General features: G+C 38.2%; 16 protein-coding genes and 1 long non-coding RNA gene across 32 annotated transcripts; 10 read left to right on the forward strand and 7 right to left on the reverse strand.

Annotated features, from left to right (window-relative positions):
• Window positions 1-15,817: 15,817 nt before the first annotated feature.
• On the reverse strand, window positions 15,818-33,463 carry rbfox1l (RNA binding fox-1 homolog 1, like). Of its 2 annotated transcripts, none has more exons than XM_007256869.4 (12): window positions 33,066-33,463; window positions 27,785-28,021; window positions 21,803-21,982; window positions 20,908-20,961; window positions 20,711-20,803; window positions 20,118-20,175; window positions 19,964-20,023; window positions 19,546-19,687; window positions 19,111-19,150; window positions 18,927-18,997; window positions 18,672-18,753; window positions 15,818-17,521 (listed from the first exon to the last, which is right to left on the reverse strand). In XM_007256869.4, exons 1-12 carry the CDS (start codon window positions 33,150-33,152, stop codon window positions 17,477-17,479), a joined length of 1,149 nt encoding a protein of 382 aa, XP_007256931.1. In that variant the 5' UTR covers window positions 33,153-33,463; the 3' UTR covers window positions 15,818-17,476. The 2 variants fall into 2 exon arrangements, with proteins under 2 accessions (XP_007256931.1, XP_015463265.1); XM_015607779.3 differs by lacking the exon at window positions 33,066-33,463 and adding an exon at window positions 28,593-28,662.
• Window positions 33,464-35,607: 2,144 nt separating this feature from the next.
• Window positions 35,608-38,620, forward strand: rps9 (ribosomal protein S9). The gene is made up of 5 exons (XM_007256870.4): window positions 35,608-35,698; window positions 37,173-37,285; window positions 37,368-37,490; window positions 37,719-37,905; window positions 38,367-38,620. Exons 2-5 carry the CDS (start codon window positions 37,189-37,191, stop codon window positions 38,542-38,544), a joined length of 585 nt encoding a protein of 194 aa, XP_007256932.1. The 5' UTR covers window positions 35,608-35,698; window positions 37,173-37,188; the 3' UTR covers window positions 38,545-38,620.
• A 4,917-nt stretch (window positions 38,621-43,537) lies between these two features.
• rap1gapl (RAP1 GTPase activating protein-like) lies at window positions 43,538-54,814 on the reverse strand. The gene is made up of 18 exons (XM_049480046.1): window positions 54,651-54,814; window positions 54,506-54,538; window positions 54,149-54,242; window positions 53,708-53,743; window positions 53,555-53,602; window positions 52,556-52,753; window positions 52,131-52,228; window positions 51,055-51,133; window positions 50,900-50,953; window positions 50,724-50,807; window positions 50,235-50,335; window positions 50,014-50,143; window positions 49,132-49,302; window positions 48,649-48,720; window positions 48,364-48,450; window positions 47,889-48,044; window positions 46,724-46,807; window positions 43,538-45,767 (listed from the first exon to the last, which is right to left on the reverse strand). The coding sequence occupies exons 1-18, from the start codon at window positions 54,713-54,715 to the stop codon at window positions 45,765-45,767; spliced, it is 1,593 nt and encodes a 530-aa protein (XP_049336003.1). The 5' UTR covers window positions 54,716-54,814; the 3' UTR covers window positions 43,538-45,764.
• Window positions 54,815-55,559: 745 nt separating this feature from the next.
• LOC103046305 (uncharacterized) lies at window positions 55,560-60,104 on the reverse strand. The gene is made up of 2 exons (XM_007256872.4): window positions 59,541-60,104; window positions 55,560-59,082 (listed from the first exon to the last, which is right to left on the reverse strand). Exon 2 carries the CDS (start codon window positions 59,042-59,044, stop codon window positions 57,461-57,463), a length of 1,584 nt encoding a protein of 527 aa, XP_007256934.3. The 5' UTR covers window positions 59,045-59,082; window positions 59,541-60,104; the 3' UTR covers window positions 55,560-57,460.
• A 666-nt stretch (window positions 60,105-60,770) lies between these two features.
• On the forward strand, window positions 60,771-70,950 carry phc1 (polyhomeotic homolog 1). Of its 2 annotated transcripts, none has more exons than XM_022673797.2 (15): window positions 60,771-60,974; window positions 61,934-62,054; window positions 62,590-62,700; window positions 63,422-63,499; window positions 63,906-64,049; window positions 64,262-64,447; window positions 64,574-64,655; window positions 64,902-65,848; window positions 66,146-66,287; window positions 66,382-66,551; window positions 66,660-66,744; window positions 66,852-66,939; window positions 67,224-67,395; window positions 67,721-67,961; window positions 68,453-70,950. In XM_022673797.2, the coding sequence occupies exons 2-15, from the start codon at window positions 61,935-61,937 to the stop codon at window positions 68,602-68,604; spliced, it is 2,718 nt and encodes a 905-aa protein (XP_022529518.2). In that variant the 5' UTR covers window positions 60,771-60,974; window position 61,934; the 3' UTR covers window positions 68,605-70,950. The 2 variants fall into 2 exon arrangements, with proteins under 2 accessions (XP_022529518.2, XP_007256935.3); XM_007256873.4 differs by having other exon boundaries at window positions 60,771-60,965.
• A 1,133-nt stretch (window positions 70,951-72,083) lies between these two features.
• styk1b (serine/threonine/tyrosine kinase 1b) lies at window positions 72,084-88,048 on the reverse strand. Of its 2 annotated transcripts, none has more exons than XM_007256868.4 (10): window positions 87,338-88,048; window positions 80,147-80,205; window positions 78,413-78,598; window positions 77,383-77,718; window positions 76,322-76,503; window positions 76,013-76,093; window positions 74,608-74,816; window positions 74,244-74,284; window positions 74,044-74,140; window positions 72,084-73,110 (listed from the first exon to the last, which is right to left on the reverse strand). In XM_007256868.4, exons 2-10 carry the CDS (start codon window positions 80,202-80,204, stop codon window positions 72,915-72,917), a joined length of 1,386 nt encoding a protein of 461 aa, XP_007256930.3. In that variant the 5' UTR covers window position 80,205; window positions 87,338-88,048; the 3' UTR covers window positions 72,084-72,914. The 2 variants fall into 2 exon arrangements, with proteins under 2 accessions (XP_007256930.3, XP_007256929.3); XM_007256867.4 differs by having other exon boundaries at window positions 87,342-88,045.
• A 657-nt stretch (window positions 88,049-88,705) lies between these two features.
• Window positions 88,706-118,936, reverse strand: gstk1 (glutathione S-transferase kappa 1). Of its 3 annotated transcripts, XM_007256866.4 has the most exons (8): window positions 118,637-118,936; window positions 118,455-118,526; window positions 116,793-116,874; window positions 115,918-116,046; window positions 114,892-115,037; window positions 114,319-114,435; window positions 114,122-114,215; window positions 111,030-113,269 (listed from the first exon to the last, which is right to left on the reverse strand). In XM_007256866.4, exons 2-8 carry the CDS (start codon window positions 118,524-118,526, stop codon window positions 113,220-113,222), a joined length of 690 nt encoding a protein of 229 aa, XP_007256928.3. In that variant the 5' UTR covers window positions 118,637-118,936; the 3' UTR covers window positions 111,030-113,219. The 3 variants fall into 3 exon arrangements, with proteins under 3 accessions (XP_049336088.1, XP_007256928.3, XP_022529515.2); XM_049480131.1 differs by lacking the exons at window positions 111,030-113,269; window positions 118,637-118,936 and adding an exon at window positions 88,706-88,770 and having other exon boundaries at window positions 118,455-118,532; XM_022673794.2 differs by lacking the exon at window positions 118,637-118,936 and having other exon boundaries at window positions 118,455-118,532.
• Window positions 118,937-120,882: 1,946 nt separating this feature from the next.
• mboat7 (membrane bound O-acyltransferase domain containing 7) lies at window positions 120,883-132,420 on the forward strand. The gene is made up of 9 exons (XM_007256865.4): window positions 120,883-121,041; window positions 122,285-122,364; window positions 123,191-123,320; window positions 124,191-124,317; window positions 125,021-125,177; window positions 125,802-125,997; window positions 127,155-127,307; window positions 128,582-128,758; window positions 129,544-132,420. The coding sequence occupies exons 2-9, from the start codon at window positions 122,289-122,291 to the stop codon at window positions 129,938-129,940; spliced, it is 1,413 nt and encodes a 470-aa protein (XP_007256927.1). The 5' UTR covers window positions 120,883-121,041; window positions 122,285-122,288; the 3' UTR covers window positions 129,941-132,420.
• A 2,303-nt stretch (window positions 132,421-134,723) lies between these two features.
• Window positions 134,724-159,905, forward strand: tmc4 (transmembrane channel-like 4). The gene is made up of 18 exons (XM_049480526.1): window positions 134,724-134,872; window positions 134,980-135,396; window positions 139,117-139,176; window positions 146,220-146,406; window positions 147,082-147,230; window positions 147,665-147,838; window positions 152,187-152,272; window positions 153,377-153,522; window positions 153,936-154,083; window positions 154,153-154,311; window positions 154,472-154,626; window positions 156,055-156,190; window positions 157,470-157,567; window positions 157,666-157,849; window positions 158,553-158,683; window positions 158,828-158,983; window positions 159,124-159,202; window positions 159,420-159,905. Exons 2-18 carry the CDS (start codon window positions 135,360-135,362, stop codon window positions 159,669-159,671), a joined length of 2,337 nt encoding a protein of 778 aa, XP_049336483.1. The 5' UTR covers window positions 134,724-134,872; window positions 134,980-135,359; the 3' UTR covers window positions 159,672-159,905.
• A 14,208-nt stretch (window positions 159,906-174,113) lies between these two features.
• Window positions 174,114-382,183, forward strand: plecb (plectin b). Of its 7 annotated transcripts, none has more exons than XM_022673780.2 (35): window positions 174,114-174,205; window positions 181,540-181,735; window positions 331,956-332,017; window positions 338,481-338,570; window positions 340,590-340,667; window positions 340,763-340,855; window positions 342,056-342,222; window positions 345,552-345,667; window positions 346,194-346,297; window positions 347,959-348,078; window positions 349,183-349,278; window positions 349,401-349,528; window positions 352,945-353,038; window positions 353,812-353,966; window positions 354,226-354,532; window positions 354,866-354,943; window positions 355,039-355,200; window positions 355,301-355,405; window positions 355,517-355,612; window positions 356,698-356,823; window positions 357,085-357,237; window positions 357,630-357,784; window positions 357,927-358,053; window positions 358,895-359,078; window positions 359,785-359,942; window positions 362,634-362,809; window positions 362,906-363,044; window positions 363,295-363,651; window positions 364,185-364,268; window positions 364,371-364,475; window positions 364,582-364,680; window positions 367,349-370,702; window positions 373,718-380,813; window positions 381,056-381,151; window positions 381,305-382,183. In XM_022673780.2, the coding sequence occupies exons 2-33, from the start codon at window positions 181,543-181,545 to the stop codon at window positions 379,835-379,837; spliced, it is 13,581 nt and encodes a 4,526-aa protein (XP_022529501.2). In that variant the 5' UTR covers window positions 174,114-174,205; window positions 181,540-181,542; the 3' UTR covers window positions 379,838-380,813; window positions 381,056-381,151; window positions 381,305-382,183. The 7 variants fall into 7 exon arrangements, with proteins under 7 accessions (XP_022529501.2, XP_015463350.3, XP_007257338.3 ...); XM_015607864.3 differs by lacking the exons at window positions 174,114-174,205; window positions 181,540-181,735 and adding exons at window positions 295,995-302,487; window positions 337,645-337,659 and having other exon boundaries at window positions 340,763-340,867; XM_007257276.4 differs by lacking the exons at window positions 174,114-174,205; window positions 181,540-181,735 and adding exons at window positions 295,996-302,487; window positions 337,645-337,659.
• On the forward strand, window positions 320,411-429,249 carry macf1b (microtubule actin crosslinking factor 1b). Of its 3 annotated transcripts, none has more exons than XM_049480552.1 (41): window positions 320,411-320,421; window positions 398,690-399,516; window positions 403,424-404,073; window positions 405,170-405,226; window positions 405,355-405,525; window positions 406,712-406,878; window positions 407,004-407,163; window positions 407,245-407,329; window positions 407,419-407,651; window positions 407,949-408,068; window positions 408,720-408,827; window positions 409,372-409,590; window positions 409,907-410,110; window positions 410,836-411,067; window positions 412,647-412,873; window positions 413,074-413,196; window positions 413,286-413,387; window positions 414,069-414,170; window positions 414,278-414,442; window positions 415,552-415,707; window positions 415,976-416,173; window positions 416,772-416,900; window positions 417,115-417,285; window positions 417,824-417,979; window positions 418,066-418,272; window positions 418,454-418,573; window positions 419,626-419,795; window positions 419,885-420,044; window positions 420,165-420,359; window positions 421,719-421,844; window positions 421,934-422,077; window positions 422,426-422,614; window positions 422,702-422,816; window positions 422,911-423,077; window positions 423,801-423,963; window positions 424,095-424,249; window positions 424,332-424,406; window positions 425,521-425,638; window positions 425,727-425,893; window positions 425,996-426,113; window positions 427,484-429,249. In XM_049480552.1, the coding sequence occupies exons 3-41, from the start codon at window positions 403,504-403,506 to the stop codon at window positions 427,507-427,509; spliced, it is 6,270 nt and encodes a 2,089-aa protein (XP_049336509.1). In that variant the 5' UTR covers window positions 320,411-320,421; window positions 398,690-399,516; window positions 403,424-403,503; the 3' UTR covers window positions 427,510-429,249. The 3 variants fall into 3 exon arrangements, with proteins under 3 accessions (XP_049336509.1, XP_049336510.1, XP_007257333.3); XM_049480553.1 differs by lacking the exons at window positions 320,411-320,421; window positions 398,690-399,516; window positions 403,424-404,073 and adding exons at window positions 385,091-385,524; window positions 387,987-388,018; window positions 388,716-388,827; XM_007257271.4 differs by lacking the exon at window positions 320,411-320,421 and having other exon boundaries at window positions 398,634-399,516.
• A 1,109-nt stretch (window positions 429,250-430,358) lies between these two features.
• Window positions 430,359-437,547, forward strand: zgc:91890 (solute carrier family 52, riboflavin transporter, member 3-B). Of its 3 annotated transcripts, none has more exons than XM_007257273.4 (4): window positions 430,359-430,484; window positions 434,678-435,789; window positions 435,897-436,020; window positions 436,825-437,547. In XM_007257273.4, exons 2-4 carry the CDS (start codon window positions 434,762-434,764, stop codon window positions 437,035-437,037), a joined length of 1,365 nt encoding a protein of 454 aa, XP_007257335.3. In that variant the 5' UTR covers window positions 430,359-430,484; window positions 434,678-434,761; the 3' UTR covers window positions 437,038-437,547. The 3 variants fall into 3 exon arrangements, with proteins under 3 accessions (XP_007257335.3, XP_049336365.1, XP_007257334.3); XM_049480408.1 differs by lacking the exon at window positions 430,359-430,484 and adding an exon at window positions 433,280-433,448 and having other exon boundaries at window positions 434,707-435,789; XM_007257272.4 differs by lacking the exon at window positions 430,359-430,484 and adding an exon at window positions 433,283-433,448.
• On the reverse strand, window positions 431,260-447,360 carry LOC125802415 (uncharacterized). Its single transcript, XR_007439545.1, has 3 exons — window positions 447,139-447,360; window positions 445,373-445,461; window positions 431,260-431,754 (listed from the first exon to the last, which is right to left on the reverse strand). It is a non-coding gene; the product is annotated as an uncharacterized LOC125802415 (long non-coding RNA).
• On the forward strand, window positions 445,671-470,228 carry ube3d (ubiquitin protein ligase E3D). Its single transcript, XM_007257275.4, has 10 exons — window positions 445,671-445,815; window positions 449,316-449,515; window positions 452,187-452,277; window positions 452,457-452,670; window positions 454,611-454,683; window positions 455,430-455,505; window positions 458,090-458,198; window positions 458,371-458,540; window positions 463,094-463,232; window positions 470,047-470,228. Exons 1-10 carry the CDS (start codon window positions 445,739-445,741, stop codon window positions 470,065-470,067), a joined length of 1,170 nt encoding a protein of 389 aa, XP_007257337.3. The 5' UTR covers window positions 445,671-445,738; the 3' UTR covers window positions 470,068-470,228.
• A 47,522-nt stretch (window positions 470,229-517,750) lies between these two features.
• On the reverse strand, window positions 517,751-520,163 carry tpbgb (trophoblast glycoprotein b). Its single transcript, XM_007257269.4, has one exon. The coding sequence runs from the start codon at window positions 519,483-519,485 to the stop codon at window positions 518,364-518,366; it is 1,122 nt and encodes a 373-aa protein (XP_007257331.2). The 5' UTR covers window positions 519,486-520,163; the 3' UTR covers window positions 517,751-518,363.
• A 3,304-nt stretch (window positions 520,164-523,467) lies between these two features.
• On the forward strand, window positions 523,468-550,687 carry ibtk (inhibitor of Bruton agammaglobulinemia tyrosine kinase). The gene is made up of 28 exons (XM_007257270.4): window positions 523,468-523,850; window positions 526,351-527,256; window positions 527,599-527,695; window positions 527,860-527,984; window positions 535,163-535,273; window positions 535,376-535,546; window positions 535,634-535,751; window positions 536,136-536,316; window positions 536,997-537,120; window positions 537,267-537,444; window positions 537,555-537,708; window positions 537,991-538,608; window positions 538,729-538,815; window positions 538,915-538,997; window positions 539,870-539,907; window positions 540,068-540,164; window positions 540,279-540,380; window positions 541,311-541,428; window positions 541,610-541,670; window positions 541,755-541,882; window positions 541,977-542,113; window positions 542,782-542,921; window positions 543,003-543,106; window positions 543,271-543,366; window positions 543,542-543,694; window positions 543,784-543,981; window positions 549,125-549,257; window positions 549,658-550,687. The coding sequence occupies exons 2-28, from the start codon at window positions 526,933-526,935 to the stop codon at window positions 549,787-549,789; spliced, it is 4,008 nt and encodes a 1,335-aa protein (XP_007257332.3). The 5' UTR covers window positions 523,468-523,850; window positions 526,351-526,932; the 3' UTR covers window positions 549,790-550,687.
• Window positions 550,688-566,817: 16,130 nt separating this feature from the next.
• On the forward strand, window positions 566,818-572,211 carry tent5aa (terminal nucleotidyltransferase 5Aa). Its single transcript, XM_007257267.4, has 2 exons — window positions 566,818-567,651; window positions 568,579-572,211. The coding sequence occupies exons 1-2, from the start codon at window positions 567,238-567,240 to the stop codon at window positions 569,356-569,358; spliced, it is 1,194 nt and encodes a 397-aa protein (XP_007257329.1). The 5' UTR covers window positions 566,818-567,237; the 3' UTR covers window positions 569,359-572,211.
• The last annotated feature ends 4,505 nt before the right edge of the window (window positions 572,212-576,716 follow it).

A 576,716-nucleotide genomic window follows, 5' to 3' on the forward strand; every position in this document is an offset into this window, starting at 1 on the left:
AAAAACTTACGTCACAATAGGAACAGTCTAAAAATACCATTAGTCATGTCAGCATGTGCACAGTTACAGTTCAGTTCCTGTATCTTACCTTTATTGTCATCGTCCTCAGGTAAACAGGGATCTGTAGGAATGAAAACCAACATGACTAATCACTGTGAGATGTGACAGGATGTGGGTGATAAACTGTGTCCAAGGATACAGGGAAATAAACAGTAGTCACAGGGGTGTGGTAAATATTTTAAATGTGACAATTAGCTCCAGGTTTTTAGTTCAGACTGCAAATGTCGAAAATGACAATACTCTGGAACAGTTATTGTCACTCTATGTTTAACTAAAACATTTGAAGCCTTTGAAGGGCATTTTGTGTTTGATAGTAACAGACATAACAATCAGAAAGCAAGTGTACCTGCTGTGGTTCAGGGTAAGAGGACAGAGCTGCTGTCATCATTTTCCAAAAAACTCAAATGGCTGAAGCCTGTTTAGACCATGACTCATACTCACTGTCACTGATGTATCAAAACAATGTCTGTGCAATTGGCCACTTACAACTATTGCTGTTTGTGTTTTGACACAAAGAATGATTTCCTTATTATTCATTCTATTCAGCTTAATTTTGAATTAATTAAAGATGTACGACACTCTTTTCCAAAACTTTAGAAAATACATAAAATTAAATTACATTACATAAAAAAATCAAAACTGAATTTAGTAAATAAAATGTAAGACGTTCAGATTGGTAAAATTACAGAGAAAATTGCATATAAAGATTCTATTTATGCTGCTGATGGTGATAGGGTCAGTGGGTGGAGGTATGGGCCACAAGGTCTACAATTCACATACAGACATTTTATCTAGATCTGATGAGGTCAAGATGAGATGTTATACAAATTCATATTACACAAGCTAATCAGTAATATAGTGTTTATTTTATCTTTTCTAAAGGTTGGAAAGTCAAACTGCTCAGCCAAATTGGCAAAAAACGCTGTGATATTGTTATGTTTCCCCTTCCTCTTATTCTCACATGCACTCTGCTGATTCTATGTCTCCAGTTCCTATAATGCCTCTATAGTTCTTACAACCCCCGTAGCCAAGTTACGAATCTACCAGTCAGCATCAAGATCATTGACCCCTGTGTATTAAATCACTTCACCTGTGTCCCTGTGTAAGCCTGTTTGTCACATCCTATGTTAGCAAAGTACAGCATCTGTTTTCTCAGTTGTGTACAGAGCAGGGGTGGGTTTCCCGAAAGCTTCGTAATGCTAAGAACTTCGTTAACTCGTACTTAAGATTGATCGTTAATTAAAGAGTGTTTCCCAAACCCGTGCGTAACTAAAGTACTGCGTAAACTCGCTCGCAGATTAACGAGTGCTCTCACCCAGTCGTTATTTTTAGAGAGCTTCTTTAGGGGATCTCTACTTGCAGTTCAGCACCTTAAACACCAGGGACCGCCAATTTTAAGGGAGAAAAATGTTCATTTCCGTGGTTGAAGCAATTATATTATATTATATTATATTATATTATATTATATTATATTATATTATATTATATTATATTATATTATATTATATTATATTATATTATATTATATTATATTATATTATATTATATTATATTATATTATATTATATTACATTATATTACATTATATTACATTATATTATATTATAATATTCCCCGTGTCTGCGGGTGCTCCGGTTTCCTCCCACAGTCCAAAGACCTAATTGGATGTCGGATAAAAATTAAAAACTGACCCTTAGGTGTGAGTGTGTGAGTGGATGTGTCTGTGTGTCTGTCTGTGTCTGTCTGCCCTGGCGGCCTTTCCAGGGTGTATTGCCGGGTGGTATAGACTCCAGCCCCCCTGCGACCCTAAACGGATAAAGCGGTTGACGATGAGTGAGTAAGTGAGTGAATGAGTTATATTATATTATATTATATTATATTATATTGCCATATAATGCCATATATAATGCCAATTTGTCTGTGGCTTGTAGTCTAACTGGGCAAACCCATTATTAAAATCCAGATTCCTGCAGATGATGCTCACGGTCTAAGCAAAGTTGCAAAGTCACCAAGTCCGTGGATTCTGTAATCAGGCTGTTACTGTGGAATACACGCAAATATACACAATTCCCACCAGCCCGGGAATTACAGCAACACATTATATATTTCCATGCTATTGGGAAAATTCCTGGTACTGTAGGTCCGGTGCAGGGGACGCCTGCGGTGTCTTTAATCACACCTACGCGTATTGTAAAGGGTATCGGTGAATGTGCAGGTAATATTTAATATTATTCCTTAATCAGATGCTTCTAACCAACATTGTGGCCGTTCATCTGGGCAAACTCTGGGGTGTGTCAGCTCACAAATATATAAATACCAGTCAAAAGTTGGACACGTCTCATTCAATGTTTTTTTTTTTTTTTTTACATTGTGGATTAATATTAAAACCATGAAAACTATTAATTGACGCATATGGAATTATCTAGTAAACAAAAAGGTGCATGGCCTTAACAATCCCCTGACCTAAACCCAACTGAGATGGTGATTTGGATGAGCATACTCATGTTGGTATAATATATATAACATACGTATATGTATTATTATATTATTTTTATATTTTTTATATATTATATTTTTTATATTATTATTAATAATTATAATAATAAATTAATATTACTCGCCAAATTACTATTAATAATATTAGCATTAGTATGTATATATATATATATATATATATATATATATATATATATATATATATATATATATATATATATATACGTATATATATTAACAATAATAGTTTTAAAAAAGTAAAAAAGTTTATTTTTTTTTAATAGATTAGATTTTCGAGTATTAATTTAGTCATATGTATCTTTAGGAGTATTTTATTAATGCCAAAGTACATCCTTTTGTAATTTAAATTTCAGAATATGTATAATATTGATGATTACAACACATTTCTACGTTTTTAGGGTGTAATAGTGAATAAATACTGCATATTGGCAATGTTGAATCGATATTTGTGGATCGATTGAGTGCGCTATTTTTGGGGAGGAGTCAACAAAGACGTTATTTAACCTCGTTCGTTAATTTTCGCGTTGCGAAGCTCTTTGGGAAACACTCGCAGAACTGGCTCGTTCTTTACTCACGTCATTCGTTAGTTCGTTCGTTATTCGCTAAGATTGATCGTTTTCGGGAAACCCACCCCAGGTTTGTATTTGCCTGTCTGCATATTTCTCTGGCATCATATTTAGCTTTTGCCTATATGCCATTGCCCTTCTTTATTTGTTACACATAATTGTTTTTGGACTGTTTTAGATTAACTTTTTGCCTCTCTCTCTCTCTCCCTCTCTCTCTCAAACCTCTAAAATATGATCAAGAGATAAATTGATGGAATTGAAAATGCATGAAAACTGTGATTAAAAACAAGGGGTATTTCATAAAATATTGGATTTCTGGACACATAAAACTTTATGAAAATGATCTGAAATCTCTGCATCTTTTTTTGTTATTTCAGCCATTTCTCATTTTCGGCAAATAAATGCTCTAAATGACAATATTTTTATTTGGAATTTGCGAGAAATATTGTCAGTAGATTAAAGAATAAAACAACAACGTTTATTTACTCAAACAACTGTATGTATCAGGTTTTAACCATTTTGTGTTTGACCACTCTTTTTAGGCAGACTCTATAAAATAAATAGTCTGTTTATTTTATATCCACATGAGCCTGAGATTATTACTTAACTTTTAATAAATCTTTGCTGGTAATGAAATTATATATGAATAAAATAATAAAAAAAATACGTTCATACCTGTACAATTAAGATTCAGGGACACCTGCAAAAAAGGAAATAGAAAGATAAATAGTTGTGTACTCCTTAATTACTTATTGTATATTAACTTTACATAAATAATACTCTACTCAAACATAGGCAGACTTAATGTGGACTTAATTGGATTTAATTAATTTAATCTGTACTGCTTAAACAGGGGTTCCATGGCAAAAACACACTTAGCATAATCTCTACAGAAGAGCACTGCGGGCAGAGTGGGAGCAGTCAGACAGGTGCCCAAATTCCCCATGATGACTATAGAGGTACAACACACTCCAGCTTGTTGTAAACCAGTGGGACCGCATTATCTGCACTTTCCTAATTCTAATGTTGTGACTAGAAGCAATAAAATCCTCACAGCAGTGTTGTGAAATACAAATTTAATGATCAAGTATGTCGTTAATTTCATTAGCCATCATTTATTAATTAGTCAACTATTCACTATTCAGTGCTTATCAATTAGTAATTGTCTTGTACTTATCTAGCTAACAGTGTACACTCACTATTAGTCATTATATAAGACACAATCACTTTCATTCACATACTTATAGGTGGTGTTCTATTCTGCTCTGACATCTCAATCCAATAATTAAAGCTATTCAAACTGTTTATTATCCTGGTAGTAAGTGTGCTTTCCTTCTTCCTTTCCTATCTGTTATCAGTACCTAATACTATACTGATTTATCATACCTGTCTTCCTCCATTCTGCAGCCTTGTGCGTAACACAGTTCTGTATCAGCCATGTTCATTCCCCTTCAAATCTATATTTAACTGCCTCACTGTAGTCAGGGCTGACCTTAGACTGGGTCATTATCAGAATGCTGCACCTTTTGGCCTTCAAAGCTTTTTAAAATGACTTAAAATTCATCATATTTATAGTAGTCTCTGGGCTTGGAATGCAAACTACCAGCATATAGTTCAGAGGAGGATGCTGGTGTTACAGTACTGCATTTCCAAACAATGACATAGTATTGCTTTAGGAGATACAAGGGTGTGGCCCATCCATCTTGATTGCTGATCTTTATCAGAATACTGTTGAACTCTTAAAAACTTTCCAAAAAATATTCTCTATTATTCCTACATCCACCCTGTTATGGCAAGCCGCATGACAGGATAAACAATTTGAGCAAAATCTGGCATTTGATAAATACAAGGTTGACCTAGAATTGCCTTTTATTTGCCTTTTATATCTGACCATGACAGAAGGAACAGCTTCAGCAATATGAGAAATTTCAGACAATAAAAGAAATATTGAGTGAAATTAATATTATTAATCTTCAATCCCTTGAAAATAAAACAGTAAAAATGTTGTGATGTCACTGATGTCAATTACTTTCTTAAAAGCCCACTCCAACATAAAAAAGGGTATAAAATGTAAAACGTTCCTTAAAGTAAAGTGAATATTCCTTTTTTATGTGTAAAAATGGGCTCATTCAGAGTAAATTAAAAAAAAGAGACCTTTTCAAGGGCAGGTGCTCAAAGTCCAAAGGGGTCCTGATCCATAGGGGGCTAAGAGATTTTAACAGGTAAACTCAATAAAGGATTGTTAATTAGCTGATCAGTTGGAAAATACACAATTTTAGTTCAGTGACCAGGGTTAAGAAACTGCTTTAAACTACCAATATTACCCAGTGTTGTACTAAATTCTAGCTATCCTCTACATCCGTCTACTAGCAAACTCATTCATTATAGTCCTGCAATCCTAAATTAATGAACACAATTTGAGAATGAAATAGTTATTGGCTGATCAGGCACATCAGGGCATGATTTGCCATGATTGGCGTTAAGAGCTTTCCCATTCACACAGCTTAATACTGTTTTTTTTATTTAGTAAAATAAAAAACATAATCTAACTCTTGTTTAATTGAAAGCCAGCACTACCTCCAGGCATCATGGACTGTTTCTGCAATTATGCTTCCAAAATACAAAACTCTGTTTGAACCGGGGCATTCACACAGATACAGAGACATGTACACCATTGTCCTCTGTAATTTCTGCAGTAGATACATTATGTAGTTTAAATAGGCTTACTGAACATACCCCACTATGTGGGCACTCCATGTTGTAGGACAAGTCTAACTCATCAGAATTTAGGATCAGTTTCTTCTGCTCGCGGTACTGGACGATCTTTGGATCCTGATCTCCAGTTTCGTCAACGATCACCAGTTTCTGTAGACAGGCAAACAAATACATGAACATATTAAACAGGTTACATTTCAACTATTTATTTTTTGGATATTTAAAAAATGCTAGTAAATCAGTGATTTTCTTGAATATTGAAAGTCGCCAAAATTCCTCACACTGTTTTTTATTTGTGTACTGCTGTCAGATTTAACATAAGATATTTGCTTTACAAGTTTACATATTGCACAAAATATTGCAATACATGTTGATTCTCCATATTTTACATACACCTTGGTAACTAGACAAACCCAACTTTACCAGTCTGCAGACCCAGAGAGCCAGACATAGCTCTACTAAACTTTTACTACATTTAATGTTACTCAAGTAGACATTTTACATTAGCTCACTCACATTTAGATAGCTAACAAGTTATCATTTTCCCTGAGCTTTCTATTCCACCTTAAATGTGACAGCAGTGACATTCATGACAATAGATTATTAACCGAAAAATGTCTTATTATATGTTGTCTTGTAAATGTAGCTAAATGTTTAATGGCTATAAGGACTGTAGCTAGATATTTAATAAGGAATATGCCATAATTTATCCAAATATATTTGTGTTAATCATAGATGTTACACTTGTATATCCATAAAATAAAATAGTTTTAGGTAACTAGCTGTGTTAGGGAATAATACATCAATTAAATAAATCATCCATTAAAAAGCAACTAAGCAAATTAGGTAAAAGTAAGTCCATCTTTATTAACCTACTCTCAGTCTTGGCTAAAAACTGAAAACTGGGTTATCAAGATTTTTGATTATACGTAAAAAACATTATTTATGTGAAAAAGATTGCAGTATCTTAACCAAGGGCCTAATTAGGGCGTAATTTGAAATAAACCCATCCGTGTGCCAGTAGTTATTCTCTTTGAGAGCTAGGCGCGTGCTTATCTTAGCTTTTGTGCGTCTCAGCAGAGGATACTGACCTGTAAGTCCACGCTGTGAAGGTACAGCAGAAGCTCATTTAATGCAAAAGCAACGATATTTTATCTCTTATTCTGTTTATTGTTGATGTAAAAGCTGGGTTTGCAACACTGAGTAACCGACATTAGTTTCACTTTCAAATCATGGAAACAGCAGAGCAAAACATCAACCTGTCCTTTATATTTGACAATATTTGATTAACGTTACAGGCCCTTTCTTATCTTAAGTTTATTTAACTGAACTGTGTTTTATCTGTAGCCTTGCTCTGAGCTTGCTCTGTTCCGCGCGCTGCAAAAGAGACGAGGCGCAGCGCAAACGGCACGAGGCGCGCTCTGCCACGCGCTCCAGCAGTGAGAATCGTTTTAGAGAGCTGGACGAAACTTTAATTAATAAATCTATTTTATATTTTAATAAATGTGAGCTGGTGATAAGAAACGAACGATGACATATAGCTTTATAGATCTGTGTATTTAAGTTTTATATAATTGATGGGCAGCGCAAGAAGGGAGAGCGTGGTGGCAATGTGCTTTAAAGTTTTTAAAATAGAAAAAATATAAAAGTGAATGTCAGTTAAATAATAGCGAAGTAAAATAAAATAAATGTATGTTCAAAGTGCTTTTCTCTTTTATTTTTTTCCCCCAAAACTGCAGGATGTGAGAGCAAATGAGTGAGAATGAGCATCTGTCAAATTCTCAAACAGCAGAATGTCTATATCTGCTATGTTAAGCTACAATTAATAAGTCTGTATACTGAACATACATATAAATCCTTATAAATGTCAGAAAAAAAATGTAACTTATAATAACTTATAGTTACTGTGCACATTTTTAAGTATATTTTATTTTATAAGTGATGGTATGTGGTATTGTGCTTGTGGTGGGCAGTGCACATGGTGATCGTGATCCAGAAATGGCTAATTGTAAGTATGACTGTTAACTGTTGTCGTGGTTTAACTTGATCAGTATCGCATTTGTGTTTCCCACCGCCAAGATAGAAACGCGCCAGAAATGTACCTGAACACACCTCACTACCAGACCACCTACTGCACAATTGCTATTTTGCTATTATTGGACAGCGTTATTATGCTAAAAGCTAACCCTACTACAATCCTCTCTGAACACAGAGAGACTACACAGAGAGACTACTGCAACACAACCCAGTAGTAAGACTCAAAAATAGTTGCAAAAAATAATTACAACGTCCTTCAAATCTGCTCTAGATTTAGCTTGGCTAGTCAGTGCTATAACATGTGGCTCCTGTGAGTCATTTTGGTGATGTAAACCAGCCACAAAAAGTACAACTCGGCACAAGGACACCTCTAAATGAAAATGTGTGTTTAATAGGCTTTTTTGTTGCACTTTTACCACTACATTTAACGTGTCTATCTGCTTATAAAACATGTGAACATTTATTCTAACTTCAACAATAAAAAAAAGAAACGTGCCTTAAACTATGATTCATTTATTTACTTTTGCAAATTAACCTTTGTCAAACCAGACAACGGGCCACAGACCACAATGACTTAAATGAAACTAAAATGAAATACTTGTGCAAAACAACTCACAGTTATTTTAAAAAGATAAGATCATGAGATGCTGTTTTACGGTTTTAAAAAAGCAGTTAAAAGATGCCAACAACTAACACAGAAACGTTGCACATCGAAAGTTTGCCAAAAATGTAAATCTAAGCTATAAGAATTTTTTAATATAATGGCAAATACATTAAAGTTTTGACACATTAAATAATGCAGCTACCAAAAGTGTCTATTTTCAGATTTCAGATTATTCACACTAGCATTCTAGCAAAGGTGTTAAAGAGGAGCCACTGCTGTTAATGAGATTTTTTTCTGTTCAACTTTTTACTATTAAAGAAGTTGGCTAGTTTCACTGTTTATAGTTGTGTAGAAAACGGATTTCAGCTAAATTAGCATTAAAAACACTTAATATTATTATTAAAAAACACGTTTATTGAGACATATTTGATTGGGCTTTTATGTCAAGCAAGTGGGTTCATTACAATTTAAAAAACGTATGTGACTGATTATTTAAATTAACTAAAGGAAAGGTTTGATTTTCAAAACATATGTATGTTTAATAAACCCCAATTTATTACAATACAAAACAATCACATTCCACTTCTATGATCTTATTATAGTCAATTATTGTAAATCAATCATGATTGTGTGTAAAAAGCTTGCTCTCACCGGATATATTGCACCGGAAAACAAGATTTGATTAAATGGAATTTATTGCAAACTGAAACAAAATCCTTCAAATATATTGGATATTATTTATATGTGCCATATAGCATAGCTTAAAAAATCTCTTAAATTCACAGTTTGAAACTATGATCTAAGTGTTTGTAAGGGTTAGGTCGGCGTATGGTGTAGGTGGGGGAGAATATGGGTATTTCACCGACATAGCACAAAAGCATGTGCTCACATTAAAATGTGACAAATTAAATTTTAACTCAATGTCATTTTTTGTGGTAGCAGTGTTTTTTCGTGCTGACTCTGCTCTGTTTGACTATTCATTTTTGGCATTTTTAAACATTTATACAGGGATTTTAGTGGAACCTATTAAAAAAGGTAAGCATGCACACATAGTAGAACACATTTGTAATAATCAAATATGTTAAGAATAAAAGACTTTCACAAAGAGCACACATCATTCCTGACTCATGAATAATCAGAGCACTTACTTTTAAGATCCACCTCGTGGAACAGTTGGCTTCAGGGGTCTCGTTTAATTTGTAGGCAGCAGAGCGGTTATTGAAAACCACCTTGCAACACGTGACCTCAGAGGCAGCCACGCTCGTCCACAAGCATCCAAAAACGACTAAAAGGAGAAAATAAAATATGTGTTTTTTTATTTCTCACAAAGCACAAGCTAGTACCTTAGCAGAGTGCTGGCGTAGTGGTGTCCGTTTACCAAAGATAAGTTCAGATAAGGTCACAGCAGCTCACTCAACTGGAATGCAACGCTCTGCTGATTTATTAGCATGGAAATTATTAAACCCGCACACTCACGATAAAAGTCATTTGCATTAAGAGATATAGGGCCCAGGGTTTACCCACAACATTTCCAGTGTCAAGTAATGATTATGTAACTTCCTTCACTTAGGGTTCTTACTTTTATTACTCACCCATATAAACAGCTCTGAAAAAAATCCATTCAGTTTCTGAATTGATTTATCTGATTTTGCTATTTATATGTATATGTTTGAGTAAAATGAACATTCCTGTATTGTCTATAAATTATGGAAAATATTTCTTCCTAATTCCAAATATAAATATTGTCATTTACAGCATTGACTGTATTTGAAGAAAAAGAGAAATGTCTGAAATAACAAAAAAGATGCAGAGCTTTCAGACCTCAAATAATGCAGATAAAACAAGTTCATTTTAATAAAGTTTTAAGAGTTCAGAAATCAATATTTGTTGGAATCACCCTGGTTTTTAATTACAGTTTTCATTCATCTTGGCATCCTCTCCTCCACCAGTCTTACACACTGCTTTTGGATAACTTTATAACTTAAAAAATTAAGCAGTTCAGATTGGTTTGATGGCTTGTGATCACCCAGCTTCCTCTTGATTATATTCCAGAGGTTTTCAATTTTGTTAAATTAAAGGAACTCATAATGTTTAGGTGATCTCTTATTTTTTTTCCAGAGCTGTATGTATAGGCAGAACACAACAAGCATGACATTATAACCACCTAATTTTTTCTACATCCATTATTCATTTTCCTTATCTCCGCTGAGCAAATAAAAGCATTTTGTAGTTCTATAATTAGAAATATATTGATCCTCTGGTACCAGCACAACACACACTATTATTACACAGCAAGCGCATCAGTGTCACGACAGTGCTTCACAATGATCCCCCACCCAGTAAAGAGAGAGAGAGAGAGTAAGAGAGAGTATGAGCAGTATGTAAACTGATCATGAAGTTTTATTTTAGAGGACAGCTTAGGAATGCCCACACCGGTGTAAGTTGTGAGGTGTTATCTTGTGAGTGAGGTGGACCACTGGTCAGCGTGATCATGGCAACGTGTGTATGCATATATATTACCTTAGTAAAAAAAATTGTAGAAGTGTTTGCAAAACATTGCATCACATTGCAAACAATGCATTTAAACCCAATACTCTACTAAGTAAACTAAATCATTAAACACACACACAGTTTTTACATTCAAATTCCTATGTATAAATATTCTTAATAAATATGATAAGTCCATTGCTATATAAAAGCAGTTAATACATTGTACAATTGCATTATTATGATAATTATACAAATACATGAAATGAGTGCACAAGCAGTGATTATCCATTTAAAACACTGAAATCACTACACCACAATAACCAAACTAAAGCAGATTAGATTTGTATCTGATTTAGCTAATCCGATCATACATACAGCCCATGAGTGCATGTGTATTAATGATACTTACTGTAAATAAAGGTACATTCCAATATCCAGTTTGTCCTCATTGTCCCTGGATGCAGTGCTTCAGAGATACACCTTTGGCTGGAGCTGGCTCAGTTAAAGAGAACCACTGTAGTGCACCACTTTTCAGGTCTGAGCTGATAACAGGGCGGTCAGGGAGTTTTATGCTCTCACTTCCTTGAGACGTCATTTTTTGAAGTGTAAATGCTGCCCCCTGCCTACAGTCATTCATCTTTATTCTCTGCTCCTTTACTCGTTTAATTTTTGTATTGTAATGTTTCTGAAAACAGGAACTTGTGGTGGGGTGTGTGTGTGTGTGTGTGTGTGCGCAACTTTCAGTCAGGTCAAAGTGGACAAAAAGGTTGTTTTTATTAAAATGTAATTAATACAGTGTGTACAACAGATCAACACCCTGAAACAACAGCAGATCCAACAGGGCTACAGTGATGGCACCTGCAATCAGCTAAACACAGCCAGCGCCATAAACTGAGTGTGTGTGTGTGTGTGTGTGTGTTTGTGGAGAGAGAGAGAGGGAAAGATGGAGGGAATATATGGATATATATGGAGGAATATATGATAGCACCAAGAAAAGAGGGTAAAGAGTGAAAAAGAGCAGAAAGATGCAATCGAGAAATAGAGAGACAGAGAACAAGCGAGCAAAAGAAGAAAACCAGCAAAGGAAAAAGAGAAAACCCAAACAGAGCAGCACATGCAGAGAAAAAAAACACAAAGACGAAAGGAAGAAGAAAAGCAGTGTTTCCTAAAGCAGAAGAAGTAAAGAAAATCAAGGAAGAGCAGAACAGAAAGAAAGAAGGAAGTGGTAACAGATCAGTTCATCAGTCATCTTTTAAAAAAAAACAACAGATCAGACGAAGGCTTACCAGAAAAGCAAAATAAAAAAGACGCAGCATGAAAAAAAAGAAAGAAGGAAAGGCGCACATATGAAATGAAAGATGATAAAATGCAAAAGGCTGAAAAGAAGAAAGAAATTAAAGCACAGCAGAAAATACTAATAAAAAGAGGAGCAGCAGAGAGAACAAGCAAGAAAAAAGATAAAATAGAGGGAACGTAAACAACTAAGACCCACTGAGACAGAAAAAAGAAGATGAAAATGCGATAGGAAAATGTAGAATCCAAGAAGGAAAGCGAAAACAGAAAAAACAACAAGTAGGAATGAAAAGGAAGACAGAAAGAGAAAGTAAAAAGATAGGGAACGGAAAACAATAGCTAAAAAAAAGAAAAAAGCAAAAGAGAGAAAGCAGAAACAGAGAAAAGGAAAAGCAACACTTGCAAAGAAAGAATGAAAGAAATGAAAGCAGATAAAACCGGAAGAGAAGAGAGCAATGAAAGAAAAAAACACAGAAAGAAAGATGCAGGATGGCAAGAAAGTCAAAAGCAAATGAAATAAAGCAGTAAGTAATTTGAAAACAAAAAGAAAGGAAGAAAGAAAGAAATCAGGAAGGGAGGAAGAAAGAAAGCAAATGAGAAATAGAAATGGAAGAAAGACATAAAAGAAAGAAAGATCACAGGAATGAGCTAAAGCAGGAAAAAAGAAAGAGGGAAGGAATGGAAAACAGATCAAAATAAAAGGAAGAAAGTAAAAAAGAAAGAAAGAAAGAAAGAAAGAAGAAGGATGGCAATTACTAACAAGTATAAAATTAGAAAGAAAGAAATCATGAAAGGAAGAAGAAAGAAAGCAAATGAGTAAAAGCAGGAACAAAGCTAGGGAAGGAAAGAAATGAAAAGAGAAATTAAGAAGAGAAGAAAGAAGAACAAATCACAACAAAAGAAAAAAGCAAGAAAGAAATAAAGAAAGAACAACACAAGAGAAAGCAGGAGTGGATGAATGAAAGCAAAGGAGAAGTAGAAATAGAAGAAAGAAAGAAAGAAAGAAAGAAAGAAAGAAAGAAAGAACATGAGAAGTGGAAATGGAAGAAAAATAAAAGAATGATAAATAGCAGGAAAGGAGGAAGAAAGAAAGCAAATAAAAAAGAGAAAAGGAAAGAATGTAAAAGAAAGTAATAAGGAAGAGAAAGAAAGCAGAACAAATCAACACATGGAAAGAAAGAAAGAAAGAAAGAAAGAATAACAAACAAGAGAAAGCATGAAGCAATTAATGGAAAAAGCAAATAAGAAAGCAAAAAAAGAAGGGAGAAAAGAAATTAAATAAGAAAATAAGAAAGAGAAAGAAAGCAGAACAAATCATCATGAAAAGAAAAATGAAAGAAAGAAAGAAAGAAAGAAAGAAAGACAAACAAGAAAAAGAAGATAAAGCTGGAGGGGATGAACAAAACAAAGCAAATGTGAAGTAAAAATGGAAGAAATAAAATAAGAGAAATAAAATATGAGAAAAAAAGCAGAAAAAGGAGAAAGATAGAAAGCAAACGAGAAATAGAAATAAACATAAAATAAAGAAAGATCACAGGAATGAGCTAAAGCAGGTAAAAAGAAAGAGGGAAGGAAAGGAAAACAGATAAAACTGTAAAAGAACTAAGGAATTGAAGAAAACCACATGGAAAGAAAGAAAGAAAGAAAGAAAGAAAGAGAAAGAAAGAAGCAGGATGGCAAGGAAGTCAAAGGCAATTGAGAGCAATTACTAAATAGTATAAAATTAGAAAGAAAGAAATCAGGAAAGGAAGAAGAAATAAAGCAAATGAGCAAAAGCAGAAACAAATCTAAAGAAAGAAAGTAAAATAGAAATTAAGAAAAGAAGAACAAATCACAACCAAAGAAAGAAAGAAATAAAGAAAGAACAACGAGAGAAAGCTGGAGTGGATGAATGAAAGTAAAGGAGAAGTAGAAATAGAAGAAAGAAAGATACATAGGAAAGGAGAAAGTAAGAAAGCAAATGAAAAGGCAAATAAAAAGTGGAAAGGAAAGAATGTAAAAGAAAGTAATCAGGAAGATAAAGAAAGCAGAACAAATCAAGACATTGAAAGAAAGAAAGAAAGAAAGAAAGAAAGAAAGAAAGAAAGAAATAAAGAAAGAAAGAAAGCAAATAAAAAAGAAGAAAGGAAAGAAAGTAGAATAAAGAAATCAGAAAGAGAAAGAATGCAGAACAAAACAACATGCAAAGAAAGAAAAAAAGAAAGAAAGAAAGAAAGAAAGACAAACAAGATAAAGAAGATAAAACTGGAGGGGATGAACAAAAGAAAGCAAATGTGATAAAGCTGGACAAATAAAAAAGAAAGGGAAGAAAGAAAGTAAAGAGAGAAAGAAGCAAGAGAAGAAATGCAGAAAAAAGCAAAATATGTAAAGAAAGAAAGAAAGTAGCCAAATGATAGACAGCATGAAGTGAAGAAAGAAGCAAATGAGACAAAGCAAAACAGAAAGAAAAAAAAAAGAAATACAGCAGGGAGAAATCAAGGTAAAAAAAAAAATCAAACATAGGGTTTTGGTTAGACACTGTGCAGAGAACAGTGCCAGTGTTCATACAGGAACAACCAGATTACCCAGAGTTCTCCAAAGAGAAGATAGATATGTATGTTAAGTTATGTATAAAGTAATAATAAAAACGGAACGAGAAAGAAAGAGTGCAACACACACAATAGAAGCTGATCACAGCACTGAAACCATGAGAAGAGAGTGATAGTTAAGATAGTTAGAGACTCAGACTGAGAGCTGCAAGTAGACAGAAAGAGGAAGATAGCAGATGATCTGAAAGTGCGAAGAAGAACTTCCATTTCCTGCTCGTATATTTATAACTTCTTTAATATATATTATTAAGTAACATTTAAAAATTTCTATCTCTTGCACAATTTATACAGAAGCACAAGGGACCAGCATGCAGCCCACGCTGGAAGGCCAGTTACAAAATGACTCATATTTTAAAACCTTTTTTTAAAACATATTTTATAACATTCCTAGACTGGTCTTAGACATGACTAGAATTAGACCTAGTCCTGGACTACCAAGTGTTCTGTCAATGAAAGAACATATTAGGATTACTAGGCTAGACTTACTTGGCTTATTCTCTGTTCAGGAAACCAATCCTTAATTATTAATATATATATATTTTTTAAATATATCAAATGTTTTTTTTTTATTATTTATTTACAAAATATATATAATCTCAGTTATTTGAATATCTTCTCAATTTCTTTTATTTATTTATTTATAATAAATTATTTATTTAAATATATATTTTTAACATTTTTGTTTTCATACATTAAATGAAAACATTTAAAAAATAAATAAATAAACAGCAGAGGCTAATATATAATCATCTTGGCAGTTGACGCTGTGAGGACAGTGGCAGTACAGTGTTGGAGGGGCTGGGTTATTTTGCACAAGTTCTCTCTGCTATTTCTTATGTTTTAATCTAAAATGAAAATAGCACTAGAAAATGAGAGAAGTAAACAGAAGAGAGAGTGAAGAGCCAAACAGAAGCAGAGAAAGAAAAGAAGAAGGAAGGACAGCAGCAGAAGGTGGAACACAGTGAGAGATGGTTTATTTACAGCAGAAGTGAACAAAAATTCAAAGTAAGATACAAAAGGAGAAGAAGAAACGGAAATGGGGAAGACTCAGGGTCATAAACTGCATCTGTAACCAAATTAACTTCAAAACATAGATCAATACTCTAACCAGAAATCAGTAGAGTGTGAATACTGTAAGCATGTCAGGCTCCAGCTGTGAGAAATCTGCGCAGTCATATGGAGCAATTTTAAACATGATTTTAGACATAATAGTATGTCATTAGGTGTCAAAGGCCACATTGTGGAGTCTAGTTGAGAAGAGTGGTGTGTTGAGATGATTTAGCCATGTGATTTGTGTAATTTTAAATTCGATTACTTATTAGATCTGTTATTCTCATAGCAAACTAAAAACTACAAACACCAAACATGTCTAGGCTGATCAGAGTGCATCAGAGTTCTATCATAGGGCCTATAAATGTGTGCAAATTATTAGAATAGTAATGAAGTGAGGGCTTACATACATGGTTTAAATGTATAAGGGGTTGAGCAAGAGTTGATATAGCAGGAAAAGGCACTTTTAAATATTGTTTTAGAAAACAAATGGGACAACGCAGCATGCTGAAGACAGCCTGACGGTTTGTTAAAGGAGAAGTATCAGAGCAAACTGAGTGAAAACAGGAGAAAAGTCCATCTGAGAGGTAGATTATGAAGAACATGTGAACATGGCAGTGATGAATGTATGAAAAATGTATCACATGCACCGGCGCCATCACTGTACCTCACCTTTTCACATTTAACCATTATAAAATCACACAAACCAAGCACACACACAAACACACACACACTCATACACTCATCTTGTAGCTAAGCAAGTGACATACTGCACTCAAAATCAGCTTAAAGGTGTCACCATGATATACAGTGTAATACCCCAGACTCTTGATGAAGCTGGGCAGTGAAAGTCTGTGAGTTTCTCTGAAGAACGTCTTTTCCAAAAGCTATAAACACACTTTAAAGAAAAAGTTCAAGCAAAGTGAACAAAGTGAAACTAGAAGCCCATTGTTTAGCATTACAACATGGCCTAGCTTCTCTTCAGGGTTTTGACTGAAATAAATTTCTAACTCATCAGGATTGGGTCTCCCAAAAGCTTCCAAGGACTCTTAAATGGTCAAACCAGCATCACCCTGATCACCACTGATTTCTTTACCAGTTGAGATGAGCTTCACACTAAGATGCTTTTGGAAAAAGTGTGCCAAAATCAGTATTTTAGAACAGGCCACAACCTCAACCCGTTCTCACTGGCCTCATAGGCAGCACTGCGTTTTGAAAAATGTTCCCTAGGCGTATATATTTTAAAAAGTGAACATACCTATGTTTTAAGCACCACATCAAAAACATAAAAACAAAAATCACTAAGATTCCAGTGGCTTGGATCTTCTCAGACTCTGGACTTCAGTGTTGGTGCAATTCCTAAGCTTCAATAAATACTTTCAGCACTTTCAGACATTAAATAAATACGTTCAGTTCTGTTCCAGAAGGCCACTCAGGTCTTAGCTCAGGTCAATTGCTTCTCAAGGCAGGTCCCAAGATCAGTGGCCGTCCTGCTCTGTGATGGGAGTGACCCCTGAGTCCCGCTGCGAGGCAGAGGTGTAGCAGATGGGCTGTGTTCAATAAGGGGTAAAGCGATTGTAGCCTCCACGATACAAACTTGCCTGAAGTCAAAGAAAGAGAAAAACATTTTTCATTAGAGACATTTACACTGTGCAGTAAGTATTGAGTCACAGCAAATGTATCAAATGTGGTAGAGATTTGATGCACCTCACAGTAAAAAATTAATGTTTAGGCAAGTTGGCAAGTTGTTGGGCAGATAATTCAGTGTCAGAGTTGCAGTTTGATATATTGTGATATACCTGTAAAAGTTTACTTCATAACATCTCAATGCACATTGGTATAAAAAAATCTGCCACTGTAATCATAATTGAGGATAGATAGATAGATAGATAGATAGATAGATAGATAGATAGATAGATAGATAGATAGATAGATAGATAGATAGATAGATAGATAGATAGATAGATAGATAGATAGATAGATAGATAGATAGATAGATAGATAGATACTTTATTGATCCCCAAGGGGAAATATTAAATTTAAATGGTGCTTTGAGCGATGCCTTTAAGAACCACCTTTTGGTTCTTTAGCCACTTTTGGGCCTCATTTACCAATGACTTTCCAAGAATTTTCCTAAATTAGTTTTTAAGAAAAGCCAACAACAAATGTCTGCCTTAGTTTCATGATATGATCGTTATAATGATGGATCCCATTGTTCCTGTAAACTGAACAAATCCCACATAAGAAAGTGTGGTGAATATTAGAATCTTCGCAAAACTGCGTAATAGAGATATGTGAATGTGAAGGACCTTTACACTGGCAAATGTAACCCAATTAAAAAGATAAGATATTCTTTATATCCCACCAACATCCCTCTAGGTGGCAGCCTTGTTCCATGTTATGTGTGTTAAGTGTCCGGAGCTAAAGGGGTACTGTCTCTTTAAGAAGTAGCTAGACCAGAGATGCCGTTGCGCATATCCCTCAGTCTATGGGTATACAAGCTGAGAGGAGGCTGCTAGCTCAAAGCTGAATGTATGGAGGGGGAGAATCGTGTGCATACTGTCTACAGTATATTGTCTATGATTTTCCATCCAGTAAACAACATCGGTCAACACAGAGTGTTTGTAAGACAAACGGTGGAGACTGGCAGGACACACCCGTTACACAAACAACCTTTAGCAATATAAAGTGAATGAATGGTTTGAATCACTACATTCATAGTAGTAGGAAGAATGGTACTGAATAACTCACCATAGTTCCTACTCCGTAAGTGGTGGTCGGCCCGACAGAGTGATGGTAAGGGTCAGTTGCAGTGGCATACACTCGCCCATACCTGCAGACCCAGCAAAAAAAAAAAAACATGTTTTACTCTTTATTCTGAGGACAGGTCTTGTGGTATTTAATAATTAATGTGTTTATTAAATCTAGAAAAAAACACCTTAGAGAAGAAAAAGGTTGTATGAGGATCATAGATAAGGTAAAGCTAATCAATGATTCATATCTCACCCGTCACTGTAAGCGGCTGTGGCTGCAGCTGAAGGGGACTGAGCAACCCGGTATGTGGCAGGATATCCTCCCTGAAGAAAGAAAGCCAAACAAATTTCAAGTTAAGTGTTTATGTTCAAGTTTATGTATATAAAAATTAAGGAATTTTGTCAAAGAAATGCTAAAATGAAATTGGGAAACTCACATAAACTTCCGTTCCATAAAGACCTTCTTGATAAACGACCCTGTGTAACAGAACATACCATCAGACGTCAGTAGTCAGAGACAATACACACTCGCCATTCATTTTATGAGACTTTACTTCTAGCAGTTGTTGACAAAAAACACAAATCAGGTACTTAAGTTAAAGTGCAAATACTCAAAGTAAAGATTTACTGCAGTAAAAGTAAAAGTTCTCTCTTTAGACACTCACTTAAGAAAAAGGACACAAGCATTTGCCTTTAAATGTACTTAAGTACTGAAAACGATAAACGCTGATAAACGATCGTTAGAATGTTATGACACCAAACCCGCATCATGTGCAAACTAATACTAATAAACCGCAACAAAATTTGCTTAATCATTAAACTGAAGAATAAGACGTGTATAGGTGAAGAGATGCACAGAGATCAATACTGACCCTGGATAGGCTGGAACAGCAGCAGGGGTGGCCGCTGTGGCTGCAGAGCGAATTGTGTTGTACACTGCACGACCACGCCCCCGAAGGGCGGAGCCTCTATATGCCAAGGTTGGTGTGGGAACAGGATAGGGGAAGCTGGCAACTGCAGTACAGGAAAAGAAAAAGGTCATCCTAACAGAAACGCCAGAGGATATTATTAACTCATCAGAAATAGTTATGTGGTTGGCTGCAACCTTCCTCTTTCTGGAATCCTTATTCAAATCATTAAAATGACTAAACCACAGCACATTTTAATAAAGATCAATAGCAGAACCCACAGTACAAAAACCCTAACCATTTATATTTCTAGCTAAACTGCAGTATTGAAATCAGTGGTCTTTCAAACAAAGAGAGAAAGAGTGAGACAATGACAACATACCAGTATAAAGTTCAGGGGCATACATGGCTCCCATTACTGGATTAATCTTCCACCCAGCAGCTACAGAAAAAAAAAAACATTTGGTTAGAAAATTATTCCTATATATATATATATTAGTTATTTTGTATTTGACCAAAAGTAGGTGGGGTCTCACCATTGACAAGTGGGGTCTGTGGCTTCTTGGTCACTACCCTGGCCGTGGCGTTGTTAACCTGAAGAAATGAGACGATAACATTTTCACACTCGCCTTACATTTACTGCTGTGTAAACCACAGGACTACCACATGAAAAGAATGAAAAGAAACCTGATAGTGCAAGACCAAATGATATGTGGCTGAGGGAATTTACCTGTGTTATACAGTGTCAGGAACCAAATAAGCAAGTCTGTTTCTTAACAGCTCAGCAAATATTAATAGATATATAGATATATGGATATATGTGACATATGTGACAGCTATGTCGCTGTCCAATGAAAAACATTTATCTAAAAACAGCAACTTTACGGGAGACTGATTCTTAACTTTCAGTGGAAGTCAATATAAACAGAGTTTATTTCATGTAATTTTAACACATTAATAAATGTTGAAACAGTGTAAAGGACTTACATTTATGCAGTAACTAAAAATCAACAAAAAGGCATGTACTTGTTTTTTATTGGACAGCAACGTTATGGGCTAAATGAATATAATAATCATTTTGGTGACAGATTGTCTGACCACTTTTTTGTCTGTTTATCACATCCCATACCTCAATCTTTCTGCCTTCCACGATTGTGCCATTGAGTTTCTCTCGGGCTCGATCAGCTTCCACTGCATTTTCAAACGTCACAAATCCAAAACCCTGAGCAGAAACACGCCATCAGTCAGTGACACTCAGCGCAAGGGAAAGGTCAGTTCTGAATAACAGGGAATGCTATACAGGTCTACTTTCTAATATTTACTGACCTTTGACCCTCTCTCATTGAAGATGATCTCCACATCCAGAATCTTGCCAAATTGCTGAAAGACAAAAGACCATGTATACTTTATACAAAACTTTGTTTATATTAGTGTGCTTATTTACCTAGCTATATTTGTATATATAGACTGGAGGCCTAATATTTCAGACTGGCCACAGACACCAGAATCAACCGATCACAATTTATTTCAGTTGGATGTTGCCAATTGTTGAGACAAATTGAAGACCTTGTGGAACTAATACACTGCACAAAAATATATTTACAAAACAATATACACAAAAATTGATACCTATAGGCTTATATTATGCTAAACAAATCTGTGGAAGGGGTAATCCATTTTTTCTTAGTAAGATTTTATAAAATCATCAGATCCTTTAAGTAAGACTTCACATCTTAAATTTGGACACATGCCGAAAGCAAAAATTCTAAGTGAGACTGATTAAGGTCATTGTTTCTAAAATAAGCAAAATAATCTTACACTTACAGTGCTTGATAAGTGTAAGATTATTATCAGAATAGTTGTATTCTTACAGTGTAGACAAGCATCTTTGTGACATCAAACCTGCGTCATATGAAAATCTATACTGATCATCAACAACCACAGAGTACACATTTCACAGACTGCACAGATAAGTAGTGGTCTAACCAGGCTTCAGGAAAACAGTGACAGCAGCTCTGTGCCAGAGATTTTTTACTCAGTGAATCACAGTAACAGAGCTCCTAATAAAGAATACTACATACCCATAAAGGGGCTAGTGGATAATAACATTATATGTATAAATAATTACATATGTAACTATTTTTAATGTCATGGAAAGGTTTTATCTGCTGAGATACTGGCATGACCTTATGGAGGTTAATGGAAGAACTTCTATGTTTACCCCAAACATCTGCCTCAGGTCCGGGTCACGGAATCGGAATGGTATGTTGGACACGTGAAGCCTTTTGGGCTGGGCTTTACCTGACCCCTCCTCCTCACCCCCACTTCCAGCTCCGCCACCACTCGCAACGGAGGCACTCAGAGGCTGTGGGTCAGAGGTCACAGGGGCCAGGGCGTCATCCTGAGAGGCCAGAGATAGACACAGAGAAAGAGAAATTTTTAAAAAAGCAATATATGAAAGCACAGAAGAGGGATAGAGCAAAAACAGTAAGTGTAAAGGTGCACTAAGCAGGTTTGTCTGTAATTATGTTGAAGTAGGTTCTGGAACAAGTGAAGTGTCTAGAGGTGAGTCAATAATATTCAGTATTTTTGCTTAGTGTTCCTTTACAGTTACACATATTGCTCATTTCACGATATCATTTTTAAGTCTTGCAATTACTACATTAAAAAGCATCACATTTCCACTGGGGGAGGAAACCATTTCTACTAAGTGACCACAAACAGCACATGAGCATTCTCCATCCAGTGACTCTTCTCAAGCAAACGTGAGGAGCCGTGACCAAGTCTCCATTTTAGTGAGCTTTCTAAATCCATGCCCGTTAGAAACAGATCAAATGAACACGTTCTGCATGTTGATAATGAACCATCAACTTAACAAACTTTAAAATCTGTGAATTTAATTCAAAACAAGCTCAAATATATTTATATTGTCTTTATTGTATTTGTGGCTCAAATACTGTGGATAAATATAGTAAAGGATTACAGTGCTAGGTTATGTGTCATTTTATTTTATTTAGAAGATTTCTAGCACTTGTGAATATAAGGCCCCCATGCAGATCAATACTTAAAAAAATTGTGCGTCAAACCCAAAACATCCACCATCCCACAATGCATCACGATGCCAGTGTGTATGTGTGTATTTGTCTGTGTCAGCCTATCTCACCAAATGCCACAAAATTGTTATTATCATTAAAATAAAAACTAGATTAAAGAATCTGTTACAACCTTGCAAAAAAAGTGATTAAAAAGAAAAATGCAAAAAAGCAGTATGAGATAAGAATTAGGACAAAATTGGGGGAAGTGTAAAAGCAGAAAAGAATTTCAGGCAAAAAGGGTCAAAATGAAAAAATGGAAATTGTGAAAAATACAAAACTGAGCGCAGTGTTGGTCAAGTGAGATGAAAAGTAAAGCAGTCAGAGATACACGTCTATTATGCAGAAGGTAAAAAAGGAATTAGCTGCAGCAGTAGCTAAAGGTGTTGCAGGGTGGGTAGAGAGAGAAAGCGAGGGAGGGGAAGAGAGATATTTACTTACTACATACACTGACATGCCACTGACATTTTAATGACATAGGACATGGGACGGGTCTAGTGTCCCATGACTTTTGCTTTCCACTGTGTTCATTACACACTACAACCTTGTTCGTGATAATACACACAGGCTGAACCACACAGAGCAAACAATCTTACACAGTATAGTGTCCCATGACTTTTGCCATGTCCCATTGAAGCTAAAGAAGCAGTATACTTTAGCTTTAATGGAATATGTGACATTTGAAATAAGCATGTGAAGCCTCCGATATTGTATGTGGGTGTGATTTGTGCTGAAACACTGTATGCATGCATAATTTTAGTCAGATGTCGCTGACCACAACCATTACCACTCACTGCGCTGTCCACTGTAGGTGGTAATGCCTGAAGCGACATATTCCCAGTACACATACAATGTCCCATCCACTATCAAGCCTCGCCCAAACTGTTCAACCTCACCTGTTCTTACCTCCCCTGAGGTAACATTTTGTGGCTACATTCACATTAACTCATATCTGATTTTTTGCTCAATGTGGCTCAAATCAGAATTTTTTCATGGCTGTGTAAACGTGCTACAACGTTTGTTTGTTTTTTTCAAATCATATTTGAATCACCTTCATATGTGGACCTCCACATATGAGCTGCTAACACATCCATTTCCCTTTCTAAAGCTACGAGTCATCTCTCTAATATGACGCCTCAGGGACAGACTCATTTACATTACACACAGATACAGCTCACTTACATTTATGAATGTGAACCGCCAAATCTGATCTGAGCAAAAAATGGGATTTGAACAATGTGAACATAGCATTTGACCCATTCACATACTGTGAATGGGTCAAAGGCTTTCGGCATGTCAGTGCATATAGCCTAGTTTTCTAGCCTAGTTATAATCTTTTTATGATTTTATGCAAATCTGCAAATAATAGTTTGTTAAATAAACATTTTTAGACAGAGTAAATCAATTTGATCATGCTGATCAAAATAAAAGGGTGGGGAGTTTGGTGGCAGAGGGAGTAAAAAGAGAATAGTGGAGGTAAGAGAGTGTAAAAAAATTGGGGTAATAGGAGTGATATAACAGGGAGAGAAAGTAAGAAGCGTGTGGTGTCAAGGCACAGCAAAATAGTAAGAAACAGAGAGCGAGACAGGAGAGCGTAGGAAGGTGAGAGACAGCAAGTGAAAGTAGCGATAGAGGAAGTTCAGCTGGGTAGTTTGGGGAGTCCCAAGGTGTTCGACAGGCCAGCCACGGTGCTGAGATTCTGCTGACGAGGTTAAACTTCATTTAACAACGCAAGATTCCAGGGAAAAGGGGAGATATTAATAAAACAGGAACAGAAAAAATTGACAGAAACACACAGACACAGACCAGAATCAGAACAACACACACGTACACAGTCACTGGGTTACAGTTAACTCTGGGTGTACCAGAGCTGTAGCTGTGGTAGCACTGGTGAAATACCATTATCATCATCATTATCATTATTATCATCATCATCATCATCATCATCAACATCACCATTGTTACCGTTATCATCATTCTCATCCGCACACATAGCACACAGACACAGCTGGGGTGTGGAGCGGGGGGACACCAAGAGCGCTGGGATTGGGGATTGGGTGGGGTTTTGGGGTTGGGTGGGGTTGGTGCTATCATTTCACGATGCAAAGTGTTTATCTGACTGAACCTGGACGAAACTGCAGGGAGGGGGGAGGGGTCATCCGGTCTGCCTGCCCCCCTTGACCCCCCCATCATGGGCGACGGCCGAATATCCAAATATCTGGAGCATGTAACACAGGTGCTCTCTAGTAGCGGGATATATAATGTGGCCTTCAGTGAGGAGATGTTTCTGCAGAGAAAGGCTAACACCACTGTGTTCATTACACACTATAACCTGTGTTCATTACACACTACACACAGACTGAGCCACACTGAGCAAACGATCTGACCCAGAGGCATAGATTAACATGCTAATATGAACAATAGCCTGGATAAGATATGGTATTTTTTTTTTAATAAAGGCAACATTTTTTACAGTAATTTTCAAATTAAAGCATTTTGTTGTTGTTGACATATCAATAAATCACTACAGAACAACTGCTAACAGTGCTAACAGTCAATGTAAATAAATAGCTACCAGTCAGCATTACACACTAAATATCCAAATGTTTGTGGACACCTCTTTTAATAAATTCATTCAGCTGCTCTAAACTGCACCCATTGCTGACACAGACGTGCAAATGTACACACAGCTTAATCAGCTCTTTACTAACACTTTTAAAACTGATTGCAATCAAATCCTCACAGTAATGCTCCAAAATCTTGGAGAAAGTCTATCTTTAAAAATCAAAATAAACTTTTTTTATTTGATTTGATTTGCAGGTTGTTCATATAGTGTACATAATACCTTGCATTCAAACTTAACCATGTTAGCATTTGGATAGGCTGCTTCTTTAAACTTTAAACATCTGATAATTAATTATTCATGCTAATATGGTACATTTAAATCATAGACTACTCACACTATTAGCCTCTAAAATATTTCCTGCTCTAATAAAACCACTTATTTTACCTGCTAATTAAAATGAGTTGAATCAAGTGTGCTAAAGCAGAAAGCACATAAAACTGTGCAGGAGTCTTACCCTCCAGGACTGAAGTGGGCGCAATAAGCACATATATCTTACAGCATAAACACACATATCAAAATAACTTGATAATATTTACCCTGAGTTTTCTGAGTAATATTTCAAAATATAATAATATTTCAAAATAATGACATAAAAGGCCTCACTTGACCTGGATATATGTAAAATAAAAACCCACCAACAAATAATAGTGTACATTTTCATTGTTGTCACCATTTTTCACATTTTTAGAACGATATTGACGAGACCCAAACTGTGAAACATTTCATAGGAGTTTAGTCCTACTTTATTTAAACCTCAACTCAACTAATTTGCTTAAACACATTAATGACGACATACATACCACCTATTAACTTCTAACAAGTCACACATTGTAAATACACTAATGCAATTATATAACAATTGTGGTTTAGCATATTCAATACATATTGAATGCTCATTTTTTCATATTTGTTTTAGAAGTCTTAGATCTAGACATCTTTAACTTTGCTATAACATATTAATTAATTTGAATATGAAAATCATTAATTGCATGAATTAATGTTACCTATGGTATTATATGTTTATATTATTTACATACTGTTTACAATAATTTAACTCAGCAGTGACAATAAAGGCTTAGAAGTGTAAAAATAAAGCTTGCAATGAAGCCATTTATTTACATATGTAATTATTTTTAAATAAATAAATAAATAATTGTGAACTTTTCTAGGTAAACCATGATCTGCACAGAGTGACAATTTGTTGATTATATGAATATTGATTATAATTGTATTACTGAGCTAAAGATAATGTTCATGGACAAAAACATTATATGTTTTTATACCCTTGGATTGTTTAACATGGTTAAACGCTGATCAGTTCAATTTATGAATTTTACTCATTTTCCTTTAGATCAACATAACAGAAGATCTAAGTTTATGAAGATCATACTTTTAATCAGATGTTCTCAAACATAGGACTGGAAGGGAGAGAAAGAGTGAGAGGTTTCATAAACAAACACCCTCACACTCTCCTGACCCATGCTCTGTGTGCCAGCTGGATTACCTTACATGGTTAGGGATGGTAGTGCTAAGTGGGGGTAGGATATGTATAGCAGGACAGGAGAAGCCCATGGCCCCGGACAGCGTCTAATGTGTCATCACACTGCCTCATACACCCTGCTCAGATTTTCTGCTGCTGCTGTGTTTCTTTAACTTAGAATGCTCGCCTGTGCAATTCATTGCAGGCAGAATCTTTAAATGTCTGTTTAGAAAAGAATGCCACAGAGAATTTAATTGCTGTGAGTTTCTGAACTAAATTGTAAGAAATGCTATAAAAAAAATCTTTAATTTCTTAATTTATTAATATATACATATAAAACAATGTGAACTTGTACTTTTTCCATATGCATAAAAACTCTGTTGAACAGAGTTATTATGGAGTATTTTCAAATAGTTTTGCCTTGGCATGTTTGTGTGAAAATAACTACTTTGCTGTACCTTTTACTTTTTTGTTTTTATCTTTTCTTTTTTTGTCAAAAACAAGAAAATGAAAAGGAAAATCACATAACAATCTAACTATACCACTATATCACTGTACCAGTAACTGTAAGTGTGAAAATGAGATGGGTAGTATCTAATTAGTTTGTCACTGTGAGATTCAAATGGTAACTGCTTAACCGTTGCTGTGACTTAATGTCAGTTTTTTACACCATTTTATTTAATTATTAAATGCATTATTTATTATACTTTTATAACAGATACTTTGATACATTGCTTTGCAATTTGGTTACTTAAACTTTAATTTTCAAAGGTTTAGTGTTTAACTTTGAACACATATTGTGCTCAAACTAATACATTCCTCAGCAGTTTTACAATTTATTCCACTACTTTTGTTTGTGTTCTTTTATTTTTTTTGTACATTTTTAACACTGTACCACTATTTTACTTCAGTAGGAATGTAAAGTTATAACCACCTCTGAACATAAAGTACACATAATCTTCTGAACTGTGTAATCAGTCTACTGGCCAACGAGCTATTTCTTACCGTGCTACTAGCAGTTAAAGGCTCCGCCCCCTCATGCTGAGCTCCCTGGTAGACTCTTAACTGGTGGTGGTCCTGGTATTCCGAGCTGGCGTGGGCGGAGCTGAAATCGAGGGGTGGGAGCCTGCCGGCAGGTGTGGGAGGGGCCTGTCCAGGAGGTGGATATGAAGGGGGTGGGGCATATACCTGAGGCAGGGCAGGGTCACCAGTGCCCGGTCCTGCCTCCTGGGCAGGGGCACCCTATGGGAGGAGAGAGAGAAAGATGCATGTATTATGATCAAAATAAATATCAATTATTAAAGATATGCTTGAAAGTTTAGCTTACTACTGCATTAATGGAGCTTTCATATATTTTTCAATTTTGCAAAATATGACATGAAGGAAGTGCAAACTAGAATAATAACAACAACAACAAAAAAAGAACTGATGACTCAATTTTCAGTTCAAAACTTTCCATTTATTTCATATTATATTCTTGGACTTTAGTCCAAAAACAACTACTCAGATTTACTCAGATTTCTGCACTAGTATAATAAAAACGAATTTCTATATTAGACTTGCTATGTAGACTCTACTGTGAAGAAGGCCTGCCTAATATTCACACAAAGGTATTGTTTACAAATTCCACAGGACAGTGGGACAGTTTCAGTGGCTGTGATTTCTAAAATGCCCATAATGTGCATACATTCACATGCCCATCTTCTAAAACTTAACAACAACAGACTATAAAGACTTTTCTCAGACAAAATAAAAAAGGCAAACAAATGCTAAAGGGAAAGAAAAAGGAAAATAAAAAAAATTCTCATCTTACCCCTTCAGTGCATCTCACGTTCTGCCCTACCAACACCAGCAGCTGCTGCATGCTTTAATGCCTGCCTCCAACCTGCCCAGCCCACCATAAATCCCCCACATCCACCAATCCCAGTGCGGCAAATCCAGCCTCTCGGGCTGCCCCATGCCAGCTGCACTCGTTTGTCCCTGTCAGTCAGCCCCCCACCTGTCCGTCAGCTAAACGGACACTAAACAGAGTCTGCAGTGATAAGAGGCCGGAGCCTGGTGTCCAGTAGATAGTGCAGACCAAATATAACCATGAGAGTCTCCACTCTTCTCAGAGGAAGATGGTGAAAGTAGGGGGTGGAATTAATTGAAAGTCAATCTAAATTTCCTATGCATCATGCAGTCTGCATGTCTGAATTATCACATACTTGTTTTAAACAACACTGAGATTTGCTGATGCTCTGTGGCAGCCTGTTATTTCTTACTCAACCTTTTGCAACTCGCAGCACATTTAACCAACCGATTAACATTCCTAACCAAACATTTAGCCACCATTTAAAATCTATACAAATACACTTTCACTTTTTCCCTGTTTTAATCATTTATCCATTATAGATAAAAAAAATACAGTCAATAATACTGTTAGTAATAAAGTTTAAGAAAACAGAAAGCCTTTTTACTCATCTCTCACTTTTGATTATGGGGTTTTGTGTTCAGCTGTGTGGTTCAACTGTTGGATTACACTTTTTTATTTTCCTGCTGAAATTTCCAAATCCTAGACCTGCACGCCATTTCACATTTAAATTACACTCTTAATTAAACTTTATTTATAGTTCATCAATTAATTTCCAGGTAAATATACTGTAAAAAAAAAAGAATTGTCAAGCGTGTTTTTGAGTTTTGAATTGTTTATCAGAACTACTTACTTTTGCTCACATGAGGTAAAGATATTTACAAGTATTTTTTAGCACTATGATTAGCAGCAAAGTAATTCTTAACAAAGGTGTTGTTTTGAATATTTCAATTCAAATGTACACTTAAATAATCAATTCTGGAAACCTGATTCAATCAGGAGTGTGAGTGACATGAACAAAGAGCAGTGGGAACATGAAGCGTGAATACAGAGTGTTAAACATAGTATAGTATGTCCTGCTACAAGGACTTAACAAGGATTTAGTGGTCTCACACACACACATACACACACACACACACACACACACAAAGCAACTTTCTCTCTCATCCTGTCCAAAACAGTCCAATAATATCTCTCTTTCTCTGCTTCTGATTATGTGACTTAGCTTAGCTTAGTTTTTAGCTGTTATGTTTTTCCTCTGTTATCTATTGCGTACATGTAATAGTAGATGAAAGTGTGTAATATTCACATACTGTCACACACACACACACGCACGCACGCACGCACACACACACACACACACACACACACACCTTCACTACTATTTGTACCCCAACCCCCCTCTTCAGCTGTCAGTGTTGGGGTTACAGGTCAACGGCAGGATGCCAGGTGCCTTCAGAGACAGCTGAGATCACACACACACACACACACACACACACACACATACAGACACACTTCGACATACACATACACATTGACACACAATATTTATTACAGAACCAAACATGTAGCCTTGACAACTTTTTTTGGCAGATACTCATGTAACAAATTCTTTACTATAAGGGAACATTGCTAATTGTTTATGACTGTTGCAAGTATTGCTGTTTGTGACCCTTATTATTAAGTGTTACGGGCTGTCCTTATGAGGGTTTACTGTAGTAAATTGTTTGTTAAATTGTCAATCAATTTTTATGAGTTTCACATTTTTACACAAGATGAATCCAGCTGTGTTTTTTTTACATTTTGTGTACGGTATGTTTTTGGTGAGCAGACAATAGAAATGCTCCAAAATTAGTTGGAATTAAATATTTTTAACACTAACTTCCTTTAAAAGTTAAGAACGTTTTTTTCAAGGCATATTGGAGATTTATAGACAGCAACACTGTAAAGTAATATAGACCTTAACAACCGAAGCAAAACACAACATCCAGACACTTCTGCTAAACAGGCGAATGCCTAAATATCTTTCATACGCATAACTCATTGTGTAGTACTGTGGTTAGGATGTTATGATTGCCGGCCGCAGATTATTAATGATCTGACAGATTTCCTGTAGTGACTAATCCATACCTGTCAAGTTTTAGATTTAAAAATAAGGGATATTTTCCTCTGTCCACTTAAAGCCGTCCCACCAGCCCAACGAAGGTTCAGTATCCCTTACATTTTAAGACAGGTTTAAAAAAAATCTAAAATAACCACATGTGAAACACTTACACTACAATTAGATGATCAGAATCTGAAATGTTGTGGACATTCCTACATATGTCATTATTTTAATGCAGCCAAATTAAAAATCCTTATCTAGATATTTAAAAAAAAGTTAAGATTTCATGTCTTTTTTGGCATAATGCACTCTTTTATATGATATATATATATTTTTATTTAATGGATTTAAAATTGAACAAAGGGTGCACAAATTCTACAAAATGACTGTAGGTGACCTAAAAAATAGTATCATGAGCTTTTACTAAAAGGACATGGACCAGATATATTCCATCAGTAAAAATTAGTCCTAATGGGCCTACACAATTAATAATTTTTAATTAATACTTCTTTCTTTTGATCACTCCTGATCAGTTCAGTTCATTTCGGTCCTCTACAAATTTCTAGTTAAACTGAGTCACAAACTTTATTTTTATAATTTTAAAAGGTTTAATCTGTGTGTTTTATTTCGGAGACAAGTATTTTTAAGCAGCTATCAGAAAAATCTCATCATAGTTTCCATTAGCCTACCGTTACATTTATTTTAGAAAAATCGCTGTATATACAGATAGGTTTTAACATCAGCTGCTCCGACGAGCTGCCTGAACTCACCGCGACGGGGGGCTTCCCCACACTGACCCTCCTTGCAAGCTGATTGGCTGTTTCTCCTGAAAGGCGGGACTTTCTCCTTGAACCGGCTCCACGATTGGTTAAGAGACACAGAGCGGTCAGTGCCCTGTCTCCTCAATAATATATATATATATGTATATATATATATACATATATATATATATATATATATACATATATATATATATATATATATATATATATATGTATATATATATATACATATATATATATATACATATGTATATATATATATACGTATATATATATATATATATATATATATATATATATATATATATATATATTATTTTAATATAATACGGGAAATTTACGGGAAAATAATAATACGGGAGGACGGCGGGAAAGAGGAGTAAAATACGGTAGGTTCCCGGCCAAAACGGGAGACTTGACAGGTATGGACTAATCTGGCCTCACTTACCATCACTCTCCTAAAATACCAAAGTGTTTCTTTCTGTGTGTGTGTGTGTGTGTGTGTTCTTTCTTAGTGTTAATCAGCAGAGAGAGAGAGGAACAGGCTAAAAATACAGAGGGTGAGAGAGACACACAGAGAGAGATAGAGTGCAGATACACACCATTTATCAACTGTTCTGATTTTCGCTAACAGGCTGATATACACACTCACAAAGGACACACACCTAGGGTATGCAGGGCAGTTTGTCCTTGCTTTAGAAAGGAAACAGCTGACATGATTCACACACAGTCACAGAACCAGCTACTCACTTTACGTACAATACCATAATATTTGAATATATGAATGAAAAACATTGTATAAATAAAGCACATTTTATTTCTTTATGTAAAAATAAAGTAAAAGACAAACTGATTTCTTTCCAAAAGAAAGAAGTTGTGAATATATTGTTATGTGTTAGAAGGGCTCAATTATTTTCTAAACATATATAATTATATTACAAATGTATAATTTTACAAATCCGTAGTAGAAATGCTGATTTGTTTGTAGAATGAAAAAGGCCTTTGCTGATGACGTGGCATCTTTACAAGTTTTTCATTTTGAGTCGTGGGGATCATCATAGCTGTACTACCCAAATATTAGGCCTAAGACAGCATGTGATTTATCGTATGATATTTCATACCAGCTTCCTTCTCTTCCTATGTACGTTCTGAGTGAGTTTCATGTTAGACATTATTGAGTGAAATTTATTTTTACATTTGTGATTGTAATAAATGTTACAAATATATGTTAAAATCATTAATCACAATTCCCTTCTCAATAACCTGGTCTTATATTTACATTTGCTATTACTACAGTGTTATTATATTAGTTCACAATGGAGCCTTATGTCAATGATTATTTAAAATGTAATAAAGTGAATGTCCTCAAAAATGTGGTGCTATTTTAATATTACCATTACTACTGTTGTTAATGTTACTGATACAGCTTACGCAAAGAAATTGGAGGGCAACACAAGCATACTTTAAAAAGGTTACATAGTGAGAATAGAGTGAAACAAAGAGATATAGACAGACATACATACAGACAGAAAGAGAGAGAAGGGTTACCTGTACTAAGCTGGGGTAGCAGGAGGCAGTTTGTGGGTACACAGGCAGTCCGTAAGGCTGTAGAATGACAGTAGGAGAGGACAGCATGGTGCATAGCCAGAAAAGAGACCAGCAGGAGCAAAGACCAAGGGGGTAGTAGGGAAAAGAGGAACGGGAGAGAGAAAAGTAGGGATAAAAAAACTAGCAGAAAGGCTAGTGGAGATTAATGTCCAAAAACTTGGACCAGAAGTGGTCCTAGAAAATGGAAAGAAAAAATATAAAAGTCTTATCTATGATGAAAATCTAAAAAAAAAAACAAAAAAAGAAAATGAAAGAAAACAGACACTAGAGTGTGTCTGTCTTGCTCGACCGATGGAAAACTAGCACTGAAAAAATCTTTGGGGGGTGGCATGTGTTCATTGGTGTGTGAGTGTGTGTGTGCCCCTGTATGTCAGTGAGCTGAGTTGATAGACAGAAACACATGTCCAGAATCTTGTTACACCGTTATATAAATAGTCCCCCTCTCTCTCTCAAACTAGCAGTGACACTGATGTGTGTAGCAACCCCAGGAACACCGGTGGGCCTAATCCTCTGACACCATGTCAGAGTCACTGCTGTGCTGAGAATGGTCCACCAGCTATATAATATTAATCTGATAGTAGACTGTAGATAAGCATATGAAAATGCAGAATGGTTGCACAGCTGAATAGCAGGCAGATTAAAAAAAAAAAAAAAAAAAACAAGCGGGTGAATGCGGGTCAGTGTGGCTGTAAATTAGAGCTAGGCTACCGCAACTCTTGTCCTCATCAGCCATCATAAATTAATGGGAGTGAAAGGGAGTAACGAGAGACAAAAAAAAAAAAAAAAAAAAAATCCTCTAAATCAGAACAGTGTGGAACCTGCCCTAATTTAAACATGCAGTATGATGTCGGCCAGAGAAATGGAAGATTGGAAGGGGCCTGCTCTTAGATAGCGTGTATCTAAAACAGTGTGTATCGTATCAGTCAAACAGAAGCAGAGAAGATAGGTGTGCTCTGCTGCACTCTATTTATTCATTATGGGGAAAAAAAGTACAAAACTGTCCCAGCCAACATATTCATGTGGGTCCCATGTAGGTTTATAATGGGCTATTTCATGGGCCCCACCATGATAGATCACTTTCGACCTATTTCAACAATAACAATACCCTGTTAGGCCGATCACAATCATTATGTTATCAACTTATTGTACAATATATTGTCACCTTCCTACAATAAAAGTGTGACTTAAGTTAATTTACTATATTGTCAAAATATGATGTGACTAATATGTGACCAATTGTAATTGCTTTCCAAGATAGCAACTACCTTCACTGTCTAATTTCCACAGTTTAGGGCTACTCACTAGTTTAGTAAGTGTCAGCAAAATGGCTTAGTCTATAAGCTAGCTAGAAATGCTTCACAATTTGTGGCTGTTAAAATGTTCACTGTTTTTTTGGCTTTTAAATTAATGGGCCATACCACCAAATGGGTGCCATTTCTGTCCTCAGGAAATGACATGTATAAATGTGCACACAAAATACATTTTATTATTAAGCATACTGTCTTGTACATTGACCAAATAGCAAAAGAATGTAATTAAATGTAAAAATAAATAAATAAATAAATACCCGTGTTACTCATAACAGAAGTAACAGGAATGAGTGCCCGTAACAGTAGTGAGTTTCAGTAACAGGAATGAGTGATTTTTTAGTCATAAATGTCAATTATAACATGCAGTCAACCCCTTTCTTTAAGATACGACTTTCTTGTCACATGAGTTTTGTAATCATCTTCGGATTAGAAAGAAATGAAGTAAAGCTGCCTGAGTTTGACCAGTGCATGTTTTAATAGTTAAATGCATGTGTTATTAGATTCAGAGTTGAAAAAATGGTTATTTTGCAAGAGATAGAACAAGCAAATGGAACCCATTCAGTGGAATGGCCCTAATATTTTCAAAATTAGGATTGTTTTTGGTTTGATCTACTGCCCGACTGTATGATTGCTATTTTTTGCTAGTTTAAATATCCATAACAACTGTAATAGATTTCTTGTGTTTCCTGAAAAAATGAACAAAAAATATATAGTTATTTTATTATTAATTATTTTAGGAAGATGTTGATATGGATATAACCTGAGTAACTGTTGATTTAGTTATTGTGCAGTTTGTTTTTCTTAAAAAGAAGAGCTCTTTAGTGTAAATGAGACAGGATGTAGATTCTGTTTAAAAACATTATTATTTGAAGTGGTGTAATTTCATCATCATGCTGTTATATTAACATTGTATCAGTTGCATTAAATGATCCTAAAAAGCCAATAATATAATTCAAAGAAATGTAATGGTCTGTATTCAGAAAGTGACCACTGATAAAGTTTTTTGAACAAACTGTGGGCAATACTATATAGGCTAAATTTAACCTGTAAGGTGGACTGTGTGCACGGTTAGTACAGATTTACAATACAGAATATATTTAACATCAGTGTCCAGTAGGAGGCTCCATCACAATTTTACTCAGACAATCTAGTTACGTCATTCTCTCGCAGCGCTTTGTGGGTAATGTAGTTTATGCAGGCTCTTATAAAAGTCTGGTCACACGCATGTACGCCCTCTTTCCTTACTGAGCCTGATCGAGTCAGGTAATGTCAGACTGCGCTCTTCCTAACACTCCCACGGTTGTACATGTATCAGTTAATCAGCGCTGCGAATCTATATTTGTTATAGTTAAATAAAGGCAGTGACGAGTCTGTGAGCGTGTTTAGACCTCAAGACTGAGCGATTCGGCTTTCTGTCGGACTGTAACGCGGAGTGTCGCTTGGGCGCCATTTACAGGACAGCGTGGTCGAGGCCTGTTAGCTCGCAGACACGCTGTTCAGTAGATAATTGAAAGGATTTTGTGTTTCAGAGACTGAATATTTTAATGTTAACGTTGGATGAATGCGGTCTGTTAATTTATTGGATTATTTTGAATATTTTAAGTGTTCTCGTTGTTTTTAGTTATCGTTAGCTGTCTGTATATGGAGGTATTTCGTTTTGGTCAGTCTGTATTCAGTCCAGATGTGTGGTTTATTTAGTCTAGTTTAACGAGTTTAAATTGGTTAAACTTTTAAGTATACATTTTTGTACATTGTTTTCTGTAACTTTACGTGTATTGCTGTTACTCATTTCTCAAACATTTAAATGTAGATTCAGATGTATTCACTTGTATTCACCAAGATGATGGAAGGAAATTCAACGTTATGGATTTATGTTTTATATTGAGCTTATATTACAGTAAATGTGGATCTTGTTTCTGTTCTAATATTTAGTGTTGCAGTCTAGCAAAGTATGTTCAAAATTTCATATTTGTGAGAAACTACTTTTTTCTTAAAGCATTTGAGTAGTAAATTCCCAACCTTTCAATAAATTCCAAAGAAATTTGATTCAATGTAGGAATTGTAATATCAGTAGTTGTTAGGCAATGTTAAATAAAGTTGTTTCCAGCATCAACCTTAGTCATGCAACAAAAAATATTTTTTTATTCAGTGTTCTTTACTGTTATGGAAATTTCTAGTTTGCTGTGTAGATTGTTTGTTTAAACCTTTCAGACCTGAATTATTTCCAAATGATGGTAATGTTTTTTGTAATCCACACAAAGCAAGCATTGAAGTATTCTAATATAAAATGTAATTTAATTATTGTTTCATGTCCTTTGCATTGGAAACATGGTTAACAATGTTTTCATAATTAATGGACCATATGCATCAATCCATGATTAAAACAAATTTTACTTGATATATTGTTCTAAATTAGATTGAATAAAAATTTTTCCTTCATGGCCTTCTTAAGTGCTGCCATGCTGTGTAATATAGCGGTTTTCCCAGTTGGTGGTATAAAGATACTGTTTTATTGATTTTAATTTGTAAATGTCTATTGTGATGAACTACAGGTCTGTGTGATGGGCAACAAAACATAAGAAAGGGAGAAACAACAAAATGTCTATTGTAATGGACGTAGGGTCTGAAAAGGTTAAAATAAAACTATATTTCTCGGGTTTCTCAGGTGTTTTCGATGTTCCCATGTAGTTGTGCCATTTTGAGGCAAAGTTAGCTCACCTATTTAATTTTTTTACAGGCGTAAATAACTCATCATGCCCGTTGCCAAGAGCTGGGTGTGTAGTAAGACCTATGTGACCCCTCGCCGTCCCTTCGAGAAGTCCCGTCTCGACCAGGAGTTGAAACTCATTGGTAAGAAGCATACTAATGTTCACTTAAAGGATTTTTTTGTATGTTTTTGATCAGTTATTGACAAAACTGTTGCTTTTGACAGGCGAGTATGGGCTGAGAAACAAGCGTGAGGTGTGGCGGGTCAAGTTCACTCTGGCCAAAATCCGCAAGGCTGCCAGAGAGCTGCTCACCCTGGATGAGAAGGACCCCAAACGTCTCTTTGAGGGTATGCTGGAACCAGTTGTACCACGTGATATTTAAACATGCATTTTAGCTTGAGTCTGTGGCCTATGATTTAATTTAAGTTTCTGATTGTCTGTGTTGTCACGAATTCCTCGTGAATGAGGCCAATATAGAGTAGTACTAATGTAGCTTTAATTTTCAGTTTCAGGCATACCATGCTATATTTTGTATTGTGGAACAAAATTAATGTGTAGTTTTTTTTTTTTTGTAGGTAATGCTCTCCTGAGACGATTGGTGCGCATTGGTGTGCTGGATGAGAGCAAGATGAAGCTTGATTACATTCTGGGTCTGAAGGTAGAAGACTTCTTGGAGAGGAGGCTGCAGACTCAGGTCTTCAAGCTGGGCCTGGCCAAGAGCATCCACCATGCCCGTGTTCTCATCCGCCAGAGGCACATCCGGTGAGGATTAGTGAATTACACTAATTATACCCTTAAGTCAAGGAAATGCATGCCCATAAGTTGGGTGCCTGCACTGAGGTTCTGCTTCCTCTTTTGTTAGTTTGCTGTAGTAGCTCCTCTGGAGTGTGTATGAAATTTCTGCAAGGTCAATTCGGCAGTTAAGCCGTATACCTTTGCTCCATAAAAGCGCCCAGAGCCCAAAGCTGGCCATGGACCGGCGCGATTTGCACACAAGACACTGTGATGAAAGGTAATGTTGGGGCATATGATTTACAGCCCAGTGCTTTCTTTAATGGCCGATGATTAATTAAAATTCGTCAGATTGTCTGTGGTGTCACGAATTCCTCGTGAATGAGGCCTTAAGAAAGAAAGCAGTAAATGATCAGAACCCATCTTCAGATGGGGATCTAATCTACAGGCCTTTTCTCTAAAGCTTTTTCTTGTTTCTTGTTGCTCTGCAGTGTGCGTAAGCAGGTTGTGAACATCCCTTCATTTGTGGTGAGGCTGGACAGCCAGAAGCACATTGACTTCTCTCTGCGTTCACCCTATGGTGGTGGTCGTCCAGGCCGCGTGAAGAGAAAGAACGCCAAGAAGGGCCAGGGTGGTGCTGGTGGAGGTGATGATGAAGAGGAGGATTAAACTAAATCAGTGTGAGGGAGAGGAGCCGGTCTAATCCCTTCCAGATTTTTCAATAAAAAATGGTTCAGTCCAATAAGTGTGGTGGGTTCTTTTTATTGGTCAAGTTTGAGGGCTTTATTTTTATTATTGAACATCAGAAGATTTTATACTGGGCATAATGTGACTCATAATTAACCAATAGGTAAGCAGTACCTCAGGTTTTAAGCAGCTCAATGTTCTCAATCAATGCATCTGGTCAGTCTTCAAATAATATCAAATGATTGCAAGATGGCACATGACTGAAATGGACCAGAAGTGTTCTCTTCTGAATGTGTGCTGCCATGAATTTTTCAAGTCAAACCGCTCTATGTACACGGGAACTTGTATATATTTTAATTTAAATAGCTGAATACTTTTAATACGGAGTAAAAGATGCTAAAAGTATAATGGACACTGACCTATAAAAGTAAACTTGGGTATTTTTGTTTGAACAGACAAACAGCTTAAAAAGCAATTGCACTGCTTATAAGACAAGCACATGGTCTGTCTGACGGTGGCTACAGAACCAGCCTTGATGGACTATGGTGTAGGTTTTTATTTAGATAAACAAAATGCAGCTTGGGCTCCTGGAATCAAGTGCAGAGTGTCAGGAGTATGCAATGTGGGGCTGCTTCCCGTCCTGGCACTGGCTGACAACTTGACAGCTAAAATGGGGCCTACAGTGAAATGCCAGCTGAAAACGAGCGTGAACTTTTTTGGGGGAAATATTCAAGTGGTTTTACCAAGACTGGTTACCCACTTGTCACCCTGTGTGCTAGCGGAGAATTAATGCAAACTCCACGTGGACTATTTATCCTTTAATTTCAGAAAGTATTTAAATGTACCTATACTTTATTTTTTTTTTACACAGCATATGGCGCTAGCAATACCGCTATTGTAAGCTGAAAGGTTGTTGAGCTAAGGTACGTCAGCCATACTAAAACATTTAATATTGTACTGTGTTTATAAAAAGTGTAAATCTCTCAGTATGAAGATTATTAGGGTGCTTTCGAACGGGTCGTATAGGTTCATATGGAGCAACTGAGGAAAATGGATTATAAAGGATATTTTTTATACAAAAATGTTCTAATATCCTAAACACATCAACAAATGTTTTAGCAGTTCATTATTTTTACAGCTTTTAAACTTTAGTTATAAACCTTTTAAATTTGATCTGAAACGCAATCAACTCTCAGTAACAGTAATGCTAGTTGTCAAAAAAACTTTACAAAATTGAAACATACTGGATAAGCAGGTGTCAAGTAACACGCTATAACGTTAACGTTACATAATTCATTATCTTGCTGCAGTAGATATTTTGATTATCTATACGCATTCCAAAATTTTCAACATTAACCTCATAATATTACGTTATAGTCGTTATGGCTTTTAGAAAAATGTTTTGAGGAGGGTGGGTTGGATTTAGTGCACTATAGTACCCTGCTTTTCTACTTAATGACATTACTTATGACTCCTTACCTTACATTACTTTTACTTATACGCTGAATTTACACATTCATTTTCAACAGTCCGGGGGATGAATCCATTTAACGCGATACTTCTGTCCAATCAGAGACCAGGTGTTTGCCTGATACCTGTCCGCAGCGCAGTGTGCGCAAATATTTTAGTTCCGCTTTTTAACGTTTCAGAGACGCATGAAAGAAAAGTTAATCATTGCAGTTTCAGGCTTCTCTGTGCCTTATGATCAATCCCTGCCAATGTGCAGTGACTATGATCAACGTAATACAGCGCGAAGAAAGATTGCTGAGATTGTTGGGGTCACTGGTGAGTTTTAAAAATATGAATATATTTATTTTTAAAAGTGTTTTTGTTAGCTAACGTTATATGCTGCTCACTAGACTGTTATTAAGCTCAATGTTCAATCGAACATTTATTTTTGTATAAATAAACATTTATACCAATTCTCATTTATTAAAACGATTTCATTTGACGACGCAGGGAACGCCTCCCACGTGCGACCAGTTGGAGGCGGCACTGTATTGATTTTGACGCGTCGGAGCTAAATGTTGCGTTATACTTTAAGCCTTTTTAAAACCAGTATTTTACATTTTACTTGAGTAAAAAGCTTGAGTTGACACTTCAGGTTTTACAGAAATATTTTAACCATAGTATCTATACTTCTGATTGAGTAATTAATGTAAATATTACTGTAGTAGGATAAGTAGTTAAATACTATTTTTTTATTTTTTGGGGAATTATAGTTCCATTCATCCCCAATTATTTTAGAACTCAATCCTTGGCTCCCTCTAGCGGTGTGCAGTGATGTTAAGTGGGCTGGATAGGATCAAGTATGTATTGGAGCACCTCCAAAGAGGAGGGGCTTACCTCCAAATGGGAGGTCCACAGCTCCAAAGGGGAGTGGCTTACCTCCAAGTGGGAAGTCCACCAACAGTATAGGCTCGAGACAATGGCTGCGTCCAGAAACTTTTGCTACTCCTCCTCTCCTACCCCGGAAGAAGGTGGAGGAATCGAGGAGAGGAGAGGAGGAGGAGGGATGGAGGGAAGGAGCTGTAATTGGGGAAATGGGACAGCTGATCCCTTTTAGATAGGATGTTGACTACCGTTGAACTGAGCCAATCACAACGCTCACTTTCAGCACGTTTCAGAACATTTATATCACACACAGCTAAAAATTCAGATATTCCAATAAAATCCTGTTTACTCCCAGCCGCATTTTTGGCCGCATCTCTGGCCAGTGACCCTGGCAGCCCTGTCTGACCTCAGCCTTATGAGGGATTCAGTTTCCTCATCAGTCCCTAAGTTAAAATAAATAAGTAAATAAATGAATTAATTAAAATTATATATATATTATAAATAATATATGTTTTTATATTTATAACATGATACACATAGGGTCATTAATATAGTTTTACTGAGCATACAGTTTATCTAAACTATAAATTATATTACTGCTTTACTGGCTGTTTAATTAGATAAGGAACCTAGTTAATTAATATGTTTATGACGTATATTTGGGCGTTGCCTTCCCCATTTTCGCGTGCTCTGTGGGCGTGGATGCAGTGATGTCATTGGAAAATCCTTAAAAGTCTTCCGGAGTAGGATACACTGATGTAACCTCCGTTGGAAGCCTACTACAGGTGGATTTTAAGCGGCTCCTTTCGTCTCCTACGGTATTCGGACAGGCGGCAAGATGGCCTCACGAAATCAGTTTCCGGGTCACGGAGGAGAGGAGGAGGATCGGTAGGAAAAAGGAGACACTTTTGGGGTTTCTGGACGCAGCCTTGGAGCGCGTTTGTGCGCGAGACCTCTCTCACCACGGCTCCGGCGAATGTCATAATAAAAGTCTTCCGTGATTATTAATAATATTATTCTATTACACCAAATTTAATGTTATATAGAATGTACTGTCACGTCATATTATATTATATTATATTATATAAAAGTCTACATCGTAAGGCAGGGAGACCTCACTCAACACAGCTCCATTTCTCTGCCGAATGCCACAAAAAAGTCCTCCGTGATTAAAAAGCTCATGGATGTCAATAAATATATTAGTCAACAATTAATGATTATTTACATTTCTTAAATGTCAATATAATAAACTACGTGTAGTGTGTATGTATTTATAATATTATTGGCTATGAATAAACAACTGCTTTTATTATTTAGATCTTTACTATTTTATAATTTGAAAAATTCACAGCATGGCAAATGTTTAAACGTTTTAAATAAATAAAATGTGGTTGCAATGTGCACAACATGCTTTTAGACTTTTAGAAAAAGCATTTTAAAATAAATAAACATTTAATAAACGAAATAGATTAATTAATTAATCTTTGGGGTTATTTACAAGCACAAAACGTCGTGAAAAACACCATACCGCAACACCAAGCACCATCCTACTTGGAGGTAGGCTCCGCCTGTTTGGAGGTATGTTCCTCCCCTTTGGAGGTGCTCCAGGCTGCAGCTATACCCTTCTCGATAGGATGGGGAGATGGGCAGTCTCTCAATAAACCAGCTCTGACTTCACTTTTAACCCGCAATGCTTTGCTGAGCACAGACTCAACCACTACATGTAAACAAAAATGAAGAACGCGGTGTATCAGGAAACGCAGAGAAAAACAAACATAAAGGCGTTTTAACATTTCAAACTAACTGTTTTAATAATTCAGAATGTTTAATAGTTTAATGTAGAAATTAAAAGTCATCCTAAATTAAAAGGACAGTTCAAAAGGCCTGTGACTAACAGGGGCTTAAATTTTTTTTATTATGTTATAAAATATCATTTTGGGGCCCCTGTCAGTCACAGGCCCTTTGAACCGTCCTAAATTCCACAGAAAAACAGCATCCAAATAAACAAGGCTTTTGGCATTTAAACATTAAATGTGTAAATCTCAAATACTACGATTTAAGCACCACTGCAACAAAAATATGCTACAGGAATGTTTGGATGTGAAAACATCGAAATAAAAATGATGTGACGGAGAACAACTGTCTCGTTTACATTTCCCCTCTCCCAACATAACTTACAATACTGTTTCATTATTTCATAAGACAGATCATAATACTTCTTGGTGTAGCAGTTTTAGCTCTGGCCTGGTCACTTAAAAACAGTTTAGCGACACATAACTATTACTGTTTTTTTCAGGTTTATTGACTCATACAAATATCTAGAACAGTACCATGCCCTTTGTTAATGCATTTACAGTGACTAGGAAAATATTGCTTCTATATTTATCACACTGAATTGTGTCACAACTTAACAAACATACACAACCAATTGATGCTGTTAAAAAAGTAATTTGTTACTTAAGTCAATTAATATTTCTTTAATAACTGGGAACAATTAAGCTAGACACACCCAGGCTTCATTTTTGCCAACACTGTTGAATCTGAAGATCACATACACCATAAATTTTTTTTAATTATAGCATTTCTAAAGATACTAGTTTTCTTTAGAAAGGCTAAACTACTTTTTCCATACTTCACTAAAATCACGTGTCAATATTAATTCCCCCTTTAAAAGAACAGCCTTTTTTATTGAGTCATATAACAGACTGCTGCTGTGCAATGGTGCATTTTAACTTGTAAAGATTATTAAAGCTTTTAAATCAAGTCACATTTGAGGGTTTTTTCCAATTTACACACAGTATGAAATTGTTGTCTCAAAAAAGATAATCACTGGAGCCCTGCACAGGAATGAATTGTGAGGTTGAAAGACAACCTTTAGAAATACTGAAAGCCAGGTCAGATGCTTATGCTAATGCTTGAAATAAAAAAGAAGTTGAAAATGTTTTGTGTTGTGTGGCGCTTCAGTGCATCTGGACGTGGGAATATCGTCAAAGTGGAATTGAAATTTCAGGAAAAATAATCTGCAGTCAGCATCAAAACTTAGTCTGGGTTGTCACATTCTCTTCCAACATGACAATGACCCAAAACATACATCACTCCTGGTGAAGATCTACATCCAGAAGACCAAAGTGAATGTTATTGACAGGCCTGAATATAGCCCTGACTTGAATCCCATTAAAATCATGTGGGGCAAACTGAAGAAGAACAGTGGGCTGGGATTCCTTAGGAGATATCAGAGACTTGTTAAAAATAAAAGCAAATGACTGCAGGCTTTTATCCAGCAAAAGGGACATATAATTAATTATTAGTTTTTTTTTTTTTTTTTGTAAAATTATTTCATTTCTGTAGGTAAATTATCATGATGTAATTTCTTTTTGAAAAAAAAAAGGAATTGATTATAGTAATTGTGTCCTTTTCAACAAACTTTGTATATATTAGTTCATAAGTCAATCTCAACAAGAAGCACATCATGCCAAAAAGCCGAAGAAAATCCAGAAGGAATGAAAAGAAAAGTTTAAGTTCCTTAAAGTCTAAAAAGGTACAAAGCCATTTCTGGAGAACCAACTGGAGAAAACCTTGATGTTTTAGAAGTGGCCACAAAAATTCTCCATGAGATGACTTCTCAGAGAAATCACCAAAAATTTTGAATAACATCTAAGGAACTACAGGCCTCACTTGCTTCAGTTAAAGCTTACAATAAAAAGAGATAAACACCCGTGGAACAAAATACATTAAGCGTCTTTACATATTGAATGTAAAATGTTATGACACCAAGTCATTTAGAATAATCTTCTTTGGTCTATTTAGTCAAAAGCAGCACTTTCTGGATGATGTGTGTCTTCTTACGTCAAAGGGCAAAACGTTTTTTACACAAAAATTCGGACAGAACAGCATACCAAAAGTTAAATACAGAGACATGTGATGGTGTGGGTTGCTATGTTGCTTCAGGGTCCTGAGGAACGTATCATTGACCGAACCATGCATTCTGTTCTCTACCAGAAATCTAGCTACCTCATAACTCCACTACAAACTTCAAACACATTTCTTGGCGAATCCAATACATTTAGGGTAATGATAAAAAGTTCTATAAACTCCATTACTGTAATTAAGCCAACCTGTTCTATTATTTGAAGCTTTGGCCTTTACGATGTGAAGTTGAATTTGTGTAGTTGTTTAATTAAATAATTTTACATAAATAATCTGAGCTACTTCTGTGTGTTAGTTTAGTAGTACAACAGAATTCACCTGCATTTTCGTGTCTAAATATGTTTCCACTGTAGCTCAGTACAGGATCGGGTTTGGCTTCTACTCTTTTTCTCTGCTCATGAGTTTACATGTTTAATCATGGACAGTAAAGTAAAACAGAGGATGTTCTCTAGTAATAACATTATGCTTCTAAATTCATGAATGTTGAATTAGGTGGGGGGCTTTTTATTCTTTTATCTGACCGTGTGCGGCTGCTCCAAAGAATCCCATTCTTTTATGAATACTTGTCTAAGGTGTGTAATTTACTAGTTATCTATAAAAAATATCTATATAATTTGTGCACATCATATTTTACATGTTCAGGGACAAAAATATTGAGATAATTATACTATTATATTTTTTTGTACCGACTGAGACAGATACAAATCCAAGGCAATGGGGTCTCTATCTTTTGACTGGTCTTTGTAGTGAAGCTGGGGTGTATCTTATTCTGATTTCCTCAATACTGAAATATCCAGTCTTGTCTCTTGTCAGACAAGGATAATCTTTACGATTGGTGTCACCAGGCAGTGTGCTACATGTCTTCCTGGGGGCTTGTGTGACCTCTGACATCTGTAGAGGCCAGGCTGTCGCTCACCGGAATGGGCATCTTCTGGCCTGACTCACTGTGGGTCACAAAGGACAAAGAGAAAATAAAATATAGGATACATATAGGATTTTAGCAGATAAATATGCATGTAAAGGAGAGAACACACACAATAGATTGTACAAAAGAAAGAGAGATACTGTTTACCTTTCTCCATCCTGGTTCAGCATGTTTGAATTAGTTGGGGAAAATAGAGAAATCAGTGTAGGATTATGTAAAATATGTAAGTGTAGTGATTTACAAAATTCAGAATCAAATAACTATATATATTTTTAAAAGCGGGATGATTAAGGGGACATTTTTTGGAGCTCTCACAGCTCTGACATTTCTTTTTTTTCCCCTTTAATAAAGTGTCTCTTTTAACCTTATGTCTCAATACACCTTATATATTACAGAAGTACAGCACTATAAATAAAAGTGAATTTCAACCCCTCTAGCCACAGGCTAATATGTTAGCCATAATCAAGCCAACATGCTCATCTTGGGGTTAACATGGTTGGCATGTGCACTAAGTGGGTTTCGGGTAAACACTGTGCTTTCTCAATGGGCCTCATCATTACAGCCAGACAGGGCCCTGATTTAACTCTTCTTGATCTCATTACAGACTCTAATAGGGCTTAACATTCATGTGTGGGGCCAATATAAAATTTCATGGTTCCTAGTTAAGCTACCCTATTGCCATGTTATAACATAACTAGGTAGCGGCAACAATATAGTACTGTACCATGCCAATACAATACCATGCTATTTATTAGAGGAAAATAGAACAGGCTCCTAATAAATAGCGATATTAATTAATCTCCTCATTATTAATGACAATAGAGCTGTGACGAATGACAGATGTGTTGATGTTTTGGTTGCTATAGTGGTTGTTAGAGCTATGATAGGGCTATTTACATATGTTTAAGGAACAAGGAAACATTCCATAAAGACAAAAATGTTTGTGTGGGAGAGAATGATGTGTTCAGAGATTACCCTTTGCTTTGGTGTTCCTGCCCCTCCTGCCTTCTTTGTACCTCCCAGCGTGTCAAAAGAGTGACTGCGCACTCTGATAGCTCTCTGTAGGAGAGAGAGGGCGTTACAATGCGGGAAAAGCAATTATTTTAATTTAAGTTTCTATTTGGTAAAGTATGCCCCTATTACTCTTGGCTTCATTCCTTACATACTGTAGTGTCACCGGGGCAGAGTAAAGATGCCACAGTCCTGTTTGATAGCATTATTTAAACAAGAAGAGTGACTGGAATAAACTTAATGATCAGTGGTTCTTTGTCTGAAAGATAAATGGCAACCCAATAGTATGACCCTTAATCACCCTCCACACTCCACAAACACCAGGATTGTGAACATCGCTTCACCAGTGGAGCCATCACAACATTCCTAATCTTACCCAACAGCAATTTAGCTAAAAACGTAATTGATAAAGAATTAGTCAATGATTAACCATCCAGTAACCCCTTAAAATAAGTGCATGGAATGAAATACACCTCTAAAATGATATTTAATAATGATAATAATACACCAGTCAGTCATAACATTAGCACCACCTGCCTAATAGGGAATAGGCCCCTTATAACACCACAGCAGATAGGCTCCACTAGACCTTTAATGGTGTCCTGTGGTATCAGAAACAAGTAGTAGATATTGATATTGAAATTTAGTAGATATTAATGTTTTTAAGATATTCTGAGTCAGTTGTCTAGCCATCCCAATTTGGCCCATGTCAAAATACCTTAGATCCTAATGCTTCTCAATTTTTTCAGCTTTTAACATATAAACTTCCAAGAACTGACTGTTCACTTGCTGTCTAATACATCCACTCCTTTACATGTGCCACTGTTAATTTCTCTTCACCTGTCAGAAGCAACAACCACCTCAACTATAAAATGTGTCTAATTTCAGTAGATACTGTAACTAGTTATCATTATGTGAGTTTCAATTTGTAAATTTATAATGTAAATATTTTCCTTTCAATTGAAAACCTTTATTCTAAATGTTATGAAGTCCAAAACTAGGCTTTACAAAACAAAATAATCCAAAAAAGTAAAGGCATAGTTTGAGGTAAGTGTGTGACTAATTATGCATTAAGTTTACAGTAATTTATGTAATTAGCTCTGTAGAAGAAATATGGCAGCTGTCCTACCTTGAAGTTCTCAATGAAACCTCCTCCACCTTCTGTAGCTCCCCTTGTCCCCTCACTGAGAGGGGCACCAGTCTGCACAGGTTCTCCCACCATGCACTGGGAGCGGGAGGACAGTTCTGAGCGCAGCGCCTCCAAAAGTGAGGAACGTGTCCGCAACTAAAAATTATATAGAGAAAAGGCCTATTTAATTATATGTTATGTAGCACATACACACAATAAAGAAATCAAGCAAATTAATAATCACCTACTGCTGGAGTAACAGTCTATACCAGTATTTATTAAACCTGGTCCTGAAGGCTCTGCACCCAACACACCTGATTCCATTAATCAGCTCATGAGCTAATATATAACTATGAGCTAATTTAAAATATGCAGCAGGTGCAGAGCATCCCATTCTATTTGAAATGCTTTTCTATTGAGACATAAGAAAATCCAAAATGATGAGTAAAACTATGTATGTAATTTGTTTTCTTACCTCTAGTCTACTAAAACGTTCAGCCTTGTAACAGGAAATCTCAGCATTGATGAGCTTTGTCAAGAGAAACTCCCGGAACACAGAGCCCTATAAGAGAAGGTATTCCCTTTATCTGATACAAATTATCGAAAAATTGGATACATTTGAAGCCAGAATATTTCTTTTTGTTAATACTAGAAAAGTTTCTAAAGTTCCTTGTTCCACACAGGCTCTGAGTCATCTGTGTGCATCTTTGCAGTTGACCATACTGCACCAGCCTCTGCTTGTCTTGACCTGAGTTCTCACCTCTGAAAAAATGGGAGGACTAGGGAGGGGTGGTCCAAAAGGTGGAACATCCCCTCTAGCAGTGATAGACACCTGTTAGAGAAGAAATATTTAATAGGGATGTAAAATTTCATATACAAGTGGCATTTTAATAGTATCATTATGGACCGTTCCGGTATAATAATTATAAATGAATTATACTAAACAGTATACAATATGTATTTGTCCAAGAAACCTGGTATACTGTTTTTATTGTTTAAATTGCACTACTATAGGAATAATTTAATTTATTAAATAAGAGTATTTATAAATCACACCATAAAAATGAAACCCCATCAAGTTTTTCTAGAGCATTTATTCTAATTAATTTAATATTTATTTTCCTGATCATAAATTCTATTTTAATCCAGTGTGAGGTTTAGAGATTTAAATGCCTATTATTTACACTTAAAACACACACACACACACACACACACACACACACACACAGCTGCTCTGCCTCACCTGAAATGCCCCTCCATCTCCACCATCAGCCCCATTCTCCCGCTTCACCCTCCTCACAGCAATGAAGCAGTGCAGGAAGTGGGAGCTGATGACATCACAGATGAAAGGGGTGTGACCCTCCTGATAAACCACAGCGACAATATCGTTCCCAATGTGCCTTTTCCTCTGAAGCTGAGCGTACAAGAAAAAGATGATAAGGTGTTACACTTAGACCAATTGACTCATTATTTACACTGTTTGGACAGATGTTAATATTTTTTTAGTCATCAGACATGCAGCTTTGCCATCAGCTGCAGTAGCTGGGTAGATGGCGCTCTCTACCCAAATCACTCCACTGGGTGATGTCCGCAACACAAGGCGTCTGTGAGCTGATGTATCAGAACCAAGTCGTTGCACTTTCCTCCGAGAGCGCTGTGATGCTACTCGACAATACTACATCAGCAACAGATCAAAAAGAGGCAGTGGCTGTCAGAGGAAGCATGTGCTACTCTTCACACTCCTGGTGTTGGGGCATCAATAGTGATATGGGGAGTCCTAAGGAGTGGGTTGGGTATTTGTTCAAGTATATTGGGGAGAAAATGGAAATAAACTCATAAAAAAAGTAATGGGATTAATGGGAAGTAATTTCCAGACCTTTACTTTGTACCTCATCTGTTGCTGCACAGTTTTTTAGCCTTCCTCTATCGATTTATAATCAATAATATGCATAATAACACATGGGTTACAGTCTAAAGTATATCCGCTTGAGTCCTGATGGGTTAGAAACAGTTCAGTGGTTATTTTACATATGTTCCTAAACACTGAGTTGAATTTAATGGACCTATACCACAGGTGGACCTCATGAAGTGCTCAGTGAGTGGCAGTTGTAGGAAGATGCGCCACCTGTTGAGCATCTCCATCTGTAAAGGGCAGTTTAGTGGCAACATGGAACATGATCTCTCTCCCATGGAAGGATGTGAACACTGCCTCACTTCCTGTCTGGCCGTGAGACACATCTAGTCCACCTCTGAACCTGGAAAAGAAGAAGACAACCACTTACTGTAAACCAGAACACTTACAACTGTTTTTTATAAATGTTTTATAAGCTAGCTGTTGTTGTTTACCCCAAGAATCCTCGCAGTTTGACTGTTTGTCCCAGTATGGAGAGGAAGTCCTTAAACTCCTCACTCTCTTCATTGTTACTGAGAATGTCCTCCTCTGTCAACTGCAAAAGAAGGATTACAGAGTGCAAAATTAAATTGCCATAAGTAACCGTCATTAGTTCAGTGCCCCTTTTAACCGGTCTACAGATTTACCTCAGAAAACTTGAGACTGAGAAAATTACAGGGGTGTTTAAATGATGTAGTGAGCTAGATAGTCTACACAGACTCCCCTTAAACTCCTTGTAATCTTTCTACAGAAACTTTTGGTAATTGTGGCGTTCCACAGGGTTCTACTAAGGCTTATAAAATATATGGTATGGGATAAAGAACAGAGATCCAGGCTTACAAACAGGCTTAAACGGGTTAATCACTAACTAAACTCATCTGGTGTACAATCTTGGGTTGCTTTGGTTACCACCAGTCTTAATGTATGCCCTCAGAGCCGCTTACCTGCCCTTCTTTCTGATATAAGACCCCAAACTTAAAGTTCTGAGACATCCTGTGCTCATCAAATGTCGTTATGAGCTCTGGAGCCTAAAACAGAGGAAAGATAACAATGAATGTGGTACTTCTCAGTGCTAAACTAACAGTTGAGAAAAATGGAGAGGTAGACAGAAGGGGGTTACCTTTAGGTAGCTGACCACCTCAAAAGTGGACACACTCACATTGGAACACAGCATCTGAGGATGATCAAGACTAAATTTTATGTAATTGTTTTAATTTCTGTTTTGTTTAAATAATTTATCTTCATTTATATAAGTCTCGGGCTATCCTGAAGTACCTTTGCGAGCTCCACCGCCGTGGGGAGTTGTGGAAAAAGAGAAATGGAAAACGTCCCATGCAGAGAGCACTCGTTCAACCTATGGAGGAAAGCAGTTGCGTGTGAATGTGTGCAGCGTGTGGTAGTCCTAAAAACCTATGATATTTTCAGCACATTTTTTGTGTTCTACACTTAACTGACTAATTGACTTATTACTGCAAAAAGTTATTTTATTTGAGTAATTTAATTCAAAATGTGAAACTCATATATTATATAGATGTATTACACCGAGAGTAATTTATTTTAATCGTTTATTCCTTTTATTGTTCATCATTATGGCTTACAGACAATAAAAATCTAAAATCAGTGTCTCAGAAAGCTGGTGCAACCAGCCCCTGACCTAACTAATCAGCTCTTTATCAAGAATTTTCAGCATTATGTGTGCTGAAGCAAGAAAAACGATAAATTGTGCATAGCAGGAAGCCTCCAGGACCAGGCAACAGTGTTGGGCATGTTACTTTGAAAAAAGTAATTAGTTATAGTTACTAGTTACTTCTCCAAAAAAGTAACTCAGTTACTAACTGAGTTACTCCACTATAAAAGTAACTAGTTACCATTAAAAGTAACATTTGCGTTACTTTTGTGTTACTCGCCCCCATAACCCCCATCCCCCCACCCCCAGCCCCCACCTTCTTGCGTGTTTCATAAGCCAGATGAATAGAATGCACGACAGCAAAGACAACAATCATTGCTTAGGCGGTTATCTCATCCTTCTCTCCCTTGTGACTCACACACATGACGCACACACATGACGCACACACACATTTGTCTGTATGTGCGAAGTAAAAAAAGTTAATTGAGCAGCTAAAGTAACATGCAGTAACGGGGTGTTGGAAATGGTAACAGTCAGAGGAATTACTTAGATAACTTGTTACTGAAAATAGTAACGGCTTTAGTAACGGTGTTTATTTCAACGTTATTTCCATCACTGCCAGGCATGGAGATGAAGCTGCATGTGCAAAATTTAACACCTGTTAAATTATAATACTTAAGTCATTGAATTACAATAAAAGAACAAAAATGATGGACAGCTTTACCTCAGGATCACTCTCAGTTTGTTCTCCTCGTCCTCCAAACAGATGGACAGAACCAGCGGTCCTAGTGACGGGTCCACAGCAGTGAAGTTTTGATGGAACTGAGGGAAGAGAGCTAATAACCACTAACCACTAATAAAACCATATAATTTAAACTTTTAATCTCTAAGAATATGATGATTATGAAGGCCCAGAGTGTGAATTCTCATATTTAAAACTACCTTCTGATATATAGAGCATCACATTGCTAGGTAAACAGACCAGTGATGAAGGGCTGGAGGATGGCCTATTGTTTATCACAAGAACCACAGAGATGACAGTCCTGAACTCACTGTGTAAAAGCACTATTCTGCTCTTTTTATGAATAAACTTTGATTAGATTTATCCACTGCAGGCTCAAACCTGGTTCTAAAGGACAGCAGACTGACCCTGTGCCTGAAGAACTCCTGGTACATCTTGGCCTCGCTGTCTCTCTCCATGATGTCATAGCTTTCCAGGCCGAACGCAGCCTGTGAGGATGTGGGGCTTGTCTCCACACGTTTGTCCAGCGGGGGGTCGATCCAGTAACCTCCAGATTTAGGAGATAGGATAAGGGGTAGGCCGTCTCCGATTTTCAGTAGCCGGGACTAAAATAATTGAATACAAACACATAGATAGAATGAAATATCAGTCTTTCTTCAGGAGATGTTTGTACATATTTTGGTTATAGTACCATTTGAAAGGATGCTCATAGAAAGACAGATATGTATATATATATATATATATATATGTATAATTCAGGGTTTTGGCATATAAAAACCATTTTTGTATTACTTTACTTTGTATATTATTATTATTATTATTATTATTATTATTATTATTATTATTATTATTATTATTATATATAATTGTATATGTTCACTACCATTAAATGCGGTTCTGTGTAGGGTTCTGTATAGCGGAGTGCATTGTTCGTGATATGAGTGTACATTATGGTTTCCAAACACAAAATGTGTTTAATGTGTTTTTGCGAAAATATAGTGTCAAATTTTCTTATTTTCACAATTTCATTTGTATTAGAAAAATGTTTTATGCACTTATATTACTATTACTTTATTATTCAATCTCAAACAGCAGACAAATTGCTACATTCTAGTGTTTGGCTAAGATATCTTCTTGTTGTCTAATTCTCGTCAATAACTAAATATACATTAGAGAAGCATGATACTGGATTGCAACATTGCAATATTTTTTCTTTGATTATATATTGAAATATGTTGATTTTTTTATTGAATATTTGTAAAGTAAAGAATATTGGGCAGATTTACTTTATCCTGGTAGACACATCATGGAAAAGTATACCCAGTGTAAACATGACGATGCTGAAATGATATACTGAGCAGCCCTAGTGTACGTTTATTTTGGAAAATTACAAGAACAGCCTTTACCTTGAAAGGTGGAGGAAACTCGCAGCGCTGCTCATCTAATCTGCTGCCCTGCAAACATAGAAACAGAGAACAGCCATCTGCTTGGAGACAGAAACCTCACGCAAGCATCTGGAGACGGTTAGGGTGAGAAGGAAAGAATGGAAACAGAACTACCTGTAGCTTTTCAATAATCTCAAACAGCTCCGTCACCTGGTGCAGTTCGGAGATAAATGCATGGAAAAGAGCAGAAAATGATACAGTTATAAATATGGCTTAATTATACCCAGTAAAAAATATTTGAAAAATTCTGGTCAAATGACTGAATTACACTCAAGTAAATATAAACTAAAAAGATTTCGCTTAAAATTACAACAAAATATTATATATTATATTATATATTATTAGTACATACATTGACTTTTATGTAATTAGCTTCATGTTTAACTACAGATCATAATTGTCTTAAAAGTAACAGTTAGTTTGTGCAAATACAAAAAACGAAAGCAACTTAAAAACTGTGTTATTTTACATAAAAATAATGAGGATTTATGAATCACTGTCAGTCTGTATATATGAATGCCCTTTAAGAAAAGAGAAGCAGAGGCCATTCTTTACCTTCTGGTTGGAGTTAGTGGGTACAAAAGGTTTGGTCTCATTGGATGGAGAGTCCAGGATGTCCAGAATGGTGTGTCCTATAGAATCTGACCGACTGAAACAAACAGAAAAAAACTGCAGTTCAGAGGACGCTTCAGAAGTAAGTTAATAATAATAATAATAATAATAATAATAGTCATGCATCAACATTACATCTGTCCAATAGCAGAAGATGTGAGAGATGTTTGTATTGGACAAGACATTCAGTTACTCTGTTATTCTGCTTTACTGTAAAGAATAATACCCCACCCCCTTGTCTAAGAGCTCAGAAACACCTAATAAAGATTTGCAGACTTAAACATAAATATGTTTTCATACCTGCTCTCATTGCCACTGATAAATTTGTCAATCCTGTTGAGAAAGCTTTGTTGAGTAGTTATAAATGATTGAATCTTAAAAAAAAGCATGACAAATTCATATTAAACATGGAATACAGTATAATTTCAACTGGAGTTCAGCTCACCCTCCATAGGCTCCAAATGTGAAACTTCTTTTTCTTGAGAACAACTTCTCATTCCTCTTTTCCATCGTCTCCTCAGTGACCGAAAGCTTCAGAAATATAGTAACCAGCCATGGAGCACGTCAAAGCTTCAGATAAATTAAAAAGCCTCTGCGTCTCTCTCTCTCTCTCTCTCTCTCTCTCTCTCTCTCTCTCACTCTCTCTCTGTGCCCCCTACCTCTCTCTCATTTAATCTCTCTCTACATCCTTCCTTCTATCCTGCTGTCTGTTGACTGACAGCAGTAACTCTTGTGTGCCCATGGTTTGCCATCAACACATACATTATCGAACACACAAACACAAACACACATATCCAGGTAAAGATGAGGATTTCGAATGTGCAAGTTGATACATATTCCCACAGTAAAACAGACTGAATGTAAGTGTGTGTATCAGTCGATGGAAAGCGCTGCCCTGAGGGAGAGAGGCAGAAGTGAATGGGCAATAGACTCCTCCTGTAGACCTGTTACCCTTTCAGCCAGCAAGAGGCATCAATTATTGACGAGGCTAACTGAGAGAGAAGAGGGCAAGGCAGCGGGAGAGAGGAAGAGAGGAATAGAGGGGTCAGGAGACTTCAGTGGTGGGGAAATAAAGAAATTATGGCACACTTTGTGTGCAGGTTTGCATTATGTAAAAATATGGCATTTAATAAAATAAAATGAAAATTAAATGGAGTTGTGGTGAAAACTTGTGATGTGCGAATAAATAATGATTGTAATTTCAAAGAAGAACTTGCAAAGGAAAAATACACATTTCAATGTAGTATTAATAATTATAATTGTTATAATAATAACAACACTGCAGTCATGCAAAAAAACTTCAACCAAACTTTCTATGAAAATCAGCATAAATATTCAATTCCAAGTCACTTTGAAGCATTTTTATTGGTCCGTTCATTGTAAATATATAACACAATGTCAAAAGCAACAGTTATAATCGCATTATGTTAAACAGTGGAAAACAGCTAAACCAGAGACATATGTTTTTTGTGTGACAGCAACAATAAACTGATTTGAAGTAATAGTGTACAAATATCTATATTAAAAGAAAAAAAGGATGCATACTCTATATAAAGTACATAAGGCAAGTCAAGGCAAATGTATTCGTATAGTACCCTTTAAACAATTGAAGTACTTGTAAAAAAAACAAAAAACAAGGACCTTTTTTTCATGAAGAAAAAAAAGAGCAAAAATATTGAATAGCATTATAAATAAAATACATTAAAACTAAATAAAGAAATTATTTTCACCCTGGATTAAAAGTGTCTAGTATTCAATAATCTCCTTCAACTGATTTAATTTAAGAGCAGAATAGAAGCTAAATGCTGTCTCTCCATGTATAGACTAGTTCTAAGGCAGGACTAACTGATTTGTTCTTAATGATTTCAACTTTTTGTGTGACTGATTTTGCTGCATGTGCTTCGCTGCATGCTGAATTAGGTGAAGCAGTTCGGTCGTGTTTTTAAGAAGTCATAATCAATCCTGCTGGAAATAAAGGTGTGGATAAGTTTCTCCTGGTCTGGTTTATAAAGAGCGTTTAGGTGATCCTGATTTAGTAACAACTTTGACATGACCTCTAGATCTGTCTGAACACACCAATAGTTATTTGGGCTGAGCACCAAGTAGATTTGAATGTCATCTGCATAGCTGAGGTATATTTGGATTACTCAAATGTATTAAAAACATAGCTCTAAATGCTAAATGCTACACTATGACCTGTAAACTGACTTCTTTCCACATTATATTAGCCTTCCTTTGTTGTACATATGTCTTACCCATATTTCACATTACATAAGAAAATAAATAAAAGATTCAGACAAAAGACAACACAGTTGCTAATAATATACTTCATTATTGCATATAAGTGCAAAAAGAATCCCTGCAAGTAAATTACAAGTAAAACTGACATTTTCATACATTTTCTACCAGATTAATAAATGCTGTTTAAATAGTGGATTAATGTGCACTTCATCGACAATTACCATACAATTACCACAATTCAGAAATTACAGATCACCATCATATAAATATTGTTTTTTTTTTACACTAGCACACTAGTGGGAACCTAGAACCCAAATTTTTCACTAACATGAACACCTGTATTCTGTGACGTGACAATAAAAATCTTAAATTTTGGATAAGGAAGAATTTCCTGATTTATCATTATGTATTAGAGATACGATTTTTGTTTGAATTGTATATACTTAGAATTCTTATTTAATTATTTAGTTAATTTCTAAATATAAATCCAGTTGTATCATGTTTTTACACTTTTCAAAGATGATCATAATAAATATGTCAAAGGAAGTTTAAAAAATTTGTTAAATTTCATTGCAACAAATTTCCAGATAGGTCACACACTCATGAGGACCCCCACTAAAGTTAATTGCTTTAACAGGAACATGCTGTAAATAAATAAATATAAATAAAGATAAAAGACTGTTCAGGCCTTGTGTGTATGTTTTTATATAAATATACATCTACACATATCGTCCAGTACGATGTTATGAGTCCTTGGGTAATTGATTTTTGGTTGATATAATATGACATGATAATAGAATAAAAACATAATGTTACATCCTTTCAAAAAGTTATACATATTTGATTTGTTTGATTATTGTGGTGTATCCCTAAAAAAAGGTTTAAATTTCCAACTGTATAAAATGTTTTTCAAAATTTATATTTCTACTCAATATTCTTACTAAAACAAACATGATGAGCCTTACTGAGGTCAGTTATAATAGTCACAGGTCTTGTTAACAGCCACTATGTTTTTTACAACGAAGCAGCCTCTCTCTGGTAGATGAGACTGAGAACAGCCAGGTATCGAGCCAACACCTCCTCCTGGCAGTAAATTCTTAGCCCATCAATTTGATGCTTGGTGTTATCCTCCTTCAGGTAGTTCCAGTAGAAATCTCTGGATCTGCTGCTGTCGCTGTGGTAATGTCTGACCACCATCACAGCTCTGACTGCAGTGGGAGCTGGCATCACTCTTTTCAGTATGTACATGTAGGCCTGTGTTTGGTAACAGTACTCATGGGTCTCAATGAACTGAGCTTGACGACTTCCATTACTGGGTTTGGTGAACAGTTTGCCCACCATGTCCCCAGTTGTCCCTTTACATTCTATGACGATTTTTTCCATGTGTGATGTGCTGGGTTTTGTGCTTTTGTGTTTGGCCTCCACTAGAAAGTCCAGGTTTCCTGTGAGAAACCCAAATTCCACCTTGTTGCCTTTGGTGTAGGTCAGTTTTTCATATTTTGATGTAATCTCTTTCTGTTCGTGGAAGAATTTGAGGCATTCCATTTCATTGTTTGGGTTCCGTGAAAAATGTCCAAACCGCTGAGGATTTGGCTGTGCCTGGTTGAACTTGGATTCATCGGAGTATTCCATCTTCTCAAGTTCTTGAACATTCACCCTCTTACCGTCTGTGATCCTTGCAAGGTCTTCTCCTGGCTCTAAACGTCTCCAGCTCCTTGTTTCTGCTGTAGCGTACATGGTAGGTGTGCAGATAGGTGTGGTTTTATATCTGTCCCTTATTCTGAATCCATGGCCAGTATTGGACACATTTTTCTCCCAGTTCTCCTTTAGTGTTTTCTCTGAATCTTTGGAGTTTTCAAAAAATATGATCCTAGTGATTTCCTGAATATTCCCTCTCTTTTTCAGAATCAGGGCATGCTTAACCTCACGGCATCCCAGGCGAGGGGAGGCAATAAACTTAATTTTAAAATTTTCCAGGTCTTTAATTATAGCCTGAGCATCCTGTATGACGTTTGGGTCTGCAGAGTGCTGGATGACTTTTTGATTCAGGACTCCATTGGGCAGATTAATCTTTAGTAACTTCAGGAGCTTCAGGTAGTCCTCAATACTGAAAGACTGTTTACTGGCAGTTCTTGTAAGTTTATTCTTTACCTCATTTTGCCCTTGTATTCCACTTTCTGTAGATTTTGGTCGAGTTTTAAACAGCTGCTTCTTCTTTTTTTCTTCCTTTTCCTTCTGAACGATCATCTTTCCATTCCCACCTTCAGTCTTCCTGCCTCTCCTATCCTCTTCTTTTGCCATTGCTACAACTCCTGTAGCTGTTTCCACTTTTTTGCTCCCATCTCCACTTTGTTTCTCTATCCTTAGTCTCAGTTCAAGATCTGTTACAGTTGTATTATTATTCAGTTTTCTCCCTCTGCCCATTTCCCTCTTGACCTGGATTATCTCTTTTTTCTGCTCCTCGCCAGCAACCTTGTCCATCTTCATTGCACCTCTTCCAACTCCTGATATTCCAGCCCAAACCTTTCTTTTCACTACTGGCCCTTTGACACCTGCTGTTTTGTTCCTAAACTGACTTTGTGAAGCATTTGACTCCATTATTTCTTGGCTGTGCTTTCACCCGCCCTCTCTTCGATCTAAAAAAACAGCACAAAGAGAGGGAGTGACAACAAAACTGAAACATCATGGGGTGATAAAAGCTGACTCACACTGATACTTCCTCTAATCGGATTCTACATTTAAACTGGACTTACTGTCTCTGAGTAGTCTAAATGGCATTTTTTTTAAAGGGCTTCAAAAAACATTTATAAGTGTAAAATTTAAATTGAAGCTTTAATATGTCCACAGAGCCTCATTTATTTAATTAAATGTCTGATGTCATATTACGAGTACTGGCATAAACTCTTCATAAACATTAAAGTATTGCTTTATAAACGTGTTATTCAATGCTTATGTATGTGTTATAAAGCCCTTATGTATTTACTCTTTAGATAAAGTGTTATACTTACTCAAAGACATAATTTTGCATTTGTATTTTATTTTTTTACATTTATATTATTATAAAGAGAAAGACAGAAAAAAATTAAATACTCACTGAAATGTTTGATCTGTGCCCCTTCTGAAGTAAGATCGAGCTGGTTTTGATGGACATACCTGGCTGTGCTTTAAGCTGGTAGTATCAGGCGAGACAAGGAATCCTTTATCTTGCCTCACCTGTACCTACATTAAGTACACAGGTATGAGCTCCTCCCATTGAGCTCCTTCATAATTCCTGTTCCTCAACCTAGGCATATGTGGGTCTGTCACGCCATTGTTATATCATTATATGTGTTATATAATTAATATATTCTCCAGTATCTAAAGAAGAGGAATGAGAGTAGTGAGTGACTCACTATTCTTACATTACTCTTACTAATGGTGCAGTGAGTTGAGTTTATTTTGGTCTAGGAATCAGCAGGAGACTTTACTTTCAGTTTCTATTTACAGTCAAGCTTTATTTACAGAGTCACAGCAATATTACTTGAGCTGTTTCAGCTGAACAGCTCCAGCAAACGACTACGCCCACCATCAGTGCCCTGCCCCCAACAAACACACAGAAAATACATGTGACTACGCCCTTCGAACAGACGGCTCTGGAAAAGACCAACCGATCACTTGAGGACAAAAAAGACCACGCCCCTCGATAAAGAGAGACAACCAATATGCAGTCATTGGGGCCAACTCCCTGCTACGACCACACCTCCTGGTAATTTAATTTGAGATCCTTCTTATTATTTTTAGATATTATATTTCTCGAACTAATATAAATATAATATAGATTTTTAATATAAACGTTTCACTTTTATTTTATTATTTTAAGAATCGAATGCATGTTTTTTGTTAAAATATTTGTTTATTTTTGTACAAGGGTAAATACATTATTTTCAATACTTACAATCTTAAATTAATAATAAAGTCAGTAGTTAGAAAATATAATATTTTACGTACATTAAGACAATAATTAACAAACAAAAAACACACATAGCTGGTATATACTAATGTAATATTAATGTAATTAAATTTAATTTAACAAAAACTCATGTCAAAGTCATGTTAGTGTGCTGGTGATTTACAGCAACGTGGCCACGCCCACTAAAAGCTGGTGTTTTAGGCTAATAAATCACACGAATTGTGCATTTTTTATTTAATAATACTTCACAGAGAATAAAATAAAAAAATGAATACAGATGTTTATTTATTAATGTTTTTTACAGTGGGTGCTCGCGCTCTCTGTCTCGCGCTTTTATTTTTCAGAGCGCGCTCACGTCACGGCTCGCGCCGGAAAGAGCGCGGCGGTGGCGAGCGTGGAGTGGGCGGGGCTTCAGAGCGCTAACAGACTATAAACACTAAATTACCATAAAGAGAAACGAAGCGGTGAATAAACACCTCCACACTGCAACTGAAAACACCGGCAAACACACCGGCCCGACCCGGGGACTGTCCGAGGGTGGAGAACCGGACCCCAGGCGGTAAATCCGAGGTAAACTGTGTGAGTTTCGCCGCTGAGCTACACAGCTAACGGCTAACGGCTCAGAGAAGAACACAGGAGACAGAAACACCCAGATAAAGTGAAAAATACCGAGCAGTAAAACCCGCACTGTGAGATTTAGCAGCTTTAACAGCCCCTGAAACACTCAGCTCCTTAGATATTACTGCGACAGACTGTTCATACAGGTTTCTGCTCACTTTTCTGCGGGTTATTGTCATTACTTTCTGTTGTTCTCCCTCTAAAAGTCTCTAACGCTACTTTCACACAGCATGTATTTAGTTATCTGGATCAGTGTCTGCCTGGCTTTGTGCAGATTTTAACACAAAATTTACTTTAAACAAAACTGAAAGATGTTTACAAACTCGAGTACCGAGAAGTATGCTAGTCATTGTTTCTGCACAGCTGCAGTAATAAGTTACATGACAACAATACAATCTTTAGCTGTAGTAATAATGAGACTCGTGGACATAACTGTATAGATATTGATAATAATAAGAACACCTGAAGAAAAAAAAAAAAAAAAAAAAATATATATATATATATATATATATATATATATATATATATATATATATATATATATATATATATATAATTTATATATATTTATATACATGGATTTTCACCAGAAGTCAAAAATGTACATGATAATATTAATAATGAACTTATGAACATGTATCCGTATCCAGGATTGGAATAAAATACATTTATATTAGGTGAGCAAATCTGCTTCTGTTAAGTAAGTAATAGAAAATTAAAACCATGTAAAATTTAATTTTATAGCAAATTATTATTGTCATGCTGTGGAATAAACCTCCTGAGTAAAGCCGTTGAAATGTTTATTTTAGAAGCATTGTAAAATGTGCCAATGTACTGTAAAGTCATCAAAATTACAAAGATTCAGATATTCAGTTTTTGGTTTCTGATATTCTGTTGTTTTTTCTGTTGATTAATTGAAGCATGGAGCAAGCAGAGGAACAGGGCAACTCCGGCTCCACCAATGGCAGCACTCCATCTGGGGGCAACTCCCGCTCCCCACAGATTGCTCAAATGTCTCTGTATGAAAGACAAGCTGTCCAGGTAAATGTGTGTTTAATTACTTTGAAATAACTGGAATGCAGTTACTCCATAAGTATTAATTAAACTTTATTCATTTAAACTGAGATAAACACCATGTAACAGTGGTTTACCATGTCTGTAAAACATATATTTATAGAATAAGGGTCTGCTTTTAATGCATTTGTAATCTAGAGTATTTTCCCCTCGTTATGAAGTCTTCCCCTTATAATCCCATGTTAATTACAAAACCATATGTGGTTACATGATAAGTAATGCACAGTAATTCATTAGTTATATGTGTAATTAATGTCAATGGGAAACTTATTTAGTTAGTTCTTGGTTTCAGTGACTGTTTCAGTGTGTTGACAGAACTGAAATTGAAAGCAAACCACAACTAAAACAAACCCCTTTGACAGTCCCCTCACTGTTTTGAGTTATCTAGGTTCAGTTCTGCAAATAGTTGTGTCTAATTTCTTGTCAGTTGTGAAATTCTGTATAAATACAAAATAAATACAGAAGTATTGAAATTTGTTTCTGAATTGAAATGTGTTTACAGGCGCTTCAGGCTCTGCAGAGGCAGCCCAATGCGGCCCAATATTTTCAGCAGCTGATGCTGCAGCAGCAGATCAGCAGTGCCCAGCTCCACAACCTCGCCGCTGTGCAACAGGTAAAATGTTCACACAAACCACAGAGCACATTCCAGTAGCTGTGGACAAAAATATAACGTACTTACAGATATTTTTAAGTTTCTCAGTATTTAATATTTCCGAACAGTACAGGCATGCTTAAATGCTTAGTACTGCATGTTGAAAAGGCTATGAGTACTTTTGATAGAAAATTCTGTGATTAGGTCAAAGACATACAGCAACATTTAAAAGACTGTCATAATAAAAATGTAAGTTTGAAAATTTGCTAAATTCAGAAAAAAGTGAAAGGTAAAACTCTCCTTTACAATTTTTAGACAGATACTTATCCACTCATCCATTCTCAGTAAAGCAGCGTGTTTACTTTTATTTGCACATATATTGTTGTCACACCAAAATTTGTGTCTCCAAAATGGGAAATTTACAAAAAAGACTTCTTAAATAAAAATGGAAGTCAGTGTAAAAAGATATTATTTTAGCTTGATCATGAGATTTTGACATTGTAAAAAATTCTGACATTCAAATTGTGTAAAAAAATTTTAAGCAACAAAAATGTATGTTTAAAAATTTTTAATGATCTGTATGGGTTTTTGAAGTGTGATGAGTAATATTTGCAGGTTGCACAGGGCGCACTTTTGTACTTTTTGTGTAAAAAGTAGCCAGATCTACAACAATGACCTGTATTCTCTTTATTTTCTATGGCCTGCATTGAGTTTACTCTGTTTTATCTTTTATCTTTTCCAGGCCACACTTGCCGCCAGTCGCCAGTCCAGTTCCCCTAGCAACAGTGTCTCTGCAGCCAGCAGTACGGCTCAATGCACGGTAGGTGTATACTGGAATGGTTCAGGGAAAAATCAAACTTATACAGTTTGACCAAACTTCAGCCAGGTCTTGTGTAAAGGCTATAAAAAAAAGAACAGCTGCCGTAAAAGTAATTAAACTTATCAACAAGACTGTGTAGCTAAACTGTCTTAACTGGTTGAAGAAAATAAATTAGATTTTTAGATGAAACAGTTTAAATAAAAAAAAAAGGTATAGAGTTTTTGACAATTTTCTGACAATTGAATTCAAATAATGTTGTGTTTTAGGTTTTATTATTTATTTCATCATATATGCGAACAACATTAACAAGTTGTTTTAATATTGCTTTTTTTGTTGCAATATCAAAGGGAAAGATGACCATGTCTTTATATTGTATGTGAAAACTGATCTGGAGTTTCTTATATAGGTCAATTTAAGCACCACCGCTGGGGGAGGGACCATGACAAATCCCCGCCCAATGGGCCCGGCAACCTCTGCAGCATCAACCGCTCTTAGCCAGTCTGTATTGCTGGGTGGGAACTCGACTGGACAGGGCCAGATGTATTTAAGAGTGAGTTTCTTTCTCATATTTTTAATAAGTCAGAATTTTGGTCCATAAGTCTTATTAACTATTTGTAATATGTAATAGCACAATCATGAAACGGTCATAAAATGACAGCATTAAAAGCTTGCTAATATTTTGTATGTAGTAGTTTTTATGAGCATGAGTACTAATCCTTCTCTCTCTCTCTCGCTCTTTTGCTCTCTCTCTTTCTCTCACAGATGAATCGGTCTCTTAGGGCTCCCCTCACCCCTCAGCTAATCTTCATGCCGGGTGGCACAGCAACAGCCGCTGTGGCAACGGTAACCCAGCAACAACCCCAGCAACAGCAACCCCAACAACAGCAGCAGCAGCAGCAACAGGATGTCCCTCCCACATCTTCCAGTAACCAGTCAGACAATGATCAGGTAAGATTGACATGCTGTGTTCAAAGATTCATTATACAGTCCAAAATAAAATAATAAACAACATTTTCAATCCTTTTTTTTTAATTGCTGTTTTTACCTGGTGGAAATCTCTAACCCTGTCTGTAGGTGCAGAACCTGGCAATGCGCTGTGTGTCCACACCCCGGGTGGCTGCAGTTAAAACTGAGTTTCCGGACAGGAAGGATGCTGGTGAGGGTCCTTTTATAAGAGTGCATGTTCAAAATAAATAAATAAAATAAAAATAAAGATAAGATAAACTAAGATAAATATTTTTGTGAAATAAAAACTGAGTAATGCGAAAGTAGAGCAAGCAGTACACTGATGATGCACAATAGTTTAAACCAAACAATAACCATATGACATTTAATAATAACTTGTAAGAGTTTTTAAATGGACTTTTATTTCTTTCTGTTTCTGTTTCTCTTCCTTTCCCAGGATCCTTTTCTCTTGGTCAGAATCAGACACAGCAGTTTGGTCAGTCGACACAGCAGATCACAGCCCAAACGCAGCAGCTAGCTAACACTAAGCTTGCCACCTACAGTACCACCAACAATGCCACACTGGCCAGCATCGGTGTTAAGGCTCAGAACCAAGCCACCTTGCCCACCCAACAGCCAGGCACCGCTAGTTCCGCTACTCCCTCATCCTCATCCTCTGCCTCCTCTCCTTTGCTCCCTCTCTCTCAGCTCCTGCTGTCTCCGTCCGGACTCTGCCAGGCGCGAGGCGTGACTGCACCCGCTGCAACAGTTACTCACATCCTGGTGCCCACCTCTAATGTGCCTACTTCCTCGCAGGGATACCCTGTGGGTTCTGTGGCACCCAAATCCAACATGGCAGCTCAGACATTGGTGGTTCAGCCACTGCAACAGTCCAGCGGAAACCTTGGCACGGAAAAAGTAACACACGGGACGGGCCCAGTTCCCATCCAGCCCAAAACAGCCCAGAGTCATCGACTGCCCACACAGATTCCCCCACGCCACCCTCCCCCCATCTTACCAGCACCACCCAGCGGCGGGCAAACGCCACACCACCCACCCCACGTTCCTGTCCAGCTGGTGGGAGGCAGACAGGGCACGCTGGGAAACTCACAGCCCTTAACCGTGGCCCAGGCCCGCAACTGCTGCCCCCACCAGGACGGCACAGCGACGGCCGGAGTCCCCATCAACAGCTCTAATGGAAATGTTGTTACTGTTGTGGCGGCCATGGAAACAAACGGAGCAGGGGTGTGCCTTAAATCAGCCCAAAGTGCCCTACCTGTTTGTGCAGTGCAAACCAATCAAAATGCAGCATTAAATCAGAGCCACTCTGCTGATGGGCAAAACAACCCTGGTGTCATGAGCACAGCAGAAGAATCTGTTTTTGAGCAATCCGTTTCAGCCCAGGTTAGTATTAAAATTAGGTATTTAAAATTAATATAATATCACAGTGTAATGTTTTACAATATTTTTTTTTTTGTTGGTGCTGATGGTTATTTAATAGTTTGTATGTAAAGAGAGGTCACAGACAGTGGTTCATTTAGTAGTGTCGTACCTTAAAAATTAAAACTTTTTGGACTTTGTGCACAAAAACATGAACCTTGGTTTTGACACTGGTTCGGCCTTTTAGGTGTGAAAATGTATTTTCTTTTCTTTTATTTAGAATATATGCACATTAGATCTCTTTTCTTTATTGTCTTCTAGACAAAACCTGTGATTGGTTCCTTGAAAAGGAAATCAGAATCAGATGTAACCAATGAGATGTCAACAGAGGCTTCTGCCCATTGCTGTCCTTCGATAACAGACTCTGCCCCGCCCCTTTCTCCGGCTCCTTGTTTGGACACTGGTGAGTGTGGTAGTAATGTGGCTATGGTAGACAGTATGGCAATAATTTTATTCTATTTTTTTTATAGCATTACTAACTTTTCTTTCACTTTCAGCTCCAGAGGTAGCTTTCTCCACTCCGCCAACCCTGTCTCTGTCTCTGCCTCTGCCTCGAGGCGGGGTTCAGGGAGAGCGAGCCCCTCTTCCACAAGCCGTTGTAAAACCGCAGGTGCTTACTCACCTAATCGAAGGCTTCGTCATCCAGGAGGGAGCAGAACCATTCCCTGTGAGTCTCTCTTCTCCTGCCTTTAGAAATATACCCAGTGTGGCTGCAGTTTCTCATTCCATCAGATGTTTGTAGGATGTTTAAATGTTGCCATTTTTTTATAAACAGGTGACCGGTCCAGTAAAGGATCGAGCAGAGGGCATTCCTGTTAATATGCCTATTGCCATGCAGTCCAAAAACAATGCCCCCTCTGGTAAGTGTGCGTTAAGTGGTTGTTTAAGTTTGCATTTGTAGATGTTTGTTACTGTGTGTGAAAGTAAGCTGAAGTTTTTTTTTGTTTGTTTTTTTTTCTGTTTACAGTGCTGAAATGTGAGTTCTGTGGGAGCTTTGCACCTGCCAGCCAGTTCCGAGGGTCCAAACGCTTTTGCTCCAATACCTGTGCTAAGAGGTACTGCAGCGAGTAATGAGTCTTATTAAAGTGTAAATGTGCAGCAGCTGGTGCTGTTGAATGTGGCAAACAGCATGGAAATATAATTAATTCTGTAATTATGCCATCTGGTGATGACATTTAAATAGGGCAGCCAAATGACAGTATTATCCCTAAACATCTTAAGGTGGTTAATCACCTATGAACATCTTGTATGTATCTTATGTATAGTGGTGTTACTAATTTAGCATTTGGCTGAAAGTGTATTCTTTGTAAACTGAATCTGTTAATAATTATAATTTCAGGTACAATGTGAGCTGCAGTACCCACTTTCGCACCCGCCGGGTCCGCAGTGTCGGAGAGCAGCCACCAATGCCTGCTGTGGTGCAGGATGGGATTGCCAGGCGCAGGGGTCCTCGCAGGAGTAGCTCTGAGATTGCCTGCGCTAAAATAGCGAGCAGACACCTTTCAGTGAAGGTGAGTAGTGAACAGAAGATTTGAGTGAAAGATTCAGGAATAGCAGTTAAGCTTAGACAGAATTAAATCACTGGGAGCATATGGACTAAGAGTAATGTTACAGAATAAAAAAAAAAATGTATCTACAATTGGGTTACACAGTTCTTGCGAGATGTCCAGGGCAGCTCCACCAAAGATGCATATTGCAATTAGCAGCATTCCAGGCTTAAAGAGACAGCGGATTATTACAAGTCGGCGTACCAACAAAAAATATTCTGAAGCTGGTATTTAGGTACATTTTTTTTTCGGCGCCTCAACATTGCTTAACATTTATTTTTTTGTTCAGTGCCGTTCAGAATCCAGTCGTTCTGAGGACATCTCCAGCTGTGAGGGAGAGGAAGAAGAGGAAGACTCACTCTCACTCTCTCCCAGCTCTTCCTTTTCATGCCCTCGCCCTGCCCACTGCGGCCCTCAGTTGGACGACACTACTCAAGGCGACCTCCCATTGGATGGGGAGCACTTTCTGTCTGCTAGCCCTGCCCACTGGAGCGTGGAGGAAGTGTGTCGATTCATTTCCTCTCTACAAGGTAAAAGTTTATTCTTGAATTAGCATATCAAGCTTCTTGCTTGAGCTGAGAGTAAGTCTACAGTAAGGGCGGTCCTGCTTCTTAGATGCTCTATGGTTAAATCTATATGTATGGGTGTTCAGTACTACAGAAAGTGAAACAAAAATATATATAAATGTGTGTCTAATTTCGTAGGCTGCCAATGCCCTTCTTTTGTATAAAATTATTAAATAACAAGTTTAATGACTTATGACCGAATAAATAATAAAAAAATAATATAACAAGAATCTAATACAAAACTAGTACAGCATATGTAGTGCTGGCATATAAACTGCAAACAAACAAAAGTAAATACAGTAAACAGCTAAACAAGCAAAATAGACCGCTTTTAAGAATATCACTTCTATGAAAATATCCGAATGTCTGAATTTCTTGCTAAATTATTATATACAATATGATTATGGCACAGCGTTATCTGTGTCATCATTTTCTTTTCTGATGTTCACTTCCAGGCTGTGAGGACCTTGCGGGTCAGTTCCTGTCTCAAGAGATTGATGGACAGGCATTGCTTTTACTCAAAGAGGAGCATCTTATGACCACCATGAACATCAAACTGGGTCCTGCCCTGAAGATCTGCGCTTCCATTAACAACCTGAGAGACTGAAGGACCTGAGCAGGAAGAGGGCGGGATCTAACTTTTTTGTTTTTTCTTTCCTTTACCAGCATAACAGTTATGATGTAGGATGAAATGAGCAAGCTACAGTGTCTGAGTGAGAACAAGAAGATCTATTTTAGCCTTCTTTAATAACTTTACAGACAGATGAGAGGAAGAGTGACCTCCATTAACTTTAAAAGCTAAAAGAAAAGACTTTATAAAGACATGTTGCGTTGTGCGGCTGTGTGAAACCTCTTCAGGTGCACATGGTCGTAATTCTGGTGTCGGCTGACCTCCAGCCACCAGTTAGTTAATGGTGTAACAAGAGTTTGGGACATTGATTAACATTAGCTGGTGATACACTCTTAAGAATAAAGGTTTCTAACTGGTTCTTGGCTTAAATGTACAGGATACACTTTCAAAGGACCTTTACATTCACGTGTTGGTTGATTGATTAATTACAAATAAAGTAGTGTTTTTTTTTCTGTGGCATCACTCCAAGAAACCCTTTATTTGAAGGAGTGTAACTTTTGTTGGGTAACATATGAAGTAAGGGATCAGGGTGGGAACAGGGACAGGGTTTGGACCTTTGACCGAGAGAGATTTTATAAAGAGGAAGAGAGAGAATAATACAGTGAGGAATTGGAGGTGATTTGCAGTGACTTTCCTGGACGTTGAATGTGCTATTTGTTTGTTTTTATATTTGTTGTGAAAGCTGAAGCGATAATGAATGAGTGTGTAATGTAAAGAGCCTTGGAAGATGAATGTGGCAGCGAGTGTTTGTTACTTGTGATAAAGAATTGTAATCAGCGAGTGATTGTTGATGCGATGACTGAAGGTAGTTAGTTTTTTCCCTATAGCTCAGCTGACCAGTAAAGTCAGACCCTGACTAAGTTGCCTTACTCTGTTCGATAGTGCTTTCTGTAGTGTTATGGGCGTAGGTGGTCTCTTCCCATAGCGGCTGTACTTTCCAGTTTTATTTACTGCGTTTATGGATAATCTACAGAGAAGTAAAAATCAAATGCACATGATTATCCCTCATTTTTCCTGGGCTTAAGTTTGCTCCTTTAGTTTTGCACCAAAGCTATAAGGCTAATGTAGCTAACAAGCAGTTCATATTCTGCAAACATAATCATCCTAAATCATCACACACTGTCCTCCAATACCATTGAGTTGTTGAGTAACCTCAAATAGACTTGTTTGTGTTTTTAGACGCTGTATAACAAGGCTGCTATTATTGTTTTTAAATGTGAAACACGCTTCTGTCCATTTTTACAGAGAAATGTATGTAGTACAGTGTCTGTCTGAGATTGATGTACAAGTCTGTTTGAGATTGATTAGTAGTGCTGCATTCCATTTGAACTCAGATGTTAACTGGAACATGCCCTTAGGTCACACATGTAGTACAGTTTAGTTTATTAACACTTTTATCTGTTTTTTTTTTCATTACATTAGTAATAAATACATCACTGTCCAACTCTCTGCTGATGTTTTAATCATCAATGTAATGCATTGCTATCAACGGATATAACTAACAGTGCTATCCCAGGACAATGCTAAAAAGCCTACCTGGAGCATAAAAATTTACATCCGGGGTAAATGGAACGCAGCACTAATCTCAGTAAATTTTGAGGAGAATGTGTGATGATGCTGTGTAACAAACCAGCAGAGTTATAAGCTCGTGTTATGCTTATATACCTACATTAGCCTACATAGCCCCAGTGCTAAACTAAGAGTATATTGGCTGACTGACTAAATTTGGAATAAGAGGGAACATTTTATTTTTTACTATTGCCAAACAATTCCTTTAAAAAATAAAAAACAGTAAGACTGTTACTGTGAAGCTATACATGTGCTGTTTCTTATCTGGTGTCCAGGTTGTATTTCTCTGCTCTTCTGTGGAGAACTGTGAAGAGATACAGCCGCTGTGAAGGAAGAGAGTAGGAAAAAGAGACGCTCCGCATTTCATCTCGCTAGTCAGTATTAAGGAGTAGCCTTTTTTTTATTGCAGGAAAACGGTGGCTGGTGTCAGATATCCAATCATAGATTCTAAACCACAAAAGCTATTTTTTTTCTACAGTAGCTGATTTTAGGACCTTTTTTATTTGTACTGAAACAATAATCATTATTTTTCTTTTGTTTGGGGGGAGGGGTCGTTTATTTTAAACTTTAAGTAGTAGGTAAGTATCTGTAGTTTGACCTCTGAGCTTTGCAGCACCTGGATTCAGGAATGGGGTGAGAGAGATGGAGGGAACACCTGGAAGTGCTCTGGTGTTCTGAACTGCCCAAAGCTGATATAATGGGCTAAGTTCTTTGTATTCAGAAATACCAATAAAGCAGGTGCTACAACAATGACTCCTACGTTTGTTTTTTTTATCACTCTTCTTTTCCTCTGAGTTAACCCCATGATAAGAAACAAGAGAGATGGTTAAGAGTTGTCTAAATTTTACCATACAAAACCTAAATCAGTTTAAAACAGAACTGGAATATTTTACTTTACTCTGATTTAACTCTACAACAGTTAACATTTCTTTTAAGCACTATTGTAGCCTTTTGTAACACCTTACTTAATATAATGGACAAAATAGTATAATTTATTAGTATTAATACAGGCTTTAATCATCCATTAGATAGAATAAATAAAAATATATCCTAACTCTTTTCCCCACCTTTTACTTATATGGCTACATCACACATCACAAGTAAAGTGCTACTATTATACTGTGAAGTAACACAAACAAAACAGTTTTCTTTATTGCATAATGCTCTATATGAATAAAGGTGAGTAACTTCCTTTGCTAGTGCAGTGTAATGCTAATGCTAAAGCAAACAGAGAGGAAAAAGGGTAGAAATGTATATGAGCTTTCACGTTTTTAGCCCAAAGCACCTTTACACAAGTCTAATGGCATAAAAAAGGTTGAACTGCATTATTGGTATAAATTGGCCTGAAAAAGCTACCAAAACTGAGATTATTTGAACCTGAGATTAGGTTCTTCTATTTTTATTTTATTTAATTTTTTTCCCACTTTCTTCCCAGTTTTCTCTACACAATTTGCACAAGCACATGCCTCCTCTGAATGATGTGAAGTCAGCCACCACCTCTTTTTGAACGGCTGCTGATTCACCATTGCATTGCACCATTGCATCGCAGCGCGCTCGGAAAAAAGCGCAGCAGTTCGGTTCTGATACATCAGCTCACAGACGTCTTGTGCTGATCGACATCACCCTTTGGAGTGATGTAGGGAGAGAGCACCATCTAGCCACCCAGAGAGAGCAAGGCCAATTGTGCTCTCTCTCTGGCAGCTGATGGCAAGCTTCATTAACAGGGTTTGAGCCAACGATATCCCGGTCATAGTGGAAGTGCTTAGCCTGCTGGACCACTTTGAGCCCACTCTTTCATCAATTTCTAATAAAAAAAAAACGGTCATTACTTTTTTTTCTAATGACATTTCACAGAAAAAACAGCTGACGAATAAATGACTGTTAAATGACCATTTTGAAAAGTTTTATTTTTCTTCAGAAAAAGAAAAATATGCTCACATTTATGGCACATGGGTAAAAATACAACATGACATATTCAGATAAGTCTTGTTGTCCAATGGTATGGCACTGATCTACAAGTAAAGTAATAAAACCTCACTGATAGCACATTATAATAAGGGTACCTTTAATTAACAGTACAAAATGTCACTAATTATTAATTAACACAAGTTAAGTCATTATGTATCATTACAATTATTTAAACTAATGTCTTTATATTTATTATTTTCAACATTCTTAAGCATTAACATTTTGTAATGTCTAATATTGTCTGCACTAGTTTCAATTAATAATTAGTTTATGCATTACTTAACTATTTAACAATGTTTATTACTGTCATAAGTCTGTTATTTGTGACCCTTATTGTAAAGTCTTCCTTTTGTCACTTTTCCTAAGGTAAACAGGTGTCATTGTTCTCACCATGTACAATACCAAACCCTCCCTCAGAAAAAACAAGAACCAATAATAAACCTATATATAAAGTGATTCCCGAATATATTATATATCTCTGCTTAATAAACATAGAAGGCTGTAAACAGGATTCAAGCAATCAATTATAATACAGATTAAAATGTCTCTTGTTCTCAGAACATTACAACTGCATGTTTTTGTCACCCCCGCCAGTCATTATAATACAGTACACACTTCCCAGACAGAGAGACATCTTTGGTTTACAAACAGAAGATCATTCTTCACTTAGTCTGAGATGGTGGGTATCAGATTCAGATTTTTGAGTCTGTCTCATTTATTGTTCTAGTAGAAATGTCTCATTTCAGGCTTCAGAAGACAGTATAGTTGTTCGATTCTCCATATCCCGCCTCCTGCAGGTACCGCTCAATGTTAACTGGTTCAGGAGAACGAAGAACCACCTTATCATTGGCACTTTTCTCTGATGACTGGAGCTTGTGGCTGATCTCGGCCAGCGGGGCACGGTCTTGTTCCTTCCACTGACAGCAGGCTTTGATAATGGAATGTCTGAAATAATAATAAGAGAACGAGTATGAGAGAGGTAAAGATTTTATTAAATAAAATATGAATTACTGTTATGCGCTGGGATCTTTATTTAAGATGTTCACTATTTGTTCAATAGTATTCAGCATCTTTTTTTAAAAGAAATAATTTAGCTACTTTGTTTGTCAGTCTGTTGGTTTGTGATCACCATGAAAGAGGCACACGCATCACAAAATAAGACCTGGACTTTAATATAAGGGGTCACTCTGTCTCTTGACGTTTCTGCTGTCTAGAACACACCTGTTCTGAGACCCAAGTGCAATAAAGATCTGAAATTAAGCACTCTGCCAACTGTCAATTCACCACATAAAAGCACTGTCAGAGAAAGACACTATGTAGAGCAAGACCAAGTGTCAGGGGTACAGGTACAGGGGTATTAAACCACCAGAACAGGGGCCTCATGTACTAAAGGTAGCCATATTTCACGCTTACGGTCAGATGTACTAAATGTGACTTGAACGTGAGAAAGTACGTTTCCCCACGGCACTTTCATTTCAGGCGTACATATGTTTTTTGTATGTATGTTTTGTGTTTTTGTCATTTGGCGACACAGAACACTTTAGTAGGAAGTCCACGCAAGTCTAAGTACATGAGGCTCCAGGTCTGTGGGGCAGTGGAAGCCAGTTTTTCATGGTGGAGCACTATACATGTGATCCTGAATGAATCATCCGACAACAACAGTACCTAACCTCACTAATGCTCTTGTAGATGATAAATACAACCCAGACTTTACAGCAATGTTTCAACAATCTAATGTAAAGCCTCTCCAAAAGATATTAAACGCAAATCTGGATTCAGGTGTGTAACAACTCTTGGCCACAGTGTAAAGTGTAAATAAAGTTTAAAGTGTAAATACTGTAGCAGTTAAATTGTTCAGTAATTGATAATGATATTTACAGAAGATTGGAGCAGTTGTTTGGTTTCCTTAGGGTCTTTCCTCGCTGGTGATACTGAAGAAGTTCCTGCACAGGAATCTCAGCATACGGAGCCTCACCTGCACACAACCAACGAGTAAGACAGAAGATACCGGAATGCTGTTTTCTTGTGTACATTTATTCACATTATATTACAGAGTCAAAATACAAATCAATACATACCAAGAGTCACCATCTCAAACAACAGTAGACCAAAAGACCACCTGAGGAGAAAAGGACAAATCAAAATTACTAAAGCGTAAGCTTAGAAAAATGTGCTAAAATTCTGTAATGCATTGACAAATATGTAGGGATTCCACATGCAGATCTCAGATATAACTGCACTGATTATTGTTCCAGTTATTTTTATGGATCCATTTTTATATTTCTCATCATGCCAAAACATCTTAATAACAGAAATGCTGGTGGCCAAGATTGTTTGCCTATAACAGAAAGGCTATGGACTGGTTTGGTATAGTAAAGTGTAATGTGGTGCATCATAGTGCACTGTTCTTTTTTGTCACAGTGATGTGGTAAAAGGACATACACGTCACTCTTTGGACTGGCTGGCCTCTTCGCGAGTATCTCAGGTGCCTGCCATTTTCTCCTGCCAGGATCCTCTTTGTAATTGGTTCCCTGAGTTTTTCGGTCATAGACACCATTCAGTCCCCACAGCTTGGCCGTCAACAAGCGGCTGATCAGGACACTGTGAGCCTTGATGTTGCCGTGGATGAGATCTTTGGAGTGAAGATATTCCTGCAAACAGGACAAGAGAAGATATCAGGTTAAGTTAATGGCATCAGTGGGCTGGAGGAGAAAAGCTAGTGGAATATCAGTGGGCTGGAGGAGCAGGAGAGATCTGTGAATGGATTGGGGATTTGGTAGAATGAAAAGGAAGGTAAGAGAGACTGGACCAGCAGTAGAAAGAAAGGGTAAAAAAATGCAGTATCAGCAGATGAAAAGGGAAAGAATGTAGGTATCAGTGGAACAGAAGGAAAAGAATGAGTCTGACTTATCAGTGGGATTGAAGGGGGAAGGAAATACTTGGTCTTAAATGGATTGGAAAAAAGGAGACTGGGTAGTTGTTCACATAAAAAGGTAGTAGCTGTTGTATCAGTGGCCTTGAAGGAAAGAAACTGGGGTATTAGTAGAATCGATGATAGGAATGAAGCTGGGCTTTCAGCACAGTAAAATTTAACAGAAAAGTCTGGGGTATCAGTGGAATTGAAGGAAAGAGTCTGGGGTATCAGCAGAATTGAAGGGAAGAGATTGGGGTATCAGTAGAATTGAAAGGAAGAGACTAGGCAATCAGTAGAATTGGAGGGAAGAGACTGGGGTATCGGTAGAATTGGAGGGAAGAGACTGGGGTATCAGTAGAATGTAAGGAAAGAGACTGGGGTATCAGTAGAATTGAAAGGTAGAGACTGGGGTATCAGAAGAATTGGAGGGAAGAGACTGGGGTATCAGTAGAATTGGAGGGAAGAGACTGGGGTATCAGTAGAATTGGAGGGAAGAGACTGGGGTATCAGTGGAATTAAAGGGAAGAAACTGGGGTATCAGTAGAATTGGAGGGAAGAGACTGGAGTATCAGTAGCATTTGAGGGAAGAGACTGGGTATCAATAGAATTGGAGGGAAGAGACTGGGGTATCAGTAGAATTTGAGGGAAGAGGTTGGGTATCAATAGAACTGGAGGGAAGAGACTGGGGTATCAGTGAAATTGAAGGTAAGAAAGTGGGGTATTAGTGGAATTGAAGGGAAGAGACTGGGGTATCAGTAAAATTAAATGGAGGAGACTGGGGTATCAGTGGAATTGAAGGGTAGATACTGGGGTGTCAGTGAAATCGAAGGGAAGACACTGGGGTTTTAGCAAATTGAAGGGAAGAGAATGGGGTATCAGTATAATTGTGCAGATCTGTGCAATTAGGATGGGGGGGAGAGGAAACTCTCTTACCAGAGCAGATGCCACCTGGGAAGCCATAGTGAAAATACGCTTTTCTGTCATCTCACATCTAACATTCGGTCCAGCATTTTCCTGTTTAAAAAGGCAGACATGAGTACTGATAGCTAAAAGAGGTTCCCCTGTTAAAGCCATTAGAGCCTTGTACTTTCATACAATAGTCACAAATCACTGCTAGATTGAGAGTGGTCCACCAACCATGCTCTGTCTATATTCACAAACTGTACACCAGTATGGAGGAAATAAAAGTTAATAAAATAAAAGTGTGTATCTGTTCTTTTGTTCATCTATTTTTAATTATACCTGTCTGCATTTCCAAAGGAAGCTGAGCAGGTCCTGGTTCTCCATCTCCTCTATAACTGTAATTAGAGGAGCACGTAAGGAGACAACACCAATGAGCTCAGGCAGGAAGGGGTGTGGCCCCAGCTGAGACAAGAAGGAAGCAAATCCTAGGAAAGACTGACACTCATTGGCACTTGCTGTATCTGAAAGAAAATAAAAGAGAGAAACAAAATTAATGTAAACAGATAGATGGATGCTATCAACTGTTTACAATCTCATCCAACATGTCATGGGACAGGGATTAGTACTGTGTCCCATGACTTTTGTATGGAAGCATGGAAGCTACAGAACACTGTATTGACATTATTTCTCAACTATTTGGTAGTCACTATTAGGCCTATTCTGCTAATTCACATTGTGTTGCTGAGGTAACACATTATAAATTGTTTACATACTGTTATGCCTTGACGCTGGGCATTTCAATGTAGTTTCTTCAGACCAATTAAAGCAAAAAAAAAAAACATGAGACATGCTTTGTGATCTATGAAGAGAAGGTTTTTTTTTTTGCATTAAAAATCTTCCTTTAGGAGTTTTAGCAAAAAAGCTGGAGGACCCTGGAGTATCCTGAACACCCAAGCCAATTAACAAGCTCTTCTTCCTAAGTTGCACTGTGTTTGTACAAGTATTTGGATAGTAATCTACTGTATTTTTACCATTTGGTATTGGATCAAAAATAGCCTTATTTTTGACTGTCATTCTCTGTATTAATAATTCCAGACCCTATATCTGGAGAACCCCAGATACTGTACTGTGTTTAAGTAGCAAACCACTAAAATGTACAGTACAAGGGGCTTTCCTAATACAGGGTGGGAATCATATATAATATAGAGGAGGACGGTCAACAATAAGGGCCTTTTTGATCAAATATCAAATGATAAAAATAGATTACAATCCCAATACAAAACAGACTATAACAATTGTAGATAACGACATAAAATTAGCATATTTTACGTTTTGACATCTTTTAGTATTAAATAAAGTATTAAATGGAATGTGACACACAATACCTTAGGTAATCTTACCGTTGAGCACTCTGAGGACGACGTTCCTGTTCTCCATGCGGGCTCTGTACAGAGACACCGAGCTGTCAGTCTTCAGTGAGTATGAGGACAGGAGAGCAGTCACTCTGTTGAACTTTTCAGGCAGCCGCTGACGTGGGAGTTCCCTGGGATTTCCCAGAGCAGAGCTTGCAGCACCAAAGGAGCCCCCATCACCACTGAAGGCCAGGTTATCCACACCCAGTGAGCGTTCAGGTTTGTTGGAGGCACGGGTAGTGGGTGCACTGCTGAAGGTGAAGTAAGTGGGAGCAGTGTCCAGGGCTATACTTTCACCCTCCAGAGCATTCAGACCTGCAGGAGCTGCAGAAAGAGGCATTTTAATTGTTGTTAGCATGGAAAAGTGCTCATGCAAGGTTCCTCAGTACAAATGTATATATTATATGCATTTCTTAAATTTTTGGAATCATCTCCATTCAACTTCCCCTGCCAGTAGCAATGCTCCCAATACATGTGAAGCCAGCCACCGCTTCTTTTCGAGCTGCTTACGGAGCAGCTCGAAGGAAAGCGCACCGGCTCAGTTCTGATACATCAGCTCACAGACGCCCTGTGCTGCAGACATCACCCTAGGAGTGATGTGGGGAGAAAGCGCCATCTACCCACCTGGAGGGAGCAGGGCCAATTTTGCCCACTCTGAGCGCCGGCAGCTTGGTGGCAAAGCTGCATGAGCTGGGGTTCGAACCTGCGACCTCCCGCTCATAGTGACTTGCGACCGCTAGTCGCTTTAGACCACTGGACCACTCCACTGCCTCTTTTTAAACTGCTACTAATGCAGCTTCACTAGGCAGCTAGCATGTTTAGAGGAAAGCACAGCTCCCCAGCTCTAATATATCAGCCAACAGATGCCTGTGCTGACCAACATCACACTATGATGTTCCTTGAGTAATTTTAGAAGGTTCTTCCTTTCGATACAGTGGAGAAACCCACTGTAGAAAAGACATAAACCCACCCTAAAAAGCAAGGGCAATTTCTTACTGCACTCTTAAGCAACACTCACCATCTATTCCCTGTAGGATTCGTCTGTTTTTGGGCGTGCGGCTGGAGCTGGCGCTGTTTGTTGGCAGGAGGCATCTTGCTTTCTCAGGACACAAGTGGAGCAGCAGCAGAACTGCCAATGTGACTCCAAAACCCATCAACATCAGAACAGGTACCACAATTACCTCCTGCTCATACACACGAATCTCTGCGGGAACAAAAGAGAGTAGACAATAATTCTATACTGTACAACCACCCTCTTATAGCTGATATAGTAAACATCCTGATACAGGGTTCAATATAATACATACAACCTCAAATCATAAACAGTTTGGACTGTACACAAAATGCAATAAAAAAATTTAAGAGCTTCTTACGTTTATTTTGACCTATATTTTATTGCAGACAGTATGAATGAATTCCAAAAAAAAAAAACCTGGAACAGCCTGGTCCTTCCTTCAGAGCCTCACAGCCCAGAGAAGTTGGCACAGTGTCTGAACATGGTAATATAAGGCTTTATCTTTTACTTGCATAGTAAAGTTTAAGTGCTATGAGTGAATATAACTCTTTATTATAGTGTTTAAATAAGCTTTGCCAAAGAAATCTTTCTTCCATGTGGTTCTATCAGCTATTGCTGAAATCGCAGGTGTTCAGCCTAGGCTTGCCCACTGGTCCTTATACACTAAAATTTCTCTTTATTCTTTTATATATTTTTTAAGACAGTATACACTGTACAAGGAGACGTGTATTAATCCATTACAGTCATTTTTTAATAATGTTTTTAAATATTTCAATATATATAAATAACAAACTAGATACCATCCACCTATTTTTGCTCCCTAAAGAATTAGGGTGCATCCAAACTGCATATTAATTACTTATACTAACTATTTTTGAGTATGAAGTGTGTAGAAAAGATAAAAGTGTACATTTTTGAGTATATTCAAATGTTCACGATACATACTCAAAATCAGTAACGGATTCCTTACCGATTCCTTACCTTACACGGAAAGTGACAAGCTACTCACGGTGCAATTAAGTGGGACCTGATGTTTTTGTTTATTTATTGTAGTATTAGCAACATAGACAAATGTAAAAAATGTAATATATTATTCTTACCATACATAAAGAAAAAAAATAGGAAAATAAATGAAGAATAAATAAATAAATAAAAGAAAGAAAGAAAAAAAACTGCTGGAGAGGTTTTTTTATTCTTTACCACCTCCGATTAGTTTAAATGGGTTAGTGTGTTCATACTTTGTGTACTAACCTGACAAACCTGCAATATTAAAATGAATATATAGCTTGTAAAACACAGTTGGGAAGAAACTTTTTGTTGATACTGCTTTGGTACCAAATCATGATTACAATCACTTATTAATATCGCCTTTTTAACATTACATCATTTTTAAATATCTTTTTTATTATCTCATTATAATAATAATGTGTTTTGCAGCCTAAAATGAGGACTGGATGTAAATTAATACATTAAATAAAGTTGACCAGACAAGGTATTAAGATAAATATCTTGTATTCATATTGTCTGCAATTGAATCTAAAGTTAAGGTACATATCTGAAAATATTTTGGTTTGTTTTTCATTTTACATACTGTTCCAACATTCTCTGATCTGGGGTTGTGTAAAATGTTTATTTTTTTCCTCAATTCTGAAAAAACTGGTGATTTATACATACTGTGTTTGTATCAGACAGAAAATTAAAAAGGCCTAAATGTTTACATTAACATGGTTTACTCACCACAGAGCGTGTCTCCTGTCTTACATGCTGAATACTGCTGGCTCGTTGTGGCCGCCATCCTGCAGAAAGAACATCATGCATTTAGTATCTAATCCTGGATGTTGTGATCTTCGGTAGGTTTCACAGATCAAACACATTCACTGCTCCCTTAACTTCCAGTAAGAACACAATCCTGGACTGGAATTGGATTCAAGGTTCAGATTTGAAGACCTGGGTGAGGTAAGCAGTACAGACTGGGCACTTTTTCCTACCGGCTGGTGATGTGGAAAAACAGGACTTGCCTCCTGTTTGCATTCACGCATTCATTTCACCCTGAATGTTATCAGTTTATCATAAAAGAGAGCTGAATGAGACAGTCAAACAGAGCAGTGGAAGAACAGCACACAGAATACACAAAAAGACAAACCAGTGTGTATTATGTGTACATTTTAAAGTGGCTTTTTTTAAATCCATGTTTTTTCACCAGTTTCACCATTTTTAAACAGACGCCCCTATCCATCAAGAGTTTTAGTTTACTCTGTACAAACAGGGATTGCATTACAGTAACACAGTTTATTCTCATATTCCTATTTCAGATGGTTCACTGAAACTGTTTTAATGAAACTGCAGAATTAGGAAACTGTCAGGCCCTTCCATCAGATTTAACCCTCTTAAACCTGTGTAAGAACAATAATGTCATAATTTCATAATAACCAATTATGCTAAACTAAATGTTAACCAAGAAATGAACAATAGTTGCATTATGCATTAGGAAAAATAAATGAATAACAAAGCTAGTGAGGGCTAATTTTATGGGCAAAAACTAAAATTTGAAACATAAATGCCTACCAAAATGTTGCAGTCCTGAAGTACTGAAACAAGCAGTCTGTCTACATAGTCACATAAATGGCAAAAGTTAGCACATCACTTCCTCTAGATAAAACTGTCATTAGCAGTGCTGAGTAAAGGGTGTGTTATATATTATATGCTAATATTTAGTTTAGTAATACATTGATATTTGTAATAGTAATACAGTCACTTTTTTTACTCTACTTAAAAATGACTGTAAACACAAATGTGTTCAAGTTTAATTGTGATTAACCGCTTAAGCCCTATCTATCGATTGTTTTCTTAAACACCCTCCCTACCTTCTCTTGAAAAATAAAAGTTTGACCAACATCAAAAATCTGACACGTTTTGGCAAATAGGATCTCATCTATAAAATTATCTTAGAAATCTATGTTAAACTGTTTCATATATTCTATAAACATGATACATTTTATTGTTCATTTGTTTGTCTTTACTGAGCACTGTGGCTGTACAATTTCTTTTTTTATTTATTAAAAAAAAACTGTGTTGTTGTCTTCACCTATGTTTCAAAGTGTAAGAAATGTTTAAACAGTGAGATTAATGCCTGTGTATGCATTGATTTCCAAAAAAACAAAATATAGTTTTCTGCAACCAAAAATTTAAAAATTGCATATATGAAACTTCAAAAATGTATGAATATAAAATCTCAGACTGGATCTAATGTGGCTGCTGGAAAGACTGACAGAATAGGACGATTTTATACCAGTGAATTCAATGAAGTATTAAATATTTACATTTATCGCAATTACTTTTAAGGCAGCATATTGTCCAAAAAAAAAAAAAAGATTGTGACAGGCCTATAAAACAGATAAAAAGCCATCTCCAGTAGAAACAAGTCCAAACTTTTGACTGGCTCTGTAGGCCTTCAGTATATTACATAGTTTCCTATCATTTTTCATCATCTATTTCTGTCTATTAAATCATTGTCATACACAAAATAACCTCCCAACTTATATATTTGGGCATGTATCTGTGTGGTCTGAATGCGCAAAATATTGTCTAATGCGTTGTTATTGAATTGTATCATAGCAATGACAACCTGAAACAATGCTAACAATGCTAGCTGATATCTGAATGTTTAACTAGAACGCAGTCAACTCTGAAATGATGTCATTCCGAGCGCTGACAATTGTGTGTAAACTGAATGTAGCATTAAGGAAAGTCCAGAACAGAATAATGTGTATATTTTTTTATTCCAGTGGAACTTTCATGTTTAACCCTTGTGTGGTGTATATATTTTTGTTACTCGTTTACTTTGTTACTTGTATTTAATTCAGCAAAATTAAGCAATTTTACATAAAAATGGTGGGGGTACAGTGTGTGTTTATCGAAAATGTGTTTTGGTATATGTTTTTCACAAAAAATGAGCCAATGCCAATGAGTTTGAGTTAGAAAAAATATTTTTTAGTATCATTTGATGAAAAATGAAAACGGGTCCCACAGACGCGAACACCACACAAGGGTTAAACACAGAACATGTTTTTTTGCATAAACAATGCAGCAATCAGTGTCTTTATTTTAGATTTAACAGTAGACTTAACATCCTTTCTATACAGTTATTAGCAATTTATTGATTATATTTCACACACTTCACTGTGCTGAACTATTTTAATCTGGTGGCTTGATTTCTGATCTGATCCAGCAGGGTGGAGTGGATTAAACTGCTGAAATGAAATAATAACACACCACACTTTGCTGGACATTAAACTGGTATCACATGGCTTCTGTGTTTGATTAAGTCTGACTCAGAGGTACAGGTCACTTTAGTTTGTGACAAAATCCCAGTCACGAGATTTTCTCTGGGAACTTAAAGCCCTAATTTGTTTATGTAGTGATTTTGTATCACTCTTTCCTTATTTTCTCTAGCATTTACTTGGAACTCCTGAACTTCTTACATTTTCATACATTTGTTCATACTGTTGAGTTTTATTACTGGCTAATATATTTTTTTTTATCTTTGCCCTGCCCTCCAGTGCATGCTGATGTATTTAAGAATCAGAAAACTATCTAAAGCAATCTTGTTTCAACACAAGTGAATAATGAGCCCAAAGAAGTGGATTTCTGAATTCCAGATCCAGTGCTGGACTCAGCTGATCATCCATGAATCTTGTACTACAGAGCTAAAGCATCTCCATCACAAAAGCATTAATCTAGATAATAGCTGGCTGAGTGAAACCAAATTGGCAGCCAAGCTGTTTCTGTCCTTTCACCCTTTCAGGATCAGATTACAGAGAATAAAATACAGCAACAGAGTGAAAGCAGCACATGCAAGCTCACCCAGGATAAAAGCCAACAAACTGCAGCTGTAGATTCAGGTGAAAGGGACAGAATTCAGCATCACAGACAAAGAGGCACTAATTTTATTGACAGTTCTAATCAAATATCTGGATGCTGCTGCCTAAATTGTGATTTAATATAAATGTATGTTAAAAATCTTAAGCAGAAGATTTAAGCTTAAGTGCTTGAAAATGATTTCTATGCTCTTAATATAATAAATATAATATGATTAATATAATAATATAATAAAGGTGCTACAAAGGTTTATTTGAGCAATGCCAAAAAAGAACCACTGTTGGTTCCAAAGAGAAACATATTTGTAAGAGTTGTGTGTATATAACCTTTAAAAAGTCAATATTAAGATTCTTCACACTTTAATCTCTTTTCAAATATGATTTCTTTTTTTAACAGGCCTCATTAATAAATTAATGATTTTCTCAAGTAGTCTCTTTACCCTCATTTCGAGAGATTTTAACCTTTGGCCAACATCACACATTAGATATCTTTGGGCAAATAAGGTTTCCTCTTTGAAATCATACTAAAATCTAGGTTAAACAGTTTTATCTATTTAAAATACTGATCAATAAAAATCGTAATTGTCTATTTGTTGTCTTTACTGACTGCAGCAGTAATTATCTGTTCTTGTCTTTTTTATACAATTTATTCCCCCTTTTGAAATGAGACTTCTAAACTAGATAAAACTTTTAGACATTTGTATTTTCATCATTGGTCAAAAATGACCTTTTTGTAGTACCGTTTTGTTTCAGAGTGTAAGGAAAGTATAAATCAATGCTTGTGTATGCTATATAAATACTGATATATACCTAAAATAATGCTATACACATAAAAACACTGTTTTCACAAACCAACGAGCACTATGTATGTATGTGAAACTTCAAATACAGATTGGTTCTTAACGAAGCTGCTGAAAGACAGAATGACAACCCTGTGTAACAACACACACGAAAAAAGCAATATACGTATTTGGAAAAACAGTAATTCAAATTTTCATTTATGTATCCTTTATTTGTTCAATAAATGAATTCCATATGTTTTCATACTAAAATAGTAGGCATTTCATAATAATTACATTATTGATTTAGTACAATATATCACCTCAAGTATTTCCTATCATGTTTACTAAGCAAGGAGGGACATTTGAAGTAAATGAGTCATTTTGTCAACTTTGTTTAAACAGTGGTTTATTTTATTTAATTTAACCTTGTTAAGAATATATGAAAGTTTTTGGTATTTAATCCCAACATCTAAATATACTGTGACAGGTCAGTAAAACAGTACAAATAAAGACTAACTCGTCTAATCAACAGGGAAGTCATCTCTTCAACAGGCAACTCCAAGCATTTGGCCGGCGCTGTTGACCGGAGGATTCCGGTAATCTGAGCTTGACTTGTAAAGAAACCAAATGCGTAACAGAGCCTAGAAAAGATCTGTAGTGCTTTACACTTTCCAGGAAAACACACAAGAACTCATGCTTCAAATTGCCTGGATTCAAATGTGCTTCTGCCTGGTTCCATCTATTTACCTGTACATATAGGCCAAGGAAAACCCCTGGTAACTGTCTGCGCAACAAGATCACACTTACTTTACTTCACAATAATAGACACACCCTGAATTAGGGACTCCAGTTACAACACAGCAGCAAATCTGCATTGCTTATATGTGTCTGTTTTCCTCTGAGCATTTAATTATATGTTTTAACTAAAAGATGAATATAAGAATATGGTACAAAATACTGTACAACCCAGGCCAGTCATATCCTCATTGTTGCTTTAAACACACACGGAACAGTGGTGGCCTTTTCAACGTTTGTTGTGCTAAGACAGAACAAACCTGTCTGTCTACATTTTTTTCTTTACCCAAGAAACACAGTGACACCTCACACACACTGGTTCACTGGTGCAGAAGTGAAAAAAACAAACAAACATAAACCCTGATTTCTCAAAGCACAGTGACATTTACTGTGTCAGGCCCTTACAAACTGCCCGATACAGTCTGGGGACATTAGATTTTTTAAATAGGTATAGTATATTATGTGAAGTTGTTACATCATCATGTCAGCAAAACCCACACATCTCTAACAGTCAACTTTACAGAAGAAAAACCCCTCAACTTTCAGCAGAAGTGTAAAAGTATTTTGTATCATTTCTGTTGGTGTATTATCACTAGGGATCAAGGAATCTTAAATGGATGCAAAGATCCAGAAACGGAATGTTGCATCTACCTGAGACTCACTATCAGACCTCTATCAAACTCTGATGCCTCAGAGTAGCCTTACGATGTGCACACTGACAAGTATTCAACCTCACTCACTAGATAACACCCAACAACATATACAGGTGTGGGTTTTATCAAACACTCCGATGAGGTAACACTTCATAGTCAATATACAATTGTAGCCAAAAGTTTTGGCACACCTAAAAATTCTCCTAGAAAATTATTGCAATTACATGTTTTGTTTTACACGTTTATTTTCTTTTTGTGTATTGGAACAACTCAAACAGAGAAAAAAAATTACATAAACTCCTTTATATAATGAGAGACCAGGAGCATAAAGTGATTGATGGCTATCGAATTGATAGTTCTAAGAAGCGTTTGATTTAAGTTATATATTTTTTTTACAAAGGATGAACAACCAAATATTAAAGTGAGGGTGCCAATAATTTTGTCTGGCCCATTTTTGGATTTTTGCATTAAATTATATAAACTTTAGTAAGTTAAAATAGGAGGGGCGGCTGAGTCTAAGACAACTACGAGCACCTAGGCTTCAATAAAAATATTAATATTTGACGCACATATGAATAATTTATCCCAAAAACAAAACAGTCTATATTTTTTTCCCACCTAGTTTACACTTGCATTTTAATCAGGCTTGGCCTATAATATAATCCTGATTCTCCATACACATGGCCAGGGCACCAAAATGTAAATGGGGTGAAATGGCCACAAAGCTCCAGAAATGGAAGGTCCCATCTATCCGGCACCCTGATAGCCTTACTGATAGTCTGATAATTAATGTGTGTTCAAACTCACTTACAAGATAACACCTCACAACTTCTACAGTTGAAGGTATACTTAAGCACTCCCTAGAGGTAACACTTTATAACCAATATACATAATGCTATCCTATGACTTTTGCCATGTCAGAGCATAATACAAATACATTTCCATTCTCTCAAAAATAGGTTTATTAGAATACTGAATTATTGTTCTATTGTCTATTGTCAAAACCACATATTAAAACCACATATTAAACATATTTTGCTCTGGAGTTTGAGATTTAGGCAGCTGAAATGTGCTGACATCACAAGGACTAGATAAACACAAGGATTTTTGTCTGTATTCCTTCTAGTTGTACAGCTTAGAAGATCTCAATGACTTTATAGCAATGCGATTAATAGGTTTTATGAACCAAATTGAGCAAATGGAACACATTTAGTTATTTATCGAATACCATTTCAGAAAAGTAGGCTTTTCGAAACATTTGTCAATCTTTTCTCTTTAAGTGAAGATAATTCATTTAATTTATTTTCTATTATATACATATTATAGGACTACTGTACACATAATCACTATTATACATACTAACACTACTATATATAATGCTAGTTAACCTGTATACACAACCAGCGTCCTATCATACACATATAAATCAATTATAGAACAATGATATTTATTAATCATATACACAACCATTATGTTCCACTATACCCATATGACAGGGCTATTATTGTACTACTAAACACACTCCTATTGTATCTAGGTGTAATAGGATGTTTATGTGTAATAATGCTAGTGTGACACATCTTATTACACCTCTACACACATCCAGTGTTGTTCTATTTTAACACCACTTGAGCCATTGTTCAGATTTTTAACACAAAGTTGAGTTGTAATTACACTGTCTATTACACAATTACACACAGAGAGGTGCTTGTTCTTGTCCTTGAGGCAGGATGCAAACAAGTGTTCTCTTAACTCATGATTGTTGAGAGTGTAAACACACACACACCCCACTCTGCTTAGTAGATTAACTGAATGACTTACTTACTTGTGTGTATGTGGTCAGTTTCCCAGTCTCACGATTTGCCCGGAGCAAACTTCAGTCTCAGTCAGCCTCCTTCATTCAGCATTTTGCTCTCAGATTAGTCCCTCATTAAATCTGCCAACACAAGTCTAATGTTGTCTTCTGTCTTTCTCACGTTCAGCCTTGCTGTTTGGTCAGGTCACACCTTCATTAGTGATTTAGCCCCGCCCTCCTGACTTGCCAAGTCAAGCAGCTCCTGACATGGTGAATTATTAACAATTTCTATTCGTCTTCATTACCGTAAACCTGCCGTCACTTTTGTTTAATCTTATTTTCCTTCTAAAATACAGGTTCAACGCTAATCCGTCCACCCCATTCTTAAGCTTTGTCTCTCCCTCCAGCTGCCGAACCTTCTCTTCTTGCTTCCAGGACAAGACTTTCCCTTTATCCTGCGTTCTCTATTGTCCTGCAAAACTGGTTCATCCACCTTTTTGTTCAGTTCCAATTTTACCTGCTTTTCTCATTTTAGCATATCTCACATTCCTATTCTCTCTCTTTCTCTGTTGCTTCCGTCCACGTATCCTGCTCTCCTACTCTGACCGAACCCAAACTAGAATTTCCAGCTTTCCAATCCTAGCAGGGTGCCACAGATCTTCAATCACTGAAAGCAGAGTAAACAGTTTAATGCTTTATAAAATGATTTTAATTCATCCAAAGTGCCTACAAGCTTGTCTGGTTTAATTAAGGCTTAAGGTGTATTTGAATTAATAGCCATATCTTACTCATCTTGTAAGTGAGACAGCTAGTATATAGATACAGAACCAGTCAAATGTTTGGACACACCTTCTTATTATATGTTTCCCTTTATTTATTTATTTATTTATTTATTTTTACATTGTAGATTAATATTAAAGACATTAAACTATATAAGGGATACGTATAGAATTTACTTAGTGTTTGGCCCCCACAATCCCCTGACCTAAACTCAACTGAGATGGTGATATGGGAAGAGCTGCGGAAAGGAAAAGCAGCAACTATTCTTCAGCACCTCCAGGAATTCCTTCAAGATGCTGAGAAATTATTTTAGGTGACTCTACCCTAATGAACACACTGAGATTAAAATACCAAGATTGTGCAGATCTGTCCTCAAAGAGAAATGTGGTACTTAGAAGAATCTAAAGTTTAAAACATATTCTGGTTTAATACTTTTTGTTTACAAAATAAGTCTGCATGTCTTCCTGTATAGCTTTAATTTCTTCAATATTAAATCTATAATGTAAAAAAAAATCATAAAATAAAGAAAACACATTAAATGAGAAGAGATGTATTTAAATGTTTGACAGGTACTGTACTTTAATATACTTTATTTTAAAAGACATCACTGTGCATGGCAGAAACATGCTTCATATTTTGGCCGTTTGTTCGTCAGGTTGAGGGCCCAGCCACTTTTCACCTGAAACAAAAGATGAAGCAAATGACAAAAAAAAAAAAAACTTTAGAATAGGACCAATACATGAAAACTAAGGCAAAAGATCTAAACTGCTTCTGGAGGCAATGTCAACATGAGTAACATTTGTCAGGAGTTTTGTATATAAGATTTATGATTAATCAGCAGCCACACACAAGCCTAAGATTACCAAGTACTATGCCAACTGCAGGTACAAGTACAAAACAACCATTTAGCATGTGCTAAATGTAAAGTGTGGTAGAATAGGAAAGTAAAATATAGTCTGGGGCTGGTTTTCAATGCTTTTAGCCCTTAGCTCTAGTGTGATTGTAATCGTAATAATGATACAAACGGAAACAGATTATTTTTTATTTTTTGCAAATAACCTTTTCCTATTTTAGCATAAAACATGTGGACAAAACAAGCTCAACAAAGAAATGTTTAATTTTGTCTTGTGTGAAAAAAGCTGACATCAGCTTAATCTAACACCTCCTGAATGCAGACTGTGAGACAGGACTAATCTAACTGCTCAATAACATTTTTAGCATTATCTTGATATGAGTTTTCACAATAAACACATAAAAATAGCTGCAATGTCTTAAACCACTGCAAAATCAAGTACACATGTCGAGCAACAGGGGGAGCCCTTTGTGCAGCAGACTGTGCTCACATGTCACAACTAGGCTGGAAAATTAAGTGCAGCAAAGTGCAGAAAAAAATTTGAGGCATTCTAAACTAATTTATTTTAAAACATCACTTTCCACATTGATCTTGTGATAACCAATAAGGTTCTTTGTCCATATTATGCACCCCTACTGCACAATACTTTTGTTGATAAATGAAAGCAGATTTCTGCAGCTGAATGCTGGAGGGAAACTGTTACTTTAGTCTTATGTCTGAAGCAGTTTACTCTGCAGAAAAATGGCGACCTCTGCGCACTATGCTATTCAGCATCCGCTGACTCTGCTCTGTCATTTTATACTGACAGAATGAGTTGCATTTGTTCACAGTCACTTCCACTTTGCTACAATAGCACTGACAGTTGACTGTGAAACATTTACCTGATGGCATCCTATAACAGTACCATGCCTAAATTCCTGTGAGTGACCGATTTTTCACTAATGTTTATAGAAGCCAGAGACTGTAAAAAAGATGGACGTTGTGTCGCTGTTCCCATTCATTCAATGAAAATGAAGACAAAATCTTCCGCCATGTTGGCGATCCTGATACCCGAGTCTGCGCAGTAGAGGCCAGAGGAGGGAGAAAGACTGTGGAGAGACCGCCTACTCATTTAAATAATCCCGCCCCTGAGGGCTGCCTTGAGGTCACAGTCTGCAGAGCAGAGCTGAGCTGACGGTCTGTTATTGGTCCCGCCCATAACCAGCCCTTTTACAATAACCACATCTTTTTTTAATAGAGCTGAATAACGTTTTAAAAAACGAATTCTTTGGGGATATAAAAATTTACCAATATAAGCAGAGGTTACACTAGCTGTTGCATTTAAATAATTGAGGTAGAATTACAGCATATTGGAAAAAAACGTGATTGTCTGTTTTGCCATTAAAACCTATGGGGATGGGTGGGGTTACACAGCTTTCTGCAACCGAACAGCAGGGGGCGCCCGACCTGGCTTCACTTTTGAGAGACGATGCTCTGTCCAGCTATTCACAGTCTATGGTAGAAGCAGTCTGCATGTCTAGATGATTGGTTTCACAAAATTTGGCCATAAAAGTGCTTGGAACCGAAAATGTATTATTTAGATGGGTGAGCAAATACTTTTGTTTGTCAATATAGTGTATAAAGATGACCAAATACAGCTAAATAAAATCCACGTTTACCTATGCAATGAGCCATGACTTCAAACCTGTCCGAGCCGAAGAACGTCTCTGCCTTTCCGTCTACGTGACACACAATGAGAGGAAAGCCGAATGCCTGCATTGAGAAACAGTATTAAGAAAATCAAGCACTGCATGAAAACACGCAGCAGCAGTGAAAATGATTTCCAAACAGATAAGAAATGTCACCATGTGCTTTACTGCTTCTTCAGTGGTGAGCTTCAGTCTGTCTTTCACAAGTTGGCATTTGGACAATTGGAGCAGTTCCTCCACCTCAGTGGCTGACAGACCAGCCTTAAGTCCTGCCTTACATAACACAGAAATGCATAGCGTTATCTGATAATACAACACTGTATTTCATTTCAGTCTTATTTTTATTAATAGGCTATCTTAGTATACTTTTTGGCAAGTCTTGTCCTGATTATACGGGTACATTTGTACACCCCAACTGCTAAATGCCAGCACAAAAATGTTATTTTAAATTGTGTTCTTTAGCATTTATTCATTCAGTTTGTTGGAGTATGCTGGTGTGTGTAGTAAAACTCAAAGCAGTGTCCGGAGAATTTAGCACTGCAATTTGTGCAACAAATGCCTTGTAATACAGGCAAGCACTGCCACATAAGACACAAAGCCCTGTGTCTCAAATACTATTCTTTTTTTTATTTCTGAAACACTGAGAATCTATTTTTCACTAAGTAAATATTTTTTTATCACCATCATGGATATAACATTTACACTTTCTTTCATTTTTTTAATTTCTTACTTTTACATTGGCTTTTATTTCACTGCAAAAAAAGATATAAACCTCAGATGTAAACACTTATTTTGCTTGGTATCCTCATTGCCAAACCTCTTTTAAGTGTTGTGAGAAGGAATGTCAACATTACAAAGTGCTAAGTGCACTACCATCCTATTTATTAAAATGTGTCACAGGCCTGAATGCAGGAACGGATGTATATTAACAAATTAAATGAATATGTTCATACTTAATTTATACATGGTTCACAGTGTCAGAAGCAGAAATAAAAGCCTAAGTCATTGTAAGAAAAACTGAGTTTTATATTTTTCTATAATGTCACAACTTTTCGGATTTGGAGTTGTGCCTTCCCCAAGATTGTCACCATATTGGTGCCCCTTCAATTCAATTAATCTTGTAAGGTAAAATATGATGATAAATCATTTACACTGTTAGGAATTTTACTGGAATTAATATTCTTACTTATTTATACTGTTACAAATCTGTGCCTATTATTATTTAATCATAGTTAGGTAAGATTCATATGTATGTATACGTATGTTTTTTCTGTCACACTTGAGTGCATGAATGAAGTTTTAGAATTTAAACATTTCTTATACTGTGCGATTGCTTACTTTCCCAGAAGTGAAACCGGGAGATAATATTTTCATTCTTCTTTGGTTTAAGATATGATAAACTCTAAAACCTCGTCTGCCAACCTTGGAGATCAAGGTTGGCAGACTCGCTTACTCTAAAACACACATTTTCTCTGTCTGTTTTTCACATTTGAGCACACACATAACTGAACTTGTGGATGGTAGTACCATTCCTCCTCCTGTCGTGTTTCAAGAACCACTCTGTAATTGGCTCTATTGGAAAAGTAGGTGGGGTCGGAGGAGATGCTGATGGCCCTCCTCAGACATCTCTTGTTGCAGAGCGTGTGCCCGGCAGTGGCATGCCCTAGTACACTGTTCAGACAAGAGATAGTGGGTTTCTTTGGGACGGGGATGATGGTCGTGGCTTTAAAGCAGGCAGGATCAGTGGACTGTGCCAGGGAGGCATTAAAGATGTTCGTAAGAGCAGCCACAAGTTGACTGGAGCAAGCTTTTAGAACTCTGCCAGGTAGAATGTAGACTACATCGTCATAATCGAACAGAGGAAGTAAAGTTATCTGGACCAAAGTGAGTTTTACAGCATTAGTGAAAGATAAAAAAAATGTATACAAAAAAAACAAGTTTAGCTTGAACTGTCATTCGTAAGTTTGTGATATGAGGACAGAATGAGAGTGAACTGTCTTACCAGGTACCAAGATATTTGTATTTTACTACTTGCTCCAAAACTGCTACTTTCCTGGTAGTGAAATCAAGGGTGAATTCAAGGAGATTGCCCTTCTGATTACACCACATAATCTTTGTTTTAACAGTGTTCAATGACAATCTCAGGTCAGCAAATGCATTCTGAACCTGGAGAATGTAATCAAGGAATAAAGACAGGACATGATCTGGGGAAGAACCAGTGGCATACAGAATGGTGCCGTCTGCGTACAAATGAATTAGTGCACGTCCAGCAAGGAAGTGGCACGTGGATAATATATAGAGAGAATAGAGTAGGACCTAATATTGAGAAACACCTTCAGTATGTAGGATGTGAAACAATCTGATGAAGATTCATGCAGTCAAGCCACTGGATTACTTTTAAGCATATCGCAGTTCAAATCCCCCAGTAACACTAACTCAGATCTGATGTATGGATGTATAGAGCTTCACTTATTGCCATCAATGTGCATGCTGCAGCTGATGGAGGGTGGTAGCACACAGCCACTGCCAACAAGAATTTGTTTGGCAGCTTGTTATAGAGAACTAATAATTCAAACAGTTTGAAACAGATTTGGTTTCGGCAACTGACAAGGAAGTTGATGTCTTACATAAATAGCCAGCCCTCCACCTCTGGATGATCTATCTTGTCAGAACATGTTTTATCCATGGAGGTTTATTTCTGAGTTTATTTGAGCCTTACTCAACTTGTTTACATGTTTTAGTGACATTTATCAGGTTTTGAGGTTACAATTCAGACTTTGAGCTGGTCTATTCTGGGTCTAGACTTCTGGCATTGACTTGTAAAAGGCCCCAATATTTACAACCACAGAAGTTTTTAAAACTTAAATCATCAGTAGTCACACTAGTTTTTGCTCCACCTCTGGTGAGTTGACCCAGATAGACATGGACATCGCCAGCAATCATACGCAGTAATAGATTTAACATGCAGCAGAGAACAGAAAAAAACCCCCAGAAAAACAGAAAAAATTGATTTCACCTTGATTTTTCATTTTCTGAGCACATGGTGGGCACCAACTGATAACAAATTCAAGTTGTGGACTAACCTTAAACTGTAACATGATAAAGGCAACATGAAATAATGTCTGGTATTTAGTCCAAGTCTATTAAACCTTTTATAGAGTAATGAATCCAAATCTCTCTTGTGTAGAGATATATTGCCTGTTACACGTGTAGGCAAAAGCACAAATACCATCTGGGCCAGCTGCTTTCTAGGAAGAAACCTGCATCTGTGCTCTCCTCACCTCTTCTGTAGCCAGTATGTGGGGGAGGGCAGGGCAGTGGTAGTTAGCTGCACCCAAGCAGTGGTCTCAAAAAGGGAATAGAAGATGTTCAGTTTAATTGGTTTCAGTTCGGTCAGTGACTGCTCAAATTCTTTGAAACATTTGTCCAGGGTTCAAGTTGGCATTGAAGAGCTTTTAGCAGCTCTTATACCAGCTTTAAGGTTGTGTCTGGCAACTTTGTGTTTCTCACTGTTGCCATATTTAAAGGCGGCATCTCTGGTTTTCAGCAGACTACACACTTTATTGTTTATCCATGGCTTTTGGGTCGGAAGTGTGTGGATTTGCTTTGTTTCAGTCACATTACCCACATACTTGATGAACTCGATGAACCCAACAACTCATTCAGCGCATTCAAAGCAATCCTAACAGATTTCTTCTTCAGTCACAGTTTGTGTCTAAAATTGGACCACAGACTGATAACCAATTCTGATGATGTGTCTGCTGTTGATATATTATTTGACACCATTCTTAACATGGCAGACACACAGTAAGACGTGGTAGTGTGTGATGCTAAAATAAGACTATCAGGTACGGTAGTGTTGCTGGGGATTTCAGGCATGTCAGTGTCATTATTTGTTAGACAATACACCACCACTAAAAAATAGGCACTTAAAGCAGGTCAGAGATCAGAAACAAATTAATATTAAAAACCTTAAAGATGACAAAAACAAATTGAGAATCAATAGATAAGGTCTTCATCTGGTGCTACAAGGTGGAGCTAAAAGATAGCTAACATTCTATTAATACACTATATTAACATGTTATTTTATTAAATTATAATACACAGTGTACTTGTGCTGTACTTCTAACTGTATCTTACAGCCCTCTGCTAATATATATAGAAAATAGAGGGTTTTTTTTATATCTATCATGTCAGTAGCCACTGAATAGAATCAAAACAATGACCAAATGGCTTGGTGCGAAGTTCGGTAACAGCTAGTGTGTGTGTGTGCGTGTAATAGATACTACATATTGTATAATAGATAAGACATGATGTGGCAGGTCACTCCAGGTACCTCTGAAAAAGATGCAGGGAGAGTAATATCCTGGTCAGCGCTCCACATTCTTTTCCAAATCTCTCTGGACACTCTTTCAAACATTACATCTCCTGAGTTCTGCTTCTCTGAAACTGCGGTCAGAAAACGCATAGCACTGAGACTGCCTGAGAAAAAAAAAGAGAAATAGTTAGATGCAAAGAGGTCCCTTTTAATCCTCAATAAAAGTCTTGATAGCATACTTCCTTTTTTGTATTTTTCCTTTTCTCCCATTTATGTTAAAGTTTTAAATGTGACGCCTCATGTTACAAAGTATTTAACTTGTGCAGACATTTCTATATTTTTATTCAGTTTTTCTGGTTGATTTTCAACGTTAGCGTCTATTGTTTGACACTAAAGCAATAAATGTTACATAAATAAAAAAAATAATATAGTAATATAGTATAATAAGATACTTTTTGGGTGACACAAAAAGTAGCTTTATGGCTCAATTTCTTAAATAAACGTGTTAATCTACAATAAACTGCCAATAAATGTTGTACAGTTGTTTTTCTGATTATCCAGCACTGATGTGTCACAACAGCACATCTCACATCTATGGTTACAGTCATAAAATTAAGAAAGCATCCCTGGATTCCCTTCCCCTGCACATTTTCAGGCTATCCTAGAAAGAGATAGATAGTGACTTAAGTACCTTTTGCATAGGCATTGTGGAAGTTCTCTGGAAAGCACAACAGCACACTGAAGTACTGAAATAGACATTTTAGGTCTGACCTCGCGTACAGAAGCTTGTTCGGGACCAATGCAGCTGAACTGTTACCTGGAGAAGCAGCACCATGTCAGGTATTTCAAACAAAGGCACCACTAACAGAAGGGGTTAAATATACAAAGTATAGAAAAAACAGTAAACAACATATAGATCAGTGTTAAAAGGTAAAGCCTGGAAAAGTCTAGTGTAGAACAAAGTTTACAGAGAAACAGTTCTTCCCTTATTGGCTGTGCCTGCAAGTTTCTGTTGCTCAACAGATCTTTCGCCTCTATATTTAATATTAAGATGATTTTAATTTATAATATTAATAATAACAACAATATGATGCTTTTATAGACATTTATAGTGCCCCTGATTCCTATTTAACATTGCTTTACAGCTGCAGTCTGTTATGTGCTTGCGCTGTGAATGTGGAGTTAAACTTCCCTAACCACACATATTTCGATCATTCTGTATGTGTTGGCCCTCCGTCCACATGACAACGTTATTTTTAGTCATTGAAAACAGAGTTTTTCTAAAATACTTTATGTTGAAGGTTCTGCTTTCAATGCTGTTGTGTGACAGGGAAATTATAGGTTTATGAAAACTTTGACATCACAGCCTCTGCATGATTCTGACTGAATTCCAAATACATCTGATTTTGTATATAGTCAACTACATTCTCCAAAACTACATTGACTCATGCGGCTTCACAATCAGCAGCTATAGTCTAAGAAAGCACAATTGTCCATGCTATTTCTGGGTGCACTTTTCCGTTATAACCCCTATTGTGACGTTGGTAGGTACAAGCAGCTGTTGGCGTATGTGTCAAAGCTGAGGACCGGTGGCTGGTCAAAAAGAACTGGCTTCACATGTATGCCTGTCCCTACCCTGCTAGTGTTGAGAGTCTTTGTAGATTTAGGAGTCTGAGTAAAATGTTGAGAAAAATTGGGGAGAAAATGGAGTTTATGCAGTTATCACTGGTTTTTAAAATGTGACTGTTCTATTCCAAATATATAATGCTCAGACTAGATCAGATTATAAATTCATGGCTTGCATAGTACACTACCTAGGGAGAAGTGTGTATTTTGGAATCGAACACTATTGTTTTCTGCCTTCTTCATAGTGTGCTGATAAGTGAAAGGATGAATGGATGGATGGACTTGCCTGACTCCTTTATTACTCCACCTAGAAATGCAGGACGCAGTTGGAGTTCAATGTTCCACACAGTTTTGTAGCGACACAATATCTGAACAAAGAGCATAACAAGCCAGCCTTGCCGTCAATATTTACCAAAAATAAAAAAAGCAAATGCATCTTAGGCTCAAAATCATCATCATGAATATAAATTTATCAGTACCTGTACAAGGCAAAAGAGAAGGTGTTAGGACAAACAGCTTGTTTGGTCCAGATTTTTTTTCCATTTAATATTTACCAGAGAAAACTACTCTTTACATCCAAAAGAATTCAGACCCCATTTAATTACAGTGGTATAAAAAAGTTTGGGCACCCCTGATTATTTTCATGATTTTCCATTATAAATCATTGGTTGTTCGGATTAGCAATTCCAGTTAAATATCATATAGCAGACAAACACAGTGATATTTAAGAAGTGTACATAAGTTTATAGGATGTAAAGAAAGTGTGCAATATTCCTTTAAACAAAATTAGGCAGCCTTGTCATTTTATTGATTTAAATACCTTTACCACTAAATATTGGAACACAACATTTGTTTGGTAATCTCATTGTCCCCTGACCTACAGTACTGTGCAAAAGTTTTAGGCACCTAAGCAAATTACACTAATTCAGTTATATTAGCAATATATTTGGCTGAATTAACAAGAATTTATATTTTTTAGGTAAGTAAGTTGTATCCTGAGTCAAGCTGTAGAAAAAAAAATAGTTCCATATTTCTCCTGGATAACACTACTTAACTAGGATGAGGAGAGATTAGGAGATGTTTTAAGGAAAACAGTGATGTTAAAGCAATGCTTTTTGTAAAATTGCTGTTTGTATTTATTGTAATGCTGGTGTTTTACTACACACTTACTACACAAATAAGAAGCTTTTTCTTTACTTAAAATTCCCACAGGTGCCTAAAATATTTGCACAATACTGTACATGTACATTACAGGTGAATTGAATTATGAGGAAGGGTTAAAATGGCCAAAAAAAACTCAGATAAGCAGATGTGAAGGATGGTGAGAACAGTCATAGTAAATCAACAGTTCAGCTCCAAAGACCTACAACATCATCTTGCTGCTGATTGTGTCACTGTGCATCGTCCAACTATTCCGTGCACTTTGCACAAGGAGAGGCCTGAGGTAAGCTGAAGCACATTTGGACAAGTCAGCTTCATTTTGGAATAAGGTGCTGTGGACTGATGAAACTAAAATTGAGTTATTTGGAGGGTGGTTTGCATTGCAGAAAAAGAACACAGCATTTCAAGACAAACACTTGCTACACCTATCAAAATTTGGTGGCGGTTCCATCATGCAGTGGGGCTGTGTGGCCAGTGCAGGTACTGGGAATCTTGTTAAAGTTGAGGGTTGCATGGATTCCAATTATAGTTTTTCTCAAGACGATTTTAGTACGTCTTATATCAAAATGTTCCTTCAATTTCCGCATCTCCTTGTCACTTGTGCATTGCATTTCTCATTGTGTTTCAATTTTTGCAAATGCGTTTTCATTCATGTAAATGGACATGTACAATTTTTTAGCTCTTTTGTGCATTATCCATTGCTTATGTCATGCTCAATATTTGTTGTACTGATTATCTGTTCTATTGTCTTACCCTTCAAAACATTTAGGCTTTTGGTCAAGTGCTGAACATGTTGTCATAATCTATCAGGCCTAACTTATACATTTCTATGAAACTTTATTGGTAAATTTTGGAAGATTTGATTAAATTGTTTCCAGGTAAATCTCGGCTTTCAGTGAAGAAGGGAAATTTGTAAAGGAACCAATAGTCAAACAGCTCTCAGTCTCAGGTCAGAGGTGCATCTAATGAACCTTTAAATGGCAAACATATATGAACACAAAACACTGCAGTGTCAAGAGATCTCACATAGGGAAAGACAAGGCCATGAACAGCTAAGAAAAAGGGCAAGACTGTGTGGTATAAGGCTGAGGTCAGAGAATGCTGTGCTTACACATTTTCACATTATAGGACCCTATAACACCCAGCATCTCATCACATTCTTGGACACCCTCTACAGGGATCTCATCCCTGATCACGAGAGAGGCGTAAGGCAAAAGGATTAGCCAAAATATGTGGTCATTTGGGATAAAGTGAGTTTTCACCACTCCATCAGGCAATGCTTTGCTATTCATCACAGTATGCTGATGGAATTCCTCCTACCCTATTCCCTATTCCTGAACTCAATTATGGAGTTCTTCTTAGCCTGAAGATGTGTGTGTGAATACCAGCCGCGCACCCAGATGAACTTTCTGACTGCCATGGATGCAGCTTGTGAGTATATCACAACAGATGCCTGCAGAGGAGCCAGGAGATTCTTTCCATGCTGCATTGCAAGAGAAGATATTCAGTGTGACGTGGATTAAAACAAGTGGTCCAAAAGAGAGGAGTCAGAATGTAAAAAAAAGCACTGTAATTCATAAAGTTGTTGTCCCAGATTGTTTTGAATGTACAGAGTAAGTTTCTAATTTTGTAGTTCGTCCTTTGTTTTATCTACAGAGTGCTGCCAAACAGTTTGTCTTTACCTGTATTTCTGTCCAATTTAAAAATTATTCAAAGATTTTAATTCCAGTCCAAATTCTTGCTGTCAGTCTCCCACATACTGTCATGATTGACTTTATGTTCTTTGTAGGTTTGTATTTTGTGTATAATACATAGAGTATTAATTGATTTTCCACAGGATGTGCAACATTCTTGCAATTAAAATCTTGTTTTCATCAGAATATACTTACACAACTAAATCAAACTGTGGCACTGACAACATGACAGAGTATTTTGACTGCCTTGTTCATAGGAAATGATACACAGACTAGACATTCTAATGGCACTGAAGTTAATTGACATACATATTTGCTTTTAAGGCAAAAACAAAGAATTCTGAGTGAGGTACGTGCTGTTACAGATATTTCATTTAGTTTTGCTGCACTAGCTGTTTTGAAAAATGCACTTGCTGTTATGCCAATTTAGATCATGATGTGAGAAATGCACTAAATCGACTGAGAAAAACTGTAATATCAGCAGATTCTTGAAAACAATCGTGTTTAGAGGCTGTTATTTCTGCAAAAGTAGGATCTACTAAATATTGATGTATTTTTTCTGTTGGGGTGCCAAAAATTATGCATCTGCCTAATTTTGTTTAAAGAATTATTGCATTATTGCAGGATCTGTAAATCCTATAAACTTAATTTCACTTCTAAAATATTACTGTGTTCGTCTGCTATAATTATATATAGATATATTTAACTGAAATTGCTAAGCCAAAAAATCAATGAATTATTAAAAAAAAAACATCAAATTTATCTGGGGTGCCCAAACGTTTACATACCACTGTAGGTCATTTAACTCGTTCAAGTTGCAACAAACACTGCTTTTATAACCTACCAGTAAACACAAATATACCAAGCTATTACCAAATATATAGTTCTGGAAAAAAGGAGAGACCACTTAAAAAAATGAAGAGTTTCTTTGATTTTACCAAATAAAAACATCTGACATATAATCAAGAGGGAGATGAATGATCACAAGCCATCAAACCAAGCTGAACTGCTTAAAATTTTGCACCAGGATTAGCATAGATTTATCCGAAAGCAGAGTGTAAGACTGGTGGAGGAGAACATGCCAAGATGCATAAAAACTGTGATTAAAAACCAGGGTTATTCCACCAAATATTAATTTCTGAACTCTTAAAACTTTATGAATATGAACACGTTTTCTTTGCATTATTTGAGGTCTGAAAGCTCTGCATCTTTTTTGTTATTTCAGCCATTTCTCATTTTCTGCAAATAAATGCTCTAAATGACAATATTTTTATTTAGAATTTGGAATAAATATTGTCTGTAGTTTATAGAATAAAACAATAATGTTTATTTTACTCAAACACATACCTATAAATATCAAAATCAGAGAAACTAAATCAAGTGGCATTTAAACTTTTCCAGAGCTGTAGATTGGAATGCTTAGAATTCGGACAGAAACCTAAATTTACTACGTCCACTGACAATCTTTAGCTAGGGTGATATAAAACCCACTTTACTGGACTATGAAGCAGGGAAACTGTGTTCTCTGGAGTAAAAAGTGTGTGTGGCACAGTTGTTGGAGTGAAATTACTTGTATGTGTTATTTGTAAGTTTTAGATTCATCATAAGTAAAGCTACGTGATTTAAACAAATGAAAAAGGAAATAAATCCTATTAAATCCACCTCAAATCCCAGCCAAGAATAAGGAGAAACAACATCATAGAAGAGCTCGACCACTTTTCTGGAGCTGGACATCTTCATGATTTAGTTAGCAGTCTGATAAACTTACAGCAACTCATCACGCTAATATATATATAATAGTCACGAGGTTTATAATTCCGGTCACTCCATCCGCACTCCATCTCTACAGACGCTGCACGGTCGTGCTACCTACACTGAATGCGCGTGTATACCATGTTTTACGGTAACTGGCGGAGCAGCGGCTCGAGCTTTTCGTGCAGAGACTGAAAATGGATCAGAAACGAGACTTACAGCAAAATAAACATAATTTAACCAGGTCGAATCAACTAATATACACCAGCAATACACCCACCTATCTGTAGAACAGTCTAATATTATAGAAATACAGACGTTTTTCTTATTAAAAATAAAATACACATGTTTTTAGGTTAATTCACTCTATTTTTATAACATTACCACATTTATAGACCACACTTAAAAGTCTAATTTAAAAAGAAGATCTAGAGTTATCAAATGACTGTACTGATTAACATATTACATAGTATTGATCATGATTAATTTCAAATTATATTACTGTATTACTGGGTTGTTTATAGACCAGATTTTGGAGTTCTAAAAAAACAGCGAATCAAACCGAACAACAAACAATCATGACACCACGAGATTCTGTATGTTGCTTTAATATAGATGTATAATCTAAAATCTATTTTATACAAAACCAAACAGACATCTTTCTAAATTTAGTATCCAGTTACTTCAAAATATGCGACTTTCCTATATATGCCATCATATTCATTCAAATTCTTACAATATTATTAATGAATACTACTACTATAATGAATGAAATTTTCTGTCTCTGAATGTGAAGCGCGAGCCGCTGCTCCGTGGTGCACGCGGTTACCGTAAAACACGATTTAGACGAGCATTGACCTTAAAGAGCGCAACCGAGCGTTTTCTAAGTGCAGATGGTGTGACCGGTATTAAAATGCATTATGGCAGCTAATATATGAAGTTACTGGAATATTAACGCTAGTTACGTATGTAACTGTGGTTATGTGAATAGTGGATGACCGCCAGGGCGGTGCTTAATGTGAATGTATTCCCTGCCGTGCCCACGGCGAACCGAGAGTTGTATACCAACGAAGTCACTACACGTGACACAGCGTGTGACGCAAGCGGAGTATAAATGCCCCCTGGCACTCGCTGCTCCTCCTCAAAACTTGGTTCTTCTCGCAATCCGAGTGACCAAGAACCCTGGCGGTCATCCACTATTCACATAACCACAGTTACATACGTAACTAGCGTTATGTTTCATAGTTACTGACCGCCAGGGCGGTGCTTAATGTGGATGATGCATACCAGCGATGTCACGAGGAGATTCCAGACAGAACCGCCGTAGATAAGCCCTCGGCGGCTGCCACGTTCACACTGTAGTAACGAGAGAAGGTGCATGGTGACGACCACGTGGCCGCTGCACAAATCTCTAGTAGAGACACTCCTTGAAGCGCAGCCCAAGATGTGGCGACGCCTCTGACAGAATGTCCTGTAGTCGGGGCAGGCAAAGGGCGATCTGCAGCCCTGTAGGCCCCCTGAATAACCTCCACAAGCCAGTGGGATAGCCGTTGCTTCGAAAGTGGTTTCCCCAACTTCGCAGCAGAAAAACATACAAACAGCTGGTCCGTTTGACGAACAGCCGTCGTAGCAGAAACATATGCCCGTAGAGCTCTTACAGGGCATAACTTTAGCCTCCTGGTATCAGAATCGTCCCCATAGGCTGGAAGATCAATGGTTTGGTTCACAAAAGCAGGATTCAACACCTTAGGCAGAAACGCAGAGTTCGGCCTCAGTTTCACACTGCAATCATCCAAGCCCCACTGTAAACACAGGGGGCTGATAGACAGCGCATGCAGCTCACAGCTCCGCTTTGCTGTGCAAACAGCCAACAGGAAAGCAGCCTTTAGAGAGATCCATTTCAGCCCTGCCCGCTCTAGCGGTTCAAAAGGAGCCTTGCAGAGAGCGTTCAAGACTAGCGGAAGATCCCAGGGGGGATACCGCGGCTTACGAGGGGGAGCCAGTCTCTTAGCTCCCTTCAAAAAAGCAGTCACAAGCTTATGAGAGCCCAAGGAAGTACCGTCCGCCGGCATCACGTGACAGGCTAAGGCCGCCACGTATACCCTGAGCGTCGAAGCGGCCCTGCCTTCCTCCAGTAGCGTCTGGAGAAAGGACAAGACAGTCTGTAGTGTGCAGAGGTGTGGTACCACACCTTGGTTAATACACCAAGCTTCAAAAGCCTTCCACCTGCCCTCGTATAGAGCCCGCGTAGAAGGAGCTCTAGCATTATCGATCGTGCGTCTGACCTGGGCCGTGCATGAGTCTAATGTGCTGGTGGGCCTAAGGGCCACAGCCATAGCCGGAGTTGCTCCGGACGTGGGTGCCACACCTGTCCGTTCAGCTGTGAAAGCAGGTCTGCTCGACACGGAAGTTCCCATGGAACCCCATGGAGTAATGACAGCAGCGTTGGAAACCATGTTTGATACGGCCACTTCGGGGCCACCAAGAGGACCCGATGCTGTTCCAGGCGTACTCTGTCCAATACAGCCGGAATCAGAGGCAAAGGGGGAAAGGCATAGAGCAGAGTTCTCGGCCAGCTGTGAGCCAGGGCATCCTGGCCCAATGGGCTGTATAGTGCCATCTCCGAAAACCAGAGAGGGCAGTGTGTCGTGTCTGGAGAGGCAAAGAGGTCTACTCGAGCCTCCCCGAACCGTTCCCACACCAGCTGTACCACACGCGGGTGTAGCTTCCATCGTCCTGGGTGAAGAGAACGGCGAGATAGCGCATCCGCCATGACATTGGTGGCGCCTGTCACATGAGATGCTCTCAGAGATAACACTCTGGGGTGAGCCCACGTCCAGAGTTCTTGTGCCAGCATTAATAGCCTGCGGGACCGTGTTCCGCCAAAGTGGTTTACATGATAGACTGCTGACACATTGTCCGATCTCACCAAGACATGTCTGCCGCGGAGCACCGGGAGAAAATGTCTCAGGGCGAGCACTATGGCACGTAACTCCAGGATGTTGATGTGGTCTCGCGCCTGCCGCATGGACCAAACACCCTGCACTGCGCTGTGGTTCCAGACAGCCCCCCAGCCTGTGGCTGGCGCGTCTGTAGTGATCACTTCTCTGCGAGAAGGAATCTGGCCCATCGTTACCCCTGACAGCAGGAAGGGTGCAGAGTTCCAGACATCGAGGGCAGCCAAGCACTCGCTGGTAATGCGAACGCATGTGTGCCTGTGCCGTGCCGCATCCAGTTTCAGACTGATGAGCCACATCTGAAATGGTCGGATGTGGAGCTTCCCCAGTGCCACCACCTGCGCAGCGGCGGTGAGAAGACCTTGTAGTCGCAAAAGCCTCACATACTGCACCTTGGCGCCCCACCTGAGGCTGTGAATGGCCGATAGTATAGCCGCAGCACGAGCTGAAGGCAGGGTGGCCAACATGCGACGTGAATCCAAGACCATGCCTAAAAAGGTTATGGACTGAGCAGGAATTAAAACACTCTTGTTCCAGTTCACCGCGAGCCCCAGCGCTTGTGTGTGCTGCAGTAATCTGAGTGTGTCTGTGTGAGCCCTCTGCTCCGAGGGGGCACACAGCAGCCAGTCGTCTAGATAGGGCAAGATTTTCAGCCCCTGAGCCATAAGGGGGGACAGGGCCGCCCGCATACATCTCGTGAACACCCTTGGTGCCAGTGAAAGGCCGAACGGTAGCACTCTGAACTGAAATACCCTGTCTCGGAAGGCGAACCTGAGAAACCGTCTGTGTTCTGGAACGATTGGAACGTGAAAGTAGGCATCTTTGAGATCCACTAGGGTGAACCACTCCGCTTCGGAAACCGCGTGGAGAACAGTCGCGGTGTGTAACATCCGGAACGGAAGAACTTTCAAAAATTTGTTCAGGCGACGGAGATCTAAGATCGGTCTCAAACCGCCGTCTTTCTTCGGAACAACAAAATAAATTGAGTAGAACCCCTCGGGGTGAACTTGAGGGTCTACTAACTCTATGGCTCCTCTGGCCAGCAGGGAGCCTATCTCCTGGGAGAGGCTTGCAGCCCGAACGGGATCCCGAACTTTGGTCACCGTAGGGCGAGAACATACTGGTGGCCGGCGGTGAAACTGCAGTCTGTAACCCACTGTCACGGTGCTCAGAGCCCATGGGTCTGAGATCATCTTTGTCCAGTAGGCCAAATGTGATGGTGAGAGCAACAGCGTCACCGGCCGTAGCATGTCAGCGGCGGTCTGCAGCGGCAGCTGCGCGCGGCTTGGAAGGGTGGGGGGGTCGCCTAGGCGCTCTCGGCGGGACCGTGGGGCCTGCGGGGCGCGGCGGCGGAGCTGCGGCTCCGAAGCGCCTCTCTCTATCGTGTCCTCGAGCCCGCTGTAGTGGGCGACGAAAACTCAGTGGTCAGTGGTCAGGATCGTCGTTCCAGGGCTTCCTTGGCTGCTGGTCCGAAGAGAGACCCGGGTTTGAGAGGCACGGACCGCAGCATAGCTCGGCAAGGTTCGGGCAGAGAGGATTGGGCCAGCCACACCTGGCGCCGAGCATGCAGGCTCGTAGCGACGAGCCGACCAGTATCGTGGGTCATGTACCCCGCGGTCAAGAGGGCTAGATTCAGAAGCTCCTCCGAGCTATTTGAGTCCTCCGTGGATGCGGGGGAATTCTGCAGCGCAATGAGCAGGATGCAGAGGGAATTCAGCAGTCTCCCCATCCGCGTCGCTGAGTTGTGCATTTTAACAACCAGCTCGTCCGTGCGCCTACACTCCGCGCTCGGGCAGCGAGGTTCCGGCCGTAGCGCTTCGTCTGGCGAAACCACCGTGGAAGCCACACAGGGGTCGATCGCAGGCATGGAGGCCAGTCCATAGTCAGCCGCTCCGGCCATGGATGCTAGCAAGCGCGCCGTCTCCGTCGGCCGACCTGCTTTTTCGCTCTGAAAGGCAGCCGAGAATTCAGACACGAAGTCCTGACAAGGCGGCACCGCGAAAGCACCCGCTTCCAGGCATTTAAACAGCGCGTTAGAGCGTACGCTCCCTGCTGCTGGTGTATCCAGGCCTAGCCTAGCTAAGGCTAACTTAAGCGTCTCTTCCACTGAAGCCCTGCGAGAGGCTGCGGGGTGTGTGTCCTCACTTCCCTTGGCTCCATCCGAAGACAGGGAGTGTGGGGGTGCAGGAGAGCTATCGGTCGGAAAAGATCCGAACCCCATCTCGTGCTCGAGAGCCGACCCTTGCGTAAAGTTCGCGTTGGAGGCAGCCGTTGAGAGAACGTCAAACTCAGCCTCCCACCTTGGCGAAACAGACTCCTTAAACTCGACCGAGGGACTCTCACCTGCTCGGTCCTGTGTCTGGCTGTTCATAGCTAAGATCAGGTTCTTTAGCTGGTGTAACTCCGATACAACCGAGTCCACACGGTTAGAGAGAGCTCCATAGCCTTTCTTTTTTCGCGGTGGCTCTAACGAGCTATCCGCGCTCCGTTTTCCCCGAGCCTTGGGCGTTGTTGCGGGGAGGGATGCCTCGCTTCGTGCTTCCAGGCCCGCTAGCCGCTCGTGGCGGATAGCCATGGGAATCATCGCGCAGTCGATGCATGGGTCTGTGAGCGCTTCGCGCAGATGGTCCAAGCCCAGGCACGACGGGCACAGTCGGTGTCCGTCGTCGGGCTCCAGGACGGCCTGGCAGTGCATGCAGCTAATCGAGGATAGCATAGCAGCGCTAGGTAGGCCGCGGCTCCGGGGGGGGTCTGACAGCCGCTCGCGGTGGCCGCTGGCTCGCTTCGGGCGTCGAGCGCCTCGCTGCCCGCTAAGTCACTCGGTGTACCGAGCACCAGCTAGCTGAAGCAGATAGCTCACGAGGAGTTTGCGCTAGTTAGAGCTACGGTTGAGAGTACTCACCGTGTCAGGCTCCGGCGAAAAGACACAGCAGTGCTGACAGCCGCTCGGCTGATAGCTACTCGTGGGGCCGCTAGCCTCTGGTTAACCCCGGCGTCGAGCGATTCGTAGCCGGCTAAATGAACTCGGTGTACCGAGCACTAGCTAGCTAGGGCAGATAGCTCGCGAGGCGTAACGCTAGTAGAGCTAAGGAGAGAGTACTCACCGTGTCGGCTCCGGCGAAGACACCACAGTGTAGATAGCCGCTCGTGGGGGCGTTAGCTGAGGCTAATCCCGGCGCCGAGCGCTTCGCTGCGGTCAAAGTGAACTCGGTAGACCGAGCGCACGATAACTGAGGCAGCGGACAGGTACTGAAGCTAGGTTACAACTACGGTGGGAGTCCTCACTGATGTCGAGCTTCGACGGGAAATGCACAGTAACCCGAAGCTTGGAGCCCCAAGCTTCGTGTGGGTACTGGCGACGAGTAATCCAAAATAGGAGAAGAAAAAAGGAGAAGAAAAAGATGATGAAAAAACAGCTCTAGAGGTCGGAATCCGAGCTCTGAAGCGAGCTGCACTCAATCGGTTCTGGGCGAGAAGAAAAAGAGGAGGAGCAGCGAGTGCCAGGGGGCATTTATACTCCGCTTGCGTCACACGCTGTGTCACGTGTAGTGACTTCGTTGGTATACAACTCTCGGTTCGCCGTGGGCACGGCAGGGAATACATTCACATTAAGCACCGCCCTGGCGGTCAGTAACTATGAAACATAACTTATATTTAAGTAAAATAATGACACTATGGACGAACAACAGCAGCACAAAATGACAACTGAGAAACACAAAGGAGAACAATTAAAGTAAAAAAAAGACGAACAATCTCTTTTTGTCAAATATTTTTTTCAGTGCCTTGCATCATTGTGATCAATAAGATGATTCCATGCGTGGCAGGTGCTGGCATTTACAGCAGCCGGTATTTCAACCGGCACATCTTAACCCAGCAGACACTTAATTCAGCACATCCAAAATCAGCAGGCACTCTTAATTTGCATATTTTAGAGCGGCAGTTACTTAAACCACCACATCCTACAGCAGCAAGCAGTCTTACCAGCACACCAACCAGCACATCCTAAAGCAGCAGGCACTTAATCCGGCACATCCTAAATCAGAAGGTACACCAACCAGAACATCCTAAAGCAGCAGGTAAACCAAACAGCACATCCCAAATCAGCAGGTATTTCAACCAGCATATCCTAAAGCACCAGGTGAACGATGCACAGTGACACCATCTGCAGCAAGATGATGTAGGTCTTTGGAGCTGGTCAAAAAGACACACTCCTGGCCTTTTGGAACAGGCAGAAACTGTGTCCTCATCCTCCTGTACCATCCTGAATAGTCCTGCAATCTCCCGCTACAAATGATAAATTAGATACCTAACTGTTATGTCTTCTAGGTACAAGCATAAGAATTAAGCTGGTTTATAGTCTAAATGAGTCAGGACCTCCCCCAAAACTTTAATATAATAGGCCATCAATGTAAATTATAATAATGCAGCCTATATGAACAAAAATGTACAATTTAAGATAAAATAAACCTCCCTTTAACATATGGCAGTGTTTCATGAGGGCAGACAAGATAAATGATGTTCCTCTCTCAGTTCCTTCAACGATGGGTGTCTGCTGTTGTGATTTAAAGCAAGGTCTTCTGCAGGAGAGAGGGCTGCTACAGAAGGCCCACCACCAGTAGCAGCAGTAGCACTTTTCTTTCTGGTTGCGAAATAATTTTATGCAGTTATTTATACATTCATCATTCATAGAAGTCACTACAATATGGCATTTTACATTTGCCTGCACATTAGACTAACCAACAAAAATTGGAGTATATTTTTATATTTAACCGTGACCTGTTGCCAAGTTCATATTACTCATGTTGCTTCTTAATCAGTTTTATAAGACAAATCAATAAATATTTGTTCAATAGTGTCTTCTAACAGATAACTCAAACACGGTTAATGTATTAGGCTATGAATAATTATCCATATCCAATTAATTTTATTAATTTACAATAACAATTTTTTTATTTCCAATGAATGGTTTAAATAATATGCTTATGCATTTCAACAATCAGCTTTTTTAACTTTACAATACAAATCTTTGCAATCATTGTAAAGACATATCAGTAACTTTTGTTCAGCAGGAGAAAATAAGTAGCACGTTCCTTTTTTTTTTTTTGCTAGTGGCTAGTGGCTTAAATGAGTGAACTATTGGGCTAACTCAATCCAGGCATACTCAAATATTTTAGGGATGAATATAAATATATTAGGGACTTTGTGGAATACTGCAGGCTGACAGGTAAATAAATAAATGTTGTATTTACCCTTTATGAAAAGCTACAATGACGTCATATCACACAATATGTAAAAGTGAAATCACATAGAGTACATTCAAGAAATAGTGAAGCAGATAAAAGCAAAATTTAAGAGGAATTGTGCATGAAATTTGGTGTATTTGTTCTCTAAAAACTTCTGATCCATTCTATCTAATGGGACACATCCAAGATGGCAGTCATATTTTTAAGATTTTTTAATTACTGTGTGTAGTTTTTCGATTTGATTGATTTGTTTGATGTTCATTCCTATGTTTTTAAGTCTGTTGTGTTGGATTTTGGGACTTTAAATGAGGTAGTTAATTTAGGTTAAATTAATTTAGAGCCCTTACGCTAGCATCTTCTCCAACAGCCTCACATCACCAAAGTGTCAACTTTACCAGAACTTCATAACAGAGCTTCCCACCACAGAATGGTAAAAGCAGACTAATGGATGTTTGGGTGGATGTGTTAAATTTAGCTCCTTCAACCACAGACACAGCTTCTCATCTCTGGAAGGCAGTGTATATGTTAGTTAACCTAAATAACCAAGTTAAAGCTATGTAGTGTCCTTTCATATGTTGTAAACAACATTAAACAGCCTCCTGGAATGTTAGGTTAGCATAGCTAGCTAGCTACTTAATAAATCAGTGTCCCCAGCAGTAGCTACTTCAGACTGCATTTGCTGTAAATAGGATACGAAAATAAACCATTTAATATGAACTGACCGGATATTTTAACAAATGCGGGCAAGTAAGTGGGCATGGTACGGTGGACATAGAAAAAAATTTAGCAAACAATTATTCAAATTTGTAATTTTTTAAAGGCAAGTTTTCTTCTTTCTAACATTCATATCAGCATTGGCCCCCAAAATTGATTTTACTATATTTTTAAGCAAGGACAGTGACATTCACTTGTCACTGACACACCGTTTTTAATTGTAAATTGTTATATTATCACTGACAGCAAAATCTACTCATATCTAAAAGTCAATGTTACATAATACATTTTGTGCCATCTCAATCTCTCTCACTAGATAACACCCCGAAATGTTCTCCCATGAGGTAACACTTCAAAATACTGTTGTGGTCGAAGTTTCTTCAGAAAATGAAGTGTTTCTCCCAACAGTTATTGAAATTGCACGTTTTGTTATGCAAATGTTTATTTCCTTTGCTTGTATTGGAACAACTCAAAAACAGAAAAAGCCACAATTGATATCATTTCACACAAAACTCTAAAAATATATATATAAAATATAAAAAACCAGGAGCCGTTTGCAAAAGATCAGTGGCCAAATATGTAAGAAGCCTATTGATGGCTATAGGATTGATGATTAAAGCAAGTGCAACAATAATCATTTTGTATGGCTCATCTCTGAAGTTTTACATGAAATTATATCTAGCATTAATCTTGTATATATGTTGGCTTTTTTTTCTGTTTTTTTGTCTTTAACTTTAAGCTTTGCTGTTTAGTCAGGTCACACCTTCATTAGTAATTTAGCTCCGCCACCTTAACTTGCCAATTCTGTTTCTCTGTTGCTTCCGTCCATGTGTCCTGATCTCCTACTCTGACCGAACCCAAATTAGAATTTCCAGCTTTCCAATCCTAGCAGAGTGCCACAGATCTTCAATCACTGAAAGCAGAGTAAACAGTTTAATGCTTTAAAAATATTTTAATTCATCCAGAGTGCATACAAGCTTGTCTGATTTAAATAAGGCTTAAGGTGCATTTGAATTAAACGCCATCTTAGCATATACAGTGGAGCCCAAAATTATTCATACCCCTTTTTTGACTTAAAGTTACTTTTACTCAACCAGCAATTTTATTTTTGACTGGAAACGACACAGGCATCTCCCAGGAGATAATACTATGATGTACAATAGGCATCAATGTGGAAAAAAAAATATTTCTCAGCTTTTATTCACATTTGAACAAAAAGTGGCATGTCCAAAATTATTCAAACCATTCTCAATAATTAATAGAAAAGCCTTTATTGGCTATTACAGCAATCAAACGCTTCCTGTAATTGCTGACCAGCTTTTTGCATGTCTCCACTGGTATTTTTGCCCATTCATATTTAGCGATGAGCTCCAACTCTTTGAGGTTGGAGGGTCTCCTTGCCATCACCCTGATCTTTAGCTCCTCCACAGATTCTCAATTGGATTCAAGTCAGGACTCTGGCTGGGCCACTGCAAAACGTTAATGTTTTTGTCCGCTAATCATTTCTTCACCACTTTTGCTGTGTGTTTTGGGTCTTTGTCACGCTGAAATGTCCACTGGTTCCCAAGGCCAAGTTTCTCTGCAGACTGCCTGATGTTGTTGTTGAGAATCTTAATGTATTGCTCTTTTTTCATGGTGCCATTTACTGCAATCAAGTTTCCTGGTCCATTGGCTGAAAAACACCCCCAAAACATTAGGTTCCCACCACCATGTTTGACAGTGGGTATGGTGTTCTTAGGGTTGAAGGCTTCTCCTTTTTTACACCAAACAAAGGATACATCATTATGGCCAAACAATTCAATTTTTGTTTCATCTGACCATAAAACAGAAGACCAGAAATCTTCTTCTTTGTCCAGACGAGCATTTGCAAAGGTCATGCGGGCTTTTGTGTGCCTTTTCTGGAGAAGTGGCGTCCTCCTTGCTCTGCGTTCGTGGAATCCAGCAGTGTGCAGTGTCCGTTGGACTGTCTGCCTTGAGATGTTGCCACCAGCAGAGCCCAGATTCACCAGGATGGCCTTGGTGGTGATCCTTGGATTTTTTTTCACCTCTCTCACTATCCTCCTGGCCAGCACAGGTGTCACTTTTGGCTTCCGACCACACCTTCTGAGATTTTCCACAGTGCGGAACTTCTTGTATTTTTTAATAATACTTTGTACTGTAGCCACTGGAACTTGAAAACATTTAGATATGGCCTTATAGCCCTTTCCTGACTTGTAAGCGGCCACAATGCACAGCCGCAGGTCCTTTGTGAGCTCCTTTGTCTTAGCCATGGCTGTCTACAAACCAACTGCAGAGAGCTGCTGTTTTTCACCTGTTGAGTTGAGTAAAACAGCTGTTCCCAATGAATCAGGATAATTAGGAGGCTTTAAAACAGCTTGAACTATTTGGAATGGTATAGAACTTTGGATTTTCCCATAGACTGTGACAGTTCGCAAAGGGTATGAATAATTTTGGACATGCCACTTTTTGTTCAAATGTAAATAAAAGCTGAGAAATATTTTTTTTTCCACATTGATGCCTCTTGTACATCATCGTATTATCTCCTGGGAGATGTCTGTGTCGTTTCCAGTAAAAAATAAAATTGCTGGTTGAGTAAAAGTAACTTTAAGTCAAAATTTGCCAGGGGTATGAATAATTTTGGGCTCCACTGTAGGTACAGTACCAGTCAAAAGTTTGGACTCATCTTTTCATTCAGTATTTTTCTTTATTTAATTACTTTCTTAATTTTTGTTAAGTATTAAACACATAAAATTACTTAAGGGATCCACATGTAATTCACTTAGCGTTTGGTCTCCCACAATCCCCTGACGTAAACCCATTTGAGACAGTGATTTGAGATGAGCTGGAGCTTCACAGCGTGAAGGAATAGCAGGAACTGTTGTTCAGCATCTCCAGAAACTCCTTTATGTGTCTACTTAGAAAAATCTAAAGTATAGAACATATTCTGATTTGTTTCATACTTTTTGTTTATAAAATAATTCCACATGTTCCAATTTAGCTTCAATGTCTTCAATAATACATTTTCAATATAAAAAAAAACTAATTGAATGGGTGTCCAAACTCTTTACAGGTATTTAATCTACTTTTATTTTTACATCACTGTGCATGGCAAAAAACGTGTTTCACATTTTGGCCGTGGGTTTGTCAGGTTGAGGTCCCAGCCACTTTTCACCTGAAACAAAAGATGAAGCAAATCTCAAAAAAACTAATTCTTGTAATGTGACCAATATATGAAAACTTAAGGCAAAACTATTTGTTGGATTCACCTTTTCAGCAATAGACATTTTCTACATGTGGATGAAATCAAGCATAAATCATGTATAGTGAAGATGTGATGGGATATATTGTGTAATGAGACAGGTGAGTTTGTGATGGACACTGTGCTTCTAGCTGTTCAGCAGCATGATGGCCTGGTGAAGAAGCTGTTTTAGAGCCTGATGGTTCTGGCCTTTATGTTTCTGTACCTCCTGCCACTGAAATACTGTTTGTCAGGAACTTTTGTATATTACTAATGAATCAGCAGCCACACTCAAGCCAAGATCACCAAGAACTATGCCATAAGCAGGTACAAGTACATGACAACATTTCAGTATGTGACAAACGTAAAGTGTGGTACAATAGAAAAGTCAAATATAGTCTGGGGCTGGTTTTCAATGCTTTTGGCCCTTAGCTCTAGTGACGATTGACTGGAAGAAAGTTGGCGACCTCATCTTATACGGACTGAGTGAGTGAGTTCCTTTCTTTCCTACGTCCACTACATTATATCACTGACAGTTGACTGTACAATATTTAGTAGTATAGAAATTTCATGACTGCACCGATTGCATCCTGTCTCTGTACCATGCTGGAATTCACTTAGTTCCTGAAAGCGACCCATTCTTTCTATATGATTGTAGAAGCAATTTGCATGTCTAGGTGCTTGGTTTGAAACATGGCTGTGGAAGTGACAGAAACCTGAGTTCAATGATTTTGATGGGTAAAGAAAAGATGACCAAATACAGCTAAAAATAAAATCCACATTTACCTATGCAATGAGCCAGGAGTTCAAACCTGTCCGAGCCAAAGAACGCCTCTGCCTTTCCGTCTACGTGACACACAGTGAGAGGAAAGCCGAATGCCTGCAATTAAGAAATATATAGTGTTAAGAAAATCAAGCACTGTCTGAAAACACACTGCAAAAGTAAAATGCCGAAATAATTTCCAACAGATAAAGAATGTCACCATGTGCTTCACTGCTTCTTCAGTGGTGTGCTTCAGTCTGTCCTTGACAGGTTGGGATTTGTACAGTTGGAGCAGTTCTTCCACCTCACTGGCTGACAGACCAGCCTTGAGTCCTGCCTTACATAAGACAGAAATGCACAGCGTTATCTAATAATACACTGCATTTCATTTCAGTCTTATTTTATGTAAAGAGCGTATGTGATTCCCCTTTAGGATTGATGGGTGTCCTCGTAATCACCTTCAGACCGCTTAAAAAAATATGCAATCTTACCATGCTTTGTGGCGTCAACCTAAAAAAACTTGACCTGTTTTACAGGCATTGTCTACACCCCAATTGCTTAATGCCAGCACAAAATTCTGTTATTTTAGATTGTGCTCTTTAGCATTTATTAATTTATTTTTTGTGTGTGTGTACGTGTGTAAACATCTATCATGTCAGTAGCCACTGAATGGAATCAAACCCATGACCAAATGGCTCAGTACCAAGTTCTCAAGTTCAAGTTCTCCGACAGCTGGTGTCAACTAGCTAATGCCACATGTGTAGGACATGATGTGGCAGGTCACTTTAGGTACCTCTGAGAGAGATTCTGGCAGAGTAATATCCTGGTCATTGCTCCAGATTCGTTTCCAAATCTCTCTGGACACTCTTTCCAACATTACATCTCCCGAAATCTCCTTTTCTGAAACTGCGGTCAGAAAACGCATAGCATTGAGGCTGCCTGAGAAAAAGAGAAAGAGAGGGAAATATTTATTTTCTCCCATTATGTAAAATTGTTATTTAGTGTTTTTTTTTTTTTTTTTAAATAGCCAATCGAATAAGATAAGGCTGTTTTTTTTTAAAGTTAACTTCTATTGTTGTACACGTAAGCTATTTTATTTTTATATAAGAATAAAAAAATAAATATAAAAATATATATTTTTGGATGACAGAAAATGTCTTGCTCTCTAGCATCTTGGCTCAAAATCTTAAATAAAATTGTCTAATGTATCTCCAATAATTGACACTATTTTTATGTACATTTCTGTTTTTTTTCCTGAGTATCCAGCTCTGGAAAAATAAAAGACCACTTAAAAATGATAAGTTTCTTTGATTTAACCAAATTGAATATAATCAAGAGGAAGATGGATGATCACAGCCATCAAACCAAGCTGAACTGCTTGAATTTGTGCACGAGGAGTAACGGCATAAAGTTATCCAAAAGCAGTGTGTAAGACTGGTGGAGGAGAACAAGCCAAGATGCATAAAACTCTGATTAAAAACCAGGGTTATTCCACCAAATATTGATTTCTAAACTCTAAAACTTTATGAATATGAACTTGTTTCCTTTGCATTATTTGCGTCTGAAAGCTGTGCATCTTTTTTGTTATTTCAGCCATTTCTTATTTTCTGCAAATAAATGCTCTAAATGACAATATTTTTGTTTGGAATTTGGGAAAAATGTTGTCTTTAGTTTATAGAAACAAACAACAATGTTCATTTGACATATACCTATAAATAGCAAAATCAGAGACACTGATCCAGAAACTGAAGTGGTCTCTTCATTCAGCTGTATGTGACACACCAGCACACCTCAAAAAGAAAGATAGTGACTTAAGTACCTTTCTCAAACATGACCTCGAAAGGGTTCTCTGGAAAGCAGACTGGTACACTGAAGTACTTAGCTAGACGATTTAGGTCTGACTGCATGTACACAGCCTTGTTCGGGACCATTGCAGGTGGTCGGTTACCTGGAGAAGCAGCATAACGTTAGGCATTTCAAACAAAGGCACCACTAACAGAATGGGGTTAAATATACAAAGTAAAGAAAGACTACAGTAGAAGGATGAAACAGTAGAAAACACATGGATCTAGATCTAGAGTTAAAGACAGAAAAAAGTCTAGTGTAGGTCAAAGTTTACAGAAAAAAACATTCCTTCCTTTATTGGCTGCGTCTGCAAGTTTCTGTTGCTCAGACGTTCTCCAAACTCTACATTTAATATTGTAGAATATTACATGCTTATGCTGTGAATGTGTAGTTAAACTCACTCATGTAGGAACCATCTAATGCCCCAACCACACGTTTCCAGATCAAAAGAACTGGCTTCAAATTTATGCTTGTCCTTACCCTCCTAGTTTGGTGAGCATCGCAAGTGATTTGAAAGTCCTAGTAAATGGATGGGTAAGTTGACTAAGATAAATTGAGAAGAAAAAGTGTTGGAACATATTCATGCAGATATCACTAGATTTCAGAATTTGACTATTCTATTCTTAATATATAATGCTCAGATTAGATTTAGAATTTATAATTTCATTACTTGCATAGTACACTACATATGTAAGTAGTGTGTAATTTGGGATTGACCATTTGTGTTTTCTGCCTTCTTCATATTGTGCTGATGTCTTTCTTTATGATGTTCTGTCACCCTATACAGGGCCAGCATGCACATGGATGGATGGATGGATGGATGGATGGATGGATGGATTTTAGACTTGCCTGACTCTTTCATCACTCCACCTAGCAATGAAGGACGCAGTCGGAGTTCAATGTTCCACACATTTCTGTAGCGACACAGTACCTAAACATAGAACATAAACATCCAGCCTCAGCATCAATAATTAACAACAATAAAAAAGACTAACTGTTTTCTTAATTTCATTTTTGCTACAGAAAACTACTCTGTATATCCAAAAATATTTAGACACCCCCCTAATTAGTTTATTTATTTACTTTAAGTTGCTTTAAACACTGCTTCTGTAAACTCTACTGAGAATTATTACCAAATATAATGTTTTATAGTGAAACTTGGAGGCCTTCTAAAGAATTGTGTGTTTAATAAAACTGCTAAATTCCATTTGAATCAAGTCTAGTTATGCTGATCTTTATCCATTTATGTGAAATATGTGCACCCCAAATTTACTAATTTAATAAACTGCAGCAATAATTATTAAATATTGAGTAAGCCCACTATCAAACGTGCCAAAGATGCAGCAGGCAAAATTTCAACTCTACTGGACTGAGTAGTGGTTGTTGAGAAACAGATGTTTTGAATCTGTGAAACTTGGACGCCTTCCAAAGAATCATATGGAAAATCAAATTGTATCTATTTTTTTTTTATCAGATTCCGTTTCAACAATCTTAGATTTTATATGAACGAAGCTGCACCCCAGTAGGATTAATTGGCAGTTATTTAGTTAATAAAAGTAAAAATGTAATATGTTGAAAAATTACCTGAGTTACCTGGGGTTGGGATCGAACCCACAACCTTGTGGTTCAAAGGTGAGCGCTTTAAAAAGATGCCACTCAGCACCCGCAGCAACAATAGTGTGTTTTTAGGCTATTTAGTGTGGAGAGAAAAAAGAAACCCAGTGCCTTTCATTCAAGTATTTACAAATTTTGAATCTTCGTTCAAAAATACTGTGTAGTCCAAGACTAGACTTCTTTTACATTAATGCAAAATAAGACACACTGTATTAAAAAAAAAATGAGGATACATTAAAAAAAACTAAAAAAAAAAAAGGCTGTTATTTCACGCTCACAATTTCTGTTCAATTCTGTTTAGTTCAAATTCTTATCTGTTTTGGATATACCAGTGGTTTGCAAACTGCAGTAACGCTACACCAATTGACCTTAGAACAACATTTGCTGCCTGCACTAAAACCTATAGTTCCCCCCTTTTTTATATTACTTTAATTTGTGTACTAATTTGTATGTTTGTTTGTTTTTCATAGATCCTTCAATCAAACCTTGTGGAACTCCATAAGATTCTGAAGTAAATCACAATAGTTCTGCATTAGAATTTAAAGCTGAATATTTAACATAGGTTCAAGGGCAAGCCATGTAGACACCATGGTTCACTACACAACACTCCTGTTGTTTCCATCTGATTTAGGATCTTACAGGTCGCCAAAGCATGCAGGTAGTCCTCACGCAGTTGGTTAGGAACCACTCCTATAAGATTTGTTGTTTTGATTAAGGTTTGATATTTATGATGTGTGGAGGCCACACCCAGCTATATTACAGTGTATAAAAGTGTGTGTGGCTCAGCAGTTCCTGTCAAATGACTTGTACGTGTATTTGTAAGTTGTAGTTAAATCATGGGTGAAGCTACATGGTCTATTTTTTAGGATTTAAATTAAGGTGAGAATGGGCACTGACCTCAAATCCCAGCCAGGAATAAGGAGAAACAACGTCATAGAAGAGCTCGACCACTTTTCTGGAGCTGGACATCTGCATATAGTTACATACAGTGCTTTATTTATCAATATCATAATCTTACAGCAACACGAGCTTCCTGCTCTATAATGCATTCGCTAAACCAGCTAATTATGTAAAGTTACCGTGTTTCAGAGCGATCCCGAATCAGCGGGTCTCCACAAACGTCCTTTTTTTTTGTAACCAAAGGAAGACAGGCGGAGATAACTAAGTGGGTTAAAGTTCAGATGAACTACAGTTACAGACAACAGCTCGAACCTACAGCCGAAAACACAGGTAATAAATTCAGCTCAGAGTGAGATAGTGAGACACACCCCGCTCACTCACTGTACACTGTAATATTTAACCAAATTTACAGCAGAACATCATAATTATGTTTTACTTTCACCACTGGGCACAGTATATACAGAGCAGTGCTCCTTCTTCCACTGTTCTATTCACTCAACTGTATGTCGCCGTCTAGTGGACTGGAGAGTGCCGCGTGTTACCATGAACTGCAGTTCACATTTAAGATTTTTTTTTCTTTACCTGCGTAGTGAGTTAAATAGCTTGTGAACTGCTGTATAACATTGTATATTTTTGTTTTACTATTGGTTACTATTGCTTGTGAAAAATGTAACTATAGTTCCTTGTCCTCATAGTGAGGCACATTTAGTTTTTAAAACAAACTGACATGTAAAAACATAATATGGTTTAATGACAAAGATGAGGTGTCATGAAAACTTTTGTTATTTCAAACTTTACATTTTCATACTGCATGTATTTTCTGAATCATGCATGCATCTTATTCAGGCAACTAAACATACACAAATTACAATAATAATTTTCATGCATTTTTTTTAAATGTCAGTCCAACTCTTATTTTATTTATATTTAAAAAATTATGTTGAAAATTAATTATCGTACTTCTAATTATTACATTAAAATAAAATGTGAACTGTATTTGTGAAGTATAGTGAGCAGTGGAGGATGGCGGAACGCTGCTCCAATGTATTGTTTCCCACCGGCGACCTCCCGTCCAGTCCAAGCTGAGGCTAAACTAAACTCTGGCCTGACAGAGCAAGTCTAGCCTGGTACCGAGCAGGTTTGTCCAAACGCATATGTTGCAGAGCGAAGCTTTGTGAAAAAAACAGCTTATTGAGTTAGCTCGCTTGTTGTTATAGCCCCCTGCTGGACACAGTGGCAGTGACTCTCAGCATCATACAGCACTCTCTGTGTGTTATTTTTATGTTTGTATTGTACACTTGCCGGCTCTTGACTTTACTGCCCTTCAAATTGCAGTTGTTGCCACAGTATTGTATTGTATTAAAACACCACCCCCCCACACACAAAGTAACCACAACCATACCCAACCTTTCTGGATAACACATCTGATACACCCATTGAATGAATGGGCCCCATTAGGACGGAGCATATCCCAAAGTGAGGGCCACCAAGGTCAGTGTTTAGACAAAATTAACGCGTATACATTGCTTATTAATAAAACAGTTCTGCTATTTCTTTTACCAGGATGTGTTCTGTTCTGTTCATGAAACAAATATTACTGCTATTCTCTACAGCTGTTATTTTTGTCAAATATTCTATGGCCCTGCGTTAAATATGTTTTTAAAAGTGGGACAGTTACAGCCAGTAAAAAAGTGTGGAGTGGAAACCCATATAGCGGAAGGATCCTTTGAATTAACGTTCACTTTTCCTATGCTAATGTCTTGAAACAATGTTGATCTCCGGTATCAAAATTGATTTATCTGTAGACATCAATTTTACTTTGATTCAAAGTTATGGTTTTATATGCATGGGTTGTATTAAATTCTACTTACATAAAATATATACATGAATATATGAATATATACACTTGTTTCTATTCTATTTTGATAGCATAAAATATGTAATGCAGTGTTTAAAAGCAATGTGTAAGACTGGTGGAGGAGAACATGCCAAGATGCATGAAAACTGTGATTAAAAACCAGGGTTATTCCACCGAATATTAATTTCTGAACTCCTAAAACTTTATGAATATGAACTTGTTTTCTTTGCATTATTTGAGGTCTAAAAGATCTGCATTTTTTTTCAGCGATTTCTCATTTTCTGCAAATAAATGCTCTAAATTACAATATTATTATTTGGAATTTGGGAGAAATGTTGTGCGTAGTTTATAGAATAAAACAACAATGTTCGTTTTACTCAAACATATAGCTATAAATAGCAAAATCAGAGAAACTGATTTAGAAACTGAAGTGGTCTCTTATTTTTTTACAGAGCTGTATATATTATCATTTAATCTGATTTTTATTGGGTGTGGGGGGTGTTCATTTCTTTTTACCGAAACGGTGAAGAAGCTGCGGCTGTAGGAAGTTGCGTCAGCCAATCGTATTACAGCTGTTGAGTCATTAGGTACAGCGGGCTATGTGATTGGTCGAGAAACAAAACGGCCGCCGGGTTTCCCGCCTCATGCCCCGCCCACGCTGCTGAGCGTAGGAAGTGACTGTGTGAGGAAGCGCCTACAGACCCCGGGCTGAGGGTTCAGATCTGTGTGAGTATTACTGATAAAATACACATTACTGATTTTTTAGTAGTAGCAGGAGCTGACTGCTCTAATACTGTAACACCAGTTTAGGCTGTGCATAGTCTTGTGAACCTGTGTAACTGTGGTAGTTATTGTTATTGGCGGATGTGAGTGATAATCAATACTGTTGATCAGTCTGTGGCTCTGAGTGCAGCAGTATCAGGTTAAGGTGTGTGTAGGGGGAGGCTGTGTGATGATGAAGCTCTGTAATGTGAGTAAAGTTAATGTGTGAAAGTGAGGAAGGAGACAGAGGCTGGACTGTGTTGGGGATCAGGAGGTGAACAGTGATGGTGAAGCTCAGTGTGACATGTGCATTATTTATGAACAGAGTTAAACAGCTTTTTACAACCCTAAATCCACTCGTAGTGAATTATTCATAATTTATTACATAAAAAAATACCTGATGGTAACCCAGAGTGGCCTGTAACCTCACTCACAGCTTTAGCATTAAAGAAAATTAATTCTATATGCTGCTCTATGCTTTTTTCACTTTTTACATAATTTAGCTTACAAAATTTTACACTGTATCAATGCTACATAATAAATGGACCAATGGAAATGCTCCAAACTGAGTATAATTAAGAACGATTTACATTAACTTTAATTGAAAAGGCATGTCACCACAAAGCACTGCAAGAAACAAAATCTTAGCAAGTTAAGTTATATAATTCAATTGCAATAATGTTTTTCTCTCTTTCTTTTTTCTTTTAATGCAGGAAAAAATATCTTAATTTGAAGTGTAATTATTGTGACGGGCCTAGAAAGATATATATATATATATATATATATATATATATATATATATATATATATATATATATATATATATATATATATATATATATTATGTATTGTGTATTGTGTATTGTAAATTTTAAAGTTACGGCTTTTTTGTAAGGGGAAGAGAGAGTACCCAAAATGTCCTTTGGCAATTAACTGACACTGTGTTAAGAAAAATGAGCTAAAATTTGTAGCCTTCAGGAGCCTTGTTTTTGATATTCATCCAAAGTTAATCACTGATCTTACTGATTTTATCCGTGTTATGAGCACAACTATGAGTCATATAGGCGTGTCTTGTGTTGGAGTACTGTAAATAAAATGAAAAATGTGGGTAGCCTAATTTGTACACTATTTTGGGGCAGCATAGAGCTTATAGAGAATAGTAAGAATTATGTAAATTGTTATTTGTTTATACTCTTGTTGTAAACAGAGAAATGTCTCCAGATGAGCTGGTCTACCTGGGGATCCTTGCTGCATCAGTACCTGTCGGATTCCTTTTCCGCTACTTGAGTAAGTTGCACCTCATGACAGTGTAAAAGTAGTCCAGTGGTAAATACATGTATCTAAAGTTTTTTTTTTGGTTTCCACTGAAGCTGACAGTAATTGAAGCTTACCCTGATTCTGTTATTATTGTGCAAAGATCATGCTTGAATCATTCCACCTTTTACTTAAAATTGTGACAACATGTGTAGGCTGTGACATGGTATGACACAGAGTAAAAAAAATGTTACCAAATAATAATAAACCTGCAATTTAACTGAAAAAATGAATCAAAACCAACATTAAAAACTTTTAAAATGTGTTCATATCCCCCCTAAAAACATATTGTCCTGTGTATAGTCACATGACTCCTCCCCATCCAGTCTGTTACATGAAAGTAACATGGAGGAGAGCTCATAGCTCAAGCTCTTAGCAAACTGAGCACATTGGTGAGCTCTTGCCAAAGAAATGCTGTGATTGTTGTTTATTAAAATAATATTTTATTAACCGTAATCAAAGAAAAATGTTTAATTAATTAAAATAATATAAATTTGAGCTCACCTCACCTCAAGATGGAGGGGATTTTAACAGTGACATTAACAGTTTGGTAAATTGATGCAAGCTCTGTTGACCCAAAATTAGGGTAAATATCTGTCCAAATAAGGTTCCCATATGTTTTTGCTATTTAAATGTGAGAAGATGATCAAAAGCATGTTCTCCATGGTCCTATTAATCCCTGCCTCCGTAATTATTTAGAAATGGACAGAATACTGTATCAGTAGAAGAGTAGTGGCAGACTATACTGTAAAGATCAGCTTCTGTAGCAAATATTTCTGTTAATGTATGTTAAATACAGGTCCTCCAGTAAAGCAGGGTGCAGCACTGCTCTTGGGTCTAACTATTACCATTGGGACCTGCGGCATCCACACACTACACTCGCTGTGCACGGTTTTAGGAACATGGCTGATCATCACTTTCAGCTGGAGGTGAGTGTGGTTCTTCTCACTGACGTGGGTTACTAAAGTCTGACTGTTACGACAGTTCACAGGATGATTGTGGCTAGATAAAAAAAACTAATTTTATCTCTGTTACAAGCATTAGTCATTGCACACTCCCTGTTCGCTGATAGGTGTTTATTATGAGGTGACAGTTTAATACGACACATATAACAGAGACCTTTTTTTAATGCTATTCCCATCCGTCAGCTTAATTACTCCCTAACACTTTTTTTTTTTGCAAAAGAAAGATTTTGCTGTGAGCTTAGTAAAAGAGATAAGGCTGTCTGTGTCTGCTGAGTTTCCTGGTTCATCTGTGGTAAAATGCTGCAGCACATGCATTTTGCATCACTTTGTATTGCTGAAGGTACTTTTAATGAATTGATTTGATATGTGTTCATAATTGTGCAAATAATGGTTTTGTGTACAGTTTGCCTTCTACTGAACGTTTGGAGAAATTAATTAGGGCAGCCTCTATGAGTGTATTTGTAAGTGAAGACTTTGAGTGATGAAGACTTAGAGGTGAGAGGTCAAGATTACTGGACAGTGCAGTGTCTTCAATATTATACCACAAATTCACCATAAGCTTATTGTTACTAGATTATAAAACTATTTAACCCCTCATTTATGATTTATGATCTATGAGTTAAGGAAAATGACCGAATGTAGTCATGACATGTTTCTTTTAACTGTAGCAGTTTGGCTTCTCCAACTGGCATTTGCATGCCAAATGAATAAATGAGAATGTAAAGAGCAGACTGATAAACACTGTGTCAGAAAAATTCCATAGCAGAAAAACAAATGCTTAAACAAGAAGAAATCCCTTTCCTTCAACATAACCTGCTGTATTGTTCTCTTCAGGAATGGTCCCTCTCTTTCTCTGGGATGGACGTTCTTATATCTGCTCTTCTTTCGGTTGGTCACATGGTTCGGCCTGCCCTCACCCGGCCCTTTTGCCAATGCCATTCAGCTTTTGCTTACACTGAAGGTAAATGCCACTATGCTTTTAAGTTATCTGAGGTTGAGTAGGCCTGGGTGATATGGCAGGATATTACATCACAATATTCTTCATGATATTTTCACAATGCACAATATTTATCTTGATGTACACTTTGTATTTATTTGTATTATTCATATTTAGGAGAAGGTTGTAAGAAAATTTGCAGCTGGCTAGTTGTTCTTTAATTCTTGATATGCGTAAAAAAGTGTATTGTTGATACGATAAGTATCAGTATGTATAAAGTTGTGTAGTAAAAAATTAATAACCTATCTGTATCTAAGATAGAAGGGGAATAAACAGTATTAATATTATTTGCCTCCAGGAGCTATATTGTGACAAAAGAGGAAATGGGAACAGTCCAAAGTTTCCTTTTCAGTCAAGCAAGTTATATTATGACATGTATAGTTTAATTTGACTTACACATCTTTTTTGCACATGTGCACATTGTGATCACAATGCTAAAATGATATCTTGTGCAGCCCTAGTAGGAATAGTTGCGCTCTCCTCTTAAATGTAATTTTGGGAGAAACATCTTATACTGTACAGCTCAAAAACATCTGACTGTGACAAAAAATCTTTTTGTACCTTTATTCTATAAAAAATGTTACAATAAAAAAACAATATAACAAGGAAGTGCTCCAGAATTGGCTGTACATGTGGTTTTAGTTTTCTTTTTTTTTTTATTTACCAGATGGTTAGCTTAGCCAATGAGGTCAAGAGTTATCACTCTGAGAAGAAAAAAGACGTGAGCACCTTCTCCAAATCTCCAGTGGTTGGTGGTCTCTCCCACAAACCCTCCCTCTATGACGTCATATCCTACAGCTACTGCTACATTGGCATCATGACAGGTATTTCACCTGACTGAGATTGTATGTCCGTATTGTAAACTGGTTTAAATGTTGGGCTGAACGATTCTCATGTGCACTGAATTGTCTGGCTGCTTTGCACGCATCATAACTTCTTTCTGTCTCTTCCTTTTCTCTGTCACTAGCGCAATAATGTGAGTCCACTTTCTTTTTAATTGATTGTGTGTACAATTTATTTTCTTTTCTCATCATTCCAAATCCCTGTCCACGTACCTATTAATCATCAACCCCTCAACACATTCGCCTGTCATGTATTGTTCTAATTACATATTTTATTTGGTCCCCTGTTTACCTTGTCTGTTGTCTCCTGTGTCCTTTCATTGATCCATTTTCATATAATTTGCATGTGCCCTGTCATGTGATTGTTTTGCACTTTGGCCTTAAAAAATCCTCCTATTTTTTTCATGGTTCATATCTAATGTATAATGAAATTTCATTACACCACATGCATTTCTATTATATATCTATTATCATTTCATACACACATAATAAAACATACATTACTACATCATAAATCGTATCATATCATCTTCTCATTCTCCATTATCACCCTTCTCTCTGCCCACCTTCTTTTTTCCCCCCTTTTTCCTGGCTGGTGCCCCTCAGGTCCATTTTTCCGCTATCAGACGTTTGTGGACTGGCTGGAACAGCCGGATGCTGTGTCTCTTCCGGGCCGAGAGCCGTGTCTGCAGAGGCTGAAGATGGTGCCGGTCTATGGTGCTCTCTTTCTCTTCGTCAACTCTTATTTCCCCCTCTCATACGTCCGCACTGAAGAGTTTCTTGAGCACGACTACTTCTTCAGGTGTGTATTGTCCTTTTTACAGTTTTAACAGGCATTTTTTTCTTTGTGTTACAAGATTAGCCTCCCTTGTCTTTGAAAAAAGGGAGACCAAAATACAAAACTGAAGGTCTGATTATTTTGCACAAATAAAATCTGAAAAAAACCTCACAAACAGTTTGTAGAGTTTGACTCTGTAATTCACAAAATTGTTTTTTATGGCTTTTTATGGCTACTGTGCCTGCGCAGATCTCCACAGCGGGAGATGTTCTGTTTAAAAAGCTGAATCTTCTCTTTTTGCTGCATAAACAACAATCTCTTTTTCTTGTTGAAGAACATTCAAACAATAACGTTTTTTTAATTGATTATTCTTAGTTAGGTTGTATGAATCTTACAGCCCAACTTAGTTTTATATTGTGTAATATTTATATTGATTAATTAATTAATTAATTAATTTATTTAAAAATGTATTGGTCACAGAAGATTTGCAAGCAGACTAAAACATATAGAACACCAATATTTCACACATATGTTAACACATTAAATCCTAGACTTTTTAAGGGTTTAATTTTTTTTTAGCAGTTTAGGCATATTACTTATAAATTGATGTATTCAGTAACTTTTCTGAAACTAATGCAGTGCCTTGCAAAAGTATTTGGCCCCCTTAAACTTTTCAACATTTTGCCACATTTCAGGCTTCAAACATAAAGTTATGAAATTGTAATTTTTTGTGAAGAATCATCAACAAGTGGGAAACAATTGTAAAGTGGAACAAATTTATTGGAAATTGGATATTTTAAACTTTTTTTAGAAATAAAAAACTTAAAAGTGGGGCGTGCAAAATTATTTGGCCCCTTTACTTTCAGTGCAGCAAACTCACTCCAGAAGTTCAGTGAGGATCTCTGAATGATCCAATGTTGACCTTAATGACTATGATAAATAGAATCCGGCTGTGTGTAATCAAGTCTCAGTATGAATGCACCTGCTCTGTGATAGTCTCAGAGTTTTGTTTAAAGCTCAGAGAGCATCATGAAGACCAAGGAACACACCAGGCAGGTCCGAGATACTGTTGTGGAGAAGTTTAATGTGTTCTAGTGAAAGCGCTCTACCAGAATGTGCTTACTTTGACCTAGTTTACATTAATCTGCTGTACACTAACCGTGGTGTTCTGCTGTTTGTAGGTTTCTCTACATGGTCATGGTGTTCTTCGTGTTCCGGATGAGGTTCTACGCTGCCTGGTGTGGGGCAGAGGCGGGATGTATCAGTGCAGGGCTGGGCTGCTATCCACAAGGGGCGCTTTCCAAACCTGGAGGAGGACCAACAGTCGAGTACAGGTCAGATACCTCTTTGTACCGCTGTTCTTCTGTTGGAGATCCACCGTTTTGTTGTAAACAGTTAAAAAAAACGAAACTGAACCTGTTGATGCACTGTTTACAGTAGCCATCTACACCGAATCAAAATAAAAACACTTTTGGTTTTGCTCCCATTTTTAATGAGCTGAACTCAAAGATCTAAGGCTTTTCCTATGTACACTAAAATCTTTTTTCTCTCAAATTTTGTTCACAATTGGGTCTAAATCTGTGTTGGTCAGCTCTTCTTTTTGGCTGAGATAAATCATCCACTGAGCATTTGGTTACAAACACAAACTGCAGTCAGGTGGAGCCACCGTGGAGGATGACAAGCATGCAGATGATCTTTCCTGAGACGGTTCCTGACCGTTTTTGCAGAAATTCTTTGGTTAAGTAAACCAATTGTTACAGCAGCTGTCTGGGTGTCTGGTCTCAGATGATCTTAAAGGTGAAGATTCTAAGTGTGTAGGTCCTGGGCTGGAGTGGTTACATGTGGTCTCTGGTTGGATCTACCGGCAAATTCTCTAAAATGCCGTTGGAGACGACTTATTGTTGAGAAATGAACATTTCTGGGCAATTAATGGGCAACAGCTCTAGTAGACATTGCTGCAGTCAGCAGCCAATTGCACACTCCATCAGAACTTGCACCATCTGTGACAAAATTGTGCTTTGTGACAAAATTGCACATTTTATAGTGATCTTTTATTGTGGCCAGCTCAAGGTATACCTGTGTAATACTCACTGTGTCTAATCAGCATATTGATATGCCACACTTGTGACTGGTGGATGGCTTATCTCAAAGGAAAACGGCTCACTATCACAGATTTGTACCCAAATTTGAACAAAATTTGGCCTTTTGTGTGCATAGAAAAAGTCTTAGATCTTTGAGATTAGATCATAAAAAATGGGGGGAAAAACAAAAGTGTTGCGTTTATATTTTTATATATCTGTGTATTAGTTCTCTAACCCCTTTTTAGTGCTACCATTGATGGATGATGTTGAGTAATTAATTTAAATTTAAATCACTTTAAACTAAATATGTGGTCAGCAGTTGGTCTCTGAGATACTGACCAGTGTTTAACGAGTTAGGACTGACATATTTTGCTTGATGGCAAACAGGCTTCAGTCTGCTGTTGTGATGCTATGTAGTTTAAGTGGTGTAAGATGGAGATAATAAAGTTGGCACAGCTATAGCCTCACAGGTTTGATCTCGCTTATGTAGAAGTAATGTGTGCTGATGTGTTTTTTTTTTTGTTCAGTCCTGAACCTGACACTGCCGTGGAGTACGACTTTAAGACCATCCAGAACATTGACTGCTACAACACAGACTTCTGCGTGAAGGTCCGGCATGGCATGCGTTACTGGAACATGACGGTTCAGTGGTGGCTGCATCATTACATCTATCCAAATGCTCCATTTAGAGCGTACGCCCTGAGGTAGGACACACAGACACACACACACACACACACACATATTTACACTTAATTGTTCTAAAGTTTTTCAAATGCCTAACCTCTCAATTTCTCTTTATGTATTGCTCTTTACTATATTTCTCTATTACTCTATATTTTTTTCTTTCTTTTGGCCTCCTTCTCTTACTCTCTCTTTGTCTTTCTATGCCCCATCTCCCTCTCTTTTTTTGTCTTCTTCTCTTCCTCTCTCTCCCATGTCCTCTAACTTTTTCTGTCTTCTGTCTGTTTCTCACTTTATCTCACACATTGTTTTCCTTTCACATACCTCCTTCCTCTTTTTCCGCTCTCACTTTTGTCTTCCTCTTATTCTTCTTTTGTTCTTCCTCTCTCTCTTTTACTTACCCCTCACCTCCTGTCTCTCTGTCTCCATCTTTTTCCTTTCTCTTTCTTTGTCTTTTCCTGTTTCTCTTTCATCTCGTTTTTATTTTCTTTTTATCACTCCTAACTCATAATCTCTCTTTATTCTCTATCACTCCCATTCTTTCTCCTCTTTCATTCCCTCTCTCTCCGTTCTTTTTTTCCTGTTTCTCTCTCTCTCACCTTTCACCTTTTTTATCTTTGCTCTTTTTCTCTTGCATTGTCTCTTCTCCTCTCTTTCATCTTTCCTTTTCTCCCTATTTTTTTCTTTCTTCCTCTTTTCCCTCACTTATTAACTTATTACTATAATTTTGTCTCTTCGCACCCCGTTTTTCTTTCTTTCTTTCTCTCTTTCTTTCTTTCTCTCTCTCTCTCCCTCCCTCCCTCCTCAGGGCTGGTTGGACTATGTTGATCAGTGCATATTGGCATGGTCTCCACGTCGGTTACTACCTGTCCTTCCTCACCATCCCTCTGTGCATCGCGGCTGAAACTGCTATGGAGGCGTCGGTCAGGGTCCGTTTGGGCCCCGGTGGTCAGAAAGTCTTCGACTGGGTTCACTGGTTCCTCAAAATGAGAGCCTACGACTACATGTGCATGGGTTTCGTCCTGCTGAAGGCCAGCGACACCCTGAACTACTGGAGCTCCATCTACTTCATCATCCACATCATCGCTCTGCTCTGCATAGCCACTGGTCGACTGATGAAAGGAGGGAGGGGGGAGAGGAAGAGGGGGAGTGAGGGAGAGAAGGAGGTAAAGAGAGATGAAACAGTCAGAGAAAAGGCGGAATGAAACTGATGTCAGTGTCTTGTGTAAGTTGTGGGACAGGAGCTAGTTTACTAAACCTTTCTCAGATTTCCCATCATGCACTGTATTTTGCTAGCCAGCAACTGCCATTTAACCGTTGTCTGATATTTTCAGCTTATGAGAGAAGATGCAGTATTATATTATCAGGACATACTGTGCTAAAATGTATTTTTTTCTATGACATGGCATTTTTTTATTGTCGATAAGAATTGAGATATGGATTGTGGGAATTTAAGTCTGGTGTTCTGTTTTTTAGTTTATGTCTGATTCTATTTTACCAGACCAAGCAACAGGTCTTTACACATGTAGAAACAATTGAATTGTTATTGTTTGTTTGTTTTTTGTTTGTTTTTGTTTCTAAATATATACCAGGATCTCATTAACATTTATTTCCCAATTGTATATGGGTTTTTTTATTATTTTATTGTGTTTATTTGACAGTTTTTGGGGGGTGGGAAAGTAATATATCACAAAGCACATTTGTCTAACTGAAGCCAGGGGGCCTCGTTGAGCAGTTCCTGGTCATTTATCAGTGTCTGGTGACAGTGACATAACTGGCTTGCATATTTCTACTGTACAATATACCTCTGCTCCAGAGTGAATGTGTAATTAGACATTTTCTGCTCAGTGATTGGACACATCTCAGTCTGTTTATGTCTGTTAGACATTGGGTGTTTAAAAGAATTCCACTTTTTAAAACCATCTCTGCATAATTCAGTCTTTAGGATGTAAATAAAGTAATTCCGAGGGTTTGATGTGAAATGCTGTATCCTAGAGAGACTTACAGAATTACTGAGTCAGGATTTCTCTCAGTGGTGGTAATTATATGCATCTGAATACCTTAAATGCTGGGAGTTTCATTTCAGAAAGCCATTTCATAAAATGATTACGTCTGATACCTGAGGCATTGTTTTAATAAGCACCTTTAGGTTAAAACATTTGGAAAGGAAAAAAAGAGCCATTAGAAGAATTGTAAGAATAAAGCATATTAAGAAAAATAGTCCTCAGTGAAAATGTAATTGTTAACGATCTGCTATTTTACTATTATCACCAAAACATATACACAGTCAAAAGTCATGAAATCCTCATTCACTGGTGTTTTTTAGAAAGTAAATTAAGTAGCAATTTTTATGTTAAATCTCTTGTTTCTATTACAACCAAAGTACTCTAAATTACTCTAAAAAACCTTCTTACATAGTCTAGGTTTGGTATGATTTTGCTTTAACACTGTATTACTGAACATTAGATCGTCATCATAACCTTTTGATAAAATATTGTAGCAGAAATTATTGCTACAAACAATATTATTGTTATTTTAACACCATATAATGTCACTGAGATATTATTTCTGAATTATAGAAGGAATATTCAGATGTTCAAATTGGAATATGACCATTTTTAAATATTAAATATCCCAAATAAATGCATCCATTTTAAAACAATGAAATTATTATTATTATTATTTTCAATCTTAATATAGTATACTTTGTCACTCTCCAACATTTGTACTTGAAACAAGGCTTTGTAGAGGTGTCCATATCTACAGGCTGGGTTTCCCAAATGCTTCTTAGCACGAAGATGATTCTGGGATGGTCAATGGAACATCACACTGAGCCCTTTCTCCATGTTAATTCAGTTATGTTCTTAATCCCTGATGTGTTGTTTAATTGCTTAAAAGCTACCTACATTGGGATTTCATAGCACATGCATAAAAACTCAATATTGAACATTTCTGAACAGATTTTGCCTGTAATTCCAGGATAAGCCCCTTAAATCAATACAGTGTCATATATACGATCATAAAAATATGATTACCAGCATAAGATGTTTTTAAAACTGGATGATTGATTCATAAATATGTTTTTCAGTACTTAGGCATGTATTGTGGAATACCCAATGTGTGTTATACCATAGCTCATAATTGTTACTGTTTAATTCATAGTTAATACAATACCTCTGTTAATGTGCATATGTTTATTGTTAATTTTCTGTTTCACTCCTCAGCCTCTGCTGTGTATTATGGAACACCATAAATCCTGTATAAGTTTTTGCTCTGATAATGCTGATGGTTATCATGTTTACGAGTATTTTTTTCTTCCATCACTGCCAGAATGTGTGTCTATGTATATGTAAATACATTGCAGAACAACTACCAATCACAAGCCACTGGGGCCAGTTAATACGCATCTGTTCTTGTTTATCTGTAGCCTGGATGTGATTTTCACTGTGAATACCATACCAAGCTCTGTAAGGCTCAGCTAGTATAACCCAGAGCACATGGATTTAGAGCCTGATGGTGTAAATTTGTCTCCATATGGCCTCAGAGTTTTTGGAAGAACTGTGACGTGGTGGTAATTCCTATTCCATCCATTTGGCCAGTATCAGAACCCACAGTCTGATTTTAAAACGATGTTATGGTCCAATAAACACCACTGATCATCTTGGTCTGTGGTGATTGATTCCAACTTCTGTCTGTTTGTTTGTTTTCTCAACATATTGCTGCTCGTTTTGAACTTGAAAGAAAGTGAAGATCTGATCTCTTGGATACTTTACAGAGGGAAAAAATCTATAGTTTGCTCTTCTGAATATTTTCATGTCTCCATTTTTTTTTTTTTGCTTAAACACAATCAAGTCACACTGTTGACCACCTCTATTTTTTTACACTCACTGTCCTTTGTTCTTTTTATTTCTGTAATTTGCTTGTTGTAACTATTCCAAATCAAACCTTTTTTTTCAACTCTGAATCTAATAACACATATATTTCACTATTCAAAACATGTACTGGTCAAACTCAGGCAGCTCTACTTAATTTTATACAAGGATTCTAAGCCGAAGATGGTTACAAACCACTAATTCCTTATATATTTTTTTCTCAAGAAAGACTTTATTTTAAAGAAGTGGTTGACTGCATGTTCAAATAATTGATATTTATGACAAAAAATCACTCCTGTTACTGGCACTAATTTTTGTTACTGAAACTCACTCTTGTTACTGGCACTAATTCCTGTTACTGTTTATGTTTTGAGTAACAGGAATGAGTTTTTAGCATAGAATTAGCAAAAATATGAAAAATAGCTAAATAGTGCCTATGCTAATTGCATGTGGACACAGCACATTCTAGTGATTTTCCCAAAATTGATATTTTAAAAATAAACAAATAACATCTAAGAATGAATTTAGGTAACAAGGCAGAGCATCAATATTGACCTCCTCATTCATAATTACAGTAATATCAAATGTACAGAAAACTTAATTTTGGTCTTTCAGTGATCTTCATAAGAACCAGCTGATGTCACTTCCTGTTGTAGATGTATCAGGTATGAGTAAAACCCAGGGACACTACTAAAACGTGTATTTTCACTTAAATATTATAGATTTATTATGAAAAAATATTTTTAAAGCATAGATGGGATTTGGAGTTACACAACAATGCAAATTTACATTTTTATAATTTATAATTATAAAGTAAAGTTTATAGCAACAAATGCTATTTTTTCAGTGTTTAAGCGGTTTTGAATATTTTACATATCTTACTTTTGCAATTAGAATGTACAAGTACAAGTATTTTTTGTGCACATTTATACATGTACATTCCTGGGGACATAAATGGCACAGATTCGACAGAATATGCCAATTACATTCTAAAATTCTTCTGTTTTTCTGCATATTTTAATATTGCATCCGGTTCTTCAATAGTCAGGCCCAGCACAGAGCAGGTTTAATTTAGGTGGCGGGTCATTCTCAGCACTGCGGTGACACTGACATGGTATGCTTAAATTTCTGAATAAGGCCCGTAGTTCTTTTTGGAACCAAAATATTTTTTTATGGCATTGCTGAAAGATCCTATTGTAGCCCCTTTTATTTTTTAGACAGTCAAAGCAATTTGTTAGTGTGTGTTGTTCTGGTGTGAGTGAATCAGACACAGCAGTACTGCTGGACTAGGAATAGTACACCAAATATATACAGCCCACTGTGACCACTGATGAAGGACCAGAGAATGACCAACACAAACTGTACAGCAGCTAATAAGCTTCTCTCTATAACTTTACATCTACAGTGTGGATCAGCTAGGTGGGAGTGTCTAATAGAGTGGATAATGAGAGGACACAGAGTTTAAAAACTCTAGCAGCACTGCTGCGTCTGATTCACTCTTACCGCCACAACACGCACCACACCACCACCACAACCACCATGCCAAAGTTACTTCAGTGCTGAGAAAGACCTTGCTGCTCTGTGGAGGTCCTGTGGGGTCCTGACCATTGAAGAACAGGGTAAAAGGAGGATAATGAAGTAGACAGAGAAACAGAATGACTCCTGGGTCATTATAGAAATACAGAATGTTGCTTTATGCTGTATTGCTAAAAATGAGCTGTTAAGATGGACATTAAGTGTATTAAAATGGAGGCATGGTAACTTGTGATCTGTGTGTCTGCCAAAATATAAAGGATTTAAAAATGATCTCATTGGTTCTATGTATTTCATGTTTCATTTAATATTAATCTGAAATGCTTTTGGTTTCTGTGGTTTCTGTTCTATGAAAGCACCTTATTATGTTCTTTCACTGTTCTCACAATAGAGTCCTCTTAAGTTTCAGATAGTTTTTTTTTAACATTGCGTAACACTGCATGTGTGTGTGTGTGTGTGTGTGTGTGTGTGTGTGTGTGTGTGTGTGTGTGTGTGTGTGTCTGTCTGTCTGTCTGTGTGTGTGACGCAAATGTTTATGGTGACCGTCAGTTGAGACCGTCAGCGATTTTCCTGTAAGGGGCACTAAAACAGTTAGTTAATGATTAACACTGCAGACCCTGTGTATCAGTTTTGATCTTACACACTGCCCTCAGAGCTACTGATATACACCATACACTGATACACACCTTCTTCTTCTTCTACCTGGTCTCTATGGGAACCTCCAGTCAACAGGTTACTGTAGCTTCTGTTTATGGGGCTTCTCTATCGAGCTGATATTGAGAATTTTATACTTTACTGTATATTCATGGTGATTTTTAACTTTTCCCTTTTTTTAACAGAATTGAAACCTTTTTTATGGACAGACAGGACAACAGGCCATCCTGTGTTAACAGCCTCTACTTCTTCTCATCCTGTTATATGACATGTTCACTAGATTCATTGCCGGCTTCATCTCGGATTCACTGCAGCTCACACTCTGTGTAAACAGACACTGAACTCACAATAGACGTTCGACAGGTTCAGCTACAACAAGGAAGTGTCCCCAAGGTGCTTTTACCTCCAGCTCAAAGTCCAGGCATGAGAGATTCCTAAAGCCACACACAGGTCTGACCCACTGCTGCTGCCAGCTGATCAGCAGGTAGAAGTGTTGGGACAGCTGATGTTGTACCCCTCGCTTTCTTTTGTTTGAGGAGTTGATGGTGTCTGAGCAGCGTCTGAGATGGAGTTAAGGGAGTTTGATGGATCACAACCTGAAGGTAAGTTAAGTTCAGATGGGAGGCACAGGGGTGTTGGGATGCTCAGGTAAACTGTCAGGTGACAGAAAAGGATGATATTCCATACAGTCACATTTTCTTAGATGGTTAGTATACATTCTCTAATGTAAATAAACTATTTAATCAATAGAAAGTAACATGATTGTTCAGAAATGATTGTTCAAGTTTTCTCAATGTTCCTAGATTGTATTTGTTTAACTCCTCGTTTATTCTGACAGCTGAATATGGGCTTTTTACATTTGGTTGGCATATTTTTTTAAAGATACTGGACATTTATAATTTGTGCCCTACCAATAAATATTCATATATTGACCATTATTCACCTTTAAAATACATAGGAAAAGGGAAAAAAGCTACATGGTTATTTATTAGAAAATAACTATTTACACATTTTTATTATAAGTCAAATATTCTATTCTGTGTTTAAAACTATCCAATTCTTCTTAACAACATGACACAGTCATGATATTATTGTGATATCAGTGTGTGATTATATATCAGTTTGATCAAAGTTTTTATTGTATTGTATTTTATACATTCATAGAACATTATTTCTGTTGTGTTAAAGGCTAACCTTTCTGAAACATTTGAAAAACATTGGCGAATTCACTATGCCATAGAAGAACCAATAATAGATTATAAATAATAACTAATATCTTGAAATCTGATTTTTCACGTGATCATATACGTCACCTTGTTATAAGCACACTAGTAATGTTCAACCTCATTCAACTCTCAAGATAACACCTCCCAGCTTATACAGGTGTGCATTCTCTATCTATCTCATGACTTTTGGCATGTTATTGTAAACTGAACAAATTCCAAATAAGTAAATACTGGTAGATGTCAGAATCTTTGTAAAAGTTGAAGAAGGCGCATGGTTCTTTATGGAATTCATCATATTTTAAATAGTGTTGTTCTCTAGTTGTTAAAATAACATTGTTTTTTTTTTTTTTTTTTTTTACAAATCGCTATGTTTGATATATTTTTGCCAGCTTTACACACAACAATCTATGCAGTAGTACCACCACCCTGTTGAGAATGATTTACCACAGAAGTTGGTCAACACTGACTGATGTTGAATTGCCAGTAATGCCACTAAAAAAATAGAAATAAATGTAAATGTAGTAAATATTTTTATACATTTGTATTGGGTTTCTGATTACACTGTTCTCTGATTGACTTTAATGAAATACTTGATAGACAAGTTAGTTATTTGATAGTAGTTGTAAATAGCATACCCATATTTCTTAAATCGGATTAAAGTGGGAGAAACAATACAAATAGCTGGATTTTAGTTAGAAAATTGAATTTGTCAGCACATATTAAATTCAGTTACTTGGAACAGGATGGGACAAACACTCATTTTAAAATAGTGCATTAAAGTTCTCAGTCAGCATGAAGTCATTATTTTTTCCTAAATAAATAGTCACTTGCTCTTATGACTAACAACACTTTGACCAGACAGTCAGCCATTATAAAAAAAAACCCTGAAAACCTATGGCAAGACTACACACTGATGGTGGAGGAGAGAGCCTATTGTATAAACACTTGATTCCAGGACCCAATAGGAATGTACATTTTGTGTAAGGTACTAAGAAATGTTAGATAGACATTACCTTATTGTTTAGTGTATCTTTACTTAAGTATGGGCTAAACTCTGCTAAACAAAAGTGCAAAAAAACATTCCTTATACTCCCCATTTATATTTATAACTCTATAAATGTATACATCTGATTTTGCTATGTATAGGTATATTTATTTAGCATTGTTGTTTTATTCTATACACTACAGACAAAATTTCTCCCAAATTTCAAATATATTTTTTGTCATTTAGAGCATTTATTTGCAGAAAATGAGAAATGGCTGAAGAGTTCAGAAATCAATATTTGGTGGAATAACCCTGGTGTTTATTAAAAGTTTTCATGCATCTTGGCATGTTCTCCTCCACCACCCACTCCTGGTGCAAAATTCAAGCAGTTTTGCTTTGTTTGATTGATTGTGATCATCCATCTTTCTCTTGATTATATTCCAGAGGTTTTCAATTTGGCCAATAAACTCAATTTTAAAGTGGTCTCTTATTTTTTTCAGAGCTGTATATACACTGCTCAAAAAAATAAAGGGAACACTCAAATAACACAATATAACTCCAAGTAAATCAAACTTCTGTGAAATTAAACTGTCCACTTAGGAAGCAACACTGATTGACAATCAATTTCACCTGCTGTTGTGCAAATGGAATAGACAACAGGTGGAAATTATTGGCAATTAGCAAGACACACTCAATAAAGGAGTGGTTCTGCAGGTGGGGACCACAGACCACTTCTCAGAACCTATGCTGTCTGGCTGATGTTTTGGTCAGTTTTGAATGTTGGTGGTGCTTTCACACTCGTGGTAGCATGAGACGGACTCTACAACCCACACAAGTGGCTCAGGTAGTGCAGCTCATCCAGGATGGCACATCAATGCGAGCTGTGGCAAGAAGGTTTGCTGTGTCTGTCAGCGTAGTGTCCAGAGGCTGGAGGCGCTACCAGGGGACAGGCCAGTACACCAGGAGACGTGGAGGAGGCCGTAGGAGGGCAACAACCCAGCAGCAGGACCGCTACCTCCGCCTTTGTGCAAGAAGGAACAGGAGGAGCACTGCCAGAGCCCTGCAAAATGACCTCCAGCAGGCCACAAATGTGCATGTGTCTGCACAAAAGGTTAGAAACGACTCCATGAGGATGGTATGAGGGCCCGACGTCCACAGATGGGGGTTGTGCTCACAGCCCAACACCGTGCAGGACGCTTGGCATTTGCCAGAGAACACCAGGATTGGCAAATTCGCCACTGGCGCCTTGTGCTCTTCACAGATGAAAGCAGGTTCACACTGAGCACATGACAGACGTGACAGAGTCTGGAGACGCCGTGGAGAGCGGTCTGCTGCCTGCAACATCCTTCAGCATGACCGGTTTGGCAGTGGGTCAGTAATGGTGTGGGGTGGCATTTCATTCTTTGGCTGCACAGCCCTCCATGTGCTCACCAGAGGTAGCCTGACTGCCATTAGGTACCGAGATGAGATCCTCAGACCCCTTGCTGGAGACCATATGCTGGTGCGGTTGGCCCTGGGTTCCTCCTAATGCAGGACAATGCTAGACCTCATGTGGCTGGAGTGTGTCAGCAGTTCCTGCAAGATGAAGGCATTGAAGCTATGGACTGGCCCGCCCGTTCCCCAGACCTGAATCCGATTGAGCACATCTGGGACATCATGTCTCGCTCCATCCACCAACGTCACGTTGCACCACAGACTGTCCAGGAGTTGGCTTTAGTCCAGGTCTGGGAGGAGATCCCTCAGGAGACCATCCGCCACCTCATCAGGAGCATGCCCAGGCGTTGTAGGGAGGTCATACAGGCACGTGGAGGCCACACACAATACTGAGCCTCATTTTGACTTGTTTTAAGGACATTACATTAAAGTTGGATCAGCCTGTAGTGTGTTTTTTCACTTTAATTTTGTGTGTGGCTCCAAATCCAGGCCTCCATTGGTTAATAAATTTGATTTCCATTGATGATTTTTCTGTGATTTTGTTGTCAGCACATTCAACTTTGTACAGAACAAAGTATTCAATGAGAATATTTCATTCATTCAGATCTAGGATGTGTTATTTGAGTGTTCCCTTTATTTTTTTGAGCAGTGTATAATAAAATTAACTCTTTTTACAGGTACCTTTTACAATGATTTCCCAGACCCCTATGGACCCAAAGTACATCAACATATATCAAGTAAGCCTTTCATTATTAATATGGACTCACAATATAAGCCTTTTTATACCATATCAGCTTCTGGAGACGAATATCGCACAGGGAACCTCGACACTGCTCCCTCTCCCTTTAGAACGCGCCACCGCGCTGCCCCCCCCCCTCTGCTCAGAAAACAGCCACGCCTGAACAGAGGCTGCGCTTCTGATTGGCTGTGAGTCTCCGTGTCATGACCAATGAGAGTCGCAGCCTCTGTTTAGAAGGAGTGGCTGTTCTGCAGCAGAGGGGGGCAGCGCCGCAGCGGTGCTTCTGAAACAAATCACCCGCCTTAATAACTAACCTCAAAAATACGGGACAAATCGCGTCCCGGATCAATTCAATACGAAACGAGTATTTTACTGCCCAAATACGGGACGATTACAGATTTTAAGGGACGGTTGGTAACCCTAGTTGGTAACCCTAGTGGTGAGGGTGTAGGAACCCCCACATAAACACACACACTATCTCATCTTTTTCATAGTTTTGTCCATTTAAAAAAATCTTTTGTGTGACAACAATGAAATGGTAAAACAAATACTGGTAAACAAGTGAAATTACAAGGTTCTAAACTAATCAGAATTAAATTTAATTTTAAGTGACCAGTGAGTGGAAAAACATGGTAGATGTTTGTAATAATGTGGGCGGTGAGTACATGAAAAGGCAGGATCGGGATCCTTGTAGTACAGCTGTATGTACAGTTGTGGTCAAAAGTTTACATACACTTGTAAAAAAACATAATGTTATGGCTGTCTTGAGTTTTCAATAAGTTCTACAACTCTTATTTTTCTGTGATAGAGTGATCGGAACACATACATGTTTGTCACAAAAAACAGTCATAAAATTTGGTTCTTTCATAAATTTATTATGGGTCTGCTGAAAATGTCACCAAATCTGCTGGGTCAAAAATATACATACAGCAACAAAATTTGTCAATTTTGGTGATGTAGCGAGTTGTGTCAATCAAATTAGCTTCATGTCATGGCCTCTTCACTTCTTGTAAGTGATTCTGATTGACTACAGCTGTTGACTTCTCATGAGCCCATTTAAATAGGGCTCATTTGACCCAGTGATTAGACTCAGCTACAAAAGCTACAATGGGAAAGTCAAAGGAACTCAGTGTGGATCTGAAAAAGCGAATTATTGACTTGAACAAGTCAGGGAAGTCACTTGGAGCCATTTCAAAGCAGCTACAGGTCCCAAGAGCAACTGTGCAGACAATTATACGCAAGTATAAAGTGCATGGAACAGTTGTGTCACTGCCACGATCAGGAAGAAAACGCAAGCTATCACATGCTGCCGAGAGGAGATTGGTCAGGATGGTCAAGAGTCAACCAAGAATCACCAAGAAGCAGGTCTGAAAGGATTTGGAAGCTGATGGAACACAGGTGTCAGTCTCCACAGTAAAGCGTGTTTTACATCGCCATGGACTGAGAGGCTGCCGTGCAAGAAAGAAGCCCTTGCTCCAGAAAAGGCACCTTAAGACTCGGCTGAAGTTTGCTGCTGATCACATGGACAAAGATAAAACCTTCTGGAGGAAAGTTCTCTGGTCAGACGAAACAAAAATTGAGCTGTTTGGCCACAACACCCAGCAATATGTTTGGAGGAGAAAAGGTGAGGCCTTTAATCCCAGGAACACCATGCCTACTGTCAAGCATGGTGGTGGTAGTATTATGCTCTGGGGATGTTTTGCTGCCAGTGGAACTGGTTCTTTGCAGAAAGTAAATGGGATAATGAAGAAGGAGGATTACCTCCAAATTCTGCAGGAAAACTTAAAACCATCAGCCAGAAGGTTGGGTCTTGGGCGCAGTTGGGTGTTCCAACAAGACAATGACCCAAAACACACATCAAAAGTGGTAAAGGAATGGCTAAACCAGGCTAGAATTAAGGTTTTAGAATGGCCTTCCCAAAGTCCTGACTTAAACCCCATTGAGAACATGTGGACAGTGCTAAAGAAACGGGTTCATGCAAGAAAACCATCACATTTAGCTGAACTGCACCAATTCTGTCAAGAAGAGTGGTCAAACATTCGACCTGAAGCTTGCCAGGAGCTTGTGGATGGCTACCAAAAGCGCCTAGTTGCCGTGAAAATGGCCAAGGGACATGTAACCAAATACTAATGTTGCTGTATGTATATTTTTGACCCAGCAGATTTGGTGACATTTTCAGCAGACCCATAATAAATTTATGAAAGAACCAAATTTTATGACTGTTTTTTGTGACAAACATGTATGTGTTCCGATCACTCTATCACAGAAAAATAAGAGTTGTAGAACTTATTGAAAACTCAAGACAGCCATAACATTATGTTTTTTTACAAGTGTATGTAAACTTTTGACCACAACTGTATCTGCTGGCTGTGAGACCTATGGTGGGTCTTATGAAAGACACTGGTGTACTGGCAGAGAGACTGGAGGACAGCTCGGTTAGAGAAATGAGTCAGATTTATGTATTATCAGCTAACAATACATAAACTGTATTATAAGCTGAGTCTCTGCGGGGGAGCATGTTACACACTGATCTTTCAAATCACACAAACTTCATTTACCTTCTAAAAGTCCAGTTTCTCTCCAGCAAGTAATATAATCCTCTGTGGCTACACTTGGCGACACATTAGTACTGTATTTTTAGCACCATAAGGCACACTTTTTTGGTTTTACTTTTCCAAAAATTGAAAGTGCGCCTTATACTCCGGTTTGCCTTATGTATGAATTTAATCAGAGCAATATTAGCTCTTTTGTCATTTAAAGGTGAGTACATCAGACTGTAGCCTGTGTTTTTACTGTGTTAAAACAAGCTAAATTACATGGAACGAACTGTCAAAGTCAAAGTCAAAGTGGTTTTTATTGTCATTTCAGCTATATACAGAGTACACAGTGAAACGAAACAACGTTCCTCCAGGGACCATGGTGCACATAAACACAGTGTAGACAGAACAATAGTGCAACAGTACAAAAGTGCAGACAGACAATACAACACAATACAGACAAAGAATAATAAATAACAAGACAGTGTGCAAATTATGCAGTGTGCAAAAAGTGTGCAAAAAAGACCAGTGAGGTAGTAATTACCTCTATTACACAGTGTGCAATAGAGTCCAGTGAGGTAGTAGGGTTTTTAGTGCTTTCCATTTTCTGGGGTAAGTGGGGTAAGAGTGTGTGTGCATGTACAGAAAAACCATCAGTTCAGTCTCTGCAGTTGAGGAGTCTGATGGCTTGGGGGTAGAAGCTATTGCAGAATCTGGTCGTGCTGGACCGGATGCTGCGGTACCTTCTTCCCGAAGGCAGGAGGGAGAACAGTTTGTGTGAGGGATGGGTGGGGTCATTCACAATGCTGGTTGCTTTGCGGATGCTGCGGGTGGTGTAAATGTCCGTGATGGAGGGGAGAGAGACGCCGATGATCCTCTCAGCTGTCCTCACAATACGCTGGAGGGTCTTGCGGTCAGAGACGGTGCAGGTCCCAAACCAGGCAGTGATGCAGCTGCTCAGGATGCTCTCAATGGTCCCTCTATAGAAGAGTGTGAGGATGGGTGGAGGGAGACGGGCCTTTCTCAGCTTCCGGAGGAAGTAGAGACGCTGCTGGGCTTTCTTGGCTGTAGAGCTGGTGTTCAGGGTCCAGGTGAGGTTATCTGCTAAGTGGACACCAAGGAACTTGGTGCTCTTAACAATCTCCACAGAGGACCCGTCGATGTTGAGTGGAGAGTGGGTGTGTTGTGCTCTCCTGATGTCAACAACCATTTCCTTTGTCTTGTCCACATTCAGGTGAAGGTTGTTGACTGTACACCAGTCTGTCAGCCGCTGCACCTCTTCTCTGTATGCTGACTCGTCGCCTTTGGTGATGAGACCCAGTGTGGTTGTATCATCGGCGAACTTGATAAAGCTGTTAGAACTGTGTTTTGCAGCACAGTCATGAGTCAGCAGTGTGAACAGCAGAGGACTCAGGACACTGCCCTGGGGGGCCCCAGTGTTCAGTGTGATGGTGCTGGAGGTGCTGCCCCCTAACCAGACTGACTGGGGTCTCCCCGTCAGAAAGTCCAGGATTCAGTTGCAGAGGGGGGTGTTGAGGCCGAGCGAGCTTAGCTTCCTGATGAGTTTCTGTGGGATGATGGTGTTGAATGCTGAACTGAAGTCTATAAACAGCATTCTGACGTAAGTGTCCTTCTTCTCCAGGTGGGTGAGGGAGAGATGAAGGGTGGTGGTGATGGCATCGTCCGTGGAGCGATTGGGACGATACGCAAACTGCAGGGGGTCCAGTGAAGAGGGCAGTCGTGTCTTGATGTTCCTCATGACTAGCCTCTCGAAGCACTTCATGATGATGGGTGTAAGTGCAACGGGACGGTAGTCATTGAGGCAGGACACTGTGGACTTCTTCGGCACGGGAACGATGGTGGTGGACTTGAGGCACGTTGGGACAGTGGCGCTGCACAGGGAGATGTTGAAGATGTCCGTGAGAACATCTGTCAGCTGGTCTGCGCACTCCCTGAGCACTCTGCCGGGGATGTTGTCTGGTCCTGCAGCTTTTCGTGGGTTGACTCTGTGCAGAGTGTTCCTCACATCCACTGCAGTCAGGCACAACACCTGCTCGTCCGGCTAGGGCATGGTCTTTCTCGCCATCGTGTTGTTTTGTGCCTCAAACCGTGCATAAAAGTTGTTCAGGGCATCAGGGAGGGAGGCATCACGTTCACAGGACGGTGGCATTGTCCTGTAGTTGGTGATTGCCTGGATGCCCTGCCACATACGCCGCGCGTCACCCGTGTCCTTGAAGTGGCTGTGGATTCTCTGGGCGTGTGCATGCTTTGCCTCTCTGATGGCTCTTGACAGGTCGGCTCTCACTTTCCTCAGGGCCACCTTGTCACCTACTCTGAAGGCAGAGTCGCAGGTCCTCAGCAGCGCACGTACCTCAGCAGTCATCCAAGGCTTCTGGTTTGGGCGTGTAGTGATGGTCTTGGAGACAGTGACATCATCAATACACTTGCTGATGTAGCCAGTGACTGATGCTGCATACTCCTCCAAATCAACAGAATCGCCTTCAGTAGCAGCCTCCCTAAACATGTCCCATGCAGTGCACTCAAAACAGAGATGGAGCCTGCCGGCCAGGTTTTCACCTGCTTCTGAACTGGTCTGGAGCGTCTGATGAGTGGGGTGTATATTGGAGTCAGCCAAACACACATGTGGTCCGAGGAAGCGAGGTGGGGGCGGGGCTCTGCCCGGTACGCGCTGGGGATGTTTGTGTAAACAAGATCCAGTGCGCTCGCTCCTCTCGTTGCAAAGTCCACATGTTGATGGAATTTAGGGAGCACTGACTTGAGATTTGCGTGGTTGAAATCTCCGGCGATAATAAACAGTCCGTCTGGGTGTTTGTTCTGCAGATTGCTGATAGACCGATAGAGTTCACACAGAGCCTCTTTAGCATTAGCACCAATGCTAGCGCTGGGTGGGATGTAGACAGCAGCTATTAGCACGGCGGAGAACTCCCGTACTAAATAAAAAGGTCTGCACTTGACTATCAGGAACTCCACCAGCGGAGAGCAGTGTTTGGCGACAGTCACAGCGTTGTTACACCATTCCGTGTTGATGTAAACACACACACCTCCACCGCGGGTCTTCCCGGATAGAGCCGCGCTCCTATCCGCTCTGAACGTGGTTAGCCCGGCTAGCTGAATGGCGCTGTCCGGAATGTTCTCGTTCAGCCACGATTCCACAAAAACCAAAGCACAGCAGTCTCTGAACTCACGCTGGGTTGTTCGCTGGAGTCGGATGTAGTCCAGTTTATTGTCAAGGGAACAGACGTTTGCCAGAAAGAGCGATGGTATAGCCGGCCGGCTAGGACTAGCCTTTAGGCTCTCTTTCCGCGCTTACGCTTACGCTCGCACCGCTTGCGATGGCACTTCCGCTGGGCTCCGGCATCAGGAAACACCGCGGGCTGGTGGCCTGGGTCTCTTAGCAGGCTAAGCTCAAGTAGCGTCTGCAGAACCTCGTCCGGTAGCGTGTTTTCTGGCTGATTTCTCCACTGTAGCAGGTTCTGGCGGTGGTAGAACATGTGCACGGGTGTTCCGATGCACATATTTGCAGGAAATAAACGGAAAAAACGACAAATAGTAACACAAAAGCACCATTTAACGGACCCGGAGCGGCCGCTGCATGTTAACGCGCCGCCATCTTGGGTGGGTTAACTGATAGCTAATATCGCCCTGGCTTTCCGGAACACTCAGAGTTCCTCAGTGTAGCGCTGTCAGGCATCATTTACTAGTGCCAAGGGCTGATAACCGCAGCTAGTGCTGCTGCTAGCCACTGCTGCTAACCACTGCTGCTATCCGCAGCTAGTGCTGCTGCTAACCGTGCTAAAATACTAAAAATCTAATCTTACTGTAAGTAAATGGAAGCATTTTACTCACTCAAATAAACAGTTTTCAGGAAAGAAATCTTTATTTTTTAAAGAATTACAGTTTTGTTTACTTAGGTGACCCTCCCCCTGCCCAGCAGCAAAACCTTGTTCCTTACTATTGTAATTTAAAATGTGCTTTATAATTCAGTGTGCTTTATATATGAAAATAGACCAGAAAATGCAACTTATGCGATGAAAAACACCTTATAAAAATAATATATATTTACATATTAAAAGATTTATAGTGCGTAAAACACAGTATATGCGTATAAGATATCTTATTTAATTGGCCAATTGAATTGTGTCTGATACAAAAAGCAGTCCGGACTGAAACACTCCTTATAACTTTACTGTGAATCAGTGGGGATAACCGGCTGTTGGCAGAAAAGGTCAAAATTCATTTAAAATACTACCTAGATCGAGCACTCATATTTTAATAATCATTACATTTTTGTTTTGAAGGCTTTTCAGATATTTAAACTATACATATTTAAAAATATTTTCACTCATACTTTTTAGGTATAAGTATTACAGAATATATTTATTTATATGAATATATGTATGATTCTTCAATTTATGAGTCTGATGATACTAACATACGTCTACTGTACGTGTCTGTGTGTGTCCTGCTTTGTTCACTTATTGAGACTTTGATGACGACTACAGCCCCCAGTCTTCACTGAGGTACCGGGGCCCTACTGTCCCACAGGAGAACACGACTGCAGTGCAATTTGACTGGAGCTCACGTCCTGACGAGAGTGGTGATGAAGAGTCACATCAGCCTCAGAATCTCAGAGAGCTGCCGCTGCACATGGGCCTAAAGAGAGCTATATGGTATGGAGATGCACAGCATTTGAAGATAAACTATAGAACATATTAGAAATGTAATAATTCACAGTAGTAGTTGAACTAAATTTAATTTTAAAGGTCCCAGTACCACAGAATGATTTTATTTTATTTGATTATCAATTTACTGTACCAAAAGTAAATTGAATTGTTTGGGACAGAAAATGCCCAGATGTTGTTTTACAAAGAATTTAGCTTTTTTTTCATATTTGTGGAAACCACCCGTGGTTCCTGGCTTTTGTTCCCACTGGTAGGAACAACTTAGGTACAATGGCAGTTTGCATTGCCTTATGTGTAGTTATCGATTAGTCATTCTTAATGGGTAATAAATGTCACAGAGCATACTGGGTTAATTTATTGCTACAGAAAATAATCAGGTACTGTAGTTATACACTGCCAGGAAAAAAAAGATACTACAAAGGTTCAATTTTGTGCCTTATATAAATTTTTTGTATGCATATTTGTACCTTTAATAATGTTTTTAAAATGGAAAACACACTAAGTTGTGTATTAAAAACAACATAGTTGTACAATTATGTTCCTTAACTGAAGGTACTTAAAACATACCACAACAATGACAGGATATTATTTTACTCATATGACTCTAAGACTGCCACCTCTTCTTCTCCCTTTCTGTCTATCGATCTCTTCACCTCTCCTTAGGCAGGTTCAGCAGATGAGAGTACCAGTTGTGACCCGTTGGGGTTCGTGGCGTATCCATCAGCACAAAGCATTTCTTCGCTTTTGGGAAGATGCCAAGGATGTACTGGCTAAGGTGGTACTGTGGAGGAAAACAACTCACAAGATTGGAGGTACAGATGAAGACCTGCTTTAAAATAAGTGTTATCATCTGCTCAGCACAGGGTTTCTGACCCCATACACCAAACACATCCATGAGTTAAATTATGGGTTTCCATTCTTATTTGTAAAGGATTGGTGTAGCTGCAAGATTTAATTCGAACTAAATATCCAGCAGCACTCCTGATTACACTTTGTTTAATCAAATTGTCAGTCTTCAAACAACTGATGGCACGTACTTCTGCTTAGCTTGAATGAAAACCTGCAGCCACTCTGGCTGTTTGCGGCTTAGATTGTACTCTGTTGAATAAATCAGGTTATGCTTCAGCAGAAATGACGTGTCAAATAAAGACCACAAAATAAAGTCCAGGAACAGGCTGATTAAAAAGATGGTGCGAATAACTGTGATTCATTTATAGCACTTGTTTGTCACTGTTTGTCTGAGCAGGACACTTTGGTGGAGGTGTGCAGTCCTACTTCCTCTTCTTGAGATTTCTTGTTGTCCTCAATTTCCTGTCGTTCCTGCTGATGGCTGGGTTTGTGATCATCCCCAGCATCGTCTTTCACTCCATCGCCAACATCTCCAGCAGCATAGACCTCCTGCCCACTGTTAACCTTACACGTAAGACTGGCTTGATCTCTTAAGAGTTGGATCTGGATACTCTGCTCTTTCAGGCTGATCTAAGAGCAGTTTTGTTTTTCGTTATTGCTGGATTAGATAAGTATAAAAGAAGATTTATAATGGATTTAACATAACATGTTTATTAATGAGTTATAGCCATAGTCAGTTAGTTAATTTGGTTTTTATCAGCTTTAAAATAGTTGGACAATTGAGATAAGGAATTTTTTGGCCGAGTAGGCCTTTTTCCTCATTCACTTTGTTAACATTTTAAGTGTTGAAATTGCATTACAAATAAAAAATAACGTGTTAGAAAGTGTTAGGAGTGTCCAAATCATACATTTTAATGCATTCTAAAACACAATAATGGCTTTGACAAACTCAGCAGCACCAAACAACACCACATTGTCTTTTAAACATGGTGGAAGCACTGTTATGAGGTTGCTGCTCAGGGCAGCCAATGAAACTGGGTCACTGGTGTTCATTGATTATATGACTGATAGCATACTTTTGCACATTGCAAATCGGTAATGACCAAGGGACTATATCTCTATCTCAACATTTTAACTATGTCCATACTTTAATAATACTCATATTTATAGTTATATCCATTTGCCCAATTAATGTTTTTGTGATGCTGTATATATGGAGCAAATGTGAAAAATATGGCTGTGATTATTAAACAGTTTATTCTAGATTTTTATTAAACCTTTTTAGTTCGAATCAGACAGATAGATCCTAGGTAGATATCTAGTGACAGGAAGCTGAACACGGATATGTGGTTACAGTAAATCCCCCTGGTATGTTAATGATCTACAATAATCAGTAATGTGTTTTATATCACTTAAATATTTATAGTCCAAAGATCACCTACAGCTAAAATATTTGATTCTGTTGTTAATCTGATTGTGGCCCGGAGTAATAGTGTTAATGTTAAGTAGAGGGGCTGCCCCAGTCCTGTTTTCCTCCCTCTTCTTATAATCTGAAATGTGGTCTAAAGCAAAAGCCCAATATATAAATAAGGTCAGGAAGAAGAAAGCTATGAGGAAATACAGCTCTTGTGTTTTGGTTTCCTAGCACAGCAAATTATACGGACAATGAAAGGTCTCTGTGTGTGAGGTGCAGGTCAATGAAGTTTAACTAAACTGAACTGCAGTTAAAATAATATAAGTAGTGAATTTATTCTATATTATATAAAAAAAAAACATTTTCAGCACCTCTGAAAATTGGAATAAAAAACTATTTACCCAGGTAGTAAATGTTTCTTTTGATCATAAAGCTTTAAAGTCCTAACAGGATTCTAGTATTATGTATAGTTGTCTTTACAGTATATCAACCTGGGACCAATGATGTTAAATCAGGTGAGGTGAGCTGATGAAGGAATTGAACAGTTAAATGGAGTGTTAAAGGGCATTAGTACAACTGATTATAGAAGAGATTAAAGAGATCTGTTTTTCTTTGTATTTCGTTTACCTGTAATCTTTTTGTGATGTCTCTTGCTCTGGAAGGTGAAGTTGAGTTGTGTTGAGTTTCAGATATTTAAATAGTCCTTTAGTGTTTTTGGCATTGGTGAAATCAAATAACTATTTTCAGTACTGTGTAAAACACTTTTTGATTAGAATGTAAGCAGAGGTTATGTGAACAAATTGCTGTATTGTCTAAACCAGTGGTTCCCAACCTATGGGTCGCGACCCAACCTATGGGTCGCCAAAGATCCACGATGGGTCGCGAAGCCCTCTTGATTTTAAGGGGTTTAATTTTAATACTATATATAGTCTAGGGCAGGGGTGTCAAACTCATTTTGGCCGAGGGCCACATTGGCATATTGGCTGTCCTCTGAGGGCCAGATGTAACTTATAAATGTAATAAAATGTAACCAAATGTAATATAAAATGAATGTAATTACTCTTTAATGTTAAATAACTCTAAATGGAAAAAATGTTTGCTTGTTGCTCTATTAACATAAATCCTTTTAATTTGTCATGTTATGAAATCCAAAAACTCCATCAATCAAGAACCAAACTATTCAAGTGAATAGAAATGACATAAAATACAAGTTATATTAACTTTGATCAAAACGTTTGATACTGAAATAAGGCTTAATAAATATAAAATCAAAAATTGTGAGCTGTTAAGAATATGTGATAGATTTAGCAGTTCCTCAGATTTAGCAGTTCCTCATCCAACCACTAGTGGCAGCTGCAGCAGCAGCACAAGCCCCCGCTGTCTTCACTGAGTCAGAGCTACAGCCCAGCCACGGGCTACAGGCTCAGCTCAGCCAGTCTGGAGCGTTTTTAAAACATTTTAAGTTCTTCTGTGTAGGAAATAAAGGTTTTAACCCCACTAACCGGATAATACAGCTCTCTACAGCTCATCTTTCAGCACAAGCAGCTAACAGCAGCAGTTCAGAGCAGCGTCACGGAGTCACTGCTCGGATTAACGTTACATTATAAACAGGTCAGTTAGCGCGCTGCTAACCTCAGAATGTTTATAACTACGGAGTTTAGTGCACACACCACGGCTGCAGGGTTAGACTGTTGAAGGCTACTGAAGACTATAAAAGGCTATTGGAGGTTATTGAAAGGGTTATTGGAGCAGAAATCAGTACAGGCTGGTTAGATAAGTGATTCACGTCTTCGTCCTTCGCTGCGGTGAAACTGAATAGCGCTGACACAGTGATGTTTATTAAAATCATTAAAACAGATTTTGTCAGCTATTGTCTTATAAATATTTACACATAACTTATATCTCTCCTAAAAAGCGTTTATTTTGGTCAGTAACACTCTTCGTAACACAAAAGGCATACCGGTCTTTCGCCTTGAAGCACAGCCGTCCGTCTGAATCAGCTTCTCTTTTTCTGGACATTATGGGATAAACATTTCACCCGCGAAGTTACGCCTTCCCTCCGGCAGGGTTTCCACATCAATGACTACACTGCCGTGTAGTGGCAGTAAGCCGTAACTTCGCGGGTAATACAATCGACAAGCATTGTGGGAAACGTAGTTTTTGGTCAAAGCACGCTTCTGATCCATTTATTATAGACACTAAGATCTTACAAGCTCTCGCGGGCCACATAAAAGGACGTGGCGGGCCACATTTGGCCCGCGGGCCTTGTGTTTGACACATGTGGTCTAGGGTAAGCAAAATTCGCCGCGCTGCGCTGCGCTCTCTCTGTCTCTCTCTCTCTCTCTGGCGCGCGCGCGGGCGCTCTCTCCGGCAGCGCGGAGCTGAATTCAGCGCGAGGCTGAATATAATAATATAAGAATATAAGAATATAAAACTCAGTTTAGTTAAATAAATGAAAATGAGTGAGGGCCTGTAAAGTTAATCAATTATTGTCCAATATTTGGACAGGTTGAGGTTTTGGTGAGCTGTTTTACTGATTTGAAACTGAAACTGAAACTGATATTATTCTTTTTTTTTTTGTTGTTTGTTTTTATTTTATATAAATTATTTTTTATTCATTTTAAATAGTTGTATTATTTTATTGATCTAATTATTTTTTTCTTCATAAGATAAAAATTCCTTATGTTTTATGTATCAATTTTTCCTTTTTTACGTGTTTATTTTATTCATCTATAGTAAATGTCAGTTTTTATTTGTCATTTCTAACCCTCCCCACCCCCCCCCCCCACCCCAATTATACACTTACATCTTTTACATTTGGTGGGGGGGGGGGGGGTATGTTGGGTCACCAAAGCTTACAATGGTAAAAATATGGGTCCCTGAAGAAAAAGGTTGGGAACCACTGGTCTAAACAATCAATGCAATATTTTTGTTTAACTCCTTAAATTAAAGCTGAAGGTCTAAAATTCAGTGGTAGTACGGATTTAACTGTCGATATACTTCCAAAGGCACTTTATTAGAACCTTCTGTATGTATGGAGATTTTAAAGGAATCACAGTCTCTAAATATTAGTTTTAGACAAATCACAGAAAACCAATGTACTGGTGTTTGTTGTCTCTGGTGTGTTTTTACAGCTCTGCAGTGTTCAACATAAAAACACAAATTGTAGGCTTCAGTTAAATCTAGGTCTACATTGTAGAATTTGGATAAATACACATTTAACCAAAGCATAAAATGAAAACACACATATGAGTAGAAAAGTCTGTGGTCACCAAAACCAGGGAGAACAAAAGAAGTAGTGCAATATGCATGTAGAGAATGTTTGCTGCACCAGCATGTACATCTTAGAAGTTTATGTTGAATGAAACAACTCACTGTACTCAGTTTTATTTAGTTGCATCTACTGGTTAAGAAACCTGAATGAAAGAATGATACTTTTTAAGATATGTATAAAACTTTTTTGCTGTTTTACATCTGGCTCTCTGTTGCTTTTTTATTGGCACAGGTGTGGGTGTGTGTCTGCGATACGACCACACTCCTGATGCTCTCACTGCTTTCTACACCTACTTCCTTGATTTGCTTTCAGGAACGGTAAACACACATCAGCGCACATCAGCACACACACTCATACCTCAGATCCTCAGTTTCGCTCCATTGTTTGGATATATGAATGACCCTCAGATGAACACAGATCACTGCAAACACTGGAAGAAAGAGGGTAATAAAAACACTGAACAGTGCAAACAGACACTTATCATTAAAGTACAGTATGTAAGAGAGTGTGCACACAGAACATTGTCAAGTCAAAATGAGGTAAATAATGAGGTGCATTTGAATGTTGTAGGTAATAAATATTTTTTAGAGGCGGACAATGCACATAGTCACTGCCCAATAAAAAGCATATGTCTCCAAAACAGCAACTTTTATAGGGGGGAGACAAAACCATATTAGCTTCTATTTTTGGAGAATTTCTATCTTATCAAGAAATTTTGACACAGTGTAAGAGACAGTTTATTTGCTCAAATTAAGTAGTAAACTAAAATCAACAAAAATGGAGATGTTTTTTCATTGGACAGTGACAGTATTTGTATAGAGACTCACAATGGTCTGCTCTTGATCTGGTGGGGAAAATCGTAATAAAAGTTTCTCGCTCCTAAATGCTTGTTTTGTTCTATTGTAACTCCTTGAAACCCATAGAACTTTAGGGCACAGTTTCTATGGCAGGGATTAAGCCATTTATAGACATCACAGTATTTTGAATGGAGATTTTCCATTGAAAGGAAAATATAGTCTATGTCTAGGTTTAATCCCTTTGTGGGAACTCCCCCTAGTGGTCTATCTAATGGTTAAATACTCAGTATCTTTTATGAAACTATTGTGTTAAGTTACATACCTAAGCAGCATGCATTTCGTACATTTATATACCAGTTTCCAGGTGCAACCAGTGTGTATAATGTTTTCTATATTAATACTCAGTTTGTTACCTCTTTCTTTCTTAGTGTACCACATTTTCCTTTTACTACTGTTATAATGTGAATTTAACTACTGTGAGACTATTAAATTAAGGCTTATCACATCTTATCTTATCTTGTTTTTTTTTGGTGAGAATATGACACATTTATAAGTCTTTTATGCTTTAAGCGATGATGCATTTGCTCAGTGATGGTGTGATTCACTCCTCTCTCAATTTGGTAGGGCTTCATGGAATATTCGTACATGTTTTATGGATTCTATAACAACACGATGGTCATAAGCAGCGGCTTTTCCTACAACGTCCCCCTCGCCTACCTGCTGACCGCCGCCTTCTACTTCCTCTTCTGTCTCACCTGCATCATCGTCCGGTCAGTATGATGCTCTCACTTCATTTAAAAAACACTGTTTCAGTTTTAGACTGTAGTTAAAACTGACCTTTTTAGATGGATGGATGGATGGATATATAGATACTTTATTTATCCCAAAGGAAATTTTAACTATAATTGCAAGTTGTTTGAATGAGCGAAATATGTTTAGAATGATGTTAAGGAACAGTGCAACACGGAAGAAGCGTACCCCTGTTATTTGAGAAAACTGTATATTAAGAATGGAACTCCAGAGTGTAATGTGGACGATTGGACAAGCTTGTGTATGCTTACTGCGCTTGTCAGAGCTGCGTGATTATAACATTTTACTAAAATAACCTCTTGAAGAACCCATTGTAAGACTATGTGCTCAGTGCAGTTAAGATCTAAAAGATCTTTTCTTATCTGGTCTATAGGATGGGCAGTGTGACCCAGGTCATGGTGGCAGCGGGTGGAGCAGCTGCAGGCGGCTACAGTGCGCTTATTTTCACAGGATGGGATTACGGTCTACAGGGAGAGCGTGCCACCACACTGAAACAGAAAAACCTGCGCTACCAGTTACAGGTAAGAGGAGAAAACTAAAGATCACACATTGATGATCAGAGTTTGTATTTAACAATGTTTTTGTTGCAGGTGGATTTGGAGGAGGAGAGGATTAATAAGATGGCTGCATCTCTGACTCTAACTCAGACAGTGGGTCTGTACTCACTCCGCACTTTCCTACAATTAGTCGTCCTGGCCATGATTGGTGGGGCTTTCCTGGGAATTGCTGCTGCAACCCAGTTCAGCCAGGTGAGCAGCACCCAATAACCTGCATAACCAAACCTGCCGGAGCAGCTGCTTACTGTCTTACTACACACATGCATTTCTGAACAGGCTTAGAGACACAGAACCACCAGTCGACTGAGACACAGGTTCTTTTTTTTACCTCTTCACTCTTTCTCTTCCTCAGTCTCAGCAACAACAAGGTTTCGTAGGACTGCTGCTTGAGTACCTGCCCTCCATTGTCATCACCACAAGTAACTTTGTGGTGCCTATGCTGTGTGACAAGGTCGCCCTCTTCGAGAAATATTCTCCCAGTACTACAATCATCCTGGCACTGCTCCGGTGAGATCTGTTCTCAAAACCATTTATACTGAACACAACACTTACACACACACATGCAACATAGAAGATAAATTAAACAATGATGAGATTTGTCTACATTAATGATCCACTTAATTAGAAAAACATATATTGTTCCATTAAGGTTTTTTGTATACAGTAGCTGTTCAGTTCCAGCCTGTTGTCTTTTGTCCTTTGTCACTCACCCTCTACCCCATACATCACTGTCCAGATTCTGACCACAGGGCTGCTGTTGAGCAGATGTTATTTAAGTGATGGATCAAAAACAAAATATGTACTGCATAGTTGGAATAGAAAATTGTTATTCATAAATGTGTTTAAAAGACATATCATAGAAACACTCAACCCTATAGAAATTAACATAAAATAAAAGAATGCAGGTCATTTTTGACTCATGTTGTGCAATAGAGGGATAGTAATAAAAAAGGTTTATATTCAAAAAGTAGGAAAGTAAAAAATAAAATAAGGATGTGCGATAATCAAAAACACATTATTTGAGAAATTTCTTGAAAATGAAATGATTAATGTAGTTTATTGCACAGAAATACACTGCCTGGTCAAAAAAAGTCGCCACCTGGAACTAAACAAATGATCTGGGGTTGATGCTGCAGTTGGTCAGGTCTAGGTTCAGCAACAGTATGTGCTGAAAGAATGAGGTCAGCTGACTACCTGAATATACTGAATATAGACCAGGTTATTCCATCAATGGATTTTTTCTTCCCTGATGATACGAGTATATTCCAAGATGACAGTGCCAAGATTCGTGGGGCTGGAATTGTGAAAGAGTGATTCAGGGAGCATGAGATCATCATTTTCACACATGGATTGAGAGTTCACCACAGAGTCCAGACCTTAACGCCATTTAGAATCTTTGTGATGTGCTGGAGAAGACTTTGTGTAGAGGTCAGACTCTACCATCATCAATGCTGCAAGATCTTGGTGAAAAATTAAAGATTGAAATAAATCTTGTGACATTGCAGAAGCTTATCGCCACAGTGAATGTGTGCCGCAATCAAAGCTAAAGGTGGTCCAACAAAATATTAGAGTATGTGACCTTTTTTTTTGTGGCAACTTTTTTTGGCCAGGCAGTGTAGTTATACTATAGATATATTTTTGACCCATGTTATGCATCAAAGACTTAAAAAATGAGTGATTGATGGAAGTCTATTATGTTCAGTAGCAGTGTAATGGCTAATTGCATGGCTAATTGCTCGGCCTTGTTGGGAACACAAAGAGAGCCCTAGATTTGTTGTGTGCTGTATGTGCCTTCAGAGCAAAGTGCACGTGAATGTCGTTTATCACTGTGCTGCTCACTGCTCAGTTTCACTCTTTCATTGACTTGCTCTGTCCCACATCTGACCACTGTCCACCTCTCTCTCTCTCTCTCTCTCTCTCTCTGTGTGTCTGTAGGGCAGTGTTTCTGCGTTTAGTGAGTTTGGGTGTGCTGCTTTACACTTTGTGGAATCAGATTACCTGTAACGGAGACGTTTCTGACAGATCTACTACAGACTGCGCAACCTGCAGTTACAACAACTTACAGTATCAGGTAAACAACAACACACAAACACACACAGAGTCAAGGGCTTGGACAACCCTCTTTTCATTCAGTTTTTTTTTTCTTTTTATGATTTATTTTATACGAAGTTTAATATTGTAGACATCAAAGATATACTTCTGCACACTCTTAATATTTTCTCAGTACATTCGTGAGGTAGAGTCACCTTTTCTCAGCATCTTAAATGAGTTTTGAACAATAGTTGCTGCTTTTCCTTCACACTGTGCTACATCTCATCCCAAATCACCCATCATCATCTGACAGTCTTATGCAAATATCTTGGGATTCCTTGTTTTGGGTTTTTATTAGGGATGCACCAATATAATCAGCAACCAAAAAAAAGAAAGAAAAAGCGATTCTCGACGAAATAAGTAATATTTATACCGAACATATTGTGCTTTTGTTGGTATGTGTGCTGGCATGTTAAAAATATTCACTGTTTAACATATATTTTAATATTTTATTTTTTTTGGCAATTTAATCTATGCAGTGGTGAAGAAATGGCAAATGAATAAAAAACCTACAAAAACATGTTCAGTATTTGGTTTTCATTTCCGTAAATATCCCTATTTTTGTAAGCAATTGTAATGATAAGTAAGTGCACGTTCTCCTCAAATAACACACAGCTGCACGTTGTAAAGCACAATAGCTGTTTGTTTGCTAAATATATGTTTTTTAAAAGAACAAGAAACATTACATGTAGTCTGTGTGCAAGTTATATCCCATTTGATTTTGTTAATTTAAATTAAGAAAATGATTACAAATTATGAAGATGCAGAAACATATCATATTAAACTTTTATGCATGTAAATGATTTGCTTACGTATTTACCTTTAGAACACCAGAGAAATGTGTCATTTGAAGAGCGGCCGCCAACTTTTACCATATCCTCACTGTCCGAAGAAAACCATGTACCTTCATTTTTGTTCGTTTTTAGTTTACTTTGTTATTTCAGCACAGGATAGACCCTTCACATGGTTTCAACATATTGTAATCAATATACCATTAGACCTGCTCCAAACTTTTACATTAAACGTTTTCCCACCTTATTACAATTATTACTATTACTAATACTATTACTATTACTATAAAGACATGCCCATAATGTTGTCACAAAGAAGATGACTGAATATACAATATTTGCCAAATATTTGCAAATATACTGCATGTATGTGTGTCTGATTTGTTAAATGCATATGTTTCAATGCTTCACTGGTTAGAGAGGTCTGTTTTAGTGATGTTTTTTGTCTCTCTCTCTCTGTTCTCCTAGTGCTGGGAGACACGTGTGGGTCAGGAGATGTACAAACTGACACTCTTTGACTTCTTAATCACCATCGCCATGCTTGTGTTTGTAGAGTTTCCACGAAGGTCTGGTCAATTCTGTTCAGCATTATTATGCTTTTATTATACGTGTGTGTGTTTAAGGTTTAGACGTCTTTGTGAGCTTTGTGTGGTGTGTGTTTCAGGATGGTTGTGGATCACTGCTCTTGTAAGCTGGCGCAGTGGGTGGGCCGGCAGGAGTTTCTGGTGCCTACGAATGTTCTGGCTCTGGTGTACGGTCAGACTGTGGTGTGGACCGGGGCCCTCTTCTGCCCCCTACTGCCCCTCATCAACACCGTCAAATTCATCATCATCTTCTACTGCAAAAAAGTGGGACTCTTTTTCTTCATCATCATTATTTTCATCATTACTCTTGTTGTAATTTTGGTTTATACCAATCAGCCATTACATTGACTTTGTAACATGACATGCCATAACATGACAGGTGAAGTGAAGAACATTGAGTATTTTCATCTGCAGTGGCATCTGTTCAGGGGATATTATATAATAGGCAGGGAACAGTCAGCTCTTAAATGTGACGTGTTAAAATCAGGAAAATGGTTAAGCTAAAGATCTCAGCCACTTTGATATGAGTAAAATGGTGGTAAAGACTTGCTCAGGTGAGGGTGTTTTTTGTGCCTTACTCATATACAGGCTGCTTTAGCATGAATGCACCTTTTTAGAAAGAAAAAAAAAACTAAAAGAACAGAACAACTAGCTTCTAATACCTTATTATACATTTATGTTACTTAGGATAATTTCAAGTTACGTACAGGTTAGGTTAGGCTTAGAAATGTGGTTAGTAGGGTTAAAATTAGGGTTAGGTTTAAGATTGAGTTAGAAGGGTTATATATAGACTTAGAGTTAGTATGATTAGAGTAAAGATTAGGTTTATTGTTAATAGAGTTAGGCTTAGGTTTATTGTTAAGATTAGGTATATCATCTGCTACAATAATACAAAAAATGAGTGATCTTTATTAATGTAAAGTGTAAATGTGTATTTGTGTGTGTTCGCGTGTTTTCTTTGCCGCAGATCACTCTGTTCCAGAACTGCCGTCCAGCTCTCAGAACCTTCCGCTCCACCAGCTCCAGCTTCTTCTTTTTTCTGGTTCTGCTGTTCGGCTGGGGGCTTTCCAGTGTGGTGCTAGTTTACAGTGTGGCCACGTAAGTACCTGGACAAACCTAAGTGCCTATGTGTGTAAAGAGCAAAACAAATGTGTTTAAATAGAAACTACTGTAAATAGTTTATTCATAAGAGTGTATTTTTTTTTATGTATTACTCTTTATGTTTTACTGTCATTTCTCCAGGATTCATCCCTCCTACGGATGTGGTCCATTCCGGTTTTCCCCCACCATGTGGAGTGTTGTTCCTAAATCCTTCCACTCACTCTCCAACACCACTCAGGAGTTTCTGCTGTACGTCGGCTCTCAGGCCTTCTCCATCCCTCTCTTTATTTCCTCCTGGTTAGTGCTCTTATACCACATATTATTCACATATAGTGTATGAATTAAATTGAATTCTATTTCTAATTTTAACAAATTAAGCCAGTTTTCATTTATGTTGCCCAGTTAAAATGATGTACAATATGTTTCTTCTCCTGCAGTGTGTTTCTGTGTTATGTGGCTGCACTCGCTTCTGTTTATGGAAAAACTGTAGCACTGCTGAAGAACCAGTATAAAATGGTGAGAGACAGTCTAAATTAAGTAATAAATTTAATTTATCATTAGACAACCCTCAGTATATACCATGAATTAATCATTTCAGGCTTTGTATTCTAAACATATTACGACATGGAAAAAAAAAATCTTAATTTTTATGGTTTTACCCTAGACCACCTGTGTTTACCTCCTCCTAATGCTTTAATATATAAAGAGAAACAATGTCTCTGTGTTTAAACAGGAGGGACGTGATAAGCAGTTTCTAGTCAAACAGATAAAAGAGTTAAGCACAGGACTTCCCAAAGAAGAACAGGAGCAAGAGCCAAAAACACAGCAGCCCCAGAGAGAAGGCCAAGCCCAGTGGGACACAACACCACACTGGAGGGAACAACAGAACCCTGCGTTTGAGCCAGAAGAAGAGATGATGACAGAACCCAGTGCTTTTTATCGGGATGACTTAGAGCATCACAGTCTGCATTACAGAGAAGGATGACCCATGGCTTTACTCATTAACTGACTGCTTTACTCAAGCATCAATCTTCCTTTCAGCTTTGGAAGCTGCATCATTATGGACACAAAGCATTGTGCTAAATGTCTGAGTGATTTCTTTTAACACTGTCTGTTTTATAGAATCATGTCTCATTTTCCTTACCTCTGAAATAGCCAGAAAAAACAACAATGTGCAATATAATGTAATAAATGAGAATTTATGACGTGCCAAAATGAATGTACTGTGTTTGCGTCTCTTATTTTCTTCCATTTTCTATTTATTTGTGTTTGTTCAGTTTTTAAATAGGTGAATAGATGGATGGATGAATAGATTCAGTTTTTGTCATTGCACAAAGTACAACAAACATAAAAAACAATGGTGTTCAGACATACAACATACAGCAAAAAAACATATAGAATAAAGAATAGAGAACATTGCTGCTTTCCAACAAAAACCATGTATCTCGATTTTTATCTGTTTTTAGTTTTTTAGTGTCTTTTTGGGAATCTCCAAGTGTCCTTTTGGGCATCTCCACATGTCTTTCTGGGCATCACCTAGTGTCCTTTTGGGCATCTCCAAGCCTAATTGTGGGCATCTCCAAGTGCCGTTTTGCGCATCTCCAAATGTCCCTTGGGTCATCTCCATGTGTCCTTTTGGCATCTCCATATGTCCCTTAAGGCATCTCCAAATGACTTTTTGGGCATCTCCAAATGTAACTTTGGGCATCTCCAAATGTAACTTTGGGCATCTTCAAGTGTCCTTTTGGGCATTTCCAAATGTCTTTTTGGGCATCGACAAGTGTCCTTTTGGGCATTTCCAAATGTCTTTTTGGGCATCGACAAGTGTCCTTTTGGGCATCTCCAAATGTAACTTTGGGCATCTTCAAGTGTCGTTTTGGGCATCTCCAAGTGTCTTTCTGGGCATTACCTAGTGTCCTTTTGGGCATCTCCAAGTGTAACTTTGGGCATCTCCAAGTGTCGTTTTGGGCATCTGCAAATATCCCTTGGGTCATCTCCAAGTGCTCTTTTGGTCATCTCCAAGTGTCATTTTGGGCATCTCCAAGTGTCCTTTTAAGCATCTCCAAATGTCTTTTTGGGCATATCCATGTGTCATTTTGTGCATCTTTAAATGTCACGTGGGGCATCTCCAAGTGTCCTTTTGGGCATCTACAAATGTCCCTTAAGGCATCTCCAAGTGTCTTTTTTATGCTTTTCCAAATGTCTTTTTGGGCATCTCCAAATGTCTTTTGGGGCATCTCCAAGTGTCCCTTAAGACATCTCCAAGTGTCCTTTTAGGCATTTCCAAAAGTCTTTTTGGGCATTTCTGAGTGTACTTTTGGGGGTCTCCAAGTGTCCTTGATGATGTCTCCAAGTGTCCTTTTGGGGATCTCCAAGTGTCCTTTTGGGCATCATTTAGAAGTGTCCTTTTGGGGATTTCCAAGTGTCGTTTTGGGCATCTCCCAGTCTTCGGAGTGCCGAAGGTTGCTGGTTCAAGACCGGGTCCATGCAGTCTTCTTAGGGACCCTCAAGGTCCTCTCCTATTGTTTGGTCTAAGAAGAACAAGACTAAATGAAATACAAACAATGCAAAGGCTCACAAGAACACATGTGGGCCTCTGTGGCTCAGCGGTAGAGTCCTCCAGCCCTTGGAGTCTTCGGCACACCAAAGGTCGCCGGTTTGAGACCGGTTCCGGGGGGTTTTCTTGGGGACTCTCAAGGTTCTTTTAGTGTTTCCTGAGAAGAACAAGACTGAACAAAATACAAATGATGCAAAAGCTCTCCTGAACACATGACTGCAGCTCGACTTTAGCCAGACACTTGTGATTTTATCCCTACTCTGGAAATTTGTTTGCGACTGAGAAATCGCTTGAAAATCGTTAGGTGTAAGGCAGGCATTAGCAATCTTCAGTCATATGGGCAGCACCTTTAGACCACTCAAAAGTATGGCAATATTATTGTTTTTCAATAAGCACAATATATCAATATGTCCTTACACTACTATACATGAATGATTTTTATCATACGTCATAGTTTAAAACTGATGGACTGTGAAACTGCTTAAATTTTTCTGTAGGAGCCTGCTTAGTGCTGAGCAGTTTTACCAAAAATATTTTGACGGTTTCACAGTATATCACTGTATCTTTATTATTATTATTATTATCTTAGTGAAACAAATAAATGAAAAATGATATGATAATGATATGAAAAAGTTTCGGCACCCCTGATAATTTTATATTATTTTCCTTTATAAATCATTGGTTGTTTGAATGAGCAATTTCAATTGAATATATCATATAGCAGAAAAACTGTGATATTTGAGTAGTGAAATTAAGTTTATAGAATTTACAGAAATTGTATAATAATCCTTCAAACTAAATTATGCAGGTGCATAAGTTTAGGGACCCCTGTTGTTTTATATATTTGAATATCTTCAGCACTAATTACTGGAACACAAAATTTGATTGGTGAATCAAAGTTTTTCTCCTCTTTGCATCTTCTCTAAAGAGTGGCAACATGAGTGCCTCAAAACACAACTCTCAAATGACCTGAAAACACAGATTGTTCAACATCATGGTTTAGAGGAAGGATTCAAAAAACTATCTATGAGATTTCAGCTGTCAGTTTCCACTGCGAGGAACATAGTGAGGGAATAAAAGACCACAGGCACAGTTCTAGTTAAGGCCCAAAGTAGCAGGCAAAAAATCTGATAAGCAGAGTGAAAGATGGTGAGAACAGTCATAGTCAACCCACAGAACAGTTTCAAAGACCTACATCATCATCTTGCTGCAGATGGAGTCACTGTGGATCGTTCAACTACTTAATACACTTTGCACAAGGAGAGGCTGTATGGGAGAGTGATGCAGAAGAAGCTTGTGGTATGCTGAAGCTAAAGCACATTTGGACAAGACAGCTTCATTTTTGGAATAAGGTGCTGTGGACTGATGAAACTAAAATTGAGTTATTTGGAGGGAGGTATGCATGGAGAAAAAAGAACACTGGATATTATTGAAAATCTGTGGTGTGAATTAAAGCGGACTGTTCATGCTCAGAAACCATCAAACCTGACTGAACTGGAGATGTTTTGTAAAGAAGAATGGTCACAATTCACAAATACCTTTAACTAGAAGCCAGACTCTCACTGACAGCTGAATATTAATATAATATAATTTATTGTTGGGGTGCCCAAATGTATGCAACTGCCTAATTTGATTTGAAGAATTGTTGTACTATCTGTAAGTACTATAAGCTTCATTTCACTTCTCAAATATCACTGTGTTCCTCTGCTATATTTAAATGGACATTTCTGATCCAAACAACCAATGATTTATAAAGGACAATCATGACAACTTTTTATGCTAGTGTATTAATATTAGTGTATGTAAAAATAATATGGTTAAAACCAGAGTACCAAACCAGTGTTGTTTTGCTTAATGCTGTGAATGTATGGTATTTAATGTGAATTGTTTATAATTTTTCCTATTGTTTCAATAAATGTGTGTGTATGTATTATATTTTCAATACTGTTACGTACCCCATTTAAATTAAAATGACAGAAATAAAGGACTGGAAACAGAGAAAATCTATTGCATACATAGGTAAAGTAAGCATTCAGCCTGACAGAAATATACAACGTAAACAGAAAATATAAAAAGTGTCTCACTTCACAAACATTGAAAGTGAGAAATTTTATGATTTCATGAAAAACAATAATTAATTTAGAACTTGATTGCAGCGACACATCCAAAAAATCTTTTTGTAAATTTAAGGTGTTTACACAGATAATATGCTCTACTATATGAACACATAAGGTTTATTTGCTGATACTAACTTTCATTAACAACAGATTTGGGGCCCTCTACTGGAGAGTAAGTTAAACACAGACTTTCTAGGAATAAGTGTTACTGACTAGGGCTGTCCCTAACGATTATTTTTTAAACGATTATTCTAACGATTATTTTTTTCGATTAGTCGACTAATCTATTCATTGAGAAAAATATTTAAATAATTATTTTACGTTTTAAAGCAAACGATAAATTACTATATTTATATATAATAACAACAACAACAACAACAACACAAGCCTACTAAACCAAACCCCACACTTATAATCACTTACATGTACAGCACGTTGTTTAGATCTATAACGCTAAAAATGGATAAGCTCCCATACACCACAACCGTGTGTTGCACTGTTTTCTGTGACCGCTAGATTTTGTGACCACTGGCAAGTAGTTCTCAGCAGACCGGTGCACTGGCCGATTCGAAACGTGTTCGTTTCTAATGTTTACCCCGACTGGCCAAAACGGTTCAGTTTAGGGCTGAGGGTAAGGTGTAGGTATAGAAAGCTTCCGTTTTGCCAATGAACGCTCATAACCGTGAGCACTGGTCACAAAATTCCGACGGTGACAGAAAACGGTGTGACACCGCAGCGCCGACGGCGCTAGCTAAAATAACTTAAGGCAGCTAGCTTAGCTAAACACCTGAACGTATGAATAATGCTACTGTTTCTGGAAACTGCGAAATGCCATGCACAAATATAAAGCAAAAATGTATAATTTCTGCCTGTGGCAGGTTTAAAACCTTTGGTAGACAGCCTTAAGTCTTTTGAAGGACACCCGCGGAGACCCTGATGTAAACGGTAACTTACTGTGTGACCCTGTTGACATAGTGCTCCTGGATGTTTGCGCTTCAAGTGCTCCTTTTGCACGTATGGCAGAGGACCACATTGTTGCCCTTTTGCGTGAAATGCTCCCAAACTTTAGATGCCCGCTGGCGTTTTTTTTGTAGCTGGAGATTGCTCTCCGGAGTCCAAGCTCTCTAGAGCTTAGATTCTCTGCCCGAACCCGACATGACCCGAGGCCCGCCCGTAAATCCGACCCGGGCTCCAGAAAATAGTCCGAGATGTAGGCGTCTGTTTTTTAATTATATTTTTATTTTAAAAAAAAAATAACGAAAACTGAAAGTGAAACTAAACTAATTTATTTATAAGCGCTGTTTTCACTACCGCAGTTCTACAGCGGGGGTGTTGTGCCGATTCTGTCCGCGAAGCGGGAGTCAGATTCAGCAGAGAGTCGGATTCGGCACAAACGCGGCGGCACCTCGCGGTCCGCGGTGTCAGTTGTAAGCGCTCGCGCTAGCCGCAAAATACGGCAGAAAACACTGAGGGAGCTGCAGAATTATGAATGGGACTAGAATATGAGCACGAGGAGATCAAAGAGAACCTTCACCTGTGAGTAGCTCTCTCTCTCTCTCTCTCTCTCTGTGTCTCTCTCTCTGTGTCTCTCGCACGTGAACTCCTCCGCGTTTGACTTGCAGAACTGTGTTTAGCTGTTCTTAAAAATCATTTTAATTAAATAATAGTTCTATGCTTCTATGTTACCGTGTTAATTAACATAATTCTGATCATATTTCGCTCATTAAAACAGCCCGAAAACAGCCAGTTGGAATTTTTGGGCCCGATCTAACCTCTAATGCTCTCCACAGGCGCCGCCATGTTTACGACGCGCCGACGCACGTTATGCAAATCGATGTATTTTTGTAATCGATGACGTCGATTATGTCGACGCGTCGCCCCAGCCCTATTACTGACTGACCAATTATAGGTCCTGAATAAATGTAGTTTATCTTGATTATGATACTTTTTATTTAATGTTTTTTTTTTTGGATGTTAATAGAAAAAACATTATCAGACCATCGCATACCATATTTGTTCACATAAAAACCATACAATAAGAAAAAAAATGGGCCCACCCAAACCTACATGCACAAGCAGTGAATATCAGTTGAATGTCTCACAGTTTGTCTCAGGCAGGCTACATTTCTAAACATACTTCATTATTAACTAAATGATTCAAGGGAATATTCATACTGAAACATTTTTTCTTTTAATTACAAATACATTATAACTGGGGATTCCTTTGGAACCTTTATATTCAATGACAATGTATGGCACTGTACAGTGAAACAGGTAGTTATGAATGTCAGTGATGTAGAGTTTAGATTCTATGCCAGAGCCCAGGTATGGCTCATGTAAATGGTCTGTTATGTAGCACATTTCAGATGTTTCAAAGAGAAAAAACAAAATCCAAAGTTTCAGGTCTGCTACACTAAAAGCTCCACTACATGAGAGTAAACAATTAAAAAGGTGTAAAATCATGCTGGACATTACCACCCACAGTGGGCAGCTCTTTGGGTGGTAATGATCATGACTGGTTGCCTCTATTTAGAATCATACATGTGAACAAGCAGAAAGCACATTCTTATTCAATGCAGGGGCCCACACACACATATCTACAGGTAAGTGCAGTGTTGCCACCATTTATAGTACATGGTACTAGTATATACTACACTAGTTCCTTACCTATGACATTTGGCATGTCGGTGTGCTGCTGATGTAGAGTTGATATTATTTAGCTAATTTTGCTATAGCACACTCTATGTTCCAAAATATTTTACTTTGCATCTGTTTTATTTACTTTAATTTTGTGCATTTCTGTAATATGCACCATATCAACGGTGATATGGTGATATTGTGCATTCTATCCATTTTATTTTTTGCTGAGTGTTAACAAGCTGGCTCCACCTTTTCTAGCAAAGTCCAAGAAATAAGTCACCATAAAAATGTACTTGGGAAGCCAGTACAGCTGGGTCCAAAGATTAACATTTGCAGCAGATATTATTATACATCCTTATCATAGCTTACTTTGAAACTGCTACAAACAAGTTGATTGGTCATTTAAGCATGGCTTAACACCTGTTGTGAGAGTGAAACAGTTTTCTGGTTCATTTAGAGTCACCTTAATAAAAAGAAGAGTAAATTCTTATCAGCACATAAAAAATTAGGTCATGAGGTCATTCAGTCAGCTAATCAGCTTAATCCAGGTGGGTAGCAGCATTCTCCCTGCTTTCATTTATTAAAGTAACTGTGGAAAAGTAACTGAAAATACCATATTGGAGTTTGGCATGTAAGGAAATCTGAAATAAAATGTACCACGGAATGGGTGGTATTTTAACAGGTTTGTGTAACGTTGTTACGCCATGTGGGTTTGACTGATAAGCTGTAATTTAGATTGATCAGCTTTATGTCATGATGCTTCAAAAGCCCTTAGCTTCATTTAGAAATAACTGGCAGGTGAGGTTACTGAAACAACACACTTTTCAAATTGGTCTATTAGTTGTCCCGTTCACATTACAACCCCCATTGCTCAATTAATTTTTTTGGTCAGATCAGTTTCGACTATTTTGGCAGTTCACATTCACAAATGTAAGTGACCTGTATCTGTGGGTAACATGAACGAATCTGTCTCTGAAACGCCTCGAATGCACACATTGATACGTGTATAAACAGTGCTTTCTTCACCAACAAGAAAAAACGTCATATTTAAGAGATTTAGTTTAAAAGGGAATTGGCTGTGTTAGCAGCTCTTATGTGGAGCCTCTTTTGCTTGAGTGGAGAGTAAAAAGCTGAAATCTGAAGTACATGCTCAGGTCGAGGAGGTGAAAAAAGGCCAGGCGGCTTGCTTTTGCTGTTTTTGCATCTATAGCCGGAACAGCTGCACCATAAGATATGTGGGTACGTGAGAGAAGCACAAAGCGCATGCAATAAAACCAAAAAGATGCATGAATTTCGATTTTATGAATATTAAATTTTATTTATATAGCGCTTATTACAACAGAAGTTGTCAAAAATCAGCTTTACACAGAAAAAAAACTGGTCCATGCCTCTTAAGAGCAGCTCCACAGAGATGCCAGTTATTGTGGTGACACAGTGGCAAGACAAAAACTCTTTTACATTGCGAGGAAGAAACCTTAATAGAAACCAAGTATCGGTCAGAGAAACCCATTCCTCTTGGGTCGACCTGTAAAGGCAAGACTCCTAGTGGAAAAAAAACTCTGCCAGTGAGCCACAAACATTTAGACCCAAGAAGCAGACCGCCCCATCCCTGTGTCAAAATCATGAACTTCAAAATCCAAAGAATCCAAGCGGAAAAAGACTCTAACGATGATCCAAATAAGCCCACAAAAGTTTAGAGGAGCCTTTGCATCGTTTCTAAGTTGTTCAGTTCTGTTCTTCTCAGGCAAACTGAAAGATGGACCTTGAGGGACCCCAAAAAGACGACACCAACATGGTCTCGAATCTCTATCTTCGACACTCTGAAGACTCCAAGGGCAGAGGGCCAGTGGAGTCTATCGCTGAGCCACGTTCAGTTTTATGCTTCTTAGCCAGACTAAAGGAGAAGACCTCGATGGACCCCAAGAAGACCAACACAACCCAGTCTTGATCCTGCAGTTTGTATTTCCAGTTTTGTGCTTCTCAAACAACTAAAGGAGAAGACCTTGAAAGACTCCAAGAAAAAAACACAACCTGGCCTCCGAGGACCACAGGTGTTCAGGGGAGCTTTTGCATCGTTTGTATTTCATTCAGTCTTGTTCTTCTCAGGCCAAACTAAAATATGGGGTTTTGAGGGTCCCCAAGGAGACCACCCCAACGCAGTCTCGAACCGACAACCTTCCACACTCCAAGGTCCTGAGGGCTTTACCGCTGAACGACTAATGCCGACCTTACACCTAATGTTTTTCAAGCGATTTTTCAGTTGCAGACAAATTTCGGGATCAAATCTGTCACATCTTGGCCTCGTCTCGTGTCTCTGTGTGTCTTCCCCACGTGACCTGTGCTCCCCTGTGTCTCCTGTCTCAGTACTTTTCCATGTGTGTCTCATTTGTAGCTCCGCCCCTTCCCCAGGTGTTTCCAATTCTAGTGTGTTTGTGTTACTATAAATAGCCCTCCTCTGCCACCTTGTCCTCCGTCGGTCTTTGCACCTTCCCCTGTTGTTTCGTCTCTCTCTGTGTTTCATAGTTTCTCAGTGTTTCATAGCCTCTGTTCTTCACGTCGTAGTTTCTATGTTTATCACTTGTTCATGTTTCTAGTTTCTTGTTTATTTCCGTCTTCCTTGGCTCCTTGTAGATACCCCTAGTGATGGGCAGATGAAGCCTCATTGGGTGTATGGCACATTTCCCAAACTGTATCGACACTGTGTTGAAACTGTGTTTTGCTGTATCACTTAATGGCGACATCTGCTGGACTAAGAAAGTCATTGCAAGCAACTGCGCGAAGAAATGCATCGGTCACGTGGTTTTCCTTAAAATGATACGCGGTCTGACACAGGGGTTCGCCTTGTTTGCTCGGTGCATGCGCTGAAGTTTCAGTGTCGTCAGACCCATCGCTACCAAACGATACAGGAAGTGTATCGGTCACGTGGTTTTCCTTAACTTGATACGCGCACCGACAAGGGGATTCGCCTTGACAGCTCGGCGCATGTGTCGAGGTTTCAGGGTCGTCAGACCCATCACTAGATACCCCTGCTTTGTGTTTATTAGTTTATTCCCTTGTATATATATATCCCTGAACTGTTTAGTTTTGGTTATTTCTTGGTTATTTTTGGTAGTTTCTAGTTTCTTGTTTATTCCTTGTTTATGTTCTTAGCTTTGTTTGTTTCTTTGTTTATTTACTCCCTGTTTATATATATATATATATATATATATATATATATATATATATATAAATATATTTAGTACTTCTTGTTTGTTTAGTTTATGTTCACTAGTTCCTCTCGTTTGTTTTGGTTTACTTTAGTATTACGTGTTCTTTGTTATTTGTTTATCTTTGTTATTTATATATATACATATTTATTAAATTATTCGTTTCGTCCCTACCTGCACTTGTGTCCGCCTCCTCGTCTCCCTGCCTGGGTCACTTCGTGACAGAAAGACCGACCATAACATGGACACAGCAGGTTCTGCCTGGACTGGCACCAGGATGGCGATTCGCCGTACTCCAGGCGGGATCCCGGCGCAGGAAACCTCGAGGCCTCATGGACGCCGCAGGCCTCGGGGTAGGCGCTCTAAGGGGTCCCACCAGCCGGAAAAAGACCCCTTTTCCGGGGAGGATTTTCTTGGGGGGGCGATGAGGGTTGGTGTTATGAGCCTCGGTGCCTCCGAGTACCCGAGGCTCAAGGAGCGGGACCCCTGGGACTTTCTCGGGTGCGCTCCCAGCAGCTCTGAGGAGGAGGAGGACTTTCCCCCTACACCAGCTCGTCTGCCGCTGCCTCCAGGGGCTGTTCTGCCTCCAGCACACATGTGTCCACCCTGGTTCCTGGAGGAAGCGGCATCCACCCCGGGGAGAACTACAGCAGCACTGGTTCTCCAGACGCCGACTCCCGTCCGTCCGCCTCCCAAGGCGCGCTCCGTCCCGGCGCCTCCAAAGCTAGCTCCTCCGGCGGCCAAGACTCTGTCCTCACTGGCGCTTCCAGAGCTAGCTTCTCCAGTGGCTAAGGCGCTAGCATCCCCGGCGCCTCTCAAGCTAGCGTCTTCAGCGGCTAAGCCACGCTCCGTGACTTCTGTGACGGCTGTGAAACCGCGCCCCGAGATCCCCGCGGTAGCAGCCGAACCTCGCCCCGTGTTCCTCGCGGTAGCTGCCGAACCGTGCCCCGTGATTTCCGCGGTAGCAGCCGAGCCGCGCTACAGGACCTCCTACCCAGCGAGCCAGCCGCGAGCAGAGACTTTCCCCGCGCTTGACTCAGCCGGAGAGAGTAAAAATCCAGTCCGGGTTTTTGCGGCAACCGCAGCTTTGAGCTCCACAGCTGCAGCGCCAGTACCTCAGGCTGAGGAGCTGGCTTTCATGGCGGCTACAGAGCTGGATTCCGCCGCTGCAATCCAGTCTCTCTTTGGGTCTATCTCCGCGGCCACTCAGCCGCGCTCTGGAACTCTCTCCGCGCCGGACTTTACCGACGGCCCCGCGCTGTCTACCTCTACAGACTTTGCCAGCAAAGCTGCAGATCCAGTCCGGGTTTTTGATCTTCCCGCGGTCTCAAGCCCCGCTGCTGCTCTCTACGCGCCCAGCTCTGAAATTCTCTCAGCTGCTAAGCCACGCCCCCGGACTCCTGCCGTGTCTGCTGAAGCTGCTCCAGCCTCCGTGTCTGCAGAAGCTGCTCCAGCCTCCGTGTCTGCTGAAGCTGCTCCAGCCTCCTTGTCTGCTGAAGCATTTCAAGCCTTCAAGTCTGCTCCAGCTGTTCAAGCCTCAGTGTCTGCTCCAGCTGTTCAAGCCTCAGTGTCTGCTCCAGCTGTTCAAGCCTCAGTGTCTGCTCCAGCTGTTCACGCCTCCGTGTCTGCTCCCGCTGCCCGAGTCGCCGCGCCGCCAGCACCAGCTCCCGCTGCCCGAGTCGCCGCGCCGCCAGCACCAGCTCCCGCTGCCCGAGTCGCCACCCCACCGGTTCCTGCTCCCAGAACTTTGTTTGGCTCCAGGGCCCCAGGACCCAGGCAGGCACAGAGGCACCCGGACTTTCACTCCAGAACTGTGCCCAGGCTGGCTCCTTGGACTTCCCCAGAGACTTTTGCCAGTCCTGGGCACCCACCCATGTTTTTGGTCTCTGTGTCTCTCCCTGTCTTGGTCCCCGTGTCTGTGTTTGTTCCGGTTCCTGTCCCTGGTGGTTTCTCCGTTCCTGTCCCAGTCACCGTGTTTGTTTCTGTCCCTGTTAATGTCCTCGTCCCTGTTCCCATGTCTAGTCCCGTCCAGTCTCCGTCTCCTGTCCAGTTACCCGTCCAGTCTCCGTCTCCTGTCCAGTTCCCCGTCCAGTCTCCGTCTCCCGTTCAGTCTCCCATCCAGTCTCTGTCCTCTGTCCTGTCTCCGTTTCAGTCCCCGGTCCCGACTCCTGTTTTCCCTGGCCTCTCCCTGCCGCCAGCCCCCGGGGTTCGTTTTTACGCGCCTCGGGAGCTGCGCGTTTAGGGGGAGGCTTCTGTCACATCTTGGCCTCGTCTCGTGTCTCTGTGTGTCTTCCCCACGTGACCTGTGCTCCCTTGTGTCTCCTGTCTCAGTACTTTTCCATGTGTGTCTCATTTGTAGCTCCGCCCCTTCCCCAGGTGTTTCCAATTCTAGTGTGTTTGTGTTACTATAAATAGCCCTCCTCTGCCACCTTGTCCTCCGTCGGTCTTTACACCTTCCCCTGTTGTTTCGTCTCTCTCTGTGTTTCATAGTTTCTCAGTGTTTCATAGCCTCTGTTCTTCACGTCGTAGTTTCTATGTTTATCACTTGTTCATGTTTCTAGTTTCTTGTTTATTTCCGTCTTCCTTGGCTCCTTGTAGATACCCCTGCTTTGTGTTTATTAGTTTATTCCCTTGTATATATATCCCTGCCCTGTTTAGTTTTGGTTATTTCTTGGTTATTTTTGGTAGTTTCTAGTTTCTTGTTTATTCCTTGTTTATGTTCTTAGCTTTGTTTGTTTCTTTGTTTATTTACTCCCTGTTTATATATATATATATATATATATATATATATATATATATATATATATATATTTAGTACTTGTTTGTTTAGTTTATGTTCACTAGTTCCTCTCGTTTGTTTTGGTTTACTTTATTATTAATGTTCTTTGTTATTTGTTTATCTTTGTTATTGATATGTATATATATATATATTTATTAAATTATTCGTTTCGTCCCTACCTGCACTTGTGTCCGCCTCCTCGTCTCCCTGCCTGGGTCACTTTGTGACAAAATCACGAGTTTCTGGTTAGAGTCGATGTAAAAGATACATAGTTACTTTCAATTATTTGATGTAAAAAAGTGCAACAAATCGTAAATTAAATAATTTTAATGAACTAATATTCCACATAATAATTTGGACCTTTAAGGCAGTATTTGTTCAGACCACCGCATAAAACATTTTCAAGAACAAGTGACATAGGTTCTATGATCCATTTTTTTTCTTTACTGTTAAAAAATTAAGGTCAGATAGGTGACTATAAAATGTATTTTTATAATTTTAAAGTTCATTATTATTTTTTTACTTTTTCTTTGCTTTAACTGATATTTACATGTTTTTTTTTACATTTAAGCAGATTGTTTAATGCTCCCAATAAAAACCTAAGGAATTATCATTAAAAACATGAAATCCTAAAAAAAACTGTTGGTCGGCGCATGCGCACTGCTGGAAGGAAGAAGCACATCTCCATGGGTAGCATAATTTGACAGAACCGCGCGCACAGACCCCAGCTGATTCACACAGCGTCTCTCCTGCTAACCAATATAAACATTGCTGGGGAAAATTCAGCTGTGTGACCATGGAGAAGAAAACAGCGCAAACATAAAACCAGCAGAACATAAACACAGGGAACATTATGAGGCATTTCTTTCACCACCAAGACTTTCAGAAAGATAAACTCATCTATGTAATCCATGATCATTAGCTAAGATTTTTAGGTTATTTTCGCCTCAATGTTTTCGCCTGTTAACATCGCACCGACAAACGCATTTCATACAGCTTTCAGTGCATTTAATATACTATTAATTTAGGCGTAAAACACGTTAGTCGATTAATTAACATACAGGATAACAAACACCTTTCTCTCCATTAACCTTCACTGTTTATTTTTATTTTTTTTAGAAAACCTTGAAGGCAGAATTCTGTCAAAGAATTTGCTTAGGTTGTACAATTTTTAATAAAGGGATTATTTTGTTGAATATTTTACTAAATGCAGGAGATTGTATAATCTGTCTAGCTGCATATGAACGGAGATTACTGGTCTTTGTACAGTAAATCCACAGCTAACCAGTGAATTTAGAATATACTATAAATTACCTCCACATGCTTTCGCAGGTTTGATGTGGAAGTTTTAAAAAGCGCTCTGTCTGGCGGGGCAGGCAGATTTTGCATTGCATGAGGACATCATTATTCCAAGCGGAGCATTTTTTTTTACAGACAATTATTTTTTTACTCAGTAATGGAGAGTTTTCCCGTGTAGCGAAATAAATTACTTGTGTTAAAATGAATTTAAATAAAAGTAAAATTACCTATTTTAAAAACTACTTTAAAAATTACAAATTACTCACAAAATCTACTTAATTACAGTAACGCGAGTACATGTAATTCGTTACTTTCCACCTCTATTCATGACAAATTACATGGACGGCATTAAGCTTCAGAAAGTTACCAGTTCAGATTCACTAGAATAATAATAACATGATATTTTATTACTACGAATATTAAAGGTTTATATATTAGCTATTTATAGTAACTAATGGTACCGGAGTCTTGCTGTCCTTATGATAGATAAATAAATGAATAAAAAAAGTGTTATAGCTAGTATAATATATAGCTAAAACATTAGTATCGCTTTAATTTAACCGTTGAAGGAAAGGTAGCTTATGGCTCCTGCAGCAGCTGTACTTCAGGTAATTGATCTCGAGTGGGCTGGCCTGTGTGTGCGCGCGCGTGTGCGTGTGTGTGTGTGTGTGTGTGTGTGTTTGTCTGCCAGTGTACTGTTCGCCGCAGTCAGTCAGTTCCCGGTGCCGGGTTCAGTCCGCTGCTCCTACGCTCTCCACAGGCGGCCAGCAGGCTACTGCAGACCCAGCGTTTCTCCTCCGCCCAGCCGGCCAGTGTGCAGCTCAGCACGGCGAGGACCAGCAGCTCGCAGCCGGGCGGACAGCGCACCTGCCTCAATGCCTCTCTGAGAGGAGCAGCAGACACACTGTACAGCGGGCAACGGTGAGGACGAGGCTCTCTAGTCTAGCTCAGTAACGTTAACGCTATAACGGATTTATGTTCTGTAGTGTGAGCTAATCATTGCACTGAAGCATGAGCAGACACAGATGAAGCGGTGTGTGTGTGTGTGTGTGTGTGTGTGTGTAGCCTGATACCTTCGTAGTATGCGCTATAGGATTCAGCTGAATGGGCAGTGTGCACTGGGGTACCATACAGGAGAAAAGCTGTGCAGGCTACTGACACACTGTACAGTGTCCTGCAGTAGCACATAGTAGGTAAACTGATTTAAAACACAGGCTAGCTAGCTATATACTGCATTGCATTGGCTAATAATACTAAGCTAATATGAGAAGCAGTAAGATTTAGCTAACTAGTCATCTTAAACTTAAAGCATATTGTATATTAGTGTATCCAGGTAAACTCTAATAGCAGCTCTGTCTGGTGCAGTGACTGCCAACCTTTGTTTTGAGTCTAGCCGTGTCTGTTTGGCTGTCTTAAAAATAGTTAAACTTGCATAGCTACAGGAATCAAGATCCAGATCCATTTCTATAATGTATTTACACAGAATTGCTCTATGTGAAAGAGAGAGCACTAATAGACTACATGTGGCTGTCTTTCGGGACTTACTCAGATCCCAGATCTCATGTAAAAGGCTGCTATCACCAGCTATCACGCGTGGGTAAATGGATGATGACTCTGCTATTTGCAACTCAAATGTGTGCTCTCTGATGCTGTAGCAGCAAAAGATGTGCCACTTATTGCAACCCTGCTTTTATGTGTTTATCCTGTTGGTTGCAGACAAAAAGAAATCTGTCAGATACACAAAGCTTTGAGCTTTCCACGACTTTATTTGTCAAACACTTGTATGCTCATATTTAATCACAGAATGAAAGTAATTTCGCTTCAAGTAAAGAGTGAATGTAATAGCACTATGTGAGATTAAACACTAGTGCCAGTGTAATGAGATTTTTACATACTGTACACTTATTATAAACATGCATGTTACAGCTGTATCTGGCTTGACCTGGGAAACAACTAAAACAAATAAAAAGGCTCTCAAAAAAAAGGAAAATAGATTTTTTTGTTTTCTGAAATCAGCAAAGGGTCAATATGAAACATATCAGTTCCAAAAAATGCAACCATCATGTCTAACATTTAAGCATCACATACATTCACCCGATAGCAGTATGTCAGGTCATGACATGAAGTGTAACCTTGGGGCATTGTTTTTTTAATGCACACATCTGTATATATTATAATGTTATGGTGTAAATGAGGTTGGACAGGAGACATTGTGCTGATGGCGAGGTGATAAAAATCTTTGGAGTTTAAGTGTGTTCTGACAGTGGTTGCCAGATGGATGGTGCTTTCAGTTTCCCATTCCATTTGCAGCCATTTAGCATTCCTTGATCCATAGTGTTACGTGTGTACTGACAATATATCCTAGAAGGCATTACCACTCACAATGGACAGTGCAGTGGGTGATTGTGACAGGTGGCTACTGGCTAGAATGGACAGTGGTAGTCTATCTTCTTCATTAACCCATTCACTTTTTCACCAACATGGAACTGGTTCTGCCTTACCATAACGAAAAGTTAGTTCCCACCTGGAACCAAAGAATAGTAGGTTCTTCGGTGCGAACCAAGAGCCGTTGTGAAACTCCTTTTGTCGAAAATGACTATTTGGGAGAGAAAACAGCCAGTGTTTGTGTTTTTATCCTGTATGTATAAATTTGAAGATTTTTGTAAAAACACATATTGCCCCAGTAAACAAACATTTGAAAAGAATGAAAGCCCAATATTGACACAACATTCTTATTCATTCAACCAAAACTGTGGACTTCCAGAAAATAATTTGTGCATTGAAAGTTGCAAAAGTTGCAAGGTTGTTTTACACAAATGCTAAGAACATGTTATGAGAAACAAAATATTTTAATTTAAAGTTTTCTAAATAATCTACCTGCAGTGACTGATTTTGACCGGCACACAGTTCAGTTTTGTGTTCCTCTTTGTGGTTCAATTCAACCACTAATCAACCACTGTCATGCATGTGTGCTAATACCTGAGAAAAACACTAAACATTGCTGAACTGAATAGGGTACTAGAAGGCTGGAATGAAGAAACATTAACTAGACTAATAATAGTCTGAGCTATATTTACACTGGGATATCATTTTCGTTATGTTCCGATCTTTCGTTATGTGATGGGCTGAAATCACGTTAAAACATGGAATCTTATTAGCCCTTATTAGCACCACACAGTATATGTTTAATTATATTTTTGTTGGTCCATTAATCACGCATTTTTGATACACTGTTAAGAAAAATAAATTATATTATATTTAGATTATATAAAAAAATTAAAATGGACTTTTTGCAACAATGCAGAGTTTTTGTCTGAAAGTGATTATATATACAGTGCAATGGCAAAGGTCAGGAGATAGCAGTATATAAATTGTTCATAATGTATTACATCGGCTTTCGAGTGAGTGAGTTTTCAAACAATGTGCTCATGGCAAGGTGATGTGAATAATAAGAGTTCGAGCAAGGCCTGATAGTGGGTGCCAGATCGGTGGGACATTCTGTTTCCACAGTGCAGGCATTTAATATTTCTCAATCCACTGTGTAATATGTCATTAAAAAGCACTACCACAGAGAACAGTGCTGTGGGTGGTATTGATCGTGACTAACAGCGTCTGGCGAGAATTGTCCATGCAAACATGGACAAACAAGCGACTCAAAAATCACATTTAGTGCACAAGGTCCCACATGCATATCCCACAGGTCAGTGCAACATTCTTTAGCTTCCATAAGACATACCAAGAGTCATAGGACACGATACAAGGTCCTGTTTCATGATATCTGGCATGTCAGTATACTTATACATGCCTTATAAAAAGCCAATTAAATTCATCCCCGCGTTATGCCGTACATTTGTAGCAGTGTATATGCACACCCATGGACAAAATACAGCTTCTGTTTATTAAAACTCCTCTGACTCCTTTAGTCAGAGATCTCAGTGGAAGCTGCAAATCACTTTCAGGCACGTGCGTGTGTTTGTTGACTGCACCCAGTCACAGACACCAGCCAGTGCCAGCACCCTTACAGTATAGCACTTTCAGTTACTATTTAAATCGTCTACTGAGGCCTGTTTCCAGTAGCCTGGCTAGTGCTGACGTAGCCCTGATACTCCACTAATGTATTGATTACTACATTCATTCAGCCTGAAAGTGCACTTATACAAGTCATTTACACTGGGGTCAAACATGTGGGGGGTGTTTTCTAATTAAATTCATCAGGAATTAGATATTCTCTATAGGATAAAACTGTTGAGTTGTTGAAACCTAATGAGTTAACCTTCTGACACCTGCAGATGGGATTTATGAAGGTTTTGTGTGGCTAAATTGAATTTGTTGTTTCAATAATTATGCTTTTGAGCTGTTTTACTGTATGTGGACAAGACCTCAATCGTTTTAGCTGATATCAGTATTATTAATTGTTTTTTTTTTTGTCAAGGAGAGCACATTAATCTGAATTTATTTACTTATTTACTTTGTTTTCACAAGATGTTTAAAAAGGATTATATCAAAATTCAAATGTGTGAATATATTCTTAATACTCAGAAGTACAGACAACTGTCAAAGTATCGTGATGTCATTGTTATCATGGTAGCAACTGTGATATCATGATAATATTGTATCACCCCAATAAATATTATGCCACTGCCACTTTTTATCAGTCACACTTTACATTAGTAGAATAAAAGGGTCTCAAAATGACAATAATATTGATTATCACAATGTATTGTCCTAACAAAAACACTTATTGTGACATAGTTGTGCCTAGTTGCTACACAGAAAAATAAGATAAATGTGTACACATAATTTACATATTGTATTTTTTACCTCCCACTATCTGTAACATACATGCATATATGTGAAGCCAAAGTGTGGATTTGAATCAAGTTCAGCAGACCTTTTTTATTATGTGCTGCTTAAATCCATTCCAATTCACCTTCTCTTCTCTTCTCCACATCCAAGTGGGGTTTTAGCAAAGAAGAGCTGTATTATGGTGCAGGCCATGGTGGTAACTCTACCCACTAAAGAGTTATTGGACTTCTACTTTGCTTCTTTGCTGTGCCAGGCTTGTTCGGAAGACATTTTTAGCTTCTGATTGTTTTAGGGGCTAGTCCACTAGTGTTTTCTTCTGCATATAAAAGGTTTGCTCTGTTGGATTAAGATCAAATGACTAAGAATATTCCAGTATTTTGCTTTGGCAGTGTTTCTGTTCATTGTCTTTCTCTTGCATGATGAAGTTCTCTCTAGTGAGTTTTAGAAATATAGCGTTTTCCTGAAGATGAGGTGACCTTCAGGTGACGTCTCTCTCCAGAATACTGTCATCAACAGTTCATTATTAAGGATGAACGTTACAGCCATAAAGGGTTCATGTCATGAAACCTCCGCCACCATGTTTTACAGTTGACTGTGTTAGAGCAGGGAAATTAGCAAACCCTCAGTTCCCCATCCCTGTTCTAAGATCAAACCAGTCAATGGGAGCCTTAACCACAGTGTTGACACCAGTCACAGAATTACAGAATTACAGAATTTTAAGGTTCTCTTTGTTATTACATTACATCCATTCCTTCCGTACTGCAATCTAATAATACCACTACTAATGGTTGATTCAAATAATTACTGGATTGCTGGAGGAATGGCTCATATGTTTTGAATAACTTGTATGACTGAATTTCATCCATACTGCTGTCCAGGAATTTATTTTTAGGAAGCCTTTATTACGTCTAAGACCTATCTCAGACTGTCTGTTGGAAAGTAGGTCCAGATAACAGAGAAAATGCAAACTAATGGCCATTTGCAGAACAAACTGAAAGGATGTCTTTAGACTTTGGTACCGTGGACATTAACAAAACAAGTGACTTGCACTGACATAGTTTTAAGAATAAGTTAAATATATAACCAGTGTAGATAAAACTAGTAGTGCAAACTGAGAATGTGTTTTATTTTACTGTAAACATAATAATTAATAATTACTAATTTTTTTAATTCATGACAGATGACAGAAGTGCACTGCATAAATGAAAACATCACAACATGAGTGTTAAGAAAGGACCTACACTCTGTAACGCGTGACTGACAGTAAGCTGGGCGTGCTGGGCGTGCTTAATGTTTGCATGCCGCTGGTTAAAGTGCTGGAGTGTGCTTATTGATAAGAATGTTTTTCATAAGTTAAGTATGTAGTTAAAACAATAATACTGTATGTGTGTCTGTTTCACACCCCCATCTCCTATCAGACATGCTTTACTTAAACCTACAGTATCGCCCATGAATTATGCAAATGTTTTCCAATACTCTTTTCAGGTCTGGGAATGCGTTCGTTAATCATTAACGTAAGAGAGAGTTTGTGAGTAGTTTAGCTCTTAATGCTGGCCTTTAGTGACCCTGGGTGAATAGCGGCACAGGGTCGTTTTCTTACACTTCTAAGAAACATTACATCTGGCATGCTGCCAGGCAGTTTCAGCACGCGTCACTGCGCTTGAGCGTTACAGACTGTGAGCAGGGTGGACGTGGACGTCCCATTCACGTTTGACACAGGTATTAACATTGAGCTCCCGTGACACAGCTGTACCTCAGATTATGGAGGAATCACTGTGCATTTCAAAGTGAAAGATTGTTTTTAAAACAGTTTAACTACTAAAGGATTCTAATGGGCAGTAAATGGTTTATAAAAATTATGACAGTATTTTCAAATAAGAAGCCATTTTATTTATGACATGTATTATGTGTCAAAATTCTGTTTAATATCTGTCAAATCAAATAAGCTAATTACCCCAGTGTGTGATTTAGAAGAGTCACTGTGTGGGGGTGCTGTGGGAGCTCATTAACTGGTGGTGTCACCCTATGAACCGTATTGGGGAGTGGGGGGTGGGAGGATTCCAGGTAACAAGGTGAGCAAGCAAACCTGGATGAATTAATCTGCTAAATGTGCCTAAAAACCATCATAACCAGAAATGGAAGCTAGGGGTGTCAGAAAACGTAAATATATTAAAGTAATTTGATGTCATGTTTTGTAATACTGTATCAATTCCCAAAAAACAAACATTTGTGAAACAAAGCTGGAATAAATATCGCAATATATCGTCTTGCTCACAGTATCATAATATATACCCATATATTAAATCATAATCCCCTGTATTCTGATAAGTTTATTACTAGGTTCTTGCCACTAATGATCTAGGTTCGCTAAAGACCTGCACTAAACCGCAATGGAAACATACCCAACAAACACTATTTAAAAAGTTAAACCCTGTTTTCCGTACATCATTCTCATGGATTATTTGTGCTGATTATTGATTTTGAGCTTCAGTTCGCTGAAACACAACTGTAGCGTTTAGCATGTTAGCTAACTTATCAAAGCCAAGCTAGCTAGCTTTAGGTCCAAATGAATGTTACTCCAGCACCAGTCACTCCTTCACACAGATTTCAATCGGCCGTATCTGTTTAATCAATGGCATTTTAATGTATAATACCTAAAATCTAGATTATGTCGTTTCCAGCTTCTCTTTTTCGTTCATTTGAAGGGGTCCCTTTTGTGTGTGCTGCTTGTATGTGTGTGACATAGCAGCCTACTCTTCTCTCATTGGCTAGATGCAGTGCGCCAACCATACTCATTTACATAAAGTTGAGCTCCATGTTCCGTTACAGATCCAACAACATAGGAAAAAAAACGTTTCTTTCGGCCTTCTGTCTTCCAGAACCAATCTTTCAGTCTTATTCATTACTGTCTAAACATTTTATATTGGGATTTATGTCAGCCAGACTTGAAGATGTTCTTGTAACTAAGCTAATGCCAAGCTTCTTTTTATTATTCTATTTTATTGTTTTTCATGTGGGCGAATGATGAGGTTGCACAAAGCCATGTAAACACAGAATTGCCATGTTATATACTGCAGTAATATCTGGAATCTACAGAATACGTGAACTACAATGAATACATATCTATGGATAAATATATAAATATATGTGTTTATTGATTGGTTTGCAAACATACAAGTTGACCATTTGTAAACAGAAGTGCAGAGCCAGTAACATTACTACTGGGAGTACTGGCAAGGCAGTGTCCCACACACACACTGTAAACCCTGTATTGTACTCATTGATAACTACCATATATTATAGTATTAGTTTCTGCTAGACACTCTACAATGGTGAGCCAGTCTACAAGGGTGTGTCCTTCTGGAAATTTCTAGCCTAAAAGTGGATGACCTGCATCTGTGTATTTGTGTATGTATGTCTCACTGGGACTGTCCTCCTGTGTAATGCAGGTGATGGCTTCAGGCCGCAGGGAAAGACACAGGGAGCTGTCTCTGAGGGAGGAGATCTCAGAAGAGAAGAGCATTTCCCCTTGTCCTGGAGATACCCTGCCCTGGAACCTGTCAAAACACCAGCGGGTCAAACGCTCCAAGTCTGCCTCGGCCGAGGTACTCGACCCTGCAGAGAGGGCCGTCATTCGCATCGCAGGTGAGTCACAATGTCTTTCTCAGTGTCCTCATCATAACTTGTCAAAAGGTCTTTAAAGATCAGTGTCACTTTTGACAGTTTAATTTCAATTGACCCAACAGGAGAAGGCCTAGTGTGCTTACTTTGCACATACTGCTGTGGTACACTGTTAGGTGTGTGCTTCACTTTAACAATAGGTGATAACAGGTGCAAACATTCCTGTCTGACTCAAACATGAATAGGTTGATTGACTGATGCTGATTTAAATGGTTTAGTTTCATATTCTACCTTATTTAATATTCATTTAAATATGACCTTCAGGAAACAGTGTTGTTTTAGTTGGGTACTATGGTTTTAGGAAATGTCAGAGTGGACACACAGACTAATGAAGAGGTTCTTTATTACTTACTGTAATATATTACTGACTAAAGTAGGAGTGTAAAGCTGTTAGCCATTTGAATAACAGCTGTTATCAAGTACAGCATTATGGGACTAAACGCAGATACTCAGGACACGTTAATGTTGTCACGTATTAAAGTTGACACTCGGGTGCACCTTGATGTCTTTATGCACATTAAAGAGAACTCTGTTTATGTATGTATATATATATAAGTCTGTACATGTCCAGTTTTTTTTTTATATTATGTATACAGTAAGCACTACAGAGTCCAGTGCAATCAAATTCATATTGAAATATACGAATAAGTTCTTGGCTATGCCTAATACTGAATAGAATATTTTGGTTTGGTTTATACATCATATTTGAGCAATCTTAAGCATGTACACTAGTGTTAAGTACAGCAGAAAATAAGCCTATTCATAGAAATTAATTGTACAATATATTTTCATGATGTTATTTTATTTAAAACAGGGCACAAACTAACAACATTCATAATTTTTTTTGCATTAAAAATACATTTTTTATCTTAAACTTGCTGTGTAGTCCAAGACTAGGCTTACTCCGCGTCTAGGAAACTACCTCTTAGAGTTCGCCCTTCAGTATAATACAGCCCTGACAATATGATTAGTTATAAGGTTTGCACTCCTGCTTCTTGATTGAGTTGGTCATTAATGATAATTGCAGGAAAAGTTTAAAAATTTATCTGCAGCTGACAAATTTGCTTGTATAACATGTGTGATTCCTAATTAAATAATTAATAAAGAAGCAACATGTGCCCCAAACTGGAATGTTTTAATGTGTATGCTCTAGATCAGCGTTTCTCAACCTTTTTTCTATCACGTCACCCTTTAAATATATGCGCGATGTCAAGGCACCCCAATTTACGCGGGGGGGGGGGGGGTGGGGGGGTTGCTGGCGCAGTACTTCAGGTGAGAACGGGGGGGGGGCGTGCTGGCGCAGTACTTCTGGTGAGAAGGGGGGGGTGCTGGCGCAATACTTCAGTTGAGAACGGGGGGGGGGGTGCTGGCGCAGTACTTCAGGTGAGAACGGGGGGGGGGGGGGGGGCTGTCGCAGTACTTCAGGTGAGAACGGGGGTGTTGCTGGCGGAATATGAAATAAAATAGCGCGTCACAATTAGCGCGATTAGTGCTGCCTGTGAATTGGGACACACCCCGACACGAGCTGACTCTGGAAAGGAAATATGCACGTGAGGCGCAATATTTTGACGGCACCCCCGATGAAGCCAGGCGGCACCCCAGGGTGCCGCGGCACCCTGGTTGAGAAACACTGCTCTAGATTGTTCTATGCCTTATTGTGCATCTCTTTAACTGTTAAGCTACTGTTAAGCTTCATAACTGTTAATTATATACTCTTTTGGCTTGGCTACCTCCAGTTTTCTGTGCATTGTAGTTTTGAGCTCAGTCTTGTGTCATGCTGTATGTGGCACTGAAGGATATATTTTGTTAATATTATTCTGCTGTAATGAATAATATAATTGGATTTCACTCTGAAATAATGGTAATTTCTTATGTACAGAAATGATAGATTTGCTTGTACATGTGCGTGAATCTGTGTGTCATTTACCATTAACTGTCATTAGTACCATTAACTGTATTAGTTTTGAACAGTCATGTAGTCTAGCAGGTTATGGCATGAGTGTGGGTATTATAGGGTATTTACTTTTTTGGCTCTCTGCGCTTTTACTGCAGCACAGCATGTCCAATATTCTACCTCTGGGTTAATGCAGACTTGAACAGGGCAGGCACAAGTTGCAATAGTATTTGTAAAAAGCTGCTAAAAAGAATATCTGATAAGTTCTGATGGCTTATCTGGTTTGATATGTCTAAAGATTTAAATTAAACTGTGTGGCCTCTTTGACTCCTAAATTAAACTAAATTGTATAAATTGGTTATGTGTCTGTGTCTGGAAAATGTCTTAAAATTAAAGCCAAATACACATTAATTCATATAATCTGTATTTTTGGTTGCACAAGGTAAGATGATGCGGCAATTCATCATACACCTTTAAGGGCACTGAGTGGTCCAGCAGTCTAAAGTGCCACTACTATGATCGGGAGATCGTTGATTAGAATCCCGTTCATGCAGCTTGCCATCTGATGCAGGAGCCTTGAGAGAGCACAAGTGGCCTTGCTCTCTCTGGGTGGGTAGATGCTGCTCTGTCCTCTCATTACAGCTAGGGTGATGTTGATCAGCACAAGGCGTCTGTGAGCTGGTGCATCGGTACTGAGTCGCTTTGCTTTCTTCTGAGCGAGCTGGCTACTTAGTAATGCTACATCAGCAGCAGGTCCAAAAGAGCCAGTGGCTGACTTCACATGTGTCGAACGAGGCATGTGCTAGTCGGTGGAGGCATGTGCTAGTCTTTACCCTGCTTGTGTTGTGGCATGACCAGTAGGGGTGTGCCATATCGTATCGTACGCAATAATATGGCCAACATTTTTTAATATCGTGAACGATATTATACTCTAAAATATCGCTCCATATAATCCACGCCTAATTATCACATCAGGGTTCTACTTTTTAGCTGTTTTAAGCAAAAGAAAAATTCACACATTTCTCATTTACAATTAAATATCTACTAGAGACAGATTATATCTGTCCAGTATCATTTATTTTACTTTAATCCTGGATATATGGAAATATTTGGAGTGCTGTTACAAATCTGCTAAAATTCTTGTATTTTTTTAATATCTTTATTTTTTTGTCATATCACCAAGAGTATCCTTATCGCGATAATACCATGACATATCGTGATATTATTTTAGGGCCATATCGCCCACCCCTAATGACCAGCAATGAGGGAAGAAAATGTAAAAAATAAATGAAATAAAATAAAATAAATGAAACTTTTTAGGAAGTTAGCATCTCCTGGAGGACAATTAGACATCACTGCTCTTATTACTATATAAGTAATTGAAAGCAGGTCTTTTAGTTAGTTAGTTAGTTAGTTTAGAAAAGGCAGTAGTAGCTTGTAGCAGTTACACAATAACAATGTTAGAAAATGCTAGTGTCTGCTAAAGGACCAAGAATTTGAGGCTGCTGAGTCATGACTGTCTGTTCCGTTGTGTATGCATATGCATGGACACTAAAGCTAGTTTACTTGTCTCCTCTCCTCTTAAAGATCAATGCATGCAATTTGTATCACTTCTAATAATGACAGCTAGCTGTATGTCAGTGCTGAAGCCCGAGGCTGTGTGATGGTTATAATGGTCTCAATATGACTCTGGAATATCAGCTAACAGAGTGCTATTGACGACTCGGTGACAGAACTCTTAGTGTCAGGGCTTCTGTCTGTTTTGATGTTGCCTTGATGTTGTGTGTGGGTAGGGTGGAGAGAGAGAGAGAGCAGCAGAGATAGAGAGAGGCAGAGTGAGAATAGGACAGAAGCAGAGAGAGAGAGAGAGAGAGAGAGAGAGAGACAGTCAGAGAGAGAAAGAGCTACAGGGCACGCCGTTACTTAACCTGCTAAAAGCCTGCTGAGTGCCAGGCCATTTCAGTGAGCAGACATCAGTGATCTCATCCAGCTGCCCACACTGATCACATGTACACACCCACACCAATGAGGGATAGTCTAGATACCAGTTTAGAGGGATAGTCTAGAGACCCATTTTTTTAAAGATAAACACAGCATGTTTCATCTTTAAAACCCTCAGACATCAAACAAATATATGCAAGTAAATGAAATGTTCACTGGCATTTCAGAAGCTATTATAATGTCCCATGACTTTTGTCTTGTCCAATCAAAGATAAAAAATGCTGAACTGACCTGCAGAATATCTTTGGCTACGTTTACATTACCAGGCTGAAGTGACTCAGAGTAGATTTTTTTCATGGCTGTGTAAATGTGCCAAATTAGATTTTTTTTCAAATCAGATTTGAGTCACTTTCATATGTGGTCCTAAATTTGATACGTATCTGATCTATGGACATGAATGTGAACGGTCAAATCAGAATTCACCTGTCTTTTTGCTTTTCCGCATGCGCTAAATGCTTCTCTCTCGTACCCACATATCTCTTGGTGCAGCTGTGCAACTATAGCTGAAAAAAACAGCAAAAGCAAACCACCTGGTCTTTTTTCACCTCCTGGACCTGAGCATGAACTTCAGAGCAGCTCTTTACTCTCTACTCCAGCAAAAGATGCTCCACATATGAGCCGCTAACGCATCCATTTCCCTTTATAAAGCTACGAGTCGTCTCTCAAATATGAGTTTGTTTTTTGTTGAAGGCAACGTTTATACACGTATCAGTGTGCGCATGTGAGAAGTTTCAGGGACAGATTTGTTAATATTACACACAGATACAGGTCACTTACATTTGTAAATGTGAACCGTCAATATAGCCAAATCCAATATGCAAAAAATCGGATTTGAGCAATGTGCCTTGTAATATGAACATAGCCGTTGTGTGGGGCCACCTGCATTGAATGTGAATGTGATTTCTGCTGGAGTCCCTGATCTGTTTGCATGGACAATTTTAGCCAAACACTGCCGGTCATGACATGTAGATACACCTAGAACAGGGATGCACTCTTTTAATTCAATATTGGAGCTCTGATTCTCTATAGAGTCTTTTTTCCATTTAGTCCTTCAGATGGTTCCTTTGGTTGTTGTAGTTATGTATAAAAATTATGAAAAAAAAAGAATAATAAATAAATGAGCTGTGTGTCAGCATTGGCTAATTTTCAGATTAAAATATGCAATAGCCTGATATTTTCAAAATCACGAGTAGAGCAACAACAGTCTGAAAGCTAAAGCAACCACATCCAAAAGTATGTAGATGTAGCTCTATATAAGCAGTTTTTCATTTGAGTTCATTCACAATTCACAATTCGTTTAGTTCATGTTTGTGTTTTTTCGAGGATTTAAATGTAGTTGATTCCAAAAAAGTAAAATAGGTTTTACTTTGAGAGACGATTTACAGAACATTTTAAAAGCCCTGCACAATCAGCAATATTGGTACCAGAAACACTGATCAGTCATTTTCTGTGTAGAACCACCGAACAAAACTTGTTTTAAAGAATCACAAGGGTTCTAGATTTTTTTTTTCCATGTCTGAATTAGAGTTTTTGTTTTATTGAGTGAAAATGCTGAACACTAATGATGCTCACATCCAACCATGAACTGACCGTAACTGGCCACTGGCAATGTTAGGACATATTTCTTCCTTTCGATTCAAAGACAAGGACCTTCAGCTCCACCCTGTCTTGTAATTGAGATACTGTGGGCAGGAAGGCATAAAGTCAGCATTCCCTCCATTGTTTCAGACACTTAAAAAAACACCCGCTAGAACCAAAACAGAGCTCTACAATGTAAAAATAAATATAAATGCAATTTGATAGCCAGCCAGGAAGAACAAGTAAGAGACAGACACAGTCTAGAATAAAATCAGATACAAGGATAAAAAATGAGGGGTTCTAGAGTTTTTGAATTAGGGTTAGAGTTAGGCTTAGAGGTAGTGGTACTCTTCAAAGCTCCACAATATGCTGTTTGATAATGATTGCAGGATTATCTTGATGATATACAAATTGCCAATATACAAATAAGCTCATTTTATTAAGTAAATTGCCACTGTGTGCTGTAATTAAATTTTATTAAATAATATTGCAATAATCATTATCAAACTATGTATTGTGCAGCTTTGAAAAGTACCACTACCTCTAAGCCTAACTCGAAAACCCCCATAAAACTTTGTTTTGACAAAAAACTTTAACCTTTATTTTGTTGTAGTAATATATTTTTGAAATGATAAAATCTTTTTAAGTGTTTTGTATTATCGCCAAAAATATTATCACAAAAAAAACCCTGAAATATATATTTTTTTGGGACTGTATCGCTCACCCTTACACAAACAAAAATGTATATAATGAGGTTGATTATGTTTTCTAAATGAATTTGAATAAGATTATTCACTCAGCTGCTCCACACTGACATGATTCAGCTCATTACTCTGTGATCAAGCACTTTATGAGGTGAATCATGTACAGATTGCAGCATGATGTAAACTGTTATTCTGCTGCTTTCAGGCCAAAACTGTGTCACCAAAAGAGAATTAGCCTCAAACAGCCTGCATTAAGCTTGTGGCTTAAAAAGGTAGATAAAATGTACATAAAGTAACCAACAGCTCCAACTCCTTATAAACATACTCTTCACTTACTTAATATATTAAAATCTTCAAGAAATTTCACGATCATTCTTCAGATGAAAGACCTCAAAATGAGGTCATGGAAAGAAACTCATGTTTGAAGACTCGGCATAGGTGACAGATGTCAACAATAATCTCAGGAGAAAAACATATTTTTTTTACTACATCAAAGAACTGCCGCATGACTGGTGGTGCAGGTGGAGGGTTGGGAAGAGAAGCCCACCCCACAGCTGTATAAAGACTCCTCCTTCCCAACTGTTCTCAGTTCTAAGGAGCAAGACTAATAGTCCAAAAATCTCCAAAGAAATCATTGGATGAGATGAAAAAGCCAAACAAAAAATCTAAAAAATGAAAAACACAGCTTGTTTCACCTTTTAAAACCTCAGACATCAAACTGTCCTATGATTTTTCCCATGTCTCAATCGAAGATAAAAAATGTTGCACTGACCTGCAGGATATCTTTGTGGTTTGGCCTCCTGCATTAAATGTGGAGGCTAATTCCTCTGGAGTCCCTGATCTGTTTTCATGGGCAATTCTAGCCAAATGCTGTCAGTCATGATCATTACCGCCACCTATAACAATCTAATGTTGGATTGTATTTAATAATCCTGCTAGCTAGTTTTCATTTTCACCTCAATCACAAGACAACACCACACAGGTTATAATGGTGTGGGCATTTTAAAGCTGTCCTCTGAGGTAACAATTCATGATCAATTTGAATACTGCTATCCCATGACTTTTTTGCCAGTGTATGTAACCGTTTTCTTTCACCCAGCTGTGCATATAATGGATCAAAAATTTATAATTTTTTCAATAGCTAATTTTCCAATAGCTAATTTTCCAATAGCAAAATTAGAAGAAGATATCAATTTATACATTTTAGATTGTCTTGTTTTGGTTCCACATAGAACAGTGTTTGTTATAGACGTGTGAGTTTAAAGATGTTTTTAGGTATAAAGAATCAACACTTTATGTTCTTTAAGTTGTTTAGTTATTTAGGTTTTTCACATTTATTTGTAGAGGTTTGACTGGATAAAATAAAGTTTGTAAAGAAATAAAATGGGGCATTTCTATTAGTTCATCCATTATTAATTTTTAGATAATCATTTTAAAAAAGGTGAAAATACAATGTTTAGTTCCAACAGTCAGAGTGTAGATTATTTGTAATTTTTAGATTCTTAAGGACCGATTTCTGAAGTTTGTTTTATTTATTAGTCTCCTAGTTTAATAAATGAATGCTGTTCACTTTGTATCCACCAGATGTCAGTGTAGTGTATTATACCTACCTGCCAAGTCTGCTTGGGAATCTGTTTAAGCTATTGCAGGATATACTTTTAGCATTGAGTAGTGAGTAGCTGTCTGACTCTTCACCCTGATAGGATAATCTGTTTTCCACAGGCGGTATAAAAGCTCTGGAGTTATTAAACACACTCTGCTGAATGACTTTATTTTAAATTAATGGCTGTAAACCGTCTATCTCAGACTCTGTGGATGCAGAGGAGGGGTTTATTACTTTAAGACTGTTTGAGGCAACAGAGCTAAATTGTCAGCAGTGCTACAAGCAGAACAATTTCGCTCTTACACTTTCCCTTTCAGCCAGTTATCTGGATTAACTATGCAGTGTTTCTCTTTCCTCAGGAAACAATTAAATGGAGAGTAAATAGTGAGTGGGTGGGTGTAAGTGTGTGTGCAGGCGTGAGGGAAGTCTCACTGAGCTATACTGTAATAAGTGGACTTGTCGGTACTTACAGTATTTATTCACACAGATTTTGTCTACCTGTCAGTGTATCAATCTATCAAATCTGTTTGTATATCTGTTTACAAGGGTGTGAAAAAGTGTTTCCTTATTTTTTTACAGCACAAGTAAACACAAAATGCAAATTTTAAATGAAGGTTTTTATTATTAAGGGAGAAAAAAAATCAAAACGTACTTGGCCCTGTGTAAAAAAGTGTCTGCCCCCTTAACCTATTAACTGATTGGGCCACCCTTAGTAGCAACACCTGAAATCAAGTGTTTTTTCACATCACTGTGAAGGAATTTTGGCCCACTCTTCTTTGCAGAATTGTTGTAATTCCACCACCTTTGAGGGTTTTCCAGCATGAGCCGCCTTTTTAAGGTCATTACAAAGCATCTTAATAATCTTTTCAGAAGTAAACTTGCTGGTGTGTTGTGGATCATTGTCCTGCCGCAGAACCCAAGTTTGTTTAAGCTTGAGGTCATGAAAAGATAGTCGGACATTCTTCTTCATGATTTTTTGGTAGACAGCGGAATTCATGGTTCCATTTATCACAGCAAGTCTTCCAGGTCCTGAAGCAGCAGGGGTAATTTTAAGGAAAATACAGTTCCAGTTTGTGGCAGTCAGGGTTTTTTATTCACGATACCACTGCCAACTGAGGCAACTGTGATTGATGGATGGCCTAGATGGTGGCCAACTCATTAAAATGACCATTCTGCTTTTCTCATCCAATAATGCGTATTCTTTTAAAGACTACGTACATACTTTTGTATACATCATAGAAGCATATCTAATAGTCACAGGTCTCTCACCAAGAGGTACACTACCTAAAAGTAGCCTCCGAGAGCCTTTTTATAGGGAAGTGGGGAAAGCAGTTTTTCTCCCTATTGTAACAAGACCAAGGGCCCTCTATCATACGCCCTGCGCAAGGCACGTCACAATGCTCTTTCCTATCTTACACCCCGTCAACTGTCTATTTTCCCTTGTTTAGGTATATATATATATATATATATATATATATATATATACACTGATGGGCTTGGAAATGAGATAAATTTAATGGCGTGTTTTTATCTTGGTGGCAGAAAACAGAGGTGCGCCTCTGACCGATTTAAACCCTGACAAAATTCAATAGTCACCCGACCATACCTGTCATAGCTATATGCAGGTCCCTGTTTTGAGCTGCGCAAGGCATACTTTTTGCATCCTCAAGACACACCCTAAATTAAGCTGCACAATTCCCAATTGACATCTCGCTTATATATCGCTAAAATAGGGCCCCTAATGTCTAATCAAACCACACCCAGTAATTATTTTTGCAGCTGGTGTGTGTAATGAAATAAAGACAGTATTAAATAAAGGCAATAGTTTGTATAAAGACATGATTTGGGTGAGAAAGTGTATCTTTGATGTTCAACTGGATCCACTTCACTCGAATGTGCTCCTGTTTAAAGTTCTGGATAGTTCTTTGCTCCCTCTCTCTTCTCTTCTCATCTCCCCTGGGCCTCAGACTACTGGGGCTTGCACACCCCCACACCTCCTGTTCATACATATTTAAGCATTCATATTTAACACTTTCACAGGCATTGACAGTTCATAGTTGCACTGGCTTTTTTCCTAGCAAGCCTTTTCTGCTTATATGGACTAAGACAGTGTTTAGAGCTATCAGCAGCTCTACAGTAGCTGTGGGCAATGTCAGAACAAAACATTATTCAATAAATCATTTCCAAAGATGTAGCATCTTCTGGGTTTAAACATTGATTAAGCCTAGTCTTGGACTAAATTGTGTGTAATGCTACATGTTGCCACATTTTTTGTTCACATTTAGTGCACGCTCTGTATCTCTTTAACATCAAGAACATCTGAAAAAGGGTGTTCTTCAGGATTGGCTTAAAATGCAAATTACATTTACTGACTTTAGGGGAATTGCAAGAGCAAAAATAACAAATCTGACCTATTGCTGCTTTAATAATAATGAATAATAATACACTTTATTTATAAAGCACCTTTCATACATTAAGATGCAGCTCAAAGTGCTGTACATTACAGAGAGAATAAAATCAGAATAAAAAGGAAAAATGGAAAAGGACAAAAAAACACAGTAAAAGTAAAAAGACAATGGAAAATACAATCAAGTATTAAAATAATATCAAGTGAAATTACAAAAGGTTGTGACTGTGATATATTAAAATACATTAATTAAAACAAAAAGACAACATAAATATCAAAACATGAAACATAAAAAGAAAACCTGAAAATATAATTCAATACATATTTCAATGTATAATAATACAAATGGCTCAATTATTAAAACAAAGTTTTAATAATATGAAAATATGTCTTTAGCTGCTTTTCGAAAGATCTTAAGGAACGACTGGGAACATAAGGAGCTAGACACTCTGTAATATATGATGGTGCCAATCCATGTAATGCCTTAAAAACTAATTGCAGTACTTTAGGTGTTTTTTATCTGATGGGGAAAGTTTTGGAGATCTGCCAGGTCTTTCATGGTTGTTACAAACTTTATTTGTCCTTTAATCTGTTAGTTCTGTTTTCTCTAGTTTACAAGGACTAGCTCAGTGTGGCCTTAAATGTTTATCAAAGTATGTTTTAGATGCTTTGTGATATATCATCATTGTATTACTTATTGATTTGGCTTGACTGGGACATTAAATAGTTTATCATATTTTATTTTTGTTTAAATCATATATAGAAACATGAAATAAGCATAAAATGTTTTATACATATGCAGAATGTATATAGTGTTTATTGTGCAAACTGCATTATTGTAAATATATATGGAAAAAAATATTATTAATTCCTTATTGATTATTGATTTCTTTTGAAACAATTGATTTTAAACACAGCTCCCTTAACTGTCTCTTAGAACTTGTAGTTAATGACATATTTTATTAAAATCATTTAACAGAATAGAAAGTAAACAGAATAGTAAACAGAATAGAAAGCCACGCTGCTCAGCACTACAGTGTACTGTAAAACAGTATGCAAGTGAATCTGAGTGCAAGTGTTTGAGCATACAGGCTGATAAAAACTTCTAAAATATTTATATTAATTTAATCTGTAATCCAAACAATGTTGATGGCTTTCAGACCGAAGCTGCTGTAGATCTGTTACTAAGTAAAGAGTGAGAGTTGTAATGAATTTGCAATCCATGCATGACTCTTTGATTTACAGTATGAACGGCTTCAAAGATCAGTGTTTGAGAGGGACATGAAGGGTCACGGCTCGAGACAGCCTCGCTCTATTCTCAGGCCGCTGTGGGTGGTGTTAATGTTCTCGGAAGTGTCACAGCTCTCTTTGTGTGAGGCAGACGTGTTTGATGTCATGCCCTGGTTGGCTGAATTTATGCTTGAGGAGGGACTTATCGCACTTATGGGCTGATAGCGTGCACAAATAAGCACCCCAGGGCCCACACACACATTTGCACATCCTATGCGGGATGGCCACTGTAACACAATCCCACAGTAATGTTCTCTCACTAGCACATACACCTGTTGCGGGGTGGAGGAATGTTAGCTAGGCCTTCTCGGGTTGTTGCTGGACATGGGAGTACAGCGTCTTATCTCAGCACACTTTTATAGCTCAAACACAAAGCGTATTCACAGTCACACTCAAATAAGGAATCAAACATTCGGATGTTTCACTCTCTTTATCATTCCAAAAGCTGTCAGCGCATAAACATTTATACTAATGTCTTCTTGTTTCCTTTTTCAACACTTTGCTTTGTACTAAAAATAAGCTCACTCGGATCAGCTACAGCTTCACACCTCACTACTCAGCTGAGCTCAGCTCACCATAGATATCCTGGCCTTTCATTCTGAGGAATTATGAATGGGGTGAAATGGGTATTCATATTTATCCTTCTGGATTTAATCCCAATACAGTTAGAGGTGTTTAAATGACAGTATATCTGTCAGCACTAATTCATAATAAAATGGCCTGATCGCTGTTTGTCATTATTATAGAAAACATTCTATTTAAACCATAGACTGTATATAGCTGGACAGAGCATCTTCTCTTAAAAGTGAAGCCACCACAGGTCGGGCGCCCCCTGCTGTTCGGTTGCAGAAAGCTGTGTAACCCCACCCATCCCCATTGGTTTCAATGGCAAAACAGACAACTTTCAATCATGTTTTTTTTCCCAATATACTGTAATTCTACCTCCATTATTTAAATGCAACAGCTAGTGTAACCTCTGCTTATATTGTTATTCAGCTCTATTCAAAAAAGTGTGGTTATTGTAAAAGGGCTGGGTTACACCCAGCCGTGGTGGGACCAATGACTGTATGGGTGGGACCATAGACTGTGTGAGCTCTGTGGAGGCAGCCCTCAGAGGCGGGGTTATTTAAATGAGTAGGCTGTCTCTCCACAGCCTTTCTCCCTCCTCTGGTCTCTACTGCGCAGACTCGGGTTTCCGGGTTAACCCACATGGCGGAAGATTTTGGCTTAATTTTCACTGAATGAATGGGAACGGCGGCACGGCGTTAAACGAATAACGCCAACTACTGTTGGTTTAAGTACATTAGGGAAACATCTTCAGTGCAAGCTAGGAAAAGTAAAGTAAAGAAAAGTAAACCGAGTTCACATGATTTCTCCAAAAGATAATAAAATGTGGTATGATTGTTATGTAAGTCTCAAATATAGACATTTGTACTGTGCTGTTTCTTAAGCACATTATGTAAGCGTTTACCTCTAAATTATTGGTTTCATCTTGGTGCTGATGTGTTAAAATGTGTTTTAATTAAGAAGATTATATTCACAGGTGCTTCGTCAAATCCAGTGGTCCAGCAGTCTAATGCCCTGCCACTATGATTGGGAGGTTCGAATCCCGTTCATGCAGCATTGCCACCAGCTGCCGGCGTCCAGAGGGAGCACAATTGGCCTTGCTCCCTCTGGGTGGGTAGATGGCGCTCTCTCTCCATCATGCTCAAAGGTGGTGCCAGGCAGCACAAGGCATCTGTGAGCTGATGTATCGGAACATAGTCGATGAGCTTTCCTCCCAGCACGATAGCCGCTCAGGCAATGATTCATCAGCAGCAGTTCGAAAAAAGGGTGACTGACTTCACATGTGTTGGAGGAGGCGTGTGCTCCTCCACACCCTCCTAAGGTCGCAGTTTCCACTGGTAATGGAGACGCACAAAGGGGTGGGTCAATTGAATAGCCAAATTGGGAGAAAAATGGGAAAAATCAGAAATACATTTATAAACAATTTTTAAATAAAAGGTAGCGCCAATGGTTGGAGGACCTCATTAATGTAATGTTGGGCTGTCAAAGCGCCTGTAATGAAGACCAACAGGAATCAGGCATAGTAGGAAATTGTACCTCACACCATGATACCAGGCCTTCTGTATGTATGACCTTCATGAAAATATCTACAGCTGAAAAACTTTACAAATTTTCTTTTTGAAGTTTAGTCGTCATGTGACACAAATGGAAACTGCCCCAGAAATATGCGAACATTCACCTGTAAAATAACATTGATTTAAAATACTAAAAATATCACAATTTAGCAATAATTGAATCCTCTGTTACAGAGTTTGCCTCGGCCCTCGTAAAAGTGTCATTAACACTCCTTTAGGCTTTGCTCAGCTCATTTCTTCTTGTTCATTCTCTGGCTCTGAAGCCACATTAGACTGAACTGGTTCATCTTACGTTTTTTTTTTTATTTCCCTCCAAAAAGTCATTGCTAATGGCAACGAAAGCAGTTTCCATCCCTAGTCAGAGAGTAGAGTGAGAGTGTGCCGGCAGTTGGGAGCTTGTGGTTTTTTCGAAGCTTTGACTGATCGCGTTTCCTTCCAGGAAAGTCTTGGAGCTGCTTTTATGCCAGGAGAGGAACCGCGTAAAGTTGTGACAAGACTGTGAACTAGCCGGAGCTTTTCTTTTGCCAGTCTGGGGAAGGACATGCAGTTGTTGGACCTTCATGGAGAGGCGTGTAGGTGTGCCTAGAGTAAGGCTTTGGATTTGGCACATTAGAGAATGAAAAACAGGATGTGATGCTTATTTCATGGAACATATGGACAATTCTGGCTCAGTGCATGAAAAACAAGCAAAACAGATGCTCACGTCCTTTTGTAATTATGAATATTATGAACAGCAATTTGCAGATCTCTTTTGAAGCATGATTTAGTTAATTTAGCTCTTTAAGAGGCTGATTAGCTAAACATGCAGATTTAAACTGGTCTAATGTAGGGGCATTCTCTAAGCAGCTGACATCTTTGATCACATTTTCCATCTTAGAGAGGACGGGGGGGGGGGGGGGGGGGTGGGGGGGGCTGTTGAATATTCAGTTTTCCTCTTCTGACATTCTGTTAAAATGTCAATGACATTCAGAATATCAAAGCTGTCTATTAAATCAGTAGTTAAACAAAACCGTTTACATTACAAACAGCACATAATGCAATTCAAGTCACTTATATTCTCTTTAAACCATGTCTGTTACGTTAATAATGTTGGCTATTAAAAGATGTTGGCTCATATTATACACATACAGTGTCATACCGCATGTATGAAATAAGTAAGAGGCCTCATTAAATACAGATGATTAAGTCATATGGGAACGGTTCTGGAGCGTTCATAGAGAATTAGGTCACATTTAACTGTGACAGTGCTCTGTGGCTGATGTAATAATGATGAAATTGTTAAAAACTTAACTATACTAAAACTAAAGTTGTAAAAATTAAATAATCATTAACATTCATCATAAAACCATGTTAGGGTTTGAGTTTAGTGGTACAGAGTGAGCATTAGTTTAATAGTTGGGAATAAGTTAGATAATTAGTCATTTATAGACTTTTATAGACTGGTGTTGACATGGCCTATTACCTGGTGCCCATGGCCATAACATTTCACAGTATTGTTTTACCATTAAAAATGCAGAGCCTCTGGCATATAAATGCTTTTCCTGTTTGAGCAAACCTGTTAGGTTGGACATAATTAACTGCATTGAATGTAATTACTATGATAGCTGATGTGTTGGTGTGATGAGTATGACAGTCTCTGGCAAGCTGATCTGCCTACCTTCATTTTATTGGCATCCCTAAGATTGCTCTGTAAAATGAGGCCTAAAATAAAATGATGTGTGTTACAAATGTGATTTTGTTTGGAGTTAACTAATTAATTAACTCAAAAACACACAATAAGTTTTTCTGTTTAACTTCCTTGAGCACATTTTGTAATAATTTGCAGTATAGGCTTAAAACATTAAGTGAACATGTGTAAGTGTTCTCTCTAGGATCTTCAATTATTTAGATAATATTAGAACTGTTATGTAAAACCTGGTAACTGAGCTGTTATTGTATGGTATGAAGATGCAAAAAAAAAACTTTCAGAAGATTATAGAAGACATTGTAAAGATGAATAAAGATAGAATAGGCTACAAAAACATTGTTAAAGAAAATTGACAAAACTCAGGACTGTTTCTACTCTCCCTAGGAGATCATGTCAAGAACACAACAGGCAATTCTGACAAATTGAGTCCAATAACTTTACAGACTATTATTCATTATTACAGACCAAAAAATTATGCTATTTAGGCTGCTTGTTGTGGCTGTCAAACAAAATATTGTATGTCCAAAATGCTTGCTCTATATGACTTCTTAAATTTCCATAACATTTTTACTGGTCATTTTTTGTTAAATTTTAGAACAATGTAAAGAACACTAATATAAATCTTAACTTTATTAGTTTGGTGGCCTGGGCAACCACTGCATGTTTTGTATCTGATATATATATAGTACAATATAATATATATAAAATATATATATATGCCTTTAAAAGGTATTTTACACCACAGCAGACTAAATCATTGACTTTAAATAAATAAAGTTCTACTGAAAACAAGAATTGTTTGTTCGTGCACGCTTTTTATGTCTTGCTCCCATGTGTTTGTGTTTATGTTAGTGTCTGCCTGAGGCGCTTACAAGCTGTGTGTGTTTACCTTGCGCTTGAGCGTGTGAGTTGTGTATGAGAGTGTGTGTGTGTGTGAGAGAGTGTGTGTGTGTGTAAGAGGGACTATATTCGCACCTCGCGGGCAGCTGATGCAGGCTCTGTGTGTGTCTTTAAGAGGTGGCGCTTTGCTGTGGTTGCCGGTATTTCCCCAGCCAAAGCAGTCCAGTGTTAGTGGGCGGGGGGTAAGTGGGGGTGTGGCTGCTGCTGCTGCTGGTTTTAGGAATGAAGTTTTATTGCTAGAGAAGAGAGAGAGAGAGAGTGAGAGAGAGAGAGAGTGAGCACATGCTCGCCAGTCAGAGCAGCCACAGCACTCACTGCACTGACCCAGACCTGCACACACACACACAGGCACACACCCGCCACTGAACCAGGGGGAGAAGCAAGGCGACAGACAGAAGTGGCTGACCGCCCGTGTGAGAGCTCTGAACATGGCCATGTATGAACCCATCTTCCTCCCTCCCAACGCAGACGAGCAGGACTTCGTTCAGGCGTACGAGAACGTCAGAGAGAAATACAAAGGTAAAGAGGAGGAGACGGGCGTGGGGTGTGGTGGAGGGTGTGTGGACAGGTGTGTTGGTCGGTCTGTTTGTATGTGTTTCTGTTGGAACTACATTTATTATGTATTTAGTCTAAGTGTGCTCATTCTAGCCGGTGCCAGGTGCTATAATATATTGATTGATGCACAGGTGTGTATGTGTGTGTGTCTTAACTAATGTTATACTTAACAGAAGCACAAAAACAATCTATAAAAACAAAATAAATGGATTGTTGTGTCTAGATTTATAGATGAAGAATACACAAGTGCTTGTTTTGGCTTGGTCCCAACTGAAATCTCTGTTCATGACATTTCCCTGCTTGTGTGTGTGTGTGTTTGAGTGAGTGTGTTGAAGTACACGTGGTCAGACTCAGCCTGCCGGGTGCCGAGTGCTGTATTGATTGGCACACATGTTAGCTGTCAGTCTCTCTTTCTGAATGTCTGAACTAGAGCTGTGTATTGGCAATTCGATACATAAAACAATACAAAGGTTACGATTCTATAGTATATAGCGATACTGTAAGCAAGACAATTTATTTTTTTAAATAGAATTAACTAAAAAAACTACAGGTTTTGTAGTATTAAACACACATAGATCTGAATAAAAGAAACATTTACTATTTATCCTGTCAAAACAGGAAGGAAGGAATCTGGAAAAATGTCTTTCGGCCAATCTTTGAATGTAAACCATTCATTCAGAATCAATACACTATGCAAAATAAACTACTGCCATACTTCAATATGCCGATATTACACCCCTGCTCTGAACAGAAGTTGTGAATGTTTATAGTGGATTTACTCTATATGAGTGCTTCTCTCTGATATGTGAGCATGTGCTCACTCTGTTCTGTCGCTAGCCTTGACCTAAATCATACTGCAGCAATCATGAAGCCAGTGGAGCCTTTTTTCAGCTTTTTACTCAGGATGAAATGTATCTAAAAGCTGTTATTCAGCCTTTTCTCCCTGAAACCTTTTTCCTTTCCTATTTTTTTTCTTTATAATTACCAATGCCAGGACTTCCCCATCACACTGTGCTACAAGCCAAACTGCCCTTAACACAAAGTCTGTGGACAGCTGAACACACACTTACGGCAAACACGTACTGCTGATTTTATTTAGTCAGATAGCACAGTGTTTCTAAACAGGTCCGTTCTCCAGCACTTTTTAGGGCATTTTCTCACATTTGTCACAAATAGATGAGTCCGCACCCCCAACTGATTCTGGGGTCATTTGAGGGAGGGTCTCAGTATCTCTGCTTTGGTGACACACACAAAAAGTCCATTCAAACTGTGGATTGATATTTTTTGTGTGTTCAAACACTCAATTGTCAAGGAACAGGGCTTTTTGCGATGCATGGCATTTCGCCGTACAGGAGCGCCTTCTAACAAGGAGGAATTCCAGTTTGATTCCTCTCCATGCAGGCCAGCATGAGATGTGTGTTTTTCACTAAGCTGACAGTATGGACACTCCACAAAGCTGAGGTTGTTACAGTAACCTCATTCCAGTCCTATCAAAATATTCTTTTATTAAAAGAAACAGTCACGTTACAAAGCGACATACACAACTTCACACACAGCAACAGGAGTGGATAGCCTCCACACCTGTAGTGGACTGCCCCCAGACCCCCCTGAAGTAAATAAGAGATCAGTTTGCATACAGCTTTCACACTTGACCAAACATACTGAACTTAGCGTCAGAAAAAATAAAGGCTAAAATGCCCTTAGTGTTTTCCCAGCTTCTAGCACACCTGATACAATGAATCAGTTGATTAACAGCACATTATTGTGTTAAAGTGGGTATGGTAAAATATACAAGACAGTGGGCTTCCAGGATCTGGGTTGAGATAATAGAGCTATGAGGGAATAGGAAGACCTTGTTTTTTTTTTGTTTTGTTTTTTTGAGTACTTTAATGTTTAACATTGTAAAGCCTTGTGACCCACATTATCTACAGCCAGACAGTTTCACTTTCCTCTGATTAGTGTTTTGAGCCAAGATTTAGATAGATCTTAGAGCAGCCCAGTAGTAATTAGTCAGTTTCATTAGCATAGTCCTTTTTGTTGGAATATCTTATTAACTGTGTTTTAGTCACTGTTGAGCTGTCAGTAGCTTCTACTGTATAATGAGCTTTTACATGCACTTAACTCACACGGCTGTTTAATTGTGCTCAGTGGCAATAGATTCGGAAAGGATTTTCATCTGTTCTGCCTGTCAGTTTCTTTGATAGCTCACACTTTACCTCAGCAGCTTCCTGCTGCCAACTACAAGGGCAACTAACAAGTTTACTATTAGCGATTAGATGCTCCTTTAATGTTTTGATTTAATTAACTTGATTAATTTGAAGACTCAGCTTTTATTACACTGTTAGTTATTTAGCAGTTAATCCTTTTTGGTGCTTAACTGTGTGTGATCCATTATAAAATAATAGATGTTAGGGGTAAGAAATACGATGATTTATTGTTTGTTGGATGATATACCATATTTGCTCACTAAATAAATAAACCCCACTAAATTTAAGGTGTGTCCAAACATTTTATTTGAACCCTGCATTCGATGTACTGTAAAGTAGTAATAAATGTTTTATAAAAAAAAATCCAATGGTTAATATTGTGCTATTTGTGTCTTTTTTAGTTGTAATTATCATGGTGCATTCTGTATACACTGTCACAGTTATATCATATAAGCTTGCGCTAATAATTGATGTTGTTTATTATGAGCAGATTATAACAAATTACTTTACGCACGTAGATTAGAGTTATAACTTAGAAACAATTATTCTTTTGTAATCAGTTAATTTTTGTTTTTTCTGTTGATTGGAATATGTCCATCTTCAAAATGGTGACTTCACAAGTAAGAAAGAAGGAAAAAGTTCAAGTGCAAAAAATATTTTATTTTGGGTGATTTGAGAGCATTTCTGGTGGCTAAGTGCTGCCACTATGATTTGGGAAATCACTGTTTCACTGGTTTGAATCCCTGTCATGCAGCTTGCCATCAGCTGCCAGAGCCCTGAGAGAGCACAATTGGCCTTGCTCTCTCTGGTTGGGTAGATGGTGCTCTTTCCCCTCATCATACCTAGGGTGATTTCAATCATCACATAGCGTCTGTGACCTGATGTATCAGAACCGAATCCCTTCGCTTTCCTCCAAGCGAAATGTGATGCTACTCGGTATTGCCGAGTTTGAAAAAAGGTGGTGGCTGACTTCACTTCACATGTATCGGAGGAGGCATGTGCTAGTCTTCATCCTCCTGGTGTTGGGGCATCACCAGTGATAAGGGATATACAGCTGACTAGCAGCTGAATGGGTGGGACAACTGAACTAGCTAAATTAGGAACAAAAAAACAGGAGAAATTTAGAAATAAATGTAAAAAAAAAAAAAAAACGTAACAATTGCCATAATATAAAGAACAGCTGCTAGATTCCCATTTATTAAAGTCAATAATGGCAAAAATGGAGATACTACAAGATTTTGGTCGACAAAGATATATAACCCAGTATCAGCAGCCTGATTAAAGCAGCCCCACTTTCTCTTTCTGTAGTCCGGCTCTACCTGCACGTCCCTCCTCTGCTGCTGTGGGAGGGGTTGAGCAGCTGATGTTGGGGAAGACAGAGTGTTGAGACTTTCTCTATAAATATCGCCCCACATTTGTTCTCATCGGGCCGAGGGGTCTGCGCTGAATCACTGCCTCAGTCTCTCTGTGCTGGACTGTGTGTGCACGTGTTTCAGTTTATGTCTGTGTGTTTGGGAGGCTGATACAGGAGGGGAAGAAAGCAAGAGTTTATGTTAGTAGCATTCTCTCTCTCTCTCTCTCTTTCTCTCTCTCTCTCTCTCTCTCCGTCTCTCTCTTACTGCAGACACTACCTAAACTCCTTATTAAGGCACACCAGTTATGACCTCGCCATCTCTGGCAGTACATCTCTTTCTGTTTCTCTCTCTTGTTTGTTCTTCATTCCTTTTCTGTCATTATATCCCATTGACTCATATTCTTTTTCTTTCTCATCTTCTCATGATAAGCGATGCATTAGAAGTGCACTTAAGATGGTAGTGTGACAGTGGAATATAGAAACCAGGATTGTTGATAAATTTACCAGTCAGCCTGGATTCTCTACTACTCTACTATCACAATACATTATTTTAGTTTTTATCGCAGACGTTCTATTTATTAGACATTCTGTGCAACCAACAGCACAAAACCACATGATTAAAAATAGTACAATTACCTTTTTGCCTGACAGTTTAAGCACAACTTAGCTACTACATAACATGCAGTTAATCATTTTAATTCAAAGTAAACATTATTCTAGCGCTCTTATGATATAGCAGAATAATATAAAAAAAAATAATTCAGTTAGATTGATTTCTGGGTGGAAAATAAAAACGTGCTAAGGAAAAGTTAACTGTTGTAATTAAACACTGGAGATGGAGAGAAAGGAAATAAAGAATTGTCTGTTTTATCATTGAAACTTTAGGGGGATGAGCAGAGCCCACATCATACATCATGCAACACATCATACTGCAACCAGCCAGCAGTGGTGCTAAATCTACGGTTGCTTCTCTTTTGAGGAATATTGTATTGCCATACTGGTCTACACTCTTTGGTTCTTCCCTACTTGTGATATTACTCTCTTTGTATTTTGTCTCTTTTTATTATTTCACACATCCTCGCTTGATCCCTTTGTCTTTTTGTGCTTATTAAACACTTTGTAATATGATTGCTTGACAAGAGTTTACAAAAAAAAGTATATGTGTATGTAGTTATAGTTATAAATGCTGATTTTGCTACATCGTTTAAATGCACTGGATATGTCTTCCTTAAATTGAATTGATCACCAAAACTGGAAATTTATTTTTAGATTAGATTGATTTTAGTCAGTATTCAGCATTAAATGACAACTCTCTCTCTCTCTCTCTCTCTCTCTCTCTCACTCTCTCTCACCCTCTTTCTCTGGAGCTCCAGCAATTTGTGTTTTATAGCATATACGTATATGATTAGAAAAAAGAATTTGCAAGTGCCTTTGTATTATGTCCAGAGTTAAAAAAAATAATAAAATAATGTAAATACTACTTTAATCTATTTGTTGTTACTTAATTTCACCATTTTGCACTTTTTGTTAACAAAGAGTTATTTTGTTATAAAGGACTGTTAAATATTTAGTGCAGTTTTCTCAGAATCCCAGGGTGGTTGTACTTTATTTGTTTTATTCATTTAGGATATCAAAATATTGAAAGCCTAATGTCTGTTCTTAATAATAAAAAGTTAGTTTAACTCTAAACTGGTGTAATAGTATTATTTTGCTAGTATATTATCACTGTGGCACATTGTCTTTAAGCTCCTTTTGGAGCCCAGAAGCAGCAAAAAAGCCTTTTATATAGAGGCGATTTAAAATGACATAATATTCATTTTATCATTTATGGCAATAATTGTCCTGAAAATTTTGTTATCGTGACAGATCTATCTCTCTCTCTCTCTCTCTCTCTCTCTCTCTCTCTCTCTCTCTCTCTCTCTCTCTCTCTCTCTCTCTCTCACACTGTGACTCAGGCTGAATACGGTCATTCAGGGCCAGAGTCTGAGTTTTATTCAGACCCTCTGACTCAGACCCTGAGCTACACCTGTTGTACAGCATGGCCTTTAACAGCCTGTGGTCTTTTTTGGTCGTATGACAGTAAAGGAATATTCTGCATGATGAGAGCTCAGGACTGTTTTGGACAGTAGTAATTTAGATCACACATCATAATGTACATTGGCTGCCTTTGACTTCTCATTATTTCATTAGTAAACTACTGAGAGACTGCAGACCCCCTGTTGTGATATAATTGTTTGTGTGTGTGTGTGTATGAGTGCGAGTGTTGCTGCTTGGCCCCTGATGGCCGATCATGGAAAGTATTTGAAGTATAAACACTCCTTGCCGGCATGTAAATCATGCATTTGTGTCTTTGTGATAAACATCGGTACAGTACACCCTGCACTGTAATTACTCTCTCGGGCTCCACTTTGGTGTGATTAGAGAACATCAGACCCGCTCTGATTAACTGTGTGCTGCAGTGGTTCACAGAGTCCACCCCAAAATGATTGCTATTTTTGAGAAATACAGTTGCTATGGTAGCACACTGCTGGGGTTACAATAGTTTTAGTGAACAAGTAAAATAAAGGGGATCTTTATGTTGTTTTTTTTTTTTTATCTATAGTGTTGTTTTTTGTGATACTTTAGTAAAAAGTGTTCAAGTAATTGGTCCAAATATAAAACTAGCTTATGTGTGTTGTCTCTTTATATACATGATCTTTATATACTTCTCTATAGTTATGTGTACACGCATGCCATCTTCCGATGACAACTGCTTTTTCAGCATCACATTTAAACTGTACATGCTGTTCTTTCTGGAATTTAAAGATTATATTGTATAAAAAGTAAAGTGATTTGCTTATATTAAACCTTATGTTGGCTTCCATTAGAAGTTAAGAACACATTGTCCTTCTATAAAGCTTTGTAAGTTTGTAATTACAGCAATGAAACTGTATCCTCCTCACTTCCTATAACACTCTGTGTAGCAGCAGGTGATGCTGCTGTCACTGGGCTGCATTATATGGGGACTGCCCCAGTCCAGCATGCACACACCCTTTCCTTTCTCAACAACTCTCTCTCTCTCTCTTTCTATGTCTCTCTCATTTCCCCCACTGGCTTCTGCCAGGCATGCCTTTTTTAAAATCCCCCCCAAGCTTAAAATATCCCATACATATATAGCCTTTGCCCTGTTTGACCTGCCAATTTAAGATATATTTTTGGATCTTGGTCAAACGTCATTGTCAACCATGGGGCAATTTAAATTCTATAGTCTCATTGAAAAGTAGATTACATTAACTGGTTTTGCTGGTTGTGTCTATTATTTGGAGAAGTGAATGTGTATGTCAGCATCATTTTAGTTTAGAGAACTTAAAACATGCTAGAAGTCAAATCACACCAAAACACGTTTGTAATTGTACTGTTACACTGCTGTTACAACCTAAAAATCAATCCGATTCTTTTAGGAGTGTTTATATCATATATATATATAGAACTGCTTTTTTATGTATATTTGGCATTTCCTCAGTTATTAAAGAACACTGATCCAACTGCAAATTCCATTACATAGAGGGTAAAAATAATCCTGTTTACTTGAATAATGTGCAGCAAATGTTAAAAATCACTGTAATATGCCTAATAAAGTTTGAATGACAGTTTTTAAGAATCTGACACTGCTAATGCATTTTGAAGATAAATAATGTGTCTTGTTAAAATGTTGTTAAATATTATATAATATTGTTACTATAGCATCCTGCTCTCTCTCTGATGTTCATATAAATATACTATTATACTGTTTGTACTTTTTATACTGTTATACTGTTAATATAAATATAGAAACAATATAGTATCAACCAAAATTAAGAAATATTTAATTATATTAATTTGTATAATGTATATTTGTACAGCTATGTATAATGAGAGATTAAACAGCTTATGTATGCATTGGAAAACAGCAGCCATGGCAAGGACCATTATAAACTTGGTTATAAATCTGCATCCTGTTTAATGGCACATGCAAATAAGCATGAGCACATTTGGATGGGCAGTTTGGTGAATAAGGCGCCTGCAAAGGCTGGTGTGTTTTTTTCCTTTTTTTACCATTCTTTCCTGGTTTTTGTATCTTAGAACAATTCCTAAGTTGTAAAACTGGTTTAGTGTTTGTAGGAATCTCAGTGTAGTTCAGCAAATGGATTATGGTCCTGTCTTTCCTCTGAGACTAACCTTTCACCTTGTAGCTGTGGTATGACAGGATTGCTAGGGGTGTTGTTACAGTGTCTCTCTGTCTCTCTCTGTCTCTCTCTTTCTCTTTTTCTCTTTCTTTCTCTCTCTCCAGATGATGCGAGTGTCCAATGTGATCATGTTCGATAAGTTGGGCAGGTTTCACATTTTATCAAGTGTATAGAACACTGCACTGGCCTTCTGCACTGAATTTGTATAAACAATTCTAGCCAGAAGCCGGCAATTACAGTCATTGCCACTCATTGCTCTCTCCATTGTGAGTGCTAATGCGTATAGTGTATTCCTGCCGCACATGTGAAGCTGTAGATCGGGAAATGGTCACAAGAAGAAACTTCACAAATGGAGTGTCCCATTCACCTGGCCTTGCTCAAGCTCCTATCATCCTTTCATATGGTGTCATTGTTTATTGTCACTGTCTAGCAGGTCTCCTCCTCATAAAATTTCCACACAATGTAAAGAACAATTACCAAATTCTAAATTATGTCAAAAAGTGAAAAAAATAAAAGTGACCTGAAGAGGTACAAGCGAAAGGTTTATGTGTACCCAAGCCTCATTGATATGATTTTGACAGTTTACAGGACAGAATGATCTGCTAGAATGTGGTACCAGACACCACGGGACACCTTTCAGAGTTCATGCCTTGGCAATTCAGAGCTGTTTTAGCAGCACAAGGATAATTTGACAATATTGGACAGGTGCTTCTAAAGTTATGGCTGATTAATTTAAAATACTACCCTATTAAGGTCATGAATACCACTACCATGTAATATTCCATATTGATGAATACTGTACAGCACATTTAACTGTGTATATATAGCTAGTATGACTGTTCCAACTGCTAAACCAGTCAGTCATATTTTAATAATAAGACTCACTTATGTTCTTCTTATAACTCCTTCTCAGTAGCTATCTGGTGTCACATTGTTGTATTCGAGCAAGTTTTCACAGAAGAGAGCTGCTGACAGGTTATTGTGTGAATGGTTTATGTGGAAAAAGGATCCTGTGTGTGTGTGTGTGTGTATATGTGTGTGTGTGTGTGTGTATGTGTGTGTGTGTGTGTGTGTGTGTGTGTGTTACTGCTTTCATTGCTTTCTTCTGACATAGCCCAGGTCAAAGCTCACTTGTGAAGAAGCACTGGCTTGGATTTCAGAAGCCATATTAGGAATTTCTGTAAAGAGACTCCTTCATACTTTCAGATTTAATCCTACAGTGCACGCTGTAATGATGATAAGCTGCTACTGTGGCATTTATTACACACTCCCAGGAAGAGTGGATGGGGAGTGTGTGTATGTGAGTGGTGTCAGGAAGATGTTCATTCGTCTTTTTAACGACTGTCTCTGAAGTTGTCATTCTGCTGAGTAGAATGGTGAGATTTGCAGTTTAAGAAGCTGAAATGCTGAGCTCATCGAATGCATGTATTTAAATGATTGACGCTGTGTGTGTGTGTGTGTGTGTGTGTGTGTGTTCCTGAGCAGTCTCGGTTTTGCATGTGGGCTATGCCTGAGCGGCAGGCGTCAGCTTTGGTCAGGCTGAAGATTCCCTCAATGCTTCATGTCTATTTCCCCTGTCTAACCTGCCTGACCTGCAGTGCTGTACTTCCTTCTCAGGCACAGCTATCAGCCTTAAGCAGCTGCTTTCCCACAGCCACTGTCCCTGTTTCCTTTAGACAACAAGTTTCTTACACAACACGTGAAAGGAAACTTTAACTTTGCCTTGTTCTCTTTTTATTTTCTCTTTTATCTTTTTTATACTAAAAAAACACTTCTCTGAGTGTGACGTGGGCCTAGACCTGAGAAGTGCCAGAGACCGCACAGATTGCTGTTTTATCGAGATGGGCTGATCCTTGTTTTTGCAATGCATTATTGTATAGGGCTTTTGTAATATTCTGTGCACTTTGTGTCTCTTTAAATGAAATCAAAGTTGCGAAACTTTAAATGCCAGATGTATGAGTTTATAAATTCCAATACAGAGCTGCATTGTCTAGATCAGTGTGTTGTTAGTGGTGTTTGCTAGCTGTTCTAATACTCATTATACTAGGCTTGTACTAGTGTTGTACTCTTCCTTCAAATTTGTATTGCCATCAGTTTGCCAGCAGTTAAATTAGGAACTGCAGTGGGCTGTGACCTCACATAATGCTATAGCAACTCAGAAAATGTTTGGATCATATGATCTGCCTACATGGACTTAGCAACCGATCACAGATTTGAGTGGAAAATCGTCTGTAACTGATTCATACCTGATCGATCCTTCCATCTCTATTAATTTATCTTATTTAACTGTGCATGACTGTTCTCTACAGGACAAAAACTAATGGTCCACTGCAGCCCCCAACTCCTCACCCTACCCAGGGTAAAAAAACAAAACTGCAGGCTTTGCAATGTCTCTCTTTGTTTTTGTTCAATGAGGCACCACTTTGTAGCGTATAATTTAGAATAGATATTGATGAATGGAAATAACTGAAAATCATATATACTGTAGAGAAGATACAGCCAAAGATACCAGTTTAGGAACCACTACTCTAGACAGTATTATGGTTTACATATACTAAAACATAAGAACCATTTTAGACAAGATATTAAGAGCCGGTAAGCAACACTTGCATATCATCTGCCTAAAGCTTACAGTTACAGTAACAATTAGCTGATTGGATTGTATCTTACGTTTTGCTGTTTGTAATTTATTGACATTGTGTTCAAATTTCATGATTAATGAACCAATAAAATGCTTTAAAACTTGGAATACTTCACTTTCACTGAAGATATTCCTGTCTCTGCATACTACAGTTTCTGTTTTGCAGATATACAGCTCTGTAAAAAAAAATAAGAGACCACTTAAAAATGACGAGTTTCTTTGATTTTACCAAATTGAAAACCTCTGGAATATAATCAAGAGGAAGATGGATGATCACAAGCCATCAAACCAAGCTGAACTGCTTGAAATGTTGCACCAGGAGTGGCATAAAGTTATCCAAAAGCAGTGTGTAAGACTGATGGAGGAGAACATTTCATGATAAATGAAAACTGTGATTAAAAACCAGGATTATTCCACCAAATATTGATTTCTGAACTCTTAAAACTTTATAAATATGAACTTCTTTTCATTTTATTTGCATGATTTGAGGTCTGAAAGCTCTGTCTTTTTAGTTTTTCAGCCATTTTTTTATTTTCTGCAAGTAAATGCTCTAAATGACAATATTTCTATTTGAAGTTTGGGAGAAATGTCGTCTGTACTTCATAGAATAAAACAACAATGTTTATTTTACTCAAACATATACCTATAAATAGCAAAATCAGATAAACTGATTTAGAAACTAAAATGGTCTCTTATTTGTTTTCAGAGCTGTATTACCCAAGTTCTGTAGTTGTCTATAAATGATTGTCTAGGAGATGCTTTCTAGTCGTAGTCAACAGTGATGAATTTCTGTGTAAAGAGAGCTACACAAAAAGGCTTTAGTTAAGTTTGACGTTTAGTGTATTTTCCCACAGAACTGGAAGCGTTTTTCCTTTCTTCCTCATTTCACAGGCCTTGAACCAGGCCACCATAGGGCGATGAACGGGAAACAGCCTGACATTTTTCCATGCAGCTCTACTGAGCCGCCAGTGTGTAAATCACAGTGTGTGTGTGTGTGCGGGTCTACAGTATGTTTAACCAGAGAAGCAGATAGGTAGTAGATGGATTGTGTGTGCCATCACACAATGAGCTCCACTGTCCTGAAGTGCGTCTCCCTCTCCCTCCCGAACGCCTCCCTCTTCCAGTGTGGCCCTGAATGCCTTTGAGAGGATGGTTTGTGTCTGTTGTGATTGTTCCAAGCATGTAAGACATTAAAATAAAACACTGGTGGAATGTGGGGGCTACTGTGGAACAGAGCGTGCGTGTGCTCACACACACTTTCAAAACACCACTATTTTACTGTCCTGCCCCGACCTCAGACTTTTTCCTTCTCTCTATCGCTTATTTAAACACACTTGCAGTAGTAGCACACGTACAGGGAGCACAGAGATGGAAGGAATGGAGCGGAGGGGCTGTATTGGGAGTCATCACCTCCGCAGCTCAGAACATTCCCTCCCCCTCGTTTCCCAGCTTTGCCCTACCCACCCGTTTGTCCTTAAACTCCCACAGTTATGAGTGTCTGGGTCTTTATTTCAGGACATTTTTGCAGTATTACACTAGATATTTTGCTGTCATATAGAGATAATTATATATATTTTTAGTGACATCAGGTTTTCTGTGTTTTTGACTGAACTGGGTGATAGATGGAATAGCTGGATAGTTGGAAATTGAAATGATAAATGGCATTTCTTTGCATTGCTCAGCTGTCCTATCATTATCCTTGGCCCATTCGTTGCCAGTTTGCTGGTTTGATGCCCTGGTGGATTGGATGGCCCTCCCTCTCCCCTCATCATGGTAGACAGAAATGGCAATGACTGTTCTCCTCCAAATTTGATTGGGAGGTCAATAACATTGTATTAGTAGCAGTATAACAGGATCTGGCTGATTATATGTGACATAATATGTCCTAAGTCCTAAGTGATGGGTGGGAATTGGAAATTACTAAAAACAAAAAGTGTACACAGTTTTTTTTTTGAAGTTGTTAAGAAAAGACAATCAGTGTTTTTGGGACCTTCACTAATCATTGATTGATGTATTTCAGTGTATTTCCGTTTGCCTAAAATGATCGAGTGCTGGACTGAAAGCTTCATGAAATGCTATTTACATTACTTCTCAAGATGAAATATACTTTACTATCATAAATAAATCAAACAAATTCAAAATGATGTAGAAATTAGGGGGGCTCAATGAGTCATTAGCGGTCTAGACTTTTGGCATCTGATGCTGGTATGTGGATAGTGGTGTTAAAAGTCTGTACTCTGCTTCCCCCACAATGCAATTAATTTTACACATTCTACAAATATGTGCATTTAATTCAGATATGAAAATATGAAAATGAAAAATATCCCAGAGCCGATTTCTATATTGGCTTTAATATCTTTTTGCAGAAAGGAGTGATGTTTTATTTGTTTTACCTATCGTATAAGCAACAGGCATACTTTGGGTTGTGCAATCTGGAAAAAGAAAAATATCCCAGAGCCGATTTCTATATTGGCTTTAATGTATTTTTACAGAAAGAGGTGATGTTTTATGGTTTTACCTGTCGAATGAGCAACACGCAAACTATGGATTGTGGGATCTGACCAGTTCTCAGGATCGGCCAAAATACTGGCCAATCACAGATCTCATACTGGGGCGTAAAAGTGGCCAATACTATAACAAAGTCAATCAATCCTTCCATCTCTAGACTTTTGTATGTAATAACTAGTGAAAACGTGTTCCTAATCACTACCTTTAACTCTTTACTACCATTAACTCTTACTAAAGACCTAGTATTAATTTAAAACACATGTTCAAACTAGGTATGTTGCCAGTCATGAAGCAGACATATTTGAGTGAAAAATGTGAGGTATGACAGAAACACAATTTACATATTGTGCCAGTGTTGCAATCTGTTTCTTGAGCTATGATGGGGAGCTCAAATATTCAAACTTATAGAAGCCCACATTGAGGCTCTGTCTTAAGTTCATGGCTCTTAGTAAAAACGTATGTAAATGGCAGAACTTTTCTCTTGGGTTTTAATTGTTTATGATTTGAGAGTAAGCTAAATGCAGTGTGCATGATTTACACATAGCCTTTGTGAACTGGGTTAGTTACTGTCTCCATCTTCTATTTATCACGCAGTCTCTAAAATGATCCTTCTACTTTACTTTTCATTAATTTGTTTATAGTTGATGACTTAGAAAGCTTACCAAGTTCACTAAAATAGAGCACTTACTTCATCTCTGTTTTGCACAGTGATGTGAACGGCATTCTTCTAGCGTGACTGTGGCTCTTCTAGTATGATTGTTACTTATATGATCTTCCACTTGTGTAGATACTAAATACTATTCAATGAACATTGCTGTGTGGCTTTTTAGGCATTATTTAATATTTGATAAAAAAAAAATATATGGCAAAATTATTCCAGATTCCTACTACCGTATTTTTCGGACTATAAGGCGCACTTAAAAACTTTTAATTTTCACAAAAATTGACAGTGCGTCTTATAATACGGTGCGCCTTTTGTATGGATTTTACTCGTCAGGTTGTAAGGAGCAGTAAACACACACTCCGTGCAGCGTTATAGAGAGTTTCAGTGCTATACAGAGTCCAGAGCCGTGCAGCTCCGAGGCTGAGCAGCAATAGCATTAGCTAGATGCTAACCGCTAAGCTAGCTAGCTTATTCACTGAGATCAGTATTATCTAAATTTTACTCGTCAGGTTGTAAGGAGCAGTAAACACACACTCCGTGCAGCGTTATACAGAGTTTCAGTGCTATACAGAGTCCAGAGCCGTGCAGCTCCGAGGCTGGAGCAGCAAATAGCATTAGCTAGCTTATTCACTGTTCAGAGATCAGTATTATCTAAATTTTACCCGTCAGGTGTAAGGAGCAGTAAACACACACTCCGTGCAGAGCCGTGCCGCTCCGAGGCTGGAGCAGCAATAGCATTAGCTAGATGCTAACCGCTTAGCTAGCTAGCTTTTTCACTGTTCAGAGATCAGTATTTTCTAAATTTAGCACTTTTAATACTGCTGGAGCAGTATTATTAGAGTTAGATGCTAATCGCTAAGCGTTCACCGTTCAGAGGTGAGTTATCGGCCTGTAAGTCTGTGCTGCTTTGCCTGGCTAGCATTAGCTAGATGCTAAGCGCTAACTCTCTCAGAGGTGAGTTTTATCAGCCTGTAATCTGCTTGTTTACCGTGTTAAAACAAGCTACGGGGGACGAATCGCTAGCTAATATCTCACTGTCTTACCAGAACACGCAGGATTACTCAGTGTAACGCTGTCGTTTAAGTTTGGGTTAACTTTACTAGTTTAGGGGACTAGCTAGCGTGCTAGCGGATAGCTATGCTAACGCTGGTGCAGCAAGCCTTAGTGGACATCTGGAAATCTAAGCTTACTGTAAATAAACTGAAGCACGTTACTCACCCAAATAAACAGTTTTCAGGAGAGGAATCTGTGTAGATTAATATCCAGCACTCGTTTGACTTTGAAAGAGCTAGATTTGTATAATGAGACGCTCCACCGGCAAGCGACCACCCCCGGTGGGGGAAGGGAAACATGGCGCCACCCCTGTTCACTTTGATATAGGCACCCTTTCTAGTGTCACTTAACGCGCCTTATAATGCGATGCGCCCTATGTATGGAAAAATAGCAGAAAATAGGCGTTCTTTGATAGTGCGTCTTATAATACGGTGCGCCTTATAGTCCGAAAAATACGGTACTGTTTCCAGCATGTCAGACGAGCGTGTGAGGATCTAGCCATACAATTTGCTTACAGGTGGCTGTAATGTTAAATTTTCTTTTCAGCTGCATTAAATTAGAAACTTTACTGTAAATATAACGATGCAGATTCAACTAGTAAAAACTGGGTATAAGCAATAAATTTAATAAATTTAATTTTTGTCTGAACTGTCAATTTACAGCTGTCAGACTCTTGCCTGTTGCTGAACATTTCATCAGTAAGTGCTGGAGTAAGATGGAAGGACTTTTAATTGTTTTATTAAAAGGCTGTATCTGACCTCATCATGTGGTTTGAGTTGCCACCGATGCAGTAGTGAATGTCCAGACAGTGAATCTAGCAGTAAATGGCCCCATGCTTTACTCCAGAGATGAGAACGGAATCTGTGCATAATTAGATGCAAGACTCTTCCCTCTGGAATAAAGCCGACTCTGTCATGGTAGAACAAGCCCTGATAGAAGAAGACTTTATTTTTATTCACCTTGAAGATGGTCCAGACATGTTTAAGAGAGGAAAATGATTTCCAAGAAGTCTCTGCCATTCGGACAGAGCATACACTGAAATGATGTTCTTTTTTTTATAAATGACATTTTATTTATTAATAAAATATGAGTGTTCCTGTTATACTCTTGCTATGATTGGTGATGCACATAGAGTCTAGATTTCTCTAAAACAAAGTTGACTTTTTTATGCTTTGTTTAGTTTGCAACTTTTGAAAATGGTATGGCATCGCTTTGGAACAAGACTATGCTTACAAAGGGTTTATTATTGATTTATTAAGAGTTAATGATTTCTGAGTTAATTGCTATCAAATATAGCATTTTTACATATTTACAAATCTTCACTATCCAATGAAAAGTGTCTCCAAAACAGCAACTTTAAATGAAAAAGAAAAAAAAAACATTTTAAAATATTTCTATTAGTCTGTTCATCAAAAAAAAAAATGCACAGTGTAAGGGACGGTTTGTCTGTTCAAATTATGTAGTAAACTAAAAATCGACAAAATGGATAGCAACGAAATATGTTCTATATATGTGTTTATTTATGTATAAACTCTTTTATGAACCATTTATAAACCCTTTATAAGGGTAGTGTAATTTTAAAGTGGTATTGAAACAGTTAATAATACAATGATCTCCAAATACTTTTCAGTGTAAATCATTGCAGAAATTACTATAAAATTACTCATTAAATGCATATATTTTATTTATATGCAATCGGGATTGATTTGTTTCTGTGATAAATGTTACGCATCTCACAATTTAAAAATAAATCACTGTATATAAATAACTGTAGTATTTAGGGGCATTTTTAAGAACCTTTCACTTCAAATGCATGTTGAGTTTTTTTTTACCTTTTTATTTATTTTAATAATTTTATAAAATTTTCCAACTTTTTTCAATTTTATGTTTTATTTTTAGCCCTTTTATTTTTTAATAAAAGTCATTCTTTTATTTATTTTAGTACTGGTTTTATCTTTGGCCTTTTTACGTTTTTATTTCATTATTTATTTATTTTTTAATATTTTTTAAACTTATTAACTTATTTTTTATTTTAATTCCATCATTTACTTTTTGTATAATTGTAGTCTTATTTTAGTCCTTTATTTCTTTAATTGTGTTTATTTTTTATTCTTCTAATTATTTATGTCTTTCTTTTATTGCGTTACATTTTAGCCTGTCTGCATATCCTTTCATTCTAAAATATTTCATTTCTTCTTTATTAAATATTATATTGTTTGCTTGTTTTTTTTTTATTTTAAACTTATTTTTCAGTCCCTTTAATTTTGTAAAATGCTCGGATGCATTAAAAATGAGGGTTACTCTCAATTTATGTACCGAGTGGAAATAAAGGTTAATTAATTGATTGATTGATTACTTGATTGATTGATTGATTATACTAATCTTACAGCAAGCTACAAAACTAATAGTAACCTGAGATTTTTTTTACAAATCGTTGAAAACTTGAATAGTAATGAAAAGTAATTCCATATTTTTCTGGAATGTGTAGAATTTGTAAAGCAGCTGTAGACAGAAAGAAGCAGCTTACTGCAGCTCCACGGCACGCTGAGCAACATGAGCCGGAGTGACTGAGTGAGCACGCGGCCCAGGAATGACACGGCAGGTCACCCCACACAGCTGCTGCTCAGTCAGTACACACACAATTGCTCTACACCTTCCTAAGCATACTTGACATTGCATACAAGTCTACAGTCAGGAAGATAAATGCACACACGCCCACAGCCCACAGCCCACTTCATAAGTCTATCAGAGACTGTTCTTCACCTGCTGTTACATTCTGCTCTGTTAGCAGCTCTGAGCTCAGTCCGTCTCTCTGCAGTGTTAAACTCCTTTTCCTTGAGTTAAGCTCGAAGTGTGAGGTCAGAAACACATACCACTCAGAGCATCCCACCAGCTGACCATTCCACACTCATTATACTGCAGCCCTGCTATACAGCTTAGAATATCCATAATTACTGACCCTCAGTTCCATCAAGTGTATAATTACAATATCAAGTGTCATTCGTTTTGTGTATTATCATCAAGTGCTAAGCACACGGTTATTAATGGGCACCCTTGGTGCTGTATTGAACCGTTTACAAGAGGCTTTCCTGAAAGAACCATTACTAACCATGCAAACAGTGCATTCACGTTAGCAGGCTATTGAATTAAATCAGTTGTTTGCCTTAATATGACACAAATCAGGGCTTTGTGAGACGTCAAAACTGATCTTTTTTTTAAAATCAGAATTCAGTCACTTATAGATTTTATAGATCCTAATCTGGGAAGTGAGCTGGGTCCTATATGATGACTTGTATAGGTGTACCTTTCTTACTTGTTTAAAACCCCAGGAAGCACAATCAGACTGCTCTTGTAAAAATTTACCAACATTATTAACACTGCCAACATGAGAGACACCATCACCTGTAAACTACTTTTAAAATAACCAACAAAAGCACACTGCACAATAATACGTTCTGAAACTTATTTTCCCATTTTCTCCCCAGTTTACAAGGCCAATTACCCAACCCAGTTATTAGGACTCCCCCTATGCCCCAACACACCAGGAGGGTGAAGACTAGCACATGCCTCCTCAGATACATGTGAAGTCAGCCACCACTTCTTTTCGAGCTGCTGCTGATGCGGAAGTGCCTCGGTTCTGATACATCAGCTCACAGACGCCCTTTGCTGCGGACATCACTCTAGGAGTGATGTGGGGAGAGAGCGCCATCTACCCACCCGGAGGGGGCAGGGCCAATTTTGCTCCCTCTGAGCGCTGGCAGCTTGATGGCAAAGCTACATGAGCGGGGGCGACCTCCTGCTCATAGTGGCAGCACTTTAGACAACTGGACCACTCGGCGCCCCCGTTTTTGCTTTTTTTGTCATACAGATATTTTTTCCGAATATCATACATTAATATCAAACAAATATAACCTGAGTAATTATACAAAGAAAAAACTATCCAAACCAATTTAACCCTGTGTGAAAACGGTTTTGCTTTACCAATAACTGGCAATGATTCTTTCAACTATCTGAGTAGGAATTTTGCTTCACTCTTCTATACAGAATTGTTTAAATTCAGACACATTGGAAGGTTGTCCCGCTTAAACGGCCTGTTTAAGATCATGCCACAGCATCTCAATCAGACGTTGAGTAGGCCACCCCAAAACCTTCATTTGTGTGTGGTTTTTTTATTTAAACTTGTATGTGTGCTTTGGATTATTGTCCTGCTGCAGAATTATTTAGTGTGGAAATGTAGAATAACTGTCCAGAATTAGTAAAATATGGCATCTAGTTGTATGCATATGTGTGATGTATACACCAATAAGCTCACGGTCTGACTACAGGAAATGGAACATTTCATAAAAACAGAGACTTAAAACAAACAGTTGTCATTGTTCTTTCTCCTGTTAGTTGGGCTTTACTCTGCCCTGGAATAAGACTGGCAAATGAACAAATCTCTGAATTAAATATTTTTATTGCTTATTTCGTTTAATTGTTAAATACATAATAATACTAGTTAGTGCTGGGCGATATAACGATATCGATTTGTTTCGCGATAATTTTTCCCTCGATGACGATGATAAGCCTGTGCAATAGAATTCGATAAACATTCATTTCCATTTCCGTCTAAGTGGCGCGGCAAACAACGAAAACACAACGTGTAATCAATCCAGAAGACGCTGGAGCAAATTAATAAATAGTTAAGAAAATTGTAATAGTTATTCTCATGCATGCAACAAAAAACCCTAAAGAATAGTGGAGTATGGCCCGACACACGCAAACAACCATAGTGTTTGTACTTTGGGAATAAACGGCCGCACTGTTCAGCACGTTTTAAATAAATTTTAAGTAAATTTTAAGCACTAAATGTAATTAATTCAATTTATATTAGGACCTCGGGGCAGGTGCTGCAAAAATGTGTATGTGGGGCGCGGATTAAAGGAAGAGGTTTTTTTGCGGAGCGGTAACAGGACAAAAACACCTTAAGAATGATGTCTAAATGACTTTCCTCTAATCTAATATAATTTAACATGGTTTAAGGATATAAAATAATTTCTAAACAAACGAACTTTTTAATATTGAGCTTATGGCCCAAGTGCAAAAACACAAAATCATTTATCATTTAGATTATCTGCCTGAACGCGAGCCCGAACCCGAGCTTGAACGCCAGCCTGACTCAGGCGCTGCATGAACTCGGGCCGGTCGAGAACACCGCTTTCCTCTCAGATTAGGCGGAAGAAAATGGTCTTTTTTTTTAATGTAACAAATCACACTGTGATTTTTGTGATATTTCCCCAATTACAGCTCAGCTGCGCGTTTAAAGCTCAACGCATGAATTAATCGGTGCGCCGCGCGTGCTCGCGGGGGATTTGACGCGTCTGTCAAGCAAGTTAATGGACCGTTTTGGGGGCAGAGATTAAGAAGTACAGCAGGTACATCTCAGATTTGTAGTTTAATGCTCTACTAAATTACTGGCTTTAAAACTGGCTCATGATATGGTCGGTTCTGGCTGGATTTTTTCCTGCCTACAGGCTGCATTTGACGGAAAGCAGCTCCTCAGTCAGACAACAGTGTCAGCATACAAATCGTGTGCGTTTCCTACAGGACAAACCATTTAAAAGTGCAGATAAACTCATTAAAAAATCACACAGTGTCTGTCTGGCTTAAAATACTTTTAATAAGGTACAGCTTTTAAATTAATAAATCAACATTCATTAAAAATCCGTGAGAAGTTCTGTATGCTAAATGACAAGCTAAGCTAATAAGCTAATAACATTTAATAATAACAGAAAAATAGATATGAATTTGGAAAATAACCAACTAAAGTGAGCTCAAAATACAATAATAAATATAATCTAACGAATTTCAAAATATAAATTAGAAATATTGAACTTCAATATTAAATTCAACTTCAACTACAAAAAACGCAAGGACCGATAGAACATAACGAACAGAAAAAAATAAATTTGAAATTGGAAAAAAAGTTCAAAATGCTAAAAGAAATAAAACCTAACGAATTTCAGAATATAAAATCTAAATATTGCACTGCAGCAGTACAAAAGCCTAAGTGCTTAAACAAACAAACCAAAAAACAGCCTATCACAAATCATTTTTTGAGCCCGACCCAGCTGAGGAAAAGGTGGGAAATCTTTTTTTTTCCGGCTGGGTCTTGGAAAACTTTGTGGTGAATTAAAGGGGCCGAGTTGCAATTTTTGTTTTACTTTAATCAGTTTTTAATCCGTCTTTTTAAAAACAAATATTCCAATATTGGCTGCCAATCAGTGCCCAATATTCTGAGCTCAAAAAACGCTATTCGGGCCAGCCCTACTAATCTAATATAATTTAACATGGTTTAAGAATATAAAATAATTTCTAAACAAACGAAATATTTAATATTGAGCTTATAGCCCAAGTTTTTTTTTCAGTCATGGAAAATTGGAAAAAATTGGAAAAAAGCCCGAGTTCATGCAGCGCCTGAGTCAGGCTGACGTTCAAGCTCGGGTTCTGGCTCGCGTTCATGATTAATTTGTTTTTTTTTAAAACTAATATTGGAATATTCGCTACCAATTACTGCCAAATATCCGGAGCTCAAAAAATGCTATTCGGGCCAGCCCTAATAATTATGGAGATACAGAAAAAAATATTGTGATAAAACTTCCATCACTCCCTTATTCTCTCACTAATAAAAACAAACCTTTAAGTGTGACACAAAGTGATTTGATTTATATCGTGATACATATCGATATCGACTGATATGGAAAACTATATCGTGATAAGATTTTTTCCCATATCGCCCAGCTCTAATACTAGTATTGTGATCTTTATATGTATATTTGGTCATATAAACTATTCCTAGTCTACGACAACCCATGTTTATTCTCCACTCAAGTGCTACAGTAACAGCTGAGCTGGGGCTTCCTGTAGTAGCCATGTTTTTCCCCAGTTGTAGTTTGCAGAAACTGCATTAATGTCAGAGTCATCGGGGAGAAGAGAGTCAGCATTATGAGAGCTGTAATTATTTAGAGTAGAAACCAATTAGATTGTGTGGTTATTTCTGAGTGTTTCTACCACAGAGAGCTGGTTCATGTACCACTGATGCACTCGCCCAGTTTAAAGAATCATAAGAGGAGTGGAAAATGTAGCTGCACTGCCCTTAGTGCAGCCGCTCTGTCCATCTCTTCCAAATGTCATATCCTCTGGCTGTCAGCCTTATGTCACAGATAATGTCAGCACTGTGACAGCAGAAACATGTAGCCTGCAGGGGAGGAATAAATACAAACAACATTTTACCTCTGCTTTATTAGTGTAAACGTTGTTTATTCTTTTCCTGATCTGGTCATGTGTTTTTTTATCTTATGGTAAATTCAGTTTTTTTTTTTAAGTTAAGTTTATTTTTAATAGTTTGTTAGAATTAATTAATTTAAACTCCTCCCTCTACCTCACTATACCTCAGTCTACTTATCTCCATCACTTCTCTCTACCTCCCTCTACCTACCTCCACCTTCCTTTACTTATCTCTACCTCCCTTTGCCTCCCTCAATCTATCTCTACCTCCCTCTTCCTCCCTCAACCTATCTGGTAATGACAGAACAGCTCCTTCCTACCTGCACTCGCTCCTGAAGGCTTACGCCACCTCCCGGCCGCTGCGCTCCTCCAATGAACGTCGCCTCGCTTTACCAAACACTCACACAAAGCAATCCAGACTGTTCTCATACAGAGTTCCCCAATGGCGGAACAAACTACCTTCCACTACCAGATCAGGAGAATCTCTCGCTATCTTTAAGAGACTCCTGAAGACAGAGCTCTTCAAAGAGCACTTACTCTCTTAACACCTCTAACACACTAACTACTTCTAACCTCATTTCCTTCTTCCCCTCCTTCACTCCTCTATCCTATTATTCCCCTTTGACCTCCTTTAAGCCCTATCTAAAAATGTTTTACCGTTAACACCTATTATTTTTGTACTTGACTGTACCTCCATCTACCAATCTCTACCTCCCTATTTCCTATCTCTACCTTCCTATTTCCTATCTCTACCTCCATTTCCCTCTCTCAATCTATCTCTACCTCCATCTACCTATCTCTACCTTCCTATTTCCTATCTCTACCTCCATTTGCCTGCCTCAATCTATCTCTACCTCCATCTACCTATACAGTAAGTCCAAGAAGTATTTGATCCCTTGCTGATTTTCTTCGTTGGCCCACTAATAAAGACATGATCATTCTATACTTTTAATGGTAGATGTATTCTTGCATGGAGAGACAGAATATTAAAAAGAAAATCCAGAAAATAAATCTAAGGAATATATATTAATTAATTTGTATTTCATGGAGTGAAATAAGTATTTGATCCCTTAGTATTCATTAGCAGTTCTGGCTTTTACAGACCAGTTAGACACTCCCAATCAACTTGTTACCTGACCTGAAGCCACCTGTTCTCACTAATCACTTGTGTGAAAAACACCTGTCCACAGAATCAGACAGATCACACAGATTTCAAGTCTCCAACATGGGTAAAACCAAAGAGCTGTCACAGGACCTCAGAGTCAGAATTGTTGACCTTCACAAAGCTGGAATGGGCTACAAAAAGATTAGTAAGGTGTTGGATGTGAAAGTAACAACTATTGGTGCAATTATCAGAAAGTTTAAAGAGTATAACATGACAATCAACAGACCTCGGCCCGGTGCTCCAAAGAAGATTTCGCCTCGTGGGGTGGCAATGATGCTGAGAACGGTCAGAAATCGTCCTGCAACCACTCGGCAGGAGTTAGCAAATGACCTGAAGGCAGCTGGGACCACAGTTTGCAAGGAAACAATTGGCAACACTTTGCGCAACAATGGATTCACATCCTGCAGTGCCCGAAAGGTACCCCTGCTGAAGAGAGCACATGTGGAGGCGCGCCTCAAGTATGCCAATGATCATTTGAAAGATGAACCAAGTTATTGGGAGAAGGTTTTGTGGTCAGACGAGACCAAAATTGAACTTTTTGGCCTCAACTCCACCCGCCATGTATGGAGGAAGAAAAATGCTGCCTATGACCCCAAGAACACTGTGCCCACCGTCAAGCATGGAGGTGGAAGCATAATGTTTTGGGGGTGTTTCTCTGCCAAGGGTACAGGGCTACTTCACCGCATCACTGGGAAGATGGATGGAGCAATGTACCGCACAATCCTGAGGGACAACCTCCTCCCCTCTGCCAGGGATCTGAAAATGGGCCGTGGTTGGGTCTTCCAACATGATAACGACCCTAAACATACAGCAAAGGCAACAAAGGATTGGCTCAAGAAAAATCACATTAAGGTCATGGAGTGGCCCAGCCAGTCACCAGACCTCAATCCGATCGAAAATCTATGGAGGGAGCTGAAGGTCAGAGTTGCCAAGCGACAGCCCACCAACCTTCATGATTTAGAGAGGATCTGCAAAGAAGAGTGGGCCAAAATTCCCCCTGGTGTGTGTGCTAAACTTGTGGTTAACTACAACAAACATCTCACCGCTGTGCTTGCAAACAAAGGCTTTGCCACTAAGTATTGAGTGTGTTTGGCAAGAGGGATCAAATAATTAGTTTCCTCATTGAAATACAAATTAATTAAAATATATTCTTTAAAATTATATTCTGGATTTTTGTCTTGATATTCTGTCTCTCCATGTTAGAATATATCTACCATTAAAATCAGCAAGGGATCAAATACTTCTTGGACTCACTGTATCTACCTCCCTATTTCCGATCTCTACCTCCATTTGCCTCCCTCAATCTATCTCTACCTCCATCTACCTATATCTACCTCCCTATTTCCGATCTCTACCTCCTTTTGCCTCCCTCTACTGATCTCTACCTCCCTCTAACTTTCTGTACCTCCCTGTACTGATCTCTACCTACCTCTACCTCCCTCTACTGATCTTTACCTCCCTCTATCTATCTCTACCTTCTTCTACCTATCTCTACTTCCCTCTATCTATCTCTAACTCCCTCTATCTATCTCTACCTCCCTCTATCTATCTCTACCTTCCTCTATCTATCTCTACCTCCCTCTATCTCTCTCTAGCTCCCTCTATCTATCTCTACCTCCCTCTAACTTTCTCTACCTTCCTCTACTTATCTCTACCTCCCTCTAACTCTCTCTACCTTCCTTTATCTATATTTTTCCCCCTCTACCTATCTCTACCTCCCGTTAACCTTACCTACCTTTATTTACCACCCTCTACCTCAGGCTCTCCCTTTACTTTTCTCTACCAAACTCTACTCTACCTCAGTCTACCTATGTCTACCTCACTCTACTTTCCTTTACCTCCCTCTACCTGCCAAAATACCAAATACTAAATAAACAACTTTATTTAGCATTTTTTTTGCCACTTTTACAATTGCATAAACAAAATGGTCTACTTGATATCCGTCTTGCTTTTTAAAAAAAGAAAAAAGTATTAATATAAGAGATGTTAGCATCTCAGCTGGTGTATCCCTAGAATTTATATGTAGAGGTTTTGACAGGAATGCTACCAAAGAATTCACGCAAGGAAACAAAACCGAAATCTGTGTACACTGCTGGTAAATTTAGTGTATTTGTAACTTGTTATTCAACTTTTTCTTCAGACTACAATGGTTGATTGATTTGTGGCATGACACAATTTGTGCAGATTTTTTTGTTTCTTTATCATCTGGTATCTGTTCTTCAGAAGGACACTTTTGATTTGCACATGCTTTCCATTTTTCGGTTTAGGGGTGGGCAGTATGACAATACTTTATGTTATCATAATGCATTTTGTAATCATAATAAAATATACGACTTTAAATATATAATGGACATTGTCAGTGCTTAAAAACACTGAACAATTTCACATTTCATTGTTAAGGGCATACTTAGTCCAGTTTCATTGTATGAAGTGCAGTATTTTTGAGTACAAATTTCTGATACTAAGTATGAAAAAGTATTTGGGTAGCAGTTTTTTTTTTAAATCAGCTGCTACTGGTAGATTTGATTTGCTTGCCAAACTTTTTACCATTTCACCAAGCTTAGTGCCCAAGCACATTCAATAAGGTTGAGGTCTGGACTTTGAGACAGCAAGAAGACCAGAAACAAATGCCTATTTTCTTCTTCCTTTCAAAAGGCTTTTTGTTTAGCTGCACAAACTTATAGTTCTGACAATAAAAGTACAGAACAGGACAGAAACATCTGAACTTTTGTTCTGAGCTTAATGTTCTTGTTTCTCTCAAAGATGAAAGCGTCAGTGCTGTTAAGGATCTGATAAGGATAGTATTGTGTTTGTTGTTACTCATGCTTGTTTTAAAAGCTCCTTTTTTTTTACTTTCCCCGTCATTATTCATGTGGAAAATCTTAGATCTAATCTTCTTACAAAGATTTACTGAAAAATATATTTATATAGTAATAACAAATAATGCTTTGCCTGTGAATGAAACGAGAACGGTCCCTGACCTTTGCTCTTTACTTTACCCATATCAGGTTTGTAAGGTTAAAACAAACATACGCTCCACTCACACTCTGTTATTTGACAGAACAGAATTAAGTGGAATGCTGGTACTTCCTTTTAAAAAAAATGCAGATACTGTACACTAGCTCTTGTCACAAGAGATGATCTCATCGTGCAACAGGTTTCTGGCACACACAGTTAAACACAGCGAGTGATAAATCATTGATAATGGCTGAAGCTGTCAGGCCTGTTCATTGAGAGGTCTTTCACCTTGTGTAGAAAACTCGAAAGTACAAGCCTGGACAGTAACACGGGACTATTCCCAGAGACTCCTGCCCCCCCGGGACAGCTTTGGCAAGGCCTCCGCTTTTAGCCATATGCTTGGATGGAGATTACATCCCCCAAGGGCATTGTTTTTCAGTCCTAAAATATGACTTGCTGAGTCAGCGCATATCGATTGCGAAAATGTATTCATGTTATTCCAAATGCACATAACTCAGAATTGCATATTTCAGGCTACTGTTAGAATGAAAAATCACACACAGTATAACACTGAAAATATAAGCAGATAAGATATATATATATTTATATTCATATTTTTTATTTTGGAAAAGTATAACAATGCAAATTACAAAGTAGTCACAATTAAATATTTCCAATTTTTACAATTATGATCGAAAGCCCCTTTCCCATTATTATAGTCCACCCACCCAGTTACCCCCCTCAATCCTACATAAAGTACCCCTTGACAGATCAAAACTCCACTCCACCCCACCTCACCACACTTTTTTATTTCTAAACATGCTAAAAAGTGTTCTAAAGCAGGGGTTCTCAACTGATCTCAGCCCGGGTCCCACATTTTTTAATAGTCATTAAGTCACCCACTGTTAGAGAATACATATCAACCAAATTTATTATTGAAAAATAACCTTAAAAAATTAATTAAACTGAACATATGTCTGCAAAGTGAATTTAAGAGCATTTTTTAAGAAACTGAGGAAGAACATGACAACTACATGTATGTAGCTCTTCAAAGAGCACTTACTCTCCTAACACCTCTAACAAACTAACTGCTTCTAACCTTATTTCCTGCTTCCCCTCCTTTACTCCTCTATCACATTTTTTCCCTTTGACCTCTTCTTGGCCCTGACTAAAAATGTTTTTTTTCCATTAACTTCTATTACTTTATGTACAGGGGACAATGAAACTGAAACACCTAATTGTACCTTCACACTCTGCGTTTACTGGTGCAATGTGCAGTTAATGAAGATTAAACACCAGGCTGGTCCAATTTAGCCTTAAACACTAAATTTAGCCTTAAACCTCCCACACTAAAATAACAGGTGTTTCCGTTTCATTGTCCAACCCCTGTACTTTTATACTGTCAGTCGCTTTGGACAAAAGCGTCTGCCAAATGTAATGTAATGTAATGTATGCAAGTTACTACAATAAAAAATAAATATCAAAACTGCACAGAAAAAGTAGGGCCACAAAATGAGTGGGCTGGGCAAAGCTACTGTTTTATTGGCTGGTATATGAACCATTTTGATGTACAACAGGTCTCAGTTAGTGTTCTGTGCAAGAAAACATTTGAAAAAAAGAAACTACGTGATGTCCATTGTAGCTGACTCAGGGCCTGAAAGGGTTTAATTTAAACACTATCCCATGACTTTTGGCATCAGTATTCTGTGTGGGAGTACACAGAAGATTGAATTGGCAAGATTGACTCTATTACAAATGTGTAGATTCTCACAGACTCTCAGGCCACCAGTTTTCACTGAGCTACAGTAAATATCATACAGCATAGTTTATATCCACTAGTCGGTTATGATATTTGTCCACCATGTAAATTGCTGGACAGTGTTTTATCAGTACATGTTGTTCATTATTTGTCTGCAAATGTTCTTGGACACAATCCCTTTAATTCCTGTAATTTTTAGTTTGACATTGGTGCTCTTCATCTGCTAAAGTTTGGCAAGCTGATAAAAAGATGAACTGCAATGAACTGGGGAAGAACAGCCCCTAGTGGACTTCTGTCTGTATGACAACAAGAGTATATTCAGTTTCGTAGTGATAGTGGTGTTTATGATGAAGCTGATGAAGCTGATGAAGCTGAGAATAGAAACTGAGTACCTGTCTGTCTCCTCAGAACAGTCTCTGTGTCATTCTTCCAGTTTCTGCTGCCCACAGTCGCCGAGTCGCTCCACCCACCAGCCCTGACCGTGGCCCTGACAACCCTGCGTGGGTGGAAGCGTGTTTGTTTTTGTGATTATGGGAAACTATGATAGCCTGTGAGGTACCCTCCCCCCTCCCCCCAACACCCCCATCACTACACATACATAGATGCACAACATTCCTACAGTGAAAGATTATTAGCCTGTGTGGGAGTCCCATGACTGTACTGAAACAGTACATATGCAGGTGTACATATTGTGTTGCTAGGTAAGTTTTGAAAACTGGATGCTTATCAGTATTGTTGAGTATCAGTGTTGGTTTCAGATGTAACATTTATTCCAATATCAGCAGAAAATGCATGAACAGATATTGGTGGAAACGATAATTAGTCCAATCAGGAAAAAAAAAACTGTGTAAAAAACACTGTGTAGTGGGATGTTGTTAGCTGTGTGTTAATACCTGTGTTTGAGTAGTTTGAACATGATATTCTACTTGTTTTTGTCTGTGTTCATCTTAACTGAAGTTAATAATGTCAAATTTTAAAGCATTGTAGTTTTAAACATACAAACATTGAAAAATAAGATGTAAAAAAATAATAATAAGGCTTTAATATTACAAAGAAAATAGCAGTTTTGTGCTATTTCTTATTTCTTTTCTTATTTCTTATCTCATTTTTTATTATTATAAATGAGACATTTACTCAACAGTACAGGAGAGGGAGTTCTACGCCATGAAATTGGCACTTGTTTTGCTGCCAATGAGGTTGTTGTTGGCACTGGTGCTGAACATCAGACCCAATGTAGACCCATGTAGACCCAATCCTGCTGTTTATTGTTACAATTCAAGACAGTGAATTCGCCTAATAGATTAATACGAATGGTGATTTACATTAGCCAGGACAAATAGCTTTGATTTATTAGCAAGCACTGCGTTTAAACACTGAGGAATTATCATACAGCTTTCTGTTATCCACCTCCTTATGCTTAATTTCACTTAGTTTTTTTTTGCATGCACTTAACAATCTGATTGTAATCTGTATTCTGACTATTTAATTGGTCACAAAGGAAACATAGTCTAATTTTCCTTTTTTTTTTTTTATCAGATTAAGGTCTAAGACTCCAATTAAAAAATCTGATTAAGAGAGCTGTGTTTTAGTTAAAAGATTGGATGTCTCAGCTTTGATTTCTTTTGTTTTTCTAAATCTCCTCATGCACACTAGACTAAAGATGCCTTTGTCTATGCAGCAATGTAGAGAATGCTGTCAGAAAACTTATGTTATGTACTATTATTAAAAAACGTAAAATTGAAGATCCAAATTGATCAGTAAAGTGGATCCATGTTTAGAATAAATGTGCGGAAGAAAGTTTAAAGTTTGCTACACACTTCTGATTGTTGTGTGGTTGCAAAATAGATAATTATTTTCTAACTCATATAAATTTCCCATTATCTAAATGCTCAAATGCATGTTAACATATTATTGGATTATTGACTAAATCTATTTTAGCTGCAGTTATCAGATTATTAGTGCCTGTAGTGCTTGATGTGTATAATGCACTTTCTGTGTAATTGGGGTGTATTGGTGTCTCATACCTGCGACATTTAGCAGTGAAATACTTTGAAAACTGCTTAGAAAATGATTTAAAATAATATAGAAAAATATATAAGAATAAAGTAAAATACTAAAATAAACAAAGACATTCAATAGAAATAAGATATGTATAGAGATAATAAGATTTAAAAGGTTTGTCGCTTAAACAAAATAATGACACAGAGATGAATTTTGATTGGCTGTTAGGACATAGTGGCACTCGTGGGTTATTTCCCAGCCAGTCAGAATCTCCAGTTCAAATAATGTTTATCTTTGGATATTTTCAACAATGGGGAAAAGCATAGACATCCTGTCAGGTGTTTTTAGAGTTCACGCAGCCAAGAGCTGGAGTATGGTAGAGCGCCAACATTGGTTTTTGAACAATGAGGAGTGATTAGAAGTGATCCCTGGCTATGTGCCCTGCCCTACAGAAAAACACACTCACACACACATGCATGGTGCTTACTACGTGTGCGAGATCTTCATTTAATACGTAGTTTTTCCTGTTACAGCTCCTCTCATGGCTGAGATTTCTTTTTTCTGTTGTTTTCTTAATGACCTGTGAGTTCTGAGTCCTGAGTGCAGAGTGTGTGTTTTAGCCTGCGGGTCTGCAGTAGTTAGAGTGTGTGCGCACAGTGAGTGCGCTGGCAGGCGAGACAGAGTGTGTGTCCTCTGCTCTCAATTGGCATGAGTGTCCCTGGAGCTTTATGGGTGCGTGTGACCTCAGGCTGGTGGAATGCTGAGCGGACGTCCACAGTGGCGGTCGCCCGTGACACGGCTAACACCCAGTGTCTGATAGAGAGCGCGGGTGGGGTCTTTTCTCTCTGTCTAACATACTGCACTGCTCTCTGATCAGTTTTGTAGAAATGAAACTGAATGATGTAAAACTGCATTAGCCCATGTCATCTACAGCATTCCAACTATGTCTGGAATTATAGACATTGTGTGGTCGATACTGCAATCTAAGTGCTTAAAAAAACATCCAGTGATATTGGCTAGTGTACAATAATACATAAGGACTTGTGTAGTTTTAAATAAACAGTTTCTTCTGTCTTTAATGACTGACATGTCAGTTTTCAATACATTCATGAAGGGCAGAAACTCACAATAGAAAGACTGTTATTTAGTTGCTTTAGTTTTCTTAGTTTAAGGTTTGTCTGTAATATTCAAATGAGCACAAAAGCTATCTGTCACGAGTTGACCCAGGCAGGGAGACGAGGAGGCGGACACAGGTGCAGGTAAGGGCGATATAAATAAATAATTTATTAAATAAATAACAAAGAAACAAGGAAACAAGCAACAAGTAAACATGTAACAAAGAAACACAAATAACCAATAACAAACTAGAGATAATAATAATGATAACCAAACAGGGAATATATACAAGGAGCTAAACTAGGAATAAACACAAAGAAGGGGTATGTACAAGGAACTAAGGAACACGGAGCTAAACAAGAGACTAGAAAAACCAAACAAGAAATAAACAAAACTAAACAGGGCAGGGATATATTATACAAGGGATATACAAGAAACAAAACACTAAGCAGAGGACTGGGAAACGAGGAAATAAACAAGAAACTAGAAAACATATACAAGAGATTAACTGAGGAAAACACGGGCAAAGACTAGGGCTATGGAACACGGAAGAACACGGAGAGACAAAACAACAGGGGAAGGTGCAAAGACCGACGGAGGACAAGGTGGCAGAGGAGAGCTATTTATAGTACATAAAACACACTAGAATTGGAAACACCTGGGGAAGGGGTGGAGCTACAAATTAGAAACACATGGTGGAAATCTACTGACAGGAGACACAGAGAGGCACAGGTCACGTGGGGAAGACACACAGAGACACGAAACAGGGCTAAGACCTGACAGAAGCCTCCCCCTAAACGCGCAGCTCCCGAGGCGCGTAAAAACGAACCCCGGGGGCTGGCGGCGGGGAGAGGCCGGGGAAAACAAGAGACGAAACCGGGGACTGAAACGGAGACAGGACAGAGGACAGAGACTGGACGGGAGACTGAACGGGGAACTGAACAGGAGACAGAGACTGGACGGGGAACTGGACAGGAGACGGAGACTGGATGGGGAACGGAGACTGGATAGGGAACTGGACGGTGGACGGAGACTGGACAGGAGACTGGACGGGGAACTGGACAGGGAACTGGACGGTGGACGGAGACTGGACAGGACACTGGGCAGGGGACGGAGATTGAACAGGAGACTGGACGGGACTGGACATGGGAACAGGGACGAGGACATTAACAGGGACAGAAACAAACACTGTAACTGGGACGGGAACAGAGACAGAGACAGACACGGGTACAGGGACGTAAACAGAGACAGGGACCAAGACAGGGAGAGACATGGGGACCAGAAACACAGGTGGGTGCCCAGGACTGGCAAATGTCTGAGGGGAAGTCCAAGGAGCCAGCCTGGGCACAGTACTGGGGACAAAGTCAGGGGACCTCGGTGCCTGCCTGGGTACATGGGACCTGGGGCCAAACAAAGTTCTGGGAGCAGGAACCGGTGGGGTAGTGACTCTGGCAGCGGGAGCTGTTGCTGGCGGCGCGGCGACTCTGGCAGCGGGAGCTGGTGCTGGCGGCGCGGCGACTCTGGCAGCGGGAGCTGGTGCTGGCGGCGCGGCGACTCTGGCAGCGGGAGCTGGTGCTGGCGGCGCGGCGACTCTGGCAGCGGGAGCTGGTGCTGGCGGCGCGGCGACTCTGGCAGCGGGAGCTGGTGCTGGCGGCGCGGCGACTCTGGCAGCGGGAGCTGGTGCTGGCGGCGCGGCGACTCTGGCAGCGGGAGCTGGTGCTGGCGGCGCGGCGACTCTGGCAGCGGGAGCTGGTGCTGGCGGCGCGGCGACTCTGGCAGCGGGAGCTGGTGCTGGCGGCGCGGCGACTCTGGCAGCGGGAGCTGGTGCTGGCGGCGCGGCGACTCTGGCAGCGGGAGCTGGTGCTGGCGGCGCGGCGACTTGGGCAGCTGGCTCTGGCACGGAGACTTGGGCAGCTGGCTCTGGCACGGAGACTTGGGCAGCTGGCTCTGGCACGGAGACTTTTGCAGCTGGCTCTGGCACGGAGACTTGGGCAGCTGGCTCTGGCACGGAGACTTGGGCAGCTGGCTCTGGCACGGAGACTTGGGCAGCTGGCTCTGGCACGGAGACTGGAACTGCTGGCACAGACACTGAGACTAGAACAGCTGGAGCAGACTTGAAGGCTTGAACAGCTGGAGCAGACTTGAAGGCTTGAACAGCTGGAGCAGACTTGAAGGCTTGAACAGCTGGAGCAGACTTGAGGGCTTGAACAGCTGGAGCAGACACGGAGGCTTGAGCATTTTCAGCAGACACGGAGGCTTCAGCAGCTTCAGCAGACACGGAGGCTTGAGCAGCTTCAGCAGACACGGAGACTTGAGCAGCTTCAGCAGACACGGAGGCTGGAGCAGCTTCTGCAGAGACGGAGGCTGGAGCAGCTTCTGCAGACACGGCAGGAGTCCGGGGGCGTGGCTCAGCAGCCGAAGACACCTCGGAGATGGGCGTGGCCGCCGAGAGAATTTCGGAGCTGGGTGTGTGCAGATCCAGCGGAGCAGCAGCAGGGCTTGAGACTGCGGTTGAAACGAAAACCCGGACTGGATCTGCAGCCTCGCCGGTAAAGTCCACTGCAAGCAGCGCGGGGCCGCCGGTAGAAACCGGAGCGGGAAAAGTCTCCATAACAGTCCCAGTGCACGGCTGGGTTGCCGCGGAGATAGTCCTAGAGAGAGGCTGGATCGCAGCGGCGGAATCCAGCTCTGCAGCCGCCATGAAAACCAGCTCCTCAGCCTGAGGTGCTGGCGCTGCAGCTGTGGGGCTTGAGAGTGCGGTTGCCGCAAAATCCCGGACTGGATTCGTACTCTCTCCGGCTGAGTCAAGCGCGGGGAAAGTCTCTGCTCGCGGCTGGCTCGCTGGGTAGGAGGTCCTGTAGCGCGGCTCGGCTGCTACCGCGGAAATCACGGGGCACGGTTCGGCAGCTACCGCGAGGAACACGGGGCGAGGTTCGGCTGCTACCGCGGGGATCTCGGGGCGCGGTTTCACAGCCGTCACAGAAGTCACGGAGCGTGGCTTAGCCGCTGAAGACGCTAGCTTGAGAGGCGCCGGGGATGCTAGCGCCTTAGCCACTGGAGAAGCTAGCTCTGGAAGCGCCAGTGAGGACAGAGTCTTGGCCGCGGGAGGAGCTAGCTTTGGAGGCGCTGGGGAAGCTAACGCCTTAGCCACCGGGGAAGCTAGCTCTGGAACCGCCGGTGAGGAGCGCACCTTGGCTGCAGGGGAACAGACGGGAGTCGGGACGGCCTCTGGAGCTGTGCGGCCGAGAGCCGGGTAGAGCACCGCCCCTGGGGGAAACGGTAACGGAGCACGGACTGGTGCAGGGTAGAGCTCCTCTTCGTCCTCGGAGCTACTGGGAGCGCACCCGAGAAAGTCCCACGGATCCCGCTCCTTTAGCCTCGGGTACACGGAGGCACCGAGGCTAACCGCACCAGCCCTTAGCGCCCCCCCAAGAAAATCCTCCCCGGAAAAGGGGTCTTCTTCCGGCTGGCGGGACCCCTTAGAACGCCTACCCCGAGGCCTGCGGCGTCCTTGAGGCCTCGAGGTGTCCTGCGCCGGGGTCCCGCAAGGAGCACGGCGAATCGCCATTCTGGTGCCAGTCCACGCAGAACCTGCTGTGTCCATGTTGAGGTCGGTCTTTCTGTCACGAATTGACCCAGGCAGGGAGACGAGGAGGCGGACACAGGTGCAGGTAAGGGCGATATAAATAAATAATTTATTAAATAAATAACAAAGAAACAAGGAAACAAGCAACAAGTAAACATGTAACAAAGAAACACAAATAACCAATAACAAACTAGAGATAATAATAATGATAACCAAACAGGGAATATATACAAGGAGCTAAACTAGGAATAAACACAAAGAAGGGGTATGTACAAGGAACTAAGGAACACGGAGCTAAACAAGAGACTAGAAAAAACAAACAAGAAATAAACAAAACTAAACAGGGCAGGGATATATTATACAAGGGATATACAAGAAACAAAACACTAAGCAGAGGACTGGGAAACGAGGAAATAAACAAGAAACTAGAAAACATATACAAGAGATTAACTGAGGAAAACACGGGCAAAGACTAGGGCTATGGAACACGGAAGAACACGGAGAGACAAAACAACAGGGGAAGGTGCAAAGACCGACGGAGGACAAGGTGGCAGAGGAGAGCTATTTATAGTACATAAAACACACTAGAATTGGAAACACCTGGGGAAGGGGTGGAGCTACAAATTAGAAACACATGGTGGAAATCTACTGACAGGAGACACAGAGAGGCACAGGTCACGTGGGGAAGACACACAGAGACACGAAACAGGGCTAAGACCTGACACTATCAGTGCTTTATCTGAGACACATTGCACACAATAATATTAACAAACATTTTTTTGAATATCATTATCACAAAAATAGCCTGAAGTATTGTGATACATACTTTTTTTTACACCTTTTTATCTGCGTAGATTTATTTATTTCAAACAATGCAGGTGCAAGACGTAAAAAAAAATACTGTTTGTGGAGTGTAAAATATTAAAAAATAATATTCTGGTTTGTTTAACCCATTTTTTTATTTTTGTAAATAAATTTGATTTAGTTTTCAAGCAAGATTAAAACAAAGACCAGACCAAACTAACTACAAGATGCAAATCAAAAAAGTTCAAATAATATATATAAACAGAGAGAAAAAAACACATGCAAAACAATAATAATCATAATAAATTACAGGGCTTTTAACTTACAATTATATTTTATGCATGGCATCGATTCAAAAATTCTATCTATCCACATCTTCAGTCACCTGGCTATAAATATATGTGCTCCCGATTACTGGATATGTATACATCTCGTTACCTTAATATTACCCAATGTCTGACAAATACATGAGTGTGTTTAACAGTTTTTATGTACAAAATAACTCCACATGTGATCCTGTATAGCTTTAACCCTTTGAACCCTTTTGTCAGTTCTTCTTTCAGGTCTTATAACACAGTAATTATATCAGACAGCCACATGCTATTATGTCTTTTACTCCAGAAGCCATACGGCTGCACAAAAACATAATCGTTTAAAATGTAAAAGGGAGCAGAATTGTTATATTTTCCTGGAACTGGCCATGTTTTGGTGAAAATTTTACCAAGTGCCTGTTTTTTTTTTTTACTTATTTTTAAATGTATAGACTTTAAATATATTTACACCTAAGATATCTTTTCAAAAATAATTAGACTAGAGTGTATATAAGTTGAAAGCATAAGAATATTGATGATAGTTCATTACCTGGTTTATTACTTTGGCAAAAATATATGGAGAGCATCAGGCGGATTTTTTTTTTTTTATAATCACACCTCTAGGATACATGTAGATTACTAAAAACATGACATTCAGAGCAGCCTATCAGGACACACAAAGACTATCTACAAAAATGTAAACTTTTTAGTCTAAATAAATAAAAATGTTTAGTGCAAAATAACTACTTAGTAAAATGTGCAAGTAAAATAAAAACTATATAAAGTAGTGCCATACCTAGCTTTAGTTTGAGTGCAGGTAGTTTCACGCTTTTTTTGTGTGAGACTATTGGGTCATTTACTGATATTATTTGGTTTGAAACATCATATAAATATGTTTGAAGCACTAAAGGTAAATAATATTGGTTGGAGAAGGATATCTCACTTTTATTAGGTGTTTTTCTCAATGGATTTCTTGTAGATGCTTTACCGCACTGAGATCCCAATTTTTAGAAAGAGTAAGTTAATTAAGCTGAGAACACAAGGTGCGATTTTGGATGAAAAATCCGTCCGTAGGGTTCTAAGGGTTAATGTCTTCAATATTAAATTTACATTTGAAAAAAATCATAAAAAGCGAGAGATAGCATGAAAAGGAGAGAAAAAAGGGAGAGAGAAAGATGGGGATACCTCAGAGAACGTCAGAGAACTTCCAGGAATGTGTGTGGAAGGTGTTAAATCTTTAGTCTGTGAGGAAGGCACGCACTAGGGGCTAGTAAACTCTTTACTGTTGGACATTTTCCCTCTGTAAAAAACCTATAAACCACTGAGGGCTCATGCTAGTTTGGTTGAGCTCCTCACTATAACAGTCACACTTACGTAAATACCCCGTCAGTGGCGGTTACCTGTGAACGGGACAAATGTTTTTGCATCTGTCGAGTGAAAAAAACAACCCTCTGTTTACTGCACTTTCCTGTTTCTGGCATTTTATTGAGATACAGGGGTTGGATAATGAAACTGAAACACCTGTTATTTTAGTGTGGGATGTTTCATGGCTAAATTGGAGCAACCTGGTGTTTAATCTTAATTAATTGCACATTGCACCAGTAAGAGCAGAGTGTGAAGGTTAAGTTAGCAGGGTAAGAGCACAGTTTTGCTCAAAATATTGCAATGCACACAACATTATGGGTGACATACCAGAGTTCAAAAGAGGACAAATTGTTGGTGCACGTCTTGCTGGCGCATCTGTGACCAAGACAGCAAGTATTTGTGATGTATCAAGAGCCACGGTATTCAGGGTAATGTCAGCATACCAACAAGAAGGACCAACCACATCCAACAGGATTAACTGTGGACGCTGTAAGAGGAAGCTGTCTGAAAGGGATGTTCGGGTGCTAACCCGGATTGTATCCAAAAAACATAAAACCACGGCTGCCCAAATCACGGCAGAATTCAGTGTGCACCTCAACTCTCCTGTTTCCATCAGAACTGTCCGTTGGGACAATAAATTATCGTGGTCTAAAACCAGGTGTTTCAGTTTCATTGTCCAACCCCTGTAAGTCCAGCAATGTAGTGTAGTATACTTAAGACTTTAGTTAGGAGTTTAGGATTTGTTTATATAATTAACACAGGGTTCTATAGCCACCACATTACAACAGACTAAAGGGATTCACAGTAACTACGGCTGTACTTGATCAGGTCTTAAGAAACATCAATAGGAATATTGTTAAGAGATCCCAAGTGGCTCATCTGGGTAAAGCAGCAGTACTTCAAGGCACTGGAGGCAATCAAGCCTAGGAGCATAAAAAAAGCGTAACTGTTTGACTATCAGCCATAAACAGTAGGTATAAGACTACAACCCGCAGAACTCTATGGACTACAAATGCGGTGGCATCACGGATCACACACCACAGAGCTGTGATACATCACCTGAGTGGTGATTTCCATTCACTCTCCCTTTTCCCCCGCCTCGTATTGCCCTCTGTGCATACAAAGCGTTTCTCTTTTGATTTTCTCAGTATTTTCCGTGTTTTTGACACATTTTCTTGTTTTTGTTTCCTGGTTTGAACCTTGCTTTTTATGATTGCCCTCTGATAGTGTTGTTTGCCTTGTGTTGAGCCTGTATTGCTGGTATGTTTATTCTGAGCCTGTGGCCCCTGTTAACTTTGTGTATATTTGTAAATATACTGCCCATTTTGTAACATGATCTCTCAGTGCAGTCCATATATTTTTTCTTCACAATATGTTTAGGACCCTGTCGTTTCTGTGATGCAGAGATTCAGTGTCAGAATCTTGGAATTGAGACATAAAATGTATTTATGATATAAAGAAATAAATTTACAGTATCACTCAAAAGTTTGGACGCACCTCTTCTCAATCAGTGTGTTTTCTTTCTTTTTCTGTTTTTTTTTTATTGCAAATTTAATATCGAAGGCATAAAATGTATACAGGAACACAAGCAAAATTATTTTGTAAATTAAAAGTGTCAAACAAACCAGAATATGTTTTATATTTTAGATTCTTCTGAGTAGCCACATTTAGCTTTGAAGAGAGATCTATTTTCTTAGTGTCTTCATAAGGGAGAGTCACCTGGAACAATTTTCTCAGCATCTTGAATGAGTTCCTGGAGGTGCTGAACAATAGCTTTTTTGCAAAATGCTTTTTTTCTTCATGCTGTGAAGCTCCAGCTCATCCCAAATCACCATCTCAGTTGATCAGGTTTAGATCAGGGGATTAATGTGGAGGACAAACACTTTTAACCGTTTACTACGTAATTCCATATGTGTCCCTTAATTGTTTTAATGTCTTTAATATTAATATACAATGTAGAAAATGAATTAAATAAAAAAAACAACAAAGAAGTAAAACAAAAAATTTTAGAAGCTACAATTACTGTCTTACATTTATCTCCCTTTTTTTCTTTTTTGACTGTATAGAAAAACAATTCAACCTGTGATGTAAAGCATGTGAACCGATCTAAATCGTGAGTTTTGGGTTCCTTTATGCCGCTATAAAGTGAAAGAAATGAAAGTAATCCTGATCAGAAATACTTTTCTCTGGATTTTTAAAAACATAGATGCAGTTGTGCAATTCTATAAATATATCTTGAGCTATATTTTAGTAAATAAAATGTTTTTTGATATTGACAATATATATATTTTTATTTTTTGTATATATATATATTTTTTTTTTACTACAGTGCAGTTTAGATATCACCTGTGTAATTTTAGTTAATGGTGCATAAAAACTGAAAATAAAAAACAAACAAACAAAAAAATTAGATATTAGACGTTAAAAAGATTTTATAGGGCCCAGTATGTTTGTGTAATGTAGTGGGTAACTGCTATCCCTGTGGAAGACTGGGATCTGTCTAATTAATGGGAATGCATCACACTACACCAATAAAAGTATTTGGGTGAGGCTTTTAACTCTACATAAGCTCTGCATAACAACATCAACCAAATGCTGTAAATAAGAACGAAATATAAACAACCTGATCTAACAAACCTAAAAAAAATATATATTATAATTTATATTTTTGTTGTCAAGTAAAATAAGTGTATAGAGATTTTCTATACACTTCATTCAGCAATATGTACCCATAGACTCATATTAAATGTAACTGTGCTTTCTTGTGCTTTCTAAGAAACAATTGTGTGAATCCAGCTGTAGAGTCAGCCTCATGTTTGTTTTGTGATAAATATATCTATAAATATAAAATGCTTATTCACTGTGTTTTACCCTCCGTAAAATTGTCATGTTTGTGTTGTAGATGAATCTATCACTGGGGACACATTAGGTAGGGTAAGATAAGGTTAAAATTCTTTGGAGGAGAGGATTCTGGGATATGTAGTTCATGCCCAAAAGCAGGAAAAACAGACTTGCTCATCTTCAGCCAGACAGCTGGTGCTGGCATGTGCCCAGTTCATCTGTCCTGGACGGAAATGAAAGGCGAGACTGGCTTTCCGCCTGCGGCAGAAGTTTGTCCCGAGTTTCCTCTCACTCTCATTTATTACAGGACAGACGTAATAATGTGCCCATCCATGCAATGCAGGAGCACACACCAGCCTGCATCATAAACGTTACATATTAGATTAATAAACAAGTCTAGGGATGGAAAGAATTGATTCATTTATTGCTCAGCAGATTGTCTCAATTATTATGCAGTTTGCAACATGGCCTTGAGGATTGCAGTAGTCTAATTAAGCCTCATATATCTAATGGCTGCTATTGCTGAAGGTCATGGAGGATCTGGATTTGGTGGAATTGACATAAACTATGATGAGAATGTGCTCATCTTGTCTCTCTGTGGATTTCTGATGCTGCACATATATTTAAAACAACCCAGAGGGAATCTTACAGGAAACGTTCAGAGGAAATGAAATATTAGGAGCGTCCTCACTGGTCTGCTTTTTATTTGATTGATCTAAAATGTTTTGTAGATTTTGTAGTTGATCTTGTATTATATAAAAATTTACATTTCACCTTTTTGCTGTTTATACATAAAGGCACTCTAATGACAATTGCAGCTGTTGCAGTTATTACAATTATTCAGTAAAAAAAATTATTAGTAGCTTAATGATTCTTCTTAGCTGGCTGTTTGTATCATAATAATGCATATTTATTTTTTTCTTTAAATAAAAAAAACCTAATGGATAAAGTGTTTTTGTGTGTAAATGTTGGTATGCATCCCAGTTTGGGCTCTATAAACATGAATAACATTTAGAAATTGAAGTAAAAAATGTAACACCCTTGAACAGCATTAGAAAGGAGTTAATATATAAAGTAACTGTTTCGTGACCAGTTTTGACTTTCTAGACTACGACTGATAGATTTCTGATCTCAAAGCAAAGAAAATAAGTTCATATTCATGAAGTTTTAAGAGTTCAGAAAACAATATAAGGTGAAATAACCCTGATTTTTAATCTTGGCATGTTCTCCTCCACCAGTCTTACACACTGCTCTGGAAATTTTTTTATCAAATTAAAAACCTCTAGAATATAATCAAGAGGAAGATGGATGATCACAAGCCATCAAACCAAGCTGAACTGCTTGAATTTTTGCACCAGGAGCGACATAATGTTATCCAAAAGCAGTGTGTAAGACTGGTGGAGGAGAACATGCCAAGAAATGCCCATGAAAACTGATTTAAAAGCAAATATTGATTGAACTCTTAAAACGTTATACTGAAAACTTCATACTCTTTAAACTGAATGTGAACTTGTTTTCTTTGCAATTATTTGAGGTCTGAAAGCTCTGCATCTTTTTTGTTCTTTCAGCCATTTCTAATTTTCTGTAAATAAACGCTCTAAATGACAATATTTTTATTTGGCATTTGGGAGAAATGTTGTCCGTAGTTTATAGAATAGAATAAAACAACAATGTTAATTTTACTCAAACATATACCTATAAATAACAAAATCAGAGAAACTGATTCAGAAAATGATGTGGTCTTTTAATTTTTTACAGAGCTGTAGTTATCGTGACAGTTTTTTATTTTATTTTTTTATTTTCATTTTAGATCACTCAGTTAAGTCTCAGTGCATCTACTGCATTATTTACTTGCTTGCTTTACTAAACATTATTGCCATCCCTAGTCTAGAGAATGATCTTGTCGACCTTTTCATCACTGTTTACGTTCTAATTCTTCTTTAAGATCGGATATCTCTGTTTCAGATAATGGACTTTATTAAGCGGCCTGTAGCTCATTGGTTTAATAAACAGTAATGTATTCAGTAGAGAGTAAATGGATTGGCTGTTGTGAGTGTAAAGGCGGTGATGGTGTTTGTGTGTGGGGGGGGTCAGCTGCGTGTAGCGGAGGATGAAGGAAGGGAGGGGCATGGCACGTCGGATTCCTGTACTCTGGGTGAATGTGGGTGGGAATGTGAGTTTGTGTGTCTCTGTGTGTGTGTGTGTGTGTGTGTGTGTGTGTTTGTGTGTGTGAGGAAGAGAAGCCAGAGGAACAGACTGGACTGCAAGTAGCCTGCTGATGATCAGTAGCCTTTGAGGTACGGCGATAAGGAGAGAAAGAAGGAGGCAGAGTGCAGGAGTCTTCTTGCAGCAGGTGCGGGGCTGACCAGCTGACTGACATTTACTTTAGAGTGAGAGATAAAGACATAAAGAAAAAGATAGTCAAAGATACCGGCTGAAGATCTTCACCTTCTGATCCAGTTATGGACTCCTGCAGGTCCATCCAGCAAGAGATCTCTGCTCTAAAAGGTACACACACTCAACTAGTGCTCTAGTGCTCTATACACCTGCTGAACATCTACATCCATTCTTCTCTGCTGCATATTCATCTTCCATGCTTTCTTCAACCGCTTTAACTTGATTTTAACTTTCTGAAAGACTTTCTGAAGGAGCAGTGGAAGCTGAATCATGTTTCCCTTCACTTGAGTTGGTGGCATTTCAGGTGAACTTCTCCATTTCAGCTTGACTTTTCACTGCAGAGATGAGATTGCAGACAATGAGAGAGTTTGTCTGTGTGTGTGTTCAGTTATAGAGGGGATGCAGAAGGGGAGAATGTTTGTGTTTTTTTGGCACAGCAGGGGATAACTGGGCTGGGGAGGGGTATCTGGTTGGGGCATTGTTTGCAGAACTGGCAGAAGTCCTGGTAGACAGACTGACATTCTAGGCTATGTTGTATTGTGTGCATCTGTGTATTAATGTAAAAAAGTGTTTGAGGATATGTTACAATATATATGTATTCTTTTGTTCTTGATCTCTAATGTTCTGTAATCTGCACATGGACAAAAACACTACTGTTAAATCAATAGGAGGCCTGGGTTCGCCTCACCTGCACTGCCAGCAGTCAGTGCTACTGCTGCTTCATCACTGTGGATAGGGCCTCTGGATAAGGGCCTGCATACACACACAAACACATTTTTAGTGTAGCATTGTTTTGCCATTATTGAAGAAACCTCTGAACAGCAAATATGGATCAGTCTTGTTACCTGAAACTGCTAATTCTGAACCACTCTTTTACAATTCCAGCCCCATGAATCCTGACATTGTTATCTTGGAATATACCCGTGCCCTCAGATAAGAAAAAATCCATTGATGGAATAACCTGGTCTATATTCAGTATATTCAGGTAGTCAGCTGACCTCATTCTTTCAACACATACTGTTGCTGAACCGAGACCTGACCAACTGCAGCAATTAACCCCAGATCATTTACTTAGTTAAATTTTGGTGGCAACGTTTTTTTAGCCAGGCAGTGTAAATACTTTTTAGAATTCCAAATATTCCAGATATTCTATACTCAGTAATAAAACTTCATTGCTTCAACAGCTTTTTAGATTATTTTCCTATATTATTATCAATATATCAGTGGTGCACAGTGTTCTTAAAATGATAATAATAGCATTGTTTCAACAGTTAGCATGACAGGTCTAATTGACTATAGTAAGCTTTGGGTAGCTTTGTGTCTACATATTGAAACAGCTATGCCTTGCATTTCCCTTGCAAACAAGAGAACATGTGTAGCATCAGTACAGTCAGGTATGTTTACATATGAAGCTCTCTTATAGTCTAAGATATGTTTTGTTTATGACAACTCACAGAACAGCCAACTTGTTTGGTTAATGTTAGACTGGTGAAATCAGGGAGTACAGGACTAAGCTGGCTTACGCTTTATGTAATGCTAGTTTCTGTTCTCACCATATTATCTTTTCTCTGAGGAGGCCTGGGAATGTTCTGTAGGACAGATATTGAGCATGTGATGAATTAAAGGCATGTAGCTGCTGTTTGAGTAAAAATGTAGTAATAACTATGACTACAGTACATTCCATACTAATAGCCATTACCACATTTCCTTACATGTTGCAGATACATTTAGTTAGTTAAAGATCCAAATTATGAAGTAATGGGCTGATTAGTATGTGTTAGGTTAATGTTAGGTTAGGTGAAAAGACTACTCTTATTTTACAGATATCTTTGGCTGTAATCGGGTCAGATGTGGCACAAAACTGAACATGCAGCGGCTTTCCAAACATGCAGCGAAATCCATATTCTGCTATTTTGCAGTTGGAGCATTTCTGCAATGCTTGTTTCACAATGTATATTATATTACTTGGGATACACAGTTTGATATTAATTATTTAAATATACAGCATCAAATACTCATATTTTAACATGAAAATTTATATAATATATACAGTTTTAATCACATCATGAAATGTACAGGGGTTGGACAATGAATCTGAAACACCTGGTTTTAGACCACAATAATTTATTGTGGTGACGGACAGTTCTGGTGGAAACAGGAGAGTTGAGGTGCACATTGAATTCTGCCGTCATTTGGGCAGCCGTGGTTTTATGTGTTTTGGATACAATCCGGGTTAGCACCCGAACATCCCTTTCAGACAGCTTCCTCTTACAGCGTCCACAGTTAATCCTATTGGATGTGGTTGGTCCTTCTTGGTGGTATGCTGACATTACCCTGGATAACGTGGCTCTTGATACATCACAAAGACTTGCTGTCTTGGTCACAGATGCAGCAGCAAGACGTGCACCAACAATTTGTTCTCTTTTGAACTCTGGTATGTCACCCATAATGATGTGTGCATTGCAATATTTTGATCAGAACTGTGCTCTTACCCTGCTAATTGAACCTTCACACTCTGCTCTTACTGGTGCAATGTGCAATTAATGAAGATTGGCCAAAAGGCTGGTCCGATTTAGCCATGAACCTCCCACACTAAAATAACAGGTGTTTCAGTTTCATTGTCCAACCCATGTATATCACCATTTCTCATAAACATTTTGAGATATGAGTTTTTAGTTATTTTGCCCAGCATTAGTGCCCAGCATTTTGCCCAGCATTAGAAGCACTGCATTCTTTTACTACTCTATACATGACACTGACTGAGAGCAGAATAGAACAGGGCATGACTAGTTAAAATCTGCATCTCTGCAAAAACACTACTATGCTCATGAGGGCTGTTGGTCAGCTGATCTGCAGCTGTGTAGGCTTTGGAAATTCTGCATCATGGAGACTAAGATCACTTCTCCACTGTGTGCGAAGTGATTTTTCATGTCAATGTTTCACCTTTAGCCTCAGCGCAGCTTCTGAATGGAGAAGAGCCAGGAAAAGAAGGCGTGTCCGCAGTAGTCACTACACTGATGAAGCTATCAGTCTAGACCTGTAAGACAGTTCCAGTAACCAGTCTGTGCACACTGGCACTTCAGTGCTAATACAGACACTCACTTATTAAATCACGTCTCAGTGCGAGATTGAGCACATTTCTCTGATAGCATATTTAGAAGCTCTTCTTCTGGAACTTTATTTGCCATGTCATGCTTCTGGGAAACCAGAGAAGAAGAGGGCAGGAGATAAAGAGTTGGACTGATGCACTGTTGGTCTGAGATAAACGAGATCACCTTATTAGTCTGAGCGTCTGGACCTTCTGATGGAGGTCTAATGCCATGGAATGTCTGCCTGATGTGCTTAAAAGATATGCTGCTGCCCAGCACTGTGTGCTTGTGATAAATATCTTGATGCTATACAGGGATATGATCTTGAAGGCTCTGCTGGCATGCTCTGTAGATCTCCTGGAATAGTAGGAATCTGTTTTCGTCTGAAGACTGAAATAGAAGGTCATATGAAAATGATTTTGGAAATTTAGGGGTTCGGGATTGGTCAATAAGGGCAGTTATGGCAGTTATGAGCTAGTACTTGAAATAAGGTTTGACTATATTTAGCTTAAAGCATCATTCCTAGACTGCAGAGAAGATCAAAGTTCTTGCTTCTTGCTTGGGAAGATGCTATAATTAAAATGATAAGATCAGTAAGTTTTATCTGGTATGAATCTGTATGAAACTCTAGGGCTGGTTTAGGCCCAGTCTTATTTCACTCCTTGGCCCTACCACTTGCCCCTACCCCTTGTTTTTGAGTGTAACTCTTGGGGTAAAATCCTCCGACTAAGATTTGGGATAACCCTTAAAGCACCCGATACATTAGTAGGAGTGCAGTTCAGCTAGCTCCTAGCTAGTTCCTAGCTGCTGCTGGTTAACTAGAAAACTGTAGGGCATTATATCATCAGAAAGTTGGGATATGGTGCGAAAATGAAATATTATTGTCCATCTCTTAATTTCTCTGTGAAGGGGAGCGGAAATGAGCTTTGATTAGCTTTTATTGTGTTGTTATATTGAGTTGTTGTGTTAAGACTGAATAAAATTGTAAGTTTTACTTTTTGCAGTAAGTCTCTTGTCTTTTTTTTTTTTTTTTTTTTTTTCTCAACCTGAAGAAAGCAAAACCATTAGCTTAGGAGGGAATTCCCTGGTCTTCCTGCTTGTGACCTGTCGGAAAGTCGTGCGCATTCCCTGTCTTCCTGTTTGCCGCCCACTAAGCCTGGAGAGGCGACCCGTGCTGTGTCCTTTTTTCCGCTTTGGTAAAGAAATTGTTGCTGAAGCGTCATTAGCGGAGTGCTAGTGTCAAGGACAGTGCATTGTGTGCGTGTCTGAATTTTACTGTTTGGGTTTGCGTGTGTTTTTGAGCTGTTTTTGTCTTTTCGCATTGTCTGCGTATAAGCACACAGATGTCCTTTCTCTCTGTCCACTGATTATGATGATTTTATATTTCCCATCTCTTCACTTTAGAGCGACACAATATGGATAGAATATATATTCTTAGTATACTTTACACAATTTTTCCCAAAAACACGTTTGTTTATTCTATTTATATCATAATTATACTAGTTTTACCCAATAACCACACAGGGTACCACGGCAACCATTTGCCAACACCTTGGCTATTACCTGGGATATCATTGCAACTGTCTTACAACAGTCCAGCTACCACTAAGCAACAGCAGCTACCTCCAATCTGATAACACCACAGCAACCCTATTGCTACACTATAAAAACTACATAGGAACACCATAAAACATTTTTATACCTTGCATTTTAGCCGATCAATTTTTGGTTTCCAGTTCATTTAACTACTTCAAAAGACTGTTCACAGCTTTCCTTTTAAAGTAACAGGTTAAATAAAACAGTAGATCTACTGAAACTAATAAAAACTAGTAAAAATGTTAAATCAATGATTTTTAAAGCATTGTAGACACTGATATCCTCGAGCATTTCCACTGTTATTGATGACAAGCTCGTTTTATGGCCTTAACTGTGATTATTCCAGGGTGTTGGGACTGATAATGCCTGTTATAGAATCTTCAGCTACTGACAGATAAAGAAATCTGACCTTTGTGTGTTTTTAAATATTTATGACCTGATAAATTCCTTTCTTCTGACATTACTTCTGACGTACCTTTGTTTAGAGTTGGTAAACTTGGCGCAGGACAGTGGGTACTGCCAGTGCTTTCAGAGTCAGCAACCTGGCATCTTCTCTAAGCGCTGGCGTCTCCTCTGAACACTTGTGTTCTTTCTCTCTCTTTTGGCAAACATTCTAGTATCTCACATTTCTTGTTGTTACTTTTATAAATAGAAATAGATGTTAAACATCAGAAAACCCATTGCCTCCATAGAGTTGTCAGTGGCAGCAATAGAGATGCTTTTTATTATGAAAAAGTCATGTGACCCTGCCTGGTAAAAGAATCATGTCTCGCTCTCAAAACCTTAAGATATAGACTTTATATTATTAGTTTTTAGATGTAAAGGGCTCTGGAGCAATTGAATTGTTTGTAATACCGGGGTTGTGGTTCCAAAGTCACCCAATCCATGCTGAGTGATGCTAACGCTGTGATAGCTAATGCTAATGTGACAGTAGCGATGTTAAGCAAAGCTGGTGTAGTAGCACTCATAAAAAAAAAGCAAGTCTCAGTTTTGTTAAATCCATTTACCCCATGGCATTAGGTGTATCTTTACAATAACGTTCTTAAGCAAAGACACAAACACACTTGAAACACACCAAACTAATGATAATGCTAGTCACTGAAGCCTGGTAAAAAAAAAGCCAGTCCATTTCAACAAAGTCAGTAAGCTTCCAGGGCAAAAAAAGATAAAAGATTTATAATAATTGTCCTCAGTAGTTATACAAAGTTCACTAATGTATGTATGGCTAGTGCTCAGACAGTATCTTAAAGGCATATTAAAAAAAAAAAAAACAGAGGGTACACAAGATTCTCGGTGCTCAAATATGCTTCCAAGATTTTTTAAGTTAAAAAAACAGAAAGAAAAGTAATTTCTGTTGATTGTATATTTCTATGGCTAAATCTTGCAATATTTGTCAAAAAAAAAAGATGCTTCCAAGAAACCCAGGCAAGTCTGCTAAATTTCACTTAGTTGCTCTGTTGTGATATACATGTATGTTGTGTGGTGCGCTGCCCTCTGCTGCTCTCTTAGAGTAAATTCCACACACCAATTATTGGCATTAAGTTAATTATTATTGTGGCATTTGGAAAAGTTTCAATTGTGGAAAAAGAAAGATGTGTTTGTGCAATCTTTAGTCTGCGAGAAGTCATGTTAACTCGGCCTGAAGATGTTTCAAACAAAGACAGGAAAGGACACTGTGGGGGAGTTTTTGAAGGTTACGGAAATTGTGTTCACTAGTGTGGAATCTGTTCATTCTAGATGAAAACCAACAGTTTGGCCACTGTTTCTTTTCATTCTTTTCAGTTTTTTAAAGCACGGATATGTTTTGTTCGCTTGGGAACTTTCCACCCTAAACTCACCAAATGTGCAACTACACTGAGATGCCAAATGTCATGGGACATAGGACTAGGATCATGTTCCATGACTTTTGCCATGTCACATGAAAGCTAAAGCATGCTCCAGGCATTTAGGCATTTATGTGTGGGGCCTCCTGCATTAAATCTGGATATGATTTCTGCCAGAGTCAGAGCTTGTATGTTTGCGTGGACAATTCGAGCCAGATGCCACCAATCACGATCATTATTACCTACAGCACTGTCCACTGATATACAATGTATTCCCAGGGATCAAGGAATACTGAATGTGTGAACTTCCAACTTTGGAAATGAAATGTCCCATCAATTTAGCTCCCAAAATCAGTCCTTGTTCGAATAATGTTAATTCACGTCGACTTGTCTTGAGCACACTGACCAGTGATTAGCTTTACTCACAAGATAATACCTCACAACTTACAGATGTGTAGGCATAACAAAGGATATATTCATACACCACTGTGATAGTGCTGGGCGGTATACCGGTTCATTCGCTGGTCTAGCTCTGTCCTGCAGAGAAATCAGAACACCTGCTGCTGCTGTTTCTCACTGTATGAGGGTTTATCTCAGTAAAATAGAGCAGTAACTGCAGCCCTTTGAAATATATTAATACTGTAGCTTAAGGATGATTTGAATGTATTTGTTAACTGGAGAAAGAAGGGAATTGTAGCTGATTTAAATACTTTAATGCCTCTAATGGTGTTAGGAATAACATATAGTAAATTGTATAAATATCATAATATAAATTAAATATATCTTTAAATACTTAAACATTAAATATTTTAGATTTGTTTTTAGTGCTTATGGAACTATTTATTAAAATATTTAATTCTGTAAAGGGAGCTGTGGTAAATTTCTTAGTGTATCTATTTTGAAGGTCTATTGTTTACATTCTTTAGCTGTTTTTCTAATAATAAAGTCTCATTTCTTCATATATTGTGTAATTTTGTAGGATAAAGAAAACCCAATACTCAAAGCCTTAATTTAAAGCCTTGTTGTTTTATATTATATATACTCCTAGCAGTAGAGCAACTCTCAAACCTGTATTATAGCCAGTCATGCAAAAAATAATAATAATAATTTTAAAAAAATGTGATATACCGTGAAAACGTCAGAATCTTGAATAATATTGCGATATGCATATTTGGCCATACCACCCAGCTCTACACTGTGCTATGACTTTGGCATGCCACGATATGTCCATATATTATCAATCTGGCAAACAATTCATTATTCAAGTCTTCATTTTGAAGTGGCTTGATGTTCCCTATTAGTTTAAATGTGATTTTGACAGTTTTCCACAAGGCTTGACCAACTTTGTAACAACTGCTGTTAAAGAATTCATGGAATATTCAATTCATGTGATGCTGTGGTGTTGTAATTGTTTTGGTGTCTATCAGTAAGACAGAACAGTGCTTCGAGTGCAGGCCTCTCCCACTGCTTGCCATTCTTTGCTGCTGAGTATTGGACGGAACAGTAGCTCATGACTCTCTGTCTTTCCATTCCCGTTCTGGGAATCCCATTATACACCCTGGCTCTGCTCCAGCAGAAGAGGATGTGTGTTAATGGAATAGGGAGGGGCTTACTCAAAGGTTTTCCCCAAAGTAAAAAAAAAAACCTGTTCTATTTATGTTCTGTAATCGCTGCAGTTAAAGCAGGCTACACCCTGCTATTCTTTACATTCAGGAAGGTCATAGCTCAATTGCATTTTGTTCTGGTGCACCACCCCTTCCATAATGATGTAGTACTGCATACATCATCACCATCGTTCTCTCATTTTTTAGTTAGTTTGAATTTAGCAGTTGTTCTTTGTATTACATTGTATTTGCATTAACATGACCAGCATTAAAATATCTTTGCATTAACTTATGTAGAAAATTAAGATTTAGTTCAGTATTTGAAAAAAGCTGTGCATTACAAGATCATGCCTTTCCCATGACTTTTGGCATGATCTTGTAATGCACAGCTTTTTTCAAATACTGAACTAAATCTTAACTTTCAATATAAGTCAATGTAAAAATACTAGGCATGACTTTTGCTATGTCCTTCGGAAGCTAACTGCACTGATATACTGTGGGATATGTATGTGTGGCACATACTGTGTTTAATGTAGATATGTGGGTGGCAGTAGGAGTGTTCCATACTGTATCGTATGCAATAATATCGCCAAGTGTTTTGCATATTTTTATAGCACAAATACTCTATGTCGTGATATTATTTTAGCAGGGTTTGTATGGTCATGAAAAACCTGGAAAAGTCATGGAATTTAAAAATAGTCATTTCCAGGCCTGGATAAGTTTTGGAAAAATAAAACTACTCAGAATGTTTTTTTAAAAGTCATGGAAATTTGGTCTACAAACCTTCGTGTTTCAGTTTATCGATGGAGAAAATCTATTTTGAGCTAATAAATACATCAGCTCAGAGTTAATTCAGTAATTTAGCCCTACACAGAGGAGATCTCAGAATCTGACACCAATTTATTATTACAGATTGGGTGTTAACATTTTATCTGATTCATTTTAAAACTATTATAATCAATTTTGATTATAGTTTTAGTTGATTTTTGGTTTTATTGTCCATGTCTGCACTGATGTATTAAAATTAGGATAGTCATGAAAATTTGCCTTAAAGGCATGTAAAAGTCATAAAAAAAACTTGGAAATTTATTGGTTAAAACATGTATGAACTCTGTTTTAGGGGCTTATGGGCCATCAGGACACAACTTTTTTGCTGTTTGTAGCAAAAGGAAAATTCCCATTTTTGTCTGTTTTGCTATTAAATATCTACTGGAGACTATTTTATTATATTATATTATATCTGTCTAGTATCATTTGTTTTACTATTATTGCTTTATTAGTATTATGATATTGTGGATCATTTGCTTCCGTTACAATCTGGTGAAAATCTCAATTAGGGTGTGCCATATCATATCATATGCAATAGTATTGCAAAATACGCAGTAGAGTATTCTTAAAATTATTTCAAAATGTTTTGTTACTGGAGCAAAAATATTGTTATCACAAAATTGCAAAAATGTTATTGAAACATTGTGATTTTATTTTGAGGGCCATATTGCCCACCTAGGTGGCAGTGCTTTTTACAATGTATTCCCAGCACACATGTGACACTGCAGATTATGGAATATTAAACTTTAAATGAAAATTTTGGAAATGGTACAGTATGTCCCATCCATCTGACACCCACTATAAGGCATCACTCATATATGAATTTGACTAATCCATATAGAATACTCCTGTAAATCAACAACAATAAGTAAGTAATAGTAAGACTAAAATGTGTTAAGTTAATATGGAACCGGCCCTTAGGCTAAAATCTAAAGTCATGTAGCAGTGTTCAGTATTCCTCAGCATATGAGGACTTTTCTCTTCTGCTGTTTATGTGTTTAGAACCAGGCTGAGCTCATGTAAACTAGCAGAGTTTACAGGGTATTTCAGAGTCCCATAGAGCCTGAGAATCTAAACACAGGGCTTCTGGAGAAGTGTTTCTCTCTCAGACTCTCACTAATCCCACCATTCTGTCGGGGAGTAATCACTGTTTGTTTTTGGATGCTGCTGGAATTTGCGTCTGCTGGAGCTGTAATTCACTTTCTATTTTTTTTAAGAGGTGCCATTATTAACTGACAGGTGTCACTTAGGTAGTTTTGAAGGCATTAACTGATTTTGTAACATTACAACTAAGATCATCTAAAACTGTAACTTTTTACATGATCAGTATCTGTACAAAACATTGTTCTTTTACAAACTCTTATTTATTGACTAATGGCATTAAGAAGAAAAGACACGTTTTTTTGTGTCTATAAAAGCTGTTGTTTTAACCAAAATGTTATTTATGTGTTCATTTTTTGGAACAATTATTATATGAATGGAAATGCCAGTCTATTATAAAACATTGTTTCTAATTATGTACACTTATTGTCCATTTTATATCTACACTGAATTTATCAATAGATTTGCAATTTATCAGCCTCTTATCACATCAGTGAAAACATAATATACCAATACATTTCTTACAGACCTCTGAAAGCGTTCTGTAGTGTCTGTTACCACGTTTATTAGATTAAGGTCTTACCAATCTAAACCGCTCTTAACTAAGACTGTTTATTTGTTTATTATATATATATATATATATATATATATATATATATATATATATATATATAAAACTGAAAAAAGCACCACATATGATTTGAACAGATGCAAATAAACATAAATACAGTAAAACATAACAGTATGTTATTGTGTAGTTCCAGATTTCTCCTGGATGCCCTCAGCCAGCATGTGTATATGTTCAGTTCCGTCAGCAGCTCACCTGATATACCACATTTACCAAAACAGGTGTTGATATGATGAGAATATAAATAACTCTATTGAACTCAGATGAGGAGAGATTGGGAGATGTTTTAAGCAAAACAGTGATGTTAATTGCTGTTTGTATTAATTGTAATGCTAGTGTTTTACTGAGCTAATCAACCCTTACTTCACAGATAAGAAGCTTAACTTTACTGAAATTCCCACAGGTGCATAAAACTGTTGGACAATTCGGTATATATATTCCTACTTTTTTAACAGGTCCCATTGTAAAAACATAACCATGTTAATCACTTCACATGTCTGTGGGTTTAGTTTAAGTTTTTGATTATTAAAAAGGTTGCTTGTATTGTACAAAACATGCTGTCAGGGTGTATATTGGAAAAAATAAATCTGATTACTGTCCAAATACACAAATAATGTTTTAATGTGAACCCTGACAGATGGTTAAAAGTGTGCAATGTAAAATGTAAGCTGCCATTTTAGCTTGCATTAGTTTGGGCCAGCACTCTCCTATCTTAAGATAAATCCAAAATGCCTTAATGTGTTTAAAATGCTCCTGATATATTTAAGTTAAAAAATGACATAATCCCTTTGTGTGGTTCTTCCTGTGTCAAAATTATTCATTCATTCTGTGTGCTGATAATGAGCAAGATGCTTATACGGGGGTTAATCATTCACTTTATGGCCTTGTATATTTGCTCCTACACCTATTTAACATTCAGCACTGAACTCACACATTACAGACACAAATGTCAAACTAGGGACAACAGCTTGTGGTGGATTATATATGATATGATATAAAACTGTTCTAGTGACTAAGTTGTTGTAAAGTGCTAATCTGGACATGAACATGACATGAAAAGTGAATTGGTAGGCTTATGCTACTTATGTTATGTACACCTGAAAAACACACACACACACCCTCACGCTGCAAGGTTGTGGGAAGGGCCATGTTAACCTGAAAGGGAGGGGAGGGGGGGGTGTAGTCTCTAAGTTTGTAGCACAGCCATGACGTGTTGTAGAAAGGGCAGAAGTAGAAGAGAGAGAGGGAACCACGAGAAAAGTGAAAGAAACAGAAAGAGAGAGAGAGAAAGAGAGAGAGAGAGAGAGAGAGAGCGAGTGGAGAAGAGGGGGAACGGGACAGTTCAGTTGTTCTGCAGGAATCGTGTGACTGATCAGAATGCTGGAGTCGTATTATTCAGCCAAAGGTAAGAGATTATTGTATTCAGGGCAACAAAAGCAGCAGTGCTGAGAGAGAGAGAGACCAGTGCAGAGCTAACAAAAGACAGGGAGAAAACAGGTGTAAGATATTGGGTGCAGTTCCAGTAGGGTTGAACCGCTAACACACACCAGCTGTGTGTGTGTGTGTGTGTTTGCCAGAGGGGATGAGTTTTGTGCAGCAAAGCAATGTCAGTAAACTGTCTCGGTTGTCTGTACATGTGCTGAGTAAAGCACTGTCTCAGATAGATAGATAGATAGATAGATGGATAGATAGATAGATAGATAGATAGATAGATAGATAGATAGATAGATAGATAGATAGATAGATAGATAGATAGATAGATAGATAGATAGATAGATAGAGCCAGTAGCAGTTACACAACACAGTCGAAACAAACAGTACACAGTAGAAACAAACAATAAGTATTATAAAATAAAATAAAAGAGCACAGTGAGGAATATAAGACTCTAAACTATAAAATTATAAACTGAGACTTAAAAATATATACATAAATATATAAATACAAAAAAACTATACAAAGTGTGAAAGTAATCAGTCATAGATATGAGGTAGTGCAGTAAAATAATAATTTAAGTATAGAAGGTATCAGCAGATATGACAATATTAAACATAAACCTGTGCAAGTATTGTATTTAAGTAAGGTGCGTAGTGTAGTGTCCAGGAGTGCAAAAGTACAGGATGTACAGTAAAGTGTCCAGGAGTGAAAAGGTACAGAGTGTACAGTAAAGTGCCAAGTGTCCAGGGATGCAAATGAACAGTATATACAGTAAAAAGGCAAAAGAGTCCCAGGGTGTAGATGTGTAGGGTGCTTTCCAGTACAGATAAAAAAGGCTGATTAAGAAAGCACATATTAAGACTCGTTCCTCATCTGTCTTCTCTCTTCCGGCTCCACTGGGAGGAGTTGAAGAGTCTGATGGCTCTCGGAACGAACGATCTTCTCAGTCTGTCCGTAGAGCAGCTCTGTGACAAGAGCCTGCCACTGAAACTGCTCCTCTGATCCATGATGATGAAATGCAGTGGGTGACCATCATCATCCATGATGGAGAGTAGTTTTTGCAGTGTCCTCCTCTCTGCCACCGTTACCACAGAGTCTAGCTCCACACCAACCACGGACCCCGCCCGCCTGACCAGCTTGTCCAGACGCATCTCGTCCCTCTTCTTCATGCTTCCTCCCCAGCACACCACAGCATAGAAAAGACAGCTGGACACCATATATAGGTTAGTATAGTAATAGTAAAGACAAGTACATGCATATGAGGCCTTTGATGATGCATGTGCTTTGTGCAGTGGAACTCAATGGATCACTAATCTGATTCATGATGATAACACTGTCTATGTTTACATGGAGCCTTTTCTCTTTCTGATTAAGTGGAATCACAATAGACCAATTCATTGATTACAAAATTGAACTCCTTGTTTTTATTGCAGCCGGTACATTTTGGTTATGCATTTGACTGTAACATTGTTCAATACATTTTGAGGCCTATGCTGATGCACATTATGTGCTTTGTGCTTATGACCACTGGGATGTCAAACAGCAGCAGCAGTTGAACATCTTGAGGGTTAAATATGTTTTTCAGGGATTTTTATACCAAACTGCTGCTTTTCCAGCTGGGATTCAAACTGTCAGGAATTTTCCCACAGGTGTTGCATATTTCACACCTTGCAACTTCACCAGTTTGGATAAAAAAAGGAAACAGTTTGATTCTTCATTCTGCGCAGCATATCAGAGGCAAAATATTGTTATGAATATTATCATTAATATAATGTCACGCACAGATTGGGCCTATACTTATCTTTATTCCCCCTCTTTCTCTAACCCTTTTCCTTCTTTCCTCCACATACAAACAAAAAAAACTTTTTTTGTTTGGCATTTTCCTGCTATATTTTGTCTATTTTTCTCCCATCTTTTATTCTGTTAGCTAGTATTTGTCCACATTTTTTTTTGTTTATTTGCTTTTTCTTTTTGCCTGTTATTTTGCTTATATTATTATATATCTAATATAACTCTGTATTAACAGTAATAAAGTTTAGTTGCTAGGTGTTAGGTCATCTAATATTTGGTTACCTGTTTCTTAGCAAGTCTTACCTTGGCCAGATGCTTTTTATAGCCAACAATAGTTGTCTGGCAGAATTCTGCTCAGGCATTTACAACCCCATTTTCTTTTACTTTTATTTAATTGCAGCAAATATGGTTCATGTTTTGTCTGCTCATCTTTATTTCATGTATTAATTTACAGTATATTTACTCCTGAATTTTGGGCATTTTAGGCCATAACATTCTAAAACATTATGACAGCCAAACATTTACCACTTTATAATGTTACAATTCTTTCTCACTACACTTAAAATATGTTTTGACATCAATGATATCAAGTGTGATGTATTCCAGGTGTTATTTTTTCCTATTTTTTAGGATTGAGTAGAACAGGATTGCCGTAAAAAAAAAAAATTACATTTAAAATTCACCACACATTCTCCACTGGGGAAAGGTCAGAACTGCAAGCAGACCATTTCCATATTCCCTTCTTCTACAACAAAGCTCTTGTAATGTGTGAAGCATGTGGTTTTGCTTGTCTTGTTGATGCATCCATGGAAGCATCTGGAAAGGATGTGATCTTGTCTGCGTTAATGCTGCATCACAAAAGTGTACTAACACACTGTGATGCCACAAACAGGAGGGAGACGCTTGCAGTAAAAATTTGTAGTAGCTAAAATAATCAGAGCTAAACCAACAAACTTCATCTGCGTAAAAAACAGCTGAAAAACAGGGGCAATACTTAATAAATAAAAAATAATACAAAAATAAAAAGACAGACTGGTATATATACACTGAAAAACACAAGTAATTACTCAAAACACAGGTGAGTCTGATCTAACAATCAGGTGCTGATTGGCTGGCTGAGACACACAACATTGTGGTGCATTCTGGGAGTTGGTATTTGTGAAGGTGGACAAGTTTGTAGAGACATTGGAAGGTGTGACACACACCCATACATCATCTTCCAGTTATGTATCTTTGCACACAGCATCCATTTCTTTACATTTTTTGTAAAGAAACGTTTTAGGTGGCATCCCTTGCACATGTGGTTAAATCAGCTATTGTTGAATGATAGATCTTGTTACATAGCTGTCTCAGGGAATGGAGGTCACCTGTGTTCATTTTAGGTTTATGCCCTTGTCTTTAATTTAATGAAATTGCTTCTGATTTTTTGAATAGTTTAATAATGTTCTGTATTTTTTCATTGATGTTTGTTGACAAACTGGAGATCCTCCAGTTGCAGTCAGCCTTTGACATCTCCTGTTTAAATAGTCATGTAAAAGGTGATGCAGACCTGAACTTCCGGAATGAATGTATATTAACATATGAAATGTTGTTACCCAGACAAAACATGACATTCCATCAGCTGAGTGGTCCAGTGGTCTAAACCGCTGCCACTATGAGTGGGAGGTGGCAGGTTCGAACCCCAGCTCATGCAGCTTTGCTATCAGCTTCCAGGGCTCAGAGGGAGCAAAATTGGCCTCCCTGCTCCCTCCGGGTGGGTAGATGGCGCTCATTCCCCACATCACTCCTAGGGTGATGTCTGCAGCACAGGGCGTCTGTGAGCTGATGTATTAGAACCAATGCTACTTGGCAATGCTGCATCAGCAGCAGCTCGAAAATAAGCTGCTTTTTTGTCGGAGGAAACATGTGCTAGTCTTCACACTCCTGGTGTGTTGGGGCATTACTAGTAATAGGGGGAGTCCTAATGAGTGGGTTGGGTAATTGGCTGTGCGAAATTGGGGAGAAAATGGGAAAAAATATAAATAAAATGAAATATATATATAAAAAAAGCTGACATTCCTTGGACTCATACTGTCTGCAATTAAACATTGCCCTTTATTTCCCATACAATCCCAACATTTTCTGTTTAGGGGTTGTATTAACCACTGATATATTGAGTGAAATGTCCTGTGTGGGCCCAGTTACAAGACTCTGTAACAAGAATGTCTGCTTCATCATGATTAAATGAGCTGCTAGAACATTTAAAGCCTACAGCAGACCCAAACCTTCTCTTTTTTTCCATTTTATGGCACGTTCAGAAGAAAGCTGGTATTGTGTAGATAATAATAAGGCATGCAATGGACAAAACTGAACTGAACTGTGGGGTCGAGCCCTCTTGCTCTTCTAGCTGTCAGAGCTTATAGCCAACATTGCTTGGCCATCTGTTGAGCTCTTGCGTGTCTTGAGCATCACCAAATGAGTGGTGTCTTTTCATGCTGAGTTCTTTTTGGATTTTTCCTCTCATTAAAAGGCCTTCAGGGCTGCACAGAGCAGCTAAAAGGTCTCCAGTGCTTATTGTCATTGTTTTGTGTCAGTGCCAGATCACAGTTAAAGGGCTTCATGCACTTGGTGGAAAGAAGTATGTCTATCCATGGTCTATCCAGTATTCAGGGCAGAGCTTGAAAAGTCTAGTATTGTCCTGTGAAAGCTGTGTCTGGAGCAGAGGTGTGGGTGTGTGTGTGTGTCTGCATGTGCACATGCACGTGTTTGACACTGTTGTGTATGGGCAGGGTTGGGTGGTGGGATTATTTTCTCACAGTGGTCTCCTGCTGAAGAACAATCTGTATTTTGGCGCCTGCCAGTCAGAACTTTCACAGTGTCTGCTCTGGCATTCAGTATTCATCATCCCAGAGGTCTGTCTGCAAGCCCAGCCAGTGTGGCTACAAATACCTCTGCCTGTTTTCCAGTAAACTGCCATCTATGGCTATTCAAATAGTTGGCATCACTTCTCTTTTTTTTGTTATTTATGTAAAATAGTAGTTTTTCTATTTTTTTTTTCTAATTTTTTCCATTTTCTCCCCAATTTACACGGACAATTACTCAACCCACTCACTAGGACTCCCTCTATCACTAGTGATGCCCCAACACATCAGGAGGGTGAAGACTAACACTAACATTCCCGAGCACCAGCACGCTTGGAGGAAAGCGCAGCGACTCGGTTCCGATACATCAGCTCACAGACGCCCTGTGCTGTGGACATTACCCAAGTAGTGATGAGAGCGCCATCTACTCACCCGGAGGGAGCAGGGCTAATTTTGCTCCCTCTGAGCGCCGGCAGCTTGATGGCAAAGCTGCATGAGCAGGGGTTCGAACCTGCGACCTCCCGCTCATAGTGGCAGCGCTGGACCACTCGGCGCCAGTTTACATTTTAAGATAAAGATATACTTGCTAAAGTGCTCCTTGTGTTTCATTCGTCTGTTTGGTGCATTGTGCACATCTACAGAAAGTAATGCAAGGCTTATGCAATATGCAGTACACTCAGAAAAAGTAGGGGCAGTGCTGGCACGCAGCAGTAGCAGCAGGATGAAGGAATGTTGTCATAAATGGATACCCGAAGATGTATGATGTCAGGTTTGATGGTTTCTAAGCATGAACAGCTCGCTTTAAATCTCACCACAGATTTTCAATAATATTCAGGTCTGGGGACTGAGATGATCATTCCAGAACACTATACTTGGTCCTCTGCATGAATGCTTTAGTAGATTGTGAGCAGAGTTTAGGGTCGTTGTCTGGTTGAAGCATCCAGTGCCGGTGCAACTTCAACTTAGTCACTGATTCTTGAACATTGTTCTTAAGAATCTGCTGATATTGACTGAAATCCATGCGAACCTCAACTTTAATTAAATTCCCAGTACCTGCACTGATCACACAGCCCCACAGCATGATAGAACCACCACCAGATTTTACTGTGTGTAGCAAGTTTTTGTCTTGAAATGCTGTGTTCTTTTTCCGCCATGCACACCGCCCTCCAAATAACTCAATTTTAGTTTCATCAGTCCACAGCACCTTACTCCAAAATTAAGCTGCCTTGTCCGAAAGTGCTTTAGCTTTAGCATACCTCAAGCGCAGAAAAGGCTTCTTCTGCATTACTCTCCCATACAGCCTCTCCTTGTGCAAAGTGTACTAAGTAGTTGAACGATCCACATGGACACCATCTGCAGCAAGATGATTATGTAGGTCTTTGGAGCTGGTCTGTGGGTTGATTGACTATAGCTGTTCTCACCATCCTTCTCCTCTGATTATCTGAGATTTTTCTTGGCCTGCCACTTCTGGCCTTAACTTTTTGTATCCTTCTTCTAAACCATGATGTTGAACAATCTTTTTTTTCAGGTCATTTGAGAGCTCCCATGTTGCCACTCTTCAAAAAAATACAAAGAGGAGAAAAACTTGCAATTGGCTCCTTAACCCTTTTTCATAATTGGATTTACCTGTGTATTTAGCTGTACCTGTGTGTTTCAATAATTAGTGCTTAAGGTATTCAAATCGATAAAACGACATGTGTGCCCAAATTCATGCATCTGCCTATTTTTATTTAAAGAATTATTGCACACTTTCTGTAAATCCTTTAAACTTCATTTCACTTCTCAAATATCACTGTGTTCATCTGCTATATGTTTTATTTTACTGACATTGCTGATCCGAACAACCAATGATTTATAAAGGAAAATCATGAAAATTATCAGAGTTGCCGTTTTCGTACCACTGTATATCTTTAGCACATCAGTCATCTATAACATTAGATTTATGACAGGTGAAGAGAACATTGATTATCTTATTATAATGGCATCTATAAATGGGGGAGAGCAACAGAACAAGCTGATGTGTTTAAGTAGTAAAAAGGAGCAAGCATAAATGCCTATTTGACATTGACAAGAGCCTAATTATGATGATGGCTTAACACAAATCTCAAGCAGGTCTTATGGGGTTTCTGAATTAGCAGTGGTTAGTACCCACAAAAAGTGACCCAAGAAAGGGCAAATGGTGATCTAGTGGCAGGGTCTGTCAGGTCTTAGCCCTGTCTCGTGTCTCTGTGTGTCTTTTCCACGTGGCCTGTGCCCCTGTGTTCTGTTCCAGTACTTTTCCACCTGTGTCGATTTGTAGCTCCGCCCCCTAGCCCCAGGTGTTTCCACTTCCCTTATGTGTTAAATAGCCCTCCTCTGCCACCTTGTCCTCCGTCGGTCTTTGCACCTTCCCCTGTTGTTTTGTCTCTCCGTGTTCTTCCGTGTTTCATAGCCCTAGTCATTGCCCGTGTTTACCTCAGTTATTCTCTTGTGTATGTTTTCTAGTTTCTTGTTTATTTCCGTGTTCCCTAGTTCCTTGTATATACCCCTGCTTTGTGTTTATTAGTTTATTCCCTTGTTTATATTTCCCTGCCCTGTTTGGTTTGTTTATTATTATCGCTCGTTTGTTTTGGTTATTGGTTATTTGTGTTTCTTTGTTTAGTGTTACTTGTTCCTTGTTTCTTTGCTTATTTGTTATTTATTTATTAAATTATTATTTATTTAGTCCTTACCTGCACTTGTGTCCGCTTTCCTCGTCTCCCTGCCTGGGTCTGCCGTGACAGAAAGACCGACCGAACATGGACACAGCAGGTTCTGCCTGGACTGGCACCAGAATGGCAATTCGTCGTGCTCCTTGCGGGACCCCGGCGCAGGACACCTCGAGGCCTCAAGGACGCCGCAGGCCTCGGGGTAGGCGTTCTAAGGGGCCCCGTCAGCCGGAAGAAGACCCCTTTTCCGGTGAGGATTTTCTTGGGGGGGCGATACGGGTTGGTGCTATGAGCCTCGGTGCCTCCGTGTACCCGAGGCTCAAGGAGCAGGATCTGTGGGACTTTCTCGGGTGCGCTCCCAGCAGCTCCGAGGACGAAGAGGAGCTCTACCCTGCACCAGCCCGCACTCCGTTGCCGTTCCCCCCAGGGGCGGTGCTCTACCCGGCTCTCGGCCGCACAGCTCCAGAGGCCGTCCCGACTCCCGTCCGTTCCCCTGCGGCCAAGGCTCTCTTCTCACCGGCGGTTCCAGTGCTAGCTTCCCCGGTGGCTAAGGCGTTAGCTTCCCCAGCGCCTCCAAAGCTAGCTCCTCCCGCGGCCAAGACACTCTCCTCTCCAGCGGCAAAGGCGCACTCTGGGACTTCCGCGGCGGCTGTGAAACTGCGCTCCGTGACTATCGCGGTGGCAGCCGAACCGCGCTCCGAGACTTCCGCGATGGCAGTCGAACCGCGCTCCGTGTTCCCCGCGGTTGCTGCCGAGCCGCGCTACAGGACCTCCAACCCGGCGAGCCAGCCGCGAGCAGAGACTTTCCCCGCGCTTGACTCAGCCGGGGAGAGTGGAAATCCGGTCCGGGATTTTGTGGCAACCGCACTCTCAAGCCCTGCAGCTGCAGCGCTAGCTCCTCAGGTTGAGGAGCTGGCTTTCATGGCGGCTGCAGATCTGAATTCCGCCGCTGCAATCCAGCCTCTCTTTGGGACTATCTCCGCGGCCACTCAGCCGCGCTCTGGAACTCTCTCCGCGCCGGACTTTACCGGCGGCCCCGCGCTTTCTGCTTCTACAGTCTCTGCCGGCGAAGCTGCAGCTCCGGTCCGGGTGTTTGTTCCACCCGCAGTCTCAAGCCCTGCTGCTGCTCCGCTGGATCTGCGCACACCCAGCTCCGAAATTCTCTCGGCGGCCACGCCCATCTCCGAGGTGTCTTCGGCTGCTGAGCCACGCCCCCGGACTCCTGCCGTGTCTGCAGAAGCTGCTCCAGCCTCCGTCTCTGCTGAAGCTGCTGAAGCCTCCGTCTCTGCTGAAGCTGCTGAAGCCTCCGTCTCTGCTGAAGCTGTTCAAGCCTCCGTGTCTGCAGAAGCTGCTCCAGCCTCCGTCTCTGCAGAAGCTGTTCAAGCCTCCGTCTCTGCTGAAGCTGTTCAAGCCTCCGTGTCTGCTCCAGCTGTTCAAGCCTCCGTGTCTGCTCCAGCTGTTCAAGCCTCCGTGTCTGCTCCAGCTGTTCAAGCCTCCGTGTCTGCTCCAGCTGTTCAAGCCTCCGTGTCTGCTCCAGCTGCCAGAGTCGCCGCGCCGCCAGCACCAGCTCCCGCTGCCAGAGTCGCCGCGCCGCCAGCACCAGCTCCCGCTGCCAGAGTCACTACCCCACCGGTTCCTGCTCCCAGAACTTTGTTTGGCCCCAGGGCCCGTTTACCCAGGCAGGCACCGAGGCCCCCGGACTTTCACTCCAGAACTGTGCCCAGGCTGGCTCCTTGGACTTCCCCTCAGACATTTGCCAGTCCTGGGCACCCACCTGTGTTTCTGGTCCCCATGTCTCTCCCTGTCTTGGTCCCTGTCTCTGTCTATGTCCCTGTACCTGTTTCTGTCTCTGTCTCTGTTCCTGTTCCAGTCACTGTATTCGTGTCGGTCCCTGTTAATGTCCTCGTCCCTGTTCCCATGTCCAGTCTCCATCTCCTGTCCAGTTCCCTGTCCAGTCTCCGTCTCCTGTCCAGTCTCCTGTCCAGTCTCCCGTCCAGTCTCCCGTCCAGTCTCTGTCCTCTGTCCTGTCTCCATTTCAGTCCCCGGTTTCGTCTCTTGTTTTCCCCGGCCTCTCCCCACCGCCGGCCCCCGGGGTTCGTTTTTACGCGCCTCGGGAGCTACGCGTTTAGGGGGAGGCTTCTGTCAGGTCTTAGCCCTGTCTCGTGTCTCTGTGTGTCTTTTCCACGTGACCTGTGCCCCTGTGTTCTGTTCCAGTACTTTTCCACCTGTGTCGATTTGTAGCTCCGCCCCCTAGCCCCAGGTGTTTCCACTTCCCTTGTGTGTTAAATAGCCCTCCTCTGCCACCTTGTCCTCCGTCGGTCTTTGCACCTTCCCCTGTTGTTTTGTCTCTCCGTGTTCTTCCGTGTTTCATAGCCCTAGTCATTGCCCGTGTTTACCTCAGTTATTCTCTTGTGTATGTTTTCTAGTTTCTTGTTTATTTCCGTGTTCCCTAGTTCCTTGTATATACCCCTGCTTTGTGTTTATTAGTTTATTCCCTTGTTTATATTTCCCTGCCCTGTTTGGTTTGTTTATTATTATCGCTCGTTTGTTTTGGTTATTGGTTATTTGTGTTTCTTTGTTTAGTGTTACTTGTTCCTTGTTTCTTTGCTTATTTGTTATTTATTTATTAAATTATTATTTATTTAGTCCTTACCTGCACTTGTGTCCGCTTTCCTCGTCTCCCTGCCTGGGTCTGCCGTGACAGGGTCCTTTTGTCCTTTTCAGTTGATGAGTTTGTTTACTTGGAGTGTTTTCCCCCTTGGTTTGGTTTGTTTTCACACAGGCACAAACTTAAAAGCACAAAAATGTGCCCCAACAAACCACATGAGCACGTTGTGTAAGCACTCTCCTTTTCTGCCTACTTCACTTCAAGTTACGTAGTGCAGTTACCAGTGTGTGCCTTGAATAGCAGATATACTGTTTAAATGCTGTTCCATTGATTAAATGATTTTTAAACTGTTATTGTAAGGTTACAATTTTACATAATTCTGCTTTTAGTGATCTGCTGTGAATGTCTCAGTAGCAGATATCACTGGACTCCTTCAGAGACTAATCTGGCAGCAAATGAAGAGGCAGATCTTTAAGTCGATGTGTTAAAAGCATGGAAATGGGCAGGCTTAAGAACTATAAAAACTGTGATGTCTGGAGGACTGCGTCAGAGCATCTTCAAAACATCAGAGAGTTCTTGTGAGATTTTCCTGGTATGCAGTGGTGATTAACAACCAAAGGTGACCCAGAAGCACAGCTGGTGAACTGACAACAGGGTCGATGGAGGCCTCACCTCACAACTCTGCAGATACTTCTGTCAGGGATCTTGTGGAGTCCAAGCCTTGATTAGAAACAGTTGATCAGTGTAAATTTTTTTGGATGGATATTAAATGGTATTTTTTTTTATTTAGGTGCCAAATAATTTTTTATTTTTTATTAAATAATTATTTGCCAAATAAATAATTTGTCATTTTTTTCATTATATGCTCCCAGATATGCTCATTATATGCTGCTTTTTTAATATCCTACATGCTGGATGTTACATTTATTAAAATTTAATTTCTGAGTCACCTACAACTGTGTTCACTATTCACATAACAAACAACCCCACATAAGTGATTATACTGGAACTTCATGCAGGCATTTTTGCAGTTTAATTAAATCTGATACCCAATAATCTTGGTTTAATCTTGGCTTAAATTACCGCAGGCATTCTTTGAGATTTTGCGTCGGATGGACGTTTTAAAAGCCTGCTTTTATGAGGCTGTAAGGATCTCCCAGTTTTGAATGTCAGTGATCCAGTTAGATGTGTCACTAAACCTCTTCTATTTTTTCAACCCGAACAATGAAGATATCATGTAGCAGAAGATTGGACTGAGGCATTCAGCCACCTACACTTTGAAGCCAGTGGATCAAGAGTTTCAAACACCTCTAATTCCAAAGGATAATCGTGCTATTGGTCAGATTTGCCAGCTGCTCTTGGTGGTGCGTGTCTCTGATTCTTTCTCTCCCTCGCTGAGCCGGGGGGATGATTTATGTCCCCTCTAGCCGACATGCCATTTTCTTTGATATAGGGCATCTCTCTGCTGGATTTGGTGCATTGCTGTATCGATTATGGGCCATCAGGTATATTTATGTGGGGCATTTACACAGAAGATGGTGTCTGTGTTCATTATTATGTCAGGTCTATTTATTCTTATAGAGCTGCTTGCAGTTAATGTGTATGGGAATAATTTGTTATTACGAGATTTTGGCCAAGTTTAGAAATTGTTGTAGTGATAGTGACTGTAGCATACATTATATAGATGCTAAAAATGCCCAGCTGTAAAGTACGTGGACATGTAAATGTAAATTTCAGTTCAATTACAATGTACAATGTTACAAAGTGTTTATTATTGTAACTTTATGATCCTGACTTATTTTTCCTCACTCATTTTTACAGGCTTTACAGGCTGTTTTTTTATCTAATTTGAGGTTTCCAACTTCTACATTCATAAATCTCAGCCGTTCTCTTTGACCCCATTTGCACCTGGTCACTTCATGTGACTAGTATCTGGATTGGGTCCAGATGCTGCTATTTTTAATTTGGTTAGATTTAAGTAAGTACTAACCTGTTGGGTTGGAATAGAGTGTATTGTACAGCTGGGCATAACAATATATATATATATATATTTAATCTCGATAAATGAATTTGCCTTGTCATACACAGTATAATTTTTTAGCATGTTGTGAATATTATCAGTTTAAAGAAAAACAATGATTTTGTATGGGGTAGTATTTGAACTAATGATACTGATGCATTTTGTGTGTTTTTTCTGCATGGAAAAAAGCACAAAGGGCTGATTTAAGATTGCTCTTTACATCAGGTCATTAATTTGATCTAAATCACCAGCTGTTCATCTGATTTAACTTGATTAAGGGCTTATAAGCCAATTGCATTGACATACATAAAAACAATTATTTACTGGACTTATGTGATTATTTTTTTTCTTTTTTGAAAATATTAGTGTTGCTCTATAAGAAAAATAAACACTCACTGAACTGAGAAATAACAGTTTCTGATCTATACATCACAGTGCAGTACACTAGGGGTGTGGCATATCATATCAAACGCAATAATATTACCAACATTATAACATGAGGGTACTACTTTTTCGCTGTTTTAAGAAAGGGGAATTCACAGTGTTCTCATTTCCCATGATATATCTACTAGAGAAAGTATCATTTATTTTACTTTAATCCTGGATATATGGAGATATATGGAATGAATTATTCGTGTCATGACAAGCTGGATCATTTATATCTGTTACAATCTGAAGAAAATTCTTTTAGTTTTTTTCTATCTTAGTTAGGGGTTTGCCATATCATATTCATTTTGTTTCAGTAGTGTATTCTTTAAATAGTTTTTTAATTCAGTGTTTTGTCATATTGCCAAGAGTATCGTTATCGCAAAAATACCATTAAATATCATGATATTATATTAGAGCCATATCGCCTACCCCTACAGTATACAGTGCAGTAGGCTACAAAAGATGATAATGCAGAGTAATTCAATCTTTAATCATGACTTCAGTGGTTAAACACAGACTGAATTTGTAATATGTTGATACTCATTTCTTAAAACAATGAAATGTGCTCTGCAGGGTTATAGGACCTCCATAGTCTTGTCATATCAGCTAGAGTTCAGCAGATGGCACTGTCTGCAAGCTAACATGCCTCCTCTACCATGAAGAATGTGTATTTGCTTGGTCTTGTATTGCTGTTAAACTTTCTATTCCCTAAAAAAACTCTCTGCAGACACTGCCCATGTATTGTTACATCCTTTCTCTTAATTAAATTCAGTCAAATCAGTGAAAGTTGGTTGATACTGATATTTGACATTGCTGATATTGTAACTGAAAACTAATCGCAGGCTTGTTTGTGTGTTTTTGTCTTTTGTAGGTGAGTTCCTGACATTCCTTTCCATTTTATAGTCCTAAAATGTGTCCCTACAAGGTCTTCCCAACCAGATGTGCCTGAGATGAGCAAGAGTCTTGCAAGTATTGCATATTGCAGAAGATACTACTTCTAATGAGAGCAGCTCATCATTAGTCACCTGTCCACACATACAGTTTCATAAAACACCAGAAATAGAAATACAGTTTGACCAATATGTGATTTTATTGCCTATTTTGTACATTTTAAAATGAAAATAATTGGAAGGGAAACAAATGATCCAATGAAAAAACATGTATTTTTAATGTTGTTCATTTTTAGATTTCATTTGAACCATGTATCTGCTCTATATACTGGATAAATAGACAAATGCTCCCAGCTTTTGTGGAAAACTTGACCTCCATTAAACATTTTGAACATTTTTCTTTCTACTGTCAATTCACAATTTGGAACATACATGTTTTTAATTGGACAGCGACAAAATACAAAGATTCTATTGTAATGCTCTTTGCATGATGATGCATGAAGATATACTGGATGTTACTAGATGCTCTCTGAGCTGCCATCCAGACCTTCACACACACACAGATTCTGAGAACTGAACGAGGTGGAAACAGTAACAGAATGCACAGTAAGTCATCTGGAACACATCTTGACTGCGAGTCATATGAACTGCATGTTGAATGAGCAGAAATATGTAACTGCAGCTTTCTACACTCACTATAAACCTGGTAATGCTTGAACTCACACACCCACACACAAAATCTCTCACACACGCACACACACACACAATGTAGCCGTAAATCAGTCTGACAAAGCTCCATGAAGTGGGGGTGGGGCTGGGGGGGTGCACTTGTGGAGAGACATGAAAGAGTTTCTGCTCCTTTTGGAGAACTGGATGGAGCCTTGACTTGCCCTTGTGGACTTCCAGTCACACCTCAAACGTCTGTGGAATGTTCTGCAGCTCAGTCAATTGGTGACCTGCAGATATTCTTTTACACCTGAGGCAAAGGCCCATCCCAGGACAGGGCTTATTATCCCTTTACAATCAGCATTACCTCAGATTGTCGGGTCAAATATTACATTTCTCTGTCCCTTTCTCAAGTTTCTTCAAAGTTGAAGTACTGACTTCCTCATTTGTTAATATAATAACTAAACCAAGTGGATAATGTATTGTTTGCACTATATGAGCTACAGTGTATATGCAGCATAATAAGCACTGTTGTGTGTGTGCTCTCTTTAGTTTTGAACTAAAGACCTTTATTCCCAGGGCTCCCTTTGACTATCTGCTGTTACCACAGTGTCCACAGAACAGTGCAAGCTTTGGGTGTGGCACTGCAAACACTGTAAAAGTACTATCAGCTAAGCCAGTCTTAATATATGTACACAAAAAAGCAGGTGGCAAACAACTGGCACACGTCCAATAGGCACAATAGGTTGTGTATTTGTAGGCAGTTTTTTTTTTTGTGGAGGTAGCATAAAAAAATGAGAAAGACAGTGGTGAAGAAAAGACAAACGCAAAGGTAAAGCCGCCATGCTACCATATACAGTATTTGATATTGAATGTCTGAAAAGTTTAAATTAAGTTAAATGGATTACTTTAACATGTATTATTTAATTTGGATAGTCCATTATACACAGTTCAGTCAGTATATTATGACCCTCTACTTGTTTTTTCAGCTCCATCTACAGAATAGAAGTACTTTGTAGTTTTATATTGTAGTTTCTGTATTTTTTTTTTGCATTAAAAGGTGCACTTTAATTTACCCAAAAATCATCAATGTGTGACTTATGTATGAATTTTACCAGTCAATTTGTAGGGAGCATTATACAGTAGTTTCAGTTTAGCTTCCCAGCACCAGGACTGGAATAGCATTAGCATTAGCCTGCTTACCACTATTTCCCCACTGAGAGGTGAGTATTATCGGAGTGTAGCCTGCTGGTAACCCCGGCTAGCAGTGCTAGCACAGCATTAGCATTAGCCGCTAACTGCGCTAGCTCTTTTACTGTTCAGAGGATAGTATATCAGACTATAGCCTGTGCGTTACCCATGGTAAAACAAGTTAAGTGGGATGAACTGCTAGCTAATATCACCCTGGCTTACCAGAATACTCAGGGTTCCTCAGTGCAGCTCTGTCGGGCTAGCGGTTAGCCGCTAATGCTAATGCACGCAGCTTTAGTGCTGAGTAAATTGCTGGAATCTTAGCTTACTGTAAATAAATGGAAGCAATTTGCTCACCCAAATAAACAGTTTTTAGGAGAGAAATCTGTGTAGATAAACATCCAGCTCGTTTGACTTTAAAAGAAAGTATTTTTTTTATTACAGTTTTGTTTACTTAGCTTAGCTTTACTTAACTTAGTTAACTACAACCCTCTCATACCAGCAGACACTGCAGTGCAAAGAACAAGCCACCAACCATGCCTTGTAGATGCTAACTTAATATTTAATTTAGCGATTTCAGTTGCTTTTACTAGATGTTTAGTTAAATGTTTAGTTAGATGAGCATCCATACGTCATCGTCAGTGGACAATTCAAGTAAATCATGTATTCCCACTGCGTGTCTCTAGCTTGAGGAAAAAGGGAGTGTACTCTCCTTTTTAAGGTGGAGCTTATCCATTGTTTTCCACAGACATTTGGTCTTCTCATTCTCTGCTGTAGTCAAGAAGAGAGCTGGCACACACACTGGCAGATCATGCTGAAAAAGGAGATTAAGCAATTATAGATCTGCCCTGAGAGACAGTAATGGAGCCTCTATTATTTAATTTTGAAGACCGCTGACTTTGATGTACTGGCCAAACAACCCCTGGAGCAGTATATACACAGTGTTGGGCGCAGACATTACATTGGATTAAAGCTTACATTCATGTTTCTGTAAAAAGCCATATTGTTAGAGAAACTCTATTGATCGTAAGCTCTATTTAGATGAGATTGGCTTTACCTGGGGAGGTGGGGTAAAGTAATTTTACTATAGGATTTCAAAAAAATATCGTTTTGCTTCGCACGGGATGAGAAATCTCTGCATAAAGGACTGACATGAGAGTGGCTATTCGATTGACTTAACATACAGTAGTACGTTTTTAAGTGGATAATACACAAAACATCGCACAGCATGGGAAAAATATTAAGAAGTGATTTTCTTTTTTATAAAGTTATTCGAATAATTGGCCCAATAACACCAAAACAATAGGATTTTAGTACTGACTGCTGTGCTTACACAGATTGAGGAGGGGCATACCCTTTAGCATGTCACCTCTGCTTTTTGATTGGTTCGCTTGTTGAATGGCAGAACTTTATCCATACACAGATGTCTCTGCATAAATGACTGAGATGAGAGTGGCTTCTCGATTTATGCACTGCCATCACCACCAAAAAAACACATGATTGAAACCAATATTATAGCCTGCTTATATTAATAAAGAACAATTTGTTTGAAAATTAGCAGGTACATGTTCTTTAGGTTGCCTAAAGCTGCCAGAAGTGCCGCACCTCTAAGGGGTCCTTTGGCTTATCCACTGAATTTGACTGTTGTACATCACGGACAAATTGCCACAGATTTTTACCAACCTCACAACAAAAGTGTATTGCTCCTCAACCTCCTCAATACTTTATAAAAGCTGTGAATAACTCATTTTCCACAGTATTTGAGTGAGGATTCACAAAATATTAATATTATATTATTATTATATTATTATTATTATATAGATATTGCTAAAATCCTTGAAGTCCTGCCATAATTACTTTAACTTACCTCTCCAGATAAAACTCATCCAAATAGGGTTTTAGTCTGCCTTTACAAAACTCTCTTTACAAGATTCTTCCCTTATCTTTCCTTCCAGATGAAATCTTATCTCCTCTATTGTTGTCTTTAACACACCATTCCAGCCCTGGGCTTATTCAGCTTTTGGATCACAACTGTTAGGATGGACCATAATCTTACTCCTGGCTTTGCAACACAGAAAAACTGGAATAGAACCTGGAAGCAAATGTGTGAATAGATAAGATATGAATATTCAAAAAAATAAATATCTGTCTAGGTACTCACTGCAACAATTAGCTTGAAACATCAGACCGTAGAAAAGTCTTGATTGTGTAGTATACTGTCATGACGTGCATTGCAATGAAACTCGAGGCTGTATCTCCAGCGCTCACCACACCCATGTGCTGTATTGTGTGATGAGCGCAGCTGCAAAGTGAAAGCCATTTGGCCTTTTATCTGTTCTCTTCAGTAACACCTGGTAGACAGTGTTGTTTTGGACATTCTGAGATGTCTCACTGGCAATTGAGCGAAACAAAACAAGAGAAGATTTGAGAGAAGATAAGGAAGAGTTTTAAGGAATTTGTGAAATGCTGGGCTGGGTTAGGATACTCCTGAGTGAACTCTGCATTCTTTAGCATGGGTGAGGTTTAGGAGTGAGTCAGTTGGGGAGATCTTGCACCAGGCACAGAGGGTACAGTGGCAATCATGGAGAAGGAATCATGTTTATCAAATACCACAAATTTGAATGTGGTAATATGCTATGAAAAAGGTAATAGAATGTCAGTTGAATCAGTTGCAATTAATAAATTATGTTTTTTAAAGAACAACAGACAGGATTTTTCTTTGGTGACTCAGGTTGCTAAGTTGGTTCAGTGTTTAAGTTCTTCTACTTCAGTGTTGCATACATATAGGTTGGATTCACATAACTTTACAGGGACTTTTAAGGGGGAAATGCACAGCACAACACACAATGTATGGAAAGAATTAAAACGTTTTTATTTTTATTAAAAATGACAGTGTTGTGCAAATGTTTTAGGCACCTGTGGGAATTTTAAATAAAGAAAAAACTTCTTATCTGTAAAGTAAGGGTTTATTAGCTCAGTAAAAAACTAGCATTACAATAAATACAAACAGCAATTTTACAAAAAGCAGTGCTTTAACATCACTGTGTTCCTTAAAACAGCTCATAATCTCTCCTCATCTAATTTTAGTAGTGTTATTTTTAGTCATATCATATCATCATATCAAAACCTTTTTTTGGTAAATTAAATCTCATTGATATTAAAATCAGGTGAGCTGCTGATGGAACTGAACATATACACATGTTGGCTGAGGGCATCCAGGTGAAATGTGGAAACTAAAATTTGTTCTACAGCTTGGCTCAGGATACAACCTATTTACCTAAAAATAGAAATAGAAATTCACGTTACGTTTTACTGTATTTATGTTTATTTGCATCTGTTTAAATCATATTTGGTGATTTTTTTCTGGCAAAACCCTCATATTGCTGAGATAAATGAATTAGTGTAATTTGCTTAGGTACCTAAAACCTTTGCACAGTACTGTATATAAAATGATTAAAATAAAAACACAAAAACAATGTTGTTCTTGTGCTGACTGCTGTGCTTGCTTGCTGTCTATAATGGACCTAGATTGAGAAGAGGCATTCCCATTAGCAAGTCCCCTTTGCTTTCTGATTGGCTGGCTTGTTGAATGGCAGGACTTCATCCATACACAGATGTCTCTGCAGAAGCAACATACAAAATGTCTGCATAATAATTATATTAATTATGTTTGTGCATACAGCTTCAGGAACAGATTTCTTCACAATATGGACCAATAGAAGTTGGATTTATGAATGCAAACCTTCAAGCCAAATTTGATCTGAGCAAAAAATGTAAATTGATTAATGAGGATGTAAAGCACTGCAGAAATATTCTCTGATGTTTTCAGATGTACAGTAATTGAGACATCAATTTATTTCCTTATAGTTTTCTGTCCTTATGAGTAATTACCTGAAATTGTAATTTTGCATATACAATATTAAGCTTGACATTATTGGAATTTTGACTGTTGTTAATCCCTACTAACCTATCCATCGTAACTGAACATCTACCTATGTACTTACCCGCTGTATACAACCAACAAAACAGACAGACAGGCAGCAATACAAATATTTACACATACATATAAGTAGAATAAGGATAAAACTAAATTACAGTACAGTATTAGGAGTGTATATATTACCTTATGAAAAGGAGAACAAAAGTAGTGTTTTAGATGTGGCATAAACTATCAGTAGTATTCCTGGATTTGTGTCTACAGAATCAAGACATTTCAGTTTTCTTTTCCACAGCTTGCAAAACATGCCTACATTGTTCAAACATGACCGAATATGATCCTGTGTATGAGGTGAAATTCTTCTCAGTGGTCTGTTACCAGGTTTGTGAAGTTGCTTGTTTGTGAGTAACTTGTTTACTTACTCACTTGTGACACTGCAGACTAGACATGTCATCCTGGCAGGTATGATAACTGCTGGAGGTGTTGTTTTTCAGAGTTAATTGTGGTATTTGAAGCAGAAGTACAGTCTCGCTTGGTTGTTAAAGTTGTTGTGTGTTTCTGCTGGAGCTGGAAGTTCCTAGCGCTGCTATATTTAACAACCCTGGATTAGATTTATGTTTATGTATTTCAGTAGTTTTTATCATGGTTGTGCATTTTTTCACTTTCACTTTTGCTGACATAAAAAAAAAACAGTGGAGTGGAAATGTAGCTGCAGGTTACCTTACCAGACCTAACATAATATAATACCTGTCTGCTTACTTTTCCATTTATACAAACAACAAAACAGGGGTTAGGTGTGTCCGTTTATGGTTGGCCCAACATTTTGCAGTGTTGCTCCTTGATATTTGATTTGATTTGAGGATGATTCCAAATAATATACTACATGGACAGTAGTATTGGGACACTTGCTTAATTATAGTTTCTTTTGAAATTAACAGTATTAAAAATAGTTTTTCCTGATTTTGTTGTGGTAACTGTCTCTCCTGTCTCGAGAATGCTTTCTACTAGATTTTGGAGCAATACAGTGATGATTTGTGCAAGTCCCTTTTACAATGCAGAGTAAATAAAAAATTACTTTTAGGAGCTGTATGTCTGAACACAAATGTCCTTATCAGCTGAACTGGACATGACCACGACTTTATCCCACCTGTCCTGTGGTAAAAAGTGTGGGTAGTGTCTGAATGAGCCTATATTAGGGGGGTAACGGTATGGGGGTCACGGTATGGTTCGTGCAAACACACGCAGAATACATGGTACACACGCTAGAGCACAGAAGCAGAGAGCGCGCGCAGAAACGCAGATCATTCAAACTGAACACATACCGTCGCTGCGCTGCCACAGGAAACTAATGTCTTTCTTTCGTGCCGTCTTTCTGTCTCTCTCTTTCGCTCGCGCCGTCTGTCTGTCTGTCTCTTTTTCGCTTGCGCCGTCTGTCTGTCTGTCTCTTTCTTTCGCTCGCGCCGTCTGTCTGTCTCTCTCTCTTTTGCTCGCGCCGTCTGTCTTTCTCTCTTTCGCTCGCGCCGTCTGTGTGTGTCTCTCTCTTTCGCTCGCGGCGTCTGTCTGTCTCTCTCTTTCGCTCGCTCGCGTCTGTCTTTTTCTCTTTCGCTCGCGTCGTCTGTCTTTCTCTCTCTTTCGCTCGCGTCGTCTGTCTGTCTCTCTCTTTCGCTCGCGGCGTCTGTCTTGTCTGTCTCTCTCTTTCGCTCGCTCGCGCCGTCTGTCTGTCTCTCTCTTTCGCTCGCTCGCGCCGTCTGTCTTTCTCTCTCTTTCGCTCGCACCGTCTGTCTGTCGCTCTCTTTTGCTCATGTCGTCTGTCGTCTGTCTCTTTCTGTTTCTCCCTGAGATATTATAATACAATACAAAATGATCTAGTCTGCCCGACCAGAACCACACTACACTATTCCAGCATTAAAAAATATAATCTTAATAATCATAAAATAATCAAGATTTTAATTCATTTTTAAATGATCCATATATTTTAATTTTAACAATCTAATGCTGATATTTCTCTAAAAAAATGTAAACACTGAAATGCATCCAGTAATATTCTTAGGAAAAATATGTGTAGTTTTAAGCAGTTAAAGTAATGCTGTTGTTGAGAGTATGAGAGAACCCTGGTTTCAAACATTTAATAAAAGTGCTCTATCCCTGTTACAACATTCGATCCCAAAAGACAAAACATCATTATAATGAAGTTCCGTTGTTATTATAAAGTTAATAAAGGTAAGGCTATAGAGAATGCGCAGCCTCTTTATTTTTCCACCAACTGTACTGAAAACTTACAGAACCGTGGGGTTTATACCGAGGTGGGAACCGAACTGAATTGTCTGTAACGTTACACCCCTAGCCTATATGTATGAATAAAGCCAGTAGTTTTCATGCCACTCTTCATGTACATGCTATACATGTGCAACCTCTTGCCTAACTAACACAGAACATTTTTTCTTTAGTGAGAAAAAACATCTGACACAGGAAATATCTGGCTGTGTTATGCATGTGTGAGAGGACCACTCCAGAAAGTCGTTCAATTAATGCATTTGTCAGAAGCAGTGTCCACATTTACACATATAGGGTCGGTTTCTCCTAAGTTGATTAAGCATCCAAAATACTGTGAAGTCCAGGATCAGGCCAAGAAAACTGCCCCATAGTGTTCGTATAGTGTGGTTCACTTTAGGTTCCAAACAGGAGCTTAAACGCACCAATTTCAGTTATCCAAAAAAAAAAAGAAGTAAAGGAAATAGATAGGACTACTCTGCTTGCTGTATACAGTAGCGTTTACAGTGAGCCCACAGGACAGAGCCCTCTTGTGGCTTTCATACACACTCTGTATCCAGCGTGTAATAAACTGAGCAATGCAGAAATTTGAGCTGCTCAATAAAGAGAGGGGTGTTCTTTTTAAAGCCCACAGAGTGATAAGGGCATAGAGCATTTCTTTGTTTTTGAGAAAAGGATAGTGATCTCACTCAAGAGCAATAAAGCTTTATTTTATTTCATTTTACTACAATTCTTCCTGTTGTTGTTTTTATTCTTCTCAGAGTGAAAGAATGCAACTGATTCATTCTCTCCAGATGGGGACTTTTTTATGAGCTTTGTCATAAATCAGTTAATGCTCTGTGAGTGTGTGTAAGTTTTTGTGTGTGTTTGCCTCTGTTTGTGAGAGTTCTGGTGTTATGCATATTCAGCAGCGTGTGTGTGTGTGTGTGTATTCGCGTGTGTTTGTGTGTGTTCGTGTGTGTGTCCTTAAAGCTTTCAGTGTGTTACAGCAGGGTGTGGAATTTGTTTGTTGGTTCTCAGAACACACACCTAAAAATAAAGTGTCAGGTTTGGGGATGCAGATTTACGGGGTCGCTGCCAGTGAAGTTGTGGCTATCCTGTGTCAGTTTTGCTTTGCGGTTGCTAGGGGCAACAACGACAGTGTTCCCCTTGCCACGATCTGGGGCAGGTGGTGTATTTGCCCTACCAACGGTAGGCTTGTGACTCATTCTCCCATAGCAACCATGGGAGCTGGCTGACCACACCCTGCCGTGGCTTTATACCCGCTGACTCACCGGACAAACATTTGAAGAGTTTCACAGAGCTTTTCACACACCACAGTTTTTCACTTCACCACCACACCGCTACCTCTGTTAGCATTGTGCTTTTATGCTTTTATTTCTCTGGCTTTCTTTCTGATATGTTAGCTCAGTGCGATATCTGAGCCTGGTACGTGTTGACTCAGGACTAATCAAAACACAACCACCGCTCTGCTCTGTGTGTCTCTGGGTGGCGCAAACAGCCCAGTCCCACACCAGTCGCCTGGCATGCTCCACCACTGCCAGCCATTTTCTGTCCTGTCTGCCATCTCAACCGCACCTCAGGGCCAGTAAATGGAGACAAAGGCAGTATAACTGTTTTCCATTTGTTATAAAGTGCCTTTCATTGTGAAAAATGAATTAAACATGATACTTAACTTAAGTCCGTAGTCTTGACCATTCTTATCTATACCACTAATTAAATTACCGTATTTTACAGACCATAAGGCACATTGTATTATAAGGCGCACTATCAATGAACATCAATTTTCTGGTCTATTTTTATACATAAGCCACATCAGATTATAAGGTGCAATTTATTTGAGTGATTAAATCACTTTCGTTTAAGTTTAGATTTCCAATATTTGAACGCGGTTAGCAGCAGCGCTAGCCGTGGTTAGCAAAACTTAGAAAACTTTCGGTAACCCAGGACGCTGTCAGCTACCAGTTAATCCCATGTAGCCTTTTGTAACACAGTAAACATGCAGGTTACAGTCCGAAATACTCACCTCTGAACAGTGAAAGATCTAACGAAGTTAGCGGCTAATCCTAAAACTAATCTAGCTTGTAGAAACTTCACTGAAACTTCAGCGGAGTGGCTTTACTGCTCCTTACAACCTGACTGATAGAATTCATACATAAGGCGCACTGGATTATAAGGCGTACTGTCGATTTTTAGGGAAATTTAAGGATTTTAAGTGCAAATAATTGTACATTGTATATTGTATTCAGTTGTATAGCTTTTTTAGCGAGACCATATTTTGCAATTATTCCTAAATCTTATGGAATAGTGTTGTTGTCTGCATTAGGTCTTATCTGTGTCCAGTTGAGGTTTTTAGCACTTTTAGCACCAGAGTTAGCTTCTAGCCTAGCACCCACTCGCCTTTAGTGACTTCCCAGTACTCCACAGCGCTCACTCTACTTTACTGAATGTATACTCACTAAAGCACTACCTAAGATCTGCTGTTCTCTTGTACTTATCTTTTATGCTTCTATAATTTCTCAAAGTAGCAAAATCAATGTGATCTCACATGGAAGTCAATTGTCCCAGTCCAAAAATATTATTAATTTGAAATATCCACTAGTGGCACTGTTGAGCAAAAGACACAGATACTCATACCAGACACTCTTATCTGTTATGTATTTGAAGAAGAATAAAAATAAATCACAATCGGATAATGAGTTAAAAAAAAATAGAAATTGTTGGAGACTCTGTAAGAATTCTTTATTTCACACTGGTAAAGGTTAGGTTTAGGTGTAGATACATACAATTTTTTATATTTTTGTCAATTGAGTAGATTTTCAGTTATGAGTCCACTATATGAAGTGTCACATGTAGTCGTATCTTATTTGCTTCTTAAAGTTTTTTTTTTCTCTGAACGCAGAATGAATCATCATACAAGTTGATAACAAACAACCAATGCAGACATTTTACTCTGAGATCAGGCTGTGTTGCCTTTATATAAACTGGATTTATGTTCATTTTGGGAGTGTACATAAAATCAGTACTGTTATGCAACAGTTTTGGGGTTTTGGAGTTGGGCCATTTTACAGCCCTGTAAATTGTATGCATGTATTTATTTATTTGAATAGAGTGAATAGAGAGCAGTGTTTGAGGTTCATGGTTTGTTACTTCCAGGTCCTGAAGTCTCATTACTCAACCTTGCCAATGTAAATACAGTTTTCCATTTTAGTGCCCCTTCAACTGAATGTTTAGATGTCTCCCCTTCCACTGAACATATACATCAAGCAGTGCTTGAAGTGTGTTTCAGTGAGCTGTGGAAGATATATAACTCATATGGAATTCATATGGAAATAATCCATGCTGTTTTTTTTTTTTTTTTTTTTTTTTTAACCTGAGGTAGCTGTGGCTTTAAAACTTTAATAGCATTAAATTAGAAAATTTTATCATTTTATCCTAGTTTAATGCTAAAATTAGCTTCTCGTCTTGAACACAGATTCTAGTGGAGTATTTAAAATAAAAAAAGGGAAAGTCTTCACTACTTCACCATCCAGAAACAATATAATGTCACGCAGGCTATTCAGCTTTATTTATAGTGACAGTTTCTTTTTAGGAGGTTTTTGCATGGTTAAACACAGACTCCCTCCACAGCCACATATCTTCCAGAGCTGACCATGTTTAACCTCTAAATGCAGATACATTACAAAGATGTTCTTAGCATTCCACATTAGAAACACCTGGGGTGCAATTTTACCTCCCCTGTTAGAATTCCCGCCAGTATTAGCTGACAGTGTTTGCTAAGTTTTTACTCCCAAAAAGGAAAGCGAGACACTTCATTAAATACAGAATCTGCTGCTGTAGTAAATCTGCAGCCTCAGTGTGTGGTTGCTATAGTGAAGACGATCGGGCCTGTGAGACTTTTCTCTGCGTAATGGACTTTATTGTCCCAGCAGTTGCAAAATGTTGTCACTTAGAGAAACATGCTTTCGGCCATAATGGTTTAATCTAAAGCTCTGAAGACTTTGCTTTACTGTTTAGGAGAGACAGATGAGAGAGAGAGAGAGAGAGAGAGAGAGAGAGAGAGAGAGAGAGAGAATTGCTCAATCCACGGATGCATTCTTTTGTAGCCACTTTTGCTGAACAAGCTTTACAGAACAATAGCATACATCTTACTCAATCTACTGAGTAAATATAGTGCAGTTTTATCCCCCCACTTTTTACTTAGACTATCAATTGGAGGTCTGCGTTCCTGTGGCACTCGTGGCTCACAGTATTTTGCAAACAACATATAACATTATAATACTCTTGCAACTGTTCCTATACATAATTGTTTACAACACGATTCACATGTAACAGTTCTTACGACAGTAATAAACATTGTTAAATGGTTAAATAATGTCTCAACTTGTTATTAATTGACACTAGTTAAGACATTATTAAGCATGAATATATTTGAAAAAATGCTTAAGAATCTTAAAAAAATTAATTCAGAATGAACATCTAATAGTCAATAGTATTAATGTCTTAATGAATGTCAGTTAATGATTAGTAATACTGAACTTTAATTTATGTAAACCCTTAGTGTAAAGTGTTACTGCATAAATAGTGTAAGGGAAATCCAAAGCCAAATAATCAATAAGAAAATAGGAAACGTATTATAAATATTTTTAGAGCATCTAATCACATAAACAACACATGAACTGTTTGTTATTGCACTTCATAAATATCTGTAGATATCTTTGTGGAGTTTTTTTTAATAGAGGCTATTTACTTTCTAATAGGCTGTCTGCAGCAAAGCATAACCTACTGGAATAAATGTTCTATATAAAAATATACATATATAAAAACGTTTTTGGGTTAATTAAAAAATATATAATATCACACTACTTACTGTGGACAGAACCAGGCACAAATAACTAGTGTCTAAATTTCATCTAGTCTTTATGGGTGGGAACGGGATATACAAATTGGTCCAGTGCAGAACTTTACGACCAGTCAAAAGTTGTTGTTTTTTTCTTATTTCTTTATTTCATTTATTTTCTACATTGTAGATTAGTTTTAAAGACATGAAAACAATTAAGGGACACATATGAAATTACATAGTAAACAAACAGTGTTTGTCCTCCACAATAATCCCCTGATCAAAATCTGATCAACTGAGAAGGGTGATTTGGGATGAGCTGGAGCTTCACAGTGTGAAGGAAAAGCATCAACTTTTGTTCAGCACCTCCAGGAACTCCTTCAAGATGCTGAGAAAACTATTCCAGGTGACTCTACCTCATGAAGACACTGAGATTAAAATACCAAGAGTGTGCAGATCTTTCCTCAAAGCTAAATATGTTACTTAAAAGAATTTGAAGTATAAAATAGAAAACACATTAAATGAAAAGGGCTATGTCCAAAATGTTGATGAACATCAATTGATAATTAAGCAATAACACACGAGAGGGAGTGCTATAACGTGTAATATTGGCACTGCTGTAATGCGGTCACTGCGTTTCGTCAAAGATCAGCACAGCAGTGCCAATTTGACACATTATAGCACGAGCCTCGAGTGTATTATTGCGATTATACCACAGTTCCATTATCGCTGTATGTTAAAAGATTTTGAGTTCAACAGGACAAGAAAATTCAATCTGTTTGGTTACGAACGCATATTAAAATAGTTCCGTTACTGCTCTGCTTGTAGCTGCACTGTACGCTCTGCATTATCGGGCATTTCAGTCAAAATGGTGGAAATCTAAGCTTACTGTAAATAAACAAAAGCGCTTTACTCACCCAAATAAACTGTTTTCAAGAGAGAAATCTGTGTAGATTAAAGTCCAGTGCTCATTTGACTGAAAGAAAATGTTGACTTTGTTTTTTTTTTTTTTTGCTAATCCTATATTAACTGGAAAATACATACGCTTAAGCTTTTATTTTAATAATAACTCTTAATCTGATATTGTAGCTGATAATGTGTGTGTTATAATTTGTATTTTCTAATTGCTGGGCTTATTTATTTGTGGGACCGCGTCTTTGCCTGTGCTGCCTATTGGAGACATGGTGTATCTATGGGATCCAGCGGCTCTCAGTGGTGAATAATGACATCGCATTTTGTTTGTATTTGGTTTGTAAGCGCTGCATTGTTGCTGTGTTACCTGTATGTGGTGGAGTAATACATGGAGAACGGTTACAGTGCATTACCAGCTGATAATGTCACTCATAAAACGCCTCTCAGCCAATCATATTGCAGGGTTGGAACTAACTGTGGTTAGTTTTTATTTGTTTGATTAAAGTATTATAAAATAGTCCTACTGTATTCAAACTAATGAAAACTACTAGCATATATTTTATTCAAAGAGAGAAATAAATTTAATTATTCCACAGTTAGTTCCGACCCTGCTGGTTTCTCTAGCACTGTGTCACCAATATCTTGCAGAGTATGCAGTGGGTCTTCTACATTATTCCATCTTTGTGCTCGTTCAATTATTCTCTCTTTCTATTTCTTTTTCACACACCGACAATGAACTTTGTCTCAATCCCTGCACAATAAATAAATGTGTTAGTTTGTGTCCGAGTGTTACTAGAACAATGTTGTTCTGCAAGTAGATGTATGGACCCGGGGAGAATAGGAGGGGGCAGTAGGACTGTGTTGGCCTGGGTAGATTTATGGAGTCCATGTCGTTGTGTGTTTGTGGGCAGAGAATGAAAAGACGCTCTTGTTTCTTCCCAGCATCGCCTCCCTTTAGCCCCCACCTGCCCCCAGTTCTTCTCTTCTTCTCCAGTCCCCCAGGATATGGGAGAAATAGATTTGCGACAGGCTAGAAGGAGCAGACTGGTACCGGCAGTACAAGGCACCAGTGGTGGGGATGTTGGAGTAGTCCAAGTGTTTGATCACAACCTTTGATGCACAAAGCGGCGAAAGCTTTGTAGAGAATGGGTGATGTTTTGGGGGACCGATTCTGGCGCAGCAGCAGGAAAGGTAGGTGGAGGTTGTGGACTTTGGTTTGTCATTGGCCTTTAGTTGACTTTCTGTAGAGCAATAGTGGGAGTGTCACTCTGCAGTGTTTAGTATGTGGATCAGTAGAGTAGTAGAGTAAAACCTACATTGCAAACACACCTTTCTCTCTTGTGCAAGCCTCATTCCTCATTCCTGATGATCATTGATGTGTAGTATGGCGATAGTTCTTGCAGTTCTTGGTTTTTATGGGGAAAGTAATAATTTACCATTACTCTAAGTGTCATCACGTAAATAGTTTCGCACTGGGGCTGCAAGACCAATGAAGCTGATAAGTAGTGAAGAGTATAACCAATAATTAACATTGTGCAAACTAAACCACCTAAACCACCATACATACGCTTGCCTCAGACCACGTCAATTTCTCAGAAACCTCAACATGACTCACTTACACTGTGTGGTTTCAGAATTCCATTGTATCCTAGTAACTATTTGTTAGCTATTAAAATGGGCATTGAAAAAGGTGTAGAATTTGTCTCAAAGACGAATAAAATTTGGTCTGCAAATTTGTCCAAATGTTTGTAAAACAAATGGTAACACTTTACTTGGATGATCCATTTGATGGCCTCTTTGATGCTCAGCTGACATTCAATTGACATTCAACTACATATCTACTAAAAGCAAATGAACTGAAAGATGAAAGTAAATGATTCTCTATTGAATATAACCCTACATTCAACGCTTATCCAAACCTTTACCTTAATATTTTAGGATTGGGTTTAGGGTTAGATTTTAAGTTTAGGTTAAGGTTAGGTTAAAGGTTAGGTGTAGGGTTCATTTTTAGGGTTGATTAAGGGTTAAGGTTAGTGTTAGGTGTAGGATTAGGTTCTATTTTGAATCATTTAACATTCAACATAGGGTTAAGTTAAATTTAATGGACGTTCAGTTTAGTGTTAGTTGAATGTCAGTTGAGCATCTACAAGGCCATAAAATGGACCATCTAAGCAAAGTATTAACAAACAAACAGTATGCCATACATTCCCAAGATGGCATTCCATTCACCAGTTTTTTGTGAAATTTGGGAAATTTTTTAAAAGAAAACACAAAACAGTTTGCATTCTTGGACAAGGTAAAAAAGCTAGACTATTCCTAAAGCTAAATTGAAACAAAAAAAATAAAGGGATGAAAAGAGAAAGGGTGTATCAAAGCCACAAATGTTGTTTTATTGTAATTTCTTCAAATGCAATAAACCCAAAGTTTGTCTGAAAGTGGCTTTCTACTGCTTGCCCACATTTGTCAGAAACTGTCTGTCCTGCATGGGAAAGCCATTCAAATTAATTGTTTCTGAAAAATCCATTCTCCATTCTCCATTCTGCTTCTAATTTTTTCTACTACATTTTTTTTGTTATGCATAACTTAAGCATGACTTCTGAAACGGCATAATCAAATTTGTGTGATTAGAATTTGTAGTATATACATTCCAGTTGCATATTAGCTACATGCTACATGCTGCACTAGCATCAGTCTCTATTGCAAAGCCAAAAATAAATGAGTAAGTATTACTTAATAAACCTTAGCCGGTGTTACCAGGTGTGTCTTGCTTGGAGAGTCTAGGGAACTGCACAACATTTTTTTTTTTTCTATTATCATTTTTATGCTTGTTATTGTTGATGTATCTCATTTTAGCTCCACTGAGTTCAGCTCCCAGTCCTGACTGGTCATTATACTTTATATATTTTTTTTATATATTATTTTTTGTAGTTTTAAAGTAGTTGGTATTCTCTGCACTAATGGCAAGAGCCTCTAGGAGGTCTGAATTCAGATTGTGATTGGTTGGGAGTGATTGGTCTTTTCTGATTAATTTAAGTAAGTGGAGTTTTGCTTCTTTTCCCCCTCTGAGCTTTGGACCCCTCGCAGCTCTGCTTCTTGGAGGCTTTCTCAGGGGGAGCCAGAAAAGTCAGGGCTGTTTCAAATTCTCCCCGACCTCAGATGCAATCCTGCTTCTGGAGCTGTTTACTGCTCACAAAGAGTTTTTGTGCTTTTGCTGTATGCATGCCATGTACCACCAACTCCAAACCTGACTTTCATTAGATCTGTAGCTCTGTAGTAGCCAAGAACACACTGAACTTCTTGGACACAATAGGCAGAACCTAGTGAAAGCAGTTAATTTTGCTTGGTCATGAGGCGGGTCCCTGTACAAAAATGTCCCAGTTCTGGGTTCTATGGGCTTCAGATGTGTTATGAGATTGAAGTTATGAGGACATCATGCAGAGAGTCTTCTGGAACACAAGACACTTGAGAGAGGGCTGAAAGAAAAGGAGGAAGAGATATACAGTAGGAAAACAGAGAGAGGAAGTGAGAGAGGGACTGAGTGAGTGTGTTAGTCAGAGTCAGAACGTGCTCAGTGAAGGATAATCCGTGTGGTCGTATTTCTTTCCACTCTGGAAAAGGCGAAGTCGATGTGATTCGTGACTCATGTTGAGGGGAAACACAAGGCAGGCTTGTGATTTTTACTTGGGGCGTTACATCATTTTGCTACTTTTCCATATGTGCTATAGACACTGAGAGGCTGGAAAAGGCAATTTTTCCTTGTTTTCTCATGCTGGACACAGACTCAGTTCTTGACGTCAGGAGCAGACGTCAATTCAAAAGACACAGTGCCTTTTAATATAACATACAATGAATCTATAAAAAGTTGTAATTATAGCATAATTATGTCCAAATTATTTTATACTAATATAAAGTTGCATTGGGTTTGCACAATTTTCAAAGAAAGCATTGCCAAGAGTTCTTCATTGCATGTTCTGGAGAAGCCACATATGATGGGAGCACCACCCCCAATGCCCACCAGTGGAAAGCAGAGTATGAAGTCCCCTAGTAGTCTGTGGCTTTGAAGAAATTGAACTGTATTTCTCTGGTCTGATGGAGCCCCATCCAATATTTCTGGAATGATTCAACAATCAATAAAGTTTTTAAGGCTGACTGCAATTAAATCCTCTCAGCAGTGTTCTGCAATCTAGTGGAATGTCTTTTCCTAAGAGTACGTGCTTTTAGTACAGCAAAGGAAGAACAAGATCTATAAATTTCCAAGACAACATGAATAAGCAAATTTTCACAAACTTTAGTCGATAAATGAAATCATTTAAATTTGAATCAGGGTATACAGTGTGACGAGGAAGAGAAGAGAATAGAGAACGGTAGATTAAACTGACATTAAAATAGACAGTTGAAAAGAATGTTTGCAATGTAAAATAAAGCCGGTCACATTCCTGTGCACACAGGCTCTTTTTACACAAAGCACCGTTCGATTTGCCAGCTTGGCACAATGTGCAATGAGGAATTTTGACTGCACTGCATTAAATTAAAGCCATTAGAAAGAGAAAAGGTTTTTATCTTTTGGTAAACAAACAAATGCTAAGGCTAAGTTACTTGCTAATGTTACTTTGCTAGCTCTGTACAAATCTATAGCCAGACAGTTTGTGAAGTAGTAGGATACACACATACATTAATTGAAATAAGTGAAATAACAGGTATGTTTAGTATCTGTTTACTTAGTTTGTGTAAAAAGTTTACCCTGCAATTATCGGTCGTTCATAGGCCTGTCACAATAACTACATTATTGACTTATTGTTCAATAAATGGACGTGACCTCAATTATTCTAATAATCGTGATATCGTCCATTGTGTTTGCACTTACAAAATGCACTTACATATATTGTGACTGTGGGCGTGGCTGCAGTGACCCGGTAATGCAGAAGCACAGAGAGTAACAGGCACAGGAAGTGAATTAACTCAAAATTAACCTTTCTTAGAAAAAAATGCCCTCCAACCACACCGAAAACAAACTTCAAAGAAACATAGTAACGTCCGAGTGCAGCTCTAGTTTTTTAACTTTAGTGTCTTCGGTTCATGTTCCCTTCCATTCACCATCAGCGTTTCTCTCAAGTGAAGGCAGGGCTGAGGCAGGATCTTTATGCTTGTTCAATGCGGGCCAGCTGGGACATACCAGGGCTGCACTGCCATGATATAAAATATATGTATATATAAATGTGTGTAAACAGCAATGGAAAGTTTATTGTCTTTAAAGGGGTTCATTTCTTTGTTATGATATTATGTTATCATTTTATTAGTGCCAAATTAGTGGTGTAAAAATGGCATCAATATCGTTTTTGGAACAAAATATAATTTGCAAAAAATTGTTATCGTGACAGCAGCTCTCTGATAAACATCTTTGTGCTGTTTATATTCTTTCGTCCCATCTGAAAAAAGAAAAAATACTAAAGGAAACACCGTGTATGACAAAGATCACAATTATCATTTCATAATTAAACAATGTGAAAAGACAATGATAACAGCCCTAAGAAATTGAATATAGAATATAGCTTAAGGATAGAAAATAATGTTTTTTTTATTTACCAAAGCTGTGAAATGAGCATTATTCTCTCAGTTTGCATAAAAAGAAATGCTCCAAAACCCATTAAAGGTGAGCCTTCACCCATGCCTTGCCTTAAGGAGCACAGACAAGACCTTTTAAGCTGCCAAACTTGTTTCTTCTTCTTCTTTGTCTAGTTTGAAGACAGCTATATGTTTACATTAGCATCAGCAGGAAGGATGTGAAGCGTTTGGTCTCTCGTCATTCTCTAAACATGTTGGTATGAAGTCACAGTTCTCTTTTAGCTTGATCCCCTTTCTTCAGAATGTCCAACAATGCATTTCTGTCTCTGTGACTTAGTCTGCTTTTAGTCTCTTGCCTACTCTTGTGTGGTGTCTTAAATTGTGCTACAGATTAATCCTGTTTGCTTTGGCTCTGTTATATTTTAAAGCCTGAACCCTGAAGCTGCTAGACTGCTAATTGGTTGCGCTCGTCCTTCCACAGCCTGTAGCAAGATATGCTTTTAGGTTGTGTCTCTATATGTATATATGATGAGGACACGCACCAAGTTTTTATATATATATTAGGGCTGGGGCGACGCGTCGACATAATCGACGTCATCGATTACGAAAATACATCGATTTGCATAACGCGCGTCGGCGCGTCGTAAACATGGCGGTGCCTGTGGAGAGCATGGACTCCGGAGAGCGATCTCCAGCTACAAAAAAACGCCAGCGGGCATCTAAAGTTTGGAAGCATTTCACGCAAAAGGGCAACAGTGTGGTCCTCTGCCATATGTGCAAAATGGGGATGGTCTATCACAGTAGCACAACTGCTATGCAGGAGCACTTAAGCGCAAACATCCAGGAGCACTATGTCAACAGAGTCACACAGTAAGTTACCGTTTACATCAGGGTCTCCGCGGGTGTCCTTAAAAAGACTTAAGGCTGTCTACCAAAGGTTTTAAACCTGCCACAGGCAGAAATTATACAGTTTTGGTTTATATTTGTGCATGGCATTTCGCAGTTTCCAGAAACAGTAGCATTATTCATAAGTTCAGGTGTTTAGCTAAGCTAGCTGCCTTAAGTTATTTTAGCTAGAGCCGTCGGCGCTGCGGTGTTACACCGTTTTCTGTCACCGTCGGAATTTTGTGACCAGTGCTCACGGTTATGAGCGTTCATTGGCAAAACAGAAGCTTTCTATACCTACACCTTACCCTCAGCCCTAAACTTAACTGTTTTGGCCAGTCGGGGTAAACATTAGAAACGAACACGTTTCGAATCGGCCAGTGCACCGGTCTGCTGAGAACTACTTGCCAGTGGTCACAAAATCTAGCGGTCACAGAAAACAGTGCAACACACGGTTGTGGTGTATGGGAGCTTATCCATTTTTAGCGTTATAGATCTAAACGTGTTGTACATGTAAGTGATTATAAGTGTGGGGTTTGGTTTAGTAGGCTTGTGTTGTTGTTGTTGTTGTTATTATATATAAATATAGTAATTTATCGTTTTTTTTAAAACGTAAAATAATAGTTATTTAAATATGTTTCTCAATAAATAGATTAGTCGACTAATCGAAAAAAATAATCGTTAGAATAATCGTTTAAAAAATAATCGTTAGGGACAGCCCTAATATATATATATATATATATATATATATATATATATATATATATATACACTGAGATGTTTAATAGGCAAAATCGTAGGGCAAAAATCTTAAGAGTCAGAGAACCAGGAATACAAAAACACAGGAATCCAAACGCTCAATAAAGAAGCAGAGACAGATCTAATTTTACCAGATCACATGCAGACCTGATGTACATACTGTTTTTTTATGATTATTATTCATTATTTAATAATTAATTTTATTTAATATCATATATTAAGTATCATTGTTTTTTTTTGTAACTGATGGCTCCATGTTGGGTGGAGGATAGGAAGTTTTTTAAAGACTTGAAAATGTTGGTGTTTGATTGTTTAATTAATGATGTTCAATGAATGAAGTTCAAAATAAATAAAATATGCTTTTTTTAAATAGCATCTTAAAGCCTTTTTATAGGGGTGGCAAGTTCCAGTGTCTAATCATACCACACCTGTTGTCATTTACATATCTGCCTAAATCATAACTATGTGCTGAATTTTACAGCAATCCAGCAGCTAAAATGACAACTTTAAATGAAAAAAATAACTCTTATCTCTTTTTAAAAAGTCAATATAAAAAGATTTTGTTTCAAATAAGTTTGGAGCTTTTCTGTTGAAATAATGACATATTGGATAAATGACAGATTCAAATTACATGAAAATATGAGACAAGGCTTTTGTATGACATAAACAGTTTAATAACAGCAAATATAATTGCATGTAATTTGTACATAAATGGCTAATAGTGTACCAGAAGAAATTCAAAACATTTGCACAACATTTGCAGGTTATTTCATACATAATGTACGATTCCCACTCTTAAGACCGGCCTGATTTAATTATGGTCTTTTGATTAAGATACGTCTGATATTTAGTTTGTGAACAGGAGAGAACCTCTGAAAGAAGAGAAGGCCAGTAAGTCTCTAAAAGAGGTCAGAGCAGACTGGAAGAACAAAAGTGAACGTGTGTCTGTGTGTGTGTATTCACTCTGTTGAGGGTGAAGCGTGGGTATTCTCGCATCTAGTCTATAAACACCACAGGAAATTAAAGGCTACAATGATAACGCCTGAACTCATATGTTTTATTAGGGCCACATGGAATCAGTTTGCTTCAAACACATTTGGAAATAGTTTTTGAGAGCCACCACACCCACTGTATCATGATATACAACCCAACCACTAAAAATAATATGTTTGTAAGCTTTTTTTATTATCTAGAGGATCACAGATAATATAAAATATCATTAGTAGACCAGTATTCTCTCACTGTCCTCCTTCAGCCTGACCTTTTTCCTCTGAAGCCTGTACTGGTTAGGCTATTTCCTGGGTGTGAACAGGTGCTGGTGACCGAGATGTCTCAGCTGCCGGTGAGAGGGAACACTCTGGTGTCAGCAGTTCTTCCCTGGAGACAGCTGGAGCACTGTCCCAAACTCCACAGTCAAAGGCATATTGATCCACTCTGATTTGCACTAATCTCTAAGTAATCTCTTACTCAATTTTATAATATAGAAATGTGCAGAAGTGCATAGGTGTCAACACTTCTTTTTTATTTTCTGTCAAATATATATTATTATTATATATTAAATATAAAAATCATTTTAATTCATTGTAATTTTGCTTGGAAATTTAAAAATTAAAACAGTGGTGAACTCTGGCTATTGTGCTGTACTATAGTTAGTGTAACAGTAAGGTTACGTTTAAGGACATTCTGATGTGTGAGGTGTGAAGACCTCTTAAACACTAAGGACCTGTCGACAGGTCTAAACTTTACTTCCTCATTCCTTAACTACATACTGTGCCTTGTTTTAATGAATCATTAACCCCTTCAGTTTCATGAAACACACAGTTCTAAGGCTCATTACTTCAATTAAGAAAATCCTATTTTTTTATTTATAACTTTAGATAATTTTACACAGCATGTTTTTTTTTGCCTTTAGAATAGAATGTATTTACTAAAAATGATCAGAACATCTGTCCAACATCTTGCATAATTTAAGTAACTGGCATAACCTTAATAGTAAAGTTTTTATTCGATTAATATACAGCTCTGAATCAGTTTCTCTAATTTGGCTATTTATAGGTATATGTTTGAGTACAATAAACACTGTTGTTTTATTCTATAAACTACGGACAACATTTCTCCCAAATTCCAAATAAAAGTATTGTCATTTACAGCATTTATTTTCAGAAAATGACTGAAATAACTAAAAAGATCCAGAGCTTTTAGACCTCAAATAATGCAAAGAAAACAAGTTCATATTCATAAAGGAATAGGTGGAATAATCCTGTTTTTAATCACAGTTTTTGTGCATCTTACACACTGATTTTGGATAATGTTATGCCACTCCTGGTGCAAAAATTCAAGCAGTTTAGATTGGTTTGATGGCTTGTGATCATCCATCTTCCTCTTGATTATATTCTAGAGGTTTTTAATTTGGTGAAATCAAAGAAACTCATAATTTTTAAGTGGTCTCTTATTTTTTTCCAGAGCTGTATTTAAAAATAAATCTGTAATACTTTCCCATAAGGGTCACAAATAACAGTAAGTTAAGTAATGTCTCAGCTAATTATTATTGGATGCTAGTTAAGACATTATTGAGCATTACTAAACTGAATGCTTAAGAATGCTTAGTTAAAACTTTTTCGCTACTGTGTGTTTATGTACCTTGTGTATATGTACCCTTAAAAACCTACTACCATGAGTGTAGTCATGTGACTCTGCCCTGTCTAATTTATAGCATAAAAAGCCACATGGGCCAACTGAGCAGTTTTAGTTCATAACAAAGTATTCAGATTTATATCTTACAAGCCTGAGGTTAGGTGCTTTCTGTTGCTGAGCCACACCTTGTAATGAATGCTGTTATACCCCTGTTAGAGTGAAAATGAGAACTGAATACGTTGGGCTCGTGAGCATCATGATTTGCATGTGAGAGAACCTTTGCAAATCATGCAAGCCTGTGCAAATCTCTGTATATCCTTTGTTTATTTAACCTCAGAAAAGCAGGAATGTTTCTCTACCTACTAGACAACTACACAGCTACCTGTGAGTGTTGGCGTGAACTTTGTGGTGTGTTCTTCAGACTCGTTTTGATTCCTGTATAAGAGATCATTTTCCAGTTGTATCCAAAGTCTCTGTATTCTGAGGTTCTGAGTTTGTTCAGTTCAAAATGCAGCCAGTTTCATCTAAATCCACCCCCGTCTAAAGACGTGATAAAGTCATGAGCCTAAATCAATGATCCACTGAATATACTTCAAAGGGTGGCGCAACTGTTCTGCCAGTGTTGACTGGCTGTAACTTGTTGAACACTGTTTTGTTTTATCTTGCTCAAAATGAAAGTAATCCATCGAACTTGCTTGATTAAAATATGTATGTCATGTATATTAAATGTAATATTGCCAACATAGAAAATCAGTGTTTGAGGCCGACACTGAATAATCATACTAAAAGACATCAATCGAGGTTCTGTTCATTATCTCTTAAGATTAAATTTACTTTTTACGTTTTGGAACCAACCACAAATATAAATGTGTTTAACTCCAAGCTCCAGCTTTGAGTTCAAACTCACTGTACTGGGCTGAGTGAGGTACTCTCAAGAAGAATATCTGGTTAGTGGTGTTAAAAGGCTTTATTTTGCTTCTTCCATGAGTCACATTAATTTTACACATTCGATAAGCATTTTTTTTTACACTGGCTTTAATGGGGTTCTGCAGCTCTGAGTGAGTTTGAGTTTGTATTTATAGTTTGGCATATAGTAGCTGAACAAGGAACTGTAGCGTCTTGTGACCCTGCACTACACTTTTGCAACTTGCAAAAAAAAAAATAGATCATATATTCATCTGAATAATTAATTTATCATCTAAATTATTAGCTAGTTGCATATTTGGGCTAAAAATTATAAAATACCAATACAGGGTTCCCACGAGTCCTAAAAAAGTCTTAAAATGCCTTAAATTGTCTTAAATTTACTGTAAATGTTCTGTGTGTATTACATTTTTAAATGGTGCATTTAATGCCAGTGGGAAAGCACATACTTACATTAGCGGCGAGTTACTGGGTAGAGACCTTAGGTTAGCTTCAAGCTAGCTAACATTAGCTGTGAGCTAGCTAATATTACGGAGGAAAGAACTAGGGTTAGCAGAGAGCTAGCTTAAATTAGCACATTAGCTAACATTACTGAGGAGAGAAGTAATGTTAGCAGAGTTAACATTAGCGGCGAGCTTGCTAACATTACTGAGAAGAGAACTAATGTTAGCAGAATTATCATTAGCGGTGAGCTAGCTAACGTTACTGGGGAGAGAACTAAGGTTAGCAGAGAGCTAGCTTACATTATCTGCAAGCTAGCTAATGTTACTGGGTAGAAAATTAAGATTAGCAGAGAGCTAGCTTTAAATTAGCTGCGAGCTAGCTAACGTTACTGAGGAGAAAACCAGGGTTAGCAGACAGCTAGCTAACATTAGCAGACAGGTAGCTAACATTGACAGGAGAGAATTAAGGTTAACGGAGTTAACATTAGCGACGAGCTAGCTAACATACTAATGTTAGCATAGAGTTAGCTACGTTACTGGGGAGAAAACTAGGGTTATCATAGAGCTAGCTACCATTAGCGGTGAGCTAGCTAACATGCTAACATGTTCTGCATCACAATAGAACAAAATTGAAAAAGAAAACAATAATAATAATAACAAATGGGAAATGTTAAATTTTAATGTTCAATTCAATAAATTATTTTCTGATTAAGAAGTTATGACTACATTTATGGGCCTTAAATTATGTTTACTGAGGTCTTAAAAAGGTCTTAAAAATCATTAAATTAGACTAAAATGAAGCCAGAACCCTGCAATACAACTAGTCTAACCTTTCCATCTCTAGTAAGTAAGATAAAAAATAAAATATTCTGGCTTTGCCTTTGTAAACCTAAATTAATATACAAATTAAAGTAAATTTACAATATATTTTGAGCAATATAAAACACGACAATCAAGCTGAGCAAAAGAGATATTCCTTTTCTCTCAGTCACCTGCTGGGGTCCCTCGGTTGTCTGGCCCCAAAGCTGACCTCGGAGAAATGGTGACCTTTTCCAGCTGTCTGAGTGAGGAGCACGTGTCTCACAGCTCCAGCAGCAGAGCCTTTATCGTAGGCAGAGCGCCAGTCCTTCAGATCCAGCGCTGACACGTCTATTCTTGGTCCTTTGGGCTCTAATGCACAGTGCACATCTAGAACACACACACACACACTGGACGGAACTTTTCTAAGTAGTACATTAGATTAGTACATAGGCTCATTCTTACCTATTATAATTTCAGAAGAATATTCTTATCATTGTCTTCATCATGTCTTCCTTTTTTTATCTTGTTTAATTTGTTCTTAGATGTTCGAGTCGCCTTGAGTCATGTGATTGGCTCGTGTGGTTTAGTGGTGGGGGGTTTGCTGTGTGTTAGCTGTACCTGTTTATCAGGAATGTGAAGTATTTGTTTACTCTTACAGTCACATAGATGCCCTTTCATGTCCAGGTTTAGAAAGTAGAGTTTCAGCATTCGAGTAAAAGCATACTTTGTGTTCAGTCGGTCCAGGGCTGTGCAGTTAACCACAAATCAGAACCTCCAACAGGATTAATCTTGCTTATATCATTTTTAATAATAATAATAATAATAATAATAATAATAATAATAATAATAATAATTTTATTTATTTATTTATTTAGTTAGTTAGTTAGTTAGTTAATACTTTTTTCAGTGTGTGGTGTTCGTGTACTGTTCCCTTAAAAGCATACTTCCACAGGTGTAGTCACGTGACTTCACTCCATTCAGTCTGCAACATGAAAACAACATGGAGGAGAACTGAAACATTGAGCCAACTTGTTCAGCTTGTACCAAGGAAAAAATAGGCGTGCATCGTTCAATAAAATGCTGTTCATGTGTTTACATTTCATTGATCTAATTAATGTAAAACAAATTAGTTCTACATGTCAAATTTGGGTAATCAGATGATGCGAAACATTTTAGTTTTCAGAAAGAAATCAGATTTTTACTTTTCCACCAGCTGATATACTCACAGAATAAGAAGTGACATAAATGTAATGTAAAACCCAAACTTCATACAGCAGCTTTTTTAACACATCGGGCCACAATGTAAAGATACAGCAGCTAAAAGATAAGGATGATTTAAATCTTTCAGTTTTATCATCAAAATAAAGTGTGTTGTTGTTTTAGCACATGAACAGACAGAAATCTGAGAATACTCTGGTTAGTGTAGAGTATACATGGACTAAGAAATCATATTAATGAGCTAAAAATTAAGCTCAAAGTATTCTGTTTACATGAGTACTTGATTATTCAGATAACTACAGCAATCTGATCAAGAATGTGCATGTTAACATGTTCAGTGATCGTAAATAAGGTAAAATGCCCAGCATTAGTTTAAATGATTAAGTATCTTTTTTTAAAACCTTTTTTTCCCTTTTTCCTGAAGTGGGGAAATTAATGTGAAGCCCTCAGCCTTAGGCACGTTTCACCACACTATACTTCGCTTGCCTCACTTCACTGGAGACATGCCCTGAGGTGAAAATGTAAGCTATTGTAAATCATTTCATCTAAATGGAATTTGCTTCTTCTTTAGATTCTTCTGGATGGTTTGGCCCCTTAGTTTGCTAGCAGGAACTCTTGTGAAATAGTTGGTGGTGAGTTCAGTCACGACCTGTCAGGCTAAGAATCTGTGACATGCCTAGTAGAGGTGTGTTACACCACTCTGAGTGGTTTCAATTGAGTTTGTTACTTTATTATACAGTTCAAGTACTTGTGTAATTAACTTTAATTAATAGTAAAACATAAACCCTTCGTGTATTGCAGCTTCATAGAGGTATTTGGCTGGGTAGAAATGCCTAAAATAAACAATATATCAGTCTAATTTAATTGTCTGCCCTTTAGTATTTAGTATTTATTATAGCATTATACTCTACAGCTGTAAACCGAAGAAATAAGCAGTTACTTTAGCTGGGTGAGAGACTGTAATTACCTGTATTACTGTTATTGAGACATGGCACTGTGTAATTAAACTAGAACGTTACAGACTAAACAGACCTCAGCTGCAGCATTGTGTGATCGTATTAAACCGTTTTTATAATAATTTGTTGATTATACACTACAGATTACTGTATATATGTGATAGCTTGCTTTTAACTTATTAGAAGTACTACTAGTAATGTTGCACACAGTGATTTACTGCTGTCTGGAGCTCATATTTCCAACTCAGACAGATTCTGTAAGAGGATATTTGAGTATCGTGGAACTGGCCCTATATTTTCTGCATGACAATGAGAAATAAATGTTTCACAGTTTTCTTGGAAATTAAATATTACCATGTCTGTTTTCAGTATCACAGCCACCAAGAGTTCTGTTGTCTTCAAAAGTCTCTCAGTGCTTGTTCAAATCTGTCTCTCTCTCTCTCTCTCTCTAAAACTTTCCCTCTCACTGTCTCTCACCCCCAATCAGAGCGACAGATAAATGGAGAGACAGATGTAAAGAGCAGAAATAATCAAGGGGTGTGTAATCAGATATCCTGTTCCTGGTTGCTGAGAAAGGTTGGCTCCAATGTACAGCTCTTTATATAGACAACTCATTGGCGATTTGACTTCACTGGCTATATCGGACCCTTTTAAAATACTAGTGCTTATTTCAACCTGTTGCATCATTACCTAGAGTGCTTTTAAAAACCGTAAGTGTATCTGCAACTCTCTATTTATACTGTAAGTGCGCAATGAATGCCATTGTGCACATGACAAGATGATAAAATAGTGATTAAAGAAGATATTTGAGTGTATTGTTCTGTAAAAGGTAGATATATTTGTATTTTAATAGTATATATTTCGAATTGTTTCTCATTATGTCTAAATATCATACATTAATATTTATTACATTTAGAGTTATTATATTGACTTATAATAAAGTACTTAGTCTTTCACTCCAAAGCCACACAATCATCTTATTACTAGCAATACACAATTCCTGACAAAAAGTATTAAACTTAAGAAAAAAAAGAAGAGCAAGACATGATAAGAGCAATATAAGCTTTATTAAATATTATCAGTGCATTAAGTCATCATAAAACAGACAGATCTTCCTCTGACTTTTGTGATTCTGCTTTTTCAACACTTGGTGCAAAGATAGAGAATAACCTAAATCTTAATAATCTTAAGAATAGTCTTAATAATAGGGCTATTAAGGAATAAGGAGTTTCTCCCGAAACTCCTTATTCTCTTCCTGCTGAGTTCTGTACTAAGTCAGTCCGCTCTGAAGGCTCTTATTTCCTCAGTCATTTAAATACTATTCATTTCATATCTCCTGCCCCTGAGAGCTCCTTTGTATAATCTGTTATCAAAGGGCAGCTGCCTCATTTCCTCAAACATAGGCTTTGCAGCTGATATACTACCCTGTTGTGAAATAGCAGGTAATGTAAAGGTCTCTTTCACGAGAGACTGTAGAGTATACCTCCAGGGAAAATCTTTTCTTGTCACTCGATATGAAGTGTGTAAACTCAGTTGACTAGGAGTGGGTGTGCATGACCGGTGTGTCTTTCTAATATGGTATGCCTGAAGGGTGGATCCCTTTTCTTAGCCTAATTCCTCGTCGGCCAACCCACTCTCTCTCCCGCTGTAAGAAAACCTGACACACCAGGGGGTGTGTAGTACTCTCTAATAAGTGAGTGTGGGTGTCTCTTCTTAGTTTCTGCCCAGCATGTGGTTAGGAAGGACTAAGGTATGTTTCTAGCTTACTTCATTTAATTCTTTACTTTTTTTTTTGCATTTGGCTTTTTATTCTCAAGAGCTTGTCTCTGTACTTTTCATTCATTCATTGAAGTGGACCACGACTGTTACTAGTCTTTCTGTGTGGAACTTTTGTCTCATACTGACTGTTCCTTCCTTTCCTTATGAGAGAGGTAGGAGGGGCTGAGTAGAGCACAGTGCTCTCTCTCTCTCTCTGTTGTACACACCCCCTCGCTCTGTCACTGCTACTCTGCCAGTGCAGCCTTCACTTCCAAGCAAGGCTGCGCAAAGGAGGGAACAGATTTTCCTTTGACTTTTGCTTTTGGAAGTTTTGGAACTTTTTTCTTCTTTGAGAAGCTTAACACGGAAGAAGAGTCTCATTATCTAAGGACTTAAGGACATTGAAGAACAGAAGATATACAGTGGGAAGGATTTGTTCAAACATTCTTTTTGATTGAATCGAAAGCACATGGCAGCCGGCTCTGCCACTGGATCCTTTCCGAGTGAGCAGAGTGAGGTCATTCAGTAATTTGTTCTTGTTTGGCTGACTGGTCTCTGGTGTTTCTGTTTAGTCCAGCGCTGTGACTAAGGAAGCACAATGGTTGCTGGAATGGTGATGCCCCTTAACCACCTGAGGGCCATTTATGAGCGCCTATTCCGGGATGGCGTCATGGTGGCCAAGAAGGATAAACGCCCTCAGACAAAGCACCCTGAAATCCAAGGGGTGGGCAACTTGCAGGTGATTAGAGCAATGGGCTCCCTAAAGTCCAGAGGATTTGTGAGGGAAACCTTTACTTGGAGGCATTTCTACTGGTACCTTACTAATGAGGGCATTGTTTACCTGCGTGACTACTTACATCTGCCACCTGAGATTGTGCCCACTCCACTGCAGAGAGTGCGAAAGCCAGCTGCTACCTTGGCCGTTGCCCAGAGGGATACACGAGTACAGGCTATTGAGGGTCCAACTTCATATGTTCCCAAACCAGGCCGAGGAGGCGCAGAAAGTCAGGAGGCCTTTTTGCAAAGGCAGGAATACCGTCGCAGGGAAATGACAACAAAGGAGGAGCAAGTATTCAGTGATAAAACACCTAGGTTTAGAGGCCGTCCAATTGCTGGAGATCAGATCAAACCCAATGCACCATTCAGGGACCAAGTACAGCCCTACAGCCGCAGTGGGCAAGGCTATGCAAAAGAAGTGGACCAGAGGAAGACCACCCCAGTAGTCTCCAGTCAGCTGCTACCTGCTGAAAGCACAAGTGCCCAGTCTTTAAAATGGAAAACAACAAAAGCTGAATTCAACAAAGGTACCAGCGAGGCTGCTTTAATAAAAAAATCACCGTATACCAAAACCATGGCTGAAGTGGAACTGGCACCCAAATCCGCTGTTACTTCCTTAGCAGCAGGAACAGTGGCAGCATCCATGTCTCACAAAAAGCCTAAAGAAGAGATATCCGTTCAAATCTCTCGGGAAACTATCACTAGCAATCCAGCTCAACATGTCACTCCGCCTCCTTTCTCTGAAAAACAAGTGGCAAAAACAATGAAAGCCACAGAGGCCAAGAATGTTCATGATCATTCAGTCAAGGATGAAATGACCAAAGTGACAGAAAAAATGTCAGTCACACAGACCATGACATCAGAGGAATACAGCACAAGAAATGAGATAGCTTTAAAGAAAACTTCACCAAAGGCCCCTGTCACTGTGGATCTGCCAGCCCATCCAGCTGTTTCTGCCACAAAAGCAGAAACTGTGCCAGTGATGGCTTCCATGCCTCCCAATAAATCGAGTAAAGAAAAATTCAAAGATAAAGTATCAATAAACATATTTCAGGAAACCAACAAGAAGCAAGCAAACAATGCCACCCAACCACCTCTCTCCCAAAAGAAAGTGGAAACAATTGTAAAGGCATCAGTTACTGAGAATGTTCTGGAACATCCTGTCAAAGAAGTTACAGGAGTTACAGAACAGGTCTCTACTTTGGCCATAGAGAAGAATGTGACAGAGATCTGCAGAAGTGGTGACAAGACGTCTTTGATTGAAAGTTTGCCATCAGCAACAATAAGTATGGATCCTCCAACTCAGCCAGCAGTTAATGTTGCAACAGGTGACACAATTGCAGTGACGACCAATAAAACTCATAAAGAAAAGAAGAAAGATAAGAAATCACAAATGCTTCAGGAATTAAGTACAAGAGAGGAAGCTAATGATGCTACTCAATGTCTTTCCTCCAAAAAGAAACAGGGGAAAAAAGTGAAAGCAACAGTAACTGAGCTTGTTCAGGAACCTGCTGTCAGTGATGAAGTACCTACAGTGATTGAGAGTGTCTCTGTGGTGGTTACCCAGGAAAAGACAAAATCAGAGGACTACAGTAAGAGTGGTGAGGAGATTTCAATCCAATGTTTAGCAAACACCACAGCCAGTGAGAATCTACCAGCCCAAGTCTCTTTCAAAATGGAAAATCCTGATGCATCGGTGACCCAAGTGTCCTCTGACAAAACTAGTAAAAAGACAGTTACAGAAGAAGTGTCTGTTATCATCTCTCAGGAAACTAAGGATGCTTCTTTACCTGCTTCTGCCAAAAAGAAGGCAGGAAAAAAACAGAAGGCAGCAGCCAAGAGTGGGCAGGATGATCCCATGAAGGACAAAGCACCCAAAATGACTGAAGAGGATTCCTTGTCTGCTACACAGATCCTAACAACTGAAAACTACACAAGTAATGATGCCATAGCTTTGGATGAAAGGTTACCAAAGACTGCAGTCACTGTTGATCTGCAGGCCCAAATCTCTACCACAACAGTAGATGTTGTGGCAGTGATGCCCTCTGAGTCCTCCAGTAAATCTGCTAAAGAGAAACTTGGAGAATCAGTATCAGAAGAAAAACCTCAAGAAACCAGTATGAGCAAGGAGCAAGTTCAGGATGGCTCCATATTTTCATCTTCCAAAAAGAAACGGGATAAAAAGCAGAAATCCACCAAGTTGGATCTGGATAATAGTGAAAATGTAAAGAAGATGACAGACCAAAAAAGTTTACCAAAGACTGCAGCCACCGATGATCTGCTGACACAACTCCCTGCAGCAACAAAAGAAACAGTGGCAGCAACCACCTCCGTATGCTCCAATAAAACTGATAAAGAGAAGCTTGAAGTATCAATAAAAGTGTCTCAGGATGCCAACACAAGGGAACAAGCAGATGATGCAACTCAGTCTCCTGCATCCAAAAAGGAAGTGGAAAAGAAATTGAAAGGATCGGTGTCATTGATGTCCCCTGACGAATCTAGAAAAATGACACTCAAGGAAGAAATATCAGTTAATAACTCTCAGGAAACTAAGGATGAAATTTTGGGTGAGGTTTCCATGACTGCCACTCAAAACATGATATCTGAAAACTACACTAGTACTAACATGACAGCTTTGATTGATAGTGCACCAAAAACTGTCACTGTCAATGTTGATCTGCCAGTGATTTCGTCTGGTTCCTCCAGTAACGCTGAGGAAAAGAAACTTGAAGTATCAGTAGAACAACAGCAAGAAACCAGTGTAAACAAGGATAAAGCTCAGGATGCCTCTTTGCCTTCATCCTCCAAAAAGAAACGAGAGAAAAAGCAGAAAGCAGCAATCATCAAGAATGTTCATCCAGTTGAAGATGAAGTTCCTGATGTAGCAGAAAAGGTTTCTGTATCGCTGATGTCTGATCAAGAAAGTTTATCAAAGACTGGAGATCTACTGACCAAACTCCCTGCTACAACAACAGAAACAGTGGCAGCAACTGCCTTTAATAAAACTGATAAAGAGAAACTTGAAGTGTCAGCACATGACTCTCAGGATGCCAACGCAAGGGAACAAGCTAATAATGCTATTCAGTCTTCTTTACTCAAAAAGGAAGTAAAACAAACAGTGAAATCATCATTGACTGAGAATGTTCAGCAAAATACAATCAGTGAAAAAACAATTAAAGTAACAGAAAAGATCTCCATGTTGGTCACACAGGAAAAGACAAGTTCTAAGGACAGCAGTGAGAGTGGGTGTGAGAAGGTCATTGTTGAGCTACCAGCCCAAGTTGTTACCACAACAGAAAACACTGTAGTATCAATGACCTCTGATAAATCTAGTAAAAAGATGCTCAATCAAGAAGCGCCCATTATCATCTCTCAGGAGAAAGAGGATGTTTCACTGTCTGCTTCTTCCAAAAAGAAGGCAGGAAAAAAACAGAAGGCAGTAGCGACCAAGAGTGTGCACAATGATCCTGTGAAGGATGGAGCACCAAAAGTGATAGAAGAGGTTTCTATGTCCACCACACAGATGCTGACAACTGAAAACTACACTAGTAGTGATGCAACAGCTTCCACTGGTGATCTGCTGACCAAACACTCTGCCACAACCACAGAAACAGTGGCAGCAATTGCCCATGAGTGCACCAATAAAACTGATAAAGAAAAACTTGAAGCAACAATAAATGTGTCTGAGGATGTCAACACCAAAGAACAAGCTGGTGATACCACTCTGTCTTCTTCACTCAAAAAGGACGCGGAAAAAACAGTGGAACCAGTGACCGAAAATGTTCAGGAAAAGACAAGATCAGAGGACAGCAGTGAAATTGAGGAGAATGTGTTGATCAAAAGTCTGCCAAAGACCAAGGCCAGTGAGGAAGAAGTGTCTGTTATCATCCCACAGGAAGCTAAAGATGCTTCTCTGCCTGCTTCTACCAAAAAGAAGGCAGGAAAAAAACAGAAAGGAGCAGCAGCCAAGAGTGTGCAGGCTGATCCCATGAAGGATGAAGCACCCAAAAGGACAGAAGAGGTTTCCTTGTCTGCTACACAGATGAAGATACCATCAGAAGATTTACCAAACACAGAAGGTTTACAGAAGACTGTCATTATTACTCTTGATCTGCCAACTCAAATCTCTCCCACAACAGCAGACATAGTGGCAGTGTTACCTTCTGAGCACTCCAGTAAATTTAATGAAGAGAAACTTGAAGAAGCAGCATCAGTAGAAACACCACAAGAAATCAGTGCAAGCAAAGAGCAAGCTCAGGATTCATCTGTGCCTTCATCCTCCAAAAAGAAACGGGAGAAAAAGCCAAAAGCATCAATAACCAAGAATATTCATACAGTCGAGGATGAAATACCAGAAGTGGCAGAAAAAGTATCTGTGTCACTGACTTCTGAATCTGCTGTTCAACCAGAGGATCTGTGTTTAGATCTGGAAAAAACTGAAAACACCAAGGAAGTGAAAGATCAAGATCAGCACCTCAGATCTTCTGGCTCTGCGGTGCCTCCTGTAGCCCAAAAAGAGAAGGACACAGCACTGCTGGATGTCAATTTGGATGCAGATAAGGATGAAGCAAATATTGCCCAACGAACAACTGCTACAGTAGTAGCAACAGTACCCTCGGCTGTGACATCAAGCAATGCTCAGAAGAGTAAAAAGAAGAAAGCAAAGAAGACCTCTAGTATTGAGGAGACAAAAGACAGTGATGTAGCATCTGAAAAATCTGAACAAACTTCACTAAATGCTGCAAAAGACGTAGAAATTCCTGTTGCAGAAACATCTACTACTAAAGTAAAGACAGAAATTAAAACGCTTGATCATGACCCCATCCCAGCTACTGAAATCCCAGCTGCAGCTACAGTTGCTGATGCACAGGCAAAAGAAATTTTCATCCACAAAGAAATACAAATCGTGAAACAAATAATAACAGTGGAGAAGGAGATTTCCAAACAGGTGATAACTTCAACCCAAGAAAAGCAACAATCATCAAAACCTGTAGAGGATTCAGAAGCTAAATCTTCCAAAAAACAAGAAACTGAGCAGACTCTGAAGGCAAGAAAAAAGGGTAAAAAGACCACTGCTGCACTTAATAAAGATCTTTCACCAGCAGCTGAAATCAAAACAGCTGAGGTGATGACAGCCCAGGTTCCCAATAAGGATCCTCCCTCACAGGGTCCTGAAACACCAGTAACAAATAGCTCAACAAAAATGGCTCCTGAAAGAATGTGTACTAAGGACGGCAGTGAGGCAGCAGCTGTAGAGACTGTAGAGGCCCCTGCATACAAAGGGGAGGTGGAGTCTGCTCAGCCCTCGGCTGAAAAAATAAAACGGGAGGTTCTGAAAGGAAAAACATCCTCCTCAGAGAGCGCGAGGGAAGCACCCACAGGCCGAGCGTCAGCGGCAGCCTCAGCCCAGGCCGGCCCCCACCCTGAGCAGGGGGATCCTCCCAGTGTTGCACAATATTCAGCCGCTCCTGACACACAGCACGGAGGAGAGAAGCAGAAAGAGCTCTCCGAGAGCGAGGCCACTGAACTGCACACTGTTCACACTGGCCCACTCCCCACTGAGGAGATCATCTGTGACACACAAGCATTGCCTAGGGACGAAGCTGCCATGAGGAGAAAGATAGTGGTCGTAGAGGAAGTGATTGAGGTGCAGCAGATCGCCTCTCCGGGTGCAGACGGAAGCCCACCTGTGCAGCCCCCTGTGCCTGTAACAGGAGAGGAACTGGACTACGATGTCCTGGAGGAGCTGGCTCAAGAGCGCGTCATCCTGCAGGGTTCTCCCATCCAGGAGCTCATCTGGGACCATTCGCTGGATGAACCAGAGGCCAAAACCTTCCCGAACTTTATTGAAGGTAGGGTCCCCGTTTTGAGTCTCTCTCTACCCTGCTCTTCTACTTCTGTCTTGACAGTTCTGTAGGTGATATGGTTTCTGCACGTGTTTGTAATGTGGGAGGGTCAGTGTAACTTACTGGTGTACAGTTGGCATGAGTGGTGCCACTTTTGAGTGGTGCCACTTTTTTGCCACATTGTGGACATGATATGTTTAAAGTTAATGCAACAGTTCATGCAAACAACTGGCCTTTACTATTTAATGAGTTTAATCTAAAGGTAAACTAAAGGTTTTATTGCAACTTGCTGAACCTGTTCTGATGATGTACCAAAAAAATCATTTCACAGTAGGAATTTTGCACATGCACTCATTCTAAAGTTGCAGGCTGTAGGGAGAGACGTGTAGCATTCTGAGCATTCTAGTCTAAGCATTCTGCATGAAAATGACAACCTTGGTCTTGGTTTTTGCTCTTTATAATCAGTTCACCCTAGAATATCTCTCTCTCTCTATCTGGTGACTTTCACAATCGTCCTGTTTGTCTGGTTTGGAGTGTCTATCCCAAACATTCACACAGCATTTCATGAAATTATCCCCTGGCTTTGATCCACACCACATCCACACCCAAAACATCAGTGGATAGATAGCTGTCCTGACAAGCTGTGTGCTTGTGCTTGTGATATTGAGTTTCATGTGATTGGTTAGACTTTCTCCTTTTTAAAACTTTGCTCATTGTCAGTGCAAGGTTCTGTTTTTTTCTTTTTTTCCTTTTCGAAATGATCCAGTCCTTCAGTCATTTAAAAAATGCATTAGCTGTGACATTGTGTAGGGGTGCCTGGGGGTGTTGTGCTTTCAGGAATCTGTGCCCCTACTGCAGGAAGCCTGTGTGTGTGGCTCCGTCCTGTGGTGTGTGACCAGAGGTCTCTGGTTTCCATCTCCTCAGTCAGCCCTGCACGATGGTACCGTGCTGCTGTTGCCCATTATGCAATTGGGCATACCACAGATAGAGTTAGAAACACAAAACATTATCTTTGCTTGCCTCCCTGCTGTCTGGGTCACAGATTGTGCAACAATAGAACCTTCTGGAATGTGTTCTGGCTGCTGGTGTTTGTGCTGTCGTTGGCTTGGTTGTGCCAGGCTTTAAAACATTATTTGTATTTTAGGGTCAAATTAAATTAACTTTAAAAGTAAAGTACAGTTTGTTTGTTGTTTCAAAACTATCATGTCAGTACAGGTCATGGGTGGTGCAAAATTCCTGAGATGACAGGAAGTGGTAATAGCTGGCAGAGCAGAGCACCTTGGGTGTGTTTTTTTGATTTACTGTCACACCTACAAAAGGTTTGCAAGAATTAAGCAACTCAGCATTTTCACAGAGTTTGAAACACTCTTGGGAAATCAGCATTCCGATGTCTGGGCAAGTCAGTATTCCAGTTATTCTGCAACATAGTTTGGAGGAGAGATCAAATGCTTCACATATTGTTTTCATCAGTCAGTCAAGCACATGGCTGCTCCTCTGCAGTGAAGAGAGGAGTGTTAGGCTTGGTAACTGTCTGCTGCCCCCTACTGTAGCATCAGCACTGTGCTCATCTTTTTTTAAGAGTTAGTTCTCTCTACACTTCTCTTTTTCTTCATGTCTGCTTTGGATTTAAATATTTCTACAGATTTGATTATGTGTGCAGCTTTCTGTTCAGTTGCATTGTTTTGTTCTTTAATTTTAGTTAGACAGTCCTATAGAAAGTCCTATATTGCTTATATTGTGTTCTCCCTGTTTATTTGTGCACTGTACATTTACAAACAGACTAAACCAAGAGAATGAAATGTAATGCTAGTGAAAGCAGCAATTTGACTGCCCACTCATGAACAGAGAGTTAGTGTGTGCCTTGTCATTTGTCAGATATTCCGTTTTTGGTTTGAGCGTCTGCCTACGCCATAAATTCCTGAATGTTTGTGATCCTCATTGAAGGCCTGAACAGGCCACAATGTCAGTCTTTTCTTTGATGCCACATGATTGTGGTGTTGGGGGTGAGTCATCCGTGCCTGAGTTGAGGAAGGAAGATATGAGTCTGACATTTCAGATGTTGCAGATTGTCAGACACACACTATCAATAGGTTGTGTTGTTTTGATTTTACAGCAATGAGCTCTTAAAAGCAGGCAGTAAATATGTCCAGTGGCGGGGTGACCCTGTGTCACTGTCATTCTCTTAGTCCTGTGGAGGGATATTGGGCGTTGTATTGTCCTTGTACTTGGTTTTGTACTGATCTTGACTCTGTCCAGTGGCAGGAACTGAAATGCCAAAAGTCATGGGACAGGAATAGTATCATGTCCTGTGGTTTTGCCATGCCTAATAGAAGCTAAAGAACATTTTACTGATGCATGTCACATCTCCTGCGTTTGATGTGTTTGTGATTTGTTCACATGGACAATTCTAGCCAGACACCAGTAGTCACGATCATTACCACCCACTGTGCTGTGTGTATAACCTCCTGTAAATAGGTTTGATAGTGTTTGGAGGTAATTGTCATTAATCTATGTTTTACATTAAAAGAGTTAGAAAGTTAGAACAGAGAGGAAAGCCTGGAGCATGGAAATATTTCATTTTCAGATGTAGCGTGTGTGGTTTGTTAGTCATAGTCAAATCATACTTTCTTTTTTTACCGTTGTTCTGTTTCTGTGTGTGTGTGTGTTTCACTTGCTAATTCAGAGCTGCATGTAAGAGGAAGAGCTGACACAGAGAAGGAAAAAAGGACGTTGAAAGCAGTTATAATTATAGTGCATAATACAGTGCCAGCCTAGAATGTGCCGCTGTGGCGAAGGCTGTTATTGCAGTTAATGAAAGCAGCCTTAAATAGTAAGTTTCTGAAATCTTCTAAGATGTTTTTGGTATTGTGCAGTTTCTAAGACACATTTCTGATACTGTACAGAGTAAATGAGACTGTTTTCTACCAGCTTTTACTCATACAACTATGTGCATATTGTAAAATTAGCAATATATAGAAGTTAGTTGAATATACTGTAGCTCTACATATGAAGGGATTGTTTAAGCACAGCAGTCAGGTATGCTGTCAGATATGCCAAACACCTGGCCAGTTTTACTGTTGATCACATGTGGACTCAAGAAAATGTCATGAGAATCACGTCTGAACATTATCCGGAGTTGCTCTTTCACACCTGTAGCATACAGCTGGAGATTTTCCATATCAGTCACGTTCTCTCTGCAGGAATTGTTCCACATGCTTTAGGTAAGGGGTGGTGCCTGTGTACCACATGCAGGAGGCATAGTGGACCCACTGTGACTTGTCTGTAAAATGACCTGCTCTATTCACACATTGATATACTCAGACCCACTGGCATACAGGCATCAGGGTGATATCCAGAACATTTTGAGTTTGTGTTAAAGGTATTCATGTAGAATTGGTATTTGAGTAAGATCAGGGTGATATACATGATTTTTACCATCTGGTGGGATATTAGCAGTTTTTCTCTGTAGGTGTGTCAGTATTCAGGGTTTTTCTGTAAAGTGGATGACTCCAAACCAATCCTCCAAGGGAAGGATTTTTCAATAGGACTGTCACTGACCTTTCGAAACAGACTTTTTAAGCTGTAGGCCTAGGGCAGGGTGGAGATTTCAGTAATTGCTGGATTTGATAGATGTGTTAGAGAAGGGAAATCAGCAGAATGTGCTGGATTCTGGCCCTTAGTTCCCCACCCCTGGCTCCTGGTAACTGGCTAACTGAAAAATTACACATATTCCTTGCTGATATTCCACTATTTTTCAGTGTAAATTATTAATATCTGGAAGGTGAACATGTGTTATCTCCAGCATGCATATAACCAGAAGGAATTTAATTTATCAGACTTCCCCATTGTGGGACTAGTAAAGCATTATTTTGTCTTATCTTTTCTTGTCTTGTCTTATTTGTCCCTTTGCAAACCATTACTCTATTAGTAAGTGTTTAACGAAAATGACTTACTTCTAAATATTTCTTTCACAATAAGTGAATTTTTTTACTTTATTGTGTTCCATGACTTTGAATAATGTTCTGTAGAAGTTAAGGAACAATGTACTGACCTGCAGTAAATGTGGTTGGGGCATCCTCCATTAAATTTGGACGTGTTTTCAGTTTGAGTTGCTTGTCTGTTTAATTAGACAATTCTTTTTAAAATAATTTTTTCGTTCATTTTTTTTTTCCATTTTCTCCCTAATTTTGCTAAGGCAAATCCTAATCCACTCATTAGTATTTCACCTATCACTAGTGATGCCCCAACACACCAGGAGGGTGAAGACTAACACATGCCTCCTCCATGCAGTGCTGAGTAGCATCACAGTGCGCTTGGATGAAAAGCGAAGCGACTCGGTTCAGATACATCAGCTCACAGACGCCTTGTGCTGTGGACATCACCTTTAGTGATGTGTGGAGAGCGCCATCTACCCACCCGGAGGGAGCAGGGCCAATTTTGCTCCCTCTGAGCGCCGACAGCTGATTGTAAAGCTGCAAGAGCGGGGGTTCGAATCTGCGACCTTCCGCTTATAGTGGCAGCGCTTTAGACCGCTGGACCACTCGGCGATTAGACAGTTCTAACCAGATGCTGCCAGTCACAATCATCAGCACCCACTGCACTGTCCACTGTGGGTAGTAATGCCTTATATGATGTGACACACAAGTCAAAAGGCTTTTATTGACATTATATCCTACAAGTACACATACTTTTGACATTTGGAAGTAGTAGAACAAGCAATAGCAAAGAATATTGGACAGAGAATCTGTATTAACTTAATTAAAGCCGGTGATCAGTTAGTGTCTCTATAGCTCATGTATATATAACCGGAGACTATGGTACTCATCTGTCTCATGGTGAGATGGTTATTTTATATTTGTTTGTTTGTTCCTGGTGCCTCTAAGCAAGCACCTGGCATCTTGTCAAGTTACAGCGCATGCTTAAGGTGGATTCTCCACAGGAAGCCTATTTTTATTATTGTAGGGTGGCTGTTGAGGAATGGCCTTAATATAGGCCCGGGATGCCAAAGCTATTTAATAGATTCTCCACTAATTGTCAAACTAGTTCTGACCTAAGCCGATTACTATGGATGAAGCGCTGCAGTTATCCCCTTTAAGTACAGTACTGAGTAAACACGAACGTGAAAATGACTGTTTAATTGGTCTGTCTTTCAACACTATTATTTACCATGCCACATGCTGGTTTTAAAGTGCCTGTAAAACATGCTATATTTAGGTCAGTTGAGCAGTATGGGAGGTCTCAGAGGCATCATGGTGCCATGTGAGACATAGAGAGAGAGAGAGAGTTGGGAATGTTAACTAGCTATATGGTATTCTGATACTGTTTTTCTTATTATAGGGAAACCTGTACTGTCCAGATTTCCTGGATTTGTGTGCAATTAGAATATACATAAAGAAAGCATAGTATTAGATTAAACTTGACATGTATATTTAGAACTTTCAATACCAATATAAACACACTTTATGCATTCTTATGCATATCTTATGCATTTACTTTCCAGTTCCAGTTAATAACATCAAAGGCTGTTTATTTGTTTGATAAAATAATATTAAGGAATTACAAAGATATCCTCCTTTATATATGAGGGTGTGTGTGTTCCAATAGTTCTACAATACCAAACAAATAAAATAAGATTACCATATGTGATGGATGCTTAGAGTTAGGGTGAGGCATTATATCGTAAATATTAATATTTTCAAAATTGTGCAATTTATTCAAGATTTAAAACAGTATCATATTGTTATATCATACTTGATACACAGGTTTACATTAATGGCGGATTAATTAAAAAACAACAATGTTTAGGTCTGTTATGATTCGTACAGTATATGAACACAGCATCAGAAAAGCCCATTAATGTAAATAAGCCAGTATTCCAACTTTGTTTAAAAACACTTTTATTTTATTTGATTTTATTTATATAAGATACTATTGTACAATACATGGGCTTGTATGCAGTACAACTAATGTAAATGTCCTAAATGTTGACTTAAAATGTCTGAAAATTGTATGTATGGTTTCTTCTGCTTCTTTTTAGGAAATTAAAATTAAATTAAATTAAATTAAATTAAATTAAATTAAATTAAATTAAATTAAAAATTAAAATTTCTGAATATTCTTAAGAATTAAATGTTCATTACTCTTTAAAAGTTATGTAATTGTATTATTATTATTAACTATAATTATTTAAGTGACATGAAATGACAAAAATATAGGTCATTGTAATTTATTTATTGGACAATATATCATCCAGCCAAAAATAGTTATTATTTGTTATTTGTGTGTAAATGGTTTGGTTTTTGGGAGGATGATGAATAAAAAAGTTTAGTCTTGTGTAAATAATGGCATAATCCAGGTGGCTGAGTTTGTAGAATACCACAAAGCGTGCACTTGTCTTGTGATTATTATTATTAAAATAAATATGTTTATTAAATACACAGTTAGATCTTCAATGATTAATTGTCCAATATGCTGCATTTTAGTATAAATAGAATACTGACACTTAACCATTATGGTTTATATATATCATCAAAAAGTTTATATATATATATAACATATATAACATCAACAAGTTTCCCTTAAGCATATGGAGGTATGCCTCTCCAGACCTAGATCTCCCAGCCCTATTTAGTGTCTTGGAGTCTTTGAGCTTTTTCCCAGGTACGCAGCTGCCAGAGCAAATTGTAAAGGTCAGATTGTCCCAGTGAAGCCTTGGATCTGTGACATAATCTCACAGAATAGCTCTTTCATCATCTGCGCTCTAGCTGATCTCTCTCGCGTCCAGTAAAGCCGTGCGAACGCCACGGCCGTGCCATCAGTTTCTAACTCTGCTGGTATGAGCGCGTCACTTTGCTCGATATTTATATCCACAGCACGGCTCTGATACCCTGCTTATTGGCTCCCTGGACCCTCGCCCAGCCCCTTGCCCGCCCCTACGGCCCCACGGCCCCCAGCCCCTGCCGCCCCCTCCCTAATTGCAAAGCCACCAGGGAGGAGAAGGCTGACATATCCAAGCAGCAGGCGTAGGCTGTCAATATTACGCAGGGGGAGAAACGGGGCAGACCAAACAAACTAGAACCTCTTCCCGCCCTGTCCCCTCATTCTCCTGCTCCTGCTCTCCACGTCTTGCTCTCCATCTGCGTAGCCTGATCCATGAAGATCATACCTGGTAGGTTAGTGTGGCCGAACTGTTGTCCGACCTATTCCGTGTGTGTCCGTGTCACCGTGTTTGTGTGTGTGTTTGGAAAACCCAGTGAGAGATATTCTGTTGTGGAGGGAGGAGGGGAAAGGCACATACACTTTGACCTTCAACAGGCCAGACTCAAATTCTATTCCATATTTAAACCCCTTCACACTATGCGGGACTAGAATTAGGTATGATATTTCAAGGTTTTTCCCCCGTCTACATTTCTTTATCCAACACTCACTGCCTAGACAGGATCTAGACAGAAGACTGTTCACCAAATGTGACTGACAGTTGTGGTGTCGGTCGTGTTAAAGCTTAAAACTGGGGAACTAAGAAGCTGTGGAGAGTTGTGAGAGTTGTGTGTGGTTTGAATGCTGGTTGCTGTTGGGCGTCATAAAAAACACTTCCACCTGTTTCTCCCTCTCATAGAGGAATCTCTGGCTACATCTCCTCCTGTCTCTTGTAAAGTGTGTGTGTGTGTGTGTGTGTGTGTGTGTGTGTTGGGTGTGTGTTTGGTGTTGAGGCAGCTCAGGGTGGGAGGGGAGGGCAGTGTTTGTTTGGTGACATCAAGTTGTTTTGGTTGTGTAATGTCCTACATAGATTAAAGTGTATTGTCCTATATAGATCCACAAGCTTATATGTGGACTGTGTTTAACCCTTTCAGACCTGAATTATGTTCCAGTGATGGGAAAATAAAAGAATGTAAGATTTGTATTTATTTCTGTGATGGACACAAAACAGGACTGTATTATTTTAATATAAACTAAATAAAAAATAAAATCCAAATAACTAAAATATGCATTTCATTATTTAGCATTATTATTTTATATTGTCCTTTTTATTTTACAAATCACTCCAAAACAGTAAAATAAGCATTATGAAACGTGTTTTAAACCACATGAAATGAGTAAAAATTAGCTCTTACTTTGCCTCGTCTGCTGTAGTGCAGTCATGCCCTTATGTCTGAGTTGCTGTGTTTTCTAGTGCAGTAGACGGGGCTAAGCTGCTGTTTCATTAGCTGAAAAACGTTTTCATTGGGTGATTTTTTTGGTTTATTCTTATGGACAAGAGACCTTAATTACTGTTATGTGCAACAAAACATTTTAAAAAAACATACGTGATGTCCATTGTTGTAATGAACGCAGGGTCTGAAAGGGTAAAAAAAAAAGTATTCTTATTGTATAGATTGTTTTTTTTTTTTTTTGTATTCCAATCCCATTGTGTACATATTCTTAACTGCATTATTATATTATCAACATCATCCATATATGTAAGTGCCATAAAATGGGCTACTGTTACTGGACAATAAGTATCATCAGTAACTTAAACTGGCAAATGTTTAGTTTTTAACTACCTGAACCAGCTGGCCACCAAATTCAAAAGACGCTAATTTCAGGTTGAATGTTGTCAAATGACAAAAACTTTACATCAGGTAGTGTCTAACACTGTTACGTGCCCGCAGGGGAAAGTCTCAAAAGTAAGCATAAACACAAGAAAGAACAAAGCATGGACCAAACAGGGAATGAAAATTAAAAACGGGTGTTTCAACATATTTAATCTTCTCAGATCTTGAAGATCAGCTTATCTCTTCAGACTGAAGTTAAAGTTGGTGTGGCTGACATGCCGTTCCAAGCACATGCGTCTTGAGAAAGAAAAAAAAAACTGAAAACAGTGAGAGGGAAGGGCTGAAAAGGGTGTGTAAATTTCACGAAGGAAGGGAACACACCAATTCCCTTTAGAAGAGGAAAAAAGCACAAGACGTTTAACGTCTTTCTTTCGCTCATTTTCCACCAGCTTTGAGCTGGAAGACATAGACAAAAAGAACCACCCCTCATTTTTTGCGACACACCCAGTTCAGTCCCACCCCCCCCCCTCCCTCCGCCCACCTCGGCCCATGTCCTCCCACCTGTTGCTGCCCGACTTGTCCCAGGCTTAGCTCAGTCTTAATGCCTGCAAGCCCCCCTGGATCTGCGTTCCCCACCCTGGTGGTTTTGGGGCACATCGTCACCCTTTTAGCTGTCTGGCAGCTGCTGCAGCGCAGGAGGCAAGGTAAGGCGTAAAATCACTGCAGGGTATTCCATGAAGAATTCTTCAAGTCAGTCGTTTCCTTGAGACGAGTGCAGCATTGCTAAGAGATTAAAGTTATTGTTTTTGTAGTATGTAGAGATGCATATTTGTCATTTGTCAAGTCATGGCTGCGCTCTGGCAGCGTGTTGCCCTGGCTTTCGGTCGCCCAGTTGTACGAGTGTGACTGCATGCCTCAGACTATTCTAGCTCTGTGGGAGAGAGGGTAAGTCAGTGCTGTCAGAGTTGGAGTGGAGGATGTCAGCTGGTGGGAAAAGGGGGAGTGGCCGCCAAAGCTCGTTCAGACTGTGGGTTCATGCACAATATAAATGAATGTGTTTTTTTCTACCTTCTTCTGTTTGCCACGTTTTTTCATGTTTTTTTTTTTTTCCTGTAGATTTTTAAGTGTGCTTTTTTATGTCTGTAATTTCAGTCATTCTAGTCTCATATAGAGGTGGGCGATATGAAGGCCTGACAATAATATCATAATATTTCAGGGTATTTTTGGAGCAAACATATTCTTGGCGATTTGACAAATTATAAATTATTTCAGGAAAATAATACTGCAACAAAATGGAATCAAAAGTGGTTTCTCCAAACAGCATCACATGGGCCACAATAATTTAAATATCAACTTATATTATACAATGTATGGGCATGATCTCAGTAGTTTGTGAATGAGCCAGTATATTAATTGTATTTAATGTCGATTATTTAAATTTGTCGACTATAAATTTAATTGTCGACTAATCGTTAATTTGTAACAGTACTGCATTACACAAAGTGCTGGGGACAGAGGAAACTTGATCTGTGTCTCCAAAAATGCTTAAACACAACATATTACATATTTATTTACTAAATATCAGTACTCTCCACGTTTAAAGAACATGTGGACATTTAAATGCCTTTTAAATCTCATGTTTAGCTGTTTTTCTGTTGTTTTTAGAGATGGTTGACATGGCAGAAATAATCATTGACTAATCGACTAATTGGAAAAAAAAAAGATCGTCAGATTAGTCGACTACCAAAATAATCATTAGTTGCAGCCTATTTAAAAGCAGTGATTTTATCCACTGAGACAATAAATTGTTAAAAAAAATGTGCATACTACTGCAATAACATATAAAATAAATGTTAAAATATTGTATAACAAATCTAACAAATATTTTGCAGTATTAAAGTGCAAAAATTGTATTTTAATTAAAAAGTAAAAAAAAAAAAATATAGCAAAACAAATACAAAATAGACAGCTTTCAAGATAGCATACCACTATTATTACAATATGGACTTTTTATTTATTGTTGTTCAAAATTATAGCTTTATCATCACAAACATAACAAAATTACAAACCTCTAACATCATATACTGTAGAATACTGCTGGAAAATTGCAGCTCAATAAAATCATATTTTTATCTTTTCAGCTTAGCACATTGTTTTGTACACCTCTGCTACTGAGATACATATCTCTATAGTGTGTATAGAACTGACTGACCTTTGCCCTGCTGGACGTGCCCTACTTCCATGGGCACTGCTCTGCATCTCATGTTGCGTCTGTCCGTGCTGAGGAACTTTATACAGAGAACGGAACATGGCGACATTTTGGTAGCACATAGGTCTGTCACCTCACTGGCTTTAATGCCATTGTGGGAATGGCATTTTGAAGCACCTCAATCTGAGTAAACATGCTTCCCTTCACACAGCCATAAACTCAGATGCCCATGCCTGATATGGTCCCTCTAGCATGGCAAAATGTATTTAAGAGCTTTGAAGAAGATGAGACATGTTTACAAGAGGAGATTGTGGCCAGGATTTTGCAGATGTTAACAGTCAATCTTTGATGTCTCAGTTAAGCTGTAGACTTGGATTTGCTCCCTAGTGACAACCAGTGATAAATCTGACTTGGGTCTTGTTTTTTTATGACCTTCACATCCAATGGCAAGAGAGACACCTTTTAGAGACACATTATAAACCTGCCTTCCAGATCCATGAGCTTTTGCCAAATGTAATTAAAACTGGGGGGTTTAAATGTTCATCAGATGGAGCAAATGACAAACGTATCTGCTCACCCATCCAAATCTTTGAACTCAGGTTCCAATCTCTTTGATGGCCACAGGTGTATAAAACCAAGCACCTAGGCATGCAGACTGCTTCAATAAATATTAGTGAAGGAATTGGCACTCTCAGGAGCTCAGTGAATTCCAGCATGGAACAGTAATAGGATGCCACTTGTGCAACAACTCCAGTCCTCACAATAACAGAATGTGGTCAGTAGGTAGTAGGTACTTTTTACACAGTCAGTCACTCAAATAAGCTCAGTGTGTAGAGAGCATCATGGAGTGGGTTTCCGTTGCCTGAGCAGCTCTGTTCAAGCTTTACATCACCAAAAGCAATGCAGTGTATACAGTAGGGGTGTCACGATTCTCTAAATCCTCGATTCGATTTTATTTCAGATTTCAGAGTCACGATTCGATTTTCTTTTTTTACAGCAGAGAGGCCTAAGCCAGTTTAAGATTAGTCTATGGTCAGTCATTGGTTTGATTCATCACATTTTCAATATCTTATTTCAAAAGGTGGGCTTGATATAAGTGATGCAAAGTGATACAAGAGATCTGTAATACACTACATTAGGCACTAATGGTCAAATTGAAATAATTTAATTAAGATATATATGTAATGCCATCTAGTGGCTTTTTTGGTAACAACAGTGTGCACTATTAAAACAGCAATGTGCAACATAACAAAATAAATAATAAAAAAAATACAGGAACAGTCATGTACAAAATAATAGAACAGTTAGAGCCTTAACAAACTGAACTCTATCCTACTATAACAGTTAAACATGAAAAATAAGACTTTAAGACTTTTTCGGTCCCTGAGAATGACAAGTTTTTTTCTTTAACAAAGATATATTATTAACTTTATCTGAGAGAAAGATGCTCCTTAAGGTACCAAAACTATTAACATATTTCAGACTAGACAAAACAACTGTTATTTTTATATTTTCAAGTTTTTCTTTAAGGTGATAAGAATGTTCACATTCTCTGGAGCAAGGGCTGCTCTGGAGAAAGGTCGGCTACAGCGTGCTGCGCCATTTGCATAGCGTGCTGCGCCATTTGCGCACCGCGCGCATGTGATTGCGTAGCTTTTTTTGCGTAGCTTTTTAACTTTGAGGCTCGAGACCATGACATAATTTAAATATCGAAATCGTGACACCCCTAATATACAGTAAGGCTTCAAATGTGTATTTTATTATTTATTCATATATTTTGTTCCTCATTCAGTTTTGTATGCTGTTTAATGCCTTTTATGTATGCGGCTGTAAGTTATTTTTGTTGTTTTAAAATTCAGTGTGACCGATGCAAAATACATAGTTTTGATATGGTTTAAAATTAAATGTAAAAAAAAAAAAAGAAAATTTACTACTAGAGATCCCCCAGACTTAAATTTATACAGCTGTCTCAGTTTCATCTGCCAGTAAAAGAGAAATCCTGATCAAAGTTGATCCCAGTGAAAGAGCTCCATGTGACAGACTTGACCTGGGCTATCTACTGCCACCTGGTCTCTCTTACCGGCAGCTTTCTACTTGCTGACAGCTCTCTCTCTCTCTCTCTCTCTCTCTATGTGTTCTCCACGTGTTCCCTCTTTTATCGTCATTAAATCACATGGCTCCTTATGCGCACATTTGTGTGGGAAATGTGTTACCAACAGTATACAGTATGTTTCCATATTTTATTCTCGTTACTCATCTGCCGTGACTGGGCCGCTCTAGGCTGCCATGACCGCTTGGCTCCTTGAGAAAAGGAAAAGGTAGATGATACTTGTTCTTTCCCAAAAGTGAGGTCACCAGATTGGGAATGAGTAAGTAAGTAAGATACGCCAAGGGGGTGTAGCGTCCTTTTTCCTATTAAGAGGTGCCATCCAATCCAAGTTTGAAACATTAGCTTTTGTGTGTGTGTTTTTTTTTTTTTTTCTATTGGCATCATCACTGGCATGACTGCCTGGACACTGTATAATAGAATAAGACGTAGAGCTCAGTTTCACCAGAAAAGAAAGTGAAAAAAAAATATTTGTGGCTTTATTTATTTAGGCTTGCAACACAAGTGCTACCAGTGTGTCCATGAAACTATTGTATGTAGATGGCTTAAAATGAAAGGAAAATAGAAGCGTTAAAGAAGCAGTACACTTTATTTAGTCAGAACTGTCAACTAAAGTGTTCAAACATGATTGTTTAAATAGCCAAGACACTACTTGATCAGCTCTCCTTCAGTTCTCCTGTAATAATAGGAAATTAATCCAATCTAGAATCAAGATTAATGGAAAATACTTTTTTTGCAAAGGGAAGGGATGTTGGAAAGTTCCAGAGAGAACAGATGAACAGAGTGCACATGGAGAAACCTTGTGTCTCTGAGTGAGTCTAAATCAGTACCATACACAGGGGTGTTATATTGGTCTTGGAAACTCCTCTGAGTTCCTTTGAGTACTGGCTGTTGCAATTAGCTCTGTATATGAAAGAGATATGCTGAGCTGGCCTTTACAAAAAGATGTGCGTCTTTGACTGATATATAGCTTCTACACATTTAGTGAAACTATTTAAGTGAAATTTATTAGTTAAAATATCAAAACATGGCCACTTTGAAACACTTTGAAAGCCAATGCTGGCCTAATCCATAGACCAGGGGTCGGCAATAGTTGTTTGAACGAAAATGAAAAAAAAAAATAAAATGCTTAAATTTATTTAAGAACACAGATATTCCACAGTTTAGTGTTCAGTACATCTCCATTTGTCCATTTGTGCCGAGGGTGAAAATAACATTAGCCACAGTGACTAAGCTTTAGAATGATTATTAGTTCTAGCTTGCATTGTATTGCAAACACTCACACTGTTAATCATATGATTAAGACACTACCAGGTTTGAAGTAATACGCAAGAAAACTGTAAAATTTTGGCCCTTTATTGTGTTGCAACGTCTATTTTGTAGCTTGCACAACTTTGCATTAATCACTGTAGTCATAAGTCATCCACATGTGGGGCATTCACACTAAAACCCTGAGATTAAACCACATATGTTTTGTAAGGTTTGACCAGTCTGAAGGATTTAAAAAAGGGTGTCTGTGATTGTTTAGATGTAAATATGTTCATAGTTGAGATAGGATAGATTAAGTTTGTACATTTGGTCAAGGTTAGTAGATAGAGAGTTAATTATGGCAGTATATTTACCCTTTGTTTTGACCTGCTGTTAGTGTCGAGCAACCCATTACAAACTTTTACAAAAACATACACACTGTTCGAAAAAAAAAAAAAATATATATATATATATATTCATTTGTTTTATTCTGACACTGAGTGGGTAAATTTTATTAAGAAGTTTAATATTATTGTTATTTCAAAACACTTTCAGGACAAAGCTCATTTAACCCATAACCTGAATTTAAGCACAAGCAAACTGTGTCCAATTTATCCCATATCATGTATTTAAGGTACCAGAGCTATCTAGAGGCCAAAATGTCGAATTTGTAGTTTTAAACTTGAATTAAAGTGCATTAATAATAAAAAACTCCTCCATATAGGAAGGCTGATGCATTATTTGGCTTGTGTTGTGTGTGGCGATGTCTGTGTTTATGAGCGAATTTCTGAGAACATAATAATAATAGTAATACTCCTTGTAATTGAGAAAAGCAGAGAAGTCTTTGTCTGTTGGCATCATCACAGCTTTCTCTCCACTGTCTAGTTCTGTCATCCATTCAGAATTGTGAAAACTTGCCTAAAGTCCTAAACAGATTCCAGCAGACATACCTGAGGCCTACCTTGAAAGAAATGTCTTGTTCCTTTTGAGAAACGTGAACTAATTAAAATTAATTTGAAAGTTCAAATAGTTAAGACTCACAAAGATCTCTTATTGTAAGTGCATGAAAAAATAAACTGAAAAAATAAAATTAAACTGTCGGTTGAGCGTATATGATTCAAATATATCATCGAAATTTACATGTCACGTAGATCTGAGCATTCCAGGCTATGTATTTGCCTTGAGCACAGTTTGTCGTGACTTGCCTGAAGGAAATGACAGGTTAGGCGGTTGTAATTATTATAACGACTTATGGAGAGACGTCCCAGGGATCCAGTAAAGCTTTCAGAAGGGTGCTGCATCTGTTTTTTCAGATCAGACTACTTTGAATAACGTACAATACTTCAAAAGACTCGACACACTGCCGTTTTTTTTTTTCTTTTCTTTTTTTAATATGGCTTGCTGTTACACACAGAGCAACCGCTAAACTTCATTAACCCCCATTTCAGGCATTGTATAAAATTTTATGTTATTTTTGGCTGAAAATGTTATATTTGTTTAGAAAAAAATTGTTATCAAAGTACCCACCCCTTTAATTATTGTAATTACTTAATCGATTTGAACTGACTTCTTAAATAGTGTTCAATTTCAAAAGGAGCCGTAATGCTTTCTTCTTTTGTGCACAGCTATAAAACGTCTATTGCGTGAACCACAGACTGATGTTCTATTGGATGGTATCGCTTTTTTGTCTGCCGAGGACAAATGAAAGAGGGTGTGTGTGTGTGTGTGTGTGTCTTTGTGTGTGTCTTTGTGTGTGGAAGAGACAGCAGGAGGAAACTCCATAAAGTGCAAAGTCTCTTGTTGTGATGGCACAGCACCCTGCTAATGCTACATCATCATGCAGCGTAGATCCTGCGGGACTTTACCTCCACAGGGACGTATATGTGAAGGAGATAAGCTATGGAGAGAGGGTCAGACTTCTATACAGTAAGATGTGTTGCGCAGGTGAGCTTCTGTTTCCTTTCTAAATATGGGCATTGGGAGGGTTCTAGCTGGGTAGGTGTTGACCAAGGGCTTAGCCTACACGTATAAACACACAGCAAACAAACTGTAGACTGAACTCTAACGTCTGTCTGTTGAAATGTGGAGCGAATACTTTTTATTAGCTGTGTTTTTACTACATTATTTATGTGTTTGTTTTTATAGCTTTAGCTGAACATTGTTCATGCCCTGAACTCATATTGAGATGGTCCAACTGTGTGGCTATATTGCCCTACCCATCGGTTTGTATGAAATACTGTGAAGTTTGTTATTGAAAGAGTTTCACAAAGAAGCATTTCTGGATTTTTTTATAAAGACTCTTGCCTTATTAGAAGTATGTGTGTTTTTGCTTGATATTGTATGCAAATGTTTTGGCACCCCAGTTTATGTACAATATGTACAATATGAAGCCCCATTTCTGTTTATTTGCTGAATTTAATATTTAACAAAAACAAAAATGTGACATTTATATTTTAGCCAGTGTTTTTAGTTTGTAATGCATTTTCATTTAGTTCAGATCACAGGGTTGTCCAAACAACCACCTTAATCACACACAGTCTTTTACATTTACTGCACTATTGTCTGCCTCATGTTTCATGTCATGTTTCAAGTATGAGAAACTGGTCAATCCAGATAAACATATAATGAGCTTTATAATGAAGACAAAGCGATCACTTTGCACCTTCGACTAAATGCATGATTTAAAGTCATTATCTGTAACTTGCAAGAGGAGTCATAAACTGTAATTTTCTTGTGTGAAGCCACACAGGTTTAAATAGCCCTTAAGAAAAGGAATACTTATACTTAAGAGCAATAAAAAATGTTCAAATTAGGTAAAGAGTGCATTTTATTTATAAGTGCATTTTAATTGTAAAATACTTTATGAAAATACACATTACATATACTTTCTCTGTATTTTCATACAATGTCATTTTAAGAAATATGTTTTAAATTGTATGTTATGCTGATAAAAAAATATATATATAATATATATAAATATAATATATATAAATACTGCTTAAAGTGCACTTTAGTGTATTTTTTGTCCAGTAGCATTAAGGTGTACACAATATTTGCATCAATACGCAAAGTAGTACATTTACAATATGCTTCAAGTGTATTTGTTTGCAGAAGTTTTATTTAATGTTTTTTTTATGTTGTATTTAAATATAGCTCAATTACAACTGAAATATGCTTAAGTTGCTATAAGTTGTTTTTTTAATTAATTTTAAAAAGTATGTACTTTTCCATGTTTAGTAAATATACTTAATACACTTTTCTTCAAAATTACCTGAAATAAACTTTTTTTTACATTGACTTGCATTTGTTTTTGATTGGACAGTGATGTGATATGCGCTTAAAGCTGTTGGTGATAGAGGCCTCTGTTAATGAAATGCAGAAAACCAACCAATGTGCACATACATCCTGTTTTTTTCCAACAATCAATATTTTCATACTAAATCTGAGGAAAAACATGAAAATATGGTTGTAAGGTGAATATAACCTCTGCCCAGCAGAGTTCACATACATGAGTAGATTCTTGTGGAATCAACAGCTTATCACTGGATGGCAGGCTGTACTGTGTCGCCATCTAGTGTTGAATGAAACACATGTACTGTGGTGGATTACTATGATTCAGATATCCAATGACTCCTATTACAGTATTTAAATAAGTATTATTTCTACTACTACCATCACTTGTTGTTATTATTATTATTAGTGGTAGAATAAAGTCGTTTTTGTTGTATATACTTTTTATACATTACTTTCACAATTAATATTTAGATGAGAGGTTCTTCAGTGTGGATCAGGACCCTGAGATTAAATGATGTTAGACGGTCACTCAAACCATACCACAGGAGGAAGTATTTGTGCCACATGTTGCACAATTATAAACATACCCATTTCTAAAAGATGCATTTTACAACAAAACTATAACTACTATAATTGAAGTGAAAGAAGCAAATGTGCATTTTCCACCCCACACAGCTTCAGATTGCAGCCTGAATAACTTTATAACAATTTATCTATAAAGTGTACATGCATTTAACTAAGTCAATGATATGGGGTTGATGCTGCAGTTGGTCAGATCTAGGTTCAGCAACAGTATGTGCTAAAAGAATGAGGTCAGCAGGGGGAGTTGAGTGGTCCAGCGGTGCGACTATGTCTGTGAGCTGATGTATCGGAACCGAGCCGCTGCACTTTCCTCCAAGCGCGCTGACTGCTCGGCAATGCTGCATCAGCAGCAGCTCGAAAAGAAGCAGTGGCTGACTTCACATGTATCGGAGAAAGCATTTGCTAGTCTTCACCCTCCTGGTGTGTTGGGGCATTACTAGTGATCCTAATGAATCCTGAATAGTGGGTTGAGTAATTGGCCGTGTAAATTGGGGAGAAAATGAGAAAAATTAGAAAAAGAAAAAAAAAAAAGAATGAGGTCAGCTGACTACCTGAATATACTGAATATAGATCAGGTTATTCCATCAATGGATTTTTTCTTCCCTGATGATACGGACATATTCCAAGATCACAATACCAGGATTTATGGGGCTGGAATTGTAAAAAAATGATTCAGGGAGCGTGAGATCATTATTTTCACACATGGATTGTTCACCACAGAGTCCAGACCTTAACCTCATTGAGAATCTTTGGGATGTGCTGGAGAAGAGTTTTTGCAGCGGTTGGTCAGACTCTACCATCATCAATGCTGCTGCAAGATCTTGGTGAAAAATTAACGCGACACTGGATTTAAATAAATCTTGTGACATTGCAGAAGCTTATCGAATCAATGCCACAGTGAATGCATGAAGTAATCAAAGCTAAAGGTGGTCCAACAAAATATTAGAGTGTGACCTTTTTTTTTTTTGTTCAGGCAGTATATTTCTTTCCCTCTCAGCTATAATACACTTCCCAAAGTATATGTACAGAGAGTCTGTTAAGGATCTTCTTAGTTCTCTCCATTAGAGGGAGACAACAGGCAGTATTCTGGTTTTGTCCATTTTTCATAGTCTTCTGTGAGTCTCAGTGAGTAGAAAGTTCTGAAAGGAGCAGAGCTGACTGACAGACAGGGATTTTCCATGCTGAGAATCTACAAGCACAGCAGTTCCAGGATATTTTAGATCCCAGCTGGTGGTGCCAGTTCTCCCTTGTTCTGGCTCGAGATTAATCATGATTTAGCTTAATCCTGAAATCCTGTGTTGATACGACATGGACATCTGACCCAGGGTGTTAGATAACCCTGTGCATATTCATGGCAAATGACTCATCACTGACTCCGGCACTCGTTAAGAGATAGGGAGGGGGGACTGGTTGTATATAAGGACAAACATGGGTTGTATATAGGGAAGTAAATGTTATTATGTGTTAGTGAGCCTAATTATACTGTGTACTGAAATATACAGTGCACAATGACTTTCCCTTACATGTCTCAGCTCTACTGAAGGGTAAGCGGATCAGTGGGAGTGTTTTGTTCTAATGGAAAAGGACAGGGTGTGTCTGTGTGTGGTGCTGTGTGATGCGGTTTGCATTTGTGCTGAGGTGAGCTGCTTGCTACTCCTTGTTTTATTAACATTCCTCTCCATCTGGGTGGGGTAGACAACTCCACACAGGCTGCCACAAGTAAGAGGGAGAGAAAGAGCTCGAGTTGGGAAAACAAGGCAGAGATGGGCTAGGAGAAGCTCCACCTGTGTTGGGGGAGGGCTCTACGTACGCCCTGTTTAGGAATGTGAAATTTTACTGTTTGAAGACCTGAAGACCTAATTAGTGTATCACTCTGTCTCTTTTTTCGTTAGTCTACTTATAGTAAATTTGATAACACGTACAATTCTGCAAAAAAATAAGAGACCACTTAAAAATGATGAGTTTCTTTGATTTTACCAAATTGAAAACCTCTGTAATATAATAAAGCCATCAAACTAAGCTGAACTGCTTGAATGTTTGCACCAGGAGTGGCTTAAAGTTATCCAAAAGCAGTGTGCAAGACTGGTGGAGGAGAACATGCCAAGAGTTACAGTGGATTTTTGAACTCTTAAAACATTATGAATATGAACTTGTTTTCTTTGCATTATTTGAGGTCTGAAAGCTCTGCATCTTTTTTATAATTTCAGTAATTTCTGATTTTCTGCAAATAAATACTCAATATTTTTATTTGGAATTTGGGAGAAATGTTGTCCGTGGTTTACAGAATTAAACAACAATGTTCATTTTACTTAAACATATACCTATAATTAGCAAAATCAGTAAATCTGATTCAGAAACAGATTTTTTTCCAGAGCTGAATACTATGCTGCAACCATCTGCATGTGTGTAATGAAACCTTCTGTCATTCAAACATGCTTTGTAGAACTATTTCTGCTGGTTCTTTCATCAGGAAGTGTTTTTATAATGTGAGGAGAACAACAGGTTATTGGATGTAGTATAATATAGGTAATATATTCTGCTATATAACAGTTCTAAGCTTCAGCACGGCAGATCTGCTGTGCAGAGCCTATGAAAATATGATGAGAATGATAAAGAGCCTTCTGAGTACAGTGGTTGGAATATAATTGCAGTACAGCAAGTGCCTGCCTGCTGTGTAATAGAGTAGAATAACAAGAAAACTAACCGTTATAATGTGTACTGCACTAATTTGTACCAAGGAATTGAAATGTAGTAAAGTAGACACTAAACTCTCATTTGTCATTTTTACATGTTTATCCAAGATCATGTGTACTTTGGTAATTATAAAATGTATTAAATGATAATGGGAATTCTATGTAGATTTGATTCATCAAATGTTAGGCTTTGAGATGTGATCAGATATGATCATCATCATTCTCAGTTTTAGCAGGGATGCACAAAATGTGATTTTTAAAGTAAATTTGTTGTTTTAATTAATCTAAAAATCGCACAGTAAGCAAAGGAACACATTTTCAATAATGTTTCTGTTAAGGGAAGTCACAATACAAATAATAATTTTGCAAAGCCAAGCATGAGCCAAGCAAAGATTTAAAATGATTAAATTCATATCAGAAGTGAGAAGCAACACACATCTGTCAAACTATAGATACATTGTTTTTTTGTTGATTGCTTATTTAGAGAAAACAAAGACAAATTTTACATTTGGACAGTTCCAGTTTTACTCACCTACATTATATTATGTTACATCCTTAATGCTGTTCAGATCACTCTGTACTAGTTATAGATGTACTAATAATATATGTTTCATTTATTATTCATCCAAACCAATGCTAAAGGTAATCCAACCAACTGACTTTCTTATATTATTGTAAACTTTTGAATGGTGTTGAATTTTAAGTTTAGTTTTTTCCTATTGATATATATTGTTTAATGTTCACTGATTTTCATGCTTAGCTACCGTTTTTTTTTTTTTTTTGCATCCTGGACCAGAGCCTTCAGGGAAAAATATATGTTAACCGTTGAGTCTTAAAATAGCAAAGTGGGGTTTCCCTAGTTTCCAACCATATGACGCAAGCAACTGCAGCAAGAGGGGGATACACCATGGGATTGAAAATAGTCCGGTGAATATGAGTCGGCTCTGCCTACGTGAAAGCTTCTACTGTTAAAAAGGAGCATCTGGTGTTGGAGCCGCCTGTGGTGCATGAACAGCATAATAAGCACTTTTGCTTCAAGTAATGGGACGTTTCTTTAGCGTGCCCTTACAGAAAAGCTGTGATGACCAAGATGTTCCACAGACTGCATGAGAGTGCTTCACTGGAGTTAGTCTTTGGCTGGAGAGCCTGTAGTTAGTGCCTCTCTGTCACATTTCTTAGGGTTGAAGGAGGGCTCTGTGGTATAACCATATGAGAAGGAGTGATTTTCAGATGTAGGATAGGATAAATTCAGACAGCGGGTGGGAATTGGCAATGACTCTAGGGGAAAAGTTGGAAAAAGTCCAAAACAACAAAGTGCACTCAGTCAAAACAAGTAAAGTCAGTCAAAATAAATGTAGTTTGTGTTTTTACCTTTTAATTATACAAATCATTAGTTTCTATCATTTCAAAACCTAAATAAGTATTTAGTTTCCTTTGTACTCATTTTCCAAATCTGCTTTCTCATTAGTCATATCAGTGTATTATCTCAGTCAGGCTGAACTGAAGTGTGTGATGGTGACTCTTCTGCTGACCCTGGCTGAGTGTCTGTCTGGATGATTATCTTACTCTGTACTGACTCAAAGGCAGCTAGGGAGGTGACTGTATGTGGGGATGGGGGGGAGGAGGAGGGAAATGGGTGGGGAACCCTGAAAGTGAATTTAACAAGGGATTACATCATTTACAGAGATGTACAAACAGTAGCAAAAGATTACACAAGAGGGTCTCCTCCTGTGTGGTACTTCTCCACTTTGTTACTTCTCTGACAATCTTGACTGCTTGCTGATTGGAGTAAAACTACCATTAGGTCTAGGCTCAGTTGGTTGTTTCTTCTTTAGGTATTACTCTGTTCTGTTAGGTGTACATTGTACTGAATGGCATTGACAAAAATAGTATTTATATTTTATATTAAACAGGAACGTTTTGCTATGTCTTGCAGTGTCGTAAAATGCATTGGTGAATCAACAGTGTGAGACTGTTAAATATCTCATATCTGTGATTACTCAAGAGGCTGATTTTTAATTAGAAGCCTCCTTAGATTGTTGCAGCTTTCTTTGATATTATTAGCAGACATTCAAAAAGGAAATATCCTAAATTAAAAAAACATCAGAAATTTAACAGATCACACAACTCTGTTTTACATTTTAGATCATTTTTCTGATCAATTCTTAGACTATTATTTTTACATGGTCTTTTTGTGGAACAGTTGATTCTTTCTAGCACTTTTATTACTTTCTTCATTCCACATTAAAGTTAATACTGGAAAAGTCATGGAATTCGAAAATAGCAATTTCCAGGCCTGGATAACTTTTGGAAAAATAAAACTACCCAGAAAGTTCTGGAAAAGTCATGGAAGTTTGGTCTACAGATCTTTGTGTTTCCGTTTATCGATGAAGAAAATCTGGTTTTAGCTAATAAATACCTCAGCTCAGAGTTAACTTAGTCATTTTCAAGCCTACACAATGAAGCTCTCAGCATCTGAAACACATTTTATTATTAAAGACAGTGTGTCAACATTTTATCTGATTCATTTTAAGACCTACTTTAATCAGATTTGATTATAGTTTTAGTTGATTTTTGGTTTTATTGTCCATGTCTGCAGTGTTGTTTTTTTTTAATCTAATGGTCATTAAAATCTGCCTTGAAGGCATGGAGCAATCATGAAGAAATCATGGAAATTGATTGGTTAAAATGTGTATTAACCCTGATTATGGAGTCTGTCCTTTAAACGATTAATCGACACACATCATTTTGGGTCGACAAATTCTGTGCACTAGTAATTAACATTATGTAGACAATCACAAAATCCTTGTTTCTCCATTTTTGCAGTTTTTCACTTTTTGGAAGTTAAAAACTATTCAGTCAGACTGAAAGCACAGGCTCTGTTGTGACGGTGTATCTCTATTGCTTCTGGGGATTTTATTTGGATTTCTTCTGCCACTCCTTAATTCCTTCACATGTATGGAGTTGCTAAAGTCATTATTTAAGGTGTGTCTCTCCACGTCTGCTGCAGAGCTGTCAAACATGATAAAATAAACACACCCTCACACACTGCTTTTCCCTTACACTATAACAATTTAAAACTCACTGTGCAAGCGTCAGGCCTGAACAGGTACAGTAATGAGCCGTTCCTCTGAGGTTAGACACACACTGGAGAACTGCGACGACGGGCGTGGTGGAGTGGACGTAACCCAGCAGCTCTTGTTTGCTGTTGCAATGGATCAGCTTTGTTTTATTAGTATTTGTCCAATTATATGATATTTTGTGATGTTTTTATTTATGAGTAGTGTATTTTTATTAGTGCAGGAAGCTTTAGAAATCAGATTACCTGTGATGATAAGTACCTTAAGAAGAAACTGTGGTATAGGGCTAGGTTGACTCCATTGAATAACTAAATATATGTCAATTTGCATAGTGAACATCATCATTGCAAATTTAGTGGTGCCCACAAAAAAAAAAACAGGGGCTGCGCATCCAACCCCACACTACCAAATAAGGTGCATTACTTTTAAGTAAAGTAAAGTAGTTATAGAAGTCTGTGATTTGGGACGCAGCCCAACCATTTTCATCGCCCATGTTAAAAGTCATTTCGGCAACTGTGATGGTAATATACTTTCTCAGCATGCATAATTATTAGTATTTTTAGTTTTTTTTTTTTTTTGCTTTTTTTTTCAACACTTTGAGACATTGCAAGAAACTTCTTAGTTTTTTTCTCATTTCTCAGAATTGTGTTAAAAAAAGAAAATCTCTAGCACAGAATAAGTGATACATTAGCTGTAGTATTCCTGCTAAGCTGGGTCTGGCCCTGCTAACACTGATAATTTGAGCTTCCCTGTGGATATTTTTCATGCTTATTTGATGGTCTTTTTGAGCACGTAAAGCGCGTTGCTACAGTCTGTAATTTGTTTTCATTTATTTTATTTTTGCTCTACATTGATGCAAAAACTGATTTGCCAGTAATTATTTTAAGTACAAATTAACCCAGTAATAAAATATTTGAATAAGTAATTCCATAAACATTTTAAGTTGAGTAAGTGAACTAGTATTTAAATATTTAAACAGTTCTAATTTAAAACCCATTTTAGGTAAAGGGTTGCTGTACTATGTCCACATTGGTATTTTTGTTGCAGAATTTAGGCCAAAAGTGCTTAATGTGCCTTTTTAAGAGAAGCTGACTTAAGTACATAGTTTTTTTTTTGCGACAGAAATATCCTATTTTATGTCCATTATTATTTTTGAATATGTTTTACATACTGTGGTAAGCAATAAGCATTTTTGTGGTTGTCTTTCAACCTGAAGTGTGAGAACTAAGAAGATCTGACTAATGTGTCCAAATTTACTGAGAGATTCCTCTTCTCTCTTTAGAGTTCCTCTTATGGAAGTGGAAAATCTGCACCAATCTCGCATATATTAAAAGTGTATACATTTACCAAGAACTGTATTTATGACAGTGACTACCAAATACAGTAGTTTCCTTGGAAATGTGCATTTAGTGTGTGTGTATGTGGGGGGTTTGTGGTTTAGATAGTTGGGGTTGGGTAGCTGAGTAATCGTACCAGCATGCAGGCACCTGAGTGACCAGCCTCCTCTTCCCACACCCTTCCTGGCACTTCAGAGCTTATGAGTAACTCATGATTGTTGTCTTCTTAGTCATTAAAAAAGTTATTGCATCTGTGCTTGGACACACACACACACATCTACACTCTCTTAAACACACAATTATACAATGAAAGCTCACTAATAGTTGAATTGATAAGTATCAGCACATACGTTTTTTTTTTTTAACTGATTATCATCTAAGGTGCGCTCGTACACTGGATGCGGGTGGTGCATGAAGCATTCTGACAACCACACCTTGTTCTCTGTTTTCGCTCTCCAAGTTCCTCCCTCTTTTCCTGCCCTAGCCCCACCAATATGACATGGTAGAGTGAGAGGAGGGGGTGGAGCCTATCCCACAATGTCCTCCAAACACTGAGTCAAAGCTCATTCAGAGCAGCACAGGGACAGGCCCAGACTGCATAGCCTGTAGGCATCATTTGGGCTGAGAGACAGAGAGAAAGAAAGGAAACGTGAGCTAACGGGGAGAGAACAGAACTGAGGAGAAAGTTACCTTCTGACTGGAAAGTTACCACACTGCTGCCAGCCACTGCTCTGCTCCACTCCACTCCACTCATCTCCATGGCACTGCAGTAGTAGAAGGTTTGAGGAAAGGAATCTTCTACAGGAAGGAAAGAAAAGCTTTTTGACTGATTTTACTGCTCTCAAAAAATTGAGAGAAAAATGAGCACTCAGCAGAAACAGAGGAACCTTTCCACTGACAGCCTGGGCAGGTCCAGGGTACCTTCAGACGATGGCTTTTACCAGGGGATGCTCAAAGCCATGGATGGCAGGAAAGGTATCTCAGTGACAGCACCCCCTATTATTAGATTAGTTTAGGAAAGAGTAAAAGACTGGTCGTTTAAAATAAGCACTGTTATCATAATAGTTTTAATAATGTATGTTTGCAATGCTTAAAAATTCATTTAGACCTACATGTTTCTAGCAATTTTTTTTAGAAAGTTCAGAGAGTTTGCACCATGCTAAATGCTAGTGTAGGATCTGTATGCTTTCTGCATGAGGATGTGGATAAGTGTGTGGTTTTCTCTTGGAAGAAGAACAGTTTTACGACATTCTTTTTGCTGCAAGAACCTAATTAGTAATTAAAAGGGAATAAAACACTCTTCATAGACCCAATTATACGTTGGTCAGGACCAAAGAGAGGCTTGAGGTTTTTTGTGACTTTAGCTGTTTTCACCTTTTTTCTGTTTTAGTTCAAGTTATTTGAAAGTTCTACAGGTTCTACAGTGGTTTGTATGTTTTATCAGCTTTTATCTTATGACACTTTATAGTATTATTTTTTTTAGCCTAGAGTCTTGACTTTTTGAATTACTAAAAAACAGTTTTTACTGGAAAAAAGAAAAAAACAAGGCACACATGCCACTTACACCTAGTCCTTTTGATTTGAAAAGTCGAGCTGAAAAGACCACACCCCTTTTATCCCATAAGCTGCTGTTCTGTTGGTTTTCAGGTCATTAGCAGAAGAACAAATATAGCGCAAGTCTTCCTGTGCAAATATCGTTTTGGCATCAAGACAATGCAGTTCTGTCATATGCTTGATATGTGATTAATCCTCAAATCCTTTTTTTTTTTTTTTTTCTATTTATGTGCTGAGCATTGCTGCTTATCACTGATCAATAATGAATTGAGTGGCCGCCAAATCAATGGAGCCAAATTAGAGACTGTCATTGGTATCAGATTTCTGTGTGCCTGACCTCAGAATGGCCTGAGGGTGGGGTCCATTGTGAAGGTAATTGCAGGAGTGACGGCTTAACCATTAGCAGTGCAACGTAATACTGGTGAGAGGAATCTGGTGGAATCCAGTGACTCTGAGGTCAAAGTTTATGTTCTTTAAAGGGGGTGGGTCACTTGCTCCTGACTGGTTTCTTGAATCATGAGTCTACGCACTTTCCCTAAATTGGTAATCTTCAAACAGGAAGTACCCCACCCTTTTTGTTCAGAATGTGTCAAGTTTCCTTTTTCTGGCGATCACTATGGCAATGTTGATCAATAACATTTGCTCATGACTCCACCCAGGAGAGAAGTGTAGAGAAAGTGTAGCCTGTAGGTGTGTCAGGAATAACAAGAAAAGCTAATCTCCCTGCACTTTAGCACTTTAGCCCTAGATAACGGGCTGGGCTTTAAAGGATTTGGACTTTTCACTGACGTAACGTGACTGAAGCTTCAGTTTAGCGTTCTGAAACTGGCACTTCCTCTACATTTCCCGCTGCAGTTTTATTCTACAACAAGCATTTGTTCAGTTCTGATTGATCAAGTTAGCACAATGATCTGTTAGTTATAGATATGTGAAGCAGCTTTGGTTCTAATACACATAGCTTAATTATCTATTGTTACCAACTGAAACTGTGAAGTGGATCATGGTGTAATTTTCAGAATAGTGGAACCAGTATCTGGTAGTTCAGTAGGCTGCTCTGCTATTGATACTGGGATGTAAAAACTTTACTGGGATGAGAAAAAACTTTCTCAATAGTGTAAGTGAAGCAATATGCTGAAGTAGCAGTCATTATGACAGATGCCCCTATACAATTTTCTGTTAGGGGTCATCTAAGAATAGAGCAGTGGAGATAAATGCATGGCAATTATAGTGTAATTGTGATGTGTTGAGTTAATTTATTACTGTCACACAGACATTTTGTATCTTTATTAATTATTGCAATTTTATTATTTTGACTTGTTGACATCCTTATATATGTATATGCGTTGTATCCCAATTTCATAACAAATAAAGCAGTTAAAATGCTCCAAAATGACTTGGAATACTTTACATTGACCTCCATTAAAAGATAAGAAAATATTTATTCTCCAGCTATTCTGGAAATACAAACAAAAATTAATTTGTTTTGCAGCGATGATTATGATAAAATTTAATATTTTAACTTATTTTAACAGAAAACAAGAAAACAATGCAGTTTTTTGTTATGCAGATTGAAATAAGCCATCTATACCTATTTTTATGATTACCACAAACACCAAACAATGTTTTTTTTTTTTTTTTTTTACAATATATTCATAAAATATCTGTATTTAGCTACTATGTTTGTGTAAATTCTTCCACTCCTTGTATTTCTAACCATAACTGGTTACTAACTGCTGCAGCTGTTTTATAACATACTGATACTTTAAATCAGGATTGTTGGAGCAGAGAAGCATTTAAACCATGCAGGGCAAGGGGGTCCCAAAAAGCAGAGAGGCGTAATTGTCCTCCTCAATCATGTAAAAGGGTTCTTTTGTACGATTGCATTAACAAATGTGGGAGAAGGTCATAATATTGCCTTTAGGCAACAATTGAAAAAACTTTGTTTTAGTAAGTAATTAAAAATAAACATCTTTAAATAGTCAAATACTCTTCTTTACAAATTCGTGCACATATAAATACTTTTATTTATATTTCAATTTTAAAAAGATATTAATTAAAAAAATACATTTTAGCTCATTGCTGCCACTGCATCCAAAGTGGCTTTAGTTCCAGAAAGGCTTGCCTCACCCCCCCAGTAATCAAACCTACCTAATGAATTCTACTTCTGATCAAACCTACTTCTACCTTTTACTTTACTGTACTGACACATGTCTGTCACATTATATTACTTAAAGCAGAAACTTTAAAAGAATAAAAAAAAGGATGCTAGTAACAAGAAAATCCATGCTATGGATGGGTAAAGAATACTGAGAGTGTTCGTTGACGGTGATATGATTATTTTTCTATTTTTGAAAAGCCTGTACATGAGTGTTCTATCTATTTTATCAGGTGAGCAATGACATGGTTATGCTTTTCCGTGACTTGCCTATACGTGTGTTTGTGTGTTGCCTGAGGTCATCCTCTTGATTCAGACGCTTCTTCAAGTTTTACCATCATTCTGTGTTTCACAATAACTCCATTGAAGGACCAGCTTAATTTGCCAAAGCATCCAAGTGAACTGCCAAGTGAATGCCTCTTTTAGAGTGCCCCATAGCCAGTTTGCGCTGATGCCTTGGTATGAGGTTAGGGCATGTCTGTGCAAGGAGCTGATCTCCAAACAGTCATTTTGACCTGACAAACATTTGGTTGGAGTGGATTAGAGTGATTAGTAGATTTGAGTAGTTGTTGTTCACGCCACAGAGTACTCTAACTTTGCGTGTGCGTTCTAATGCAACTGCATCTGTAAATTAAATAGATCATTTAGAACCACATTTAATGTTTATTTGTCCTTTTTTTCCAGATGAACGGGACAGAGTACAGAAGAAGACTTTCACAAAGTGGGTGAACAAACACCTAATAAAGGTAATATATATTTTCTTATCCTCTTTTGTTCTTTCTTTAAATCTTTAGTTAAAGTCTTTCATTAGAAGAATTTCTTTGATAGCTGCTTAGCTTAATCCCTTTAGTGCTAAAGTGAGCATCACCCTAAATAATCTCTTAACCAGTTAAATCCCCTGCTAACCAACTTTATGTTTTAGGTAACTTGTTTAGCAAGGTTTAAATTGAAAATATGATAAAACACTTCTTAGAAATTGCATTCTCAGAAAATGCACTTCTCACACCTCTCTGTAAAACACTCTAGGGTGGTCTTAATATTCTAAAATATGATTTTGATTGACAGCCCTTAGTCACAACAAGGTTTTGTTATAATGGCACCATACACAGCCTTGAGACAAATAAGCTGCTTTTTTTTAGCTTTTCTTTGAACTGCCATTGTGATTCACATATCTTTCAGGTTCAATGAGGTTCTGATATCAGTAACGGATATAGAAGCTCAAATAGCCCAGTGTTTTAAATTGTTCCTTCCATCCTGTTCCTATTGCCTTTCCTCTTCACCACAGCAGGGGGGACTGCTTGCTGTATAAATTATATACTTACAAAAAGCTGTAGTTCAGGTTAGGGGTGTGTCATATTGCATTATAAGTAATAATATTACACATTTTTCACACAATAAAAAAAACTCCATAACTTGTGATAATAGTGATATTCTTGTTTTTTATTGTACTGAATGTATAATACTTTTATATTCATACTAATTCACGTTTAAATATTTATTTTGGTGGAGTAGTATTCTGTTAAATTATTACACTGATATCCACAGATAATATTACTATTGAATAAATACACTGAAATATCATGATATTGCTTTAGGGCCCTATCGCCCACTCCTAGTTCAGGTTTCTCGGTTTCTCAACCGCTCACATACAGTCATACATTTATATCTAAACAGGAGGAGTACATTTACACAAATGCATCCACATGTTGTTATCAGGGAAGCTAATAAAACATCTGTGGAACCTGATAGCTACCATGTATACTAAGCTCCATACACGCACATTAAATATATTTACTTTGAACCACAACTCTAATTAGCCCAACACCAAGAGATTGGGTTGAACTATGGGACGATCCCTGTTTCACAAACATGTGCCTATTAATTACTGAAATTGGAGTCAGATGGCAGCATAAGGTCACAGAAACCCGCAGAACTCAGCAACACTTTGGATTAAGGGTTCACTCATGTTTAAGGATTCCTGCTTGTAAACCGTAAAACAATGCAAAAAATCAGATTCACATGCAGGTTGTGTTTATAGAATCAGATATAGACGTATTATTCTGTTATATTATTACTTATTATCAATAAATAATCGAAAGAAAGAAAGAAGAGTCTACAGCAATCATCTTCCATGGCAACAAAATATTTACAGCAGCCCATCACTTTTAGCATCTGCATGTGTCATAATGTGCATATAATGGCACCCAGTGACAGTGAATGGACAAATTAACGCCACCCAGGCAACTCAACTCTAAACTGTAATTAGTCCCAAAACATCATTGCCTTTAAACATGTTGTCAACAATCTATTCACAGCACTTTTCCTCACACTAGCTTTGCTCAAGAGACATCTAAGAGGTTTCTAATGACATGCTACACACCATTCAATTTATCTTTCTCTGGGAACAATGGGTGAGGGACTCTAAGTAAAGAAAGGCAGGTCAGAAAAGGCAAACCACTCACTTTAGACATGCTCATTAGTGAAGGAAAAACACCTCCTGCTGAAGCTTCTCTTGTGAGTAAAAATGTGCTGTGTCATTTTTCATTTGATGTAAGCCACTGTAATGTCAGAGCTAATGGGCCTGAGCTTGCAAGGATTTTCTATTTATACCAGTCTGACTCCCAGAAACCAAAGAAGCCCATTCATTTACCCAAGAAGAAAAAAAAAGAACCTCTCGCAGTACAAAAGTCTATTCTGTGAACGGCCAGTGTAGTGCCAAACCCCTGAGCCCTTGATTGAAGACAAACATATGCTGTGCTGAGAGTTACCGGCTCTGTGGACACGAGAGTGAGTCAGAAACATCTGGATTCGTTTTGCCACTCTGAAGAGGCCGACTGTGCTCAGGGCCCGTGGAGTCAGCCTGGCCGCCAGTAGCACATGTGCTTGCCTGCGTGTGGCTGTCTGCGTGCTTCAGACTTGCAGAATTAGTCTGCCTTCCCTTTAGAGTCTTCAGGTTTCAGCTATAGTTCTTCTTTTTGACTCCAGGGCTATTCTGTCCAGGACTTCAAGTAATAATTCATTATAGAGCTAGGCAATATATTGATATTTTATCGTATTGTGATAAATTATCTTATTCTCAATAATTATATAAATTAATTGGGTTGCAAAAGTGTATATATATATATATATATATATATATATATATATATATATATATATATATATATATGCATAAAGTTAAAAGTGCAATGCAGTGCCTAAGTAAACCCTAAGGGTTCAAACTTTCCTACTTTGCCCCTGCGTCGTTTCTCATTGGCCGATCTCTAGGGTGGTGGCAGCTATGAGGAGGTATGAGAAGAAGGGCAATTTCATTGTTGTTTTTTCCACGTTAGAGCCTTGTTTCACTGCTGTGAGAGGATGTTGAGCAAGAGACCAGCATGGTAAAGGTCCAAAGGGTCTTTTGTCAGTGACACGGTAAAGGTGTACAGTATACACAGACTGCAGTGGAGAAGGAGTTTTATTTGTGTATGTTGAAAACCCTGTTAAGCAAGGCACGGCAAGGCCAGGCAAGTTTATTTATATAGCACCTTTCATACACAGTAGTCATTCAAAGTGCTTTATAATTATAAAATACAGAGAGAGTCACAAACATGTAAGAAAATAACAGTAAAAATGGAAATAAAAATAAAATAATAATAAAGCATGAATAAAACATGATTTAAACATGATAAAAACAACATATTTAAAAGATTTTTTTTTTACAAAATTAATTAGAGCTAGAAAAAGGGATTTGAATTTAATAAAAGTATTAAAATAAAAAACATAATAATATAAGTTAAAAAACAGACCAAATTCAGCCACAACAACTGCTCATTTAAATACTTCAGTGCTGCCAGTAGTGCTAAATGTTGACATCTGGAGGGGTGGTCGACTAGGTAAATGAATTTAGCCTTCAAACGTGCAGCAGACAAGTAAATCAGTTAGCAGTGTGATTTTGTCTGTCAGCAGCTGCAGTGTGAGCACAACAAGCTCAATGTATAGCTTCCACTTAACACGCCTATTACAGCACACTATTAGCCTGTGCTGATGGACGGCTCTCATTTAGTGCGGAGTCTGTGGAGAATGGAAGCTAGGGAATTGCAAACAGACAATGTTAACAGATATCACAATCGAAAACAGACTAGTAATTATAATTATGAGATTTGGCAGCTGAATGTCCGTGTCTGATTGATGTGAACATGAATACAGCATACACTACACAAGCCCCCTCTTTGTAGTGTAGATCACTGCTGCAGCCTCCTCGTGTCCCATTCACTGAGGATTGTAGTAGTTTAGTTCTGGCAGTCAACAGAATAGAATCGAGACTCTTACGTAACACTGTCAGTAATGTGTAGCAACAGTGATCCCTGGTGGTTAAATCTGTGCACTATCACTTTCTTTCCACTTCTTTTTTTCTTTTCAGTGGCTTTCAAACAAGTTGTGGCAGATTTAATATGGTGTATAATATAATTGCGAAATATGTGAAAGCACGACCAAAGAAATTTTTTGAAGCATGAAAGCTGATTTCAGATTGGATAACCTTAGTTCCTTGGATAACCTTCCCATTATCAGTAGCATTATCTGTCTAACTGTGAATTTCCACACTTTGGGACTTAAAAGCTTCTCTTCTCTTATCTTGCACTTACTTACACATTTTTCTTGGGAAAAATGACTTATGGTGAAAGTGGCCTCTATAAAAAGGTTCATAGGTCCCTCCTTATGGACTGTGCATATTATAGTAAACTAAAAAAGGTAGGATTTGATTTGTTATCTACAGTGTTATGCTTCTGATTAAAATGCTTCAAAATAAAAGTAACTGTAATAGTTTTAAAAGTGATGCAGAACTTTAAATGGTCAAAAGTTTTATCATAGGTTCTTAATGTTCTTACTATTTTATTAGAAACATGTTTAATGCATCATGAAGTGGTTCTTCTAAGTCATCAAAACAAAACATTTGTAGCACCTTTATGTTTAATTGTATTGAAGTTAAGACTTCAAGCTTTGCACAGTGAGAGTTCAGACTAATATGCTAGAAGGTATGTAGTCCAGTGTATGTTATTTTTTAGATTGCTATCAAGAAGCATCTATAATGGTCTGTCCATATAAAGGGTGGTTTTCTCAAGTATTATTCTGAGTATATGTGGTTAATGTAAGAAATGTTAAATCATGCTAAATAAACTAGTGTTTATAAGCAACAAGACTAGGCAAGCTCAGAGTATCCAGAATATAGCTTTGTAGGAACAGGAGAGTGCTTTGTGTTCTTTCTTTGTCAGCAACTCATTAATTGCTGTGGTTGTTCAAAGTGTTGAAAAGAACACTTTGCCCTAAAGCAAGTGTTTCAAGTGTTATACTTGAATACTTAAATACTAGCTTAAATACTAATTAGAACTGTAAGAAAATATCAGTACATAGATGTATTGTGATATTATATTTTGCAATACTGTATTGATTTAAAAAAATAATTCTCAAAGTATTGATTTGTGATTATTGTAAAAATTAATGTAGTTCATTCAGTTTTTTTAAATACACTGACAGATAAAATGCGGTGTTGTATTCTGTCATTAGAGCTCACCGTTCTGAAATATATATTTATATATTTGCATATATATATATATATATATATATATATATATATATATATATATATATATATATATATATATATATATATATATATATATATATAATATACACCACATACAAAATATCACCTTGCTTACAGTATTGCAGTATATAATAATACATTGAATAGTATCTCCTTTTTTGAGATATGTATTGCATTGCCAGGTTCTTGCCAAGACACATCCCTATTACCAACTAAATTATTTTTTGTGTAATATTCTTTGAAATATGTATTTCTGCCTTTTTGTCTCATACATACAAACACACACACACACACTTTCACTCTTTCAACAGCAGACTCCATGCTGTTTTGTCAGTCTGCCTAAAAAAGTGTACACAACGCATATGTTGCAATAGTGTGGGATGCTCTTTGAAGTGATCCAGCTTTACTGATTTTTGAAGGAGTTGTCTTTAGAACTTAGTTCTGTGATGCTTCTTGTAAGACAGTTTGTCTTGCTTTAAAAATAACCTTTATTTTATTTTCAAATTATTGGGTATTATACTAATATCCTCTAGCTAATCAACACTTTTCATCAGATAATATATGTATATAATTGTGCATAATTCATTTTTATTCCTCTTTTTCCATCTTTAACCAATGTATGCATTCATTTTCACCTCTCAATTCCCATTCTAACCATTTCTCTCTTACTCTGGTCTTCCATTATTCCCATCCCTCTCTCCCTCTCTCTCCTACTTTCTCTCATTCTCTCTCTCTCTCTTTTTCTCTCTTGATCTGTTCCTTGATCTCATGCTTCATCTCTTCGTGCAGCACTGGAGAGCAGAGGTAGGTACCATCTGCATACAGGCCCTGGCAGGACGGGGATCCTCCCCTTTCTGAGCTGCATGAGTTCTTCTGTACCCCGAGGCTCCCGGCTTTAACTCTGAGCTTCTTATGCTGTCTTATGTGTCCAAATATGAAAAATGAGACTTTCACTCTGACCTGCAGTGCAAAAGCTTCAGCATAAGAACATCACACGGCTTTCTCTTTCCCTTCACTTGCTGTGTTGTGGATTACCAAGCATGATAGCACATGTTTAACCCCTTTGAATGTAAAAAGCCACACTTTAGGGACTGTGCTCATAATTAGTAACTAAACAACCTAATGGTCTCAAGAGATTCAAGGGGTTAAATAGTGTTTGTTGAAATGGTGTTAAACCTCACCATAAGGATATATATAGTATCCTTAATCACACAGCTTGAATTGTGTGGATTGAGTGAGTGTGTGTGTGGAGATAGATCACATAGTTGTGTGTAGTTATGAATGTGAAAAGGGGGTTAAAAAAGAGATAGAGGAGTTAATTGAGAAATACATTACTGCTCTATGCCCTATAATAAATCACCTGTCAGAGATGGCATCTGGCATTCAGCATTCGGGCAGGTGTGTCTGTAGTGAAGTCAAGGTCGCTCCGCTGCCCCACAGGCATGCATTCCTGCTAATACTCTGCAGAGCTGAGTGAAGGTTGCACTGTAAAGACTGTAACACACCAAAAACTACTGTTAAAGATGGAATTAATTGTTTTATATCAATAAATATTTTATATTTGGCCTTTCTAAACCTCTATCTATTGTCTCTGTTTTTTTTTTGTTTTTTTTGTTTTTTTTCAGGCACAGCGTCATGTGTCCGATCTGTATGAAGATCTACGCGATGGACATAACCTGATCTCTCTGCTGGAGGTGCTCTCTGGGGAGACACTGGTGAGCCTCACTGTGTTTGTGTGTGTGTCTCTGTGTGTGACTATGAATAACCCTACTGCAGCCCAACTCAAGCCACAACTAACGCCACACCCCACACCCCAACCCACTCAACTGTAGTTCAAGTACTTATGCAACATCCTTAAGCTAATAGAAACCAGCTTGACTGTGAAAGTGAATCGCTATGAAGCTGTCTCATTTTAAACATTTTAAATATGGTGTTTTATTTTATTTTATTTTTTTATAATTTTAAACTATTCCTATCTTTTGTTATTTTTGTTTTCAATGCTCAACAAAATCTCAACCCAAAGCTGAGCTGGTTTTACTGAATCACACCCAAAACACTGGGGTTTTTCATGCAAAGCTTTTCCTTTTCTTTCTAGCTCTACTAGCTTGATGCTACATGCTACAGTACTGCTTTTCCTCTTATCCATAACACATTAACGTCACTCTTTGCCTTCTCTCTTTGAACTGTGTGGCACCTGTTTGACTCCTTATCTTCCTTCTCTACCTCCCTCTACCTCCCTTTCCATCTCCTTCTATTCCTCCTTCCCTATGTATGCTGACCTTTGCCCTGTGGGCATTTTGCCTCCTCTCTTTGAACTGCTCTTGCTGGGGCTAGTCCAGGGAGAGGGACGTTGTGAGGAACTTGCGGTTGGTGAGTGGGTTTGTCATTTAGGTGGTTTTTTTGGGGGGGGGGGTCTTTTTGGATTTGTTTTGGTTTTATTTTCATGTCACAATATGGGTCCATGAGTGGACAGTTTGGGTATGTTCTGTCTGTCAACGATTTTCTTTTTCATCTTTTATATTTCATTTTTATGGTCAACTTTCCCATTGATTTCCATTTAGGCCAAAAATAAAACTCTGACAGGATGTTCTATAGCTGTTTATGTAATGAATTTAGAATATTTGAAAATTACTTATGATTGCTGTCACACGAAAACTTTGTATCTATGCAATGTGAATCTGGCAGTTGTTGTTCACATTGTGTTTTAATATCATGGCGAATAGAAGCGCTCCAAAACTCTTTTTAATAGTAAATATGGTCTTAAGTTTCTCTTAAAAAGTTGTATTTTTAAGCTATTGAAAGCTATATGAACATATCATGACAAATCGATAAATTGATAAATAGTGCTCCAAAATTACTCTCATTAATAGTAAAGACGGTCTTTTGTTACTCCTAAAAAAAAAAAAAAAAGTTGCATTTTTAAACAATTTAAAAGCAATTCCAAAAAAAATTATTGGTGGCATTTTGCTATATAGAGCGAAAAGATTATTTTCTGTGTGTTGCCTGGGCAGGGCTGCTACACAGAGGACAGTGTCGTTACCCACTATGCAACACCAGCCACATAATACAGTTAAAATGTTTAAATAAAGCAGTGAAACCAGTGTTGATGGCTTATTTAATATCATATATTTGCTCTGTACTGTATTATAATAACCTGCTGGTTAATTATAACCTGCTACCTAATCATTTTTTACTGCCTTATAGTTGCATTTCCTTGTAGATGTAAAGTTAGTAACCTTAGAAATGGCCTGAGCATAGCGACACAGCCTGCCTATGTCATTTTCCACTAACTGGGTAATTAGCTTGGCCATTGCATGAATTATTGATGTTCTTTTGCTCACCACCTTCATCTGGCTGATCCTTGAGCTCATGTTTTGGGTGTGTAACCAATGTGGCAGATGTTTCTTTCTCATTAGATAAAAGTACCTAACTTTTGGGGTACCACAAATTAGTCTGTATTTCCCATGTCTTCTGTCCTGCTTGGCAGCTCATTATGTACTAGAGGTACACATCTGTTACACAGCTTGATATTTTCAGACTGAAAGGAAATCAACATTACTTCAGTCACAAATGTGTGTTAAGTGTGGATTACATTTTACTAGCCATTATGCACTACTATGTGGTTTCTTCCCACATATTGACATTCTGTCTCTTTGTTTTCTGCTGTCTTCCATTACCACTTTCAATTTTTAGCAGTCTTTTCTAACCTTTTCTCTCTCCGCCATCCCCTCCAGCCTCGGGAAAAAGGCCGCATGCGATTCCACAAACTTCAGAATGTACAGATTGCACTGGATTTTCTCAGACACCGGCAGGTAAGACCGGTTATAAACTGTTCATTAATATGAAGGTCTTTTTTACATACATTACAGATTTAACTACACCATCATTTTGTTCATTTCTGTCCCAGGTCAAGCTGGTGAACATTAGGAATGATGACATAGCAGACGGGAACCCCAAGCTTACGCTGGGGCTAATATGGACCATCATCCTGCACTTCCAGGTGTCCTGCTCTGTCAGTGTTAAGTTCCAATACCATTTACCTCCTCCGCTGCTGATATCCTGTCTAATCTGGGCCAAATTCACTGGGTGTTTGGGTGACATAATTGTTGGCATTCTAATCAAGCACTTTACTGTATTTATCAATTTTCTTAATCCTTCCTCTTCTTGTATAATTATTACAATCCGTAGTCTGTCAACTGTGACTGAACTCAAGCATAAGTTTGTCATTTTAAAAAAGGCATTTTGAAACATTCCCCTGATCCTTTCAATAAAGTAGCTCAATACAGACAATAAAACTTGTAGCAAGAGTTTCTAAATTCATGGATCCAAAAAAAAAAAAAATATATATATATATATATATGATTTATGATCTACTTGAGGAAACAGTAGCAGTCTTTTACTTCATTTTCTTTTACATCATAAGAAAAAAATCCCCTGACAGATTTAGCCAACATTTCCAGGATTGGGTCCAGAGTGAGTCAAGAGGTTCCTGCTGCAAGAAGCAGCAATACTAGGGTGGAGTGTCTGGACCAGGCAGGGTCTGTGGAAGGAGTTTGATAGGAAACACGAGGGAATCCCTGATGATTATGACTCATTTGCTCTTTGTCCTTGTGGTAGTCAGAGTAGGCTTTGGACAGGAAATTAAATAATTCAAGATTTGTTCCCAGGCTGTGCCCTGATTTTGCCTTAAGCTAAGCCAGTCTCTTTAATGTTGGTTTTATATTATATACATTGTAGTATAAAAAGCATAATAAATCAAATAAATGATCAAATTACAGACAGAAATTGCTTTTAAGATTTCAAAGCCTTTGATTTGACCTTTTAACATTTTTTATTATAATTCTTGGACAGAAAATATAGAATATGTAAAATATTTATATTTTTCTTTCTAAAATCCCATGGTTAGGTTTAGTTATGTTAAACCCTATTACATGATTAGCTTCCCAACCCTCACCCCACCCACCCCTATCCTTCTCAACTGATTCTCGGGTTCAGGGCCTGGAGGTCTGTGGTATTCGGTGAAACGTTTGAATTGCATGCATATATATATAAATGATACAATTCCCTATGATTAGCCGTGGTGGTGACCTTTAGAATCATGGATTGTGGTCATATTTTAATTCTAAATAAATGTATTTCTATATCCATCCACATTGCATGTAAGATCAAGCACTTACTTCTCTTTATTGGTACCTGATAGATTTCAGACATCCAAGTGAATGGGCAGTCAGATGACATGTCTGCTAAGGAGAAGCTGCTGCTCTGGTCTCAGCGCATGGTGGAAGGCTACCAGGGCATGCGTTGTGACAACTTCACCACCAGCTGGAGGGATGGCAAGCTCTTCAACGCTGTTATTCACAGACATGAGTAAGTACTCATCTGAGATGCTGAGGACACAATGTCTATCATTATTATTTACCAGCCTTTATTTTAATCAACCAGTCTGCTAGTCTGAAGACAGAGACATAGTTTTCTCAAACAGACACATTTTTAGAAAATATGGAACCAACTAATGCATATCTTCAAGCTTCTGTTAACCATAGTACAGCTCAGTGTGTTTAAAATATTCTGGCTCCTCAAGCTTATGTACTGAATATACACTCATCATCAGTTGGTGGGTTGCTGTGCCTGTTGTCATGGAGTGGACTCAGAATAGCAGCAGGTCAACCTCAGGGATGAGTCCTGCTGGTGTCTTTCTGGAGACAACCACCAAATTTGTGTGGGGAGACACTGTGGTCAATTCCAAGATCAGCGGTTTGTTTTCAGGTGTCACACATCCAGAAAGCCTGGTGTCATGATGTGGGGTGCAATTTCATATGATGCGAGATGTTACTTTAGTAAGGTCCTGCAATCAGCGGGCCCTATCTTTTATGCCTAAATTTCCTTCGAGATAAATAAATAAATACTTGTGGCTCTTGTTTTTGTTTTTGCTCGAGGGAGTTTTTTGCACTCGAGTTTTGAATGCCATGGACCGCATACCTCAAAGAGCCGGAGAACGGTGGTGAAAGAAGGACAGCAGGAGAGTTAGCTAGCTAGCTATGCCAACATCCAAACAACCCACTCTCCAGCGCTGTTAGCCCGAGTATAGTGCCCCGAGTGACCAGCTCTCTCGTTTAGTCCCGACGCCATTAGCCCGGGTTTCATGCCGGTTGTTTGGATTTTAGCATAGCTAGTTAGCTAACTCTCCTCCTTTCAAAACTCGAGCGCAAAAAACTTACTCAAGCACAAACAACAGCCTCACATTTGCGCTTGCAAGAAGTTAAAACACACTGATACATTCTTTTCACCTGATATTTTGGGGCCCTCGACTTTTGACATTGATGTGATGCCATAACAATGCTTTTCCACATACTGCTATTGTCTCAAGAACTTGTCTCAAAGACACATATACTTTACCATGACCAGCCGCATAGCCAGCTCTATCCCCCTATAACAAAATCAGCAGATATTTGTGAATGTTCAAGCTGCATTACACACTACATTTGTATGGGTAGCGCAAAAAATATAAACAAGAGTTGCCAATGTCGGTCTCCATTTTTTAAATCATTTATTGTTCCTGGTAACCTTTAATTCCAACCGAATAGCATTGCAATACATCACTTCCTTCTGAATGCAAGTATTTTTGCAACCATTTATTTGAGTGAGACATTGAGTGTATTTTAGTTAAGTATGTAAGCCAGCAACAGTCCACAACTGTCCAATGCCACTGTAACAAGACAGGAAACAGAAGCTCTACAATCTTTCCCCTTTAAAAAAGTGCCAGTTTGGCATAAGGAGCCAGTGGGCCCACACAGTCTGCTTTGAAGTCTAGTATAATGTTGGCATTTGATTAAAGATTGGCAGTTTGTACTTGAACATTCACAACAACAGAACTCTGAACAAGACACCATAATAAACCTCATTTAATTACCATCAACAGAAGTGTGTATGTGAATGGATGCATAATGAGTAAGATCGCTTTTGTACTTAGACAGGAGAGAGATTTTATCTTAAACTAAAAAGTAGTGAGAGATGTATTGGTAGGAAAGATGAAAGAAACTGGAATCATTATACTGTTACTGTTAGCTAACAGTGTAAATTAAGCGCATCCATTCTGTGGAAGAGCGGATAAAAGAGGGAGAGGCTGAGTGGGCGTGAGTGAAAGAGACTTTTTTTAATGGAGAGAGCTGAGGAGAGAAATACTTGAAGGCGTGGTGAATGGAGTGCCATTATGAAAGTAAAGACAAGCATCCCCGCAGGGCACCATTGACATGTACCTACAAAGCTTGGGTACGCCCTGCTGCCCTTCCAGCGTGTGTATGGAATTTAGTGTGTTTGTTAGACAGAAAAACCCGCTGCAGCTGACAGAGCTGCCTTTTTGCAGAACGGATGAGGAGGTTTTTACATGCAACACAGACATTTTTTTTTTCTTGGTGCAGTAGTTTTCTGTGCTCACTGAATGGAATACGGACTCCAAACTACCTGTGATCCCTGCATGAAATATTGTATTTTTGGAAATGCGTGCATCCATAGCTGAGACAGCAGCTAGATCGACATTTAGGCATCACTGAAAAGCTTCACTTCTTCTTGTTGTTGGGGGACTTGAAGGACGCTTTAACCACTGGAAGCTGAAATAAGCAATCCAGCAACAAGTGAACTGATTTATTATAGTGATATAGTAGCAGTCATGATGCAAAGTCTGAAGCAGAGACTATCGTTCAGGAAGCGGCGGGTCAGCAGCAGCAGCACTGCAGGCTCTGTGAGTGATGCTGAGGACCGTGTGGTCATGCTGTGTGAGGAGATCCCATCTGAAAGCTCTTTAGATTCGGGCAGGGGCTCCCAGATTCTGGGGGCTCACTCCAGTGGAGATTCTTATGCATGGGATATTGACACTGGAACAGGATTGAGCTCCGGCAGCCTTTCCAACCAACTTTCACTCAGGATTGAAGATGGAAGCACAGAGTCTATCTCTCCACCAAGCCCTGGAGACCACTATGCCGTGCGCTCCACACTGCAAGTCAAAGAGTTATACCGGTCTGGCCTCTTAAATGCACTTTATTACTGTACTCGGTGTCAGCTGATTATTGTGTGCTTAGGTTTGCATGATCATTTGTTAAATCTGGACTGTGTTAATTCATATTTAAATAATACATTGAATACAGATAGTCTATTTTTTTGTTTTATTATGGTGTTTAGCACATGTAATGTTTAGAAGTGTTTTCTTGGTTTACTGAATGGCTTGTCAGCTGTGGTTTATGGCTCAGGAGTCAGCTGATAGTCAGGATTTATGAGCCAGGTGGTTCCTTCACCTACAGCTATAAATTTTCTTTGCTTCCCATACTAAAGCAGAATTATTTTATTTTATGTCATGTGTAAAAGAGATTACTTGGATAATTGTCATCATTGTGCTGTAAAGGTGCACCACATCCCTTTTTTACAAGTAAATATTGAAACCAGCTTAGAGTTGGTATTATAAAAGTGTACATTTGTTTGATTGTTGTAACATATTTATTTTGATCTATACTCTGTGTTTTGCTTGTACACTAAATATTCCATATTTATGTGCTTTCTGAATTTTAAGTGGTTTGTAAAATTCTGAACCAATAATGGCTGTATTTTTTATGGTTCTCTATTTAAATGTATGTATATACTATAAAATAATACTTGCTATGATTCTAATTCTGATGCCCCTCTCATTTCTTCTCATTCTCTTCTAGGCCCAGACTCGTCGACATGTCGAAGGTTTACCGCCAGACCAACCTACAGAACCTGGAGCAGGCTTTTAACGTGGCAGAGAAAGAGCTGGGAGTCACACGCCTACTTGACCCAGAGGGTATGTTCACGCCTCACTTCTCATTTTTCAGGGAGGGAACTAAAAAAATGAGATAATATTGGATTGGATTGGATTGGTTGTTTTGGGACTCTGAGTTACATAAGACAACATTATCCTTAAAAATCCCACAGCTGAGAAATTTGCAATATTACAGCAGCATAGAGGAACTATACAAAACAGTATATAAAATGTATACATACAAAAAATGCTAAATACTAAAAAATATGACTCTAGAAAACTACAATTAGATAAAGCATGGTTTCCTGGTATGTGTATATTGTGATAAGCAGTGACCAGTGAGAATGCTCATAGATTGAAAGTAAAAAAAATAACAAATTAATAGTATATAAGTAGTTATATAAGACATAATGATGGTATATAGATTATGCTGTACATGGTGAATTGAGATATTGTGCATAATAGAAAATAGTACACTACTGAGAGCAGGATCTACTAAGATTTACAGTTTTAAATTGAAACATGTTTTTCTTTTTCTAAAAAAATAGTTTTTTTTATATGTTTTCAGATGTTGACGTGCCACACCCTGATGAGAAGTCCATCATCACATATGTGTCCTCCCTTTATGATGCCATGCCTCGAGAAACCGTTTCGGGTGGTGTTAGAGTCAGTGTGAGTTTTTTCACCCAATATTTATTTCTACTTTATTATTGAAGCTCAGTATTGTAAACAGAATGCATATGACATTTTGTAGTTAACAAAAAAGTGGAAAGTTTATACTTTAGATTTTTTTTTTAAAATTAGCCTCCTTTAGCTTTGATGACAAATTTGCACATTCTTGGCATTTTCTCTCTTAGCTTCATGAGGTAAACATTAAGGATGTAAGAAAATATCTATTATGTTGAAGTATTGCAATATTTAGTTTATCAATATTTTATCAATTTTTAAAAACACAATGTTTTTTTATATTATTGCATGTAAAGATTAGCACAGTGGTTTAGTTGTATTTAACCCTGACCACTACATAACACTGGATAAAAATGACATTTTTATTTTACTCAGATATAATAAATATCATACTAATTTTCCTTCATTGTTGTGTTGCCTTCAATATTAATATTACAGTGCAGAAAAAATATTAAATAAGAAGCTGTCTAAACTTTTGGTTGGTATGGTACACACACTAGTTTTACAGCAATATGCATAGACCTTTGTCTAAGGCTTGCAATCAAATCTAATAAATTAGGCACTCTCTCAGTGAGGCTACTTGCCCTTTTCCATTCCCACGGAATCCTTAAATGCTGTGTCATGTGAATTTAACTGCCGGAGGTCACGCTTTCCTAATAGCACATTGTACAAGTTTTGCAAACCTAGGCAGAGTTACTCTTTTGTTACCTTGTAGTGTTAATACTATACTATACTATAGATCAGGATTTTTCAACCCTAGTTCTGAAGGCACCCTATGCTGGCATTTTTTTTATTTATACCCCTTCTTTCAATGTACCAAATTTAAGTAATCAGTTAACCCTTTAACATCCTCACTAAAAAAATCAAAAGAATGTTTTAATTTTGGAATTTTGGTATTTCAATAGTGTTTTAAAATGTACATATCTGTGAAAAAGATAAGCTGACACTTTGTGGTTAAACTAGAACATAAACCCCAAATACAAAAATATAATAAACTGCATGTTGTACAAAGTTACATAATTCCATTTATCGAAACTTCGGAAACTAATATTTTAAAAATAAAATTTCACCAAATTCAGTCAACATGTGTGGAGTGATTTATGGGTGAAAATTGAAAAGCATACTACTAAAAGATACAATTAACTCTATTGGGTCTCTGCCGATTGGTAGAGATGGCACAATTAGGTTGGGTTCAGTTCTGCACCCTCTTTAATAAGATATAGTAACTCATATAAGTTACATAAAACAGTTAAGCAAAAGTTAAAGGGTTATTAACAAGCTATTTAAGAGTGACAGAGGTTGTGTTAAAGCAGGGTAACCATTAAAATGTGCAGGACAGGGTGGCCCCCCAAGACCAGGACTGAGAAACACTGCTATAGATAAATGCATTTGTATTATATTCCCTTGTGTAGATAAACCTTGCATTTGCCTCATGAAACTCCAACAAGCAATTTGATAAGCTATAGTTAGATTTCCTCAAATGCCCCAATCTCCCATTCTCCCCCTCCCTTGCTGTCTCTAAAGTCAGACAGGGCCAGGGCTGTTGACACCTAATTGAGTGAATGTGGTGTGCGAGTTAGAGAGTTAGCAATAGGGCAGGAAGCTTTTCCTGTCTGTTGTTGATCCCCTATCGTGTATGTGTGCAGGAGCTGGAGCTGCGCTGGCAGGAGTACTACGAACTGGTCACTATTCTGCTGCAGTGGATCAGACATCATGTCATCATTTTTGAGGAGAGGAAGTTTCCTGCCAGCTTTGAGGAAATCGAGGTAAGTGTAATAGCAGCAAAGCTACACTGTGTATTAACTTAAAGCCGGACAGATCTCAAAGTGTCTTGTGTGTGTTGTGTTGCTATTAGCAACTGTGTGCGTACTGAACTGTATTGTACTAAAAGTTTATTATGTAGGAGTAGTTTTATACCTTTGTTTATAACTAGTTTGTGGTGGCATGTGACAGAAACAGTAGGCATACAAAGACAAAACAGTCAGTAAGAATCTGTAAGAAGAGTTTGTGAAAACCAGCTACTTTGGTTTAAGTGAATGAGTCATGTAATTCAATAGCACATCAAACAGTTCAGGTTCTTACTGCTTTAGAACATGCTTTAGTTTGAGGTGAGTTCACTGTTGGGATTTGTACAGTCCTCCCCCCACAGGGTGTGGCAGCAGCTCTATGGTAAGAAAATCATTGTGGCTTCAAGGCAGGTTTTATTTTATCCAATCTGAAAAAAACACCAAGTGACACTCCCCACTGACTGAATGAGTAATGGATTGGTTACAAAGAGTTGAAGAGATTCAATGCTCTCAGCTTAAAAACTCAGGAAAACATTAATTAAACTTTAGTTGTGTAGAGTATATATTTGTATAGCTACTTTAAAATCTATTCATGTGTAATTGCATATCCTGACACGACTGGACTGTTCTTAATATATAAAGCATTTGTATTAGTTTTATTATTACTCAAAATCTTTTCTATTGCTTCTATTTAACCAGTGCCTTGTTTCCTATGTAAGTGTTGTCTGTTTTTATTGCATTAACACCCTATTAAGAGTTTCAAATGCTGAATCATACACATGACCTAAGATGCAATTATGTGAATGAGAAGCACAAGGCTTGAAACTAAGGCAAAATAGCCTCCTGACCACATTACAGCACTTGGATAGGAGTGTTATTAGAGTCAGGGTGTTGTTTTCAGCACCATCATTTTGGTGTTCCACGTCATTTACTGTTTGTCACTAACTGATTAACTAATTTCCTTCAAAAATAGTACATTCTTGTTTTCTCTTTTTCTGTGACTCATATAAGTGTGAGCATTAGAGCTACAGTTCCTTTAGTGCATTACAATATGTGTAACAAATGTTTTTCACTGAATTGCAGATCCTGTGGCGTCAGTTTTTGAAGTTCAAAGAGACTGAACTGCCAGCCAAAGAGGCGGACAAAGACCGCTCCAAGCTAGTCTATCAGTCCTTTGAGGTTAGTGTCACGTTTGTGAAAGTTTACCATGCTAAAATCATCATTTGTGCACTTGTTTTGACATGGATTGTTGTTGGTGACAGTTATTTGTTATGTCTGAACTTTTTGTTATGTCTGAACAGAGTGCTGTTCAAGCTGGTCAGATCAAAGTTCCCCCTGGTTACCATCCAATCGACGTTGAGAAAGAATGGGGGCGACTCCATGTGGCCATCCTGGAGAGAGAGAGGCTGCTGAGGACAGAGTTTGAGAGGTGATTAATTACATGAAATTCCAATTTTACTAAAGTCTTTTAAGGCTGTTTGAGCTTTTTGAGTCTCTAGAGTTTACTTAGTTAACAGGGAGCAGTTGCCTTTAGCAAAAGCTTTCTTTAAGTATTTTTACAAATGCATTTATTATGTAAGGAACTGAGATAACTATTTGCTTAATTGAAGCTTATGGAAGCCTTTAAAATGGTTCTACAGTTTGGGCACCCCTGGTAGATATTTTTTTCTTTTTCTTTTTCTACCTCTACCTCTACAGAGACATAATTAAACACATTCTGACTCTGCATTTACACTAGGACGCAACGAGTCGCTCGTGTCGCTCCGCATTTGATGCTTGTGGGCGTGTCAAAGCTCTACATGCACTTGTATCATGGTCCAGCTTCCGATAAGAAAAAAAGCACAAAAATGGTATTGTTTCAATGGCCCTAATAATTATAATTTATAAAATGTGTGTTTGTATTAAATATGTTTTTGATAACTAAATTAAGATTACAAAATTGGTTAAAAATAAATAGATTTTAAAAAGAACAGGGTGGGTGTTTTTTTATATATGTAACATTCACCATCCAGTCATTTTTAGTCCTGCTTGAAAATAGGCTATAAATATGAGAAATCGCTTGGCCGCTTTATTTAATAATAACTAGATTATTTATAATATTATATTAGATTATTATATTTAATAATACATTTATTTAATACAACTTTATTCTGCAGCTATGATTCCCGAGCTTTGATTTACCTGCGTAAGGTAGATATTGAACAGCCAACCCACCAGAAACACCAACAATCTCTGCCACTTTCTTCTAGGTGCTACATTTCTTTAAACTGTGCCTGTTTATATGCAAGATGCATCATATAAAATAGGAAACGAAGAAACAGCAGTAATGAGTCCCTCGTTCATGTTTTCTCTACGATGGTAGAAATGAAATGTGAAAGGAACCAAAAGTTCAGAGAGCAGAAGCTTGAAGACCTCGGGCCGCCTTGTATGTGATCGGTCCAAAGAAATGATAGTAGCTAATCATGTTAGAATGTCCCTTTTCTGCATCTTACAATTTATTTGCATAAAGTTAAGAAAATGTAAACTCTGTATCCCTTGTTTTTCTGACGCACTTTTTCGCTTCTTGCACGTCACGGCAACAAATCACACTCTGCCATAGCAAATAAATGGTCGCCTGTCACTTTGTTGCTTTCCAGTGTGAACGCAGGATAAAGCAGAATCACTGTTTTTATTCTCTTCATTTAACCCATTGTGTAAATCATTAAAACATTTAAAAAATATTTTATTTATAATTTGGTATTTGCAAAAGTAATGGCACAGTAATGGCAAATCATAAAATTTTATCTTCTTCTTCTTTCCAAAAGAAAAAGAATTGGAGTTGTCGAATATTTTAGGTTTTAGGGTTCTTTCTTACAAATGATCTGTTTTTTATAGGCTTTTTTGTGTAGAGTTACGTGAGGAATGTATCCATATATCTGACAATGATCCAGTCACAGAATGACTCCAACAAGTCTAACAGTGTGACATTACCTCAGTACTGCTAAGGACATTACCCAGTTCACAAAGCTAGTATAGCTTCTTGACCTCTGTCTACACAAGCCTTTATAAGACTGCCTGGATAGTTCCTGTCTGTGCTCTTTTAGTTCTTCCGGTCCTAATATTATTTTTCTCAGGGCATCAGTATTGTTCTTAAATGGACCATGAAACACGTTTAATGAAATGAGAAACATATGCTAGTGAAATTGTTTTATTAGGGGCAAATATGTCTCATGTGACAAGCCTCAAAGCAAAAGCTCAGAGATGCTGTGAGCACTTTAACCAAATTAGACCAAAAGAGACGATGATGTTCTTGTTTGCTCACCTCAGGTCAACAACCTGCTGTTTTTCTTGTTAATTAGAATATCTGATAGCATGCTACAAGAATTTTTTACCTTTGTTCTGAACATGGGAATAGAGAGCTCATAGAAAAGGGTCTGCACATATTAGGCAGAGATTAAATTATTATAAACCAAGATTCATATCGCACATATGGAGGGAGTGGGCGTATTGAGCAGGGTTCGTCCCCCTGTCACAAGACAGTGCTGTTGCTCCTGGTTGAGTGAGTAATGTAGCTCACTGGGAAGCTCCTTTCATAGGACTGTGTTACGGAATGGCTGACCAAGCAGCCAAGACATTTAGCTCAGTCTGAACGGCAGTTCCGTACGGCTTTGTCTAGTCTTATAATATTTGAAGACTATGGGGGAAGAGGCTATTTCTTGTCTAGTGTTTTGGAGGAAGACCTGAGAGCTTTTGGATACTCGGTCATGGCATTTGTGACAGACCCGTATAAGTTAGAGTACCTGCTGCGCAGAGGAAGGCTGTGAGTGTTTACTGATATGTAGCTTTTTGCTAATTTTGTGTTTGCTAAAAATAGAGAAACTTTAGGCAAGATGTATGCTCGTGTCTGCTTTATTAATACAGATTTTTCTAATATGTTGGTGTTATTACAATACAATAATATTAGTTTTATTTAACATTTGCATTTGTCATTTATTTGTTCTGCCTTGTTTTTGTCCTGTGCTTGTTTGTTAGTTATGGTGAAACATAAATAAACAGGATTCTTGCGGGTCCTTAAAAAGTCTTAAAATGTCTTAAATTAAAACCTGGGTAACTAAGGTCTTAAATTGTATTAAATTTACTGTAAATTTGCCGTAGGTATAAAATTTGCAGTCTGTGGGAAAACACAGTGCCCCAGTGTAAACATCTACTCTGGGAAAAGAACTAGCCATAGAGAGGGCCTAGCTAACATTAGCGTAGAGCTAGCTAACGTTAGCGGAGAGCTAGCTAACATACTAAATTTAGCAGCGAGTTTGCTAATGTTACAGAGGAGAGAACTAAGGTTAGCAGAGAGCTAGTTAAAGTAACTGGTGGAAGAAATAAGTTTAGCAGAGAACTAGCTAAAATACTAAATTTAGCAGCGAGCTAGCTAAAGTTACTGGGGAGAGAACTAAGGTTAGCAGAGAGCTAGCTAACATTAGAGAAGAGCTAGCTAACACCTTAACTTTAGCAACAAGTTAGCTAATGTTACTGGGGAGAAAAGTAAGTTTAGTGGGGAGCTAGCTAATGTTACTGGGGATAGCTAGTTAACATTGGTGGAGAGCTAGCTAACATTAACAGGGAGAAGACTAAGGTTAGCAGGGAGCTAGTTTACATGCTAACATACTAACAAATGATAAATAGGAAACGATAAGTTATGATTTCCAATACAATTAATTATAACTACAATTCTGGGTCTTAAGGTATATTTATTGAGGTCTTAAAAAGGTCTTAAAAACCATTAAATTTGACTTTTATAATGGTGCAAGAGGCCTGATAAAGAAACGAAGGCCTTATTTATTGACTGTGTCATGTCTTTTTGTGTTTTAGGTTAGAGCGACTCCAGAGGATCGTCAGCAAAGTTCAGATGGAGTCTGGTGTGTGTGAGGAGCAGCTGAACCATCTGGAGACGCTCCTGCAGTCGGTGAGTAGCTCCAAAACATCTCTAACTCCATCCCCAGCATTGAGACTACAGTCCTCCACTGCACAGTTCACAACCAGGGCAGCTCAACTCTTATTAGATAGCACAAGCCTCTGACTCACTCTCTCTGCACATTCCTGCTTATATATGATTTCAGATTCATGAACAGACTGGCAACAATCTACATCAGACCAGTGTCAACAACTGTTAGTATAAGTGATACAGACTAGTTAGGATCTGAGACAATATCCAGTAATGATAAAGAGTAGTAGAATTTTAGACACAGACCACACCTCGAAATATAATTAATTGACATTCTTACTACAACTAGGCTAAAACATTGGATTTTTTTCATTGGCACAGTTGTGCCTTATACCAGGGATACCTGAAATTGGAAAATGCTGACATGCTATGTACTGTTGTATTACAAATGCAGGAATTTCACCAAAAATCAGTTATGCAACACGTCACAATATTACTATTGCCCACTGTATATGTATAAATTGGAGTACATTTAAGTATACTGAGCAGTAAAAAAAAGTATCTGTCCCCTGTAGATACTGTATGTCATGGAAAAAGAACATTGATCAGTGTCATTTTGTTTTGTATTAAACAACAGAATAAGCATGACATGTACATTACAATGAAAATTCTGAAATAATATATTGTGCAGACCTTCTAAAATATGTGCTTCCCCTGACCTGCATAGATATTTCTTTAAGGACTTATTTTCCATTGATTACTGAAGCCATACCCTTTTTCTTACTTGATTGTAGGACATACGACTACTAAGTGCAGGAAAGCCCGCCCAGTACACAGCAGAAGTGGGAAGAGACTTGGATAAGGCTGACGACATGATCCGTCTGCTTTTCAATGATGTGCAGATTCTCAAAGATGGACGCCATCTACAGGCTGAGCAGATGTACCGCAGGTTTGTAGCATTGACATGAACATTGAACAGATACTCAACGGTTTAATCGAGGACTATGGAGATTAGAGATTAGATGGTATGATTCATATTTAGTATATTTAACTATATTTAATAGATTATATGTTATTGATGGTAGCAGTATAATAGGTATATTATACAGCAGTATAACAAGGTGTATGTTTTAAGTTTAGAGCCAATAAAGCAAGAATAAAAATAAAAGTAAAGGAAGAAGCAATAAGGGAGATTTTTCTTTACACAGAGTTTACCGCCTTCATGAGCGTCTGGTAAACCTGCGCAGCGACTATAATCTGCGAATGAAGTCAGCAGTAGTTGTGCCTCCACTCACTTCGTCACCGAGCCCGCGGGCACGACCGGAGCTGGACGATGTCACTCTTCGCTACGCCCAGGACTTGCTGGCTTGGGTAGAAGAGAACCAGCGTAGAATCGAGACGGCAGAATGGGGCTCTGACCTGCCCACTGTGGAGTCTCAGCTGGGCAGCCACAGAGGTCTACACCAGACCGTGGAGGACTTTAAATCCAAGATTGAGCGGGCACGTGCTGATGAGGTAATTACATTTAGATGTTTTTTTATTTTTTATTTTACATTCATATATGTACATATCAGTGCACAGAATATATGTATAAATAAATAAATAAATAAATAAACAGATAAAAAATAGACTTAATATATTGGAGTTTCACACACATATCAAGAGTTATTGTCCAGCACATAATTGTTCATAATTTTATTTGTCCTAGCTGTTGTACACAATTTAAATTAAATTTAATTAAATAAAAAAACAACATATATCAGTATTGTTTTTTCGTTGCTTCAACATTTATATTTTTAGTATGTAACATTTTTGCTTTCTTTCTCCTTTTTTTCTTTCCTATTTTAGAATCAACTGTCTCCCATGAGTAAGAGCACATACAGGGAATACCTGGCCAAACTGGATCTTCAATATGCCAAGCTCTTGGTGAGCATTGTTCTTTTAATCATTTATTATTAATATAGTTAAAATTAAGGCAGTAAATCTGATGTGAGATGTTTATTATTACTTCTGTAATTTAGAACTCATCCAAGTCTCGCCTGAGGAACCTTGATCAGCTCCATGCTTTTGTCAATGCTGCCACTAAGGAGCTGATTTGGCTCAATGACAAGGAGGAGGAGGAGGTCAACTTTGACTGGAGTGACCGCAACACCAACATGACTGCAAAGAAAGAGAACTATTCAGTAAGAAACTTTTCAGAAACTTCAAATTGTTTTGTGGAGGTTATTACAGAAATTGATCACAGTTTTGAGCTTGTCTTCTAACTTGCTTGTTGTGTTTTAGGGACTAATGCGGGAACTGGAGCTCCGAGAGAAGAAGGTCAATGAGATCCAGGCCACTGGAGACAGACTCATTAGGGAGGGCCACCCAGGCAAAAAGACTGTTGAGGTGAAATATCAGTTTAAGAGTTCTAAAAACCTGTGTTTTTGTTGTTGTTGTTTATATATTGGTAATGTCTGTGCTATGTCTGAGTTTTGCTAATGTTTTGTTTTGTCTCAGGCGTTCACTGCAGGCCTGCAGACACAGTGGAGTTGGATCCTTCAGCTCTGCTGCTGTATTGAGGCTCATCTCAAAGAGAATACTGCATACTATCAGGTAAACCACTGTAACTCCACATTTTATGTAGTATTATTTAAAACCATTGAGCAACGGTGATCACTTTTCTGGTCTGGCACTGCTACCACTGATGCTAACACCACATGAGGTTGGTTATTTGATGATTTTTTTAAGCACCAAAAAACAACCTGTATGACACATGAGCAAGGAAACCTTTGCAGCCTGCTATTATTATTAAATAAGGAAAAACAAGTGAATATGTACTTAATAAATCAATGCAACCTAGTGCACAATGGGTCACATCCCCAATCTGGTTTACAGGGATCATACAGTCATTAAAAACCTGGAAAGATCATGGAAATTGAAAATAGTCATTTCCAGGCCTGGATAAGTATTGGAGCAATAAAAATACACAGAAAGTTTTGGAAAAGTCATGGAAATTTGGTCTACAAACGTTTGTGTTTCTGTTTATTGATGGAGAAAATCTATTTTGAGCTAATAAATATATCAGCTCAGAGTTAATTCAGTAATTTAGCCCTTACACAATGGAGCCCTCAAAATCTGACACACTTTTTATTAATAAAGATGTTGTGTCAACATTTTCATCAGACTCATTTTATACCTACTATAATCACTTTTAATTATAGTTTAAGTTGTTTTTAAGTATTGTTTTTTGACCATGTATGCACTGATGTTTTAAAAATCGATTTGTCATGAAAAAAATGTGGAAATGTATTGGTTGAAAAGTGTATAAACCCTGGGTTTAGTGTTATGGTTTGTAATTTTACAATATCAGTTAATCTGCCATTTTTTAAGAAACTTTTTGTGCCTCTAAAAAGGTTTAAGGTGAAGATGTGGTTGACAATTTCTTGCACATATGCATATCTGCAGTCTGGGCCAAAAATATATTTTTCATTTATTTTATTAAATGATATAAAGGTAGCATCTATTTGGATCAGTTTAAAATATTTTTTTAAACCAATGGCCTGTTACATATAAACTAATTATGGGTTACTAATGTCAGTATAAGCCACTCAGATGATCTTGGTATGGTAATGGTATAATTACTGTAATGATTAACATTTTTTCAAACCTTTTAATTCTTCTCAACATTCTCTTTGCAGTTCTTTGCTGATGTAAAAGAAGCAGATGAGAAGATGAAAAAGATGCAGGACACTATGAAGAAGAAGTACACATGTGATCGCTCCACTACGTCTACTCGTCTGGAAGACCTGGTGAAAGATGCTTTGGTTAGTATATCTTTCAAAGAGCCTTCAAACAGTATTGCGTTCGACATGACACAGGGCTGGGCGATATGGTCCTAAAATAATATCTCAATATTACAGAGTATTTTTGCTTATGATATTCTTGGTGATATGACACCAAGTAACTTGCAAACAGTAACTTGCAAAGACCCTCGTTTTGTATATGATATTTTGACAATATTATTGTGTATGAAACAATTTGACACACCCCTTAATCTGGTGCTTACACTGAATCTTGTCTCACAGGATGAGAAGGAGCAGCTGAATGAGTTTAAGACCCAATTGGCCGGCCTCAATAAGAGAGCCAGGAGCATCATCCAGCTGAAGCCTCGCAACCCCACCAACCCAATCAAAGGCAAGCAGCCAGTCCAGGCAGTGTGTGACTTCAAACAGATGGAGGTAAGCACTTGCATATATTTATCACATATGACTCATGCAAATACAGATATACAGGTTTTATATGGTCATGAAATACCTGGAAAAGTCATGTAATTTGAAAATTGCAATGTTCAGGCCTGAATAAGATTTAGATGAATAAAAATACCCAGAAAGTTTTGAAAAAATCATGGAAATTTGGTCTACAAATTTGACACACATTTTATTATTAAAGATTGCGTGTCTGATTAGTTTTAGGCCTACTATAATCAATTTTAATTATAGTTTTAGTTGATTTTTGTTTTTATTGTCCAATAGTATGGTCATGAAAATTTGCCTTGAAGGCATGAAAAAAAGACAAAAACAATAACGGAAATGTATACATATGTATAATTTGATCTTTTCCTTCTAAATAGATCACCGTGCACAAGGGAGAAGAGTGTGCACTCCTCAATAACTCGCAGCCCAGTAACTGGAAGGTCCTAAATCGCTCAGGCGCTGAGGCCATTGTACCATCAGTTTGCTTCCTTGTACCACCAGTCAACAAAGAAGCTGTAGAGAGTGTTTCCAAGTAAGTTCCAATCAGCTTTTATTAGCTTTCATAGGAATATGTTACTTAAGTATCATCTTTTCTAGTGCATATTTTGTACACATAATCAATATCTACTCCTTTAAATCACTGTCTGCATTGCTCTTTTTTGTGTATCCCTCAGCCTGGATGCTGGTCTTCAGCAGATGACGACCCTGTGGCAGAGACTGCACATTGATATGAAGAGTCTGCTGTCCTGGCAGTACCTGATGAAAGATATCCAGATCATCCGCTCATGGAACATCACCATGGTAAGTTGTCTCATTGTTTATCAAGTGCACTATACATTTGCACTAGTGCCTGAATGCTGAACCTGTATAGTACTGCAAAATAAACTTGTAATAAAGCTTATGAATTATAACTTGCCTTACAATCAAAAGCCTTTAGCATTTGATTATTTTGTAGGAGACTAAAGACTAAAATCTTTATCTATTTTGTATATTCTATTTTAATTGTATTTTTTTTATTTTGTTATCTTATTTTATCTATATATCTATTTTAATAACAGCTCTTGGGTGTAAACTGGATCGTGAGATCACAATTTCGTTCCACTTCATCTACCACATGTGATGCGAATGACAAAATCTCCTTGAATCCTTAAGAGGGGAGAGGACTCTGGGAACAGTTTGGGCTAAAATTTAGGCAGCTTCTGCTTTTTATAGGAAGTTTCAGAGGTGAAGGTTCGCTAAAACATGTGGAAAACACATGAACAAAGTAGAGCTTCTTATATATAGGATGTTAGATTTAAAGGAGGGGCTTCGTTGTGTACCTCCTCATAAAATCATGTTATTTTCATAACACCATTTAAGGTATCTATTATTTAATCAGAGGAATGATACTCTGTAGTCAGTAGTTAATGGTAGGATGGTAGGATTAGGTCTAATGGTATTTTTATTGAAAAATAATACAGAATACAGAATTTGAAACTAATAAGTAATAAACCCTTTTTTTATGTTGGCTATTGGTACTGCTTTTTTATTTGAAGCAATAAAGAAATGAATGCCTTAATCATTTTATCACATCAATCGAACCTTTATTAACACACAAAAAACTAACATTCATATATTTGTTTCCCTGTAACCCTTTTTATAGCTTAAGACCATGAAGGTGGATGAGTACAGGCAGATTTTGAGAAATCTGGAACTGCACTATCAGGACTATCTGCGAGACTCTCAGAACTCTCAGTTCTTCAAACCAGATGACCGCCTTCAGACAGAGAAAGACTACAAGGCCACGACTCAGCACTATGAGAACCTGCTCCAAGCAATGCAGAAAGGTACGTTCCACACATGGCTTCCATGGTTCTGTTTACCTATAAAATCTTTTTCCCAAGTTGCGTCATTAGCTAAAAGATAACGCCACAGTTACTATGTGGTAACTATGAAATTCACCTTACAGGACCAGTTGTCACAGCAAGGGGTGAGTCTCAAGCTGCAGGTTGCTCTTGCAGGCAGTGATGAGAATCGTTTTGATCATCAGCTACAAAAGAATGTGAAATGAGCTCACAGTGGTCCATTTCATGCGCTTGCTGTTTGTTACTGTGCTTAGCTAACTGTCCAACGCTGTTGAGTGAGTGCATGTGTTTTGATAGTGGTTATAGCCTACATGTGTGAATAAATAATAATAATAATCTTTTTTTTGCTTCATATATTTATTCATATCTGTTTTGGCTGGTAAAAAAAGGTTTATTCCTCAACACGCTGACAGTGAAAGAAAACGCACATCCTGTATAAAAAATAAATAAATATAGAAATATAATGTATAATACATGTAGTTGTGTGCACAAGTACAGTAGGACACAAATGCAGCATTCTAAAGACTAAAGTTCATGCTTTGGTTGAATGCTAATGGTTCTATGCATGTTGGATGCTGCCCAGAGATAATGATGATGATGATGATGATGATGATGTTAAATCTCTTCTCCTTGGCATGTTTGGTCTCATATAAGTAATAACAGATATACATAACTGTTCTGCATACAGGTGATCAGGATGAGTCAGTGTGTAAGACCTACATCACACAGCTCAAAGACTTACGTCTGCAGATTGAGGACTGCGAGTCTCGCACTGTCGCCCGCATCCGGCAGCCTGTGGAAAAAGACCCTCTAAAAGACTGCATCACAAAAGCCACCGACCAGAGAGTAAGACTAAACCTTCATTCATTCATTCATAGGAGTTTTACAAAATTCATCTCCTATATAAAAGGCTATTTAAGGCTCATGAAAGTAGATAACGAAAGCTCATAATTAGTAGTGATAATTAGGGTTGCAACGGTATGAGATTTTCACGGTATGATAACCGTCTCGGAAAATACCGCGGTATCACGGTTATCACGGTATCACAGTTTGTTACATATATTATTAAACTGACCCTTATAGAAATTACAACAAAGTTTTTTGTTCAATTAACTATTTATTGTAGAAACTACACCACTTTTTTTCCACTACTCTTAAGGGCATTAAGAGTGTATATATATATAAAAAATAAAAAAAGTTGGTATATAACCAGATACTGCAGAAAGAGGGGATTTATTTCTGACATGATCCTCACAATAGAGATTTCTATTTTAAGGCTTTCACACCTTAAAACCTTCAACATATGAAAAACAGGCACGTCAGAATTTGAAAATGAACGCATGTAAATGAATGGCGTCTTTCACATCCAGTCCGGCCAGGACCTTTACACGGACACGTGAATCCATCGTAGCACGCACTTCACGCCTGTACCTGCGTGCCCAAATTTCGGATAACTCAGCGCTTTTGCGGGCGCTTACCGCATGGGTTGTGCACGACTACAAAGAGGTTTTATTTAGGTTCAGATTAAAATTATAAACTGAACACACACTTTGCGCTGCACAGCGGGGTGGTGTTCTTGGAGATGGGAGAACAGGTTTGATGTATTTCCTCCTTTAGCTGTGACTACGGCCACATTGATTACAAGCTTGTTGATTACAAGATTACAAGTCTGTTTTCAGGCTGTTTGAATGAGCGAAATATGATCAGAATTATGTTAATTAACACTAACATAGAAGCATAGAACATGATTTTTAAGAACAGCTAAACACAGTGCGGAGAAGTTCACGTGCGAGAGAGAGAGAGAGAGATTTGCGTGTTCTGATGTGAGCTACTCACAGGTAAAGGTTCTCTTTTATCTCGTGCTCATTTTAGTCCAATTCATAATTCTGCAGTTTCTCAGTGTTTTCTGTCGTATTTTGCGGCTATCGCGAGCGCTTACAACTAACACCGCGGACCGCGAGGTGCAGCCGCGCTGCCGCTGTTATGCCGAATCCGACTCCCTGCTCAATCCGACTCCCGCTTCGCGGACAGAATCGGCACAACACCTCCCGCTGTAGAACTGCGGGAGTGAAAACAGCGCTTATAAATAAGTTAGTTAAGTTTCACTTTCAGTTTTCGTTATTTGGTTCGTTTTCATTAACAATAATAATTGGTTACTTAGCATTAACATTGTGATTATCACACCAGAGCTTTATTTAAAAATAAAATATATAATTAAAAAACAGATGCCTACATCTCAGACTATTTTCTGGAGCCCAACCCGACCCGGCCCGAGGAATGTGGTGGGAAATCTCGGCCCGAACGGACCCGATTTCGGGTCGGTCCTCGGGTCAGGTCTGGTTCGGGCAGAGAATCTAAGCTCTAGTCTGATGCACTTTCTGCCATTCTCACCGCTGTGTGCTGAGTAGCTGAAGCGGAGCAGAGTTGCGCATGCGCGGGGGAGTTTCTCCGCTGGCTTGCGTTTTACCGGTAATAAGCAAACACACACGGTATGATAACCGTGCATTTTAATACCACGGTATACCGTGAAACCGGTTACCGCTGCAACCCTAGTGATAATAGATTAACAATTATTATCGATTACTATTACCATTAAAGAGTGGAACTGCTTACCTGATCCACTACTCAACACTAATAGCAAAACAAGGTTTAAAAAAAAAACTAATCAAAAAACATTATATAAAAGACATGGACGCTAGGTGAATATCTGTCCACATGCAGAATGTGAACTATAAGGGATAGATTAAAAATAGTAATTATCAGTCATACCAGTTATTTTCTTTAAAAGTTTTTTAATCCGACTATCATTATTTTGTGTATGTATTGTGTATGAATTTGTGTACATCTAGTATACAAAGATATTTTGTACTTGACTTTCTTTTTGTTTTGATTGCATATTGTGTTGTAAATTTATTAGTATAGAACTTTTTTTTTTTTTGGTTATGTGCACTTAACTATGACGTGACGTGTGATTTATATTTATGTATGAGGTGTTACTTGGACCTCAGGACGAAAAGCTGCTATTGCAATAGCAGCTAATGAGGATCCAAATAAAACGATAAACAATAAAAACAACAAATCTATTAACAATACCTCCTTCTTCTTGAAACTAAAGCTTTTAATAATAGATATTTAAATGTAAATAAAATAACAAATGTAAAACTGGCTAAATTGAATTATATTTACATTAGTGGTGTACATTTTTTTAAATAATTGTATTATTGACAACAATAATGATTAAAAATCATCATTAAAATACTTAAATGCTGATTTTTCCCTGTATTTCTGCCTGGAAAACAGACTCAAGCATTATTTTTCCTTATCATAATATCTTAGGGTAGTTTTGATTGTATATAAATCACAATCTTCTGAGTAATGCTTTAACAGAGAGCTTTAGCATGAATGTTAATGAATGTTAGTTTAACCTGCTCACACCTCAGACAACTTCTCCATGTTCTAGCTATGCTGTACACAGATATGTCTGAAACATGGAGATATTTAATTATAAATATTGAATGCCACACATTTTTTCCCCAGAAAGTACATGTCGAGCTGGGGAGCATTAAGAAGAACCTGGACAAGGTGGCTGAGAAGACAGAGCAAGTACTGGCCTCTCCTGAGCAAGCCAGCACTCCAGTGCTCCGATCTGAGCTGGACATCACCCTGCAGAAGATGGACCACACCTACAACTTGTCTTCAGTTTACCTAGAAAAGTAAGCCTGGCATCAAAGCTTAGAACCTGATTTAGGATCTCATTAGCCACCGTCTTAACAGATCAATTATCTAATCATACTCTTTTTTTTTCCAAGGCTTAAGACAATAGAAATGGTGATCAGGAACACAAACGGGGCTGAAAACATCCTCAAGAAATATGAAGATCGCCTCCGTGAGGTGTACAAGGTCCCTACGGATACCAAGGAAGTAGAGTCTTACCGCACTGAACTTAAGGTAAGCTAAAATATGTTCATAAAATCATTAAGGGGCAGTTTCTCATTCAAGGATTAAGCCTATTCTTTTATTACACTTTATTTTGAATGGAGATTTAAGCATTTAAGTCTAAGACTAGACCTAATCCCCCAGGACTATGATAAGCCCCTTTCATGCTCTTCTACCGGCCTTATGTATTACAAAGGGTCCAATCTTACAATACACTACAAGACAATATATTTGAACAACATTTTATCCTTCATTTCTGTAGAAAATGCGCAGCGAGGCAGAGGAGCAACAGCCCCTTTTTGTCAGCCTGGATGGTGACGTGGCTAAAGCTGCTGCCGTGAGCGAGCGCATGACACAGGTGCACAGAGAGAGAGACACTGAGATGGACCACTACAAGCAGCTACTGGCCAACCTGCAGGAGCGCTGGCGTGCCATGTTCGCTCAGATTGACCTGCGACAGCGCGAGCTGGATCAGCTGGGCAGGCAGCTGGGCTATTACCGCAACAGCTATGACTGGCTCATCCGCTGGATTGCAGACGCCAAAGAGGAACAGGAGAAGATCCATGCAGTGCCTATTACTGACAGCAAGAGCCTGAAGGAACAGCTGGCTAAAGAAAAGGTATCATAATAGTTTGTTTTGTAGAAATGAAGATTCATTAAAGGCTCATTTTGCTCTCTTTACATACAAAAAATGAAAACATTGCAGTGGATCTTAACCAGTACATCCACTAGGGGGCAGTTTAAAGTCAACAGTTTGGGTGACAACAAACATAGCAACTTGTTCCATCTGAATCCATATTTGCATTGAAGCCCATACAATGAATAATCATAATGGATCATATTGGAGTTATTATTTTTTTCTTTCTTTCAATATGGACATTTTTCATCCACATAAACCCCTAAAATATGCATTATTTCAACTCATATTGGCTCACTCATTAAGGTATCTACAATAAACTTACAACAGTAAAAAAGAAGAAATGCTCTATATATGGTTATTGATTGGTTGGACCTATTTCACATGAGCAGTCTATTACTGTCTAATGCTGTTATATTACATGGTAATTGTGAACACATCAGTGACACAGTCCCTTTCAGTGAACACTAAGTTTCTTGAACAATGAACGCTAATACGCTCCTTGTAACACACAGAAACTTCTGGAGGAGATCGAGAAAAACAAGGAGAAAGTCGATGAATGCCAGAAATATGCCAAAGCTTACATCGATACCATTAAGGTAAACACAACTCTAATAATCCATATCCTGCCTGTTTAAAAAGCTTTAGAAAGTGTGGCTTGTTTCATCATTTAAACACACTAACAAACGTCTCTTCTACAGGATTATGAACTGCAGCTGGTCGCTTACAAAGCTCAGGTGGAACCTCTGACGTCTCCTTTGAAAAAAACCAAGATGGAGTCTGCTTCTGATAACATCATTCAGGAGGTTAGTAATTATAACTCTTATAACTGTTCATACATTCATATACAGTATGTTCATCAGTAACATTTTATTTTGCCTGTATTGAAATATTGTTTGTCTCTGTCCACAGTATGTAACTCTGAGAACTCGCTACAGTGAGCTGATGACACTGACCAGCCAGTACATCAAGTTCATCACAGACACACAGAGCCGCCTGGAGGATGAGGAGGTGCGTGATATGAACTGAACTGTACTAAACCAAACCAAACCACTGTACTAACACTAACAACCTGGCGAACTACTCACCAACAAAACTGCTAAAATCTACATACTTAATGTATGGATGACTAGACAGCATGTGCCTTTGGAAACACATTAAATCCAAAAATATCGGCCCATAGTATTTTACTTCAGCATCAAATAATAATTTCTAAAGCAGGTATGTTAAGTCTGAGTAATTAAATCTATTTAAAGTATTATAGAATTTATTGTTTTAATCCTTAGGTCATGAATATAGAAACTGAATCGGAAGATGTGCTCAAAAATAGCGTAGTTGTTGCAAATCCTCAGTTTTAGCATCTCCATATATCAGTTTAATGTGGTTTTACATTGCAGTCTTAAATTTAAAATGGTTGCAAAATTAATCATTCTTTAAGTTCCCCAAAACATTCCCTGAAAACCATGTTGTTCAAGTCTATTAAAAGGCTATTTCTCATCTGTTTTCTTCTTTTACAAAGCCCTTATTGTATGCTGTAGACCTTATCTTTAGAGTTGCTTATCTTTCACTGAATAACAGGTTTCTTTTTCCCGTTTCTTTCTAACCCTAACCTTTTCATTTCTTTGGTTTCTTTTAACTGCTTGCCAGTGCTTTGTCATGATGATTGCTTGTCTTTTTTGGGCACGAAAGAGGTAAAAATTTCACTCTGCTTATATCTTCACCTTCCACCTGTACTTGTTAAAAGCCTGATTTTGCATCTTGTCTTGTGAATAGACTGAAGGAGAGATCTGATTCTCACAGCCTAATATAAGGCAACGTCAAAACATTTACTCTTTAAATTATTTTTCTGCCAGAACAGTTAAATGTAGTATGTTTCTCAATATATTTTAATTCTAAGATCAGATTAAAAAAAGCTTTCAAAGCTAATATTTAGCATATTTTCACAATGTATGTAGTATACATTTTATACTAATATTTTTTTTATATAATTTTCCTCATCTTAACGAACGTGACTTATATGTTAAGAATTATTTACTTCAATGATGGCTGTATGAGAATCGGATGCTTCTTTTTTTTATTTCACTCATTCTGCATTTTTCGCTTTTTACTTGACTTTCTACTTTGCTGCCTATCTTTAGTAATAAAACTCTGTAGTAAACATATGTTTAAATTACTGGGGTGAATTCAACTAAAGAAGGACATCAGAGTGTGTTACTCCTTCAGTGACCAGAGACAGACAAACAGTATTAATACATTTAGTAATTATATTAAGGGTGCTTGGCATTCACATTTTTTAATAAGCCTACTATCATTGTTGTTTATATTGTCATATTTGGAAATCAGCCTCATTCCTCCAAACAGACAGGCCAGAAAGATTTTTTTTTTATATGACGAAGTACTAAGAATAACAACTCAGTAATATTATTAATTATTTAAAAAATATTTTACTGTAAACTGTGAAATTGTAGTATATTTTGTAGTATATATCAGTGATTATCACATTTTAGGAGCAAATAATCAGTTATAAAAGTATTCAAGCATTGCTATTTCTTAACAGGTGTTATTGTCTAGCTTAGTAAGTATATATATATATATATATATATATATATATATATATATATATATATATGAATATGTATATGTATATTATATGTATATATATATATATATATATATATATATATATATATATATATATGCCAGCATTACTACTCGTAAACTTGTTGGCATTAGCACTAAAAAGTTTAGATATTAGTTTTTAAATCCGGCAATCTTTATTATAAGAAATTCTGCAAGTATTTTGCAGGATAATATTGCATATAGGTTACATTTATGACTACAGTGTTATTACTTATTATTTAGTAAAGTTCTAAAAAAAAACTACAGGAGAAAAAAAACAGAGCAGACTAGTCTCTGTAGAGATGTTTGCCAATAGAATAGGACAGATAAACATGAAAGTAATAACACCATGCCAAAATGTTTTGTCATCATTGATGCATTTGTCATCGAATGCAATCAGATCCTTACAGCAATGCTCCAGAATCCAGTAGTAAGCCTATACTAGAGTAGAGAGCTTGTTATTGCAACAAAACCACAATACACTTTTAATACAGAATACAAATCTGAATACACTTTTAAACCCTAGATTTGAAGAAAACAATTGATAAGCTGGTGTTCTTCTGAACTCACCCTTCAGTTATATGTTTACTTTCAAGCTTAATGATCTGAAGCTGTTTTAGTTATATATGCAATGTGTAGGTTTCACCCTACCCTTTAATACTCCCCAACAACATTAAGTATGCTATTATGTATTTATTCTTCAAGTAATTGCTATTTTTATAGCTATAGCTTATTCATTCATACGCTTAGAACAACATACCTTGATTGCCATTTCAAAAAGTCTTAATTGGCCTTACATTATAGTTTAAAAACAGCAAATGATACGTTTGCATGATGTTACAGTTAAATTGTCAGATATTGTTAAGAAATGTTTCTTGTCTCCATACATTAATTATATCTCATCATAACACCAGTGATTGCATATTTTGTATGATTTTCAAAAAACTACATTAACATTTGTCATGTGTGCATCCTTCTTTCTCCAAATAACCTTAACATTTAACATGCCATACTTAATCTTAATCATAAATCTCTTTACCATTTGCTTCCACTAATACAGAAAGCTGCTGAGAAACTTAAAGCGGAGGAGAGGAAAAAATTGGCTGAAATGCAAGCCGAGTTAGACAAACAGAAGCAGCTAGCTGAAGCTCATGCAAAGGCCAGTGCCAAAGCAGAGAAAGAGGCAGAGGAACTCAAACTCAGGATGCAAGAAGAAGTTAGCAAAAGAGAGATCGTTGCTGTGGATGCGGAAAGGCAGAAGCAGAACATTCAACAAGAGTTTTATGAGCTTAAAAACATCTCCGAACAGCAAATCAAATCAAAGAGCCAACAGGTGGAGGAGGCCCTTAAGAGTCGTTCCAAAATTGAGGAGGAGATCCGGGTCATCAGACTCCAACTGGAAACAACAGTAAAACAGAAATTCACTGCAGAGACGGAACTGAAGCAGCTTAGGGACAAGGCTGAAGAGGCAGAGAGACTCCGTAAGGCAGCTCAAGATGAGGCTGAAAGGCTTCGCAAGCAAGTGAATGAAGAGACTCAAAAGAAACGCAAGGCAGAGGAGGAGCTGGAGCTTAAGTCTGAGGCAGAGAGGGAAGCTTCTAGGCAGAAGCAAAAAGCCTTGCAAGACCTTGAGGATCTGAAGATGAAGGCAGAGGAGGCAGAGCGACGCATGAAGCAGGCTGAGATGGACAAAGACCGACAGATAAAACTTGCTGAGGAGGTAGCAACGAAAAGCGCTGCTACAGAAATCGCTAAAAAGGGCATGCTCTTTGTTGAAAAGACATCCAAACTTGAGGAGTCTCTCAAGGAAAAGCAAGAAAATGTAATCCAACTGCAGGGGGAAGCAGAACGTCTCAAGAAGCAGCAAGAGGAGGCAGATAGGGCAAGGGACGAGGCTGAAAAAGAACTGGACAAATGGAGGCAGAAAGCTAACGAGGCCTTGCGTCTGAGGCTTCAGGCTGAGGAAGAGGCCCACAAAAAGACACTTGCACAAGAAGAAGCTGAGAAGCAAAAAGAAGAGGCTGAACGTGAGGCCAAGAAACGTTCCAAAGCTGAAGAGTCTGCCTTGAAGCAGAAGGAGATGGCAGAACATGAACTGGAGAGGCAGAGAAAACTGGCTGAGGGTACAGCTCAGCAGAAGCTCTCTGCTGAACAGGAACTCATCCGTTTAAGGGCTGAATTTGACCATGCAGAGCAACAGAGATCCCTGCTTGATGACGAGCTTTACCGCTTGAAGAACGAGGTAAATGCTGCAGTGCAGCAGCGAAAGCAGCTGGAAGATGAGCTGGCCAAAGTACGAAGTGAAATGGACATACTGTTACAGCTCAAGTCTAAAGCTGAGAAAGACAGCATGTCTAACACTGAAAAAAGCAAACAGCTGCTGGAAGCTGAAGCTGCTAAAATGAGAGATCTTGCAGAAGAGGCAGCTAAGCTTCGTGCAATTGCAGAGGAAGCTAAAAGACAGAGGCAAGTAGCTGAGGAGGAAGCTGCCAGACAACGAGCTGAAGCTGAGAGAATACTAAAAGAAAAACTTGCTGCGATCAATGAGGCTACTCGTCTGAAAACAGAGGCAGAGATAGCACTCAAAGAGAAAGAGGCAGAAAACGAACGCCTCCGAAGGCAGGCAGAGGACGAGGCTTACCAAAGAAAGGCTCTTGAAGATCAAGCAAGCCAACACAAGCAGGACATCGACGAGAAGATCAACCAGCTCAAAAAATCCTCTGAGGTGGAGTTAGATAGACAGAAAGCAATCGTAGATGAAACCCTCAAACAGAGAAGAATTGTTGAGGAGGAGATCCGCATCTTGAAGCTGAACTTTGAGAAGGCTTCATCTGGGAAGCTTGATTTGGAGCTTGAATTAAATAAACTGAAGAATATTGCAGAGGAAACCCAGCAGAGTAAGCTGCGGGCTGAAGAGGAAGCAGAAAAACTCCGCAAGGTTGCCCTTGAGCAAGAGAACAAGAGGAAAGAAGCTGAAGAAAAGGTGAAAAAGATTGCTGCAGCAGAACAGGAAGCAGCAAGACAGCGCCAGGCTGCCCAAGAAGAGGTTGATCGACTCAAAAAGAAGGCGGAAGAGGCCAAAAAACAGAAGGAGGATGCTGATAAAGAAGCTGAGAGACAGATCCTTGCTGCAAGTGAGGCAGCTCAGAAACGCAATGCTGCTGAGCAGCAAGTCCAGAGTATCCTTGTCCAACAGCAAGAAGACAGTCTTGTGCAGAAAAAGCTAAAAGATCAATATGAAAAAGCTAAGAAGCTTGCCCAAGAAGCAGAAAAGGGTAAAGAGAAAGCTGAAAAAGAGGCTGCCCTTCTTCGTCAGAAAGCAGAGGAGGCAGAGCGTCAGCGCCAGGTGGCTGAAGATGAAGCCGCCCACCAAGCCAAAGCCCAGGAAGATGCTGAAAGGCTGAGAAAGGAAGCAGAGTTGGAAGCAGCCAAACGAGCTCAAGCCGAGGCAGCCGCACTGCAACAGAAGCAGCAAGCTGATGCAGAAATGGCGAAGCACAAAGCACTTGCGGAGCAAACCCTTAAGCAAAAATCCCAGGTTGAGCAAGAGCTTACCATTGTAAAAGTGCAGCTGGATGAAACTGACAAACAGAAATCCCTTCTGGATGACGAGCTTCACCGCCTCAAGAATGAGGTCAGTGACGCTGTTAAACAGAAAGCCCAGGTGGAGGATGAACTTTTCAAGGTTAAGATACAAATGGAGGAGCTTATGAAGCTGAAGCTAAGAATAGAAGATGAGAACCAGCGCCTGATCAAAAAGGATAAAGATAACACTCAGAAGTTCTTGGCCGAGGAGGCTGAGAACATGAAAAAGTTAGCTGAAGAAGCTGCTAGACTCAGTGTGGAGTCTCAGGAGGCTGCACGTATGAGACAAATAGCAGAGGCTGACCTTGCTCAACAAAGGGCACTTGCTGAAAAAATGCTTAAGGAAAAGATGCAAGCCATTCAGGAAGCATCCAAACTAAGAGCTGAAGCAGAAATGCTACAGAAACAAAAGGAAATGGCTCAAGAGCAGGCTCAGAAACTGCTTGAAGACAAACAGCTCATGCAACAGCGACTTGATCAGGAAACGGAGGGCTTCCAAAAATCATTAGAAGCTGAGCGCAGGAGGCAACTGGAGATCACAGCTGAAGCTGAGAGACTAAGGCTTCAGGTGTCTCAACTCAGTGATGCTCATTCAAAAGCTGAGGAGGAAGCGAAGAAGTTCAAGAAGCAAGCCAATGACATCAGTTCTCGTCTTCACGAGAGAGAGCTTGCCACACATGAGCAAATGACTGTAGTTGAAAAACTGGAAGAACAGAGAACAAGCAGTACCAGAGAGGCTGCCGATCTCCGCGATGCAATTGCTAAAATCGAAAAAGAAAAAGCTAAATTGAAAAAGGAGGCTGAAGAGTTGCAGAAAAAGTCTAAAGAGGTATTGTGTGAAACATAACATTAATTTGCCGCGTATGGTTCTTGTTAACCCTCTCTACGAAAACTAATGTTGCTTAAATAATCATATCATCGCTGTCTCACAAAAACTCTTGTATCTAAAAAATGGCAACTTTAGAAGACATCAAGTAAAAAAAATACAAGAAAAAAGGTCAATATAGACCATTTCTATTGGCAGTCATACAATTTGAAAGTGAAATAATGTCAAAAAGTAAAAAAGACAGATACAGAGTTTTTGTGTGACTGTGTGATATACAGATCCATTTTACCTGCTACTGTCATATTCTCTGATATATAATTATGTTAATTTTTCTTTACTAACCATTTTTCAGGTTAATTTGTACCATTATCTACCAAGCTGCAATGTGATTAATTGTACATCCCAAATCAGAATAGTTGGACCAGTGTGGAAAATGCAAACACAAAAATGTTGCTTACATTTACTTTTTATTTCACTGAAGACAGGATGAACCCAATATATTTAATGTTTTATCTGGTCAACTTTATTTCATTTATTAATATTCATTAATTCCAAGTATTTACCACTATGCTGCCAGTCCTTCTCACAACACTTAAAATACATTTTTTTCACTGAGGATAAAAAACACTGAAGTATTTACCATGATCATTTTGTTTAATTTTGACAGTAAAAAGGTGTTTAACAGTACATGGTTTTTGCGGCAGAAATCTGGAAAAGACCTCAGTGTTTTTTCTGCATTAATGCTGCATCACAGAAGTGTACTGACGCAATCACATAATCACAATAAACATAAATTAAATTTAAAATAAAGTTATTTATTTTTAAATGAAAGTTAAAACTAAATTCTGGTTGCATATTTTTAACTATACATAAAAGTGCAATTTGTAGATAAATAAAGCTCCTTTTAGTAATGCCCTGAATTTCTTAATTTAATGAAACTGTAGTTTAGTTTTTAAAGTAGCACTCTGTACGTGCCATTTACAGTGAATAAGCAGAAAAAAATCCATCTGCAAATATAAAAAAACAACATATTTTCTGGACGTCAGAACAGTTCCTTAAATGTACCATATGGGGACTGCTGTGCCCTGAATTTTTGCAGTTTAGACTGTGGTTTTTGGCTGCTTTTGGCTACTCAAAGCTAGAATTTGGACATTCCCACAAGACCTAGTCAGCTATATGCACACACGTGTAGGTATGTGCAAAAAAAAAACAAGAAGCATTTTATGATCTGAAATAAGTACAGTAGTAACAAATTAAGGATAGCAGATTTTTTTTTCTGTGTATTTTTGTGTGTACTACGTTTTTAATTCTAAATTCTAAATCGGATTTAAATTCTAAATTGAATTTTGTCCTGAAATTACTGAGCCCTGCATGACAGACCTTTGCTTTTGGACTTTTCTGAGGAGAGTCAAATAACCTGGATAGTTGTTCTCATTTTTGGTCTAAAGCTCATAGAATCAATTTCTTTCAAAATGACATTTCACCCCTGTGATGGTCCACAACAAATGCCTCTAAGCCCAGAGAAGTTGATGCAGATTCTAGACATGGTTAGCGTAAGACTTCTGTTTTGCGAAGTAAAGTTTAAAGTGGCATTTGTGAATGTACTGTAGTGCTTGATAAGGGTTAGAAATGTAATTTCTTGCCCATATGATTAAATCAGCTGTTAAATGTTATTTAAACATAGTTCAATCAATCAACCTTTATTTTTACTCAGGAAAAGGATTAATACATTTAATAAGAAATTAGAAATAAAAAGGAATAAAATAGTAAAAAAAATAAATAAATAAAAGAAATACTAATTTTAAATCAACATTAAATATTTATGAATAGAAAATATATGTGAAATAGATTATTCTAAAAAATCTTAAAAAGCAAAGTTGATATAAAATGTAAAGAATGTATAAAATACAAAAACAAAAAAGTAATAGTAAAGGTTAAGTAAAATAAAAATAAATAATAAAATAAATAATAATAAACTAAGAACATAAGAATCAAAATAAAACATTAGAATTAAAAAAGTTAAATACATTAAAATAAAAACTAATAATAAATAAATACAAATAAATAAAACATTAAATTCATAATAAAAAGATGAATTAATTAAAAAAACGTTTTTAAAACAGTCACAGGCTTTCTGGTGGTGATTAGAGACTAAAAGTTTAAAATGATTCAGTAATCCCAGTGAGCTGAGCTTCAACGTTTACTGTAGTCAAATGGCAGTTCTTGATACTGAGGGATCTAAGATCACAGGTGTTCGGCTTTGTGCACTTTAATCTTTTAATAAAATAATGTAAAGTGGATGAAGACCATATCCCCCCTTTGTTTTGCAAAGGTGTTGCAGGCCTTAAATGCTGGAATGGATGTACAATAACAAATTAAATGAAGCTGAACAGACAAAACATGAAATATATTGGGTTTATACTTTATGCAAGCAATTAAAGTAAAAGTAAATCTATGTTTTCCTTTTTTTAAGTGGACTAAGGCACGATCATTATGATCTAAGGATTGCTGGTTTGATCAGCTGGAGTCTGAGAGAGCACAGTTGGTTTAGCTCTCTCAATGGTGTAGATGATGCTCCTCCCTACATCACAATTAGTGTGATGTTTGTAAACGCAGACATGTATAAGCTGATGTATCGGAGCTGAGGCACTGGGCTTTCCTCCAAGCCTTGGCTACCCAGTAATGCTGCATAAACAGCGGTTAGTATAGGTGTGGTAGCTGACTTTAAATGTGACTGAAGAGGCAAGTGTTGGTCTTTACCCTCCTAGAGTTGGGAGCATTACAAGTGATTGGGAAAGTTCAAATAAACAGGTATTGGGTAAGTGGCATTCCGAATTGGAGATAATTTTTTATATGCATTTTCCATACTATCCCAACTTTTTCTAATTTTGGTGATGTAGAAAAAAATATTTACTCATTTAGATTGAATACTTTAATTAGGACTATACAAAGTTTGTGTATTGGTTTGGATGTGAAATTTGTTTTACACTTGTTTTTGTTCCCTTCTAATTTTTCTAGATGGCGACTGCTCAACAGGAACAAATCAATCAGGAGAAAACAATCCTTCAGCAGACATTCATCTCAGAAAAGGAGCAGCTGTTAAAGAGAGAAAAACAAATTGAAGATGAGAAAAAGAAGCTGGAAAACCAGTATGAAGATGAAGTTAAAAAATCCAAGGCACTAAAAGAGGAGCAGGAGCGTCAACAAAAGCAGATGGAGGAGGAGAAGAAGAAACTTAAGGCCACAATGGATGCTGCTCTTCAGAAACAAAAAGAGGCTGAGCAAGAAATGCTCAACAAACAAAAGGCAATGCAAGAACTTGAGAAGAAAAAGCTTGAGCAGGAGAGGATGCTTGCAGAGGAAAACCAGAAACTGCGTGAGAAACTTCAACAACTTGAAGTCAGTCAAAAACCGCCACCCCTCAGTCAGGAGATTCAGACTAGTGACATCAATGGCTCAACTGTTACAGTAGATGGCAGAAATGGAGACTCTACCTTATGTTTTGATGGTATTCGTGAGAAGGTTCCAGCAAGCCGGCTCTTAGAAGTAGGACTTCTAAGTAAAACAGATTATGACAAGTTAATGAAAGGCAAGATCACGGTGAATGAGCTAAGCAAAAGAGAAGATCTTAAAACAGCTCTCAAGGGCAAGAACAGCATTGGTGGCCTTCTTGTTCATCCAAACCAAAAAATGTCTATCTACCAAGCCATGAAAGCACAAAAGATTTTAGCTGGCACTGGATTACAACTACTGGAAGCACAGGCAGCCTCTGGATTTTTGGTGGACCCCATTAAGAACAAGAAGCTCACTGTTACTGAGGCAGTGAAGGAGGGTCTTATTGGACCTGAATATCACAACAAAATGTTATCTGCTGAGAAAGCTGTTACTGGTTATGAGGATCCATACACAGGGGCAAAGATTTCCCTATTTGAAAATATGAAAAAAGGACTCATTGTGAAAGACCATGCTATCAGACTGCTTGAAGCCCAGATTGCAACCGGTGGAATTATTGATGCCATCAATAGTCACCGTGTATCAACTGAAATAGCCTATAAACAAGGTCAGTTTGATGAGGAAATGAACCAAATTCTTCAGGACCCCACAGATGACACCAAAGCATTCTTTGATCCAAACACTCAAGAGAATCTCACATACTTACAGTTGATGGAAAGATGCATCATTGATCCTGAAACAGGACTGCTCCTCCTGCCTATTAATGAGAAGGCTCAAAATGCCAGAACATTCACTGATGAGGAAACCAGGGATGTCTTCAAAAAGACAACTGTGTTGATGCCATTTGGAAGATTCCAAGGAAAGACTGTCACTATCTGGGAGATCATAAATTCTGAGTACTTCACAGAGGACCAAAGAAAGGACTTAATTCGGCAGTACAAAACTGGCAAGATTACAGTGGAGAAGATCATCAAGATTATAATCACTGTAGCTGAGGAAAAAGAGAAAAAGAAGGAACTTGAATTTGATGGTCTCAGAGCACCAGTTCCTGCCACAGAGCTCCTTGATTCCAAGATTATTGATAAAGACCTGTACAACAAGTTGCACCAGGGAAAAAAGACTGTCCAAGAGGTGTCTGAGATGGAGACTGTCCACAAAGCTCTGAAGGGTTCAAACTGCATTGCGGGAGTGGTCATTGACTCAACCAAAGAGACAATGTCATTCTATCAGGCAATTAAAAATGATGTTATGAGACCAGAACCTGCACTTGCTCTGATTGAAGCTCAAGCTGCATCAGGGTACATTGTTGACCCTGTTAAAAATCAGAAGTTTACAGTGGATGAAGCTGTTAAAGCAGGTGCTGTTGGGCCTGAACTCCATGAAAAGCTTTTGTCTGCAGAAAGAGCTGTCACAGGCTACAGGGATCCTTACACCGGACAGACTGTTTCTCTGTTTGAGGCAATGAAGAAGGAACTGATTGGCAAAGACCAAGGAATCAGATTCCTTGATGCACAGCTAGCAACAGGTGGCATCATAGACCCAGTGAAAAGCCACCGCATTCCACATGACATTGCTTGCAAGCGGGGTTACTTTGATGATGAAACAAATAAGCTCTTGAGTAACCCAACAGATGAGATAAAGAGTTTCTATGATCCTAACACACAGGAATATGTCACTTATCTCCAGCTCCAGAAGAGATGCATCACTGACAAAAAGACTGGTCTTCAGCTTCTGTCTCTGTCTGAAGAAGCAATCAAAGCCAAAGATGTACAGAAGTACAATGAGGCACAGACAAAGGAAGCAATGACTCAAGCAACAGTGGAGCTTGAAAGTGGACCATTCAAAGGAAGGAAAGTTACTATCTGGGAGATAATAAACTCTGACTATCTCACTGAAGAACAGAGACTTGATTTGATAAGACAATACAGGTCTGGAAAAGTGACAATTGAGAAGATTATAAAGATTGTAATCACAATTGTGGATGACAAAGAATCCAAGAAACAAGATCAGTCCAGTTTCCAAGGACTTAGAACACGTGTTCCTGCCAAGTCCCTGTTTGACTCCAAAATCATTGATAAAGCAACTTACGATTCGCTTCAACAAGGCAAAACAACTCCAAATGATGTGAGCAAGAACAATTCTGTCAACAAGTATCTCCAAGGCTCAGAAAGCATTGCTGGAATATTCCTTGAACCTACAAAAGAGAAAGTGAGCATTTACCAGGCAATGAAAAAGAAACTCTTGAGGCAGAATACTGGGATTTCTCTGCTTGAAGCCCAAGTCGCCACAGGTTTCATTGTAGATCCTGTAAAAAAACAGTTCCTCACGGTTGATGATGCTGTCAAAGCAGGTCTTGTGGGACCTGAGCTTCATGAGAAACTCCTCACTGCTGAAAAAGCTGTTACTGGCTACAAAGATCCATTCACAGGCCACAACATCTCCTTGTTTCAAGCCATGCAAAAAGAGCTTATACCCAAGGAACATGCAATGCCTCTTTTGGAAGCCCAGATTTCCACGGGTGGAATCATAGATCCAGTGAACAGTCATCGCATTCCCACTGATGTGGCATACCAGAAGGGCTATTTCAGCAAGGAAATGTCCAGCAGCATTGCCGAAACTGCAAATGTAAACAAGACCTTCTCTGATCCTGAAACTGATGAGAATGTGTCTTACAAACAGTTGAAAGACAAGTGTATGACAGACCCTGAGACTGGCTTATGCCTCTTGCCACTCTCCAAACCACAGGCACCAACAGTGGTGGAAAAGACCTACCTTTACACTGAAGAACAGACCCAGAGTGATCTATCCAGTACTCAGATTGACCTACCTATTGAAGGTCTAACTCAAGGCTCAATGTCCCTTTGGGATGTCATGAACTCATCTCTGCTACCTGAAGAGGAGAGGACAAAACTACTGGAAGAATATCGTTCTGGCAAGATAACTAAAGAGCGAATGATCATTATAATCATTGAGATCATGGAGCAAAGAGAAATTATCAGAGGAGAAAATGTTAATTCGTGCAACTTGGTCAGACGCCGGGTCACTATTGAAGAACTCTACAATGCCCGCATCATTGATCTAGAGACCTTCAACCTGCTGAAGCAAGAGAAGAAAACTATACGAGAGATCATGGAACTACAAGGGGTTAAACAGTATTTGTTTGGCACTGGCAGTGTTGCTGGTGTGTTAACCGATGCCAGTACAAGAACCAGCGTTTATCAGGCAATGAAGAGAGGACTTATGAAGCCAGAAAATGCCATCGGCCTTTTAGAGGCACAGGCTGCCACTGGGTTTATCATTGATCCCATGAAGAATGAGATGCTCACAGTTGATGAAGCAGTTCGCAAAGGAGTGGTTGGGCCAGAAATCCATGATAAACTTCTGTCTGCAGAAAGAGCAGTGACTGGATACAAGGATCCCTATAGTGGCAAAATCATTTCCCTTTTCCAAGCAATGAAAAAGGGCCTTGTGCCAGAGGATTATGCCCTAAGACTGCTAGAGGCTCAAACATCAACTGGAGGTATAATAGACCCAGAATTCCACTTCCATCTTCCAGCAGATATTGCTACACAGCGAGGCTACATTAACAGAGAAACATACGAGAAACTGTCTGACGAAGTAAAGGGATATGCTGACCCCCTCACTGAAGAAAGCATTTCATATGCACACATGCTTAAGAGGTGCAAGGTTGGCAAAGACGGACTGTTCCTGCTGTCGTTATCAGATCAAAAACAAATGGTAAAGGGTCTTAGAAAACTAGTTACAATCGAAGAGCTGATTCGTTCAGAGATAATTGATGCAAAAACAGCCTCTGACCTTAATGAGGGTCTGATAACAATTGAAGAGTTGAGCGAAAGACTCAAGAAATATCTGGAGGGCACAAGTTGTATTTCAGGTGTCTATGTCGAATCAACAAAGGACTGTCTTTCCATTTATCAAGCAATGAAAAAGAACATGATCAGACCAGGAACAGCCTTTGAACTGCTCGAAGCTCAAGCAGCCACGGGATACATCATTGATCCAATCAAGAATCTCAAGCTGACAGTCAGTGAAGCTGTGAAGATGGGAATTGTAGGCCCAGAGTTCAGAGACAAGCTCTTGTCTGCTGAACGAGCTGTCACTGGATACAGAGATCCTTATACAGGCAAAACTATCTCTCTCTTCCAGGCCATGAAAAAAGGCCTGATACTCAAAGACCATGGAATTCGCCTTCTTGAAGCTCAGATTGCCACCGGTGGAATCATTGACCCAGAGGAGAGCCATCGCTTGCCTGTGGAGGTGGCTTACAATCGGGGTCTCTTTGATGAGGACATGAATGAGATCCTTTCTGACCCATCCGATGATACCAAAGGCTTCTTTGACCCAAACACAGAGGAGAATCTGACATATCTGCAGCTAATGGAGAGATGTATTACAGATCCACAGACAGGTCTTGTGCTTTTACTTCTAAAGGAGAAGAAACGGGAAAGAAAGACATCCTCCAAATCCTCTGTTCGCAAACGCAGAGTTGTCATTGTTGATCCTGAGTCAGGCAAAGAAATGTCTGTGTATGAGGCTTATCGCAAGGGGCTCATTGATCACAAAACATACCTTGAACTTGCAGAGCAGGAATGTGAATGGGAAGAAATTACAATGACATCATCTGATGGAGAGGAGAAGTCCATAATCATTGACAGAAGGTCAGGTCGCCAGTATGACATTGCAGATGCTCTGGCAAGAGGTCTTATTGATCAGTCTGCTCTGGACCAGTACCGCTCCGGCAACCTTGCTATCACAGAATTCGCTGACATGCTATCTGGAAACATGAGTGGCTTCCGATCACGTTCTTCCTCCTTTGGATCCACTTCCTCCTATCCAATGAGTCCCGTGCCTTCCATCAGAACACCTGCAACTGTGTGGAATGATCCAACGGAGGAGACTGGTCCTGTAGCTGGAATTCTTGACACAGACACCCTAGAAAAAGTTTCAGTCACCGAAGCCATGCACAGGAACTTAGTGGACAACATCACTGGCCAGAGACTGCTGGAGGCACAAGCGTGCACTGGTGGCATAATCGATCTATCCACTGGGGAGAAGTTACCTGTTGCTGATGCCCTGAGTAGAGGCCTTGTTGATAAGATAATGGTTGAGAGAATCAACCTAGCACAAAAAGCTTTCAATGGATTTGAGGATCCAAGAACCAAAGCCAAGATGTCTGCCGCTCAAGCCCTTAAGAAAGGCTGGCTCTATTATGAGGCTGGTCAGCGCTTCCTGGAAGTGCAGTATCTTACCGGTGGACTTATTGAACCAGAGACTGAGGGACGAGTGTCTCTGGAGGAGGCCATCAAGAGATCCCTTATAGATGCCCGCACAGCCCAAAAGCTACGGGATGTGAGTGCTTATTCTAAATACCTCACGTGCCCCAAAACCAAACTGAAGATCTCTTACAAGGATGCCATGGATAGAAGCATGGTTGAGGAGGGAACCGGGCTAAGACTGCTGGAAGCTTGCTCGTCTTCTAGTAAAGGCCTTTACAGCCCCTACAACGTCAGTGGCGCTGGGTCTGCTACTGGCTCAAGATCAGGGTCGAGGACAGGATCTAGATCAGGCTCAAGAAGAGGCAGCTTTGATGCCACAGGCTCTGGGTTCAGCATGAACTTCTCTTCATCCTCCTACTCCTCCACAAGTTATTCCCGGAGATATTAATTCTGGCCCCACTGTGGACTTTTCTTTAAAATCTCTTACAACTCAAATCAGAAGTACTCATTCTCATCAGTTCTATTATTACAACAGCATATAATGCAAATAATAATGCAAAGGAAAACTTTAGGAATTTATTTATTTTTATTTGCATGTGTTTGTCATAGCAAAGTGCATTCCAAAAAATACCAGTATGTTCTTGCTGAGTACTGGTGACAAGATCACATCTTTTTTTGTGGTTTGGATGCTCAGATACTATGCATTTTATTGTTAGCCTTAATAATACTTCATCCTTAAACTGATTTCCTCTATTTTGATTAATTCAGATTATTTCTATTTACAAGTAGTGTTGAACTTTCTGTACCTTATAAAGATGCAATTGCTGTTTAGTATGGCTAATTTTTTGATTGTTAGATTTTTTTAATCATAATGAGCATACTGTTATTAAATACTAGCATACTTACAGCCTACATTTCTGCTTGTAATTTCAAAATGTACTTTTCTTCTGTACATTTATTTCAGTTTTTAAAGTTAACTTGTTTAAAATATTACGATGATGTATTTTTCGGTGTCTATGAATGGTTAGCAGAATATTGTGATAAGTAAACAGGAGCTGGCCACCATGAAATATAGGGGTGTTGTGCAAATAATAAACATTGTAGAATGTATAAGAACAGAACGTTATATGATAAGTAAAAGTAAACACTGGAGCAGGAAAGCACACTTAAAGCAACATGATGTCAATACATTATATCCCACTATGAAACTAAATCTATGCTATAGAGGTATTTACCCCATTTCCCCCAACTTACATAAATGTAAAAATACTCATCATCCTTGCCCACAATGAAACAAGCCTCAAGTCTCTCAGTCATTTCATTCAAGTGGTCCTGGTGTACTGTCCAAGAAGATTTCAGATGCCTGGCCCTGCCTCTTCTCACATCTGGAGAAGCCTGAATGCAAACATGAACATGTTTTAACTGTAAGTTATAGTAGTTATACATTTTTACATATTTTATGCATATCTTTGCTTTTCTTTTCTTTCAGGTCTTCGTAATCAGGCATTTACAGCTTTAAGACGTATAACATTATGATCTTTCCTCTCTTTCATTTTAGAATGGACTGTATCATATAATTTTTTATCTTCTATTTACAGAATCAAGACATAAGCTACCAAATCATTAATCATTCATGATTTCCTGTTTTTCTGTTTCTAAACATTAGATATCTATATCCAGATGTGGAATAATGGAGGACAGCGTTCACATACCAGGCAGTAAGCGAGATACCTGCCAGCAGACTTCCCCTCCAGATATTCAGGTAAAAAAATAATTCATACTCAGTTTAATGATATTCATACTACATATTTTATTTTAAACTTCATACATATACATGTGTATATTTAAGTTTGTTTTTTGTTGTAATTTTTGTTGCCATGTAGTCAGTATTGTTTTTGTTTCTTTTTGTTTTTAGATCTGCAGTGAGCCTATCACTCCTTTCCTGCTTTGCTCCTTGCTCATTTGCACAGAGAAAGTAGAGGCTAGGGCTGCCACGAACTTTGCCTTGGAAATCATGCCAGGAACTGACTTTTATGGACTGAGCATTTTTTGATTTAACCATCCACAGTTTTCCCTCCATCTTTTTTGGATTAAAATATACTTGGTTATACCCAGATTGGACATTAAATATAAATTCTCTGCCAGACATTCTGACCTACATGTTCAACTCATGCTCATTTAAACACATCACCAATTACTGTACACATTTTATATGCATTCCCCTTGTTCCCCTCCTAATATGCCAAGTAAGCACTACTGTTTCATAAAAAAATTACATCAGCAATACTAATTAACATGGATAACACTATTATCAGATTATAAGTGTAATGTGTTTATTATTACATGCTCATTTCATTTTCTCTTTTTTTTCATTAATTGAACCTCCTTTACCAAGAAACATATTTGTTCTAATGTTGCTTCTTTAACCAGTGTTTGATTTTTGCTTTTCCAAATCCACTGATATGTTCTGTTGTGCTTTGAGAGTACTTAAGTTGTGTATGTTTTCATATTTTTGTTTCCATTTTTATTATTTGCGGTATCACATTTTGTAATATATTTGTTTTGCATGTTTTCTAACTTCATATCAGATACTTTAATCCTATGAGATGAAGAGCTTTGAAACTTTATTCTATGATGATGTAAAGTAGTACCAGTTATAACAGATGTATGAAATGCAAACTGATTGGTTGATGAATGATAGTACTGAAGAGATATTCTATACTGGTGTGAAGAAACTGACACTGCTTTTGAGAATAACACACTATTTTAATGTAAATAAATATATTATGAACAATTAGTTGTCTGTTATATATTATATCTTTATACATATGCACAGTATAATGTACAAAAAGTGTTCATTTTTTTTACATTTACCAAAAGGATTTTTGGCTCACTGGAGGCCGCAGTCATGGTTATATTAAATTTCACCAGCAACACACCTGATTAAATTTAATTACATATAGATAACCCAATCCACATACTGCATGATAACCACACTATTCCTAGTCAAACTTTTTTGAAGGTGCCAAAACCTTGTGTTTAATTCCACCAGTAGCTTACTCGATTTACTTCACAGATTTAGTGAAGGAATGATGAGATAAACAAGTGACTGTAGAAAACACAATTACCTTCCATTATATAGAAATGAAACCAAAATTGTCTGCTATTGTTAAATTTGCAACCAGAGTCAGCCCTTTGACCCCCAACTTTGACTGTTGGGATAACATTGCTTGTTGGGACTTAGGAGCCAGACCACTCAGAACAATAATAGTTTACATGGCATAGCCTTCATTTAAATATTTACAAATAAATATTATAAATAATATAGCAATTTTGCTTACAATTTTTTCCCTGTATAAATATATGTATTTTGGGGATCGGTTCACCCTCTAATCGCAGTAACAGAAATTGGCCAGAGGTGCCCAGACTTTATGTATATTTACATGTATGCACACTTCCTGAGTGTTAGCAATGATTTGTATGTTAAAATAAACTCTACCTTTCTCTCTACATTCACTAAGACATTTTTAACTTCTAAATCAGGCCTACATATTTACAGAAGTCTTGTCACACAAGGGCATAGTAATTTAAACTTGTACTTTATTTGTAATCAATCAATTGTCAAGGGCTTTCACGTGAATAACTGGGTGCAAAATGAAGCTGTTAAAAAGTGTCCTGATGTCCACAGCTTGGTAATGCCGTAATGCCCATAACATCTGTTTTTGCATGGACAAAAGTGTTGTCACGTTTTTAATTATCCAACCAGATTAGAGCTTAACCTGGGACAAATAATGTAATCAACACATTCCCAGGTGTGTATAAAAAGATCCCCAGCACACCAGACTTTAATGTGATGTGCAGCCTGAATGCCAAACCTCAACCTCAAACTAAAGTGCTGATCATCAAGACCTCGAAGATCAAGTCTGCTGCTGAGGTGGCAGACATCTTTAATGTATCCAAACGTGAAGTGGAGAGGATAAGAAAAACATTTTCTTATCCTGGTAACGTTCAAGACAAGCCCAGGTCAGGCAGACCCCTTAAGACAACTGTTCGACAGTCCAGGCCTTTTTTCACTGCAGCGGAGCTACATAAACTTGTCAACAGAAAACACTATATCTACAACAGTTTAATTATTTTTTTATAATTAATTATTTCAGGCAGTGGCCCCCATGGCCGGATTAGTGCTCAGAAACCAGCATGAAACAGAAATAAAAAAAAAACAGTCTTGTCACATTTGCCAATGACCACAGCTTGCAGAAAGAATGGACAGTGGAAAAGTGGCAGAAGGTTTTCTAAAGGATCATCCATTGAACAGCATCCTCATCACCACAGATACTGCAGAAGACCTGTTGGAACCAGCGTGACGATTCACTCAGAAAACAAGTTTGGTGGAGGAAACATCCTGGTTTGGGTTTACATCCAGTATGGGGGTGTCCAAGATCTCTGCAGAGTGGACTGCAACATTAACTGCCTGAAGCATCAAGGCATTCTTGCTGCCCATTACATTCCAAACCACAAGAGAGGGCAAGAGATGGCTTCTTCTCATACTTTAGCCTCCACATTCGAAATTAGGGAAGATGGAGGAAGAGGCTTGAAAGATAAAACCAAATATATATATATTTCGATTTTAACATTATTTTTGTAAACGAAAAGATTTTGTCCATGCAAAATTTTAACTTTTTGTCCTAATAAAATAATAAAACTCAATATATGATACAAAGCTTTCTATTAGTATAATACACATAATCTAGAGGGCTTTGTTTTTTTAAGACCATGTACTTTGAAAAAAAATCTATATAAATCAGAGTGTGTCCTAGCTACATTAGTTTTAGACACGAGCTAATGATCATTCAGCATTTTTTTATTTTGGTTAAATCAGACACTGGTTCACTTTTTTAATCCTCTGTGTGGTCTGTGGTTCGTCCGTGGCTAGAATGTAATTTGACCAGAGAATCTACAGAGAAGAATACAGATATTATATGATATACAGATATAATATGAAACCAGTAAAGTTGGTTTCATATTAACATGTCTGCATTTCTTTCTTCAATAGCTTTTGAACTAGCTTATGTGTGCGAATGGGGGGAATGCTTTGCGCTTTATTATATGAAAATTTAATGAGTCCAAAATAAATAGGTTCATATGGAGAAATTGCAAAAAAAAAAATATTTTTTTCTAAAAGAAAAACTAATTCCCTCAACACAGAACAACATTAAATGTTTCTGTACCGAAGACATATATTTTAAAGCATATAAACTATTTAAACATGCTGTTGCTGTAACTTTAAAATCAGAATCACGCTACCGACCACTCAGCTCACAGTAGCAGACGTTATAGAGCCTTTACTGCATAAAACCTGCAGAAACATGGCAATATACAGGTAGGTTTCTTTGGCTTTTTGGCTGAAAAAAGGCAGTGTATTTATGGGGCCGTCTGTATCTGAATCTAAAGGAAAGTAATATGTTATAACGTGGACAGTTTACTGTTAGATATGTCAGAGTGTTTATCTGTGTTGTTATGAGTTGTACTATTCTCGCCTTACAACATAAACAGGTTAATTAATAAACTCAAACACGTGTCTTCCTGTCTCAGAAACCTCCCTCAGTAGGCAGCAGGTGTCAGGTTTGAGACGCACCCTAACTTGTTCCCGCCACAGACAGATCTGACCAATAGGCGGAGAGAGAACGCCCCCTCGCGGTTTACCGGGATTCATTTTACTGTGTTTGATGTTCTGCTGCGTGAAAACAGTTCAAATCAAACCAAACCGAGAAAAAGGGGTTTTCTGACCAGAGCAAGCTAACACTGAGTGTAAAAACTCCCTTAAGCAGATAAATATGTGCTAATTTATATTTGTAGTGGCTCTTGAACCTGAGCGGCTTAGTTAAATCCTCCTCCATGACTGTTTGCTGGTGTAGTGTTGATAAAGCTACGTGCAGTTAACTGTAGCTCCAGAGGGTCTCACACACTGTTTCTGTATGTTTTCCACTGAAGCTGGTTACTGAGCATTCAGAAGAAATGAAAGTCTTGGACGGTCTGCCCTTTTCTGCTCCTTCTACTGACGGCTTTGCTGGCCTTCCTCCTCTAACCCTGCCCATCTCGGCGCTTTCACCTATCCTTCAGGATGGAGGCTGTAAGGTAGGTCCCCTAAAGTCAGCTCATGAGTTTACTTTTTTTTTAACCCCTGAGGATTGCCCTTAAAAAATCCCTTAAAGAAGTGTTGCAAAAAAATCATAAAACCCAAATAAACCCTTGAATATTACTTAACTCTATTTCCTTTTAATTATTTAAGGGACTCAACACCTCACATTAACTCCTAAAAACAAGTTATACAGCCTACAGTTGTTTATCAAGCAGGGACGCCAACAAATATTTCAGTTCAAGGAAGTTCAGAGACGGGTAATTAACTAAACGTAGCTAAGCTAAAGTAGGAGAAAAGATCACTCTTCACACAACACAGTCACGTCTGAGTGAGTAAATGAGTAAGTTTGGGATAGTACCTGCTTTTTATGAAAATACAGTACTCACTTTTTAAAATATAATTGGTTAGATCATAGGCGTAGGAACCGGGGGGGATGGGTGGGACATGTCCCACCCAATATTAGAAACAGGTGGATTTGTCCCCCCCAAAAATGATATCAGTTCGCTCAGGTCAGCTGTACTATTAATGAGGAGACAGACCGGACCAATCACGGAGCCGGTTCAGGTATTAAGTCACGCCTCTCAGTAGAAACAGCCAATCAGCTTGCTGGTTTTGCGGCGCGCGGAGCAGAGGCAGTTTGCTGTTGGGGAAGCCCCGCCCCCTCGCTGTGAGATTTAGCAGCGGGATCGGGACGCAGCCGCTTCAGCTGATTTTAAAACAGAGATGAATATACGGAGATTTTTCTAAAAGAAAGGTAACGATAGGCTAACCACTTCAACTGTGATGATATGTTTCTGCTAGCTGGTTAAAAATACACGTCTCTGAATCAGCACACAGTTTAAACCCACTGTGATTAATAAACTGCAGCTGTGTTAGTGTGTAAGCTTATCTTTGGAATTAGCTAGATTGGGAGTCAGGGTTAAAGGAAAAAAATAAAATATATATGTAATGTTTCCCTGTACCTGATCAGCTAATCACTTTAATTTTCAAACTGTTTATTCATTTAGGATTACAGGACTTACTGTGAGCTATAATGAACGAAAATTGATTTAACTAACTAGTTATCTAGAAGCTGGATGTAGATGATCGACAGAATTTCGTACAGTACTTTAAGTTGGTAGTTTAAAGCAGTTACTTAACCCCGATCACTGCCCTAAACTAGTGTTTTCCACCTGACCAGCTAATAAACAGTCATTTACTGAGTTTACCTGTTAAAATCCTTTAGCCCCCTATGGAGCCTAAATTAATCATGTATATCCACCAGAGGAAGCTCTAGAATATGCAGAACAGTTTTAATATGCAGTAGAATATATAAGAACTGGGTTGAGAAATACTGCTGTAACGTGACTTCTGTTCATTTGTATTTCACAGTAAGACCACATATCCTGACGTTTATAAAAGTCTCTATGAAACGTAAAGGACACCATCTTAAGAAGAGCTCTCAGTAGAAAAAAATAAAAGTGCAGGAGAAAATGTAAATATACAACAGAATTGACATGCCAATACATAATAATAATAATAATAATAATAATAATAATAACAATAATAACAATAATAATAATCTGTTATATTATTTTAAATATTAGGTGATAACTGAAAATTTTTGTCATATGTACATAATTCAGACATTGCTTGCATAATTTTTCTAACAACAGTAGCTGTAATGTGGAGTAACATGTTTAGGTTGTAAAATCACCTTATAATAATAGTTTACTTTTAATTAAAAGTAATTTCCACAAATGTTGTTCTAGGAAACTATTGGGTGGGCTTGGGTTCATATTGGCAAATGTGTCCCCCCCCCAATATCAAGCCCGCTCCTACGCCCTTGGGTTAGATGGTTCTGAGTTAGCAAACTCATTATTACTGCAGGTGTTGTTGTCATGGTTATATTTTAGGGGAGTAAAATTCTTTAGGGGAGTAAAATATCAGTCACTGTCAGAGGTGTCAAGTAATGAAATACATTACCTTATTTTCTACACTTTACTAGAGTAATAATTTGTATATATATTTTGCTATCTGTAAGTCTGTGTTTGTTTTGCTTACTGTATGTTTGTGGTTGGTTTGGTAAATGTTCTTTTTGTAATGAGATGCTGCTTCACATACTGTAAACCAAATTTACCTTTGGGTACAAATAAACTAACCTAACCTAGACTTTTTACTTCTACTCCTTACATTAAAATAAATCTATATAGAGCAAATTTGATTATGAATGGATTGGAAGTAAAAACATATACCATTCTGAGGTAATAAGGGACCTCATTTTTTATTTTTAATTGTGTATTGGGTGCCAAGACACCCTGTTGTCTGTTTATGCGTTGCCCCCCTGAGTGTACCCTAAAAGCCTTGCTATTTCTGAAATTTCTCCCAAATCATCTACAAGAACCAACTCTTCACTAACAGACCTAACAGATATTACATACATTGATATGCACTGTTTTTTTTTCTCTTTATATTGCAGGAAGCAGTCCCAATGAAAGGAAAAATATATAGGTAAGGGAAGCATGCAAATAAATACGTATAATTGTGTCCTATAATTTAACTAAATGCTTTTTTGCAACATCATACACTGCAAAAAAACAAAATCTTAGCAAGTGAAATAATTTAATTTTAAGGCAAAAATCATTTTTTTCCCTGATAATGTTTTGTTTTTCTATGCATATTAAGCGTAAGATTATTTTGTTTATTTTATGGATAATTATCGTAATCACACTTAGAGTTTACACCTTATTTTAAGTAATTTGAGCATAAAAGAAGCACAAAAAGTCACTGGTCAAGTTATTTTGCCAAAAATAATTAGAGATTTTAGCTTGATTTATATCTTACTTCACTTATCTTAAGACTTTGTGATTGCATAAATAAAAAAAAATCTTACTAAGAAAATTTAGCTAACCCCTTTGTTATTTTTTCTCAGTTTACGTATTTTTTTTTGCCTAGTTTTTGCCATACCCTCGGAGAAATAACCTTGATTTGGCGACTTTGAGTTTTCTCTTTATGGCCGTGCTTTAAGGGAGTAGCACTGTAACTAACTGCACAACTTAGTTATAAGTGTATTGAAACCAGTCATTCGCAAGTAGCCAGGTTTTCTCCTTGTACACTGACCATGACCCTCCTTTTGTGCAATGATAGAAATCAGAGTGATACTGAATAACAGAAGCTGTAATCAATGCTTTCTGATGCTCGTTCCTAGGATGGAGCCAGAAGAGTGGAACCAGTGGCAGAGTGAGTTCAGAGGGCAGATCCGCGCACTGCGCCACTGGCTAAAGAGCATGGAGATGATGCTTCCACCTGTGGACACTGCAGTAAGTGTAGTAGAGTAGAGAAGTTTACACTACATGCATGTAAATATGTTAACTAACATCACACTAGGGAAAAAGCATCTTTTAAAACCAGGAAGAGGGAGGTCCGATATTAATACAGTGTTTTATTGTCCCAAGACAAGAGTATAAAGCTTTTTTTTATTTATTTATTATTATTTTTTGTTTATGAATAGTACCTATAATGTGTGTGTGTGTTTGCATTCCTAGGCCAAATATGGTCTGTTTTTGTACAAAAAATCTCTTACTAATGAACTTATCTGTTTTAAATGTGATCACTGCCCATATACTTTTCTGCATTCTTTACACTGTAATGAATGTTAAGTGATATGTACACTAGAGGGCAGTTCAGATCAACAAACATGGTGAGGCTGGAGGCAATAGTGATTATGTATTTACTACAAAAAGACAAAAACAAAAAGTCCTGTTGTGTTTTTTCTTCTGTGTTTATTTGTTATTGGATATTAATACAGTGTTTATTGGTCAGTAATAATTTGTATATATATTTTGCTATCTGTAAGTGTTTATTTGGCAGTTTCCGTCTTAAGCATGAACTATTGTACTGGTTATGCTGCCTCCATCATTTTTACTGCTCTGTTACATCCTCATCTAAAAAAATGGTTCCTTGTCGATTATTAAATTTAAGGTTAGGGCTACTTAGATTGTTATATATGAAATAAATATCATTCATAAATATTAGTGTGTGAGACCAAAGAGAGACAGATTTCTTCAACAGCAGTAGACTCCTCTGATATTACAACTTGGGAGGGCTGGCACAACAGGAGAGAGAGAGAGAGAGAGAGAGAGGTTGGGGTGAGTGGGGTGCAGCGTAGCAGTGGAGGCCCTCTTCACACATGAGAGGGCACACAGAAAGCACATTAGACTCAGATGGGAGGATGAGGAATGAGAGAAAAACAGGATCTTGTGTGAGGAGTCCTCTGATCCACCCACAACAGAGCCAGCCACACCACCCTGTCATCTGTCTTATCTGTAGACCTGCTCCTGTTTATGTTTCAGCTGCATCATCGTTTCAGTCAGTCTGACACAGGCAGTCTGTTCTAGACATTAAAATCACTGTTCATACTGGTTCATCTCCAAGCCTAAATCAGAGAGAAAAAATACTAAAATATGAATAAATATTTTTATTTTGCCCAATAAAAAAAATAGCAGTTGCTGTTAGGATGGTGAATGAGCCAATAGAAACAGTGCATCTTTAGAATATCTTTGAAATTGTATTTTAATAAAGTAGTATAAAATAAATCTTTGCACAAAATCACTTTTTAGATAGCAGCAGTATTCTGACTGTTGTCTCTACTGGTCTCAAAAGTGAAAACATTTAGACGTTTTATTTATTTTTATGTACATTTTCTTATATCTGAGATACACATGTCTAGTAAAAGTACAGTTTACATTGAATATTTTACTCTACAAAAATGTGTCACTCTACCGAAACATTAGTAATAAACTATATTGCAGTAATTACTAAATTCAGATGTTTTTGTAAAGTTCAGGTCATAAGAGTAAATAAATATGAATGCACCTTTTCTTCAACATTATTTTCATAATTAATTTAGTAATTTAGAATGTAAACATGTTTGTTTAAAAGATTTTTTTAATATTCTCTCAAATGTTGCTTAATCGTGTTACTTCAACAAATATTATTCACACACTATTCATTTTATAATCAAAGACATAACTGTTGCTTCAATCATCCAGATTTAATTATAAGAACAAACATACCTTTTTAATTATCAGTATTTTATTCTTATTATTTTCATTGCCACTGTTTTCCACTCAGATTTTATGATTGATATATGTAGCCCTGATAGCAAGCAACAGTGAGTAAATGTTTATTTTTTGTTGCATTACATCATTTAAGGTTTATGATGATGAAAAACAACCTTTATTTAACATTGCCTAATAATGTTAAATGTTAAAATCAATGTTCATTTAAAGGTTATGAATAGTTGGGCAGAGCTCTTCTACACAGCTTTTAAGTGAAAGGTGCTTCACACAAATAATAACATTTAATATCAGTATAAATTATTATTTAAATGTCCCTCTCTATACTGCAATACCACAGTACGGCTATACAAATAGAATACAAACAAGGTTAATACAAATGATAAATATAAGATCATAACATTGAATATACAAATAATTACACCAATAAATACATTTTGACGTTAGAGTTCAACAATTTTTCAATGCATTTGCAATGAAAGTGATCTCTGTTCTGATTTTCTGTATTTTGCTTAATTTAAAAAGCAGCCTGGGCAGAAACAAAAATGCTTGGGGCTAAACTAAAAAGGCAGATGTATGTAAATGCATTGCTTTTTATGTTATTACCATACCGATTAATTTAAAACTTAATTTTTGTTCTTTTTTTTTCTAAAATTTGCATTGTTATTTTTATGTATGGACAGAGGAAAGCACATTCTTTGAATCATTTGCAAATTTTACAATTCTTATAGACTGAATGACCAGAAATGGGACGCATAGCCTAGTAAATGGGACATATCTATTCATCTATTCTGTTTCTAAATTTGTGATTGTCATGATATAGGCCTGCTATAGGCTTCGCCCAATTAATTTGTCTGTTTAGTGACATAACAGCGTTGACTTCACATTGTTTCTTTACAGTGACTTGGAAACCTGTTGTTTGCTTCGTGCCTGCCTGTGTCCCTCTGCATACCGTTTGTTTCATCCTCCTTTGTCATGGTAATACGCTAAGTCTGTTCTTCTGTTAACAGAAAGGAGGAACTCATTACTTAGAGACCCCTATACATCCTTTATATACACATACACGCACCTACTGTATCTCTCAGGTCATTGTTCAGTCACCTTAGTAAATGTTACACAGACCCCTCTGTCCTTTATTCCCCTCTTTTTTTTTACCCAAAATCTTAAAGGGTCCACAGTACACTATCCTTCCGCTTCTTCTTACTGTCTTTCTTTTCCAAAACCTGTTTTTCAACCAGTGTCTCTTAAACTGCTTTTTTGCTTGCTTATTTATTTAAATAAATTGAACCATCTGGTTTAATACAAGAAACAACACAAGAAGACAAGTACTTACCTAGGTAGTATTTTACCTGAGCCTGTGTAATTTTGGTAAAGTGAGCAGGAAAACGCTCACAAGATCTTTTATAACCTCATCGTATGTGTGTAAAATCCTTTAATATTTCTTTCCCACCTTAGTCCACATGCTTCTTTTGCTTTCAGCGACTGTCCAGAAATGTATGTGTAAAGCATGTCCTTACACTTCCTTACTGTAGGGGAGTCCAAGAGCATGAACTGCCAATTCTTGCATTGCTGCAATAAGTATTGCAACTAAAATAATAACTTGCCAACATGAATATGACTAATTAAATTGTGGTTTTAAAAAACACATATATTTGTTTATGCTCTGCTTGACACAATTTAATTTGGCCAAAAACCAACACAGAATACTAAACAGCCAATTTACTCACGGACTGTTCATGATTATATAGAGTAGTTAGCTACTTGAGCAAGGTAACACTAGTTAGCATTGGACAGGTAATGGATATTTCTGCAGCTTCATTTTAATTTTTCTGTAAAAATATAAATTTTCCCTAATAATAACCAATCATAATAATTTAATGCTGAAAAAACTATATGAGAATCTATGCTTGTAATCTACTTTAAAATTAATTAATAAAAATGATTTTTTGTGAGGTCAGAGCTACTTGGGAGGCAAGGTTTATTTCAAAAGGGTGGGAGGCAGCTATGCCACCCTTGTAGTCCAGCCCCTGATGCTCAGTCCCTTCTAACTCAAATCCAACAGTGGAAACACAAAACCTTACAAAAAATGTTCTTTATTTGGCATTCATGCAGAAGCCAATCAAAATAAGTTGACGGCCCCATGAATGGCAGTGAGTACCATTAACAGAGTTATTCCATGTTCCATAATGGCTTCCATGGCTGCTCCCGCCTGATTCCCAGTGCAAGGGCCTCTTCCCTTTTGACTTCCCGCTGATGCTGAATTGTTGGATAAAGGCTGTGTGTCTTAAAGGTCTCTCTTTTCCCTGCGCTCCACAAAGCCAAGTCTGGATCTCAAATAAGCACAGCACACATAACCTGCAAACAGGCCAGAAAGAGGGCTGCGAGAAGTGTATTCTTCTCATTTCTCCATACACTATGGCAATGAGCAAACAACACCAGGGCTCCCCTTTGCTCTGAGAGATGTATAGAAAGAAAATAGACAGCTAATGCAATGGCTTGCAGAAGAGGAATAGTTTCTCATCATACTAGATATTATAGAATGGTAGCAATTGTGTAGTTAATGATGTTATATCGTAATGACTAGGCCCTGTTTTTGTACAACATGTAGACATATTTTGTGACTGGCTCCTGCCTTCATCACAGAATTGTGATCAATCTGATATGGTACACAGTAGGACCTCCACAGACAAAAACAGCACAAAAAAATCTTCACGTTCCAGAATTTGGTCTTAGAAATTGGAGCATTTTCTGCATCTCCCAATACAAAAATGCTTTATCAGGTCAATTTCATTCATTTTTATTTTGAGGTGTTGTATTAAAGCAGCCTTATATAGTTTTTCTACCTTAAAATCACAGTAAAATTGTGTTAATGCTCTGCAGATCCTTATACCAGGAAGAATATCATATCTATTAGTGCTACTTTGGGCGGACTGCACTGTGTAGCTCTGGTGAAGTGGGCTCAACACCACTTATTAGAGCAGCATAACCATATTTGTTGAATCCTGTAATATTATGTTACAGTATCAGTCCACCTGCTTCCCCTTTTTTTTTTTTGTGCAAATTCTGTATGTCTCCTCTTGTCCAGAAAAGCGTGTTTTATAGGGTGTCTCAAAGTATATATGTCTCTTCCTGACATTAGGGGCAGACAAAGAGCAAGCTAAAGCAATTTTTGAATAATTCTAACATAGTAACATTAGTATGAAAATGGCTAAAATTAATGAATACATAATCATGCACACATGTATTCAGATTAAGCAATTCAGAAATATTCTCATTGAGAACAAGCTTACCATCAAACCCCTGCAGCTGGTGAGTAGATGAATCAGGTATTTGAAGTAGTTCATTCTTTTATTTCCCCCTCAGTGACTCAGCTTCCAGTATCCCAGGCGCCGCAGCAGGGAAGCCCATTGCTTACACCTCACACACAGTCTCTTCTGGGAAGTGAACTCCAGAGTGATAAATTAGTGTTTGTCAGCTGGATCCTTCCAAAAAGATCCTTTTTTACATATTCATTTATCACTTTGCATAGGCCTCACACAAATGTCATGGCAAGAGCATGTCTGCTCAAGTGCTAATTATGGTGTATTTGGAGGACCCATTGAGTTCTTATTGAATTTAAAGGCAGGGGAGAGTGAAATGCTGGGGGAGGGGAGCACGGCTGTAGGATTAATCCACTTTGCTGCTCTCAGGTCCGCAGACGCATGGGGGTTTTGATCAAATTTGGCCTCATCTGTAACCCATTTGGTATCTCACATTCACCCCTACGTTTTGCAGTGAAAGAGTATGAAGCCTATATATTTCACAAGCGAACAAGAAACTGAGCACAAGAAAGATGCTAAAGTGCACACAGTAGCTTCAGTCCACTACCTGCTTAGCGAGATTAGTTTATTAATATATGTAGTATGAATGTCAATTCAGACTTCTCATTATCATTACTCTAATGTTCTTTGCTTTGTAATGATGATGAATAGTTTATCACACGTTTCATGTCTAGAAGGCCTGGTGTCCTGGTACGTGGTGGATTTTTGTTTGATACCACATCACCTTTGGTCTTTATTATAAGCACTTTGATAGCCCAACATCAAGTTAATTAGGTCCTGCAACTTGTTGCCCTATCCAACAGCACAATGCTTGTCCACATACTGGTGCAGTTTAGAGAGCTTGTCTTAAAGACACAGATACAATGGCCAGACAAACATGGGCAGACCTGTACCCGACAGAAAATGGTGGGATTTTTTTTTATGCTATATGGGTAGCTCAATAGATATTGCCCATACATCTTAATTTTTAATCATGTTTTGTACCTTCTGAATAGAATTGCAAATCCACAAAATTTATTTTTGAGTATATATAAGATTTTTGCTCAGTGCTCGGTGTATTGCATGCTTCAGGGAGCACGTTAGAGGCATCGATTAGGGATAGAAGCCTTGGCCTGACTCAGTGAACAGAGGAAGACTTTGTCAGGGTGAACAATTCAATTAGCTTACTGAAGAGACGGCTGTGTGAGGATGGAGGATCAGGTGTCTTGCAGACTGGAGCTTTTGGCAGGACCCAAGTCTTGACCACTGCCAAACCACTAACACTGTGTGGATTAGCAAACACCAAGCAGCTGTTCTGAATACTGCTTTCACTCAGGCAGAATATTGGCTTACATATGTACATAATGTATTATAACATTTAGGTTAAGCATTAACAATTCTAACAAGGAATATGTCAGCATTGTCAACCAAATCTATATTGTCTTAAAATGTGTTTAATTAAATCAATAGGCACTATAGCAACTAGGCTACTTTGTGATTCTGGATTGGGTAGTAACAGATTACATTTAACGTTTGTTACATAATCAGGCAAGTTGCGGTAATCTATGTGTGTGAGATGCTGCTGCTGCTGCTGCTACTTTTCCTTCTTTTTTATTGTCACACAGAGCTGATTAATTGTAAAAATGCCCACTTATTGAAAATATTGAGCCTGCCTTGCCTGCATGGCTGTAAATCTATCATAATTTCAAATGCATCACATTTTAGAAGGGTTAAATAACTTGTCTTCACAGGGTCTCACTGTAGAATTTACTTTCCCAGGACAATTCAGACAACAGGCATTGTTTTCCTCTTTTTCCTATCTTTTTTTTTTTCACAGCTTCCTTTTGTCTGTTTTATATCCTTCTCAGTCTCAGCTGGGGGGAGGGATGGGTCGAGGTGAATAATTTAAGTGCTTAGTGTAGTGCTGCCAGGGTCCCCTCCTGCACAGCTCCCCTCGGAATTAGAGTGACAGACTAAAGTGAAGTGGACATGTGTGTTCGGTGTCTCTTCTGATCGCTTTCATCCCATCCAGTCTTCTCTCCAGCTGTATTTTCCCTCTGTCTCTCTGTTGGGTCTCACTGTATTGTGCCTAAGATACAAGTGGGGGGGGGGTACTCAGCTAAATTGTGGGGAACCCATTGCATTTCCCCACCCTACTGTTGCCCCAAAGATTGTTTCCCCAAAAGGCTACGACACTCAAGGCTGAGGACATCTTCAAAGGCTCTACTGACTCAAAGACTCCACTGTTCAAATAATCTCTTCTGTTCTCAAAAAGAAAGCAATTATTCCTCACACACACACACTCCATCTCTCAGGAATACACCTGGCATTGTATGGACAGGAGCAGGAAATGCGATTGGGGAATATAGAGCTCACACCTATTGAGGAAAGCTGTCTGTGTTATAACACATGTTGTTTACAGCTTCTGGTAGATTTGCATGGGTTGTGTTCCAGTGTGTAGCACACACTAATAAAATACTAAAATAGACTATAAGATATGTACTAATCTTAAAAATGTAGGATCGACTATACATTTTTGTGTCAGTTAATTGTTTGTAACTGCAATGCACTGCAAAAAGTGCAGGGGATAAAAACACAATGGGGGAGGGGCAAGGCTTGCTCATTCACTTAGGCTCAGTTGCTTAATTTAAAAGATTATGGTGAACTAAGTTTTATATTCGAGTTTCATCAGTCATTATTTAATGTGCTGTGGGAACTTCTGTTTTGTTAAGGCCAAGACTGAACAAAAGGGTGACATTCACAGGTGTGCGGACTTGAGCTGGTGAGGTAAAAAGTGTATTTGAATAGGAGTTGTGCTCTCAGTGATAAAGGGATGGCAGAAATAATCATTTGGCTAATCAATAAAAATAATTGTCAGATTAGTCAACTACCAAAATTGGTTTCTATTATCTCCTTTTTGCCATTTTATCTAATATTGATCCAGACATGAGTAGCTCCTCTCTTTCTGCTTCACATTTTTTATGGGATAATGGTGTCTATTGTCTATTTACATTCATAAACCAGTTGATGATATTTGAGAATTATCTAAGCCTGCTATAATAACCAACAATTCTTTACAATAAACTATAAATTATTGTCAGTTTATAACAATTTTATTTCACTCATGTAATGATAATACAGTAGCTTAATAATATGATTACACATTATTTTAAAAAGAAGTGAAGCTTAAATTGTACAATTTATTGTGACTTTGGAATCAGCATATGTGTAATGCTAATGTTTAATATGTTTAAATATCTAAAATAAATAGCATTACTATTGTATTTTTTTTGTCTTTATGCATGAAAAAATGTAGGTCTACATAAAACACATTTAAGTAGATTTTATAAGGTTATTTGTTGAAAGGGCTCATGTGGGGATGTGTCTATATTAGTGCAATAATTCATTAACGTAATTATTGTAACAGACCTAGCTCTTATCCAACTTCATCTTTCATATTAAAAAATAGTTACTTTACTTTACTTTACTGTCCACACCAGGGGAAGTTGTTCTTGTGCCACCCAAGACTGCACTCTGTAACATAGAGAGTAACCATTAATTAGTATTACTAATATGTATGCAGTTGTAATGCATCTGTAGTTTTATTGTAAGCTCTTTTTACATTAAGCTTTACTTATAGTAAAGAAAACATGGTGGATACAGAGTTATTCTGATAAGGGCTCAGATTATGTTCAGCTGATCTCGCAGTACAACAATGGTCTGCTTTATTTGAAATTATAAGGGCAATTAACTGAAGTCATCAGCTGTTTGTGATGAGTTAGGGGTAATTGGTGGAGTGCAGGTGCAATGGGGATGAGCTTTTGGATAAAGGAAATGAGTATCTGTGTGTGTCACACCTGTGTTCCTGCCCTCCGGGGTTACACTGCACCTGCGAGTACACCTGTCCACTCCCAGCTATCACTCTCTCTCTCTCAATCTCTCTCAGACTTACTCACACAGCTCTCACAATCCATCCCCACAGAATAAAGGCTCATTTGAGATCTGACACCTTGCAAGACTTGTGATAATAGTCACTCCTCCCAGAGGACTCTAGGAGAACACAAAGAGCTTATTTAAACCCTCTTCAAATTTAGCAGAAGGAGCCTGTTCAGCAAGGAAATGATGTTATGGCCTTAAATTACTCTTTTTTTTTTATTTATTTTTTCTTTCTCAAAGAGATTCTGTGGGAAAGCGTAGCTGTAATTCTGTTCTGTGACATGAGCAGGGTGGAACTTTTACAGCCTTTATCAAATCTTAACCTGATTTTATTTCTGATTTCTAATTTTGTTTGTTGTTTTGCAGACAAAGGAAGTAAGTTGAAAAAAAGTAATCAGGGATGTTTTACAGTAATTAGGCCTCTTTGTAGCTCTGGTGGAGGGTAGTGTACCGGCTTTGAATAGAGAGATGGGGGTTGTGTGCTGTGCGGAGGGCTGGAATGGGTGGGGGTCCCCTCCTCTCCTATTGTCGGCTGCCCTCCTCGGCCCTGCACTTGCTGCAAAAGGGAAGAGGAGAGAATGAGAGAAAGAGAGGGAAAGCGAGTGAGAGAGGAAGACAGAGCGAGAGCAAGCTAGCAAGAGAGAGGGGCTGGAGGCAGCTGTCACTTAACATGTGAATGTTGGGGGGCAGCCTGGGGTCTTTATAGAATGCTTTTTTTTTGTGCCCTTCGTTTTATTCCCCACAAGCGGCATGGAGTTTCAGAGCCAAAAGAGGATCTGGGGGAGGGGCTAGCAGAGGGAGGGTAAGAAGGAGAGAGAGGGTGGTGAGGAGGGAGTGTTGCTCTGTCCAAATGTCTGACACAGGAGGAGCAGAAGAGCCAGAAGAGTTCACACAGGAGGGATACGAACCCAACCGGACTCTGAAAGGATATACAGATCTCTGAAAAAGAGGCCTTATTCCATCTCTCACTAGAAAAAAAACTGGAAACAGTGGATTTAATCTGGAACTACTGGGATCTAGTGGATGCACATCCCATCAGTTGCCTCAGCAAGGAAGAATTTGAGGGAGAGTGCAACAAAGAGGAGAGAAAGAGAGAGAGTGCTGCCAGTGGGAGGGGGTGGCTGGAAGCAGGGAGGGACATTGTTTGCCTGTGGCTGTGGGCAACGGGAAAGCATGGGTTACCTCGCCTAATGTGTGTGTTTGTGTGTGTGTTTAAGGGTGTATTTGTGAATGAGGGAGGGGAGTGTACACAAGTGCAGTGTTTATGCACATATATATGGACATATATATATGAGTGGACACACAGAAAAAGAGGCCCAATGATTTTTGTTCCCCTGTTTGAATGATGACCCAGAATCCAGTGGAATTGTTTTGTTAACTCTTGGCCCTCCTCTATTCTCAGGAGTGCATCCACACTACTCTGTCCACTCCTCAACGGTCAAAAACCGCCAGATCATTCAGCCCGAGGTGGGCTCTTTCAAATTCAAACTTTCCCTCAATAGGCTGCCTCAGCAGGGAAAGGTGCAGAGTGGCTGTGATGCTATGTGGACCCCTCTCCTTTTGACCAAAGGGGATTTTGGCATGAATTCGTTATGAGCAGGAGCAGCTTGGAGGAATTTGGTTCTCATTAGTTCTCTCTCTCACTCTGTCTTTGAAGAGCCTGCATTTGTGCTTGCCTCATTGCTTTGCTTTTATTGTGAGTATATTTTTTACATTTTTATCACATTTGTTGGATTGAGAAAAACGTCACCTGATATGCAAAAACAATGTTTCAGGAGTAAGTTCATTACATAGAATTGGGCCTGTATAACAAATTATAAAAAAAGTTGTGGACAATATATTGTCACAAAATTGCAATCAACAATATTACTGCATTATTGTTGTTATTTTATAACCACTAATATAGGTATAATAAGACATCATAATAATGCAATTGGATATTGATCCTTTTAATAAAAATAATTTGGAATATTTATACTTATATGTATCTATGGAGCTGCTATTATTGATGTTTTAGTCATTGCACGACTGATTAAAATAGTGTTGCATACCTTCATATGTCAACAGATATGCAAGTAAACACACTGGCCAATATTAAAGTCATTAAAATATATTGATCATATCTGTATATTTTATGATAAATTGTGATCTAATTATTGTGACAGGTTTATCATAATAGTACCTGTATAAAAAAAAGTTCTGGACTGCCTTTTTTCAGTTGAAAAGTCTATAGTCTATAACTATGATTAATTCCTAGGGAACTGTCATTTAGTGTCTTTGAAAGTTATCAAAACAATGTGAGGAATTAAAAAAAAGAGATTTATAGGAATGAATGAACAATGCTTTTAATCATGCAAATGGCAGACAATAGAAGCACATATAGATGAAACAAATAAACAGTAGTTTGTATGTAATGTCATCTTATTAATTTTTAGCTTTTCTATGTCAGATCTAGATGTGAGATCCAGGCCTAAATAATACCATCCAGCTCTTTTATGTGTCTCCTGGGAAAGCATATAGCCATCTATTTTAATTAGAGAAACCACTATCTTTATTACTAAATTAATTCACCCAGACCGAAGGTTTGATTTATGAATCCATAAATGACATTTTCCCTTGAGTGTTCTCTCACTGCCTTTTATAATCCATAACACCACCATCTACCAAACCTTCTGTTGGCCATATTGGACTCAGATTAAGGGTTGGTATTGTTATGGTGGCCTCTGACAAGATCCTCTAATATTCATATTCACTCTTATTTATATTGCAGTCTTTGCTTCGGTGGTCAATGAAACTCAATATTTACCCCCTTCTGTTTTGATCCAATGTTATGATTGCTGGTTTGTTACAAGAAAAAATATTTTAAAAAATATTGAAAAAGCAACATAATTAGTTATTTTAAGCCTCTTAAAGGCTTATAGGACTTACTATAGATTGTCGATGGCAGCAAGTCTCTATCATTAGGTTAATTCGATCCACTGGGGCTCTGTTTGTGAAATGCTGCATAAATCAATACCTTAAGATGGGGTCTTGAACTGGACACCATTTCAGATTAAATGGAGGGGTGCTAGGGGTCATGTCTTCCTTTAAGCCCATACATAAATAGTTAAATCACTTTATTCTTTTGTAGATTTTGGATTAGAGAGATAGTTTGCTTGTTTAAAACATAAGGTCCAGTTGTGTTCCAAAGAAAACAGCTAATTTTACAACTGTGATTTGTGACAGTGTTTAAATATCTTGACATGCAGATACTTTAATATCTGTTCCACAAGGTCACAATGTTATTATCAAACTATGACATAGTGTTCCCTAAATAAGGATAATATTGTTGCAGATAGATAAACCTGGTTAGGAGCCATGCAGCAAAGTGATATTTGATAGCATTGCATAGTGTTTCATATGCCTCCTGTTAACACACATTATTTTTATATAACGACTGTTATTTAAAAACAGAAAATATATGACTCACTATGTGGTGTCTGTAAGAACTAGAGGAACTCTAGTATCTTCATGTAGTGTCTTCTCTTATCCTTTAACCTCAGTTTGTGTCAACATGGACCTTAATTTGTCTAGCTTTAAATGTAAAAGATTAGATTTTTTAAACCATTTGGCATTTTTAAATAAAAGTTAGCCAATTAAACAAATGCATGCAATTCAGTTCAATTCATAGATTAACCTCCAGTGAGGTTATGATTCAGGAGTAAGGAGGAAACAAGATACGGTGCATTAAGCCAAACCACAGAGCTGCCAATACTGAATCCATTCGATTTTATCTGATTCCATTTAAAGCATGGGAGGCTCTCAGTTCAAGCTGAACTATCTAGTAGGTTTTCTATTCGATTCTATACAGTGTGCAAAATGCATAACAAATTGAGGTACTTTTACATTTTTTTACCTTTATTTGATAGCAGAGAGTTTAAACCCAGAATATATTTTTTGTTTTGTCTGGTCAACTTAATTTTATTAGTCCAGTATTCGTACCCTCTCCTTCTCCAGCCATGCGTGTATTGTGTGCAGCATGTCTTTTTGAAAAATGCCTGGTCATCCCTGGAAAAGATTTCCTTATAAAGACTGCATGTGTAGAGTTTACTTGCAAAAACAGATAAAGGTATGTTTAAAGAATAGCATCTATTATTGCAAATGAACAGTGTTGCTGTAGGATCCCAGTGTACTTTTCTAATGCTGCCAACACTAAAGTTTACTGGCACAACTCCATGCCATGACAGAACCTGGTTTTTGTACTTGCTGCTGATAACCACCTGGGTGGTCTTTTTTATTTTCAGTCTTTCCCCAAAAAATCTGGACAAATTGGTAATTGTTCTGGAAATAGTGAACATACGGCTTCTAATGTTCTTGTGTTTTGCACAGTGGCATTTGTTGTAAATGTTACTTTATTTTAATTTGCCAAAATAATCCCTTACCCAATTGGTTCTATCAGCTGTTGTTGAATGGCAGTTTTTGAGGCAGAGGCCTAACTTAAGCATAAATGGGTGCACATTACGAGTGAAGTAAAGGTGACCAGACAAAACATGAAATATCTTAAATAAAGGTCAAAGTGAGCATTATGTTGGAAAGCATGTGCGTGTGCACGCACACGTTTTCCACGGTTGAAATGCTAACGACAGGGATGGGACACTTCTTTGTTGTGTTTCATTTTGCTCTTCATTGACAAACACTGATCCAGAATGACCTAATCTGACCCAGATGACCAGTGACAATTATCACTCACTAAGCTTTTCACATGTAGCCGTACGAAACAGTTCAGGAATGCTATTTTAACTAGCACAGGCTTTCTTTGGTCAGAATTCCAAAAGTAAAAGTCAGTCTTACATCGCATTCAGTCATTGTTCATTTTACTCATTACGGCCTTTTGCATAATGCAGTGAAATTTCAAATTTGTGGAAAAAGACAGACTTTTAAATAATGAATCACTGCAGCTCCTATGTCTACTGAAACTGAGATTTTAAGTTAATGACTGCCTAAAGCCTTTACATTTCTCTGTTATCCCCTAGTATTTGCTACTTTATAGGCATGTCATTTCTGGCCCACATCCAAATACCCCAAGTCTTTCTTCCAGTTGAAGAAAAGAAACAGGACCCATAGCTTTTGTGGCAAGAAAATGAAGCAGCATTTTTATGCCTGTCATATTTGATCAGAACCTAAAAAGATTCCCAGGGCCATCCCGAGGCCAGCCCTGGCAGGGGACACTGTTCTGGCAGCCAGGGTGAGCAGTTGGCATCCTGGAGGAAAGTGCCCTCATAGAGAGGCCTGTCACTTGCATTTCTATGGCCCAAACTTGCAGCGCAGTGTAATGTCTTCGAGCACTAACAATCAGAATTGGTGGCCTTACATTTTGCATATGCTGTGCGCCAGAACAGAGGCTTAGATTGTGCAGTATTTTCTGCTAAATACTTTCTTGTGAAAAGGCTGAATGAAAAAGGTTTAATTGAGACTTTTGGTGTGCGGTCTGTATTAGCATATAGAGTTGGCTGAATATGTTGTTTGTCTCAAGGGATTACAACACCCTTGGATGTGCAGAAGGGTGAACTATGATGCAGGGTAAACTTGCAAGTGCACTCACTTTGAGCCCCCTTGTCTTTTAGGCAGCTGAGGCAACGCCTGCATGCATGGCCAAGGGGCCTCCTCGTACCTCATGCCTTATTCAGCCGTGGGATGAAGGATCATGGGTAACCTCATAAGCAGACCTAGTTGCTTGGGTCAAAAGTCTAAGCAAGTGAGGTCAAACGAGGACTTCCTCAAGGAGTGTTACCAGCGGCAGAGAGAATGGCCTGCTCCAGAGCCTCCGAAGGAGGAGAGCAAAAAGGAGGATGTGGACCACTTGGATCAGGTTCTTCCGCAGGTTCCCACGCCAGACAAAAACAGGAGCTCCCCTGCACCTACTGTCACAACCACCAGCACTTTAGATAATGCCTGGAGGAGCACACCTTCCCCTGCCAAGACCCCATACAATGGCTCTTTGCCTAGGAGGACTAATGTTCCAGACTACAGGAGATCCCCCCTGGGTCAAGGAACAGCAGAGAGAAGAGCCAGCCTGCAGAGGAGAGACTCTGGAAGCCCATGGTCGTGGAAGACCCTGAGCTCAAGGGAAGTTACGGAGGTCACTGAAGTAACAGAGACTATTGTGACGGAGATTGTGGAGGTGACAGAGTATCCATCAGGGCAGAAGGGTGGTGAGCCCATTGTGACCAGGACTGTTAGGGTCCTCACTGGAGCAGCCGAGCAGTTGGCAGAGGTTGTTATATTTCTAAAAAACAAGATAACAAATGGGTTTTTATTCTAAACAAGGATCTGGGATTTGGATTTACATTCATTTTATGTTATCAATTTCTAATCATGCATCATTGAATCATTACATTCACCCAGAGCTTTGTTGATATTGTTAGCTCTTGGTAGGGTGTTTTCATATTTATAATGGTATTATATTGGGACAGTAGTGTTGAGAATCTTTTTAATATATTCAAGAGCTCACACACTGAAGTTGCAGCATTGATTTACCACATGAATGAGCCTTAATGACAATTTAAAGGAGAACTCCAGTGTAAAATTGACTGTGGGTGTAGTAAAACATAATAAAAAGTACCTACCTTTTGTTAAATAGCCCACCACCGCTCTCCCACAGCTTTCTAAGATTCAGTAATTTAGTACTTTTTGCCCAGCACTCGGTACAACAGCTGTATCATGGCATATTTTGCCCCAATAAAATTTTTTTTACACCGTTATCCAGGCTCAAAGTAGCTCTACACCTCCTTGCTAGAATCCAGAGAGCCCTGACATTTAAAACGGTGCATTAATAACTTAAACAGTGCACAAGAAGCTTATTAAAATCCACTGTTTACATTCTGTGCCGCTAGATTTCAGCTCCGTGCGCCGCCATTATTGTACTGATAAGGAATGAATACAGATACAGACAGAGACAGACACAAAACATTGCAACATGATGTGTTTGAGGTAATTGCATTAGGTGACATTGCATGTCCTGCAATGTGACTATTGCACATGCACACATCGCGATGATGATGCTTTAACGATATATCGGGCAGCCCTAGATCGCATGAAACATGACAGCTGCTATATGGAGTCTGACAAACAAGAAACTTGTGAAAGGGTTTTTTTTTTTACGTTATTTACAATACTACCTCTTTAGCCTTTTTATAGTAACTATATTATCATTGTCAGAATCTTTTGACTATTGCTTAACATGCCAATGTAAAGGATGCATAGAAGTATGTGGGCAGTAAAAGAATCATAAATTAGCTTTAAAGCAAAAACATGTAATCTTGTAAAATCACAGTGCATTTATAATTTTATGTAACCTTTTTGTCTCACAGCTGCAAAGTGATGGCCAGACCAGTTCAGACCAAGACTCAAGCCTGGATAGATGGAAGGTGCTGTTAACATTATAATTTATTATTAAAACAAGAACTAATTCACAAAACTCTATTGTATGATAACTCATGGTAACCTTTTTAAATCATATCCATCCTTATGATTATTTTTTTTATGATTATTCAAGGGTGCCAGGAGTACCTTAGCCCTGAAAGATGGGTCTGTGGATCCTGAAACATTCCAGCAAAATCTCCAGACTTTAATAACATGGGTTTCTGAGATTGAAGACCTTACTGCCAACCAGAAGCCTCCCTCTTCGGAGTTTAAAGTGGTGAAGGCTCAGCTGCAAGAGCAGAAGGTATGCTAAAAACTCACGTAAAAATGGTAGAAAAAACACCGAACACATGGACTGAAAGGACTGATTGTTTTTTTTATAAACTTTTCAACCTGCAGAGACCTGTAGATAAATGTGAGTTCAACCATGGACATGTTTAAGAGCAGCCCTTTTCACGAAACTGCACGTTCATTAAGAAGTGAATTATAAAAGTTCATGCTCACAATGCTGCACTGAATGCTTTTGTGTACAGTTCCTGAAGGGAAGTTATTCACCTTTCACACTGAAACAGCTGCTTTTGTTTGCATAGTGAGTGAGGTGAAATAGGCCTGGATCACCACAATAGAGCCTTGATACATGAGACAAACCTTTAACTTCGGTGGCACAAAGAAAGGACAAGGCACGTTTGGGAGCATGCAGATTCTCCCAGACAGGCTGTGCAATTTCAGTGCCCTCCAAGCTTCAGTTTATCTTAAGTGAGAACTGTTGACTTGAAAATTTAAAGAAGCACTAAACTCTTAACCATATCCCATTAATAGCTGGATTGTGTTCCTTTAAAGTTGTGAAACATAACAGTCCTGCTGAAAATGTTTCCTAACTTTTAAAAAAATGCTCAATGAATAATTTCCAAGTTGCTTGTGAGGGTACACTCTCTTTCTTAATCTAGACAATCTAAACTAGAACACATTTGTCAATGTGTTAACACCCTAAAATGGTTACATCTAGGGTTTTGTGTTGTATAGAGCAAAAGGCAATGGGCAAAAGATGCAGTACTAATGATTCAGTTGAACTATTGCAATATATTGTGATACTGTTAGCAAGGCATTTTATTGAGACTGTTTAAACTGTCATAGAATAAAACACAGTTATGTTTATAAAATCTGAGTAAAAGAAAAGATTACTTTTATTTGGATCTGAAGACAGAGTACAACATGGCTATCTAATGGTCAGGGTTTAAACCAACATGATGTGGAGCACAGTCTGGTACCAATCTTTACATATAAATTTATGACTAAAATTCAATGCGTGATTTAAAAAATCTATACAGAATATCAAAACAAAATACATATTTAAATTACAATAGTTTCATATATTGCCATTTAATTTCACCCCTAGTTAAATCCCGAGTTACCAGTGTCCGGAATCTGCACAGAAAACTACACAGTTGCAGGTGCGATGTGTCACCAATATATGCTATTCTTGTCAACAGCTTTTACAGCGCCTTCTAGATGAAAGGAGGGCTAGCATGGAGACGATGATTCAGGAAGGCCCACGTTGGGTGGAGGACCTTCAGGGAGAAGAAAAAGAAAGAGCCAAACTCCAATTCTCCCATCTCAAACTTAAATGGGAGGCTTTACTTCTGGGAGCTGACAGCAGGTTAGCATGATGCCCTGAAAGCTCTTTATTATAATTATTTTATTTTATTCTTTTTTGCTAAAGAACATCAGGTCAGGTCCTGCGAGCGAACATGACTCATTTTAAATTATGTATTATTTTAACAGGAGACAGAGTTTAGAGGTAATTTTGCCCCGGGCTCAGCTCTTCCAGGAGAGAATGGACAGTCTACACCAGTGGCTTATTTCGGTGGAGCAGGACCTGGCTGAGCTCCGCACTGCTGAGAGAGCAATGCTGCATCTACAGGAGGCCACAGAACAAGCCAAGGTGAGCAGAAGTTAAAGTTTTTCTCATATACAGCATATCTCCTTTTTGTCAAATGCTCAGTTGTTTCATGTTGACTTCCAGGCAGTCATGGAGGAGATAAAAACAAAGAGTGCTGACCTAGGAAAACTTCAACAGTGCAGTCATGATCTCATGGAGAAAGTCTCAGGTATTGTCTATATTTGTGTTCATGAATAACTAATATAGATAGTTTAATATAGAAATAACAACACTTTGTCTAAATTTGCTTTTCCGCAGAGGAGGAGTCCCAGCTGGTTCAGGAAAAGACAGACAGTCTTAGGATTCGTTACTCAGTTCTGAGTATAAGCAGCGCTGATGTGCTTCAGAGACTAGAGCAGGCCCACGAGGCCTCCAGCCGATGCACCTCCAGCCAAGAAGACCTGCATCTGTGGCTGGGTCGCATTGAAAGAGAACTTCTGGGCCCGGCTCAGTCTGGAGATGCTGTCTTGTGTCATTCTGAGAGGCAGAGGGTACGATTAAAAAAAAAACATTTCCATTAAAAAGAAACCTTGTAGTTAAAATGTTTAATATCTATTCATTCCTAATAAAATAATCAATGAACATCAGAAGTAGCAGATACTTGTCAGATACTTGTAAAAGTACAAATACTCCATTTAGAAAGGACTTGAGTGAAGATTTAATATAATTATTAATTTTATAATTTTTGATAATTCATATATTTTTTAATTAATTTCTGTTCTATGCAGGGATTACATTTGTGTTCCTGATGATGATTTTCTTTTATGAATTTTTGTTTTGTTGATCAGTTGGAACAGGCAGTTGAGAAGGAACTGGCCTGGTTTAGAGCTACATCTCTGGGTCTGGAGAACCTGAAAGCAATCAACCTGGACACAGAGGTCATTGCTGCACAGCTGTATGAGCAAAAAGTAAGTTTTTTCTGTTCCTATTAACTCTTATTTCTAAAGTGAAAAAAGAAAATCCTTAATTAATAAATTGGCTAATTTGATATGAAATAATTCACCCAAGCGGTTCCTGTGTGTAATCATGATGGGTCAGCTAGTGTCTCTGAAAAAAGATTTTCTAATACATAGTTCATAAATTCTTTAAAGAGTAACTTATGGCCATGTTAGATGTATGTCAAACAATCTTCTGCACACACAAGGGCAGTTGTGGCCAAAAGCTGCTTCTGTTTGCACTCCATTGTCCAACAGTTTCTCGTAAATTTCCACCAGAAGCCTAGGAGATGGGAAATAATCTCAAAAGAAATGTAGTTTTATTCTTGCAGCGTAATGACAAAGAGCCTTTAGATGTGAGAGTTTTACACTTTCGTCTTTTTGAAGAGTTTTAGTGTATGTTCGGCATTAAGTGTCTTTTATTGTGGGACAGAAAATGTGTTGATGGTAGGATAACCATTTGGTTGAGTGTTTTTACCAGTGTTTATGTTCTAAGCAGATTGTGTTATTGTAATTTGGTCATTTAATTCTCAGACACACATGCACAAAGCTTTATTCACTCATATGAACTAAAAGCATACAAACATGTTAGTCTTTTATCCCAACAAATTTCTTTTCCCACAGATACTGTCAGTAGAGATTCTTCAGCACAGGTTCAACATCGAGAAAATGGTAAAGGTTTCTGACCTTCTGCAGTCGTATAGTGAAGAAGGAGAGATGGAAGCTTTACAGGTACCATTTCTACCAAAATAACTGCTTAACTGCTTTTGATTATGTTAAAATACTGGACATGGATTTTTTAATGGATTATGTCTAGTGTAATAAAAACTCTTAATTCAAAGTACTGTGTAGTCCAAGAGTAGATTTAACTGCTCTAAATCTGCCCATTAGTCTCTGATCACCTTTTTACAGCTTTCATGTTATTCATGTTTTATATTATTTTGATAAATTTTAGTTACCTTTTTTATTTTTTAAAGTTATTAGTTAGTTATTGTTAGTATTTTACTGTCCGTGTTTTACTTTTTATTTGTTTATTACCACTATTGTTTCTCTTTTAGTTTTTACCATTTTTTAGAGCTTCACTCATACTAGATTTCTTCTCTTGCATTTAATTATTAGATTTATATTTATCATATTTGTTTCATACCTTGTATATTTTATGAACGCTTTTAATTTTCAGTCTATGTTCTATGTATTAGTAAATTTACTTATTAATTGAGGTTGAATGAAAATATGTCAATATTTGTTTTTTTTGTTTGTTTTTTTTCTCGTAAAGACCAGTCTAGATGTTCTTCAGGAGCAGTGCCTGATAACTACTGGTACAAATTCCCATGTGGTGCTGCAGCTGGAGCATGCTCAGTCCCTCCTGTCCCAGTTCTCAGAGGGCTATGCTGAAGTGTTGCCGTGGTTACAGGAAACCAAAATCCTTATGGGCCAGCTTGCCCTGAACACCATCAGTTACGAGGCTTTCAGAGAACAACAGGAGCTCTTACAGGTGCTGAGAACCCTGCCTCTTCACTCTAGGCAATTTCTGTCCCCCCCTTCCTGTTTCAACTGCCATGCCTTTGTTTAAGATCTCTCTATTCAGTCTGTGGGCAGTTCACCATTAGGTCATCCTTTAGGGGAACAATCTGAGTAGACTAGCTCATTCCAGAAGGATTACAATGAAAGCATTAGCCTCTAATGAAAGGTTGTTTAATATGTAATGCATTTGTGTGAGAACACAATTTTACTATGTATCTAAATACATTTCACACAAATGTAATATTTAGAATTATTTGTAATCACACTGTCCTTCCCTTTCTACACAGGGTCTTAGAGAGTCCATAGCCGAGCACAAGCCCCTGATAGCCCGACTAGGGATGCTGGCCAAGCGTCTGTCAGACCTGAACACTAGCCAAGCTCAGAAGTACTGCCAGAAGGCTGCAGAGGCTGAGGAACAGCACCAGGCTATCAGAGACCGAGTGAGAGAGGCGGCTTCAGTGCTGGAGGAGTCTCTGCCCCGCTACACACAGGTAATATATACAATTAATAAACAGATATCTGGTTCTGATATCTGATGGCCTGAGACACATTCTAAGTGATAGTATATTACTGAATATATTCACACTTGTCACATATAAAATCACTATATTGCACAGCCATAAGAGGCTTATTGCTTAGAAATGTATTAAGATATTGTCTCTGTTCTAAGAAAAAAATGTGCTTACATTTATGCAAAATTTGTAAAAGCATCCTAATTTCTATAAACAGCTGCACTTGTTTTTCTCGACAAAGAACAGCATTAAACCGGTGAACACTACTAACAGCCACTCAGCTTTATTGTTTTAGATAATTATAAGATATAGTAAGATTTTACATATTTTAGTAAGATTTTGCGTATTTATTTACTTTACAAATTAAAGAAAAGATCTGGCAGAAGAAAAACTAACAATTTTACAACATAGGCTTTATTGGGAGTGTCCTCCCTGGCCAGACTTTGACATAGTGATGGTGCATCACCCACTGAATTTGGCCTGTGTTGGTTCACACTAAGCTTGTGGCATCAGTCCTCATCTTTAGTTATGTTCCGTTAAGGCAATATAGAAGGTTTTTAACAGTGTGCAATATTTGTGAAGCATTATTAGTTTGTATTGGCAGTGGGAGTAGCTCAAGGTGAATTTTTATTTTATATTATTAGTGAACACAGTGACTCTTGCTGTATCTGCTGATCTTAAACATTTCGCCTCTCTCTATCTAGCTGAATGAGAGGATGACACTGATTGGAGAGAGTCTGGAACGTCTGCACAGCCACATGAAGGCCACAGTGAATCTGCAGGGTCTGAGCCCACGCATCCAGGAGCAGCTGCAGGACAACAAGCACACGCTGGCTGAGCTCTCCAAGCTGGAGCTGAGCCTGAGCAGTGTAGCGTCTCAGGCTGTAGAGCTTCTTGCCAACACACAAGCAGCAGGGGACGGATCCATTAGCACAGGTATACAGTACCTGCAGGAGCACAAATTAGGCACAGTGGTGTTTGGTCATTATTGGGCATAATTAAACTGACTGTGAGTCACAATCAGTGCTATATTAAACATTTTATATGTACATTATATATTTCACTTTACTATTTCTTTCCTGTTATTCCTAGAATTATAGGCTGTTTTTATTTTGGCTCTTTTCTTTCTCTGAAACAGTCTTTGTAACTGCTGTAGACTCAAGTAGTGAAAATATACTATATATATAGTGTAACATAAACAATACATTTCAAATACGCAGTACGGTACATGTTATGTGTTCCATATATAGCTGAAAACTTTATCAAATTATAATCAAATTATTTTAGTGACTTCCTGAGGACAAATCAGACATACAATTGAAGCCACTGATATAAACTGATTATCTTGTTACAATGGCAGCTTTTAAGGTGTGGGATATATTCGACTGCGAGTGAACAGTCGGTTTTGGATAGACATGTATAAATTACTAGAGACCCAGACTTGAGTAAAAGTAAAGGTGCTCCACCAAAAATGTGACTTGGTAAAAATTGAAGTGTTCTTTATCCACCACACTGAAGTGGAAGGACTGAAGTATTTAACATTATTTGAACTTAGGTATTGCAATTAGTTTATACAAAAATGTACTACTCAAGTACTGAACGTAAAAGTACAAGTATTATGTTATGTAGTTATTACAGCCAGGCAACAGAGTGAAAGGCAGATCGCAGTTTTTCTTAAAAGACAGATAGATCAAACCCAGTGACGGTGCCATCTACCGCACTGGCAGTGATAATGTGGGTTTGGAATGATTTTATAATTGCAATGAGTAAAGATACAGCACATAAAAAATTACTGGAATAAAAATATTAAAATCCGTCAAAATATGTCTTGAAGTAAAAGAAGAAGGAGTGTAAAATAAAACTTTAGTAAATACAGATGCAAAATTTTAGTACGTAAATACAGTAATTAAGTAGTTCTATTTTGTTAATATACATCCCTGGTTCTGGATAATGATAATGATGTGAAGTATAAGGATGTGAGTGACTTTAACAAGATAACAAGTGTCTAGACAACTGTCTTAGAGCATCTCCAAAACCTCAGGCAGGCTTTTTTATGGGCTGTTCCCATTATGCAAAGGTTTAAACCTTAAAAAAAAAAAAAAAAAAGTTTAAATCAAGTTTAAATCATGGACAGCAGAAAAACAAGCAACACGATCATGGCTGTCCAACCAATGATCATTATCATGCCAAAGTAGCACAGTGTCTCATTGAACAGCCACTGTGACACAAAATGTTGTTAGTTAATACTGGCAAGTTAATACAGGTCAGAGATGTTTTTGCAGTATTTGAGCTACCTACACAGTATTGCCCTAGCTATCTTAATGTCATGGGTGTTCAGTGAAAATTAACCATTTTTCTAGTGTTGCATGCTGTGGATTGTTGTGCTAAACGTTGTGTGGGACCGTCTTTAAACAACACCTACATAATTTGTCACACAAGTAATGCCGTTATGGAAAATAAATAACATGCTAGTTGCTCTCTACGCTCTTTGATCTGATTTCTGCTCTCTCTTCAGTCATCCAGACTCGAGTGGATGGTCTGACTGGCCAGTGGCAGGAGGCTCACACAAAGGCTCAGGAGAGGGAGAAGTGGCTGCTGAATCTGCTGGATTTAGCAATGAGGTTTTGGAGTGAAGTAAGCGACATGACAGCTGGGCTGAATGATGCCCAACAGGCTGTTCTGGACCTCAACTCCAGCAGGTCTGACTCTGAGACCATCCGCCAGAGCCTAGAAACCATGCAGGTAAATTGTCACTCAGGTTTGAAATGCTTAAAGTTAAAAACTGAAGTTGCACTAAATAAATGAATAGAGGTTCTTTTCTCAGCAGTACTGTTAGAACTGTTAGTACTGAAGAGAAATGCAGCAGTCTATTAAAATGTCAAACTCTATAAGAGCACTTGGAGTGTCCTGTACGATTTTAATTGTTTATTTATTTATTTTAGACACTGAGGGAGGACATAGACGGACTACAAGGAGATCTGGACACACTCGGAGTTCTGGGTATGGAACTAATGTCCGCTTGTGGGGACACAGACAAGCCAGAGGTCACAAAGAGTTTGGATGAGGTCAGTATTTAGTATAGGAGTTACTGAACCCTGAAAATACTTCTGTTTGTTTATGTATGTTTACGATTAATCATTGTTTTCCTTCTCAGCTCTACTGCACATGGAATAATCTAAGTAAGCTCTGGACTGAGTGCCACAGTAAGTTAGAAGAATCCCTGTGTTTGGCACTGAGTTATCAGGACACCATGCAGGTAAGTTCTCAGTGAGAAACACAACATATTTTACATTGGGCTACCTTCTTCTGACAATAAGCACACAATGTAGCATTGTAATAGAATCTAAAAAGCACTAGCACTGACTCGAACTAGTAACTAAAATTTGTTCAGAACAGTAATTATTTATTCTGATTTGTTCAACTAATGCCATATAAACAGGAGTAATTATGCTCACTTTTTAATATAACTTGCAAATGGTGATTGATGTAGAACTACTCTCGATATCCACAATAGTCTTATTGCTCAGGCTGTGGATTTCTGCTGTAATGTATTTATTTACATATCTCACAAAAACATTGTAAACATTGTAAGAACAAATACTAATGAATACTTCAGTGTTTTTAATAATTTATTTAGACAATCTTTGCAGGTAGTTTTATTAGTGTGCAGGTAGTGTCTTTAAATGTGCTTCATGTCTGCCAAAACTGCTGCTTCATTATATTTGCATTAAGAGATCTCACTTTTTTGTTGTCACAATAATAATAATTTTAACAAAATGCTGTTTTCTGTCAAACTGAAAACTTATTGTATTATTCATCATATAAGGCATTAACATACAATTGATTTTGCTGAAAAAAGAAAAGCAGAATTGTATATTTATTGAACATGTTTAAATGTCACTGGAGAGTACTGACACGTTTGACCATCTTTTTGCAGGGGTTGTTTGAGTGGCTCAAGTCTGCAGAGCTGAAGTCCACTGAAGAGTTTTTAGTGGGTTCTGACCTGGGATCAGTCAGAGAGCAGCTGTGTGACCTAAAGGTCAGACTTAATGCCCTGGAATCAGTTTACAAAAGGAAACTTCTAAAGTTCATGTTTGGCTCTTTTCTCTTCTTGTTTAACACTCATTGTTTTCGCTGTCCCCTCAGGGGTTCAAGCGGGAGCTGTACCAGAAGAAGATTGAAATTGAGAGTCTGAATCATCGCTTTGTGTGTCACCTGTCTCCTGGCTCAGAGCGGCCGGGATCGGTCTCACCGCTGTGTGACTTCCGGCAGCGCTGGGACAGCCTGGAGTCAGAAACTGTCAACAGACAGGTATAACCCGGTCACAGCAGCAGTACTCCTGTAACGTTTAGTTTAAACAAAAAATTGTCTAAATTAAGCTTTTGCGTCTGGGCTCCCTGCATATACAACACCATCAACCTGAAGACCTTTCATTATTTAAATTTATTCTATTCATTTGAATCATTATTAATTTGCTATTTTCTAGATTTGTACTTTATGCAAAGATGAGCAAAATTGTCATCCACTATATAAAATGTACTTAAATTAAGTAAAAAGTTGCAGTGTTGAAAATAATACATCTAGGTTAACTTTATGCCTCCATTAAGTACATTTCCCACAATCCATCTTAGAATGACATTTTGGACACCAGTATACAGTTATTGTTCTATTTTATAAACATTTACATATACAGCTCTGGAAACAAATAGGAGACAACTTAAAAATGATGAGTTTCTTTGATTTTACCAAATTGAAAACATCTGGAATATAATCAAGAAGATGGATGATCACAAGCCATCAAACCAGGAGTGGCATAATGTTATCCAAAAGCAGTGTGTAAGACTGGTGGAGGAGAACATGCCAAGATGCATGAAAACTCTGATTAAAAATGGGAGTTATTCCACCAAATACTGATTTCTGAACTTTGATTATGAACTTGTTTTCTTTGCATTGTTTGAGGTCTGAAAGCTCTGCGTCTTTTTTGCTATTTCAGACATTTCTCATTTTCTGCAAAGAAATGCTCTAAATGACCATATTTTTATTTGGAATTTGGGATAAATGTTGATCGTAGTTTATAGAATAAACAACAATGTTCATTTCACTCAAACATATACCTATAAATAGCAAAATCAGAGCTGTATATGCATATTTGTTTGTTCTCTTTTCAATTCGCGAAGTATTATCTTTGTTTTGAATAATTGTGTAATATTTTATATAAAGGTATGTTCTGTCATGCAGTGATAATTTTGAGTGCTGTTATGGTAAGGCCTTTATGAATAAAGGTACTTAAAAAACTGTTTGAAACACGCTTTACCTTTAAAAATGCAGGTTGTGTATATATGAGTTTTGGTATATGGTGAATGCTTTGTAAGGACCTTTCTTTATGGTGGCACTGGATGTGTGTATGTGTTTTTGAGCAGCACCAGCTGGAGTGTGCACTGCTGGGATTGGGACAGTTCCAGAACAACCTGGATGAGCTACATGCCTGGCTCTCGCACACTGCTGAACTGTTAGAGGTGTCTCGGCCAATCAGCATTGACCTGCAGACTTGTGAGATAGAGCTGGCCAAACATAAGGTACACAAATACACTAGTGAACCTGCATGTTTGAAACATTTGTGGTTTCCACACTAATCCTACTAAATATTGTACAATTGTGCCATTTTGCATTTTACAATACGTACAGATAAGTTGGGGTCCATATATAACTAATGATTGCAGCATTGATTATTTTACACACTGTTACGAAGTTATTTGTTTTTTTGATAATCAGTTATTTTATGTTAGGGAGGACACTATGTGAGTCCTGACTATGTGAATGATTTTCCCGTGTGTATGACTGCAGGTGCTGCGTAATGATGTGATGTCCCACATCCGCACTGTGGAGTCTCTGAACCAGGCTGGCAGGGAGCTGCTGGAGACAGGGGGAGGAGACAGTCCTCATGGGCTCCAGTCTTGTCTGGAGCAGCTGAACGAGCGCTGGGAGTTTGTGCGCTGTGAAACAGAGCGCAGGCAGCTGGAGCTGGAGAATAACCTCAGTCAGGTGAACACAAGCACTAATAAAGTCTCTATAGTGCATACTCTAATACAAAAATAAGACTGATTCTGATTCCAATTCAGAGGCTGTAATTTATATACCACCACATAATATGCAGAATACAGTATACGTAATTTACAGTATACACTAAAACTCTGTGACCGTGTGAGATCTGGATTGATATTATTTGAGCAATTTTTATTTTACAACAATATTTTACCCTTTTCCTAATTTTATTTATTACAAAACTTACTTATCTTGATTTTCGAAGGAATTATAAATAACAAGGTGCCCCAATACTTCTGTCCATATATATATATATATATATATATATATATATATATATATATATATATATATATATTTTTTTTTTTTTTTTTCTTCTAATTTTTCCCAATTTTTTCTCCACAATTTACTCAGCCAATTACCCTACCCGACTCCCCCTATCACTAGTAATGCCTCAACACACCAGGAGGATGAAGACTAACACATGCTTCCTCCGATGCATGTGAACCCTATAGTGTGAATATTTTTGGTTAATCAACTCCTTTAATGGAGTAAATAAAAACATGTGTTTAGTCCAGTGTTGTTTTTTGTCTCACAGGTTCAGGATGTGACCATGGAGATCCAGGATCTGCTACAATGGCTGGAGCACACAGACCTGAGGCTGTCCTCCAGTAAGACTGTGTGGGGAATGCCTGATTCCTCCAGTGAAAGACTCAGTGCTCATCTGGTAATGCTGCTCGGAGATTCTTCATACTGTTGGACCTGAATTTATAGACTGAGCATGTAATAAAAAATGTTTGTGTACTATAAACATACAGGACATTTGTTTGGAATTAATTATTACTGTGATTTTTTTATTTATTTAATTAACGTAAATGTTTAAATATTTATGAAAGTGATGCTTTACTCTAAATTGCTGTTGTGTGTATCTGGTGTCGCAGGAGCTGTGTAATGAGATGGACTCTAAGCAGCATGCCTACAGCAACGTGCGCAATGCTGTTCACAGGATGCTAGAGGGCAGCAACGTCGCCCGTGGCTCCAGCACAGAGCACAGCTTATGCATTCTGGAGCAGAAGTGGAGTGCTGTGTATGCTAAAATGCAAGATCGAAAGGTGATGTGATGTTTTCACTGTGATGTTTGTCTCTAGTTTTAATCATCTGTGGATAAATACCACATAGTATAATTGAGCTCAATTATATTTTAGATGTTCTTTAAATAAGATGTCATTAAACCTCCTGTAGATATGTGTAGGTGTCCTGAATATTTCGCCAGTGTAGTTTATATAAAGTATTCTAGTACACACACTGCATTTCTTTAATAATTCAGTTCCCTCATCAGACCTGATCATAGTTATTCGAATTCAGAGACAAAGCATATTAACAATATTGACTGTCCATATTTACCTACAGAATATAGATTATATTCTGATATACAGTGTATATAATATACAGTATATACTCCAGACACAGTCACATTGAGTTTGCGACAATATAATTTACATCCTATTATTAACATTATTTTATTTCATTTTTAATAAAACAAGTTATATTTATAATGCTTGCTATAGGTTTTTAGGCTTAAGGGCTATAAATACTCTGTCCTTTACCAATTTACTCACTTGTCTTTCCATGTATTGTCCTAATCACTAGGCTAAGTTGACAGAAGGACTTGGTCTGGCGAAGGAGTTTAACAGCAATGTCCAAGACCTGCTGACCAAAATGGCAAAATGTGAAGAAACCATCAGTGCTCTGCCTGGTCCCAGCTATATCCTTGACACAATCAGTAACCAGCTTCAGGAACATAGGGTAAGTCTGTATGTCTGCATTATTTAATTTATTTATTTGCTGTATGTCTGTGTGTGTCTGATGTGTCTGATATTGTGTCATGGCAGCTGCTGGTGAGTGAGGTCCATAATTATGGGGAGAAGAAGAGGTGCGTAGAGAATGCTGCCTCTCAGCTCTCTGAGCTCAGCAGGAAAGAAGACTGTGATGTTGTGCAGAACCTGGTGATAACCGTGAAAGATCGCTACAGAAAGCTCCAGCAGCACACCACAGAGAGGGGCAAGGCCTTAGATAACGTGAAAAGACAAGTTAAAATGGTGTGTAAAATTCAACAAAGTGATACATTTATAGTTTTAAATATGGAATACATTTAAAACTAAATTTAAAACTGCAAAACACATTCAGAATAAACCAAGAAAACTTGTACATAGGCACAGTTACTAACTGGAAGCAGTTTTTTTAAAGCCTGAAATGAGTTTTGTGTAATATCTCCTGCAGTTCAGTGAATCTTGGCACCTGCTGATAGACTGGATGAGTGAGGTGGAGCAGACGCTGGACACACACAAGGAAATCGCTGTCTCACATGAGGAGATCAAACAGCAGCTCACAGAGCAGAAGGTACCATTGTATGAATTCATATGTACAGTACCAGTCATATGGTATATTTATATTAAACACAAAATCTGTTAAGGAACATATGGAATTATGTAGTAAACAAAAGTGTTAAACAAACCAGAACATGTTTTTAATTTAAATTTGCAAATTTAAAAAGCAAAAAGCTTTATAAAAAAAAAAACACATTTTCTTTGAGATTGTAAATTGAAATGGTTGCCCTAATGTTAAATCATCAAAGTAGAAAATTATAACAAAAAATTAAATAAAAAGAAAGAACATGGAATGAGAATAAGAGATATTTGACTGGTACTGTAGATCCTTGCATCTCCAAAGTGGGTAAAAAGGGTCAGTTTAAAAATATAATTTGGTAACTTTTCTATTGGTTTATTCTTATTATTAATTATTCATTCTAACAGTGTAAAAAAATTGAGATACTTTATACTTTTTGTATTATAGCAATAATATAACAAATGTGTAACTGTTTAACACACCTGCGGTTCTACAGATAATCTATAAATTACTGGTTATATGAATTATTGCAAAATATGCAACAGATGAGCAACATTTAGATGTGTAAACATTTTAGGTAACACTTTGCAGTACAGGTATAGTTAATAAACAGTTTTAACAATAGAATCTCTCAACTAATTATTAACTGACTTGAATTAATTAATTTATTCATATTTCATTAATGAATTAATATTTATCATTGCATTTTTTTTACTAACATCTAAATCAGTAAACATTTAAGGCATTAATAAATTCAGTCTTGACCCTCCTTGTGTTGTGGTAGCCGCTATGATGGGGAATATACAGCTAAGTAGCAGCTGAACGGTTGAGACAATTGGCCTAGCTAAATTAGAAGAAAATGGGAAAAAATTTTAAATAGTTTTTTTTTTTTTTTTAAAGTAATGTATAATAAGGTCTTAGTGTTAATAATTAGAAATTACTTTATCAATGTGTATTACTGTCCCAGTACATACTGTAATTTGTGACCCTTTGTGTAAAGTGTTATCAACTTTTACATCTTAAGTGTTTGTATTTTTTGTTTGCAGGAATTCCAGAAACTCTTCCGCTCAAAAAGGCCGATGTATGAGGCCTGTCTAAAAAGCGGTCGCTCCCTTTTAGAAAAAGCTCAGAATCCTTCAGACACTCAGCATCTTGAAAACATGGTGTCGGAACTCAGAGACTCATGGGACACAATCAGTGGGAAGTCTATGGAGCGGTAAGTCTTATTACTACTAACTGATATCCCTCGCAAGGGAATTTTACTTTTACAGTTTATACTGTAATAAAATAATTTCTTTCCTTTAGTCAACATAAGCTGGAGGAGGCACTGCTGTTTTCAGGCAGATTCACTGATGCGCTGCAGGCACTCAATGACTGGCTGTACAGAGCGGAGCCACAGCTTGCTGAAGATGTGCCTGTTTGTGGCGAGAAGGACCTAGTAAATAATTTAATTGATAAGCACAAGGTACTTTAATTTATTCATCTAATTTTATATATGACTGTACATAAAGCCGTCTTCAAAGGTATTGACCACTGTTTGATATATTTTCACCTTTTTTTTTTTTTTAAATACTCTGTGTTGTAGGTATTCCAGAAAGAACTGGGTAAACGTGCCGGATGTATCCGCACCTTGAAACGCTCTGTGAGGGACCTGACCCGTGGCAGCACTGCTGATGCGCACTGGCTGCAGGAACAAATGGATGAGCTAGAGGTCCGTTGGGAGGATGTGTGCAAACTTTCGGTGTCCAAACAGGCCAGACTGGAGGCAGCACTACAGCAGGTACTCACGTTTTAGAACAGATGTGTGTGTTTATCCTTCTACATGTTATTTTAAAGAAGAAGCATATCTAAGTCCTGGTCATAGGGCAGATTTATAAATATACATATTAAATTATCTTCAATTAGCGCCGAGTGTGTGAAAGGATTTAAAACTATAATGTCCAAATGTTTGTGGACACCCTTTCTAATCAAAGCATTTACATATATATCACAGCTTGTCTTGCCCATGTAAAGAAGTATTACCGCTAGAATAAGAGTCTCTAACTGTGCGTCCACACCGAACGCGACGCGAGCGACAAAGCAGCCGGAAGTCATTCATTTTCAATGAGAGCGAGCGACACTGGGCGACGGGCAGCGACGCGGCGCGGCGCGACGCGAAGCGGGCGGTTTGAGCGATGCGAGAGAGTTGACGAGAGCTCAACTTTATGCAAATGAGCAGTGACGCGCGGCGGCGACTACCAATCAGAAACAGATTCTCATATGTCCGGTGTCCGGCCTGAAATCGCTGATCTGATTTTCTGTTCCTACTGAAGATTTATTCCGCTCGCAAAATGGAGGTTTTGAGAGGGGTTTAGTATTTTTGTAGTACAGTTTCCCTCCATTTGTTTCGTTTTTTGAGGGAACACTGCTTATTGGTTAAAAGAAATCAGCAGATTCAGTGCCAGCTTTTTGTGTTCAGAGCAGAGGGCTTACCTCATTCATTGAAAGCCAGGTTTAACACATTTTACATTAATAAAGGAGACATTACATTAACATAAGGAGATTAATAGATAATCATTTTTATGCGTATGACGTGCATTTTAAATAATGCAAAACGTTTGTACGAGTGTATAATGTTTTAGAATTGTGTAGACAGGCTGTTTCTGTATTCTTGCTGTCTGAGTGCCTGTGTTTGGAAACGCCCACCAGCGACAACTCGTTGAGTGAGACACGCCCCCAAGCGACTCATCGCCTGCTGCACGAGCGACACAGAGCGATTTTATCGCGTTCGGTGTGGACGTACAGTTATGCAGATAAACGCTAATGTGTTGACACCAGGCGTGGGATAGACGGAATAAAGTCCGAGCTGTGGAGCAGTGGAACTCTGTTTTCTTGAATAAGGGTGCTCCAGCCAGTAATTTTGAGATGATTTAAAGAGTTGGGGATGACATTGGAAGTACCAGCCAATATCCTGGCCTTACTAATGCTCTTGTCGTTGAATAGAAACAAATTCTCACAGCAATGCTCCACAGTCAAGTATAAAACCTTCTATAGACAGTAATCTCTCTTTCATACAAGTGAGCAGATATCCCAAACCTTTAGTTCATATAGTTTAATATAATTTGTATATCTAAAATTGTTTCTTTTTTAATCACCTCAGGCAGAGGAGTTTGATGGAATGGTTCACTCCTTCCTTGATCGTCTTGCGGGTGTTGAGCGTGTTCTGAAATACGGGGTACTGCCTGAGGATGAGGACGCCCTCCTGGCCTTTCGTACACAGCACCAGGTAAAGGGGCGGGACTTGAGGGATTGTTGTTGTTTTCAGTAGCACCTTTTGAGAATAGTTAAAAATACATTTATGTCTCATTTGAACAGGAGTCAATGAGCTCTTTAAGTGATCAGCAGGCACAGCTGGAATCCATACAGGCCCTGGGAGAACAGATCCTGTTGTCCTGCCACCCTGACTCCATCATCACCATAAAGTCCTGGATCAGTGTCACCAAGACTCGCTATGAGGAGGTGAGTAAACATACGAACAGTTAATTTCCACAAGCACCCTTTTTATTCCAGGCATTTTTGCTATATTTAGAAAAGCTTCTATCTCTAAAATGTTGGAGAAGAAATGTTCAACTTAACTTTTAATGTTACAATATATTTGTCAATAAATATCAAGGCAATCTGTAATTCATTTCAAGAAGGAATTAAACAATAACTTATATTTAAAAATTATTACATTTTGGTGGAAACACAGACTAATGGAGGTGTCTACCTGATGACACTGGTAAAGAGCTTGCATTGTAGTGGGTAATTAGTGTTTGGGTTAAATGTTGCTGGTCAGAATATAATATAAAGTATTTTATACCACAGGTTCAGACATGGGCACAGCAACAGGCCGAGCGGATCCAGACCATGCTGTCTTCTCTTGAGGCTGAAAGGGAAGAGGTGCAGCGACTGCTGGACTGGATCTCTTCTGCTGAAGAATCTCTGAACCTCAGGGAGCAGGAAGGCCTGCCTGATGAGATAGAGCAGACAGCAGAACTCATCATCCAGCACACTGTACACACTTTATGCCTACTTAACATAAAACACTAATATCTGCTGTTTTTTTTCTATAAGTGAATTTAATTGTTAAACGCTTTACAGGTATTCATGGAGGAGTTGAAGAAAAAAGTGCCTGAGGTTGAAAGTGCAACAAAATCCTGTAAACGCAAACTGACTCCTAAGAGGCAGGTTTCTCCCAGCCACAAAACACCAAGCAGTAAGTGCAGACCTGAACTTTAAAAAGCTTAGTCTTATATTGTGAATCTACAGGAGCTATGAGTGTCTGACTGGAGCTGTTGTGTTGTGTGTAGAAAGAAGAGGCCAACTAAAACCCCAGACCTCGGTTCCATTGCCCCTGGAGAACCTGGAGCCACACACCCCTCAGCTCTGTCAGCTGGTCAGCCAGTGGCAGAAGCTCTGGGTCTTGGCTCACAACAGACAAAAGAAACTGGATGAGCACCAACAAAGACTTAGAGAGGTAAGCGGTTAATGTGCCTGTGCTATAGCATTGTTGCATCAGTGGAACCCAACACTTCAACATAGAATCCACAATAGTGCACAATTTGTGTTGGGCACAATGTAACAGTAGTCATCCGTTAATATTTGTGGCAGAAATAATTTATTCAAAAAAAAATAATCTAGAAGTATTGACATGTAAAAGCCAACATACTGTTATTTATATTCTCATAAACACTTGACTACCAGAAACCACAGAGCTTAAAACAGCAGTTTAAAAACATGGTGATGCTCTGCAGTCTATCGTTGCTACTCCAGACTAACTGTGCTCTGTAACTTAACTGTCAGGTTGTAGGGAAAGCCCAGGAACAAGAAATACTGACTATCATAATGTTGCTTTAACCTGATCAATAATTATACTTTAGGGGATGGATTGGGTTGCCATTGGCACAAATAGCATGCAAAAAAGAGATGAAAAATTAAAAGGGTTAACATAGCCCATAAAAAATGTGCGAGTGTGTGTGGAGAAAGTGTACACACATAATTAGACTGATGTATACTTTACATATACAAAGTGCTTGCACTGATTTTTGTACTGGCAGCTTTCCCTTCTCCAATCATATGCAGCAATATTGTCACATTAAACAGCCCTAGTTATAAGGTTTAAAATGATAGGTTTAACCAGTGAATACTGGTGAACTGTATTTCTATTTTTTTATACAAGTGTATTTGTGTGCATTTACAGTTGGAGGAGTTTGCCAACTTTGACTTCAACCTGTGGCGCAAGAGGTACATGCAGTGGATAAGTCACCTGAAGTCTCGGATTTTAGATGTTTTTCGGGCCATTGATCGAGATCATGATGGTAGAATCACACAAAAGGAGTTTGTCGACAGTGTTCTAGCTTCAAGTGAGCATTACTCTTCTTCTTTCTTATTACCATAAATTAAGATTTAGCCTTTGTTGTTAAATATATAAATATCTACATAATACTTTGTGTGGTATGTTTAACCTTTATACCTTACCTGTGCTTATGCATAGAATTCCCAACCAATTCTCTGGAAATGACAGCTGTTGCCAACATCTTTGATGTAAATAGCGATGGATATATTGACTACTATGAGTTTGTGAGCGCTCTTCACCCAAGCAGAGATCCCTACAGAAGAACAATAGATGCAGACCAAATCAATGAGGAGGTGTGTATGAGACTAGTGTTTATTTTAGTTTGCTTTATAAGTTTAATTTTCTAACAGGCGTTACATCTGTTCATCTTTCTAGGTAAGCCGTCAAGTTTCCCAGTGCAACTGCCCAAAGAGGTTCCAGGTGGAGCAAATTAGTGCCAACCGTTACAGGGTACGAGTACAGACTGGTGATGCACTGAAATGAACGTTTTGTCTGTATCAGAAAACCAATGAAACAAATGAAAATGAAACATGTTATATATTTAGATATATATTTACCACAGTAGTGCTATTCTTCATCATGCATTTACTTAAATAGTGCAATAATAATAATAATAAATCACCTCCACTGCTAACCAAGTCACATATAAGCAACATTAACACAATTTTTAGTCCTTTTAATTAAATACTGAAATTGCCTTTTGTCATTTTCAGCCAATCATTTTTGGTTACAAAATATTCAATAGGACATTCCAAACAGTTGACACGTTGATACAATGGAGGCAGTGTACAGCTTGTATAAAAGTGTAAATTTGCCGTGCCCTCAAAATAACTCAACACACATTAACTAATTAATCATTAATGTCTATATCACTAGAAACAAAAGTAAGTATATCCCTAAGAGAAAATGGCCAAATTATGCCCAATTACCCATTCCCCCTTTGGTGTCATGTGACTAAATTCTAAAGCAAATCATTATCCCCTCCTTTTCGGAAACTGGGCCGCATTAATTTTTTTTCAATATAATGACCCCAAACACACGTCTATAACAACTACTTTACAGAGGAAGCTAAAGATAAAGGTGATGGACTAGTCAAATATGTTTCCAGACCCAAACCCAATTAAGCACCTGTGGGGTATTTTCAAATGGAAGGCTCTGTGATGGTGCCATGATGATTTGAAAGCAGTTTCCAGTGACATCCTGTGAAGCTCCAGTGAACTCCAGTCCTTGGGGCAGTGCTGGAAAATAAAATTGGCCACACAAAATATTGACATTTTGTGCACAATTTTGCCATTTTCAATAAGGGGGTGTACTAACTCACTTCTGTTTCCAGTGGTTTAGACATTAATGACTGTGTGATGAGTTATTTTGTAGGCACAGCAAATTCACACTGTTATACCAGCTGTACACTGAATCAAAGTGTCATATCTTCAGTGTTCCCTAAAAAAATAAAATATTTACAAAAATATGCGGGGTGTACTCTACTGATACTGTATATCAGATGTAGTCACAATACTTGACAGTCTGGACTGTTTATGATTTGAAATTGTGTTTTTACCTGCAGTTTGGAGACTCTCAGCAGTTGCGAATGGTGCGAATTCTACGAAGCACGCTCATGGTACGTGTTGGTGGAGGGTGGACAGCCTTAGATGAATTTCTGGTCAAGAATGATCCTTGCAGAGGTAAAGAAAGCATGTTACAATTCTATTACTATTTCGAATTATGAACTATAAACATTTCCAGCATTAAAAAAAATTAAATCTGTCTCAGTGAAAGGACGGACAAACCTGAAGATAAAGGAGAAGTATCTGTCGCCGGACTCATTCGAGGCCTCAGGTCGTAGAGGGAGCACTAAGGGGTTGACAGTGAGCAGGTCAAACTCTAGCCTGAGTTTATACAGCAGCGCCTCAGCTCCTAGTAGTCCCTTAACTCGCAAGGTCAGTATCAGCATCATGTTAGTTAAAATAACTGAGTATAATAATAGCAACAATTTCCCCAACATATAATAACCAGAGAATTGACAATTATCTTTTCTGCAGGCACTATTGCGTAGAAGTTTCTCTGGGGAGAGGTGCATTCGACCCAGGAGCTCTATAGCTGCATTAGGAACTGACCAGTTCTCCACAGCAGGAGATGATGACTCTCCCTCACCCACAGGTTTGTTAGCTTAGATGTTTGTTAGCTATCTGGACTTATACACAGTTTAGCAGATAGCGCAATTTGGTTGAGCCCACCCATTTTTCCTGTAAGCAAAAAATATTGGAACATCAGAACTGGCAGGTGTGTTTTGTTGCCCAGGTGTCCTGATTCCTTGATTATTTATACAATAAATAGTGCTAATGGCTTCATTTATAGTTAAAGGAGTAATCAACATGAAAATAAGAGAACTGTCTAAGGGTGGAAAACAAGCAACCGTTAAGCTGAGAGAAGATGGAACCTCAATCAAAATCATTGCACAAATATATTGGCCATGGCCAGTACAACTGTTTGGAATGTCCTAAAGAAGAAAGTCATCACTGGTGTACTAATAACAAATGTCAAACAGGATGACCAAGGAAAACCACATCAGTTGAGAACAAACACTATAAAGACAAAAAAGGTTTTAGCATCTTTCTTTACAGCACTCAATGGTTGTCATCACCTACTGTGGCTTAGTGCTGTTAGTTACACCATCCGGAGGACAGATCTACTGTTCACAGAAGACTTCATTAACAGAAGCTTCACTAGAAGAGAAAAAATACTATTGACAAGGTGAATTTGAAAGTCATGCTGGAATTAAAGATTTACAGAGCAAAGTCTGTGGACTAATTAGACAAAGATTAACCCTTACCAGTGTGATGGAAAGGCTAAAGTATGAAGAAAGAAAGGATTTGCTCGTGATTTCAAACATATCAGTTCATCTATGAAATGTGAAGGTAGTATCGTGGCTTAGGCTTGCATGCCTTCTACTGGGACGAACACATTAATCTTTTTTGATGTACAAAAACATTTTGTCTGTCAATTTCAATAAAGATGCAGCTGAACAAATTGGGAGATTTTTCATCATGCAGCAATACACCCTAGACACAATGCCTGGAAAAAGCTTCACAATTGAAGACTGTAAAAGTTTAGTGATGTCGATGGGTCACCAGCTTGATTCAGTTATTGCAAACAAAAGATTTGCAACTAAATATAAAGATTTATTCACTTTTACATTATTTTTTTTAAGCTCTAATGCCAAGCTTTTTGCTTATAAGACAAATGTGTGGGTTCATACATACGATGATACACATCTTCTGAACTGTGTATCAGATCTAGATATAAAATAAAAATAATGGAAATAATAGCTGGAATATTGATCTTTTGTCTCATTGATAATCAGTGTCAAACACAAATGTTTTCAGTCTACGGCAGAAATAAAAGGGATTGGCCTCAGTGTGCCAATACTTTTTGAAGGGGACAATTTGATCAATCTGAAAGAACTTTAGGAGATTTTAAATTATCTTACCTTTGGCATGATTAACATGTTTGTTCTCATTCCATCTCAGAAGAAGCAGAGACTGCTCCTACATGACCATTCCTTCCCTCTGCTTCCATCATGTGAAGACAACAGAACTCAGGATCCTAAATGCACTGGAAACCAGAAAGAGAATCTGTCCAAAAAAGGTCAAATAAGCTGGATTGGAACCCCCCCACAGAGCCACGCCACTCCCACCCTGGCTGCTGGGCTTCATGTTGTTCCTCCAAGTGCCCTGCAGTTCATGTAAGGTCAATGGTAATGGTGGTTAGAGGTGTTGTGATAACTTGAACCTCAATTAGAAATTATGCAACTTTCTGGGCTTTTCACAACACACCATTAGGGTCTAATTTCTATACACATTTTTCTCTCTTTTTTTATTTACTTGTTATTTCCCATTCTCTCTGTTATAAGAGTCAGAGACACATGCTGTTCTGCATGGGTATTACCTGCATGATGCCTACAGTAAAATCCCCAAAATATCTTATGTAACATTGTGTACAAGACACTGCTTGCGCTGAGGTCCTGGTGTAAAGGTTTAAACTATGGTCCGACCACAAGAACACTCATGCCGTTACTGTGGCTTTACTGACTTGCACGCAGTCTCACACGTGCACAAAGCTGTTATCAGTTAATCAGTGTCCGTTAGGAGAAGCCCTGCAGACAGAGATGTGAACCAAAACAAGCAGACCTCGTTTGACTGCCTTAACGCTTGAATGTCTTCTGTATTATGTATTGTGTACTTTTGAAAAACACTGCTTTTATGATTCATTTGTATTGATCTTTGTGGCTGTAAGATTTTCTCAGGTTTGGTGAACCAGACTATTTAAGATATTATTCACAATTGACAGGTTGTCTGGACCTTATACCCTGCTGTCCAGTGAAAGACAAGCATCTTCTTTTTTTTTTTTTTTTGGGACCCTGTAGCGTCACAGTAGGGTGTGTAAATAATTCTGGATAATTTGACCAACAAAAAATGCTCTAAAATTACTCCTGGAAATAGCTTTTTTTTTTGAAGGTACATGTTTCAACTGCAAACATTCTTTTCTCTTACTGTAATGAGATACTGTATAATGTAATCAGTATAATGGTTTTCTTCTGGACTCTAAGTGTGCTGAGGTTGTATTAGTGTAATTTCTTTTCTGCTTAACATACAGGTTTATAAAATAATTATTTGATTTTGAACAATCAAGCTGACTGTATCTATAAGTGTCTCCCTAAGAGGATATGAAAGTGTAGGTCTCCGTGAGATTAGCATGATATGAATTATCCAACACTCTGGCTTCTAGCATTATTTGAGCCAAAAGAAACCAAGTAAATTTTGAACTGCTTTTGCTGTGTGACCTGCTCAGGGCCGCATCCTGTTTTAATTTTTTGCCTTAAATACTTAAATACTAGATTTTGAGTTTTTATAAAGCCCTACTATATGAAGGTTCTGGCTACAGCATTTGTTTAATGAAACATTTCACGTGTCTTTTCTGCCAAAACGTGAAGTCAAGACTGATGTAACATTGTAAGCATTTGATGTGTGTGACAGTAGTCCATTAGCAGCGGTCAGAAATGGTGTGACTACTATGACTATCTATACAAAATGAACGTTTACACAAAGCGCTGTATCTTCATCCAAGCCACCCAGTATCGGACTACGGAAACACTGGAGAGAGTTTCTTCCTGCCTATGCACCTTTCTGGTGACAGCAAACTAAACCTTGCATGTATTCATCACAGATTACTTTGAAATCATTGTAGAAAAATGTCACTAATATGTCTCTTGTAAAATAAATCTTTTTTTATAGAATATTGTCTATGTGGAACTGCTTTGGTTGGTGCATGGTTGCATGGTTTCCCCTCTAGTATAAAAAGTTATTCACTTAATCTGCCAGCTGGTGTTGTGTTAACATTACATGTTTAGACAGTACATTTATGGAATAATAGTCTAAACCCTGACTTTGAGAATCAAATACAGCCTTGGATAAAATAAGAAATATGTATTATGATTTACATATAAGAAAATGCCAATTCTAGTAGTAGAAATGAAAGTTTTGTTGAAACCTAGTTTTAAGGGAAGGCCAGCTCCATGTTCCTAAAACCGATAGCCACCCACAGTGCTGCCCTGTTAATTAATTTATGTCATTGATTCTTTGTGGCAAGGCAATTTTGAAAACAAGAAAAAAAATAATCCAACTAGATTAAAAAATATTTTGACAAGCCTTTTTTGAAACGTATTCTTTCATTAGAATAAAATATTTTAATAAAAACTAAACTTGGATGACAAATACTTTTCAGATTTCATCACCACATATTATAACGGTCAAATTGGAATTGATAGGATGAGAATTTGTTATACATTTGGAAAACACTAAAAACGCCAGATTTTGGGTTTACTGATTCCAGAATCTTAAGAGGGCATAAAAAAAAAAATGGGCACGATGTCATGAATTATGCAATTTGTGAGCCTGAAAATGTTCTTTAAAAACTGATTAGCTTTGTACTGTTATGTGAGGCAGGACTTTTGTTGTTAGTAAAGGATTACAGCCTTACAAAAAAAAACATGGCTAGAAACCAAGGTCAATCTGTCAGTCCCATGATAAGCTTGTGTAACAAAGTACCCTGAGGTGAAAGTTTTGTCTACAACTAAGGAATTTATAGGGAATAGAAGAAAATGTGTGTATTTGATATATTTACATTTAACACCCAGTGATGTTTATTAACTTGACTTGGAAGTTACAAAGGGCAAACAAGCCTCATAGATCATAAGATCCTGCCTAAAGCTGTCTGAAGGTTGGTTTAGTTAGGCATATCTACCTGCCTACTCAGCAGTGAGGGATAAACTCTAGCCTAAATGCCCCCCTGGCTTGGCCTCCACCATTTTTGATGCGGTACCGGCCCCTCCACTGTGACCTTCCACTCACATTAAATCACAGGAGCAGCCGGCTTATATCCGGTCCACCTCCTTTCATTCCACACATGCTGGGTTAATAGTGGAGACTCAGCACAGCACAGACTGAACCAGCAGTGGACCTTTCAGAACAGGTACGAGATTTTTCATTACAAAAGACTCGTCAGCATGAACATGCAGGCTTTATATCGTATGTGACTTTAAAACTTGAAGTTTTATACCCGTTATATTATAGTAGAATATGGATATAAAATGGCTGTAAGTGGTGTTAGGTTCTTAGGTCTTTACTAAGTCTAGATTTGATTTCTTTGAGGATTTAATTTCATAACATCTTAAACCTGTCTGTTACTTTAGTGCTTATGCAATAACTAGCAGTAAAGGTAAAATCGTTTTTTACAACACAAATAAGTGGGTGTACAAGCATTTCATAATCCAGGTACTGTTGAACAGTAGTTTGTCAGCATTAATAATAAATGATCAAGTGAGCATTACACTGAGTACCCCCCTTTCTTCCAGCTAGGGAGATTCTAACACTAATATGCTATTAGGAAACTGGGCCCTTATTTTTAGATCTTTTTAGACTCTGATCAAAGTACTACTCATTATACGAGTGCTTATAAATCAGATAACTGCAGTAGTCTAATTATGAACAGTTTTTAAAATGCATTTTAATATAGGCTGGTGCATACTGTATGATTCAATTCTGATACATTCTCTGAAGCTGCATGAACTCTAATTATATAATGCAGAATACTTTGTGGGATTTAGAGCAACTAAGTTAAATAGCACCTCTATGCAGTGCCCTGTTTTATAACTACCAACAATGTTTTTTTAAATAAATCGCACTGCATCAAAACACAAAAACAAAACATACTGAAAACATGAGATGATTGCAGAGATCTGGCCACATCAATACAGAGCTTGCTAAGGTTAGTTCGATATTCGACATTCAGCAGATATTTGTTTTCTGGAAATTCTCTTGCTCACACAGAATGTCCTAAACTCTCCCAAATTACATTTTCATAAAAACGGAAGAACAGAGAACAATCTACAAACATTAGATTTTCTTAAAACCTCCCATCTTTCTGTTTCACCAAACACATTATGTGAAGACAATAGGGGACCGACTGTATAGTACATATTTTGATTAAAAACTTAAACTTTCACAGTGCTAAGAAGCCTTTTGTTGTTGGAGGAGTCTATAAAGAAAAACATCTTTCAATTTTTAAAAATATGCCTTGGATTTTAATTTATTTACGAAAAGAGACACACCTGATAAACAACTACAAAATATGAGTTGGTAAAATGATTGATTGATTAAACTGCTAATATGACACACCTATATGCCATACAGATATAAACTGGATGTGCTAAAAGATGAGAAGAGGCTTCTTACTGGAACACCTGTGGGAAAGAAGAGAGTTCAAGTTAGATCAAAGATATTAATATTTGCTATCTAAAAACATGTCTACAATTCTGTACAGCTGTAAATAATGTCGACTGTGTGTGTGTGTGTGTGAGTGAGTGAGTGAGTGAGTGAGTGAGTGAGTGAGTGAGTGAGTGAGTGAGTGAGAGAGAGAGAGAGAGAGAGAGAGAGAGAGAGAGAGAGAGAGAGAGAGAGAGAGAGAGAGAGAGAGAGAGAGAGAGAGAGAGAGAGAGCAAATAATTTAATGCATTTCTCAGCATTATGTAATTTAAGCTTGCTGGCTAGATCTAAATATCATATTTTGTAAATATTCTGACTGAAAGAATTAATTAAATCTTGTGATTTATCCAAAACATATTAGTCTCTGATTGTATACAACAAAATAACATTTTCTTTACTGCATAACTTGGCTAGAGGCTCCGCATTTCTGTCATATTTCTATCCAGCTTTTATTTTTCAACAGGGTTGAATGCATTAGGGTGTAGATAGGATTTTATCTGTTAGGTTATAAGACCTTAATATTTGAATACAAGCTAGCTATTAAGATAACCCTGTTATGTATAGCTGTAAAAGAAAGCATAGTTTCAAGGTCAAACTGAGCTGGTGCATGTTTAAAGATCCAAAAGTAGTATAAAATACATTATTTTACTCATTTATTTATTTTATTACTAAAATGACTACTTACATGTTTACATTTAATAAAATGAAATCTGTACATTGGCAAAAACTAGGCAAAACATAAAACTATCACAAAAGACAGCATTTAAAAATAGTTTTCTAGAGCCCAACAGGGCCAGAGGTCAGGCGATAGTGTAAAAAAAAAATCTCGATATTCTTTAAATATATATGAGATGACTCTCAAATATACATTTTTACTTCTTACATAACTGCAGTTTTTTTTTATTTGTAAACAGAAAGCACAATTTGAAGACTTTTTTTTATTATTATTTTATTTCAAATATATTTAGTTTTTACAAATTGGAAGCAGCCTTCCACCTTACATGCAGCTGTTATATATTACACAGTATAAACATACTTGCATTTTAGGTATTAATTGCATTAAAGTATAAAATATAAAAGTCGCACAAAATTCTCACAGGTTTCTGACAGAAGCACAATCCTATATACAGCTTTAATATGTAAATATGATATTTATTTATTTATTTATTTATGTATTACTGCCTTGCCTTTTTGCAGTGTGGGATGTCTGTAGTTCAAGTAGAGGGGGGAAAAAATAAGGGGAAAAAATCACACAAAGTATAACTTGCCATAGAAATAAGGTACATCTGATGTACTGAAAAAATGGTGCACATTTTTCTGTGACCTCTTTCTCTTTTAAGAGCAGAGCAATATCAAATTCTGGTAGTATCACGTGTTTTTTAAGACTAGAAAGGGGGCGGGGCAGGGGAGTGAACGTCATCACCCCGCCTCCTCTTTTCTGCTTGGTCACGGCTCTGTGGGGGCGGGACTAAGCACGTGGGCGCGTCTCTGAATTAGAGGTTTACTGTGTCGTACAGGAAGCTCGCGCCTGCGCGCTGTCCTCCATCAGGTGGACACAGAACAGTTCTGTGGGAGGAGAAACACACACACACACACACACTAGCTGATGTAACCCCATACACACTGTTCACTATGTAAACCGGCAGCAGTCCGTTGGCAGCACTGACACGAGGTAGGTAGTGTGTGTGTATATTGTCTGTGTGTGTAATGTATATACTGTATTTCACAAAACCTGAAGGGTCTTTCAAGGACACTGGGCACAGTGAGACAGACTGTACTCTTATCTCTGTGCTCTCAGATTATGTAAAATAATTATAATTGTCATGATCAGTGTGAATAAATGAATGGAGGAAGTGTAGGAGAAGGAAGTAAGGATATTTATCTGAAATAAAACAGCACTTCCCTAATCATTGAAGTAGCATTATTACATAAAGTAAGGATTAGTCCCTGTGAATGGTCAGATTTACAGAAGTAGGTTGGTAAGGGAAAGGTCACATAACCTCTGACTGACCCATAGAGTAACTCATACAACCTCTGCAACCTGCAGTTCATAATGACCATTCTCTAAACTGGAATTAGCATGTAATAATATTAATAATAATAATAATAATAATATTATTATTATTATTATTATCATTAACAACAACAACAATAAATACTGGGGGTGTGCAACATGTCCCTAAACTAAATCAAGATATTTCTTAGTATTTTTCCAATAATATTCCAGGTGATATAAAAAGATATGATATTTGATCAATTTCAAGAAAATACTACTGCAAAATGTTGGTTAAAAGTTTAATATACATTTTGTATATAGTTTCAAACATTTGGTAGAAACAAAAATAAATACATAAACATATTTTGTAAATAGTAAAATACCAAGACTTTTGTATAAAATAATATAATCTAAAAACAAAAGGAACCTTTCATTGCTCTAACCTTTAGTAACCTCTACCAACCTTTTCTAAATAAGTTAGCACCAGGTTGACACTGTATTTTGATCACATTTAAAAGTTTACATTGATTTAACAGCTAATTATTTTTTATATTATTTAAATAAAAGCTGTAGTAATTTAATATTTGTGTATTTGACGGAACATGTTGTGCATTAGCTGTTTATACATCATAGAATTGTCCATGTCCCATGACTTTTGCCATGTCCGCCTATTCGCACTAACAATTCTAACCAGACACCACAATCAATCAATACCATTACCACCTAGTGCCCTGTTCACTGTGGGTCTCCTATGTCTTATATGACATATTTCTGGTACACATGAGATGTTAATAATAATAATAATAATAATAATAATAATAATAATAATAACATATGTCAACATAATATTGTTAATTAAATAATAATACATAAAATACACTAAAAGTCAGCCATTTGTGTTTCAGGTGAAAGAACTGCTGTGTTCCTGTTTCAGATGACCTTCCTTGATCTTTGTTGGATAATCAAGAGCTGAAGAAAATATCCTAATTATGGCATTATTGACGCATGTATTAGCCTGCCTCTTTGGCATCGGTTCATGGGTTGCCATCAATGGTATGTGGGTGGAACTCCCACTAATTGTACCAGAGATTCCTGAGGGCTGGTTCTTGCCTTCCTACCTCACTGTAATCATCCAGTTGGCCAACATTGGCCCACTGTTCATCACACTTATGCACCGCTTTAAACCAGGAGCTTTGGACGAGAGACCAGTCATCTACACTATCGTGGTGGTGGGAGTGGTGGCCACCTTTCTCCTGGCCTTTCTCTGGAAGTACACTCTGCTTGTTGGAAATGCTGTACACAGTGTGGCCTTGCTGTCTCTCAGTTTCCTGCTGTCAGTTGTGGACTGTACATCTTCTGTCACCTTTCTTCCTTTTATGATGAGGCTCCAGCCTCAATACCTCACCACCTACTTTGTTGGGGAGGGTCTGAGTGGCCTGATTCCGGCAGTGGTGGCACTGATCCAGGGTGTTGGGTTGGTCCAGTGCAAGAACGCTACAACTTCTGCAAATATTAGCATGTATAGCTCTAGTTGGGAGGCCAGTGATAAGCTGGAGGCACATTATCCACCAGCCAACTTCTCTGCCCAGGTCTTCTTCCTGTTCCTCAGTGCCATGATGGTAGTGTGTCTGGGTGCTTTCTTGATGCTTAACTACCACCCTTCTGTGGCAAAGGAATGCAAGCATGAGCACTATCTTGATGAAGAGCACAGAGGGAAGACTGACATTAGCCTCTCAATGCAGAGGCCTGCTCCGGAACAGAAACCCATGCTGGAGCCTCCAGATGACCTAGTAAACGAACCCCGTAGCAGGTTCGGAAAAGGTACCTATAGCACAGCGGAGGTGGTCTTCATCTTTGTGGTTCTGGCCTGGGTCAATGCATTAACCAATGCAGTCCTACCTTCAGTACAGTCCTACTCCTGTCTGCCTTATGGGAATCAGGCCTATCATCTGGCAACCACCATGGCTGCAGTGGCCAATCCTGTGGCTTGCTTCATTGCTATGTTTGTGCCAATCAGGTGAGATATTTAGATTTTTGATTTGGTAAATTATTGCATAAGATTTTGTAGATTTTAACAGCAAGGTCTAGTGGAGACCCTGACCTTCCTTGATCTCTCCTTGCCAGGTCCCTGATTCTGATGGGGGTGCTGACATTGACGGGTACAGCATTTGGTGCATACATAATGGCAATGGCAGCACTGAGTCCATGCCCTCTACTGGTACATTACGATATAGGAGCTGCACTTGTGGTATGTCTTACATTTACTAATCCAAATCATATTTAACTTATATAAGATTAAAAACAAATATTACATATTGATACAGTAACATTTGTTTATAAGCATTTGCTGTATAATTTGGTTGCAGTCATACCATAATCATCGATCAAATTAACCAGTGTAGTTCATTTTTGTAACATGTTTAGCAGTAGGGGTGGGACAAAATAATGATACAGCAATATATTGCATAGTTTTTGTTTGCATAAAATATATTTAAAAAATGCCTCTCATCTCATGTATTTTTCTGTGAATTTTCATGGCAGTTTATGGCTATTTTACAACATTGGAATAATTCCACATTTGGAAAGTTTGCAGTCTCTGTCTGTGTGTTACACAAGCAAGCTTAGCTATGCATTTTGTTTTCTATTGGTTGTAAAATCTTGGTAAACTTGCACTCAGTAAATACATAATTTCTGGTATTTGCTTATTTAGGAGAAATTTATCCTCTTTAGTAACATAGTGAAGTATTGTATAGAATGGTCTTGCAATATACTGAGTATCAAAGAATCACAGTATTTTTATATTTTATCATAGGAAACGTATTGTGATGAGATGCCCTGTGATTTCCAGGCCATTTTAGCAGTGACAATTTTACGAAAAAAAAAAAAAAATAGTATTTATAATACAATTCCTAGCCATGTGAATCATTCCAACTAGCTTACATTCTTACAGAACCTGGACTTGTTTCTGAAATATTTAAATATTTAAAATGTTATTATTTTCACTTTATGTAAACAGAATGTGTTAATCTCTTTCTCTCTATCTCTCTAAAAGGTCATCACTTGGGTGTTGTTTGTCCTCACTTTGTCCTATGTGAAAGTTATCATTGGGGTGATCCTGCGAGAAGAAGGACATAGCGCCCTTGTGTGGTGTGGGGCTGTAGTACAGCTCGGCTCCATGCTAGGTGCCCTGACAATGTTTCCTTTAGTTAGTGTGTACGGACTCTTCCAATCAGGGGATCCCTGTAACACCAAGTGTCCTCAGTGATGGCAACCAGAATAAAGTCTTTAAGTCAAATATAAATAGCAAATGTTGTAGTTAGTCCTGTGCACAAATGTTCACAGTGCCACTTTGCTTTTACACTAAGCACGAAAGCCAGGATGTTTCTTTATTCCAAAGAAATAGCCGCAAACTTATAACCGTTACAGCACTTCTGTCTGCCCCAATGTTTGTCTGACCGCTGCACTGTATTAAACTAAAGTAGACCTTTAATGCACTTGTTATATTGAAAAGTGAATCCCAAAAGAGGATATTACATCTGTCTGTTACAATGTTTATTGTAAACAAAACTGATACTTGATGAAAAGTGCCTTAATACTATGGTATTTAAAAGTTGCACTTCATTATTTTGGTTACTTTTTAATGTATTTTAAATAGTTTACTATTTGTTTTGTAAGTTATGAGGCCTAAGTACAAATAACGAACTTTCTTTTTGTATGGCGTAACTTTAAATTGAAATGAAATGTACAATTTTGAGAATAAAATATGTAAAACTGTCATTGTGTATGTCATTTATGTATGTTATTCTTCACATACAATTACTCTAATAATATGGAACAAATGTGCACACTAATAACAGTAGAACTGGTGAAAAAGAGTGATGAGTGAAGAGATTGTATTTTATTTAGTCTAACTCAAGGTTTTACTACCACGTACATATAGGGCATTATGATTTCCACAATGTAGAAAACACAGATGGAATTAGGGCTGAACGATTAATTGCATTTGCGATTATCTCGCGATATTTTAAAACGAGATTCTCTAACCGCACAGGCTGCGATTTGACTGGTCACGTGGGTGTGTAGGGGGAGATGGAAGGAAGTGACGTAGGAGAGGAAAGTGAATCGGACATGTCGGGAAGTGGGATTGGGACGTGGGGAGGTGGAGGAGAGTGGCAAACTGTGGGACCTAAGAAAGGTAGGAGGCTATCGGATGAGAGAGATTCGGCTGGAGGTGGGAATAGGGAGGAACAGGTGAAGCGTAGGAAGGAAGAGCATGTTGTTCTTCTTCGGTTTGGGGCGGACTCAGGGACTCCTTTTAACCCGCTTAGATTGACGAATGAATTAAGGAAAGCTTTGGGTGATCTGGCTGGGGCTAAGATTTTGAGAGATGGTAAAGTGTTGATTACATGTAAGGATGCGCGACAGCGAGATAAAGCATTGAAGCTTCATAGTTTGGGGGGCAAGTCAATAACGGCGACCCTGTTCAGGGATTCTGCGAGGTTACGGGGAGTGATTACGGGGGTCCCACTTGACATTACTGTGGATCAAATAAAGAAGTCTTTGACAGGGGGCAGAGTAGGGGACGTTATCCGATTGAAAGGATTTAGGGATGGTGTTCGGTCAGATAGCATGTCAGTCATGATCCAATTTGAAGGTGTTTCCTTACCTGAGAAGGTGTTTTTGGGATACATTTGTTTCCCAGTCAGGGTTTATATACCTCCGCCAGTGAGATGTTATAACTGTCAGAGATATGGGCATATTGCCTCAGTATGTAGAGCAAGAAAGAGGTGCGGGGTTTGTGGTGGTGAGCACGACTACGGGACGTGTGGTAAAGATGTTCGACCTAAATGTTGTAACTGCGGGGGGGATCATAAAGCTGCATACGGAGGTTGTGAGGTTCGGAAAAGGGCTGTGGAAGTACAGACGGTTAGGGCGGTTCGAGGTTTATCTTATGCTGAGGCGTTAAAAGAGGTGGGCCGTACTAGCTCTCCGGAGGTAGTACCACCGAGGACGGATGACCGTCCATCGGATCAGGGAAGGGCAGATACGGTGACGCAGCCTCTTGGGGTATTATATCCAGAGATTCTGATTGTGGAGAAGGCTAAGTTCGTCATGTTTATTGCGGATGTGATTAATTGCACTGCTCAAACAGGTAGTAGGACGGAAAAGATTAAAATAATTGTTCGATCTGCGGAGAGATTTTTGGGTATACTGGGACTGACATGGGAGTCAGTTAGCGGAGGATTGGCTGGGAAAATGCCGTCCTCTCAGGCTGAAAATGATTAGTAAGAGTCTGCTCCTCATGCACTGGAATGCTCGGAGCCTTATAGCTAATGGTCAAGAATTTAAGCACTATGTGGTGGACAGGCAGAGGTTGCCAGATATAATTTGTGTGCAAGAAACATGGCTAAAGCCACATCTAAGCTTCACATTGTGTGGGTACACTGTACTTAGGCGGGATAGGATTGAGGGAAATGGAGGGGGTGTAGCAACCTTTTTAAAGGATGGACTGGTGTTTAGGGCTCTCCCTTTTCATGGGACGCACGAGTCTATTGAGGTAGACATATGGGGACCATGCGGAAAATTTAGACTGATTAATTATTATAATCCGTGTAAGAAACTCACGTTGGATACGCTTTCTGATGTTGGTGGTTTGGACCAGCACGGGGTGGTTTGGTGTGGGGATTTTAATGCTCATAATACCTTGTGGGGGAGTTCAGGTACGGACCAGAATGGCACAGTGTTGGAACAGTTTCTGTTTGAAAGGGATCTGGTGTGTCTCAATGATGGTAGGGGTACGAGGTTGAATGTGGCTAGCAATACCACTACTGTGTTGGACCTTACGTTTGCTTCTTCAATATTGGCAGGGATGAGTAGTTGGGACGTGTCGCAGTCTACCTCTCTGGGGAGTGATCATTTTCCAGTTGAATGTGAGTTTGGTATTGCAGTGTATAGGATGGGCCGTACCTTTTTGCGTAGATGGAATTTTTCTAATGCAAATTGGGTCACATTTTCTGACCTATGTGATCAAAGATTTAGGAACTTGGGTATCTCGGATGACGTAGATATTTGTAATGAAAAAGTGTGTAATATATTGTGTATGTCAGCGGAGGATGCTATTCCACTTAAAAAGCCATATGGGGGGAAAAGGAAAGCTGTTCCTTGGTGGACTGAGGAATGTTCAGCGGCAGTTGTGGCACGTAATAGAGCGCTCCGGCAGGTTCGGAGATCTTTGTTGTTTTGTGATTTAATGGTGTATAAAAAGGCACAGGCAGTGGTACGTAGAACTGTTAAGTTGGCAAAAAGGTCCTATTGGAGATCATTTTGCAGCATGATCGGATCAGATATATCTGTACGTGATATTTGGCACATGATTAAGAAGATGAGGGGGATTAGGAAAGGGACTGATGTCCCTGTCCTGAAAACAGATATGATTGAGGCAGTGACGGATGCGGATAAAGCAGAGCTCTTAGCTCAGGAATTTGCAAAAGTCCATAGCTCTGTTAACTTAAGTGAGGATATGCTGCTGTCTCGGGAGGAAGTTCGTTTACAATTTCCTCGAGTTTTGTGTAGGAAAGACGATTTTGATTGTGTTCTAGATGCTGATTTCACTTTAAGGGAACTCAAGTTGGCGGTAGCTGGGTCTGGTCTTACAAGTCCTGGACAGGATGGGATATGTTACGACATGGTTAAACATTTGACAGATGAGTCTCTCTCTGTACTAGTTGACTTTTATAATAGAATATGGGAGTTGGGTAAGATCCCTTCAGCATGGAAATTGGCAGTGGTGGTGCCCATTGGTAAACCCGGTAAAGATCTCTCTAGCCCGTTGGGATATAGACCTATATCACTCACGTCATGTCTTAGTAAGATAATGGAGCGAATGATAACGGACAGACTGACGTATTATCTTGAGACCCACAATGTGTTTGCTAGCTATCAAAGTGGATTTCGTCGGGGCAGAATGACGATGGACCCTGTTGTGTGCCTAGAGTCTGAAGTGAGGAAAGCTCAACTGTATAAAGAAGTGGTGGTGGCTGTGTTTCTGGACATAGAAAAAGCATATGATATGTTATGGACGGAAGGCCTGATGATTAAGTTGGACAAGTTGGGGATTGGGGGTAGGGTGTTCAATTGGATATTGGATTTTTTGAGTCATAGGACTTTTCAAGTGAGAGTGGGTAATGACTTGTCAGGAGTTTATGTTGCAGATAATGGGACTCCGCAAGGTAGTGTCTGTAGCCCTTTGTTGTTTAACATTATGATTAATGATATATTTTCCTTGGTTGGAGCAGATATAGGCAAATCTCTTTATGCGGATGATGGGGCTTTGTGGAAACGAGGCAGGAATCTTACATTTGTTATGACAAAGATTCAACAGGCTTTGACCACGGTAGAGCGCTGGGCTACTGATTGGGGTTTTAAGATTTCGACTTCAAAAACTAAAACTATCTGTTTCTCAACTCGACGGAAACCAACCTGTCTGAGCCTACAGTTGTATGGTTTAGAGATCGAACAGGTTAAAATGCTAAAGTTCTTAGGAATGTGGATGGACTCCAAACTGACATGGAAGGTACATATCACAAAAATGGTGGATAAGTGTAAGAGTGCTCTGAATGTTATGAAATGCTTGTCGGGTTGTGATTGGGGAGCTGATCGTCAGTCGCTTGTGTATATATACAGGGCATTGATACGATCTGTTTTTGATTATGGATGTGTGGCGTATAGGTCTGCAGCTGCTTCCAATCTGGAGGTGTTGGACCGGATACAAGCACAGGCTTTAAGATTATGTAGTGGGGCAGTGAAATCTTCCCCTGTAGTTTCTTTACAAGTAGAGGTTGGGGAATTGCCACTCCAATTGCGTAGATTGGCTTTGTCTGCTGTTTACTGGATGAACATTAAGGGTCATATGGGGAATCATCCTGTAATATCCATTGTTCATGATTGCTCGGAAACTTATCATGGTCCGTCTAAGAGTTTTGGGTGTTGTAGTACGGGAGAAGTTAAGGATCTGGGTTTCAGGGATGTAACTGTATGTGCTACAGTGCCTAGAGCTATAGTCCCACCTTGGATGTTTCCTGAACCCATTGTTGATTTAAGGATACGTGAGCAGCTTAAAGATACTGAGGATTGGTCTTTATCCTCTGTGGTTGTAGCCCAGCATCTCGCACGGTCATATGGGGATATGCTGCAGGTCTACACTGACGGGTCTAAATGTCCCTCGCTGGGGGTGACTGCAGCTGCAGTATTTATTCCAGAGTTTCAGGTGTCCTTTGGAAGGAAATTGTCAGATAATCTATCAGTGTTTACGACTGAAATTGTGGCAATTATATTGGCACTACAATGGGCTGAGGAGGTCTGTCCTATGAGTCTGGTAATTTGCTCAGATTCTTTATCAGCTCTCCAGAGTGTTCAAACCGGCAGTTCTTCTTGTAGACCTGATTTAGTACTGGAATTGTTTCAATTATTGTTCCGGCTCCAAATGCAGCGAATCTGTGTAAATTTTCTATGGGTCCCAGCCCACGTTGGAGTGGAGGGGAACGACATAGTGGATTTGGTGGCCAAGCAGTGTTTGCGGCGGCAGATGTGTGATATTGACATCCCTCTGAGTAAGGCAGAGGTCAAAGTTTTAATTAAAAAACGCATTCGGGCCCTGTGGCAGATAAACTGGGAGCAAAGTCTTAAGGGCAGACATTTGTTTAACATTCAGCGTAGCACTGGAGCGATATCGGGTGGAGGGCTTGGCCGGAGGGCCGAAGTAGTGATTGCTAGACTGCTAATAGGACACACTATGTTGAACTCTTCCTTACATCTTATTAAAAAACATGACACAGGCATGTGCAGATTCTGTGCACATAGGGAAACTCCTGAGCATGTGCTCTTACATTGTTTTAAATATTCTGAGCAGAGACAGCAGTTGTTTGAGGCAATTACGTTGGAGGGCCATAAAGATTTTTCTTTGAAAGGGTTGCTTTGTTATGGGATGGGCATGGGGATAGTTCATAAGCAAGTTCTGGTGTTTTTGAAAAATATTGGGTTATTTAATTTAATCTAAATCTCCCCCCCCCTCTTTTTTTTTTTTTATTATTATTTTTTTTTTATTTATTTATTTATTTTTTTATTATTATTATTTATTTATTATTTTATTTTCTCCTACTTCCTATGTTCTGTTTCTAATTTAAATGATGTTCACTATCCTGAAGTCTCCCTTCGCGCCACGGCTCAGTAGGTGGCGGTAATGCGCCTGTAGTAGGTACGCCATCCGCCATTAACCCATTTATGCCCAAATTTTTCCCAGACATGCAAATATGCAAATCATGTGTTATTAGTAACCCTTTGAAATAATCAAGAATTATTTCCTCCAAAAAAATGAGAAAAGTAGATGAAAAAGTGTGTTTTATTACCGGTCACAATTGTGACCGGTGGGATGATATGCGTATTCTCAATGAAAGGTTGCTCAAATAGTTTTTTTGTTGAAATAAGGGCCTTCTGACAGCAATCACTGAAAGAGAATACTTGATCAGGAACTTGGGACTTTCCACACCATAGGAACACTAAGACCCGTGGCAAAATATGTTCAAAATATGTTAACCTTGTTTAATTATTTCAAATACAAATTGCAACAGCATCACTTTAGTGTAACATGTATTGAAACATTTATTTGTAAACATTTTAAATTGTACTTTACTGCAAATCTTTTAATGTTGGTATAATATTTTAGTACAACATTTACAACTAAATGTAAATTACAGTCAAATACTTCATTCAAAACTTCAGGAATGATGTAAACTGTTGTGTATACTATTAGTAAACAGTGTTGGGCACGTTACTTTGAAAAAGTAATTAGTTATAGTTAGTAGTTACTTCTCCGAAAAGGAAACTGATTTACTAACTGAGTTACTCCACTATAAAAGTAACTAGTTGCCAGTAAAAGTAACTACTGGGTTACTTTTGTTATTTGCCTCCGTAACGTTAATTACCACAGCTGTGAACAAACACTGTCTCCATGCTCGCGCCGTCTGCGCTGTATTCACCGCTCACAGCCGCGTGACTCTGTTTATTATGTATAAATCTGCGCTGCACGTAGAAACACAAAATCTTCTCGCTGTATTTACTTTTCCGTATATTTATATTTAACGTACTCCCGTGTCAGACAGCTCTGACCGATCAGAGGACACAGGCTGCTCGCGTGGTTTATTGATGCGCATTTTGGTGCGTTTACATTTATGCCTATGTGAAACCAGTCCGAACAGAGCGAGAAAGCGCTCCAAGTAAACAAACTCATTAACTGATTCAGACCAGAGAAACCAACTACAGGTGTGAAAACGCACTAAAAAAAAAAACATCACAAAGCCTCGTATGGTATTTGCAAGGCTAAAATGCCAACGACCAGTGCTGCATCTTCAAATACAAAAAATAACGAGTTGGTTAAAGCAGATTCTCTTTATGTTTTTTGCACTTTATTTTTTTATGATGTTACTAGCTGGAGAGCAGTAAGTTTAATTTTTTTATATCTATTTTTTCTATAAAAAAATGGTGAAAAGGAAAAGCTATTTATATATTTATTTTTCTATTTAAAAAAAATGGTTAAAAGGAAAAGCATAGATTTGTTTGCTTTATTGTTATCTGTGCTTTAAATAAATCTGACATTGTTTATTATTAAACAAATTGATTTATTGCTTCTGTTTGTTGAAAAATACTTGAGAAGACATCGCATTTTAAATCGCAATCGCAATTTATAGATAAAAAATTGCAATTAGATTATTTTCCACAATCGTTCAGCCCTAGATGGAATCATATAATTAATACAGAGAGGAATTAGTGCCAAATTGAAAAGCAAACACTACCATGGAAAAATGTAAATGCAGTCCACAAAATGCATTACTGTTCCTCACTAACATGCCGAATATGTGACAAAAACACGATCACATTACATTTCACTACACTTGATCTCTTTATTGAAAAACAAAACAAGTATTTATTTTTTTCAAAACCACTGCACTGCAGGTCTGCTTACAATACGAGGAGAAGCAGCATTTTGTGTTAATGCACCAAAGACATGAAGCAGCATCAGTAAACAGTTTCAAGAAGAAGCTGAAGGGCTATTTCTATATATATATATATTTTTTTTATATAATTAATATTTGATTAGTTTATATATATATATATATATATATATATATTATATATTGTCTGGTTTTATTTTTCTTTTCTAATTGATTTATTTTCATATTTTTTGCTACAAGCTTTTGTAATCCTACCATATCTATTTTTGCATTTTTACATTTCTATAGAACTTTGTCTTTTTGTTTTTGTTTTTTAAACTTTTAATTGTGTTCTATTCACCTGTTTGTATGTATAGCACTGAGCTGCTTTGTTATGTATGAAATGTGATACATCAATAAAAGTAGATTATTATTTTTTGTATTATTTACTATCGTAACATTATTTTTGTTGAATTACTGAATTATCAGCTGTATAACAAGCTTGTCTTTTTTCCCCCCAAAAAATCTAGTTTTGCCCATATTAGTACTGATAGCATGCAGCGTGCAGGGATCTGTAGATTGAGAAACTGTCCCAAAGTGTCACAAAACCCGTACCTGTTTAAGACCACTGGCCATGAATGGGCTTCTTCTTTTTCGTCTGGAATCTTTATTCACACTCTTTGAACCTCCAGTGCAATGTTGTCCTTTAAGAAAGCACATAAATCATGATTAGACAGGGATCCAGACAGAAAATAAGCCTATGCTTGGACTTTACAGCATTTTGAATTAATTAAAAGGAAAAAACAGAGACTACAATAATCTCTCAGTCACTGTTCAGAAATGTGCCCTTAGAGGTGAGTCTGGAAGCTCCAGGCCCGTAGATGGCGATACAGGCCGCTGAATTAAAGAAATCTACCGCAGATTTAGAGTAAAACAGTCCCATGCTCACCGCTTTAAACGTGATGCTGAGAGAGAAGAGAAATGGAGCAGACTGAGAAACAACACTTTATCTTCCTGGAGCTCAGACAGCGCCTACAGAGCGGCCTCCTGCTTATCCGGCAAGTTTCAGCTCTTTTACAGTCAGGAGGGACTCAGGGTACATGTGTGCGTGTGTTCAGATAGATAGATAGATAGATAGATAGATAGATACTTTATTGATCCCCGGGGGGAAATTCTTGACATTCAGTGCATTGCAGATCAGGCTGCTTTAGGTGTATTTCAGAGACTGACCAAAGTGTCGATTTGAATCAGATAATTCTGCAGTAATCTCAGGGTTAAAAAAAAATGTGTGTGTGTAACTTAAGCAATTAAAACTAGTCTGTACCTTAACAGGCCAGGATTTTTGTCAATGGTCTGCCTGACATTAGACCACTAAATCTTGAAGATATCTATTTAGGCATTCCATAAAAATATTTCATGTTTGATAAGGAAAATTACCGAAAAGCATAATTGTAATTGTAATAGAAAATATAAAAAAGTAAATATGCTAATGTTAAAGTATAAGGAATAAAATCATAAAACTGGCTCTTTCCTTAACTTCTTTTTAAAATCAATATTTCTTGAAAACAAATCAAACAGTCCATGTCTTCCAAACCTTTTCGTAATTTCTGTCTATTTTTACGTCTATATTCAAACATGCAGAATTTGGGTTGATTCCTGTTACTGATCTGGAATTATTAAGTGGAGTAGAAAATAAAAAGGCAGCTCTCCAAGTGTCCTGAAACATATTTCAAAATAAATTTAAATAAGTTATTTTATTGCAGAAAAAGTGGTATACACCTGTATACAGGTCAGAGCATGTTACGGGGTTAAAAGCGAATTATGATAAAAAAAAAAATAATAAAAAAATGAGGGAGCTAAAATTTGCGGGAAGGAAGCCCTATAGCTCCATACACAGCTGGTCTCAAACTAAAAAAAAAAAATACTAGCATAATGTCTTGCTTAAGGCAGTGTAGCGATTAAAGGGGAGGAAATGCATTGGCTGTCTGTATGTTGTGTCCAGTAAAACGGAAGTCTACACCACTAAACGTTGATTCAGACATGAGGGAAACCCTTCTTGCCTCAGAGGCCTCAGCGGGCAGCATTTCTTACGTTTGAGACACATCCTGCCAAAGAGCTTCACCTACAACATGAAGTTTAAGTTTATTAATTAAATAGTTTTTTATATTATTAGCAAGTTTAGACTAAAGGTCGCTAGTAAACTAAGGTCAGGCAAACTGACAAGAAAAAACGGCCTGCTGACTGAGAAAAAAAAACGCCCAAATTCACACAAACACACAGCTTCACATATAAATTATATTAGACCCACCCCTGGTTCCACAGGTAACTAAACTAGTCAGTGTTTCATTATAGTTTCCCTTTTTCCTCTATTCATGGCCTACCTTTGCTGGTTGTTGCCAAAATCTTATTTAGACTCATTCCACAGCTTTTCCCCCCACTTTTAGTAGTTTTACTTTTAGCCGAAGTTTCCCAACTCCGTCCTGCTGCTCTGAGGACTCCCCCTCCCGCGCCCCAACATCTGAATTCACTAATTAAGCAATTAACCATGTCAGTGTCGGGTCACGCGCTGCTCATAGGGCACCAAAAATAAAATCAGTCTCGTCAAAAATCATCATAGTAAAAGTAATAGTAATCAAAATAACGACATATTTAAAATAAACACTTTTCCACACGCCAATTATAATTATAAAACATAGTTAAACTATGCAGTAGAATTTACTGAAAATATATTTTAACTACATAGGCCGTGTTTATTTAAAACGGAAAAGCATGTATACACTGTAAATCCAAAGGAGAAAACAAATTACATTAGTTATTTTAAAATTCAGGATGGTATTACCTGTATGATTAATCTGTTTATTATTGTAAAATACAACACTGTATACAAAATATAAACAATAATATAAACAATAATAAAAATAAGAGTTGCTTTTTTTGGGTAAAAAAAAAATAATAATAAAAAAGCAACTCTTACATTTATCCCTATTTTTGGGGAGAGGTTTTGGCCTAAGATTTGTTTAACTATAGAATATACAAAATACATATTATTACAATACTTAAGCCATGACCAAATTCTATTACATTTATTTGTGTAATTATTAAATTGTGACAAAATAATGTGATTTATTACTTTTTAATAAAAGTGATCCAAGAACGCTTATTATTGTAAAATACAACATTGTATACAAAACATAAGTAATAATAAACATGAGATTTTTTTAACTGGTCTGAACACCTATGTTTTTTATTGTAAAATACAAAATTGTACACAAAATAAAGCTGTGTAATGAGTTTTTATATATTTCTATAAGTTTTGTAATAAAATTGTACTGAAAAAATAGTATCTCCTGGATCATGCAGTTTTGGTGGTATTATATTCCACCACTAGATGGAGATGCCTATTAGGCTTGAGACCTGTCTGTTGGTGGGTGTCTGTAGTGGTGTTAATTTAATAGTCATCAGTTGGCAGATGGTTCAGTTTAAAGAAGTATTCATGCTGGAAGGGTAAAACAGCATACACACGACTACGACTGTTGAGCGAACGTTTGTCACACCCTCCAAATTGTTCCTTTATTTAAAATGGTTAATGGTTTTTAGCCATTTCAATCGGTTCTGATATTTTATTGCTGAATGTTATAAACTTAAACCTAATATGAGCCGCGCTGGTGCTGAATCTCCAGAGCCCATGCTCTTATTAAGCCTGCCATGAAAGCAGCAGGCAGTCTGTGAGAGGTGAGGTGAGAACCGGTAGAATTGGACAGTACTGACGAATGGTCTCTGCTTTTCTCTTTTTGCCTGAGGATGAAATCGTCCCTATAGTGGGTGTAGAGAATGATGGCATTGCTGCCTTTTCTTGCACCTTGTTGCAAATATTTCCTCACTTGGACCCCTCAAATGGATTTCAGTAGATTTCTGATTATTGTGATATTGCTCATCTTATTTTTCTTATTAAGTTTTCTTATTATATATATATAATTCTTATTTCTTATTATATATATTTCTTATTATATTATATATAACTTCAAATATGTTGTTTTCGTTCACTCTTTTCGTGCCTACATTGCAAATAAGGGCCTGCTCTTAATGTAAACCTAAGCTTATATGAAGAATGATGATGATGATGATTGTTACAGTTTCAGTATGTCTGTCAATGCCATTTATTTAATATTTATTGAATAAAAGTCTGTCAATGCTACTTTTTTATAATTTATGCATGAAATTAACCTAAAACTCCACAGGAGTTCTAAATGTAGATCTGTATTAAACTAAGCATGTTAGACTTGGTATTGTGTTAATTAATTAATTTAATAATGACATTTATTATAAAATCCGTTGAAAAAAAACACCATATTCATGCTGTGTTTAAAACAGCAGAATCATACACAGCTCTGCTCTTGTAACACTGGATCCCATTCTCCTTGTAAATTAAACAAATGCCAAATAAGAAAACATATCAGAATCTCCAAAAAACTGCACACGTGGGTTTTAGTGAAGTATTGTATTCACCTTTTCCTTTGGTTTCTCTCATTTTTTAAAATTTGTTTATATTTTTTTATAGGCGTGATGCTTTTGAAAGCAGCACCGAAGTAAAAGTGTCTGGTGGAGACTCAGCCCTGAAGATCCATGTACCTAATGAGGAGTATCAAGTGAAGCTGACACCAGGGGTCAGCCTGCTGGAAGGGTCGTGTCAGAAGAGTCCTGAAGTGAATGATGATGGATTGCATATCAAGTTGCGCTTGAAAGTGGACGAGTATTCAGGTACCTGCTGAGTGTTATCCTGAGTGTAATCCAGTTGTATATGTGTTAAACTTCGTTCTCACAGAAGATGATGAACACAGAAGCCCTTGTGGGTCGTTGTCAGAGGGTCAGTGAGCATGATTCCGTGCAAGGACTGGTTGAATTTGGTTTGCTTGAGGAATTTGAGTAATGAATGTGAACCTGCCTTTAGGCTCCACGCATCATCACACTGCACTGATTAAGTGAGATTAACGATGAACATGGAATGTACCGGCCGTGTGACCCTTGGCTTTAAGCCACAGCAGTGCTTGGTTTAAGCCCTACTGGGCAAGATGTGAGGTCATAGGACATCATAACTAGATCTGTTGACAAGTTTCTTTGACTTTGGTGTTAACTATTGGAGGAGTCTTCTCATTTATTGGTGCATCACAGCTATCAATTTTTGATTAGTAGAACATTTTCTAAATGTTACAGTTAACATTCTTAGAACATTCAAATTTTCAAGTTTTCTGAATGTTATCATAACATGTTTATCCTTCTAAGACCCAAACTCTTGCATGGCGTGATTTTTTTTATTTCTCTTTGCTATTTGGGCTAACCTGATTAGTGTAAAAACAAAGAATTACCTTTTTACATGATGTAGTTTCTGAGAAAATTAATGTCCACATATGAGGACTTCAGGACTTTTTTATATTTTTGTTCGAACACAATGAAGTCGCAATTAGTAATGATGTGCAAAACAGTTATTTTGTTCCTGAACACAGGAGCATTTTTTTGCCTGAGTGCAAAACAAAAGTAGAAATAACAATTTTGCCCCTTTGAGCAATATGGACCAATTTAAGTGCTGCTTCAACACTAAGTCGTAACAAAGTAAAAAAACATAAACACTTACTGTATTTACTAGTAGTATAATGGCCTCATAAGAGGACACCAGGCCCTTGTAGAGCAAAATCCAGTGTTGTGGTGTAGACAACCCAAAATGTGATGTCCACACATGTGTACTCCAGGTCCTAGTAGGTTAAGTTTATGTAACAATTTTAAAAGTTTATATAAACATTTTTTACTGTTCTGGTAACGCCCCTGCTACGTCACTTGTCAGTGTTTTTATTTTTTAGCTCTGGGAATGTTAGTATTTGCCTAGCTGGAAATGTTGCGTGAGAAACCTTATAATAATGTTGTCATTCAAACCATTATTTTGTCACGCATGTTTAGAACATTCCTCAAATATTATTCCTTTAAGGTTACAGGCTAATCTTCCAGGAACCTTTTCAAAACGTTACTAAACATTCTCATAACATTTTCTGTTAGCTAGGATACTGGTACATTCTCTGTGTTTTTAATTATAAGTATTTGGGTTCTTACTATGTGCAAGTTTGCAGTCCAGTCAGAATATTATGACTGCCACTCTATCTATATAGGAGCACTTTGTTCAATATTTAGAGACTGTAGTCCTTCTGCTTCTCTAAATATATTAATATAGTTCTTTTACCCTGTTCTTCGATGCTTAGGACCCGACAGCACAGGACTATAGAGCAGCTATTATTTAGATGGTGGGATATTTTTATCACTGCAGTGACACTAATAAACATGGCAGTGTGTTTTGCTGATGTGTGTGGTGTGTTAATGTTGTGCTGGTATGAGTGAATCATACACAGTGTGCTGCTGGTGTTTTTAAACACCGTGTCCATTCACTGTCTACTCTATAAGACACTCCTACCTAGCTTCTCCACTTTGTAGATGTAAAGTGATAGACAAAATTTCACAGTATTTTTTTTATTTGTTTATTTATTTTTGGTGGTCTATTTTCAGTCCAGCAGTTACAAGTTATGAGTTAGTTTAAAAAAACTTCAGCGGCGCTGCTGTGCCTGACCCACTCATACCAGTGCAACATTAACACACCACCCATGGTGATGTTAGTTTCACTGCAGTGCGAAGAAAGACCCACCACCCAAATAATACTTTATTGTGGTCCTTTGGTTTTAATTTTCCTTCTGGTATGCATTTTTCACATACTGCCATACCTCTAGAGGTCTATGGAGCGTTGTATAGAACAGCACCGTCAAATACTCATACTGGTACAGCTCGCTTGATAAAGCTTATTATAAATTGATTTTAAACTTATGTCTAACTTGTGCAATAAAACGTTTGAGAAATATCTAGTATTTTATGTCTGTTTAAAGAGTTTATGGAACTATTTAAAATAAATATTTTTGTAAAAGGAGCTGTGTTAATGTTGTTGGTGTATCCTTTTAAGGTCCAATGTTTGCATTCTTCAGCTGTTTTTCAGCTTATGAAGTCTGATTCCTACATATATTGTGTAATTTTGTGGGACATAGACTATATAAATATATAATTTTAATATATACCGTAAAACCACCTGAATCTTGAAAAATACTGTGATATACATTTTTGGTAATAGCGCCCAGCAGTAGGTCCTAACCATTGAAGAAAAGGTAAAAGCTGGTTAATAAAGCATTCAGAGCAACCGAACAACTAGAGTCAGTAATAATAGAACTTCAGTTTGCTCTGTGGAGCTGAAATACCCATTGGTATTCACCATTATACCACTGGCAAATATTTTATTTATTAAGTTGTGTCACAAAAGATCAAAAGCTATCTCATCATTTTGTTGTTTAAGACTTTTTCCATGTTGTCTTGCTATAAAATCTTCACTTCTGTTTACTGTTGCCAGAGGCTTCAGACAGTGTGATTGAGCGTCTGAAGGTTCAGGAGAAGTATTGTTTCCAGTGCCAGTCCTGCAGGGCCACACTGCTCAAAGACAGGTGAGGACCGAGTTCGTTTGTTTAGCTCTAGTTTTAAAGAAGAAGTAGATTTTTTTTTATCAAGCTCTAATTCTCTGAAGAGATTAATGAAGGACAGAAGCATTCAGCTCTATATCACAGCTTTAAGTTCCACAGCTCTGTAAAGCCCATGTCTTCTAGCCATGATTTCTGTTTTGCAGGGTTTTTAAACGAGTTCTACCGCTACCCAATGGAAACTGGAATACATTAGTGGATGATTGGTGCTGCCACCCTGACCCTTTTGCTAACAAGAAACTTCACCCTAAACAAGAGGACTGTTTACTTGGTGACACGTACATACTCCTGACGCGGGATCGCAGCTGCGACCAAAGCCTTACACAGGAAGTGGATTTATCCCATCAGCAGTCTGAAAAGGTGGGTTACAGCACTGACACTGTTTGTGAACATATTTAAATCAAGAAGGGGCTGTTTTCCAGCGAGGGATCAAGCCTAGACTTGGACTACGCAGTAATCTGTATAGAGATTTTTTTCATTAGTCCATGTCTGAGAAACTGACCCTTTATGTCTGGGCCTCTACAGTGGATAACAGCTAATAATAATCACATTATTGTGGTTGATACAAACACCCACCCTGTTAAAAAACTAGCTTGGCCAGCCCAAAGATAAGTTCTTGACCAGTATAGGGTATAATCTTATGTGAGGTTGGTTGTTTAGCTGGTCTACAAGCAGGATCAATTTGCTAAAGTAAAAAACCCTAATGGCCAAGCTTGACCAACAAGACCGGCTTAAATCTAAAACAAGATATTTTGAGCTGGATTGTTCAGCAGGGATGTGACTGCGATGTTGATGACCAGTAATTAAAAATTTCACAGTTTAATTTTTTTACTTTTGCATTTTACCTGGATGTTTAGCCAGGGAACTTCCTGTGTAGAAAAAACAAGTACACATATATTACATATTTCGTATTTCATTTGGCTTATATCAAAGTTATTTCATCTAGTTTTTCATACTATAAGGCGCACTTAAAATCCTTTATTTTACCAAAAATCGCCAGTAAGCCTTATAATCTGTTGCGCCTTATGTGTGAATTTTACCAGTCAGGTTTTAAGCAGCAGTAAAGCCACTCCGCTGAAGTACAGCGTTATACAGGAGTTTCAGTTTAGTTCTCGAGCACCGAGGCTGAAGCAGTACTAGCATATAACCGTGCCTTGCACTGCTGGAGCAGTATTAGCATTACCTGCTAACCATGCTAAGTGCTAGCTCTGCGCATTTACTGTGTTAAAACAAGCTACGTGGGACGAACCGCTAGCTAATATCAACCTGGCTTACCAGAGCAGTGCTTCACCCAGTGGTTAGCCTTAGTGGAAATCTGGACATCTAAGCTTACTGTAAATAATTGGAAGCGCTTTACTGATCCAAATAAACAGTTTTCAAGAAAGATACTTTATCTTTTGTTAGTCAAATTGGGAGGCAAGTCTAGTGCATGTATATCTCAAAAAATATATTGATATTTAACACCACTTATTGCAAATGTATTGCGAACAAAACCAATACAATATATCGCAATGTTGAGTATTTTTGTCCCACCCCTAATTGAGTACTATGTAGTCCCTCCTCCCTCCAAAAAGTTCCTGAATTGTGGTCTCAGTCTGAAGCTGTGAAAAATGTACTGTTAAACCACTATTTCACAGTCCTGACATTTTCACTCTTCTGCATCAATCTGTGTGCGAGCCAAAACAGGGCTTCAGGTTGTGAGCTGTAGTTCCAGTATCAGACACATAATAATTCAGGTTTCTCATTTCCACTGCAGTTTATATATCAGCTGCCAGAATACTGTTTTTCCTTTTTTTTAAGTTAGTAAGTCTACGCTTCGTGTGCTCTAATTGTTTCTCTAGACTCAACGAATATGGCATCTTGTCAAAGGCAATCTTTCAGCGCTCTTTCAGACGGATTCGCTTGCTGAGTTTTCAGTTTTGTTTGGAGAAACGCTGTGCTCCATCCACACTGCCTCTAGGCTGACAGGAGTGGGAAGAAAGCAGCTCTTCCTTCTTTATGAAGGGTACTCAGCGAGGCGGCATGGCAATCTACCTTTATAAAAGCTTCTGCCAGCCTGCGAAGTTTAACTTGTTCTTCAGGACAATTGATTTTGCGTTCCCCGTCTTCCTCTGTGGGCTGACTGCGGCTCTCCCCGTTGCCGCAGCAGTGAGATGGAGAACAGTGTCGCTCTTCAAACGCCTGATTCATCCCTCACTTCAGTAAATGGTTCCTCCCTGCTTATTGATTTCTGCTTCTTGTGGTTTAGATGCAGCTCTGATCATTTGTCTATTTTGGTTTGTGTCTGTGTCTCTCAACAGACACCTGGCCACAAGACTGTGGGGGTCTTGTGTAAGAAGTGCTCTGCAGTGTTGGGAGAGGCAGTCACGACAGGTAGGATTTACATAACAAGAATACCAGTAACAAGACTGTTGTCATATAACCATATAATCCCTTTTATTTATTTGGTGATATTCTCTGATTCTGTTAAATGTAAATGAACTAATCTCCTGTTGATTGGCACTTTTAATTGTACATCAAAATAGTAAAGAAATTAAGAGATGAAATCCAATCTTGTTATTTTGATAACAGTTTGGCATTCAGGGAATGCAGGTCAGAGATAAACAAGTTTTAATGACCAAAAGTATGAACAAAAAAAATAACACTAAAACATAACGTAGCATTACTAGACCAAATACAATTTTTTTTAGAATATGTTTTGGAGGAACAGAATTTGAATACTGTCTAAGGTAAATAATTACTTCATATAATAGTTGTTGAATATATTAAAGTTGCGCCATATGCATTGTTTAGTTATTATTTTATGTTATTTGGTGCGTAAATAGTAAGTTTGTGACATTGCCATTGCCTCGATAACAAGATCACAGGAGCCACGTAGAATACTATATACCACGCTGTGCCATCCATTACCCTTGCATAGCCGATCTTTGTTTTTATCACTTAACAAGAACACAAATTATTATTTTTATAATTACTTTTACCACATAGTGTAGCTGTACTCACAGCACGCGCAGCAACAGATTGTTGCCAGTGTGCTAGAGATAGCTTTAAGCCTAGCACAGACATCTCAAGCTTAAATCATGTTTTGACACCAAACATCATTTGTATTTCTGTTTCAGATGTGATCAAGTTCTATATAACTGAAATAGTGGTAAAACAAAGTGAAGATGAAGAATGCGCTGTTACACAACATAGGTAAGTACTGTGTTTACAACAAGCAAAATAGGCTTTTGAAAAACGTTGTGTAACTTGGCAATTAAAAAGAGCCATGGTTTTGATTATCCAGCTTTGATTAAATTCAGTGAGTTAAAACTAGACAAATTATTTACACATTAATCAATAGTAATTACAGTAAAAACAAGTGCAGGGTAAAAAACAGTTTAGAAATAATCAAATTCTGTTTAAAAGTTTTCCAAAATATTTCTTACTGCAGATACTGCTAGATGATGTGGCATCTACAGGCCAATTCAAGCTTCTGTTTCAAATGTATGATGTTTATCTGTGTGTTTGTCTCCCTCTGTGTTTGTCTCCCTCTGTGTTTGTCTCCCTCTGTGTTTGTCTCCCTCTGTGTTTGTCTCCCTCTGTGTGTGTGTGTGTGTTTGTCTCCCTCTGTGTGTGTGTGTGTTTGTCTCCCTCTGTGTGTGTGTGTGTTTGTCTCCCTCTGTGTGTGTGTGTGTTTGTCTCCCTCTGTGTGTGTGTGTGTGTGTGTGTCTCCCTCTGTGTGTGTGTGTGTGTGTGTGTGTCTCCCTCTGTGTGTGTGTGTGTGTGTGTGTGTCTCCCTCTGTGTGTGTGTGTGTGTGTCTCCCTCTGTGTGTGTGTGTGTGTGTCTCCCTCTGTGTGTGTGTGTGTGTCTCCCTCTGTGTGTGTGTGTGTGTGTGTCTCCCTCTGTGTGTGTGTGTGTGTGTCTCCCTCTGTGTGTGTGTGTGTGTGTCTCCCTCTGTGTGTGTGTGTGTTTGTCTCCCTCTGTGTGTGTGTGTGTGTGTGTTTGTCTCCCTCTGTGTGTGTGTGTGTGTGTGTGTGTCTCCCTCTGTGTGTGTGTGTGTGTGTGTGTCTCCCTCTGTGTGTGTGTGTGTGTGTGTGTCTCCCTCTGTGTGTGTGTGTGTGTGTGTGTCTCCCTCTGTGTGTGTGTGTGTGTGTTTGTCTCCCTCTGTGTGTGTGTGTGTGTCTCCCTCTGTGTGTGTGTGTGTGTCTCCCTCTGTGTGTGTGTGTGTTTGTCTCCCTCTGTGTGTGTGTGTGTTTGTCTCCCTCTGTGTGTGTGTGTGTTTGTCTCCCTCTGTGTGTGTGTGTGTTTGTCTCCCTCTGTGTGTGTGTGTGTGTTTGTCTCCCTCTGTGTGTGTGTGTGTGTTTTTGTCTCCCTCTGTGTGTGTGTGTGTGTGTGTGTCTCCCTCTGTGTGTGTGTGTGTGTGTGTGTGTGTGTGTCTCCCTCTGTGTGTGTGTGTGTGTGTGTGTGTGTGTGTGTGTCTCCCTCTGTGTGTGTGTGTGTGTGTGTGTGTGTGTGTGTCTCCCTCTGTGTGTGTGTGTGTGTGTCTCCCTCTGTGTGTGTGTGTGTCTCCCTCTGTGTGTGTGTGTGTGTGTGTCTCCCTCTGTGTGTGTGTGTGTGTGTCTCCCTCTGTGTGTGTGTGTGTGTGTCTCCCTCTGTGTGTGTGTGTGTGTGTCTCCCTCTGTGTGTGTGTGTGTGTGTGTCTCCCTCTGTGTGTGTGTGTGTGTCTCCCTCTGTGTGTGTGTGTGTGTCTCCCTCTGTGTGTGTGTGTGTCTCCCTCTGTGTGTGTGTGTGTCTCCCTCTGTGTGTGTGTGTGTCTCCCTCTGTGTGTGTGTGTGTCTCCCTCTGTGTGTGTGTGCCTCCCTCTGTGTGTGTGTGCCTCCCTCTGTGTGTGTGTGCCTCCCTCTGTGTGTGTGTGCCTCCCTCTGTGTGTGTGTGCCTCCCTCTGTGTGTGTGTGCCTCCCTCTGTGTGTGTGTGCCTCCCTCTGTGTGTGTGTGCCTCCCTCTGTGTGTGTGTGCCTCCCTCTGTGTGTGTGTGCCTCCCTCTGTGTGTGTGTGTGTGTGTGTGCCTCCCTCTGTGTGTGTGTGTGTGTGCCTCCCTCTGTGTGTGTGTGTGTGTGTCTCCCTCTGTGTGTGTGTGTGTGTGTCTCCCTCTGTGTGTGTGTGTGTGTGTGTCTCCCTCTGTGTGTGTGTGTGTGTGTGTCTCCCTCTGTGTGTGTGTGTGTGTGTCTCCCTCTGTGTGTGTGTGTGTGTGTCTCCCTCTGTGTGTGTGTGTGTGTGTGTGTGTCTCCCTCTGTGTGTGTGTGTGTGTGTGTCTCCCTCTGTGTGTGTGTGTGTGTCTCCCTCTGTGTGTGTGTGTGTGTCTCCCTCTGTGTGTGTGTCTCCCTGTGTGTGTGTGTGTGTGTGTGTGTCTCCCTCTGTGTGTGTGTGTCTCTCTCTCTGTCTCTCTGTGTGTTTGTCTCTCTCTCTCTCTCTCTCTCTCTCTCTTTGTCTGTCTCTCTGTCTCTCTCTCTTTTTTTCTTTGTGTCTCTGTGTGTGTTTCTCTGTGTGTTATTGTGTGTGTCTGTCTGTGTGTCTGTGTGTGTGTGTGTTTCTGTGTGTCATTGTGTGTCATCTATATCAGAGGGTCTCTGTGTTGTCTGTATCTGTGTGTCTGCATTATGCACATTTAAATCTAAATAATGTGGTGCATTACTTTTACTGTGATATTGATAATATTAAAAAGTCTTTGTGAATGTATTGTAAATATTGAATAGCTCAGACGTATGGGTAATTATTTGTGTTTATTTTGTGATCCAGGCAGCAGTTCTTAGAGAGATCCCTTGCTTCAAGGCTCTTCGAACTGTCGTCTGCTCAAAGCATATTTCGCTTTTCCATCCAGACTCCAGGTGGCAAATCTGTGATCATGGTGAGACTATTTCCAATCTCATCTGCCTCTGCTGCTGATAGTGGTTTTTACTGTGCTCTTTTTTCTCCTGTCCTTTGCTCACCTATATTCAATGACAAATGACTATTCCAATATTCCTTCAGTTGAATGTAGGCTTATATAGCTTAATTTTTTTTTATTCATAAATCAACAGCTCTGGCTTCTGAACACGGACTCCCTGATTGCTTCATTCTCTGAGAGAGTCAGGAGCTGCGACAGTCTCATCTCCGCCAGTGACCACCACCTTGATGAGCATCAATCTTGCCCGGCAGTTTGTGCTGTAAAAGTCCTTTACCTCCCTTGCACTCAGGCCAAGCACCAGGAGTAAGCCATAAATTCCCTCCTCTCTCGTGCTCACCCACCTCTGTAGCTGATAATCTCCTCACACTGCATCTAATCTTCTGTTCCTTTCTTTCCCTTTCAGCTTCTTCTTCTTTACATTAGAATATCTGAATATATTATTATTTATTTTAGGATTGCGATCCTAATAGGATGCGTTTTTTTCCCTATGTACTGTAGGGGTGTAAACAAAACTAAAAATATCTAATTATCACAATATTGTTGCAATGATGTATCAATAAAAGTAAAACTTTTTTCATTAATAAGTTTGTGTTTACTGGAAAAAAAAACAATTTACTGAAAAATATAGCAGTGTATTGCCTTGCTAACAGTATTGCAAAACAGTACAAGTCACAAGTACAAGTTTGGACACACCCCTTCTTTTTCTTTTTTTTTGTATTTGTATTGTGGATTAATATTGAACACATCAAAATTATGAAGGAACACATATGCAATCATGTAAGTAAACAAAAAATAATTAAACAAGCCAAAATATGTTTTATACATTATATTATACAAAGTATCCCCTTTTGTTTGATGCCCACTCTTGGCTTATTCTCTCAGTTGGCTTCATGTGGTAGAACCTGGAATGGTTCTTTAACTGTGTTAAAGGATTTCTAGAGGTGCTGAGCTCTTGTTAACTACTTTTCCTTCACTCTGCACTCCAACTCCTCCCAAACCTCATGGGTTGAGTTTGTGTGCAAGGTGTTTTGTGAAGGCCACAGTTTTTTTTTTTATCTAGTGCCTATATGCACATGTGTTCCTTTATCGTTTTTAAGTATTTAATAGTAATATACAGTGTAGTAAATAACACAAGTAAAGAACAAACATTAATGAGAATGTGTTTTCACATTCCACTGTATATCGAATTATAACTCCAGTGTCACAATATTTATACCATATCACTACATTTTTCCAATCCACAGCCCTAATGTGTTAATCTTTCACAATAAGTCCGTTACCTTTCTGATCATTTAGATAAGTTAGCATTTTGCACAAGGCTGAAGTATTGTCATAGAAGGAATTGTCATGTCTCCCACAGTATAAAACATGAACTAAAAAAGAGAATACCTCTGTCCAGGTATTATTAATTTATTAACAGTCCATATATTAATGTTGCAAAAAAGTGCATGTTTTTAGCTTGTTGTTTGTTTTTGTGATGTGATGGACATTACAAAGAACATGGTTCCACTGCTCCATAGTGCAATGCTGGGGACTTTATACCCCTCTAGCCCACACCTGACTATAGGCATGCTGGTAATAGTTTAATTTTCATCTTGATAAACTGTGTGGGAATTTGCACAGACAATATGTATTAGCAATGAACGCAGCTTAAAGTAGATGAGTGCATTTATTAGAAGGGGTGTCCAAACATCTGGTGGTGTGCAGACACTTCAGCATCTGGGTAGCAGTTTGGATTTGGTGTCTTGGTCAAGGGCAGCTCAGCAATGGATGCTGATTGAAGAGAAAACAATGTTTTCTTAAACCCCCCACTTCTGCTCTTTAGCCCAATCTGTAAATTAAACTATGACAACATTTTTAGGGTTTTTTTATGGTTTTATTTAGAGATCACATTTTAGTGCCCTTAAGTCCTGATCCAATACTTTGGCCATGCATAATACAAGTTACGAATAATACATGTTGTCTCAAGTTTTTTATACATTTTAATTATTATTGAAACAGTATCAAAATGAACTAAAATACTAAATACTAATACTTTACTGAACTAAAATACTTACATACAATTATTCTAAATACCCATTTTACTAGGAAATGAAGATACTCTGTCTGGACTAAATAAGTGTGTGTGTGTGCAGCACATGGCTTCAGAGCACTGCAGAGTTTTCTAAGATCACACGCAGACTCCTACGCCTGCACTTACACCTGCAACACCTACCCAGAAATACTTGTTCACCCTTTAGAAAAGGCACTGCAGGAGATTCCTGCAGTCTGATGATGCTTAAGTGGTCTATAGAGAGCTCGTGGGTGTGCGCAATGTACTCCTTTTGTCTCCCTGACACAAGCAGGTCAGTATGACTCGAGCTTGTGTCAATTCTAAAGCTTTTCTTTTTTCTACTGTACAGAGAGAAAGTCTGTTCTGACAGCTTCTCTCCCTCTCAGACAGAATCACTCTAATTATTCACGCTGCGGAGGTCTGCTTTTCTTGACTGGTCACATTATGTGTCTGGTGGAAGAGAATCTGTGCTGTTGCCTCTGCAGTGACCTCTGCACCAAAAGCTGACTAAAGCTGGTTTAGGAGGAGGTGGAGGTTCAGATTGTCTGTCTGTAAAAAAGCTGTTCTATTAAGAACAATCTCCAAGTCTCAGTATAGCAAATTGTACCAGTCAACTCCTTAATTTCTGTGAGGGTGTCTGGATACGAAATATTGTCCTGAATCTGTTTATTTATGGTGTCTCCCATCACCGGTTAATCATGATGTCATCAAGTCCTACACAATATTTATAACCATGAATATACTTTAAAGCGCAGCACTTGAGAAAACTATCTTAGTGTTTCAGTACATACATTTTGATTGACAGTTTAATTATGAAAACTGACCTAACAATGAATGGTATCCACTGGAGTGTGATTAATAGAGCTTCATGTTAACTTGCGTAGGCACTGTGGCTAATCTGGGGTATAACTCCCCATTATTATATTTTAGTTCAGGATTAACTATTCAGTGATTTTCCCTAATGCCTGTTTTATTTAATTTCTAAAACCTGAAGCTCTAGACATCATAACCGAAAAAGAAATCATAACCGAAAAATTTGAAGGAAGGGTGAAGGATATCAAATTACAAAGGAACACTTTACTATAATCTAATAACTACTTTACAGGTACGTTACCATTTTACAGGTAACTAAGTTGGGTGTTTCTCATCTGTCTCTGTTCCAGCAACAATTTATTTTATGTATGTATAGTTTCATTGCTTTTATTCACAAACCATTTCTATTACATTTTTCCATTTGACATTTTTTAATGTGAATCTGGTCATTATTCTTTACATTATGCCAAGATTTGATGATGACAAGACCAATATAATTGCTCCAAAATTTTCTAGAAAAAAAAAATCTTTGTTCTTTGACTTAGGTGAAAGGTTACTTTAATGTACTTAAGTTGCCATATTTAAGATGCAGCGATACACAGACACACACGCAATTTGGTGTGTAATTTGCATCTGCTTGGTAATGACTGCTACAATGCAAACACCTTAAGTGCTGTAAACAAAGAATCCAGTTATCTAGTCATGCCAGTATAAAGCTGATGGAGAAACACATTTTAGATGTTATCATTATAATAATTTCACTGTAGTTTTTGTTATTAATGTATCAGAATACTATACCTTTTGGCCCTCAAAATTTAATTTGTAATTATTTGTAAGAGTTAAGACTACACATAAATCATATTTACCCAACATAATCACTTTTTTTTTTCTATTTGTTTTACTTTTTATGTACTGGGTGGACAATATTTTGTGAAAACATGAATTGGAGTTGCAAATATTTAAAATTTTAAATTATTTTTTTTGTTCTAAAATATTTTAATAATATTTTACCATGAGAGAAAGGACAGTTTAAAGTTTACCCCAGCCAAGTATATAGCCAATATGATTAATTTTAAATAAAATGATTATTATCTTTATCCCGGGATGATAGGGTGGATAGACATGTTTAAATAGCTAAATATATATATAATGGGTCTAAATTATTAGAATGCATCTTAAAAGGTAAAAAAAAAAAACATAAAATGTTGTATAAAATATACTAAAAAGGATTTAAAACAAACATCCTTTATATTTGTAATAATGTGTTCATTCAGAGTAAATTTAGAAAAAAAATGGTAAGTTTGTTTTAAAATTGAAACATTATATGGTTATTGACCAAACTGACGGTGTGTTCAGAGCAGTAAAGATGTGTTTAGTTCTTTAGAGTAAGTAGTTATTAGGGAGCCTATTTTTTTGCATTAAGTAATAATTTAGTAATCAGATTACAGTTTGTGTATGTGTGTGTATGTGTAACAACCCATCCAGCGTTGATCGTAAATAAGCTTTTAGAGTAACTGTGGGCTGCTATTACAGTATCTCTGTAAATATAATTGGGTGCAAGCCTGTCAGACAGTGAAATGTTTTTAACAGTCAGAACAGGAAGCAGAATCCATACCCAGTGCACATTTGTTCTATTATTACTCCTGAAGTATGTAAATAATGGCAGAAAGAGGACTGTGATGGTTGTTTGTTTTTTGCTGGCGTTGTAGTTTTCTCTGAGCCTCAGCAGCAGGCTAGCTTTAAGAGCAGAGTTTTGTGTGACACAGATGGCTAAATGTCACTGAAATGTCCTGAATAGATCATCGGCATTACGTGTGGCAGAACATCAATCTCGCTGCTTCTCTCTCCGTCACGTTCTCGTTCTCTGTTCAGCGTTCCCTGCTGACAAATTGCTGTGACATGATTAAAACTGTAATGTTTCAACCTGTCAGTTTAATAGAATTTATGTGTCTCACTTGCTCACTCTCTCGCGCTCTCTCTCTCTCTGTAGGGCTGTCAATGCCTGGCAGAAGGATATCACTGTTCACCCACTGGCTCTTCCTGAGAGCACGTGTGAGGAGATTCTGCAGCTCCTGACCGCCTGCACCAGCACACTGCCCAGCTCTCTGCGCTCCATGAACTCCTATCAGGTTAGACCTTCCTCACAGCCATCGTTTCTCTTAAACCACTCCAACCACTCTTAAACCAGCAGGTCTGAAGCTGCATTCTGATGACTAGACTAGACTGTGTCCTAGATGCACTGCATTTCTCAGCTGCTACATATAAGAAGGCTGTTCCAGCTGTTTGATCCATGATACACAGCCGAGATATGCAGCCAGCATTTAGAGTGATTTGAAGTGATTTTTAAGCTGGTTCTTGATGATCAAGGGGGTTGGAAAGCTGCTCATACATTCAAAAACTGGTTCACATGAACTGCCCTATCACTATTAATAACCATAATAAAGAGGGTGAAGACTAGCATCACTGGATAGCTAAAGCTCACATACATCATGTATACAGAACAAAACAAAACACAGTATTCTGAACATATCTATTTACCACATAATGTGATGGAGGGGATTTTTCTAAATCTCATTAATTTCTTTCATTTAAAAAAAAAATAGTTTTGACCCGGAGTGCCAAATATGAGCAAAATTTAAACTACAGAATGAACACTTTGGTGTTCTTCTGAGTTTTAAATTAGTTACAGATAGTGCTGGGCAGTATACCTGTTTATTTGTTATACCGTAGGGGAATCCTTAACCGGTATTGTTTTTTTTGTTTTTTTTTTACATACCGCCATACAGCTAGAGGCACTGCGGAGCTCTGGCCAGAACAGCGCCGGTCTAAGAAGCAGACACAGTGACTGCAGCTTAGCGGCAGCGTCGCGCGCTGTCCTGCTTGGATGGAAATTAGAACAGAACTTTATCAGAGGAGCTCCTTCTGCTGTCCCTCACTGTATGAGTGTTTTTATCCAAGTAAAATAACAAACAACAGCAAACTGCAAAAAATTACCCAAAATATTTCCCCCAGACAAGCCCACAATCGGCCCTGAGTACAGAATCCTTTATTCAACACGAGATAAAACTCCCTAAATTCTGGAAACTAGGTTACTACAGAAATAACCTTCAAGAGCAGTAATTATAGCCCTTTTAAATATATTAATACTGTAGCTTAAAGAATAACATTAATGCACACTGGATTGAATTTATTTGGTAACTGGAGAAATAATTGAATTGTGGGAATTGTTTATTTTTTAATACTGTAATGCCTCTAATGGCTTCAGAAAACCATTGTAAATTAATATTAAACTGCGTCTAACTTGTTTGGTAGAGCTTTTAGAAATCTACTTAAGAATTGAGTATTTCAGGTGAATTTAGTGACTCAAGTTTTTATGAAACTATTTTAAATATTTAGTGTAGTAAAGTAAGCTGTGTTAAAGTTGTTGCCATACCCCATTTAAAGGTCTATTGGTAACATTCCTCAGCTGTTTTTCTGCTAATGAAGTCTGATTTCTTCCTATATTGTGTAATTTTGTGGGACAAAGTAAACACAATAGTAATTTAAAGCCTTAGTGTTTCATATTATATATACTCCAGTCATGCAACTAAATAAATAAATAAGTAAATAAATATACCATGATATACTGTGAAACCGTCAGAATCTTGAAAAATACTGTGATATACATTTCTTTTTTAGTCATACCGCCCAACTCTAGTTAAGGCACAACTTTAATGGTCATGTAGTTTTATGTCAGTATTAAGGAGTTAAAGTGGTAAATATTTTGCTGTACAAAGCCTGCCAAGCTATTACTATGTTTATCTAGTGGCAGTGTATAATGTTAATGACTAATTAAATCACATCCAGGTGTCAATAAATATGGTGTAAAATAAAACCCAACAACCTCTTACAAATAATTTACAACAGAAGTGGAACTGGGTTCCCTCAGGTCCACAGCTCTGCAGAGTTTAGGGTTCTGCCTCATTAAACATGGCTCATTCGACTCCTCAGCTAGTTAGCAGAGCCATCCTGAGCTGAATAAAGAGCGTGAAAAGAGGGAACACACTAATCTCAGTAGGACTGTGCCCAGAAGGAACGCAGTTTGACACCCCTGATTTACAAGGGGAACAAAACTTTGTGAGCATCTAAAATATGTTTTCCAGTTGCTATCACACTTATTCTGTTAGCAATCAATCATGCTTGCAGAACTCCATGTGGTCCCAGAACTGCAGCCCCTGAAGACCATTGTGTTAATTCAGCTTTGATTAAATACAGAATGCCGTGTCCCCTCTACATGGAGATTTTTATCAGAGTCTAATTACAGTCAATGAGTGTTTGTTGGGTTTAACGTACAATTTACTGGCTTTTCACCAGCGCTGACAGTAATTAGCCAACCTTTAGTGTAGAAGTCTAGAATAACTGTCATCCCCGTTACGTGGAGTAAGACAGACTAACTCATTTAACTGTGCTTTTGAATAGCAAAGAGAAAAGTTCTATTGCCTGACACTTAAAGACTCTCCCACTAGTTGAGATCTAACATGCCCTTTGAAGAAGATCTACACCTACTTTGAGAGAAATGCACATTTTAGCCTATTAGCCAGGTATCCGGAACAAAGCCCCTGGTTCAGGTGTTTACCAGCCTATCTGCTGCTTCTGCTTCCAGGCAGGTTTCTAATTAATGGCAGAAACCTTTGTCTCTGGATTTTCCGAATCTCTTTTGCGCTCAAACACATGAGGAGGCCTCCAGGCTTTAGCAGGGGGGAACAGTCATAATGCTGATGCTGAGATGCTGTTTTTGTCCATATGTATTATGAAGAAAAAAAAAAAAAAAACATTTCCATTTATTTTCCTCTAGCACAGAGAGGCGCACCGTCTTTGGCAGATAAAGCAATAATTGTAGCGCTGCCTGCTGTGATGCTGTAAGTGCTGGTGGCCATTAAAATTCAAAATGGGGGCTGAAATAACTGGAGAAATGTGCAAATGTTCATTTGCATGAATAAGTTTTATTTGTGCCATCAACAGGCTAAATCAATATGTCTGTTTCTTTAAAAGAAAGTCCAAACTGAGGTGGAGTTATGCTGTTTTTTTTACTACAGGATGATGGACAAATAATTGATAGATTGATACACAATGAGAGATTTTAACATGCACTACCGGTCAATAGTTTGTACACACTTTCTCATTCAATATTTTTCTTTATTTCTTTATTTTATTTATTTTCTACATTGTAGATTAATATTAAAAACATCTAAAAACAATTAAGGGACACATATGGAATTACGTATTTATAAAAAAAAAAAAAAAAGTGTTTGTCCTCCACAATCCCCTGATCTAAACCTAAACAACTGAGATGGTGATTTGAGATGGATGAGCTGGAGCTTCACAGCATGAAGGAAAAGCAGCAACTATTGTTCAGCACCTCCAGGAACTCCTTCAATACACTGAGAAAATGTGCAAATCTGTCCTCAAAGCTAAACGTGGTACTTTAATATTAATCAATATTAATTTTTATCTTTATTATTAAACCATTTATAATAATTATTAATTATCTATATTATTAAATATTCAATTTTGTTTATGCATTTTTGTCTACAAAATATTCTGCATATGTTTTTGTATAGCTTTAATGTCTTCCATGTTAATTTTACAATATTACAACATTTACAAACATAAAAATCATAAAAAGGCAGAGAACACAAAAAGTAGCAGAGGTGTGTCCAGACTTTTGACTGGCACTGTAAATGACATCGTAGTGGCTTTTCAATTTAGCACATTAGTAATAATGAAATTTGCTACACATATTTATGAATGGTGATGAAAACTGCCTAAGTCACAAAATTCTGTTTTATTAATTGGAAAAAAAAACTTTATAAAACCTGAGATATTTTTATGGTGCCAAAAGCCATGCTGACGCAGGAGAGAAAAATCCGTAAAAATAGCTAACATAAAATTACTGAGAAACTCTGGTAATAATAACAACATCAACCCACCTGCCCTGGTGAAATTAACCCTTTCTAAATAGAGCTATATTCATTAGACTCGGTCCACCCAGAAAGAACAGGACAGGAAGTTTTAGATGGCCAGACTGGAAGAGGTCGAGATGGGAGACCAGATAAAGGAGAAAGTATCAAATGAGGTTGTGGTGAGCGAGCGGTTGGTGAGTTTACACATTTTAACAGTTGCGTCTGGGTCGGGTGCTGCGGATGGCGTTGGGCAGAGGGCCAGAGTAATCCAATGACTGAGGTCAGATTCAGTTACAGGAGATGTAGCTGAGTGCTCTGTCTGGAGGGCCAGTGTGAACGTGAGTCATGTGCTGCGAGTGTTTAACTGCGGCAGTGATGTACCGAAGCCGCCTGTCTTCTCAGCCTGGCCAACAGAGAAGTGTTTGTGTGTGCGCGTGTGTGTGAGTATGTGTGTGTAAGGGGGAGACAGACAGAGAGAGAGAGCGAGAGAGCGAGAGAGAGAGAGAGAGAGAGGGAGCGAATCTGCGTGTTTGAGTGGAAGCTCAAGTTCTTCTTCAACAAGAACACTTTGTACTTAGTATTTGCAAGCAATACCCTGCCTGAGAGGTCCTTGACTAATGGAATGAAAAGTATTTACAGCAGAAAATCGCTTTTCTTCCATCAATAAACGCACTTATCATTTATCAACACATGAATTGCAAAAACTGTGAGCAGGAAACTTGCCACGCAAATAAAAAAAGAACAACAGCAATTCTGCCAAGGAAGCTTTCTACTGGAAGCAGCTAACTTGGCTACAAAGCAAAATGGGTTCAGTACAAAGATTCAGTACAAAGTTAGCTCTTTTTCATTCTAGTGCATCTCTTCTGCAAAGTCACTGCTTGTGCTTGAACCAAATAATTTTGTACGTCACCAAGAGTTCCGTTCCTCTTAGCAGGTGACTTTCTCTCCTGTGGTGCATCAGCCTTTCAGCTTCTCTCATCAAGAGGAAAATTATTCCTTTGGTCACCTTGCCAAGTTTGGAGTGGGCAGATAAGGAAATACCAGCACCATCAAAAGACCAGGCCGGTTGGCAGCCTTCAATATTCCAAGACTCTCAAGATCTTACCACTCACCACCGCCAGGACACTACTATAATCAACGCTAAAAAAAAAATCAAAAAACAAAAAAACAAAGCTCTGTTAGCTTACTCTAAAGCTTTCTGCTATTTGGAGGGAAAAAATATTTCTTGTAAATTTGATATATTTATTAAAGTGATTCTACAGTCCCATTACTTTTAACTACCAGGTGTCAAAACTCTCCACACCAGCTTTGTATGTTTAATTATAGTCCTTCAGGGCTTTTAAAATAAGGCTTACATCTGCTGTCTTTATCTCTTCTTTGGATTGCTAATGTGGCTGTGTTATGTGCATGGATTATTGTCCTCGTAAAAAGTAATAGGCCTTGAGTAACTCACTCCCCAGTTAGATCCTTGAGCTCAGGTTACGCCTCATCCATCATATGGAGTGGACTCTGCATGAGTTTACCTTGGTTAATGTTGTTCCCATCTGCTTGGCAAACGCTCCTCGTGGCAGATGGGGAGTTCCGGGACCTTTTAATGTTTTATTTATATATTTTTGCTTGCGTATGAATTTTAATGCTGAAAGGTGGCCTTAGTTCTTGTGCATTTGTCAGCATAATTGCTCACACTAGTTCAATTGGGACAACATCTTTTTAAAGTAAACACATGTGCAGTTTATGCTAAAGTAATTCACAGGAATGTCTTTCTTTACATCTTTTGCCATTTTGACCATTTCAAGTGGTCAAGTGGTTCAAGTGATCACTGCCCCTGGTCCTAAATGGTGCCCTAAGCCATGTGGTCCTCCACCATGTGAATATGAAACTACTAAGTTCTCCTCTAGAGAATGTGAAGCCCTCAAAAGTGTATTTTCCAGCAGGTCTGACTATAACAGGCTAACTAAAGGAGAGAGTCAGAGGGTAACATAGACTTGGGGGCACAATGAAACTATTGAATTCACCTGCTCCACCGTCCACAAACCTTGAAAGTGATTGTGCATAAAATGGGTAGATTACACCTATAGCATCTCAGTTTATGTTAGTGAATTCCAAATCTGCAAACTAATGGACATTTGTCTCTTTTTTATTATTATGAATGGGAATTATATGGCATTTACCTCTGAATTATTATTATTCAAGAAATAAGATGATTTTTGATACGCGTCTTGTCAGCCATGATGCTTGCGCTGCTGAGTCCACTGTATAGCAGTCCTCGCCAAAGGCCTCAATAAAGAATGAAAAATGTGACAACCTGTAGCGGAGGTCTTCAAATTTCCTTGTCCTAAACTTTGTGAACTTTGTAATTCTTGCTAGGTGTAACACTGTATGGCCAACCAGTTACATTAACTGTTCCCTGTAAACTTTGATTGTGAAAACAAAATGCAGGAGTGGAAACTGAATTCAAGATCCAGATTAGAAGAACTGGGAATACAGGACTGCAAGTGATCCATATTAGATTGGGCTTGGGTTATTGTATTTATTTCTTTTTTAATTATTATTTGTTTAAAATATTATTCTAATTTTCTTTGCAGTTTGGAATGCTAATTACTCATTCCCCATTCATATGAATTTTTGGCATACTGTATGTGAACACGTCACTTGAACTGAGAGCTACAGTCAAACTAAACTCAGACCACCTGCATTTTTTATGTGTTCTATGTGTGGCTTGTCTATATTAAGAAATCAAATAAACTACTCTCCATGTCCAGAGACTCATTGAGCTATTCTAGGTGTTGTAATAAACAGGGAGAAAGAAATGAGAGAGGAAAAATGCCAACTATGCAATCTATGATCTCCAGAGCACACCATCATGACAGAATGGAGAAATACTGTAGACTTGAGTTAAGAGTTAAAGTATTCCTACACTAAAACTTTTGACTGGAAGTCTTCTGCTTTATGCATGGAAAGTAAAAATGTATTAATATTTATATTTTATCTTTGTCCGTAGGTGGCCTATTTGCGAAGATGAAGCGGGATTTGGAAGCAGTTCCGAATGCTCAGGACCAGACTCTAAATCTTCGGTTCTAAAAAAAAATGCCTTTGTGGAAAATCTGCTGTTTTTCATGAATTACTACACAAAAATGTTCTTTTCTGTTTGATTTAATAAATCATGTTTAATGATGCCTTGAATGTGTAGCCGACCTTGCTGTGTGTTCCTGTCCAAGCGCCGTCTTTCAGAGATTTCTTTGCAAACTCTGCCAAGTGCGTCTGAGTACAAGCACTTAACTCTTATTTCACCTTCTTGCAGCAGAATTGGCCTTGATGTGATGAGTTATGAGGCAGTGCATCAGGTACAATTCTGACAGCTGGCAATTTTTTATAGCATTGGTGGTATTTATCTTGTTGAAATGGAAAAATAGGTTTTATCTCCCTTTTTTGCATAAAAAAGTGGTATACTTACTACTTCTTTATACTTCTTTTATACAGTCTATATATATATATATATATATATATATATATATATATATGTCAAGAAAACTCCCAATACAAGAAACTCCTCACTATCCAGCAAAAATATGTCTGTAAATATTTCATTATATCTTTTTATGGAACAACATTCTAGAAATGACCCTTGGATGTAACTTAGAGTAGTATGTACACAGTTTGCATTTCAGTATAGTTTCATGTCCTTCTAAAATTGTGTTTGGGGTTGTTATCTTTTTGAAAAAGTAGCAGTTTATTATGGCATCACCTAATAAACCCTTTCTGTATCACCTTTCTTTATCCTTATAAGTGTGTATAATAGCTTCAGTCAGATAAGAGCTGTAACAGACTCTTTAACTGTGAGGAAATAATGGCAGGTCATTATTGTTCTTTCAAACATTAAACCAAATATATAATACTTATAATATAAAACATTTTTTTATTCACTAAATGAAAGTGTTGCTGGTTTAAATTTATATTGTTAAAACACTTCTGTATTAAGGTTATGGTTGATTTGATTATAATAAAAATTTAAAAAATAAAAGCTTTTAGTAAAGATAAGATATTAAGGAAGAACAGAGACCCTAGTCTAAAAAGTCCTACTTCTTTTAATACGGTAGTTAACATTTACAGTAATTGTAGCTCCTGTGGCATTTTTCTGTGAAAACAGTTTATTTTGGGTAAAACTTATTGTGGCTCAAGAGTTCCATTGCTGCATCAGCCTGTCTTAAAGGTTTTCTGGGTGAACATTTTAAAAAGTTAATGGCCTGTGGATCTTTTTCGGAGCACTTGAGCTGAGGTGTTTTGGCATCATTACATTTAAGGGCCCTTTTCCTAGTGCAAGTTTAGTCACTCAATCACTTTATTTTTAGCTGAATGTACTTTTGAAAGTCAACGACATTCCATTTAAATCAATCCTTCATCCCTGAGAGAGTGTGTACTTGTGTACACCACCCACCTTGTTCACTTTCTCAGACATGCTGTATCCTTGAAAAAAGGACAAAATGATCCTGTACTTTTTTTTTTCTTTCAATGCCACAATCCCTTTACATGCTGATTATGATTATTTTATATCTAATATTTTTAGAAATATACCCCTGAAAAGTTGATAAATAAGATACTTTTTGTCTTTGGGGGTTGTGAGATAAATCTGGTATTTTTAATAAATCAGTTAAATCAGGTAAGACATGAGGAAAAAGCAAAGCAGCTTTAAATAACAACCCAGCTATTTAGAAAACAGTGAAAGCCCACTTCCCCTCCATACTCAAATTACATTACAAAACTCATACTGAAGTATTGCTACTAATGTGATACTGTCAATAACTAATGCAACTTGTGTAATCTCCAAAAAGTACTACTAATAATAATAATATGGATCTCCTCGCACATGATGAGCCTAATATCACAATGCCCAATGCAAAGTGTCTGCAAAAGGGGTATACTGTATAAACCCAAAGAATGACTGAGCCATCAGTGTTTTAGAGTAAAGCATTCCTAGAAGAGCACAGGTAAAGGAGAAAAATATACTGAAATTGTTTACTCTTAGAAGTAAATGATAAACTTTCATATATACAGCAACTGAGAAACAGCGAAGGTGTCATCCAGGTACTGTCACCCACAATGTAATGAAACAGAAAAAAGAAGAATTAGCAGCTCTCTGAACTGCAAATACAGAATTTAGTATGTATTTAATTACAAATAATCCACTTTTACACACCTTCACTCATTAGAAAATAAACCACGGAAACATTTCACACAAGAACATCTGCCTTCCGATGTTCACATCTGTCAAAACTTTCACACATCATTTTTGCATCAGCAAGAGCATTAATGAGTCAAACGAAGAATTAACTGTTGGGAAAAAAAATTGTCTTTTCCAACACATTCTCATAAGTTCTCTTTAACCGCTTCAGTTTGAGCCTCGTTCAGGGGAGAATGCCATTTGCCTGTGGCTTCTACTCCATCATGGTCTTGCCGCCTGGCATGGGAGATGCTGACTGGTGGGCAGCGGGGAGGCTGGCAATTTGGTTCCAGCATGTAACGCAGTTAGCTGTGCTCTCCTAGTGCTCTTTCACAGACAACACATGTGGCTGTGACAAATGACACCCCAGAGCCAAACTTAATGTCTGCAATAGATTGCCTGGTCAGGCCTCTGCCTCCTGTTTTCTGTTTCTTTTGGACCTCGTTACACAATGTCTGCCCTGTAAGAGTCTGCTCACAGAGAAATGTCATATCTTACCGCACCAAAATAGCATTTATAGCTTAACGCTGTGCTAATGGACCTACAGTGTTAGTCCAAAAACACATAGACAAAAAAACAGTGCCTTATGTAGCAATTTAAAATCATTTTAATGCTCAGTTGATTTTTAATGAGGATAATGGCATCTCTGACTCTGGATTCACCTGGTCCTTTTAGGGATTGAATCAGGATCGTTTTTACGATTTACACTTAGAAGTCAAATGCATCTCTGGTTGTGCCAGGTTGTCGCTGACTGTCTGCCTGTCCTGGACTCTAGCTCTCGCCCTAAAGACTACATTTCCCAGTATGCATCTGCGCTTTACCCTCCGGATCACGTGACTGTTCCTATTGCCATTCCCTGTTTCCCCTTGTATGAATACCCCTCTGTTTCTGTTCCCCGTTGCTGAGTTCTGAGTATTCTGTCCAGCGTTTCTTTTGTACTTTGTATTCTTTTATTCTTTTATTATTCTTTTCTCCTGTTTATGTCCTCTAGCCTGCTTTCTCTGGTACATTGTTTATTGCTGTTCTATTTACCATGCCTGTCCCATTAAACTCTGGTAAGTTTTACCATTTTGCTAATAAACTTCACTATATTTATCTGCACGTCTGTCTCGGCTGGTGTCTGTGACACAGGTTCACACTTTAAAACTTTCAGTGTCGTCAGATCAGTGTACTCTTTACACTACGCAAGACTTATTGTTATCTGAATTTTTGCAGTTGACGTATATTTAAGCATACACGTTCACAATTATTCTATATATTTTCCACACAGAATGGCCTCTGGACCGCAGGGAACAGATGGAGTTAGGCTCTAACTTAAACACATTTGTTTTAGTGATTGGGGGTTTCACGCTACACAACTGATCAGCAACATAGGATCACAAATTTAAAAACTTTGGAGAGTCTGCCTTCTCTCCAAAAATAATTTTTTCATACAGTTTCTGCTGTTAAACCCCTCTACTGAAAACATGGGCATGGTGCCTACTTGTGTAACATGATTCAATATAAGTCACTCTTGATGGACAAATGGCATACACGTATATACAGAACAGAGTGTATTTTGGGAACAGTTTTAGTTATTTAAAGGTCTAAAACTGCCCAGATTGCTTAGAAAAAAAAACTCATTTTTATCACTGTTTTATCATGTTTGTCCATCGAACTGCTACATGTTTAATAGGCTGTGTCCAGGATTGCTTTGGCTCAACACCAAGTGTGAGAATCATCCGGTGAGATAGCCTACATTATGCTGCTGTAAAGCTGACACTGACAGAAACTGTATACCTCCTTCCTCCACACGTATTCCCTAAGGTACAGGAGCACAATGCACCTCTAGTTTTCCTAGGCCGCTTGAGTATCTGATACCATTATTACCACCAATACAGTCTCTCAGGCAGGAGGATCAGCCCGGAGAAGGAGAGGGAGATGAGATTTTCCTCTAATCACTTTCAGGCATTAGAACAGTCAGGTCTTGCATCATTTTCTAATTTGGGAGCGGTGTGCAGAACTGTATCTAGGATAATATCACCCCTGACAACTTTCTGCACGTTATAAACACTTTCAGCCCCACTTCAGCCCTGCCGCTCTGCTCCAGGGTTTATAAACACTCTCCTCTATCTGCTGCCACCACACACTCCCTCACTCTCATACTCTACACCACAGCCTTCCTTAGCTCAAATATGACTCGTTTAGGAAGCTGTGAGAACATCTGCTTTTGTAGCCTCTGCTTAATGTATCATCGTCGTCATCGTCATTATCATCTGTCAGCTCATATATTTCTCTCCCCCTCTCTGACTCTTTTCCATGTCTCTCTCTCACACTCACTGAAATCTGTCCCACTCTTTCCCACTCACTCTCACGCTCTCTCTCAATCGCTCTCTATCAACAACACTTTTTGAGGTTTTAACCTCAATCTTTACCTGTTTTGTTTTTGGTGGGGAATTCCATATTGGCAATTTTTATTTTAGCAGTAATGAAAAACTGGACTAGGTCCTGGGCAAAGTCCTTATAGGCAAGTCAGTTCACTTGGCGGCCATCATGGCAACTTGACCAGACAGTTACTTACAGTCATGCAAAACCAGCCTTCCATCAGTTTCAATGGGGAGAGAATGCCGGAAAATACGGAGCCCCTAAGGTGACATCATGTAAAAAAAAAAAAAAAAAAAAAAAAAAAAGCGTGGTGGGAACAAGCTCCTTAAGGCGTGGCCATGACTTATTAAGGCATGGGAACGAGTTAATTAAATCTAGCTGGAGAATAAGAAATCTTGCTTTTCTGTAAATTAATGCTCATGAATATTACATCAAAGCTATAATATTTTTGTAAGAAAATGGAGATGGTGATATTTGGAGTGTTTTGCAGCGAGACATGGTTTAATTCTAAGTAAAAGACACTTAATTCCCATACTAAAAGCTGATTGGCTCAGACGCAGACAGTATGCAGACCTGTTTACCTTCTTTAGGCAGTCATGTTGTGTACAACTCCTGAGAGCTGCTTGCTTTGTTAGCTGTGAAACAAAAGGACATTTTTGCCACGCCATAATGGCAATGATTTAATTAACTCATTCACATGCTTTAATAAGCAGTGGCTGTGCCTTAATTATCTTGTTCCCACGCCTTAAGATCTCGTTTCCACACCTTAATAAAGCGTGATCACACTTTTTTTTTCTTTTTACATGTCACCTTAGGGGCTCCGCAGGAAACTAAGAATTACTGTTTCAGAAACCTATTTTAAATCACTGATACATTTAGATGAGATAAATGAATTGTTTTGCCTTGTTATTGCTACTGATGGTTACTGAGCCTGCACAGATCTCCACAATGATGGGGGGCTTCCCCACCAGCACTCTGACCCTGACCTCCCTGATCTCAGCACAACCATCAAGTTCAATTGGCTCCTTTTGTTGAAGGGCAGGTTTTTATTTTTGAACAGAAACCATGATTGGTGTTACGAAGACTCCATTTTATACTGCATTCAGTGGCTGGTCTCCTCATTAATAACGTCTCTGACTCAGGTCATGTGACGTTTGCTTGCGCTTTAAAAGGTTGATACAGGCCAGGATCACGGTGGATCTGATCTTTTATGATGCAATGAAGAACCTGCTTTTTGCTGCTCTTTTAAATTGAATATAGCATTACATTTTTGCATTTTTTTATTTTTAGGCTAATGTAATGTGTCATTTGACCCAAATTAGTGACCCAAATTAGTGAATAAAGATTAGGTAAAACGGGTCACTTTTTGGGGTGGTGTGATGACTTTTACATACTGTACTTCTGGTGGTGGCATATTGCCACATACTTGGCAGTGAGAGGCACTGTTTGGCTTTACTTAGATAATTGTTTCTCGATTTCTTCTGTATTTTGGGCAGTGAAGGAGGAACTGCAGCTCTGTCTCATTCTTACCACCCTCACAGTGACAACACATACACCTCTGGGCTGTTTATACCTGCCTGTTCTATGGCCAGGCTGTGGTCAGGATCTATCTCTGCTATGGACCGCTGTCTTTCAAGGATTAGGTGAAGACAAATGGATTTTGCGTTTTATGATGCTATGATAAATTTAGAGTTTTGAGTGGGTGTAAAGTTATCGAGGGCCCTTCCCAACATTACTGCTGACATTTTACCCTCCACTGACCTTTTACATTAAAGCATGATTGACAGTTTAACTTTTTTTTTTTTTACTAATTTTCTCTCTCTGTATCACACACTCTCTTGTGTGGCTCTTTTCTCTTCTTTTGCACTCTTTCTTTTCCACTCTACAGCTCTGGAAAGAAATAAGAGGACACTTAAAAGTGATGAGTTTCTTTGATTTTACCAAACTGAAAAACTCTGGAATATAATCAAGAGGAAGATGGATGATCACAAGCCATTAAACCAAGCTAAACAGCTTGATTTTCTGCATCAGGAGTGAAAAAGTTAACCAAAAGCAGTGTGTAAGGCTGGTGGAGGAGAACATGCCAAGATGCATGAAAACTGTGATTAAAATTCCACCAAATACTGTTTTCTTTGCATTATTTGAGGTCTGAAAGCTCTGCATCTTTTTTTGTTATTTCAGCCCTTTCCCATTTTCTGCAAATAAATGCTCTAAATGACAATATTTTTTTATTTGGAATTTGGGAGACATGTCGTCTGTAGTTTATAAAATAGAACAACAATGTTCATTTTACTTACACATATACCTATAGATAACAAAATCACAGAAACTGATTTAGGAACTGAAGTGGTCTCTTTTCCAGAGCTGTATATAACATCACCTACCTCACTCTTTGTCTCTCTCTCTCTCTTACACTCTATTGCACACTCTACTAGTTTCAAACACCATCTCTGCCTCTTGCTCTCTCTTTCTATCTCTATTTTGCACTCCACCATTCTCTCAAACCCTCTGCCTATCTCTTTTAGCATCTTTTCCACCTCTCTCTTTTTCTTTCTCTTTTTTGCTGTGCATTCTATTTTCTCTTTTTCTCTACCACTGTCTGTGCCCAGCTCTCTTTTTCTATTTTTCTCTCTAACATGCTCTCTCTCTCTCTCTCTGTAACACACTCCCACCCTGTCTTTTTCTGTACTCCCCAACTCACACACACCCTCAATGCATGTGCCTCACTCTTTTTGCTTTCTGTTTTCTTCCTCTCTCTCATTCTTTTCTTTTACTCTTCCTTCTGTATCCCTCTCTCTCTCTCTCTCTCTTTCTCTCTCTCTCTCACCAACATACACACACACTCAGTCTGACAGGCATCACTCCTGGCTCTGATTCCCCGGTGTCTCATTAGTGTAGTCAGTGTCCTGCACGTGTGTGTAGCAGTGAATCTGCAGAAATGCCATGTCCGGAGGCAAGGTCTGCACGCAGTGGCACTCTGCCCGAGGGCACAAACTCAGCAATTTAACAGCAGGCAGGCTCAAGGTGAACTGAAGCTGGCTCCTTGGGAGGTCCGGACAGTCTGAACTGGTATTTTTTAAATTATAAATAATGATTTGCTGCAGGCAGAGAGCGAATTAAAAGAAATCTAAAAGAAAGTGTCTTAGATTACACTGTAAAAAAAGACAAGGTTGAAGGCATTCAATCTAAAATAAGTTGCTATATGTGGTAACAATAATTTATATCAGTTATTTTAATCAGTTAAAATATTATATTAATCAAAATAAAAAGAAATAAGAAGATAAACAAAAGCAGTATGTAACACCTGCTCTATTGCCTGTTTCGCAGTGGAATTTTTTACACAGTGCTATCCAACATGTCTCTCCTCTAGGTGTTCAACGTGATTGATTTCTAGTGACTACGAAGGCCACACTGCATGATTTACATCATTTTTATACTTCTCAAACCATTCTGTGACCCCTCATCTCCTGTGAATGGGGGCATTTTCACTCCCAGGTAGAAATGTTTCATCACAAAATTGAGGTGATCAGTCAGAATAGCTCTCTAAAGTAACAGATTTATAGATCGCATTCCAGTCATGATACCTGACCACAGTTTTTAACCCTATTCCCTACAGACCACACAGCCTGTTAAGCAGTCTCTGTGTGTGTCTCTCAGAGCAGCTCCTGTCACCCGTGCACCCAATAATGAACCCTCTTTAAAGCCACTGAGATCCTCCTGCCATCTTGATTTCAAAAGCAGGGTCAGCAGAGCCAGGTCAGCATTTTATACATGTCACACAGCCTAAGATGCTAAATGAAAGGAACTGCGCCATGCAGTACACCCTTCTGGAAATATTCTCCAATCATTTGTGCAGTGTCCTTTCCCTTCATGTGTATGTTGTGTTTTCAAGCTGTCCAACTTAACAGTCTTTCTCCATTTCTTGAGCAATTATGTCTATTGATTGAATGAATTCTATTGCTTAAACAATTAACATACAGTTCTAAGAGTATGGGCCAAAATAACACATTTTCCTAAATGCTCTAACCCTCACACAATCATCAAATACACACCAAGCCATATAACAATTATCAATATTGATTTATCAGTGATTGAAAAAATGTTCAGTCATTAAACTACAACTAAAGAAACCCACTAAATAACAGATGCGATATAAACCTATTCACACTTTAGTGTTGTTTATTTAAGCTATATTATACTGCATACTACTGTAAATAGTTCAAGAATGTGCCAAAGCACAATATAACAGCATAACATCTGTTAGTTTTGTCTTTCGTCCAAAATATTTCAAAACAAATTCGCCTATCACAATTTTGTCTCAGAAAACAATGTGATAAACATTATTTATTTTAAGACCTAATTATGCCAATGATATAATAAACATATAAAATAATAATTAATTGAATACACCTTAGTAACACAATAAAAAAAGTCATTAAGAATATTTATATTTTTCTAAATAAGTAAAACATAAGAAACATAATGGGTATTGTCGAGGCCAGCAAAAATGATTCAGATCATGTCCATGTATTGTACAGTAGGTTGATAATGTAATTACTGTTGCAGACATAGACAAACATTAAAGGGGTTTTGTTTTTGGAAAAGGCTGAAAAATCAAGTCTTTTAGCAGTATGCCTTTTACTCCACGTTTCTATTTTTTCAATGGAATTGTTGACAGTAAGCATACTATTTTAATATATTTTTGTTTCATAAATTGATTAATGGAATTATGTAACTTTATAAAAATTTACACTTTGCATTCTTTGGTTTGACACTGAACAACGGTGTAGATTAAAAAACTGAGGTCTTAAAAATAAAAAAAAAAGTCCTATAATGAACTAAACAAATAAAGTGTATATGTGCTGAAAAATGTTAGTGTTTTGAAGACATTTGAAGAAGACCTAGGGCCCTATTTTAGTGACCTATAGCCATCTATAGCAGTTTGATTTAGGGCGTGTCAGTGTAGCATCAGAAAAAGTATGCTTTGCATGGCTCACAATATGCAAAAGACATGTTTTAATTCTCTTAATTAATCATGGTGTGTTTTGGGTGTAATGTGCAATAAACCAATCAGCATTTCACTTGCCATTCCCTTAAAGAGCAAGATGCTCTCTGACTTCGGCGTGTTGCTATTTCAGGGGCGCGGCTACCTGGACGTTTTCAATGCTTCTCAGCAGAGGAATCTCACTTGCTTGTTCACACTTATTCATTATGTTTATTGTTAATGTAAAAGTTTCTTTAGCTTAAAAAAGACACACTATGGGTTTGTGCACTGATGTGTGTCCATGTGTGCATAAAAATCAGGGGTGTAAATGCCTTGGGGATGCGCTTGTTGACAATTCACTGCCAGTTAGCAATAAACATCTGATGGTTGACGCCTGTCTAGATTGTTTTCAGTCAGTGATGCACCTGTGTTTTCCCTTGCCAAGATATCAATTCGGCAGAAATTTAACAGAACACACCTGATTTCGAGACCACCACGCCCATCTGCATAGATACATTTGAATTCAAAAAAGGTGGGTGTAAGATAGGGCCGGCTGTTAAAATTATGGCCCTATTGTTACAAATGATGGTAAACCAGTAACCAGAGACTATGTGCTAGTAAAGGAACATGATGTCTCGTGGGATATGGATCCCAAACAGAAGCATGTGCCAAACATACTGGACAACCCAAACAACTGAAACTTTCAGCAAAATTTGGGAAACATTTATTAGCCAAATTTTATATATATATATCACTTCGCTTACTACTTTATCTGATTTTGTTTTGTGTTATTCTCTGGGACCTGTGTTAACTGTTTAACTGCATGAGAAATTCTGTAAAGGAAATTATAACATTTTTGTACATCGCACATTTTCACCTATTTTATGCTACATACGTTCTAACGAAGTAAAAGTTAAGCCCAGTGTTTGTAAACATGTTTTAGCAACTGAGAACAACTGTAAAGCATCATTATAGCCCAATTCAGCATTGTGCCGCTGCACACATCAACTAAACAGCCATTTCAGCATCAAATACCCCTTTCACATCAAATCTGACGAACGTATGGTAGCTTGTGTGCTGAATCCTTTTGATTTTTTGTTCTTTAAGAAGCTCATCAAGTGTCAGTGATGCAGACAGATGCCCGAGAAGACAGCTGACGGGTGAAATAAGAGGCACACTCGGAGAAGGAGATCAGACAATTCTCTGTTTAGCCCAGAGGCAAGTGGAGCAGTCTGTTCACCTTCACACAAAATGATTACCAGAAGCAAAAGGTCAACCAGTTCTCTGTGTTTTTTAAACTTTATTCACTTGCTCTGAACAGGAATGCAGTGCAGCTTTGGAAGACATTTGAATTTGATGAATACTTACAGCCTTGTTTTTCTACTGGAAGGGAAGGGAAGGTTAAGTCGTAGACGTGAAGTGCATGAGCAAGCGCTGTAATTTTACTGGGAGCGCACGCCTGTTCTCAGCCTGACAGGAAGGCAGCAGAATTAAACGACAAGATGCCTTGACCTCCTCGGAAGAGGGGGTGTCTTAATGATGGAGAGACAGTGGAGCACAGGGGCAATCTGTTAGCACCCACACAGCCAAGATGAATAGCCCAATTTAAGTTGGCTGCCCAATCTTCCACCGACCTCCACACAGCAGCTGGCCTGACTTTCTGCTTAATTTTAAGCCTCTGATAAACAAGAGCATCACAACTGAATTGTAGTATTTTACAATGCAATTTCTAATTAATAATGATAAGTTTAATTTATATGGCAATATCTTTGAATCCAAGGACACTTTACAAGTCGAGTGAGAACATGGAAGAGAAAGAGAAAGCTAAGAAGAATATATATTTTTAGAGTAACTGTTAATGTTGACGTCACCAAAGACTGTTGACATCACTAAAAAGCCATTTTGAAGGTATTGTTAAGTCTTATTTATTCTCAGTGATAAACATTACACAGATTAATATGGTTGAAGCCTTCTTTCTGTACTCTACACTCATTTCATATACTGTATATTTTGTGCATTTTCTCAAAAGAATTATGGATAGTCTTTGAGTGGGATATGACGACTGCCATATAGATACGGAAATAAAGAAACTCAGGCAGACTAGAAACTTAAAGCAGACTGATTACAGCTTGTTTGTTCTCAGAACAAACTCTGCAGAAAGTGTTTCTGAAGCTTGTGGTGAGGTGCAAACAACCTAGAGCTTGGATTGGACCCAAAACATCCAGTCCAACCCTACCCAAGCCTGTGCATGTTTTGTCCGAGCCCGACCCAACTGCCTGACATTTATTAGTGGGTAGACCATTAAACCTGAGCTTTTTAACTGCAATTCTGAGATGTTAAATGAGCGAAATATGTTCAGAATTATGTTAATGCACATTGAAACAGAGGAAGCATAGGTCTATTATTTAAGAAAAGTGTTTATACTAGTCAAAGCTGGTTTATACCATCAGATTCCACACGACAAATATGTGTTTATGCTCCCTTCTGGCACATATGCAAGATGACTGTACTGATTTCTGTTTCTATTGTTTCGCCTGTCGGCCACGTCCGCACCCACGTGTCGTTAGAAAAATTCTGAGATGCGCAGTGATTGTGCCAGTGCTGTGTGATATTTTTTTTTTACGATCACATTCTGATTTGCTACTTTGCTATATTGTAATTATCATGCCATAACTTGGGCTTGGGCTCAGTCAGAGAATCTATCCTATAAAACTATAAAAACTATAAAACACATATGAATGGTTTAAATGCAACAGTTTAAAGTCAAATGTGATGTTAATCTTCTATTCCCATAGCAATGTCATGATTTATTTTGTATAGGCATATATTTTCAAGATTCAGCTTAAAAACCACATTAAAAAAATACAATTAGAACAATTAGAAATTAGAGTCATATCTCTGTCTGCACAATACTTTACAAATGAAACTCTCGCCAACATGGCCAGTTAATATCTTTCTAACAATTTCAGCTCAAGAACAGACCACAAGATGTGTAAAGATGTTCTTAATAATCCTAAAATACTGTATCATCATGGGACCTGCAGGAGAAATTTCACACAGCTAATGTAAAGTACAGCATCTACATGCCTTGGACAGACATGTTCGAAGTTAATATATCATGAAAGCTCTCCATCATAAAAGCCAATATGAAATCAGATTGTGCTTATGCTGAAACATCACATAGCTGAAAGAATTCTGCATGGAAAAGTGGAAAAACCTTTCTTTTAGTCAATGTCAGGGACTCATCTAATTGAGGTTATTTCAGCGAATGGGGAAAATACCAATTGTTATGTCATAGATTGTTGTAATTTTTTTATTTTTTGAATACATATTAAGATATTACATGGAATGCCCTAATAAATAAATGTTTTTGCTTCCTGCTTAATCTTGATAAAATACTTTTATTTGGTAACCTTGGTTAATTGTTGTCTACTTCACAGGTGGAAGTGCATGAGGAGCCCTTCCTCAGAGAAACCAAGAGAGCATGCACTGGAGCATGGACTGCTGGGCAGCTCCCATGCCAGGATGATATATGGACTGTCTGTGAGGATACACTCTGTAGTGCACCTTCCTCAGTGATCTGAAGAGAAAGGTCTTGGTAAATGTGGAAGAGATGAGCAAGGTCCAGCTGAGGTCATTGGTAATAGTGGAATCTAGGAATTTTAACCTACTGATATTTTTCCCCCTCTGTTGATTAGATGAGGAAATGGAGGAGCGGTGTGCCTAATGTGCCCTAACGTATAGAACCAGTACTGAAGGAGCACCAGTCTGCCAGTAATCTGACCTCTTGCGTTTAAGCTGTCTCATTATTACTATAGATAACGTCCAGAATGGTGATATTATACATTATGATGGAACTGGGGCTTTGTTCGGTCATGCAGTCATACGTGAACAAGGAGAAGAGCAAAGGGTTCAGCGCTTTGCCTTGTGGTGTGTCAGTGTTAAGATTCAGTGTGGATGAGATGTTGCTACCAGTTCACTATTGCTGGTCTAGTAAAAGTATTTTTTCTAGGTGTTGAAGGCTGTAGCATTAGGTTGAGTTTGGATTGGACAACAGAATGCAGAATGCTGTGCTATAATACACATATGATAGCTTAGAACAACAGTCATTATTTTCTGGGTGCATCAGAATGTTATGAAGCCCAAGAGATACAATGGCATGAAAAAGTATGTGAACCCTTTCGGATTTTATGGTTTTCTGCATGACAAATATATTAGTCCAAAAGTAATAACACAAAAAGCATTATGATCTTGAAGGTCTTAAATACACTCATTCAACTCATTCAAAAGCTCTTTATGGCAAAATATGGCTCACATATGTGTATTCTTCATGAGTGGAGCAAACTCTAAATGTTTGAGTGGTTCAAAATAGCTCTAGTCCATCCCTCCAAACTAGCAACACTCCTGGTATGGTAAAACTTGACTCTAGTTAGCTTTTTTTAAGGTCATTAACACAAGGGTTCACATACTTTTTCCAATAGCATGTTGACATTTTTATGGTTTTTCTCAGTAAATTACATAAATAATCAGATTTTTTGTGTGCAATTATATTAGGCACATTATATTTGCTAATACCTTTGTCATAGATGAAGATCAGATCATATTTTGTTTACAAATTTATGCAGAAAACCACAAAATACAGAGGAAAAAGGTCACTTAACAAAATATATTAAGATAAATTTTAGCTTTGTTTAACAAATAAAAAAGTTTAAGTTGAATGTATTTAAGGTATTTAGCATTACAACATAATTGTTGAGCCTAGTTTCTCCAAAATGGTAACTGCAGTTAATAAACTAGGGTTTATTAACTGCATTAAAAACATGTAATATAAGTGAAAAATAATATTAAAAAAAAGAAATATGCTCAATTATATTAGTACATTATATTAAAGATTATAAACAATAATGGTTTAAGATAACTGTTTTGAGACAAAACTGAGATACAAAACTTTTTTTCCAAAAGCAGCATTATGTTTGAACAACTTAAATTGAACAATGACTGTAAAATCTTAATACATAAATTGAGCTTCTTGAGTTATGGCAACCTAAAAACTAAATATTTTTTTTAAGCTACATGCTTTTTTTAAATTAATGAACTAATGCAACCACCTGACAAAGCACTGACAACAGCATCCATGCAAGTGTGATGACTACAGTTCTGAGCCACTGTCAACACAAACAAATGTTCTTACAATAGTAAATTGTATAAAGTGTGTATAAAGACAGTTTTCCAAATTTTAAAATACGAATGTTCACAATGTTTAAGAGAAGGTACCTGGGGGGAGCGACACCACACTGATGGTAAATGAGGGCTGAAGACATGCATATTTCACAAAGAGATGGTATCAGGACAAATGGGAAAAATGTTCTTTTTATTAAAAGAGATTCACAAACAAATCCTCCAAGTCTCTGTATATTATTGGAACTGCACAGCTGACAGTTACATGGCTACATGGTCATCATACCTGTCAAGTTTTGGATTAAAAAAAAAGGGACATTTTCTGCCGCCTGCTTCGAGACGTCCCACCAGCCCAACCGAGGTTCAGTATCCCTTATGTTTTAAGACAGGTTTACAAGAAATCTAAAACTACAATTAGATGATAAGAATATAATAGCTCTACCTTTGTTGACATTAAATACTGTGGACATTCCTACATATGTAATTCTTATAATACAGCCTAAATGAAATCTTTTTAAGATATTTACATGAAGTCTTCACTTTTTGGAAGGAATACACTCTCTCTCCTTGCATCCATCCATCTCTCTGATTTGTTGTTCCAGGGTTGTTCCTGCTGTCAATACTAACTTCACAAGAACTGCCACTTGCAGCAGCATTGGGGCATTTCTTGCAAGGCTAGTAACATTTCAGTTTGGAGCGGCACAGGAATGATTTTTTAAATTATAATATAATACAGGAAAGTTACACGAAAACACTAATACTGGAAAAATAAAGTAAAATACAGTAGTTTCCCGGAGAAAATGGGAAACTTCACAGGTATGCATGGTTAAGAAATACTGACATGAAAAAAACATTTGAACCCAGAATGAGTGCGGTTTCAGTGCCATTTTAATCTGCATTGGTAAATTATTATCTGGCTGACAATAGCAAGGCATTTAACTTAATTATTATCAGTTGATTTAACTCCAAGATTTACTCAAAATAGTAAAGTAAATTGATCCAGTTACCACACTGAGTGTGTGACATACCCATTATAATATTTCATATTTTTTATTTGCACAACCGTGCTGCAATACAACGTACTACAGCCTGTGTGGAATGAAACACAGTCCTGCTCATGGCTACATAACTAGCATAGATGTTTTCATGTTTTCCCATTATTAGCTACCACTCATAGCCTCGTTAGTGTAGCACATAGAGGAGTTCAGTGAATAAAAACTGATATCCTGATATCTTTAATAACCTCAGTCTGTGTTTTAACAGCTTATATATCCATTTTATTTGATAGCCTATCTCTTTCTAATGATAGCTACTGAGCCCAATTTGTTAGCCAGGTAGCTAACTAAAGCTAACCTCTTCAAAACATAAACTGAAGGCTAAAGGGTTAATGATGACAAAAATATTGTAATATTAAATATTCAAACCCAAACCTACCTTTGTCTTGCTGTTTTTTTCTTTTCTTCCAGCTTCTTTTTTCTTTTCTTCGCTCCACATGGAAAATTCCTATTTTTGAGACAAAGCTAAGCTAGCTTTACCATCTTGCTGCATTTCACTTCTCACTGAGCACCCAAGCACTGCATATCTGCATTTATCCAACAGTGGCAGAAGCCAACAGCAGGAATCCTTTAACTTAACCCTTAAAGTATTGGTGTACAAACAATGACAATAACCCTGCTTAAAGTACAACTGGTTGTTCAGTTAAAAAGCTAACCAGCATAAGGTAGGTTTTTTTCTGCCTGAGCAGCTGGTCTTGAGCTGGATTTTTTTTTAGCAGAGAATATAAAAATGCTTTACCGTGTTTAATGCCATTTTGTTCATATTATTCAATGTTATTTAATATAAATATACAGCTCTGGAAAAAATTAAGAGACCACTTCAGTTTCTGAAACAGTTTCTCTGATTTTGCTATTTATTGGTTTATGTTTGAGTAAAATAAACATTGTAACTTTATTCTAGAAACTACGGACAACATTTCTCCCAAATTCCCATAAAAAATATTGTTATTTAGAGCAAGTTTTCATGCATCTTGGCATGTTCTCCTCCACTAGACTTACACACTGCTTTTGGACAACTTTATGCCACTCCTGGTGCAAAAATTCATGCAGTTCAGCTTGCTTTGATGACTTGTGATCATCCATCTTTCTCTTGATTATATTCCAGAGGTTTTCAATTTGGTCAAATAAAAAAATCGTAATTTTTAAGTGGTCTCTATTTTTTTTTCAGAGCTGTATCTATTTTTATCACAATATCGTGCTGCTCTTTAAGTTCCCGTGGTGGAGTGGGGGCTCTAAAAGCGGCTGTGTAATTTGAGTATGCTTGGGCCAGTTCTATGTTGTACTGTACAAGTTGTACTACAACAGACTTTGTTTTGTCATTTATTAAAACTAATTGCGAGATTTCTACAGACCTGTTTTGGCGACAAGCAATCTGGAGGGGACTGCTGTCATGTCAAACTCTCGTTATTTAATTTTTGTTCAGTCTTTTTTTTGTTTCTTTATTGGAAAACACCAGCTGTTATTTCCTTATTTGAACATTACATGGTGAATGGACCAAACAAATAAGACTCAGATTCAGGCTTGTTAAATTAATGGACATAAATGTTTAAATGTCTTATTATTGAGCTATTATTGAGATATCACGTTTTGTTATAAGTAATTGTGATAGTATACAGTACATGCTGTCCTCTATACAATAAGGGTACGTTAATTAACAGTACGACAGAATGTCTCAACTAATTATTAACTGACACTAGTTAGATATTGTTAATCAAACATTTTTTTGTTAATGTTTTGGTTCATTATTATTTACAACAATCTCCATCATTATAATTTAGTAATGTTAATAATGTCTTAATTATTGTTAATTAATCATTTAACAATGATTATAAATGTCCAAGTACTTAAACTTAAACTGAATTTGTAAAGTATTGCTGTGCTTTGTATTTGTACAGAGGAAAATCCTACTTATATTATGCAAATTCATGGTTTCATATCTCATTTATGCATCTAAAATACACACAACAATATGCACTACATGCATCACAGTTGCAGATGTGAGTCTGTTGTTTTAGTGTCCTCTTCCAGGAGAAACGGAGGGACGAGGGATTATGTGTGTGGGAGACAGTGCCTGAGGGCATGGGAGCAATATTTTATTCATTTGATTAGCTCATGAGAGCTGGAAACAAAATGAAATAACATCCAGCAGAACTTCCCACAGGGCAGCCTCTCCGGTGTGTGTCTGTCAGTGGACACGCGGGTCACAAATGCAGCACAAAATTTCAGCATATTAATTATTCTCGTCATTACGATTTTGTGTCTTCCCTCTTTCTGTATAGATGGCAATAATGAAGTAGAACAGTGACTGTGCAGCTTCAGGGCAGAGACCCATACTTCACCCGAAATTCTCGGCCCTCATCAGAGGCTTTCTCTGCACTTCTTACTGACAGGCTAGGGGTTGTTTTGGGTGGGCTGTTTTTTTTAAACAAATTATAAAGTTGTTTTCTTCTCTGTGTTTTTTTTCAAAGAGCTGTAGTTTTTGTTTGCAGTGGTCATGTGCCGTCCTAAACTCTATGTGACTTTAAAATAACAGCTTAAAAGTTATAGTGATGCTTTACTAAGTATCCAGTGTAATTGAGAGAATACAATCTCTATATTTGTTAGCTTGGAATGCTGCTATGTGCACTATGTAACTTTGGTGAAGTGAACATAGCCTAATGCTGTGTAAACAGAATCATATTTGTGTGAAATCCAATATAAAAGAACTCGTCAGTTCACATGCTTCTTTTACCTTCAGTGACAGTTATGTATTTCTCAGCTTGTCTCAAAAATGCGTGAAGTATGTCTTGTAGAAGAAGCTTAACCCTTTTAGTTCTGTTAAACTTTTGGTAGAGCACATTTGGTGTGTATTTTACCAAAGGAAGTGTTGAAATTAATCTAACATTATTGGGCCATCTTTGCCAATAGGCTAAGATATATATATATATATATATATATATATATATATATATATATATATATATATATATATATATATATATATATATATATATATATATAATATGCTATATGTACTCTGTCTTTATATAGTATGCCTTTTCTTTTCTCACTCATAAATCCATCCACACATGTGGACTGTATTTGTGGAGTTTCTAGAGGTAATCCTGTTATTTTTAGCACATTAAAATTTCAGAGGTTATGTGACTTTATCCAACATACATTTTGCTATTATTATTTTGTATTTTTGGTTTGTGCCCTAATTTTAAAACAAAGTGTTATCTCAAACATTTGATATATGTGTATATTTTAAAAATGATGGTCGCAAACTATCAAATATCTTATATTTACAGCAAATATAGACCTAATTTGAAAATAAATCTGAAAGAAAAGGTTGTGTTTTTCTTAAAATGGAGTTACATAGGACATTAATAAATCATAAGAATTGTTAAACAGGTTTTAATATACTTATTTAAAAAAAACATTAGCTGCTTTGTCTTATTGGCTAATCAAACACATCATTCTTTTTTAAATCACGTACACAAAATAACAAATTGTCATGTCACTTTATTAGGTAAAATGAATGATACAGTCTCAGATCAAGATCTGTGAAACATGTCCCCAAGGGTTAATGTGTGATTTTAAAGCCCCAACTGTAGGGGCAGCTATAATGCTGCTTTAAATCATTATATCTCCAATGACTTTATGATTCACTGAATAGTCCATCTTCATAAATCTGGTATAATACAACCCCTGGCAAAAAGTATGGAATCACCAGTCTTGGATGAGCACTCCTTCAGACATTTCATTCTGTAAAACAAACTCTGATCAAAAACATGATACAATAATAAGGTCATTCCAAAGTGCAACTTGTTGGCTTTCAGGAACACTCAAAGAAATGAAGAAAAAACATTGTGGAAGTCAGTGAATGTTACTTTTATTGACCAACCACAGGGAAAAAAATATGGAATCACTCAATTCTGAGGAAAAAAGTATGGAATCACTCAAATTGAAGGTAGAAAATAAGGACACAGCCAGTCAATTTCCTTTCCCTAAATGGACACCTGCCTCAGATTAGATCTGCTCGTTAGTCTGCAGTTAAAAACACCTGCAGTCATGACACCCTGGAGGGCTGCTGGACGAATTAGAGTGGCAAGAACCATGGCTCCAACAAGAGAAATGTCTCTTGAAACAAAAGAGAGGATTGTGAAACTTTTTGAAGAAGGTAACTCTTCACGCATGGTTGCTAAAGATGTGGGCTGTTCACAGTCAGCTGTATCCAAGATATGGACCAAATACAAACAGCATGGAATGGTTGTTAAAGCCAAGCGTACTGGTAGACCGAGAAAGACATCAAAGCGTCAAGACAAGCAACTTAAGGCCATTTGTCTTGAAAACCGAAAAAGTACAACTAAACAGATGAAGCATAAATGGGAAGAAGCTGGAGCCAATGTATGTGACCGAACCGTAAGAAATCGCCTAAAGGAAATGGGATTTCAATACAGGAAAGCTAAAAGAAAACCATCATTGACACCTAAACATAAAAGAACAAGACTGCAGTGGGCTAAGGAGAGGCAATCATGGACTGTGGATGACTGGATGAAAGTTATCTTCAGTGATGAGTCAAGAATCTGCATTGGACAAGGTGATGATGCTGGAACTTTTGTTTGGTGCCGTTCCAGTGAGATTTATGAAGAGGCCTGCCTGAAGAAAACAACCAAATTTCCACAGTCCTTGATGATATGGGGCTGCATGTCAGGCAAAGGCACTGGGGAGATGACTGTGGTTAATTCTTCTATCAATGCACAAGTTTACATTGACATTTTGGACAGTTTTCTCATCCCTTCAATTGAACAGATGTTTGGAGATAATGAAATAATTTTCCAAGATGACAATGCATCGTGCCATAGGGCAAAAACAGTGAAGGCATTCCTTGGAGAAAGACACATTCAGTCGATGTCATGGCCTGCAAATAGTCCAGATCTCAACCCAATTGAAAACCTGTGGTGGAAATTGAAAAAAATGGTCCACAAGAAGGCTCCGACCTGCAAAGCTGATCTGGCAACTGCTATCAAAGAGAGTTGGCACCAAATTGATGCAGAATACTGTTTGTCACTCATCAAGTCCATGCCTCAGAGACTGAAAGCCGTTATAAAAGCCAAAGGTGGTGCAACTAAATACTAGTGATGTATTTTGAATCATCTTTTGTTTATCTGTTTTTCATGATTCCATACTTTTTTCCTCAGAATTGAGTGATTCCATATTTTTTTCCCTGTGGTTGGTCAATAAAAGTAACATTCACTGACTTCCACAATGTTTTTTCTTCATTTCTTTGAGTGTTCCTGAAAGCCAACAAGTTGCACTTTGGAATGACCTTATTATTGTATCATGTTTTTGATCAGAACTTGTTTTACAGAATGAAATGTCTGAAGGAGTGCTCATCCAAGACTGGTGATTCCATACTTTTTGCCAGGGGTTGTATCAGTATTTCAGTTTGTAAAACACCAGACAGTAGTAGTGTCCATGTTAGATTCTCCTAAAGCAATTATTCTTTCAGGTTTAACTGATAGAAAATCACTCTTTAGGAAGAAGAACCTTTTTCTGATAGTTCAACTGTGCTCATGCATATAATTAGCTTCTGTGCTTAACTGCGGGAGTGAAAGAGGAGAAAAGAGAAAGAAAGACAGAATTCTGACCACCCAGACATCCAACCTCTGCAGGTGACACATAATTATGCTTGTCTGTGAGCAGCACCAGTGTCTTTCATCTGGTTTAATTAAAATCTACCCCTAGAGAAGTGACAGATCATATGAGTACGCTTACCTGCGGGCTGCAATCATAGCCTTAACTCATCACAAACAGTGAATGCCTCAGAGATAAAGATGATTTACTTTTTCCTCTTCACAAATTGAAACATGTGGCCTTTTACCTGAAAGCATCATATCTGTAGTCTGTAAGGTTGATTTTTAACCAGTGTTTCTGTTGGAATATTTAAATACAGTTAAGATGTACAGTTTTTGTCCAAATATGTGTGGACACCTTTTCTAATAATGGCATTCAGCTATTTTAAGTTGCACCCATTGCTGAGACAGATGTACAGAGGCACCGCACAGCTTGTCTAGTCCATGTAGAGTACTCCTTCCAATAGAATAGAACTCTCTCAAGCAGATAAGCATTAACCTATTGGCACCATGCCTAATGACAGATGTGGGCTAGAAGCACATAAAGCCCCCAGCAGTCATCTATGGAGCAGTGGAACTGTGTTCTCTAGAATTATGGCACTCCATGCAATGCTTTTGTGAAGAGTTAAGATGGTAGTGATCATCAACAAACATTCTGCCCTCATTAATGCTCAAGTGATTCCTCACAGCAATGCTCCAGAATCTAGAAGAAAGCATTAGCTGATCAGTAGAGACAATTACTCCAACAAAAGCAAAATAAACACTTTTTAATACACTTAATTTAGAAAGAAGAAATTAATGAGAAAGTGTCCCAATATTTTTGTTTATATAATGTATTCTGAACCATTTGGAGTGATGAGTGCCTCGATGATCCATGTTCATATGATAAAAAAGGGCAGTCAGGCCACACACATATTATATAGATCACAACATATATCACAGGTTTTTGTTTTAAATGTTCGGTGCACAATAATATTGCGCACTGCTATAGAGCACACCCATTAACTACTAACACAATTAGGAACTGACAGAGGAATCAACAAATCACATGCTGATTACTGATGGGTGTAACCAGTTTCATTTGATAAAACGTCGGTCTATCTAGGCCTTTGTGAAAGTCGTACGTACAGTACATGTAAATATGAGTGGTGGTCAAACTTTGATGAGGTCAGTTGTTAGAAATAGAAGGAACACAACAGCAGACATTGCCAGGGATCTATATTGAAACAGATGCTGTAGAACTGTTACATACAGTACAATAAAACATTGCTGTTGTCAAACCGTGTATCTCTAAAACAGCAACTTTACAGAAGAAGTGAAAAAAAAAAAACTTCCATTTCAATGAACATTTGTGTTTAGAAAGTTTAAAAAATAGTACAAAACTAATGGCGGCCTACTTGGATCTTTTTTTTTTCCATAAATGAAAACATGATAATAAGATTGGGAAAAAAATATATAAATGCACAAAATGTGTAAATAAAAAAGTTATGGTCCCCATTATGGGGGTGGTGGTGAGGCCAATGGATAGTGGCCCGGGATTAGAAAAAAAAATGTGAAAAGGTGAGACTCCTTACTTTGTCTGTCATTTTAACTCATGGAGTCTCTAAGTGACATATACTGAACATCCTGAGTGCATCACAGGAGAGTGTGTGAATGTGTGTTCATCTCTTCTTATTTACAGAATGTAGAATAAATTTAGCTCCTTTCAAAAGTGTATTTTTACTTCTACAGCTTTGTTTTAACCATTTTAACATTAAAATGCTTCAATAAAAGCTTCATATAACTAGTTCTGCCCCAGTTTATAACAAAATGTTAAAATACAAGATATGAAACTGTTGGTTGTGTATGAACTTGTTAACTTTAAAATATTATCCATTACCTGCTCACAATAAAGGACAAACATAAAAGAGCTGCTCACTAAATTTATCTGATTCAATTTTGAATTAGGTATCAATATTCAAAAATGGGTCTGGGCTTTTATGGGTTAATGCAGGGGCCATTCTAGGATCACAGGTTTAGGGGGTTTTGCTGAGCATCCAATGAACTGACTCATTCTGCTGTTAATGTTTGTTCTTTAAAGATTCTATGATTGATTATATCCACTTTTGGCAAACACACTTTACTGGCAAGAAGATGTTCAATGCTTTTGAACAAGATTTTTTTGTTAAAAAACAGAAAAAAACTCTGAGTGTTACCCTGATAGCAAACAGTGTGTGAGGAATGATTCTGAATATCAGAGTTATGTAAAGTAGATGTACTGACAGAGATGAGGATGTAAAAAAGACTATAATATAATTAACAGAGCGTCTAATAATAACCCTGGTGAAGATCATCAAATATCTCTCAGTCATATGTACAGTTCCTGAAATGTGTACATCACTCTCGGTGTGCCGGCTAGGTTTTAAAAGTGCCAGTGTCAGCTTTCCGTGCTGAAGTGAAGCTCAGAACACGTTCAGTGCTGCTGGTTTCAACCCTTCTGTGCCTCTCATTTCTCAGCTCAGAGAGCTGCTGTTCGCCAGCCTGGAGCGTGCTGCACTGGCTGAGCTAAAGGCGAGATGGATGACTGCCTCGCCTTCACTCTGACTGTAAATGGGAAGAAGGATGGGAGTGCTGGAGGAGTGCTGCAAGTTGTGTGACGCTGGGGATTGTGTTAAGTGTACACATGCCTTAATAGTGTCTCTAAAAATAGGAGGCCTTCTCAATTATTCAAGTGATTATTCAGTGAAAATGTTATACTATAATGAATTAAAAATATATTTATAGCATATTCACTTTAATTTGACAGAATTGTATTTCATTTTATTTGGACCATGCATGATGATGGGTACAATATGTCCTACACACAAAAATAAGTGGAAGAATTGTAGCAGTGTTCAACTTTTAAAACAAAGTTTGGGGAATTAGGCTGCAAAAGCCATTGTGCAACTACAGCAGTTTAGTTCTGCTCATTTACACTGAAATCACAAGAACTGTTTCATTCTGGACTACTTTTAAATGGAAAACAATTCAGGGCAGCCAATCAGGAAACTTGTGATTTGTATTTATCAGTTGTATATCAAGTACAATTTCAAAAACAACCTGTTTAGAATCTACAGTAAAAAAATAATTCAATGGAAAAATAAAAGGATAAGAAAAAAGTTGAATACTTATTTAAAGTATACATAGCAATCTATTTATTACCCTAGCACTAATTACAATTGTAACATTCTCAGTAATGAGAATAAATGTTGGTGTCATTGGCTTTCTTTAACTGAATTTGCAGTTAATATTGTAATCAATAACACACTACATGAAAAACAATGACTGTGATTGTAATTATATCTGCAGTGTTGTATTCAGTGTTCACATTAATCATTAGAATGTGGGAGAATGTGATCAGTAGCTACAGTAACTCAAATAAACACTCTATACAATTGTGATGAGAAGAAAAACATCTCAGAATTCTTAATCTGACAAACTCTAAGGCGAATGACCGTATTGGGTTCCACTTCTGTCAGACAGGAACAGACAGCTGAGGCTAAAAACTGAAAAAAAAAAAAGTTACAGAAAAGTGTTGTCTGGTCTGCTGAGACACACAGGAGGTCATTTTGTGCCAACAGCATAAATCAGTGGACCCAACCTGTCTTGTGTTAACAGTTCAGGTTGGTGGATGTGGTGCAAAATGTGGAAAAGGACTTCTTGTTACAGTTTGGGCTCATTAATAACAATTAGTCATGTCTTGAATGCATATTTGATTATTGTTGCTGACCCTGTGAATCACATCATGGCCCCTATTTACCCATTTTCTATTGATTACATTTAGTTTAAAGATGATCCAAGTTATCATAAACTGTTTTCATGAAAATGACAAGGAGTGAAGTGTTTTTAGTGGCTTATCCAGATCTGAATTTAATTGGAAAAGCTTTGAGATGTGTTAGGATAGAAGTGTAACAGCCAAAAACTGTGTCAAGAATAGTGTGAATCAATCATGTCAACACTGACCAGAATCTCAATGGAACTTCAGAAAGCTTTTTTGTGTTATTTATTTTTTTATTTATACACAATAAGCTTGGAGGTCCAATTTTGGGTCCCACAGTGGGTGTCGCGGTTATATTTTCACACAGGAGATACTGGCTGTTGTTTATCTCAGTGAAGTCATTGTTTCACATGGTGGCCAGCTTTTCCTCAGCCCCACTGGTGAGCCTGGCCTCAGTATGGTGTTGATTAGAAGTTGTTTGACTGCCTGTTTCATTCGAACCATATGAGGAAGTTATCAGTTAACGCAGCAGCTGCGTCCGACTCCTCTCTGCCCTTCTTTCTTTGTTCTTCCACTCCGTTTTAATCCCATGCTCTCACACTCTCTCCATCTCCTGCATCTCCTAATTAGGTGGTTCACCTGCTGCCTGCGGAATGGGGATTCTCTCAGCTCTTTGTATCTGAAAGCGTGCATGTCAGCTCTTTAATGCACACAGGGCCGTGGTAAAGGAGTGAAGTCTAAAACAGAGCACGGTGAAATAGCACAGAGTGGAGATGGAGAGAGCAGGACAACAACAGGCCACATTTAGCATGGAGAGCCTGATAGCGAGAGGCTTTTTATAGTGTGCCACTTGTGCAATTTCTCTCATGATTTTTAGTTGCTTCTCAGCCAGAGTGTATTTATATTGCTCAGCATGCAGCATACAGCATGTCCTCATACACTCGGACGTAATTAGGTCCTCCAGCCGTTATGGTATAAGATTTTCTCAGTGACTTGTTGGGTATTTGTGGCATGGCCATGTGGGCTGATGAAAATGAATGAACTCAGCATTTTCTTGAGGCATGACAGAGACGGCATAAACATGTAGGTGTATAGTAGCAAACAAATATAGAACAGAGAATACAAAATATCATTCACATTTCAAACTCAACAAACGAGTGAGCAAAACGTTTCATCACCCATTACCTTCCTAAATAATATTTGGGACCACTTGGAGTGCAGAGTGAAGGAAAAGCAATTAACAAGAGCTCAGCACCTCTAGAAATCATTTATGACAGTTGGAGAACCATTCCAGGTTCTACCTCATGATGCCACTGAGAGAATAATTTCAAGAGTGGCTGAAGTTAGTATCAAAGCAAAAAAGTGCTACTTTTGTACAAGAATATAAAGTATAAAACATATTTTGGCTTGTTTAACACTTTACGTCATAATTGCCTATGCATTCATACATAGTTTTAAATGTATTCAATATTAATAAACAATGTAGAAAATAATACAATTTAATGTACAAGGTTGCCAGGTCCAGAAAAAAATATCCAGCCCAATGTCTGTACAAATCTCAGGCGTATGAAACATGCAAAATACAAAAGAGCAGATCTACTTTTAAGTGCACTACACCTAAAACTTCTGTTTTTCTTACTTGGTTTTAAAATGTATACTATTTTTACACATATTTCACATAATTTTTAAAGTTTATAAGGGCATTATTATTAGTTTTGTTATTATTAGCTAGTTTTAATTATATGATCAATAATACTGTAATTGCATTAAAACATTTACTATGGTCTGTGCCAGTGAATCACAACATACAATATGTCCATTTAGTTCCTGCAAAATTGCTATAATGACGTGTGAGTGTTTCTTGCTGTTTTATCTGATAAGTACACATATTGTTCTGGTTGGGACATACATATTAATAGTATTAGATTTTTTTTTCAAAGATATGTTTAAGATAAACTGAATGTCCAGTTTCCAGCTATTTAAAGGTGCTTTTGACTTTGAAATAATTCACAATTCACGCTATTTTTTTCTTAAAACAATGACAATATCTTGATGTATGGAATCAGTCTTGTCTTCTGCCATTGTAGCAAATCTGTATGCATTTACAGTCATGTGACTAGCTGGTCAGTCAGCTGTCAAGGCATTAAGACAGAAGCAGAAGGAAATGTTTAAAAGTTTGGGTTTTAAAGAATAAAGTGAATAATATGAGTAATGTACAGTAGTTTTTATTAAGTTTATAAAACTAATTTGATTAGAAAACTTTAAACAATAATGTGTTATATTATTCAGTTTAAAAAAAATAATAATCAAATGACTATTGTATTACCCTCCACACTGCATACTGAGTTGGTCCTTTAATTCAACAATTTCCTTTTTTTTTCAGAAGTCACAGCTAATTGAATCACCAGCCCATAAAGGAGAGTTGTGTTAACATGCTTCACGACTCAGCCACTTCACCCCATCGTCTGACCCTCTAAAGCCCTTAGCTGTGAGAAAACCTGAGGCTTATGGAGCGGGTGACTCACCACACGTATAAATGGGCTTTTATCAGAATCTTATCAAAATCTCCAGCGATCTGAGCGACAGCGTAACCAGAGAAGGCGTAATAGGTTCGAGCGTCAGCTGGATGATGATAAGTAATCCAGTTCAATGCCATACATCTGATATCTGCACTTGCCTCTCACGTTACCACAGCACTTTACCAATATTACATTTCATGGCACAGGACCGGGCTGTATATGTCTCCACTGGGCTACATTATTCTGAATGTCACCCGCTAGACTGCTCCCTGGACATGGAAAGTCATCCCAGGGCACACGGAGAGTGGAAAATGACAGACACTTTGTAAGCAGAGGCATAAGCCACTTGGCAGTAAGAGACTGTGATTGTAACCAGAGAGATGAATGTTAATATTTGCAAAGGCATTCAAGTTGCATGGACTGGCCATGACTCACTCTCACTCATATGAACATTATAGGCATTCCAAAAATTCATAGGCCGGGACCGGTTTCCAAAATGTTCATACACTTCCGTAAATAAAGGTCAGTCAGTGCAAAAAATTATAAGAACCTTGAAAGAATCTTCAAGTGCAGTTACAAAGACCATCAAAAAGGTTATGATAAAACTGGCTCTCATCAGGACCGCCGCAGGTCAGGAAGACAGGAAGATTTACCTCTGTTGTACAGGATAAGATAATCAGAGTTACCAGCCTCAGAAGCGGTTTTCTAAGGTTTTCCATGGCCAAGCAAACGTAATGCAGGTGAGCGAATATTTTTGGCAATATAGTGTATATAAAAAAAAAAACAATATATATACATTTTTCCAGCCTATCATTTTCCTGCTTTGTTACTGTGTCAAAAAGACTCAAATATAAAAAATGGCCTGTTGAATTCCCAGGCTCATTATACCTTAGCTCACATAAATAATTAATTATGTAGAGAACAATGGAAACTTGAGGTTACAAGCGTGAGGAATGAAGCCTGGACTTGTCAGTAGCTTGGGTTTACAGGTAATGTGTGATGTGAAATTCCAAAATACTTATACCAATAACACATTGATTAGTTGATGTCCTCAAGTCTTCCATTTAAACTGTAGCTACTGCTACAGACTGTCTACTTTAACTACCTTATGCAGTCCTAAGGAAATTAATAATTGTGACACGATAACCACAAAGCATTTAAGCTGCGTTGCTTATGGCACTGTAAAATAATTTAAAATGGCAGACATCTTTAGAGGATATAGCTTGTTTTTTTTTTCTTTTTTAGAACAATAATTTATTTATTTATTTTTGACTATTCTTACTGTCATTATTTAACAGTGAATAAATTGCTTTATTGTACATATCCTCTGCAATGGCCCTATCCAGGGATTATTCCTGCTTTGCAGCCAGTGATTCTAGAAAGGCTTTGGGCCCACCACACCTGACAAAGAAGAAATGAAAAAGAAGCTGGATAGATGGACAAATGCATTATTTACAGACTGATGTGTGAGACAGAATACACACATTCTCTTGTTTTGTGGCAGATAGTGGTTGGTTTGATTATTCATTTGTACTGGGAGGAGTTTTGGTTGTTGAATGCATATTGGGGAGACAAAGTGTTTGTTTATAATGTTATAACATGGCTTGAGTTATGAATTTGTATCTGTTTTAAATGTGTCTTGGTGTACAGGTGCTGGTCAACGAATTAGAATAATTTGAAATAGTGCAATCATGAAATTCTTTGAATGCATTTTTTGTGCAGAAAGCAAATCAGGTGTTCACCGCACCTGTCCTACTCGTTAGACTAATCACAGAACTCGTTACCTGGAAAAAAAATTTGCTCAGCTGAGCTTTCCAAAAGGCCCATTTAGGCCATTTAACTGTGACACTGTTGTTTTATTGAATTAGAATAATGGAGAAACCGTTTCATTGAATTAGAATAAATGCTCGAATTTTTGTTTTCTGTGAAGAGTGTTCACTGTGCAGTATGAAGTCAGGGTTGAGTAGAATTTCTAAGTTGTAAAATCAATCATGGGTAAGCAGCGCGACCTCTCAACCGGAATAGTGGCTCAAATTCAAGCCCTTCGCCAACAAGGCTTGACCCAAACTAAAACTGCTGAGCAGCTCGGCATCAGCCAGTCTTCCGTCTGCAAAGCTCTCAAGAAAAACTGCAGCAAGCGCACCAACTGTTCCGGCGTCCGAAAAACGTCTGCTCGCGACAACAAGCAGCTGAGAAAGATCGCAGTCAGCAACCGGTTCAAGTCCACTTCCGAGCTCACCGACTTGTGGAACAAGCAGACCGGCGCTGACGTCTCCAGATCAACCACTTACCGTCGTCTGCGCGAACTCGGCTTCAAATCTCGCGTTCCAGCAGTAAAACCGATGCTGAACAAGAAACAAATGGAGAAACGGCTGAAGTGGGCCAAAGAACACGGCGAGTGGACTGCTGAAGACTGGCAGAAAGTGGTCTTCAGTGACGAATCACGCTTCTGCATCTCCTTCGGTGACCAAGGTCCTCGTGTCTGGCGTCGTGGTGGCGAAACCTACAACCACGAGTGCGTGAAAAGATCCGTCAAGTTTCCCCAGAGCGTTATGGTCTGGGGATGCATGTCCGCTCGAGGTGTAGGGAAACTCTGCTTCCTCAAGAAGACTGTCAATGCTGCCGTATATCAAGATGTTCTGGAAACGTTCCTGATTCCGACTGTTGAGGAACAGTTCGGCGAAGAAGACTTCATATTTCAACAGGATCTTGCACCGGCTCATGCGGCAAAGTCGACCAAAGATTGGTTCACTAAAAAACAGCTTGAAGTTTTTGGCATGGCCGGCCAACTCGCCTGACCTCAATGTCATTGAAAACCTTTGGGCCATCGTCAAGCGGAAAATTCGCGACAGAAAGCCTACTACGCTGGACCAACTGAAGCAGAACATCGCCACTGCCTGGGAAGCTGTGAGTGCGGAAACTTGCGACAAGCTGGTCAAATCGATGCCGCGGAGACTTCAGGCAGTCATACAAGCCATGGGGGCAGCCACAAAATACTGAGAAAGTGATGATTGTAATTATAATAAAAATTATTCTAATTCAATGAAACGGTTTCTCCATTATTCTAATTCAATAAAACAACAGTGTCACAGTTAAATGCCCTAAATGGGCCTTTTGGAAAGCTCAGCTGAGCAAATTTTTTTCCAGGTAACGAGTTCTGTGATTAGTCTAACGAGTAGGACAGGTGCGGTGAACACCTGATTTGCTTTCTGCACAAAAAATGCATTCAAAGAATTTCATGATTGCACTATTTCAAATTATTCTAATTCGTTGACCAGCACCTGTATCTGGTGTGGGTAACATTACATGGGAAGAGGAGTTGGACATTTTCCTTTTGGACCAATGGTGGGTTACAGCAATTAAGGTGGTGCAGTCTTGTTCAACCTGTGCAAGGCTCCAACCAATTCAATTTAATGTTTTGCATAGAATGCACAATTTGTAATATTAGTTATCAAAATTTTATCAAAACCTAGCCAGTAATCGGTGTTCAATTTCTCCTTGTAATCTAAGCCACATGTTTTTCTTTTGCTCAGTTTTGCAGAGGTTCTGGTCCTGTTACTTTGATATCATGTCCAAGGTTTGGATGAGGTTAAAACAGATATGTGTCCACTGGTGGCAATATTTGGCCCTTCCCTTGAACTATCCTCACTTACCCAAGGGCAGGCACAGGTCTTGGCCTTTACCTCCTTACTGGCGAAACGCTGCATTCTTTTTTTTATGGAAATCCTTAAAGCCTCCTTCTGTTGCTCTGTGGCTTCCAGATATAATCCAGTGTAAAAGATGTCATGTACCTCCGCCTCATTTTACACCAATATTTTCTTTCCTGTGTTGATTTGCTTTCAAATTTGCCGGCTGACTGAACTATAATAATTTGTATTAATAATTGATTAATAATTTTTTGTTTATTTTGTATTTTTTTTCTTTCGTTTTGTTCTTTTTCTTAATTTAATTCATTATGTCATTCAATTTTGCTCTATTGTGGGTTTATATGATTTGGGTGGAGCATAGAAATTGTTGTTTTTCACTTTCTTGTATTTAATGCTGCAATATGTTTGCTTTTGATCTTGCTCTAAAATATAATTTAAAAAATGTGTCTTGATGTGTTTGTGCTGACAATTTTTACTGTGGTTTGGCCTTATTCAGATACAACCCTGGTACTCAAGACACATGAAGTAAACAGGTGTAAACGAGGTCAAGGAGCACAATAAACATGAATATTTTACATCACACCATCCTTAAGGGTGTTGCTTGAATCTTAGCTACCACCAAACTGAATCGAGCAAAAAAAAAACTGAAATTTTAAATAGAATAATATTAAAATGTATTTTAGCATATTTAAATTATAATAACATGTCTGAATTTTAAATCAATTTAAGTTTGTTGTTTAAATGAATTGTAGCTCTGATCCTTCTGTATACAGTTTAAAGATAACACAAGTTTTACTGGAGTCCACATGAATTCCTTTGCAGGTAGGATTTTGGCTGCAAGTGAATTATGATGATTATAATACAGAGTAGCCCTCCCTGGAAAGTAGGTAGTGTTAGTAACAGATGTTGTTAATGTCTTCTTACCTGCAACACATTATATAATTAAACAAGTGCAAAGTAATTACCAAGCCATGTTCATAATTTGTTCTTATAAAATGAAGGTATTAGTTATGCCAGAGCTGAGGCACTCATTACCCAGCCCATTACCTTCTATCATACTAAATCAGCAGTGGGTGCCCCCTAAAAGCATCGTAACTAGATTATTATACTTCCCAGTTTAGTGCATCGTTCTATCACCCTCTGGATAACTGTGACATGGGGTTTCACTGGTGCTGAAGCGCTGTGCAGTACATTAGCAGGCCTGGCTGGTAGAGGTGTGCCAAAAAATCGATTCACATAAGAATCTTGATTCTCATTTACTACGATTCAGAATCGATTTAAAATGTCCCAAAATCGATTCTGAGGGGCGGGTTTTAGACTGATTTTGGGCTGGGTATTTTTGTTGGACCTGGCAACCCTGGGGATAGCGCTTGTCCTTTCAAACGGAGATCTTCCAGACACACACAGAGCGTAGGTGTTTGAGAATCACCGGTAAGATGGCAGAACAAGCACTATATTACATTAGATTAACGTGTAGTTTCAATGTTTTATGGCAGAATGCTTCATAACAAGCATAAAAAAGATCGCTAGTAGTTAGTTTCAGTAACTGTTAGCTAGCTAACTAGCTAACTTTCCAGTTCCACCTTAAATAACGCTACAGGTGGCAGCGGGCTGCAGCATTTAAGGCGGAACGGAAAAATACAATAAGCTAATCAGAGCTAATTTCAGCTCCTCATCACCGAGGAATTAAGGAATGGACCATATGAATTAATTTCTCCACCTCCTGCCCCCTTTCTGAAGAAATACAACGACCTTAAATTAAGTTTAGTTAATCAGCAGCTGCTCCTGAACTTTAGCGCTCCACTGCTATCATCACATCAGCCCAGCAGCGTCACCTACACACCACCGCTAGTAGCCTGGTAATAAAGCAGTGTTATTTATTATTTATTTATTGTTCATTAACGTCATTGTGATATCCCAGTGATTCCTCTGTCACTGAGGACCCACATTCCTGCACATTTTATTGTTTTTGTAACACATTACCTGCTCCAGGACCAGTGTATATTATGGAGGGTTTTTTTTCAATAAGATTCATAAGCCAGAAGCAGAAATTTTTATAATTCAAATCGTTTTGAATCAAAAATCGATTTTGAATCGAATCGTGGCCCCCAAAATCGGAATCGAATCGAATCGTGAGATAGTAAACGATTCCCACCCCTACTGGCTGGCTGTATTACCTACTATATTTTCTAGTGAGGTAAAAAAAAACTGTATATTCTTGTATTCCAACAGCTCCATTAGTATTTTTGAGAACAGTCAAGTGTGATATTTGTTCATATTTGCTCTCCCAAAATAGAAAACAGGTAATTAGAATATGATTACCCTTCCAGCGCTTACACAATCAGCACAGGGTCTAATAGGCCTACAATGTGATACTTTCACGTCCGCTCTTAGAATACATTGTGTGAGTAAGTAAACCAGTTCCTTTAGGGCGGTAAAGTGAGGCAGACACGAGGACACACTGTTCTCGTCCTGGGGGAACTCATCCACATTGCCTCTTCAAGGTTCATTGCACATTTTAATAGGAAGAAAATACATATCTTAAAAATAAGATTTCTTCCATCTGGCCTTGGAGCACTAGTACTTCACTCTATGTGCGTGTGTGTGTATGTATGTGTGTACGTGTGAGATCCTGCCTCTTGCTTAGGCTGTGTAGCTGTAAGAGTGCGGTCATTATCCTTTCTGACATGCTCCACTGATCTACATCGTATTACCAGAGGTTTGATAACACTTGCGTCTGTGACGCCTCTGAAACAAGCCCCCCGTGCTGCTCTGAGGGCGACAGTGCAAATGCACCATAGACCGAGAGCTTCACACTGGCTTACTCATTCAGGACTAATTAGAATAATTAATTGCCTCAGATCCGCAAGGCTGCTGTTGCTTGGTAAATATACAGGGGATGCATCATGTTCTTGTGAGTACTTCTTGCTTCAAGGCAGTGTTGAACTAACCAGACTATTTCAGGTAAAGGTAAACAAACTGATTTTTTCTAGGTAACTGAAGTTTTCCAAGTAACCAAACGAACAGGAGAGTAATTTCAGCTTATTTGGTGAGATCATTGATAGCTTCACTGCTCAGTTTCTAAAAATAGGTAATGGTGTTGGTCTGAATGTGCTTAATAATTAGCAATCAAATTATGCTATAATGATTAGCTACTACATGGATAGTTGGAATTAACGGGAACAAATGAACTTCACTGTCTGATTCCATTTTTCTCTTTGTAATGTGTGAGTCAGACAATGTTGTTGACTTCAAAGATTTCTGTACTCTTTATGATAAGAAACTGAATAAAAAATGATCATATTTTATGAATGATAATATGATGAGTTTTTGTTGTTTTAACTAATTCCTTCACTCTAAGACCTCAAGTTTTTATTCCAATATAATCCTTCCTTTTATAAAGAACCCTTATACAAGTACAGAGTGCATTACAGTTTGTATTGACTACATCGATATGGCAAAAGCAATGGGACAGAATAACAGAGTTATTATAGTGTCCCGTGACTTCTGCCATGCCCTTTGGAAGCTAAAATACGCATCACTGATCTGTAATGTGATTTCTTGTAGAGGCGCTTGTTTGTTTGTACTGACAGTTCTAATCAGACACCACAGATCACAATTTTTACCACCCACTGTGCTGTCCACTGTGAACAGTAATATATAGTTTTGTTGCACACACTATTTAAGCTGTTGTCCATCAGAATAGATCATGAAACAAGTTTATAAACCAATGAAACAGTAACTTGGCCCCACCCACTGCACTGGAAAAACAGTAGTACTAGAGGCATTGAGGTAAAGTAACAGCTAATTCTTACTAATTTAATTTGATTTAGAACGCTTTTAATCATGTTTATTTACATTTATGTATTTATGACATCTAAAATAGTACACACAGGCTTCTAATACAGTACAAAAAACAATTAAATATTTTTGTTAATTGGATTAATTCGCTACATAGGTTTTATAGTAGTAAAGTTTCATCTATTAGCATCCACTATTAGACCTCACTCTGAGCACACCAAATAGTGCTCAACTTCACTCACAAGATAACATCTCACAACTTGCCATGTCATATTTATAGCAAAAGTTGGTTTGAAAACAACTGGTTTGAAAAAGGTGGTTCTACAAAAAAACACGGCCCATGCACTGTATCAACAACAAAACAATGAGAAACACTCATGAATGTAAACTTAAAGCATATCATTGCACTGGCATGTGACCAATCCGAACAGTGATGATTTAACGCAAGTTGCAAGTATTTTATTGATAATTCTGAATATAAACTGGCCTGGTATATTAGCAGACTTCAGTGTGGCACTGACTGTTGACAGTGTGTTAGCAGAGCACTGGTAGGGGTGTGCTCAGAGGTGGATGGGTCACGTGTCTCTCACACCAACGACACAAACTATTTAGGTTAGCTCACACTGAATCTTAACTTCAAGCTGAATTCACATTCCAGGTCAGAACTGCTGCCAAGCTGAGGAGGACAAATAACAGCACCTCAAACACTTTTGCTTCTGCAGGAGGAATGTGAACATTCTGAGTAATTTTTCACTTTTTCATAGAAAACAATTTTCCGTGCTTTTGCAGTCACTGTAATATCTTTAGGATAATGAGCCATGAAATTGACTCTTGTTTTTCCCTGACCCGTGTATCCTGCTTCTATTCCTCATGTCTGTAATGAGGAACAGCAAGACATAAGAGGGGTACGGTGCACAAAACAGGCAGAAGAGGAGAAACATAACAGTACACTTAACCGTCGGAGCTGAAAGCACTGCGATTTATGAGAATGTGCCATATTCCCAGTCTCATTTTACATAGATATTGTGTTCTGAGCATATTAAATATAATGGTTTAAAGGGCCCATTTCTTACATATGTCTTTTATATTTTTTCTTAAGATCCACCTACAACATTTGTACAGCTTTATGCTCAAAAACAACATCATTCATTTTACCAAACATTTTCCAACCTCTTTTCATTCATTGGAAAGAGGCTGTTGCTATTATTGTGTCTTTATGATCTGTTCTGATTGGCTACACTGTGTTGCTGCCTTAGTTTCAAAGTACTCAAAGCCTAAACACAACACAAAACTGCAATATAAAAGGGCAGGGTTAAGCTGTGAAAGGCTTAATGGGCGTAAATATGTAAGTAAGAAACGAAAGAATTAGTGGTTTTAAACAAGCAGCTTCGTTTACAGTCTGGTTTGTAGAGTGTATAGCACATTTATTCGCATTGTAACAATATTTGCTAGTCACACCTCTATGGTTCTCTGACCATTTTTTTTCTATCAACATGGAAGTCACCAGATCACAGCTCATTAAACAGGAACTGTTTCACACTCATCATCCCCAGAGTACAAATCAGAATCAACTGTTTCTTATTTATCATTGGGTACATAAACCTGTACATAAACAGTGCAGCTTTTAAAAAAATATTTGTTCAATTTATGACTTTTTTTTATAGCCTAAACATGAAAAATCTAAAAGTATCACCAAAAATGTTTAATGATACCAGGTATAATCAGACTATTAGTATACAGTTTTGGCATAATTTCTTTTAGTTTTCTAATACTAATCCCAGTACTGAAACCTTAATGATCAACAAATATCAATCCAGAGAGCCCAGGTTACATATGTGTCTCAGAGCCTTTAAAAGCTCTTTACAAAATGTAGTGAGTGTTGATTTAGTGCTGGAGATAAAACTAGTTCATTTAAAAAGTATATTTATATGTTTGCTTCAGCAGCTCTGTTACAACAATTTTAACAAAATAAGTGCTAAACTCATAACAGAGACATGGGTAGCTTGCATTTATTAATAAAAAAATAAATCACTGTTCATTTGGTGCTTTAAATAGCTTATCCTGTAAAATAAAACAGTGTTGGAATTTATCTATGGACACTGTATTTGTTTTATGCTTAGTTAGATTTGTGATTAGTAGGACCTAAAAAGTATAAAAAACTACTCTGTCTTTGTGGATAAAGTTTTGCTTTTCATAGCTTCCTGCTATTGAAAAAATGTCAAAAATGCATGCCATATGAAGCTAGAGATGTTATTGTACATAAATAATTTAGTTTCACACATAAAATCTTATGAGAATAAAAAAACAATAGAAATGCTTTAAAGTGGACATGAAACACTTCAAGTATTTAGTATAATTTACAAGATGTATTTTCACTCTAACAAATCTTATAAGATTAGCAGCTGTCAATGAAACGGAATTAAAATAAAAAGCAATTTAAATGTCATTTTTAATAAGTGTCCCAGCGCTGAATGTGGCGTCACGAGGCTGGTTCTCAGACGCCTAACTAACAAACTATGAGCCTACAGTAATTCCTCAATGGGTAATAAAAGCCAAACCAAAAATCGTCGCAAATGGGGGCCACTTTTGTATTGCCCCTGGCTGTAGTAATACTGTGTGTAGTAAAATTTTACAGGGTGAAAAATGAGAAAAAGATTCACATTCACTTTCACACCTCGCCTCGGACAGCTGTTCTTCAGCGGTGGCTAGCGGCGCTGAAGCGCAAGAATCAGGATGTACAGACCAACCGACTGAGGGTACTATAAAAGCTGTGAGCTGCAAGAAACGAGCCAAACGAGTGCCCACCCAGCAGAGCAGCGAGAGGTACTGAAAATCTAGATAAGCTGACAGTTAAAAGATAACATAGCTAGCGTTAGCTACGTATCTAGCTATCTTAACATAGCTAGCCAACGCTAGCTAACTAGCTAACGCTAACTAGATGAAGCTAGCTACCCAGCAAGCCTTCTAACTTCTAAACTAAACAGTTTATCAACCAAACAGCGCCTGGGTGTTTCAATATCCACTTAAATCATGTACGTTTCATTCAGTCTTAATGAACTCTGGACTTTACATGCTAAATGTATATAAACAAGCTAGGTAACTGGGTGGCAGTACCTCTTGTTGACGGGCTGCAGGGTTTCTGCACAGACCTCACATAGAGAGAGCAGAGACACCTCCAAAACGGTCCGCTCCTAGAAAAACATCTGAAAAGTTCTGCTCAGGTTTCTGCAGGAAAGATCTCTGAGCAAATGCTCCATGTTAGCCTAGTTCAGCTTCGTCTTCATCCATAATCTCCACAAACAACAAGCTTTTTTTCTTAACCCTGACCGCTAGCTATGAACCTGGGCTCTTCAACCAACCAACCTCGTGAGGTCAGCAGTGCTGCGCGGGCAAATTGGCGCCATCTATGTAATGCTGCAGGCCGGAGCCCACGTGGGCGTGGTTAAAGGGCGGAGCATGTGTCAATCATTGTCGACTGCAGCCAATCAGATACTACACTTTTGTTGTCAATCACTTTTTATTAAGCCAATCTTCAGACAGACCAAGCTGTCCATCATTTTTTACTGCAGCCAATCACCTTAACAGATCTGTTAAAAGAAGGCGGAAGGTTAAACGTAGCGCGATTTAAACTTCTGAACAGCGGTAAAGCTGAATGTGTTTTACAAAATACTATATTAACAGTTTAAACACATTTATGTGCTACTGTAGTTAGTCCTGCCTATATGCCACTCTTAAACAGAAGTAACTGAAAGAAAACATTAGAAAAGCCCTGACTTTAGATATTTTTAAATCAAAGATTAAAATACTCGTTTTTCTGGAATGGCACTTTCGTGATTTTTTTCCTTTATTGCAGTAATTCCAAAATTTCTCCTCGGGGATCAATAAAGTGTCTGTCTGTCTGTCTTGCATTAAATCGTGTATACGTATGTGTACGTATATATATATATATATATATATATATACACACACACACACACACACACACATACGTATACACGATTTAATGCAATTACTGCAATAAAGGAAAAAAAATCACGAAAGTGCCATTCCAGAAAAACAAGTATTTTAATCTTTAAAAAGTCAGGGCTTTTCTAACGTTTTCATTCAGTTACTTCTGTTTAAGAGCGGCATATAGGCAGGACTAACTACAGTAGCACATGTGTTTAAACTGTTAATGTAGTATTGTGTAAAATACTTATACACATTCAGCTTCAACGCTGTTCAGAAGTTTAAATCGCGCTACGTTTAACCGGTAGCACCGCAGTTTCCGCCTTCTTTTAACAGATCTGTTAAGGTGATTGGCTGCAGTAAAAAATGATGGACAGCTTGGTCTGTCTGAGGATTGGCTTAATAAAAAGTGATTGACAACGAAAGTGTAGTATCTGATTGGCTGCAGTCGAAAATGATTGACACATGCTCCGCCCTTTAGCCACGCCCACTGGTGCTCCGGCCTGTAGCATTACCCTTCTCAAATGGCGGCGCACTAGCGCAAATGTAACAAACATATATATATTTAGTGTGTAAACATTTTAAATAAAATAATTTCCCCCAAATTTTATTTTTATTATTTATATTTAATTGTATTATTATTTTATTTTTAATTTTATATTTAATCCCTTAGAAAACTTGTACAAACTGAAATGTTTCATGTCCACTTTAATGCTTTAATAAAAGCATTAAATAAGTTTTACATTCAATATAACTAGTTCTAACACCATTTCCAGGACAAATTTTAAATTCCAAATTATAAAATTGTTGAGGTGTCATTTATATTACATTTGGGATTTTAACCCTAACATATTTACAGTCATGTGACCTCTTTAACTCAAAAACAAAAAACATTAATGAGCTTCTCAATTTAGAGTACTGTATCAATATTCAGAACTAAGTCTGCGCTTTTTTGGATTAAAAAAACTTTTAAAAAAGGTTTTAAATGACACATATTCTGTCAAAGCACTACAGTTAATATGAGTGCCTAAAAGTAGGCCACTGTCCTCAAATTACTCAAACACTCTACTACCCCACAGACAGAAATACATAGCTAACAGTATATTTGGCATCATGGTGTGAGTGTGAGCTATTTCAGGGTAGATTTGTTACAGGATTAGATCAGGTTCATTCTCCTTTCTTTCCACCAACATCCATTCCAGCATTTTCTTCTGATTCCAACCTGATATCCATTCATCTTTTTACATTAATGTAACTACATTTAATCCCATGTAATATTTTGAAAGATAGATAAATATTGATCTATCTGATATTAAACATTATTTTTAAAATAACATGATTTATTAAGGTTTTTATGACAGTTACTATACATTTTATATGATATAGTACCAGTCAAAAAATTGGACATACCGGTACCTTAAATTCAGTGTCTTTCCATTATTTAAACATTTTCTGCATTGTCAATTAATACTAAAGTCAACCAAACTATGAAGAAAATCAAATAGTAAACAAAATAGTATTTTGGTTTGTTTAACACTTTTAAGTTACAACATGATTCCTTATGTGGTCCTACATAGTTTGGATGCTTACAATGGATTCAGTATATTTTAAAATGTAGGATAAATAATAACAATAATTAAAACATTGAATGAGAAGGTGTGTCCAAGCTTTTGACTGGTACTATATGATGTCCTGTTTACTGGTCAGCTTTAAGCCATAACAGTACAAGGAGGTCCCACAGAGGTTATTGTATGTTCCCCAAATTATATAATCATATCAAAGCTTTGATACGGATCTCACAGCACATCCCTGGTTAAGATCAGCCTACCATTTAATCCATCTGTTATCTCAGAAAGCAGAGTCATTTGTCAGTGTAGGACAGAGGGATGGATGAACAGTCCTCTTTCCATGAGCTCACGGTCACTCTGGTGGTCAGTGCTCACGCGTCAAATGTCCGACGCTACTCCAAATCAGCAGACACAACCCGGACGTAGAGTATCTGTCTCAGCCCAATAACGAGGCTCACAGCCAAGCAGCTCTGTGAAGTCAGAACAAGTATCAGATTCACAGGAGAATAGAGGAGGCAATCATGTGGCTCCCAAGCTCCTCCATCTATGTCAAACTTAACAAGACTCACTTACAGAACAGGCATATTCTGTAGTGAGGTTGTATGAGTAGTAGTAGTATTATATCAGTTGGAGAAAAAATTATCTTAAAATCACAATAATGTTGTGATCAAAGTTATCATGGCCTACTTTCAATCATTATTTCCAGGTATGTCTAACAGCTGGATCAAATTTTTTTTTTTTTAGTCTCTTCTCTGAGGTGCTAATTGACACCTTGACAGCATAAGTGCACTGTTATCTGCACCAAACTGTACGAGGACTGCCAGAGTAATCAGTCAACTGAAGAAAAGATCAATACCGTTATAAGGCTCAGTTAGAGACTAAAGCTAATACCTTGCAACAGGATACTCCACTTTAAAGAGAAGTAAGAATGATGCAGTGGTTCTGAGTTTGGTGGTTTTCTAAATCAGATTTGGCCTGAGGAAGAAGAATAGCGTAAATACATAACACCTAGTATTACTGAGGTGCATTATGATAAATCTTACGCTTTAGATGACTTGAAATCGCCGTTATCTGTATAAACGAGGCCCATCGCTCCTACTCACTGCAGGCACTTTTCCGATTTCCTTCTAGTTTTGTCCCAGCGGATGCCAGGAAACTAGCCACAGTTGAAGTGGCACTGCTGTCAACTCAGATTTGTCTTCATTTCTCAGGATGCTTGTTTAATAAAGCTCAGTGGGGGAAGAAAGAAATGGCACACTAATATGTTGCATCATAAATCCAAATTAGGCAAAATGAGTCCCTATCATAGTGAGAGCCACAATACAGACACAACTACACCCAGAGGAGGAGCGTACACAGCAATGCCAGCCATGAATGGCACGAATCTTGGCTGGCATTAAAACAAATTCCTAAAATGACTTTTAGGAAAAAAACTTTTTGAGTTGCTCTTTCAGTACTAATGAGTATGTTTTGATGCACTCAATAATCTGATCATCATAATTGGATTTGCAATTATCTGATTATTCATGTGGTCATGTAATTGATACACTTCAAAATAGATATGTTTATGGCCTAAAAATACAATTAAGAAAACTTGTAAAAATATTTGTACTTTAGATAGGTCTGCAGACATTAGGGCTGACACTCATTAAAGTTATAAAAAGGTTAAAACCAGAAAAACAATCTACATTTTGCAGAAATTTTAATGTCACATGCTTCTGTGAGATTACTGGCAAATTACAAGTAAACATCTGATTTTTGCCTGACTCATGTAAACCAGGAGTTTACCCTTTTTCTCACTTACTCCCAACCTGATGATCGGATTATTGACATTATCTGATTTTCTGCAGTTTTTAAATTGTCAAGTACATCTAAACACAGGCAGTGCTAGGCCTGCCTTATAACTTGGATCCAGTGAGCTGTATATCATTATAGGTACAGTCATATGAAAAAGTTTGGGCACCCCTATTAATCTTAATCATTTTTAGGAACATAGTAAGGAAATGGAAGACCACAGGGGCAGTTCTTGTTAAGCCCTGCCACTTCTGGGCTTAACAAGAACTGTCCCAGTGGTCTTCCATTTCCTTACTATTTTCCTCACAGTGGAAACTGACAGGTTAAATCTCTGAGACAACTTTTTGTATCCTTCCCCTGAACAACTGTTATCTTTGTTTTTAGATCATTTGAGAGTTGTTTTGATGAGCCCATGATGCCACTCTTCAGAGGAGATTCAAATAGGAGAACAACTTGCAATTGGCCACCTTAAATACCTTTTCTCATGACTGGATACACCTGGCTATGAAGTTCAAAGCTCAATGAGTTTACCGAACCAATTTTGTGCTTCAGTAAGTCAGCGAAAAAGTAGTTAAAAGTATTCAAATCAATAAAATGATAAGGGTGCCCATACTTTTGCACCGGTCAAATTTTGGATTAATGCATATTGCACATTTTCTTTTAGTAGAATAAACCTCATTTCAATCCTGAAATATTACTGTGTCCATCAGTTATTAGATATATCAAACTGAAATGGCTGTTGCAAACACCCAAATATTTAGAACTAAAAATGATTAAGATTAATAGGGGTGCCCAAACTTTTTCATATGACTGTAGGTGTCTCCTTCGAAGGTTCTTCTTCCATCCTTGTAGATTTTGCCATGAGTTCTCAGGGCCTTTTGCCAAGGGAGTGTAGGAAATCTCTGCTGACCCGCAATACACACATCACGTTATTCCCTTAGCACTGGGAAAGTGCAAGGAGAATGTGCTGTGTGGCTTCAAAAACACAACCATTATAGAGTACTCGTCAATACCTGAGAATTTCTGTGTGAAACATTCATTTTAAATCAGGTTTTATCTTCAAGTTCAAGTGGCTCTAATGTGAAATGGAGCACAAAGCTGTCTTGTCCACAGTATTTATTATTGGCAAAAGGAACCATTTTTTATTTGTTTTTCAAAATGACTACTTGTCTTTACTTCTTTGTATATGATAGTAAAACGAAGGTAAAACATTTTTAGAACTATTCTCATAAAATGCAATGCATTTATTTCTTCACCCTAAATAACTTTTAAAAAATATCACTAAATTATTATAAATCACTGAACAAAAAAAACACATAATTTTACTCATTGCTGGGAGATTCAGGGGAATTCTTAGTAGAAAGGCTTTAAACGTGTAAAGAACTAGTAATTTTCATATTTTGCGTTTAATCTTGCAGCAGAAATATAAGTAGATTACTTTTTGTAATATAAAACCTGTGTATGGTTGAAAGAACCGCCTGCTATTCCTACAAAAATAGCTAAATTATTTTTTTTTCATCCCTTGAACATAAACGTAAAAGAAACATTAGTTAGCAATTTTTTTTTTATTTATTTTCATCTACTAAAAAACTGAATTGTAAATGAGAATTTAAAGAATTTGAAGATATTATGTGTACACACCTTATTATGACAGCAATCCACATTATATTCATAACATACCACCTCAAATGAGTTTGCTAGGGATTCCAATAAAAAAAAAAAAACAGTGATGTAGTCAGTGGAGTTCAGCAACTGCAAGGACAGTAAGGTCTGAACTGTAAAACACCGACCTTTCTCCTACAGCACTTATAACTCTCCCACACAGGCCTTTATTGTTCACCCCCTAATTACACCTGCTCAACCAGGCATGGATGAGGTACGCAGTTCAAACTCGTTAATAAAAGTCTACCACGTGCCACCTCCCACCTCGAGTACGCAAGGTCGTGATGGTCGCCCTGGAAACATGAGATAGAGAGTACCTGTTCCTCCCCTAGAGAGGGTAGCCCGAGCCCTCTCCTCTGGGGGCCATCAGCAGCTCTATTAAAACCAACACAAGGAGTCATTATTTGATACAAACATCAACCTCTGCCCAGTTTCACACCTCTGCTAAAGCAGGTAAGAAAATTACCAGACACAATTAGCAGTGAACAACAATAATACAGGCAGTGGTTTGTATGACCTCTATATGCTGAAATATCTGTGAGCTTATTGCTGTAGACATAATATAAAAACTTGTCAGTAATTAACAAGCACTTGCCATTAGGTAAGAGAAATTTTATCAATGGGGCTGAAAAATTACACAACACATACATCCTATAATATTCTGATGGTCACAATTATATGTACAGGGTCAAAAATATACATACAACAAAAAGGGTCTAGTCACTGTGCACCTTGCTACTAGACATTACACACTTTAAAATAAAAAGCGCTACAGAAAAAACAAATTTGGTTCCTAAAACAACATTCTTTAAACCTTTAAAGATCGACTGCAGTCTTTCTGTTTCTCTGCATACTTTATTATCCTCCTTTCACCCTATTCTTTAATGGTCAGGACCCCACAGGACCTCCAAAGGACTTATTTGGGTGGTGGGACATTCTCAGCACTAAGGTGACACTGATTAGTGTGTGTTTTGCTGGTGTAAGCGAATAAAAGACAGCAGTGCTGCTGGAGTTTTTAAACACCTCAGTGTCACTGGTGGACAAAAAAAAGAGTCCACCAACAGAGTCATGTGAGCAGCGTGATGTGACCACTGATGAAAGGCTAGAGAATGACCAGCACAAACTATGCAGAAACAGATGAGCTTCTGTCTTTGACATTACATCTACAAGGTGGAGCATCTAGGTAAGGAAGTACCTGCTCTGTGTTGGTCCTGTGGGTAAAAAGAGAATAATAATGTATGCAGAGAAACAAAAAACTACAAACTGCTCCTATGTGCTCAATGGAACTGAAAAAAGAACAATGTGTGTAAAACAATAAGGTTGTCATAATGTATTGCTTGTTTGGTGTCAGTTTAGTAGTGTGATATTTTACACAAAAATCCATTAGCGATTTGTAGGCATTTATTGGAGCCATCACAAAGCACCTGGCAGGATTCTGGATGGACATTTGTACACTTTTCTTGGCTTTTTTTTTGGTTTGCTGGCACATAACTGACTTTTATACACAGTCCACATCTTTATAAAACAACTGAGGTAAGGAACTTGGCAAGGCAAGGCAAGGCTAATTCCAAAAGCTTAATATTAGTCTGCTTTATTAATTCTACAACCACCTTTTTTGTGTTTGGGCTCAATCTCCTTTTAGATTCAAGTTTCTAGGTAGTCCTCGAGGTCCTTTGAGTCCTTCCTTTTTCCACCCGTTTTATTCGACCCCAGAACATGATGCTACCTCCACAAAGCTTTTCAGTTGGTAGAGAATTGTCTAGCAATATATCAACTACCGCAAAATAAAAATATAGTGTGACATCATGGGCAACGTCTCTTTATAGCACATTGTGAAATTCCCTACGATTGCTACCCTTAAACAATAGACAAGTTATAAATTATATGAATTATATAAATTATACGACTGCCATATTTGTTTGCCTGCTGCTCCTCAGATCACTCTCAAAGCAACACTTCTACAAGCAATCAGGCCATGGATGTGACTCTACATCTTCAGGAAGCAGTCCTTGCCCTACAACACCATGCTTGACTGGAGAAAGATGAGACATCAACACTCCAGACAAAGCAGATTATATTACTCCCCCTGCCCCATCCTCTAGTTTCACCAGACATACTGGAGATCTGAGAAACTCCTGGCAACAGCCAAGAACACAAATATGCAATGAACAGGTCTGATTGGATGAACTAGCATTGATCACAGGTTTGATACAGCTAATGTCAAGTGAAGTAACTGACCAGTCAACACTCAACAACTGTTCTTCAATTACAAAATTACTCCACATTTGAGACCCGTAACAGTTTGTGTCAAAGGTCATGACACCCAAACCTGACATCTGGTCACACACACAGAACATCCAAACAATCCTGCAGACAAAGAGGTGAAAGAAGCATTCATCAAATATTAATCACTGAGCACTAACAGAGAATGAATTGTTAGCTTTAGTTAAGTGCATCACAAACATTTCACCCTAGCACTGCAGAGCGGGGATGGTTTGGGCAGGATGGTGTGCTGCAGGAGCCATACATAACACTAATGTGGGGGTCCACAGCTCCTTGGGTGGTCTCCACATTGTGGGAGACTAACCTTTATTGACTAACCTAATTACATTTAAACAATTCACAAAGGTGTAAGTTTGTTTAATGTTTAAATCTGAAATACTATATAAATTTAGTCTGAATGAGTCTTCACTCATTTTCATTATTTTATGTCAACAGTTTTAATTCTCACTTTTCTAAAACAAAAATGTTAGCATTAGTTACATTATGTTTTAGGTAAGAGCTCAGTAAGATTTTGCACAATGCTGATTTTCATTATTATTGACTTACATACATCACACCATACTATATGTTCTTGAGTATGTAGGAAATCATCTGAAGAATAAACATAATGCTTTGTAACAAAAAAGAATATTGTGGCTGTCAGACACAAACATTTGCATCTCCAAAACTGCTACTTTACAGTCATACAGTGGTTTCTATTGGAAGTCAGTGTAAAAAGGTTTTATTCCAATTTATTTAGGAGCGTTTCTATTCCTTTTGACAAAACATTATGAACAACTGCCAGATATATGTCAGAAAGTTAAACAGCTAAAATTGGAGATATTTTGAGTGACACCAATACCTTTAAATAGATTTAATACAATGTAGTGTAATGTAGTAAAAACATGCCTACATGTGTTTTTACTTAACCTCAAAAAACAAACTTCTGCAATACATATTGTGTAGTACAAAAATGAGTATTGATATAATTTCAACATTACCACCATAATTATTGGGAAAATGTCCAGCATTTTGATAACAGATTTAAATTATTGAGGGGTAACAGCAAGCAGGGAAAAAAAAACACTTGAGAGGATGAGTTTAGAAACATTTGTTACGATTATGATTAAAAAGAAACGTGGCACTAAGATGAACATTTCTGTCGCTCACGTCTGTGATCAAAAGCTACTTTTTCAAAGAGTTGTCTAAAAAACACATGGACTTGAATCAATGTTTATCTGTGTGTGTTTGTGAGTGCATGCATGTGCAAGAGTATGCCTAATCCCCGTTTTTGTTTCAGCAGCTTCGGATTCCTCTCTGGAGTGCAAAGCACCGGAGTGGAGAAGAGGGATCAATGCAAGACCTTTTTATTCGGCAGAACATACTCAGACTCGTAAGAAAAGTCAATCCATGTCCATTCAACAAAAGTGAATATAAAAATGAACAACTCTGATAATCAAATGTGGATAGTATGATATCACAACCATTGAAAAAGTACAGAAACACATGCAAGCATGAGCAAATATTATCCAAGGTTTAAAAAGTGGGGAAAATGTTAAGACACATAGAATTAGTTGGTCATTTTGCAAGCAAACAAATGTGCATATCTTGTGTTCATTAAAATTACATAGATCCTTGCATCACACTCCACACTGTCCCAAAATACTTTCTGGAGAAGAACTTATGAACCTTTTATAATGAGTTCTTGATTCATGCAGCATTGCACAACATTTACACTTGACACGACACATCAGCAGACAGAAAATTGCCGGGTGGCGTGCACCACCGGTCCACCCTAGCAGAAGCCAATTAATGTCCTCTCTGGCACAGCACACTGCATATCAGGGCATAAAAGCTTGTGGAAACTACGCAAATCGAGAGCTGAGTCACCGTTCATCGACTGTGTGAGACACATCACTTCACCCCCCTCAACCTCACACATCTCGACCAGCCTGAAAACCTCCTTACACATCCGAGTTGAGGCTCAGGTTGGCCAGACGAGGGTCCGAGTTGATCTCGTACCTGTAATGGTAGCCCTCCATGTGGTCCCTGCAGGCATCACGGATATTGTACATCCATTTCTTGATGCCCTTTCGGTTGAGGTAAAGGACCAGCAGAAATATTACCCCGATGAGGGCCAATACCATACCCAGAAAGATGTATGATGTCTCTAGGCTAACATCTTTCTGTGAAGGAGAGAGGTTGCACTGCAGCTTCCCCTTGTCAACATGCAGGAGAGGGGTGTTTCTTAATTTTTGAGGCTCATCACAAGTCAAGTTCACTTTGTCAGCAACAAAATCATATTTCTGTAACCATGTCACCATGTCCTTCATTACGCAGTCACAAACCCATGGGTTATCTGCCAGGTAGAGTCGAAGCCCAGGTATCTGGCTGAAATCGGCCAAAGTCCCATTGGGTATCTTCTTCAGAATGTTGTCCCGCAGGTCAAGATGGTTTAACCCTTGACTTCTGAAAGTGACATTTTTTATTGAGATTATTGAATTGTTCCTCAAGTCCAAAGTGCTTAGGTCAGGTAAACTGGTAATGGTATCTGGAAGCAGGATCAGGTCACTGCTGGACAGGTTAAGAAGGGAAAGTTTAGGAACACTGTGCTTTAAAATGTTGGAAATTATGCCCGTGTACGAAACGTTGTACAAAGAGCGACTGAGGTTTAAGACCTTAAGCTTATTGTTCTCTGGGAAAGCATCAGGGCTGAAATTCAGCATCCTGTTGTTGCTCAGGTCTAGTGAATGGAGACTGGGCAAGTTGTCAAACACTCCAGGGTCCACTTGCTCTATTTGGTTTCCAGACAGATAGAGGTCTGTCAAAAACTCTAGAGGAGCAGGGAATGAGTCCTCAGTTAGATGGGTAATGTTGTTTCCATTGAGGAAAAGTGCTGTTGTGTTTGGTGGTAGAGGCTGTGGAATGGATATTAAGTTCTGGTAAAGGCATTTTACCGTTGTTGATGTGCAAATACATTTATCAGGACAGTCCAGAGAAGAGACTGGGACAAAGAATGACAGAACAAGCAGCAGGCAGAGAGTCAGGAGGCGGTGGTGAGCATGTTTCTCTTTCACTACCAACATGTTTGCATTTAAATGACAAATGAAGGTGACTGAATCCCAGAAAGAGTGTAACACAATTGTCTAAGTAGAAAAACGAAGACAGGTCTGCTACAGAGGCTCAGTGTTTATTTCAAATTCCTGGAGTACAGTCACATTCCTCCCATTCCTCCCTCTGGACTTCTGACTTACGTAGTAACGGGGTTGAGGCAAAAAACACAAGCTAACATGGAATCCAGCAGTTTAAAAGGTCTCAGACTCACACAGTCTTCATTATTCCTCTTCTTTGTTGAGTTTTAGAGCTGGTAGTTGAGCTGGCGGTGCTGCTTCTCCTTCATCACTTCAGGCAAAAGTTAAATCTGCTCCAGTCTACTTAGATACCTCCCCGCAGTCCCTCCAAAACAACAGAAATTACCTCCTCTGGGTGAACTGTTCAGGTTTTAACCGTTTGGTCGCGCTGATATACATCCAGAACCATCCAACTTTTCCCTTTCCCTTGTGGATTCTGTAATCTTTTCGGATTTTCATGACACTGGTTTTGAGCGCAGCACCCGGACTCCGCCGAGTTGGATTCCTCCTCCTCGCCCGTTCCCTACAGCCTGTCCACAGACCGCTGAGTGGACTCAACCATTACAGCAGCGGACGGGGGAGCCCGCGAGACTCACCACACACACACCACACTTAACACACCCAACATTACCCGCACGACAGCGTGGTCTATCTGGTTCACGACCCAACCTTCGATTTTTTTTAGCTATTTACACTCTGTGTACATCAAAGACAATATTCAAAATCATTATTAATCTACTTTTACACTGTACGGAAACAAACGCGATGGAATACCCCTGTAATACTATTTGGAATGTTCCCAGGAAAAAATACATGGGCCTATCTAATTTTACTGTCTAAGTTTTTCTAGCTGACTAAATAGATACACATTTGCCACAACAATACATTTTAATCTTTTTAAAGCCCATTCCTGCCTCCTAAAAATAAAAATGAGACATCATTTTGAGATACTAAGTCATTATTTTGATGTTATATAGTAATTTTAAGATACTGTCCCAATAGTTTAAGATATTATATCATTATTTTAGGTACATCTTAATTTAGAGATGTTTTCCATTAATTTTAAGATACTCTCACATTATTCTGAGGGGTTTTCTCGTTATTTTAGGATACTAGTTCATTGTTTTGAGATGTAATCTCATTATTCTAAGATGCTATCTCATTATGTTGCGATACTATCACATTTTGAGATGTTATCTTTTATTTTGAGATGCCATTTAATTTTGAGATACCTAATATATCATCAATTTGGTCATTTCATTATTTTGAGAAGTTGTCTCATTATTTTTAGATGTTACCTTATTAAGTTGAGTCATTATTCTGAAGTCAGTAAAAACTTTAATTTGTTCAAAATAACAACTTAATATCTCAAAATAATGAGATAGCAGTTTATGTAATAATGAGAAAAAAACATCTACAATATTTTAGTTAATGCATTCAGCTACCTAAGTTTCACTTATTGCTAAAAAAAAAAAAAGAGGTGCAATAGCACACACATGTCTAGTCCCTGTAGAGAAGTATTGCCAATAGAAATGGATTCTCTGGAAAAGATAAGCATGAACCAATTGGTGCCATGCCTAATGCCTGACATGGGCTACAGGTGGAGTAGAAGTGGGGCAGTGGAACTGTGTTCACTGGGCTGATGGCATCCTCTTGGTTTCAGATGAAACAATGTTTCTAATACTTTCAACAAAAGTAAAACAGACATTGAAATGCTTAAATTCACAGATCCTTTTTTTTTTGGGTGGACATAAAACAATGTAAAGTTTGTAGAACATTTTTTGGGTATTAATAAGCATTGTACCTAAGCAAAAGTAAACATACATTGTGATTTAAAAGGACAATAAGACAGTACTATACTGGTGCTGATGGAATAAAATCTCCAAATTTGGCCACTTTACAGGAGAAAGAAAAATATTCCTTTAAACTTTAAATCACAAAAGAGAGAACAGGTTTCATTTCCAGACCAAAAACGATATCCTACTTTAAATTCATTAATAATATGTAATTGCAATTAAATATTATTTATTGCTCAAACATGGATTCAAATTTCTATTAAAAATCAAATTAAACTGCTCTGATCTAAACACACTCTGATCACATGAGGCCGAGCATTGTCCTGCACCAGGATGAATTTGGGGCCAACAGTCAGACAGTGGCTCTATGGATTTCATATTGGTACCCAACAGTAGGATTGTACAACCCTCCTTGTGCAATCCAAAGGAGCAGATACTGGTCCTGCTGCTGGGTTAGTGACCTTTTTTAAAGAGAGTATTTTAGGATTTACAAGTGATATTTATAATTGAGGAGAATATATTTAGATATCAGTAGTGGCTATGTTTTTACTTGGGGTGCCAAATATCTGAATATCCGTTTTCTGGCTTGTGAATCATGTCCTGCAACCCCACACTCCTGCACTACTCCTGCTGTTCTAATTCTGGTTCAGTTGGCCAACCTGAGTCCCTGAGTACTGGAGTAAGGTCACTCCTGCAGCATATCACTACCCACAACAGCTGACCGAGAGAGTGCTCAGTTTGCACCCAGATAGTAGTCTGAATTACATAAGCCACAAAGCAGTGCTATTAGTGACATAACTGAAGGACACTTTTATTTATGCATATTATCCAGAAAGTTTAAAGTGGTAAAAAAAAATCCCAGACAAACATTAACCTTAGTGATGGTACTTTCAATGTAGAGTCAGAATCAGAATACTGTGTAGGCCAGGACTAGGTCTACATTTTTGTATAAAACACTGACTCATTGACTAATTGTCCTAAAGATGACAACGACCACTTATCCAACATTCCGTCTGACACCAAAGGTTAAATTGGGAATTTTAAATTGGGCATTGTGACCTCTTCAGGTTGGTATAAGCTCTGAGTATGTTTTACATGTGTTTGTCTTTGAGCATATGATTACAGCCAACCTCATTCTCATGTTAGTCCAATTTAGGCCTCATGTGCAGTGAATAACCCAGATGGGGCCCATGTTTAACACCTCCTGGTCTCATTACAGACTTGATGGGGTCCATCACTGACATTCATATGTGGAACCCATGGACAAACCTTTTTGATTTCCAGTTGGGCTACCCATAAAGGCCTTATTACCTGGGACCCAGGGGTTTCAGAAGCATTTTTAATGGGGGGTGGGGATGTATGGTCTTTGGATCCTTCCCCATAAAGTGCTTATGAATTAGATGCCATTTTCTGCATTCTGGTGTATTCTTAACAGGTTGTTCAACACCTAATTTTACTTACAAAAGTGACTTAAGTAAATAACTATTTCAGGGTCCGACACTATTCCCTTGTTAGTTTATTCCCTTGTTTTTATTATATTTAAAGCACATCCTATTTTTCTACCTAAAACATCCTAAAATACCTAAAATACAATTTTATTTTTTACATTATGTTGTTAGCATATATGAGGCCCTGGCAACTAAACTAACATAACTGAGAGGTAGATTTATTTGTAAAACATGCTATATCTGCTTGTACTGTAGTAAACATTTTTTTCTCTCTAAAACACCCCAAAATACAATTTCGTATATTTTTATATAATCAACCACAAAATCTGATCAATTTCTTTACCTGGTCGACGTTTTTATCAAGAGCTCCCATCTGAATGCTAGGTCTCTCTCTCTCTGCTCCCCGCTGCTCTCAACGCAGTTCCTAGCCCCGCCCACTACTTAGGCTTAACAGAAGTTAGTGAATTAAAATGTTAAAGCACAAATAAACTGTCGCACAAATAAAAAATAACCCTTTTTTACATCATATTTTTTATGAATGCTTATATTTCGAAAAAGACACTGTGGTAAATGTCCAGTGATGGAAACCTGTAGGTTACAGCTCTCGGTCAACGATTCTGTCCAGCCGGTGACGCAGGCGGGGGGACACCCTCGTGCTATCAGTGCCCCACATATGGGAGGAGAAGTTGCAGCACAGGGCTCCTCTAAACCTATCGACTTCCAGCCATGGGCACACTGAGTGCAGAAGTCGCTCATATTAAAATAGACATTTTTTAGATTGCTGAATGAGAAACTAGGCTACTTGTTATGTTTATAATCTAGACAGCTTTAAAGCTCTGGACTTTATGAGCCACATCCCCACAGCAGTCAGAGAGGCAGAGTCCAATAGAGGCGGAGGATACAGGATCCCCGGAGCCAATCCCAGCGCTCCTTACTGCTCTCTCGGTCTGTAACCTGTCCGGTCTGCAGCGCTACAGATCATTTATAAAAGCTAAAACATTCCTCTGAAGATGTGTCTGTGGATTTGCTACACTGACTCCGACTCAAACCCCAGTTTCTCCTTCATCTAACGGCAGGTGGGTGACAGAGCGGGAGCTCTGGGCCGGGCTGCTGTGAGGGTTTACAGCCTGTTTAACTGGTGATGTCATCCCAAATATGCTAAGCTAACGTCAGCTAGTTAGCCTAGCTTAGCTTTCTTCTCTTAACTTTGTAAAGTATTCCCCTAACTAGCTACTAACTATTCATGCCTTATATGCAGCCCTTAGCAAGAGTAGTTAGGCCCGTTTTATTTAAGAATATGTAGTTATAATTGTTTGTATATATCAGTGCATGCACACCTCTGTGTTGCAAAACAGTTAGCCCGCTAGCTAGCAGGTTAATGTCAGTTTGATAACTAGCTCTTCAAGTTACCCAACATTAGCTAAGTTTGTAACATAAACAGCTCTGTTCAAAGCTATAGCTAAAGCTAACACAACAGTGTTGTGTGACAAGTCCTGTAGCTACTTTTGGAGGAACATTTTGACTCTGAAATCCACAGCCTACATGTCAAGAGACACTCTTAACTCATAAAAAAAAACATTTTTTTATTCACAATATTCTTCCTTAACTTGAGAAGATGAGGGATTTGTTTTGTTGCTGAAGCTATAATTATGTGTGCAAAAATTACTGATGTATTATGTCTGTGCTCTACAGACATTATGTATATATGTGGCGCCATAGATATGATTGCATGGAGCATTATTCACTGTCTCACCACCGTTCTGACACATCCACACAAACCACTTCATACAACTACTCAAATGCCTTGTAGATTTGTAGAAATGTGAAGCGTTAAATTTGATCCATACAGGTAATCTAGTGAATCAATTTGCCAGTTTGAATGGAATTGCCCTGAAGATTAATCTCCCGAAATTGAAATGATCGGAAAAATAAAGTAAAAAAACAAAACAAAAAACTAACAAAAACATTACACATTACTTGAAAATTTGTAAAATTGTACTGGTACTGTTTTTAGCAGAGTAATGGAAAAAATATAAATATTTTTGTTGGTGTATTTACAGATGAAATACTTAGAAACATAGGTAAAGTTTATTAACAAAGTTTACTATGCACTAGGGGTGTCACGATCTCGATATTTTATCGAAATCGAATCGAAATGAGGTCACGATCTCGAGTATCGAAGTCAAAAAGAGGATCGACGATCCCTCCCGCGCGCGCTACGCAAATAGCGCAGCGCGCTACGCAAATGGCGCGGCACCAACACAGCGCATCCTATTCATTTAAATAGAGATAGCCACTGCATAAGCGCAGTCGGCGGGAGTGTGATCACTGTTTTTATCTGTCCAACGGGGGAGGGGGGGGGCGGGGGTTGGGCGCGCAGGTTTTGTATCTGTATCTAACGGAGGGGTGGGTGCGCGCAGGTGAGAGCGTGTGAACTCGCTGAAATGCGTGTGTCAGTGTGACTTGAGAACACTGACTATAGATCACAGTGAGGTGGATTAAAAATCTTAAACTTATAATTGACTACACCTGTTGCTTTCCATTGAATTAAAAAAACATCTTTCTCTCAGATAAAGTAAACACAAGCGTGTTTCTGACTAAAATAAAAGCTTTTCAGGAGAGATATAAGTTATGTGTAAATATTTATAAGACAATACCCACATCACTTATCTAACCAGCCTGTACTGATTTCTGCCCCCCAATAATGCTTTCAATAACCTCTTGTAACCCCTGGGAGCCAGGGGTTACACTCTAATAGCCTTTAATAGTCTTCAGTAGCCTTTAAAAGACTTACCTGGCGGCGTGGTGTGTCCACTAAACTCCGTAGTTATAAACATCCTGAGGTTAGCAGCGCGCTAACTGACCTGTTTATAATGTATTCCGAGCAGTGCCTCCGTGTCGGCTGTTCTAACCTGCTGCTGTTAGCTGCTTGGGCTGAAAGATGAACTGTAGTGAGCTGTATTATCCGGTTAGTGGGGTTAAAACCTTTATTTGTTTACAGAAACAGTAAAAACGGACTGGCTGAGCTCTGTAGCCCGTGGCTGGGCTGTACTGAAGTAGTGACTGAGTGAAAAGAGCGGGGCTTGTGCTGCTGCTGCTAGTGGTTGGATGAAGAACTGCAGCTTCATGTAATGAGCAGTTTCACCAGCCATCCACACACAGCTCTGATAAACTGCTTATTTTAATAGTGCACACTGTTGCTACCAAAAAAAGTCACTAGATGGCATTACCATATATATCTTAATAAATAATAATAATAATATTTATAATATTTATAATAATAATAATAATAATAATAAATATATTATTTAAATTTTATGAGGCATAAAATAATAACAAGAAAAAAAAACAAGAAAATCGAGAATCGAATCGAATCGTGACCCTCAAATCGAAAATGAAATCGAATCGAGGATTTAGAGAATCGTGACACCCCTACTATGCACAAAATGACAAACCCACAACACATTATTCTAACCCATAAAACATAAAAAAAAACTTTGTGAACAATTCTTGGAAAATACAGCATGCATCTTTTTAACTTGTGAATTAATCTGATGATTGTTATTTTCTGCACAGGTACCGTTTACAATTATGGAGGCTTAAAAAGATTAGTGTTGGGGGGAAGGAGTCTTTCCCCTCAAACTGGATGGACTGTTTTGATGGACTTTTTGGGTGGTTGAAGAGTTTGTTGCCTTTTGCACAATGATCTAAACTAGACTACAAGTGAAACAAGTATTTTTGAATAACTGAGAATATATTTATAAAACTTTTGTACATAAAAAATAGCCAAATATTTATCCTTTTTTGATGCCATTGATTGTTTTTTTTCTGCACTGGGTAGTGTGGGTTTTTGTTAATATGGTGGACTGAGGTGAGGTGGATATTCACCCTAGGGTTGCTAGGGTGCAGTGGAACCTCAACATATGCACAATTCTAGCACCCTGGGTTTTGGGGTCAGAGAGTGGCTTTTCATTTTGTGCTTCAAGTGTTTTTTCTTTGCTGATTTATTTTATTTTCTGCTTATCAAAGGAGTTGTGTAAAGGGGCTGAGGCTTTGCTGGTTGTTTTGGGGCTTATTCTGTTATAGGCTGAAACAGGTCTAGTTTACTCTGTTGGGGGAAAGGGGTATTACATTTTGCTGTTTTAGGAGGAGTGTAAGATGAGTGTGTTGACCCCGGAATGTACTTCAAAATGCCGCTCTCCACGCCATGCGGAGGAGATTGTGGCTGCTTTGACCAGTGGCTCAGAAGGCCAACTGAAGGCCTTCCTCTCAGCTTACTGCCACAATGCTGCCACTCTGCGAGATGAATTTGGCCGCACCGCTCTTCACCTTGCCGCCTCACTGGGCAAACGTGACCTCTTGGAGTGGCTTCTGGACAGCAAGAGTGCTGACCTGCTGGTCAAGGACAAGGAGTCAGGCTGGACAGCTTTGCACCGGAGTGCCTTCTATGGCCAGATCCATTGCCTCATGGCACTTGTTAAGGTGTGTTTCGTTTTATTTATTTTATTTATACTTGCCGTTTTGTTTTGTGCACTTTTATTATTTCTAAATCATTAATAGGGATGTAACAGTTGCTAAGTTTTAATACTGATCTACTCATCGTTATCTGCTTTCATGCTGATGTGTATTTTTCTTTTTTTTTATGATTCTGGTAATATCATATTTTATTTAGTAAAAAAAAATAGAAAGCCTATTTATAGTTCTCTATAGTTAGTTATAGTTCATTATTTATTTTTGTTTGGTAGATTACGTGACTGACTGCAAATGTAGTCAAACAATAACTTAATTTATTTTATTGGTTCATGTTGTGTCTTTGGGTTGCAGCGTGGTGGTGCAGTGTCTACTCTGGATAAGGAAGGCTTGTCTGTTCTCGACATAACTATGAAGGACCGCCCTGCACTTGTCGTTTTCCAGAGCTCTGGTAATTAATCCCATTCACATTTAAATCTGTTTACTAATATAAGAAATTAAATGCTAAATAAAGATATGTTGCATACTCACAATCTGATGTTGTGTTTGTAGCATAAAACATATTTAAATTTTTAAATTAAAATTCTTTACTTTTTTTTTTTCTTCACCTGTTAGATCCAACTGAAGTGTATACGTGGGGCAACAACGCCAACTTTAGCCTTGGGCATGGAAACCAAGAGACTAGGCACCATCCTGAGATTGTGGATTTGTTTGCCAGAACTGGAGTTTACGTTAAGCAGGTACTCTTGGTAGAATGTTTGTAATTGGTTGTTTTAGATGCTACTTTAATTTGTGGTAAAACAAGGGTTAAATAAGGGTCAAAACATAGTCAATAAATTCAATAAATTATCTTGGATATTGCAGTAAGTTTTCTTTCCTTGTACCTTTGTACTAAGAGAGGCACTTGTTTTCCTGGACCAGGACAGATAACTGGTAATTCCTACTTGGGATCCAGAGTGCCTGGCAAAGGCATAATTAGGAGTTGCACATAATGTGAATTTAGGTACACAATCTTCCTCAGCAGCACCATGCTTTTGTTAAACTTCTTCTGATAAATATATTATATTTAGAATTTTACACTACACTGAACTAATCAGTGAGCATCTAAACTAATCTTAGTAGCAAGTGCTTATGTAATTTTTGAGCAGTCCAAGTTAATTATCTCTCAATTCTGTCATCTGGAGGGCTCATTTGCATGTATATTCTCTGGTAGACAGTTAAACAATGTGTGTCTATGTGCAGTGGGGTAAGCTGATATGGAAATGCTGCTTAATCTCATTGTAGACCTTTCACTAGGGTTTTAAGCATTTCTGAAAATGCAGGCTGTGTGTAATCTCCTATGAGTTAGTGAGTGAAAGAATGGGAGAATGTAGAAGGTAAGGTTACATGTAGCAGGGTAGTAGTGATCTGCATAGCCTGGCCCCTGACAGCATGTTCTTTTCTTGTGCACTTTTATATTTGATGCCTTATTTGTGAAGGTAAGAGTCTGTTCCATTGACTAACAATTAAATAAAAAAAGTAAGTCTCAACAATAATCTCTCAATGCAACCATTAAGTGGTGTGCGGTTTTCTAATATAGATAATAGGCATTATTGAATGATATCACCTAACTATTAATCACACAAGGATGGCAGTTTTACTTCAATCTGTATAGGTTACCCAGGCATGAAATAACTGAAATAATGCTTCACTTGATTGAAAGGTTATACTCCTTAACCATCATTCTCCTCATTTCCTACTCTATACTTCAGTGCACTTCAGTTCCTTTCGTTCCTGTGGACATATTCATTTCATAAACCTGCTGACTGGGGCGCTGCTCTGGACATTAATTTCATAATGCTCATTGTGTATGGGATCATGTTCCCCAAGCTTCCATCAGCCCTCAGGTGCCCCATACACAGAAAGACAAGCCCCTGTGACCAACTGTGCTGTTCTGCAGGTGCTCAGAGTTAAATATTAATTCACAAATAACATGCTCAAATTCAATAAGCCCAGCTTGTGTGACTGAGGGAGCGTGTCCACTGTGCAATTTGGCACATGCTTTACAGAACATCTCTTTCCTTTTGATTGGGCTTTGAAGAGACTCTTGCATTAGTTATGATGTTGGCTCTGCTCTACTCGTGCCACTTGCTCCATGGCAAACTTCAGAGGAGTCCTGTAGTACCTGTAGTCTGAACCACAGCAGGTGAGCAGAACATCAGACTTGCAAAACAACCACGCTGGCTTTCAGCAAACATACATAATAAATAGAACCAGTATACTGTCCCAGTGGAGAAAACTTTGTATCTCTGTCTGAAATTACCACTTTACAGGAGAATGAAAACATTTTTTACTGTTAATGGAAGTTAATATAGAGAGCCTTACAAAATGTAAATGCAACTCCATTTCTTTTCAGCCATTTATCATGAAAATGTTACAGAATTTTTAGAGCTTTTGTATTTTGGGTAATAAATAATAAGAATGGAGATGTTTCCTTCTTTCCATGTGGGTTTCTCCATTGTATTTAGGTTTTATTCCATCTTCCAAAAAAATAACATACCAGGTAAATTGAATGAATAAAAAAAAAAAAAAAAGGAGAAGTCAGGTTTTAGTGTGTCTCTGTGGCCTAGTGGTCATTTGTGGGTGTTATCACATCTGCACAGTTTAGTCTAGTTTATGATAAACTGCCCCGGAGCCATTTTGCCTTGTATTCTGTCCAGATAATTATTAAAACTATAAAGAAACAAATAAAGGACATTTTTTCTATATTTACTTTTTTGCTTTCATTCTATAGTGTGAACAGAAATTAAAACCAAAGTGAAAGATTTACTAACCTGTTAACTTATTTGAATCGTAGCAAATAAAGCATAGCTATTAAGTTAATGAGAATGTCCTTCTTCACCTTTTACCCCGACCCAAATACTGGGTCTACGAACGTAAATTGGCCAAAGTTTATATTGTTGGAATCCACATCAACTGAAACACCTTTAAGTAAGCTCTCCCCTTTTGCAATACACAAGGGTATATTGGGTATCGCAGGGACGGTAAAAGATGTTAAGAAACTCAGATCTGGTCAGATACTGGTGGAGTGTACCAGAAAAATACAAGCAGACAACCTTCTTGGTATTAAAACATTTGTAGGTGTCAGCATTAAGACCTTCCCCCACCCAGTGCTAAACAGCTGCAAAGGCGTTATCCGATGTAGAGAGCTGGATGATATATCTGAAGAAGAAATTGTCACAGAACTAGCTCCTCAAGGTGTAACCCATGCCAAACGTATAACAATTAGAAAACAAGATAAGACCATAAAAACAAATACATATATTCTTACGTTTGATAAACCAACCCTCCCAGATAAGATCTCAGTGGGATACCTTAAAGTAAATGTAGAGTTGTATATTCCCAACCCTATACGATGTTACAAATGTCAGAAATATGGACATGGATCAGTCGTCTGCAAGAGCCCCGCAATCTGTCACAATTGCGGAGAAGAGGATCATGCTGCGCCGTGCCTAAACCCACCCAAATGCAGAAACTGTGGGGGCCCACACCCTGCCTCAGACAAAACATGCCCAAACTGGATCAAGGAAAAAGAAATTCAAAAGATTAGATGCTCCAAGAAAGTCAGCCACGAGGAAGCAAGGAAACTGGTTAACGACTCCCCTAACTTCAAATTCGTAAAACCATTTTCAGCAGTGGTTAAAGCAACGCGGACAAACAGCTGTCAAACCGAAATCACTTGGCTGACCAGTGACAAACCACAACTGGTCACCAATCCAAAAGAACCCACTCCTCCTAAAGTAAAAAGTTCATATTCCCAAAGTCCGCCCATGACTGCCCAGACACTACCACATCATAAACAAAACCAAAATATTGCAAGTCATAGTGGGGGCATAACCAGGAAAAAGTTGGAACACTCACGACAACAACCAAAAGCAAGTACAGACCTCAACACTGGACAATCTGAACAATTAAAAGATATCGAAATGGAAGAAGGTGCGTCGTCCCGAAGCCGGAGCGCATCACCTAAAGGAAGAAGCAGATCGCACATACGGTCGTCACGAACAAAATGACATCAAATCCTATTATACAATGGAACTGTCGAGGATTTAGAGCCAACCATGCTGAACTCCAACATCTAATAGCATCCCTCAACCCTGTTGTTACATGCCTTCAAGAAACCCATTTAGCACCAGGTACTAAGACATCACTGAAGGGCTTTGTTACCTACAGCAACTATGGACCGAATGTACACAGGCCATCCGGAGGGACCTCCATTCTGGTGAGACACAACATCCCACACAGCCAAGTCATCATTAATACACGACTACAAGTGACAGCAGTACAAGTATCTAATATCATCTCAAGAACCATCACAATATGTGCAATATATGTACCACCAGAGTTCAACTTGACACTCCAAGACCTGGACAGTCTGGCAGAACAACTCCCAACCCCTTATATGCTCCTTGGAGATTTTAATAGCCATAACCCAATATGGGGGAGCCAGTACACAAACACCAAAGGAAAGATCCTAGAAAACTTTATCAACTCTAATGACCTCTGCCTGCTAAACACCCCAGCATACACTCATCTTCACTCAGGACATGGCACCTATACAACTATAGATTTGACGCTGTGTGAACCAGAGTTACTTCTAGAGTTCTCGTGGAAAGTCTGGGATGACCTATGTGGTAGTGACCACTTCCCAATCATCATCACACCAGAGAGACCACATTGGTCTGAAAAGACTCAATACTGGAAACTATCCAAAGCCGACTGGCCCTCTTTTCAATTGCATTGCAGAGAAAGGCTAAGTACAGCACCAACGCAAAGCACAGACCTTAACGAATGGTTCACAAACACCCTTCGAGTCATAGCAGAGGAGACTATCCCAAAATCCTCAACAAAACCAAGAAAGCATCGCAACCCATGGTATAATGAAGAATGCAAACAGGCTATCAATGCTCGAAAACGGACAGAAAGAATTTTTTACAAACATCCAACGTGGGAAAACCTGATCAATTTGAAGCTCAACCGTGCCAGAGCACGAAGAGTAATTAACACTGCAAAAAAGCAAAGTTGGAGAAACTACACAAGCAAAATAACTAAGAATACCCCAATCACAAAAGTCTGGGACCTTTTGCGGAAAATGAAAGGCAGAGGAGACCAACCAATTATTCACTACATCAAACATGAAGATAGAATGGCCACCAAGGAAAAGGACATTGCTGAACAGCTGGCAAAAGCCTTTGAGAGAAACTCCACAGGGAGCAACTCCACACCAGCTTTCCAAATTATTCGGAGTCGAGAAGAACGTAAGGAGATCAATTTTCATCTACATAACACAGAACCATATAATCAAGACTTCAATCTAGAAGAACTAATAACTTCACTAAAACAATCACATGACACAGCAACTGGACCAGATGACATTCACTACCAAATGCTGAAACACCTTCCCACGAGCTCACTGATACTGTTACTGGAAGTTTTCAACCAGATTTGGACATCAGGAAAAATACCGTCAACATGGAAGGAGGCGACAATTATCCCCTTACCTAAACCAGGGAAAGACCATAGTGACCCAAATAACTACAGGCCCATAGCGCTAACAAGCTGTATTTGTAAAACTATGGAAAGGATGGTCAACAACCGTCTTGTATGGCAGCTAGAAAAGAACCATATTATAAGTGAAATGCAAAGTGGCTTCCGCAAAGGCAGAAGTACTACAGACAACCTGGTCAGACTGGACACCTTTATTAGAGACGCATTCATAAGAAAGGAACACGCTGTGGTTGTCTTCTTTGACCTTGAAAAAGCGTACGACACCACCTGGAGATTTGGCATCCTAAAAGATTTGCACCAGGCAGGCCTTAGAGGAAGGCTCCCAATATTTATAGCGGACTTTTTAACAAACAGACATTTCAAGGTAAAAGTTAATAACACTTTTTCAGAAAGGCACATCCAAGAAATGGGAGTACCACAGGGAAGTATTCTTTCCGTCACCCTATTCAACCTGAAAATTAACAGCGTAACTAAAGTAATACCACCGGGTATATTCTGTAGTTTATATGTAGATGACCTTAGCATTGGTTACAGAGGAAGACACATGCACACAGTAGAACGGCAACTTCAGCTGGGCATAAACAAAGTTCACCAGTGGTCAGTTGCTAATGGCTTCAAGTTCTCCAAGAGCAAAACAACATGTGTACACTTCTGCAAGTTACGGTCAGCCCACCCCGAGCCAGAACTCCACCTTCAAGGGGATCCCATCAAGGTTGAGAAGGAAACAAAATTCCTAGGATTAACCCTGGATAGTAAACTAACCTTCATCCCGCACATAAGAAATATTAAAAAGGAATGCATGAAGAGATTAACCATAATAAAAGTTCTGACCAGAACCAAATGGGGAGCAGAATTCCACCCCCTTATACAAATGTACAGGACCATTGTCAGAACAAAACTCGACTATGGAAGTATTATCTATGGGGCTGCCAGAAAGTCCTATCTTAACAGCATAAACACAGTACATCACCAAGGCATCAGGCTAGCCCTGGGCGCATATCGAACCTCCCCCATTCAAAGCCTGTACGTAGAAGCCCGTGAACCATGTTTGGAACACAGACGATTGAGATTAGTCCTCCAATATGTTTTCAAGCTAAAAGCCAACCAACGAAACTCGGCATATGCATCTACATTCAGCCCATCATACACTGCACTATATGATGCCAAACCGACCCATATACAACCGCTTGGACTACGTATTCGACAGCAACTAAGGGAACTTGCAGTAGACCTCAAGGATATAGCACAGATGCCTTACAACTCCATTCCACCATGGACCCTCAAAAAACCCAGTGTACTTCTAGACCTCGCCAGTGGAAAGAAATCAGACACCCATCCAAACTTCTATCTTCAACAGTTCATGGACATTAAAGGAAAATTCCCATCCCACCTTTTCATTTACACAGATGGTTCAAAGACTGAAAACAAGGTATCAGCAGCAGTGGTAGCTGGAGAACAGGAACTACGAGTAGACTTACTGCAACACTGCTCAATCTTCACAGCCGAAGCCTACGCTCTCTTAATGGCAGTTGACCACGTCATCACCACAAGACAGCAGAAATCCATGATCTGCTCCGACTCCAAATCCTGTTTACAAGCACTGGACAACCTCAACACAGGTCACCCCCTAATCAACACCATTCTGAATAGATTACACAACCTTTCAAATGAAAATATTAATATAAAATTCTGCTGGATACCAGGACATAGTGGCTTCACTGGAAATGAAAAAGCAGACCAGGTAGCAAGAAGAACATCAAAGGCCGAAACAGCGAACTGCAAACTCCCACCAACAGATATAATGCCCCTAATTCACAAATACATCAAAGAGAAGTGGCAAGATGAATGGAACACCCAAACAAACAGCAAACTGTACGAGCTCAACCCCAAAATAGATCATTTTACCAACGCGTATATAGACAATAGATGGGATCAAGTTATTTACTCAAGATGCCGCATTGGCCACACCAGACTGACGCACTCCTTTTTACTGAAGGGCGAAAGACCCCCACATTGTGATGTGTGCCAACGAACTATTACTATAAAACATATATTAACCGAATGCCCAAAATACTTACCTACAAAACAAAAAATCTGCCTGTCAGATACACTAATGGACATTTTTAACAAAGACAATGCAAACAAAGTACTGAACTTTTTAACTATTACCAAACTGAGAGTCCACATCTAAGGACGAGATCATAGAACCTTGTGAATAAACAATACCTATCCTGCCACGAAATAGCTGATGAGCTGATGTGGCGTTAAACTCAACCAACCAACCAACCAACCTTCTTCACCTTTTCATTTTCTTTTTTTCTCCTCACTGATGTCTTTCTTATGTTTCTGTTGTATGCATTTGTCTTCTCAGGTGGTCTTGTGCAAGTTCCACTCTGTGTTCCTTTCTCAGAAGGGACAAGTTTACACATGTGGGCATGGACAGGGAGGGCGACTCGGGCATGGTGATGAACAGACATATTTGGTAGGATCGCCTTCCCTCGTAATTTTCTTTAGTGTTTAATATAATGTCTATAATGTATTATTTTTATTGTGTTCTAAGTGTGTCTGTGTTTCTCTGGTTTAGGTCCCTCGTTTGGTAGAAGGGCTCCTTTCCCATCACTGCTCAAAGATTGCTGCAGCCAGAGATCACACAGTTGTTCTGACTGAGGAAGGTTATGTCTACACTTTTGGGCTCAACACATACCACCAGCTTGGCCTGTCTCCTCCTCCTGCTGCCAGTCAAGTGCCCAAACAGGTTAGACAGACCTACTGCTGTTAGAGGTTTGTGTTGAAAATCATTTGATGGGATGATTAATTCTTACATATATATTATTGGGTGCAGGTGACTTCTAAGTCTTTGAAAGGGAGGACTGTGATTGGTGTTGCTGCTGGAAGGTTTCACACTGTTTTGTGGACCAGAGATGCAGTCTACACAATGGGGCTGAATGGTGGACAGCTGGGTAAGTGACAAATGAAGGAAAGGCCAATATGCATCTGTCTGACAATTACAATTAGGCACAATAAAAAACATTTGTGCTTTATTATATTTTATATATAAGAAGTACCACATCATAATTTATTAACTTATTGTGCTTTAAATACATTTTAAATGATATCTATTTTTACATTGCACTACTGGTTCTTGTTTGATGCAATACAACTTCTAGAGATCACCCACCCTGAGCTTCATTTCATTGTTTTAAATCATAAGGATTTCTTCTAATAAAACTTTGACATTTTTACTGTATAATATAAAATGTGTTTTAACACTGAAATCTCCTACTTGTTTGTTGCTGATTTGGTATTAATATTGAGTTCTTCTAATACTCTTCTAATTCTCACAGGCTACTTGATGGACCCAAACGGGGAAAAGTGTGTGACTGTGCCCCGGCAAGTGTCTGCTCTCCACCACAAGGAAGTGACCATTGCCATGGTAGCAGCCAGTAATGGAGCCACTGTGTGTTTGACGGAGAAAGGGGACATCTACCTGCTTGCTGACTATCAGTGCAAGAAACTAGCCTCCAAGTGAGTTCTGGTCCCAGAGAATGTTACCATCAAAACACAGAGAAGAGGCTGAGCATATGTGCAAGATGTAATAATAAATAATTTTGTGAGATGAAGTAACAAATTGCACCGATTGTAGTCAAATGAAGAGCTTAAAGGTGTTAATTTGTTAGAAACCATTTAGCTCTTTTTGAAATACAATAGGTCACCCCATCTATGTGGTGTTCTACCCCCATTAGCGGCATTAGCCAATACAAAAATAGACAGAAAATCTGACAAATTCCCCAGTAATTAGGAAAAGCCCCTGGACTGATGTCAACCCGTAAATTAGGATTCATAGTCTCGCCCACCTTGGCTTGTGACCGCTCAATAAGCAGTGGAGGGAGCTAATCCTGATGTTTTTCCCTGCCCGCTCCTCTACCAAACTAAAACCTAAAACCTGGAACAGGAGCACTGGCTTTCTTTATTAAAAACAAAAAATATATAGTGTATTTATTCATACTATAAACCACCACAAAATTAATAAAAAAATTGTAAATTGAGACCTTCAATTTTATTGGAGCCATATTAACCCAATAAATGTGTGGATGGGCTGAACTGGTCTTAATATTTTGTTTTATGTCAGTATTGAAATTCAGAGATCTTCAGAGTTTTTTTTTTTTCTACAATTGTTTTCAGGCCAAGTTCCTTTTTTCCTACAGGCAGTTAAATATTAAGAAAGTCCTCGTCAGTGGAGGCAGTTTGGATTATCGAGTTGACCCCCAGATCCTTAATGAAAGCGGAGGAGAGAAGACCACCATCCTTGCGCTGGATGAAGCTGGGAGAGTAAGACTTGTATTGTTATTATTTATTTATTTATTTATTTATTTATTAAATAAAGAATTGTTAGTGAGCAAGTATACATACAAGTAGATCACTTGGATGTGCTTTAAGTACAAGACTCTGATTTTCACTGTTTCCTTCTCTATCAGGTGTTCTGCTGGCGCTCTGTGGGCACCTCAGTGAGACAGTGTAGGTGGGCCTATGGCAGACAGGTCTTCATGTCAGACATCGCCCTTGGCAAGAACAAAATGATGTTTGTTACACAGGACGGCGAGGGCTTTAGTGGCCAGTGGCTTGGTGAATACAAGAAGATTGTTGACAAGAAAGGTAAACGTCAAACCTTGCTTTTTTTTTGTATTGTTCTTTTTACTTGTATGCTGAAGAAGAGTTGTTTTTGAGTTGAGTGAAATGGTTTGATCTGGATTGTATTTTGTCAGGCGTAGGTATTGAGGTATGTGGACACTCCGAGGGAGGAACTATGTATGAGCGTATTCGCCTTGAAAAGCTTCCCTACATTCACCGAGCTGTTAGTATTGTAATGGACTCCAAGGGCCGGAACTTTGGTGTGTTGCAGTCTGATCCCAAAACCAGGTAATTTTGTCTAAACTGCGGAACACGAAGTTGTTGTAACTCTGTGACTTTGTCATCCAGACAGGGACTATTTGAATTTTTATTTATTTATTTATTTTTTTATCACATTTGCACAACATTATACACACTTTGTTTGATTAAATAATTTATTAAGTTTCCTGATGCTCAATGCCTTCATATGGCTATTTTTCTATATATTAAATATTGGTGAAATCCATAGTAAAGCACAGTTATTTTTTAAAATGTGGCATTCTCTAATCATTCCTTTCTGTCTCCTCACAGCCTATATGAAGTGCCCACAGTGTCAGCCTCCTCATTCACCAAGCACTTCCAGCAACTCCTGTCTGAAGCTGACGAAACGGATAGCATCCATGACATTACTCTTCAGGCTGGGGATCACACCTTTCCTGCACATAAGTACATCCTGTCTATGCGCTCTGAATTCTTTCGCAAGCAGCTGCTTGCAGAAGCAGGGCAGGGAGATGAGGGGGATGGGGAAGTGAAGAGGAGCGTGGATGCTGTGGGCTGTGACCTTCTGGTCCTGGAGAAGGTGTCCTATGAGCTGCTGGAGCAGGCTTTGCACTTCATCTACACAGACTCCTGTGAGATGCTAGTACACGGAGCCCGGCCAACCATTCCACGCTTCAGTCAGGGCTCTGAGCAACAGCAGCAGCAGCTGATCCACAGCCTGGAGGAGTTTAGTCTTGGCGGCCGCTCCGCTTTAGAGGTTTACCGTTCCCTGTCTCCCTCATCTCCTGGAGAGGGAGACAAGCCAAAGAGCAAGAGTGCCAAGTCTGGAAAGAAGGGCAAGGGTAGCGGTGCTCCTGAACCTGGCTACAATCCTGTGAAGATGCTCCAAGTAGTAGCCAAAAAACTAGGCTTGGGTGGTCTCTCTGCAAGGTGAGATTGTTTGCATTTGCTCTACTTAAGACATGAACTGTCCCTCATTACTTTTATTGGTTTCATAGTTAGATATTTAAAGATGTAGAGAGCAATAGTAATAATAATGCTGCTCCCTAGGCTTGATGGAGTGAAGTATGAGAACGGGAAGATCAATGTTGTGCAAAAGAAAACTGGAAACAAACCGAGATTCTCTCTAAAGAAATGGTAACTCAGTGTGAAACATCCTTGTAGTTTTATGTCCTGCATAAATTATTTGTGATTGTATGAAATTATAATGATGATTTGTGCTCTGTGGTCTCTCAGCCCCTACCTTTGTGATGTCACTCTGAAGTCAGATGATGGGAAGGAGTTTCCTTGTCACAAATGTGTTCTGTGTGCCAGACTTGGTGAGCTATAGAGTGATTTTAAAGTCTTGTAATTGCATTAATGTATAAAGTTATCTCTTTTCGTTAATTTAAGCCTTTAATGCTTACATTCAAAACATCATGGCATAGCAGTAAGTAAATTGATCATGAAGGGTTATTTTAGGGGACTGTTTTGGAATGTCATGGGTAGTATATGTTATGAGTTGTTAATTTTAAGTGAGATTAAACACTTTCCAGGCAAATGGATACCATATGGTTAGAATATTTTATTTTCAACACAGTGTGGCATACCTGGTCTACATCTTTAGAAAGCATTTCCACCCTCAGTGGACAGCACAGTGTCTGACACGCAACAGTAAGCCCCACACGCACATTATGCAGGTCTGTGCTGCATTCTTTAGATTACATAGGACATCGCAAAAATCATGATACATGATACTAATTGATTGTACTCCTAATGTCTCACATGTCTTCCCATGTAATGAAAAGTATTATTACTAATAGTATGTATCTGAAGTCTCTCCCTGTACTGCAAAACATCTTTACTCAGCTGTATTCAGCATAAACATTGAAGAAGGCATGAAGTCTCTTCATGATCTGATCCTTGGGGGAAGTTATATGGTTGGTAGCCCTCTAGACCTTCAGTCACACATCTTGCGTAATACATTAAGAAACCGGTCTTCCTCAGGCAGTTAAGGGCACAGTGTGCATGCTGTTGTTCCAGAGAAATGTCATCTGTTATTTACATGTGGTATGTAGCTCAGTAAATTGTACAGGCACTAGCCTTGCAGATTCATGCAGTATGTTCTTCAGCCTTTTTATTAAACCTGCAAAGTTGTACAAGTTAAATTTATTGTTATCGTGAACAATTTTGCAAATTGTCTGTTTTACAGAATACTTTAACAGCATGTTGGGGAACCCATGGATAGAGGTATGAATATAATTCTCAGAAAATACTTTATTTTTTTGAATCACATTTGATTAAACCCCTTTATCTGTAAATGGAGGTTTAATGTGTACAGTATGTGATGCAGTCTGTCATTAACTTATCTTTGAAACATTGTTACATAAGTCTGTTCTGCCCCCTTTAGTCTACCAGCTGTACTGCACTGGAGATGCCCACTAGTGCCAAGGTCTTGCAGGTCATACTAGAGTACATATATACAGATGAGGCTCCCACTATTGGAGGTATTGTTGTGTGCTATCATTTATGATAAGATACATTGGTCTTTGCAGTAAACACAAATATAAGACATTCCATATGAGCATTCTTTGGTGTGCTGTGTGTTTGTGTTTCTGCAGAGTCTGTGAGTGTGGAGTTTGTATGTAATGTGCTGGTGGTGGCTGATCAGCTGCTCATCACTCGGCTGAAGGAGATGTGCGAGGTGACCATCACTGAAAACTGTGAGTTATAGTTTTACTCGTTACACTTTTTCTTTTTCTTTTTTCATTAGTGTGTATAACATATTAAGCACAGACAATTTGAATTACACCTCTCAATAACATGCATTTTGTATCTGGATATACTTTGATTGTATTTACTTTAAAACGTGTCTCACTGTAATCAGATTAGGTCCAGTTTTACTTTGCTGTGTAAAAGGCACAGTAATGCGTACATTTCTTTATTTTATTTTTTGCTTATTTCTCCTCAAAATTGTCCTGATTCGGTAGTTTGAGTGGTTTAGAAGGACTGTGGTGGTTCTACAATAGATGATTCCCACATTTTCTTATTAAAGATAAAAAAAATGCAACATACTATTTAAATTGCCTCCATGTTCTCATTTAATGGTGAACAGGCATACATTTGCATACACATGCACACATGTCAAGACCTAAATAAAAATTACTTAAATTTTTTTTTTTTTAAATATTTCAAGAATACACTACTGCAACAAAAAATGTTATTATTGCATACATATTGTACACCCTGAGATATTAAAAAAATACAAGAATTTTATCAGATTTGTAACACAAGTTATGATCCAGAATGTCGTGATACTAATAATGCACTCCAAATATCTCCGTATATCATGACTTGAAGTAAAATGAATGATACTGGACATATATAATCTGTTTTCTAAAAATGAAAACAGTGTGATTTTTTTCTTTTGCTAAAAACAGCAAAAAAGTAGTACCCTGATGTGTTAGGGGTGGGTGATATGGCACGATATTTCAGGGTATAATATCGTTCACAATATTCAAAATGTTGGCGATTATTATTTGCGTACGATTCAAATATGGCACATCCCTAGTCTACAGACATAATATGGCATAATGTGATTTCGTCGTCTGATTGCAATTTTTTCACAAACCTATATTGTGTTCTATTTAAAGTGACTCTGAAGAACGCTGCAGAGCTGTTGGAGTTTGCTGTGGTGTACAATGCTGAGCAGTTGAAGCTGTCCTGTCTGCAGTTTATTGTTCTCAATATGGCTGCCATGCTGGAGTCCAAGTGAGTTTTGAGTTTATTCACCCTGTCATTTTTTATTTCCTGCTATTATGGGAAAGCAATACAACCAGTGGAAAATCTGAATGGAAGAACTAAAAGAGTTGAATGAACCTTGGCGTACTGCTGTATGTTGGGTGGAGTTCTTATATTCTAAGAAAATACATTAAACTCTTATTTGCCACAGGGCCCTGAGGAATTTGAGTGATGATGTGTTGATGGAGCTGTCAGAAGCATATAGGAAAATGGTGGGTTTATATCAACATGCACTGCTCAATGCTTTATGACATTCTGGCACACTTAAATATATATATTTTTAATGGTTTCCTCAGATTCCAGCCATGGATAGGCGACATATCACCCCATATTTTGATGCCCCTGATCTCAGTGCCTACGAAGACATGAGTTGGGATTCAACAACCAGCTGTAAAAATAGCTCTGAACAGGAGCAGTCCAGCAAGTATGTTATTCACCATGTGAGCACTTTTTTCAGACAGTTCAAACCCGACTCTACATTGCAGAGTTGTGACCTTGCCGTGACCTTTTTTGTTCAGTGACAGTCTGTTGAAGAAAGCCAAGATGAAAGCTAAGAGGAAGCCACGGCGCCGCTCTGATAGCTCAGGAGGATACAACCTGTCTGATATAATTCAAAGCTCACCCACTGATGTATTCCAGAGTTCACCTTCTTTAGGTGAGCCTACTTCTCAAATACAGTAGGCAGGAGGCCTGCTATAGCACACTATCACCGTTGAGGAATAACATTGTATCTATTTTTTTTGTAGTTTTTACAATGACATAATGTAAATCTGGCAAAAATTAATAAAAATGATCAATAGAATTAATCAAAAAACACTTTTTGTATAATATGACCCGAACCCATTTCTATTAATGGATTAGATTTTTACCCTTCATTCTTATGCCATGTTACTATTTTTGGAGATAAAAATGATTATATATATTTGAGTGATTGCGACAATATATAGCTAGCACCAAGTAACTAATTGAATGGTGTACTTGCACCGACATGCCAAAAGTCATTGAATAGATCATGAATTGGGACTTCAGGGGATGAATATGAATTCTGAGGGGTTATCTTGTGAGTGCATTTAAACACTGGCCAGTGTGCTCATGGCAGGGTGTCGTTAAAGTGAGGTTTGATAGCGGGTGAAGCAGATGAATGAGTGGGAGGGTTTATGTTGTTCTCCAACATAAATGGTGAACATGGTGGTGGAAAATGATGTTTGTCCAACATTCTGTAAAATCTGGCATATCAGTGTAATGTCAAAAGCAGTCTAATCACTACAATAAACCATTAATTAAAATGTTTTTTTTTTTTGTTTGTTTGTTTTTTATTTACAGGCTTGATTGATTCCGGGAAAGCTTGTTCAGTGGAGTCTCTACATGAGCTGGTCACGTCTGATTCTGAGGGCAGCTATATGGGGGTTGGAAGCCCTCGAGAACTTCAGTCCCCCATCTTTCAGGACAGACCTGATGCACAAGTAATATACAGACACAACGCACAGAAATTCAGCTTTAATTTACCTGTAGTTATTAGAAATCAGTTTGTTTCTGCCTTTTAGGAGAAGTCAGGACATATTTACTGCAGGACTCCTCCTAGCACACCAACTTTGGTTGTGCCTGCTAAGTGTTCCACACCTGAAAACATCCCCAAGATTAAGGCCAGGTGAGCAGCCTGTTGTAATCCAAATTGTAATTCAAGTGCTATGTATGCAACAGATATTACTTTGCAATAGTATATGGTGCAATGACAAAAATGTAATTACTGTGACGGGCCTAGGCCTCGGACACTAATACTGCCAAGGTAACACTGATTTAAACACTGTTTAGTCCTGCTCGGCCAGCACCTGTTTTGGACCTTAGAACCATTATGGAAATGGAGGCCAATAACCCGAACCTCGGAGCCACTCCAAAAAGCCCTGGGTCGTAAGTGTTTTCTTAATATTGTTTGTTTATTTCAGCATTGTCTATGCTAGAACATTAAAAATACTCAGTAATCTATTATTATATGTAGGATTTTCTAACTATGCAATTAAAACTAATTTGATTACACTTCAACATTATTTTCCCTCTTTTTTTTTTTTTTTTTTACTCTTAAAAGGTCTGGAAACAGCATTAAACCCTCAGTCACCCCCACTAAGCTGTCTCAGAAGCAAAGAAAGATGATGGCCATGGCCACTAGAGAGGGCAGTGTGGAAGGAGCATGTGCTAAATCAGCCCCTGTAGCTGTTCCAATGAAGCCTGCGAAGGCATGGTGTGTATCTTATCCTGTAAGCTTTGACTTCCCCTCTGCATTTAGTTTCACAGTGATGAGAACTCAATGCACTTTCTCTTTTTGCTCAGGGTTACGGCAGTGCAGTCCCCACTTTCGTCTCTCTCCTTCCGCGATGTGTTAATTGAAGAGGAGCAGCGAAGTAAGCCATCTGCATCTGCTGCTGCTGTCGTTGCTGGAAGTCCAACCGGACCAGGAGGATCAGCTGTCTCTGCAAAAAGAGTGACCTTTAAGTGCGCTGATTCTGACAATGCTGACAAACCTGCAGGGTGAGACTAAGTTCTCTGTTTAAACTCATCCACATAAACAGGCACTATACACATCAGTTAGTTTATAAAGAGCTTAACTATGAAGTACTCCAGTGATCCTCTAAGTGGCAGTGTTGCAATTCAAAATGGATATACTTGTAGTAGGTTTGTTGTACTTTATTTGAGTTCAGGAAGCAAGCTTTAGAGATATAAATGAATGATAAATGTATAATACTGCCTGCTGGTGTGAAGTCTTTTGGAATAAACTGCATCTTTACAAACAGCTTGTCTAAGTTATGTAAAGAAGTATTGCCAATAGAATAGGACTCTCAGGAGCAATTAAACATGAACCTACTGGCACAATGGTTAATTACAGATGTGAGTTTGAGGGATATAAATCCAGCCAGCACAGAGCTAACACTCTAAACATTAAATGCCACCAAATATTCACACCTATGTTTTTAAATGTATTAGAAAGCCTTTCCTGGGCCGTAAAAACAGTTACACCTAAAAAAAACAGTTTTTTTTGTAATAGTCTTAAGTTAGGAAGAAACAATGACTGAGCAGGCATCTCAGAGCTTTTATCTCTATATTGTCTATATAAAAATGTTATGAATATACATGTGTTTATTCTTCTTTTGTGTCACATTTTATAGGATGTTGGGATGCATTTAGATTTAGGTAAATTACAAAAGACAACAAAATACATACAGCCTTCAGTACCCCAAATCAAAAAACCTTCTGTGTGCTCCCAAATCTTTCAATAATACCTGCACTTAAAAGAACTGTTTTATGATTTTTACATTTTTAAAACCTCTAATTCAGTTTGATTTCTTTAAGGAACATGTTACAAATTAGGCGTTATTATACCATCTGGAATTAATTTACATATAAATATCCCATGGCTTCTTTTATGCACTCCTATGCATATTTATTTAACTACAGTGACTCTTGAAAGTTTGTGACCCTTTTAGAATTGTCTATATTTCTGCATAGGCCTGGACAATAATTCCATATCGGTAATTATCACAATAAGGAATGTTTCAATAACAATTGCTCCTGACACCCCACTCATCAGACGCTCCAGACCAGTTCAGAAGCAGGTGAAAACCTGGCCGGCAGGCTCCATCTCTGCCCTTCAGGACTGTTTTGAGTGCACTGCATGGGACATGTTTAGGGAGGCTGCTACTGAAGGCGATTCTGTTGATTTGGAGGAGTATGCAGCATCAGTCACTGGCTACATCAGCAAGTGTATTGATGATGTCACTGTCTCCAAGACCATCACCACACGCCCAAACCAGAAGCCTTGGATGACTGCTGAGGTACGTGCGCTGCTGAGGACCCGCGACTCCGCCTTCAGAGTGGGTGACAAGGTGGCCCTGAGGAAAGCGAGAGCCGACCTGTCAAGAGCTATCAGAGTGGCAAAGCGCGCACACGCCCAGAGAATCCACAGCCACTTCAAGGACACGGGTGACGCGCGGCGCATGTGGCAGGGCATCCAGGCAATCACCAACTACAGGACAATGCCACCGTCCTGTGAACGTGATGCCTCCCTCCCTGATGCCCTAAACAACTTTTATGCACGGTTTGAGGCACAAAACAACACGATGGCGAGAAAGACCATGCCCAAGCCGGACGAGCAGGTGTTGTGCCTAACTGCAGTGGATGTGAGGAACACTCTGCGCAGAGTCAACCCACAAAAAGCTGCAGGACCAGACAACATCCCCGGCAGAGTGCTCAGGGAGTGCGCAGACCAGCTGACAGATGTTCTCACGGACATCTTCAACATCTCCCTGTGCAGGCTAGTCATGAGGAACATCAAGACACAACTGCCCTCTTCACTGGACCCCCTGCAGTTTGCGTATCGTCCCAATCGCTCCACGGACGATGCCATCACCACCACCCTTCATCTCTCCCTCACCCACCTGGAGAAGAAGGACACTTACGTCAGAATGCTGTTTATAGACTTCAGTTCAGCATTCAACACCATCATCCCACAGAACCTCACCAGGAAGCTAAGCTCGCTCGGCCTCAACACCCCCCTCTGCAACTGGATCCTGGACTTTCTGACGGGGAGACCCCAGTCAGTCCGGTTCGGGGGCAGCACCTCCAGCACCATCACACTGAACACTGGGGCCCCCCAGGGCAGTGTCCTGAGTCCTCTGCTGTTCACACTGCTGACTCATGACTGTGCTGCAAAACACAGTTCTAACAGCTTTATCAAGTTCGCCGATGATACAACCGTGCTGGGTCTCATCACCAAAGGCGACGAGTCAGCATACAGAGAGGAGGTGCAGCGGCTGACAGACTGGTGTACAGTCAACAACCTTCACCTGAATGTGGACAAGACAAAGGAAATGGTTGTTGACTTCAGGAGAGCACAACACACCCACTCTCCACTCAACATCGACGGGTCCTCTGTGGAGATTGTTAAGAGCACCAAGTTCCTTGGTGTCCACTTAGCAGATAACCTCACCTGGACCCTGAACACCAGCTCTACAGCCAAGAAAGCCCAGCAGCGTCTCTACTTCCTCCGGAAGCTGAGAAAGGCCCGTCTCCCTCCACCCATCCTCACACTCTTCTATAGAGGGACCATTGAGAGCATCTTGAGCAGCTGCATCACTGCCTGGTTTGGGACCTGCACCGTCTCTGACCGCAAGACCCTCCAGCGTATTGTGAGGACAGCTGAGAGGATCATCGGCGTCTCTCTCCCCTCCATCACGGACATTTACACCACCCGCAGCATCCGCTTAGCAACCAGCATTGTGAATGACCCCACTCATCCCTCACACGAACTATTCACCCTCCTGCCTTTGGGAAGAAGGTACCGCAGCATCCGGTCCAGCACGACCAGATTCTGCAACAGCTTCTACCCCCAAGCCATCAGACTCCTTAACTGCAGAGACTGAACTGATGGTTTTTCTGTACATGCACACACACTCTTACCCCACTTACCCCAGAAAATGGAAAGCACTAAAAACCCTACTACCTCACTGGACTCTATTGCACACTGTGTAATAGAGTAATTACTACCTCACCTGGTCTTTTTTGCACACTGCATAATTTGCGCACTGTCTTGTTATTTATTATTCTTTGTCTGTATTGTGTTGTATTGTCTGTCTGCACTTTTGTACTGTTGCACTATTGTTCTGTCTACACTGTGTTTATGTGCACCATGGTCCTTGGAGGAATGTTGTTTCGTTTCACTGTGTACTCTGTATATAGCTGAAATGACAATAAAAAAAACCACTTTGACTTTGATATCATTTTTGTGGTATTTTGATATGTATTATTTACAGAATCTGTCACAGACAGGCATTTTTACTGCCGTCAGTTCGCTGCATACATCTAATCTGTTCCACCACCTCCAGCAATTCCACTACATACAATGTTTTCCTTTTTGTTTTTGAAAGAGGAGACTTAAAAGACTTGCATTTTCAGACAGTAGTAGGTACTGATTTCTATTGTAGGGATTTGTAGGGAGTTTTTCTGCGACCTTCAAAGTGTTTACCAAAATCAAAATTTTATTGTATTGACCGAAAAAAGGGAATATATTGTTATATACATTTTGCCATATCATAGTCCAGCACTATTTCTGCGCAAATATGACCTAAAGCATCAGATTTCAGATTCCTAAAAGTAGATCAAGAGTAAAATAAATAAGACAAAAATAATATACTTGGTCTTTTTTTTTTTTTTTTGAGGAAAAATCACCAACTTTCAAGCACCACTGTATAATAGGCCTGAACCTCCTGACTTTGTGCAGTGTTGCAGATATCCTTTCCTCAAGATATTGGGGATGAATAAATGCAGCTTTGGATAGAAATAAATGTTGGGACATTGCAGAAGCTTGTGGAAATGATTTCACAGAAAATATGTGCTGTAATCAAAGCTAAATGCGGTCCAACGAAATATTAGTGTGAGACCTATTCTTGGCCAAGCAGTGTAAACACGCACACTTGTAGCGTTGCATGTTGTCAACACTGTCAAAGGCTGCCAGCTATGGGCTTTTAATTATGTGTAAGTATCTTGCATTTAAAAAAACAGTTAAAACATACAGTCAACATAATGGCTTATTTATGTGAACAGGCTCTTTTTGCCAAGCTCACAAAATTTATTAAAATTATTAAAATTATTATTGTGACATTCTGTCTTCCATTCTCCAGTTTTGTACCAATAGAGACTTATTTCCAATCATTCTTTCAGGAACTTTACCCTTTAATAAAGCTGTAGTTCAGTTAAGAGACAGGATGCTATGTATTTTATACGCACGTCAGATGTGGGAGTATGTGTGTGTATATATGTGGATGGTTGTTACTCTTCATGACCCGTCTTGGCTGATTTACTCAGAATCTTGAAGGAAGTTTCCCCAAGCTGATGCCAGTACTGATCTGATATCAGGCAACAGACCTGCAGCTCTGGCCAGGCTTTCCTAATGCTGTGATCTGCTCCCTGCTGTTCTGAGCTACAGCACAAGTCTAACTACTTTTCCCAAGTATTTCTTTACACTGTTTTGTCTGTGATTGTAATCTTCATTGATAAGGGCAGACTTTATGTCACAACCAATCTTTCTCTTTGCTCTGCACGATGTGTATTTATGAGTACATCTTGAGTGGGAGAAGGCCAAGAAGAGGACAAAGCAGCTGGTTATAGATCACTGCTCATGCTGCCCCGGGAAAGAATTGCTCTTTAAAATCTAGCTAAAGGCTTGAGAGCTTGTTGAGCTTTCAAATCTGAAATATTGATAGTGGTGCAGTAGATATAGGCTTTACTATTCTACTTCCTCTTCTTATGAAGTGACCGTTCCCTTGTTGTGAAATCCTCGCATTTCTCACAGCACTCTGTCAACTCTTCAGTCTGGTTTTCTGAAGTGTGGTTTTCAGTCCAAACCAAGGTTCATGTGTTGGTTATATTGTATACTAGGCATGTCACAATAGGTTTTTAGACAATATACTGTACCAGAAGTAATTTCAATAATCGGTATTACTGTATATTACAATATAAATACACCCTTTTAAAGAGCAATAAACATGGAATTACTAAGGATAATTATAAACATTTATTTTATTAAGAAATTACATTTCTTAAGCTACACATTTTCAGTATTATAAACTGAACAACTGCAATACTGTTTATTTGATTAATAATTTATTTTTCCCTTTAGGCCATGGGTGCTTGGGTTGGTAAGCAGTCCACCATCTACTGCAGCAGTGACCTTCGCATCCATTGTGGAGGAGGAGAAACAACAGGAAGCTGCCCTCATTCGAAGTCGAGAGAAGCCTCTGGCATTGATACAGGTAACTAGTGGCTTTGATAGGCTTGATGATCTAAGTAACTTTTGTAATCGGTGCTCACAACTGATTTATTGATTTATTTGGGTTAATTTAAAATCTTAATTGCATTATCATGGTATTATAACTATTATGAACTATATATGAGTGGCATTAAATAGTTTTAAAATTGCAATAATATTGTTTAATGCAGTTATTTTTGGGACAGTATATGGTCCACACACACACACACATACACCGTTATTGTGATATGACTGCTAATCAGAAACGTTTACAGTTCACTTGTTCAATCATGCTTATCTAAACAAATGTGATTTCACAAAACTTTTACCAGATCCAGACATCATTTCATTTGGATATCTCGTTTCTCCTGTGTTTACTGTTCTTTCTGTGTCTTGTGTTGTAGATTGAGGAAGCAGCAATTCAGGACTTGCTGGTTCACTACAGAGCCTTTAACAACCCTGATGAGTTCATTGTGGTTGAGAGGGCCCCCCAAGGCCCTATTGCTACACCAATGTGGAACAAACATTCATATTAACCTAACTGCAACATATCCATAACACATAAGCTTCATATCTGTTATAAGCTCTAAATCATCAGTGTTAACTTGTACCTAAGACTCCTTTGGTTGTGGAACTGGTTCGGTGGGGATATTTTGGCTTTATGCTGGCTCAATGCTGCTTTTTATTTCTGGTTGTAATGACTGGCAGTCTCATTTGTAAAGCTTCAATTGATGGACTGGCACTATTGTAATTTTCAGTCATAAAATAAATCAAATTTCGGACCTGACCAGTAATTCAGAGAACTAGAGAAGAAAACAGACCTATGCTGTTTAAGGCCATATGTGCAGGCCAGAGTATTTGCCAAAGATTTGTTCACATAATGTGAAGGAATATGTAGTTCATCCAGCCACCTGAATTTACTAAAAAGTGACCACGGCCATGTGAAGAGAACTATGAGTGGTCTACTACATGGCCTGTTAAGGAAAATATGTGAATTAACAGACAGCACTAAGCCTATCCTGGAAATGTAGTCCCTCTACAGTGTCATGCAGAAAAATTCTGCTACACAAAATATTGAAAATATTTCCTGTTTAACTTTGAGATCTTTTCTGAGTTCACAATAACAGAAATGTAAACTGGGGTGCCCAAACTTTTGCATGCCACATTGAATATTATTTTGTAATTATGAAGATCTAAATATTGTATGCCTTCAGTACTTACAGTAAATGCTAATTGTTTTTTTGTTTTGTTTTTTGTTTTTTTGAAGGGGGAGGGGTATATTAGCAATTAGCAAACTTGGCAACTTTTGGCAGTTAACATGTGACTCTAATCCTGAAGCACCAGTTTGGCACTGTAGATTGGAGAAAGCATTCATGTTAGTCGTTAAGAAAGGACTCTGGCAATGGCATGCAATAAAGAACTCTTGTGCATTCATTCTTGCTTCCTTTGTTCCTTCAGTAGTGTCTGTGTAATAGTATTAGATGTGCTTATGTTAATCATTACTAACACAGACAAATATGCCTTAAAAATATGTCTTTTAAGAATTAAAGAGCTGGAAAGCACAGTAAAGTTTACCCCATAGAGCAGGTACTATTTGAGTGGTGGGTCATTCTCACCACTGCACTGATGCTGAGTAAAATGGTGGTGGTGTTCTAGTGTGTTGGGCTGGTAAGACTGGATAAGACCAGACTTCTGCTGGAGTTTTAAACAGTACAACAGAAATGAAGAGCTTATGTCTCTGAATTTACATCTACAAAGAGAAACAGATAGGTAGGCGTGTGTAATACAGTGGACAGTGAGTGGACATGGTTTTTAAAACCTTTAGCAGCAATCCACTTGTACCGGCACAACACACACTACCACACAACCACTATGTCAATCAGTATCACTGCAGTGCTGAGAGTAACCCACCACAAAAATGGTACTTGCTCTATTATGATATGACTGTATAAATGACCATAAAAATGTGCCATGTTATATGGCAGAGAATTAAAAATAAGTTAACTGTGCGTCATTCTATAACAGTGCTGTTCACATTGCTTCTGACTGATATGAACAAATAATTTGTAATCGTTAATGAGGTCAGTTTTAAATCTATCACATTTGTAACAGGAAATGTATGTATGGAAGCAAATGATTTCTGTTAGCTCTTCTAAGCATTTCTGTGTTATTTTAAGAGTGTTATTAACCCCTGTGGTCATTACATCATGAGCACTTACAAGCAGCTCATCCATGCCTATTCCTGTTAGAAGGTTCAGAATAACCTGTTATTTGTCATATTAGGAGTCAGATGAGACCTACTCAATTATTTTGAGTGATGTTAGCCTTTTTTCTGTTCCATTTTCATTCATGAGCTCATGTTAATCTCCTCCTGTTGAGGTTGAGTTTGATTCTGGCAATTAGATAAGGTGGATGACTCCTCTCTAACAGAGTCCTCCCTGTGCATACTGAGGCTCCATTACACTGTTTAAAAGGTGCAACTGTGAGAGCAAACTGAATAACCCCCCTATAAAAAGTGCATTGTGATTAGGCGCCTTAATAGGCGGTAATTACTGACATTGTGACATTCAGTCATCAGAGATGGGTCTTGTGAAGAGAATAGCAATTGCCTGTTTGACTCGATTAGTCCGAGAGCAGATGGTCTGTGAGGCTGACAAAAAAACATTAGGGGGTTGCACAGACGTCTTGAGATCCATGTATGGCAAAGTGTATTTCTTGATTAGGAGAGTTATGTCTTATACAGGTGCTGGTCAACGAATTAGAATAATTTGAAATAGTGCAATCATGAAATTCTTTGAATGCATTTTTTGTGCAGAAAGCAAATCAGGTGTTCACTGCACCTGTCCTACTCGTTAGACTAATCACAGAACTCGTTACCTGGAAAAAAATTTGCTCAGCTGAGCTTTCCAAAAGGCCCATTTAGGCCATTTAACTGTGACACTGTTGTTTTATTGAATTAGAATAATGGAGAAACCGTTTCATTGAATTAGAATAATTTTTATTATAATTACAATCATCACTTTCTCAGTATTTTGTGGCTGCCCCCTTGGCTTGTATGACTGCCTGAAGTCTCCGCGGCATCGATTTGACCAGCTTGTCGCAAGTTTCCGCACTCACAGCTTCCCAGGCAGTGGCAATGTTCTGCTTCAGTTGGTCCAGCGTAGTAGGCTTTCTGTCGCGAATTTTGCGCTTGACGATGGCCCAAAGGTTTTCAATGACATTGAGGTCAGGCGAGTTGGCCGGCCATGCCAAAACTTCAAGCTGTTTTTTAGTGAACCAATCTTTGGTCGACTTTGCCGCATGAGCCGGTGCAAGATCCTGTTGAAATATGAAGTCTTTTTCGCCGAACTGTTCCTTAACAGTCGGAATCAGGAACGTTTCCAGAACATCTTGATATACGGCAGCATTGACAGTCTTCTTGAGGAAGCAGAGTTTCCCTACACCTCGAGCGAACATGCATCCCCAGACCATAACGCTCTGGGGAAACTTGACGGATCTTTTCACGCACTCGTGGTTGTAGGTTTCGCCACCACGACGCCAGACACGAGGACCTTGGTCACCGAAGGAGATGCAGAAGCGTGATTCGTCACTGAAGACCACTTTCTGCCAGTCTTCAGCAGTCCACTCGCCGTGTTCTTTGGCCCACTTCAGCCGTTTCTCCATTTGTTTCTTGTTCAGCATCGGTTTTACTGCTGGAACGCGAGATTTGAAGCCGAGTTCGCGCAGATGACGGTAAGTGGTTGATCTGGAGACGTCAGCGCCGGTCTGCTTGTTCCACAAGTCGGTGAGCTCGGAAGTGGACTTGAACCGGTTGCTGACTGCGATCTTTCTCAGCTGCTTGTTGTCGCGAGCAGAAGTTTTTCGGACGCCGGAACAGTTGGTGCGCTTGCTGCAGTTTTTCTTGAGAGCTTTGCAGACGGAAGACTGGCTGATGCCGAGCTGCTCAGCAATTTTAGTTTGGATCAAGCCTTGTTGGCGAAGGGCTTGAATTTGAGCCACTATTCCGGTTGAGAGGTCGCGCTGCTTACCCATGACTGATTTTACAACTTAGAAATTCTACTCAACCCTGACTTTAGACTGCACAGTGAACACTCTTCACAGAAAACAAAAATTCGAGCATTTATTCTAATTCAATGAAACGGTTTCTCCATTATTCTAATTCAATAAAACAACAGTGTCACAGTTAAATGGCCTAAATGGGCCTTTTGGAAAGCTCAGCTGAGCAAATTTTTTTCCAGGTAACGAGTTCTGTGATAAGTCTAACGAGTAGGACAGGTGCGGTGAACACCTGATTTGCTTTCTGCACAAAAAATGCATTCAAAGAATTTCATGATTGCACTATTTCAAATTATTCTAATTCGTTGACCAGCACCTGTAAAGAGGGATAATGGCTGTCCTAAATTAACCCAGCTCACATGTCTGCAAAGCTCTGCATCATTCTGAAAAGGCCTGCAGTGCCATGTGGATGGACCTCTCTGTGAGGAGTTAACACAGCTGAGGTGGGGGAAAATTGTATTGTGGTTTAGTTTAATAAAAACTACAATGTAGAAGCAGCTTATTGCTCATAGTGAGTATTCTATAGTGACAAATGAACAAGTCTGTAATCAAACAATAATGTACTATTTTTTTTAAATGCTTTCTTTCTATAGGAACCCATTAAGGGGGAAATAAACATAACTTAATGTATTGAAACAACAACAGAGAAACACTAAAAGTCCAAAAATGTATTACTGATCATATGTACTCTTAACTGCCAAATGAATAAGCAAAACTCACTCAGGTTGCCAAGTTGAGGAGGCTGAATCTACACAATCCAGTGCATGGCGAGTTCAGTAACTTCTACCATGGCAAGCGACAACGAGTAATACTCTGTAAGTTAATCAGCTAATGAATACGTTTGGAGTCTTTTTATTGTTTGCAATTTTAAACTGGCTCATGTGAACTTTAGCTAACCTAGCTATTTGCACCACTAGCTGCGTTAGCTTAATCGAAGCGTGTTATACCAAAAATCCCACTGTGCCAAAAATACACACCCCAGAGCTGGAGTTACTACTTTACAGGTCCTAGTAATATACTGTGCTTAAATTAGCATATAACATATAAAACCTATATTTGAGTAGCCTACCTTTTTATCTTGTTGCTAGAAGCTAGTGAAGACTGGGCAGGTGCCGCTGGTAGGAGAGGCAGAGAAACTTTTGAACTCACTGCCAATATGTACTCTTGTTTTATTTCTTTTTTGGTCACTGATCTTTTTTGAGACATGCTGAGGCATTTTAGGCTGTGTAGCAGCTAAGGTTTAGCTGAACCAGCCCGCTCGCTAGCTTCCATGCTGCAGCACCGCTCGCTGGCTGTTGTATATTGGCAACCTCGGGGGTGGAGTTAATGTTGAGGGGTGAGCAGCAGGCGGAGACAGCGGCCGAAACAAACACAGATACCGTGATGGACTGCACAGTCCAAACCAAAGAATAATGCAATATTTTTTACATTAAGTTTTCTCTCATCTGAAGCCAGTTTTGATTATTTCTGAAACTGCTGACCTCCTGTCATTTTCAAGACAAGACAAGACAAGAGTCTCTAGAATTTACTCAGAGCAGTACAATAATAAAAAACATGAGAGCAGTTCTGCAGATTAAAACGCCTTGCTGATCAGAAAGCTCAACAGAGACTGGCCAAAATGATTGAAACTGACAGAAATACTAGAATAGAAGAACTCTGATAACTATTCTAAGTCCAGTTTTCCAAAAGCATCTTGGAATTAAGAACATTAACATGAAGAGAGAAAGAGAGTGCTCAGTGTGATGCTCACTTGACCATTTAGAAATGGTCTTATCACTAAGGACCTTTTGGGAAATCCACCTCTGTACAATAATGGCGAGCTGAAAAGCACACAATGGCCGTTTCCACCATGATGAAGTCACAAACCAAAAGTTTAAAAATAAGTTCAGTGGTATTCAGCAACATTCCAAGACACCTGATCTGAATCCAAATAAGGACAACTCTAGGATTTAGCTAGGAATGTTTCCAGCATATTATGGAAACCATCTCACAAAGAACTGAAGCTGTTTAAAAAAGCACAGGTAGGTCATACCCAATATTGTATAGTGCTCCTAATAAAGTACTCAGCAAGAGTATGAACATTATCCTTTGTAAACTGCTGTTTGAAGTCATGAAAAATCCAAATAAACACAAATTCACTAAGTCAATCACCTTCTTATATGGAATTATCCTTCGTGGAATCCTATTAACTGAGCCACATTTAGGAGCAACAACTGCAAACAAACATTTGTGGTATCTTAAAATGAGCCTTTCACAGAGCTGTGGATGTATTTTGGCCTCTTTGTTTTGCAGAATTGTGATTTTTTCACTTTGGAGAGTTTCGAGCACAAACTGTCTTTTATGGAAGCCCATTTCCGCCACCTGAAGAAAAAAAAACATCCTCAACTAAGTCATAATTATGAGATAGAAAAGTCATAATTATGGGATAGTAAGTCATAATTATGAGATAGTAAGTCATAATTATGAGATAGTAAGTCATAATTATGAGATACTAAGTCATAATTATGAGATAGAAAGTCATAATTATGAGATAGAAAGTCATAATTATGAGATGACTTTTTATCTCATAAATATGACTTACTATCTCATAATTATGACTTTTTTATCTCATAATTATGACTTAGTTGAGGACGTTTTTTTTTCTTCAGGTGGCGGAAATGGGCTTCCATAGAAATGGGCTTCCATACCATAGTCTTTTTAAGGTCATGCCACAACATTTTACTGGGCCTGTGTATTCTGTGCTTTTTCTCTGTCCCTGTCTGTATACCTCCATGTCCCTAGGTGGTGCTGTCCTAGGTCCTGTCTTCTGCTCTGCCTGGAGGTGAATAAAAAAGGTGGGAAAACCACCATCCTGAGGACTATTTGACTGAGAGAAAGCTAAAAGACAGAGAGAGCTAGAGCTATGTGTGCACTGACATTTTAATGTGTTATTTGTTAGCTTGCCTAAGTGTGTCATTAGGGTGTAAAGCTTAAGTTTGTGTTCACCTTTTGTGCTAGAAGGGGGTAAGTGCCATTTGTTTTGTAAAACTATATTTTCTCCTGTTTATGGTTAGTTAAGGATTTAGGACTATTTTCTGTCTTTTCTTTGCTTTGTATTTGGTTTGATTAGATATATTTGTGGGTGGAGTTAGAGTAGGTTTTGTTTATTGGTTTGGCCTTGCTTACCCCCTGGAGGGATTGCCTTTTCTTTTATTTGTGTGTAAATAGTTGTAAGTACACTTTTGAATTTTCTCATTCCAGGTTCCACATTTTTGCCATTTGTAGATAATGGCTCTCACTGGGCTTGGCTGGAGTCCCAAAACTTTAGAAATGGCTTTATTACCTTTTCCAGAGTGATGGATCTCAATTACATTCTCTCTCATTTGCTCCTGAATTTCTTTGTATATTTGCATGACCTCTAGCTTTTCAGTATCTACTATCTACTTTACTTTGTCAGGCAAGTCCTATTTGAGTGATTTCTTGATTGAGAGCAGGTGTGGCCTCGGTGTGGATGAAGAAATTGAACATAACCACAGTTATGTTCTTGGAGGGGGTGCAAGTACTTTTTCACACAGGGCCATGTAGGACCATTTTTTCTCCCTTAATAAAAAAACATGTAAAACCGCCTTGTGTTTACTTGTATTGTCTAATATTTGAATTGGTTTGATGGTCAAACATTTGAGTGACAAACATGCAAAAAAAATAAATAAAAAAATATTGAGGGCCAAACACTTTCATACAGGGCCATGTAGGTTTGGTTTTGTTTTCTCCCTTAATAAAAAAAAATCCCTTTTATTTAAACTGCATTTTGTGTTTACTTGTGTTGACTAATATTTGAATTGGATTGATCTGAAACATTTAAGAGGGACAAACATGCAGAAAAAAAAGAAATCATAAAGTGTGCAAACACTCACCACTGTTTCTACATTTTTTTAAACTAACATGCCACATGTAATTTGAAAGGAACTAAGTGTCCCATGACTTTTGCCATATCCCATGCAAGCTACTACATGCAATTTAAGTGTGGGGCCTCCTGCATAAAATGTGGCTGTGATTTCTACCAATTGCTTGTTCTGACTCGCAAGATAACACCTCACAACTTAAACAAGTGTGGCCGCTTTCAGGTTGGTAACATGTTCTATTTTCCTACAGATATCCAATGTTGATCATAAATGATTTCCATATATTGGCTTGTTGAGACGATAAAATGTGTTTCTCCTGCATCTACAGTGTCCATATCTGCAATGTTGTTCTTTGAAAGATTAATATTTATTTTTAGGGAAATATTTTCAGAAATGTGAGGTGTGTGCTTACTTTTGCTGGATACTGTAACAATTGATTATTCTAAAAAAGAATGGGAATTATGTTTGTAAAAACATTAACACTAACATGAGTCACATGAGTCCAGTAAGTCATGTCCAAATAAAGTGTCCAGCAACTCAAGTGGTTTTCTTACTTTTGGGAACAATTTTGAACATCTGCTGTGAGCAACTTACTCTATGCAAGAAGAGCTGATGTCCAAGTGTGTATGGAGTTCTGGAGATCATTCGGTCCTATTCACCTCTCTTTAACCCTCCTGAAAATTCTTCTCAGCTTGAAGGTGAAAGGCACATGATCTTCAGACCCTTAAGCAGATGTGTGTACATAAGTCTAGGAATGCTGGTTGTGAAGACATGAGGCTGAGGCCCCAACATCCTTTTCAACATGACTTGAGCCCCATTAAAGATGGGATTTTAAGAAGGAGCTGAAGCAAGCCAAGAATATTAGTGCACTGCAGATCGTCACCAATTTTTAGAATTTCCCCTCCAGGATCAATAAAGCCATCCATCCATGGCTAAAATTCTTCTAAAAGCTGCCAGCTGGTGTCTGGCTATGCATTAGTTTTGCATCATAACAGCAAACAACTACTAAAGGCGCATGTTATGAAGGGGTTAAATCATTCCAAGATTGCATTTTTAATCTTTAATTTAATTATTTTTTTATTTTTTATTTAATTTAATTTAATTCTGAGTGGCTCAGTAGTCTCAGTATTCACTGCTTTACTTTGAGCACATTGGCTACCTAGTGTTTGTATTGCATTGGTGGCAGGAGCATTGCAAGAATAACATGGGAGTCTAAGAGGGTGGTTTAATTGGCTAAATTAAATTATGAAAAAGAATTGGGTTAAATAATTAAAAAAAGATTGCAGTAGTCATCAAAAAAGCAATTTGGAGAAGGCACTTTTTATGCTAGAAGTATTGAGCATTTTAAACTGTTCTTGTATGAATTATTGCCTTTGTAACATGCTAATAAACCTGATTTGCACTGGGGCTGAATAATTTGGGTTGCAACAGTAAGTCTTTATTTTTGAATAAAAGCATTCCTTTCTTTTTAGTCATTCAGTGTTGAAGTGGCTTTTAACTAATGCATCAACAAAAATTTGCATAATATACAGGCTTTATCAACAGTTGCTGATGCTGTGTAATGGGAAGTTACCTAACAAACAGTGCCAGAGATTATGTAAGTTAGTTATCTGATCAGTAGTGGCGTTTTTTTCACAACAATGGTCTTAGATTAAGTGCTGCCGAAGTGCATGTAAAATACACGCCATGTCTACCCATCAATGGTTTATACATCTGACAGTAAAAAGTATTTAATAAAGTATTGTTTGATTGATCAGAAGAGTCAGTCAGGAACACATCCTTTCAAGACCTGTGCCGGAAAGTGACAGTCAGTGTTCCCTCCTGATGCATGGAGAAGTCATCCGGCGGCCCTCCAGCCACACAAGATACCTAAGGAGCTGTGTATTTATGACAGAAGTGGATAGAAAGAAGGATAGACTATCCATCTTAAGGAGTTCCTGTTCCATTGTCACTCTGCCCAGATGGCAGGCCAGGGCCAGGCCTGGACAGTCCATTCATTGCTCAATAAGTCCTCTTGGAGATATACTCTAGGCGGGGATCCCTTTAAAAAAGCTTTTTTTCCTGTTATGCAAGAAAGAAAAATGTCTACATATTTGTGTGGCTTTTAACTGACATTTTTATGTTTTTTTTTACGTGTTAAAAAATGCAAAAGTTATAAATTGTTATAAATAATATTGGGGATATCAAAACAATATCTTTTAGTAGGATTGGTATTTTTTCAAGGGGCAAAAATATTGTGGTATTTTACTGACGGGACTGCATGCCAGCATGGCAGTCCAGTACCGGTTCCCTCTTCCTCTGCAGCCATGCATTTGTAAGGAATACTTATGGTTTGCATTTTCTTGTTGAAAATCCTTGTTGCATGAATGTTTAGAAAGCAGTATATATTGCTTTAAGTCCTGAATGTGCTTGTTTGACAAAATGCATCTATCACAAATTTTACTCATTTAGATTTAGATTTAGATTTTTCCTTATGTATTTGTTGAAAAACAAGATCCTCTGTCCATCTTTGCCCACCTGTTTTTCCCTTATTACTACGTAAATTGCTGCTAATAAAAACACTTGTTTGGAATGTGGTGCAGGCCTGAAATGCAGGAATGTAATGGATATAATATAATAAAAGTCAAAGTAAAGAACACTTTTAATTTGCATTTTCTATTTATTTTGTAAAAAATTGGAACGAGTTAAATGAACTTGAAATCTGTTTACTCACCAGCAACCTCCTTATCTGTAAATGATACATTTTTGAGTTGAAGCTGCTAATATTTTTTACAGTGTACATATCTATACTGAACCATTTTTTTTATTTAATTTAAATTCCCTGGTCTTTTCTGTTCAGTGAATGGGGTTTGATGTCGGATAAAGAGATAAGCCACTCAAGGTGATGCAGTAGTGTTTTACCACAAGTAAAATGCCGCTGATAAAATCCTATTGGGGCTGGTAGTGAAGGGGGTCTCATACAGTAAAAAGAAATACCCATGTTTACATTATTTATATTTTAAGGTCAATTTCATGTGGAGGTCATCATTTTCTTTTCTCTTTTTTGCTGTGGGGCTCTAGGCGTGCAATTATGCTAATGTTTGCAGGTGACTGCGCACACCAACATTACGGATCATGAGCAAACGTCTTACACAGGCACTACTCAACACACAATACTGACAAAACCTGTCAATTTTACCTTACAGCAAACTAATTAAAAAGACTAAAGAGAAAGTCTGAGGCTAGAGGCTGTAATTCCTGACTTCCTTTCAGCAGTCCTGAAATGTCCACTCGAGCTTCTTAGTCTCTCTCCCTCTATAGCTTAGAACCCAACCAAGCCAGCCCTGCTGATCTCATTTGGCTGTCATGGAGCCATTTAGCATGGATTACCAGAGTGCTCTTCATTAGCCGCCTGCTTTGAATGATTAGGGTTACAAGTTGGAGCGTAACCGTGAACATGCCCGCTGCATTGTGTGACGTCAATGATCCTTCACGCCTTTGGCATAGTAAACGCTGTGGCCATGTGCTGCTGTGCACGTTCTGGCTCACTGCCAGGAAGGAGGCAGTGTTGAGAGTATCCCTCAGTAGGGATTTAGGGACATGTTGCTAGGCAGGACTAGAGAAGCCGTAGGACAGAGTCAGCGCCTATAGTTAAATAAATGTTAAAGGCTTTTTATTATTTAAAACTAATAAACCGAAAGAGCACTTAACTTGTATTTTACTGATAAGATATTTTCTCAATGGGTTGGCTAGCAGGGGGTTATTTAAAGGTGGACGTCTGTCACAGCTGAAGGAAAGCACGTCTGTTCTCCATATTACCTGCTAAAGCTTTTGAGCAGCAGGCCTCTCCGACTGAATCTTTCTGAGTAGGCGTCTGGAAGCTGCACTGTAAAAAGGAATTAATCAGCGAGATCAAATCTCGCAGAGGCGTATATGTTCCCCAATCGATCATTCGTCTTGAGACAGGAACACGTGCAACAGCAACATTATGAAGCTGCTATTGTCACTGATCCCTTAAAACATTTTTTAGTATGGAACCAGAGGCACAATGACTGCTTTATTTTTCCGTCTCGCTGGCCCACCACGTACAATCCCACCCTACTGTTCCTAAAAAGCTGAGAGATTCCGCATCAGGTTGTCCCTAGAGTCAGTGCAAATGAACTGAGTAGGAATGGAATTACCATTCTGGAGCGAAGGCCTATCTGATATTCTCCCAAAACTAACTGTGCACTTTAGCACTGCGGCTAGCGGTCCAGCAGGACCCACTCAAATGGCCCACCTGGAATTTCAATTGAGGATAAATAAGAGATGGCGAGGGAGCAAAAAAAACATGAAAAATCAGGAATTCAACATCATTTGCATGCTGCATTACTTTTTCAGTCTTTGTTTTTTACTATCTGAATGGAAGAATAATCTACATCTAACAGGGATGCCTTTAGATTTTTTTTTTTTAATTGAAAGCAGTAGCCTTTTGAGTAGGGATGGACAAAATTTTATAATACATGGCATGAAAGTGCTTTACACATCTTTAACCAAAAAAAAAAGAATTACAAAGAATTACAACTGAAGAAAGCTGGCAGCACAGTGCACTTTTTAAAAGTATTATACTGCATCCTCCATACAATTACACTCTCACCACAATCTCGCCAGAAAGATGTCTCAATCTCCAAATCATACAGACTGTCTCTTTAACATTATTAAAACATCAGATGGTAGTAGAAAAAATTGAAAGCTCTTTCAAAGAAAATGTAAATTCATATATTATGTACAGTTTACATACAATCATCATTTTGTTGCACTAGAATTACAGCTTTATTGTAATTTCCATGTACCCTAAATATAAAACACTAGCTGACTTTCTCATCATTATTTCCTCTTTACACTACAGTGTTGCACTCTAGTGATTACAGGAAATAAATTTTGTGTCACCAGTTTCATCATTGTGTGGGTTGACAACAATGATGAAACTTAGACCACAGGATACTGGTCAAACAGAATTTATCTTACCTGAATGGAGAGTTTGATACAAAACGATTTAAGCACACAAATACCTTCAAACAAGTACATAGCCAATAGTGTAGTAGCAATGCAATGCATAAAATGGTCTTTTTTATATCAGATTGAATGGTGCAATCTGTATGTATCAGAATTTTCTTAATTTTTGCAAACCTGCCTTTTGCCAACAGTTTTTTGACACATTTATAACTTTGATTGCATCAGTTCATACATTTATGGCCACAATTTTTTTTTACCTTCTAAAGGCCCCATCTAGCATAATGATGCGTCATCTCAAAAAACAAAAGTCATTTCAAACTGGTTTCATGAACATGACAGTGCGCTCAGTGTTCTCCAGTGGCCTTCCCAGAATAAAAAAAAAACTTTTGCAAAGTGTTAGAAAAAGAGACAAAGAGTGTAAAAGTGCTTCTGAAAACTCTGTAAGAACTGTGTAATGTAACATGGACCAGAATCTAAACATTTTCTGGAACAAGAAGATGGAACACCTTATGCAACACCTTACACTTACAGCAATAATAATAATAATAATAATAATAATAATAATAATAATAATAATAATAAATTACTCAAATGCAGTACAAAATATAACTACTCTATATTTTCTAACACAAAAATTGAAATGACAAAGCAAAGATAGTAGTGTATAGTAGTAGTATTAGTAGATAGTAGTGTATTGTCATTTCCTATTCTGCTGTACTGAACAGACATCTGGCTTGTGGTAACAAGCAAGTCAGAGACACATAGGAGAAAATAAGTTCCTTATCGCTGTACAGCATACTGCTTTTCACATCATGTTGGCACAAACAAGAAATGCATTGTTTATTTGATTTCTTTTTAGACAATATAAACCGAAGATATTTAATGTTTTGTCTGCAGGCAGGCAGGTTCAGTACCTGTATCTTTCACCTTTGTAATGTGTGCATAGACATGCATGGACATCCCTGAAATAGATCTCAGTTTAATTTCCTACATATGTCTTTGGACTGGAACACACCATTGCTGTTCCTGGGTGAGTTTGACCTGGTGCATATTTAATTATCCAAAAGATTTCTGAAACCAAAATATCCTAACAAGCAGTGTAAATATTTCATTTACTAACTCCATCGCTATTTATTCTATCAATATTTAGTTCAGTGGTGTTTCTTACCTCTAACACGTAATTCTTCAATTAGGATAATTCACTATTTTTTTCATTAAAGAAATATGTTATACATATTGAAAATATCACAAGTTCATACAGTCTGAAATACAACTGGAATAAAATGTGAACATGAGAGGAGGAGATTTGCATATTTTGAGATGTCAAATGTGTGGCATTTCCACACTGTCCCAACTTTTGTGGTTTGGGGTTGTCTCATCAGCATTCATTTCAACCACTCAGAAAGCTCTGGAACAGAGAAAATAGCTTGTAAATGTGAATGAATTCATTATGACAGACTTAATGTGATACAGTAGGTTCAGATTTTGTGCTCATAAAATTCTCAGTCTTGTCAGTTCATTGGCAGAGTCACCTCTCTGCACTTGGTTTATTAGCCTGTGTCCAGAAGAGTCTTGGTCAGGAGGTTCAAAGATGCGCTCTTGGCATTTACAAAAGAACCTTTTTATTTTCAGGCGGCAGGAAGCCCCTTTCTCCAGACACCAGGCTTCGACCAGGTCAGTAACCTGTCACATGTCATTACTTACTTAGATATTCACACTGCTTTGTGTGTAGCCTATGATGCAGCATTATACATAATATAGCACAATTTAGGTCTGTGTATTGACAAAAAAAAAAACATTTTTTAAAAACATTTTATTCCATTAGAACAGTGGCATCTAACGACAGCATTAAACACTTCTATCTAGTGTTTGGGTTTTAAACACAACACAAAATGAACCACTGTCTGCCACCAATATTAAACTGTTAAGTATTAATTAAAACCTTTTTTTATTGATACAGCCATGCAGAACAAAATATTGCAAAACTTGAATATACTGAAGTACACAATGATGCTACACATTGACTCTCACACATTTTGCCTTTGAACTTCACATTTCACTGTTTATTCTTCTTTTGTGTACATTTAGTTTACATATCTGTTCATATTTTTTGTGTGATCAGGCCATCATCAGAGCATTTCACTGCTATTCGTACCAGGTATGAATTTAACAAATAAACTTGAACTATTAACATTTTCTTAGACCTCTAACACGATGGGATAAAACAGTGTGGTAGAATACTTACATAGGAGTGAACTACTTTTTAAAATTTCAATATTATACAAAGACTATGCAAAACATGGCCATATGAGAAAGAGAGCGACAGTTAAAGATACAAGAATGTGAATTATGCAAAGACTTCAATTCTGACTATAACGACTGTGCAAATGACATGTAAACTATAAAAGCAGAAGAGCAGGGTAGTGGTAAGTGGTAAGACTTAAAGAAGATAAAGAATTTAAGAAGCTGGTGAGCTACTTGAAGTACGTTTAGACGGTAGTGGAGTAAATGTTTAACAGCATTATGTTTAAGTTTAGGATGATTTTACATATAGGCTGGGGTCATCACCTAAGGTAGGTGTAGGTCCACAGGTCTTCCTCTCTAGGCTAAGACTGTGTTAGAGTAAATGGGATAAGCTGGATTTAAAGGGCTGGGCGGCTGCAGTGACGCAGACCTTGCACTGTGATGGATCCTGACAGATGCCCCACCCTGACACTGCACCCAATCTCTGACTTCTTCCCTCAGCCTAGGAAGCACCTGGGATTCAGCTTATCTTCTATCATCAGAGTTTCTGACGTACACAGTCTAGGAGTGAGCTGATGCCAGTAATGTATAAGTGAGGTCAGTAATATGCAGCGTGAATATTTTTAGCCGAGATAAGAGCCGTTTTTGGCAGCAACCTATCTTTAAAGCTCCAAGTGCTGTGTGCTGAAGGATCTGTGCACTGTTGTAATAAATGTACATATGACACATTTTTGTATTTATGTATGGTTCTTAAATGCATTAAAGCCATTTTCATTTAATTTGTAAAGTGTGCTTTGTTTGCTTTTTTAACCTACATTATTAATGTGTTTTATTCTATAGGCTGTTGTTTTTCTTATTATTACAATTTATGTGTACTACAACAATGTACCTGAAAACAAATCTTTTCATGCAGTATATACACCATCCTATAATGAAAACTAATGTAACGCTACATAAGATATTTTTAATGGTGGGTTTCCTGTACTCTGACCTTAGCAAATCATTTAAAATATTTTTGTTTGTTTTTTCACAGCCCCAAAAACAGTTCTACTATTGTGAACAGGCAAATAACATTTTTCAAATCTATTTAACACCAGTAGATGTAAACAGTTTAAGAGTAGGGTTGTTCAATCTTTGCAAAGAGCCATTGTGGCTTTAGGTTTTTATTCCAGCCAAGTATAGTAGAAAACTCCATAATATTAAAACTTCATAATATGAACTTGTTTTCTTTGCATTATTTAAGGTCTGAAAGCTCTGAATCTTTATTGTTATTTCAACTATTTCTCATTTTCTGCTAAAATGCTCTAAATGAAAATATTTTTATTTGGAATTTGGGAGAAATGTTGTCCGTAGTTTTTAGAATAAAACAACAATGTTCATTTTACTCAAACATATACCTATAAATAGCAAAATCAGACAAACTGATTCAGAAACTGACGTGGTCTCTTAATTTTTGTCCAGAGCTGTAAATATAGCTGTATTTCACATCACCACCTCTAGGGGGCAATCCAAATACACCAGATTGGGGTTTTGTGGAAAAAAAACTGTGAATGTTTACAAAATGTCTGTTTAGGGTTTTTTTTATTCTACTTGGCATTTCAAGCTTACCTCTTAAAATACATATTTACATACTTTTATCTACATTTATCTATTTACATAACATATAAAAGTGGTATTGTAATGGTTATATGGGCTGCAGGCTATTTTAAGCTTTAAAAGCCATGCGATGAGTTGGCCACATGGTATTTTCTTTTCGTCCCATTCGTATAGCACTGTGTATTTTTTATATTAAGGCCATTAATCCTGATGAACTGCACTGCAATTTAACTAGATAATTTCAACACAGTCCTAATAAAAGTTTTATTAAGCTAGCATACCTGTTAGAAGCACCACAACAACCACTTTTGACGGATTTTCTGGACTACGCCACACCTGTGTAACTGAAAGAAAAGACATAGGTTAGGTTAACCCTGGTGACTCTTCTTGCTGCACTTGTTTAGTCTGTAGCTCGCTAGCTTAGCCAAGTAGTTAAGCTAATGGTGTAAAGAAACTGGTAGGTTAACATTCGTTTTAAAGCGACGAAAAAAAAAACAAAAGCGCAAAAATACACATTTAAAGGTCATTACTCTGCTCTACCTCACTGTTAGACTGTGGCAGGTGCACTTTTAGAGTGTTTCTACAGAGCGATATAGTTAGCTAGGTGTGCCCTGAAGCCACGGAGCCACAGGCTGCTGAACTTTACGAGAAAAGATCCGTTAGTTTACAGCATTTCTTAAAACCACCCGTTTTTAAACAAGACCCGCCCACAGCACGGGGCTAACTGCCTGCGAGCCAGCGCGAGCGTGAGACGCTAACCAATCAGCGCGCTGGAGGCGAGTCCCTGTGATCCAATCAGCGCGCGGGGGACGAGATTTCCCCTGGATACAGGTGGAGAAAAAAAACTCCAACGGCTGTATACAAACGGCCACCCCACTGAGAGCAGCAGAACCTGCACCTCCACTGGAGACACGGGCGGACAGAGAGCTGAGTGCGCTGATAAACCCGAGAAAGAAAAGAGAGAGAGAAAAAAGGGGAGAAAGAGGGAGTATCTTCAGCTTCAGAGAGGAACCAAGAGGAACCCGCCCGGAGTCAACATTTATTACAGCTTCTCTCAAAAACTTTTTTAAATTATTATTATAGCCATGCAGCTTCAGCAGCGTCCATAAGCTTGCGTGAGTTATCTATCTCAGCGGCTGGTGTTCCGGATGAGGCTGGACCCAGGCTCTCTCCTCTAGACTTGACCCCCCGCCCTCACCGCTCACCTCCGCGTCCCGGGCTCCGTCCCGCACCATGGCCGAGGAGGACGGCGCTGCTCCCGGGGCCGCGCAGGGCGGCAGCTTCAGCGTGCTCAGCTGGGAGCAAGTGCAGCGGCTGGACAGCCTGCTGACCGAGAGCATTCCCATCCACGGCCGCGGAAACTTCCCCACGCTGCAGATGAAGCCGCGGCAGATCGTCAAGGCTGTTAGGAGGCGCATGGAGGAGCGCGAGCTGCGCGTGCGGGACGTCCGGCTGAACGGCTCCGCGGCCAGCCACGTCCTGCACGAGCAAAGCGGCCTGGGTTACAAGGACCTGGACCTCATCTTCTGCGCCGAGCTGAAGGGGGAGGCCGAGTTCCAGATGGTCAAGGACATCGTGCTGGACTGTCTGCTGGACTTTCTGCCTGAGGGAGTGAACAAGGAGAAAATCACACCCCTGACCTTAAAGGTTGGACCAGAAATATTATTAGATAGATTATTTATTTATCATGCATGTTTAGACTATAAAATATATTGTATATTTTTTCCTTAAGAGTTAAAAGAAAAGTAATGTAATATCTTTTTACTGTTTAAATAGAAATGTTACTCTTTATTCATTTATTATTTGTAGTTTATTGTTTATTAGAAACAGTAGTAGTTAAAGGTGTAGTAGTAAAAGCAGTAGTAGTACTAATAATATTAAGTTAATATTATTGAGTAATAGTAGTAGTTGCAACAGTAACAGTAGCACAAGTAGCATTACCATTCTTTAAATCCTAAATGATATTTATTATTATTAACATTATTATCTAAATGTTACATTATCCCTGATGTGTTAAAAATAAATATTTAATATTAGTAGTAAAAGCAGACGTAACTGTAATTGGTTGTAACAGTAGTATTGTTAGTATTATTGCTATATTATAGATTCTCACTGCATATTTTTGAAAATCTGCCATTTAGACTTGTGCAGAAGTTTTGCAGATCAGTTTCCACAAAGTCTATGCATTCCCAAACGGTGCTGCCCATTTAAAAGCTCCAAAATACAATTAGCTAAGTTTACTAATAGTAAAACCTTGGTTTTCGATTGCTAAGAGGATTGGGTTAAACCAATTTAAAGCCGATCCTGCTTTCTCAGCTTCTTAGACCTGACACAGAGTAAGGGCAGGCGGTGGCGCTGCCTCTGAAATGACTTGAAATGAGTTGTGAGGTCTGCAAGACTGCAGCACAGTATTGCAAAATGCACCCACTTTTCATACATGTCTTGTGGGGTTCCAAACCTAAAAACTGACTTAGACAAACTGATATGAAATGTTTCAGGGGCAGTTAATGGATATGCAATGAATATAATGGATAGTCTGTCATTCAGAATGTGTCCTTTGACTCTGCTTTGCAGGAAGCTTATGTTCAGAAGATGGTGAAAGTGTGCAACGACTCGGACCGCTGGAGCCTGATCTCCCTCTCCAACAACAGAGGCAAGAACGTGGAGCTCAAGTTTGTAGACTCGTTGAGGCGACAGTTTGAGTTTAGTGTGGACTCGTTCCAGATCAAACTGGACTCACTCTTGCTCTTTTACGAATGTTCTGAGAACCCTATGGCCAAAACCTTTCACCCCACTATCATTGGGGAGAGCGTGTATGGAGACTTTAACGTGGCACTGGAGCACCTGCGCAACAAGGTGATCTGCACCAGGAACCCTGAGGAGATCCGTGGAGGCGGTCTCCTGAAGTACTGCCACCTGTTGGTCAGAGGCTTCCGAGCCGCCTCTGAGACTGAGATGAAGTCTCTGCAGCGCTACATGTGCTCACGATTCTTTATTGACTTCTCGGACATCAACGAGCAGCAGCGGAAGCTGGAGTCCTACCTCCAGAACCATTTTGTGGGGCTGGAAGACCGCAAGTACGACTATTTGATGACTCTGCACGGGGTGGTGAACGAGAGCACGGTGTGCCTGATGGGGCACGAGAGGCGCCAGACTTTAGGGCTCATTGCCATGTTAGCCGTGCGTGTGCTGGCTGAGCAGAACGTCATACCAAACGTGGCAAACGTCACCTGCTACTACCAGCCTGCCCCTTATGTAGCAGATGGCAACTTTAGTAATTACTACATTGCCCAGGTGCAGCCAGTGTTTGCTTGCCAGCATCAGACCTACTCAACCTGGTTACCCTGCAACTGATTGCATGGACATTTGATTAGAGACAGAGAGAGAAAGAAAAAAGAAAAAAAGAGAGTTGCATTTCCGTACTGAATCAGCTGAATCAGTTTTGCAAGTTGTCCTGAGCATTTAGGGAAGCCAGAGCAAATAGAAGGTGATTTGCATTTTAGCTCTGAATTCTAGCCCCATGTTTACTACACTGCAGTAAAGCAAAATTTGCCATTAAAACAGGACAAATGATAGTCAGCTGCTTCAGTTATGTTGGGAAACAGTTCTGTTGTTTTTTTAACAACCTTGCTAGCAGACATCATAAGGGTCTACATTGGCCTGGCCTTGTATATCTCTGGAAGGACTTTTAGGCCTTTTTTCTCAAACTGTCTAGTAGTCCAAGAGAATGCAAGCTGCTTAGAGATACCAGTCAAAGACCCAGCCTCAGTTTGGCTGACACTGTTGTTAACATAAAAATTAGGTCTTAACATGGCCCAAAGACTGGCTGTATTATTATTAATGCTGTGTATTGGAGCACTCCCGTCCTGACTGCGTGCATGCAGCCACTCTTTCTACATCTGCGTCCAGATGAGTGAAGGACAGAAATAGAGGACGACACGTCTCCTGCATAGGGGTCAACTTATTCACATTGTGAACAGCAAAAATGAATCTCAGAAAAAGAGGTGATATTCCTGATAAGTGTTTACAAAACCAAAGATTTTATGATTGACTGTTTTATCGCCCAGATATGGAATTAGTGCTGTCTATATTTGTATATGTGAAACACGCATTCTAAGTGCCTAATGCCAATGCAGAACAGTAAGGGAATCACGCAAACCATTGTAGATTTTTTTTTTTACAGGTGAAGAAACTACACAAAGTCCATGATCACCATATGCACACACACACTTATACACATGACAAAGGGACTCAAAGCTTGTGAATGTATGGGATGTATCCTGATTAACAGTGTGTCTTTTTTTTAATGGTAGACGTTAAAACCTATCCCAAGGTATCGTCAGCATCACATCACAGATAAGAAGATACAAAGTCTATCTTTCAATTTTGGAAAAGATAAAAAGTGGAAAGCAGGACATCTCAAGATTTCTGGTGCTTTACTTTCGAAACACTGCATCAAAACAGAAGAAAAAGAGTTAGTCACATGACCTATAACTTAATTTATTATTGCTCGCATTGAGCAAAATTTTGAGTCAATATGAATTAATTGACTCTCTTGATGGACTTGTTACTGTATGTATCATAATTGCTTGAGCTGGTAGGGAAAATCTTGCAGTACAGCATGAGCCTGTTGTACATTTTGGTTACAGTTCTCATCGGCTCTTACTCTAGCCTTTTATCACAGACACGTGGACGAAACCTCGTTGTTGGATGAGAGAGGGAGAGAGAGGCCAAGGCACGGTAGAAAACAAAGAGCTGTCTTATTGAACAGAGAGGAGGGAATGTGTATCCATCCGCTGTCATGACGGACGATATTTGTTGAGGCACTTCTGATGGTGGGACATTATTTGATGTAACACCCTAGCAGGGAATTCCACAGTTACCGCTGAAATGGTCTGACTAAAACTGGCTGTGTTCATGCTCTCTCAGTCCTGCTCGCTGCTCTATGTTCTCAGCGTCAACCTAACATTTAGCCTATGCTAACAGAGGGTTAACCTGTTCTAGATTAATACTGGAGAGAGGAAGAGAGCATGTTCGGACGGCTGCACGGATATTTAAACTTGAGGAGGAGAAGGGGAGCAGTGAAGTGTGAAAGTCTGCGTGGGAGAGGTGAGCACAGCGAAGAGAAAGACTTGAGAGAAAGCTGGGGTGATGGGTGCAGCTGGTGATGGGGTTCACGTCCTTCTGCAAACAGTTTTTAATCAGAACCTCCTCTGTCATGGTTGCCAGTGATCTGGTACTGAGATGTAATTGCTTTAAGAAACACAAGCAGGAACAGCGCAGGCCCAGTGTAATCAAATACAGATTGATTATAAAAGGAATGTAGCATGGAAAATACTTTAATCATCGCTGTCTTATCAAGACATGGTTATTCACTCTAACTGTGAGTCCATCAAAAATTATTTCAATAAAATGACCGAAGAGAACGCAACCTGGCAACCTCCAGAACTATTAGTCATCTTGAAACTGATTGGGGTCATCAAGGCCAGGATCCCTCAGAGGGAGAGATTCAGAGTAAGCATCTGATTGAGAAGTGTCCCATGAGGTGGCGCTCCCCATTCCGCCAACTTTGCAGTAGAAGCTGTTTGTTTTCTACTGACAGGGCTTCTTCTTCCATAGCTGTGAGCGAGTGAGGAGCTCATGCATAGACTATGCTGTGTGTGTCTGCTGCTGACCTGAGCAGAAGTCTTAAACTTTCTCTTTTTTTTTCCACATATCCTGCAGTTTTACTTGCTCATGTCTTTTTCTGACTAGATCAATTCGTGGTCTGTATCCAACCTCTTTGTTTGGAGTTTGTAACTTTTTTTTATCATACATCAACAGTGTAATGTGGATGAGATAATTCACACTCACACACACACACACACACATTCAGACAAGGTTGGAAAGATGAAACAGTGTCGCTTAGCTCCTCAGCTGGCAAAAAGCAAGTAGAAGATGATGCCATGTTGCACAGTGTTCTGAACTGTTGTTTAAAAAAAAAGTAAAAAATGCAAGAGATTTCTTTTTCTTCTCTGTGGTTTTATTATCATGCTTGTTTTTAATACATGTATTACACATTCGAATTGTCACTCTGCTTTCAAATCTGTGGTCAAGCTGCTAAATGTTGATTTCTAAACTGCTTTTTTGCAAACGTTGTTGATGTGTCCGTTGGGTCGAAGATTTAAAGGATTTTTTCCTCAATAAAAAGTTTAAAAACCCCTATAATGTCACTCATGCTTTTTTATTGCAGCGGCCTGATAGCGAATTGTTTTTTACTCGTCTAGGTAACTGTCAAAAAATAAATGACTCCAGCCAGAGCGGAATTAAGGGCATTATATTTAAAAGCTTTGAATTTCATAGACTCTTCCTCCTGGTGGAAATATGAGATTTTCTGGGTTCACAACTTGTTGCAGTATCTGACAGGTCGGGCCTTTTGTATGTCTATATTTGGAGAAACAAAAAGAATATTTGGGAAATGATATAACAATGTTTGTGTTTAATCCTCTCACAAATATGATCTTTTAATTTGAAAAAAACTGCAAGGAGGAATATTTTAACAGCTCTAAAGTAAATATTCTCACTTCATTTTGGGCCCAGCTCCCAGCACACAGGGGAAAATGCTGGAGTGGGGTTGCCAGAGCAGAGTACAGTCCAGCCATAGCACACAAAAGAAAAAGAGAGAGAGGGAGTAAGAGAAAGAGAGCAAAATTACCCTGTTACTATTGCTGCCAGAAATAGCTGCTGGGTCAATGGGAGGGATTTGCATCCACCAAAAAAGAGACTTTGATGTGTTTGTGCCATGAATATCTTTGCCTGCTCATCAGATTCTTCTTCCCAGCTCTCAAACTCTGGGAACTTTGGCCTTCAGGCCTGAACTGCATAGTTGATAAAAGTCACACTCTGGGAGCCAACATCACCCCCAGAGAGAGTCAGTATCATACTGCAACCACATTAAAAAGTAGAGGTTAGAGGAACAGACACACACAAGTTAAAAAAAATCAAACAGCATTAATTAACAGGTCATGAATTTAAAGATATATTTGGTTGTGAACATTATAATGTGGGTTTAAATTAATGGAACATAGCATAAAGAAACGGAGAGCTCTAAATGCCTAATTGTAAAGAGATAAATCTCAAAGTAAATCAGGCATATTTTAAGAGTAGCAAGTTAAAGGTTCATATCGTGGAACTTTTTGAAATAAGACTTTAATGTTATGTCTAAACGCTGAATGTGCCATTTGTTTCATCAGATACAGATGGGGATCTAACCTGGAAAAACACTAATCTAATTGGTCCCAATTCCCTGCCAGAATTAACTCATTTCACAGAGCCTGGTGACTTACAGTATTAGCAGTTTTACTGAGTTCAGAAGCTTACTTATTATTATATATATATATATATATATATATATATATATATATCATAACTAGCGCATACCTCCTTTTCATGTTTCTCTATAATTAGAAGATCAAAAATCTTACAAAAATTATTTCACTAAATAAATATAATATAAATATAATTTACAGTACAGTACAGTATTTACACTACAAAATATAAAATAAGATTCTTATGAGGCATTATAAAGAAGTTACATCAATTAATACTATAAACTAATACTAATAGTTAATTAGTTAATACTAATTAACAGCTGTAGAATCAGAATAATGACTGTGTAATACAGAGCTATTCCTGGACGACTGATAGTGCTTATCTGTGATGAGACAGCAATAGAGATGCAGACATATTTATTTATAGGTTGGGGGTTTAGGCCACGAGTGACGCTCACATACAGATTAAACTCCTGTGCAGTGAGAGTGACAGGCCTGAGAGCTGCCTAAATTACAGTGTACACACACTATCATATACACAGACCTTTATTCATTCAAGGTACGGCCACTGAAAAATGTGTGTCTGATAGAGGATGCAATACAAGCAAAAAAGCATATTACACATGTACTACAGATCTGATATTTCTCAATATGAGATGGCTTTAATATTCTCAAAATAGATTATTCAACCTAGTTCCTAACCACATTATTATTATAAGGTGACTTTTTTTTTTTGCATAAAATAACATTTCAGCAGATTATTTAACTTTTTTTTGTAATAAAAATAAATGTATTTGATGAAATTACCAAAAACATCATGATCTCTACTTTGTATTCTTAAAATAGTGAGATTTCAAAGACAGTGGTTTTATATATTTATGAATATTACTATTATATATATTATATATATTTCATTATATATGAATATTGTTATTCAAATAAATACAAAGAGTGGTTAATTTATATTTGTTCATTGTTATAAAATGTTCACACAAAGTAATTGGGCCAAATGTAGAGGAAGTAATTGCTTCCACTAAATTGAATTCCGCCAAGTTATTACCTTTGCATTGCATGTACAATGTTAATTCAAAATTAGGTTGTTAATTAAACTGATGTTTAATTAGGAAACTCAAATTATTACATTCTAGAACATTTCTAGCAAATAGTATGAAGAAATTTAAGTTTTTTGTGCGTGATCTTGAAAATTTAAGTGACATAGTACAGTTATATTGTCCTTAGAATATTAAGATTAATTAGTTTACCACCTTTTTTATTAAGAATCTCATTGTTTAACGTTTAGAATGTAGTGATCATTGTAAAAAAAATGATAATTGCAGGGGAATATAATTAGTAGTAAAATTCAATATAAATGCACAGACCTTCAGACCTAAAGCCAGCTCAATCCAGACTAATAGTCAGTTGTGCCCAGTCAGGAATCAGACTTACTACCCGATGGTAATTGTCAGTAGGCCTTTTCACTAGGTTAATTGGTGCTAAGCATAATCCATATGACACAAATCTGTCTGTCCTGAATTCTACGGGTTGCGTAAGAAACAGGAAGCAGATTGCTTTAAATTAAGTACGTGCAGAAACAGAGGCAGCCTGTCCCCTCTGAACACACTCACACACACCTTTATCAATGCACTGGATTCAGAATGAAATTCACGCACAGGCCTCACTCTGATATAGAGATTTAGCCTGTTTTTGATCGTAGCATCTCTCTAATAGAGTGGCTTGTGTTGCTCTCAGAAGAGGTCAAACAGTCTGTTAGCAGGCACACTCAATAAGCAATAAATGTGCGCTGCTGTGAAGTGACATTTCTGTAAAGCCCTGCTGTATCACATCTCTGACATCAGCAGTCGTCCAGGGCAACAAGCCATTTAAAGCAGGCAAAATTCAAAACAGTGCAACGGGTATGCTTTAGACTGACCTGTTACACAGAGGAACACTTCTGTTAAAATTATATATTTAAGATGTTTTCATCTCATTTACAGAAGTGGACAATATGAAGTAAATTTTGTAGTTTTTGAGGATATGATATGGGATATAGGATATGCCTACCTCCATGATATCATCAGTGCTTAAAGCGAAATAATTCAAAAAAGTTATTTTATGGCAACGTAGTGGAGTCTCATTTTTAATAATATATATTTTTTTGGCTTATCCTGCATAAATGAGCAGGTGAAGATGGACTTTGCCTTTCTGATATCTCCATGTTTGCAGTAGCTCTTGTATCAGTGCATTAGCAATGCATCAATTGCTCAGGTAACCAGCTAAAGCTTTTAAAAAGCCAAAATTCATGGCCAAAAATATCTGGCAAAACCTACCAGACCACTCTGTTTTTAGAATAAATGTGTTTGGGTTTATGAGTAATTAAAGCATAAGTTTTGGGGATGTGGGGATTAGGAGACCTCTCTGGTGAGACTGTGTAAATGCACAAAATATCTGGAAGAGTACCTTTAATGCAGGTTAATGTCAGTGTTGCCAAATTAGCCACTTTGTTTCTATATTTTTATTTTTTATATTTTTATATTTAGCGACATTTTTAGAGCTAGCTCATCATTGAACAATTTGTGTTAAATAGGTTTAAAACAAAATAAATTAAGAAAACTTAAAACAAAATAAAACAAACAAACAAACAAAAAATAACAAAAAAAAGAAAGAAAAAAAAAGTAACTCTGCCAAAGTGTCCCTTTTAAGATCACTTTGCCGGTCCCAAAATCGGGTTGAACGCAGAAGAGCAGTTCCTGCTAACTGCTACTTTTATGCTAACATTTAACAACACGGCAAAAAATAAATTATACAAAGCATTAAAGTCATAAAGTTATTTGACTGCCTATTTCAAAGGGTGCTTACTTTTTTCTCTCCCACAACATTATTCCTTTACAGCTTCAAAAACATCTATTATGCAAATTGGGGGACATCATTTAGCAACTTCTAGCGACTTTTAGGACAACCAGTAGCTACTTTTCTTACTGAGGAGTAGGCAACGCTAGTTAATGTTAAGAAATTGCTGTGAGGAATTCTGTTTTTTTTTTTACATCGTTTTGTTAATTTTTTTGTGTTTAAGAAAATACTGCCCCAATATAAAGAGCAATTCATCAAACTTACCAGTCCACTCTAAATGCTACAAAAGAAAAAAATCATAGAGACTTAAAGAAGCTGAATGCATATTTCTCTGGACATTAGTTTATGTATGGTGTATGTAGTTTAATGGTAGTTTGTAGTATACTGTCAGTTTTAGTTTACTGTCCTGATTGCAAAATCAGTTTACCTTGCACATATAGAAACATACATTTAATATTAAATTAGAATGTTAATGTGTTCTTACAATATTCATATGGCTTACATTGTGTGCCTTGTCTACTTTATTTCAGTATTGAAGCTATGCTCAGAACACGA

This window comes from Astyanax mexicanus, chromosome 6 (genome assembly GCF_023375975.1).
Source record: "Astyanax mexicanus isolate ESR-SI-001 chromosome 6, AstMex3_surface, whole genome shotgun sequence".
Classification (NCBI taxonomy): Eukaryota; Metazoa; Chordata; class Actinopteri; order Characiformes; family Acestrorhamphidae; genus Astyanax; species Astyanax mexicanus.

Bases quoted from the DNA above. Each gene is read 5' to 3' on its own strand.
- rbfox1l (XM_007256869.4), bottom strand. From the start codon at position 33,152: ATGCTGTCCTCTCCTACTGTCATTCTACAGCCTTACGGACTGCCTGTG. The intron at 28,022-33,065 runs GTAACCCTTCTC...CTCCTCCCATAG, and splicing joins GCTACCCCAGCTTAGTACAG to GGTGCCCCTGCCCAGGAGGC. The intron at 21,983-27,784 runs GTAAGAAATAGC...CTGGCCTCTCAG, and splicing joins CTTTAACTGCTAGTAGCACG to GATGACGCCCTGGCCCCTGT.
- rps9 (XM_007256870.4), top strand. From the start codon at position 37,189: ATGCCCGTTGCCAAGAGCTGGGTGTGTAGTAAGACCTATGTGACCCCT. The intron at 37,286-37,367 runs GTAAGAAGCATA...TGCTTTTGACAG, and splicing joins CCAGGAGTTGAAACTCATTG to GCGAGTATGGGCTGAGAAAC. The intron at 37,906-38,366 runs GTGAGGATTAGT...GTTGCTCTGCAG, and splicing joins ATCCGCCAGAGGCACATCCG to TGTGCGTAAGCAGGTTGTGA.
- rap1gapl (XM_049480046.1), bottom strand. From the start codon at position 54,715: ATGGAAAAGAGGAATGAGAAGTTGTTCTCAAGAAAAAGAAGTTTCACA. The intron at 53,603-53,707 runs GTAGTTCTGTTT...CTATGTTTGCAG, and splicing joins AGATTATTGAAAAGCTACAG to GGCAGCAGATTAGATGAGCA. The intron at 50,144-50,234 runs GTAAACAACAAC...CTTCTTTTCCAG, and splicing joins AAACTGCGAGGATTCTTGGG to GTTCAGAGGTGGACTAGATG.
- LOC103046305 (XM_007256872.4), bottom strand. From the start codon at position 59,044: ATGGAGTCAAATGCTTCACAAAGTCAGTTTAGGAACAAAACAGCAGGT.
- phc1 (XM_022673797.2), top strand. From the start codon at position 61,935: ATGGAGCAAGCAGAGGAACAGGGCAACTCCGGCTCCACCAATGGCAGC. The intron at 66,940-67,223 runs GTACTGCAGCGA...TTATAATTTCAG, and splicing joins TCCAATACCTGTGCTAAGAG to GTACAATGTGAGCTGCAGTA. The intron at 67,962-68,452 runs GTAAAAGTTTAT...GTTCACTTCCAG, and splicing joins ATTCATTTCCTCTCTACAAG to GCTGTGAGGACCTTGCGGGT.
- styk1b (XM_007256868.4), bottom strand. From the start codon at position 80,204: ATGGCGGCCACAACGAGCCAGCAGTATTCAGCATGTAAGACAGGAGAC. The intron at 78,599-80,146 runs GTGAGTAAACCA...TTGTTCCCGCAG, and splicing joins GACAGGAGACACGCTCTGTG to AGATTCGTGTGTATGAGCAG. The intron at 76,504-77,382 runs GTAAGATTACCT...ATTTTCTTTCAG, and splicing joins CGTCCTCAGAGTGCTCAACG to ATACAGCAAGTGCCAATGAG.
- gstk1 (XM_049480131.1), bottom strand. From the start codon at position 118,532: ATGCAGATGTCCAGCTCCAGAAAAGTGGTCGAGCTCTTCTATGACGTT. The intron at 115,038-115,917 runs GTACTTAAGTCA...TCTTTTTCTCAG, and splicing joins CGAGGTCATGTTTGAGAAAG to GCAGCCTCAATGCTATGCGT. The intron at 114,436-114,891 runs GTACCTAAAGTG...GTCTTATGTAAG, and splicing joins TGCCAGAATCTCTCTCAGAG to GCAGGACTCAAGGCTGGTCT.
- mboat7 (XM_007256865.4), top strand. From the start codon at position 122,289: ATGTCTCCAGATGAGCTGGTCTACCTGGGGATCCTTGCTGCATCAGTA. The intron at 125,178-125,801 runs GTATTTCACCTG...GGTGCCCCTCAG, and splicing joins CTACATTGGCATCATGACAG to GTCCATTTTTCCGCTATCAG. The intron at 128,759-129,543 runs GTAGGACACACA...CTCCCTCCTCAG, and splicing joins TTTAGAGCGTACGCCCTGAG to GGCTGGTTGGACTATGTTGA.
- tmc4 (XM_049480526.1), top strand. From the start codon at position 135,360: ATGGAGTTAAGGGAGTTTGATGGATCACAACCTGAAG. The intron at 154,084-154,152 runs GTAAGAGGAGAA...TTTTTGTTGCAG, and splicing joins ACCTGCGCTACCAGTTACAG to GTGGATTTGGAGGAGGAGAG. The intron at 159,203-159,419 runs GTGAGAGACAGT...GTGTTTAAACAG, and splicing joins TGAAGAACCAGTATAAAATG to GAGGGACGTGATAAGCAGTT.
- plecb (XM_015607864.3), top strand. From the start codon at position 296,457: ATGGTTGCTGGAATGGTGATGCCCCTTAACCACCTGAGGGCCATTTAT. The intron at 353,967-354,225 runs GTTTGTAGCATT...TTCTTTACACAG, and splicing joins GCTGAGCAGATGTACCGCAG to AGTTTACCGCCTTCATGAGC. The intron at 355,406-355,516 runs GTGAAATATCAG...GTTTTGTCTCAG, and splicing joins CAGGCAAAAAGACTGTTGAG to GCGTTCACTGCAGGCCTGCA.
- macf1b (XM_049480552.1), top strand. From the start codon at position 403,504: ATGGGTAACCTCATAAGCAGACCTAGTTGCTTGGGTCAAAAGTCTAAG. The intron at 416,901-417,114 runs GTAATGCTGCTC...CTGGTGTCGCAG, and splicing joins AAAGACTCAGTGCTCATCTG to GAGCTGTGTAATGAGATGGA. The intron at 420,360-421,718 runs GTACTCACGTTT...TAATCACCTCAG, and splicing joins TGGAGGCAGCACTACAGCAG to GCAGAGGAGTTTGATGGAAT.
- zgc:91890 (XM_007257273.4), top strand. From the start codon at position 434,762: ATGGCATTATTGACGCATGTATTAGCCTGCCTCTTTGGCATCGGTTCA. The intron at 435,790-435,896 runs GTGAGATATTTA...TCTCCTTGCCAG, and splicing joins GCTATGTTTGTGCCAATCAG to GTCCCTGATTCTGATGGGGG. The intron at 436,021-436,824 runs GTATGTCTTACA...TCTCTCTAAAAG, and splicing joins ATATAGGAGCTGCACTTGTG to GTCATCACTTGGGTGTTGTT.
- ube3d (XM_007257275.4), top strand. From the start codon at position 445,739: ATGGAGCAGACTGAGAAACAACACTTTATCTTCCTGGAGCTCAGACAG. The intron at 445,816-449,315 runs GCAAGTTTCAGC...ATTTTTTTATAG, and splicing joins AGCGGCCTCCTGCTTATCCG to GCGTGATGCTTTTGAAAGCA. The intron at 455,506-458,089 runs GTAAGTACTGTG...TTTGTGATCCAG, and splicing joins TGCGCTGTTACACAACATAG to GCAGCAGTTCTTAGAGAGAT.
- tpbgb (XM_007257269.4), bottom strand. From the start codon at position 519,485: ATGTTGGTAGTGAAAGAGAAACATGCTCACCACCGCCTCCTGACTCTC.
- ibtk (XM_007257270.4), top strand. From the start codon at position 526,933: ATGAGTGTGTTGACCCCGGAATGTACTTCAAAATGCCGCTCTCCACGC. The intron at 538,609-538,728 runs GTGAGATTGTTT...GCTGCTCCCTAG, and splicing joins TTGGGTGGTCTCTCTGCAAG to GCTTGATGGAGTGAAGTATG. The intron at 549,258-549,657 runs GTAACTAGTGGC...CTTGTGTTGTAG, and splicing joins AGCCTCTGGCATTGATACAG to ATTGAGGAAGCAGCAATTCA.
- tent5aa (XM_007257267.4), top strand. From the start codon at position 567,238: ATGGCCGAGGAGGACGGCGCTGCTCCCGGGGCCGCGCAGGGCGGCAGC. The intron at 567,652-568,578 runs GTTGGACCAGAA...TCTGCTTTGCAG, and splicing joins TCACACCCCTGACCTTAAAG to GAAGCTTATGTTCAGAAGAT.